The 557,493-nt window shown below is 40.2% G+C and overlaps 66 protein-coding genes and 5 non-coding genes across 129 annotated transcripts; 39 read left to right on the forward strand and 32 right to left on the reverse strand.

Moving 5' to 3' along the window:
- Window positions 1-15,257: 15,257 nt before the first annotated feature.
- Window positions 15,258-86,451, reverse strand: LOC128261285 (neural cell adhesion molecule 1). The gene is given in 22 exon segments (XM_052994900.1): window positions 15,258-17,069; window positions 17,115-17,153; window positions 17,156-17,315; window positions 20,759-21,018; window positions 21,816-21,924; window positions 22,035-22,222; window positions 23,564-23,745; window positions 25,438-25,579; window positions 26,512-26,593; window positions 26,755-26,866; window positions 28,763-28,865; window positions 31,807-31,966; window positions 33,111-33,241; window positions 44,132-44,276; window positions 46,520-46,665; window positions 47,752-47,955; window positions 48,360-48,473; window positions 48,560-48,653; window positions 50,537-50,654; window positions 53,243-53,369; window positions 76,786-77,265; window positions 85,753-86,451. Coding segments are annotated over 21 exon segments (3,258 nt in total). The 5' UTR covers window positions 76,994-77,265; window positions 85,753-86,451; the 3' UTR covers window positions 15,258-16,635.
- Window positions 35,111-41,963, forward strand: LOC128261284 (protein strawberry notch homolog 1). Its single transcript, XM_052994899.1, has 4 exons — window positions 35,111-35,583; window positions 35,642-39,439; window positions 39,838-41,020; window positions 41,088-41,963. Exons 1-4 carry the CDS (start codon window positions 35,232-35,234, stop codon window positions 41,629-41,631), a joined length of 5,877 nt encoding a protein of 1,958 aa, XP_052850859.1. The 5' UTR covers window positions 35,111-35,231; the 3' UTR covers window positions 41,632-41,963.
- Window positions 86,452-90,002: 3,551 nt separating the features above from the next.
- Window positions 90,003-113,850, reverse strand: LOC128263523 (dual oxidase maturation factor 1). Of its 6 annotated transcripts, none has more exons than XM_052998610.1 (8): window positions 105,410-105,556; window positions 101,445-101,587; window positions 99,817-100,015; window positions 99,128-99,185; window positions 98,896-99,030; window positions 91,854-92,285; window positions 90,902-91,502; window positions 90,003-90,639 (listed from the first exon to the last, which is right to left on the reverse strand). In XM_052998610.1, the coding sequence occupies exons 3-8, from the start codon at window positions 99,979-99,981 to the stop codon at window positions 90,597-90,599; spliced, it is 1,434 nt and encodes a 477-aa protein (XP_052854570.1). In that variant the 5' UTR covers window positions 99,982-100,015; window positions 101,445-101,587; window positions 105,410-105,556; the 3' UTR covers window positions 90,003-90,596. The 6 variants fall into 6 exon arrangements, with proteins under 6 accessions (XP_052854570.1, XP_052854574.1, XP_052854575.1 ...); XM_052998614.1 differs by having other exon boundaries at window positions 105,333-105,451; XM_052998615.1 differs by having other exon boundaries at window positions 105,242-105,450.
- On the forward strand, window positions 113,662-114,750 carry LOC128263528 (dynactin subunit 5). 2 transcript variants are annotated; one of them, XM_052998622.1, is made up of 4 exons: window positions 113,662-113,817; window positions 113,906-114,205; window positions 114,268-114,516; window positions 114,653-114,750. In XM_052998622.1, the coding sequence occupies exons 1-3, from the start codon at window positions 113,770-113,772 to the stop codon at window positions 114,487-114,489; spliced, it is 570 nt and encodes a 189-aa protein (XP_052854582.1). In that variant the 5' UTR covers window positions 113,662-113,769; the 3' UTR covers window positions 114,490-114,516; window positions 114,653-114,750. The 2 variants fall into 2 exon arrangements, with proteins under 2 accessions (XP_052854582.1, XP_052854583.1); XM_052998623.1 differs by having other exon boundaries at window positions 114,268-114,498; window positions 114,626-114,750.
- On the reverse strand, window positions 114,714-115,572 carry LOC128263526 (ankyrin repeat domain-containing protein 49). Its single transcript, XM_052998621.1, has 2 exons — window positions 115,343-115,572; window positions 114,714-115,290 (listed from the first exon to the last, which is right to left on the reverse strand). The coding sequence occupies exons 1-2, from the start codon at window positions 115,476-115,478 to the stop codon at window positions 114,779-114,781; spliced, it is 648 nt and encodes a 215-aa protein (XP_052854581.1). The 5' UTR covers window positions 115,479-115,572; the 3' UTR covers window positions 114,714-114,778.
- A 70-nt stretch (window positions 115,573-115,642) lies between these two features.
- LOC128263525 (protein Dr1) lies at window positions 115,643-116,386 on the forward strand. The gene has a single exon (XM_052998620.1). The coding sequence runs from the start codon at window positions 115,647-115,649 to the stop codon at window positions 116,307-116,309; it is 663 nt and encodes a 220-aa protein (XP_052854580.1). The 5' UTR covers window positions 115,643-115,646; the 3' UTR covers window positions 116,310-116,386.
- Window positions 116,387-116,431: 45 nt separating this feature from the next.
- Window positions 116,432-117,743, reverse strand: LOC128263524 (probable tRNA(His) guanylyltransferase). 2 transcript variants are annotated; one of them, XM_052998619.1, is made up of 3 exons: window positions 117,459-117,743; window positions 116,677-117,399; window positions 116,432-116,530 (listed from the first exon to the last, which is right to left on the reverse strand). In XM_052998619.1, the coding sequence occupies exons 1-2, from the start codon at window positions 117,682-117,684 to the stop codon at window positions 116,684-116,686; spliced, it is 942 nt and encodes a 313-aa protein (XP_052854579.1). In that variant the 5' UTR covers window positions 117,685-117,743; the 3' UTR covers window positions 116,432-116,530; window positions 116,677-116,683. The 2 variants fall into 2 exon arrangements, with proteins under 2 accessions (XP_052854579.1, XP_052854578.1); XM_052998618.1 differs by lacking the exon at window positions 116,432-116,530 and having other exon boundaries at window positions 116,538-117,399.
- Window positions 117,744-118,020: 277 nt separating this feature from the next.
- Window positions 118,021-119,849, forward strand: LOC128262386 (mRNA cap guanine-N7 methyltransferase). The gene is made up of 2 exons (XM_052996593.1): window positions 118,021-119,309; window positions 119,367-119,849. The coding sequence occupies exons 1-2, from the start codon at window positions 118,097-118,099 to the stop codon at window positions 119,447-119,449; spliced, it is 1,296 nt and encodes a 431-aa protein (XP_052852553.1). The 5' UTR covers window positions 118,021-118,096; the 3' UTR covers window positions 119,450-119,849.
- Window positions 119,850-125,208: 5,359 nt separating this feature from the next.
- LOC128263344 (gamma-aminobutyric acid type B receptor subunit 1) lies at window positions 125,209-142,533 on the forward strand. 4 transcript variants are annotated; one of them, XM_052998368.1, is made up of 17 exons: window positions 125,209-126,261; window positions 130,012-130,266; window positions 133,900-134,034; window positions 134,101-134,271; window positions 134,338-134,554; window positions 135,012-135,177; window positions 135,239-135,470; window positions 135,535-135,684; window positions 138,388-138,530; window positions 138,594-138,717; window positions 138,787-138,903; window positions 138,965-139,172; window positions 139,237-139,493; window positions 139,553-139,690; window positions 139,873-140,053; window positions 140,184-140,251; window positions 140,515-142,533. In XM_052998368.1, the coding sequence occupies exons 2-16, from the start codon at window positions 130,015-130,017 to the stop codon at window positions 140,222-140,224; spliced, it is 2,532 nt and encodes an 843-aa protein (XP_052854328.1). In that variant the 5' UTR covers window positions 125,209-126,261; window positions 130,012-130,014; the 3' UTR covers window positions 140,225-140,251; window positions 140,515-142,533. The 4 variants fall into 4 exon arrangements, with proteins under 4 accessions (XP_052854328.1, XP_052854329.1, XP_052854331.1 ...); XM_052998369.1 differs by lacking the exon at window positions 140,184-140,251; XM_052998370.1 differs by lacking the exon at window positions 125,209-126,261 and having other exon boundaries at window positions 130,190-130,270; window positions 133,906-134,034.
- LOC128263346 (uncharacterized) lies at window positions 135,692-138,358 on the forward strand. Its single transcript, XM_052998372.1, has one exon. It carries the CDS (start codon window positions 135,747-135,749, stop codon window positions 138,255-138,257), a length of 2,511 nt encoding a protein of 836 aa, XP_052854332.1. The 5' UTR covers window positions 135,692-135,746; the 3' UTR covers window positions 138,258-138,358.
- Window positions 142,534-143,518: 985 nt separating the features above from the next.
- LOC128263348 (protein yellow) lies at window positions 143,519-146,079 on the forward strand. The gene is made up of 3 exons (XM_052998375.1): window positions 143,519-143,875; window positions 144,824-145,229; window positions 145,288-146,079. Exons 1-3 carry the CDS (start codon window positions 143,643-143,645, stop codon window positions 145,963-145,965), a joined length of 1,317 nt encoding a protein of 438 aa, XP_052854335.1. The 5' UTR covers window positions 143,519-143,642; the 3' UTR covers window positions 145,966-146,079.
- Window positions 145,977-147,080, reverse strand: LOC128263349 (anamorsin homolog). Its single transcript, XM_052998376.1, has 3 exons — window positions 146,867-147,080; window positions 146,283-146,779; window positions 145,977-146,222 (listed from the first exon to the last, which is right to left on the reverse strand). The coding sequence occupies exons 1-3, from the start codon at window positions 147,000-147,002 to the stop codon at window positions 146,109-146,111; spliced, it is 747 nt and encodes a 248-aa protein (XP_052854336.1). The 5' UTR covers window positions 147,003-147,080; the 3' UTR covers window positions 145,977-146,108.
- Window positions 147,081-147,554: 474 nt separating this feature from the next.
- LOC128263347 (suppressor of hairless protein) lies at window positions 147,555-151,664 on the forward strand. Its single transcript, XM_052998374.1, has 4 exons — window positions 147,555-148,545; window positions 149,424-150,304; window positions 150,370-150,577; window positions 150,644-151,664. The coding sequence occupies exons 1-4, from the start codon at window positions 148,126-148,128 to the stop codon at window positions 150,944-150,946; spliced, it is 1,812 nt and encodes a 603-aa protein (XP_052854334.1). The 5' UTR covers window positions 147,555-148,125; the 3' UTR covers window positions 150,947-151,664.
- Window positions 151,665-153,381: 1,717 nt separating this feature from the next.
- LOC128263152 (myosin-VIIa) lies at window positions 153,382-167,025 on the reverse strand. Of its 3 annotated transcripts, none has more exons than XM_052997891.1 (12): window positions 166,640-167,025; window positions 162,048-162,152; window positions 160,934-161,194; window positions 160,344-160,693; window positions 160,074-160,274; window positions 157,614-160,008; window positions 156,082-157,532; window positions 155,204-155,990; window positions 154,573-155,138; window positions 154,363-154,509; window positions 154,181-154,301; window positions 153,382-154,030 (listed from the first exon to the last, which is right to left on the reverse strand). In XM_052997891.1, exons 2-12 carry the CDS (start codon window positions 162,063-162,065, stop codon window positions 153,824-153,826), a joined length of 6,504 nt encoding a protein of 2,167 aa, XP_052853851.1. In that variant the 5' UTR covers window positions 162,066-162,152; window positions 166,640-167,025; the 3' UTR covers window positions 153,382-153,823. The 3 variants fall into 3 exon arrangements, with proteins under 3 accessions (XP_052853851.1, XP_052853850.1, XP_052853852.1); XM_052997890.1 differs by having other exon boundaries at window positions 166,784-167,024; XM_052997892.1 differs by lacking the exon at window positions 166,640-167,025 and having other exon boundaries at window positions 162,050-162,129.
- An 808-nt stretch (window positions 167,026-167,833) lies between these two features.
- LOC128263155 (uncharacterized) lies at window positions 167,834-168,597 on the forward strand. The gene is made up of 2 exons (XM_052997896.1): window positions 167,834-168,348; window positions 168,409-168,597. Exons 1-2 carry the CDS (start codon window positions 167,983-167,985, stop codon window positions 168,562-168,564), a joined length of 522 nt encoding a protein of 173 aa, XP_052853856.1. The 5' UTR covers window positions 167,834-167,982; the 3' UTR covers window positions 168,565-168,597.
- Window positions 168,598-169,017: 420 nt separating this feature from the next.
- On the reverse strand, window positions 169,018-170,470 carry LOC128263154 (transcription elongation factor S-II). Its single transcript, XM_052997895.1, has 2 exons — window positions 170,147-170,470; window positions 169,018-170,086 (listed from the first exon to the last, which is right to left on the reverse strand). Exons 1-2 carry the CDS (start codon window positions 170,216-170,218, stop codon window positions 169,211-169,213), a joined length of 948 nt encoding a protein of 315 aa, XP_052853855.1. The 5' UTR covers window positions 170,219-170,470; the 3' UTR covers window positions 169,018-169,210.
- Window positions 170,471-170,993: 523 nt separating this feature from the next.
- Window positions 170,994-171,810, forward strand: LOC128263156 (succinate dehydrogenase assembly factor 4, mitochondrial). 2 transcript variants are annotated; one of them, XM_052997897.1, is made up of 2 exons: window positions 170,994-171,247; window positions 171,346-171,810. In XM_052997897.1, exons 1-2 carry the CDS (start codon window positions 171,184-171,186, stop codon window positions 171,648-171,650), a joined length of 369 nt encoding a protein of 122 aa, XP_052853857.1. In that variant the 5' UTR covers window positions 170,994-171,183; the 3' UTR covers window positions 171,651-171,810. The 2 variants fall into 2 exon arrangements, with proteins under 2 accessions (XP_052853857.1, XP_052853858.1); XM_052997898.1 differs by having other exon boundaries at window positions 171,010-171,238.
- Window positions 171,811-172,011: 201 nt separating this feature from the next.
- LOC128263153 (WW domain-containing oxidoreductase) lies at window positions 172,012-176,743 on the reverse strand. The gene is made up of 6 exons (XM_052997893.1): window positions 176,547-176,743; window positions 175,976-176,485; window positions 175,731-175,910; window positions 172,568-172,697; window positions 172,370-172,498; window positions 172,012-172,303 (listed from the first exon to the last, which is right to left on the reverse strand). The coding sequence occupies exons 1-6, from the start codon at window positions 176,636-176,638 to the stop codon at window positions 172,115-172,117; spliced, it is 1,230 nt and encodes a 409-aa protein (XP_052853853.1). The 5' UTR covers window positions 176,639-176,743; the 3' UTR covers window positions 172,012-172,114.
- A 634-nt stretch (window positions 176,744-177,377) lies between these two features.
- On the reverse strand, window positions 177,378-180,023 carry LOC128262000 (serine protease inhibitor 28Dc). Its single transcript, XM_052995993.1, has 2 exons — window positions 179,123-180,023; window positions 177,378-178,409 (listed from the first exon to the last, which is right to left on the reverse strand). Exons 1-2 carry the CDS (start codon window positions 179,863-179,865, stop codon window positions 177,500-177,502), a joined length of 1,653 nt encoding a protein of 550 aa, XP_052851953.1. The 5' UTR covers window positions 179,866-180,023; the 3' UTR covers window positions 177,378-177,499.
- Window positions 180,024-182,075: 2,052 nt separating this feature from the next.
- LOC128262522 (uncharacterized) lies at window positions 182,076-183,479 on the reverse strand. The gene is made up of 4 exons (XM_052996827.1): window positions 183,225-183,479; window positions 182,912-183,159; window positions 182,683-182,856; window positions 182,076-182,612 (listed from the first exon to the last, which is right to left on the reverse strand). Exons 1-4 carry the CDS (start codon window positions 183,426-183,428, stop codon window positions 182,402-182,404), a joined length of 837 nt encoding a protein of 278 aa, XP_052852787.1. The 5' UTR covers window positions 183,429-183,479; the 3' UTR covers window positions 182,076-182,401.
- A 117-nt stretch (window positions 183,480-183,596) lies between these two features.
- LOC128262523 (uncharacterized) lies at window positions 183,597-184,761 on the reverse strand. Its single transcript, XM_052996828.1, has 4 exons — window positions 184,524-184,761; window positions 184,208-184,452; window positions 183,963-184,139; window positions 183,597-183,903 (listed from the first exon to the last, which is right to left on the reverse strand). Exons 1-4 carry the CDS (start codon window positions 184,758-184,760, stop codon window positions 183,678-183,680), a joined length of 885 nt encoding a protein of 294 aa, XP_052852788.1. The 5' UTR covers window position 184,761; the 3' UTR covers window positions 183,597-183,677.
- A 1,264-nt stretch (window positions 184,762-186,025) lies between these two features.
- LOC128261358 (annulin) lies at window positions 186,026-192,579 on the forward strand. 2 transcript variants are annotated; one of them, XM_052995020.1, is made up of 3 exons: window positions 186,026-186,519; window positions 189,713-191,679; window positions 192,245-192,579. In XM_052995020.1, the coding sequence occupies exons 1-3, from the start codon at window positions 186,381-186,383 to the stop codon at window positions 192,467-192,469; spliced, it is 2,331 nt and encodes a 776-aa protein (XP_052850980.1). In that variant the 5' UTR covers window positions 186,026-186,380; the 3' UTR covers window positions 192,470-192,579. The 2 variants fall into 2 exon arrangements, with proteins under 2 accessions (XP_052850980.1, XP_052850981.1); XM_052995021.1 differs by lacking the exon at window positions 186,026-186,519 and adding an exon at window positions 187,344-187,893.
- Window positions 192,580-193,302: 723 nt separating this feature from the next.
- Window positions 193,303-196,053, forward strand: LOC128261359 (annulin-like). Its single transcript, XM_052995022.1, has 3 exons — window positions 193,303-193,478; window positions 193,828-195,782; window positions 195,844-196,053. Exons 1-3 carry the CDS (start codon window positions 193,370-193,372, stop codon window positions 195,994-195,996), a joined length of 2,217 nt encoding a protein of 738 aa, XP_052850982.1. The 5' UTR covers window positions 193,303-193,369; the 3' UTR covers window positions 195,997-196,053.
- Window positions 196,023-198,277, reverse strand: LOC128261361 (inactive pancreatic lipase-related protein 1). Of its 2 annotated transcripts, none has more exons than XM_052995024.1 (4): window positions 198,136-198,277; window positions 197,470-197,632; window positions 196,425-197,056; window positions 196,023-196,357 (listed from the first exon to the last, which is right to left on the reverse strand). In XM_052995024.1, the coding sequence occupies exons 1-4, from the start codon at window positions 198,182-198,184 to the stop codon at window positions 196,125-196,127; spliced, it is 1,077 nt and encodes a 358-aa protein (XP_052850984.1). In that variant the 5' UTR covers window positions 198,185-198,277; the 3' UTR covers window positions 196,023-196,124. The 2 variants fall into 2 exon arrangements, with proteins under 2 accessions (XP_052850984.1, XP_052850983.1); XM_052995023.1 differs by lacking the exon at window positions 198,136-198,277 and adding an exon at window positions 197,694-197,877.
- Window positions 198,278-199,050: 773 nt separating this feature from the next.
- LOC128261436 (barrier-to-autointegration factor) lies at window positions 199,051-199,700 on the forward strand. The gene is made up of 2 exons (XM_052995135.1): window positions 199,051-199,286; window positions 199,370-199,700. Exons 1-2 carry the CDS (start codon window positions 199,161-199,163, stop codon window positions 199,514-199,516), a joined length of 273 nt encoding a protein of 90 aa, XP_052851095.1. The 5' UTR covers window positions 199,051-199,160; the 3' UTR covers window positions 199,517-199,700.
- A 270-nt stretch (window positions 199,701-199,970) lies between these two features.
- On the forward strand, window positions 199,971-209,868 carry LOC128261273 (striatin-3). Of its 11 annotated transcripts, none has more exons than XM_052994873.1 (6): window positions 199,971-200,094; window positions 201,186-201,774; window positions 205,381-205,858; window positions 205,917-206,135; window positions 206,412-206,468; window positions 206,821-209,868. In XM_052994873.1, exons 2-6 carry the CDS (start codon window positions 201,373-201,375, stop codon window positions 207,930-207,932), a joined length of 2,268 nt encoding a protein of 755 aa, XP_052850833.1. In that variant the 5' UTR covers window positions 199,971-200,094; window positions 201,186-201,372; the 3' UTR covers window positions 207,933-209,868. The 11 variants fall into 11 exon arrangements, with proteins under 11 accessions (XP_052850833.1, XP_052850842.1, XP_052850843.1 ...); XM_052994882.1 differs by having other exon boundaries at window positions 205,941-206,135; XM_052994876.1 differs by lacking the exon at window positions 199,971-200,094 and adding an exon at window positions 200,125-200,287.
- Window positions 209,869-211,225: 1,357 nt separating this feature from the next.
- On the forward strand, window positions 211,226-213,350 carry LOC128261592 (geranylgeranyl transferase type-2 subunit beta). The gene is made up of 2 exons (XM_052995372.1): window positions 211,226-212,000; window positions 212,648-213,350. The coding sequence occupies exons 1-2, from the start codon at window positions 211,391-211,393 to the stop codon at window positions 213,073-213,075; spliced, it is 1,038 nt and encodes a 345-aa protein (XP_052851332.1). The 5' UTR covers window positions 211,226-211,390; the 3' UTR covers window positions 213,076-213,350.
- An 87-nt stretch (window positions 213,351-213,437) lies between these two features.
- LOC128261591 (ectonucleoside triphosphate diphosphohydrolase 5) lies at window positions 213,438-218,465 on the reverse strand. Of its 4 annotated transcripts, none has more exons than XM_052995370.1 (4): window positions 218,207-218,460; window positions 215,427-215,568; window positions 214,111-215,240; window positions 213,438-214,045 (listed from the first exon to the last, which is right to left on the reverse strand). In XM_052995370.1, the coding sequence occupies exons 1-4, from the start codon at window positions 218,234-218,236 to the stop codon at window positions 213,953-213,955; spliced, it is 1,395 nt and encodes a 464-aa protein (XP_052851330.1). In that variant the 5' UTR covers window positions 218,237-218,460; the 3' UTR covers window positions 213,438-213,952. The 4 variants fall into 4 exon arrangements, with proteins under 4 accessions (XP_052851330.1, XP_052851329.1, XP_052851331.1 ...); XM_052995369.1 differs by lacking the exon at window positions 218,207-218,460 and adding an exon at window positions 217,490-217,624; XM_052995371.1 differs by lacking the exon at window positions 218,207-218,460 and adding an exon at window positions 215,653-215,822.
- Window positions 218,466-219,148: 683 nt separating this feature from the next.
- Window positions 219,149-288,979, forward strand: LOC128263297 (AF4/FMR2 family member lilli). 8 transcript variants are annotated; one of them, XM_052998268.1, is made up of 12 exons: window positions 219,149-219,754; window positions 223,446-224,628; window positions 280,557-281,283; window positions 282,195-282,954; window positions 283,218-283,636; window positions 283,721-283,774; window positions 283,837-286,896; window positions 286,972-287,163; window positions 287,260-287,340; window positions 287,842-288,004; window positions 288,078-288,228; window positions 288,301-288,979. In XM_052998268.1, the coding sequence occupies exons 3-12, from the start codon at window positions 281,141-281,143 to the stop codon at window positions 288,435-288,437; spliced, it is 5,160 nt and encodes a 1,719-aa protein (XP_052854228.1). In that variant the 5' UTR covers window positions 219,149-219,754; window positions 223,446-224,628; window positions 280,557-281,140; the 3' UTR covers window positions 288,438-288,979. The 8 variants fall into 8 exon arrangements, with proteins under 8 accessions (XP_052854228.1, XP_052854229.1, XP_052854231.1 ...); XM_052998269.1 differs by having other exon boundaries at window positions 224,149-224,628; XM_052998271.1 differs by having other exon boundaries at window positions 224,346-224,628.
- Window positions 288,980-293,368: 4,389 nt separating this feature from the next.
- LOC128261233 (ELAV-like protein 2) lies at window positions 293,369-302,014 on the forward strand. The gene is given in 8 exon segments (XM_052994819.1): window positions 293,369-293,657; window positions 297,150-297,282; window positions 297,346-297,440; window positions 297,745-298,190; window positions 298,453-298,710; window positions 299,385-299,664; window positions 299,776-299,953; window positions 300,380-302,014. Coding segments are annotated over 5 exon segments (2,043 nt in total). The 5' UTR covers window positions 293,369-293,657; window positions 297,150-297,282; window positions 297,346-297,440; window positions 297,745-297,760; the 3' UTR covers window positions 301,277-302,014.
- A 1,506-nt stretch (window positions 302,015-303,520) lies between these two features.
- LOC128261234 (thymidylate synthase) lies at window positions 303,521-307,323 on the reverse strand. The gene has a single exon (XM_052994820.1). The coding sequence runs from the start codon at window positions 307,223-307,225 to the stop codon at window positions 306,257-306,259; it is 969 nt and encodes a 322-aa protein (XP_052850780.1). The 5' UTR covers window positions 307,226-307,323; the 3' UTR covers window positions 303,521-306,256.
- A 160-nt stretch (window positions 307,324-307,483) lies between these two features.
- LOC128262098 (recombination repair protein 1) lies at window positions 307,484-310,267 on the reverse strand. 3 transcript variants are annotated; one of them, XM_052996153.1, is made up of 5 exons: window positions 308,955-310,266; window positions 308,814-308,897; window positions 308,686-308,754; window positions 308,414-308,601; window positions 307,484-308,359 (listed from the first exon to the last, which is right to left on the reverse strand). In XM_052996153.1, the coding sequence occupies exons 1-5, from the start codon at window positions 310,075-310,077 to the stop codon at window positions 307,700-307,702; spliced, it is 2,124 nt and encodes a 707-aa protein (XP_052852113.1). In that variant the 5' UTR covers window positions 310,078-310,266; the 3' UTR covers window positions 307,484-307,699. The 3 variants fall into 3 exon arrangements, with proteins under 3 accessions (XP_052852113.1, XP_052852112.1, XP_052852111.1); XM_052996152.1 differs by having other exon boundaries at window positions 308,414-308,604; XM_052996151.1 differs by having other exon boundaries at window positions 308,414-308,754; window positions 308,955-310,267.
- Window positions 310,268-310,569: 302 nt separating this feature from the next.
- LOC128261676 (tubulin gamma-1 chain) lies at window positions 310,570-312,520 on the forward strand. The gene is made up of 3 exons (XM_052995471.1): window positions 310,570-310,814; window positions 310,872-311,074; window positions 311,134-312,520. Exons 1-3 carry the CDS (start codon window positions 310,766-310,768, stop codon window positions 312,313-312,315), a joined length of 1,434 nt encoding a protein of 477 aa, XP_052851431.1. The 5' UTR covers window positions 310,570-310,765; the 3' UTR covers window positions 312,316-312,520.
- Window positions 312,521-312,678: 158 nt separating this feature from the next.
- LOC128261675 (uncharacterized) lies at window positions 312,679-315,044 on the reverse strand. Of its 2 annotated transcripts, XM_052995469.1 has the most exons (3): window positions 314,953-315,044; window positions 313,009-314,652; window positions 312,679-312,952 (listed from the first exon to the last, which is right to left on the reverse strand). In XM_052995469.1, exon 2 carries the CDS (start codon window positions 314,578-314,580, stop codon window positions 313,066-313,068), a length of 1,515 nt encoding a protein of 504 aa, XP_052851429.1. In that variant the 5' UTR covers window positions 314,581-314,652; window positions 314,953-315,044; the 3' UTR covers window positions 312,679-312,952; window positions 313,009-313,065. The 2 variants fall into 2 exon arrangements, with proteins under 2 accessions (XP_052851429.1, XP_052851428.1); XM_052995468.1 differs by having other exon boundaries at window positions 313,009-315,025.
- A 221-nt stretch (window positions 315,045-315,265) lies between these two features.
- LOC128262313 (uncharacterized) lies at window positions 315,266-316,665 on the forward strand. Its single transcript, XM_052996489.1, has 2 exons — window positions 315,266-315,652; window positions 315,736-316,665. Exons 1-2 carry the CDS (start codon window positions 315,358-315,360, stop codon window positions 316,512-316,514), a joined length of 1,074 nt encoding a protein of 357 aa, XP_052852449.1. The 5' UTR covers window positions 315,266-315,357; the 3' UTR covers window positions 316,515-316,665.
- Window positions 316,666-316,757: 92 nt separating this feature from the next.
- Window positions 316,758-317,446, reverse strand: LOC128262314 (EEF1A lysine methyltransferase 2). The gene has a single exon (XM_052996490.1). The coding sequence runs from the start codon at window positions 317,424-317,426 to the stop codon at window positions 316,782-316,784; it is 645 nt and encodes a 214-aa protein (XP_052852450.1). The 5' UTR covers window positions 317,427-317,446; the 3' UTR covers window positions 316,758-316,781.
- A 210-nt stretch (window positions 317,447-317,656) lies between these two features.
- LOC128262963 (chromodomain-helicase-DNA-binding protein 1) lies at window positions 317,657-325,954 on the reverse strand. Its single transcript, XM_052997562.1, is given in 9 exon segments — window positions 317,657-318,558; window positions 318,660-318,773; window positions 318,839-323,404; window positions 323,468-323,641; window positions 323,704-323,740; window positions 323,743-323,812; window positions 323,868-324,203; window positions 324,205-324,378; window positions 325,749-325,954. Coding segments are annotated over 9 exon segments (5,682 nt in total). The 5' UTR covers window positions 325,758-325,954; the 3' UTR covers window positions 317,657-318,356.
- A 666-nt stretch (window positions 325,955-326,620) lies between these two features.
- LOC128262967 (protein ABHD13) lies at window positions 326,621-328,597 on the forward strand. The gene is made up of 5 exons (XM_052997570.1): window positions 326,621-326,904; window positions 326,956-327,197; window positions 327,260-327,601; window positions 327,658-327,836; window positions 327,890-328,597. The coding sequence occupies exons 1-5, from the start codon at window positions 326,766-326,768 to the stop codon at window positions 328,008-328,010; spliced, it is 1,023 nt and encodes a 340-aa protein (XP_052853530.1). The 5' UTR covers window positions 326,621-326,765; the 3' UTR covers window positions 328,011-328,597.
- On the reverse strand, window positions 328,247-331,416 carry LOC128262966 (DNA repair and recombination protein RAD54-like). The gene is made up of 6 exons (XM_052997568.1): window positions 331,268-331,416; window positions 329,901-331,212; window positions 329,687-329,840; window positions 329,200-329,605; window positions 328,972-329,135; window positions 328,247-328,917 (listed from the first exon to the last, which is right to left on the reverse strand). Exons 1-6 carry the CDS (start codon window positions 331,268-331,270, stop codon window positions 328,614-328,616), a joined length of 2,343 nt encoding a protein of 780 aa, XP_052853528.1. The 5' UTR covers window positions 331,271-331,416; the 3' UTR covers window positions 328,247-328,613.
- A 164-nt stretch (window positions 331,417-331,580) lies between these two features.
- Window positions 331,581-337,811, forward strand: LOC128262964 (FHIP family protein GG24907). Of its 5 annotated transcripts, none has more exons than XM_052997564.1 (7): window positions 331,581-332,061; window positions 332,162-333,006; window positions 333,363-333,759; window positions 334,442-335,468; window positions 335,538-336,095; window positions 336,542-336,580; window positions 336,849-337,811. In XM_052997564.1, exons 2-7 carry the CDS (start codon window positions 332,336-332,338, stop codon window positions 337,304-337,306), a joined length of 3,150 nt encoding a protein of 1,049 aa, XP_052853524.1. In that variant the 5' UTR covers window positions 331,581-332,061; window positions 332,162-332,335; the 3' UTR covers window positions 337,307-337,811. The 5 variants fall into 5 exon arrangements, with proteins under 5 accessions (XP_052853524.1, XP_052853523.1, XP_052853525.1 ...); XM_052997563.1 differs by having other exon boundaries at window positions 331,581-332,004; XM_052997565.1 differs by having other exon boundaries at window positions 331,581-332,004; window positions 334,466-335,468.
- A 754-nt stretch (window positions 337,812-338,565) lies between these two features.
- Window positions 338,566-358,069, forward strand: LOC128263175 (uncharacterized). Its single transcript, XM_052997935.1, has 4 exons — window positions 338,566-339,315; window positions 355,277-356,551; window positions 356,616-356,861; window positions 356,927-358,069. The coding sequence occupies exons 2-4, from the start codon at window positions 355,382-355,384 to the stop codon at window positions 357,446-357,448; spliced, it is 1,938 nt and encodes a 645-aa protein (XP_052853895.1). The 5' UTR covers window positions 338,566-339,315; window positions 355,277-355,381; the 3' UTR covers window positions 357,449-358,069.
- Window positions 358,070-359,202: 1,133 nt separating this feature from the next.
- LOC128263173 (uncharacterized) lies at window positions 359,203-362,195 on the forward strand. The gene is made up of 3 exons (XM_052997930.1): window positions 359,203-360,014; window positions 360,468-360,887; window positions 360,946-362,195. Exons 1-3 carry the CDS (start codon window positions 359,552-359,554, stop codon window positions 362,190-362,192), a joined length of 2,130 nt encoding a protein of 709 aa, XP_052853890.1. The 5' UTR covers window positions 359,203-359,551; the 3' UTR covers window positions 362,193-362,195.
- A 466-nt stretch (window positions 362,196-362,661) lies between these two features.
- LOC128263182 (lactosylceramide 4-alpha-galactosyltransferase) lies at window positions 362,662-364,235 on the reverse strand. Of its 2 annotated transcripts, none has more exons than XM_052997946.1 (3): window positions 364,095-364,235; window positions 363,469-364,045; window positions 362,662-363,414 (listed from the first exon to the last, which is right to left on the reverse strand). In XM_052997946.1, the coding sequence occupies exons 2-3, from the start codon at window positions 364,023-364,025 to the stop codon at window positions 362,832-362,834; spliced, it is 1,140 nt and encodes a 379-aa protein (XP_052853906.1). In that variant the 5' UTR covers window positions 364,026-364,045; window positions 364,095-364,235; the 3' UTR covers window positions 362,662-362,831. The 2 variants fall into 2 exon arrangements, with proteins under 2 accessions (XP_052853906.1, XP_052853907.1); XM_052997947.1 differs by having other exon boundaries at window positions 363,469-364,039; window positions 364,095-364,230.
- A 62-nt stretch (window positions 364,236-364,297) lies between these two features.
- Window positions 364,298-367,451, forward strand: LOC128263170 (pre-mRNA-processing factor 40 homolog A). The gene is made up of 6 exons (XM_052997928.1): window positions 364,298-364,853; window positions 364,918-365,150; window positions 365,205-366,253; window positions 366,309-366,674; window positions 366,732-366,812; window positions 366,875-367,451. The coding sequence occupies exons 1-6, from the start codon at window positions 364,447-364,449 to the stop codon at window positions 367,166-367,168; spliced, it is 2,430 nt and encodes an 809-aa protein (XP_052853888.1). The 5' UTR covers window positions 364,298-364,446; the 3' UTR covers window positions 367,169-367,451.
- A 140-nt stretch (window positions 367,452-367,591) lies between these two features.
- LOC128263171 (splicing factor 3B subunit 2) lies at window positions 367,592-370,271 on the reverse strand. The gene is made up of 5 exons (XM_052997929.1): window positions 370,136-370,271; window positions 369,431-370,083; window positions 368,404-369,373; window positions 368,104-368,348; window positions 367,592-368,039 (listed from the first exon to the last, which is right to left on the reverse strand). The coding sequence occupies exons 1-5, from the start codon at window positions 370,157-370,159 to the stop codon at window positions 367,670-367,672; spliced, it is 2,262 nt and encodes a 753-aa protein (XP_052853889.1). The 5' UTR covers window positions 370,160-370,271; the 3' UTR covers window positions 367,592-367,669.
- Window positions 370,272-370,312: 41 nt separating this feature from the next.
- On the forward strand, window positions 370,313-371,548 carry LOC128263184 (histidine protein methyltransferase 1 homolog). Of its 2 annotated transcripts, none has more exons than XM_052997950.1 (3): window positions 370,313-370,377; window positions 370,472-371,035; window positions 371,091-371,548. In XM_052997950.1, the coding sequence occupies exons 2-3, from the start codon at window positions 370,526-370,528 to the stop codon at window positions 371,499-371,501; spliced, it is 921 nt and encodes a 306-aa protein (XP_052853910.1). In that variant the 5' UTR covers window positions 370,313-370,377; window positions 370,472-370,525; the 3' UTR covers window positions 371,502-371,548. The 2 variants fall into 2 exon arrangements, with proteins under 2 accessions (XP_052853910.1, XP_052853909.1); XM_052997949.1 differs by having other exon boundaries at window positions 370,327-370,377; window positions 370,456-371,035.
- Window positions 371,549-371,875: 327 nt separating this feature from the next.
- Window positions 371,876-373,660, forward strand: LOC128263179 (palmitoyltransferase ZDHHC23). 3 transcript variants are annotated; one of them, XM_052997940.1, is made up of 4 exons: window positions 371,876-371,932; window positions 372,028-372,302; window positions 372,357-373,262; window positions 373,324-373,660. In XM_052997940.1, the coding sequence occupies exons 2-4, from the start codon at window positions 372,109-372,111 to the stop codon at window positions 373,502-373,504; spliced, it is 1,281 nt and encodes a 426-aa protein (XP_052853900.1). In that variant the 5' UTR covers window positions 371,876-371,932; window positions 372,028-372,108; the 3' UTR covers window positions 373,505-373,660. The 3 variants fall into 3 exon arrangements, with proteins under 3 accessions (XP_052853900.1, XP_052853903.1, XP_052853901.1); XM_052997943.1 differs by having other exon boundaries at window positions 372,155-372,302; XM_052997941.1 differs by lacking the exon at window positions 371,876-371,932 and having other exon boundaries at window positions 371,951-372,302.
- On the reverse strand, window positions 373,607-376,917 carry LOC128263169 (calponin homology domain-containing protein DDB_G0272472). Its single transcript, XM_052997927.1, has 6 exons — window positions 376,557-376,917; window positions 375,017-376,350; window positions 374,568-374,958; window positions 374,265-374,504; window positions 373,920-374,203; window positions 373,607-373,852 (listed from the first exon to the last, which is right to left on the reverse strand). Exons 1-6 carry the CDS (start codon window positions 376,776-376,778, stop codon window positions 373,702-373,704), a joined length of 2,622 nt encoding a protein of 873 aa, XP_052853887.1. The 5' UTR covers window positions 376,779-376,917; the 3' UTR covers window positions 373,607-373,701.
- A 48-nt stretch (window positions 376,918-376,965) lies between these two features.
- On the reverse strand, window positions 376,966-378,748 carry LOC128263178 (serine--tRNA ligase, cytoplasmic). Its single transcript, XM_052997939.1, has one exon. It carries the CDS (start codon window positions 378,622-378,624, stop codon window positions 377,119-377,121), a length of 1,506 nt encoding a protein of 501 aa, XP_052853899.1. The 5' UTR covers window positions 378,625-378,748; the 3' UTR covers window positions 376,966-377,118.
- A 397-nt stretch (window positions 378,749-379,145) lies between these two features.
- Window positions 379,146-380,518, forward strand: LOC128263183 (uncharacterized). The gene has a single exon (XM_052997948.1). It carries the CDS (start codon window positions 379,276-379,278, stop codon window positions 380,383-380,385), a length of 1,110 nt encoding a protein of 369 aa, XP_052853908.1. The 5' UTR covers window positions 379,146-379,275; the 3' UTR covers window positions 380,386-380,518.
- On the reverse strand, window positions 380,410-381,562 carry LOC128263189 (protein cornichon homolog 4). The gene is made up of 3 exons (XM_052997955.1): window positions 381,357-381,562; window positions 380,979-381,301; window positions 380,410-380,911 (listed from the first exon to the last, which is right to left on the reverse strand). Exons 1-3 carry the CDS (start codon window positions 381,432-381,434, stop codon window positions 380,839-380,841), a joined length of 474 nt encoding a protein of 157 aa, XP_052853915.1. The 5' UTR covers window positions 381,435-381,562; the 3' UTR covers window positions 380,410-380,838.
- A 73-nt stretch (window positions 381,563-381,635) lies between these two features.
- Window positions 381,636-383,203, forward strand: LOC128263180 (reticulon-4-interacting protein 1 homolog, mitochondrial). The gene is made up of 3 exons (XM_052997944.1): window positions 381,636-382,278; window positions 382,341-382,946; window positions 383,002-383,203. The coding sequence occupies exons 1-3, from the start codon at window positions 381,757-381,759 to the stop codon at window positions 383,104-383,106; spliced, it is 1,233 nt and encodes a 410-aa protein (XP_052853904.1). The 5' UTR covers window positions 381,636-381,756; the 3' UTR covers window positions 383,107-383,203.
- Window positions 383,204-384,686: 1,483 nt separating this feature from the next.
- Window positions 384,687-385,529, forward strand: LOC128263191 (uncharacterized). The gene is made up of 2 exons (XM_052997957.1): window positions 384,687-384,933; window positions 385,083-385,529. The coding sequence occupies exons 1-2, from the start codon at window positions 384,867-384,869 to the stop codon at window positions 385,460-385,462; spliced, it is 447 nt and encodes a 148-aa protein (XP_052853917.1). The 5' UTR covers window positions 384,687-384,866; the 3' UTR covers window positions 385,463-385,529.
- A 117-nt stretch (window positions 385,530-385,646) lies between these two features.
- LOC128263165 (fatty acid synthase) lies at window positions 385,647-398,357 on the forward strand. Its single transcript, XM_052997914.1, is given in 12 exon segments — window positions 385,647-386,152; window positions 387,834-388,060; window positions 388,847-390,324; window positions 391,659-393,080; window positions 393,525-393,641; window positions 393,643-393,693; window positions 393,695-394,264; window positions 394,266-394,544; window positions 394,546-397,344; window positions 397,406-397,501; window positions 397,918-398,061; window positions 398,125-398,357. Coding segments are annotated over 11 exon segments (7,239 nt in total). The 5' UTR covers window positions 385,647-386,152; window positions 387,834-387,888; the 3' UTR covers window positions 398,236-398,357.
- On the forward strand, window positions 390,530-390,648 carry LOC128263582 (U5 spliceosomal RNA). The gene has a single exon (XR_008268450.1). It is a non-coding gene; the product is annotated as a U5 spliceosomal RNA (small nuclear RNA).
- LOC128263579 (U5 spliceosomal RNA) lies at window positions 391,085-391,202 on the forward strand. The gene has a single exon (XR_008268447.1). It is a non-coding gene; the product is annotated as a U5 spliceosomal RNA (small nuclear RNA).
- Window positions 398,358-403,283: 4,926 nt separating the features above from the next.
- LOC128263166 (fatty acid synthase) lies at window positions 403,284-412,120 on the forward strand. The gene is made up of 5 exons (XM_052997915.1): window positions 403,284-403,851; window positions 404,101-410,828; window positions 410,942-411,037; window positions 411,105-411,248; window positions 411,316-412,120. The coding sequence occupies exons 1-5, from the start codon at window positions 403,617-403,619 to the stop codon at window positions 411,427-411,429; spliced, it is 7,317 nt and encodes a 2,438-aa protein (XP_052853875.1). The 5' UTR covers window positions 403,284-403,616; the 3' UTR covers window positions 411,430-412,120.
- A 2,407-nt stretch (window positions 412,121-414,527) lies between these two features.
- Window positions 414,528-495,595, reverse strand: LOC128263168 (ERC protein 2). 9 transcript variants are annotated; one of them, XM_052997916.1, is made up of 11 exons: window positions 495,066-495,595; window positions 473,978-476,612; window positions 472,465-473,386; window positions 456,084-456,238; window positions 442,766-442,903; window positions 438,273-438,431; window positions 423,369-423,670; window positions 422,780-423,007; window positions 418,346-418,541; window positions 417,598-418,279; window positions 414,528-417,040 (listed from the first exon to the last, which is right to left on the reverse strand). In XM_052997916.1, exons 1-11 carry the CDS (start codon window positions 495,072-495,074, stop codon window positions 416,008-416,010), a joined length of 6,459 nt encoding a protein of 2,152 aa, XP_052853876.1. In that variant the 5' UTR covers window positions 495,075-495,595; the 3' UTR covers window positions 414,528-416,007. The 9 variants fall into 9 exon arrangements, with proteins under 9 accessions (XP_052853876.1, XP_052853877.1, XP_052853878.1 ...); XM_052997917.1 differs by lacking the exon at window positions 495,066-495,595 and adding an exon at window positions 476,727-476,797; XM_052997918.1 differs by lacking the exons at window positions 472,465-473,386; window positions 473,978-476,612; window positions 495,066-495,595 and adding an exon at window positions 458,748-458,989.
- Window positions 441,255-441,325, reverse strand: Trnag-gcc (transfer RNA glycine (anticodon GCC)). The gene has a single exon. It is a non-coding gene; the product is annotated as a tRNA-Gly (tRNA).
- LOC128263187 (protein FAM210B, mitochondrial) lies at window positions 477,666-478,381 on the forward strand. The gene has a single exon (XM_052997952.1). It carries the CDS (start codon window positions 477,773-477,775, stop codon window positions 478,337-478,339), a length of 567 nt encoding a protein of 188 aa, XP_052853912.1. The 5' UTR covers window positions 477,666-477,772; the 3' UTR covers window positions 478,340-478,381.
- Window positions 495,596-496,074: 479 nt separating the features above from the next.
- On the reverse strand, window positions 496,075-496,717 carry LOC128263193 (NADH dehydrogenase [ubiquinone] 1 subunit C2). The gene is made up of 3 exons (XM_052997959.1): window positions 496,515-496,717; window positions 496,293-496,436; window positions 496,075-496,227 (listed from the first exon to the last, which is right to left on the reverse strand). The coding sequence occupies exons 1-3, from the start codon at window positions 496,669-496,671 to the stop codon at window positions 496,178-496,180; spliced, it is 351 nt and encodes a 116-aa protein (XP_052853919.1). The 5' UTR covers window positions 496,672-496,717; the 3' UTR covers window positions 496,075-496,177.
- A 503-nt stretch (window positions 496,718-497,220) lies between these two features.
- On the forward strand, window positions 497,221-498,068 carry LOC128263186 (collectin-11-like). Its single transcript, XM_052997951.1, has 2 exons — window positions 497,221-497,361; window positions 497,416-498,068. Exons 1-2 carry the CDS (start codon window positions 497,268-497,270, stop codon window positions 497,931-497,933), a joined length of 612 nt encoding a protein of 203 aa, XP_052853911.1. The 5' UTR covers window positions 497,221-497,267; the 3' UTR covers window positions 497,934-498,068.
- Window positions 498,069-498,755: 687 nt separating this feature from the next.
- Window positions 498,756-514,302, reverse strand: LOC128263177 (protein mothers against dpp). 2 transcript variants are annotated; one of them, XM_052997938.1, is made up of 4 exons: window positions 514,145-514,302; window positions 501,191-501,630; window positions 500,433-501,123; window positions 498,756-500,204 (listed from the first exon to the last, which is right to left on the reverse strand). In XM_052997938.1, the coding sequence occupies exons 2-4, from the start codon at window positions 501,458-501,460 to the stop codon at window positions 499,798-499,800; spliced, it is 1,368 nt and encodes a 455-aa protein (XP_052853898.1). In that variant the 5' UTR covers window positions 501,461-501,630; window positions 514,145-514,302; the 3' UTR covers window positions 498,756-499,797. The 2 variants fall into 2 exon arrangements, with proteins under 2 accessions (XP_052853898.1, XP_052853897.1); XM_052997937.1 differs by lacking the exon at window positions 514,145-514,302 and adding an exon at window positions 505,430-505,787.
- Window positions 514,303-514,592: 290 nt separating this feature from the next.
- On the forward strand, window positions 514,593-517,086 carry LOC128263176 (probable tyrosyl-DNA phosphodiesterase). The gene is made up of 5 exons (XM_052997936.1): window positions 514,593-514,831; window positions 514,889-515,435; window positions 515,698-516,087; window positions 516,146-516,743; window positions 516,800-517,086. Exons 1-5 carry the CDS (start codon window positions 514,756-514,758, stop codon window positions 516,929-516,931), a joined length of 1,743 nt encoding a protein of 580 aa, XP_052853896.1. The 5' UTR covers window positions 514,593-514,755; the 3' UTR covers window positions 516,932-517,086.
- Window positions 517,087-517,387: 301 nt separating this feature from the next.
- LOC128263188 (uncharacterized) lies at window positions 517,388-518,032 on the reverse strand. The gene is made up of 2 exons (XM_052997953.1): window positions 517,741-518,032; window positions 517,388-517,681 (listed from the first exon to the last, which is right to left on the reverse strand). The coding sequence occupies exons 1-2, from the start codon at window positions 517,969-517,971 to the stop codon at window positions 517,388-517,390; spliced, it is 525 nt and encodes a 174-aa protein (XP_052853913.1). The 5' UTR covers window positions 517,972-518,032.
- A 435-nt stretch (window positions 518,033-518,467) lies between these two features.
- LOC128263181 (abhydrolase domain-containing protein 2) lies at window positions 518,468-524,302 on the forward strand. Its single transcript, XM_052997945.1, has 5 exons — window positions 518,468-518,912; window positions 522,271-522,440; window positions 522,503-522,857; window positions 522,920-523,269; window positions 523,335-524,302. Exons 1-5 carry the CDS (start codon window positions 518,758-518,760, stop codon window positions 523,499-523,501), a joined length of 1,197 nt encoding a protein of 398 aa, XP_052853905.1. The 5' UTR covers window positions 518,468-518,757; the 3' UTR covers window positions 523,502-524,302.
- A 199-nt stretch (window positions 524,303-524,501) lies between these two features.
- Trnas-aga (transfer RNA serine (anticodon AGA)) lies at window positions 524,502-524,583 on the forward strand. Its single transcript has one exon. It is a non-coding gene; the product is annotated as a tRNA-Ser (tRNA).
- Window positions 524,584-525,032: 449 nt separating this feature from the next.
- Trnas-aga (transfer RNA serine (anticodon AGA)) lies at window positions 525,033-525,114 on the reverse strand. The gene has a single exon. It is a non-coding gene; the product is annotated as a tRNA-Ser (tRNA).
- Window positions 525,115-525,303: 189 nt separating this feature from the next.
- Window positions 525,304-525,883, reverse strand: LOC128263190 (uncharacterized). Its single transcript, XM_052997956.1, has 2 exons — window positions 525,511-525,883; window positions 525,304-525,439 (listed from the first exon to the last, which is right to left on the reverse strand). Exons 1-2 carry the CDS (start codon window positions 525,854-525,856, stop codon window positions 525,330-525,332), a joined length of 456 nt encoding a protein of 151 aa, XP_052853916.1. The 5' UTR covers window positions 525,857-525,883; the 3' UTR covers window positions 525,304-525,329.
- A 115-nt stretch (window positions 525,884-525,998) lies between these two features.
- On the forward strand, window positions 525,999-526,514 carry LOC128263192 (uncharacterized). The gene is made up of 2 exons (XM_052997958.1): window positions 525,999-526,278; window positions 526,338-526,514. Exons 1-2 carry the CDS (start codon window positions 526,035-526,037, stop codon window positions 526,457-526,459), a joined length of 366 nt encoding a protein of 121 aa, XP_052853918.1. The 5' UTR covers window positions 525,999-526,034; the 3' UTR covers window positions 526,460-526,514.
- A 484-nt stretch (window positions 526,515-526,998) lies between these two features.
- Window positions 526,999-554,786, reverse strand: LOC128263174 (ras-GEF domain-containing family member 1B). Of its 4 annotated transcripts, none has more exons than XM_052997932.1 (13): window positions 554,306-554,786; window positions 546,665-547,283; window positions 546,308-546,409; window positions 546,004-546,117; window positions 544,435-544,631; window positions 544,225-544,342; window positions 543,634-543,774; window positions 542,873-543,001; window positions 541,817-541,960; window positions 538,634-538,901; window positions 537,830-538,049; window positions 536,042-536,208; window positions 526,999-527,282 (listed from the first exon to the last, which is right to left on the reverse strand). In XM_052997932.1, exons 2-13 carry the CDS (start codon window positions 547,064-547,066, stop codon window positions 527,212-527,214), a joined length of 2,073 nt encoding a protein of 690 aa, XP_052853892.1. In that variant the 5' UTR covers window positions 547,067-547,283; window positions 554,306-554,786; the 3' UTR covers window positions 526,999-527,211. The 4 variants fall into 4 exon arrangements, 3 of the variants coding, with proteins under 3 accessions (XP_052853892.1, XP_052853891.1, XP_052853893.1); XM_052997931.1 differs by having other exon boundaries at window positions 542,873-543,004; XM_052997933.1 differs by lacking the exon at window positions 554,306-554,786 and having other exon boundaries at window positions 542,873-543,004; window positions 546,004-546,115; window positions 546,665-546,805.
- Between the last annotated feature and the right edge of the window lie 2,707 nt (window positions 554,787-557,493).

Raw genomic sequence — 557,493 nt, forward strand, 5'->3', positions numbered from 1 at the left:
AATCATTTTCTTAAACATCTTTTTTTCAACCAAAGATGGCTAAAATAACCTAAGTTGTATCAACAAAACAAATCTTAAATTTAAATTTCGAATTTTTATTAGTGACTTAAACAATTAAGAAAAGCTTGTTGTAGGAAAATATGCATATGCAGCTCCTCATATTTGGTTTAAGTATTCAAAGGAAAAAATACCTTTATGCCACTTCCCGTTTTTAGGGAATTATAAACACTCCAATCTCTTTCTATTCCGTGGATGGGCTTTTGCACATCATACGTTAGGCGGAGATTAATAGCCGCACTGAGTGCTTGGCACCTATCAAATTCAATCAGAGGCATTCATCAATTTTCAATTTGGCATTTGCTGGACGAAGGACGGCGGAAGTGAGCCGAGGAGAAACTACGGAAACGGAAAGTTGGCTCTGGCGGCTTGGGTTCGATTCCTCTACTGATGGTGGCGGTATCGAGGCCGGGCATCAAAGGCAAGCCCGAAGGAGCGCAAAAAAGTGCTGAAAAATATGAAAAATCGTCGCTGACCGCAGAGCAAACACACTCAAATACAGGCGAACACACACACACACACTGCGAAAATTGATTCAATGTCATAAATTAGATTTGAAATACTGAAGAGCTTCGACGTCGGGCAAGGGGGCCATAAAAATGTGTGCGAAATTCGCTTTTGTCGTTTGACATTTCTGCTCGCTCTTTTGCACTGAAAGTGGAGAGGTGGCAAAATAGGTGTGGTAAACGCAATGAAGCACCACAAAATAAAGTAAATTATATTTACGTGTATTTTGCATAGCAATTGCGCTGTGATTTTATGTCCCGATCCGGCTTTTTCTGTTTGTCTCGCTGGGTTTCTGGGCCATGCGGCGTATGCGCAATATTTCTGTTTACACAACATTGCCAAAACAGTTCGATGGATGCGACGCGTGCCTAATAAATGATGTACAATCAATTAATTTGCGGCCTGTTTGCAAAGCAACTTAGTGCGCTGCAACGAGGGCGCAATTTTTTGGTGGGCGTTGGCGGAAGCAATAACAAACACAAAAGTAGCCTTCAAAAAATTATGCTCAATTTGGCAGCAAATGTTGACGGCACTTGCTCCAGGCATTTATCACACTTGATAGGCAAAGTGTTTTTGTTAATGATGCCCTGTCGCTTGTCATTACGCGAAGAGCCATTTATTTTGCTTTCGGATTGGAATCTTGAAATAATTTTGTGGTTGCGCAAAGTGAATAAATTACTCAAGCATCTCAAGGAATTGAAGCCAGAGTACTATTTATAACAACAAGCAAAATTAAAAATGCGTAAATGGAATAAAAATCATCTTAGTCAAACAAACAATCTTATTTAATGATTATATTATTGACATAAATGACATATGATTTATATTATTATCGCGAAAATGGAATAGGCCAATCTAAATATTTGGCGAGCAAACAAAGCAATGAAGATATCAAAGTGAAAGGAGTTGAAGGATCTGCAAACCCGTTCGCCTTCAAAATTTACCTCTTACTCCATGTTTCACCAGCGCATTTTGCACCCAGTCCCCCGCATAACCCAACGTTTTTATGACTGCAGTAACTTTGCGCCATAAAATAGGATTTCCTACTGAGCCTATTCACAACTTTTCGCATTAGACTTAAGCGCAAAGCTCGCTGCCAGTTCCCTTCACCCTCCCCCTTCCTTCATATGTCCCCTTATACACATTTTTTTTATTTCTGAAGCGCGAAGCGTTTGCCTTTTGGCCAAACACAGCGCCCATGGCAATAAAAAACCTATACACATGTGAAATGTGAAGTTCTGGCGGGATTTATGGATGCGACTCCTTGTGCTTGGGTGTTTGTTTTTTATTCTGCTGTTGCGCTTTTTCCCCATTTTTAATAACCAGTCAGACAAACCAACAAAGCCAACAAACCAACACCCAGCTCCCGGCCTTCGTCAGCTTTGCGGTTTTTAAAATAATAAAAAAGAAAACACACATTTAAGAAATAATATTTGAAGTGTGTTCAGAAATAGCTACACTCGAACAATAATTATTGTAAAAATCTAATGATTTTAACATGCAAAGAATTAATGCCATATTTTAAGAAGTTTCAAGCCTTTTCTAGGGAACAAATGTTAAAGTTGTTTAAGTTGTAAATTGTTTTTTTAAGTGTTTTTACATTTTTTTTGAGTAAGAATCGTTCTTTTTTTTTCCTAAAAAAGTAATATAATATTTTTTCTTACTTTGCGACATTTACATTTTTACATATTTTTTAGAGTAAAGTATCGATTTGTTTTCTTAAAAAAGTAATACAACATTTTTTCTTACTTTGCGACACTTACTCAGTGTAATTCAGTTGATATAATATGAACTTAGTTTATTAGTCAAAAACTGCACTAAATAAAGATACAAAAATTTGCAATATTTAAATTTTTGTTAGTGTACATTTAGGAGTGCGGTCCAATTCTCACCTTTATGGCCGTCCAAATACAACGCGGCATTTTAATTAAATAAAATACGTGGGAAAACAATTTAAAGAAATAAATATTTTATGCTTCGAGGCGAGGAATATAAAAACTCCAAACAGTTGAAACGTGTTGTGACCAGCAAATTCAGCGAGAGCCCGGTTAGCAAATCAAAGGCTTTAAACCCAGATATCCTTTTAAATATTATCATCGGCCGAGATGGGCCAACAACAGCAACAATGACGGGAAAGTGAAGAGGCAGGCAAGCAAATAAATCAATTCTGATAATATCGTGCGTGTGGCCCTTACCAGTTTTGTAATAAAAATGCTTTATATGTTTTGATGGCGGGCCCTGCCGCCTGGCAACTTCCGCATTTTTCCCTTTTTGCTGGTGATGGCCTTCGAGAAAATCCCAATAAATTGAAAAACAAAATCATTCAATTCAATGGCAGCAAATCAGGCGAGCAGGCTTGGCATCTGAAAAAGGGTTTGGTGAGGGAATTGCGCGTGGAGGAAATAAGACATCAGAGTTTTAGGGTTTCCGGTTCAGCACTGTCGTTTGAAAAATGCGGAAATATATGCAATATTTTTATAAGTGTTTAACATTATCATTTGAAAGCATTTATTGTTATTATTGATCACGATGATGGTTAATAGCAGAAATAAAGTAACATTGAACATTTGAAAATAATTTTGTATTTTGTCTACGCCAATGTTAATTTAATAGGTATCTAAACATTTTGATTTAAAAAGTATTATTAACATCTTGTGTTATACAAAATACTGCGAGCAATCTTTATGTATGAAAACTTCTTTAAACAAAAAGTTAAAGTTGAAAATTACGTTTCTAATTTAAAATCTACAACAGGTTGCTGAAAACTTTTCCCCTTTTTTATTTGGGAATTTTCCATCATCAGGCCGCTGCGTAATGAGAGGTGAAGTCATAAATTAAAGGCAAGTTCGAGAGGCTGTCACAACTTTGACCTTGGCAGACTCCCCAGTTTTAATTTAGTTTTAAGCCCCAAACAGGAGATGGCTGGGATGCAAAGGTCATTGTTGTTGTCGTTATTGCTGCTTTTATAGTGCTTGTTGTTGGCATTGTGGAAGTTTTCAACTTTGCCATAAAGTTAAGTGGCGAACATTTTAGGCGCTGTCGAAAACAACAAAGAAACTAATTGACTTGGATTAACGCTTTGTGTGTGTGTTGCTGAGTGTAGGTGTGAGTGTGAGTGTTGCTGCCACTTCCCCCATAAATCTTTCAACGAAAACTTTGGACTCGAGACAATTTCGTCTCAAGGCTGTCGCGTGGGTGTTGCTGCTTGGAAGTCCTCGATTCGTTGGCCTTGCTAGTTTCCAATATTGCGCATACGCCATGTGTGCCGAGATTGCACAGCGTGGCTGACTATGAGCTTTAACTCGATCCGAAAGAAAAATCAATAGGCAAGAGAGCAGCACACTGACCACGCCCCAAACGGTCACGCCTTCCGGAAGACTGCTGTTCTGTTGATTCCTGCAAACGTTCGCAAAAATTTATTGTGTGTGAAAATGTGTTGACTTCACTCAAAAGTTGCTAGCCCAATGCCAAGTTGGATTTATGTATATTCAACACCCCCTTTGCCGTTGCCCATTTTCCGCCATGTGTCTGATGTTTGGTCAAGCTATCTTGTGGAGCTGTTTCGCCTCCTCAAATTCCCCCATTTGCCCACTGTATACATTGCACTCGCAGTTTCCTTGGATTTATTGCCCATCTTTGCTGTACTCACATTCCTTCGGTTGTCGTCATTCGCTGACTGGGCACAGTTTTGCCCCAAAACTTCTTTAAGCGGAAAATCGCCGTCCGTACGTCAGCGATTTTTATCAAACAAATAATGTAAATGTGAAACTTGAGCTGGGAAACTGTCGCCCGTCGGCTATTAAAAATCACTTTGAGCAGTCGGGCGCATGGCAACAATTCACTCATGAAAAAATTATGATAAATTGTAGTTTAATCTGCAGAAAATTATGCAAATGCAAAATGTAAAACAAAGAGGAAACAGGAAACTACATTTTGGAATACTCTTTCATAATATAAACTAAACTTAAAAGGGTAAAAAACATTCGTTTACCGAATATACATACACAAAGTATAACTTATTTTAACCTCAGTAACTGAAACATGCATAATTTTAGAGATATATAAATTTGCTTAAATTGACAATTGTTAAAAATAGTTCTATAACAATATGTACACCACTTTCGAAAGAGTATAGAGCTCACAAAAAAAGTGAGTAAATATCCGACCCAAAGAAAAGGGAGTTGTATAAAATGTCAGCGGCCGGCAAAAAAAAAAGGGTTACCCAAAGAGAAGGCCAGGCTTAGTCTCATTATTTGAATTTTTCATTTATCATTCTGGATTGATGTAAATGTAATGAAAATTGGATTATGCCGTAATCATTAGGCTAGACCCGTTGCCTACGACTGGTATTTTTTCTAATAGGAACAAAAGTTGAAAACGCAATTTAAGGTCCTCAGTTGGATTTGAAATTTACTTAAAGGAAAGACGACATATTTCGTACATTTCGTTGATTTATGGGCTGACCACAGGACACCCACAAGGCGCTTTCCTCGCGTCTGGCGGTTCTGTCAATAAATCAAGCCCCCAAATGAGGGCCCCAAAACTGCCGACCAACTGTGAGGCGGGGCGCAAATCTAATTGTAAAGTTTTCGAAAGCGGCACAAGAATTAGTAATCTCCAACAGGCCGCGTCGTCATTATAAACACAACGGGGTACCCAGAACAAACTCACAGCAAAACCGACAGACTTGGCCGGTCCACGGAATCACCAGGACCTTCTGCACCCGATAATCCTGTCCACCGCTATCACATCCGCCTCCTTCGACCCTTCGTGCCTTTGCCTATTTCCCAAGCCGCCTTTGGTCTAATTTTAAAGCCATAAATTTGATGGCCTTTTGAGCGTTTAAAGTGTTCTCAGCAATGTCGAATATTTGATATAACAATTATATTAATGCCGCCTGCTTATATGCATCAGTAGACAAGCCGAAGTCAAAGCAAAAGTCGAGTTGGACGGAGAAGTCAAGGGACAGTCTTCTTAGTCGCAGTCTCAAGAAGATATAATAGCTGCGGGCAAGGAAAAACATGGCCAATTCCTCTCGAAAATTTGTATTATGTTTTATAAGTCCATCAATGGAGGGCGAGTGAAGAGAAACGCAGGTCAGGGATGGAACTCAACAAATATTGTGGAATAAAAATATTTTACTCATGCTGATTAATGCTGATTAGGGGTAGGAAAATATATATTTTGTATTGGAGTGTCAATTTTCAAATTAATTAAAATTGCTAATCTTAATAACATTTTTTAACAAGTAATATTAATTTAAGAAAAGTGTAGAATATTTTGAAACCATATATTAATTTTTGGAGGTTAAGCCTACTATATTTCTATGGTTGCCACTCATCTCTAATGGAAATTTTGTTATTTTTAAAATACTAGTGAAGGCGAGATAAATGTATTAAAATATATTATTAAAAGTATGGTCTAATGTGTCTTTTATGTGATACCAATTCGATTTTTCAGCCCTGATAATAGGAGCGGAATGCGTTAGTCGTGTCCTTGGTAGCCGCCTGCTAAAAATGCGCAGCACAACAAATCCCCAAATCCCCGCTAGCAAATTTATTTTAATTCACTTTTGGACGCTGCCTGTCGCTCGTTTCGTTTCGCTTCGCATTCCCCTCCGTTTTTTTTTTTGTTTTTGGCATTGCCAATTTCCTGAGCCCCAACTGTCCCGGCCTTTGGTTTTGGGTTTTGGCTTTCGGTCCGATGTGAATGCTGCCCACATCTTGGCCTGACACTGGGCGACATTGAAATGAGCAGTTTAGGCAAATAAGCCGAGGGCCAGGGGGAGTTTCCCTTTGGATTGGGGATTTGGGGGATTGAGGGGGCTCTTCCAACTCCCAGCTAAACACCAAAAACAGAAGTCGTCACTGTTATCAAATGTATTTTTATGCTCTTTTGATTTTTATGACCACAGCGGAGCAGAAGCTCTTCGGGCACTTGATAAGTGAGCTGGGGAATTGGCGGAGCCCCCATGGCGATTATGTTGGAGGCCGCTTATAACCCGGCTGGGGGAATAGTTTTTGGGGGGGCGCTGCCTGGGGCTACTTAAAATTAAACAAATTACTGCGTCTGACGGTATTGCTTACCCAAATGCTGTCGTCGATTTGTCCCCGCCGTCATCGTTGTCAACATTGTTTTTAGGGATATTCCACAGCCATTTCTCGTTGGCAGGCGCGTGCTGGAATTAAATGTGCCGTGAAATAAATCCAGCGACGACATAGCCAGAGACTTGGCCAAAACGCTGCCAAATGTCCTTCACAGCGACTGAGTCTAAGTCCTTGTCTGCGGTGTGTGTGTGTGCGTGTGTTTGTGTGTCATTAATAGAAACAAAAAGTGAATTGAATCCGAAACCAAACAAAACCAAGAATTGCTAACAAGCTGAGTCTCCCGGGGGTGAAATGGGATAGAAAACAAAAGGAGATGTTCGTACAAGGAGAATAACAATTATGGCCGGCCTGAACATAACCGTTCTTTAATGGGGATTAAATCCAAAGAAATTATTCAACAGATGCTCCAGGATGTACAGAAATACAAAACATTTTAATGACACAATATAGCCATTATTTTCCCGCGAGGCATTCGGATTCAATGCGAAATTGTTTTCAATATCGGATTAAATATTTACATGTTAATCCCAAAATTCAGTTTTAAATGAGAAATACTTGTGTTGGGCAAAAACCCACGCATATTTGTTGTAATATATTTTTAACTGAATCGAAACTTGAAATATTTCATTAAATAGAGAATAAAGGTAAATTAATTGAATGAAGAATTATAACTACGTAAGCGATAAGTTGTCTAGCCAACCACAGAGCCACCGGAACCCTCAACCATCCACTTAACCCATGAGTCCGGGCCAACCGCATTGCGAGCAGCTGGAATCCTTGGCAACAAATGTCGAGGAATTCGGGCAGCCGCAAGGACAGCAACAACAACAACAACATTTATCCGGGGGTAAGTGTGTGTTTTCTGTGGGCTTCCTCTGCCTTATTTATCTCAACACAAAGATGACATTTGTGTTGAAACAGGCAAATTAGTATTTATTGCTTTTTGCTGCTGCTGACATATTATTTTATTTGTTTAATTAATTTACCAAAAAATGACCACAAAGCAAAACCATCAGCCTCCATTTGTGTGTGTGTGTATGTGTGGCTTCTCCGCTTCGTTGTTTTCCTTCAACGCTGTTATGGCACATGCCATATGGCATTCGTAATAAATAAGCAACAGATAACCGAAAAGAACAATTAAAAGAGAGCCAAAAACTCCGGGGCTCGTAAATTCTGCTTCCGTAGTTTGAGTTGATTTAATGCTCCTTTCTTCCTTCTCATTTTCTCTCACTTTATCACAGTCGCACACTCGAACACACACACACACCCAGTGTGTGCACATAATTAAATCAACTAAATATTTAACGGGACATTTGTTTGGCTCCCCTCGTTCATCGTCCATCGTCTTTATCCATCGACTTAGATTTTTATTACATTGCTGCGGCATTAAGTGGGGTTTGGGGCTTGAATGGCGAATTCCTGCAGTTCCTCCCCCATAAATTAACAATCGCAAGGACAAAATTATATTAAGTAAATCATGTGGAGACTAGACATCCTGAGGTTCCCTGCTTTGTTGAGGAATTTGTTTACTTTTGTCTTTCCCCCAGTCTGAATCACTCGATAATAATGAAGTGTGGGCTTAAAATACTTTAAGTTAGGTAAATGCTTTTATGAATATATTTTTAATTAATGTCAGAATCTATACTTGACAGCCATAGCTATATTTTATGTGGCTTGTAAATTCAGTATAAATTTGTTTCAAAAAATATAGCATACTTTTTGGGGAGCTGAAAAGTTTGACTTTCCTCGTGGATATATTTTTTGCGGGTACCTCCCCTGACCATTACTAATCGCATCTAAGTGAAAACGAGCGTTTTATATGGGGGCGTAAGTTAGCTGGATTTCTGGGCGTGGCAGCAATGCCAATTCTCTGGAGCCACTTGCAACTTTGTCACTTTATGGGTCACAACCGTTTGACTGCACTCGCTGGTTGGTCCTGATAGTAGTTGGTGGCTTGTTGTCTTCTGTTATTGTTATGGCTAGTGTTGCTTACAGCTTCGCGTTGTCCATAATAAAGCAAACATATGACAAGCAAGCAACGAGGGAATTCTTGGGTAAATCTCCAATGTTTTGCCCGGCAGGCAAGAGCTGGACGAGAACAGCCAATAAAGTCGGAGGAAGACGAACAAAGTCATGAAAAATGTTGCCAAAAAAAAATAAACAACGGAAGAGTGCCAGCCAGCATGGGGAAAGGGGAAGGGGTGTGCGGGTAGCCAGGGATCTCGGTGGAAATGCCACAACGAGGCGGGAATGTATCTCGGTGTTATTATTATTTTTACTGCAAGGCATTCGCATAAAGGACATAATCATATTTTTCATCAAAGTCAGCAGCAGCGATAAAAACTACAAACACACTCGCACATACAGGCAGGCGCACAAATATTCCTGCTCATCCCTTCTTCTCCACCCCCTCTCACTCACTCACCCGGAGCATATCTATTCTGCAGTTGCTGTCAACATTTTTCATATCATAAACACTTTTAGTGTTGATATTACCAACAATAACTTTTCCCCCTCATACAAACACACACACACAGATAATCATACACTCACAACACCATAGTGGCAAGGATATTTGGTATGAGCGACACGCCCACCCGTCGTGTAGTTGTGAAGGTTCATCCTTTCCCGGCTTGAATTTGGGTTCTCGTGGCCCTGACGCGACTCTTGGCCCAGATATCGCAGCCCGAAGTGTTGGCCTTCCATGGAAGTAAGCCAAATTTGATTAAGATCACGCATGTGGCTGGACAACTCTTTAAGACCTCGACAAGGACTCTCAGCAAAGAGTCGACATTCACCTTTTAAATAAAAACCATTAAAATAATAAAATTCACAGTTTTCATAGGTGTGTATTTCTCATATCCTTATGTAATTAAACATAATTAAAAAAATGTGATTGTCGGAAAAGATGTTCGTTTTTTTTAATTTTTATTGTGAAAAGTTATAAGTATAATTTTTTTTATTTATAGTTTCCGCTTTTAAATGTTTAAACTTTTGTTTAAACATAAAAAATGTGCATATTATTTAATTTAATAGTTGAAAGTTAATTGTTTAAGGCTTTTACATAAAGAAAAGATCTATATAAAACTTAAAAATCAAAGAAATGTAGCTTACAAGATTAAGACACTCAACTCAAAAAATTCAATAATTGAGAGATACACTCATAAAGCGAAAAGCCAGTAATGGCTTTGTAGCAATTATGTTTCTTTATTTTAAAAGTGTACCTTTTCTTCTTATCCTTGGCTTCACGTGCTGTTATGCGGTAACTTTACTTTCGCCCTTGTCAGCCGCATATAAAAGAGATACTCTTTGTGGCTTCAGTTAAACCTTATCTCAATGAGTCGTAAAACATATACATAACATATTAAAAATTGCAAAAAAAATTTTAATGCATTTTTGGAGTCACCTGGATACATATTAACTCAAATTAAATGAATTAATTTATATATTAATGTATATTAAGTAATACAACGACCTAAAATCTCTTTGACTAGCACATAAAATCAGATCACAAAAACCTTTTTAAATATACTAAAATGATGTGAGAGCAACTGATAAATTTATATATCAATTAGTTAACAGTTTAAATAATTATTATCCCGATATTATAAAAGTTTCGAAATAAAAATGACTTGCTATTCCGAATAGAGCATTTAAGTTGCTTCTCGCTCTCAAAAAAATTGTAACTTCCGCGGCCTTCTTTTTTATTTAGTGTCTGTTTGCGTACTTTTCATTGTGCTTTTTTTCTGGTTTAAGAGAGATAATTACGAAAAATGTTTTGCGTGCCGCGTTCAGTGCGCGATGGGCCGGGCATAATTATGACTCCTGCCGGGGCTTCCCTTACAGAATTCGTGGGGGTCGACGGCAATAAAGGGTTAGTGTGCGGCATACTCCGCTCTTCACAGTTCAACACAATTTTTTGTAGCTTTCGCCCATTTGGTTTCGTTTCGCCGCTTGCTTTTTATGTGTGGCGCGTGTGTTTTGGGTTAAATTTGTAGCTTCATTTCGACAAACAGTCCACGTAGATAAGACATTAAAAAGTGGCGGCTACCGCAAAAGGAACAGATAAATAGAAAAAATGAGAAAAGCAAGTCAAGGATAATGCAAAGCACAATTGTCAACCTTTTTTAAGCCGGTTCTACGGGGCGGAAATCTGGGTTTATGGAAATTTTCAATTTGCTAAGCAAATAGCACGCTGGAATCGATTTGTGCTGAATGGACAAACACATGTTGCTCCACTCCACTCCACCTCACTGCACTCCCCTGGCAACTGCACTTTCGTTGGCAAGTTACCAGTACCAGTCCTCCTCACGTTGCAGTTTTTAGACCCCAGTCTCTACTGTTTGTGGCTGATCCATCGCCCACCACAGCTATCCGCCTGAAGTTGGGTCGTCGACCGAACGACCATACCTTTGATGGCTTGCCAAACAGTTGGAATATGATTTTTGCAATTTTCGCATGAACTCAACCAAAAAATTAAACTTGACTACACTGCACAAATTGTAAAGTTTTTAATACGTTCTGGGGCGCTTCTCCCTGGCGAAAAGGCAGTTGCTCCTGTCATGGTTGTCAATCTGTGTGGCAGTCAATGGAAAAAACAAAATTTGTTGCTTCACCATCACTCCTGCTGCTCCTACTCCACCTATTCCTGGCACTGCTCCGATTCGTTAATATTTGCATCGCTCCACTTGGACTGGTGTGGGGTTAAAACTTTTTACAGCCTGCAAAGTATTTGAAAATTATTTTAATTAAGGCATTTTAATTAACACATACACAGGTTCACGCACATATTCGCACGAGTTGCTTATACCGCTGTTATTGCGTTGGTTTATTTGTTTTTGGTTTTTATTTTAATTATTTTTTGCATAAATTGTTAGGAAAGGACGACTTGGCAACATCTCACCATGCCGCATGTTGACACAGAATTTAAATTTATTTTTCTTCTTGTTTGCGTGATTATTTTCACAGCCCACACATATAAATTGAGGTATATGCATTTATTTAGATTGTTTGCCAGCCTTTCAGATGCTTAAAATACTTTGCGAATGTTATAAAACTAGTGAATAAAATTAAAGTTATACAAACTATATTTTTTTAACGACAGTTCATTACAATTATTTATTGTAAAAAGTAATAATTCAATAATACAAAAAATACTGATAATTAAATGCAAATATAATCAATGTTTCTCTAAAAACTACTTGTTTTTTTGGTAAATCAATACAGGCACCTGTTTCAAACCAGAGCATTTGGCCTGCGTGGCCCGGTTTTGAGATAATTTTTTAAGAATTTTCCGTTGGCTGTTATATAACGATATTGCTCGGCTGCCATTAGTTCGACTCGGCTAGGTTGGCGAGACCAAGGCCTCTCGGGGCGACTGTAATTTATCGACGTGTTTTTATGTAACTGGTTTCTCTCTATATATGTATGTATACTTTATACTTTTAGGCCAAACACGAGCGCTTAGCCATAAATTGTTGCGTTGAGCGACGCACGGAAAACGGAGAATGGCATAAAAAATAGAAGCAAGCGCCGGGTTGAAGCCGAAAAACTCAAAAACAAAACAAAAAGCATATGGAAGGAGGCCGTTGCGCTAAATTTCATTTCATGCAGCGCTGCGTTTCCAACGACATCGAGTCGACTCCGTGGGGGTCAAGTTGAAAGTGTAGGCCGAGATTTATGGCCTTTGGCGAGGAGGACCACCCGTCGACTCTACCGACTCTGCCCACTTTACCGCCTTCACTGCGATTGGGATGACAAATTTGCAGAATTTGTGCGGTCAAGTCACGGGTTAATTGAGTTCAAATATGCAATTACATATGCATTTGTTTACGGCGATTATTGCGGCCTGTCAGATGGCGCAATAAATCAAATAATAAAAACCCTGATGTTTTAATTAAAATCGCCAGCTGACAAAAACAAAAAATCGACGGCAAATAAAGTGGCATGCTTTTACGCGGCCTTGCTCATTAATTTGGCTAACAAAAAATGCGGTTGGTTTTTAATTAAAAACCACTAAAAAGGACTGCATTACAATTGCAACTATATTAAATTCTAAATGCCTCAATTATGATTCGCCCGAGGGATTGCGAAATATGTTTCATTCCGCTGCCTTAGTTGCCCTGTGCAGGACGTGCGAAGTCATTTGAATGCTAAAAACAAAAACCAATATTAACTTTAAAACTTCCGTCTCGTTCGCGCTGCTAATTGCGTTGACAATGGCAGGTCAGAGGGCAAAATAAAGAGAGCTGCGAACGGAGCGGCAAGCGGCGGACAAAGAAGGCGGCAGAAGGGGCGTGGCTTGCCTTCTGCTAATGAACATCGATTTGGCCTCAGCTGTGTGCGCGGTGTGCGCGGAGCATCAGCAGCTCGAAAAAACGCTTTCCCCGTAATCGAAATCGGAATTTAAATTGACTCATTAAAACGGAGCAAAAAGCGGGTCGCACGACAATTAAACAAACGTCCCTCCTCCCTGCCATCTGCCGATTCCCGGCAAAAATCCGCCGGAGTCCCCCCTCCTTGAAACTCCCACTCAATTTCTTGCCCCTCCTGCATCACCGACATGGAGTCATTAGTTAATTTGCCAAAGCGGCTTCCCTGTGGTAATACTCTGGCGGTGGCAGTGGCAGTGGCAGTGGCTTCGGCTTTGGCTTTGGCCCTGCAAGTGTTATAACGCTATAACGTCGCAAAGTTCGATAATGAAAAAAAGAAAGCATGCGGCGGGGAGACTTGGGATTAAGAGTACTTCCCGCCACCGACAAGGACTTAATGCCACCGGAAAAGTTTTTTTTTGTTTGTTCTTAAAATGTATGCCTTAATATAAAAACGTTTTAATAAAATAAACGTCATATAACTGAAAATTTATATAAGGGGCTGCTAAAGAAAACATCAGGATTTTGATACATAAAGGAAAATTATAAAGGTGCTTTAACTTAGCAATGAAAAATACGAATAATGTCTTTCGTTATCGATACATCGGACTTCCATATTGCATACTTTTAAACTCCTTTATAAATTATTTCAAAACCAGAGTGATTTTTTTACACAATGCCAAAATAAATTAAAATATTATTTAAATCAAATTATAGCTAGAATTAATTATATAAGCTAATTTAATTGGAATTTAAACTAATTAGCATGTTTTGGTGTATAATGCTTCATTGTGAAAATCTGTCAAATTCGAAGATAAAGGAATGAAGTATTTATTACTTATAAAAGCCGTTTTATCAATGTTTAAAATAAAATTAATTTTAATTAATTTGTCTTCTATAATAAAAAGAGTGCTTTTAAGTTTTCAGAACAATATATATTATGTTATGAGAGAATATTTCCACCACCACTAACTCCGCACTCAAAAATACGCCATTATGCCTATTAATTTATAGCAAACTTTTCAAGTCAATCAGCTTAGAGGATTCATAACGGGTTCAAGCTTTTCGGATCACTGACGTCAGGCTGTCACTTCTGCCATTTATTATGATGCCTATCAAAATTTAGCCACTGTCAAGGACGAGCTTTGTCCCCGTCCGGTAATTTATGTTTACCGCCCAGTCAGGACAGCCAGGACAACTAGGACGGCCAGGACACAATCGTCAGTTGCCTTGATGCGGTGCGTGCCGAGCCGCAATCTGCGGCGGCTATTAGATTTTATTGAGCCGCTGATTTACACAATGCGCTTCAATTCAATTCACTGGTCGCCTTCAGCGCTCGGCAACCGAAAGTCTAATCGCTAATGGAGGGAAAACTGTAAACGGGATTTTAATTTTCACACATAGTTTGGGCGGAAAAATCAATATGGGCAACACAAGCAGACTGGCCGAGTACAACAAAAGCATAAATCACGCGTACAATTTTGTTCTAATTTTTTCCTTTGCTTTTTCTATTAAAGGCATTTTTGCTTGACTCCATTTGTGGGCCAACCTGGGGGCAATTCAGTTATTTACATTTTCTGACCTCACATCAACTGTGGGAGGTTGTTTTCTTTGCGTAGCTTTCTTCGTTTTTTCTGCTTTTTGTGTTGCCACGTGTGAAATGATATCTATCAGGCGATGACATGAAAGCAAATAGGAATCAAATACAGTCGGAATATAATAGAAAATGTCCTGTTAGTTCAAGAGCCAATTGACCAGAAATTCCACACATTCTTCGATAACTGAGTTTATTAATTAAGAATTTTTGTCTTCTTTATTAGTTACACACAAAATTGAGCGTCGAAATAAATATATTATTTACCTGAAGCTTATGCCATATAATTATTCAATAATTAATTGTCTCCAACAAAATAATGATACGATTAAATGTCCTCCAACAAGTAATTAAATTCCTTTATTACTTTCCAACTTGTCGATAAAAAGTTGAGTTGTTCCTATTTCACCCGCTTTCCGCTTTTTGTTCTTACCCAGGCTGTCGATTTAACTTAGATCCAACGTTCCATGTGGTTGACCATTTCAGTTGGTGAATGGTTGAGTGGGTGTGTTTCGGAGGTCCAACCGCCCACGTATAAATTTGATTTACTAATGAGGCAAGTCCGGCGGATGGGAAAACAAGGGACGAGAGCATATGAAATTTTAAGTAGTTTTTTCGCTTGGCACTTGCGGTTTGTCTTGCGGGTGTTGGGAATTGTGGCTGCCATGCGAACCGCAGGGACGGGCTGCACCATCCTGTTTGAGTGGCGATTTAAATTGGCCAAGTGGGACTGGAGAGGATTTCGGACATGTGTCCAAACTGCCTTCCACAAAAAAGTGAGAATTAAAATGAAAACCAACAAAGTTGGTTTCAACTTCCAAATTATATTTCAAACAAATAAGTTAGAACCGCAAACGAACTCGCAAATAATTAATTAACTCTTTTGGTTTTTTGTAGTTGATCTATATTTACTTTCGCCCTTTGTTTACATTCCGATACTTCATTTTGTGTTTTTTTACATTATTTTTCCACTTAGCTATCTGTATTTATTGATATTTATGCTTAATTCTGTTAGCCTAGCACATTTTAAACTCTTTCATTTTCTATGACCTATTGTAGCCTAAGTCTAACGCTTTCCCATCTAAACATTTAACTTCAGTATTTCCTTTAGCTCTAAGCAGGACCATTAGCCGATTAAGACGGCATCTCAAACATAAACTTTGATACATTGACAATCATAAATTGTGTATGTACAACAACGAAGGATCTTTGGGTCTGATTATTATTCTCTTTATACAAATTGCCACAAATGTATTTTATATACAATTTATCCTATGATATTTATGTCTCGTTTCTGAAATATTTTTACTACAAAATATTTAGCTACTAATTTGTTTGAGTCTTCTTGAAGTTTCCTTAAAATAGAGTGTGTGTTTAACTGTGTTGTGAATGTTTTTCCATCCAACTAACCCTATCCATGCGAAACAAAGCCAATTTTTCGAACATATTATAAGTTTACATATTTCGTTTTCATTGGGAAAAGGAATTTAAAGGCAGTTTTGAAGTCAACAATGAATCGAACAAATCTCCAAAGATGCTTTTGATAATGATCTCTTCTTTCTCCTATTTCAGTTTTGATATAACAAGGGATATGCTATTGAACCAGAAGATATGACGCTTTCCTGTCAGTTTATGTTCGGCTTTTACTACTTCACATTCCGCTTAAGTTTTAGTTTATATATGCACAGCACCTTAACGAGAAAAGAACAGGCTTGTTTCAGTTTTCATATATTTAACAAAAAAGAGTAATAATTTTAAAATTAATTTGTATGAACAGAAATTCACATTTATTAAGAGTGAATTATAAAGTTAATGCATTTTTACACTGTCTCAAAATAGTAGTTCCAATAAATATAAAGTTAATATCGAAGAATAATTTAAGTGTTTTAATAGACTCTTTATGAGTTAAAACAAATGTGAAAACTGCCACAATCCTGTCTGACATAGATTTATATTCCTACACATAAAATACATATATCCGTCACTTACAGAACCTCGTTTAGACACAGCTCTCGGGCACTCGCTGCGTCATCAGGCAGTCCTTAATCGCATTGATGTTTATGTTATCATCGAGGTCCTGCGAGGAGTTACAGGACGTAGTGGCTGTCGCGGTGGATCCCACAACACCCATGACGCTGCCAGCACTGCCCATCAGCAAACTGGAGCCCGAGTGGTGGGGCTGCTGGTGGTGCCCGTGATGGTGGTGCTGCTGCTGCTGGTGGTGGTGCCTGTTCAGAGTGGCGGCCCCGCCCGTGGCCCCCACACCACCCGGTGGATGGTGCAGCCGTCCGCTGGCGTAGGCGTTCAGTATGTACCCACCGCCACTGCCGAGTCCCGGTGGTAAAGTGCCCACCCCACTGCTGTGCACCGGCTGCAGGTGGGCGGCCAGCGTGGCCGTCGAGGAGAGGGAGGTGGGCGATCCCATGCCACCCACTCCCATGCCGCCCATGCCACCCATGCCGCCCATGCCGCCCATACCGCCCATCCCGCCCAGACCCATGCCCATGCCCAGCGGTTGCCAAGGCCGCCCAGGATGCTGCTGCTGGGCGAGATTACGGTACTGCTGCACCCACCGCCCACCGCAGCCACCGCCGCCAGGAGCTGCGCCCGCTGCGCAGTGATTTGATTGTAGGTGACAGTCGCATTCACCGCATCGCCGGACAGCATCGTCGTCGTCACCTGCAAGTCAGAGCAAATGGAGACATAAATACACTCAGCTAAAAAGTTACATTTACACAATCGAAAAATATGAGGGAATACAATAATAAGTACTAACAGACACTTATTTTAAAATACTTTAGGTTCTTTTGTTTTAATACTTTATATTTTGTTTTTATACGTATTACGCATTTAAATGGGCAATATTCAAATTAATGTAGCTAATGATATTTACAAGCAATGGGGAAATCATATTTTTTTGAGTGCAACCCAATCTAGTTTTTGAAGGCATTCGTCCAGAAGGTTTTCTGCTCTACCACTCTGGAGTTTTTCAAACGAAAAAAATCAAATATGCAGTTCCCCTGAACAATTTAATGCTACTAAAGAAATGTGACTGATTTTTTAATCTGTCAAATGTAAAATTTAATTTTGAATTCTTTAAAACTACATTAAGAAATTAAGACACAATAATATAGAACACTACCAAAAATATATATTTTATTATTAGTGGCAGATTAAGCATTTGCCCCCACTGAAACTGACAGAAAAAAGGTAAATGCTTGGCAAAAAGTCAATACTTGAAATTTCAATAAAACTATTTAGATTGCAATTTAGTTGTACAGCTTTCGAAAAGAAACGAGTTTTGCAGAATCCCCAGCTATATTGAAAACAACTTTTTGTTAAACGGCCTCTTTTGCCCCCCTCCGCAAACCAATTAGCTCAAATGATTATACAAAAGTGCACGAATTTCGGCTAGAACATCTAAAATGCTGCCGACCAATACGTTGTTATTTGCCATTTTTATTTCGCCGGCTGGCAAAGCGAAATGAAATTCTAATTGAAATCTCAATGCAATTTCCAGGTGACGGGAGAGTGGGGGCTGCTAACTGCTATGTTCGGCTTTTATGGTTGGCAATATTTAAAATTATTTAATTAACGAATTGAGTTATGCTGCGATTGCCGACTGGCCGGCATCGCCGCCTCCGCCTCCGCCGCCGCCGCCGCCGCTCAACCGACCGCATTTTAAGCCTGCCCGGAATGGTAATTTAAATGTAATTGAAATCTGCACAGCAAATCCCATTTACAGAACGAAACAGAAACAGAACCAGAAACAGAAATTCCCTTTCAGCCCCGACTCAGTATCCGTATCCGAATTGGGCCCGCAATCGGATACTTTGTTATCTGGGGGCTTCGAATGCAATGCGCCATGGAGCGGGTGGAAAAACCGCAGCGTTGGCTGATTTCCCAGCTACTTCTGTTTCGGGGTTTTTTCTGCATTGCAAATTGGTTCGCAACCGGCCAGGGATCGGGGATCGGGCATCGGGCATCGGTCCTGGGGCTAATGTATTTGGCCAGATTAGTGATAAATATACATATATTCGCGGACTGGCAGTCAATTGGTCATGGCCGATGCATATGGCCGTTTCCCGGCTCTAATCTCGTTCGCACAGCTTATGGTAATGGCTTTTGGGGATCTCGGCCGTTGTCAGCGCATAAAGGAGATATGTATACATATGTATATAAAAATACATATATATATATTTGAATATTCATGTGTGCAAAATTCATACAAGGGGCAGCCCATAAATAAATTCTAATTGCGAACTTAATGAAATGAAAACAAATGTGTTTCGGCCGACACTCTAATCTCGAATGAATGGTCGGCAAAAAAGCGTACGCAAAATATATGAAAAATGCTGAAAAATAGTAAAATAAAGTCAACGTGGTAATACAATTTATTATACGGAAAGCAATCGCCATGTTTGGGATTTAATTTTTGTGGGAATAATTTACTAAATGATTCAAGAGCTGTAGGGATCCAGAAAAATCTATTTACTGAATTTAATGAACTTTTTGCATTTTAAATAAAATGCGTTTAAATAGATTGAAATTACGTTCATATTTTCTTAGCACTGAGTGCGGAATGCTTTCTTTGGCACTGATTCCAGATGCGATGCACATTTCACCACACCTGTTGCCACTCTTAAGAGCCACCCCATCCATCAGCTGGAAAAAAAAGTTTAAAAAAATTGCTATAGATGCGGAACTTCTCCACGGATTTGGGCATCCAAACACCAAAGTTTCGTGTCCAATACAAGTGCAGAGCAAATATTGATTGATTACGGCCCTCTCAACATGATATATTGTGTTTTAAAAATCTCGCAATTACCTCAGAGCCCGGCAGCCAAGCTGCACGTTATCCTCCGATTTAGCCAATGGATTTTTATTTATAACCTGAGTGGCAGTGCACAGAGTGGGAATTTCGAAGGAGCCGTGACAGTTTAAAAGCTTTTTTTAATACAGTCGGGTGGGTGTTCGGGGAGCCCTCGTCCTCGGATTCTAGTTAGCAATTTGACAATTTGAGTAGTTGATTGCTATCAGTGCACCGACCAGATTGCCAAGACAAAGGGACAACGGCAAGATGGCGGGATGGTAGGAGTCTGGACGGAGTCTGGGAAAAAGTGTCCCAGTTAATGCGAACCGCAACTGACAACTGACAGACGTTAAACGCTCCGACAGGGCTAGCTCTCGGATTGGATTCACAGACTATCTGTTTTGCCCGGAACTATCTGGACTACCTGACTGCTCACAGACTGGCAACTGTTGGCAACAAACCTGGCCAAATCAAATTGCATTACGGAGAATAAAGCAAAGCACAAACGACAAAAGACTTTGTCCAACTTCCGTCTGCTGTTGCCTATCACACAATAATGAATTCCCTGAGGTGACACGTTTTAATTGTTTCACAATATATCACAAGTGGTGAGAGCTTGGTGTGATTTTCCGTCCAATAGAGGACCAATAGGTCTTAAGCTGAAAAATCATTTAACCTTAATCCCATTGCTGTTGCTAAAATATTAAAAAATAAATAAAAATTGATTAAAGTAGCCCTATTTATATTCTCGTGATTAAAAATACTTGACTTCAATTTAAAGGATTTCAGAACCTCTTAGTTTTATTAGTTCTTTTAGTTCTGAACCAATTTGAAAAAAGGGTATAACTTTAAAATTTGGAATGTTTACTATTTAATCATTAATAATATTATAACTATTGTCGTTTCCAGTTAAAATATCTAATTCTCTTTAACTAAATTAAATGTTATTTTTGTTTAAGAAAGTAACAAATTATTTATTTAAACACTATCTTAACCTAGAAAAAAGAAACTTAAGTTCGGAACTATATAAACAATAGTTCCTTAAATGACATATGGACTTAATAATGGCATAAGTCAATCTTACAATAGTCCAATATTTCTTTAAAATTTAATTTAATGAAATCTAGCCCACAATTGCTTTGTTGTTTAATAATTTTTTTTTATAGGTACTTTTTAGATAGGAGAAACTATTTAATTATTGTTAAGGTGATAAGTTCCCCTAAAAAGTGTCTCATATTTCTTGTCCCCTTAGTTAAGCCCGGCGGTGGCATTGTCCATTTGAGATCTTTGCCATTGGGTGAGTACTTACATTGCCATTGGGTGACCACTTGGAAACGCCGCCTCCTGCCGCCGCTGTGGCCGTTGCAAACTGATGGGCATCTGCGGCAGATGTCGATGATGCCGCTCCCGCTCCCACTCCTCCTGCTGCTGCTCCTCCTGCGGATGCGGCTGGATTTGCTACCGAGGACACCACCGCCGTGGAGGTGCTGCTGCCCGTGGCCGTGCCCGCGGTGGTGCTGCCCACGTTGGAGGCGTTGCTGCCACTGCTGCCGGCACTGCTGCCACCGACTGCTTGATTGAAATTTATTGATGAGCAGCCACGTTTCGTGTTCGTGTGTTAGATTGGCGGGTTCCGTCGTTAAAAATATTTACGATTAAAAGAAAATTGCATTGGTTGATTGGATTGGATTGGATTGGTTTGTATGGGGTCGGATCGGTTTCGTTTGGTTTGGTTTGGTTTGGTTTGGCATCGGTCGGATTGTTGTTGTGTTGATGAGATTGATTACGATTGCGGGTCGCCAAAGAACAATGGAGCCGGATGTGCAGATAGCGAATTGCGATTGAAGATTGCCATTGCCATTGCCATTGCCGTTGCGAATGCGATTGCGATTGCGGGACACATGAAAGTAAATGTCGGAAAAGTGGCCATAAAATTTGATTAAAGTTTAATGCTCAAAGTGCACACTATAAAAAAGCAGCTTTACTCTCGGTTACTTCAGCGGACACTTGACTCGCGGGGTGACATTAAAAACCAAACCGAAATTGAGCTATTTGCGCAAGTGACTGCTGCTTGCCTTACACTCAAAATTAAGATGGTATATTTGGAATGCGCACAATTAAAAATACATTTTTTCTTAAATAACAAAAGTATCTAAAAGCTTTAAAAAAACATTGATTATTTTATTCAAAATAAAATTCAGAAAATAGTTTGATATAAATAAGCTGTTATTTTTTCAAAAATATTAAATTAGTCTGTTATCAGAAAGTATTTGGATATAAATTAGCTGTTTCTTGTTTTATGAATTTAAATATTTTTTCGTGTACCCCCCCACAAGTCAAGTGTGAGAAACTGTTTATAATCTTACCATATTGCGATGGTATTACATCCGGATCACGTTCGTCCTCAACCAAATCCTCTGATGATTTCGTTTTTATGTCCGTGTGCTGCCAGCGCGGCTTCTCCATGTTTCCGCCCTGCGAAGAGAGTCGTCCGACGACAAAATAATACGTACATTAATTGCTCGGAAAATGTCGGAAAATGTTGGTGGTGGTGTTTAAGGGCTTCCAATCCCCTCGCAACTCACCTTGAAGACATCGCTGGGCTGGGCGGTCACTCCGGCGGCGGTGGCCTTGCTGCCGTGTTGACGATTGCGTCGCAAATTGTGCACAAATGTCACCACGAATATTCGTATCGCGATGGCCACACCAATAATTATGATGGTCAGGACACTGCCGACAATCACCGGCGACAATGTCAGTGTTACATCGTCGTCTGTTTGTTGTTATTTGCGTAATTACAGGTTGACAATCGGCGTTCATAAATCATCATCGGGTTTTAGATGGATTGCCAACAAGCCATCGCCATCGCCATCACCATCACCATCGACATTGACATTGCAGTGGCACATTTCCACACATATCCACATCCACACATCAAAAATTGATTGCCGTTGGAAGTGGTAGTTAAGGAATTTGGTTTCATCGGTGGGCAGAACGTTAAATTTGTCGACATTTGACGGTTTTATTTTTAGCCAAGGAAATTCACACGAAAAGAGAAGAGCAGAAAGCGCAGGCATATCATGAGTTATATGTGTATTGAAGTCATAAGAAGGGGACGATTTATGATTAATTGGTTAAGAGGACAGTGGGTAATTTAAAGCATTTATCCACCAAAAGCAAATATCAGTGAAATTGTAATGATTTTTAATAATTCACGGTTATTAAACAAATTTATAAACTATATTTTTTTGTCAAAGTTATTTTTGAACATATTTAACATCATTAAAAAGACAATTTGTGTGTTGCCTGGAATTCTTCATTCTAAACATATTTTTATTAAATTGAATGAGCATTTTTATAAAGGTATAAGGTGTGATTTATGTTTTTATTTAATCAGCATTTGCAATGAAGCATATCCACTCGTTGATTGTGTTTACTTGGTATTTATTAAATAGAAATTAATTCTTTTCATTTAGATTACAATTTTGAAATTACATAAGATTAATGGAATTAATTAAATACAAATTTGCAATGAATGTTTTAAGCATTCCGTTTTTCAAACCCTAGGCAAAGCAATCCACTGTTCAAGGTCTGTACTGATCCTGCCATGTCAAAAAGTAATTTTACACATATTTAACGCCATCGCAGGATGGCAGGAATGGAATCTGGATGGGGATGTTGATGGGGATGGCCCTTCAAGCAGGCATGTTGATTGCGTAAGTACTGCAGATGACTGGCGGAGGAGCCCTCCTGTCAAGTGTCATAGGCAGGGACTCGGGAAAGCGGGTGGGCTGGAGATGCGGAGGAGGATGCCCAATGCCTGCATGGGATTAATGCAGGCAAGGAAATCACTGGATGGGCCCAAGAAGCCGATATAATTCTGGCCATATTGCGACCATCATACGCGAACTGCGCACTTGTCAAAAGCATAAGCCCGCCCACGCAATCCCACCCAGAATTCAGCCATTCAGCCAAAGAGCCGTACAGCCGTACAGCCATACAGCCATATAGCCATATAGCCATTCAGCATCCGAGGGCCATCAGCCATCAATCAAGGGAAAATGTGCTGTTCGTTTTTCGGCGGCGCCATCTGGCTGCTGGTTGTGCCACTCACCTGTCTTGTAAGCTGTTGAGCCAATTATGAAATCGGGCAGCAGATAAGCGGCACTGCGGCCCTTCTGGTTGTACGAGTAGATCCTCAGCCGCAGCGAATTGTTCTCCTGGACCATCATCGAGGTCAGTGTGTCCAGGTTCTCCAGCGAGAAGAGCGCCTCCTCAGCGTTGCTCAAATTGAATCTGCAAAAGGAGGGATCGGGACAGAGGGTTCGAGATGATTGCGAATTAAATCAAACGAAATGGCCAGGAAATCAACGGCATTAAGCCCTTAATCAAATGTGAGCGGGCTGTTGGCTGAGCAGAAGCCAATGCCACAAATACTTTTTGGCAGCCCTTTTCCTTTGGCATTTTTACGGCTTGGGCTTGCTATTTTCTCTGGCATGTTTTCCTAACCCCAAGCACTTTTGCCATACCCCTTCATAAGATATGCGCTCTTTCCAATCATGACCTCAATTTGAATTTGATGCCTTTGCCAACGAATGCGGCTTTGACTTGTCTGGCCCTTCGATCCCCCGAAATCCTTTCCTCGCAAACTTCTGAAATATTAGGGTTCAATGTATATATATATTTTTTGCCAAACATTTTAACATTGATGACGATGTTTGTTGCGTTTTTCGCTGTCCAATGTGGGTTTCAATTTCCTTCCTTTCCTTTTCTTTGTTTTGCTTTGATGATGTCTTTGTTTTTAATACGAAAATATTTATTTGGCCCTGCTTCTGTACGAAAATTTGGCATAAATTTATGCGAAAGAAAAATGAAATGAAGACAACCCTCGCATAATGTTATGTGCACATATGAATTTGATTTGCCCATTTACGATAAGCATGTATACGCATTTAATATCCCACTATAAATGGGAATGACTTGAGCACCCATTCGAAGACAAACACAGCCTGGCCAAGAGCGAGCTGTTTCACGCCTAATTACACACCTACGTGGAGTGCTCCATACATATCTTATGAGGTGAAAGCACTTGAAATACATTTGCCAGGGCTCAAGTCCCCTTCTCTCAGCCACTATCGCATCTACAGAGCCCCAACTATTATTGAATAAAATCATGCTGGTACATCTGTCGTTGTGGGGGCGTCAACTGCAGACATCCTCCATTTACCGACTCTGATTCAGATTGTGGAGTGGCAAAGGTGTTCAGCTAAACATGACCATGCATACATAATTATTATCCCTCAAGCTTTGGCAGAGATTTAAACTCGTTATTGTCGGAAACAAATGGCCGGTGAAGCCATAATTAATACTGCAAAATAGCCTTTTACCTGGCAATCATAATAATTTTCCATATCGCCTGGATACCTGCTTTTATAGAATTTAATTGGTCTTTGTGTAATTAAGAAGCGCCCAAACCAAAGGTTAAATGTGTTATTTAATTAAAAAAAAAAACATTAAATTAAAGTAAGTTAATATGATATGCATTACATTTATGCATAAACAGCCATTTTATCAGAAGAGCTTAGTCGTTGTTTCATTTTGCAAATAACATATTAAGGAAAAATAATCAGTTAGCGCAAAATATCTAGAATCAAGTTAAAATCTTCGTATATGAAGAAATCATATTTAAGACAAAGACAAAACTAGTTTTCCGACCAGTTTAATTACCCAAATAAGCCATTTCCCATGCTCTATTTGATAAAAGCTAGTGGCATTTCTGTGATTCGCCCGAGGGTTAAGACCACGGCCTATACATGAATGCGAGATGTGTGTTTCACGAAACGATATGGGGCCATTTGTTTAACATATGTACCATATCTGGGCTCCGGGTCAAGCTGGACCCGACATAAGCGGCTTAAAATCAAGCCCCCGAGTGGAAAGGGGCCACGCCCCCCGGCAGCTGTAGTTATAGTTGATTAATATGCTTACCTGGTGATGCCGGTGCGTGTTGAAAACATTTCCAGCACAAATATTTGCGGCAGGCCGCCGTCATAGCCGGGTATGCACTGAATGTCAACACTCAGCTCGGTGCGGTTGAAGACGGTACAATTGCTGACGGCATTCGGCAGGGCTGGAATCGGAATGGGATTTGCAGTCCGCACACAAATACACACACACGCATTTCCATCCGGGTTTCAGATTTATGTTGGTCCACGTTACGCAGGAAATTAACAAGTAGCAGCAGCAGCAGCAGCAGCAACCAGCAACATCAGCATCGAAATCAGAATCGGAATCGAGAAAAGTCAAAGGGTGTAACATGAGCATTGGAACTTTTTGTCCAAATGGGGTATCCCAATCCCCGAGTCCCCAAAATGCACAATGGTCCGTCTCTGGTTTTGCTGGTTTTGGGTATGACTCTCTGTCCGTCCGTCCGTACGTCCTGTTTTTCCGGAGGTATGCCCCCCAGTTCGGAGTACTCAGTTGGCCAGTGTTTGCATGCGGCATTAACATGTTAAGGTCAAATTGCACGTAATGAAGCAACTGCAAACAGAGTCGACGGGAAAGGCAAAAGCCGGCAGCATTCTGTCGGCGTGCATACGGTGATTTTTACTGACATAAGAAGGTTTGGCTAGAGAGCAGCTATTTTCGAATTTCGCTTCTGTTCCCAAAGGGGGGTAATAATAGTTTTGAAAAGTATTAAGAGGGATTTAATATAGTCATTGAGGATATCTCAAAGTTTAAAAATTTTTCTGGCGATGAAAATTTATATAATTAAATAGCTCCATTAAAACAACGTTTATCCTTTTAAGTCTAAACTTAACATACTGTTAGGATACGTTTTAATTTATATAATATATTTTAATTCTTTTCTCAATCAAAATTTATAAGAGCGAGTGCTTTTCGCATTCAGGCAAGAAAATTCTTATATATTTTTTGAAAATAATTTTAATGCAACCAGGTGTTAAAGTTCGTTGCTTATGTTGTTTAAATTTCAAAGTTTTTAACCACCGATTGTAGACCATTGGCTGGGTGACTATATTCCCCCTGTCCGTGAAAACTTACCTGCCAGGACGACTTGGAAGAGGCAGGGGTGCTGCTGGGTGCCCACTTCGTTGGAGGCCCAGCACGACAGTGTGCCATAATCCTGCAAATACATATTTATTTATTATTTAAAATGCGGCTCTTGCTTAATTGCCCAAGGCTGACTTCGGTCTTCGCTGTGGACACTCCATTTATATATATATATATATATGAATATAAGAGAGAGAGAGAGAGAAAAATAGGGGGTAGAATCGGGGTGTTTACCTGATCTGTGACGGGTGTGTACTTTAAAATGCTGCGGCTGCCGTTCACGCTGAATCGTTCGCTGCCCACGTCCAGAGTTTCGCCCGAGTTGTTGAATTTCCAGCGAAAAGTCCTGCAAAATGTTAGTGCACATGTGTGAGTAAGTTGCGTTGACATTTTGACAGAAATGTGTGTGTGTGTGCAGGAGGCAGGACGAGCGACAGCGTCGAAAAAGAACACGGGACAGGTAAAATGGGGAACGGAAAGGGGGCCGGCGTGGGAAACATGTTTGCGAAGTTTTCCATTTTTAAAATAGCTTGTTAAAATATTAAAGGTTAAGCGCGCACATCGCAGGACGCAAAGGCCAGTCCTCGGACAGAAACTCACACATTTGGAAGCCTTTTAAAAGGTTAATTATCTCTGGCATATTCGGTCGGACGCTTTCCCATCTTGGCAGTGCAAAAATAAACGTAAATCAATAAAAACAGAAATCCATTTAAATATCGACAAGGGTAAAAGGTACATGAAATCAACAAAATACAGAAAATATGCCGGTCCGATGAAAGCAACTTTGAAGTGAAATACTCGATGTCAACAACAATGCCAGTCTCTTTGATTTATTTCTGGTTATTAATCTTCAGAATCTTTCAACTCCACCTTTCGTTGGGCAACGATATTAATTATTATAAGGCACCATAATTATTTTATAAATGTTAAAGACATTTAATATTATGGACAATCATAAATTTTGGTTTTTAAATTTAAAATTATCGACGATCTCAAATAAATTTGTTTAATAAGACTTCTTTTTTTGTAACAGTACAAAATGAAATGATTTAGAATATTTTAAATAAAGTCTGATATATGTTTTTAATATTTTGTAATAAATAAACCGTATAGGCAGAAAAAAGGTATAGTAATATAATAATATATATATTTTTTCAATTTACTTATTTCATTTTCAGGAGGGCCAGAGAATTTATCTTATAACAAAATTTCAAGACTGAGTCTTTTAGCTAAAAATAGCTGTTGTGCTGCACTTGCTTCATATTTTGTTCCATTAAGCTATTTCTGCAACAGCTTTGATTAAATTTTAATACATTAACATGCTGTGGTAATACATTTTTTACCCCTCCGCTTGTCAGGCGTTTAAATGCTGATAAATTAACTTGTCGCTCCCACATCGCCGGCGAGTCCTTCCCTTGGGGGCCAGCCTAAAAGCTGGCAGCAGCTTTTTAATGTTCACGCTACGCTCCACAGCCAGCTTTCCAGTTTTCCTCCGATATTTTCCAGCTAAGACAAGCCACCAGCAGCCACAACAATTACACGGCGCCGCAGCTGCCTTTGCCAAGGCTTCGCATATTTTCCACCGACTAATGATTAATTATTTTAGCATAAAGCGTCAGCACAAGACGCAGCAGCACAACAGCGGCGGCGGCGAAAAAAAATTGAAATTAAATACAAGACAAGACAGGGACAGCCCTCAGACAACTCGGATCTCGGATCTCGGACTGAGGAAGAGGGGCAGCTGGCCGGGCCGCAGTGGTGTGGCCTCATTAAAAAAACATTAAAGTGCGCCACATTCCCGCTGTCCGACTAAGTCCCAGCTTCAGCTGGCCGAGATGGAAACGGCAAAGCCAGTTGCACATTTAAAATGAATTAAAATCAGCAATTTAAAATCCAGGGCAACGACTAGCAAAAAGAACGACAAACATAAAACCGGATATAAGAGAAAGTCCCAAGGAATGAGAGAACAAAATCAAACTGAAAAAAGAAAACAACAACAAAATATTGTTAAATTTTCTCACATTTCCTACAAAATAAACAGCATTTTCCGTTACGCACACACGCGCCCGCACACACAATCACAATCATTTGTCAATTTTACAAACTTCCTTTCAACAGGAAACCGGAAGCAATCGCCTACAACACAGCAAAAACCTTTATGAGGGCAAAAGGGGGGTGGAGTGGGCAGGATAAGCAGAAAGCTTTTCAGTTTTTTTTTGTTTCTTTTTTTGTTCGAACTCACCGTGGCGGCGGATCGGCTTGAATCTCGCACACAACCTCAACAGTTTCGTCCTTGGAGGCGCCAATTAATATCACGCGGTCGGAGTGCTTGCAAACGGGTGTGTCTGTAATGAGAAAATTAGTATAAGTCAGCGCGAGATAAAATGCCAGACGACTTTATTATCTGAGAGGTCTTCTTGAGACATAATGTCGTAAAAGGTTCCTTAAACTTTTTCCTGTTAGGGAGATTAAGAGTTTTATTTTGGGTCTAAAAGTAAGTTTTTAATTTATTTTTAGCATAAAGCGTTTAACGTGAGCCTTAAAACATTTTCAAAAATAGTATTTTAGTTATATCTTTAAAGGGGTTTCTTAAAAGCGAATGCCACTAAAAGGTAATTGAATTCCGTTGAATACATTAAAAACGTTTTATTTTTACTGTAAAAGTTAATGTTTAGTTTATTTATAGCTTAAGGCGGTATTAATGCTTAATCAAACAATACAATTTTAATTATATTAAATGATGTATGTACATTAAGGGTCAACTTAGGCATAAATTCATTTTCCAAATAAGGCAGTATGAACAAATCAGCAATAAATCAAAAACGATTTGGTATTATATTGTATTCGGATTATATTTAAATCTAAGCTTTTACAAATTCTGTAATATAACAAAAGCATGTTAAAGTCATTCAAATAAGCTCGTAAATTATTCTTCGCCCATAAATTGCATATAAGTCCGATTCAAACAACGCGAATCCCTTGAAATCCTGTCTTTCCCAAATCCCACTCTTTTGTTTTATGTTGGGCATTTCCTCTTTCTAGCACCTGTTGAATGATAAGTCAGATACCCTATCAGCTGAAGAACATTAAAATGTCCTGAAAATCGTTGGGAAATGAGCCGAAGTATTTGGTGTGTGTGTGTGTGTGGGCGTGGCAGGTGAAAAACGCACAAAAGTGATTTAGACAGCGGGGAGCAACGCCTTCGCATCAGCCTGTCACTCAGTCGGTGAAAAAGGGTCCCAAAAGTTGGGAAAATGGCAATGGAAAAGCCTGCGAGTGGAAAAGCCTTGTTTACGGGAAATTAATTAATGTGGCAACATGATTTAGTGCTTCCCAGGTACATAGGCGTTCCATAAATGTTAAAGGATTATTAGCTGACGGCACACGTGGCGTATGCGTAATTTGCTGTCGTCGGTGGGCTGACTCTCTCCCTTTCTTTTTCCTCTGCCTCTCTCTCTCTCTCTCTCTCTCTCTCTCTGCTTTTGGCACATTTTTGAAGGCAACTTGAATTTCTGATGAATTGTTTATTTTCAAAAATGTACACAAAAACCAAGGGGCGTAATTAATTAGCCGGAAAATTACGCCCAATTCGGTGTTGTTCCCGATGTTGTTGTTGCCGACTTTGGTATTATACGTATAATTCAGAGGGTGAGAAGTATGTGAAGTGATTACTTAGCCGCTTTGCTAATTAAGCTGTACTTGAGTGGCAACGGGCAGGATGGGAAACAGAGAACTGACCCAAATTGTTAGGCGAATTCAATGAGGTCCTTTGTGGGAAATTCCCTTGGCTAAAGCAACAAGTAAAGCCATCTGCGAATGTGGCTTTCAACATAAAGGCGAAAAGTTATTAAACCCAAATTAAGCCGCATACATATTTTCGTTTTATCTGTTGCCCCCAGATATCTCTTTCAATTATTTGAATCAATTATTATGTAGTCCATGTAACGTTTAATTAAAACCTTATGTCTGTAATGCCTCGACTTAGGCTCATCATCCAAGTTATGCATTCAACTGACATGGAACTGCGCTCATGTGGCTCAATCAGCACGGAATTTAATCCCAAATTTATGACGCACTGGGGAAAATTTTGCAGCAGATAAAAGACCGGAACTTAAAGTAAGGCAAATGCGTCATCTGTTGTGGAAATCATTCATCAAGGCAAATCTGACTGTTATGATTGACTTTAATTTCTTTAATTACTCAGCGAGAAGCTGGAAAATAAATTCATTTTGATGGAATTTCATTATTTGTACCATAGGGATTTACAATTGTATTTTGCAGTGCAGTTGGTGTACAAGAAGCCTTGACAGAGGCAGTGGCAGTAGCAAAATCCAACCACTGCGATGGCGGCGCACTCCATTTAATTTATGGCTCGCAGCAATGCGCCTGTCAAAATATGAGTGTCTGTCTGTGTGCGCAGTACTTGAGCTGGAGCGGCAATTTGTATGGCTCAGCAGGGCGGGGAAAGGCAGTGGTAGCTACATGTGTATCGCTCAGAGGAGCAGAATCCAGCTAGACTAAGCCAGTGCCAGGACTCAGGCCCCCAGTACCCCCAGTACCCCCATGCTCATTACGATCCTCATCAGACCAGGCGTCTGTCAAATTGCTTAAATTTCGGGGATGGCTGGAGATGGGCGGCGGGAAAATGCGGATCCGTAAGTTGAGCGGCAGCAACTTTCGCGAGCTGTTAAATTGAGGCATAATTCCGCCTGCAGTTGCAGCTGGTTATGAAATATGGCCAAAGCCAACGCATGTGGCAAGCATATGAAATTCGCAGCAGCGCCAGACAAACGAAGCCAAGGAAAATGTTGTATTTATGCAAAAAGCGGAATGAAAAATATATATATATATTTTTTTTTTTTCGCAGCCTTGACGTGCAACTGCGCCAAGACTCCCGGGCTGAGTTGTAAAATGAAAACAGACGGAGCACAGCAAACAAAAAAAAAAAAAAAAACCCAAACAAAAATAAATAAGAGCAGCCTCGGAAAAGAAAAATGCAAATTGCAATACATCAAATGAGTCGTGGCTGTGGGCCAGAGGGGCTTAGTATGGGGGTATGACAACTGCGACGGCTGCTGCCCTGACTTTATGATAAGAAAGCTGAAAACAGACGAGCTCCGCTCCGAGTGGCAGATACAGGGGGCATGCAGCATTCCCGGATAGATGATGCATTCAAACAAAGTGCCGCTTGGCAAATTTATGCTTTAAATCGCTGATGCATCACTGTTTCCGCTTAAAGGGGCATATGTACCATATATATGCAAGTCTTGAGTCAGGACTACTCACATTTCACCCGCAGTGGCAGCTGATTGCTGACCGTCTCGCCCTCGTCGTTGATGGCACTGCACGCATAATTCCCGGCGTAGTGCTTCGTAATCTTCTGCAGCACCAGGCTCTGGTTCGAACGGATGACCCTCGCGGACGTATTGTGCTCCAGATGAATTCCCTGGAAGTTAAGTAAATACAAGTATGGAATTATAATGCATGGAATATTTAATAGTAACATTTGCACTGGCCCAAATAATATAGTTGAATTCTAACCCAATAACCTACCAAAATGTTATATCTAAAATTTTTTTTCTAATAGCAATTGAAAATATTTGGCTGAAATTAAATTTAAATAACAATTTTGGAAATATTCCGAACAAGCAAAATTAAGTATAGAAAAAAAATTAAGATATTTATGCTTAAAATAATTAAAAAAAGGACTAGATGAAAATTAAAGCAAAAATATATGTAGTTCAGTTTAAAATACATGGTTCTTGCCAGTCATTTGAGTTTGATTTGCAACCTTTTATTATTTTGTTCGCCAATAATTTCCTCCTTCACTAGCAGTCTATTTCTGAGTAACAATATTTAATATAATGTATTCTTTTTTAAATTAAAGTCAAAACGCCATTCAAAAGCATTTGGTAATACAAATTGCTTTCCCTTTGGCAGCTCCATATATTTAGAGTCTATTGTTTTGAAAATAAACAAAATCTGTTAATCTGTACGTGAGTGAAAGCTAATGCAGTAATGGATCATTCAGCTACACTGCTGCCCAACTATAATCTGTTTTAAAACCACTGGGGTTCGAATTTCAATTTGCCCAAATCCGCTAAGCGCATCCGAAAGGCAAAAATTCACCAACACACTGGTGCTAACATGCCCTGGCTTCCCCAGTGGGAAGGATGTGGGCTGTGGGATGGAAAGTTGGCCTGAGTGATTGCCAAGCGACTGCGGATTGTAGTTGAGCGACGGCAAAATCAATGCCGCAAATCCCAAAACTATTTTACCCTAAAATGGCACCACCCAACCATCCACACCGACCGACTAAACCAGCCCAACCCACTGGCTGGTGAAGACCACGAGAATTGAAATGAGCAAATGCAGATCCATGCATCAGGACATCGTTGGCGGCGTCTAACGGAGCAGCCACCTCAACGCATACGCAACCTGCCATGTTATTGACACTTAACCAGGACCCAATGCAAGGAGTCAGCCAAGCAGACAGCCCGGGATGCCATTTCAGTGGTTTGGTTCGGTTTGGTTCGGATTGGTTCGGTTTGGTTTGGCTTGGGCCTGCGCTGCTCCGAGATGCGACCTACATTATGCAACCACAACAGTTTCCGCCACTGGGGATTCGATTGTACGTGACACTCGAAGTAAACATCGTCGCCTTCCTTGATATCATCCGGTGTCAAAGTTGAGCCCAAGCGTAACGTAACCAAAGGTGGATCTGCAAAAGAGGAGTGGAGGAGCAAGTCAATTAGTTATTCATTTGGCTGTGGGGAAATAAAAGTGTAATTATAAACGGAAATCGAGACTTTGGGCTTTGAAAAACACTGATTTTAACGGGTCCTGTTTTTTATATGCTACTTAAAATGTTTTTAAACAGCACTACTACGTAGATTAATCAAGTTATCAAGTTAATAAAAATAAATACTTTTGGGTTTACAATTACATTAACTTGGAAGATTTATTTTTTTTCCCTTTTCACTTTTATGATCGATTATTTAGAAAAATGTTTCCATAAGCTTTATAAAGATAGGAATTAGGAACTATCAAATTTATCTATTAAAGTTTCACACACTCTTTATTTCGTGATACAAAGTCAAATAGGATTTGTAATCTTTAATAAGCAATTAATAAATTTTATTAAAAATTAAAATTCTATTTAATTTAGTAAAACGGTTACAACGAACTCATAAACAGAAGCTCAGTGTGTACCATATAAATACCAATACATCTTCCGGTTTTACAACCGTCTTGTCATCTCCCCCAAAATCCCGCACACTGTCATGATCAAGCTTATTTAATAGTTTTTGCAAATATGAGCGATTTAGAGCAATAACTGGAACAAAGTGAAGCATCAGCCAAGAGTTATGAGGACACAGCGATGACATCCCGTCCACCGACCGCTGTTTGCCAACATGTGTTGCCGCTTAAGTCGTTTGAATTTGCTTAACGAGCCACAAACTTTGCGACAAACAGAGACCGACCAGCGGCAAGGACCCCAACTCAGACAAGGAGCCCCGGCCAAAACCAGCAAAAGGACCACGAACAGAAGCAAGATCGGGACAAGGACGAGAACGAGACCGAGACCGAGTACGAGAATGAAAACAGAGGGGGCGCACGTGCCAGCCTTAATACTGTTGAGTTATTGGCGGCCAAAACCAAACGCCGACAGTCAAGAGTTGGGCGGAACGGAACCCCAAGACCAAGACCAAGACAAACCCCAAGCCAAAGCCAAAAAGTTCCCTTCCGCCTGCCGCCTGCTGCAAACTTTAGAATGGCCTGGAAAACTTTTGCCCAATTTTGGGTGGCATTTTCCTTTCCTCAATCCACCCCCTTTTCTCCGCCAAGTCGTCTGCCAATCAGGCAAAGTGCCCAAAGGGCTGTGAAAACTCTTTCGCTGGAAAAGTCGCGTCGCGCATTTCCGCACACATGTTGCAGGCCATTTTTGTGATTATCATTTACCGTTCCAGTACGGATACCGTTGCCCCCCTTTGCCACCCAGCCTGCCCTTTGACCCCGTGCCACCCACTCGTTTCTTTGGCCCAAAACGACCATCGATCGATGGCGGAGCGGAAGTCAACGGTTGCTCAGAATTTATGTGCAAGTGTGGGCTGTTATATTATGGCAACTGCCTCGCGGGATTTGGCCAAGTCTACAAATATTAAAGATGTTTTGGCCTAACGATTCCGTGAACTTTTTCGGTGCTATTTAAATAAGATTTAACAAGTCAAACCAGAGAAAAAAATTTTTTAAGGCTCATTTCTACTTAATTAGGCACCGATTTTTTTTTATATCTGTTTTGCACTGCAGAAGAAAAGGTTTTATTAAAAAACCAACAAAAAAAAACAATATTATTTTACTTTGTAAAATATTAAAATTATGTTTAATAAAATCAATAAAGACATTTTTTAGAGAGACAACGAAAAACAACTCCTTACAGCACTGAATTTCTTTGCTGTGTTCAATATAAAGTAACAAGTAGGCTTTGAATTCGAAAACTTATAAGTTCTTTTAGTACCTTGTTAACTGATTAACGTAATAGGCTGTGAGAAATTTCAGGTGAAAAGCCATAGTCCTAGGAAAATAACAAAATATTCCTCATTCAATGAGATTGCTTCTCGGAATACAAGTCGGCAACAAGACTAAACAGAAATTAAAACGAAATAAATACGTGAAAATTGTAAAAAAAAAGTGAATAAAAATAGAACAAGATGTCAGGTAGAAAAAGGCATGGTAATTCCAAGAGGGCAACTGATGAAGAAAAAGAATCGACCTTTGGCAAGCAAAGGACTGAAGGACACCGACTGACAAAATGGCAGACACCAAGCAACTCCCTCAAACGCCCCGATTTCGATCCACCAGGCAGCACGGAGCATGAAGCCAATCCGAGCTCCAGACAGTATGCACAAAGTAGTATAAATTCGCAGCTAATGACAGGAAATGCACGGAAATCTGATCCGGATTGTATGGGAAAACCAAGCTCGGCAGCCAGCCGTCATGATGTTTTGCTTTCGAACGACACATCGAGCTGGGGAAATATCAAGAGTATCTCAGAACTTTCGAGTAACTATATCCACAAATAATAATAATAGTAATAATAATAATAAAGTGCCTTCTTCAGTGCCTGCAAAGCCCTACTCTTCGAGACGTTCGCATTCGACTCACAGAAGCTCAACGAAAAGTAGTAAAAACTTAAAGCAAAACAAAGAAAACCAAATTAAAGCTGATGAAAATCAGAAAATCCAAGTTAAAGCTCAGACTCCAGTTTATTCTGGCTGGAGTAACTATGAACACGATGCCATCGTTGAAGGGCGACCAGGCTCACGAAATTTATTGAACGAAATGGATCCGAATATAGCTCTAGACGGTTGGGCTCCAGAAAGTGAAGGTAAGAACCTGAAGCCCTTAGCTAATGCCATGTGGAAAAACGATTTTGAAGCCGCAGAGCAGTTATCAAAAAGTAAACGAAAGTCCAGTAGGTCCGATCCAAAGTCACCTGATAAACGTTCGCAGACATTGAATGTTAAAGAGAAAGTCCTAAGAGAGAACTTACCAACCGAATTGGCGCAAAAAAGTTCCGTTTCAGCACCTTTAGATACTATAGAAAAGCAACCCGCTGCGGAAGTTTTACAAAGAAGCATCTCTAGGTCCAGGAAAAAGGTGATTCCAGATCCTACGGCCTACTTTTCGGAGGCAGAGGGCAATAGGAGCATATATAAGCGTGGTCGCACTAGATCACAATCAAGAGCTAGGATCCAGAAGGAAATCAACAAGACAAATACTCCACAACTGGCCAATGAAGATGCCAGCTCCAGTAATAAAAAGTTGGTGGAACCGGCAAAGAAAAATCAGACTTTAGGTACTAGCGGCAGAGATCAGAAAAATAATCAAAAGGATAAAAATGACTTTGGCTACACAAAAGACGAAAAGAACATGGCCAAGACGAAGCCTCCTTTTCAGGACGTTATCGAATGCTTTGACCTGGATACAGATGATGGGGAATCGGAGAGTGAATTTAAAGCAATCCATAATAAAAGGGATATTTTAAAGCAGGCAGCTGGGGTTTCCAGCTCCTTGAACAAAAAGTTACACGATTCTGCAGATGAGAATGACTTGAAATACTTTAAACCTATAAAACAAAGTGAAGCCCCAAAAAATGATAGTGACAAAACGGAGCCTTTTTCTACACAATTAGCAAATAATTCTAGGAAAAGTAAAGCGGTAACCAATCAAAACAATGATGGTCATTATATAGAAGTGCTTTCTGACGTTGTTCTTAAAAGAAGTGTCAAAGAGAAAATAAAGGACGATAAGCAGGACGAAATCGACAGGCGCCCTAAAGCTGAACTTAAATCTTTGCAACCAAATGATGAACCGCAATCTATATGCGAAGAGATCCCGACAGCGGAGGAAGTGTTTCACAAACCGCCTCTAGTACCAGCAGATCCCAACTACCAAAAGTTACACGATTCTGAACAAGGGAATGACTTGAAATACCTAAAGATTAAACAACAAAATCTAGCCAGGAATGACAGAATTTCAAAAAATGATAATGAAAAAACTGAACCTTTTTCTTCTAAAAACGATTTTGTCGACCATAATGCACAATTAGCAAATAATTCTAGGCAAAGTGAAGTGGTAACCAATCAAAACAATGATGGCCATTTTGTAGAAGTGCTTTCTGACACTGTTCTTCAAAGGGGTGTCGCAGAGAAGCTAGAGGACGATAAGCAGGACGAAGATATCCCGACAGCGGAGGAGTTGTTTCGCAAACCGTCTCTAGTACCGGCGGATCCCAAGGAAATCGAAGCTGAAATAGATGCACGTCTTAAGGACGAACTGGATTCCCTACCTCTGGTGAAGGGCGAAGAGTCCGACGATGCTGTGGATCCACAGAAAGTGCATACTGCAGACAATAAATTGCCGCTGAAACAGAATCAGATATGCAAACCTCCGATTCCAGCAGTTATCAATTATCCTTTGGTTAATAACATGGTCAAACCGGGCGTTTATCAGATGGCCAAGCCAGTGGCTGCCCATCAGCTTGGCACCTTGGCAAATGTGCCGATAGTCACGCGAGTGAAGGGAGCTCAGGGTGAGGACATATCCGTGAAGTACACCACAGCACCCGATGGCCTGATCACGAGTGTGCAGGTGGTGCCGCCAGCGATGCCTCAGGCTCAGCAAAGCACGAAGCTGGAGAGCTTTACGGCCAGCCAGTTGCACCAGATATTGCAGAGTGGGCAACCGTATTTGGCCCTGCCGATGACCAGTTCTGGAAGTCCGGTGGCCATGATGAAGGAGCCACTAAAGCCCAGGGATGCTGCCTTTCCGCCGGAAGCAGCTGTTGAAGACGAGGAGGTGGACTTCGAGGAAATCGGTGTGGCCGACACTTTTGCGGCCTACTGGCCCAGTAAGCTCAAGTTTGGCCGGGCCCATCCGGACTCGGTGGTGGAGACGGCCACCTTGTCGTCCGTGGAACTGCCCGATATCAGTTACCAGTTGCAATTGCCCGCGGAAACCACCGACTGCCTGAGTGCCCTGCAACTGGAGGCAGTGGTCTATGCCTGCCAAGCGCATGAGCAGATCCTGCCCAGCGGCGAGAGAGCTGGCTTCCTACTGGGCGACGGAGCCGGCGTGGGAAAGGGCCGCACCATTGCTGGCATCATCTTCGACAACTATGTGAAGGGCAGGCGTCGTGCCCTTTGGATCTCCGTCTCCAATGACCTCAAATTCGATGCAGAGCGGGATCTGGCCGATATAGGTGCCCACGATAAGGTTCAAGTGGCGTGTATCAGCAAGTTTAAGTACAGTCGCATCGACTCCGAGGAAAACGAGAACTTCCGAAGGGGTGTGATATTCTGCACATACACGGCACTCATAGGAGAATCGCTGACGGCCAACTCGAAGTACAAGACGCGACTGCGCCAGTTGGCCAATTGGCTGGGCAAGAAGTTCGAAGGGGTGATCGTGTTCGACGAGTGCCACAAGGCCAAGAACCTGAGTCTCATGAACGTGGGCAAGTCCACCAAGACGGGCACGACTGTGCTGGAGCTGCAGAAGCTGCTGCCCAATGCCAGGGTGGTCTATGCCTCGGCCACCGGAGCCAGTGAGCCCCGGAACATGGCCTATATGGTGCGATTGGGGCTCTGGGGTCCCGGCACCGCCTATCCGGAGTTCTATGAGTTCGTGAATGCGGTGGAGAAGCGGGGCATTGGGGCCATGGAAATCGTGGCCATGGACATGAAGCTGAGGGGCACCTACATAGCGCGCCAACTGAGCTTCAAGGACGTGAGCTTCCGCATCGAGGAGGTGGCCATGCCGAAGGAGTTCCGAAAGAGCTACAACCTGGCCGCCGAACTCTGGGCCGAGATAAACAAGAAGTTCCAGAAGGCCTGCCGCCTGATGTGCATCGAGAATCGGGTGCAGAAGATCATCACCTGCCAGTTCTGGTGTGCCCATCAGCGCTTCTTCAAGAACCTGTGCATCGCCTCCAAGGTGAGCCACGTGGTCAAGATGACGCGCCACTCCACCCGATCGGGCAAGGCGGTGGTCATCGGCCTCCAATCGACGGGTGAGTCGCGCACCCTCGAGCATCTGGAGCGGCACCATGGCAAGCTGAACACCTTCGTGTCCACCTCCAAGATGATCATCCAGTCCTTCGTCGAGAAGCACTTCCCAGCGCCCAAGCGCGACAGCTTCCACCATCTCCTCAATACCGGTGTGTTTGAGCCGGAATCCCGTTCCCGACCGCCAAGACCCAAAAAGGCCAAGATGAATCCCGACTGGTTCGATGACGATATGGACGCCGAGGCCGGCGAAAGTGACATCGAGATGTACGAGAGCAGCTGGAATGCGGACGATGAGCGTGTCAAGTCGGGACGAAAGCGGCGAGGACGACCGCCCAAATTGGACAAAGGTTAGTAAACACTTACCAAATAGAGTGATGCAATAACGCCTAATGCCGTACGCGATTTAACGTTTTAAATAGTTTTTATAAGTGAAAAGTTGTGATAAGAAAATATTTAAAAAATCTAGCAATTGAAGGTACACAAACAAGCAAACCATTTAAAAGTATAAAATATAACATATATTAAATAGAGATATAAAAAATAACGTGTTCATAATTAAACATAAAATTAATATTTTTATCAATCATATTTAAAATTTTTTTTGGTTTTTTAATATTAAAAAAAAAGGGCAAAAAAGTCTGCTGGGCGTTTTTGCGCTTTTGGAAATTTAATGAAGTCTGCTGCGTTTTTGCATTTACTCTACATTACATAAATTAGTTTCTAATTTGCATAATACATTAAACAGTAGAGAAGATCACCATGCAGGAGCGCATTCTGCAGCATTTATGCAATAATATGAGGGCTCAGGATAACGATGGCGAACCCACCTACACTTTTGACAACACAAAGCCACAGAAGGCAAACATCACCGAGCGGGATGTGGAGCGATGCATCAACTCTCGGGAACTGCTGCTCGAGAAGATCGAAATCCTGGGCAAACGGCTGCCGGCCAACACGTTGGACAAGCTGATCTCTGAGCTGGGTGGAACCAATCTGGTGGCCGAGATGACTGGTCGACGGGGCAGAGTGGTGCGAACGGAGTGCGGTGGCTACAAGTACGAGTCGCGTTGCGAGAGTGACTCCTCGATGGATTTGGTCAACTACCGGGAGAAGCAGCGTTTCATGGACGGCAGCAAGCATGTGGCCATCATTTCGGAGGCGGCATCCAGTGGAATTTCTCTTCAAAGTGACAAGCGAGTGTCCAACCAGCGACGTCGTCTGCACATCACCCTGGAACTCCCATGGAGTGCGGACAGGGCCATCCAGCAATTTGGACGCACTCATCGCTCCAATCAGGTCAACTCCCCGGAATATGTGTTCGTGATCACCGATCTGGCCGGCGAACGTCGTTTTGCCTCGACGGTGGCCAAACGACTGGAGAGTTTGGGAGCCCTCACCCAAGGCGATCGACGGGCCACCGATGCCCGTGATCTGTCCCAGTTCAACATCGACAACAGCATCGGTCGCAGTGCCCTGGAGAGTGTGATGGAACAGCTGACGGGGGCGAAGCCACTGGAACAGGACCACATTCCGCAGTCCTACAAGGGCGAATTCCCCCGCGATTGCTGTGTGGCCATGGCCGGCGTGGGAATGCTCAAGGTGCGCGAGGAGAACAAGATCAAGCTCTTCAGCGTGGAGAAGGACAGTAACAACATCTCCAAGTTCCTCAATCGCATCCTGGGCTGCCGCGTTGAGGTGCAGAATGCCCTGTTCAAATTCTTTCTGGACAAGATGTACTCACTGATCATGCAAATGAAGCGCACAGGACGTTTTGATCTGGGTATTCTAGATCTGGATGCCCATGGGGCCAGTGTAACGTCCATCAGGCTGATGAGGTTCGCCAGGAAACATGCCACTGGAACGGCAGCCACTGAACTTCACACGGTGTCTGTGGAGCGTGGCATGTCCTACGAGACAGCCCTGGCCAAGTGAGCTCGTTGATGATTCCTTTGTTTTCAATTTAAAATGTAATTTAACTTTAAAACTCCCCCTTAGATACCGTAAAGAGGGCCAGCACGAACACGACGGTTTCTATGTCCTGCAGCAGCTGCGCCATGATAAGAACTCCTCCATATTGTGTCTCCAGGCTCAATCGAATGCAGCGGATGTCGGAGCACCCGGCAAGATCAACCTACAGATCTACAGACCCAATACGGGTCCCCAAGTGCGCTTGGAGACACTTCGCTCCATAACATCTCGATACAAGAAGGTAACTCCCGAAGAGGCACACAATTTTTGGATGGAGCAGTATAGTTTGTGCTTGAATAAGTGTTCGCATGTCTACTGGAATCGGGTCTGCCCGTTTCCGCCGGGCTGTGAAGTAGGTCTACGGGAACGCATTTACCACGTTCTGTCCGGCTTAATGCTGCCCATTTGGGACCGGATCGAGCATATCATCGAGAAGAACGGCCACAAGATCCAGATCATACGCGTGAAGACCGATGTGAACAAGAAAATTGTGGGCACTGTGGTGCCCAATGCCGTATACGATGCCCTGGTGGCCGATTTGTCATCGGACTCCATCGTGGCGAGCCATTAAAATGGCACCGACCCACACACAAGATATGACACACAATCGCAGCCTGCAGACCTTCGAGGTTATACTCATACCGTCAGCCGGCCTCTATTGCCACTTTAAAAATATCAACTCAAATTGTGGCATTCAAGGCAATACATGTGGCGTAAGCTTTCGCTTTTTCCAAATGCCAGGCACGCTCCACCAGCTCCTCCGTTCCCGGCCATAAACAATGGCCACAAAAGCACATACGGGAAGACACTTACAGCTCGTCTGCGTGCGTATGTGATTCATATGTATTGTCTGCAGTGCCAGTGCTGCGGGCTCTGCTACAAAAACACACGAAAAAATAAAGGGTCAGCGCGACAAAATTAAATTTGTAGTATTTTAGTAACTACTTCAAAGACGCTCTTTGAAAAGGGACAAAAGAAAACGAAGGAATGGTTGAAAAGAAAATACTGCCATTAATTTGAGATTTCACTAGATTTATTATTCACTGTTTCTTATTGCCCTAAAATTTTTAAAATCTAACTTCATTATTTCCCAGCACAAGTCAAAAAGCTTTTCCATTTCTCATTAATAAAATAATTTACTTATTTAATTTGAAATATTTTTTGTAAGTTTGTAAGCCAAGTTTTTATCTTCAAAGTCAGTATTTTTTTGGCAGTGTCGTTTCTTTTTCAGTCCTGCACTCTTGGGGGAATCTGTACAGCGTCTGTGATTGCATTGCATGTTTTGTCTTGTTTCCATTGCTAGGAGACCAACTAAGGCAGCCCCTCTCGGTTACATTATAAATTTTAAAACGAGCCAGTCGCACATGCGAGATATAAACCAAATTATACAATGCCAGTTGGAATGGAGGATAAGAGGGCGAGAAGGGGGAAAACGCGTGGCATAAGCCATGACCAAATGGCCTTGGCAAATGTCGTGCCTAAGGAGCCAAAACGCAGTTGGCATAATAACTCACGCGTGATGCAGATATCGTATTCCAACAGCATTGGCAACAAAAACAAAGACATAAAGAAGCCGAGGCATATAAATTAACCCGGTACCTAAATTAGAACAACCGAAATTTATCTGCTTTTTTGAAGTAGGAGACTGGGATAACTTAAAAGAAGTTATGGTAGTGATTATTTGGAATTATTATTTGAGATTCAACTCTAAACAAAGTGTTTAACGTTTACAACTCATTTCTAAAAATATTATTTTTTTTAAATGCAGGCTTAGACAAAAAGGAATAGGATGCATAAATTCTTGCAGCTGCAATTTAAAAGCTTTCTTTTTTCCCTAGGTTAATAGGCATTCCCATCCTGATTTCTTTGTGGAATTTATTTGCAAATTAAAAAGACCGTGTTTCTTTGAAATTCTACTAAAAACACACAGTGCCTGCCCCAACACCGGAATTTTCCCAAAACACAAACATTTGCGCGCACACTTATGTGTATATGACTACGTGCCGATCATAAAGTTTATTTGCGCCAACGTAGCACAAAAAAAACAACACCAGGAGGATGGTGCGGCAATTGCTTTAACGTGAGCAAAAACAAACAAATAAAATATAATATTCTAAACATAAAATATGAGCCCGAAAAGTATGTGTGGAGCATAAAAAATATAATCATATTATTCTATATACGCACAGACGAATTTTGTAAGGCGTAACCAACGATACTTTTGGTGGGGCGTGGCAACATCTCAGATTGAAGTAACGAAAATATTCATATTTTAAGAAATGAAAAGCAAAGAAAAGCTATTACGTGATGCCCTTGGAAACAGAGAAAAAGAAGAGCAGTCAGGGGAAGAAGATTTTGGCCACGCCAAACATGGCGTATACGTAACGCAATTGAGTTCGACTCGCTCACTCCCCTTCCGACACTTTTGTTTTGCACTTTACGATGTCCGCAGTACTTCCCTGATGGTTATGTCGGGGCTTTTGGAATACGAATTGGAGTGGCTTTTCGGGGGGATTTACAATTATTGAGAGATTTCATTAATGTTGCAGGTAAAATCCGATGGCGGTAAAACAATTTCGGAACCAGTTTCGGTTCTCCACTTAAGGGCTACTTTGTAAAGTTATTTTTTATTTATTTTTATTGGGCGGGAAATGGGGAGCCGCAGCCAAAGTCCTTCATTTAATTTAAGCGACTGCCATACATTTTGTTAGCCCACATATTTCATTTGTGCCTGGGCCCCTTTTGATCCCCCTTCCCCCTCTCCCGACCCTTCTATCCGCCGAAACGAAACGCTACAGTGTTTTGGCCCTTTGGCAAATTATTCACAATTTGTCATTTGTCTTTGATTTATTTGCATTTTAAAGGCTTTCAACGGCAGCGATGGCGATGGCGATGGCGACATCGCCGCCGTAATAAATTTTAGCCTGGTCTTGTTCGGAGCCCAGGACTGTCTACCTTTTGGTTGCTGTCGGCAATGCCTTTGCTTCCCTTTCCCTCGTTGGTGCTTCCTTCGGGAAACCTTCCTCCATTTCACTCATACTTCAGACTTAAGCACAATTTGTAATACTTACAAACGACATTCAATTTCCACATGGTCTCCAAATACAGGCCATTCACATTTGGATTTTCCGCACGGCATGTTATCGATTTGCCATCGTCGTCTGTGGTCGGCACAAAGCTCAGCTCGGAGCGTGTCGAGTTCTTTGATATGTCGTCCTGTGAAAAAAAAAATTAGTAAGAAATCGGTAAAAAGAGCACAGAAAATATAAGAAAATGTTTCTGCATTAATTAAGTTTTGTCGACAACCCCAGTGGCTCGGGACCTTGCCTCAAGGCAAAGTTCCCTTTTCATTGGGTTCTTTGTGTTTTTTTGCTTGCAAATTTGTCGAAATATTTTATGTTTGCAATTTAAAATTTATTGGTATGTTTGTTCGGGTCTTATGTGCCACGTGTGTGTATGTGGGTGTGGGTGTGTGTGTGTTTGTGGCTGTGTGTGCTTTCGGGGTATTATAAATTTAATGGCAGACAGGGACCCCAACAATGGCGTCACACAATTAGTTGAGCTCCGTTCGCCGCCATATAGTTGGCATGGCCATAAAGTGTTTTACCCCGATACCGACTCGCTTTGTTGGCAGTTTACACATTGCTCAAATCGCTCCAAGGCAAGGCTTTTGCCAGATATGTGATTCGGTTTACGGGTTATTGGCTGCAGAGGGTGTTAAACTGCTGGCAGTTAGCGGGAATATAAATCCTTGTCTTCGGTGGCGAAATTTGATCGATTTGATTTTAGTTGAAACGATTTTAAGGCTTTTTTGGGGCCCCAAAAAAAGGATTATAGCTTAGCCACTCCACTTAGTTAGATATTTGCACAGGTAAAATTCGAGGAAAACTCTAGTCCAAGTTTTTTATTTTAAAAGTCGGCTAAGGAGTTTGTTTGCCAATGGCACCTTTTTTGGAAACCTCCATTTAAACTAAATGTAAATGTAATATTGTAAAAATTTGCAATATTCAACAGTCGGCTGCTCCATTTGCATAGACTATTTCTATTCGTGGTCTAAACTTCTCAATTAGACCGTCTGCGGGGCTTTGATTAATGCCCGACTGTTACGGCTAAAACACTCCGCCTGAGCTCACCCACAATGCATAGCGATGGGTGGCAGACACAGACATATATTAGAAACCCCAAAGTAGGGTACGAAAAGGCATGTAAAACATGTGGGATGGCCAGACCGAGGACATCGGATGGCAAGGGGGCAAGGGGGCGAAGAGGAAAAAGGGAAAAGGAACCTATGCCGCATTACGCCAACTTTATGCTACATGAAAACTACTGAAAAACATTTCCGGTCTTTAAAAACATTGGCCCAGGAGCTGGCCAAAACGGCAAAGCAATCAGCGTGTATGCATATAAGCGGATAGACATGGACATAAACAACGGGCCAGACCGGAGAGGCACGGGTTAGGATACAGCTAACCAGGACTCGACTCCAGGTCCCGACACACAAAAATGAATTGCAACAAAATTGCGCCAAAACTCCCATAAATTTGTCCAAAGTTGAGGAGAAAAAAAGGAAAATAAAACCAAACAACAAACAGAAAAAACAGTTTACGGTTAACAATGTTTGAAATACCCTTACATATGACTTTAAACTTAAGTGCTTTCTGCTAAACTTTAAATACGATCAAATTACAAAAAAAAATCTACATTATTGATCAATTTATTTAAAACGTTTACGTTTAAACATTTTCTATACTATTTATTACCCAACATTTAAAGGAATAAATTAAAAGGCATAACAAAACGAAAATAAGTATGAAATATTGCTACGATTTTGATCAATTTATTTAAAAACAAACGATTCAAAAGAATTTTTTGCAAAAAACTTTTTTAATACTATCAATTAAACAAAATTTAATGGCACAGTTTCTATAAATATTGTTAATTAATGCGAGTAACCAGGTTGAAAACTAAATCAAAGAGTATGCTGTCGTTAAAAAGGGTAAAATAATAGTAAAAATGGGTGGGCCAAAACAAAATGCAAAGCGAACTAGAATCGTTTGTGTATTGTGGAGTTTATATCACATTATCTGTGTTTATTCTAGCCAAGTTGCGGGGGTGGCCGGGGGCACTGGACTCGGACTAGAGCCCGGACTCAGCTGCGAGTGTGAACCACGCCCAGGGACAACAAGTGGGTGGCGGTCTATGATTCTCGTTTCGGTTCTTGTTCTGGTACTGGGGCCTGTCTCTGCACTATATCCTGTGGATGTGGGTGGGACAGGAGTTACGAGCTCCGTTTGTTTGGCATGACTGTGCAAACACAATAAGTTATCGAGCTGAACGTGAGTCAGTCAACAGCAGGATGGAGCCAGCCAACTACCTGCGTCAATTGCGGTCACTTCACTCCACTCTACTCCACTCCACTCCACTCCGCATCCCCGTCCCCACCGACAACGCCCACTCACCTTTGTGCGTCGTAATTGCCGTTTTCCCTTGTACCAGGTAATGATGGCATTCGGCCGAGAGCCAGAGGATTCACAGGACACCTCGTAGCGACGATCGGCAATCATCGAGCTGGGCGGCTCCAGGATTTTCACCACCAGCGGCTTCACTGTAATTGGACAGGAAGAACATTCAATTCAATGCAATTGTAATTAAAACTGTTTACCATAATATTTCATGGTCTCATAATTGTAGTTCGTTTTGTACGGCAATCATTTCATGTACGTTTATTCACTATGTTTATGTTGGTGTGTTTGTGTGTTTGTGTGTTTCCTAGTATCAACAACAATTTGTGTCTATTACGACTCGACAGCTCTCAAGTGCTGCACTTCCTGGCAGGATTATGACTTTGTCCGGCCTTCCGATGCCGTGTCTTGTGCTCGTTGATACTGTATACTGTATACTGTATACTGTGTACTGTATACCGGGCTTCTTGAGCTTTGTATTCCACGTGGATGAAGTGAAACGAGGCCACGGGCTCCTGGGAACACCAGGGCCTGACATTCGAAAGTTGACGCCCCCATCGTCAATGTTGTTCTCTCCAGTTAACATATAATTATTTAATGGCCCTTATAATGCTGCATTTAACATTATGGCAACCGAGCGTTGGCCGGAAAGTTATGCTTGGGGTTTGTGTTTTCCCTAACATAAGGCTAAAGCCTTAACATATAATTATAATGTATTCATTTTGGAAGTTAAAGTGTTGACCTTTACAACACTTTTGAGTATTCTGAACAAGTTTCATTCTTACAATTAATAATTGAAACACGATAAGCTTAATATAAGTTATATAACAACAAATTTTACATCTAATTGGATATTATTGAGCATTAAAAAAAAATGCTCTACAATATTCGGAAAACAAACATCAGAAAAGATTTGTGCGGATACAACATATATTATTTCATATACGTCGAAAGCTATATGTTTTGATGGCTAAATTGGTATCTAAATTAGTACCTGGAGTATACCAACCAGTAATTTAAATTTAAAAAGAAAAAATAGGAAAATAGTTCTTGCCTTTACTAGAATAAATGCTATATCATGTGTATTAAATTCTCTCTTAATGATCTTATCTGAACTCCTTTTTCTGGACAACAAAGTATCTTGTAACCTAGTTGTTTCCAATCTAACCCAAAGACTTTCAACAAAGGTATTAGGGCAATGAAACACACACCCAATCAACGCTACTTACAGTGCATATCCAGTATGAAGCTCTTCTCCTTGGGCTTATCTAATTGCGTATTCAGTGCCTGACATGTGAATACGGAATTCAAATCGTTGCGCTGCACCGATGGCCACAACAGACGGTTCTCGATAACATCGCCGGAATTGTGCTCGTTTTGATTGTCGACAAGCAGTCCATTTACGAGCCAGCGGACCTGCGGTTGCGGCCGACCTATGGGAGTACCCAAAAAAAAAAAAAAAAACAGATATATAAGCAATGGAAAGTTAGAAAAGGGGCACAAGGAGTTAGTGAAATGCTAGTAAAAACGAAAAATGGTGAAAATTAAAAAGTCAAGCTCGAAAAAATACCACAGGCCAAGCCGGAGCCAAAGCCAAAGCAGTGAAAACCCAAAGCAGACTTTGTGATATTTTCATTTGCAGCACTCTTCCTTCTGCGATGTTTTTCTTTGCTGTTTTTTGCCGGTCAAAGCTTTTAAGGAAATTAACAGGAAATTGTCTAGCCGAGCATACGGATATGGCTAGTGTGTGTGTTTTTGTGTGTAGGATGTGTGGGGTGGGTTTATAACGGGGTATTGGGGTTAAGTTCGTCTTTTGTAGTCAGTCAGTTCAACTTACCGCCCACCACACGACAAGTGATAACGATATCGTCGCCCTCCTGCTTGGGTCCCAATTGAGTGCCATTCAGCTGACGACCCCATCGGTCCAGGATGAGTGGCTGCTCCGGAAGTACTAAAGACAAACAGATGGATACGTTTTTCAATGGCACTCAGGCATACAATTCGAATGCCTTTTGATTCGGCGGGGGCAACACTCACTTATTACTGACAAATTGAAACGGAAACTTTGCGTTTGACTGGTGCGAAAATCCACACGACAGCGGTAAATACCCTGATCATGTCGCTTGATATCCTGCAAAAATGGTAAATTATTATTTGTGGTTTTTGTGTGTTCGGCAGGCAGGCGGGAAAACGGGGAATGAGCATGCACACAGAGTCACCCTGCAAAACGGGCTTCCTAGCCATATAATTTTCAATTACTGCATGACACTTCAGCTTTTGTGGTTTTCACTCGAGTGGGCTTAGAATGCCAGCACTGAATAGCCGTTTGTCTCCATTCCTCAAGAGTACTTGTGCAAAACCTGTGTAGTTTTCAATAAATACGATTTTTTGGCATATTGTTCTCATGGGAGCTTTGCATTCAGTTCAACTCATTCACTTATTTAATCACTCAATTGAGCCAGACAGGATTTTTACCATTATTATGGCATTTTCTGGTTGAACATTTATTTGCTACTCAAATCAAATAAATCTTTTAGTGTTAATTGGCTTTTCTAAATATAATAGTAAGCTTAGCTTCTAACAATTTATCCTTCGCAATGGAGCTTATTTGTTGGCATTTTTGTCAAACGCTTTAATTTAAAGATGAAAAAAATATTGGCAACCTTTCTGATTCTTAGTTGCTTTGCTAACATTTCAATGCGTAGGAAGGCTCTTTGACCTGCTTACTTCGATTTGAAGGATATTGGTGATATGGGGCGATATGATAGCATCCATCCTCACATGACAACCACTCATAGATCCGCGACTCCTGCAATCGTCTGCCACACGTAAATAGCGTCAAGTTAATTGGCTTGCAATTGAAACGCAATTAAAATTCATTTACAAGCCCCACTCTGCAATCCCAGACTAATTTTAGCACATAATTCATAAGTAACAATTTTTGCAACACTCCTCCCCTTTGGCTCACCTTGCCCACACCACAAGGACCTTTTTGCTTGGCGGATTTATGGTGGCCGCCTATTCGTGTGCATTTCACATTCATTTCGAAATGCAGCTCGTTAACGAATCCCCCTGACGAAGCTCCTCGTTCGTGGCTTGCTGTTTATTGCTTAACTCACTTAAGACCTTAACTGAGTTGGCCTTTAAAAAGTCAAATGCCGTGGCAGAGACAAGCCCAGGGCAAGGATATCCAAGGAAATCCAAGGCGAGACGATGCGATACGACGAATTGAAGTAGCAAACACATTGCATAAGTACGGAGTACGGAGTACGGAGCACGGAGATGTAGATGTGTTTGTGTGTATCTATGTATTGCATGACAGAAACGCTAAATCAAGTTATCTGTAAACATGCAAGACATTAATAAACATTTCGCGTGCGCCAGGCAATTTAACAACTTTTGATATCTAAATTTGTTTTCCACATTCCATTCAGTCTTCTTGGCCATGTTTTCGCCATTGCTGCTTCCGCTTTTTGGTTGTTCCAGTGCTTTAGGCCACTTTTCTCTCTCTTGGTTTTTATGATTTTACGGGTACGCATTTCAGATTTTCATTAAATGTATAACACTCAATGCGTCATGGGATTTGTATCGTAAATTGCATATGTCGGACTTGAAAAAAATGATTTAAAATCTAAATCTGCATATAAAATAAAAGTTTCACTTCCTATTCAATTTTTATTGTTTCAAGCCAACTAATTTAAATGCATATACTTTGTGCTATTATTTTAACCACTTTTTTATTACATTTAGTTGCCATTTTCTGGGTGGACATTTATTTATTTGAAATGTAAATTCAGGCTAATTGTTTTTTATTTACTCAAATAACCACGTCCAGTTGCCCACAAAAAAGTGTGCAGAGAATGCATCTTTTCAGGTGCATTTCGATATAATGCATTAATTAATTCCGGGTAATTTGAAATGGTAAATCCCCGCATGCGTTTCATTATCACCAGGCCACACCCCATCCGCAAATGAATGGGCATGAACTCACAAGATCCCACGGGTAAATCTCACCTTAATTTCCAAGGTTGCTGGCTGCGAGTCAAAATGGAATTTGGCACGTGAGCCAAAAACCTCCGGTGCTGACCAATGTCGGGGCTGGTCCCGACTCTCCTTATCGCGCACATCGAAGCTGGGGATAGAAGAGATGGGAAACACACACAAAAACATTAAATAACATGAAGCCTTGAAAAATACCCGCCCATGGCCCATTAATATTTAATGTGGGCGGGCCGCGCGAATTAAATCAAGCCCCAAAAATTTCGTCCAGCTAGGAAATTAATGAAATCCATAGCCAATATAATTCCAACTCCACCCCATTTGCATTTTTCCGGACGCCTGTGAACTTTTTGCACGAAAATTAGCGTAATTTATTTTGGCCTGCTCATTAGGCGTACTGGAAAATCGAGGATGAAAAGTGTTTGTGTGTGAAGCCTTGCCAAATGCAATTTATGCGCTGCAGATAAACATTATTTTTTGCTTGGCTTTTTAGGCATTTTATTTCCAAAATTGCTTGGCACATTTAAGTCTGAACTGCATTTAATGGGCTAAGTTTATACTTCCTGAGAGTTTCAAACTTTCCGAAAGCTTGGCTCTTTGAAAGACAATATACGACAGTGGAGATAAAGAAATGAACAAAACAAAATGCAAAACATTTCTTATTTAAGGCAAAAGCTTAGTTTCCTATTCTTCTTCATTAAAGATTTTTTAAAGTGGTTGAGACATTTTAATAAACATGCTAAACAGATAATAATGTGCAAAAATACCTTTGCCCAGTGGCTACAAACCACACTTATTTCCAGCTATTATAATTTATTTCAACCCTTACATTGGTTTACGGGAATTAACATTTATTCCATTCCCGCCTCTTTGGGTGAAACAAAAAAATGGTGGCACACATTTGAAACCAGACTGAGGTCTCTCAATCAGAAGAGGTCCTTTGGCGCCACTCTGACCTTCTGTCTGTGTCTCCTTTTGAGTGGCTCTTCCGCGTTCCACCAAATTGTTGCTGCTGCGGCAGCGATTGCAGCCACTTTCGAATGTTTCTGTGGCGGACTGTGCGTTAAGCGCCCTTTTGTATGCACCACACAATAATTTATGCGGGAAGCCGTCGAACTTGCAGCACTCTCGTTGCAAATGCAACAACTTAATTGCGGCACGGCCAGCAGCCCGACTCAAGTGCAGCAGCGAAGCACCGACGTTAACCCAAATTTTATTCCTTTATTTATTTTTTACTCGTCCTTTTGCGCCGCCGTTTTAATTAAAAACTAAAAAACAGTTGCACTTCGCTTAAATGGCAGAAGAAGCGAGAGCGAGAGTGTGAGCGAAAGCGAAATTGCAGGGCTAGTGCCAAGCTTAATAACGGTTCTCCGGGAGCCTATGCAGCAAATGTTTATGGCTAAATAATACGCAACGAACTGGGCTGCTCGGCTGCTCGACTGCTGGGCTGCACGGTTGCCAGTAGCGCGACTGCATGCAAATTAAGTCTAATAAAAATGCACCGACGGCCCAAGGAGGCACGGCTGAAAAGGAAGCAGGACGACGCGAACGGGGCAGGAAATAAAGTGCACTGACTGATTGAATTTGAAAATACCCTGAAGGCAAATCTAGTTGGCCCAACTGGAAGCGGCGAAACTGGCAAATTAAATTTGTGTGTGTTAAGAGTTAAAGACGCTTTATATACTCCATAACAAGAATCGATTTTTCAAACTAAACTACATTTTTAAGACGAGTGCGTAAAAAAACGGCTATACGAACTTTTGATCTAAATTTCGGCCTTAATAATATCATTCTTTTTGGTGTTTATTGGTGATTTTTTAATAAAATTATAATCAAATTTTAACTTCAAAATAATTTAAACAAAACACCTTAGGATTAAAATAAAAATTTGCATATGCTGAGATTTTAATAAAATAAAAACAGTACTCAATTCTAAATTAATTTTAATTTTTTTTAAGTATAAAGAGTTGATTAAATATAAAATTTAAGTAAATGAAAAACAATTTAAAACATTAAAGACTACATTATGCTTTACTTTAACGAATCACCCCAAGATACCCTAGACGAAGGCAAAAGCAATTATGTAGAGGAAAAAATCTTTGGTTGACAACCAAAAGGCGCAACGTGGCGTGAAAATGCCGTGAATGCAATTAGAAGTTAACACAGTGCAGGTCTTCAGCCAGGGGCCCTCAATTACGGCCACTTTATTATGGACCCGACTTCGGTTGACCTGTGATCTGACCTGCGTTTACTTGGCCATTTTCCGTAATTTAATCTTTGGAGCCGACGCTCGACTTCAAAAATTTTCACCGGCACATAATACCTGTGGTTTGTCATGCCCCGAGGTTAATCACTCTAAATTAGGTAAACATAATTAAGTTAATACCCAGGCACAGACAAAGAGAAAACAAAAGTCAAACAAAAAAAAAAATGAAAAAAAAACAAATTAAACAAAAACAGGTGGGGATGCTAAGCTAAATCACACATCCTGGTAACGCACACCGGCGCAGGCAAGCACACACACAGGCACGCACACCTACAGGCATACTTAAAGAGGGCAAAATCATAGCATACTTATGTGAGTCAGCGCCCCAAACGATTTAAAAAGGTAGCAACTCTCGAGACTCTCGTTTGCATTTAATTATATGTGTGCCTAAGCCGAGACAATGGACCAATTGTGTTTTCAGACTAAGGACCGTGGACTGAGGACCCAGGACTCACCTATAGAGCGGTATGCCGGCATTATCGCGGAACCAGAGCACCATATACACATTATCCAGTGGCTCCGTGATGGGGCAGGGCAGTGAAACTGATTTCCCCTCGACGGCATCAATGTCCTTCGTTTTCACTGCGGTCGGTTCGGTGCCAGGCAAATTATGTTGTCACGGTTATTGTCGGTTTATTTTTTCGTTTGCGGTTGGTCAGCATCAGCATCGGCATCGTCGCCATGAAAATAGAAAATAAATGCGTAAAATTTGTTAATTAAATGTTCCAGTTTCCATCCACGCTCGCCGTGGCATGCGTGGCTGCCTCGTTTCGAGTAAAGCTTTTAGCAATTAAATGTTGATGGCGGCTTAATTCCTACGTAATTACAAATGCGTAAATTTGAGCCGTCCTTTACGGCACCCAACATTCCGCACCCATTGGCTTAGCAACTGCCGGCCGCCGGCGTCCATGTTTATTTATTATGCATGTGCAAATGCGTGCACCAACATTTTTTCGCTTTCGGATTCGACAGGCTTTTAGGCCCTTTTATAGGATCAAAACTTGCAAAGCTTAACAAGCAAAGTTAAAGTTTGTGCTGGGCGAAAATGAACATTAGCAAAATTAAAGCAAATACTGTGGGCTTTTGAATAAACGGCACCCATTACAGAGATTAATTTAAATTTTATACAGAGAAAATATATTTAAAGGCTTTGGAACGTACTATATTTCTTAATAAATAAATACATATTGTATTACATGATTAAAAATTGCAACCAAATCGAATTTATATTTATAAATATACTTTTTTGCTAACATAACGCTTAAAGAACTAGTTGACGTATCACTGCATTTATTTATCTTGCTAAGTCAGCAGAAATTTAATTGTTTCCGTTTTTAATTCTCCTATTTTATGGCTCTATGCGGCGTTTAGCTGCAACAACAATTTGGCATTGAATCAAGCCGCACATCAGCAACAACAATAGCTGTCACATGTGCTGCGGCTGCTGCTGCTTTTCATGTTGTTACTGCTACTGCTGTCCCGCGTCATCTCATATCAAATGTGTATAGATAAAAGTATATATAAATATAAATAAAAACGTCTGCGCTGAAAATATTTCGCATCATATCAAAAGCAAAAGAGGCCATAAAAAATCGTTGTGACATCCTTCACAACGCCTCCCCCTAAGCCTATCCCATGTCGTTTCTCGTTTCGCTTTTCTGTTTCTCTTTTTTTCTGCCGCTTTTTCCGTTGACTTTATGTGTAAATATGAAAAAATGTCATTTTATTGCCACAATGCGTCGAAATTTTGTGAAAATTTATTGCGCATACGCAACGTTGTACAATAAATATGCGCTTAAATGCCCCCCAAATGTAAGGGTAAGGGTATGGGTGTGGGTGTCAGTGTGTGAGTATGTTTTATGCTTTCGCTGTTTGCTTAGCACTGCCGCCTTTGTGGACAGAGGCTGGCTCACAGCATCACAACCAGCAGCGATTCAAACAAGAAACACTGGAAAATCGAAAAACATGTTGCCCCGTCTGAGGAATGCCAATGCGTGTGTGTAAGTTGCTAGAGTTTATACTCAACCTTTTTAAAAGATTTCTATTCAAAAAGACATTGTCTGATGTAAATGTTAATATTTAAACGGGCTGGAAATTGCATTGGCCATTCATGGGCATTCTAAAAAAATGCGGTTAAAGTAAGTTAAAAGTTTATTTCCATCAATATTGTACTAAATAATATTTCTTCATTTGTCCATTTAATATGTGAAACTTAGGAGAAGGTTTCAAAAATTTTGAATTATATTTTAAAATTGTATGTAAAACTTTTGTGTTGCTTTTCGCTGGTTTTCGTATAAATATACCACTAATAAAATTGAATTTATTTATATTTATTGTTGTTTCAATGGTAGTATAACGTATTTAGATATGGGACTTTTCATTACAACAAAACACGTACTTTTATAATATATATCGACATTTGCTTAACATTAGCGATACATATTTATAACCAATGTCAGGAGAAATTGAACACCTTTCGGGGCGTACATTAATCTGGCAATTCTAGCTTCTTGCCATTTGTGTGCTGAGCATTCCAATGCATTTTCTAGGTGGTGGTGGTGCATCAAAGGAATGGCAGGGCAAAATGCATAACGTTGGCTGCATTGCTAAACGACTGGAAACAGCTCAACCCTTCCCTGGCAATTTTCAAAATTGTCTGCGTCTGCACTGCTCCACTCTCGACTTTTTTGGCTGCATTTTTGTGTCGCCTTTGGTTTTTGGCCTTCACTTAACTGCGGCAGCCAGCTCGACAGCTCGTGCATGCTAAAAGCTATTTAAATATGCTCTCTTTGAATGCCTTGATTGGCTTACTTGGGCTCTCTCGCATCTCGGGATGCCATTCCTGACCTCCGACCCCACCGACCAATCCCACATCTCCGCTCCTTCTGGCTTGACTGGCGTTCGGTTTGCGTTTGCTTTTGCTTTTGGCTTGCCTTGACTTGGCTGCTGACAAAAATGGAAAGAAGAGCCAAATGAAATAACAACGAACATAGATAGAGAAGTGAAGTGCTGGAGCTGCAAAACCTTTTTCTTGAATTAACCCCATAACGACCATGAGCATTGACGGCTAAAGTGATTTTGCTTATCGGGATTAAAGCGATTACAATAGTCGCTTGGTCAAAATTGCCAGAAAAATGCATTGAAAAAAAATTGTTTAAAGACAATAAATAAATAAATAAATAAATAAATACTGGCAATATATTAATTAATAAGAAGTTGAGTCAATAAATATTACTTTTAAAAACAATTTTTACAAAAACATTTATTTTCTTTCTTAATTCTCATAAATTGTTTAATATTGTTAAAAGCATATCTATTTATACTTCATTTTGTATAAACTCTCTTTTATTTCAGTATTTTGTATTTAAAATACGAATTAAAGCTTAGTTTGAACTATTAAGAACTCTTTAAAATATATTATAGCTATCTAAAATAGCAATTATCACTTGGCCAAAAGTTGTTTGTTTATTGTTAGCTGCGTAAGACAGGCTGTTAATGAGATACAATTATCTGGCACTTCATTGAAATTTCAGATTTAGTGCAAATTGCATTTCAGCTGAAAGCTGTCAAATTGCAGTATTTCATTGCAATGTGTAACCTCATCTTTCACCAACACAATCTGGCTAGTCTAGGGTTAAACTAACCTCAATCAGTATCAGCTACCGCACACACATATACGTAGTCACTAGACGCAACAGCCACCACAGTGCCACGCCCCATCACATACCAGGCTACCCAGCCTGTGCACCCGCCCCCGCCTCCGGCCACGCCCACTGATAACACCCCGCACTCAGAAGCTTTCTGGTGATGCAATTTCAAATGCAAAACTTTAATGGAATTTTGTGCTTGCTGTGTGCATGTGTGACAATAGTTTTGCACAACTTGACGCTCTCGCAACTTTTATGTCAAATGCATTTTGCACATATTTTGTTCCATATTTGAAACTATGAGGGCGGGGACTAGGCACGAGGATTAATTTGTTGTCAGCCAGTCTAATTGATATTTAACAAGGAGTCTCCAGTCGCCCAGCTATTTCTATTCCCAGACATAATTGCCGAAGGGCCTCGAGCCCTGCAATTACCTTTAACGATAAACTTACCATGACGCAACTACTGCCACAACTTTCTCCAACTCCATGCGTTTCGTTATATTTGTTTTTTTGTGCCATACCTGGTGACATTAACACGTCGCCAAACTGAAGCACAGCGGGATGGCAGATAATTGTTAACTCTGGCATTTTTCGATTAATCGTCGGCCTCATTAGCGGTGAAAATTTTTATGATGACCCATGGGTGCTTGAAGGCAATTGCAGTGCGAGTAGGTACGAGTGTGGGAATGAAATGTATGTACCAGCGCAATATTCGTAACTCTGAGATACACTTTCCAGAGTGCAAAGGGCTATTGTGAACTTTATGTGCGTTCTACTTTTTATACCCTTGCAGAGGGTATTATAATTTCAGTCAGAAGTTTGCAACGCAGTGAAGGAGACGTTTCCGACCCTATAAAGTATATATATTCTTGATCAGCATCACTAGGAGAGTCGATCTAGCCATGTCCGTCTGTCCGTCTGTCCGTCTGTCCGTCCGTTTATATGCAAACTAGTCTCTCAGTTTTAAAGCTATCTGCATGAAACTTTCCCAAAAGTTGTCTTTCTATTGCAGGTAGTATATAAGTCGGAACGAGCCGGATCGGACGACTATAGCATATAGCTCCCATAGGAACAATCGGAAAAATAAATGAAAAAAAATTATAACTTTGCTGTTTTTTAATTTTTTGTTTAGTTCTTCGACATATAGTAATGGTAAAATATTTCCGATTTACGGTTTAAATTTCATCAAAATCGGACGACTATAGCATATAGCTCCCATAGGAACAATCGGAAAAATAAATGAAAAAAAATTATAACTTTGCTGTTTTTTAATTTTTTGTTTAGTTCTTCGAGATATAGTAATGGTTTAATATTTCAGAATTACGGTTTCAATTTCATCAAAATCGGACGACTATAGCATATAGCTCCCATAGGAACAATCGGAAAAATAAATGAAAAAAATTATAACTTTTCTGTTTTTTAATTTTTTGTTTAGTTCTTCGACATATAGCAATGTTTAATTATTTCAGAATTATGGTATAAATTTTATCAAAATCGGACGTCTATAGCATATAGCTCCCATAGAAATAATAAAAATATATAAAATAACTATCTAATAATTGAGCTGCAAATAATCATAGTTTCAATGTTTTTTTTTAGCACATACTCAAGTAAATCATAATTTAAATGTTTTCAAAAGTATTTAATTAATGCAATAGCTGCAAGGGTATATGAACTTCGGCTTGCCGAAGTTTGCTTTCCTTCTTGTTTTTTTTAGTTTTAAACCATAATTTGATATTTATTTTTGATTTGCAAAAGCAAGCAGTTTAAATCTTTATGCCAGTCTTAACCTATTTGTTCTCAACATTACGTTTTAAAGTGGTGCTCATATCTTAACGTTATAATTTAAAAACCATATACTGTATGTATATCATTATTTTAGTTAAAATTATTCAAATATTATTCTTTTACTTCAGTTATACAACAAATATACTTAATTTAAGAGAAACAGGCTACTATACCATGCATACCGTAAACAGGCTTGCTTTTTCGTGGACTAATGAGCAATTTCAGACCAACTCTGTGTGTAAAGGCTGACTTTTTAAGCCGCTTTTCTGTCTGTTTCCCGTGGTCGGCATTATAAAAATTACGACTATTATGGTGGAGCATTAAGTCCGCTGCTGGAAATCAACGTATATCGTGTGTTTCCTGTGGTCAGGCGGCCAGTGGCAATCCCTTTAGAGTGAACTCCTCTTTCCGGCACGACCATCAATCCCTCACTCTGCCGCAGAGGATGTTTGTTCTGACTTTTTTCACTGAGCTGGATTATTTGAAGGGATTGCTGATTTATACGCATTCGTGGGCTTTATTGCCGCTGACCCACTGATTTGCTCATGATTGTCATCCATGTCAAATGCTGTTTTGGAAAACTAGAATGCTAGGCAATAAAAGAATGAATAACAGACAGCCAGACAGCAGGAAGAAGGAATGAAAAGGTTTGCTTTTATTATATTATATTTCAAATTTAATCAAATTGAAATTTAGCCAGGACAAAGGATAACGACAAATTGGCAGACAGCCAACATGAAATAAAATTCAAATAAAATTGGCAATGGAAAGAGGGACAAAAACAACGCTGTCCGGTAGCTACAAATATTCAAATTTAATAATATTTTGACATATAATTCAATTAAATTTCCCAACAATTTTTATTGGATTTGGGAACAAATGCTAAAGTTGCCCCAAAGGTATTTGATGGAGGCTAGGAATTTTGATGGCAAAACATTAGCTACAAATAATATTTTCTGTGCGAAGTGAATATTAGCAAGATATATAACAAAAATGTTTTAAACGCTGAGTTTACATGATATGATTTTTATTCAATTAAATGAAAACAACTCGCTTTTATGAAATTGTACGACAATATTTTGTTCCATTTATCTCGAAAGGGCAGGGTTCAAAACAGCAATAAACAAAAGTCTTGTTCAGTTGCCCCTTGGGCAAAACCACATTAAACCAGATATAAGAGATAGAAAGCAATAATCATCGAGAATGGGAATCAGAAAAAAATGGAAGTAGCAAATGGGATAAGAGGACGCTCTGGACCAATACATAAAATGGATTTAACAGGTGCAACAGTATCAGAAGTAAACTGATGTTAAATGGAAACCGTTGCAGTAGCCACATCACTTCTGGCAAAATTCGAAATGGAATCAATGCCAATCGGTTGGTATAGAAGCATCTAAAGTCTCACAAAATCAATACAAGGAACAGGGGGCAACATCTGCATAAATAACAACAACATCAACATCCCAAGTGCCAGAAGCAACAGCACTAGCAATCGGGGCAAACAACTAAGCCCAGTTTTATAATAAAGTAACTGAAATCTGTTGGATGCCCTCCACTACACTACACTACACTATCCCCCTGCCTTTTTGACCTGACTTTGGACCTGGAACTTTGAAACAAGGCTTTGGGGTTTCCTGCTGCTGGATAGTTGTGGGCAAATCAAGTCACTTGTCTGCAGGGGCGACAGGGGCGCTTTCAATTTCATGCTAAACACTGGCAGTGGGGCAGTTCTGGTTTTGGCCCGAGGAGTGCGGGCAGAAAGTTCAAAGGTGTTGACCATTTTGAGGGCAAAAAAGCATAGCGAATATTGAATTTGTTTTAAATGGCAGGCATAATGAGACGACAGCAGTTGGGAAAAAGTTTCCGTTGTCTATTTTGCCACGAACAGCAAAGTAGCAAAGTCAGAGGTCCTGGTTGTGGCCAGACCAGGGCAAACCAGGCCAGGACGAACAATTTATGGCTCCTGTGGGGGCTCTAAATGCTACCAAAATTTAAATATAATTTGTTTAGTTGACTCTTGTCATGTGAATTGGAAAAAGTAAAGATAAAAGGTTTGATGGTAAATTTATTGCAAGTAAGGGATGATCAAGTTAAAGTCGAGAAATTGCTTTAACTTAGAAAAGAGAAGAAAAACAGGGAACAAATTCTACCCATTCAATATAAAAGTTCATAAACTGTCAAAAAGCTTAAAATTGTACCTCAGAATATAAGAAGTATAAGCTTTGCATTTTGAATGCTTTCTTTTCAATAGCTTAATTACTTAATTTAATTAACACGATCAAAAAGTCTTAACATTAAAATATATTTTTACCTGCAAGATACTTGGCCTAAAGGGCATTTAAAAATTCCTTCCTTTGGCTATTGTTATTCAATTTTTTAAAGTCTCTTTGATAAATTATTTTTGAAAACATCTAGAACAAGTCTAGAACTTTTTCTTAATTTCCTTTATTTCCAACTGGGCCCATACAAATTTAATGTTTACTTTGCCCCGTATGAGGGCAATGAAGTTTAACGAAACAAACTTAAGTCATCATCTGCCCAAGCTCGTATTCCGTCTCATTCGGGCTTTGAAGCAAAGTCTTTAAGCTGGTCGTCCTGGCTAAAGGAAAGTCGACTTAATAACCCAAGCCACCTGCGACCTGTGCCCCAAGAAGAGCTATGGAATGGGCCAGAGATTTACATACTAACATACTACAGAGGTGAGCCACAAAATTCACCCAGCTCATAATCTTAAATCTAGGCAATATGATGAGTAAAAGAGAAAGGCGCTGCCGAAGAAACGAAGAGGGGGAGTGGCGTCGAAACTATGAGAATTCGGAATCCTAAATGGAGAAAAACGAGGCTTTCGGCCCGGTTTCTCTGCTACTTTTGCCAAACACACACATAATGATATGCAAATGTGCATGAATAAGTGTGCTGAAGTGTGCCAAGTGAGCAGACTAACACTTATCCCGCACACACACACGCAGATATACACAGTGAAAAAAACCATATAAATAAACATTACCAAGTTTAATTCCAAGTTCGAGTTCACACTGAATGTCATGGTAATTATATATAATTATATAGATATTCCATGAAATAACCCACATTCAATAAAAATTTTCCATTCCATTACAAAAATGTGTAATTAAACAATTCAAAAAATATTTTAACATATTTTTATATATAACTTTATCTCAATAATGTAATAAAGGATGTTAAAAACAATTTAAATAATTTTGTTGTTAAAATTCAATTATATATATTTTTTTTTTAACAATTTAAGTAAATAGTTTTTTTGCTGTGCACCCACAACATCAAAGCGGAGTCGAAGGCTAAGTCAGCTAGTTAGCAGCTAGTGGAATAGGAAAAGGAACTCCTCCGTTGGGTTCGACGTTAATGAAATGTGCAAATGTACCAATTGACCAAACCACCAACACCAAAACCACCCCCACCAGCAAATGCCAATAGCCTCAAGACGCTCATTTAGTCATTTGCATATTAAAAGCTTTTGTCGCACAAAAGGTTAAATCAAAAGATAAAGCGTAATAATTTTTTGCGCCTTTTGGCTTCCTTTGGTTTTGGTATTTGGTCTTGGGGCCTGGTCCTGGTCCTGCTCCTCGACCAGCCCCGCCCCTTTTCCGTGCGCCCCCGTAGTTGTTAACATGCGAATCAAGTCGCGTGGGTGGATTGGCTGCAGGGGGTGAGATGCGGTTGATGAGATTGCGGGTGTCGGCATGTGCGTGTCGATAAAATATTTCGCTTTGACGCTATGTAAACACTTTTGTGGCATTTCTGTGGAGTTTTTTCTGCGGGCCAGCGCCAGTTATGATTGAAGTATAATACATATGGGGCTGAGGCGAGGAAAAGTCGAGCGATTCGGAGGGGAAAAAGTGGCAGAAATGCGAATCAAAGCACATTTCATGTTGGTGGCAGTTGATTGTGTATATAAGGGTTGAGTTCATTTTTGTGAACAGAAATAGCAATGAAATATTTTAAAACTAATTGGAATGTTGCCAATTTTTAAACTTAAATTAAGTGCAAAAATATCTCTATTCAAAAGAAAAGCATTCAAGTTTTACGAATATAGCTGCTTTTAGACTTCAAAATATTTGTGAAGATTATAAAAAAAGCACAATTTTACCTACAATTTCGTTTAACTTAATTTGCATCCGTTTAAATAAACATTTAAATATTTATATTGGCAAAATAGTAAGAAAGGAAACCAGTTACTCACTAATCTACTAGTGAATACGGAAAATAGTATATATACATTGTCATTTGACAATGAAGTATCTAAAGATTCCCGAATAAAAATCAAATTTTTTGCTTACATAAGCTCTCATTTGATGTCCAGCTTGTAGCGATTTATTTATTGCTTTTATGGGCCAACATGAAGGCCACTGAGGTTTCAGAATATTACGTATACTGTCCAAACTGGCTGCAATTGTTGTGTGTTAAATCTGGCGATGATCTGGGCAGACTTAAAATGCCACAACAATTGCAGACAGCTGCTGCCTCGAAATGCTTAGCTCAGCATAACACAGCGATTGTCAGCACAGAGCGCTTACAAATATAAATACACAATTTCTTCTGTACACATACATCTCCTATATCCATTCCATATACTCCCGCTTTTATGGCCATAAAGTTCAATAGCGAACCCTCGCAGCTTCATCACCCCCATCCACATCCATAGGATATCTGCCGGCAGCTGTGCGAACTGACATGATGAGCGATTTTAACACTTGTGCGGTTATAGGTTTAAAGGGGCCGGGGCAGAAATATTGCAAATATTCAACCTACTTTCCTGTGACCTTACCACCAGCAGTGTTGGCATCAAAAAGAGAACCGGCAGCAAACACCGATGTGTAGTTATTATGATGGCTTTTGTCCCGAACGGCTTATGGCAGGAGGCCAGAAAAAGGCTGGGGTATGGTATACACGTTCCTGCGAGTGCCATTTTGAAATGGGACTGGGATGCTCTTTAAATTGACAGCCACATTGCTGGCTATGGTTTCTGCCAACAAATATATTCGATACACTACGAAAGGGTGTTTCAGCTTATTGTTTTAGGAAAGAAATCTATAAGAAATAAGAATAAAGCACAATAGAAAACCAAAAGATTTCTTAAGGTTCCAAATTAAATCTAAAGGCTTAAAAATTATTAGAGTATCAAACGTTATTTAAAAACAAAAACCAAACTACTATATTAGCTTTTTAAAATATTGTAACAAATTCTTTAGTTCCTAATCGACTTGATCTATTTTAGATAATAATTATCTTAGGTTATTTCTTCGATTCGACTTAAAATTCCACGTTACCGCAGTTTGATGAAGGGTGTTTATCAAATAATAACAAAAATATAAACGCTTCTATTTTATTGTTATGTGTCAGCAATGTTGTTGTTGGCTGTCGCCGATGCCACCGCTGCCTTTGCGGAGTCGAAAGCCACATAACCAACTGGCAATGACATTTGACAGCCCACACACACATTCGCACACACACACACTGGCACGCAGCACTCATACATTGATGGGAGGAATAAGGACATGTTTACATTTCCAACGGGGACCCACCGGCATAGCATAGCATATATACATATAAATATACATAGCATATAGATGATAAACAACAATAGCGAGAAAAAATAACGAAAAAATGAAAGCAAACCGTCGTAAAAAAAGATAACAAGTTATGTTTTTGTTGTTCGAGTCCTTGGGGGGATCCCTCTCAGTGGGCCAATGCTGTTGCTGCCGGCGTTGATTTGTTTAGCTCTGAAGTAGCAGCGAGCTGCGTATTTGCTCGGAGGACTCCCCGAACACAATTACTTTTAATTTATTTGCGAGCCTTAAATGCGTGCAGGAAATCCTTTTAAAAACTCGCACACTTACTCTCGGAGTGAGGAATAAACGAATTGTAATTTAAATTTAATTAACTGGTTCAGGTGATATAATTATATACAGGGATATAATTATACTATACTTAAACTTTAAGTCCAGCGTTAAGTGCAGAGCCGTAAAAAGAAGGAGTGAAATTATATCGTAAATGATGGGGTCATCTGCATCTGCTCCATCTTCATCCGAGATCGTAATTGAATCAGCATTAGCCGCTCGCCTTCTGCTGGCTCGTTTATCCTGTACATGTGCTGCTGTGCCAGCAGGATATAATATAGTTGAGAGGTCACGACACTAAAGCCAAACTAGCCAGAGCAAAGAGCCCGGCACTCTCACACACATGAGACAGCGACTAACGAGGTCAATTGTAAGTTATTTCCTCTCCACCATCAGCACAGGATATCATATAAAGGAGCGGCAGTATAAAAGGGGCGACAACAGAAAAACAAAACAAGGATATGAAGAGTAAGCTGAGGTCCAGACCAGGAAATAGCCCGGCATGAATATCATTAATGGCTAAAGAGCGTTAAAGGTCATTGTTCCTGTTATCCTTCCGCTTTGTGAAGAGGCAGCAGAAGTCGAGGGGGAAAAGTCAGCTAAGGACAGATAGAAAAAAATGAACTTATTAGAAGGATTCCCTTTCCCGGCTCAGAGAGATGTTTTGTGAGAATGTAAGAACAATAAGAGTAGTAAAGGAGGACTAGAGTATGACATCTATGAAGAGTTATGCAGAAGAAGAACTGAAGTCTTAAGAAAGTGTATGTTGTAAACTCATTTACCCAAAAAGATCGAACTACATAGAATAAATAAATTTGACCAAAACTTAAAATATTATAAATTATAACAAAAACTACAGTTTAGACTAAAAACATTAAGAATATTTATAATTTCCTAAACTGAATGCTAAATAAAACTCAACAGAAGTTAACGACTCCCCTAGACCTTGCCCACAAATCGCTTTCTTATAATATTTAATTTATAAATCCATTTATTTTCTAAGTCATGCTCAAATCTTAAAATCATGTTGATGCCAGCCTCTGCGGACATACACAAATAATTTACACTCCCATGGAACAATTCTTATTTAAAATACCATCCGGAAAGTGCATTTTAAATTTGCAAAAAAGAAAAAAAAAAACAAATGATGCCTCATGCAAAACTATGAGGAGAGTGAAATTGTGTCACCTAATTTCACAACAGCACTTGGCTACGCATCATTGCACAGGACAAATATCACACATACGCCTCATCTGACGCATTGTTAGAGTTGGACAGAGTGGGATAGGTAAGGAGAGTTGGAGCGAGACGGTACAGAAGAACAACAAGAGCAACATTTGCATGGAATATGAGTTGCCGTTGTAGTTGCAGTTATTTCTGCTGTTATTTTATTTCGCACGAAAAATTAAACTTGCCTTTCTCTGTCGCTCAGACCAGACAAAGATATAATTGTATGCATATTAAATAATTCATAACTTTTTCTAGATCACCAGAAATATGAATATTCAGTCAGAAAGAGAGTTGACGAAGAGTAGAGCATAACATTAGGAAAGTACAGTACAACTCACAGGCATAAGACCACAAAAAGGAAAAAGTTTTTATCAGAAATTAAATTTACAAAAAAAATAAAATTTTTAACACAAATTTTTGTCTTTTATCAAAAATTAGTGCTTAAATTTTATGAACTTGGCCTTTTGTTTTACATCTTTGGCTTTACTGCTAGTTTGTAGTGCAGCCTAATTTTCGTCAGCCCCACTTTCGCCATTCTTGTTGGATGCCTTTTTAAAATTTTTTTCCTGTCGTCAACATTGTCGCCACACTTTTAGCCACTATAAAACTATACTATTATTTTATTCTTTTTGAGTTTCAATTGTTCAAATTTGGGTCAATGTGGGGAGCTGGGCTGACTGACAGAGATTGCTCTTAGCTTTTGTCTCCGGGCGGCAAACAAACGAGCAACAAAAGGACATACGGGAAGGACAATGGCAGCCGAAACATTTCACATACGTGCTTTGTGTATATCAGTGCCGGGTTGAGTACTACTGCTAGGCGAAACCAAAAAAATAAAAAACCCACAACGACAAATTTTATTTTATGCAAAATAGTTATGTGTGTGCCACGGTGTACAATATAAAATTTTGTTGTAACGTTGCACGTTTTTGAAAAGGTTTTTTTGTACTGTATTTTATTTTATTCGTTTTTGTTGCTGCTGATATATTGATTTTTGCATTTTTAGGTCGCACGATGTTGGCTGCTGTAGGTATATGTGTAGGTGGCGCCATAAAGTTAGACGCAGGTCCTGTGTGCGCCACACACGTTTAATGAACACAGATTTATGATACGAGTCACCAAACTTGGCTCCAACACGAATATCCTGGCGAAGGAATTAGGGTTAAGTTAGACTCCGCTCAGCTCAATTTCCCCAGAAAATGTTTATAAGTTTTGCGCTCTTTTAAGCCAATCTAGCAATTTCAATTTAAAATTTTCCTAACTCATATATTTGTGCATAAATATATCCGCGCTGGCCAATTCAGTTGCTTTGATCTTACGGCTAAACACTCAGCAAACGCCCCGCAGAAATTGTCTTAAAATCCAAATGCCCTTGGCTTTTCTGACCCCAAACTCAACTCCGTTCATCTATAAAAAGGATAACCCCGAGCGTTGCCTACTTGTCAGCCTCACAACTCAACTAAACTCAACGCAACTCAGCTGAACTTTAAAGCGCAAAAAGGCAGCAGAACCAACAGAAGCAACTCTGGTAAACATTAAATAAATTTTTAATAAATTTTTGCCCTAGAAATTGTTATTTTTAGCAGTAGCAGCAGCAGCGGAGTCGGGCAGTATCAGCGGGAGTAGTTGTGGGAGCAGATAAAATATGACATTTATAGCTGCCTGAATACGTTAAAGTTGAACGCACCCCAAGAGCTTCGAGGGCCGGGGAAATCCACAGCGAGCTGAGTTTTATGTGGCTTATGTAACTCAGCGGGCGGGCGGCGGATGAATTTGATTGCGGTTGAATATATTTCAGGACGGTATCGGGATGGATTGAACCAAGTTTGTTTTACGACAAGGTGCAGCAATATGATGATGTATCCCCAGTCAATAGAGAGATGGAAACGGGGGCCAAGCCAAATCATCGCCTTTAATGCATATTCAGGTGAAGCTTATTTGCATAGCAACGCATATATAAACACACCCCATTCGGAGAGAACCCCGTGAAGTTTTATTAAATTTTTGCCGCCTTGAGAACTTGACACTTGGAAATGTAAATTTCACATGAACAAACAGCCGGAATATTATTCGAAGCTAGCAATAATACAGAGGCAAAATATTCTTCACTTACGGTTCCTCTGAGAAAATAGGAAACTTTCGAGTTGTAAATAAAAAACTCCAATCTTTGAACAAATTTTGTTTTATAACTTTTAAAAATTCTTACGAAATAAACAACATACCTATATTTTTTAGATATATAATTTGATAAATGTTTTTATACGAATCAAAATATATCTACAATTCCTTTTTTGTTTTGTATAAAATCAAAGCACTTCTGAAATTTTAGTTAAAATTCTTTTATTTATTTATATTGAAGTCATTCAAAGTTTTTGACGAAATTAAGAAAACAAGACATAAGCACTTAACCTTTTTTCTAGGTGATATTTTATCTCTCAGTGTACACTCTGGCGCAAAGCTAGCGACAGAGGACATTTATGCCAACACCTTCTAATCAAGGAAAGAGCTTAAAATAAAGTAAAGCCAAAAAGAATGAAATGAAAGACACATATTATGAAATTTCAAACACACCCTCAAAAAAACACGTTATACGAAAATAGCAAAAGGCACAGAAACAGAAACAGAGATGGTATAAATATATACAAAGCACACATAACTGTCAACCTATCCCGCATACAACCCCAGTACTTCCCATCCCCTAACATCCCATCCTTTGGTGCGTGTTTGTTAATGAAATGTTTGCCTTTCGCATTTAGTTACGCTACGTTAGACACTTTTGCTTATTAGTGCAAAGCACAATTTAAACGTTGGCCAAGAAGGCAAGAAATAATATGCTTGCCATGTCGAATAACTACTTGGAATGCAATAAACTTAGTAAAATAAAATAAATAAATAATAAATAAAATTATAAAAAATTATTAAATGAATTATAAATTCGCTTTTACTTGTTCGTTTTTTCTTCTTAAGATTTATTTTGAAAATTGTTTCTAAAATTGTTGTTTTGTGGATAAATAATAACTCAAATCATACGTTTAACATATTCAAATATAGAAAACTGATACTTTGTCTACCACTAAAGGTTATGGCCGGAATCCAGGATGAAAATCAAAGACCCTATTTTTATAGCAGAGTATATTTATACATTGCCAACGTTTAGGCGCCGAAAGGCGACATCAGCAGCGACTGAATGAGACGGAGACAATGTCCTTGTATTATGTTACGACAAAAGCCAAAGGCTCTTGTTCATTTCTCTGCTCCTTCGCCTCCAACTTTCTCAACCATTTCTTCTTGTTATTTTGCGACTAAGGTTCAAGGTTATAGACGTGTGGAGCCTTGAGTTCGTACTTTTTGTTTGTAGATTTGGCGCAGTGCGATAATTTACAAGTGTTAGTAAAGCGATGTGTGTATGTGCACGTTTTTTGGGCAATTAAAAATTAAATTGCGCATACATCACGTACAAAAAGGAAACAAAAGAAATGAAATGCAGGGCTGGCAATGACTTTTAAAGTTTAATTGGATTTTGAAGGCGGCTCGGGGGGGTACCAACAAAGAAACTAAAGGCAGGCAATAAAAGTAATAATTTAATTAATCGAGCGAACACAAAAGGCAATGCAAAAATAGTTGTTATGCAAACAAGCAGAAAAACATAGCCAAAGATATTTATATTTAACAAAAATCAAAACAGGGAGAGTAGAAAATTAAGGATCAAAAATATACTGTACAAATTATGTGTTAAATTTTACTAATTTTATTAAACACTTAAAATGTTTTAAGTCGCCTTGAGAAGAAAGTTTAATTACCCCTAAATAAACATCAACCCGTTTCTCAATTTAAGCTTAATCCCACGTCTTCCACTGAATTTCCCATCGATTTCCACCAGTATAATCCCTCAGGCCACCTTGGCAATTTCAAGTTTCCTTGGAGGAGGCACTAAAAACGTCTAAACGTGGTTGGTTGCACGGCTCAGCCGCATCTGGTCGGAAACACCTGGACTGGGCCATAACCACAACAACCTCATAGGGCCAGCCCACTCTGTAGTTTATTTAAATTAAACCTTTTTTAACACACAGGCATCCGCTTGGCCAGCTTTCCTTCGGTGTATTTTCTCGCTTTTTTTTCAATTAACTTTCTAGGCCAGCCGCAACAGAGCAACAAAATACAAGCAACTAGACAAGCAGCTGTTGATGATAATGATGATGAGGACGACGACGATGTTGGCGACGACGACCGAGAAGAAGTCCAACAAATTGCAAAATCCCCTCTGAGCCACGCCAAGCGTAACACCTCGGGCAGGGCAAACATCTTTGAGCCCTCGGGCAGGTGAGCTCAACTTGACTATGCACTCAGTGCGTATACTTAACGTAAAACCCTAAAACCACTAAAACCACCAAACGGAAAACACGGGGCAACACCGCTGCTGCCAAAAGCAACACTACCGTCGTCATCATCATCATCCACGACCAAAGCTAGAACAACAAGACAGTTTGGTTTGCGTAGTGTACTGGTCAACGTAGCATTTTATTTAAACTGCAGTTAATTTTCCCTAAAACATTTTAATTGTATTTCTGCAATCTGTCTCTTACAAGTTTTCCACAGGGTCAGGCAGTGTGGAAAGAAAAGCAAGTATTAGCAAAAAGCTGAAGGGGCGACAGCACTCAAGGCAAAAATAAACTAGCACACTGGGTAAAGGTTAAGGTTCTTGTGTTAAATTCAATTGATTTAATAATTTATTTTATTTTTAAATGAAAAAATTCTATTTTTAATATTTTGTCTTTTATTAGTGTGTAAATTTATTAAATCGAGTATTAAAAAACATATTATTTTATCTTTTTGTACAATGAAGCCATATTTCTACCCACTGTGAATGGCTTTTTTTTCGGTTAAGACCAACACGCTGAGGTCTGAGGCCGCAATGGCCAAAGCCACTACCATTTTTAATGCAATAAAAGTCAACTTAAAATATGCAAATTACGGTAGTTTCGAAAAATTTGTGCAGGCTTCGCAGGAACCGCGAGACGAAGGGAGGAGAGTCTGAATCGCAGACTGAGGCTTATACTAAAACTTCTGCTAGTCCACTCTGTGGCAGTCTGTTGTCATTAACATTTCTCTGGGCCATGGACTTTTAATTGTGTCTACGACTGTGTCTGCGCCCCGACTCTGTGTCCGCTTCTGGGTTTTCGGGCTGGGTATTTGGGCTGGGATCCGTGACCTCAGGCCTTGTCACTCGGCTTGTCCTTTAGCAGTTGGCCCAAGACATTAATGTATATTAGTGTCGCAATAAATTAAAAGCATTTTACTGTTCATATTTACCAGCGCCCTAGCCGCACTTAAATCTAATTGCAACGGAGCGAGAGAGAGCCAGACTAAATGGCAAATGGCATTTAAATGGCCACAACAAGGAGCCTAATCAAATGCCAAAACTCGTTCTGCAAAATCTTTTAATGAGCCAGATCGCATTACCTTATGGCAAGGGAGCATTGTTGTTTGAAAATTACGCCCTGCGAAAAAGGGTGGCCAATCAGCCTGGGGTCGCCGACTTTTGACTTGGCTAAGCTGCTTAGTCGGGCGAAGGTGTCAAGTTAAGGAATCAATTACTTCAGAGTATGCAAATGTAAAGTGTGGCCAGAAAGAGGGCAACTTTCTTAGCCTTCTAAGCAAACTTTTGCTGGGTCTGACATAGAAAGCAACTTGGTTTGCGGACCTTTGACGGTTAAATCGATTTGGCGGAGGCAAGTACTCGCAGATAGCCCAAATTGATAATGGTACAAATCAGTGGCCAAAGAATTGGAAGTGGAAATGGAATTGGAATTGGTATTGGAAAGAAGTAAGAACCTCAGTGCTGTATATTGAATTCTAATTAACTATTTTCGTATGCTCTTTGCTCTTTGATCTTATAGCCCTCCTGCCGCTTCGATTTTGGGGAATTTAGATGAACAAACATTGCTCGAGCGAAAGCTTTGCTACCACTTCCTGTTTTCCCCTCCTATAACTTTGCTCCATTAGAAACACATGCCGCAAATGAATGTTTGTGGGGCACATTCAAAACATATTTTTGAGGCTCCCGGCGCGTGTTTTGCCCGAGTTCACAACTTAAATTACGCAGCAAGCACACGCACAGGCTCCAACTTTCTCCCACATTCTACCCCAACCGCCGGAGTTCATGGCCTTTGATTGATGAAGAGGCAATTCGTTGGGAGAAACTCGTCGGCCATGCCAGTGTTAAACACTAATGGCAGCTTGAATTAGATTACAGAAGACTCGGATGGAGTGGAGTGCCAAGCGTGACCAACGCATTTGCAACTTCCCCGCTCCTCTCGCTTGGCATTTGTATTTTATAGCTCACATTTTTCTGAGCGCCATTTATTTAAACTATTCTTGCTCGATTCCAGTAATTCGACAAAAGTGAACACCCAAAAAATTCAGCTGGTATCAAAAATCAGCTCATAAAAATCGCACAAAAAGACATAAATAAGATTTATTGTTATAGTTTTCCACCACCTCACACAACCAACTCACACTCACGCACCGCGCTCAGACTGGTTTCAATTGCCATTACGTATACGCAGCGTGTGCGTCCAAATGTCCAAAACGAGTTGGCTGCTGCCCCAGCTGTTGGCCCCTTAGTTATTGGTGTTAAATTTCACGTAAAAATTGCACTAAAAATTAAATATAAATATTTGCTTAGGACCATTAAAATACTCTGAAACCGAGTTGTATAAGTTTGTAATACAAGTTGGGCGCAACTTTTAAGCGGAACTCTCACAGTTGAGCGAGTTACTAACTTACTGTCAATCTTGGAAAAACTGTTTAATAATTTGCAGAAAAAGTTACTTAAAAAGTTACCCCACTTAAGACAACGAGGGAAAATAATTTATGAAAAAAGACCGAAAGGAGTAGCGTATCAGTAGTTCGTAGCAAATAACATAAATGTTTTCTGATTTTGTTTTGATATCGTGCTGAAGTCAGAACACGAACCAAAATCCTTTATTATGCAGATAGCTGGCCTGCCTTATGGAATTTCATGGTTACAAATAGTTAATGTACAGTTAATTATTACATAATCACTGACCAGCACGAAATGAGGCGGAGTCGGCCGATCTGAGGAGCGGAATACCGGTAGCTATAGCTATGGTCAAGTCAAGTACATTGACTCGCCGTATAAATTTATTTGTGTTTCTCACATTTATATTGTTTTATTTCCAGCTCAATCTCCCTCGGCCCCCCACGTCTTCGTATGTTTGCTGGCCATAAATATTAATTATAAAACACGATATCCATTATACAGTTCTTCAGGCACGAAATCATCATCATCATCAACAGTAGTAACAATCTGAAGGGGTTGTTCGCATCGGCCGACAACAATTTCCCCTTCTCAGTACTCAATTTGTACATACAAGTTTTATATAACCCAAAGTCGTGGTAAATTACCTATTGCCGAGCTTTAAATAGGCTAAGCTTTTTATTGTATGAGTAAGAGTATTTATCCTACTTTTAAATTGCCTTTCCTGGCAAGGAATCCAAAGTATTTTTAATTATTCATCGATTTCATTGAGTTCTGAGGTAAACATTGAAAAAATTTCCAAGAATCGAATAATTAATTTAGGCGTCTAATAAATTGTTGTTGAAGTCGTTTAACGACGGACAACTATTAGTTAGTTAAATGCCATAATTAATTTCGTATTAATATCTATTATAGAAAGATTAAAAGGCTTATTATCAAAAAACCAATAATTTTAGTTTAGTTTCGATGGAATACCGTTTCTTGATATTGTTTTTTTTTTAAAGTCTTGAAGTCTTTAAATTAAATTTCGTTCGCTTCTTGTTCATTAAATTGTGTCAAATGAAAGCATATTTCCCAGCTCAAGTTACATTTTCTCTTTGGCTTGTTGCTCTACCACCGTCGCCATCCTTTTTGATCAACATTTCTCTGGCCTTTTCTCATTTTCTATGTATTGTATAATAATAACATAAAATAATTTATGGCAAATGAAAGTCACAAAAATGCGAGACCAGGCGGCAAGGCAACGGAACTAAAAGTTGGTTTCATGCCCCATTCACCAGGCAGCTTTCTGTTGGCCTTTCCCACGCTGACTTTAGTAAACCCTTTTCCAAGGCGACTCTTTTGAAATTGTCGTACTATATTTTTGGGCGAACCAACACACACACACACACACACACATATTCAAAAAGACGCCTGGCCAGAACATGAAAACTTTCATTTTTTTGCGTTTTTGGCCAAAAATGTCCCTCTTAAAATTTGAGAGAAGGTGCAAGGAGGATACACGGTATATGCTTTGCTTGTACCAAGGCTTTTATGATCTTTCGTCTAGCCTCCCTGCCACGCCCCTTGTCTCCACGCCTTTGTCGTCCGCATTGCTATTCCTTTCTTTTTTTTGGGGGAATTTCAGTCAAGCCTTTGTTTTAAAAGCTTTTGTAGCGCGTGCTTTGAATTTTGTTGCCTCTGCGCTGCTGCATTTTGATGTTTGGCGAAAATTGCGCGACGAAATTCACAAAGGATCCAAAAATGCACCATAGCCACCCCATTAGTAGCCTCAAAGCCGTGGAAAATATTCGCTGATAAGCGTTTTAAAATATTACTTTGTCTTAAAATCTTTTGAAAATCCTAAGAACTTACCGGACACAAAGCAAACAAATGCCTTGCTTAAATATTTAAAAATAGAATGTTCCTCCTTTTCATTCTTAATTAATTAAACCACAGTTTGGTGGGCGTGCTTCAGTGCCTACCCTCACCTGTCAGCCTGCTGTCAGTTCATCCCTCCAAGTTTCCCGCTCTTCTGCAAAAACCATAGAACTTTCACTCAACGGGATTGTCACTCACTCAAACGCAAGAAATTTAATTGCCGAAGGTATTTTTATAAGGTCTAATTTGTGGTTCGTGTGGCAAACAACTATTTTAGTTTAGAAACAGGGAGGGGGATATCAAAAAATTAACTTTCATGAAACTAATGAGAAATTTAAACTTTAAGAAACTGTATTAAGGGAACTCCATAGTATATATATATATTATAAACGTTGGTAGTACTCTATTTAAATATATTTCGCCTGATTTTCATCCATTGTGTTTTTTAAATATTTTAAATATATAAATATTCCTAAACATTTTCATTTGACTATTTTCGAAATCGATATTAATATTTGAAATTTTTAAATTAAAATTTAAATCATGCAATTTAATATGCATAATATTTATTATTATTATGATTTAATGTTTAATTTAAATATTTAATACAAAATGTTGAATTCAATAGTATAATAATAGATATATTATTTTTCTATTCCATCTTTTTGTGGATATTTGATATAATTATACAAACTACCTAAATAAAATGTGACAGATAATGTGTTTTTTTTTAAGATTGCTGCATCTCACATACAAAATATGTAAGCTACCACTACAATTTCCCAGTTGCATTCCCAAAAGAACACTAACACACACGACAAGTCAACTATAAAACACAAATTCAATTTGCAGCCACACAAAGCGATTTTGGCGGTTGACATGTTTGGACGTCGCGTGAAGGGTTAATCCTTCAACCTTCTCGGAGGGACAAGTTTTCCGGGCGTAACAAAAAGCGTCAATCGCCAGCTCCTTCGTTTTTTGCGCATTTCAGCGTGTTTGTTTTTGGCAAAAGTGTTTTCATTCTTTTTTTGTGGGACAAAACGTGTTGCTAGTCACAAAAGTTTGCCAACCGAAAACGCGGCGAAGGTGATGCGATGACTGGTCCCGTCGTCCACATTCTTTTCCCGCTCCCTGGAGCATTGGGTAACTGCTGCACTCAACACGTTGACAAGTTTTTGGAGGGTGGGTAGAATGAAGATAGACATTCGTCAGTCAGTCACAACGCCAGTCGAGTTTCCCAGTTCGTTGCATACTTTTGGCCGCCTGTTTAGCTGAAATGCATTAGCTGTCGGAGAGGGAAAGAAAACAGGCGAAGGATTTACCACCCAGCTCCTTAAAGATTTATTATGGCTGCCGTTGTTGCTCTTGTTGTTGGCTACTTTCGGGTAGGTTCAGTGTGATAAAATGCTTGACACTTTTCTAAACGGCCAAACTTTTTGACTGCCAAGATATTGTCCCCTCCGCTCGTTCTTAGCCATGCCATCTCGCCATTCCCAATGCCTCGGTCCTGTACTTTTTAATGCCCCATAATGCCTGTCCCCAACAACCCACCAGGTATCTTATCCCTTTCCCTGGCCCACAGTCCTCTGCAGTTTGTTGACACTGTCTGGCTTAGAGAGCGCATAAAGTGGAAATGATTTACGCAGTTCACCTTGTTTCTGGGTGCGTGTGTGTTTTCCTACATCCTGTGGGCATAATAAATAGCCCCGGCTTTTGGTCTGGCAGTTTTGTCAAATAGCTCTTCGGAGCTCAAAACACCTGAAAGCTGTTTTTTTTTTTTTTGTTTCTGCCGGTCCAAGACTTGCCCTGAAGAGAGCTTAGCTCGGAATCTCGGTGGAAAAGAACAGGATGCCTGGGGCAAGTGCAAAAATCTTGGGAATAAACTTTTCAATCAACTGCGCAAGTTATCATGGCTTTGATTTGTGGCATTTTTTTGCACTTGCTTCCTTATACACTAGCTCTGATGCAATTCACACATTTATATTCATATTCTTCGTCATAACTTTGAATGCATTAACTAAAAATGTTTACCTATTCCCACATTTTCAAAAAACTTCTCAAAATTTTAGACAAGCATTTTTTGCCAGCATTTTCATCAACGATTTCATATAACTCAAAATAAATATCAATCAGAAAATCTGCCTTTCTTAATGTTTTTTTATTAAAGAAAACAAAAGATGTCCCAGCTCTACAGCAAATAATTAATATATTTAATCCCGTGTGGCTTAGACTTTCATAATAACGTAAAAAGAAATATGAATCAATATGTCCATAGTTTCGGCATCGTTGTACATAAGCTCAGATCGCATTGCTTTTAAAGTTCGTGTTTTTTTACAGCCCCCCTTCAAGTGCTGCTCCACCGATTTCACTGGCCCATCCTATTCAGAATTCCATAAGCATTTGCTTGGGTGCTAATGGACAGTTTAGAGAGGCAACCAAACGAGAAGCTACTCGTACTGTGGAACTAGCTGCTCTGGGGCCAAACTTACAACAGAGCGAAATGAAATCATAAATGCCAGGACACGTGCCAGGACAACGTGCCTCCAGTTGCAACGAGGTGTTAAAGTTTTCTCAACCCTAACACCCCCACCCACCAAATTTCACTATTTTCTTCTTTCTGGACTTTTTTGGCAAGTCCCGACGAGTCGCGAGTGGTTCGCATTCTGAATGCAAGTTAGTTAAATATTTAAATTTATTTATTGGACTTGGCTTGGACCCTGTCCGGAGTCGCCCTCGACTCGCTGCAGCAACGGCCATTTAAAATAATAAAATAAAAAGAAGTAAAATAACTAAGAGGGATTGAGGTGGACTTACCGTGTGAATCTTTCGAGGATGTGCCTCCGCTGGATCCTCCTCCTCCTCCGCCAGGACCCATGCTGCTGACTCCGCCGGACATTCCTACGCCGGAAGTGGAATGCAGGCGCGCTAATGTGAGCGGCATTAGCAGAGCCATAGCCAGGAGCAGGACCATAAAAATTTTCCACATTGTTAACGTGGCCATTTGACTTTTATTGCACTTCATATTCCCCGTTCGTTTTCGCCCCGTTCTGTCTCTCTCTATATATATAAATATATATATATTTTTTCTTATAATTTTTTTTTGCCTCCGTCTCTCCGTTCACCCTTCGCCGGGTTGTTGATTTTAATTTGATGTGACTTAAGTTGGATTTGGTTTGCAGATTTGGCGCTGCAGTTTTTCTTTCTTCTCTCCGACTTCTCCAGTTTCAGTTTCTCGTCCTCCTAATGGAAGCACATTTCGATTTTCTCCGGTCTCCGTTTTCCCGGTGGCAGCAGCTGCAATCGAGAAAAGAAAATGGTGGGGGTTGAATCCATTGGTTTGAGTATTGAAAAGTTTTTAGTTTGGAGGCTAGTTAAAAAGTTGAACAAGTTTCTTTTGCTCTTTTATTCCACTCTCAATTTATTTTTTTTTTTTTCTTTTCTTTTTTAAGTCAAGTTGAAGCCGCAATTATCGAGTTGTAAGGCGACGCGCCCTGTTAAGACCTCACCCAGATGTTCATGTTCACAGGGTGGGGAAAACTCGATTTTCGGGCACGAAAGTTTCTCAAAGAGAGATGAGCAAGTTCGTCACCTTACCGGAAAGTTTGGACGATTTGGAGGGTGAATCAAAAGGTGGTTTGACAACATTAGTCATGGAATTTAAGGAGTGTAATTATTGAAGCGAGAGGTTAGAGTGGAATAATAAAATATTATGAGCCCTAAACTTTTAATTTTGTTTGTGGAACACGTGGTTTGCATAACACGACTTTAATGCTGGAATAGGAAACTAATTGTATTTTTAAAACTCCATGGTTTACACTATAAAAATGTTAATAAATGCTTTTTATAACAAGACAATATTTTCTTGGCCTAAAACACAAATTCTTTCAAGGCAAATTTTATTTTGGAAATAAAAATTTTATTGTAACTTTTTTACTTTAATTACTTTTATTATTTTCAATGTTTTTGAGAAATTTTTAAAAATTACTAGTCTTGCACGAAAGAGAAATTAAATTTTTCCCTAGCGTTCTACAAACCAATTTAACATAACAGTTTGCTGAAGTTGAAGATAAGACATTGAAGCAAACAAAAAGTTCCCATTTCCGTTCATCAACCCTACCTTTTCCCTACCCTCATATCTCCCCTCTAACCATCCCGAGATTGGCAGCGAACGATAAAATTCGCCATAAGCAATATTCAAGAAAGGACGAGAAATATTGTATTTTACCTTAAAACATAAAATAAAAGGTAAAAAAAAAATTGGCACACGACTGAAGAACAAAAAAGACATCTCATGTATCTCTCTTTCTGGAAAAATATCCTCAGCAAATAATAATGATTTGCAAATATATATAAAAGGCAAGGTATGGACGAAACTTAGAGGTGAGCTAGGGAACAAAATGCTGACAAAGGAGGAAAAGGTAGCGCTAATAAACAGACACAAAAGGTAAGCAGAAGAGTTACAAAAACGGTAGAGATGGAAAAGATGTCAGCCCTAAACAAAAAAAAAGGGGCAAATCAATAGGCTACAAAGCGCTGGCGAAAAATCAACCTAAAGTTGGGTCGAAATTTTCCCAGTTCTTTGGGCTAAGAATTCCCACACTTGGTTTCCTGCTCCACCTCCAGCTGCCATTGTCATTTTGTCAACGTGTCCGTCGAGTGTCGTCAACTTGGAGGAAGAGTGTTGAACCTGCCCTTAATAATGATAAGAATGTAAGACAGCGCAATAAGCGACCAAAAATATGGCCAAGAGATAAGCAACAAGGGCACACTGCCGGAAAGGTGCCAATGTGAAGCAATTTAATAATAATAATAACAAAAGAACCCCACCCACCCCTCCGCAGGAAAATAATAATGATAAAACTAATGGTCCGGCTGGCAATTATGAAAAACGAAATTTGCTTAGCGTTTTTTATTCCTCAGGCGAAAAATGGTTGGAAATAAATAAACTGTAAGAGGGAAGCGGGGGGGCAGGCTTAACTTGAACTACACTTGAGCAATTTGCGCACAGTCGAGTGCGCACATTAACCCACACAAAGAACGCTAACATATACTTCAAAACAAGCAACAACAACGGGAACAACAAAAGCAACAATGGAGAAATGGCAAAATCAACATGGCGTACAGTGAGCGGAAACGGAAACGTCGGCCGGCCGAGCTAGCGACCAGCAACAGAACCATCCAACCAATAGACAAACACAGAGGGGCTGGTTGGCTAAGCGGGGAAGAGTAGCAGAGAACCATAAACAAAATAAAAACTATTGTTGAAAACGATGTAGGTGGAACTACCAACGAATAGTGGTTACACTACTCTGTTTGCAGTTTTAAATATTTGTGACTTGTAAGTGAATAATTATTGTAAATCAACAATTTGCAGCTATAAGATCTGTTAAAAAGTACAGTTGAAAATATTAACTTAAATTTTGAAATAAAGATTTGGATTTAAAATAAATTAGTGATAGTAGCCCTTTAAGATATTATTGTTAATGATTCAAATCATTGATTTTATTTGTTATTTTGATGAAATAAAAAACATTATTTAATGAATTACTTAAATTTAAAAGTTATTCAGTCTCAGTTTAGCTACAACTACACATTTATCGAGCTTTATTATTTGATGGCAAATAAATAATCAAAGCGATATAAAGAAACCTATTTAATAAAAGGTTTTTATTGAAACGACCATTAATCAATTATATATACTTAATAAAATTTAGTAAGTTAGACTACTTTATATTGGGTTAAACTATCTGACTAAATATTAAGACTTATTTCTACAAAGCTTATATCCAGCAGCAACAAAATAAGGGCCTAAGTTGAGGGAGCCCTTGGCACCAAAAGGGCGCATTAAGCATACGTAACGTTGGAATAAGAATGAAAGGATACATTTGATAGACACATTTTATTGCATGCAGTCGTCGTCAGTGGCCTGTCGCTGCTGCTATTCAGTGGCTGACTGATGGCAAACTGGAGGGACTGGCAAACTGGTGGGCCCGGGACAAGATCTCCTACAGCCAAACCAGAAAACTCATACACAGGCCATCTAGACAATAGTTGTGGCACTCCCAGCACCTCCCTGCTGTCAATGGCTGCCTGGCACTTCCTGACCCTCGATTGGCCTCTCACATTGTGTCTGGCCCGACTGCCTGCCTGTTGTAGTTTATTATTCCCGCCAGCCTCATTCTTTTCTATTTGGTCTAAATAAATTTTTATCTTGTGCAGAGGGCCATGGAGAGCAAACAATCTCCAACGGACACTGGCTAGTCCGTCAGTTCAATCTGCCATGCACTTGGTACCTCATTCCGACCGCCAGTCACTCATTCAGTTATTCATTCATTCATTCATTCACTTCCTTCCACTTCCACTTCTACATCCACATCCACAGCCACAACTCCATACACAGGACTCGGCCTGTTTCGCCTGTTTCTTATGGCCTTTGTGGCTATTGAAGCGATCATTTGGAACATGCACAGAATTTTCTCTCTTTCTTCTTTATCCTCCTTAATATTCCCCCAAAAAGTTATTAATGGCAAAAACGTTTAATATGCGAAAAATTTAAGAAATTGCTTTCATATTACGACGTTAATAGCGGCGCGAACGATACAATTTCGCCATTTCTGAATTTTAGTGTCGTTGAGATTAATGCTTTCGGATACAAGTACATTTATACAAATAAATCTATAACCATATATGTAATGACAATCCTCGGTTGACACATGGCCAACACTTAAGCCAGTGGCTTTATGCCTCAGCAGCCGTTGAAATTTATGTCCTCGCAAAGGAAATATCTTCTCATGTCGTATTCCCACACAGTCGCACTTAAATGTATAAATATTTATGGTTATGTGTATGTACTTGCGGTCAACAAAACGTCGTCAAATTGTTTTCGATGCTCTGGTCTAGTTTGATTAACTTTGATGGGCGAATTAGTGATAAATATTTACGTTTTTCTGTATTCCTATGGCTACTGGATGAAATACTAAAGTAATGGTCGTATTGATTTTCACTTAAGTTGGTTTTTTTCTATTAAAAACAGGCATACAAGAAAAAATAAATACAAAAATTTACCAATGAAACTGCTAAGCATTCAATACTGCACATTGAAAAATAGGTCTACATATTTTGTTTTGAATTTTTTGTACACAAAAAATTGTACCAATAGTATTAACAAATAATACATATTATTTTCCCTAACGATTCACCATATTAAATTTGCAGAGGCAAAAATTCAGGAATTGAATTTAGCCTTCACCATAGAAATCAAACAGATGCCGCAAAGAGGGACAGAAAGCCAGAATTAAGGCTGGGAAGACTCCTTCTATGTTTTCCTTTCCCTTTGTCAAACATTACCCTCCCGATGGCTGTTTCAATAAACTTATGCAAATATTCAATTTGGGGAAGTTTTTTTTTGACAAATGATAAGGCCAAACAAAAGGAAGCCAGACAAATAAAGTTTTCACACCCGAAAAAGGCGAATGAATAAGGGATAAGGAAAGCTATATCCGGCGGTTTGCTTAGCAAAATTAAAATGGGAAACATACATGTGTACATATATGGGGGACTATGGCGTCGGAAGGCCAGAAAAGAGCGGAAATGCAGAGTTCTAAGCCACTTTTCACCGGGCTTTCCATCATGTGAGGCATACCAATCAAGCTAAACAACTTATTCCTACACCACATCCTCACTCCTCCTGTAAAAGTAAGCCGAAGTAAATTTCAATTTAACCTTCATCGAACAAAACTCATTTATATTTATAAATTCGCCGACAAGGCTGCAAAAATAAAATAAAAAACAGTAAGCTCCGAAAAGAGACAGCCTATGACTGAGAACGAGACGGAATATGTAACGAGTATAAATAAATGCCAAGCGGGGGGGCGTAGGAAAAACATAATAAATAAAAATGCGTGTGTCTGTGGTGGCATAATAAAATTGCACCAAAGTCGGAAACAACCCAAGAAAACCTACCAGCAAAACGAACAGAAAACAAATTCAGATAAACCCAGTAAAAGTTAGAGGGAAAGGTTAAGGACGAGGTAACGAATAATAAAAGTGAGGCAAGCCCACACGGAAAAGCGGCCAAAAGGGATAAAAATCCATCAAACTTGCAAATAAGCCACAGGACGAGAAAGATGAGTTTCAGGCCAACCGAAGACACACTCGTAGGAGTATGACCGAAAACGGAGGTCGCTCCAGATCCCTCTCAAGAGAATTCCCATGGCTGGGGCGGACATTGGCATCGTAAAAGGCAAAAATATTGCGCAAAATAATGTTTCATTTCGGTAAAATAACATACTCATCATTGAATATACAATATAAATGCAATGAGCAAGCCAAAGCAACTAAGGCCGAATATGGGGATGTTCGACACCCATCTTTAACGGCTGACTTGGGCGAAAACACTAAAACTGCCAGCCATTTCGTTTAACTGCTTAAATTATTTTTGTGCGACCGCACAAAATTTCAATGATTATTTTAAAACATTTATTCAATTCCGTCAGAATTCGGCAAATTTCAATAATTGTTTATTTATGCATACCTTCGTTATATATTATGCATACCAGAATAATAAAATACAGGTCAGGTGCAATGTTAAATGATTATTTTCAAAAAAGACTGCAAATACCAAAATACTCTTATTATTTACATGTAATCATAGTGAGTAAGAAAGGAAGGGAAAGTTTATTTATAAAATTGTAAGAATTCAAATGAAAGCAAATTTATTAAAATATACTTTGAAATAAATTTAACACGCATAACTTTACATTTATTTCAGACTTTAAAATACCTTTAGGTATATTAAAATTCGCGCATATCAATCAATTACAGGAATGCCAGACTTTTCAGAATTGGCTGCCCATCCCATCGCTCCTTACGACTTCAATTGCGTTTTCTTTCCCAAGAACTTAACCATACTCCCAAAGGTATAAGCTACCCACTCAAATATTTCGAACAAAAGGTGAAAATTGTTTTGGAATCATCGCAGCCACAACCGTTTTACCCATCCTCCAACGCAAAAACCTCAGAGCAGACATCTGTTTGCTTCCTTTGGCGCGTTTTCGTGCCATGTCAGGTTTTGTTTGCTGTTTCTTAATATACAATTTTTTGTGCCATTTCATTCTGTTATTGTTCAGATCGATTACGGTTACAAGTGCCAGATACTTGAGCGTGAAATTCAGAGAGAAACGCACGTGTCTACCAGCCGCCTTTTACTCATGTTGCTTTTGCTGTTTTCGTTTGGATAGTCTGTCATTAGGAAGATTGATTTCAAAAGCGTGGAAAATTTTCCCTAAATTGGCTTTTGTTATGTGCAAAGCCACCACACGCAAAGCATTCTGGTCTATTTACGAAAGGAAGTTCAAATTGTGGGTTTGTTATATTTTTAATACAAAATATTATTTTGGAAAATAGTTCGATTTTTTTATTATTTAGTTTATTTCAATAATAAAAAATTTCATATTAAAATTATCAACTTTTCACAACGTTATACGATTTTATATACATTTGTTGAATGACAAAACCAGAAAAAAGATCGACCCAACTAAAATGTGAATATTTACATTTCAATTTGCGTTACTGCAAAAACTTACATAAGGCAAACAAAAACTTTCTTAATGCAGCCATTAAAAAATAATGATGAAATTGCATAGAACTTTAACTGTGAAACGCACATTTGTGGGGGATTGAAGGGGTTAAGGTTTCAATGGGGTTGAGATGGAGTAAAAAGTACATTAAAATCACATTAACCCGTCAACGGTTAAGGTTGGGTATGCGTAACTTTTGTTTATACGTTTCGGCTTAATGCCTTTTTGAAGTAAGCACACTCGTGGAAAATATGTACTCCAGATAAGCCACATATACGTATAGGTAGCTCTGTCAACTAACCCCTAACTGCGAGTCCCTTTGGGGAAATGTATCTCTCCCACTGCACGTAATTGACTTTTAGCCATAAATTTGTACTCCAACAAGTGCAGGCAACATTCAGCCCGGGCTCAAATTCCATGGCCCCCTTGGCAGCCCAATTAGCCATTAAGCTTTTGGAAATTGTCAAAAATGTTTGTGGGTCAGTGCGCGAGCGAGCCAATCAAAAATTCAGCCTACGCATTTGTATCCCTGCATTTGTATCTGCCAGAACTCCGGCCGAAAACCCACACCCCTTCACTCTTATCTCCATTTTTGGGGTAGCCGTGCGTGTCCATTTGGACGCTTTGGAACAGTCTTCCTACTGGCTCATTTGCATATTTTAATTGTCCAAAAATGAGAGGGAAATTCGTAAAATCACTGCAAGACTTAAATATTAACTTTGCCAGCAGTTTGTAATTTCTCACTCTTTCACTTCCATTTACTGAACTAATTTATTTATTTTCTCCCAAACTAAGCAGCAATTGTATTTGCCTTGGAAGAAAGGCGGCAAGGACGCCCAGAAGTTGTCACTTTTCTCTAATGAAAGACGGCATGCAAATTTAATAAACAGGCGAAAGGCATGAAATTTGGGTCCTTCAGGTGGGTTGTATATAAGTTGTGCCTGACCTGAGCTCGTGAAACTTTGGGTCATGAACAGTGATTGCTCTTTTAGTCAGTCCCCCATTGTTTACAACTAACAGAGTTAAACTTAATTTTTGAGGTATATTTTTAGATTTTCAAGTTAGTTTGACTTTATTAAGTACCTGTCACATGAGTTATATCAATTAAATCTTTATTCCTAAACATTTTCAAATAAATTGATTTAAACCTTTTCTGTCGGAGCAACAACAATTTAATAAACACCCTTTCATTTTAAACAAAATGGTTTTCTTAATTTCAAAAATAAGCTATAATTGAAATAAAAATCTCAAATATAATAAATACAAATATTTTATTTCTTCACGTATCTTCATGTATCAGAACTCCCATTAACGTATCTTTCTCAAAGTCTTTTTTCTTTTAAAATTTTCATTTTTTTACACTACATTTTGCATTGCTAGACAAAGAATGGAATAAAAAAAATATGAGCTAAGGCGGAAAAAAAAAACAAGTAAATAAACTTTAGGCAAAAGTTTTTGGCAACTTTCTGGCAGTCAGTTGGCGCATTTTAAGTTACGGCATTCGGCGCGGCCCAGTGGCGTACGAAAAGGGGGGGAGATCTCCGGGGAATACAAGTTGCCAGCGACGGTGGCAGAGTGAAGGGGCGGCAAAAGTGAAAAACTGGCGCATCGAGACAAGAGCTTAAAACCGCGAATTCCAAAACTTCCACACTGAGAAAAGCATACCAAGATCATAAAATAAATAAATAATACAAATTCATCACTGATATAATTAATTAAATGTTTTAATATATATATTTTTTTAAGAGATTTTTAAATTGCTTAAAGTTATTAAAAATGGGTTCCCCTCATGAATTTACAGATATATACCCAAGACAAAATCAACTCCATTCAAACCCAAAGCTTTGAAAATATTGTTTTTCTTTTATATTACTCCGGATAATTTTTAATTAATTGTTCGTCTAATGGCTTTGTTGTCCTACTTCTTGAAAATTCTGAAATAAAATTACTTAGCCAAATAACAAACTATTTACTTCATTTTCTTTTATGTTCTACTTGTGTCACTTCCACTAAGCTGGTAAAGAGAATGGAATAAAACAGCAAACTCCATTAATTAATTCCTGCAAAGTTGCAAACTTCAACGCTGTTCAGCGTTTTTTCTCTATCTGCAACAACTGCGAGGGCGGGTGGCAATTTCAACTTTAGATCGGAAAGTTTCAGGCAAAAAGTCACTCTTAAAGAGCAAAAAGTGAGGCCAACTTACCTGGCAAACAATTTAAATTTGTCCCACGCAGGATAATCCTTTATTGCAGTTGTTGTAACTATTTGTGCTGCTGCTGTTGCTGCTGCCGTTGCTGCTGTTGCTGCTGTTGCTGCTGTTGCTGCTGTTGCTGCCGTTGCTGCTGTGGCTATTATTGTTGCTACTGTTGCTGGACTTTTGTCACGCACAAGAAGGCAGTGGGCCAAGACAAGGCAAGCCAACTTTGAACTGACCACGTGACCATCAAAACACAAACAAACACACACACATCGAGACACACGCAAATACACACGCAGACACACACACACACACACACAGAAGACACTGGGGCACTTGCAAATGCTTAGTGGCTGGTTTTAATGTATGCCCCAAAACGAGAGCAGGGCAATTAAAGCGCCTAAAAGGAGTCGGAGTGAAGCGTTTGTGTGTGCAACATGATTTTTTCTGCCTTTTCTAGAAATAAACACGCAAACCTCTATGCAGCTCTCCACTTTTCTTTCCCCTCCCAATCGAGACTGGAATACCCTAATTAGCAATTATTGATTTCGATAAGTGGTTCTTTTTGGCGGTACGAGATTTATTTATTCGCGACAACGAACCCGATTGTGTGCAGGACGCAGGACGAGACCCGATAACTTCGCTAATTCGATGGCTGCCGCAGCGAGCGTCAGCATCCCGGCAAACACGTTCGAAACAGTCCGACGGCTGAGCTTCAACTGAATCGGTGTGGCCAGCTCAGAGCCCCACAAGCCCCACATTCCCCCGCCGGAAGTCGGCTGCCCGAAGCGCCAACCCTCGGCTGCCGAACCCCCAGCGAGCGCCTTCCGAGCGCCAGGATAACAGAGCCGAGCGCTTCAAAGGACAACACGAGCGAAAAAGTCACGAGCATCCACTAAACAGCTGAATAAAGAGAAGGCGCTCTGACCTAACCAAGTTAAGGCCAATTTTAAAATCTACAAATATTTAATCAGACATTTGGATAAATATACTTTTTTAAATAATATTTCCTTTTCGTGACTTATCAGAAATTGTATTTAACAATATTTTTAGGCAAAAACTTTAATAAAAGTATTACCATAAATTAGAAGTGGCTTTGGCCTAATAAATAATCTTTGGGTTTGTATGATAGCCTGAAAATTAGTTCTTAAATTTTAATCCTCTTGGACTAATTATATACATTGCACTATACAAATTCTCCATAAGCTTAAAATGCGTTTTATATATATATATAAAGCACAAGATTTTTATATTCTTTATTTTTGTTTGCTTTTAATGAAATTTATTAATTTTTATTTGCAAAAATTACAATTTGCCAAATTTACTGACCGTGAGTTTAAAAGAAAATATTTAAAAATAACAATTTTTATTTATTTTCCTTATCGCAGTTATCAACCTCTTATCTCTTGATCGGTAATCGTGATGATTAAAGAATGTTGACATCTAAGCAAATTGAATTTTAAGAGATGGCTGAATACAAGCAAAAAGATAACTAGATAAAAGAGCTATTAAGAGAAAAACTGAATGTAAGCTGGATTCTCTTACCGTGACTGTCTTATACTTGGCTCAATTTAGGTATAAACGTGGTTAGGGTCTTGGCTTGGTGTATTTTCAAGCGACTGTGTAAGTATAATATGTAGAAATGTTATACATTTTGTTAAAGTGGCTTGATACTCATTTTGTGTACTCAGATCGTAAAAAACGTTCGCAAGCTTAAAAACTTAAATATTTCTGGTGTTACTGAGTTTTTCAGAGTTTTACTGCCAGTGGTTGGCAACGCAATACAATTTTCTAGTATTTTTTACGTCGATCTGAGTATCAAGGTTAGAATATTTTAGTATTTGTATCTCGACTTATAAATTAGACTTATAAATTATTCTGTGTTTCTTTTCTTGTACAGATCTTAATCTTAACAAATGTTTCTTTGAGCACCTCCATGGCTTTTTCTCTCACCTGGCAATTAAATAGCAAATGTCCAATCAAAGGTAGCGTCTGTCAGCTAATTAACTCCAGATTTTACTCATCCCCCAAGGCACCTTTTGCTCAAACCGTTCCTCTCCCTTTTATTAACTGCAATCACTCAAAGTGAAAATTGTCATCGAGCTCCGCAGAAGCTCATACAAGTCGCGTAAAAAATGGCAAGCGAAAAAGGCAGACAGAAAATGAAACCCGAAAATGAATTGCAGCAAAATGCTCAAACACACTCTGCGAAATTGACTTAAATAAATAAATGGCATAAAAACAAAGACAAAACACATGCGCAGCAAGAAAGTGAATCGAGAAGCAGGGGACAGAACAGCATGTCATAGAAACAAAGTGCATTCCCTGGAGGAAAATTGGGGGAGGGTGGAAATGCCGGGTTTTGTTAGCTTGTTGCAACATTTTCATTTCATTTTATTCAGTTCAGTCAATGCAATGCAACGTTCGAATGCAACAACTACAGCAAGCGCAGCAAAGACAACGCTTAGTAGCTCATCCATTTTCATTTGCACTAAGCTAAAGGCAAAGGACATGGCCAAGTTGCAGCGGAATTCCCACCCGCGTAAAATAAAAGTGATGGCATTACTCAGCAAATACTTGTTTGCTTGCTGCCTTGACAAAAAGTCTATGGCCCCTGCCTCCGCCTTCATTCCGCACTTGCTTTCCCTCGGGCTGCTCGTTAGCACAGCTGCCAAGAGAATTTATCTTACTCCCTCGAATGCAACTCGATTTTATTTTATTTGTGCCCTCATTGTTTCTGTTTGGCATATTGGACGTATTGTTAGCCCCACAATGATCGATGCAAATTGATGCGTATTGTTAATGGAATTTTTGCCATGCGAAGAAAACAGTACGGAAAAGTATGCAACACAAATTGGGCGGAAAACAAAAGGATGCTAAGGATGGGTAATGTCAATCATATATTAAACCATGTGTCACAAAAAACTCTGGGGATATTAGCTAGATTGAAAAGTTTTAATAATGGTCACATCTATTTAATTTTTAAGCTTATAAGTTTTTATTTGCCATATGAGTGTTTGCCAGTCCACATATTGGTAACCTTTAAAATTTTAATATATCTAACAACCAACCAATCTCCTCCTTTTGACCTTTCTCACTTCATGTTCTCAAAAAAATACCCTGAAGATGCCAGCGAGGTAGTGGAAAAAATGTCATAAATAAGAACGGTTGCAATTTGTTTATATTAAAATTGAGAGTCAAAAAGCATCCTAAGGTGGAGGGTTGGGCCGTGTTTCCTGTGCCCAGATTCCCATTGCATTTGGCTCTGCCAACTGCCCCGCCCCTCTGCTCCTCCGGTGGTGCAGTATTGCCTGCTGTTTTGTGAATTATGCGCCTTCCGTTGCATGCGGCGGCATTTCCCAGCCCGAGCCCAAGCTCAGGCTAGTATACTGAAAACAATTGTGCCTATACCTTGGTAAATTTAATTTAAATTAATTATTTTAGAGAATCTAAATTGGTTGCATAAATAAACACATGAAACTGACTTTTTTTATGACGAAGACAACTTTAAGTTAAGACCAGATATTTTATAGGAATGTTATATAGATATTACATTTCTAATTGCGAAACATGTCCATAAAAAAAAGTTATTTGTGGCTTAAGTTCTTATAATTAAGCCTGAATAAAAACTTTATGGAAAAATGATAACTTTATTGTTCACGCTGTAGCTCTTGCCGTTTCCAAGGCCCAAGTCCAAATAATGGCTTGACGCGCCTGGTTGCATATTTTTGAAGTCAGCGTAGATGCAGAATGTGTGAGAGTTAGAAAAGGAAAGGAAAGAAAGTCAGTCCACCCACAACTAACTGCGCTCGTTTTTGTAATAAAAATGTCATAAATCTTGATTCCTTGAACTCTAAACCGAAAAGCGTGCGATAGCGACACAGGACATCGCTCTGGCCTTCTCGCTCGCTCACATTCAGCTTGTGGGTGGGCAATATAACTGTCTATTTATGCTCGCCTTGCATATGAAGTACATTTTATTTGTTTTTATTTATTTGCACTCGTTTGCAAGGCTTTTGCCTGCCCCTTTCGCCCGCTCCACTGAACAGCAGTTTCTGCAGATATAATTGATTTATTTGACTAGCTTAAGTGAGAATAAAATCTTGTTAGGCGGGTGAGGAAATTCATACTAAAACAAAAGATTTAAGTATCTGAAAATCTAGGTAAAAAACCAGCCATTATACTTGGTATAACTTGTTTTTTTAAGAAAATATATACATATAAAAAAGCCCATCAAACAATTAAAATCAAAGAAATCCTTAGTTCGTCATATTTTTTCCAATCTAATCGTTTTTAACATTGTCAAGCTTAATCATTACACTTATTGAGATTTTACATATTTCTTTTCGACTTATTCGTTATAAACACTGGCATTGAATTCATATTACAAATAATAAATTACTCATTAAACTAAACATCGGCTTTTTGTCATAACTCACTCTCCTTTGCTCATCTTAATTATTATGTGTATCTTTTTCTGTGTGCGCGTGTGGCAGGATTGTCTTATCACAAATGAACATCACTTAAAACACATGTAAACTAAAATTTGATTTGATTCGTGATTAAAAGATTAGCTTAACATTTAAAATAATTTAATTAAAGTTATAGTTAAATTTAATTAACATCGATTTCGTTTTTTTTTTAATCATTAAGGTAAAAGTATGTGATCTTGTCAATTATTAAATATGCTCATCCTATGTTGTCTTGAATTGGTTTTGTTTATGTTAAGAAATTATCACAAATGGTTTTGTTATAAAGTTTTGTTTTTTTTTTTTTAATTTTGTCCAATAAGTCAAGAATTAATTAAGCCCAATAAAAATGGTTGATTTTTATAGTTTGTCCAATGGCAATCACCAGTGATCCATGTCACGAATACGCTCCACTGGGGGATTTCTGTGACGAAATAAGTCATAATTATATATTGATAAACAAATATTTTTGTCTTCCAGAAAAAAATACAAAAACATAACTTGCAATGAACAAACGAAAGGAACTCATACGGAAATGAGTTTTATTTTGATTTTGTGAGGGATTTGAGAGCGCCTAGTAATATTATATAATTGATTTTATTTATTGGTCTAAATGTTAGGCAAAGGTTTATATTTTTTCATCGTTAATAATGAGAACGTGATTTTATGTAAATTTGTGTACTTACGGCAACATCCGCGCCAAAGCATGCTTGTGCAGCGGTGAGATTTGCACGGCTGCTGAGGCAATACTGGATCCAGAGTCCTGCGACATCGTGCGCTGCATATGGTGCATGGGGTGCTGCACCACCGGTCCACCCACAAACTGCAACTGCTGCTGGTGATGGTGCTGGTGGTGCTGATGATGCTGCTGCAAGGGGTGCTGGTGCAGCGGATGCGAGTGCTGCTGCTGCTGCTGCTGCGCGAGTTGTTGCGACCTTCGGAAGGGATACCGCCAAGGACTCTTTGGAGCATCCGATTGGAATGCCTTGTTCTCCACCCCGCCGCTGCTGGACACTCCTGCAGGACTATCGCGTCGCGGTGCCGTGCCCGGTTGCATGTCCCGAGCCTTCGAGCTGAGGCGACGCAGGATGCGTGACCCCAGTCCAGGTGGTTCCTCCAAGCTGCGACTGTTGCGCGGCTTGCGGTAGCGCACATCACTGGACTCCTCCAGGATCACATGGCGATCATAGGGCGTGCCGTAGTAAACTTCCAGCACCGTGGAGAAGGTGTGCGGCCAAACCAGGTCAATTATGGATATCAGAACACCCGCAATAAAGCAAAGAATGCCTAAAATAGTACAGGTATTCTTAATAATCAAATTTGTTCTGGAAAACCATTAAGACTTTAAAGCCAAAAAAGAAACATTTAACGTCTTGTAGCTTTAAATCAATTGGAAATGGTTGCTTTTTCTAGATTTAATGAAAACCAGTGATATTTTTATTCCCATGCAATTAGAAAAAGTATACTGGCCTGCTAACTAAAAATTTGTATATTAATAAATTGGTTTTGTAAAAATAATCTTTTAAATATGTTTGCTTATTTAAAAGTAAACTTATATTTTTCTCATGGAATGTTATAAATGAATGAGAAACATCATTCACCCAAATTGATTGTTCATTTCGATAGCAATTCACTCACCTGCCACCAAAACCAGCCAGTAGCACCAACCGAAATGGAACTCCAGTCGTCCGCCCTCGAGGTAAATGCACAAAGGTCGCTTTGGCAGGAGGCAATGATAGCCCACCGTGGTGCATACGAGCAGGGCACCGGTCAGCGCCTTCATATAGGCCCCGTATCGAGGAACTGCCAGCAGCAGCAGGTTCATCAGCAGCCACGAGGCCAGCGAGGCCCAGAGCATAATGCTCGCAAAGTATCCTGCGGCCCGATACTGTCCGCCCCACGAGAATCCCTCGCGGCCCAGGCTAAAGTACTCGGCCACGGTCAGGATGGGAAAGGGAAGGCCTCGCTGCAGGGCATGCCGATAGTTGGCACTCATGTCGTTGGCCCCTTCCCAGGTGAATCGCTCATTGTAGTCAATGTCCGGTGGGGTCCAGTTTCCAATGGGAATCGCTGAGGATATGCGAAATAATATCAATAGTCAATTAATGTTACTAGAAAGTGGTATTGATTGTTACTTATTAAAATTTCATATTTCAAATGGTTAGTTGTTAAATATCTTAATACCCAATTCAAAAAATATTTGTAAGGATCATAGGCAAAATAAATATCGAAATTTTAATTTTAACAATGCACGTTTTTTAATAAAAAAATATATATTAATTCTTGTCCAAGATATTGCAACAACAATGGAAATAGGTTTCCGTTCTGTAAAGCAAAAAATATTACCTTTAGTTATACTATCAAAAAATATTGCTCACTTAACGACACCTAGACGATGTAAACGTGGCCAAGATCGTATCAGACACCAACCATTTAACAGGTAGAACCTTTTTTTTTGCAAACTGACAAAGGCCAACAGGCAACACCTTCAAATTGCACTCGATCATATAACCTTCACAGCTATTACAGGCAGAAAACTGGTAAAAAAAAAAAAATAGAAACCAGCCAAATGATTATTTCCTGTTGCAGGCGGAAATGTTTGTTGCAGTTGCGCCGAGGCTCGCACCACACTGCGTATGCGTAATATGTTGATTTCCAAGCCGCTCCTCTTACTCGGCTGGCAATTCATTGTCAATGGCTTAAACGCGCTAACCTTACACAAGCAGACTCAAGTGAGCGGCTTCAAAAATGCAACACCAACAACGAAATCGCATAATCAATGTGCAGCAAGTATACTTTTTTTTACTGTTTGCATATTTTATTGAGACTCGTCAAAATTTGTCCGGTTTACAGCGCACGCGCTTTTGGCCCGTTTTAATATTTGTTTATTTATTTTGCCCGCTCCTCAGCAAATTTGAAAGAGAGTGAGCGAAAAAAAAATGCTCAACAAATAAGCCAAATCATTTGCATAATTTATAGACAACTTTGCACACCTCTCGAGCGGCCAAACAACTTAACCATGTGATTCCGCATTGGTTAATTCCATTAAAGACTACAGCAAACTATAATCTACCAATAGATGCAGAACATGACGCATGGGTGTATTATACACTAAATTTGACTAATGGGCATTTGTTTTGGAATTTATTGTGAATGGAAGAGAAACTCAAGTGGTTTCCTTTCCATAAAACAATAAAAGGAGCACAAAGCAAATTATAGATTCTGCCCACTTTAATCGGAAGATTTGGCGACTTTAAATTCTAAAAGCATTTTAAACATTTATGAAAAAATCATTAATCTTTTTTTTTTGCTTTGCTTTGAACAGCTAAAAGGGGTCTTCATCGACAAGAAATTTAAAATGATATATGATTTCTATGGCTTGGAACTGATCACGTTGCCACAGTGTCTGGCACAGAGTGACAAAATATGCAAATAAACTTAAAGCCAAAAGAAAATAAAAAAAAACACAAATAAATAAAAGACATGGAAAAAATGTTACTACTTAAAACTCAGCGAGTATTAGTACCAAAAAAAATGTCAAAATACAGAACCAATAAAACCTTTTAATGGAATAAAATAAAAAAAAAAAAAATAAAATAATAAAGTCTTAGAAGGCGCTCAGAAGCGTAATGTTAATTAAAGTAAAATACGAATTTTAAAGAATTAAATAGCCATAAATAAATATTAAATATCATAGTGGATTAAAAAACCCACATCTTGTTTTTCCACTTAAATTTTTCAGTATTTCCTTAAGTTGTTGAATAACTCGTACTTATTTGTTGATTGCCTATAGATGCCAGAAACTAAAAACCGATTATTTATACAAATATTCCCACGCTCCATACTATTAAAAGACTTTACCTAACTGAATGACTCATGCGAAAGACGTAAGCCAGCAAGCGGTCTAATATCATGCCCAAAATTGGCTGCCTCCAGTCGAAGTAAGCTTACAAATTACAAACTCGGCGCCACGGAAAAAATGTAAATAAATTACATAAATCGTCAAAAGTTGTCATATAATATATGCTTTGGGGCTTGGCCTTCGACTCGGGACAAGGTTTTGGCCTGGCCTCCGTTTTCCCCCTCTCCATCGCGATTAAAACTGCACCGAAAATGGCAACCCCGACCTAAGTCAAGTCTACGCACTGTCTACGCACATTGTGGATCGATGGTGGAGTCATTAAACTGACAATCGTTATGATTTCCCAGTTGGTGGTGACCGGACTGACTTGTTTCGCCTCGGGTCTCGTGAACGTGGAAATGCTGCAAGTTGAACCGGTTCAATTCACTTTGACCATTTGAAATGGTAATTGCTGAGCTCTTTTGATTTAAACGTGGTTTATAGCTGCAGCGATACAGATCTAACGAACGTGGAAGTAAGAGTTGGTTGGATTTAACAAAAAAAAAAAAAACAAGCAATAAAATCCAAGATTTGGTAATCGGGTAATAAAATATTTGCAATTACTCTGCACCCTAGATAAATAGATACTTACGGAAAGCAATTAAATTTATATGATCACTTTAAAAGGAATTTAATAGTTAACTAAATAATCGTAATTTTTATCAGAATAATGTCTTATAAAACAGCCCATCGTAACACAAAAATAAAAAGGAAACATAGGTCTGGAACAACCAAAATTTGAAAAATTAATAATCATTAATGACACAAGCCGTACCTTATTGTTTTAAAACAAAAATTTTTTTTAATATTTTACCTAATGTATATGTTCAAAAAATTTAATCAAATTAATTAATGATTTTTACAATTTGTTGAAACAAAATTTCTGGCGTTTTTTCTTTTCTATAACCAAGTATCATTAAACCACTTGGTTCATTAACAACTTACAATGCCCCATTGTTGTTGGCACCCAGAACAAAAATAAACTTCCGTAAACTTCAAACTTCTTCCACAGAGCCAAAAGTGGTTGTATTGAAAATAAAACGTTGAAACAACAATAGCAACATTAAAAAAATTACCATATCTACGTATACGAAATTGATGTTGCCCTACGTGATACTTGAGACGGATGACGATGATGTTGGGTAGCTCGCGCTTAAGTATGGGCATCCGCAGCAGCAACAAAAATGAATTTAAGCATTTTTATGCCTTTTCATAATTTTAAGTGATGATTATGCTGATTTTCGTGTTTACTTTGCACAGATCGCAGGCCGAGGAGAGAAGTTCGGTGTTGATGGAGCTACGAAAAACAATTTGGCAGCAGTAGCGGTGGCAGTAAGAAAAAACCTAAATTAATCATGACTTTACAATAGACAAGGCACACGACACACGAAAACACAGCAGAGGGACAATGAATGAGCTGAACCGCTTTTTTCTCTCAACTGTGTACTGCTCAGCCCCATCAACAGCCGCCATGTGTCTGCAGTAACAAATGAATGTTCCATTTCTGTCATGTGCTCTGAACAACGCTGGAGTAAGTAGCCCATGTCCATCTCAATTAAGAAATATCTAAAACCAATATGGAAAAGCTGATGAAGAAATCAACTGTTTTATAAATAGAACGTTCGACGGTGAGCACTTAATTCATTTGAGTGTCATATAAGGGTCAGTACCATTTATATAATAACTTTTAAGAGCGTTTGTGTATTCTTTAAAATCGGTTCCAAAAATACTTCTCAAACTCTTAAAATCTAAAAATAAATGTGGGTGCTAAACAAATATCAATGATTATTGACTTTTTTTGCTTTAAAAATGTCCATGTACTAAAAAACTTGTTATTCACCAAATAAAGTTAAAGAAATTTTTTTGGCAACACAATGAAATATGACTGGTACTAACTCATTTCCCTGTTCTTTTATTCATTTTCAATGAGCTGCAAACGATTGACAGCAACGAAATGAAGCTACGTCTAACAATGCCAATTACAATTACATGCAACACCTGGTACCCTTAATTTCCCACTTCAATTGATGTCTAAGCCCGCAAACAAGTTGGCTAAACGCCGCGGTTAATTGAGCATACTGCACACACCCACAATAGACGTAAATGATAGAAGTATGCACAAGCATATAACAATAAATATACTGTAACCTTTTCAAGAATCGAATAAATGCCAGACCGCAATGAAAAAGTGCAACACAATTGGAAGTGCACAAAAGTCATAATGATATATAATTAAGTGCACAAAAGTCACCGCAGATTGGCCCAAAAAAATACAAAAAAAAAGCACACAACAAAACAAAAAGAAGGCTTTATAAAAAAAAGTAATCATCATTATAAACAGATCATCATCATTGGGTTATTTGATGATTGGGCTGAATAAACTACGGGGACTCAGATTTTGACACCCAAATTCGACATTTGCCTGACTTTGATTTGGCAATGGAAAATGCTTCAATTGTAATTGAAAAACAACATTAAAAGTAACCATACTCATAACGAGTGCAACAATTAAGTTGTCAAGCCAGACTAAGCCGTATATCCAACTACCACTCCACAATTGACATGCGCAATTATCATATTCAAAATCGAAATTTATACCAGGAAAAAAGCGTATGCTCGCAGAGCAGCAGCTGTCAACTTGAGGCAACATTTGCCCTTTTACCATCGAGCACAATCGCCCACCAAATCCAACCAGCAACAATGGAAAATGAAAACACGTGAAACACTTTTGGCAAACGTCATTCACTGGGCTTTCCGGGATGGTGGTGACTACCGAAATAACACTCTCACGAAACGGGAAAAGGGGGAGATACTCCACAAATCTGTATTAGTCAAAACCAATATGGCAACCGACATAATGCCCACATCCAACAGTTGAAGAGGCAACAGGGCAAATATATATTAATGCACATATGTGTACTTCCAAGAGTATCTGTACACAGCCCTTGGTCTATTTTACACTAAGAAAAATATCATTCCTTGGTGTGCTTTAAATGAATTAGCTGTTATTTAATTTATACTTTAAAGTTTACCCCAATGCCCAGATGTCAAAACTCTGACTGCACTCCAAGTATTAGGTTTTTAAAAACCTGCGCCAAAAAATTGCAACTGTTACTAAAACCAGATAAAATAAGTTGTCAAAGATAGTGAAATATTCCGAGTTTTATTAATGTTATTTAAATAAATATAAGATCCATATAAATATATTTATCTATATCATGCAAGTATCGGTAAAACAAAAAGTCAGCTATAAACAAATTCGAAATACTAAACATTTTATAAATCCAATTACCCTGCTACAAAATCACAATCCACTTGCACACCAAATATTTAGATATCTATGCAGAAATCGGTTGCCCTCGAAGGGCATCATAAAGTTTAATCTTCAGATATGGCAAACAAAAAATTATTGCTACTGGGCCAAACAATCCCAATGGCTTCACCGCTTCTGCTCACATTCGATTTTGGGCAGTGAGCGGGGGAAAGGGGTTGGCAGAGGTTTGATAGGATTGGATGGTTCGGATTATTCGTGCTCGAGTTGACTTCAAACTGGCATTCCAATTGATTCAGCTGGGGTCTAAGGTAGCCCCGGCTCAAACACAAAAGCATTTCACCTTTTCGATGAGCCAAGTGAGTGAGTGAAACGAGCGCAAACAATCAAACAAGCCGGCGAACTCATATGTTTGGATAGATATGTGTGCATAGAGGCCTGCTCGTCGAGCGTTTGCTATTGGAATCGAATATTTCCGCAGGTGTCGAGTTGAGCGCGAGTCGAGTGGCATTTCAATTTGTTGCTTTTGCTGTTGTTACTGTTGTTGCCCGCTATTGTTGCCAAGAATCGTGACATGCAACTTGACTTGGCACTTGGCAGGAGCCAACAAACAAAGCGGCAGCAACAACCGCAGCTGACGTCACCGCCCACACTGCGTTTGATAGGCAAACCGAAAGCGAACGGCACCGAAAATTATCGCAAATAGATCTGCCACAAGTTTTGAAATCAATTAGCCAGTAGCATTAGTCAAGACAAGCCCTAAACTGCAACTGCTTTCAAAAAAAAGCATCAAAGATTTTAATTAAAAACTATACATATATGCAGCAATTTTTGGTTCGTTTTAAAATCTGAAATAAAAATTGCTCAATTGTTTTCGTTGACGTTCGTAGTTTATCTCTCATCGGGGATCGACTCGAAAAACGGGGGCGTGCACAACACTGCCTTTAAAACTCAAAAATCAACACAAAATGTGGGGACAAGCAGGTATTATTTCGGTTAACGAATTTAATACTCAGTTGGACATGCATACACAAAAAAAAATAAACCCACAAAAGCTATTCAATCAACGGTTCAGAGTAAAAGTGGGAAAGGGATTATTAATTGAAAGTCCACTGAACTCCAAGTAAATGGGCAATATTTTTCTACGCCTTATTGTTTGAATTAAAAAAAAAAACTTAAATAAACAGCTATTGGTAATTATAAGTTAAGTCTAAATAACAACATTTTTTAGATAATCAAGAATTTATATAAAATCGAAAAAAAAACTGCCTTTGAAACTCTTTGCTTAACAATTTAAAACAGTGAGTGCATCATATTTCTAAGGAACGAGGTACATACCGTCTAAAAGTTCTTATTAACAAATTGCAACTATCTTAAACAAATATCCGCATCGGTGACTCCGATATAATCAAATATGACAACCCATTCACCCATGGCAGAAGTACCTACTTGTTGGCGGATCGGATTGGATTGGATTGGATTGGATGGGATTGGATTGGCAAACTTACCCGTCAGCGTCACATTGACATGCATGAGGCCAATGTGGGTGCCGATGCGCGCTGGGAGCTTCTCGCGGGAGAAGGCTTTGTACGGCGCGATGATGGTTGCATGTGCCACATGCCACGCGGATCCCAGGCGGGTGACTGTTGGATAAAGACGTGAAACGTTTCCCAGGTTGAGCATTGTTGGTGTATGCAAATCGAATATAATATTGTGCTAATTGAAGGTCACTCTACTCACTTAGTATGACTAGACCCACAAAGAGGCTCAGTGTGACTGTCGAAAACGTTGTGAACTTCTGTGAACGAGAAGATATTTAAAATAAATTAAAGTTTAATAAAAGCCAAGCGAATAACATTTAATGTTTGCAATGCTCTAATAAAGCCAGCAAGTCGATAGAAACCAGCAGACAAGAAAAAAGGGCGCGCCTTGTGAAAACGGGTTTTGGTTATGACTCTCTCATTAGAGGTTTATATGTACATTGGCCAAGATTTATCTGACTTCTGCTGGAAACGTGCCGTCGATTATGGCGATGCCAAGCAGTTGGCACAATTCAATTAAACAGACCAGCCGACAGCAGCGTGAGAAAACTGTTTCCAACCTGACTAGCCACAATGTTGCCTAGTGTATGTTACGGTAATAATATACACAATAACTTTGCTTATCGTAAAATATATTTATTAAATTGAACTAACGAGCTTTCTTGACATTTACGGACTATATATTACATCAAATTAAGTCAGAACTGGTTCAGAAATGTCAAACCGATGAAAGCTGAGCACTTTATGCACTCGAGCTCTATAAATAAATTAAAAGTAATTTTTAAAATTCTTTTAAAACATTGAAACATTTTAAATTTGAGTTCTAAAAATTCATTAAATTAAACATAATTGTATTAAAAATTACATAACTTAGAAAACATAACTTACCTGTTTTCGTACACCCGGAAAGATGACTAAAAATGCCACGTAAAATGTGGCAAATAGTACGGAGACGGCCACAATTGAAACATCTCCGGTGACGGGTGTTCGATTTGAGAAGGAATATAGCGTTGGTCCCCCATCGTCTCGAAACGCGTCGAACCAGCCTTTCATGCTGGTCGCTGTTGCTGAGGTCGGGGCTTGGGATCTGTGGGAAAAAAAAAACCAAATATGTATAAGATATCATATAAATAATATGGCTGCAAAAAACGGTGAAATTATTTTTGATTGATATATCTGTGTGGATATTTTGCAAGAGCACTCAATTAAAAAGATTTGCATTGCAAAATCATGCGAAACTCGGCACAACTGATCTCATCGCATCTTACAGATACCACGAATCTGCAACTCGTGACTAAGCTTTTAGGTAGCAGATACTTCAGCTTCAAGTGACAGGCAGCTCAATGCAAAATTAGTTTGGTAAACAAAAAAAATATGCAAATATTTTTTTAATGCATTGGGAGTATGCATAGCTACCCGGAAATGTAAAATTCAAAATAGCTTAGGTATCTTTACGGAGTACAGAATTATGTTCTTCTGAACACTGAAACAAAGGAATTTAATGTGGTCGCTCTACAACATTTTGTTTGAAGCTTCGAAAAGTTAACAAACCAGAAATGAGACCTAGAACCGGATCCAAAGACAAACAAATTAACAATAAAATGCTACGTTGAAATCTTAAGATGCCATGTGGGGGGCTTGAACAATTAAGAAACCGAAAAAGCAACTGAAACCGGCGAAAAAACATCATCAGCTTCGACTGCCGACTTCTGCTTCTGAAGCAATGACGTAGGCAAAAGTTATAATTAAGTGTCGATAAAATCGAATGAGGTAAACACAATAGCAACACGATCGTAGCGATTTAGTAAATACCCTACCAAATGTTTAAATTAAACCCATATGCTAACGACTTTCAGTTTGAGAAACTTATGCGTCACGAATGCATCTAATTTAAATGTTTTGTAAAGCTTAAAACTTATATATAAGTTTTTTTTTTAATTTTTATTAAAAACTAACAAATGGTTCGAAAACAAGTAATAGGAGGTAATCTCAAGTAAGCTTCTTATGCAAAATAAGGCCATATGTTTTATTCGGTAAATCCCTAAATCTCTTGACGGCTCTCGGTGTTTCCCACATCGTTAATATTTGAATCTTCAAATTTAGTAAATAATCACTAGTATTTTTTGATTTAAAACTAACATCATTAAAATCTTGGTCCAAGGCGGCCATCGAGTAAAAAAATTGCGCATACGCAACGTGTTACGTGAACAGACACGCGGATGTAAGCTTACCCTCAGAATACTTTAGCTGGGTTTTCCCACACACTCGAGTTCTGACTTGTGAAAGTTGTGTGGCCCGCGGGTAAACGAGCATTAGGAACAAGAAAGAGAATTATACTCGATCGCCTGCCTTAAGGCTATGAAGTTGTCCAGTTCCGCAATGATTTTATTTTATCTATTATTAATTTCGTTTCAAAAGCATTATTTCTTCATTAGCTGGCATTTATTGCGGCTACAAATCATCGTACATTCATTTTACCATTCAGTCTCATTCATCAAGTCTTAAAGTTCACTTACCAAACTTGTCAAGAAGAAACCGGCATACAAATAATTGTTATTAACTTTTCGTGTTCACTTGTGTTTGTTTATTATTTATTTTTTTTAGCTTAATCCAATTTTGGTGTCCAATTTATAGCTTCGAGTTAACTGTTAAGCCAAATCTAAACAATCAAGAAATTTGCATTTATGATTAATGAATAAAATAATGAAGCCAGGCACAAATTTTACACACACATTCATTAAGCTTGTTGATATATTTTTCCACAAAAATATTCTTGTTTTCACAGCTGTGAACAAGTATTTAATAATTTGATTTTAAATGGTTTGATTTATGTTAGGTGAATTTGTTTGAAATAAATTATTTAATTATATGTTTTTATATTAAACGATATTTATATTTTTCAGCACTCATTTTATTTTTCCAGTATATTATTGTACACATTAAATGACACTCTTTTTGTTAAAATGCTGAGAGCCACATATAATGTAACTCTTAAAATTAATTAGCCCATGTTTTAAGCAAAGAATGAAACAGGAGATTGCTTTCTTCACTTTTTACTTTAAAAAAATATTCTGCCAATTAAAATATCTATTCCGTTGCCCGCTAAAATAATATTTATTTATTTTTATGCACATAGTCTTTGTATTCTTAAATTAGTTTTAAACAAACAGTGTTTTTAATGGTCATTTATTTAGAAAAATGGTATTTATTTTATATTTTCTCATTTGCTCGAACACTTTTGCAACAATTCTTTAAACGGCAGAAATATGTTTTTCCTAGCGATTTTACTGTTGCTGGCTAGCCGCATGCACCCCCATTGATTGCATGGTTCTTGTTGTTGCTTTTGTTGCTGCTGTTGGCAGTGAACCGGTTTAACTAGTCAAGTCCGCCGCCACCAGACTTTGCACATAAATTGCATTTTATTTTTAAAAACCCGGTAATAAATTGTTTCATTTATAATTAGAATTTTTCGCCAAGCTGACAGCCCGTAAAATCCAAGCAAGCATGTGGAAAAGGTGCAAATTTGAAAATCAATTTGGGGAGTTCTCGGCCTCTTTGTTATATGTTATATGTTCGTGTTGCTGTATTTGTGTTTGTTGCTGCTGGCTGACCTTCGCATACTTTTTCGACAGGAATTTGTACGTCGCTATGATTCGCATCGGTTTATTAGCTCAATTGGCCGCAAAAACAATAAACGTCGACGCCGGCGCTGGACTTGGCACCAAAACGTAAAGCGCAACGCATTGCATGTGGAAATCTTCGAGCACATTACGTTATTACGTTATAAGCGCAAAACAAAAGCGGCAACAACAATGGCTAGCGACACCCAACAACGATCGGACAATGGGAAAAACTGGCATTACAGTTACAAAACGAAACGGAAAATATACGGCGAAGCAGCACACAAAAATAGCGATGAACAGTGGACAAAATTTTAGATTATAAAGACTAGATAAACAATATTAGTGACTTTATTGGTTTTTTAAGTATAATTAATGTTGAATGTAAATTCTTTTCGCAAGACATTATCGAATAATTTTTGAGAAAACAGATATCTGAATCACCTGTTTAAATTTGATTTTGAATGAGTTTAATCATAAGCAAAAATAGTGTTTTTTCAAGTAAACTAAATCTTCTAAAATAAGAATAAGTGCCCACTGTGCAGCAAAGCCCCACAAAGCAAGTGACGTATGCAGCGCCCACATGCTGTGCGTGCTCCCACTCTCACTCTCACTTGCGCTCTCTCCCTCTCTCTGAGACAGACTGCAGCTTTTATTTTCAAGTCCAACGAAAGTGAGATTGCTGCCGCTCCCCTTTCCGCTCACTCTCTCTCTCTCGCTCTCACCTTTACCGGTGTGTTGAGGAAATGAAGCAAACATGAAATTGACATAATCAACACGCAGCTGGAAACTCTGCAAATGTCTTTTGACGAGACAGAGACAACAAGACCTACAACAACAGGTTTCTGTGTCGCCTTTTTGCTTTTGTTGGTGTTGTTTAAATGCACAGAAGAAAAAATTTATGAGATTTGATTATCTATTTAATGATGTTACAAATAATTTTGCAGCACCATTTGTTTTGCATTTTTAAACAGTAAAATTGTAAATTGAATAATTAAAATATTATTTGTTAAGCTGAATAATTATAAAAGTTAGTCGGATTCATTTTGTTACAACCCAGATAAAAATTAGCACGATATAACCCTAATTCTAATGTTAAATTGATATAATTATTTAATTTCAAAATTTAATATTGGCTTAATAAGAAATGAGGTTCATAAAAAAAAAGTTTTCGTGTCAATTTATTTTTCTGTGCAGAGGCAACAATCGTATAGCATCTCTTCTCAATTAAAGTATAACTCATCGAGACTTAAAGAAATTTCTTATCTCTTAAAAAAGAAATAAATAAATCAAAATTTATATAAACTTTTTCTATTTAACAGTGTATACTTTGTTGTAGCTGCTGCGGCGTGTGTTCAATGAGCGCTGGTGCGTGTAAATATGTAAGAGTTGCCTTCAACCGGCTTTTTCATGCAATTTTTTTTTCGTTTTTTTAGCTGTAGTTTGTGTTTTTATTTTTGCGCTGGTCAGTTTGGCGTTGAATCATCTGGCCATATAGGAAATGAAACGGCAGATGAAGTAATCCCAACAGCCCGCCATGGAAATTACAGAGTCAAAACGCATCACTAAAATCAACCTGATGCACACACATCATACAAATTCAACGAAACCAAAAGGGCAGGCGGGTATACACAGTGAAGAAAAAAAGGGGAGAAAACAACTAGAGAATGCCGAAATTTCAATACCCTTTTAATTAGAAGTTCCTTTTAACAAAGACAACATTTTAAAAACACAGTTTTTTAATATTTCGAGTAAATTTCTTGGAGATTAGCTCTTAAGAAAAAAAAAATACAAAATTGTGAAAAAAATTAAATACCCACTTAAAGAGTATAAAAAACATGATGTTGAGTAAGCACAAAGGGAAAAATGTTAATTAGAAATTACCAACACAATGTGCACGATTTTCCCGCTCCCACCCACACACACTCATGCAATTGCGTCTCTTCTCTACAGAAGTTTTCGAGTTCTTTTTGTGCTTCATTAAATTATATTTTTAGATTTCTGTTTATCTAAGGTTTTGGCAACCATTTTGATGGATTTTTGACACTTATAATTGGCTAAGAAAATAAATTATTTATGATCCCATTGTTCAGCATTCTGTTTTTGCTTTGATGAGTATAAAGAATTAATTATTTATTGCTTTGTCTCTTTTTTACTTTTGTTGGTTATGTTCCATTATACAGTATACAGAACTAAGAACTGTATTGTCTTCACAACTTTTATAAAGTAAGTAATAAAGAAATTCAGTTACTTTTAATAAAGGCATTGATTAAATTTTCGGTATATTTTTTATCAACAAATTATGAAGAAACTTTAATTTGCATTGCTTTCGAGAAACTTATTTATTTTAATTATTTGAAAGGTTTAATGCACTGAATATTTCACACTTGCTGCATAAAAATTAAATTGCAACATTTAATAGCAACCAAGTAGGTTTACTTTTTTATGTTTATGGCAAAAATTTGCTGGCTTTAATTATATTTTATATGCCCGCAAATTGGTGGGGTTTTTTCGACACATTGTTATTTGTTTAATATTTTACTATTATTTATGCAGAAAACAACGAGGAGCAAAGCATAAAGGCAAATAACTAGATAAGCTTCAAACTTTATACCGTTATTTGCTCTATTATAACACGGCTTTTGCGGTTTCTTTTTGTTTTGGCAAACTTATTTCGTCTTGAATTTTCGAACTTTTTGATTTTTCTCCACTTTTTACGAGCATGGAGTTTTGGGTTTTGTGCATGGCATAACACCGAAAACAAAAGCAAACAAATAAAAACACCATTCGATTTCGTCTTCGCCGCCGACCGTCATTGTTGTTGCCACTGATTAAATTGCGCATGCGCGGCGTTGACTTACAATCTGCGTCCGTTTTGAGAGCTTGTCGTCGGCAAACTGATCGCAAAAGAGCGGTGAGCGCACTACAAAACCTCAGAAAGAGCGCGGCGGAGAGCCAAAGCTCCGAAGCTGTGGAGCTTTTTGCCCCACCGCTAATTGCAGGCTAAGTGAGTGTGAATTTATGAAGCAGTCAAAGTCGGAAAGTCAGAAAGTCAAAAAAAATCCGAAAATCAGCCTACAAAAAGCCGACAGGGAACTTGGTCTATATGACCAGGGCTATTCCTGATACGGGACCTTGTCCGACTCGAGGCTGCCACACTTTCGAACAACAAACTGGTTCATCTTGGGCATGGCCTCACACTACATTAACAATCAAGCAACAAATTATTAACTTTAATCAGCCGGGCCAGAATGGGAATGCACCTGTCACGTGGGGAAAATGTTTAAGTATATACAGCTGTGCATAAGATTCGCAAGGTTAAAAAAAATAAGCAAATAATAATAATGTTAAAGCATTCTTATTTTTAATACTGTTTTTTTTTATTGCTGATAAGAGTAAAAATTGTAAAACATTAAAGCTAAGATCTATATGTCTTGAAGGCTATAAAAATATGAAAATTCTATTAATTTAATTAAATTTGTACACTTAAGATCTATATGTCTTGAAGGCTATAAAAATATGAAAATTATATTAATTTAATTTAATTTGTACAGTCATAATTAATATTGTATATTGTATATTGTAGGTGTTACAAATTTTATGGAATTATATGAAACACGATAGCAATCAGTTCCCAAGCCCGCAGCATTCCACTTTACTAACCCCTAAGCATTATTATTTTTTTTACTTTTTTTGCACCTGACCAGCTGCAGGTACTGCTAATTGAATTAGCATAGAGACTCGTCTGGTAATTAATATTTAATTTGCTAATTGAATTTTTACTAGCGACTACCGTGCCACGCACCAACGCCAAGCCAAATCACCAAGTTAGCCTCCGTGATCTCTGTTTATGTCCAGTCCATCCGTTCGGCGGCGATCTCATCTCGTGGATCTTGACAGTTGCAAATTTGACTGGTCAACACGAAAACCACTTCTCTGCTGCACTATGCTAAAGTTTGCAGTGGTTTTAGGTGAATATTTTATAATGTGGCAAATTAGCCATAAAACACGCATATGAAAAAGCAAATATTGTTGTAAATTCAGTAGTAAATAAAACGTAAACGCGTTCTAAGAACTCAGGCAGATGGGTACTTTGGAAGCATCGGGTAATTTTTTTTTTTCAATAAAAGCTTTTTTATTAAACATAATGCTTGGCTATCAAAAAGATTAATAGTTGTTTATACTTTTTGATAAAAAATGTCTTAAATCAAAAGAAAAATATAATATTAAAATACAAACATTAAAATCAAAACTAAATTAAATGCAGGCATGTTATTAAAATTTAAAAACTAAAAAAATGGGCAATGTGTTGCATACAATATAAATTGGTGACGCGTTTTTGATTGCTAATTAGGTAAACGGCATTTCATTCCAAATTCCCCCTAAATATTAAATCAACTTCCGCTATGCAACCCAGTGATTCATTCCCTTCGAAATAAATATCTTGAGGCAAAGCACCTCTCTTAACTGTTCTCACAATAAACTCGGACACATGTTTACTCACCGCAAGTTCGTCGCCAAAGTCTTTTGTTCTAGCGGCATTTATATGCAAACCTATCACCTTGATGGGCGATAAAAACCAGAAAAATCTGAAAAACATACCCAGCAGCTTCCCGGAGCCCAGTGGCTAGCCAGCCACAAAGTTAAATTAACGAAAATTCACCAAGCAAGGTCAGATCAAAGCGGTCAACGACTGCAGCTACATGAAATGCCCTTTTTCGAACAACGAAAATTCTTGTTCGCGCTGATTTGTTGATTGCAAGCAGTTAATAAAAATTATACAGCAATAAAAGCGAACAAAAATAATAAAATTAATCACTCGACAAGAAAAGGAAACTTCTGAGCTACGCAAAAAGCAGCTACCGTTTAAGATTTCATCGTTCACCCAAAGAAACATTAAATACAAATAAAAGACGCACAAATTACGGATGTGTCGCCGTCTGTGAAGTTAAAGATTTGGAATGCCTTACCTAGTCGAGGACGGTCGTTGGTCCCTGGGCAAAAGAACCGCCGACGAAACAGACCAAAAAACTACGGACAAAGTACGTGTCCCATATCAGGAATGCAAACCACGCTGCGGTCACTTTCAGTTGGAGTTTTATTTTTATTGCCGTTTTTGGAACTTGCTCGACTGACTCAGTTTCTGCGAGCTGCTGAGCTTCCACTAAAAGCATTCATAACTCAACTGCCAGCTGTCAGCGGCAGAAACGTTGCCCAGTTCAGCACAGCTCAGCTCAGCTCGGCTCAGACCCCCAAAAAGGGAAAGGGCAATGTAATGGAAAATTATAATGGAAATAAAGCGATTTGCCGACGAATGCTGATGCTCTCGTAGTTTGCAATCGCCTCAAGTTCAAGGTCGCTTTATTTTGCTGCTCAGGGCGATGAGAGTGCATTAAATGTGATGCGATGGGAGATTGTTGTCTACCGATGGAATGGTAATTGTAGTATGAATATAATGGCAAATAAGCGGATTGTATTTTTAGTAGCTCACCAAATTTATGGGTTTTATTAAGCATAATGCTTAAATTAAGCATAATAAAGTAAATTGTAAGCTGATTCATTTTATACGCTAATCAATAACAATTGCTTATCAATATATAATTGTATTTTTATAATTGTATTTTTTTCAAATCTTTATTTACTTTTTACAAACATATACTTCACAAAACAATTTTTTTTGTAATTGTAATTTTTGAATACAAAAAAGCCATCTTTATATAAATACAAACCATCACTTAAATAATTGTTACCAAAATTTAAACAAATATATCGTGTGAATAAAATTATGTTATTCGCTTTTGTGCTCCAAAAGGTTTTCCCATGTTAAGCGAACTATGCGTCAGGTATATTTACTTAAAACCAAATAAGGAAGTAATCAACTTGAATGTCAATTACAATTACATGCGCATTCAGACAAGCGCAGAGTAATACATTAATCGAGTTGCGCATACGCCATGTAAGCCGGCCTGTCTCCGAAAATTGAATTCAGTCGATTCACTCGCCTTGATTTCAAGCCGACAAACTATAAACAAGCGAGAGCGCAAAAAAAATACGTTACGCACAAATTAAATTCATGAAGTTCAAAATCAGAAATTCCAGCAGAAACAGTGGCTAACAAATTACGCGGCACGCATATGCCTCCCAGCCCCCGAATTCCCGCTTTTATTTTTTTTGGTTCGACCGCTCGCAATGAGGAAGGTCAAGTGCACGCGCCAAATGTGTTTTATATTGTTTTTCACATTAGTCGCGGCTTTTTGTTTAATTAATTTTTAATATAATTTTTTGCGGTGGCTTGTTTTTTTGACGAGCGCGTTGATGATGTGACAGGCGGCACACACAACTTGGGTGGTTCTGGAGGCTAATTGTGGCAGTTGATGGAAAGGGGCACTGTTGAGGTGGAAAGATGCCAGGTGTTTAACCTTCAATGAGCTTAAAAGTGAAAGATTTGGTTGTATTTAAAAGAAGTGTTGATGCTTGTTATTTTTAATATATAATTTTTATCATAGTACCCTATATGAACAAAATTGTTTATGTCATTTTATAAATATTTTTAACTATGTGCTAATATTGTAATTTAATGATTAACAGAATTTTTTCACACTGCTGTTCTAACTTCAATAGTTTTTCTCAGTGGTTTTCTCTGTTAAAAGTTCATTCTCACAACCCATAAAATACTGATTTCTTTATAGTTTTGTTTCTCCTATGTTAATTGACCTCGATGCCACATTTTAACTGCCCTTGCTACTAGTTCACAGAACCTCAATAAAATAATTACATAGCACCCATTGACCGCCACACTCATTGTTATCGAATGTTTAAAATCGAATTTAATTACTTCCACCCACTAACAACTTCCGCGGCACACTTCGTTTGGAAGCCTTGGGTATAATAATAAGCCCAGCCAGTGTTCGATATGAAACGCTACTTGTATGGACATATATGTTCACATGGATATATTGACAAACTGGAGTTTTATTGTCAATCATTGTCAATCAGCCACCAAACAGGGGCCACCCAGCAAGAAACCGAAACGCATTTGACACTGAGTCGTCGAGAGTCCGTTGGAAAACCTTTAAGGTTCAATCAACTGACAGACACAAGAGACTTAATCACCTGTTTTCTGCTAAGTAGGTTGGAGGGCTTATAAACCGATACCGATCGGCTATCATATTTTATCAAACCCGCTGAAAGGCAAAAGGAAGTGGAAACACGCCAAGTCACAACAAAAACCGAATTGAATCAAATTATCATTGTTTAATAGCCAAAATCCAGCCCGATCCAAATACGAGACTCAATCTGAATCGTAGCTCGTGTCTCGAGGTTAGCCTTGCCCATGGCATGCAAAGTTGAAAATTGATTTTGGCTTATTTTTTAGGTCTCTCGTCAGGTTCAAAACTATTAGCGCCCGCATGCAAAACAAAAAAAGCGAAGCCCAATAGAGCAATCAAAATTGGAACAATGCAAGAGCGTAAAACAAATAAGCTTTTTGAAACTACAGTGCAGAACATATATTTCTAATATTTAAATATATATTTTATAGATTACTTTATTGTTACTTAAAATTGCATTTTTCATTTATTTATGTATTTTTGGACCTTATTAAATGGTGTTTATTTAACTACGTTGTTCTTTAACTTTCTTTAATCAGATGTGATTTTTTTATTTTAAAATTTATAGATATATTTCGAAATTCATTTGTTTTTCTGGTTTTCGCTAAATTGTGATTAGCTCAACAATGTTGTTTACAACTATGTACCACACTATAGTTGCTGTTGTCAGCAATGTTGTTGCTGCCGTTGTCGTGCGTTGGTTTTTTGACAGTTAACTCTCTACTGGTTTTGATTTTCTCATGTACCATACGGGGGCCACTTGAAATTTGATTTTGATCGATTTTGGCATAAAAAAAAAACAGCAATAAGCACAACGGCAATCGTTATTTAATGCGAATTCAGCCTCGGGGCAGAGTTAATGTTTTAATTAGCACAACTTGGGCAATCTGAGGTCGCTTTAGGGGCTCAACAACAAATTGCAGCGTGCCACGCCCATCCAAGCATGTCAAAAGGGGTTGTGAGGGTAGGGAAATGAATATATATATAATTTGTATTATAAATTTTCGCCACATCAAAAGCGCATTCATTTGCTTGATTCACACAATTTTTCCATTGCTATTTGTTTGGCCGCACATAGCTTAAGCATTGGCAACATCGTCGAAGTTGAGAAAACCCCCACAAACACCCCCTCACCACAATCGTTCAGCTACTGTCATTGTCAGACAATCGTTAGTTAGTTCTTGAACTCGGCTTTTGAACTGAGCTCTCGGTGCGCGAGCCGCTCCAACTTCATAGCTAATCGCGGGCTACTCGTTTCGCGTTGGGATCTTGACATGAGGAAACCATTTGGTCGCCATACAGTATTGTAATGACTGTAATTAGTCGAAGGAGGGAGAGGTATCACACTGAATATGAGTAAGAATATGGCTAATAGTTCTAACACAGCAAACATAACATTTTTAAATTAAATATTCACTCATAAACTACACTTTTGAGAAATAAAAAGTTAATCAAAAAGTAATTTATTTAGGAATAGCAGCTTATACATAACAAAAAACAAATATTTTTTAAAAAACTAATTAGACTGCTTTACCAAATTTTTTATGCTTTTCTTTAATGTTTTAAGGATTGTTTTGTATTGAAAATTGTCAGTATTTTAGAATTGTATTCATTAAAAGATGTATAGAGCTTTTCTATTTGTTATAAAATATTTAAATTAAAAAGATTATTTATACAAATTTGAGTCTGCTTATTGATTTTCTGCGGGCCTCTAACTTGGGAGTCCATTTATGGACAAAAGCTTGCATACTCAAAATATCCTTGAGTTATTCGTATAATGCTCACATTCCGAGAATCTGATAGACACCTTTGTTCTGTCAATCCGAACATCGGCGCATACATATGTAGCTACACATGTACACACAAACGTAGGCATTTATCTACGAATTGTCAATTACAGATACATTTTATCGATTGAAACAAAAGACTTGAACAAAAAACTTGTTTCACTTGCCGCCAAGTGTTTTTTTTTTTTTTTGTTTTGTCGGTCAACTGGGGGCCCCCAAGCAAAAAGTGAAAATATTATGCAACATTCTCTGTCTCCCTCTTTTACTCCACCTCACCTTGTGCGCGAAAAATGCAATAAATATTTTCTCAATTTTGCTAATGGCAATTAATTTCATTTGTCGTTTCTCCTTCATTGTTGCATTATTATAACTTTGCTGTTCTCGGCCATATCGCATATATGTAAACTATTTGCAATTATTCAATTAAGCATGACATGACTCCGACTCGAAGTCGAACTGGATAGCACTGGCATTGTTTTAGTTTCAGTTTAATATTCATTTATTGGATCGCCGGTTTTCTCTCGCAGAAAGCAATTAAAAAAGGCTAAAGCAATAAAGCATCAAGATCAATCCGATCGTGAGCGATTGTAAGGGCAGAGGCGGATATTCGGAGTGCGTGTTTCTTGATCTTGATTAGCTGGCCATTTAATAATGAATTTCCAACAACGGCCACTTCATACAACAATAACCAATTATCAAGGTCGCGGATGAGTTGGCTATTGTAAATATTTACATAGCTCGCGGCCCCGTCCCCTCCTCTCCTTTATGGCTCCTCAAGGTCGAATTGTGGCAGAAGATTAGTGTAAGGCAAACACTTCACTACACGTTCTACGAAGTCAAGACTTTGGCGGCCTTGGACTTCTAATTGCTGATAGAGAAAGTTACACAAGTTATACCAACAAAAAATACAATTTCAAGGACTTCATTGAAGAGCTCAGTTTGTTTGGTTCTTTTCTTACAAGTTCATTATTACGAAAATTACTTAGAAATAAATAAATTAAACGTACACAATTTTAACCAAACTAGTTAATAAATAACCAAAGCCTCTTCGCTCCCCCCTTGCTGAAAATCACACTCAACAATAGGCACAATTTAAAGAATCGAAATGAAACATTTGTTTGTTCAAGCGATTTGAGAGTTGTTTGTGTTCACAACTCAATTAATTTCCAAACATTATTCAAGTTCAAGTTTATTAACCTTTAGTTCAAAAGTGCAAACACCAACAGATTAATAGATTTCGATGCGGTTTTTCATACCCGAAGGTTGAACGGTTTCTGTTCTTTGCTTTTGGCGGATTCTTCAAAGCAGCCAATGGACTGGCACAATTGTTTGCAATTAATTGGCATAGAACACCATTAATGGCAAAGTTCAGATGGTTCACGTAAGGAAGGTCAAGTTGGGGAAAATACATTGTTTAAGTAATAAAACACTTTTCTAAGCTTTTGGAATTTTTAACCCACAAGTTCTTATATCATTTAAATTCCAAAAGCATAATGTAATCCTACTTGGATAAAGCATAATGGATTACCATACTGAAGCGTTGACTTCTGCAAAAGGTAGAGAACCAAAAGAAGAAAATATACACACATAGGCAAGCATAAACAAATTAAATTGCTACCATGATTGGCCAGAGTTGCCGCCGCCTCGTGAGGGCATTCGAGCGTGGCCCATGAAGGTTAGCCACGGGGCTGGGGCTGGGTTGCGATTATTAAAGAGCATTAATTGGAACACCGTTGGAGCGTCGGACAGCGGGAAGTTGAAGTTTTCGGAAGGTCACTGCGCCGATGGGAGGAGGTTCTGCCCACCAGCTGTGCGAGCCCAATTATTCACATTTCCATTCTGCCAGCAGATTTAAATCTGTGAAGAGCAGCTGTCTAATATGCATCGTGATTACTGCATTTACGTATAGCTAAAAGTTCAGGGTTATTGTGGGTTAAGCACCTGCGTTTTCTATGCACCCGCGAAGGCAGTTGTAATTTGTAAGGCCTCGCGTGCGTCAAATTAATAATTAGTTGTAATGAAAAGTGCCTCTGTAATGGAAAATCAATATGTTTAAAAACGGATTTAATTTGAATTTAAATTTGGCGGCTATTTATCGAAAAAACCTATCGATTCGTCGAAAGTGTTGATGAACGTGCTAAACAGGAAGATTTTACTGTAATGGTTGGAGTCTGTGGTTGCTCGATTGGTAAGAAAATAATCGATTGTATTCAAAATGGATTTATCGAATAGTCATCGGATTTTCTACCATCCCTATAGCAAAACATTGGCAAATTGCAAATATTTTTATTGTAGGAAAATAGTTGTTTAAACTGCTGGTTAACCATGGAAATTGCGGATACTTACTATAGTAAAGATGAATATGTGGAGACGGCAAGTACTTACAGTTATTTCCATGCGGAATTTGACTTGATCATAAGATTCGATGACCTCATCATGCCCAAAATCATTTTGTTTACAGGCATCCGGGAACAAAGTCAGTCGACACACAGTGCTCTGTGGATCCCAAAACATCGTGCTCAATGGCAAGGTGATTGTCCAGAGCGGCGCTATTATAAGAGGTGATTTGGCCAACGTCCGGACGGGAAGATACTGTGTGATTGGCAAGGACTCCGTGATCCGTCCACCGTACAAACAGTTCAGCAAGGGCATCGCCTTCTTCCCCATGCACATCGGCGATCATGTGTTTGTGGGCGAAGGCGCCGTCGTCTCGGCGGCCACAATTGGATCCTGTGTTTACATCGGCAAAAATGCCATTATTGTATGATATATATTTTTAATAAGATCTGCCCTTGCTAATGCCAGGTATTTTTCAACTTGCAGGGCCGTCGCTGTGTTCTAAAGGACTGCTGTGTGATTGAGGATGGGGCTGTGCTGCCGCCGGAGACAACTGTGTCCAGCTACATGAGGTACACGGCCAGGGGAACCATCGAAGGTGGCCAGGGAAATCCGTACTTTGTGCCAGCCGCCATGCAAGATGAGATGGTCAACTACACAAAGTCATTCTACGAGCATTTCGTGCGCACTCCGGCACCAGCTAGCTAAAAATAATAGGTAGCGTTCATTAAAACTGTTAAGTTATTACAAAAACATTGCGAAGTTTATGTACATACTTAAAATGCTCATGGTTTTGGAATCTGCAGTTCAATTTGTATTTAAACCGATGTCTCTACACTTGCAGGAAGCTCTAATGTTCACTCGTGCAAAGTGCTAAGCAGGCATCTCCCAATTGCATAAAATGAAAACCGGAACCTGCCCGATTTGAAAGATTATTTATGAAATAAACATATATTAGGTATTCTATAATTATGCACTTTGTTTGGCTGTTAAAGGGTTAATCTATCAGTCCTGTCTCGCAGTCGTAGGCCTCGTCGCCGCACTCAAAGATGGGGAAACTCATACCGGTGCGCCGGGCGATCACCGATGCCAGCTCCTCGGAGTTGTTCTCCTTGCGGGGCAGTATATTCCGGTCCAGCAGCAGGACTGTGGCCGTATTCCGGCAGTTGGACACAGTGGCGGTGATGTGGAGAGGCGTTTGCTTACCTTCGGACTCTGCATTTACATCGGCTCCAAACTGGAGTAGCAAATGGGCACAGTCCGCATTGTTCCACTTGCAGGCGGAGTGCAGTGGAGTCCATCCCAGTTCCGTGCGAGCATTGGGATTTGCGCGGTACTGCAGAAGCAACTTGGCCATGTCCACAAAGTTATTGTAGGCCGCACGATGCAGTGGCGTATATCCATCGTTGTCCTTTGAGTTCACTGTATCCGCATCCAGACGCAGGATCTCGCGCACTTCACTAATGCGATTCTCGTTCACCGCCCACAGGATCATGCGTTCAATGCTAGCTAAATGCCGAGACTTATATTAAAAACTTCAATTAAAGTACGATGCACTTACATTGTGGGTTCTTGTCCTCCTCAATAAGTTCGTCGGCATCGTCATCCCAGCCACTTACAAACATTCCGCGCGGCACTTTCGCATACCGCAGCTTCTCCACTTGAGATTTCTCTTCATCCGAGTCGTAGTCGCCCATTTTTTAACAAAATTTCAATAGTTGAGCTGAAATGCAGATGATTTTGCTTTTTTTTAAGAGTGACCGTTGCTAGACCGCTTAAATATTACTTCGGTCTATGAGAAAAATACTAAAAGAAATAAGCTCTTTCTGTTTGAAATCGTTTTGTAATTTTGTTGTTAACCGAATATGGTCACTTCACCACCCCCATATTGTATACCATACCACCGCGAAGTCGCAAGGAAAACAACTTCTCCCACGTTTGTTTACGTTCGGCCAGACCAGATAGACCAGGACGCCATGTCGAATCCGCAGGAGGAACTGCTGCCGCCCAGCGCCGAGGACGACGAACTGACCCTGCCACGGGCCAGCATCAACAAGATCATCAAAGAGCTGGTGCCCACGGTGCGGGTGGCCAACGAGAGTCGCGAGCTGATCCTGAACTGCTGCTCCGAGTTCATCCACCTGATCAGCTCGGAGGCCAACGAGGTGTGCAACATGCGCAACAAGAAGACGATCAACGCAGAGCACGTCCTGGAGGCGCTGGAGCGTCTGGGCTTCCATGACTACAAGCAGGAGGCGGAGGCTGTGCTGCACGACTGCAAGGAGGTGGCCGCCAAGCGACGGCGCCAGAGCACGCGCCTGGAGAACCTGGGCATCCCAGAGGAGGAGCTGCTGCGCCAGCAGCAGGAGCTGTTTGCCAAGGCCCGGGAGGAGCAGGCGCGCGAGGAGCAGCAGCAGTGGATGAGCATGCAGGCGGCGGCCATGGTGCAGCGACCGCCGCTCACTGAAGGCTCCATTGCCAGCAAGCCCAGTGAGGATGACGAGGACGAGGACGATGACGACTACTAGTAGAAAGGTGTGTCTTTCTATGAGCTTAATGTAGTGTTTAATCTTAAAATATATGCCATAAGTTGAAAAGTCAACAACCAGCTATTCTTTGCCAAATTCTGCAGCCTGGTCCACTTGCTTGGCACTCTGTTGCTCTCCAATTTGAGCAGTTCCAGGCATAATTCATTACAGGATCTGCTAATACCAGATTTCCTTCTTTTCGTTTCGAAAAACTGGCTTTATTTTGATCTTAGTATATTGCCATAAGTTGAAAGGCCTGAGGTTCCTCCAATACGAGCAGTTCCAGGCATACTTCTTTTTAAGAAATGCGCAGAAATCAGGCCAATTTACCTGTCTTTTCATCTTAAAATGTATATAACCATAAGCCTTTACTATCAGCTAATCCCGGATAGATTCTGTGGCTCCTTTGCCTCCTCATCCACCTGTTTTTCACTCAGTTGCAGCTCCACCAATCTAGGCAATGGCTTTGTCGCGTCGTAAGTGCCAGGCACATATTTACCCAAGATCTCCGTGTGCTGCTTCCAGAATTGCGAGGAAATGAGGTCCTCGTGCAGCGGCACTATGGCCTGTCTGCTCTTGTCACCCAATATTACCCGTTTCCTCAGCAGGATCGTTCCTTTTCTGTACATGGCCGGCAGATTGTTGTAGTTTATGCCAAACTCCTGGAAGAGCAACTCGTTCTTGTCCGCCGAAAAAGTGCCTCGCAGTTTTGCCTCCGCTTCCTGATTCGTAAGACCTTTTTCCAAAACCAGTTTCCAAAATGCGGTGTTGTACAGATTGTTGACATGCACATCGGCCTGTCGCCAGCTGAGATAGTCCTTAAGGTTCTGTTCTGAAGGATACAGAACCACTCGCCCGTCGAAACAGGGAGCGTAGGCCAAGGGCAGGTTCATCCACTTGGACCACTGCATCACATAGCTCGTGGAAAACAAACTGGTGACGTAGGTGAGCAGCTTGGCGGAGCGTCGCTTAAAGGAAGCCGTCTCCTTGCGGAATACAAAGGAGTACTCATCACTTTGGCCATAAGCCAGGACAATATCCCGGAACTCCTGCATCACTGCCGTGGCAGCCGCATTCATCACATTGAGAGCTGAAGGCGGAAATTCAAATAGTCAACTCAAGTTATTAAAAACAAAATAAATTTACTACCGTTCTCATCGTTGGGCTTCTCAAAGTCGTGCGCCTTTGAAAACTTGTGAAACTTTTTGCCATCGATTCGAATGACTATCCACACATTGGGCAGTATGCTGTCGTCCTGCTCAAAGGATTTAACGTACTCGAATCTGCTGCAGGCCATGCTGCGTTTGGGTAAGTCCTGGACGTGGGTGCGATTCAAAAATCTACTTAATTTATTCAGAGTTCCAAGCAACCGCATTTAAACTTATTTATGTTAGCGAACGCATGAGTTGTCAACAGCTGATTGTATCGCTGTTAACAATTAACAGACGACACTTCACTGTTAACTATCGCGAGCTTAGGGATGAATTTTTAGCTAAAAACTGTGACATTGCCAATACCACTACCTTTTTAGTATTTTAGTTTGCTCGTTTTAAGCAAAATAGCAAAACCTCTTTATTTTTTTACCACAAACTCGTAAGTAATTTTTATACAAAACTGAAATGGTTCCAGGTTATTCCACTTTTAAATTGCCTAATAAAATAAGTTAAATTTGTTTACATTAGAGACCCCGGGAAATCACTGTGACCAGCAATAAAGCATGCACTACTCATCCCTAGCTGACCCGATAACATCGATAGGAAGCGACAGTAAAATAGTGAAATTAAAATATGAGCGTAAATTACGAAAATGCGGCAGATGAACAATTCGCCCGGGCACACAAGGCAGTGAGTCTGTCGGACGACGAGGAGGGCGAGGGCCCAGCGGAATCCACATCATCCCGGGCGCAGGGAACGGATATATCTGCTGCCTCCAGTAAACCGGGCCAGGAGTTCTACGAAGAGCCGGGCGGGAAAGGTGAAGGGGCGAGAAGTGATGATGATGAGGAGGAGCAGGAAGCAGAAACTGTTGCTGGAGCGGCCAACACACATGTGGTGGCCCACCACTACAACGAGCTGAAGGAGGCGGGCCGCAAGGATCGCCAGAAGTCGAAGATCTTCTTTATGCGCAACTTCAACAACTGGATCAAGAGCCAGCTGATAAACGAGTACATGTCGCAGATCAAGCAACAGAAACGCATGGGCGATGCCTTAAGGGTGCTGGACATGTGCTGCGGCAAGGGCGGTGACCTCCTCAAATGGGAGAAGGCGTCCATTTCGCACCTCATCTGCACGGACATCGCAGAGGTGTCCGTAGAACAGTGCCAGCGGAGGTATCAGGACATCCTGCAGCGAGCGGAGAAGTCCAAGTTTGCCAATAAGTTCACCGCTGAGTTCTTTGCCTGCGACTCCACATTGGTGCGGCTGCGGGAACGTTATAAGGATCCCTCGCTGCAACTGAATCTCGTGTCCTGCCAGTTTGCTTTTCACTATTGCTTCGAGTCCATGGCGCAGGCGGATTGCATGATGCGAAATGCAGCAGAGTGCCTGAAACCGGGTGGTTTCTTCATAGCCACCATGCCAGATGCCTACGAGATCATCCGGAGGCTAAGGGCAGCCGGTCCGGATGCCCGGCGCTTTGGCAACGATGTGTACAGCATTGAGTTCGACTGCGAAACGGACCCATTGCCCTTCTTCGGGGCCAAATATCAGTTTCACTTGGAGGGCGTCGTCGATTGTCCCGAGTTCCTGGTGCATTTTCCCACGCTGGTCAAGCTGGGCAGGAAATACGGGTTACAGCTGCTAAGGCGCTCCACATTTGCAGATTACTACAAGGAGAGCCTGCCCCACGGCCGAAACCTCTTGCAGCGCATGTCCGGCTTGGAGTCGGTGCAGGCTCAGCGTTGCGAAAACGATGAACAGTTTGCCCATGTGCGGAATTTCCAGGGAGCTCAGCGCGGTCGGCCGTTGGGAACCCTCTCCAAATCGGAGTGGGAAGCAGCAAGTGAGTTCACAGTGAATAGCTTTCCAAATTCCCGTACTAAAATGCGCTTTCTTTCAGCTCTTTATTTGGTTTGTGCCTTCAAGAAATGCAAAAACACCTGGGATACGAATGGCAAACCTTTGTTTGAGTTTGACGACTGATAATTACCAAAAAATTTGCGTGTTTATAGGTTATATTTCTGTATCCGTGGCCCAACTCTTTTAAAGATTATATTCAAAAGCATGAACAGATAACTGCTTGCTTAAATGATTATTTCGTAAAGTACATTTTTAAATAACAATAAAGTTATGATTGTGTTCATAGGTTTCAATTTAAATTAACTATACAATTTTACTTTGGTTTACCAAACATTTTCGTTGTTCAATTTAGCTTAAATATAAAAAGTAAATATATATCGACTTATAGAAAAAAAAGCATTCTAAAGAAATGTGCTTTTTTTAAGAACTTTACATTCTTTAAAGTCGCCTATGAATCACAATTTTGTTTTTAAAAACACGTTTTTGTCAATAGAGATCAAATTTAATAAACCGTCGGATTTAATTAGTTAACTGTTTTAATTGTGTACTGGTAGTTAATGAAATTGTAAAATATTTTTGAATATTTTATATACATACATACAGGATAAGCAAAGCATAGACAAGCACATTTTACTCTTATAATGTATTTAAAAAATCTAAACAAATTATTCAGATATTAAAATTTAAACTTATTTAGCACGATAAAATTATAGAGAAATATGATTAAAACATATTACAATTCAATTACTGTCTTTTTAAATTTATTAAATAGTGGATTTTACTTTATTTATAAATTTGTTGGTTTTATGAACACATTTTAGTCATTTTACATAGCACCCAAATTTTGTGTGCTTGTGTATGCTTAAAGGTAGATGGATCTAACTATAACCTGATCCGGAACCTGATCGAAATAACAAGGTTTAAAGTGAATCAAAATCTTTTGAATAGCCCTCGTTTGAGCCGCCGTTCTAGCCACCTCTATCGAAAGTTTTGATAAGAAGGCTTTCGGGCCAAGTTCGAAACTGGAAGTGGGATATCGAAGAAAGCTTTGGGGAACGAAGCTCTCTGGCTGAGAGCGCACAGCTGTTGCTTTCACAGCGACGGCGCCTTTGAAGGACATCGGGCAAAGGTTAGTCCTGACGTTTACGTTGCCGGGTCGTGCCTGCCAGCGACCCAACCTGTTCAGTTCTGCTCTGGAGCTCTCGACCCCAGTCCAAAGCGAAAGCGTGTCGTACCAGGCGCTCGATGCATCAATGAATTATTTTAGCTGAAGTGTAAATAAATATTTGATAACGGGTCGAAAGTATGAAAGTATGGGTGGCCTGGTTCGACTGGGTGGTGCTGAGTTCAGTTATGTTGATGGGGCTGGAGAAAATAACGGCATAAATAACGCCATTGATTGGTTTCGAAGCGAATGCAAAGTTTATATTGGGCCAATCAGTTAGCTCTTCCTTTCATTATCGCTCAGGGGCCTCCACTTTGGCCATCTTTTCTTCGGCTTCCTCCAACCACTCTCTGCCCAAGTTTCTTCTCAGATAATTTCGTTATTTAAAGTTTTACTCATAAAAATCAACTTTGGGTGTAAAGTTTAAATTTGTTTTGCACATACTGACGCACAGCACAACAAAAGAAGGCAAGGCACGTGTACGTGGGGGAATTTCGGATGAGAATGAGGATGAGAATGGGAATGGGTGGCTTCGCTTTTGTTTAAAGTAGAGCGTGCGTATTTATAAGGCAAACAACAGAGCCAGGGCTGCCCGAGCTGTTTACGTTTACACACACGGTCCAACCATCCAACCGCCAACCCACCGCTTTTGGCCAGGTTCTCTCCGCATGTCCTTCGCCACGACTCGCTTTGCACTGATTGGCCCTAATGAATCTTTTTGTTACCTTCACCATGCGGCCGCCTGCGCATTGTACCGTGCGGTCTATGTAAATTAGTTCACTTTTAACCCAAACATCGGGGTATGCCAGGTATCTCACCCCCTTGCAACAAATTAACGTTTTAAACTTTCATGCGACTGAAATTACAAGTTTTTGTTAGCCTTGAAGAACGTATTTGATTTTATTGGATGCTGGAAAATTAGTTAAGTTAAATCTTTTGTTTTTTGTTTCATCAACCTGTAAGATTTATTGGATTAATTGGTAAAAAGAAATCTTCAAGGTTGTTGGTTAATAAAGAAATCACAATTCGTCAATTTATAAAACTTTTCTTTGAGTTTAGTAATTTTTTTGTCAAAACTTTGATTTTTATAGCACGAAGTTCTTCGCATTGTGTTCAGCATTTTGTATGCATCTCGGGAGAGTAGTTGATCGCATTTCGCTATTTCCGCATTGCTTTCCGATTTGTAGGTGTTGTAGGTGTTACGGAACTCGGGGTTGCCACTATAACGCCTATTACAATGAATCATTTTCTTGTAGTTGCAACGGAACTTTAAAAGAAACTCAATTTTCCTGTTGGGATCGGCGACAAGCAATGCAACGAAATTATCGTTTATGAATTCTTCAAAACTTGAATTGCTCTCCAGTTTTGATACGACCTTTTTTGCAACGTCCAAAGCTTTGCTTGTTAGTTTGTCCTCCAAAAAAATCCGATCATCTTACAGAACCTTTCCTTGTCATTTGTTGAGGCCAATCCACTTTATAAAGAAATGTTAAATGCTGCTTGATGATTTTTAACTAACGTTTCTTACCAGCAAAGCCAAAGTAAAAACAGCAAGCATAGAAAAACGCATTTTGTTCAATGGTTAAACTCGAACTATAACTTTCTAAAAACAACTACTGTTGTACAAAAGCATTGCGCCGTATCTTGTTATCACTTTTCTTTCTAAGAATCCTCAAGTAATATTTCCAATTAAATACATTTTAAGTTAATCTGAACGCATTTTCTATAAACAAATGTTTTCTATAGTTACTTCTTGGAACAAAAATAGCATTGTAAATTTAAATTGAGCGGAATCTTTTATGAAAGACATTATCTCACAATTCGGAAAAAATGAAGAAGAGGAATAATATACAATTGTTGACTTGATAAAGTGGTCCAAAGAGTTTTAAATTTTGGAAATGGTAATAAATTAGAATACCTGCTGGCGGCCAAGGGTTAAGGACTGCGGGACAATGGGTGGCCCAGGTTGTGTTGAGTAATGGGCATACGTGACTGCAATGTGTTTGTGTGGAAAGCAGTGGCAGTGGGCCAGTGTGTTGGTGCTGCTGGGCACTGACAAAACGCAGGTAGGAAATGTGCGGCCCCTCATAGTACGTATACGCAGTGTGTACAAACAGAAAACATGCCGCAATGTTTGTTTTGTAAGCCTGTCGAGGCAAGCGAGCGAATAAGTGTCTATGTCTCTCACTCCCTCTCTCTCTCTCTCTCTCTCTCTCTCTCTCTCTCTGTCTTTTGGTCCTTTTTCCTTTCTCTGTAGATCATAAAATGCACGTATATGTATGCAAAAAGCATATGAGTGTGTGTTTGCGTGTATATGTTTGTGTGTGTGTTTTGTGTTTATTCAACCGCATGAAACAATGTGAAAAACGCATGCCAGACGTGCGACAGTGTTGGTGGCTCTGTGTGAATGGCTGCGAGCATGTCTGCGTGCGCCTTCTGCTATGCTAAACTTTTTACAAGGATTGCCCCCGGAGCTGGTTGGCTTGGTTAACGCAACAATTTAACGCAAAACCAAAAAGAAGGTAAAAGAGCCGAGAAAGAAAAGATGGGCAACAAAAATATGAAACGTTCCGCACATATTTGTGCATACATATATGCCCAAGGACTTAGTGGCGCCCATTGAAAGGATGTGAAGATGATGAGCTGCAGCTCATCGCTTGGTAATCTTTTGTGGTTCTTTTCTGGCCAAAGAGAAACTTGAACTATGCTCCCCAATGCCCGAGTGTTGCCACATTCGTCGTGGTAGTTACTCTTGTCCTGGTTGGATGCGCTGTGCACCACGCCAGCTTAAGGACGAATGTTGGCTCAGTAATTACATTTAGTTCTATGCCCGGGCAAGGCTGATGCACAAATATTGTATTCAGTTTCTTCGCAATGAAATGACAGCCAGTATAAATGACTAATTTCAAACAGGTACCTACATCTTAGTTTAAATTTATTTATTTAGTTTTTTTTCCTACTTTACAGCATTTATGAGAGTACGTGTGGTTTTTAGTGTGTGTCGATTTGTATGAACTGGCAGATTCTTTAACAAGACTAAGCAATATTGACAAAGAATCAAATGGCCTAAAATATCCTTTGTCGCACCGCAGTTGGAAAACAACATCATAAAATTATATACTCCATTATCAATTCACAATATTGTGTTTTGTATAGCTGTAAGCTTAGACCATTTTTGCCTGTTATCTTAACTAAGTTAAAATTAAGAAATGTCAAAAAGCTTACTCTTCATTACAGTACATTAACAATGAATTTAAGTCAAAATTTAACATGAGTAAAGAAGTAAACTTAAACAAAGCCCCTACCCATCTAAGTTATGGTGAAACTCTAAGGTTTTATATCTCAACAAACCCCTTTCTTGTGAAGTAAAATATAAATCCATCAACTTTTGCTATCAAAATTTAACAATGTTAATTTGTAGTATTTTGCAACTTGTGTTTACCAATTTGTTTTTGATTTATTTAGTGCAGTTTCTGTTCAAACTGACTTCGAAATGAATACAAAAAATAAACAATGAATTAAGTATATCAAATTGTTGGCCCACAACTCATGTCACTGTTATCCACACATCTGAAAATTATTTAATCCATTCAGCAGCTTCGTTTACCATTTATAGTTATTCTCTGACAGATTTCAAGACAAGTGCATTTCAGCATGGCCACATTTCACATGCAGATATAAATATTTGAGTAATTGATTTCCCCGGTCGACGAAGGTGAACTTTTCAATTCTTGGCTTGAACACTCGGGCAATGCAAATAGTTTATTTTTGACCGCAAAATCCTTCGACTTCAGCGGACAGTTGAGGTTGCCAAACTAATTGCACAATTGCCGATGATTTATTCAAATGCCAATTAAAGTGCCAACTAACGGTGTGGCCCAGGCTTTAGGCCATATCGATTCGAAAATATTCAATAATCCCGGAGCCTTGATAAGCTCATCAAACATGCACATGGCCAACCCGGGGCTAAGGTTGTTTTCGGAGCTAAGTGCGGATATGGGGATTTTTGGAGGGTCTAAGGGACTCATTGGGTTTGAGGGGACACACCGTGTGGGTAGCAAAGGTACGAGTTGCTATGGATCAAGCTCAAGGCGTGGCAGTAGGGCATTATGTGTTGTGTTGTACTCGTGCACTGGCGCACGACAACCAACCAAACAAAGGTCAACTCGACAAGTGAGTTAAATGACAAGGACCTCACCTTGCTTACCTTGGCCCGTGCGTGTTTGCATGTTTGACTCGATGAGGCGACCCCAAAAAATGAAACTCAACTTTGGCTTTGAATGTGGCGTGGCGTGCACCAACCATTATATGGCCTTTCGCTTTCAAAACAATGCCCCCTTCGAACCGACTTCGTAGTTCGTTGTTGCTTTTGCATTGCCCTTGGCCAATTGCGAGTGAATTTTGATGTTTTGACTGGCCATTCCTGGGGCCATTTGACAACTCTATAAAACCGGTGTCCTTAAACCCGCCCTCGTCCTTGTGCCCCACCCCCAATCCCAATCCCAGTCCCAACCCCCACTACCTAATAACCGTAATTGCCCGGAGAGTTTCGCGACTTTCGACTTGGCCACCAAACTAAAAGCGAAACTTCAAAGACCCGACTTGGCAACTGGAAAAGCGGAAAAGCGGAAGCCGTGAGCTTTCCCCAAAAAGCTCCTGCTCGCCAAGCTTTCGTCCTGGCAAGGCGAAAATGTTAATGTCAGTCATGGAGTTCCAGTCGTCGGATACATGTGGAACACAACGAACACAGCAGGAGCCTTTCGCGTCTCATCCCTCGAATACAATGCGAAAAAGTCTGTACAAAAAATAGACACAAAAAGAAAAACACCACTCTGTGCATAAAATATTACTCCAGAAAGGTGTAGCACAAACGGAAAACCTCAAAGAATACGTTTAAAATGGAATTACGGTGCGGGAATTGATAGAGTGCAGAGTGTTTAAAGATAAATATCAAGTGAAATAAAACGAATACATTAATAATTCATGGTCCTCAAATCACAGCCAGAAGCTTACTAGTTTGATAAGAAATTAAACGAAAATCATTAAAGATAAAGTGTACAAAAAAAGTTATAGCGAGTCGAATACTTTTTAGGTAAACCGCAATCCGAACAACTCAAACAAAGTTGACAAAAAAAGCTCACGCCCCTCACGTCTCAGTTTTTTCTCTCGTATTATTTGTGAAAGTGCAACAAACATATATAAAAAGAAAAGGGATAGGAGAAGAGAGGATAAAAGATAGCAGCAGCAGCAGGAGCAGCAGGGCCTGCAAAGGAATTGCTATCGTTTGGGGATTACGGAATTATCGGGATCCGTGCTCATTAAAATGGATTTAAGCCAATGCCGATGTGCTGAGCTGCATTTGTGCATGGGATTATCGATTGTAGTGCGCAGTCATCAAATTATGTTTGAACAACGCCGCCGCAACAGCGATAAAAGCAACAACAACATCACAAGCAACAACAACAAACACTGAATTGTCCCCTGACCCCTTTTTTGGAAATACCGTGACCCCCTCAAAAAAAACACACACACACCCCCCACGCCCCTGCCCGCGCGAAAAGGAGCAGCGCAAAACGAACAATCGTCTTATGAAACAATTGAAGCACCGGCCAAAGGAGCAAAGGAGCAGACAAAGACAAAAACAACGGCAAAGGATAAAGCGGAGACCGAAAAGAAGAAGCAGCACCACCAAAGTATACAAGCGAGAGCAGTCGTAGCAACAACAACAACAGCAACAACAACATCGCATTTTTAAACGGCAATACGCAAAGTAAGTGAAGCGTAAAGTGAGCGAGAGTACACACTCAAAAAAAAACACAGAATATATTTTGAAAAAATAGAGAATCTTTATTAAATCAAATTGTTCTTTGCTGTTCGAGGTCGATAGCATTACCCAGAGAATGAAAATAAAAGTACCAAAAAAAAAATTACATATTCAAATATTCTAAGAAAAAGATACTAAAATCGACAATCTATAATAAAAATAATAAAAAACGTAATAAGTAAGAATAACTTCCTGAGAAAATTAGAAAAAGAAAGAGATATGAATGAAAAACTAAATTCAATTAATGTATTATATATTTTAAAGAAAAATATGAATTCAATCCTTAACAACATAATTTCCTTATTCCGCAATTGGTTATCAGTTGAATAAAAGCTACGCAGAAAGAAAAATGTATAAGATTTTCTTATTTATTTAATGCTTTAACCCTTTTTATATTCAATATTTTTCACCTGATGTGCACCTATTGCAAAGAATTGCGTGAAGCTAATTAGGACAAGCCGATCACAATCTATAATAATTTTTTTTCTCTATGTTGAGAGGCGCAGCAGGTGAAGAGGCAGCCAAGTGAAGTGAAGCATTGGTAGCGTTTTGTGCAGAATTCTCGGCGTAATTAATGTTGTGAGTCTGGGTGTGAGTGTGTGTGTGTGTGTATGAGCGTTTGTAAACTAGGTCACTAGGAAGTTAGCCCCTTAGCGCTCATCCCCCCCTCAGTGCCACTTCAGCAGCAACTCTACGTCAAAGGTGTCAACTCGCCAAATCTGCAACCACACCTTAGTCGAGTTAGCCCCCTCTTAAACAAGCACCACCCACTTAACCACCCCTCGCACCACCACCCCTTGACAAACCGCCATGATTAACGCGCCTCAGTGCGATTAACTGGCAAACAAATTTGGAGTGGTTACAGCGGTGTATGTTTGTATGCTCCACCGACAGCATTTCCATTCAATAACCCACGGCACTCGTATGCAAACACTGAAAAAATGTTTTTGCTAAAAAAAGACTTATTTGTGCATGAAAAACCCTCATTCATCATCCGAAGAGGACAAATAGACTTTTTAGCCACGACAAATATGGCTTTTTATATTTTTGTATGCTTTAACAAAGACTCTATTTTTTTTTTAAACTTGTCACCCAAAAGTCACGCATTTTACATGTTAAAATTTATGGAAAAAAGTAGGTAACTTTTTCATGGTGTCATTAACATGGTTAAAATTAACATTGATGAACTGTTTCTTTGGAATCGAATTTGATTGACAAAGATTTCTGTGAAACCCCAGATTATGGAAGTTTTCGAAACAGTTTTTCTAGATTCGTTTATTTTCAAACACGAGCCATCAAATAAATTACCATGAAATGTAAATACATTTTTAGAGGGTTACTTTTTGTTAAATAAAACCATTTAACAAATAAGTTCTTAAATTTTAAATGACTATCCTGTAAGGGTTATGCGAAATACTAAAATAACGTATACGCAATGTGGGTACGAATTTTATGTTCGTCTACGAGCAGATATCAATCAGTACCTTTATTTAAGTGGATATTTCGCTTAGAACTATGCACAAGCTAAGTGTTTAAGAACCATAATAAATTATAAAACGTGCTGACGATAAAATGTGTATAAATTACAATTCATACTTTAAATTATTTTTTTTGTAAGTATGAGTGAGTGTACCTCTCAAACGCAGGACGCACAGAGATAAAGAGGCTTCCCCAACATAAAAGTTCTTTCATTTTTTATAGAACAAAAATTTGTGGCAGGAGCTTAGAACATTGCCAAAGGGGCTGCGGACAGATGAAGTGGGGGTGTAGACGAGTAAAAGCCATAAAACTCAGGCGCCGAAGCGCAAAATGCCCTTGCTCAGGACAAAAAAATAGAAAAACAACAACAAACTCAGGACAACCGAAAAAGGAGAACAACGCCAAATAAATACTGCTTATTTATTTATTTGTTTCGACAAATCTCAATTGAAACAAAGCTTAAAAGCTTCGAAATCAAAACTAAAATAGAAACCACACAGACACGCAGACAAATAAAGGAAAAACGATAGAGTGGGAGACAAAGAGACAATTACTATTAAATCCAAGTTCAATTCGATCCGTAAACAATTGAATTTGTTGCAGATTTGATTTGGCTTCATGTGGATTGCGATAACTATTTTCTGGGATTAGTGTGGGATCAGAATCGTTGCCCTGACCGCAGTTTGCTTCTTAATGAGTAAATTAACATGAAATTCTTTGACTAAATTCAAATGAATTCAAATGTCAGGGGAAATCGAATTCGGATTATTGGATAAATTTTATTTCTTTTAACGTGGAGAGTGAAAAATAGCATTTGGCTTTGGTTTGCATGTTTTTATTTCGTTTGATTATTTAGAAAGGATGTCGATTTGAAACAGACCTAAGCTAATCCAAATTGTCGTATGTATAATATATTCTACAAAAAAAAACAGTTTTAATGCCATTACTTACATGATTTTTATTATTTCTCATGATACATATTTTATCATCACAAAAAACAAATTTTACCGTTGGCATATAAAACTCAGCAAAGCATTTTTGATATTATGATTTATGCGAATGATGGAATAGTAAACTTAATTGAAAAGAAAAATGTAAGCAAAAAGTTATAAAAGATGCATAAAACTCATTTCAATTTTAATAATGGATTTGCTGGCCTGCAAGCTTATTTGGCTCTAAATTGGTTTATTTTCTTTAGAAATGTTTGCATACATTAAGACGAACACAAAAACAAGCTTTCACTAAAGCTCTTAAACCTTTAAAACGATATACGCATACATATATGAACAAATAAAGAAAAATCTCAAGCCTAATCCAGCATTAAGCAACAACCAAAAACATAACCCAAAAGTATGCAACAATAATACGATTTTAATATGCACGTTTTATAAAGTGGATTAAGAAGAATGATATGCTTTATTTAGAGTTGTTTGCATTGATTTATTGGCTAGAAACCATTAAATTGGCTAAAAATTTATGTCTAAAATTGAAATGATTGAGCATTAAAATTAGATATCTAAATCTTAATTGATTCTAATTTTTTGGCAATTAGTAAGCATTAAGCATAATTCAAATTGATATATGGTTATCAATGCCCTTCATATGATTTATTCACATAACATAAACTTTATATTATTGTAGTATAAGAAAGTTAATTGTGACCAAAAAATCACAGCTAAGAAGGGAATATACATTTGAAATGGATTTAGCTGACCCTTAGTGCCATTTATATAAGTAGATCCTTAAATTTGCGGTACAAAATCAAATTAAAAATTGTCTCATCAATGTAAAATCTAAAAATAATTTTCATATTTTTATTGCTGCCCAGTTCCACATCGTATCTCGCATACCCCATCGGCAGGAACACACCGAAGTGTATAAATTGCTTACGTTTGCCGATTTAGTCATAAAAATTGCTTTGGCACATAAAACGAAGCTTGACGCTCGCTTTGGTTTGGTTCGGTTTGGTTTGGTTTGGTTTCATTTCGCCTCTTACCGTTTTTGTTTCGTTTTCGGTTTCCATCGCTGGTGGGCTTGTTTTTTGCGGGTGTCCTTCTTATATTTATATTTCTATTTGTATTGCCATTTGTATTTGTATTTGTATTCCCCGATTTGTATTTTGTTCGCTTGGCAATTCGGTAATCACATTTCAAGCATTTTATTCGATGTCCTTAGATTCTGATTCTGATTCTGTTTCTGTGTGGTCCTTTCTTGCAGGATATGACAAGTGATGGTGCTGTTACGTTTTGGATATTTTTGCTTTGTTTGATCGCCTCGCCGCACCTGAAAGGGGGCGTGGCCGGGAGGCCCGATGAGCTGCACATCGGCGGCATCTTTCCGATAGCCGGCAAAGGAGGATGGCAGGGCGGTCAGGCGTGTATGCCTGCCGCAAGACTGGCGTTGGATGATGTCAACAAGCAGCCGAATCTGCTGCCGGGCTTCAAGCTCATCCTGCACAGCAACGACAGCGAGGTGAGTAGTGAGCAGTGAGTGCCGAGTTCGGAGCACGGAACACGGGCCACTGTGAACGCGATAAGCCCTACTTATATGTAGCCTCCTCTGGTGTCCTGTCACATACCCTTGGGTGCCACTTATTTTGTTTCGTTTTTGTTTCTCCTCACTGATGACTGGAGTGCTGGCTGAGCACTGGCATTCATTAGCATATTTCTCCAGGGGATAATGGCTTCGGGTTGGCGGACTGGGCCTGGCCTGTCTGTTAACAAAGGACAAACAGTTTTATTATGCCGCATTAAAGGGTATTGCTACGCATGTGTGTTCCACAAATTGAATTCGCCACCAATTCACCATGTCCAACAATATTTGGCAAACGTTTCGGCTTAATGACCGCACATAAATTGTAACTGAGGTTCGACCGAATCACGTTCGAACCACATTTCCAGCAGCAATTATATTGGTAGAGTTCGGTTAATCGGGTTTTTATGGGTGTGATTTGTAATTGATAAAAGGTATTTAACAATAAGATTACTGCGAACAATGCCACACGATCAATGTCGGGTAATGCTCTTTTTATGCGCATAAAAAGTATAAGTTCTAAGAAAACTATAAAACATTTGGCTTAGATATTTATTGATTATATTTATATATTTTTAACAGTTAAGAAATCGGAAATCTACTTTTTAAAAACTTGATTTGGAAATAGCTGATTCTTATTAAAGACATTTCACATTATTATGAAACACAGTAAAACAACGATTTTATAATTCATTCTTTGAAAAACCTATCATCAAACGACGAAATCAATTTTATTTCAAAAATTATTAATTGTATTTATTCAGCGGTCACCTGTACGCATTGGCATATTGAGCTTTATTTGTTTACATTTATAAATTCAAATATAAAGGTTACCCCTTTTATATATGTTGTTTACAATTTGCCCTTTAAATAGCAAAATAAAAGATATACCAATATAAATGAAACACCCAGCACTAAATCAACTTTAAAAAGTATCCTTTTCAGTTGATTTTGAAACTTTTGTTAGCTAATAGAGAATAGGCTATTAACCAAATAACCGCCATCAAAAAAAGCCATGTATCATAATAAATGGCCAGTAAAAGACGCAGTTTCCAGTTCCCCGTTTCCCAGATAACTGGCGCTATCAATGCCCCTTGGCGCGCTTGTATATTCGCTAAACTATTTTTATTCATTTTCATATTTTGCACATTTTTTGTGGGTTTTTCATTTTAAGGGTCTGCGGTACAGTTGTTGCGGTTTTGACTACTTCGGTTACAGTTTCAGTTACAATTTCGGTTTTGGCGGCTGTACGGGCCTGCCTATTTATAAGCGCGAACCTCATTAGTTTTAAGTGAGCGAAAGCTTAACTACTTGTTTTGAGTTTTGAATGAGGTCACTTTGCCCGGCCCAGCCGTAGCTCATCATTTGAGTTATTTTTATTCAAGGCTGCCAGGAGGGACAGACACTACACTACACTATACTACACTATATATCGTAGGCCACATACACAGAACACCACACCCATTCAAGGGCCAGATACAGATACGGACATATAGATAAGGACAGAGGCGGAGAGGTAAACTCAGTTCAGTCTCAGTCCCTGTTCTGTTCATATCTGCTCTGGTTAGTTCAGCTCAGTTCGCCTCGCTGGACTTAGTCGGGCGCGTTATGTTTGTGGCTTAGGCAAACAGCTTCCGTTAAATGCTGCATAATTAGTTGCCATCTCCAGGTCCCAGGCTGCCACTGTCCCTGCCCCCAAAGGCACCACCCCCATTATTTCCACCACCACCTTCACAATCCACGTCACATGGCAAACGACAAGGGGCAAAGGTCGCACGCAATGGTTGCCTTTGCCTTTGCCTTTGCCGCTGCCTTTTGCTTGACCTACTTTGATGTGTGAAATGTCCCAAAGAAGCCTGCTCAGGAGCACAGAGAAGCGAATAAAGAAATATAAACAAAGCAGGATGTTTAGCCAGTGCTAACCGAACCATCTGACGCCCTTCCGGTTTATTTGAAATAAGCTACGGAACTACCACTATTATTTCCGACAAGTGTCACATACAACATCGATTTCAAAATGCACTGCCACGAGCTTTTTCTCTTGCGTAGCTGACACTTTATTTACGGATAAGTGCCTTTACCTGTACCGCTTAGATGACTTAAAAGCGCTGTCAAAACTTTTGCTCTTAAAAAAGGAAATTAGGTAACTAGCTGTGTTTAAAACTATTGCGCAATGGGAGTGGGTGCTGTTGGCAGTTTTTGCAAGCTATAAAAGTTTATTTAATTAATTTGACTCGACGTATTTCTTATTTTCATTACTCGAGTACAAACATTAAAAATAAACATAAACAATTCAGACTGAGTAAATGTGTTTTACTTTAATCTACTTTCTTTTTAATTTTCATCATTCCGATTTCTGAAAAGAGTTAAAATTATTTAAATTAATTTTAAAATAGTGTAAAGTAACTGCAATGAATTTCAGCTTATATCAGTGTATATCTGCCAAATTAACTAAAAAATTAGCATACTCTACGCAAGGGGAAAACACAAAGGAAAACTATTAAACTAGAGCTAGGCTTAATATCGTGGCATGCCTTGAGTCCCAGAAACCCACACCTAAATCTAAATAGATGGGGGAGTATGAACAGGATAATACTTATGCATAAACAGGGACTGGACATGAAAAGGACAGGGAAAAAAACAATTAGAATGGTTGTTTACACGCAAGGCAAGTAAGAAATATGAAAGTTGTCGTCAGAAGCAGGAAGAAAAGGGGGTTTTGGGGAAAAGTAAGGAAACGAAAAACAGCGAAAACGAGTTTGCCATGTAAATGAATGAATGGGAGAATGAATAACTGAATGAATGAATCATTTATATGGTCAATGTGGATACACGTATGTACATCACTCCCACGTGAGGAAAAAAAACAGAGGATGGGGCACCCCGTTTTGAATTATTCATTGTCATGAATGAATCTTGTTTAATTGATAATGCCATGGCAAGGGGATTAATAAAAAGAATAATGGAAAAATATTATCCAGGTGGAGACATTAATAAGCAAGGGTATTGAGTATGGAAATAAAACTACTAACAATTCGTATAATAAATCAAGCTACAATGTTTTTCCACCGCTCTGAAAAATTTAAAAGTCTAAGTCTAAGCAACATTAAGTTACTCAAATTGTTTATAAAGTGGTAGAAAGCTAAAGCCGAAAGGAAAGCTAAGTTTAATTTTGTTTTAAAATTTAATTTTAAAAGACATTGGCAATTAGATTACACATCAACATAAGTGCCTGCAAGTTATTTAACAAGGTAATCCAGTAATCAAACCTAACCCTTTTGGCCATAAATTACAATTTAATACGCATCAATTGGTGCACATGAATCACAAAGCAAATTAATAATTTCAATAATTATCTTCGAATGAAGACAGACACATAAATTACAGGAAATTCGCTATTAATAACTTCTTAAGGGCCGTGGCTTGGCGTCGTCATAATCAATACATCCCGCCGGCCATCAAGCAAAAACCCACTTATGTATGAATATTTATCGAAGAGTGACGGCGAATATAATTTTCTTGGCAACTGGCTAATTCACTTTCCCAACCCATTCCATCCCATTTTATCTATAGTGTGAGCCCGGTTTGGGCGCCAGCGTGATGTACAATCTGCTCTACAATAAACCGCAAAAACTGATGCTGCTGGCGGGATGCAGTACGGTCTGCACCACTGTGGCCGAGGCTGCCAAAATGTGGAATCTCATTGTGGTAAGTGGCAGTTGCATAACGCTAGTCGATGGGCTGCATTGAAATTATCAAAATCGTTTGTTTTAGCTCTGCTATGGGGCCTCGAGTCCGGCTCTATCGGATCGCAAGCGGTTTCCCACTCTATTCCGCACCCATCCATCGGCCACGGTGCACAATCCCACCCGCATCAAGCTGATGAAGAAATTCGGCTGGTCTCGGGTGGCCATTCTGCAGCAGGCCGAGGAGGTCTTTATATCGGTATGTTTTGGCCTATAATTAACTCCGCACTATCCATAATACTATAATACTACCAAACCATTGCAGACCGTAGAGGATCTCGAGAATCGATGCATGGAGGCTGGCGTTGAAATCGTAACTAGACAATCATTTCTTTCCGATCCAACAGACGCCGTGCGCAACTTGCGACGCCAGGATGCACGCATCATCGTGGGACTCTTCTATGTCGTGGCCGCCAGAAGGGTACTATGCGAAATGTACAAACAGCAGCTATATGGCCGGGCCCATGTATGGTTCTTTATTGGTGAGTCATTAAGGCCTGAAAATCAGGAATATATTAATTGGTACCATAGAAAAGGAACAAACATGTGAAGGAAATAATTTATTTCAAAAACAAAATAAAAGTACAACTTAATTAACATTATTGATCAAATATTTGTAAAAATAAATATTTATTTAAAATTTGAATAGAAAAAACAAAGGTACTTTTCAGTTTGTTTAATTTAATTTATTTATAATAATGAACAAGGAAACTGCACCTCAATTCCTTAGTAAAGTTAAATAAACAATTTATTTAAACAAAATATTTATAAAGTGCATCAAGAGAAACTAATTGAAGTTAGAAAATATATAAAAGTAGCTTAAAAACCAAACCAACAAGTCGGCTACGTGATTTTTTATTTGATAAAAATTTAAATCAACTATGTATTTATTTGTATATTTTATCCTTTTATTAAATTAAACCTGGAATTATTTTTCAGGCTGGTACGAAGACAATTGGTATGAGGTCAACCTAAAAGCGGAGGGCATCACCTGCACAGTGGAGCAAATGCGGATAGCTGCCGAGGGACATCTGACGACAGAGGCTCTTATGTGGAATCAAAACAATCAGACAACTATATCTGGAATGACTGCAGAAGAGTTTCGGTAAGTCTGTCCTGGCTTGTTACTAAACATTTTTGCGTAAATATGCTATTGTTTCGAACAGACATCGACTGAATCAGGCATTAATCGAAGAGGGCTATGACATCAATCACGATCGCTATCCGGAGGGTTATCAGGAGGCACCTCTTGCTTATGATGCGGTGTGGAGCGTGGCTTTGGCTTTCAACAAGACCATGGAACGAAATAAATCGCTGAGGGATTTCACCTATACGGACAAGGAAATTGCCGATGAAATCTATGCTGCCATGAACTCAACACAGTTTCTGGGTGTCTCGGTAAGTTGTAAATTTAAATAATAATTAAAACTAGTGTTAAATAATATTAAAAATTTGTTTGTAGGGTGTGGTGGCATTCAGTTCTCAGGGCGATCGTATTGCCTTAACTCAAATCGAACAGATGGTAAATGGCAAGTACGAGAAGTTGGGCTACTACGATACCCAGTTGGATAATCTATCGTGGCTGAATACTGAACAGTGGATAGGTGGCAAGGTAAGCATAACAGTGGCCTTTGGAATATCATTCCTGTCATTGCTATTAGTAAAACCAAAAAAATGTCTGACGAAGATAAAAAACAGAAAAATACAAAAGATTCTTTAGATGAAACCGGAAAGAAACGAAAGTCGGCAAAAGATGGTAGTAATACTGAAGCATCCTCAGTTAGTTTTAGTCAAAAAGATGACGAAGCTAACAGACCACAATCTTCTTCTGGTCCCAAAGTAGGAGCAAAACCGAAAAAATCATCAATAGCTGTATCGGGTTCTGCAGCGCAAAAAGAGGCATTTGATAAGGGAAATTTGGGCAGCCAAACTGACATTGAAAAAAAGAAAGATCTAAATCAATCAACAGGGACTGGAAAATCTCTGCTTAAAAGTTCAGAAGATGAAAAGCCACAGACTTCAAGCGGAAAAGGAAAGAAACCCAAACCAGAAAACGCTGATGAAGGAACCTCTACAAGGCGACGTAGGGAGCCATTTGATTCATTTGATAAAGAAACATATCTGGCAGATATGATGGATTATGAGCGCTCATCAGAATTGGATGCAGATAACTCTGAAAAAAAGCAAAGTTGGGAGCCAGACAGTAGTCTCAGACGTCGATTTTCCAGCAATCAAGAAATCAATTCTGCTCTAAGTTTTCAAGGCGAGGAAGAAGAAACCGAAATCGATTCAACTGGATCTTTGACTATGCTAGGTAGTACCTATCGTCGATCAAAAACTAATGATGATCGTTCCCTGATCCTGACTGAAGTTTTCGAAATGGGAAAATTACAGGAGCTAAAGGATCAACAAGCGTTAATTAGAGATTTTCTTAAGCAACCCAGAACCATTGATGAGATAAAAGGTTCCAAGGTTACAGGAACTGGCAAAAGTCATGTTGACGAAATAAAATGGAAGGACACCTCTAGTGATGATGATGGTAGTGTGCCGATAAAGCACAGAGGAACCAATACAAAAATCTCACGTGCTGCTCAAAGAGTTGAGGAGGAAAGTCTGAAAAAATATGAAGATGAGCAGATACCTTCTCCGGAACCAGAAAAAGAGTTGGAGTCAAAGAGACCGTGGACTTTTCCCATAGCAGAGACATTTTCGGAAATCCCTGGAGAACGCCAGCCACTGGGAGAAAACCAAAAGGTACAAATAGGAAAGAGAAATAACAAAATCAGATCTATAGGAGTCAACACGGATATAAGCAGAAAAACCCCAGTATCAGGAGTCTCTCCAGTGGCTGAGGAACCCGACTTTGGAGCATACCACGATGATGGAAAACGGCGAGATATAGGCCAAGTCACTGATAAAGTGCAAAAGCATCGCAAGAAGTATGTTTATAAAACTGAATCAGATGATAACCCCATAGATATAGGACCCTTGGATGATCGAGCAAGGGAAATTGGAGTTAATACTAAAGTCCTACCCAAATCCAATTATCCACGAATATCTGCTGAACAATATAGTGGTGGAGGAAAGTTTAGGGACGTAGGATCAAACACAGATAAACATTACAAGCCCATTGACGATGGAACTGAGGTGTTCTTCATGAACCCCATTATGTGTGACAATCGAAAACTGAACAAGCTCATTGTGGATGCACCGCCGGATTATGGTCCCTACAAGATGCCAATGAAAAATGATAATCGTGCCTATTACAAGGGCTGCGAGTATCATTTTCCGGGAAGAACCGGATGGCGCAGACTCTTCTACAATAGAACACATGGAAAATATGAACTACGCCGTCCAAGTCACTATGTTTACACTGTGATCTTTGCTACTTGCTATATTTTATTTGTCCTGCTATTTTCGATGGCCTGGTTCGATTGCATCACAGACGTATCACCCAGAAATTCACCAGTGCTCAAGATGACCCAACCATCTGTAACTTTTACTCCTATCGGACCTCGTACTAATCCGAATACGATCGCATTCGATCCACGGAACAATACTGAAGTCATGGAAAAGTATGCTGGCATAATGGCTTTGTTGAACAAATATGGCGGCTCTGGACAAAGCCCACGATTTGGAACTTGTAATGCTTATGAAAAGTTCGGATATCCCAGCGGAGAGCCATGTGTTTTTCTTAAAGTTAATCGCATAATTGGCTTCAAGACGGAACCATACACTGATTCCGATGAGCTCGTCAGTGCCAGTCTTGACGAGGTTGACTTTGCGGCCTTAAAGAGCCTATTGGTGAACTCCACATCGGATGAGGATCGCCAAAACCGTACTTGGATCACTTGCCGAACGGATCAGGACAAGAATGTTCAGATTGAATTCCATCCAGAGCCAGCGTTCAGAACAGAGCACACTGATATTGAAGAAAAAATTGAGTATGTCATTAATAATGATAAAAAATCTTTCTTCGGCCCAAACGATCTTAATCGAATAGTGGCCCTTAAAATAAAAAATTTGAATGCAAATGAACGTGTCCACGTAACATGTAAAATGTGGGCCCGTAATATCAAACCCAACCAAGAGGGCTATGGTCAGGTTTCCTTCTATGTGCTTTTAGCTAACGAAAAAAGTCGAGAAAGGGTGGAGAAAGTGCTCAGGCATCATGATTCATTGTAATGCAAATTTGTATAAAATAGTTTGTAAATAAAATTGGCATTCAATACACAAATACGTTGGTTATATCACTGGTGAACAAGATTTTTAATAAATTATTTCGTATATATATTTTTAAAATATTTTATTTAAGGTTCCTCAAGATCGCACAATTGTCACGCATGTTCTACGCACCGTGTCCTTGCCATTATTTGTGTGCATGTGCACCATCTCCAGTTGCGGCATCTTTGTTGCCTTCGCCTTGATCATCTTTAATATATGGAATAAGCATAGAAGGTAGATGATCATCAGCATACAGCTGCACATTTCCGGGATAACCTCAGATCTTTTGACTTTCAGAGTAATACAATCCTCGCATCCCGTTTGCAATACGATCATGTTAATTGGTGTCATCATCTGTCTAATATCTGTCATCTTACTGGGTATGGACGGACGTTTTGTTAGCCCCGAGGAATATCCAAAGGTAAATTTTCTTTTTTCAAAAACCCCACAATATTCGATATTAAATTTGTAAAATTCTATTACCCATTAGATATGTCAAGCTCGAGCTTGGTTACTATCCACCGGTTTTACATTAGCATACGGTGCTATGTTCAGCAAGGTCTGGCGTGTGCACCGATTTACAACAAAAGCAAAAACTGACCCGAAGGTTGTACTATCAAATATTCGGAATTTCTAAGGATACACTAAACAGTATTTTGTTATTGCAGAAAAAAGTGGAACCTTGGAAGCTATACACCATGGTTTCGGGCCTCTTATCAATAGATTTAGTGATATTACTCTCATGGCAGATCTTTGATCCGCTGCAGCGTTATCTCGAAACATTCCCACTCGAAGATCCAGTATCTACTACTGATGATATTAAAATACGTCCAGAGCTTGAGCATTGTGAAAGTCAACGCAACTCCATGTGGTTGGGTATGTACCAAAGGCGCTCCACTTTTTACAAAACTCTTACTATAATGGAATATTTATTTTTTAGGTCTTGTGTATGGCTTCAAGGGGCTAATCCTGGTGTTTGGCCTGTTTTTGGCGTACGAGACGCGCTCCATTAAAGTGAAACAGATCAACGATTCGCGTTATGTGGGCATGAGCATCTACAATGTGGTGGTCCTCTGTCTGATAACAGCTCCGGTGGGCATGGTCATTGCATCGCAACAGGACGCGTCGTTCGCCTTCGTTGCTCTAGCTGTGATATTCTGTTGTTTCCTAAGCATGCTGCTGATATTTGTGCCAAAGGTAAGTCCTTTAACTCCTGTAAGAATAACATAATCCTAGTCCTTTTGTATGTCGTTTAGGTCATTGAGGTCATACGTCATCCTAAGGATAAGGCCGAATCGAAATACAATCCCGATTCGGCGATATCAAAGGAGGATGAAGAACGCTATCAGAAACTTGTTACCGAGAACGAGGAATTACAACGATTAATAACACAGGTAAGATAGTTTATTTGCAATCTACCTTGAAACTTAAAAATCAAAAATACATTAATAAAAAATACACTTTTCGAGCATTAATAAGTTTAATATGATTATTAAATATAATATAGTATTTATATTGTTTTTAGCTTTTTGTAATAGAGGCAACTATTAAGTATGTCTGGTGTTTTCCATTGCAGAAGGAGGAAAAGATACGAGTCCTGCGACAGCGTCTGGTGGAGCGGGGCGACGCCAAGGGCACAGAACTGAATGGAGCAACAGGTGCCGCCGCTGCCACCGTCACGACAACTTCGCAGCCCGCTTCCCTCATCAACACATCCGCACATGCCACGCCCGCAGCCACACTCGCAATCACACAAGGTGAGTAGAACTGGATCCATAAGAAGAGATCCAACCAGAATTCCCCTTTACCAGTTGCATGTGGTACTCGGTATTACCATCGTTGGTTTAGCTTGACGTTCATAATCGTAATGTTCTCAATTTTAATTAGAAATTTTAGCTATTTTCGTGGGCATTGACACAATTGATTAGGAACAACAGTATAAATGGAGTTTAAAGGTTATTTGCTTATGTTAATGCTTTGCAAACTTATTGTCAGCACTTTACGCAACTATTTTCATTGATGTAAGCTTTTATGCATTATTAGCACTACTGTTCCTTACAATTCTAAAATTACACAAATCTTTTTTTTTTTTTGCAATGTACTCTTTAATGACACTTTCTTGAATATGCATAAAATTTGTATCACGTTTCTAACAATCTTAAATACCTTATTTTTGGATATCCAAAATTTGTTAATTCTTTATACATTTATTTTTCAGATACTCATGAGCATCGTACATGAAAAAACTTGTCAATTTCCTTTGCGTGATAGGTGAATTATACAGAAAATATGAAATGCAAATAATGATGCTAACGGAAGATGGATTTAATAAAAAACGCGTACTTAATAAACTTTGTATCAACTTTAAGCTGAGCTAAATAAGTGAATTGGTAGCAGCAATTTTGTAGAATAATGAAATATGTATTGTACCTTAAACGTGTTTAGAATTAATATTGAAAACGAAATACTTTTAACTTTAAAATGAAAAACACGACATTAGCATCTGAACTAAGCGAATTGTTAGGCTTTAAAGTTGAAACACAAAAACCAAAAACTTTAGTAAGTCGAGAAAATACCTAAAAAAAAGATCATGTTAAAGTTAGTCATTTTTAAACGCAAGAAGAGAAAACAAATCGTTGTTTTTTTAGAAAATACTGTACTGTTGAGTTAAGCAAGTTTTCTGTTTGAACCTCTGTTGCTCAGTGCTTTCTCCAAGAGCTCTCTATAATTAATCAGCATAGATGAAAACCCCCAACTGGCGGCCTTCTCCTTATTCTCAGTTTTTGTTTACGTGTCTTTTCCAAACCAGGTCGCGGCAATACAAACCAAACTCCTAGACTCCGGGAATCAAACTATGGAACTCTATAGATCTCGACAGGGTATTCGGTTTGATTCCCAATATGTTAGCTAAGTTAGCTTTAGGCACTTTGTATAGATCCATGTGTGTGTGTGTGACGTGTAAGTGTGCACTCGATAAAGTTTTAATAGTTTACATTTCAGCAAGTCGTAAATAGCACAAATCGAATGAAAAGTCTAGCAAATATTAGATAATGAAAGGATATGTATACATTTAGCTTAGACTAGTGTAGCATCAAAAGTTAATATTATTATATTATGGATGGGTTAAGTGCTCAAGAAACGTTTTAATTTTTATGTACTGTTATACATAGACAAATTAAATGGTAATGAAAAATTTTTGAACCTACTGTAAGTTCTAAAATTGCATTTATAAAGTATATAAATTATACACAGGAAATGAAGAGAAACCGAACATAATTGAGGGCGTCGTTATATAGGAATTGACTTTATTTAAACTAAAACTTAACTGAAACCTATTGACAAAATAATTAACTCACTCACTTGCATAACATACTATCACTCACTCACCCTTCAACGAAATCAAATCTTTTAAATTCAATCTCACTCATATTCAATCAATTTAATAGAAAGGGGAAAATTCCATCACGAAAAGTGCTATAAGAAACGTACATAGACAACATCAAATTCCTACGAAATGAAAGACTTTAAAATCTAAGCCGTTAAATAAAATGGAAAACCAAGCAAAAGAAATGAATACTATACACACGATAAACAATGATTATATATAAAAATATTGAAATATATATATATGAAATTTACACATGGCAAAGAACATCTCTAGTACATTGATATTTGTTAAGGATCGTTGGAATTTGTAGTTTAATTGGATTGTATTTCGTATACATATAGGGAACGCTGTTAGGGTAGACGTGTAACTCGAGATCATGTATATTGTATATAGAGCATTTAGCTGCGCCTCCTTAACACTATAGAAAATTACAACCAGAAGCAACCGAATCTGCAATTGCAACAATTTAATCGACTTATGTTTTCAAATCCGAATCAATATTAACATTATGCTTTTGTCTCAAATCACAGCCGAAAGAAGAACTTTTAGTAAAGTAAGACACAGTTTAGCCAAGCTAATTGTTGTATAAATACGAGTAAATAGAAAAAGCAAAGGTAAAATAAATCCAGATTTATTTCAAACGAAAACACAAAAAAAGTGAAAAATTACTGTTAGTGACAAAATAAATATGAACCACACAAAATGGTAGCAATATGCAGGAAAAACAAAAGGTCAAAGTAAAGAAAAACTCGGTATGTTCTTATGAATGTAACATTAACGAATTAATTTAAAGTTTAATAAAAAGGAATAAATGAGAATTTTACTGAATAAAAACACAAAACAGAATTATTTAAGTACTGTATTAATGGTGGGATTGTATTTCTTAGTTAATATATAAGGGCGTACCTTACCTATTATTCTTAACTTCGTGTACTTATTCTACATATTTAAAAATAATGTTTATGGCTTGATTTTGTGCTTATTTTATTTTCTTTCTTTTTGAAATTTAAGAACTATGTCATTGGTTCTTATCTACTATTCATATATACGTAAATAGGTCAAGTAAGTCTCACTTTTGTCTCATTTGTACCAAAAAAATCTTTGTTAAACACAAATAATCAAACAATTTGTCCGCAGAGGTCAGTAAACTTTGATTTTTAGCTTCTTAATTTGAAACTGTCTGTGGGTTGTCAAAATATGCAGCGCCAAAAGAAAGCTGTTCAAGAAACCAAACTATAGAAATCATTTAGTTTTATTTGCAAGTCGGTTATTTTTTAGCTAAAGCTTAATGTAAAATGTTTAAATTTAAAGTGCGTTTACTTTAACTTAATCAGTCTTAATAATTTGACATCTTCCACACATTATTTTCTTAAAATGCAAATCGTTCTTAAAAGCAAACATTTTATTTTGCACCTCACTCGTGCTGCATTTTAATGAGAGAATCAATAACCTTTATTCATTAAATCAAGATTTGAATTGTTTATGCCATTTTTTTTTTATCTTATATTTTTTTCGATAAAGAATAAGTAAGCATAACCATTTAAAGTGCATTTTTATCTTGGATTTATTATTTCCTATTTATTAGGTTCAATCCTGGTGATATTTCTATGACCCATTAGTTGTCAACAATAATTTGGGGTTCGCTGTACAGTTGATGATATTCCAGATGTGCCTTTTGAGTGCACAAAGTCGACATCTTCTTCCGCTTATGTTGCTAATTTTAACCCCCAACCATTAAACAACTCCAACACACAGCTGGGTATTTAAATATAACAGATTATAACACTGCGTGATCCGATCCCCAAGTGCTGAGCTTTAAGCTTTAGTCGAATTGGTTCCAAGCCAACATATTAAGCCCGACTCCGATCCAAGCTCTTGCAGTTAGCGTTCTCAACTCAAACCGAACGGAGGTAGTGAAAAGCCCAGAAAACCGAACTGTTGAATACCAAAATTCCGAAATGAAATCCCTGGGAATTGTGAGTCTTGGCCTAATCTTGTGCCTGGTCGGCGGTTTAAGCCGAAGTGCAACGGCCAAGCTGGAGGAGAAGTTCTCGTGGAAGCAGCTGGCCTTCGATTGGCCCACTCCGGAGGCCGAGGCGGAGGCCAAGTCGAATGGCCACTACATTGAGGAGAACAACCTGCCACTGGGCGTGGAGCGCTGGCAAAACAGAATCTTTGTCACTGTGCCAAGGTAAATTACCGCATTTAAAACCGAAAACCGACAACAAATGCGTGGTTACCCCTTGTTAACTTTTCTTATTTAATTTTTTTAATATTTACCTTTTTTGTTGGATTTGTTGGTAATTAAATGTCAAGCTAGACTTGCAAAATCATCGAGCGTCAAGAGTGGAAACCGGTTTCCTCGTTGGCTAGTTAGCTTTATCATTTTTTTTCCTTTGTGTAAGTCTATTTTGCATTTGAAATCGTGGTTTCTAAATGCAAATCAAAGCATTAGGTTAATTATAATTTAATAAGTGAAAACACTTGACCGGAAAATTCTATGGAAAATAACTGTTCTCATTAAAGCAGAACTTTCAAAAAACTAGTAAACAAGATCAATTCATGACGTCATTACTTATCGGGACTTACCCACGATGCGCTTTATGGCGAAAAATACCCAAAAACAAATCCCATTTTCGGGAGATATGAGTAATCGAATTATCAAAACAAAAAACAACTCGCATCAAACCCTGTCAGGTATGGTCTACCAAAATATAGAAACCGAATACATTTAATTAAATTAAATCATTTTCCTTTATTACTTTTAATTGACAAGTTTTTAATACATCAAATTAAATTTCAAAATTGTTTATCCCCAAAAAAGTTCCACTAGAAAGCTTTGAGAGGTCAACAATTATCTAAGCAATGCAATCAAAAAACGCGATTTTAGAAAATATGACTTTAATCTAAAAAGCTAAGACTTTAATCATAAGACACAGGCCAATCAGTCTTATAATTATTACAGAAGTATTTACCAAGCAAGTGTGATCTAAAAACTTGTATACAAACCGGTTGATATACTAATGTTTTTGCCTAAAAATACTATTTTTAATCGCTAAAACTTTTTGTAGGTTTATTCTAAGTCTTAAATTTTGAAAGATCATCTTTCAGTCTAATTAAATTTTCTATTGAATCGTAGATGGAAAGCTGGTGTAGCCGCCACCCTTAATTACATCGATCTCAATTCGACGGAGAAGTCCCCGAAGCTGCACCCGTATCCCAGTTGGGAGGCCAACAAGCTGCCCATTGATGTGCAGCCGCAGGATCAGAAGACACCATCTGGCGGACGCCTGGATGCAGACAAGGCTCAAGATGCCGGCATTCAGCTGACGAACAACTCGACCATCATTTCTACATTCCGAATTCAGGTGGACGTGTGCGATCGTCTATGGGTTCTCGATACGGGTCTGGCCGACATCCTGGGCAGTCCCAAGAAGATTACACCCAATACCATTCTGGTCTTTGACCTAAAGACCGATACATTGGTGCGTCGCTTCACTATTCCGGATGATCAATCCAAGGAAGACTCGTTCTTTGCGAATATTGTAAGTTAAAATTCGCGACAGATGAACTCGAAAACTGATAAATATACCTCATTTCTAGGTGGTGGATGCCGACCGTTCGGAGTGCCAGGATGCCTTCGCATATATCCCGGATTTGGGCGCCTACGGCGTGATTGTGTACTCGCTGAGGAACGACAAATCGTATCGCGTGAAGCACAACTTCTTCCACTTTGATCCGCTGCAGGGCGATTTCAATGTGGGCGGCGTGAACTTCCAGTGGACGGACGGTGTCTTCGGCCTGGCCGTCGGTCCCATGAATCCGGATCACTCCAAGGACATCTATTTCCATGCTCTGGCCAGTACCAAGGAGTTCAAGGTTTCCAACCGAGTGCTGCAGAACGAATCTCATGTGACCGGCGGAGATTCCTACTACGACTTTAAATACGTTGGCGACCGTGGAATGAATGGCCAGTCCACCGCTGAGGTCTTTGATCCCGAGACCGGCGTCATCTTCTATACGCAGGTAAACAAAGACGCCATCGCCTGCTGGAACATCAAGCGTCCCTACACTCCGGACACCCAGGGTCTGATCGATTCCGACTCGCACACTCTGGTCTTCCCCAACGACATGAAAATCGACAACGAGGGCACCATTTGGGTGCTGTCCGACAAGATGCCGACGTATTTGTACAAGGAACTCGATCCCTCGGCCGTCAACTATCGCATTTTGATGGGCCAGAACCGCGATCTCATCAAGGGTACACCATGCGAAATGTGAGCAGTTGGATATTTGAATCTACACGCTGTGTTTGTGACGCGGTGCATTTTTGTATTTACAATATGACATTATTGTTTGTTAGTAAGTCAGCTTAATATACTATTTGAAACGTGATTGGTTGGGTGTGTCATGGAGTGGCTAAACTAAATGTCGGATTTCAGGAGATTGTCACCCAGTTGCACCTTCTCCCCGGGCTTGAAGGCGGGCATGCCCAGGTAGGGGCAAGTGGAACAGCGAAAGGCGTCGCCCAGATAGCACTGTATTTATGGGAATTCATGTTTAGAAAAGAAAGAAATAGAAAGAATAGAATGTCTTACATTTCCGCAGCTGGACTTGGCGTTCTCGGTGGCCTTCTGGCTCGCCTTTTCAGTATCCAACTCCTCGGCCAAGCCGCAAGAGCAGTTCTTGCAGGCCTTGCGCTTGCCCGTGGTGCTGCAGACGCGCAAGCCAGCCGGATCTGGCTTCTGTTTGTCCTCCTCGTCCAGCAGATCCTCCTCATCGATCAGCTCCTCATCGTCGCCGCTTATCTTCCACACATTCACAGCACTGGCGTTCTTTTTGGCAAAGGACAATCTGGCCGAGGAGCCCGTCTCGTAGCCAGGCTTCTCGGCGGTCAGGGCATCCGCTGCATCCTCGCGGCAGTTGATGAAGCCGGACAACTTTACCTCCTGCAGAAGACTAGCTGCCGGTCCGATGAAGGACACCAAGTGCAGCTTGCCACTAGGTTTTAGCATGTGCAGCAGTTTTACGTAACTGTCGGTCAGCTGGGCGCACTCTATCACGATCAGGTCGAAACTGGAGTTGGCATAGGAGGCTGGAATGCATGAATACTATTGATTTAAATCTGCCGACTCATTGGACTGGCTAGACAAACAAATAAAACACTCCGCACGCAACTTACAAAACGAAAGGCGATGCACATTTTCCACGGCCACCTCGCCCCCGGTGGCTGTTTTCAGTTGCTCCACACGCTTGTCCAGGTCAGCGCTATCCGTCCATATATAGAGGGATTTTTTCAGACCCTTGAATTGCTCCATTGCCACAGAATTTCTAGAATATCTTTAAGGTTCAAGCACCGCACCGCGATTTCACAAGTTAGATATGGCAGAACGGCAAGAAGCTATCGGCCATATCGAATGCCACAATCGATAGTATGCAAAGTGATCACTGAAGATCACTGTTTTTTTTTACTGCTATTCAATCAAAATGAAGTAGACATGGTTTGCTATGCAATGTAAAAAACCTCTTAAGAATTATACGTAAATAAATAATTCACAGCTATTACTTGCACTACTGCAAACTAATTGTTAAGCAATTGTATTTGATATTTACTGCGCAAATTATCTTTAATATTCACATTTGTGTTTGTTCCCACGGCCTGTTTTAAGCAAGCTGACGCATGAAAAGAAGGTCAGTTAGCTTGAGCCATAAATTTTAAATGAGTGCGCCAAAATCGATATCTTGTAGGACCGAAAGAAAATCGATGAAATTTGATAAAACTGTTCAAACTTAGTAGACAGATAACTCACGTTAAAAATTATTAAAAGGCAATAGGGCAAGCAAATTTAGGTGTAAACCTGGGAATCATATATAAGTTAAACACAAAAAAAAGCTAAGACAGAAACAAAACAGCTATCAAATAGCTAATTCGCCACCCCCGGCCATACCCACCAAACAGTGTTGCGAAACGATGAACATATCGCCGGTAGGCAGCGACTATCATAAATAAGAGCCCATCGAGCTATCGATACAACATCAACATCCTCAGTCGCTTTTTTTTAGTTGTAGCATATTATAAATATAACTCGAACGCTAGTTGCAGCCTTAAACAGAAGCCAGCCGCTGCGACCGCTAGTCGCTAGTTAAGATCTGCCTAAATACAAAAATATGTGATTAGTGATTAGACCAGAAACTAGCCGAAATCCCAGCCAGAAACAACAACAAAGCCAATCCGCGATTAAGAGGAAGAGAGTGCGTGAGAGAAACGACAGCTGCTCTGCGTGTGTGTTGGTGCAGGATAACAAATACAAAACATACAAAAACAACAACGGGATCGAGCAGTGTCGAAGTGCCAAACGAATTTGCCAAATAATAAAAATCGAAATACATAAGCCAACCGCTTCAAATTCCAACCAGTTCAATGCAAAGACATGTGCATAAATGAAGAGCTACAGCCAATTTAATTTAAACGCCGCCGCCCCGCCCGCCATTGCATACGATAATAGTTCGGTTGCCAGTCTCAATCCCAACGGATCGCCACTCGATCATAGTCACCAGCAGCAGCAGCAGCAGCAGCAACAACAACAACAGCAGCAGCAGCGCCAGGACATGCCGCACTTTGGACTGCCCAGCGGTCCTCAGCCGCCGTCAGCGCAGCAGCAGCAACAACTACAAGTGCATCATCAGCAGCAGCAGCAACAGCAGCAGCAACACCAGCACCAGCAGCAACAACAAATGCAAATGTCCTTGCTGCCAGGTCCCTATCGGCCACACATCGAGGAAAAGAAGCTGACGCGGGACGCCATGGAGAAGTACATGCGCGAGCGCAACGACATGGTCATCGTGATCCTGCATGCCAAGGTGCGAAGGGGTGTATCAATAAACACTATAAACAAAAAATTAATTGCCTTAAACTGGTGTAAACTATAAACTATATACATAGATGTATAAAAATAGTTAAATAGTTATTTCCTAGATTAGTAGCAAGACAAATAGGTAGGTTAAAACTTTAAAGACAACGGTGTTGACAGATGTTTAGTGTAGGTTTTTATTTAATTACAAGAAAAGGAATCCTTTCAAGAAAAACGCTTCAGCTATAAAAACTTCAAAGTAATTTGGAAAACTTTTACGTTTTTATAGAATTTACAGAACTTTTCTCTATACATGTTTAGGTGGAAGGGCTGCATTTCTGGGGAAAACAAAAAATTTTTCTAATATTAAAATTATTCTAATAATTTTAAGTAAAGAAAAAAATACAGTCACCCTTTTTTAAATTTTATTATTCAAAAATATTGTTGAGCCTAAATTCAAAATTGTTTTGTTTTTCAAAATTATCTTATCGGTCAGTCCGCACCACAAACCGCACCCAACATTAAAAGGTGCTAGTATTTCTATTGTCCAGTTTAAAGTGTTACATTTTTGTGGTTTTTGGCGAAGGCAGACTTAGAAATGGAATAAAATTGTCGCGGTTGCCGTTTTAGCGGTGGCGATCTTCAAGCGGCGACTGCCGCCAAATGCGAATCCTTCACACTCGACTGCCCGCAAATTGAGCAACGCGAGCCCGGTCCAGTCCGCAATGAAAATAATTGAAATTAATTACAGAAAATTAACAAAGCTGCATTGCTTGCGGTTTTTGATATGATTTGCCGATAATCTGAACGCCAATTTGTGCTAATTGAATTTCCCTGCACCACTGTGTGTGTGTGTTTGTGTTTTCTCTCTGTGTGTGTGTATTCCAGGTGGCCCAGAAGTCCTACGGCAATGAGAAGCGTTTCTTCTGCCCACCGCCATGTATCTATCTGTTCGGCAGCGGCTGGCGTCGGCGGTACGAGGAGATGCTGCAGCAGGGCGAGGGCGAGCAGGGGGCGCAGCTGTGCGCCTTCATCGGAATCGGAAGTAGCGACCAGGACATGCAGCAGCTGGATCTTAATGGCAAGCAGTACTGTGCGGCCAAGACGCTCTTCATCTCCGACTCGGACAAGCGGAAGCATTTCATGCTGTCGGTGAAGATGTTTTACGGCAATGGCCACGACATCGGCGTATTCAACTCGAAACGGATCAAGGTGATATCCAAGCCGTCCAAGAAGAAACAGTCGCTGAAGAATGCCGACCTGTGCATAGCCAGCGGCACCAACGTTGCCCTGTTTAATCGCCTGCGTTCCCAGACCGTCTCCACCCGATATCTGCACGTGGAAAATGGACACTTTCATGCCTCATCGACGCAATGGGGTGCCTTCACGATACACCTGCTGGATGACAACGAGTCCGAGTCGGAGGAGTTCCAGGTGCGCGACGGTTACATACATTACGGTGCCACGGTGAAGCTGGTGTGCTCCGTTACGGGCATGGCCCTGCCCCGGCTGATCATCAGGAAAGTGGACAAGCAGATGGCCTTGCTGGAGGCCGACGATCCCGTATCGCAGCTACACAAGTGTGCCTTCTACATGAAGGACACAGACCGAATGTACCTTTGCCTGTCGCAGGAGAAGATCATTCAGTTCCAGGCCACGCCCTGTCCCAAGGAGCCCAACAAGGAGATGATCAACGACGGCGCCTGCTGGACCATCATCTCAACCGACAAGGCTGAATATCAGTTCTACGAGGGCATGGGTCCCGTGGCGTAAGTATAGCTTACTTCTGTGTCAATCTTTTTGCTTACATTGTGTCTTATAACCCCTTTATTAGATCCCCAGTCACTCCAGTGCCAATTGTAAATTCACTGAATCTCAATGGCGGCGGCGATGTGGCCATGCTGGAGCTCAGTGGCGACAACTTCACGCCGCATCTGCAGGTGTGGTTCGGCGATGTGGAGGCGGAAACCATGTACCGGTGCACGGAGACACTGCTGTGTGTGGTGCCCGAGATTTCCCAGTTCCGCGGAGAATGGCTTTGGGTAGGTTTTCCGAATGTAAATTCTTTTAATGCTTACTAAATTTGAGTTTTTTTGCCCATGCTGCAGGTACGACAACCCACACAGGTGCCCATTTCGCTGGTGCGCAACGATGGCATCATTTATGCCACTGGTCTGACCTTCACATATACACCTGAGCCGGGTCCTCGGCCACATTGCAATACCCAGGCCGAGGATGTGATGCGGACGCGACAGAACAACAATAATAACAACATCACTAGCATTAGCAACAATAATAACAGCAACAATGCGGGATCACCGGCTGGCGGCAGTATGCAACAGCAGCAGCATCAGGCGCTGCCCTCCATCTCAGAAGTGCAATGGAATAGTCATGGTAGCGGCTTGTCCTGAGTGCAGGATTATTGCATCGCACATTTATGTATCCTAAGTTATTTATAGTTTTTATTGGAGACCTTAGTTTGTAGATTGACAATTTTTCTCATACTAATTTTCCACCTCTCATGACGTGCACGAAATGTGTCCCCTTCTCTCTAAAGTGAATCATCCTACATACATGTATCTAGTGCTAGTTTGGAACCAATAGATTTGTAAATGCAACATATAACTCTGTACATAACTCGAAAAAAAGCTCACTGACATATATATATATATTTGTATGTGCATGATTATACATCTACACAGAACATATAATTCTAGTTAAATATACAATCGATGTAAGTTTATAGAAGATTTGAAATATTTATGATTTTCTTTGCTATGAATTTCAAAAGACTGCCAAAGGGAAAAAGTACTTCGAAATATATCAGAAAACTGAAGCCTGCTTTTTAAAATACCAGGAAGTAGCCTCGCTACATAAATACATTCCATTCATTCACCCTTAAACTTTCTAAAAAGTCAAAGACAAAGTCAAAAGGGAAAACTTTTTTCTGTACATACAGTTTTGTTGCATTTTTTATTTACTTAACTCTTTGGAAATTCGTAGCACAAAAAGTTCCATATAATATTTTGTGTAATAAAATCGCAAAAAGACAAGTCGGCGATTTATTTAACTCTAAGCAGAAAAAAAACCCAACATTAATAAAAAAGAAGGAAATCCGAAATTATGACAAAGAAAAATCAACCAAATCATGTCATTTAAATTTTTTTTTTATTTTGCGTGATTATTCATGTTTACCACTCTTGGTTGGACTGAGGTGGAGAGCTGAGGGAGGATTGGTTGCCTTAAATTGCTGTGGGAATTTGGCCCAGTATCGTGTGAATATTTTTAAACAAAACAAGTGCAGCTCTTCCCACGATGACTTGCCTCGCAACCCCCTTGGCGGGGCCAACTTTAATTATAGTTTGGTCTGGATTGCTGAACGCCAAGTTAAGAAGCAAATATACATAGATATATAACACTATTGTTTCCGTTTTCGGCCAAGTTAAGGAGCAGAATTTTCTCACAGCCCAAAAAGCCGCTGCCGAGCTGCTGTGAAATTTTACTACCTTTTGTTGAATATTTATGCAGTCGTCGCTGCTGTCTTTACAGATTTACAAATTAAGATTCGCAGTTTTGAATTAATTATCGCTTACTTCCGCTCAGCGGAATCAGAAGGTGAGAGCTGACCAAGCATTTAAACTTATCTTATTGTTGGGAGACATCATTCTTATCAGAGTCAGCCAATAGGAACTTGGTTGCAACCCCTAAAATTTCACTGCGCGCCATGCGATGGGAACGAAAGACTCAAACAACGAACTTGGGTTGCGTGAGGAAAACTGGCCTCTTCATGTGATGATGGAAAAACCACCACCAAAAGTTCCGAGACTCACAATTGGAACTGCAACCTCTTAAGGTCGTCGCCGTCTTATAAGAAGTTGAATATGAAATTAGTTTGGAATTTTTAATGAACAATTCCTTCACATTTTCCCGCCCCTCTTTCTCCCCCACTGTTTGGACAGGTGAGTGCGATGATTGCGGTCGCTTATAGAAAGGGGGGAGACAGCTATTTCTAAAAGTTCTCAGGACTGCTACACAACTTCATACCGACTGACTACTAAAAAAGTTAATTATCTTGAAAAATCTAAGTCTACCTGCCGTCTTAAGTCGTATGGCCTGCTGCTGACTGCTGCCGTTTTTCACACGCTGGGGAAAAATGGAAATTCTCGCAAAATACAATGCGTGGGAAATCGGCGGCGTGGGAGTCAGCCAAGAAAATCAAGGGAAACTATATGTGCAAGTCCTATATAAAATGTTGTTCACGAGACTTTGGACACGTACACTGCTTCATAAACAGGTGGAAAATCCAAAGCCGTAGGTCAAGATTGGTTTATCGATTGAAAACGTCATTTGGCAGAACTATAAAATTTAAAATACGTATTTCTGTAGATATAAATGAGGTTTCTTATTAATGTCCAAATTTAAGTAAATTTTCTGGATAAGTTAGCGTATATGATTAGTCGAACACTCTATCCAATATCAAAACTTAATCTCCTTGCTATTGTTCAATGCTATTAATGATTCGAGATTTAAAATTCATAGATTTTATTGGTGTTTTTATAAGTCAGTTTAAGCAACTTTATCAAGAAGCAATTAAACCTAGAGCTATTGTTTTCTTAGTATATTATAAGTTATACAACTGTATTCAACTGCATTCGTTAATCAAATTTAGCCCCTAACTATTTGCAAAACCTTTAAATCAACTTTCGGCCTTTCGGATCAGAAAGAGATTTTCTTTTAAATTCACTTACGAATAAAAAAATTTGTATTACTTAATTTCGTAGATTATTCCATATAATCAATAGAAGGTGCCATTGCATCTGTCCCCCGCTGAATAAAAATTGTAAAGTAAATTGTATATAATTTATTTAATAATTGAACATTTCTATGTATTTGATACAAAACGTCATCAGTACAGATATGCAGTTAGGATATACAAAGAGATAGATGCAAAATGCGTAGATACAAATGCTTATCTATGGATATGTAAGACCTTTTCTTCATACAAAACATCGTATTTAATAATTTAATCGGAATGTGCCATAAGAATAACTAAGAGAATAATTGCAAAATTTATACAAATAAAAACAAACAAAATTGGAAATTGGTTTGGTATAATCGATAGCTGAACAAGGCCAAAATTGGAATGATTTCTCCGAGGAGGGAATGCAATTAGAACAAAGGGGGTGGGTATAAGGAATCACTTACAACTAGAAAGTACTAGGCATGTATAAGTTATTGCAATTGTTATTTATAATTATTATAAATATTTGCGGTAATTGTAGGATTTACTAGTTGGCTCGTATTGTTCGATTCTTGTTCATATTGGTCAACATCAACGAAATATATGAAGTCAGCAGATCGTCCATCTTGTAGCCCAGCGACGTTTCGCACAACAGTTTCGAGCCCCTCACCAGATTGCCGATGGTCATGTGGAAATATGTATTGCCCGAGGACCAGTTCGAGATGCGTGTAAATGGATGCGTGACCAATATGTCCTGTAAATAAAAATAAAATCACAATTACAGGAAATATAGAAGCAAGCTTTATAAACTTGAAAAATTATAATTACACTTTTGAGTTATGTGGAATATAAAAAGTTAATGCTACCCAAATCTATAATTTACAATCAATTGATAATTACTTACTTTGGTCACTGGATGTATGAGACTCACGCCGTGTTTGTTAATGGCTATTAGTAGCATTTCGGGATAGTTCGGTTCGGTGGTTTGTTTCACCTCGAAGAAAGCGGAACCAAAGGTTGGCCATCTATTCAATTAAATTGAAATGGTTAGGGGAACGTTTATAAATTTTATATAATGATCCCTACCTGTAAACGATCTTTAAGAAGGCCACCTTAGCATCTTCGGAAGTCATGCCGCCATCCTGATTATAAGAGGCCACAATCGATCGTTTCCAGTCGCTAGTGCTCTGCATTTTCATTATATCCGATGGAATAAGCTCCCTCAGCATTTGCCTTAAACAAGAAATTCTAAAGTCTGAGGATCGAAGACGGTGGGAAATGTTTTGCTCAGCTTACGGTATGGCCTGCAGTTCTTGTTTATTTTCACCGAAGCGCACGCGAAAGACGAGAGCCGCCAGCTTGGCCGCCTCCTCTCTGGAACACTTGTGATAGCCGCGCAACAGCTTGGGCAACTCCTGGTGATAGTGGAATATGAGATCGGCGTTCCGATCCTTGCCTGGCACTGTGTTCGTCCACAGTTTCTTCATGAAGAAGACCTGGTAGGTGAACTGCGGATTCGCCCCATCTCGTATGGGTCGCGCCTTCTTTATCCAGTCGGTCAAATGGCGCACGAAGTCGAAGAAGAAATCGCCTTCGGGCACCGAGATGACCTTGTCGGCAATCTTCACAAACAGGGAGAAGCCCTCGCTGGTGCGAAGCGATAGGCGTTGCGAGATGTTGTTGCAGAAGTCCTTGGCCCGCGTGGAGCTGTCCACCTCGAAGGCTTCGTCCGTGTCGTCCGGGAAGTAGACCTTGTGGAAGATCTGTGTGGTTTTGTGCTGTATGGCCTCCACCTCCACCTGATGCGGTGGATATTTGCGTTGTCCATGGCGTATGGTCTTTTGCAGTCGATGCATTGAGTCCTGCGAATTAAATTAATAAAGGTATTAATAATTGTAAAAATTATTGTATTGTTTAATACGATTACCTGTGAGATGGGATGACGCCGACTGCGCAGGAACAGCAGCAACTCCTTGAGCAAACCCTGCGAGCAGGCAAACAGTCCAGTGGCCAACCACATCAGCTCCCAGCCCCTCTCCTCGGACATCCGGTTGCGGTTGTCCGTCAACTGTTTCATCAGCTGACAATAGATCTCATCGCGCAGAATCTCGTGCTTAAGCGGTCCATCAAATATATGATCCGTGATTTCGTTACCCATCCGGGGTCGCTTCGAAGGCAGATCTCCCATATACTTCAGTATGGCCGCAAAGGCGAAGCAGGCTTCCTCGGCGAACTCCTCTTTGCTTTGCAACTTGCGTAGCAGCGGCGCCTTGATGGGATCCCGGGCATAGCGCCAAAGTTCTTCACTTCGTTTCGAGCTCAGGGTGAGTGTCTTGGACATTGTGCGTTTCGGGGGCAAACGGAAGTGATCCAGGGCGTACTCCATTAACGTATGCGGACGATCCCTTGGCTCCACCGCACCGCCATTGGAAGCCATGCTTAAACGACGTCCATGATGGGCCTCCTCGATGTTAAACAGGGCGAGAATATCCTGCGGTGGTTTACTAAGCGTGGGCAGGACATAGACCGTTTCGGCTGGGAAATCGCCACGCTCCTGAGAGCGATCGCAGCGACCTATGCACCAGCCGTTGTTAAGTACTGATTCACCGCAGGATTCGTCCTCGAGTATGATCAGATCGCCCTTAAAGAAGGAAAGGAAACTCGTACCATCCGAAGGCGCGCGATAGTCCTGCAGGGCTATAACAAATTTCGAACTAAAAACAAAGAAAAAATGTTTGATTTATTTGGCTTTAGTTATAGTTGCTCTTAAATTATACTTATTTGCTAACAAATTCCGTAACTCACCGCTTTTTCAGGCCATCCAAGAAGTAGACAACCAGATCTCGAATATCCTCAGCGTTTGGACTCTGGAACGTGAACTCCTCGCCCCGAACCGTGGATAGACTGAATGTCTGGGTGAACACTTTGTTGGTCTTCTGACTGGATACGGCTGTGATTTCGGGGAAGCTTAATTCGAGCAGGACCTGCTCCTGATCGTCCACCACATAGACGCCCGTCCAGTTGACCGCTATGATGACATCGTTTTTGGGCAGATTCGGACCTGAGTTGCGATAGGCTTCGTAAAAGCGCGAAAAGAGCAGGGGCCACTTGTACTTGGCATAGCTGACGATGTCCTCTTTTATCTTCAGCGGCGCAATCTTGTCCTTGACATAGTAGGATTTCTTATAGGCCTGCAGAACCAAAGCGGCCCACCGTTCGATGGCCTTGTCCACACCACTGAGACAAAAGTCGGGTATAAAGTTGGGCAGCAGGGTGAACAACCGCTCCATGGACATATCTGTGGAGTATTCGATAAAGTATTGCTGCGCAGCAATCATGGCCAGGTCCTCCTCCTTGTCGCAGCGATATTCGCCAAATTTAACGCCCCTAACGACCTGCTGGTAAATGAGGTTGGTGGCCACCTGATCGTGGGTGGGCTCGTGCCAGGGTGCAAAGATTTCCTTGCGGAAGAACAGACGCCACGGCGCGTTTCGCTCCTGGGCGCCCTGCTCTTTTGCATACTGCTCACACTGTGAGATGGCGTCCATCACATGGTCGCCGCCACTGCCCAAGGAGCTGACTTTGTCGAACAGCGCAATGTACAGTGAGAATCCGAACTGATCTTTGAGCGTTATCTTGTCCGACAGTTGATTGCACAGCTCCCGGGCCGTGGTGGCGGAGTCGGCCAACAGAGTCTTCGTATTGCCATCCATAAACGTAATGGGCAGCATGATGGGCTTCTTCGATTTGGTGGCCTGCAACTCCAGCCACGAAGGCGGTTGATTGCGGGTTCCATTGTTGAAGGTTCGCTTCAGTCGTTCCTCACAATACGGCGCATATCCCGGCGGACCCTCACGGATGAAGGCCCTCAAATAGTTGACAAACTTCTCCGAAGGCGCAAAGCAGCCCACGCACAGTGAGAGCAGAATCCATCCCCTGGCATGCGAGGACTTTAGGGGGTTGTTGGTCAGCTGCTTGCATATCTGGCAGTAGATTTCGTCACGCAGTTCGGCTCGCAGGATGCCATGGCCAATGATGAAGTGCAGCTTCTCCAGGTTCGAGGTGGGACGCGATTGCAGCCACGATTGGTAGCTATCCGCCGTGTATTCGTCGTCCTGCAGTCGTCGGCGCACATCTTCGCCCAACTTGTTCTTTCGCTTCAGGGTCAGAGATACCAGTTTGTGGCGGATCGAGCGCGGTTTCTGCTTGAGAAAGGCATCGGGATCCAGGCCCATGAGCTGAGCCTCTTGGAATTCCTATAAATCAAGAGTAGTACCAAGTTTTTAAAAATTTTAGAAAATTACAACTTAACAGTGTGCAATAAAATCCTAACTCACCTTACTCCTAATAAAATTACGCCCCAAGGTGGCCGTGACCTTGGACATTACGGATGTGGTATCCATTCGATCCATTGTGTGATACTTGGGCTCCGGCATATCACCAGTGAACCTGAGTATAGTGATCCACAAGGCCTGCGCAGCAAGTTGATCGCCTTGCGTGTGAAGTGGAAGAAGTGGGTGCTTTAGAGCCTTCTTAGCATACTGATGATTCACATTCCCCTGAAAGTATGTGGCTGCGAATTTCTGAAACTTGAACTCCGACAGATCTTCCTCATCCTCGGAGATGTGCATGGGTGCAATAATATCCTCCTGGTTGACGTTTTGCGCATGGGGCAAATCATTGAACACGGACGTTTCTCTTCCGCCATGCGGAGTGGGTGCATCGCTACTGGAATCGGGCAGAAAGTCGAACATGGCCTCCACCAGTTTGCCATCGTCCACCGGCTCCTCCTGTTTGCGTGCTGCATCATTAATAATATTCATATTGACCTCCACTCGACGACGATTTTCCATTTGCTCCTGAATTTCCCGACGCTCCAGTTCGTGCAATCGATCTCGGTAATGCTGTTCGGCAATTTCCCGGGCATGCTTGTTGCCGCGATGCAGTAGCTCCTGCTCCTCGAGCTTGCGAAGCTGGAGCACCTCGGCGAACTGCTTATGCTCCAACCGAAGTTTCCGATACCGACGCATGGCAATCATTCGTCGCACATGCGACTGGATCTTGATGACGGCCCACATCTTGTGACCATACTCCCGCCTCACCAGATATCCCCGAGCGTGGGCCTGCAAACCGACAATGTGACCCCTTAGATGGCGGAATCGATGGGACAGGACTCTCGATCGGATTAGGGCCTGCAAACGCATGTAGCCCACTCGCATGTTCCTGTATCGTTTGCGCTGGGCATAGCCCTTCCAGAATCTCTGCACTGTGATGGCAGCGGCGCGCAGGCGCAGGAACCTTCGTCGGTACACCCATCCTCGAATGCTGCGCTGCAGAATGAGGATTTTTCGCGTCAACACTCGATCCCGCTCCTGTTCCAGAAACAAATCGTGGGCATCCTTCAAAAAGACCTTGGTGTGGCCCAGTTGATAGTCGGACTTGCCCAGAACCACGGCACAAATCCTTGAAGTAGCCGCCTGGCAATCCGTGCGATGAGCTGGCGGCACTCCGGGTATCAGAAAACGATACCGTTCTACAAACTCCCGGAACCCATGCCTAATGGGATAGCCAGCGCGACGGATCCGGATCGTTTCCATCATGCCAGAGTATCGCAGCTGACGGCAGCACAAACCACGGTCAAACATCATCGGCTTTTTCAGCTCGTTGGGTTTGATACATCGAATAAAGAATGGCTGACAGCTGCAGAGCGTCTTCATCAGCGCATCTAGCGATTTCCTGAACTGAGTGGACAGTGTGGGCGTTCGCTTCCTCGTCTCTGCACCCATTTCTATGTCCTGGGCAAAGATTTGGCGCAGGAACTTGTTGCCACTTTGGCTAACCAAATGCAGGAGGTCAGGACTGAAGGTGTCTCGGTTTTTATCTAGAAATCCACGCGTATCGTAAAACACTACGCCGGCAAAGTGGTTCAGTCCGAAGCTGGTGTTGATGTCCGACTTGGGCTTCAGATAGTTCTTGTGCGCTCCATGGGTCTTGTGCAGTTTGGCCAGCATCGTTGTATCCGTGCCCTTGGGAAAGCGGGCCTCCTCATCGATTAAAGCCATAATGTTCAGCTGCTTAATAGCTATCAAATCAAGTGCATCCTGATTGTCCACAAACTCGATATGCTGCCAATTGATGGCCTCGTGGTTGTACTCCTCCTGTTCCAGTTTGAAAATGTGCTGCACAAAGAACTGCTGCAGATTCTCATTGGCATAATTGATGCAAAACTGCTCAAAGCTGTTCTGATCGAAGTTCTCAAAGCCAAAGATGTCCAGCACTCCGATAGCGTTCCGTGAGGTGCCGCGCGGCTTGAAAATAGCCGTGTTGATCTTCCGGACGATGTGCACAAACATTCGTCCGTAAATGCCCTTAACGAAGGCATCGCGCACATCCACAGATTGATCCCGTGACAGGGTGGACACTACCGTCTCTCCGTGAGCAAACAGTGTGCGACGTGTCAGAGCGTCAATCAGCGGCTGAATGGGGAGTCCAAGCAGTCCGGCCACACGCTCCACATTTATGTGTTCCGGTATCTCGGTGGCGTCCAGATTATCCACCACAGTTGCCTTGTACTTGATGTTGCCACAGTGCAGCAGGGCAGCCAACAGCTTGATAATCTCCCAGATTTCCTGATCGGAGAAGAGCAGAACCTTCATGGCGGATCGAATGTCGGAAAATTCGGCAGCATCATCGCGTCCCTCGCAGGTTATGCTATTGCCACCAGTCAGATATCTATAAAAATATTAAATTAAGTATAACTCAATTCCGGTTATTATTAGCGTTAGTTAAAAGCTTACTTATAATCAGCAGCCATGCCAAGATCAAGGCGACTCTTCTCCTCTGCCGATAGTCCGGCCAAAATGCAGTAAAACACATGATAATTGCGTTCGCTATGATTTTGAGAAACAATTCGTGACTTCTCCAGCAGATATTGTTCGATTTTGGCTCCCTCAATCACGCCATTGGCGCTAAAGTGTATGTCTATGTATTTGCCAAACCTGTACGAAAATTAATTTTATTAATATCACATCTCAGGTGATAAATATTGTGTGCATCTAAATGTTTACCTCGATGAATTGTCATTGCGAATGGTTTTGGCATTTCCGAAGGCTTCCAGAATGGGATTCGCCTCAAGGATTTGCTGCTCGATCCACGAATGCTTGCCACTGATCGCAGCCAGATACTGCAGGATCAGCTTTGTGCTCTCGGTTTTGCCAGCTCCCGACTCTCCGGAAATTACGATGCACTGATCCTGGCGATATCGTTTCATGTGCGCATACGCATTGTCTCCAATCGCAAAGATGTGCGGCGGAAGTTCTCCGATTTTACGTTCCTTGTAGAGCTTGATCTGATCGGCCGTGTAGATGGGCAGGATCTGGTAGGGATTAACGGCAACCAATATGGAACCGGTATAGGTCTGAAAGTAAGGCGAAAGAATAGCGTTTATATAGCAAACTTATAATATCATTTGGTAACAAATTTAAGCCCGCAAATACATGGTTCAATATAATGATTCTTAGATAAGACTTGATTAACTAATATGAGGTTTATCAGAATATCACAATTATCAATTTATCAATTCTGAGAACAAAATGTGATTGGTTTATTTTTAAGAGTTAACGAGTTAAGAGTTTGACGTAATTATTGGTTTACTCACGTAGATCAGATTCTCTTTGTAGCGTATAAGCAGATTCCGCAAAATACCAGCCTCGTGCAGATCGCCCAGGGAAATCATGTCCTCCACTCCCTGGACGGAGGACGCGTGCATGGCCTTGATGCGGCGCTCGGGGGCCAGCCAGACCTCGTCGCCATCGTCATCGCGCACTTGGATGCGACGACCCTCCGCGGAGACGACACGTGCTCCAATGGCCACATCGAATTCTCGCCCCGAGGCGGGCTCTATCCAGATGTAGTCACCCTGTTGTCGATTAGAGGCGTAATTACAATTTTTCAATTTCTTAACAATTTAACTATTTTACAATTTGACATTCAGTTCTTTACGAGGCTGCCCCGTTCGGTTGCCATGGACATGGGGGCCATAAAAAACTATGTACTGTTTGTTGTAAGAGTCACTTGAGCGGAACGCAACAAATATAGCGATACCAGGGACAGACATGAGCAAGGCACAGTGATGGGCGAAAATATATGAGGAGGTGAACCTCTAACGGAAGGACAGTTATTGGAACTAATTAATAAAGAAACTATTTGGACGCAATAACAACTTAAACGATGATCAAGAAGTAACAAAAAGAATTCTGACAACAAACATCCCGAGTTTGAGAGTTATAAATAAGGTTCTTACAACAGAAGTTTAAGATATGGTTATTAAGTAATAAAAATTTATTCAAAGGTTGAGCGGTTTATTTTACAAATTATTCTATGGGTAATTTTGAACTTAATACTAAGCAGTGCTCTTGTATATTATTTAAATATATAATTATATAAATATATATATTATATATTATTATTTATATAAACATTATACCAAATTAGTTTTAGTTGAATCCTTTAAATAGCTCACTGAGATGAAAATAAATAAAAACTTGTAAGTAAGTCTAAAAAACTTTCTGTTGAGACGGGCAACCTGTTGTTTCACCCCATACAAATATTTCCATCCACCACTGTGCCAGAGTAATGGGAGTTGAAGTGAGGCATGGCATTAAACTTCCGCTTTTTGTTTTCATGGTAGAGGAAAAAGTGTGATATATGGGAGTGCCTGGATAAGGAATGATCCCTTATGATACTCTCGCTAATAGGGAGTAAATACTTACACGTGTTACAATCACCATATTCGTCGTCCTTCATTTACTGATCCTGCGTTGGCATCCAGAGACAAAAGCCCGTTCCTCTTCGCTGCTGCCTCTTGTATTATTTTTCTGTTCCAAAAGAGAACAAGTGGAAGAGTTAGCCATGAACAACAATAACAAAATACAAGTTAGCGCCTGCGGCAACTCAAACCGGCTTTGAAAAAAAAAAAAATTAAGGTGAAGTTTACGGTAAATTGAAAGAATTCACAACTTGTCGCTGTCTTCGTTTGTGGTCCGTCGTCTCTTTGTTGTTCTTGCTATCACAGCGCTTTCCTAGCTTGAGGTAAACGTCTTTCTTTACTCCATTTGGCCAACAACACACACTCGCTTACTAAGTCTTGAGCCAAAGTGGCAACTCATTAACAAAACAACAACAACAACAACGAATTAGTCATCAGTCTTAAACACATCCATAAAACTCATACTTTCGATACTTCTTTTCTTCTCAAAATAGGGAAACCGACCCAAACAATCCTATACGTGACCGAAAATCTTATAAAAAATAAATAAACCTTTACACCTTTAGACATGCAAAAAAGGCCATCGAGCTATTTTCACTTTTAAGCTTCAGTCGCCCCGAACACAATCAATTGAATACGAGAACCACCCGAAAAAGAGCGTCTAACCGAAATCGAAGGTCTCAATGAGCTGCGTTTGTTATGCAAATTACTTGGTTTTCATTGAAAAAATTTACTTTCATTACTTTGTACGGTATGGCAGAAATTGAACAATATTTTTATTTAGGCAATAGAAAACTGCACCATCTGCAATTAGATATGCTTGAAAAGACGAAAGAAAGGTGTTGACATTGACGAGTTGTTTTAAGGAAAACAATTTCTTTAATACAATTAGGATATCAATTTATAAACATTTTTAACTTTCTACTTCTAGTTTTAAAAACCAGAATCCTTTTAAAGTGATTTCTTTAAACGCCTAACATAGAGTTGGCAAAAGCTTGTTGAATCCTTAATTCGAAATCTATTTTGTATCTCTTAGATTAATCATTTTAAAGTGAGTTTCAATTAATCTTTAATTTGTATCTGTGCATCACGTCTTCTATACCCCGTTGAGACTGTTTTAATGCAATGCAATCAGCAATGTGGATCAGTTTTTTTTTAACTGAACAGCTTTATTTTAAAAGCCAGCCATGAATCAGAATTTCAAGCTGGCGTCATTCCCAGTCGGTTACCATCGAAACCGCCTTTCAATCGGACACCCCATCCATCATTTAACACATGGACTAACAGAGGTATGGTATCAGCCAGTAGTATAGCTTGGAGGCGTCTCTCCTCTCCATAGTAATTGCAACATGCCAGACAAAAAAGCAGCAACAGCAAGAGCAACCAAATTTAGTGGCACACGGCGGCACGTATACACGTACACATACCAGTCTGGTTACGCTCTGCCGGTCAAAATACAAGTATAATGCACATAGGGAACCGATCCGCGATCCACACTCAAACATGACTATATAGCAACCTGAATTGTTGGTTAGAGTTCAAGCAGTTAGCTGATACATACACAGATAGCATTTTAAATAATATTGCCCAATACTCGCTTTACTGTTATCAGCACCCAGTTTAAGGGTATTATTATGTCACTGTCTCCTAAGCCCATTAACAAACTCAGTTCTAAATGGAATGGAAACGTAAATACAGATACAGGTGAACCTGCAAACTATTTAACTAAATATAATTTAATTGGTTTATAAATTTAATTTTGTTTTTAAAAATATATTTGAGAACACAATAAACAATTGTTAACAATCTAAGAACAACATACCTATATATATGGTCTTTAAATGTTCAACATTTTAAAATTTTAATAAAAACATTTTCATTCTCTTTTGGGCTCCCACTTTATGGTAATAATGGCTGTCCTTAGCGCACAAATATTTGCAAACCATAAGACTAGCTCCATGCCATACAGGAATTTATTTAACAGCAATACATTTGTATATTTTTTAAAGTGTTTAATACATTGTACATAACAAGGAAAAGAAATGGGTTTCTAATTCAAGAGACCACTTTAACCAAACACGGTCGGTCATACATGAATTATTTAAAAATAATTGCTTTGTACTCTTACTGTTGTTATCAGAGCTCACTGAAGTGCAGGTGGAGATAAGCAAGAAACATTAAACAAGGTGTAAATTTTAGGTGTGCGGCAGACACATATCTCAGGGCATGACCAAAAACGATTAAAATCGTAAGAACCGAGAAAAGCGCGTCTAAGAATTTCCGTCTCTGCAGATTTTGCTTCGGATAGTGCATCCAATGACACACGATTGGCACGTTTCAAAGTGCATATATGCACTCGTATATAAAAGTGAGTGTTTGAGTGCGTTTCGAGTGGAGTGTGAGTGATCCAAAAGTTCATCGAGAGTCATTAGTGAAAGTTCGTGTGTGGCTGCCACGTACAATTACGTTTTATGCCATCTACTCTACATATACATATATGTAGGCACAACCTTACATGAATCGCGCTTATAGCCATTGTTTAATGTACCCACTTTTTGTTCACTTTGACTTTGACACATGACACCATGTTGTTGTCACTTCTTGAGCAATGTGTGGTATAACAGCAGTACAACTATTGTTCAGCTAAATCGAGATTAACGAAATAAAAATCTATTCTGCATTTTATTATATTAGTTTAAGTTTTTAGTGTATTAGTTTGCTATCGTGATTTGTTTAAAGAGTTTGTTGTTTTATTTATTGATTTATTGCTTTAAATGTTTTTGGGTTCTACCAATTTTGGCCCAAGTGGAAATATAGTAAAGCTTTTGAATTTTTGAACAACAGTTTTATTTACAAGCTGATAACTCTTAATGACTTTTAAATAAATCCAAAGTTAAGTTGGAATTTAATAAAAATAAACTTAAAAAATATACCTTCAGTTTATTTTATATTCTTGTGGAACATAATATGACGGAGTTTTCACTTGCGCGACACTTAGCACTTTTAAATCACGTTCTTAAGGGTTTAAAATTTTTTTTCAGTGCTTCAGTAAAATTATATTTAAGTTCTGGACATATGTATTATCTACGATTTTTATTTAAATATTTAGCTACACAGATACAATTTTGTTTAATTTTTGGCAAAGTTTTTCCATTCCAGACGTTGCCGTTTGCTACCAAATTCTTTTTCACACAATTTGTTTCTGGTTTTACCACTCAAATCTTCTAAAAAAAATGTAACGACTCACAAAAAACAGCAAAAAAATCTGGGCAAAGTATTATGCTCATTTTTTTATTATGTATTTAGAGAAGACCTTAAAAAAGTTTCACCAAACAAACAGAAAGTCGCTGCGTGCGCGAAAGCCCCCAGCAACAAAAACAACAGCAACACCACATTAATGGAACCCAACAACCCAAATGGAAACGCAAAAAAAGGTTGAGATGGGAGAGGAGAAACAAAAACCGGCTAATGAAAAGCGTTTATTTGAAAAAGGGTTTTTCCAATTGTCCACACACGAAATGTCCCGTTGTGCAACAGCAAAAACAACAAACCGGACAAACAAGTGTCTGCGTTGCAGTTGTTGCTATTGTCAATTCGAGAATTCTTGACCGCTGCACAAGAAAAAAAATTGCTATGATTGATGATTATCAAATTGAATACAATTTTACCAAAATAAACTAAGGATTGTGAGCTTTTTATGTAAGGCATGATTGAGGGCTCGAGGTCAAATTGTTTAAAAAACTAAGAAATCGACTTAATAAAATGTATGTAAGATCAATTAGAACAAATTTAACTAATTTCCATTTAGATACCAGTATTTTGAAGTAACATGTTTATTCATTAATGTTGAAAACTGACAGATTACTCAAAATAAACAAAAAAAAATGGTTCTGCTCACTTATCATAATGAAAATGTTGAGCTCTTTCTTGACCTAAAGAAGCTTTTAACTTATTTTATTCTTTTTTCTGGCATCGAAGACTGTGAAATTTCAGTAGAAAACTTTCATGAGCAATTTTTATTTTTATTTTGTAGTTTTTCTTGTTAATGAAGTTGTATTGATCTTTTTTCCGTGTAGAACCCTGGTTCAAGCTCAAGGAGAAAGAGAGAGAGAGCGCTGGCGCGAGCGGGTGGGAAAGGGAAGGGTGTGGGGGCAGAGCGGAGGGGACGGGGCACCCATGAACATGAATGTGTTGCACTGTGAGCCGCTCTTTACGCATATCTCCCTCTCGCTCGCTCTTCTGCTCTTCGGCAGGTGTACCTGTCCACTTCCGAGTTTGTATGTGTGCGCGAGAGAGTGGGTCTGCGTTGGTAGTGTGTGCATGTTAGTACCGTTCTATCCAACGAAACCTGAAGCGTAGCTATTTAATTTGGTTGTCGGTTAAAGCAATAAAAATGCAATGCAGCCACGTCTTCGTCTCGACTAAAATAATAAAATCGATGATACTAAAAATCACGCTGATGATGATGCTGAGCTGAAGCTGTGACCCTTGTCATTTTCTCTGGCTGGCTTTTCTAGCTCTAACACTCACTAACTCACAGTTACACACACCGACTTGCAGGGTTAATGCACTCTTTCTTTTCCAATCACTCTCTACCTTAATTGTTGCCTCAGAATTTGCACTCTTCTCTTTTTGGAACTGAACTGTAGGTCTCGTAATGCGGTTTAATTAACACTTTTTGGACCAGTCGAAAGCGGGATATTCTTTTTTAAAAACAGGTTACATAAATAGGTCACGCACCGACAACCGCAGGAAAAGTGCAGCGCGCCGATTGTTTAGTAAGCTTTTCCAGTTCGAGTCGACCGAGCAACAGGTTAATTAGGCGCTACAGACTGTTTGGCATTTTAGGGCCTTATTGCACTTGTTTATTGGCCGAGTTAAGTTGAACTTGCAGCGAAAAAGAACCGAATACAAATACGCCAACCGCGGAGCAAACTTCGAAACAACGATCGTCTAGAGGTGGAAAATAATTGATTAGAGGTGGAGAAACATCGATGCCACCACCGATGTCATCGTTGTTTTCTAAATATCGGTGATATCGATGTTTGGCACATCGATGTTTGGCACATCGATGTTTACCATCTCTATTCTGCTTTCCGTCTGCCGCAGCGCTGCCCTCACTTAACATTTCTGTTAGGAAAACGACACTAAAATTAATTCGATGTTTACCGATTTGATAAATATTTTTTGTTTATATGTTAATAATGATAGAATTAACTTTATGGATAAACTTCCAAGGCCCCAGACCTCCGATCAATTTTTTTATTTCAGAATCCATGCATTTTGGATACCTGATTATGGAACAATCAAAATACCGTTAAACACAGTCAATAAATTCCATATACAAATATCGAGTGTTGAATATAAAAGTACAATAATTTAAATTGTAATGTCTTTTAAATTTTTTTTTTTTTAAGATTGGGTTAAGAAGATTTTGTAACTTGAGGTCTAATTAATTATTTTAACTATTTTTGCGCTGGAAAGCTTCCATTACACCAAGAACCCCATATATATGGGTAACTTGAAAAAATATAATTTTAAACTTTAATATCCGGGCGTATAATTGATAGCTTAAACATAATAGTTATAGACAATACAAAATAAACATTCAGTTTTTAAAATTTCATTTTCTAGATTGTTTACCATTTATTATAAAGCTTAAAACAAGCTGTCGATGTTTTTTTTTCGTTTTTAGAAACAATTAACCATATGAACAAGAAAGAAGCTTTTTTTTTTTTATATGTGAAAATTTGTTTATTTGTACACTTTATCTTAATCAGAGTTAAGTACATTCGTTTCTGTTTTTGCTTTGTTTTTTATTTTAGTAATTACTCCAATCGAATCAATTTTAGCTTAAAGTCTAATTAGGTTAATAATATTGGGCTAAAATCGGCAAACAATGAACAAAATTATTTAGTGCATCCCGGGTAATAGCAGCGATGAAGTTTCTTCTATTGGTCTACGTTTTCCTTATTGGAAAATCCCACGGATATGTGCGCCTAACGAATCTCAAGTGTGATATCTTTGATAGATCTTTTGTAGAATTCCCCGAATGCCGACTAAAAGTGCTTGGCAGGGGAGTTATCGGTGCAAACATCCATTTTAAGTTTCTGAAATTACCAATTAATAGGATGGTCATAAGATTTAACGCTTATCGTAAGCTCAGCGGCTACCACCCGTTCCTGTTTAATGTTTCCAAGGACCTCTGTCATGCCTTGAAGTATCCGAACCGCCTGGATGTGTTATACTACTTTTACAACGCATTTTCGCCCTATTCCAACCTTAATCATACCTGCCCCTACAATGTGAGTAGTTTAGAAATTGTAATTTTCTTTTATAAAATTTAAATAAAGCAATCCTCTTAGAATGACGTTTATATCAGGAAATGCATCTTGAACGATAGGATGTTTTCGAAGGTTCCATTACCAAAAGGAACCTATATGCTAACAGTCGAAATGGACGATGGCATTAAAAATTGGGTTTCCACAGTCTCCGTCTACTTTGATATTGATGTGGACTAACTATGGGGAGAAAATATTATAATACTGACAACGATGCAGATAACTTATATGCATATAACATATAATTTGTTTCATACTTTTATGCAATAATCTTGTTTTGTAATAGTATGGATTAAATTTAATTTTAAATAAAACATACACATTATTGTTTAAAACTTGTTTTGAAAATTAATACAATTTTGACTATTTGCTTTTAAAAGAGTTTCATAATTTATAAATATAAAACAAAAATTCTTATACATATATGTAATACATGCATATTTATGTAATGACTGCATTTTAAAATACAGATTTTATTCAATTTCAGTTTTCCTTTGTTTTATTAAAACCACGATATTCTTGGAAAAGAAAAATATTCAGATTGTCAATACGAAAGTATTGACGTTATCAGCGGCACGGGTGTTATCACCGGCATTTGAACAGGCAGAAAACTGATTGCGGCGGCAAGGCGTCTACGTTTTATCAATAGTTAATGTTTATTGAAATTTATTTTCTTTTCGTTTAGGTGGTCAGAGTAAGCGCCTCCACGTGTGGGCAGCAGATACAAAATGTTTTCTCACGTCGTGTCTTTACAATGTTTATAAGAATATGAAGGATGTGTGTGTGGGCGGTGTTTTGGGAGTGTTTATTGGAACTGATATGGGAGTTAGCAGAACTTCCATCGGTTGCCGCACTCGTTGCACATGACAAAGGTGGTCATCGGTTCATCAGCGGAACGGGTCTGCAGCTGGTTATAGGTGCAGTTGCGCTTCTTGCACTTGGCGCACTTGAGGAGATCGGTCTTGGTGCCCTGCACGGTGGCCAGCTGGGCATCGTTAATGGCCTCCTTGACGAACTTTTCGCGAAGCTTCTTCATCTCATCGCTGGCCATCTCCTCCGGTGTCATTTTGGCCAGCTGCTTGGCAGTGACGGCGCCGCACATGAAGTTACCGCGCAGTCCGGGGTTCTTCGGATCCTTGAGGTTGGCCACGCGCGACCTAATGCGATTCTTGTACTTCATGTCCGTGTTCTTGAACTCCGAGTAGATGGCATCCTCCAGTTCGGCGGCCATTTCCTCCGGCTCCCCACATCCTTCGGGCACTTCGCCAATCTTCAAGGCGGCGGCCAGCATTTCACGGCACTTGATGCGCACTGCATCCGTCATGCCGCCGGTGGGGAAAGATGACTGTGAGGATGAGGCCTTCTTCTCCTTGTCCTTTGACGAGCTGCTGCCGCTGCTATTGGACTTGTCCTTGCTGGAGGAGGACGAAGAGGATTTGGCGGCGCTCGAGGACTTGGAGGCACTGCTGTTGTTTGAGGCGCCCTCCTTGGAGGAGCTGTGGTTGGGCGTTGTGGGCGCCGGGCTGGCCAGGAAGCGCTTCCAGTTCTTGATCAGGGTCTTGGCCAGGGCAATCACCTCGTCGTCCTTGCTGCTCTTGCGCAGTTCATTCACCGTCATGCCAATTCGCGTCTTGGTCAGGATCTCCAGGTTGATGTTCAGCGTTTGCAGGGCCTTTAGCAGGTCCAATGCCTGTTCCTGTCCCTATATAATGAATGTTCTTGTTACATATGTAATGAAACCCATTTATTGAGCACCACTCACCGAGCCATCGCTGGACGTCGATATCTTTAACATCTTCTTCTGGATCCGAAATACTTCTTCCTCCACGCTCATTTTAGCCGACTGTATCTGCTGGGCATATACGGTGTTATGGATCAGAGGTTAGGTTAACTGTCGTCGGCGGCCGGCTATGTGCTTCTTTGTTTCGAGCCTGGTGACTGATTCTTCTAAGCAATTGTCTTATTATCTTTTTTCCCTCCAATAAAAGTTGTTTACTATTTTTTTTTTTCGTTTCTCTATTCGCGGAACGAGTATGGAGAATACCCTAACGCGTTTTAGTAGTACCGCAAAGCGGCTTGTCAAAAAATACCGACCCATGGCGCACACCATTAACTTCCATCTGGAAAAACCAACCAATGGAAATATCAATGTTACCGTTAATTGGAAGGAAAACGCATACAGTGGGGCATCCCAAAGCCAGCAATAACTTAAGAGCCGACAATTGTTTATTAATTCCAAGCACTTTCACAAACTTATAAATAATAAAGAAATAATAATAAATGTTGGTGGTGTTGATTTGGCGTAGTACCTTATGTGCGTAAAACATTGTTTGAAGATCAGAGTTTTTTTTTTAAGTTTGTATAAGTTCAACAATCAGTTTAAAGTTTAGTTATATTTTTCTTTTTTAATAAATAAATTAATTCTAGAAACCTACTTTCTTTTGTATTTGAGGCTTATCGTTGCCAGACCGCCAATGGTTGGAATCCAAATTAATTAACTATCAAAGTCATCCTCCTAGGTTGGTGTCACCGCTTATTTGTGTGCCATATTTAGTACATTATCAGAGCCAGCTGGTCGTCTACCAAAAAAAATAAATAAAGTAACGAAGCTGCGGCGAATCGCTGGCTATAAAAGCAAAACCCAACCTCCGATTTCAATTCAGACGCGCACAATCAAGCGAGTGACAATAACTGCAAAGCGACAGTGAAACTTTCAAGTGAACAACTGCGAACTACAAGCTAAAGACTCGATTAGTTGCCGGCATCTTGCATAACTGATAAAACGCAAATCCAAACAAAATGCAATCCATGGCCAGACAAACGGCGCGAGCCCTTCCCCAGATGGGCAAGCAAGGTGTGTTGGGTGTGTTGTGTGTGTGCTTTAGCTTTAGCTTTAGCTTTAGCTTTAGCCAGTGTCCACTGTGCAGTGCTGATCCTAACGATCTATTTCCGATTTATTAGTGAGCTATCTCTCGACCAGTGGAGCCTGGAGGTCAGCAGCCGCCGGCGGTGGCGACATGGTGGTGGACATCAAGGAGCCGAAGACCCGAACCGAGAAGCTGGTGGCCTTCCAGAAGAAGCTCCGCGCCAAGACGCCGCTGGGCAAACTGGACGAGTTCTCGCGCCATCCCTACCAGGAGCAGGAGCCCCTCAAGCCCTGGCCCAACCAGACCAATCCGTATACGGGCGAGATCGGCGGACCCGCCGGACCGGAGCCCACGCGTTACGGCGATTGGGAGCGCAAGGGTCGCGTCTCCGACTTCTAGTCCCCAAAGAGTTCCTTAGCTAGTACCTAGGCTGTTATTTAAAAATCTACCATCTAAGACTTGAACAATCAAACAAAACATAAATGTATACTCGTGGAATACTACTTATTGTATAGTGTAAAGAAAAAATACATCATATTTTTAATGTTAACAAAGATAATTGCGTTGAATTCATTTGGCCGTCTCTAAAACCAAAAATACTAAAAATTGAAAATCCATTGAATTAATTTTCATCTCACTTCGAAGATTTTTGGTCCCTACTTTCCGGTATCTCAATTTAAATACATATACTTAGTTTGCAATTTAAATTGATTTCACCAGTTTCTCCCTTTTTTTTGTTTTCTTATTTAAAAGATTCTAATTTTGTATTACATTTGAATGACTATAAAGCTTATAAGTGCACTGGTTAGCTCTTGTATTTGTATATAGTGTATAAACATATTAAAAGCAAAACAAGAGTATGGTTAATTTTGTTCCTCCTGCAGAAGCTCGGAAATCAAGTTCTCACTCAGTTGCCAAAGTTGCTGCTGCAGCGAAGCACTTTTAGACAATTTACTGGGTTCACAGAAAAAGCAGTTGTTGAAATACAGTCCGGACAACCCCGTCAGCTCGTTGGCTGTGGCACAGTAAATACTTGTGGCAGCAGCTTGTTGCTAATATTGAGTAGATGAAAATAAGTCGTAAAAGTTGCTCAAATAAATATACTTTCTTCAACCCACCAAAGACTTGGTAAAGGGACGCACTATTGCAAAGAGGAGCCGGTAAAACCAATAGTTTCGCGACAAATCGGTGGATACCATATTGCCCGGATGCACACTGAAGACGGAAATTCCTCGCTGCTTCCAGCGCTGCAAAAAAGGGTTAACAAATTGCATCTAATTAACCCGGTTTAAATCGAATTTTGGGGCATGACTCACCTGGGCGAGTTCCTGGGCGAACAAGACATTGCACAGCTTGGCATTGTTGTACGCCATCATGCTCCAGTATTTCTCGGGCGGCGGGGAAAGATGATGCACCGCCAGATTCTCCACGGGCAGATTGGCGAATCTGCAAGGCAGAAAGGGGCTAGTATTGCAGATTGCTTACGACGCATTTCCTTGTCAGTCCCACTCGAGGAGCAACATATGTACACATTCTTCGTCCAGCTAAACCCACTGGACTTTGCCCTCGCCGGCCGACAATCGCAAAACGAGTCTTGATTGGCATTGCTGCGCTGGCATAGCCGGCTCTGAAAACGCTCTTTGTTAATGGGATGCAGAGGGCACAAACAGAATCAACAGAGTGCGAGTGCGAGTGCAGGGCACTGAATAGTGACTAATAGACCCACGGACAATGGCGACAACAAGTGGCTGGCGAAACAAAGCCACACAATAAACAAGGACACTCGGATATGAATATTGAACTCTATGATGAACCCACTATCCTCCCCCCTTTTAACGGGGGAAGCCCCAACATTTTCAAAGAGTAGCGCATGCGCAGGTCGTATACTCCCCGAAGAAATAAATGCCGCAACATGAAAACATTTTCTATCTACAACACCTCCTCTGCGCACATTTTGGACTTTGGATTTGTTTTCATTTTATTGAGTCTCTGCGCTCGGCTTGGGGGCGATGTAAATATAACGTCGCAAAATGTATGCAAATTCTTATTTATTTATAAGTTATGGGCCGTACGCCGAGTCAATAATAAATATAACCCGTTGTCGCTGTTCTTTCTTGTTGTGGTAGGTACTGATGAAAATCATTTAAATTGCTAAAACGATAATTTGTTTGTTTACCCATTTACTCTGATTTTTAGTTAGCAGTGGTGCTGAGATTATCTATTAATTATTCCAAGAAATTAATTGTATTTTAAAAATATTTAAAAACATGTATTAAATTTATTTAGAATAAGATATTTTTCTTCCGTGCATCTCTGAATACATTTAAGTAAATTAATCATTTCTGCAGTTTGATGTGAAAAGAATTTCAAATGCACAAACAGCCAATTTGTTTGTGTGCCATTCGAAAGTGACTATCAGTTAGCACCGACTTCTCTGATTGCCTCGCATTGACCCCAATAGGAACCGAACGTAATTCATCATATCGGAGCGCTTTTGGTGGCATACATGACTATCTGCGAGTACTCCAAACGGCGCACGAGACTTTTGTTGCACGTTTGCCCCGGCTGAGATACCAAACCAAAAATGTTGTACGTGCGCAAAGCAACGAACGCACCAGATACAAAACCACCTCCAATAACAACTATGTACATCCACCACTTCGGTTCAATTTCATCTTATGCTTCTTGCGTTGCTTCACCAGACTCGTTCACCAATGATTTATTTTTTTAGTGACAGCGTGCACGTTCCCCTAAATTAATCAATCTAATTAAGCGAGTTAGCGCTGATTAGGGGAATTGACTAGGGGTGACTATTTTTAACAGCAGAAGCTTCGGAAGTGGTCTTTGTTTCGGAAATTTGCAAACCGTTTGACGTAGTAACTTTATGTGCAGAATTTTAAAAATAAACGTTCTTTAATAATTTTATTAAAATTAAATATACTTTTCTTAAAAAAGGCTTGTACTTTGAACAAACGATAAAGAATTACTAAACACCAATGATTGAAAATTTTATAAGGTTTAAAGCTAAAAACAAGACTTTTTTATATACAAAAACTTTTTTTTAAGATAAAAAAAAATATTCTAAACATTTGTTTATATATGTTATGTTTATATGTTTAGATAAACATCTTATGTATGTATTTTGATAGACTAAAAAACTTATGCACAGCGCTGAATGTGTTAAGTTGCTTTCTTGAAAAAAACATTTTTAGAACTATGGAACGCTTTTCATTCCACTGTGCTGGGATCTGCACGTGAGGGTGATCATATTGCTTTTATGTACAAACCAGAGAGGGGAACGGGTAGACTGGGGAAGTGGTTATGGTTTTGATAATACAATCACAGCTGCGTCAGAGTCGTAATTATTTTTCTTTGGGTCTTTGTTTGTTTGCGAGTGCGCAGCGCAAAATGTAATGTAATGGCTGGGAACAAATAACATTTTCCAAGCTAAGTTTAATAACGTTTTGCCTTGAAATCGGACCAAACCGAAAACATCTATTGTAAACAAAACTCGAGATGTGGGCAAGCGAAAACACATTTTGGAAAACGCTACACTAGCCATGCCGGCTGAGGTGGAATATACATATTTATTTCTGGCCTGGGCTATGAATAGTTTGGCCCCAAAGCGCGAAAAGAAACCGGTCGGTCCAAAGTCCACATTGTGGATGCACAAAAGTGCAATCAACTCGCAAAAATAAAAGAAGACAACTTGGAATGACAGACACATATTCAAGCATAAATTGTGTCGACTAGAAATTATCCACTATTAAAAGTTATTGTTTATTTATTTTGGCTTTGATGTGAAAAAAAGTGTTTAATAAGTCGCACTTTGGACATTGACTAGATTAAATTAGACCTTAAAATTCAAATTTCTAATCACCTTCCCCTTATTCATCTCATAAATAAAGTTAAATATGGAATATGACATGTCCCAAATTCAAATTCAATTAAATAAAATCCCCTTCTTGATTTTGAGAAAAACGGGTTGCATCAGTGGCAAAAGATTGACGTAAAAAAAGCTTAAACTGTGAAACCAGATTTAAAGCGCCAGCAATAAATAAAATGTAAGTGATCAAAGGCGTCTAAATTAACCGAATTAAATAAATCGTTTAAAGTTATTATATTAATGTAGTTATAATTAAAAAGCAGGCAATACCGATTACAAAAAGTTTTTAATTTCAAATGTTTTTTATAAGAAAAACACATTGCAGAAGTGTTGGAGTTAATAGTTGAGAATTGAACAAAAAATACTTAACAACCTTTAAATTTGCAGTTAATCTAGTTTTTTATTAAATTTATGGCTTTTACATTTTGTAAGGTAAATAATCCTGCCTAAATGGTCGATATGGACTAAAAGTTATAAAAATCGAACTATTAACTTCGTTTGTACTAAGATTATATAATTCAAACATTCTATAACTGTTGTAACATATTCCCCTCTACCAATTTACGTGCTAAAGTGTATAAATTGCGATTTACCTGTGCGATTCGGATGACAGTACAACGATCCGTGTTTTGTAATCAAAAAGTGTCTCCAGTTGCAATGTCAAGTAGAAATGCGACAGGTGTGAGACCTGGAATGTGGTTTCTAGACCATCCTCTGTTTTTGTGTGAGGCAGTGCAAATACGCCAGCGTTCAGAATTAGATAATCAATGTGGCTAAAAAAAGTAAAGACAGATCAATAAGATTACTGATATTTGGACTAATATGAATAGTAGCCAACCTCACGGTCTGTTTGATTTCATTGACAAATCGCTGAACTGAACGCAAGGAGCTGAGGTCAAGGGCTGCGAAACGGCAACGGGCACGGGCAGCCGGTCGTTCCTGGGAAATCCTTTCAATGGCCGCCTCCGTGGACGTCCTGTTTCGGCAAGCGAAGATGATTTCACAGCCGTGTTGGGCCAGTGAACGAGCCGTCTCAAAGCCTATGCCACAATTTGCACCCGTTATAAGGGCCATGCGTCCGTGCAAATCCTTGCCGTGCAGCACCTGAAGGGCCGTGGTGCAGGAGTCGAATCTCTGGCGCACCTGGGCCACGTTTTGGGTTGGCTCCTCCACGGCGAAGGCCAAACGGGGATCGACATTGGTTCGTTGCTGTGTCTCTTTGTTGATGAACATGAACCGCTTTCCCTGCTCATCGTAATACTTCTCCCAACCCAAAGGCAGCTCCCCAGTAATCCGCTTGGAGCGTCCCGTCCGCGGATGTGTCCACTGCGACGTTTTACCCTGCTGGCTAATGGGGAAATATGGTTTTATTAGCTTTTGTTTATGACTCCACTTGACCCTTGGCTTACTTCACATAACAAACAGTTCCGTCATCGGTGGCCCGCTCCTCCCATCCGGGTGGCAGCTCATCCTCGCTATCTGTGTCGGGTAGGGACATCATCTCGATTGGAATTTGATTTAATCTATAGCCTTATTTACTTTAAAATTTAACTATTTTGGAGAAACCAATTTCCAAGACGGCGCCGGCTTAAAACAGTGTTGGAAAGTTTGCGAGTATAAACAGCTGTTTGGTTTAACAGAGGCGCTGCCGATTGGTTAGCATAACCGTTTGGCTAACATAAGCGGTTAACAGTAGCCCCTATCATTGAGCAGTTGTATATTTAAAATCTATTAGGACATGAAGTTAAAGATGTTATTGTTACAAAATAAATTAGTTATCAATAATAAATTGAAAACAATGCAATACAATTAAATCAACCCATGTAAATAAGCACTAAGTTAAAATTATAGGTTAACATTATGACTATCAGAATTTCCTGCTTGTTCAATTGAGAGACGAAATTAAATATATAAGTATTAATAAACACACAACTCATTAAAAAAAATGGTCGCAGGGTCAGCTCGAATTATATGAAACACAGTAAAAAACGAATTATGCTAATTTTAAAAATTTCTATAATTGTAAAATTATTGTACAAATTTAAAGCTGTTAAACACCAGGTAAGTTTCCCAAACCATTTTTAAAGTAAATTTAGAAGTCACTTCAAACTGATTTATGTGACACCGTGTATTCATTGCAGAGAAAATGAACCAGAACCTAATTGATTTTTATTTTAAAAGTTATATCATTCCATTCTCCATGTAAGATCAGTTAAAGCATAAATAAATGAAATTCCATGTCTTGTTTTACTATATTATCGTTTAATTTATTATTTTGAATCATTTAGAATGATTTATTGGCTTCCTAACTAAAAAGTCAACGAACTAGGTACTAAAGTTTAATAGTTTAAGATCCTTGGGATTAGGCAGCCGCTGGGGGCTCATTTATGATGCCATAAAATAGCACCAGTTTGGTGGGATCGTGTCGCAGTAGCACCAGGAATGGAGTGTCTCCTCGGAAGACGACATCTGGGCCAGATTTCTTTAGGTACATCACCGTCGACGCCGCCGCCTCCGTTCCCTGCTCATTCACAGTGAAGTCCACCTTGTGGGCGATCTCGTCCACCTCCAAGTCGGATCGAGCTCCTCCCAATCCGGCTCTACGCTGCGCCTCCAGATTCTGCAGGCTGTTGCCGCCCAGCGAACTCGTCCTGACCACCTCGTTTGTGCCGATCAGCGATAGATCGTTCTGCACGCTGCTGAAGACACCACCCAGTCCCATATTCTGCATGATTGCCTTCAGATTAAACGTCTCGGTGAGGTGCATCTTTGGGAATGCCACCAGGGCGGATCGCCTGTACATCTGACTTATCATGTATTCGATCCTATCGCCTGACAATCGTTTCTGGAGCGCCATCAGTTCCCGCGCCGACGACTTTAGAGGCTGGATGACATACATGGTGCTCAGGTTGCCCCTGTAGGGCAATCCAATGATCTTGCAGCCCATCTCGTGGTCCTCGTGGTAGGGAAATGTGCCGCCAGTGGCCATCATCTGCACCCTCACCACCGGCTCAGATCCCTCTCCGTTCGGATAGAAGTTGTCGGGCCTGGTGGCCGACTCTATAAAGTCCGTCTCCCAGAATCCCTTGAAGTACAGGGCGTTGGCCAGAATCATCCTAGTGTTTGGCGGAATATCCCTGGTGATGATACCCTCAATTAGGTTATTCGTGTGCTGAGCCACCCAATGGTTGATGTTGTAACGCGCCGTCGCTGGACTGCCCATGAAGTCCTGAACCTGCAGATCCGAGCCGTAGACCTCTGCGATCACTCGTCTGCAAGTGCACAAGAAAAATAGAGCAAATGAGTAATCGATCAACAAAGGCGTTACCTATTAGGCATGCAAACATTGTTGCTTAAAGTGGAGCAAAATTATTATAGTTGATAACAGAGCTCTGTGATTTAAAAATTTCAATGTCATTTGTGGCATTATTTAGTGGATGTTTTGTATGATGGGCGGACTATCTTGGTTACAAATCTGTCATTCCATTTCAGTTCCGGTTAATTAGCCTTATACTGATCTTTTTAACCTTTTCTCTCTTTATTTTCTCAATCTTTCCGCACCTTCAATGCCACTGGGGAATTCTGTTAAAGCAGTATATATTTCTCAATGAAAGCTTGGGTTTTAGAAGGCTCATCAAAAAGTGTGAAATTTCATTTTTTCATTACAATGAACTGTTTCACCCCTACACTGAAAATGAATACGTTTCTTAACTCATAATTCTGTTCTGCTAAGTCACCAATTTAATGAGAAACTCTTTAATTAAGTATTTAAATGGATGAGCTCATCTTATGAAACACCTATTAGCCTGAATATCAAAATGAGGTTTAAACGAAAGGATATTATATCATAACAGAAAGCTTTGTCTTTTTTCTCCGTGTAACACCTCAAGGCGTTCGTTAATCGTCTGGCATTTCCCAGCGCCCATCCCCAACCTGATCTCGCTTTAGATCCAGTTTGCAGTCAATTATCCGCAGCGAGACTCACCTGTAGTCGGGGTTGAGTGAGTAGCCGGTCTGTGTGAATATACCGTTGGCCAGGTGCACCTCATGGGCTCCCGGTCGCTGGGCCCGTCGGTTCGTCCTCATCGGGCTGTTGACTCGCCAATTAGTGACTTGTCGTCCTGGTGAAATGGTCTCCAAGGTGGGCTGTTGCAAATCCCTTAGCATCAAACCGAATTGTTCGTGCAGCTTCGCTGTGTCGGAGATGCCAAAGACACTGGACAGCTCCTCGTAGCTGCGACCCTTGGCACCCAGCAATAGTAAGGCCAGCGAGTGAACAATACTCAAGGGGGAGAAGATCTCCGTCTTACTGTAGCCCAAGTGCTGAACCAAAGTATTTGCAAAACGTAGCACACTTAGCGCGATCTGATCAGAAGTGGCCTGGTCCACGTGGTTGGAATAGACAGCCGGAAGCGACGGCTTGATGAGACTTCCTGGTTTTTGGGTGGCAAGGCCATTCACAAGGCCGGGCGATTGCAGGGGCGGCAAAGGTTGCAATGGTCGCACTGGTGACAGAGTCGGCAATGGAACCGGCAATATATATTGCGGTGACTGTGACTGTGACTGTGACTCTGCCTGTGACTGTGACTGTGCCTGTGACTGTGCCTGTTGCTGCCTAAATTGTTCTATATAGGCCATCGCTTGGGCAGTCCTGATGTCATCCCGAAAAAGATCCGACTCACAGCACACCGCACTTATCATCCCAAGAGCTAATAGCAAGCGCCACATTTTGTTACAATCGAATTTTAATCTTGAACACACACAGAACCAACTATATATGGATTTTAAAATATGTATGTATATATTGTTTTTAGCTTTGGCTTAAACGCGATGTGGATGTGGCCGTTTGAGTTGTTAGAGCCGTACTGACGTTCTGTCGCTCAGCGCGCATCTTTATAAAAAAAACTGGAATCGCAAACTCGTTATCAAGCCAAGCACACACTCCTTCAAGCGCTCTTCATACCCAGCTGATCTTGGAGAGCTTTTTCGCTGACGAATCACTGGTTATACCCCAAGTTTGTTTACATGGACGTCCGTATCTCTGCACTTGTTATTGATTTTCAATGATCGGTACTTTCTGCATTCATGTACTGCCCCCCATTCAATATTCTATGAAATGTGTGGCGGAAATCCATTCGATCTCGCTCTCTCTCTCTCTCTTTCCCTGTCTGTTTGTTTAAAACGTTAGAACCGTGACGAACATAATAAAATTTACCCGGCTCTGCTCTCTCGCAGTGGGTGAGTAAATATTTTAAATATTTACTACACTCGTAAAAAAGAAACGTAGTAAATCCTAATATTTTGTACTCAATTTAAATACTTTCCCTTTGACTTTCATCCTTTGCGGTTTTTAGTTATTGACTATTTTTGGAACTGATTGTAAAATCTGAAAATTTTATTTAAATATCAACCATATTTAGATTAAACAAAATATTTTTAAATCAAATAGAAACTATTTTAAACCAAATATTTTCCACATTAATTATAGTATTTAATATTAAGTCATACAATTTAATTCGCATTTATTTAAAATATTAAATATGCAATATGCAATATTAAGTATTCAATAGTCAGATATTTATTTTAACTATTCCATTTTTTGTATCAGTGTAGCTATACTATAGAATTATGTTAGATGCGTATTCTCGAGCTTGTCATTGGAAAGTTTGACACTGTGATAAAGCTTGGGGATCTACCAGAGCTAGGATAAGATGCGCACGATGCTGGTCCATAAGAACTGAATGCTAATGAGTTTTAATGACGACAGAAAAAGCATCTGCACGTCAATGTACTAAATTTAAAAAAAAGCCTGACTAGCATTATAAGCAACTTGGGAAAAATAAGTAATTTGGTTTTTGAAAAATGCATAGAGAACATTTCAAAGTGCTAAAACTAAAATTTACATGAAAACTGACTAGAATCTTAAAAGGTGAATATAAAACTCTTATTTCAGATGTGCTAAGGAAATTTTTTCGGTTAATGAGGATAACAAATTTGTTATATGAAAAAGGCATAGAGAACATTTCAAAGTGCTATAATTAAAATTTACGTGAAAGCTGACTAGAATCTTAAAAAGTGAATATAAAACTATTATTTAAGATGTGCTAAGGAACATTTTTGGTTTAATAAGGATTAGAAAAAAATTTGTTATTCGTTCTAATTGTTAGTTTACTTATACATACCTGATTATTAAGTCACCTATAAAAAAATTTGAGCACACCTTTCTCACAATCTGATATTTTGCAAAAAGCCAGTGATCATCAATAATCAAAGCCCATCCGGAAATTCGCGTCGGAAGGCTTTAACAACTTGAAAACAAAGAAAGATTGTATCACACGATTCGGCAAGTAAGTATAAAAATGTAAACGTGACTATAATTTTTAAGTACAAAAGAAAGGTGAATAACACCCTCAAAAATCAAAAAATATTTGAAGATCACGCTGTTTAATATTGAAAATTGTTGGGTTTGTATTTCCAGCAAGTGTCACTTAGTTCTAGTAGTTGGAGATAAAGCCATTTCCACTTATATTAATATTAGCCCATTACTATTTATAAATATATTCTAAAGTGTTATCCCATACGAGACCCAAATAAATAATAATTTTACAGAACGAATAAATATTATTTGTTTCTCAACAATAACAAATTAAATTTAAGCCTTGCAAGGTAATAAATAGACTAGGGAACGTTACATTACAAATGTCACGCGATTCTCAGTATAAAACTATTAATAATCAAATAAATCTATAACTCGATAAACTGTATGGTGACTAAGCCGCTACCCAGTGTACTATTCAATTTATTGGCAAACAAGTCATTTAAACCTTTATTCTCAAACAAAGTGTACCCAAAGTAACAGACTCGCAGCTTTTAAATAATCAACAAATTATATATAATTTACTATTGACCTACATTTTGTTACAAAAGCTTGAACTACACATGTCCGAATCTTTGGGATACGTTTATGGCAATTTAGCTGACTGGAAAGTTTTTATTAGACCAAGCATTTCCATTTGCTCTTTGATAACAAAAACTATATTAACATGTTTTATAATGTTCACAGCGTTTATTTAATGTATTTATTTAATATTAAGTAATCGGTTAATTTCTCCTTTAGATGTCTTAGGATATTTGATCTTATTTAACTGTCCTCTCACTTTTTACACGTTTAACACGTTCACAGTGTTTATTTAATTTCTTTGTTTAATTTAAAGTTATCCGTTTATTTCTCCATTAGATGTCCTTATTTTTTGGTTCATGTTTTTTAATCAGCCCAATAGGTTATATCTATGGAACGAAATCCAATTTTCTCAAACATGTTCCTCGAGGCAATGTTTTGGGTAACTACTGGTGCCATAACTTGATCTCCTAGTGCGGAAATCTTCTTGGCCATTGCTTTCACCAGTAAGCTGCCCAGGCCCAAACGTTTGTGTGATTCCAAAACTTGCAACAGACCCAAGCCTCCAATTGGCAATCTTAAAGGGTAACAAAATAATATAGTATTATTAACAGAATATTATAGGTAAATATATTTTGATAGCTCACCTCAAACACCAGGCAACCAACTTTCCGCTATCATCATAGGCCCCCAAACTAACATTATATTTAATTAAACTTCTCACAAAGTTTATAGAGTTGGGTCCACGATGCGGCCAGATTTCATTGATGGTTTCAGCATCTTCCAGAGCCAAGTTTAATAGTGTTATGCCAGAAGGGACCCTGCAAGGAAATGGCTTAATAAAATTGGAAAGTAATCATACAAAAATTAACTCACTCGATAGTAAAAGTATCTATGAGTTCTTTGCTGGCACTATACCAACAGGTCTCCACAATCTGTAGTTCTTTAGTGGTGTAATATTTTTGGCCGATATGTTCAACAACAGGTTTTAGGCGAGAACAGAATCCAAAAAAGACATACTTGTTCTCAAATGAGTTTAAGCATTCTAGGGCTTTTGTTGCACGTTCCAAATTATCGCTCAGAGTATTGAAATAAATGTGCTTAAATTGAGTTCCCAAGTCCACCTAAATATAGATATAATTACTATATAGCATATGTATATAAAGTACATGTTTATCGCACTACTTACAGTTAACACAAAGGTTCCATCTTTCTCCCAATCACCGTTCAATGATAAGAACTTAGCTTTCAGTTCTGGTTCTTTTTCCACCCACTTGATGAAATTATTAATGCACGGATAACCTTGGGGATCGGTATCATTCTGGACATACAAATCGCGCAGCTTAGTCCACTCGCTGCGTGGAATCTCAACCAAAGAATTCTCGTCCGACATGACGACTACCTCTCCGTATAAAAACCGATCGCAGACTGATCTTAAAAATTAAAACTGAGCAGAGAGAAATGTGGTCTGGTTTTAAGAGAAATTTTTATTTGAAGAGAGAGATAAAGAAACGCTTGTTTGCTAACAGTTGTTTGACTAAAACCGACTATTAACACATTTACATTTCCTGATAAGTGGGAAAATTGATTAACCAGTTTTATGACGTATTCATAAGAACCGCTTGGTGCTGTTTATTATTATTTAATGAAGGGGTGGCATTACTGCCCAGTACAATTTATTGATGGGCTTAAATCCCAAATTCTCAAACAATTTTTTGGAGCCCTCATTATCAAAAACAACTGTGGCTAGAACTTCGGAGCCGAAGGACTTTATTTCATTAGCCATAAAAAGCACTGCCAAAGATCCCAATCCTTGCCGACGATGCGAGGATAGCACATGCAAGTTGCACAGGCTGCCATGGGGAGATCTGAAAAGTTGAGCGAGTTGTTATATAACACATTTGGTAAACCAGTTATTTTTTATCACCGTAGACACCAAGCCAAAAGTTCTCCGCGGGCATCAAAAACACCGGCAGAAGCATTCTTCTCTATAAGCCCCCTTATCCAGGGCAAAGAATCGGGGGTTCGATAGGCCCAGTGTTGATCGACCAAGGCTGCATGCTTTGCACTGAGATAACCAACGTTAATCAAAGATTTGAACTGTAGGGATTATAAATTAAATAAATAAATTAAATAAAATAAATTCCATTAGATATATATTAACTTCACCTTGGTTTCCAGCATGGGATTTTGGATTTGGGCAGGTGATAAACAATAGTGCCCAGATGTTCAAGTTTACACAAGTCTTGACCGAGATTCAACCAATATTGCTCAACAAGTGGCTTTAAATGTTCTCCATAGCCACATATCCAGTGAAACACTTTCAAGTCCAGGTAACACAACAAAGCCTTTAGATCTTCTAAGGATTTAGGATCAAGGGTATTGAGGTAAACATAGGCCCTGTTATCTAATTGATGCTGAAATAAAAAAAAATAGCTCATAGAATTTTTAGACTTCACTGTACCTGTACTTTGAAATAACTGATTACGATAAGAATATAGCTGCCATGTGTGATCCAATCCTTATCAGTAGTATATATCTTGATTAAGTCGGCATCGGATGAGGCCTTGTAATTTATAAAGTAGTTGATTAGATCGAAACCCGTAAGATTTGTCCGGTCGTGGGTATATAAATCTCTCAACGCTGACCACTGATCGCGAGCAATTTCTAGTAATGTAAATTCCATTGTAGTGCAATTTGTAACTGAGCATGGGAAACAATGCATTGTGAAAACAACCCCCTTAAGTAATTAAAAAATCTCTTTAGGTCTGGTTCTCTTAGTTTACTTTGTAGATTCAGTTATTATTGAATCTCTTTAGGTCTGGTTCTCTTAGTTTACTTTGTAGATTGACGTTACAGATCCAATGTGTTTGTACTCTTACACGGACACCTTCTGAATTTCAAGCTCAACTAATCAGTTTCGTTAATCTTTCGATAATATTTTTACTCATTTTTGCGTGCTTATCGACTGTTGGCAGTTAGACAGCTTTAAAAAATGTTGATTTCGTTTCCGCTAGACTTTATTTTTGTGCATTTTTAATATCTATTAATCTTTAAATCTAATTGCTAGAAAAAAGATATTAAAACAAAAGTATAGTAAAAAGTATAATAATTCGGAAACAATTAAAGTTATTCGCGGTAGAGATAAAATAAAAAGGCATTTTTTTAAAACATTTAGTATCCTCCAAGTTTCCGTAAATGTTTTTTACAAATTTATAGCTTAAGCTGATCATCACTCAAAGCAGTAGCATTTTGAATATATCAATCAATCAATCAATTAAAGATTTTTTGAAATATTTGTAATCAATAATTTCCAAGTAACTGAGCATTGCTCACAAAGCTGTGGTTTTTAGTTTGCGTTGTCAGGAAGTCATTTCTTAGAAAAGCTCTACACAGAAGAAAAAAAATTGATATTAAAGAATTATATTTCATACATTCATTTATGACCATATTTTATATATCTTTAAATTTGTAGATAGCTCACGCTCGAGAGAAACTGTCAAAAACACGAAATCAATTGCCCAATACACTTTTTGTTTACGTAATAAACATAATTTTCTAACATTTTTGTATGAAATATTGTTGAAAACATTATTTCGACAAATGATACTACAAATTTACCAGAAATTCTGATTCAAAATTATATGTAAGTTCATAAGTTCATAGTTGATTCTTTTTAGTGTTCTTTCCAAGAATCTGACCATTATGCATATCACTTTTATTGAAGTTTGCGTTGACAGAAAGATTTAATGACAGCCACACCCCTGCAGCATCATCGACACCTGGAACCAATCAGTTAACTTAGTTAACCACGTGAATCCGCAACAAGTAGCAATCAAAGTCAATAATAATTCACTCCGTTCGATGCCACTAAAGCTGATCAATTTACTCACGCATCTCTGGTTTTTGGACACACGAGGCCATCGAGTAGATGACACTGGGGTCAGGCATATGGTATGTAAAATGTGAACACTTCGGGGAAGATGCCCGATGCGATTGGTTCGTCGGCGAGCAGGCCTAATCAGTATCTTTTGAATGTTTGAGCGCTAAAGTACGCTTCGGCTCACCTCCGGCGACGGCGATGACGTGATCGCAGCTGTTACAGTTTAAACTGTCTCGATTTTTGCATTCCCCGGGCAGTTTAACCAAAAATGACACGCCAGTTAATTGGGGACAGCGCAAACGTGGGGTTCTAGTAAAGCAACAGTATTACGAAGTTCAAATACCAAAACCACTCCTACAAATTCATCAGAGAATCAACAAAGTGCGGCTTATCATTGACAGGCGAACCGGTTTGCCCAACAGATAATAATAATAATAACCTGGGTGTAGTCCGAATTCAAACATGGGTCAGAAACTTTCGTGTTGCAAAAAGTGCGATGAGTGGGGATGGTGCAATCGTAAAGGCAACGGGGAGCCAAAGCTGCGTATGCGCAATGTTAATGCCAACTATTTGTCAGGAGCACCAAAAATCGACGAAACAGGCAAGTCAATATCACCAAAAATGCTATGTCAAATTAAGATTCAGTGGCGAGACCTCATTGAACTATTTGAAATAATTAAATGGATATAGTAAATAGAGATATTTTGTAAGGGTTTTATTTTTAAAGTATTAACTGCTTACCCTAAAATGGTTAATGTTTCCAAACTTGGCTTTGCATTATCTATTTCAAAGTTAGTCTGTTTAAGACGGTAAGATAGTACTAATTAGAATTCTTAAAAATAGTATTTCTACACTTTCTAGAGACATTATTATTTTGAACGACCAATAAAATCACGAGTAATATTATTTAAAAAAATTATACCAAAATGTGTCACACTCTTTCAATGTTTTTCAGTGGTATTTCACATTAATTTGTTTTATAGTATACGACCATTAAATTTGATTTGATCTTTTCGTTTCGCTCACCAGTAAAATTGATTGACTTTTGAAGTGTATGGCACCGATTCGAACAATTATGCATTCGGTTCTATAGTTGTTGCCTTTTATGAATGCAAATTAGTTTGCCGTGGGTGTTAAACACTCATAGTTGTGCTGCCCACAGTTTAGTTTGCCCCACGAATTGCTCATATATACCTGCAATTTTGAAATATTGAATTAAAATAAACAAAGCAAGAAACACCTGCTGACTGACAGAGAGCTTACACAGCAGTTTGTGCCCCAAAAAAAAAATGTGATATTTATACCACAATTAATGATAAACAGCCAATGAAATAATTACCAAGAGCGAGCCTTAAATTGCCAATGCAAATTGATGATGGGTTCTGCGTATAGAATCATTTTTGGAGAGCACTCGATGCTCACTTAATGCCCATGTTGATCAAGATGTGTCTTGCCAATGAACGATGACGTAGTGGCTCGAAAAAGCCTAACAGCATCACAACAACAACAACAACGGGTCCATCGAAGAGTTACCCTAAAGCTGGGCTTCCCGTATATAATTAATAATGACCCACCAGAATTCAGAGAGAAGCAGAGAGATTTCAAGAGAGACGGCATTCGAAACTATCTGGCGCAGGCAATTTCCGATCAGTCAAGTTCACAGCGTCGTGGTGTGCAGTTCACGTCGAAAGCTTTTCGAGCGGATCCAATTGTTGAGATTCTTTGAAGCGCAGTTTCCGTTAGTTTTATTCTTCTTCGGTCGCTCTAACCGGTGCTGTGTCTTGTATTAACCGTAACACATAAATTGTGGCTTAGCGCGGGACTCTTTGTTAACCAAATCGTATTAGCCGGAAGCCAGAAATGACTTATTGGTATCGGAATTATACGCCTAGTTGGCTGCAGCGATGGCTGCCGAACTCTCAGCCCCGAAGAGTGAATCCTTTTCGCAGCACCCGTCCTTCAGCAGATCTGGAAGGTACATTTCCCAAATCACTTATTACAAAGAACTAAAAAAATACCATCACCATAAATATTTTGTGAATCATACAAATTGGATTATAATTGGTTTTGGTAATTTATTAATTCGGGCTATGACTTCATTTCTGTGTTAATAGTTTAAAAGAGTTCCCCAAATGAAAACAAAAGTGAACATGCGGCAAAAAAAATAACAAAATTCTGTATATCTTGTCAAACTCAAAAGTGGTAATGCAAATTAATTTGAATTGAATTTTAAGCTGTTTGCTTTTTACGGTAGAAGACTACACATAGCTAACTTTTGTTTATATTATGAATTTTTGTGTGAGATGTTTGGCAGGTTCAAGAAGTTAAAAAAATGTTCACCCTTATCAAGCCATGATTAAAATTACTAATAACAATCTGTGAGCATGACAAATGTTGTTTGCCGTTAATCATTAGAATTTTATTTTATTTTGTTTAATAGATTTTGTTGCTGTGGTATGACTTCATTTTGTGTGCTTTGGTTTTGTTTATTTCTATTTCCGTTTTGGAATTTGACACGTTCGGAGGGTTTTGCTATTTTAGTATTTTGCAAAATTTTATAACGCATACATAGCAACACATATTTGCATATAAGCTAAACTCAACACTTTCAATACTCTAACAAATAATTGAGTATACTTGACCGATCTATTTACTCATGCATATTGCAATTGAGAAGAATTTTCCATTTTTACGATTGATTGAAGATGAAAGCAAAGCGGAAAAGGTGATCTGATCAGCCATGTGGAACCATATGCCCCTATAAATCATAATTGCAAGTAATTCATGCTCTATCACAAAAAGAGCTTATTCTTATTATTTCTCCAAAAAAAAAAAAATCAAAGAAATCTATTTTTGTTCCCAACCTTAGTAAATTGAATTTCATCCATTAATGTTTTGGATTATTTTTAGAAAGTAAACACTTTCGATTTTATCATAAAAAGTTTAAAAAAATATTACTTTCTAACCAAGTAAATACCAACTCAACATGTTTTTCAATATATTTTCTTTTTGATTTGGTCCATTGCTTTCGAAGATTTTCTACATAATGTTTTGTTTTCTTAAATATTTTTTTAGTTCTAGTGGTGTGTTGGCGTCACTTTGATTGTCCACTACGAAAATTAATTGGCTTGGCATTGATCTTTTGGCCATTGTGGCACAAGTTTCTTATGTTTATGGCAAAAGGCGATTAGTCAATTTGATGCTGCAGCTTTGGGGAACACAATTGGCAGGCAGCACATTTGCTTTATGATATCATCGTATAGCCCAAGAAAAAAAAAAAACGAAAATACATCTCTTGAAATCTAAAGCGAATTGTTGACAGATTTTATTCAGACCCTGTCAAAATACTAATTATTATAATAGCTTGACTCACTATAAGTTGAGTGTGTTATTTTTTCACGTATTTAGGTGACATTTTGGCAGCTGGAAAAAAATAATTGGGCATATTTTTAGGTTGTTTGGATTATTATTATAGTTTCAAAACAATGTACGTATGTAGTATGGTGGTGAACGTGCTTTACTATACTTGTGGCAATTATTGGTTCTTAAAACTTAAAGATGATGTTAACATCAATAGATTTAATATAAATAAGGAGTATTGAATTATTAATTTTTTTTTTTTAAGTAATTACATTGAATACCTTCAGACAGGAATTTCAACTGCTTAAAGTTTTTCTAGTACAATATGGAAAAAGAATATACATTTCCAGACCCTTAACTATTTTTAAGATAAACTTATCAACTTATAAATATTTTCTTATATACTAAACCAAATTTTGTATCCCACTCAACAGATGCCGCCAGTTCGGCGGTGCTGGGAGTGCTCCGAGTGGATCTCTGCCTGGAGGACAACCACGATGAGCACCACACGAGTCACTTCTATGCGGCGGCTGCCAAGGAAGCCCTGATCGTGAGAAGAGGAGAGCCCTTCCGTCTGCGGATCCATTTCAATCGCGACTACAGCCCCAGCAAGGACGCGATCAGCTTCATCTTTAGCGTGGCGGATGACACCAAGCCGAGTCCTGGACACGGAACCCTCAATGCCCTAGTGCCCCACGATGGAATCGACCATCTGGGGGACACCCTGGAATGGGGGTCTGGCATCGAATCGCATGAAGGTCAAACGCTTACTGTACTGATCAAGCCACCGTCCACTTGTCCGGTGACAGAGTGGAAATTGGACATAGACACTAAGCTGCTGGGTGACGGATCGAGGAGCTATCCCCTGCCACTGCCTATTTACATACTTTTTAATCCCTGGTGTCCGGATGATCAGGTCTATCTGGAGGATCGCGATCAGCGGAAGGAGTATGTGATGCACGACACCACGCTCATTTGGAGGGGTTCCTACAACAGACTGCGTCCCTCGGTTTGGAAGATCGGCCAGTTCGAACGGCATGTGCTGGAGTGCAGTTTGAAGGTCCTGGGCACCGTGGGCAGGATTCCGGCCGCCTACAGAGGAGATCCTGTGCGAGTGGCGCGAGCCTTGTCCGCTCTGGTGAACTCGGTGGATGACGATGGCGTGCTGCTGGGCAATTGGTCGGAAGACTTCTCGGGCGGTGTGGCACCTACCAAGTGGACCGGGTCCGTGGAGATCCTTCAGCAATTCCACAAGACCCAGAAGACGGTGAAGTTTGCCCAGTGCTGGAATTTCAGCGGAGTCCTGGCCACCATTGCCAGGAGTCTGGGCATACCGGCCAGGATCGTCACCTGCTACTCCTCCGCCCACGATACCCAGGCCTCTCTGACCGTCGACGTGTTCATCGACTCGAACAACAAGAAGTTGGATGCAGAGACCACGGATTCGATTTGGAACTACCATGTGTGGAACGAGCTGTGGATGCAGCGACCGGATTTGGGAGTTGGTCAGCATGGCACGTTCGATGGCTGGCAGGTGGTCGATGCCACACCGCAGGAGGCCTCCGATGACATGTACCGGGTGGGACCCGCTTCTGTTTTGGCAGTGAAAAACGGCGAGATCCTGAGACCCTTCGATGGAGGATTCGTCTTCGCGGAGGTGAATGCGGATAAGCTGTATTGGCGCTACAATGGACCCAGTCAACCGTTGAAGCTGCTCAGGAAGGACACCCTGGCCATAGGCCATCTAATCAGCACCAAGGCAGTGCTGAAATGGGAAAGAGAAGACATCACCGATAGCTACAAGCATGAAGAGCGTTCCGAGGAGGAAAGGAGCACTATGCTCAAGGCCCTCAAGCAATCGCGTCATGCCTTCAGCAGATACTATCTTAACGATAATTTCAACGACATAGAGTTCGACATGGAACTGAAGGACGACATCAAGATCGGGCAGGACTTCAGTGTGGTGCTCAGGGTGACCAACAAGAGCGAGTCCCGTGTCCACCTGGCCACGGGTCAAATCAGTTGCGATGCCGTTCTCTACACCGGAGTGGGTGCCGTGGAGGTCAAGGCCCTGGGCTTCGAACTGGAACTGCAGCCCAAGAGCACTGACTTTGTGCGCATGGGGGTCATCTTTGAGGAGTACTTCGACAAGCTGTCCTCGCAGGCCGCCTTCCAGATATCCGCAGCCGCCAAGGTCAAGGACACCGACTACGATTACTTTGCCCAGGACGATTTCCGGGTGCGCAAGCCGGACATTAAGTTCCAACTGGGCGATGCTGCCATCGTGGCCCAAAAGAAACTGGATGTGATTGTGCGAGTGGAAAATCCACTACCCGTTCCCCTGCACAAGGGCCTCTTCACCGTGGAGGGACCAGGCATCGAGCAGCCCCTGAAGTTCAAGGTGGGTTGAAATAGACATCAATTTTGGGAAAAACTAAGGTCCAGACCCAAAAAAGACCTCTTAGCAACTCATATTTAAAGTTAATTTATAACACGTTTGCGGGTATTATAAATTAACTTTAATTATTATTTATTATTAATTCTTGGAGATATAACAAAAATGTATAGATTAATATTATACTTAACTGCCAGCTAAAGGGTATAATCGCAGTTTTTAGAGAACGAAAGCCTTATAAATTGCAAGCAATCATTTATTTACTTAAAATATGCAAAATTCACTAAAGCTCTTGGTTACTATAAAATGTAGGTTTTTGGCATTTAAGTAACACATCTTTAAACAAATTATGTTTGTCTCAAGAAGATTTTATTGGAACTGTCTTTCAAGACGTTGAAAACTTGTAAAGTTGTGACCTCTTTAGAATGGCAACAATGAAATCGCCCCACGATATTAACTTCCATTTTGATGCTGATTAAGTGTGATCTAATACCGTCTGTTAAAAATTATTATTGAGATTGAAAATTCTAACAAAAAAACTCTAACTTAAATCTCTTATTTATGTTTACAGATCGCCGAGATCCCTGTGGGTGGCACGGCTGCGGCCACTTTTAAATACACTCCGCCCTACGCGGGGCGTGGCACAATGCTGGCCAAGTTCACCTCCAAAGAACTGGATGATGTGGATGGCTATAAGCACTATGAAATTGAGCCCCGACCGGAGGATCTGCTGCAGCCCAATGGAAGCCACCGGAGCAGCAACATCATCCGCCGACGCACCGATGTCATAGCTTGAGCAAACCTTAGTTGAATTGGGTTTTCTTTTGTATTTCGTAGGCTAAGTGATATGTTGTAAATAATATTAACAATACATATTAATTTTTTATATCAAAACTTTAAAGAGAATGTAATTGGAATTTGTTTAAGGTATCATCCGTTTTCAGGGCAGGTTTCCTGTTTGGTTTTCCAATACTGAGATATTATCGACAACTGTGAATCACAATGGCCAAGCTGCATCAAAAATTTTGAGTGTTTTAAAATTAGTAAAATATTTCTGGGTTTTATATACTGCTCATGACTACTCGTTATTTTTCTGTGATCTATATGATGTCAAAAGAATTTTTCAAGTTACACTAGCTTACAAATTTAAAACAATCCAAGTAGTTACCAGAACCGAAGTTTTTTTTTGCAGCTTAAAAAAAACATGACTAAGCATTACCCGCAAAACCAAAAAAAAAATCAAGCTTTAACCAAATAATCAGTGTAATTTTCTTGATCAGGAAGTTGAACTGCACAAAAATAGCGCTCGTTTTGTGTAACTTTTGACGCAATCATTTTGTAAGCCAGTGTATCGAATGTGAATTAAAATTTCGTAAGCACATTTTTTTTTAATGAATACCCAAAACGATGTTACTAAGAAATTCTCGAAATTACAATCTACAAATGTCATATCTCCAAGACTTTCCTAAAATATTAGTAATGGTTGTTATTAAATGATTTGTATTAAAATAAACTGAGCATTGCTCATAATACTGTTATTGAAAAAACTTTTAAGAGTGAGATAAGTATTTTTATTATAAAAGCCGCTAAAGTTTTCTTAAATCTTAGTTGAGTTTTAAACTTCGTGTTGTTCGAATCGAATAAATTTAAAATATTTGTGCGGTGCGGTCTCATATTAATTACAAGAAAATTAAAAATGACTTTTAGTTATCATGTGCCCAGTTTTCTCAGCCGATGGTTGCCGAATAGTGAGCCCCGAAGTGTAAATCCTTTCCTCATTAGCCGATCTTCAGCGGTAGTTGAAGGTATAATAAAAAAAAGTAAAAGAATATTAACTCCAAAATTGTATCAAAACTAGAATTATTTGTGAATTTATAAAAATGGATTATAATTTTGTACATTTTTTTATTTTACTCTAAACTTTTTGGTTTTAATTTAGATTCTTGTGTTTGTTTAAAATTAAAGTTGGTGTCTTTGTCAATGTTATTTTGTATTTATCGAATTCGGTCTGGTAGCTGAAAAATTTTGACCAAATTGAATTAATATCGTTTTTTTTTTTTAGTAAATGCATATAAATCGAAATGAAATTATCCATTTTTCTTAAGAATATTATATCAATATTGGGTACATAAAAACTTATATCGAAATCAACAGGTGCTGATAGTTCGGCGGTGCTGAGCGTTCTAAAAGTTGATCTTTGTCTGGACGACAACCACAAGGAGCACTACACGAGTTACTTCCACGCAGCTGCCAGTGATGCCCTGATCGTGAGGAGAGGAGAGCCCTTCCGGCTGAGGATCCACTTCGACCGGGATTACAGCCCCAGCAAGGATGCAATCAGCTTCATCCTGAGCGTGTCCGATGACACCGAGGCACGTCCCGGAAGGGGCACCTTCAGTGTCCTGGTTCCCCACGATGGCATCGATTATCTGGGTGATCCATTGGAGTGGGGATCGGGCATCGAAACGCATGAAGGTCAAACGCTCACAGTACTGATCAAACCACCAGCTAACTGCCCCGTAACGCAATGGAAAATGGACATCGACACGAAGCTGCTGGGCGATGGATCGAGGAGCTATCCCCTGCCACTGCCCATCTATGTGCTGTTTAATCCCTGGTGTCCGGAGGATCAGGTGTATTTGGAGGATCGCGATCAGCGCAAGGAGTATGTGTTGAATGACACCACACTCATTTCGGTCGGCAGCCACAACAACATGAGTCAATTGCCCTGGAAACTCGGTCAGTTCGAGCGGGACATACTGGAGTGCAGCTTGATGGTACTGGGCACCGTGGGTAAAGTTCCGCCAGCCTTCAGAGGTGATCCTGTGCGAGTGGCCCGTGCTCTGTCCGCTGCGGTGAACGTGAATGACAATGACAATGGCATCCTTTGGGGCAAGTGGTCGTTGACGAACGATTATTCGGGTGGTGTGGCACCCAACAATTGGACCGGTTCAATGGAGATCCTTCAGAAATACTACAAAACCAATGCGGCTATAAAGTACGCCCAGTGTTGGGTTTACGGCGGTGTGCTGGCCACAATTTCAAGGAGCCTGGGAATACCAACTAGGGTCATTACCTGCTTCGAATCAGCTCACGATTGCCAAGGTTCCCTGACCATTGACCTGGTTTCGGAATTAAAATACAATAAAGAGGGAATATGGAACTTTCACGTGTGGAACGAACTTTGGATGCAGCGACCGGATTTGGGAGTGGGTCAGCAGGGCACTTTCGATGGCTGGCAGGTGGTAGATAGCACCCCCCAAGAGCCATCCGATGGAAAGTCTCAACTAGGTCCCGCTCCCGTTTCAGCCGTGAAAAACGGTGAGATTCAAATAGCCTACGATTGTGGTTTTGTCTTCGCTGAGGTGAATGCGGATGTTTTAACCTGGCGCGACGATGGACCCAATCAACCGCTAAAGCTCATCCATAGAGATACCCAGTCTGTGGGTCAGAAAATCAGTACCAAGGCGGTCAAGAGTTGGGAAAGGGAAGACATCACCGATAACTACAAAGATCCAGAAAATTCCAAAGAAGAAAGGAGCACCATGTACAAGGCCCTCAAAAAATCCGGCAAAGCCCTTAGCAGATACTACCTTAATGACACATTCAAAGATATAGAGTTCGATATGGAGCTGAAAAGTGACCTGAAAATGGGGGAGAACTTTAGTGTGGTACTGAAAGTTAGCAATAAAAGCGAAAGTACAGCCCACTTGGCTAAGGGTCAAATTGCATGCGATACCGTTCACTACACCGGCAGGGGTGCAGTGAAGGTCAAGGCCATGGACTTTGACCTGAAACTGAAGCCCAAGAGCAGCGAATATGTGCGTATGGAGGTCCTCTTCAAGGAGTACTTCGACAAGCTGTTCTCGCACGCCGCCTTCCAGATTACCGCTGCGGCCAAGATCAAGGACACCGACATCGATTACTATGCCAAGGATAATCTCCTGCTGCGCAAGCCGGACATCAAGTTTAAGTTCGGTGATGCTGGCATCGTGGTGCAGAAGGAATTGGATGTAATCGTGCGCCTGGAGAATCCTCTGCCCATTCCCCTGCACAAGGGTCTGTTCACCGTGGAGGGACCGGGCATCAAGACGCCTCTAAAGCTCAAGGCAAGTAGTACTTCTGTAGCGATCAAGTAGTATTGATACTAATAAAAATCGAATTCCACAGGTTGCCGAGATCACAGTGGGTGGCATTGCGGCTGCCACCTTTAAATACACCCCACCCTATGCGGGGCGTGGCACACTGCTGGCCAAGTTCAATGCCAAAGAACTGGAAGATGTTAGCGGCTATAAGCACTATGAAGTTGCGAAGCAATCCTAAGACACCAGAGGAGTAACAAACCACCATTGTCATTGTGCCATTTTGTCTTTCTTTTTCATACGATATGTTGTAAATAAAATTATTAATAAATATTACTTTGTCATATTTAGAGGAAGATAAGGCAAAAGTCAGTTACTCCAGATATCATCGATTCCCAGGGCATAGCTCGGTTTGTTGGCCGTCTTCACAAAGAATATTCCTCGTGCCTCCCGTGGAACAGGATCACCCATAAGGATTTTTCCGCCAGTGCAGTTCTTTCCCTTAAGTTCATCGAGTCCAGAGCAGGGAACACCATAGAAACCTTTGGGGGAGTTTATAGATTCGGCATAATATTCATAGGAACGTCCATGACTGCAGCCAGCTGAAAATTGAATAGAAACATAGATCTTAACTTTAACTTAAATAGGATTTAGGTACCCTTTACTCACTGAAAATCTGGGAAAGCTCTTTGCAGCCCGGCTGCGGTGGTCCACCGCCATTGGGATAGAAATCCACCATACCAATCGGTTTTCGGAATCCCAGATAACCGGCACAACTGTGTATCACATCCACAAAATTGGCATCCGTATCGTCCAAGTGATTCTCCGGCCCAATGCAATCCTCGAAAGCAGGACGTGCTGGATCCAGACCAGTGATGCGATTAACCCTGTATTTGGTGTAGGATCCGGCATAGCCCATTATGTGGGCACCCAGGCTGTGGCCTATGAGGTGAATCCTCTGCGGATCCGCATCCTTCTCCTCCACCAGGAGATCTATCAGCTTGGCCACCGCCCTGCCCACCTGCACCGTATACCGAGCCGGCGTCAGGTAGTAAATATTATCCGCCTGATCCTTCCAGTTGATGGCGAACACATTCACCTGACCCCGTTCGATATAGGCCCCACGAATCGATTGGATGGAGTTGCTCATGGTGCTGGACTTCCAGCCGTGGACGAGAATCTTAGTGTCCAGATCCGGATTGAACTTTTCGGCCATCTCCTGCCAAGTGTCTCGCTTGTGGCGCTGTGGGAAATCAAAATTGTTGTCATCTATCCAGAAATCGGCACTGGAACTTGAGTCGCTTTAGGTAGGGAAAAAAAAAGAAATGTTTAATAGTAAGAACTGCTTAATAAAATATAATATTGCTGCAAGGTTTAATTGGTATAAAATTAATTTAATAATAGGTATAAATTTCATAATTGAAAAAGGTTATTATTTGCTTTCTCTCTTTAATTATATTAATCGAGACAAAATTAATACGAAATTTAATCAAAATTAGTATTATTTAATTTAAATTTGTTGCTTTGCGTACACAGAAAACTATTTACACCTTCTTCGAAGATAGAAAACTTTTTAAGTATTTGGTAGTTGGCTTAAAAATAAGGAAAATCTTATAGACTTGGCAGTTTTACTTTCTAAAAATATATTTTAAGCATTTTGTTGTTAACAAAATCTGTATATTTAACTGAAGAACATTCAATGATTTTTACACACCTTCCATATAGTTCAAATTTGATGAGCTGGGGCAGATTAATGCGGTTTTCGGGAGGAGGTTCCACCAAATAGGCCACCTCCGGCTTACCCTGTCCATTGGGCATATAGATCCAGGTCTTGTTGTAATCCTCCTGATTCAGAGCCACCTCACCACGAATGCCAACTGAAAGAGGGCGATGGGAATGGGTTTTTAAAATAGCCAGAATGATGTGAGATCTCTTTACAGAGCAGGAGCACGGGTCGCACCACCTGGGCGAGGGCGGCAAAGCCAGTGATGAGCCATTGGATCACCACAAATGTGGTGGAGACCTCGTTTCGGCAGGGATTTATCACATTGCAGATGCAGGCCAACGCATTCGAGGACATCTTGACCAGCTAACCGTCGATCGTCAACTGATCGGGCACCGGACTCCAAAGGTGACGCAAGGCCTCATGATCGGAGCTCCCAGTTCCCAGTTCCCAGCTCCACAACTCCACAACTCATTAAGACGGCTGACGCATTAGTAATCCTCGAAACCGGTTCCCGCCCAGCAATTAAATCTTGGCCTGGAGCGCTTTAATTACTCAGCATCCAAGCGATTTGTGCGCGCGAATCTCGGTCAGCGGAGAAGTCGATGGGGACAAAGCCAAGATATGTACGAGTATATCCGATTCCCCGTAACTCACCCATCCCATTAAGGGCCAAACCGCAACAGAGCCAGCAAAGCGCCAACATCTTTGCTGGAAATAAAACTTCACTGCGACACGAGAGTCTAAGGTGCTGATTTTATAGCGGGTTAGCCGTTAGGCATTGATAAGCTAGAACAGGGCCAGGTGTCAATCAAGACTGGGGTTTCGGACGGACTGCTTCCCCAGTTGAAGCTTCGGTTGAAAGGGTCTTATCGTTCGTGCTCGGTGGGATGTCCAAAGCGCACCGCTGCTAAATTGGGTTAAGCCAAGTTCTTTGATGCATACCAAACACAGGTGCATTGCCATTGCCCCCCTTATTGATTAAGAAATTATTTTTAAACAGCAAAGTATTGGAGAAATATATATATTTTTAAAAACCTTAAAAAATCTTTTTAAATTAACAAGGAATGTTTAAATTTTGAAATAAAACATTCTATCAAAAATAACCACAAAATTTTAAAAATATTTTCCGAATTTATGCATAAATTATCCATAAACAGTTGAAAAGCAAGAAAAGTATGAAAAAACACCAATTAAATATAACTATATATTTCAGGTTGTTTTTTGTTTATTAGAACTACCTAGCTTGTTTTAACAATGATAATCTATAATAGGTTATTCAAAAACTAGAAAACCCTTGTTTTTATTCGTTATAAAATATATTTTTGTTTACTTCCTGATATTAATTTAAGAAATATTCTATTATTTTGTTTAATGTTGGCTTTCAAATATTTGTAAATAATAGTTTTGCAATACTTCTTTTCTGAACATGTAAAATGGGTTGAGTCACTGCTACGTTTTAGTAGAGTTCCAACCCAAGGTTTGCGTCTGTGATGCTTTAATTATTTTAATGGTATTTCCTTAAACTTAAGTTTTGAAAAGTGGTATTTTTTGTTTAGGCTGGATGGTATTTTTGTCGTTATCGGTCACACTGCTTGTTGTGCGTCATTTTTAGAAACGCCGCGATAATTGTGGTTTCTTTTCGAATTTCACAAATTGCAAGCTGAAAACAAAGAGCAAGAATGTCCGGAACATCTCAGAAGTACAAGAATTTTGTGGCGGAACCGATGGGCAACAAGTCCGTGACGGAGTTGGCGGGAATCGGCGAGACCCTCGGCGGTCGCTTGACGGAAGCTGGATTTGACAAGGTGCGTGTGTAAATACGATGACGCCATGTGCGCAAATAAACAATGCAGTGTTTACAATTGTTGACTTTATAACCAATTCGCAGGCGTACACCGTTTTGGGCCAGTACCTGGTGCTGAAGAAGGACGAGGAGCTCTTCAAGGACTGGATGAAGGAGGTGTGCCACGCGAGCTCCAAACAGGCATCCGATTGCTACAACTGCCTCAACGACTGGTGCGAGGAGTTCTTGTAAGGGAAGAAAGCTATCCCAACACGAGTATTTCGATCAAAAGAATCTGCTTAAGACAAACCAATAAACTCAAATCACGGCCAAACTGTGGCGCAATCTAGCTAAGCATTTCATGTTCATAACACTGTTAGTATCTAGTTTATATGTAAAATTAATGTCTATCCGGAATAAATGTACAGTCATGGAATAGACGTTGTGGTTGGCATTGGATTTGAAGGGGTAACATCAGGTAAAAGGGTTTTAAATGGGGATGAGTAAGTTGAGAAAGTAATGACTGTCAGTTTAATAACCTAGAGTCATGGAATTACAAGATTCCCCCAAATAAAATACGATCCAAGCGTAGTTAACAGCGAAAGATAATTAACATTCCCGGATAACTTGATAACGATTGTCGATAATTATGGTTTGCAGCTGACGTAGCCCTGCTTTTGTAGTATTTTTGTTAGTATATTTAGCTTGTGCGTTGGTATGTTTCAACGGTCCACCTACGGTCTGCAGACAAGAATTACGCGTGAAAAATTACCAATGAAAATCAAGGCAAAAATTGCAAAATACAGCCAAGCGGTGCAATAAAGCGCAAAGTAAGCGACACAAAACGCGCCCCTCTTTACTTCACCCACAATCCGAAAACAAGACGCGCCGAATTCAACAAAGTGAAATTAGTTAACTCGGCTTTGGCGTATGCGTACGCTTGTGCAAGTGTGCGTGTGTTTTTCTTTGTATATAGACTCGCAGAGCGAGACGCCCGTATACGAAGTCCGGACGGTACGGCAGGTGCGCGAGTGCGAGCGAGAGGCATGCTGTTCGGGCTGCAACTCTGTATGTTATTTCAGAGTTCCAGGCCAAACATTCTGATGTTCGGCCGAATCTAATCGACTTTTTGTGAGCATCGCCCAGTGCTCGCCTTAGTTAATTAGTAATTGTAAACAGACGCAATTATGCACCAATTTATGGACTAATCGCCCGCTTGCGGCGCTCTCTCCTTCCGATCCCACCTCTCCATATTCGATTGCTCGCACTAAAAACGGTGAAAAGGTAGCAACAACGTTTCCTTGGAAAAGCTGTAAATAGTAAACAAAATTGTCAAGTTAACTAGCAGAAGCTATTAAAAAAGGTTCGAGTGCGTTGGCATTGGCTGCCCAGAGAGCGAAATACGAAAAGTTGGATAGAAGTTACAAATTAAAAAAAGAAGAGAAACAAGAACCCTATCGAAATCCGCGTGCGTCTGTATGTGTGTGCCATTCAAATTTCCCTGCGAATGTGTGCGTGCGTGAGTGATAGTTTTTCCTACGAATATTAGCCATTACAAAGTGTGGAATTTAACCGTAAAACCTGCGAAAATTGATTAAAGCTGAGCTACAGCGTTGCATCAGCTGTTTCACGGCTTTTTGTGCTATAATTTAGGCTTTTTGCAAACGCCGTTGGCAACACTAAAGATTAAAGAGAGTGCGGGTCGCGTGTACCGTAAAGAGAGTTGCAGCGACAGTGAGAGAGCGGGGTGGGGGCGTAGTAGTAGCACATAGGGAGAGGGAGAGAGCAAGCCAGTGAGAGAGTGTCCTGTGGCTGCTCCCCCTACTCCCCCTTTTTCGGAAAATTCAATGACCTCATTTGTCTCATGTACGGAACTTTGCTTTTCTTTCCCTAAAACATAAAAAAAAAACGAACGAAACAGGACCAACCGTTAGACCAGCGAACAAACAAGTTGGAGAGAGCCATAAACAAAGGACTTTGCACTGGGCACTCAAAGGCAGACAGCTGGCAAGACAAGATTCGAAGTAGCTGGAGCAGGAGCAGGACCACGATCAGGAGCAGCTACAACACCCGGCAGACAGCACAGCCACTGAGAGCGACGTGAACCAATGGGCACCAACTCGGGAGCCACCGCTGGCATCAACAACAAGCCGGTTGGCGGTGCGGGAGGAGCCGGCGTCCTTGGCGGCGGCGGAGTGGGCGGTGCCAACTCCTCCATCGGCGGCGTCCTGTCCAACAGCCTGGGCGGCGGCGGCAGTGGCGGTCTGAGCATCAGCGGCCTGAACGCTGGTGGACAGAACGCCAATGTTGGCGGCCTAATCGGCGTCGGCGGTATGGGCAACGTTGGCGGTGATGACGGTGGCAACGGGATGGTCGGCGGCGGACCCAACAATCAGCAGGCCACCACGCCCCAGTACACAATACCGGGCATCTTGCACTTCATCCAGCACGAGTGGTCACGCTTCGAGCTGGAGCGATCACAGTGGGACGTGGACAGGGCCGAATTGCAGGTGAGTGATGGTCCAAAGATATCCTGAAAACTGCATTTCACATCCATAATCTGACTAATTGAGTTTGATATTCGTTTAGATTATGACCTCGTAATTTGTTTATTTATTCGTTGCTTCTATTTGTAACATTATACGAATCATACAATTTTGTATTTTCTGTTATAAACAAAAATCATTACCAAGTTTAGAATGCCAAATATTTTTTTAATAAATGAGAGAAATGTACTTTCCTCACACACTATATAGTTAGAGTTAATACAGTGGTTTCAAAACCACTTGCAATTCTTAAATAACATCCCATAAACGGTAGTTATAGTTTATGGTTATCAGATACAATATAATTATGTATTCTTTGAAAATCAAGATTACCTTTTCTATTGCTCTGCCAAAAAAACATACGAATGCGCTAAAACAAAGGCAATTTGGCAGGCACGTTTTTGAAGGCAAACAGAGGGTTAAAAGGTCCTTGTTTATCGACAGCGGGAGCTCACTTTCCATTTCAATGATTTTTCGAGGCGCTAATGCATGAACATGCAAGGAAAGCAGCGAAGAGGAGCGGAAAAATTGAGGAGCCACAGGGTTGGCTGTCGGCATGCAAGCGAATCGAGTTGAGCAATTGCCGTAATCGAATTTATGCTCTGTTTGTCGCATTCGACAGACGACTCCCCCAAAAAGCCTTTATTTACCCCCCCCAAAAAAAAAAGGAGGATGTTTTTATCTCATCAACGGTGATGGATTCTCCCTCCCCCTTTGACATCGTCAGTGTCAATGTCGACCCACGCCTTATCGCTTTCACCTGTCAACCGGTATTGATAGCGCGAATCACCCCTCACCACCCCCTGCGTAAATTTCGTTACGCTCTAAATGCAACGTGACATTCAAACATCTCCCTGCTTTGCATCATGTGGAAAATGGCAAACAAAAACAAAAAAAAAAGGAAACACGTTACCAACGCACATTTGTCGCAGCGATTTATAGACCTGTTTCGCCGTATTGGCCAAAACGAACCAGGTTCGGGTGGGCAGAAGCGACGCCATCTTAGCTGGGTCTGTTTCACCAGTCGTGGATTCGCTCCCTGCATGCAGCTATTTATGTATATTTCCATCCACACCGCACATCTCTTTGTGTGTCAGTGTCGACTGCTGCGAATGCAACGTCCTTGTCTCTTGCTCAATCTCCATCTCAGTCTCAGTTCCACCGATCCCGGTCTTCCCATGAAGGCATCCACATTCACTTCCACTTCCTACTCGGGTCGGCTTTTCCTGCTGGCGCGTCTGTCAAGCAATTAACTTGTACAGTGGTCAAAATTTATTTCTTGAAAGACATGACAACCCTGCACTTAAATATCTAAAATAAAAATTAACCCATACTTAAAATAACTTTATAACATAGTTTGTAATCGGACAGTAAGTGGCAGGTATCTCATAGTTGATACTCATCTTTTTCCTACGTTTTATCTTAAATACATTTTTAAACCATTTAAACAAAAATTTGAATATTCGTATGTCAATGCTTAGTTTCATTTGGTTGTGAAATTCCCAAATATGGTGGTTTTTTTCCATTCATCAAACAAAAATATACTCGATAAGTTTTGTTGTATAATCCAATAAAAATATCTTTAAAATATGGTCAACAAAAATTCATATTTATTTTCTAATTTTTAAGTTTTAAATACAACAGCAATTTAAAATAAATTAAGTGGCATTCAATTACGCGACAGCTGCTAATACATTTTCAATCATTGCTATACTGCAATTGTATGCGAGTGCGCATTTACAGATTAGAGAAAACCAACGCCGCTGGCACTTGCCATATTAATAATTCTATTTTTACGCCCATGTATAGAATATACATAGACATTTCCGTACAGTATTATGCAATGAATATTTCCAAGCCCCCAACTTCTTTTGTACAACAATGCGTTTCGCAGAATTGTTAATCAAAATTTGTAGACATCTTTGGGACAATTAATTTACAAATGCGCATTTGTCATGGCATTTGTAATTTCTAATTGCGGATACACGGCGAACAAAAACTAGTTGCATGTCGCGGAGCGATTTGTGAAGAACCTGCTTAAAAGGCGTTGGCGTGCGCACCTGGCCCTTTTGGCCCCATCGCCCATCTATTCCGAATATCCGCAATATTAGCGCTGCTTTTAATTAGCCAGCTTAAGGAGCCAAACGAAATGCCATTGAGGGGTAATTTAAATGCACAACATGTTTCCATTAACAGCAGCAGCACAAAGAGTGTCGCTCTCTCTCGCACTCCCGCGTTTATTTATTTATTTTTTTTTTTTTTTTTACTATTAGCATGGGCAAATTGTTATTGTTGCTTGGTTCTGGTTTTGGTTTTGGTTCTGCGCTCGAATCATTCCAGAGTCTTGCGTTCACTTTCTACAACTGCAGCCAAAAAAATAGGAACGTAGATCTTAAAGTACGTTTTAACTAGAAGAATCTATTTTAAAAATTGAAAATTAATATATGGTATTATTGTATATTGTGTTGTTTTTAATGAAATTGTTCTTAAAACAAAAAGTATGCTTTCGTTTAGAAATTAGAGGAATGTTCATTGCTCTTTAAAAACAACAGAATTAAAGAGAACATATTTGCAAGTATGCTTTCGTTTAGTAAAAACAACAACTTTTAAAAACAATAAAAATTTGATAAAATCATGATTTTTTCAGAATTTTTATGTTTCCCACATTTTTTAAAGCAATATTTTGGTTGTTTCGTGCCCGAAATACACATTTATTTATAGATTTCAATTTGCTTTAATATACATATCAACAACTATTTAGGCGACCTGAATTGTAGGAGCGTTTTTTTTTTTAAGGAAGGAAGGGAGCAAAAGCAAAAGTTTCACTCCCTTACGCACCGCAAGTACGTCAGGTGCAGTGCCTCGGATCCTCGAATCCCCCTCGATTTCTCCTTGAAATGCTCTGCAAATTGCGCAGTCATAAGTGCATTGTGTTGCTACGCTTGCTGAATGAACACGAAATGGGTGGGTCGAGGGGGTGGAGTGGAAAAAGTTGGATGCATTGCAGTTTTTACGCAGTTTTAGCTTAGATACCCCCCACTTTCCCCAAGCTGCCCCTTAAAGCTAAATGTGCCAGCTCTTAGTGTTTTTTTTTTTTTGTATTACTATTAATTGAATTTAATTGTTTTTCGTTGGCCTGACGCAGCGGAGCGTCAATTATTTTCGCAACAAACAAACAAACGCAATTGGATTGCAACGGCAGACAAAAAAAAAAGGGGGACAAAGCCATATGGGAAAGCTTTAGCAAGCAGTATTAATTATTTATTCATAATTCATAGTTTAGTTAATGTTTTCCACTTAGGATTTATTACACAGATTAGATAAATTATTTTACACAGGTTAGTGGCGTTGAATAACTTTCTCTTTTTCACAGTTTGAGTCATTTACTAAACTATAAAACTAATGTTTATATTAACGCAAAACATGGATAATAAAAAAGTACAAAATTAGTTTATAAAATGCTGATGCAAATAAACTAGGTTAGGAGGCACACATGATACATTTTCTTAAATTGCTTAAATTTTAAAGTATATCCAAATAAAATTAATCAATTCTTTTCCATCCTTATAGGCTCGCATAGCAATGCTTTTGGGGGAGCGCAAGTGCTTGGAAAGTCTCAAATCGGATCTGACGCGCCGCATCAAGATGCTGGAGTACGCGTTGCGCCAGGAGCGAGCCAAGTTCTATCGATTAAAATACGGCACCGATCCGCCGCAGCTAAATGAGTTCAAGCCTTCGAACGAGGACGCTGGGCTGGCCGGAGAGGTGGCCACCGATTCGGAGGTGCCCTACAGCAGTGTCTCGAACACCACGTGGCGACAGGGACGGCAGATGCTGCGCCAGTATCTGGCCGAGATCGGCTACACAGACAACATCATCGACGTGCGCTCCAATCGGGTGCGCTCGATCCTTGGTTTGAACAACAATGCGGAGCACGACGGCAGCGGCGGCGGTCTGGGCGGCGGACTTGGTAGCGGCACCGGCGGCGAGAACCTTAGCCCAAACATCAATGGAAACGAGAGCAACAAGCGGGCCTCGGAGACGGAAGGTAGGTGATTGTGTTACGACCCCCCTGTTGGGAGATTTGAATAATTTGCTCACATCAGGCCGTCATACTCCCGCCAAAAAAGTGCAACAATCGATCGACGAGATAATCGTGGACACCGAGGCGGCTGTGATGGCGAACTTTGAGTTCCTGGGCGCCACCGAAATGTCAGACGACGACGAGATATCTGACGACCTGGAGATGGTGGCCACCGACAATGACGACACGGACGTGAAGATGGCCAAGCGCGCCAAGTCGGGCAAGGATATGCTCACCGAGGGTAGGTTCTTATCCTCCTCCCCGCCTGATAACTCCCTGTTTTGCCGACAGCCTGCTACCTTCAGCCCTCTTCCCGCATGGGCCCGCCTCGCATTTGCGCATTTAAGTTTGCCAAATCATAGCGATAACGTTTAATCGGTTCAATTCGGTTTTAGTAGCCCCCCCAGCTCCTGTCAATCCCATGTAGAAATCCATCCTTGTTTATGGCTGGCTTCTTGTCTTACGCTTTTTGTTTCTGCTTCTGTTTCTTTGGCATCTCTGTCTTCTACGCTTGTAGATCTTGAGGCCGATGTGGGAGAGCAGCTATTGAACGATATGAATCTCATGACCGAAGGTGCTTTTCAACAGAGCTAAAATGCTTTCGCCTAGAACACTACATAGAAACCACTCCTCAACCCTTAAGGCAGTATTACAGACAATGACAAATCACAGATAATGTTTAAAGGACGTATACAAATCCCTTCGATTTGTTATGCTTGATAGTTTTTAGTTATTTCAAAGCTATATGCAAATTTTTAGCATAAATAGTTGAATACCTAATACCTATAACCAACCTGAAATAAGTTATATTAAAAATGTTACTACTATAACATTTTCTGTGACTATGTAGTCTGATTCTCCTTGAGGCGTTGAAAACAACAATGCGATTCGATTAGTACTAACAATATCTGTTAATCTTCCCACAGAGGTGGACGGCTCATTGGGACTGGGCGAGCTGGCCCAGCTGACGGTCAATAACGAATCCGATGGAGCGTACGATGCGAACTCCAAGGACGGAAGTGGCGGCAGTGCCGGCGGTGCTGGTTACCGCAAGACCTGGAACGCCAAGTATACGCTTCGCTCGCACTTTGACGGAGTCCGCTCACTGATTTTCCATCCCGAGGAGCCGGTGCTGATTACCGCCTCCGAGGATCACACGCTGAAGCTGTGGAATCTGCAGAAGACGGTGCAGGCCAAGAAGTCGGCCAGCCTGGATGTGGAGCCGCTGTATACGTTCCGGGCCCACACGGGACCAGTTCTGTGCCTGGGCATGTCGTCCAGCGGGGAGACATGCTACTCGGGCGGACTGGACGGCAACATCGAGTGCTGGCAGTTGCCGTCGCCGAACATCGATCCGTACGATTGCTATGACCCGAATGTGCATTCCGGCACGCTCGAGGGACACACAGACGCCGTGTGGGGCCTTACCACCATGCAGAGCAACATTGTTTCATGCTCGGCGGACGGAACGGTGAAGCTGTGGTCGCCCTACAACAAGGAGCCGCTGCTGCGCACTTACACCGCCTCCGAGGCGGAGGGTGCGCCCTCCTCGGTGGACTTTGTGCGCAACGAGGTGGACCACATCGTGGTGGCCTACAACAGTGCCCACTGCATCGTGTACGACACGGAGACGGGCAAGCAGGTGGTGCGACTGGAGGCGGCCCAGGAGATGTCCGGCAATACGGGGAAGTTCATCAACAAGGTGGTGTCGCATCCTACGCTCCCCATCACGATCACCGCGCACGAGGACCGCCACATCCGCTTTTGGGACAACACATCCGGCACTCTGGTACATTCGATGGTGGCGCATTTGGAGCCGGTCACCTCGCTGGCGGTCGATGCACATGGGCTGTATTTGCTGTCCGGCTCGCACGACTGCTCGATACGGCTGTGGAATCTGGACAATAAGACGTGCGTGCAGGAGATCACGGCGCACCGCAAGAAGTTCGACGAGAGTATATTCGATGTGGCCTTCCATGCCACAAAACCGTACATCGCCAGTGCCGGGGCCGATGGTCTCGCCAAGGTGTTTGTCTAAGTGGGACCACCACCACCACCCCACCAACACCACCTCCCTGGCCACGTCGGATCGAACGAATTCAGAATTCGGAATCCAGAGTGCAGATTGCAGATTGCAAATTGCAGATTACAGATTGCAGAAGCCGAATCCACAGCCAGCAGCAGCTCACAGCTAAGCGATTACGAGTTCGAGTTAAATAATTATACATACATTATAAATATACTATACATTTATATTTAATTATACTTCAACCGAGAACAACAACCAATTATGCATACAATAATAAGAGAGGGAAGAAGAAGCCACAAACATAAAAACCAATTGCTATAAAGTAAAACAAACAAAAAATGAAAAAAAAAAACCAAACAATAAATTCAAAACGAGAAACGGCATTTCGAGAAGAGCAACAGAGTCAAGTAACAGACGAGAGTCGCTTAATCTAGGAACGTAATTCTAAAGCAATGCATATTACGGCATATAACCACAAATAAGTGCAACATGCAACACATAAACATTATGTATTTGTTCAAAATAACACCGTAGCAATGAAAAAGTTTGATCTTGCTGTAGATTCCCCGAACAATGGGCGGGATCAACTCAAGATCGACCCTCTTTTCGGTTCTAATTTTAATAGCACCACTTGCACAGCGATTGATTGTTTGAAAACGAGTTGCCTATGACAAAACAGTCAGACTCCTGTACATTTTATATACATACACAACCACACAAACACACATATATATACATATATATATGTATATATATATACTTATTATATGCCCATGGCACAACTTGAAAATGGATCGTCTGGCTGAAACAGATTCATAGGCACTCTCGCTGGGCAAGTGGCACAGGACATGTTTCCTTGCCTGCAGGGCGGTCAAGTGCGTCCTGCAGCTGGAGGAATGTGGAGCAAAACATTTACGTAACGAAGTAGACGATCAAATTGAGTAGACTAAGCAAGGCATATAGACATATAACCAACCAACCATATAAACCGACCCCATATTAGCGAAAAAGCGAGAAAAATTGTATATTAACATTAATTAGAGGACAGTCGAGGTGAGACTAGGATGAAGGCGGGTTTATTAATGTCAAGTAGCGAGTCGAAAACGCAACCATACAAAAACAAAAAACAAAAAAAAATCACAAAAAAATAAGAGATGTGAAACGAAAAGAAACCTTAACAATTATTAAGTGCAGAATGCTTCTATAATTTCTTTTGTCATTACAAAGGGAGTACGCAATGCTTGATGGACCACGACCATGTGCAGATGAGATATAAATAATAATTACAGGCAAGCTATAAACCGTATGCTAAGCTATTTATTTAATTTATGCATAGTATTAAACGAATGAAACAAGCAAAACAAAATGTTGGCGCCAATCACTGATCCAATGGATTTCGTAGTTGAATATAAATTAGATTCGCTTACCATGGATGCGTACTCGTAATTTTAATCATGAAAAATTTACGTTAAATGAAAATTTAGAAATGTGACTTGAACGTGAACGCCGAGCAACTCAATATTAGTTTTAGTATTACCAATTATTATTACTATTACGTGAAACCATTCACTGACACTCTCCACAACAACTTTACACCCAAAACTTGATATTCGAAACCGATGAATCAGAATCAAAAACAAAAACGATTGCGATCTTTGTACACCAAGCAAATCCTCTATTATTTTAATTATTATTTTAATTTACGCCTTAGTTGTTTCAATCAAGAACCCGAGTCACGTTATGGATCATCTAGCTATTCATAACGCTTGGCGATGATAATGATGGTAATAAATAAAGAAGTGGTTGACCAGCAAGCAGCCACTTACAGTTATATAGCAGATTTATACATTTACATATACAATCTATTGATTTCTAATTTTAACTGTAAATTTTTGATTTTTTATTACCATGTATTTTTATTTTAAATAAAGTTTTACAAAATGAAGCCGTGTGACTTGCGACTGCCTTTTAATTTACAAAATCCCCCTTCAACAGAACCATTTAATTGATGATTAATTGATGAGAACGTTGTAGACCAGCTGGCTCTCGTTTGCAACGGTGGCAAAAATCAATAACTTTTTACCAAAACCGAAACACCAAGACACCATTTAACGCCAAGAAGCTGTTGCCTTTTCATTTTGGAAAAGTTTTTTGCTGCTGGCAGCACTTTGATTTCTTGAATTTGCGATATTACACTGCACAACATGAAAACATTTTTGTTTCCAACCGTTACAAATCCACTGCCGTAAAATGCCGTTAAACACAAGATGCACGCATGCGTTTCGTACCACAGAGATCGAGAATCCGAAAAGAAATTCTCCTATATTATGCAAACAAAATAATTGTAATTTTCCTGCATACAAGACGCGAACTAGAATGTTGTAACAAATATACATATAACAAAATTGAGAATCCAATCTGGCATTCCACTATTACTTAAGCTGCAAAAGTGTAGACGAGGGAGAGCACGATAAGCATTACTTAACTAAGTCAAACAAAACGTTCATTGTAGATTTGAGCATATAGGAATGGTCCCAGGTCCTAAAGGAACACCCAGCACATAAGTTTATACATACATTATATAAAGTGAAAAACCCAAATGCATATTAACTGAACGATACTTTTATAATAAATTGAAGAGGAAGTACATAATACTCAATGAAATACCATTCACACATTTCATGTTAAGATATAATAAAGTGAATAAATAAAATATTTAAAACAAAATCAGCGTTATATTGTATTTCTTACTGGTTTAGACTACATGGCATACATGATATAAGATATTCTGATAAATATTTATGGCTTCAAGACTTTTTAAAAATTATTTTTATAAAATTCATAAAAATTTTATAGTATAGATGGTATTTAATGGATAGCTAACGGAAATGATTTAAAAAAATAATAATTTTAAAACTTTTTTCTTTTTAAATCATTTGAATTTTTTTTAATCATTTCGGTTATTAAGCTTATCAGTTAGCGTGGTTTTCGGCATAGTGAGCAGTGTTATTAATAAGCTTGGTATATCAAAACAATTAATCAAACGTTTTTTTATTTAAACAAAAAATGAATCAAAAGATTAGGATTTAATAACTCAGAAGTATCTCTAGTTTACACATTTCGACATTCGTGCCTAAAAATAATCCCCTTGACTACGTTTGAATTTAAAAACAAAATAGTAACACTACTTTAAAAATTTTGACTTAAACATTTCTGTTTAAGAAAGCTTATTACATTTTATTTCCGCTATTAACCCCCTTTTACTACGCCCTTGCAGCCATCAGCTGTTTGATAAGCCACCGCCGCGTTGCCAACCATCGCGCAGATGAATCAGCTGCCGTTGATTCGCTTCTGTTTGGTATTTGTTTGTTCGCAGAACTATTCCTGCCCAATTAATTCAGTTAATCAAGCGATACATTGAGTAGAGGAGGATCCCAACCATCCGATTCAATTGAGACCAATCAGCGATGGACTTCACGACCTTCGTAAAGCCCTCGAATGGCGAAGGCGTCGGCGGTGGCGGTGATGCGAATGGTGGCCAGAAACTGGAGTTCTGGAAGCATGTGGAGTACATCGAGAATCATGGAAAACAGGAGGATGACTACGAGTACTGCATGACCGAGTTCCTGCGCATGTCGGGCATCTATTGGGGCACCACGGCCCTGGACATAATGGGCCAGCTGGACCGGCTGGAACGGAAGTCCATCATTGAGTTTGTGAAGCGATGTCAGTGTCCGACAACTGGAGGATTCGCCCCCTGCGAGGGACACGATCCCCACTTGCTGTACACCCTGTCGGCGGTCCAAATCCTGTGCACCTACGACGCCCTCGAGGAGATCGACTGCGAGGCGGTGGTGCGTTTTGTGGTGGGACTGCAGCAGCCCGATGGCAGCTTCTTTGGCGACAAGTGGGGCGAGGTGGACACTAGGTTCAGCTTCTGTTCGGTGGCCACACTGACGCTCCTGGGGCGAATGGATCAGACCATCGACGTGGAGAAGGCGGTCAAGTTCGTGCTGTCGTGCTGCAACCAGACGGACGGGGGATTTGGATCCAAGCCGGGCGCTGAATCGCATGCGGGTGAGTCAAGTCACCATGGCCCAGCAATTTTTCCTGGCCCGTACTCAATATCATTTTAATTTAAACTTTTCAATTATTAATAATCTTTCTTTTTTCAATAAGCACTGGCAGAAAAGTTTTCAAAAAACGCTCAAATTACTTGCTTAATATATTATATATCAACATTTTGAAGGTTTTTTTTTATGACAGAACTCCAATTGTATTAAGATTCCAATTGTATTTACGATTCTCGCAAATCATCTTATTTGCAACTCATATTTTATATCACATTTAAGGTTCATTTGTTTATCAGCTTAGAATTATCCATAAATTTTCTTAGACATTTTAAAAATAAAGTTTTGCATGGCAAAACTCTAGTTTTTATATATATTACGATACCCGCGAATTCTTTAGACCCGTATGTTTCAATAAGGACGAAATCCATTAACCTTACATTATTTGCAAGCCAATGATACCTCACATTTTTTAGACAACACATACAGTCAGGTTCATTTACCATTTGTAATAAATTAAGTTTTTATCGACAAAGTGACTTTAAAAGGTAAATTTATCTCCTAAAGTAAAAATTTATAAGTGACCAAGAACTCAAAGAGCTCATCTTCCTATCAAAAAAAATATCAAATTTAAACCAATTTATCTTTCCATAGGCCTTATTTACTGCTGTGTGGGCTTTTTCTCGCTGACCCATCGCCTGCACCTGCTCGACGTGGACAAGTTGGGCTGGTGGCTCTGCGAACGCCAGTTGCCCTCGGGCGGTTTAAATGGACGACCCGAGAAGCTGCCCGACGTGTGCTACTCATGGTGGGTGCTCGCCTCGCTGACCATCATGGGTCGCCTGCACTGGATCAGCTCCGAGAAGCTGCAACAGTTCATCCTGTCCTGCCAGGACACGGAGACGGGCGGGTTCTCCGATCGCACTGGCAACATGCCCGACATCTTCCACACGCTCTTTGGCATCGGTGGACTCTCGCTGCTGGGACATTCCGGCCTGAAGGCCATTAACCCAACGCTTTGCATGCCGCAGTACATCATCGATCGGCTGGGCATAGAACCGCAGCGATTGGCAAGACCATAAGGTCCATTTAGGACAGCAGTCATAGCCAATATGTAGCGAATAATCAGAACAGACCTCTACCGTATTCCCACACGAGCCCCACTTAGTTTTATTTGTAAAAAAAAAAAAAAAGACCAAAATTCCACCGCAGGAATATGTTATCCCTTGCACGTACTCAATGCTCTATAACTTCGTTGTGCATTTACACAGAATGTATCCCCTCGATAAGCTATGATTAATATATTTTGTATAACGAATTAAAATCATTAAATAAATATTTTATTTTATTACAGCAAGCCATATAGAACCCTTCTTTATTTGCATATGTTCTATGTAATAAAACCATAACCATAATCCACTAAAATAATCACAAAAACCATATTAGATCAGTTAACATTTGATTTATTTGCAAAAATAATTAAACTAACATTTGCATATGTGAAAAACAAATTGAAATGTTCGCGCTAATTGTCTAGGACGTTACATATATATATATATATATTAGGTAAATACATATCGATGTGTAAATTTATGTACATGAGGATACCAGTGTAAAGACTAAATAGTTAAGATCTTGGCAAAAAATTGCATTACGAAAATGGCGAATCACACAAAATTGGAATTAAAAACTAAACGCTAAGTGTAAGTGTGGACACCGTGTGTGGGTTAGCTTCAATTAGAGACAATTGAAATGAATTTTACAGAGCACAAACAAATATTAATCGACCCCACCATACATGTATAGGCAATGTCCGAGTGTTTTTTGGGTCGCTATCGTGAAGTGTGTGGCATTGTGATTGTAGTATACTCGATGCACGTCTAAGGCACTCTATAAACAATTTCAGCTAACAATCTTTGTTAAAATGTATTTCATCAACTACGGACTAATGGAGGAGCATTAGGAATTACTGAATTTTTCATCGCTAGTCAATACATTATATGCACAGCCCAAGGCCCATGAGATTTCGTGGCCATCTATTTTCTTGTAAAGCTGTAAATAAAATTGCAGCAATTGTTAGAGAGTGAAACAAATACTTTGGACAATGATAGACTCACCTTAATCTTCTTGCCATCGTTGAGGCCAAATCCTTCGCGCAGCAGTGTCGAGATAAAGGTGAGGTCAAAGCACATGAAGGGCTGCTCATCATTGGGGATGGCGCAGATCTCCTGGGCCTTCTTGCGGTAAGCCTCCACTGTGGTCTCTCCGCCAGCCAGAGGATCCACCAGTCCCGACTCGATGGCACGCTCAAAGTAGTAGCTAAAAGCCGCCACCGCATGTTGCTTCAAAGTGAACGGCTTGGGCTTGACCAGTGGCATCACCTTGCTCTTTACCAGCTCCAAACACGCATCAAAGTCCACAATCGGCTGCTCGGCACTCGACTTGCCGTTCTCCTTGCCACTGACTTTGTACTGCACGTTTCCGTACGTCCACGTACGATTGGCTATTATAGGATTCACACAGACACTCTCCAGCACGGAATCCTCCTTCTTGTAGCCATGCGTGAAGACGGCATGGCGGGCGGCCATCAAACCCAGTCCCAGATAGCTGTGCGTGAACACATTGATCTTCTTGCTGGAGGTCACCACCTCGTGCATGTACTTATCGTACACGGGCACCTGTTCCGGATCCGTTGGCGAGAAAGTCACCTGTGTGCTGCCGCCGCCCAAATCCAGGGCAGCTGCCTGATTCGTCTTGGACAGGCGGCCCAACAGGAAGTTTACGGTGAACCAGCTGAAGATGCCCTCATCCGTGCCATCCATAATTTCCACGGCATCCATATCCACACTGAACTCGGACTTGGCGAAGAGATCTCGGACGGCATTTAGGATATTTTCCGCCTTGCTGGCCGGCAAAAGTCTCAGGCCAGCTGTGGCCTTTAGAACCAGCGGCGTGGACGACCAGTGCTCCTTGGGTATGAAGGCCCGGGCTTCATCCAGCAGCAGTTTAATAGAGTGGGCACCCTCGGCGGGATTATCCGCAAAGGAGCTCAAGCCCGGCTTGCGCTCCTTGAACAGTTCCTCGTAGAGCACCAATTTGTTGTCGATAAAGCTGCGATTGAACTTGTAGGCCAAGACACGGCTGCCCGTGGAACCGGCATCTATAATCGCCGCATACTGAACCTTGCTGTAGCCGAATTTGGAGGCCAAACGGGCCAGATACGGACTGGCATTCTCGGAGACGAAGCCTGCATCATTGTCCATGGTGGATGGTTGTGTGGTTGATGGTTTTTTAATTACAACACGGCGAACAGGAGGCGAAAAATGAGGTTCCACATTGGCGTAGCGCACGGTAACAGTGGGAAATTCAGAGGGTTTAGTTAGTACAGGCTTGGAGACAACATTTTCTTTTACATAATACAAATGGTACACACCGAACACAAAGAGCAGCAGGATGACGGAGATGACCAGGCACAGGAAGGAGATCTTGAGGCCGCTGGGACCGCGGTTTCCACCACTGCCGACATTTGGAGAACCACTGCTTTTCCGCCGCGGCGGCTTCTCATCCGTGGCCAACTGAAACATGCGACATTCAATTAGTCTCGGTAGGAAAATGAAGTATTTTTAGTGATATTGTTGGCTAAAATATTTGGGGTCTACCAGTTTATATTCGTATTTCATGGCTCGTTCCGTTGCCTACTATGCCACAACATTTATGCATTGCCGGTCTCTTGGCTGAAACACATTTCAGTTGTTTGCTCTTTAAATATTAACACGCAGGCTATTTGCTATCTCTTGAAATGTCAATGATTATGTTTTCATTTTTTTTCTTATTCTACTGTGGGCTTTTATCGTTCACATGTGCCAGGGCTGCGGAGATAAGCTCATCGATAACGTTAACCAGGGCTACAGCATAGCTTTAACAACGGTAATGTTCAAAAAGACGTTGCATAGAATGTATCGATTAAAATTGACTTTTGACTTCGTACTTTTTCGTCATTTTAATTTATTTTATTAAACTTTTTGCCATATTAAATTTATCAGCAAAAAGAAAAGCTTCGACTCTGTTTCGGATCAATCGTTGTTAACTTGAACTCTATTAGTACTTATTAATATAAACCCGTTTTTGGCCAGAAAAACAAAGCTAAAAAAAAATCAGACAAATAATTCAAAACCTCTGTATCTGCCTACATAGAATTTTCATTGACTCTTTGAAATTAACTATCTCCTCTAGCTAACGGGCAAAATTAAGGCCTTCTCAAAATTCAAAGTCATGCTAAATTACTCATTTTGCTGTGCAAATCGCACAGCAGTGTCCATTTAAATAGAGTCTAGAGGGCGGTCTTATCAACTTACCCTCCGGCGATATGACAAACGATAAGACGCAATCAGTTTTCAGTTTGGCTACGACAACCATGCCTGGGTACCACTAGCAACAATCATAAGTGGAGCACAAAAAGCAATCTTTTAAGTTTCTTAAGTAGTAATGTAGGGGCCGCAAACAAAACTGATGAAATTCCCATTGTTTAAACAAATGTTTCGTTATTGGTAAGTGGCTGACGCAAAAATAGCTATAGCTATAGGCAATAAAAATAACCAAAACAAACTAGGGACAAAAAGTATATTTGGTTAAGCAGTTAATGGAGTTGACAGGGCGACTATATATGTATATAAGTACAGCCATTAGCATATAATTTATTTAGTTTCCAAGCAATTACATTGATGGAATAATAACGCAGTGTTCATCAAACATTCAGGGTGTGAACTTATCGCATATGTTTCAAATGGCACGCTACTGTAATCAATAAATCAATTGATAACTGAGGACGTGGGCGACTTTTGTGCCGATCCACAATGAGTAAGAACCCAACTATGAAATGCGTTTTAAAGCTTATCAAGGAATGCATATTCATTGGGGAATGCTTTAATCGGGTCCGTGAGATATCCGCAAAATGATTACTTTATTTCACCGCCCAGGAATATTTACCGTGAGATATTTACTTTTGTTACTTTTAATTTTTAAGGTAGTCAAACTTTAGTTCCCATTATATATAGTTTTTGCCATTTTGCAAATGAAAATAGCTAAATAAAAATATATGCCTCAAATTAAGACAACAAAATTTAAGTTATGCTGATTCTAAATCAACCTTTAACACATACAAATCCTTGAGATATATGGAAGTGTATTATTTTTTTTAAATATACTTGTATCTACTATTAAAAGTATAATAGATTAAAATTTTTTCAAAAAAATTTTTTTTAAGCCGGGTTAGAGTGCTTACTTAACCGACCCTTATGACTTCTAGTACATGAACTAAGTTGCCTTTATTTATGCGGGTAGCTATTAGGGGTTATAGCATATAGATTTTGGAAACTCAGCAATAGCAATAATTATGATTGCCTTGTCGCTAACTATCTATTATCAGTTATCAGTTAACCAAGTACAGTAAAGAGCCACGCACGAGGGTTAAGGCCACGTTCACACTTTTGCACTCACTTGCAACCTGTTCCGGTTTTGCCCCATCCTGTTTTCCACCCACATGCGATGCATCCAAACGATCCAAACGATCCAATCGCCCCAAAACAAAATCGGCGTGTGTATCTATGCTCTCTAAGGTTTCGAGAAAGTCTAAGATATTTGAGGTTCCGAGAAAGCAATTGAAAAGTTGTCTAGCGAGATTCAGGAACGGTTGCCAACTGAATTGTTGGTTGTCTTTTTTTAATTTTTGCTTTTTTTGTTTTTTGCAGCCCCTTAATGACCTTGCAAACGAGAAAATCGCACAGCCTGGCCACCCTACAAATATTCAAAGATAAACCGGCCGGCTCGAAAAAATCCAAAACATGCTCATATGTATATGTAGATTAAAAAATCATTTTGTACCAGGCGGCATGTGCCTGATATGTATAAACATTATTTTCTAAACAAATAAAATTTGCATAATGTTGGGAAAACCTGTTTGGCAGACCCGTGTGTATATTTAAATACTTTATATATGTAAGTAGGTTGTAAAACACAATTTGAAATAAAAATAGGCACAATCGAATAAAACTTGAAACCATTATTTAGCTAGACATTTGATTTTTTGCTTCCGCGTCAAAAGATCAACAAATTGCTGTGTTAATGTGTGTGTGTGCTGGGCACGTGTGTGTGTGTGAGCGCCATGAAATTGGCATAAAATGTGTGCTTTTATTACCCTTTTAACCTTTGGCTTACTTTTCTCTTTCGCACATCGGGGTTCGTCATGTTGTTGTCTTTAGTTAATTATGTAAATACACGCGAGTTTAGATTAGTTGCAAGTAGTGTTGTTTTATTTTCGACTACTTCGGCGATCATTGAGCGGAACGCACTAATGTCGATCGAATAACTAATCTAATGGGCGCGCCTTCTGAAATAACTATGAACGCAAGCGAACGCGCTGAATGGCGTCTTAAAAAAAACTAAAAACATTTATTTACCACCCGCTCACTTATATGTGGCAGCCCTGTCAGCTGTTCGTTATCAACGGAGTACGGTCACACAGCAAAGGTTTTCAGGGCTGCCAGATATGATTAAATAATATAAGATTAATTAATTAAATATTAAATTAAATTATAATAAATTAAATATTAAATTAAATTCGGTACAAATTGTTAAATAGTGAGGACAGTTCGCAAAGAAATCCTGTAATGCTTTATTTAATTTGAATGTTTATTAAATTAATTAATTAAATAAATAATAATCAATACAAAAAAGCTGATTTTAAATTAGTTTTTCCTTTAAAAGTAAAAAAAAGTTATATTAAGATAACCAAAATACATTTCAATATTTAACACTTACAATAACCACAGAATGCATTAGCAAAATAAAAAATCAAAAAATACAAATAAACCAGTAAAAGTCCTAAATGTCATATTATTCAAGATTCAAAGATTCAAATCATGCGCTAAAATTAAGATATGTATGTAATTTCAAATTAATGTTTTTAAACAATGCTAAACGGAGCCCCAATGCATATAACACAACAAGAACATTCGAACAAATGATTTTATTCAACAGTAATTAACAATTTAATACCAGGAAAAATCCCAAAGTTTTCAAGCAAGAGAGCAGCCCGATAGTATCCAACACTAGACGTATCGCCGCACAGCTGATCGCCAATCAGCTGGGCGATAGCTCCGTATCGATAGCTCTGCAATCGATAACGATATGTGTATTTTCTCTCTTCTCTGCACCAACACAAAACTCGCAACTAATTTTCGTTTAGAAACCACAGCTAAAAACAATGAAATTAATTAACAATTAAGTGGCTACCGCGGCGCCCAATGCGAGCAGTGCGTTTTCCGGATGAAAATCGGGAAATTTCCGGGAAACTTACACAAACAAATATTTTTTCGTAAGCGCTCTCATGTTGTCTCTTTCGCACAGCAGAATTACTAGTTGCTGTGTGTGTGCGTGCGTGCGTTTGTGTGTGCCGTGTGCCGTATGTGCGTGTGTGTGTGTGAGTGACTTTGACTGCAGTTGGCGTACGTTTTTTATTAATACCACACAAAAACAACAACATCAAAAGTAATGGAAACTAAACATATTTAAAGCGGGGAGCTGAAATCGGCAAAAAACAACAAGGCTTCGCCACCACCACCACAACAACAACAGCAAGTTACTACGTGTGTGTAGCGCGAGCGTATTTGTGTTAAATAATGTTTAAACATTTCTGATTTCGCACACAAATCAATTTTAAGTTGTAGTCACCAGGGAGAAACAATTGAAGCAAACGAGAAAGAGGTAAGTGCAAAAAGAGCCAGCCAATTGTTATAAACAAAATGTGTCAAAAGTTCGTCATGTAGTGCTCTCTTTTTCTGGGGCTCTCTCTCTCTCTCTCTCCCGCCACGCCGAAAAGAAATTAATTTTGATATTTATTTTTCCCTGCTTTTGTTGCTCTCTCTCGCTCTCGCAAACTTTTAATTTTAATTTGCTATGCGCAGCGAATTCGCGCGCAAAGGCAGCAAAAAAAGAGGCAAAAGCAAAGGCAGCAGCAACAACAATAAAGGCAAAGTAATAAACGTCAAAATGCCAGACGGACAATGCCGCCACTCTCTCTCTCGCGCGCTCTTTCCACAGTTGTGTGCGTGCGTGTGTTTGGGTTTGCTCGCTTTTTGTTTTTATCAATTATTTAGGTGTTTGCCTTAAAAGTCTTACTAAACAGTCAGAAATGAACAAATTTTTATATATATAGATAGATTTATAGATATATTTATTAATCAGGCTTCTTGAAAAATAGGGTTAAAGGCAAGTGAAAAAGCAAAAAAAGAGAATGCGAATGCTATAGGAAGGGGAGAGAGCAAAGAGGAGAGCCCGAGAGCCACACACACACACACACCTCAAGCAAATTCTGATAAGAACAATTGTTAATTGTTTGAAAGCCGACATTCCAATAGTCCATTCGCGCAGCCATTGGAAATAATCGAAAATGGGTATTGTAATTGTGTTTGTCACAAAATCTGCACTTCCTTCACAACTGATGAAATAACTCTGCCCCGTGACGTCAGAAAAATCGGTACATTTATGTTTGCACTTTTTCATAATCTTCGAATAATTCAGTGATAAGACAAGCAATCTCTCTTAAACTTAAAAATAAATACGAAACAAACTTGGTTATCTTTGGCATAAATAGAATATAAAAATGTCTAAAATGTTAAAAACCATCTATTCCAATGCAGTTTTACCAACAGTTAAAACTATCTTTGAACCATATATTTTCACAAATAAGAAAGTTTACTTGATGGAGATTCCACTCTCTCGAGAAATTGGTGCACTTCGAGGTTCAATTGGAATTGGTTCCACGACATGATTTCAATCACGTCGGCAATTAATGTACCTTTTCTTTTCTTTTTTAAAAACGCTCTTACTTTGTAGTAAGGTATTCCAACCGGTTGTTCGATTCCTAAAATCTTGTTAGAGTGCAATGTGAATAAAGGCAGGGGAGCCTTCCGTAAGAAAGATTAATGAAAATAGAGGATAGATGCGAAATGCTATTGGAAATTTATTTCCCTTTTTTTCGAGTTGCTTTGCCACCTTATTTACCAGATTAATAAATACATACATATCTGTGTCACTTCATGATGAAAAACTCATTTAATATCGGAATTAATTGCAGAAATTAGGCGTTACCTCTACCTCTATACTTATTGACCTTCAACTTTTTGAACTAATGGTGGGACTAATTTGTTGTGTACACCTTGCAGAAGGTAATTTGTTATGTTTGACCAGAAGTTTTGAAAGCAGTGAACAACCATTTTCGAACCCTGATTAGGATCAAAGACTTTTGCAATTCAATCAAAAACCATTTATAAAATACACGATTTCAGAACGGTCTTGTGAAATTTTTTCAACATTTCAAAAGTATAAATATTATTTGAGTTTATAATTTACTCAATCATTTTTTCTGATTGGGCTCACTTTGTTTTTGTTATTGAAATGAACTGACGGCGTCATTAAAATTGATTCATAAAATCAAATTACAAAACAATCCAAACAAAAGGCAAACGCCGAGGTGAAGAAGAAGAAAACCAACTAGAAGAGCGCCTTTTTTCTTTTGTTGTTCGCACGGTCTCAAATTCGAATTTCAATATGTCTTTCTCTCTTTATGTCGTTCTTTGGCCATCTTATTCTCACTAAGCTTAATTAATTTGATTAAATATTTAAAAAGAAAGGTACAAAAAAACTTTATTATCAAATAAATTAAAATAAAAGACGATCTTTGGCACTGTTAAGTGCGTACAGAAAATGTTATTAACAGTTAGTTTGAATGAGTTTGTGTTTGGGTTCGAGGGCTCGAAGCGGCTCTCTTGTGTTGCGTTTGAGTTGCATGCGGTTCGAGCAAGCGAAACGCCGAGTAATAACGGTAAAGCTATAGCACTATTAACATTTCTGTTAGGAAAACGACGATTTTCTGTTGGGTGACCGACGACCGACTCTTTTTCTTTGGGAAACGTTTTAATTTCGAATTTACACGCGCTAGGAAGTTAAGAAGCGGACGGCTGCTCGCGCGTTCGACAAAAACAAAATAAATAAATAAAAATAAATATATAAGAAAGTGCGAAAAAAGACCGGTCGAACGCAACCGTCGCGACGTGTACAAAAATTTAAAGCGAAAATAGCCAAAGGAATATGTGAAAAAAAATCAAAAATCGCGCGCCGCCCAATCAAATTCCAATAAAAGTGCTTGCCATCTATATAAAATATATATCTTAGAAGTGTGTGTGTGTGTGTAATCAAAGTTTTTTCTGTGAGCAAAGTTCAGAGGCAATAGCAAAAAGAAAAGCCAATAGCAAATTGCAAAGGCAAAAGCAAAAGCAAATCTTAATTCAAAGCCAATGTAATCTTAGTTTTGAAAACGTAAGTTTCAAAAGTGAAGAGTGCAAATGATAAAATGTAGCACATGTGCTGTCCCCTTTACCCCCCACCCCCTCTCGCTCTGTCTCGCTCGCTCGTTAGCGAAATTTTCAATGCAAATCGAATGGAAATCAACAGATCCAAAACAAAAACAACAACAAATTCGCTTTCGCAAACAAAAAACAACAACAATCGGTTCAAAAACGGAACAGAGAAGACGTACGAAAGAGAGCGCAAAAAAAGTGAAATGCGCATTTTTTATTGTCAATTTTATTTTTCAAACGGCACTTTTGGACCTGGACCGTGTGATTCTCTTGCTCTCTCTCTCACTCGTACGGTCTCTTTTTCTCGCACGATCGCACGCTTACTCTCTTGTTCGCTCTTTGCTTTGGTTAACGGAACTGCCGTCTTCTTCTTCATTGTTGTTGTTGTTAGGCAAAAGCAACGCCAAAAAGGAAAGGAAATTTTTTTTGAAGCGGTGCGTTGCCCTTTTGCTTTTGCTCTTCCAACAACAACAACTAATGAATGAACGAGAAGCAGAAACAGAAAAAACAACAAACGCAGATACATCGCGATAATTTTCTCGTTCATCTGGCGTCTTTATGACATTATGTACGCTACATTTTTGATTTTTTATTTAACACCTGCTGTTCTTCCATCAGCATTATGTGCATGTAATCAGTGCATCAGTATACGTGTGTTTGCTGCCATTGCGATCAACAGCTGTTGCTGGGAGAGCGATAAAGAGAACACGCAAAGGAAGAGCACGAGCGAGTATGTGCCTTTGTGTGTGTGTCCTTGCGTGTGGTTTTCTTTTGTGGACATTATGTTGTTGCAGCTGGAAATCTATTTTCCGAAAAGGGGGGGTTTTCGGGTTTATAGAATTTCCCAATTTGCAATCGAATTCAAGTTTTTGAGTTGTAATCGTTATAGTTTCGAATGATAATAAATAAAATTTGATTGGTTTGATTATTCAAACAAAAGTATTTGTGCCCTACATAACGAACTTTAAGACACATTTTTGAAATGCATCTTTAGAACTTCTATTTATTTACTTAAAAGACCCATTTCATATTTCTAGCCAACTTTATTATTAAAACCGCCTCAAATTCAAGCAATAATAAATAATACATAAAAACCGAAAGTAAAAAGTTCAACATTTAGTAAAGGAAAACAAAATAAATAAACACATTTGCATTAACAAAATCGTAGCCATTAGCTTTAAAAACGCGTAAAAATTTTGAGCAGAACTTAGCAAGCCTATAAAAGTACGCCTTCCAATAGTTCTTATATATACACGCATTATATACATATGCATATACATAGCCATAGCACTTACAACATACATACATATATATACAACGGTCAAAGGGAAGTAAAAACCAAACGGGAAACGAATGAACGATAGAGAATCGTGGCAAAAGTGCGTTATATTCTGACGGTGCAATCAAACCTTAATGTAGCCAAGCGATATTACAGCTACAATAACATATATATACCATATAAATAAATAGATATATATTTCTTACATTCATCAGAAAAACCAACAATTTTTACAATCCGCAAAAATTTAGCAGCTTAAAAATCAACCAACGCAATTACTTAAGAGAATTACTTTAAGAGAATTACTTTATCGGTAAATAGACAAGCATACATATATTGAACATAAAACAAATATTGGATTACAAGTGCAAATTACAACAAATTATTCTAAATATTAATTAAAATGAGAATTATGACAAATTTTCAATATTAAAATTATTAAATTATCCTATTATTCATAGGTTTAAATAATGAATAACAAATTTTATAAATGCGCCCCAAGTGCTTAACTAAAAACAACACCACACAACCAAACAAAACAATGTAATACAACAACAACCTCAACAAACAGCGAATCGAGCAATATTATCAATAATAATTCAGTAAATTGTTAAACGTTAAAATTAAAATTTAAACAACGCTATCAACCTGCCAATAGCATCACATTTAACAACAACTAATGCGGTGCCCAAGTGACATCGCAAATTAAAGCATCCCACAACAAGAAAAATCAACAAGAAAACCCCCAGGAGTCGGATATATCAAGTGGGACTGGAAAAAGGATACGCAGTTTTCCCAGCAACGAAGTCCAGAGGCCTTGGATTAACTCAACGCCCATGAGGGCGGAGGGATTTCCTTCTATGAGTCAGCAAACAATTGCAGCAACAGCAACGATTGGATCCCCATATGGATATTCATATGAAAAAACTAACTAAGCCACGGTAAGTACATTTTTTAACATGCCTCTTTTTTTTTAATTTTGTACGGATGGATTGTATATGCGATAACAAAAAACTAGGTTTAAAAGAAAATTTAGGTCAAAACTGTCAATAAGAATAACAAGCGTTTAAAATAACAAATAAAAAAATGGAAGAAAAAAACTTTATAAGTTTAAGGCACTATAAATTTAACTAGGAACCGAGTTTAATCTCTGTCCGTCATTGACAATATACCAAATGCTACGCACACGACATCAAATCGGATCTGTTAAAACTTTTCTCATTTCTGCGACCGACCCCTTTTCTTTCCGGCTCTTTTCCTCATTTTCTCATTTTTTATTGTCAATGAGCTGCTGCGGCCACTAAAATGTATAATTGAAAATTGTACGCCCACATTTACTGCGCTCACACAGGCAGACAAACAAACAAACAAACAAACAAACAAGCAAGCAAGCACAGAACAGCACAGGCACTAGCACATCCATATAATAGATACGTATAAAGAGCAGTTCCACCAAAAAAAAAAAAAAAAAGTGGAAAAAGGAGAAGAAAAAACGGTCCCCAGTTGCTTTTAGCGCCATGCAATAAACAGAGCGAGAGAGCGTTGCCAAGTTTTGCGGGTTTTCTTGGCCTGCTCTTCTACCAACAGACGGCTGAAAATCCACCTTCTCCACCACCCCCCTTTCCGCTGGCTTGTCCTCTGTTGTCCCACCTTGAGCAAAGTAGAAAAATCTAAGTTTCTTCATACCCAGTTCTTTTGGGAGTGAAAAGGGTATGTCAAATTGGTAGCAACCCATTTTAGGTTATTATCATTTTAGTCAAGTTATCAAATACAAATATATCTTAAAAGTTATTTGATTAATAATTATGGCAACCGCTCAAAAACCATATAAAGTTACATATGTGATTGCTATTTTATGTGGTATTTCGCATTGGTCATTTTTGAAATTAGTTAACAAAACCAAAACGATTAATTTAGAAGTCAGAAGTCATCACTCCGCACTAGAAAAGTTTACAATTGTTTGCCTGTCTTCCCAGCTTGTTGTCAGTTTTTTTTATATACATTTAAGCAAAATATCTTAACTTATAATACAGAACTGGGGGCAGCGTATCGCGTTGTCGGAAAATTTCGCTTTAAGATTCTTTCTAGATTGCTCCCCTCTTTTCTTCGTGTTTCGGTTTTTTGTTGTACATTTTGCCGGCGTCGCCACGCACTGTTTCCCCATGGCTAAACCATTGTGCACTTTTCGCTGCAATTTGTCGAAAACTTGGTATTTTTTTTTTTCTTATTCCAAAGTTTAACCATAACAGATTTCTTTAGACCACTTCCTTCTGGGCGAAAGGCTGATGGTTTAATGTTGAGCTTTAGTGGTCCCTAAAACTCTTGGGCCCTCATTTGATGCCCCAATTTTCCCAGGCGGAAAAGCTTTAATGTAAAAGGGTACTTTTTATTATTTGATATACAAGGCATTTACTTTAACCCCAATTAGTTTATTAATTTTGTTTTAAATCCCTTTAAGATTTCTTCCAACCGGCATTACAAAAGGTTTTTAAAGGGCTCAGTTTTATAAGTTTTTGTAAAAGTTTCATTTTATAAATACATATAAACATAAATAGTTCAGAAGTAGTCAAAAGTACTTACGCAATTTACAAGCATTATTTCATTTTATTTGTGTAAATACTTTTAACTACCACTGTGTATAACAAAAATCATTTTATATTGATGTTTTTAACTTTTTTGAGTAGTTACAAAATAATTTATAATTATAATCTAAAAGCCTAGCTTCAATAGGGTCTAATCTAAATAGTAGAGAAAAAACGTGGACAATTTATTGTTTAAGTTCTTGGTCATTTTATGACTTTTGTCTGTCTGAATATTGGTTTGGGGGTTTGGGAATGAGAACTCAAAAACAACAACAAGCATAAAACGTGTGCGACACTCTCAACGAACAGATAAAATTTTAATTTCTCCAAAATTGAAATTTTAATGTGTGTCTAGAGCGCGGTTTACCCCTGCACCACCACTACCGTCTGTGTTCAGCCCCCTTACGACTGCACTTTGCGTCCTCCCTACTGGCTTTTCCCACCTTGCTGGGAAAATGTGCTATACTCTATGTGGCATTCAGACACACACACACGCGCACAAGTTTTGGGTTTTTGTGGGTTTCCCCTAACGAACCCAACCACCATCCAAGCCACCCAGTCACCCAGCCACCCACTGGGCTGTCCACATTCTATTGCATTTCGGTCGCCCCCTTTTTGGCCGACTTCTATCATTCGCTGCCTTTGGCGATGGCCAAAAAGCGATTTTCCTCCGTTGCGTCCACATTATAAAGTTGAATTATTAAAATTTGTCTGGTTGTGTGTGCCGGTTATGAATAGCTAAGTGGTTGCCAAGGAGTGGAATAAGTCTTATATATATAAAATAGTCTGCTTAAGAAGACCACTTATACGGATTGGTTGATGGGGCAAAAAGGCAATTTGCTTTATGCATGATCTAAAGGTGATGTAAATCGAATTATTGAGTTGTCATTCCTTAACTAATTTACAATTGAATCGCTGGAGGAAAGAATAGCTAATGAATCGGAACGTGTAAACAATAATATTGACACAGGTTGTATTTTAAGTTTTAATTAAAAGTTAGAGTTTTAAACTGAATGCTTTTTGACATTATTAAAAATAGAATACGTTTTCCATACTTATGTTTAACCTTTACTTGGTTCACTTTCTAAATATTTGCACTAGTTCGCGTCTGGGTTACACATACATCAAACTGATGATTCAAGGCATGATACATAATCCTTTTTTGGCCATGATGCCAACTGAAAGGCCCATCATTGGGTTGCCTTGCTCTTTCACCTCCATCATTGGCCCACTTAAACTATTGACCCACACACCTAATTGATATGCTACACGTATAGTCGGCAATCAAAGTGCGGTATGTGAGGGAGGGTGAATGTGAGAGATAGCAAAAGCCAGAAGCCAGAAGCCAGAATCCCGAAGCTTGGGGCGCCGTGAAATCTCTCTGGGGATTTTATTTTTTATGTCGAAATTATACATTTTATTATGTCATTTTAATGCTACAAAGGCACCGAACGTAAAAGTTGAAGGGAAAAGGAGCAGAGCAACATGCAAACTAAACAGTCATCCAACATCGCCTCCCCCGACGACCCGACGACCCCCCATCTTATGTCAGACCATAAATCAGCAACAGTTAGGACCCAGAACGACCAGGTTCTTGGGCAGGAAGGAAGTGCTGGGTAGCCCTGTTTTCATTTTGTATGCAAAAGTGAAAAAGGTGGAAAATAGAAGGAGAAGCAGAGAAAGCAAAAAAAAAAGTAAAGTCCACAGTGTACACTATATAAACAAAAAACGTATAATTAGAGAAACATTTTTCTTAGTAAACATTTACTGGTAACCATCAAATTTACCACACAACAAATTACTAAAAAGTAAAGTATTTAATGAAATAATAAATAATAGGAGTTATAATTACTTAAGATTTTAAAGTAAACAATACTTTTAGTAAATGTTTATGCTTTAATATATGTTAGTTTTACATATTTTGTACTTACAAATATAAACTAAAAAATTAAAGTCGTCCTTTTTCTACTCAAGCACCTTAAAAATAATCGGGTGAGAAGAAGGGCCATGTAATTTTTATACCTTATAAAATTTAACCAGAAACCCAAACAAAAGGAATCAAAGATATGTGCGCACACACAAATGACAGATGTTAGGGTGGAATGGCAGGAAGGAAGGATGAGGACGAGTATAAGGACGAGGACGAGGACGAGGAAGACGAGACCAGGAACGAGAACTGTCATTGAGAGGCAGCCAAATTGTTTTATGTCTATCGATAAAGTAAATCACTTCCCCTTCTCGCACTTTTGTTTGCAAATAATTCGCTTCGTACTTTTTACAAGGGGTTTTTCATCCGAGTCCTTCGTCCTTTGACTGTTTACGCTTGTATATGTATATATATTTGTGTATATACATGGGTGTGTATGTCGGTGTCGTGTGCATTGGCCGTCGCTTTATTTAATGACCCGAAGCTTGTGTTTGAAGCCCAAACCCAGAGCAAAAGCAAAAAAAAAGCAGGGAAATATAGCAAACGAATCTGAGCCACAATTGACACGTGTTGGGATTGGCATTGTACATATATGGGTGGTTGGGATGGTGGGTCACAAAGGGGGCAACCTGAATCGAAGCTTATTCACATATGGTAGAAAACACAACCTCTCCGGATAGCTAATTAAACAATATAGAAGACGATAATCTTTTTAGTTGCTATGTGATAACCGGTACTCATTTAAGTGGAAAAATATGCGCTAAATCTATCTCTAGATGAGTAATAATATTTGGATTATATTTTATTTATTATGAATGGAAAACTATATGCAGCAGTGTGAAAAGTACTGCCTAACTTTAAAAACTAGTTTTGTGTAGCAGAACTACTTGTATGATCAGTTCTTTAATCAACATTTTGTAATTTATAAAGACCCTTTCCTTAGCGCTCCTTTCCTGGAAGCCACTCCCAGAAATGTCAACCTGGTAGCACCCATGCCTTCCATTTCATCTAAGATGTGACCCCGTACCGCCACCACCTCAATGATTAACTGTTGCACACCGCGCCACGCCCATCAGTCAGTTGCAGTTAAACTGAAGGACACACACATTGTGGAGGAGGTCAGAAGATGGGAGGTGGGGCTTAGTTGCAGTGTGTTGTTGCCTTGGCGACGTCCATGTCCATGTGAATCGTGTGGCTCCATGAGGCTACAATACTACACCACCTCTTTCGTTTTTGCTCGCACATTTCACGCACAAGTGCCGCCACTTTAAGCCAGGGCGCGACAACTGGCAAAGTGGAGACAAGAAGAAACTACTGGAACTTCGCAACACCGTCTTCGGCCTATTCCCGGTTCTCTGGTCTCTCTCCGCTTGTTGATTTATACCTTTCTAGCCAAGGATTGGTCAGTTTAAGTTATGATAGTTATATTAAACTATCTTATGAGTCACGACTTGACTTTACATTTTGTCTATTTTAAGGCATTTGTTTAATTTTCATTTCCTCTTTTCTAAAAAAAAATTATTTTAAAGAATAATATAATTTTCTATTGCATGAGCAAGCCATGACATAATTAAAATTATATATAGATTCAATGAAAGAGTATCCTTACTTGCCGACCTTCAAGGGGTGCATATCTATAGTGTATGTATAACCTCTGGCTGGCAATTCTTGATGCTTTACTTGGTGCCCCTGCTTGGATCACCCTCTTCCGCCGCCTCCCTTCGCAACGATCCACATAGATGACCATCCCAGGAAACAGTAAATAAGTTGCACTTTTCCGCTTACTGAGGGGGTAGCATTGTGGAGGATTTTTCATCAACCTTCTCTTTGCCAAGAAATGGGGCGTTTGGGTATCCTTGGTGGTTTTTCATACCGAACGAATAAAAACAAAAACTTATTCGCTATTTATTTGCAGTTGACTTTGTTCCTTCGTTATTAATATTGACAAGAAAAGGGCAAGGAATCGACAAGGCTGAAGGGGGTCGGGTAATCACGGGGAAATGGGAAACACTGGGGGGAAAGGACCTCGACATGCCTTTGGGGTCTCTCATCGGCATTGTGTGTGTTTGTTTTTGTGCTTAATGCGCTAAACTGGACGCTTTCAGCTCCGTTTTTCCCTTTGCCACTCTGTCGTACAGTGTCGCTTGCGCTTTCCCACTTCCGGTGGTGCAACGGAAGACTTTGGTTGTGGTTGTGGATCAAAATTGTAACCTGAAGCTTTATTGAAGGACTTTTTAATGAGTGTTTGGGTTTGATTGTCGAGAACTGCAGGCGAGGAAGTCGTTTCTTCCTGGATTTTCGAATATATCTGCCTGACCTGAGAAACGTGCTTTCTTGATCGAACAGCTAAATACAACAAACAAAAATTGCAATATAAAAGAACGTGGGTATCGGTTGCCAGTTGTTTCATCCGGTTTGGGGATTCTTATTTCAATGAATTCGCGGGATGATGAGAAGATGTTTAACGCAGAGAAAAATGTTCATTTCCTCTTCCCAGTTTCCGCTTATCACAAAGTAACAAAGGTTCATCATTCAAATTTTTGGTTTACTCAATGACCATAAAGCTGTTGCTTGGAAATAATGTTGCTTTTCCATTAAATGTGTCAAACATTCCGGTTGACACATTCGGTTGCACTTGATACTGTTGGTTTGTTGTTTCTGCCATTTTTTGTGGGGCTTTTCCAACGTCATCCAAAACACACACACAAGAGTTACAATTAACATAACACTTGGGTGGGTGGCCTCCGTCTACCTTACTTTACCCTCCCCCTACCCCCCAAACTTTCTTCTTTTTCCTCTTGCCCCACACGTTCACCATAATTAGGTGTTAATATGACATTTTCCTCGACATTCAGCAGCGGCATCTACAACTGAGCAAAAAGCTAGCTACATTATGTATGCAATGCTTTGCCAACCTGAAATATTTGTGCACTATTAATGTGTGCACGAATACACTCAAAGAAAAAGTATAAGAAATACTGGAATCAAGTTAAATGTTACCTCTGATTGTGGTACAAGAACTTCAATTTAATAAGTGACAATAAGATAGAAAAAAAAAGATTCTAATTATTTATAATTTAAAGCTAAGACTACAAATTACATTCAGTCTCACTGTTCTGTAACAATTCTGTATTACATTTTTTTCTGTGCATATATTTATTATTTATATGCATTTGTATGAGTAAGTGCTTTTTCCTCGTAGTGCCCTCTCGCTCTCAACAATTTTGTTGTTGTTTGCTTAACGATCGATAAACTGTCTCAATGTGCGTTTCCTCCCGCTGTGCGTGAGTATTTGTGTGTCTGCATATGGCAGGGAGTTAGTATTGGTACTTTTGGATTACATTGTAATGCTGTTCTTCCGCTGTTTCGTCCCCTCTCGTTCACTCCACATGTAGTATTTTGTAAGCACTGGAAATATGCCTCAACGTGCGTGCAGTGATGGCAACTCTGGATTATAATAAATAGATAATAAAAGAATGTTTGCTGCAGCAAACAAATTTTACCTCCAAAAATGGGATAAAAAAACAATTTTTGAGTTTTTAACCTTTTTAAGATTTTAAAACTGATGATACCTAATAGTTAATAAATAATTAATTTTTCAATTGCTTTAAGCATGATTCGGAAATTTGTTGTTTTGAAAAAACATAGTTAAAAAAATTAGAATGTGGTCTTATTTAAAATCCCAAAAGTTGACTAAAAACAGTTCATTTGGCAACACTACCAGCGAGCATTGGTGCTTTTGTGGTACTCCCGCTTTTCTTCTTCGTCCTCCGTCTTTGTTTAATTTATTGGTTGTTGTACCTTTTAGTCGAACATTATTCGAGACGTTTGCTCCTCGTAAATGTTTATCGATTGCCTATCAAATAGGGGATTTCCCCGCCATAGGAGGTTTACTTGTGTGTATAAAAAGTAATTGCTGAAATGTGCGCTTAAACAATATGACAAGTGTTGTTTATAATTGTGTATGTATGTTCTCAAAGTTTGAAGTGTTATGGGTTTTTACATAGTTGGTGTAATGTGGTAGAAAAACTAATAATATTGCTGTGTATCACATATTTAGGAAACCCATGAATACTACCCTAATGGATTATTTAGGAGTAGTTAAGTTCTATAAAATTTTGTGAGGTAATCCCTTAGGGATCAAACGTCGTACAAAATGCAGCTCGATAACCATGGGTTGTCACAAAGCATCGACCCGACGTTGGGACATGCCCACATTTCGTTTATGAAAATGTATTCATTGAGTGGAGATGTGTGTCGCCGGCAAGGGTTAGACATTCTCGTAAATACAAAACAAGAAAAATGAGTGGAACCATCGACCCCTGAGAACTCGCCCCGGGTTGCCCCAGTTGCGTGACAGAGACGACCAGAGGATGTGGGAAAGAGAGGTGCGACTGTGAATGAAGAGGGTTAGTCAGCCAAAATTACCGCTTTCACTTTTATTGTGGGGAAATTCTGGCAATCATCATAAGTTACTTTATTAGTGCTCCTGAAATATTACATAACTCGACGGTTAATTAGGCTGGTGCAATTATATCTATATTTTTTTTTCAATTCAGGACATTCCTTTTTAGTTTTCAAGGCAGTTTTTTTATTTTTGGTGTTCATATGTTAATTCTCGTCCTGGAAAACATTTGATGTAGTATTGATGCAATATGTGTTGCAATTATAAGTTGAAAACTAAAAAGTCACAAGGTTACTTTTAGTAATCAAAAATCCGGATTATTGTAAATCCTTTTAAAAACAAAGCTTTTTTTTTTCCAAGGAAATTGTATACCATTACAAAAAATGTCAATCAATGGCAGAGTCCTATTTAATTTAAGGAACACACAAAAAGACTTACAGAGGAAGACAAGACCGGCGAAAGTTTTGCTTCTTTATACGCTTGGATGCAGGCCCAACATTGCTGATTAACACTTCATTTGTATGCAAAAACTTCAATCACTGACAAAGACCCAAGACCAAGAAGACGACAACTATGATGACGTCGTCATTCCAGCAACAATGCAAAAAACGTGTCAATGCATGTGCCATGAATGTCAACACACGCGCCAGGCGAAGGGGTTAAGGGGGCGGTTGGCGGTGGGTAATGGCAAGAGGGGGCGGGACAAGTCGGAACCCAACGCAGACATCCCAAACGCCCGCCCACACATTCCTAATCTCCCATCACGGCAAATGGCCAAGCCAAATGCATTTGGCACTAAGGGAAAAACTTTTGGATTGCCTGGAATCTTCAATGTGTTGCATTAACTTTGAGAGCCTTTCTCTTTTTCCCTCTGGATTTCATTTATTTTTTCCATTTTCGCATTAGGTATGTTTTATGGTAACATGATTATCATTGCTTTTATTATTTACGGAGTATATGATAAGCCGCTTAAAACATAAAGTTGAGTTATCACAAAAAACCCAGAAATTAAAAATTTCTTTTTGGAAATTACTTATAAAATATTTCTGATAAAAAGGTTTAGACAGGTTCGAGCTAGAACATATAAAAAAGAAACCTATGTAAACATATTTTAAAATTCATCATTAACCAGAATCATTTTTAATCACCTAATTGACAACCGAACGTTAATTTTAAATCTTCCAGCTTGAATTATAATACCATCGATGAGCAAAGCAATCAATTCCAAATCGCACTGCGGAATCTCTAAATGGGGTGGCACATGTCCTTGCTCATCCGCCAGTTGCGATTTTTCCAGAAAATACATTTCCATTCAATGCCAAAGCGGGGAAATTCCGCAAAATCCAGACAGGCTATGGCGGTGGATTGCTGTTGTTAATGTTGTTGTTGTTATTTTTGTTATTATTGTTGTATTATTTCTGACCACCCACTTAACGCAAATGAAAAGCAGGCGGCAGCAAGAACAACAAAAATAACAATCAGAAAAAAAGTAATTTTAGCTACAAGTTTGTTGCTGTGAATGCGCGCGGCGGCTATTTTAAAAATAAACATCGACAAGGCAGCTCACGCGGCATCAGAAAATAGATAGCAACACTGAGGTGAGAATGGCCCAGAGAATTGCAGAGCAAGAGAAACGAGAAAGAGAATAATATTATATAGATAAAAGCAGCGGTGGTTTATTTCTAAATGCAATTCCCATAATACTTATCTTAATTAATTATTTAGATATAGTTTCTATTGCTTTTGCTTGCGTTTTCAATTAGCCCGTTGAATGATTCATTTGTGCTTGGAATAGTTTATAAACAAATCCAATTTCATTGCTTGTGTCTTGTCTGCTGCCAAAACCACACCTTCTACCTCGCCTTACTATAAAGATCATTTCTCATAGCGCCATTTTTATGGCCTTATAATTGCCCAACGATTCGCACAATTCTATTTTAAGTTTTTGACTTGACGCCTGAGTTTTGCACGTTTTGCATGGCATGGATTAATTATTTGCATTCAACATATCAGTTAAATAAATATTGTATAAGATTGTGGATTGTTTTAATGCAATATGTTGGATACCTAATCTATGCAACATTCAGTGGCCCTGTGGAAATTAAGATTAGGCATTTCCTGATTAAAACTGTTTAGATAACCAACCACGAATTTATTTTGAGATTTAGTTCCTTTAAAGCACTTGTTGATATTGTTTTTATACGTTTTTTAACTAAATGTTTAAGACTTAAATAAAGCATCAATTTCACAAAGTATTGCTAACCCGCCGTATACCTAATATACTTTCATTACAACCCAACTAGTTTGTCGAACAAACTTCTTAACTTGGCCTGCGTCACCATTACCGCTATAATCAAGTTCTTAATACTTTTTCCCCATTCCCAATCAAACCAAATAGAGTTTTTCTAAGCAGCTGAGCACCGAGAATTAAGTAAGTAGCTGCCAAAGTAGCAAACTCACATGGCATTCAAGGTTAACCAAGTTAATAATCAATTTTTGTGCCGATTTGAGGGCTTGCTGCCATCACGTTTCATCTGGCTGATAGCGAGCTCGCAAAGGGAGCGAGCAGGAAAGGGAGATAGAGATAGAGAGAGAGGTCAGAGAGTTACACATTCGAGCGTATATAGATGTCTGATAAGTTGCCACTTGATAAGACAGCAGAGTGAGCTTTTTAATCGCATTGTTATGGAAATAATCATTCTTTACATTATTCTTGGACATTTTTGCACGTTTTCGCATTTGTGGGCGCGACTCATTGTTATTTTTTTTTTGTTTGTTGCTTTCGCTATCTGACTTTTACGGATTTTATTTGCTTTCTCCTCGCAAAGCTGGTTGAATGTATCGCATATTGCATGGGAAATACTTTTTAAGTGCTGCCCGATAGTGAAGTTAATAATGTCGAACATTATTTCACAGCACGATAAGGTTGCTTGACTTTTTTCTATATATTAAAGTATTAGTTGTAATTACTATTCTCTCCGTCAATGTATAGATTAACCGCAAATTTGTCAAAAGGTCAGTTAAAATTGTCACAATTACATAAGTGCAAGGTAAAGGAAAAAGTTTGCTATTGAAGGGTAAATGCCCCGTGGATGATGAGTGTAATCGTATACTGACGAACATGTAATTAAATCTCTGCACTCTAAAAAGTTCTTCGCCACGAGTTCCAAGCGTAAATCAACTCAATTCAATTTGTTATCGATAACTGCAAGCAATCACACATTAGTTTGCCAATTTTTCAGTTATATTTCCAATCGAATTATGACGAGCGTGTGAAGCCAACAGTATCGGCTACTCGAACAAAAGTTCCACTGGCACATGGTACAATGGTCATCAATTGCATTTACCTTGCATACATTGCGGATATTTGGCATAATTCTATCAAAGTAGCGAATATAAAGTCGGTTTTTTGTTTTGTATATTTTTAAACTAAATTGTAATGCATGAAGCATAAACGCTTATAAATTAAAAAAACTATTTCATCAGTTGTATATAACGGATTAGGTACAACGTTATTTCTTAAATTTTTTTTTTGGAATTTGTTCCTTGAAAAAGTGACTTTGACCACTGTGTTTTGGCAAGAAATTTGCCTGGCAAACGTCGCCAGTTCACTCCCAAACTAACCGAAACCTTAACACATTTTTATTTCTTTTCAACGCGCGCGCGGTTCCAAACTTGAAGTAACAAAGTTAGCCCCCTTTCACGGCTCCCCTAGCAACACACAAAATATAACTACACTCTAAAAAATCTTGTAAAACTTATAAAACAGACTTTAAGTTGATGGTGACAATCGGAAGTATTTATTTTGATAAGATGGTTTAACCCTAGCTAATCAGTTTATTTCGTACAACTTTAAAACTGATGAACAAAGTTAAATATTGTTTGGTTTTAAAGATTGGCGAAATAGTTGGTTTTGAGTGTAAGAGGGTAATAGGAGGGAGCAGGATTCCGAGTCACGTAATTTAATAAAATGCCAAAGTCCTTGCTGCACTCACCAGACAGAAATGCTGTGAGAGAGATGCAAGGAACGTGAGTCTCGACTGCCTTGCCCCTTTGCCCTCGTCTTTGCCAACCTGAACTGAACTGCTCACCTGTTCCGCAGACTCCCACGCGTGGCACTACCACCTTTTTGCCCAAGTTCTGGCACACGTGTCAATAAAGAATCGGCAAATTGGTTAGGTCGGAAAAACAGTTGGGTCTGCAACGGGAGTATCAAACGGTTGTGTCGAATGAAATTTCCATTGAAATTACTATATATGCAATTGCCAACTCAATAGTTCTTAATGTAAAATATCACCATTGTTTGGGAAAGGAATGCAAGCTAGAGCGTTTTCAATTAAAACAGATGTTAATGTTTTTAAATTGAGCAGGCAGTGCCTAGTAAACAATTTCTTAAGCTCTGGATTATTAATCAATCACAAAAGCACTTTAAAGAATTCTTGAAAAATATTCGACAGATTGAATTAAACGGGTGCAACTGATTTTCCTATTTCATGTCCTCAAAAATATGGCCCGTTTTCTGCTACCACCCAGCAGCTATAGGCCCACATTTTCACAGACTCACCTCAATGACGTAAAAGGCTATGCAAATTGCAATTGCAACATCAACATAAACAACAAACAAAGTGCAAAACTCTCTCTCAGACGGAGACTGTGACTGCAGCATCCCAAGTGTAATAGCAACAGTTCCACTCGAGGGGGGAAAAGGGGAAAGGGGGAAAGTTGGGGACGAAACCTGAAGCCAGGCCAGAAGAGGAAACCGCACCCAAAAGAGCCAACAACATTTACATTTCACCATTCTCTATCTCCATATTATGCCCACTGCCCCCTACGAAGTCCTTAACTCAACTTGACTCGCTCGTTTGGCGCTACTTTTGCGGCATATCCTTGCATATCCTGCCGCCTCCAACTCCACCCCCACACACACTCTGTCACTTTCTTTTGTGCCTTTCTAATATGGTCTCGTTGCATCGTTGCCTCGACGCCTCGTTGCCGCCCGCCATCCACTTGCTTTTAAGTTGAGCGCCTAAAATGAGACAGCAGCAGCAGCAGCAGCAGCAGCAAAAACAACTACAAAACGTACAAGGAACCACATCCTTTTTACTTTGAAAATGCAACATTGAACTGTCAACTGCCTCCGACCATGCCCCTTGTTGCCACACCCCCTTCATCGTTGGCGTCTCACAATCCATTGCAGTTTGGCATGCAATTTCCAAATGCAACTTACTCTCGCACAAGCCTACAAAATCGTCAGCCGGTTGGCAAGAGACTTGAACACTCTAAACTCTTGTGTTACTTAAATTCACACTAAAGATGGTTGTTCATTGCACGACTTCTGAAAGTTTTTTGTTTATTCGAGTATTAAATTTTGAGAAACTAACTACTTCTAGTTCTACGAAACTTTTAAATCAATTTAAATGATGCCCTGCTACTTACTCTATTTATTTAATACGCCAACCATTTTAATATTGTATTTTATACATTCTATTGCACATTCCCATCTCTAATCTGTGCATTCCCTTGCCACTTTTTATGTGTGCTCCATTGGCAGTCCGAAAGGATTCTTCTGGTTGTCCTGGTCCCTGGTCTCCGTGCATGGTGTCTCTGTGCTGAGCCCGCTCTGGGTTTGGCCTCCGCTTAGTTTAGGGCAAGTTTAATGGTGGCTATAACCCAGAAATTGCATGAATACTCAAGTGCTTCCTTCTGTTCCCGTTGCGCTGTTGCCTCGTTTCTTAGTTTCTGCGTTTCTGCGTTGCCGCTCCTGTAACGCTTACTACAGTCCAAGGCTTGGTCCTCGTACATAAATCATCATTGCTTTTGAGTTTGCCCCCGACTCGATGTCGTCGTCGCTGCGTCGTCGGCAAATGTGAAGTTGTCCTCGTCCTCGACGTCGTCGGGAACATCGTCCTTCGTCCTTCGTTTTGCGTCCTTCATCCTTCATCCTTAGTCCTGGAGGGGGTGGGCTATTCGCCCATGTCTTTTGTTTTCGTTTTTGCGCTGCTTCTCTTCTGTGCGTTCGTTTTCTGCTTCAAGTGGCAGTTTCATTCTTTTCGGCTTGTAAACCCTCTTCCTTCACTTGGACTTGGGCGGGAGTCCTTTGAAGCTTTTTTCTTTCCCGGTTGCTTTTTTGTTGTTTATGCCTGCCCACTGTTGCCACTGCTGATATGTATTTTATAGCTCATTGGCGGCAGTTACGCTTCAGTTTTCCGAATCTTTAATTGAGCGTGTGCAAATGGAGTTTTTTGCAGCCCGCGACGGCAAAGAGAGGAGTCCAGATTTGAATTACGGATAAGAAGTTTCCTCCTTACGAGAGTGGGCAGAGGTCATGGCAATAAAATCCAACATGATTGATAAGATGGTATTTTAAATGTACGACCGTCTTTGGAAATGTATTGAGTGGAAAATGGGTATTGTCTTTTGAGTAATGTTTTTATCTCATTTAGTTTTATTAAACGATCTAACGTTTCTGTTGAAATATAAACACATTCGAAAAGTCTTCGAAGCAACATTTAACATGCCAATCAAAGATTATTATACAACTTGTATTTAATAACACCCTCAAGTAGACATTTGTAGTTTTGTGTAATTGTTTGTTATCAATACACAATAGCCTATTAATACAGCGATTAATCGGCAAATGTCAGGGCATTTGAGCCAATAGCTTCCATTATTTACCAATATTTAATAATATTTACATGCTGTTATGTGTGTCAATGCGTGTTATTTGATATGGGCAGCAACTTAATCCGCTTGTCAGTGAGTTTCAAAGCGGAATGCAAATTCCACTCGGCGGTTTTGCGCGCGTTTTTTGCAACTTGTTCTCCTTCTTTTTACCGTCATTTAACGGTGGCAGCAAGACGGCGCTTCATTAAACAAGCTTCTTGTGTGACCGACATACTTTGCTTAATTTATCAATACCAATCACGCAGCGTGTGCACTCTCTTTCTCGATTAAGTTTATGCTTTAAATATCATGAAAAACTGTATTTTGTGAAACACTACAGGGAAAATAAAGCTGGCAGACATATTTTCTGAGGGTTATCAAAAAATCAAGTGGACCATAATATAATTTATAAAAATTGCATAAAACTAAAAAGGTAAATACATTTTTATTGGAGTAATGTTGCCAGATATGTGCTGGTGCTAAACAAAAGAACAATAAAGTAATTTTAAGAAACCGCTCAAATAAGCATGGAAACTAATTAGAAATAATTATATAGAAATCTAATTTTTTAGTCTTTGCTGCCAATAACGAACCAGGTAAAATTGGTGGCGCCTCACCATGAATACTTGAAATGCTGGTTATGCACACATTTATATTTTATGCCATTTCATGAAATGGTCATCACATAAACGTAGTATGTGTCCGTTTAAAAACGCTTACATTGATTGATTACCTCGGAGGCGCGACTTTTGTTACGTTTTTGCACGCGTGCCTCTCTCTTTCTCAATCTCTTCCTGTCCCTGTCTCCCCTTTCTAGCTCCCTCCACAAACACATTCATATATGTATGTGTGTTAATTGTTGTCAAGGTTGCTTTATTTAGTTTATGTTTTTGCTCATTCTTTTAGCTTCTTCATCTATCTGGCTTTTGCATATGTTTCTCGTTTTTTGACGTCTAGTTTTAGTATTTTCTCTGCTTCTGTTGTTTCTCTGGTCACTGTTTTTATACCCAGCAATTACAGAGAAGTGGGGTATATTATATTCGTTCAATGCAGTTCATACCTTATAAAAACTGAAATAAAAAAATATCTGATGTAAAGATCTTATCGTAAAGATCTGGTCTTAAGAGTTCTCTTCAAGATTGTATTATCTTATATATATATTTTTTTTAAAGAAAATACTGGATTAAACTAAAACAAATATATTTTTGCCAGCTTTTTTAGACAGGTTTTTTAAATCATTTTTCAAAAATTAAAAAACAAATTTTGTTATTAGAAAGCGTTATTTTAAATGAGTTTAAAATATACGAAAACTACATTTAACTAAGATAGTTTTCAGCAAGGCAATTAAAAAAAGGTATCGCAAAGTTGTATCACTCCACTGGAAGCATTCTTTCTTTTTTCTCATTTATTTATTTATCTTTTTTTGTTTCAGCTGCTTGCTTTCTTTTTTCTCCGTCGTTGTTGTTGTTCCGTTTCAAGCTTGAAAAGTTTTGTGTTGCTGTGATTTGGCTAATGCAATTTGGTAGACGCTTTGTTTGTCTTTGGCCTAAATTTTTTCGTTCGTTTTTTCCTCACTTTTGTCAGTTAGAGTCTTTATTTTTTTTTTCAAAGCTTTGTTGCTGTTGATTATTTGATTTGATTTCACGCAATATATACACACATTTATCTGCCTCTGAGTGATTTTTGTTTTGGTTTTTGATTTTTTGGCTTCAAGAAATCACTTTTAATTTTATTCATCAGACATTCGGGTTAAACGAAATGAAAAAGAGATAATAAAAATAATTGAAACCAGGCCACTGAGAAGTGTTGAGGCTTTTTGCTTTCCGCAAATAATTTAATCAGAATTGCAAGCAGTAAATGCAGGCAAGGGAAAAATAGAAGCATGAAAGAAGAAATATATAAATCGTTTCCACGCAAAACAGCTCAGCTTTCTACCCAGCGAGTGGTGGAGTTGTTGTTTCTTGTTTTTGTGGCCGTTCGCTTCCATTTGTCACTCTCAATGAAATTCCACGCAGTTTGATCGATAAAACTTTAAAATAGGCCAAGAACAAAAACGGGCAGAACCACCATAAAAAGCCGTCAAGGTTGTCTAGACGGGGGAGTTTTCTACGTCGGATAACATACTGCGTTTGAATTTTAGAAAACAATTTAAATTCGATAGTAACTAATTTTACAATAGAACTAAAACCTTTAAATCGAATCTCTAACTATGACACTGATCTGATTTTAAGAAGCCACAAAAACCCAATTCTGGGTTGACATTTATGGGGACATTTAAGAAATAAAAGCAAAGTAAAAATATAATCATTAAGAATACATGCGAGGTTTTCTAAGTATGTAATCAACTTTAGTTGGGGAACTCTTGTTTTCTTTTGTGGTTATTTTGTTTGTGTGTGTAAGCCGCAAACACGACAAACTGATAACGGGCAGAATTTCTACAATCGAATCAAGAGTGTAAACTCGTTTCAAAGAAAAAAAAAACAAAAACAAATCCATAACATGTTATCAGGGAAGCAAGCAAACAGAAGTCTGAGAACCAAAAGGGAGAACAAAAATGGAGATCGTAAGTCAGATTACTTTAAAGAATATCAAGTATTACGACTATATTAAACTATTCGCTTTATCATGCTAAAGGCAATCATTTAAGATCGTTTTCGCAAGCTAACGCCATAAACAATTAAAGCTTGTGTGTTTACTTTTTAAATATGAGGAATGAATAACCAAAACCTTTTAGCAAGTAATAAAGTTAGGAAAACAATTTCATTAATTATTGTTAAAAGTTGTAGCAAAATATGGGCAAAAGTCAATTTTTTAATATATTTTACTACTAGACAATAACTTTTAATAAATGTAATACCAGCTTATCAGGTATTTTTAGTGCGGTTTTATTCGTTTTATTGTGAGTTAAGTTATACAATTTTAAAAAAAAACTTCCAAACTTGTAACCGCCATCGCCTCCAACGACAACTTCCTTTCACTATAAAAATAAAAAAAGTCTTGCCAAAATTATACAACATTTTTGCATACAACAGTTGCCTCGACAACATTCCATACGATTCCGTGTGGAAATAGTAATTTAAACTGAATAAATGCCCCACTAATTTATCACTTTTGTTTCTTTATCTCTTTGCAGGTGAGTCATCCACAAATGGATGTATAATAATACTAGTATATAACATACCAGTGAATGTAAGTAAATACATTTTCTATCTGCCTGAAGAAAATTTATAGCCCGTGTGCTGCAGTTGATAAGCCACTTGAAAGGAAGTTTATGACTTTTCGCAAAATCAGATGGGAAATGGAAATTAAAATTTTAACTGCCATAAAACTTGTGAAATGTCGCGCCCACACTAAAACACTTTTTGATCAAGAAAGAGACAGAGACGCTAAACATTGTTGTGGTGAATGGTTGTAAAGAATCGCAAGGAAAAGTGCGATGTGAAAATTTTTATTATAGATTTCACTTTCACAACGCAAACCTTGCAAAGAAAAGTTTACGAGGCGTATGCTTGATGACTTTTACGACATTTTGACCCGCTCTAAAACTCTCTGTCAACCCCCTATCCCTATAATGGTGCTTATTAAAAAAGGTCGAGGAGCAGAGCAGCAGAGAAGATTGAACTTTGTCCTAAGAAAAAAATGTAAATACACATTCTGTCAACTTTGTGGCATAAAATATTTTTAGAGTTGCTTAAGTAAAAATTTAGGTATTTTAAAATTCATTCTATTAATTGGGTTTTTATGTGGTACACATTTTACAAGTTAATAATTAACAACAGAAATTGTTCATAAAAATATTGATTTTAATTTTTTTTATTTGCCATCTCAATTTATTGAAGATTACTAATATCACAAGGTGACCACGTGAAAATTCTTTGGAGCCGACTTATTTTTTTAAGCTTCTTGTTTGGCCATCAACTTTGACCTTTTAGCCAGGCTGTACCCGCGAGCAAACACTTTGCCTGCTCCACCCGGCCTCAAACTTCGACCTTCCCTCCCTCCTTTCGTGTACTTATTGTGTTTGTCATCATACAGTTTGACAGCCTTTGGGTTTCACTTTCTTGTCTTCTCTTCTCTTCTCTTATCCATTGGCACGCGATGCGTGTGCCACTTGTTTGGACCAAGTTACCACCACCGTCTCGACGATGAACTGTCGTTGTTTGCTGCCATTTCTGCCTGTGCTTGTTATTGTTTAACAGGCAATGATTAATGGCAATGGCAGGCAACAACAACCACAGCCACAACAACAACAACAACAACGACAACGACAACAACAACGAGAGCAAGAAGGTGTGTAAAGAGTCTTGAACATTGTTGGCATTTCTTTTTGCCAGTGACCCAGAAACATTTTACGCTGTCTTCTCATCTCCAGCTGCCATTCACCACTTGAGGGTGATTAGAATTTTCGCCAACACTGAAATGATGGCGATAATTAAAGGAATATTTTATTGATTTCTTGTCTGACTCATTGGGCCCACAAAGATGTGGGTACATAAATGAAGTCGAATCTGAATGATATTGGTAATTTCATAAGTTTACCTCCTGGGTGCAATATCACAAGTGTTAATATCATCAAATAATATCTGTTAAATATAAACATTAAAGTGTGCGAAAAATCTAAGGAGAAGAATTTGGTTAAGTTATTTTGTTTTACTTCTAATGCGTATACAAATATTATTTATTGTTTAAAGTTTATCATGTGTACGTATGATTAATTTGCTTTTGAATATTTTGAGCCAGACTTAATTTAGAAACTTTGACTCATCTTTTCACTCTATATTCAAGTTGTTAAGTAAAATTAAAAAATTCTGAGTCATTCGATTAAATTTGAGTCAAGTTTGTCATGCAACGAATCTTTAATTTAGGTTAAATGTTATGAGAAACTTTATTATTCACTAGATGCTATTTCCAATTACTTCCTATGAAAATACTTGGTAAATATGTATCTTAGCAAAACTTTTTATCATTTCGATTCAATGATTACTCAAGACAGGTCACAAAGTATTTATTTTTCCTTTGCTTTAATTTTCTGTGGCATTTCACATGCTGGGAGATATATTTTATATTGCTTTTACCTGTTTCTTTTTATTTTCTTTGCCTGCCTTTTTATGAAGCTTATTTTATTACACGGTGAGCGACGCTCTTGCCATATTTCCCTCTCGCTCTTACACTCTGTGCGTCTCTTTCGTTTCGAGCTGACATCGTCGTTATGTGAAAAACCTGCCTCAAGGTTATTGCCTTCTACCCGAAACCAAGACAAAAAGAGAGCGCAAAAACAAACAAATTTCTCCATTACACGATGAGGCGGCTATTTGTTGTTGTTGTTGTTTTTGTTGTTCTTGCTGTTGTTATTATTGTTGGCATCAGCTCATTTAGCTGATGCTACTTTTTGTTGTTGCTTTTCTCTCTTCCTCTCTCTGGGGCTTTGTGGAAAATACACACCGAATAAAACCGAAAAAAAGGTAATACTAAAAAACTTATCGAGTTTATTATCTTGTGTACTTGGAAATTTCGACACGAATAATAAGGTCAAGGATTTTTATATTTCAGAGAGCTCAAGAACATTGATTTTGTCTGGCACTTTTGATCTTCAAAAAAATTTGGAAGCAACGAATTCATAAATTAAGTTTTTCAAGGACTCAAAATCGTAAGGCGTTCTTAGAAAGGTTTGAGGCAGATCTTAGAATAATAGCAGACTTTAAAGTAATTATTCTTAATTTGATTTTGTCATTTAAAAATGTTCGAGGATGTTTAATGAATTCAAACAATATCAGTACATCTTGTTTGAAACACCAAACAAAAACGCTTTCAATATTGTTGTAAACAATTTTATCTACAGTACTAAGCCCGTCAACATTAAACCAAGTGCTTAATTAACGCTTTTCTGTGCAATCTACAATGTAAGCAGTTAAACATTGTGTGTTTTAAGCTAAATGTTTGCCCTAACCAACATTTCAATGTCATTTGTTAATGTGCAAGTTCAAAGAACTTAAGCCAAATGCCAACAATAATTTTTCATTAGGCAAAAAACAACACGATCGAACAATATTTGCTATACTTAGTTAATTGTGTTGCGGCGGTGGGAGTGCGGACAAGGGGGCTATATTATATCGGGGTCGTTCGACTCTCTTGCCTTTGTTGTGTACGGCAAACTGTCAACGGTGTCAACAGCACGCTACAGACATTGGGTCGACGTCATTTGGTCATTTGTCGAAAAAAGCGAGAAAAAATCCATTGGAGAGAGCCGGAGGCAGGCAGACAGACACACAGACAGGCTCATGGGCCGTTGGGTTGTGGGCGGTGGGTGGTGGGCGTTTGGGGGAAGCCGTAGGCGTAGGTAGCCGCTTTTATGGACAGGCTTCGAAAATAAGCGAACAAAAAGTGCCTCCTGTTTAAGTGAATCACAAAACAAACCAAATAGCAGACGGTGTGGCCAAAAAATAAGCTTAATTAAGTAATAATATAATAAAAGCTAATAACTAGTTTGATTATATTCAAGTTTTGTTTCTATATTTAGGTTTTTGAAAAAAAAACTTTTAATTTAACTTAATAATAACTTTTGCCGTTTCTCTTTTATAAATAAATACCTTAATTAAGTAAAAATAAACTTGTTTCCTTAATATATAAGAAAATCAGCCTTAAATATTAATAAACTAGTGGCTATACACATTCTAACTTTAACAAATGCTAGTCAATGTACATTTGATGTGATGTTAGACATATCTAGCATTTAAATTTTTAATAGTAATATTAACGTCCCCTTAAAAACGAACTTATATAACGAGGCTTTAGTTAGGCAATTTTTAAATTTTATTATAACAGCAATATACTAGTGTGTAATCTTCTTTTCATTCAGCCCCAACTGATATGGTTAGCTGTTGGTAGTTTGCGCAAATTAAAGTGGCATGCAGAACTTTTTCCGTAGAAAAAAAGGAAATGAAGAAAATACCAGCAATCACACCCACACAACTGCCGTGTATGAAGGAAACTAAAAGAAAAGTATGGAGAAGGGCACACCACCGTGCCGTTCTGGCTAAAAAGTAGCAGCAAAACAAGTTGATGAGTCTAAGTGGTTAAAGAAGTTGAAAAGTCAAAACTGGACGATGCGTTCAGTCTTCTTCTTCTGTGAAAAGCAGGAGTTGTTGGGATGAAAAGTCGGAGCGTTACTTCAAGCAGCTGTTCGAAAAGTTGTGTGAAGTGTTGTTGTTGTTGTTGCTGTTTTGAGTTTTCCATTTGCTTGCAAAGAAAGCAGGAATGAAGTAGTGGCTCTATTGCGCTGTGCTTTTTGATTAAAGGATGGTCGAATTTTTTAAGGAGCTGACAAGTTGAGAGATACTTGAGTTAAGCTCGAGGAGACACACACACACAAACACATAGTCAAATCGAAATATAGGATGATGAGGTCAAGCAGTTTGTTGCTAGATAAATGTGATAAGCCTAGTGTTGTTGCAAGCTTAATAATTAGTTTTTAATAAATTTGTTGTTATAAACCTTTTTTTTTTTTGTTTTGTTTAATTACTGCAAATTAATCCTTTGATGACTTTTATTTATAATTAAAATCCCTAATGCAAAAGGGTTTCCAACCGAGTTATATCAATTATAAAGCAATGTTTATTAAGGTAGAAAATAAGTATAATGAAATGCATAAAAAACGGAGGCGAAGCTCGCAAGAAACAAGAAGAAAACATTTGAGCCAAATAGAGCGCACAAGAGGAGCAATTGGTAGTACGAGTGGGACAAGATGGCAATAAAGGGGGAGTGGGGGACCGGCAGGCAATGCGAAAATGTACGAAACAAGCTTTGGCCGACGAAAAACAAGCAAACCAACGAAATGTTAGTGCCGCCGGCTAAAAGCAACAACCAACAGCAGCAGCAGAAACAGCAACAGCAACATCCAGCATCAACTTCATTCCAGATGAGACAACGAGGGTACAAGGCGCCGGGCGCCGGGTACCGGAGGTTTAAAGGGCAGAGGGATTTTGTGGGCATAAGGTCGTCCGTCGCTTGGGCTGCCAAATCTTTACCCCTCCACACGCCACCGCCACCCAGCCATTTCGCCATTTGCAACTCCACCTTCTGTTTGCGGCTTTATCCTCTTGCAACCAGTTGCCACCACCAACGAAGGCAACAACATTGGGGCGAAGTTCCCTTTGAAGAGTCGCAGGAACAGCTGCCGCCCCCTTAGTCTCCACGCGAAGCATTTGATGAGTTTTTAATTGGTAGTTTTTTTTTCCCCCCTCTTCCCTCTTTGAGCTGTGTTTTTTTACTTTTTTTTTTTTGGGCTGCTTAAAATGGAAGTATAAGGTATAGGTAGGGGGATAAAAAAGCGGCTAGGACTTGATGGTTGAACTGCGTTTGTGAAATTGGTTTCATGTAGACTCAGCTGCTTATGCAAATATATCCAGATGCAATTTTGTAAACAATTTGTTGGTCAAAAGATTGTGCAGACGTTACACGGTCCTAATTGATTAATACCAAGATATGGAGCCATAACTTAATGGTTGAAAGAAGAAATTAACTTAGCCTTTTGCGGTTCTAAATGTTTTCGTGTTAAAGTTTGAATTGAAAATGTAGTTATAAGGAAAATTATTTGTCACTTTAATAGATTTCATTTGACTTCTGTCCACTTCATAACAAAGTATTTATCCAAAGCTGGCTAAAATTAGAACTTTGGCCGCATATATCTGTTAAGATAAATTAGCCAAACATGTCACAGACATTTGTGTCATTGTTGTGCCAGCCCAAGCCGGTTTAAGCCACAATCCCCACTTCCTCCCGATTTCTGGGCACTATATCACACCACATACAACCCCTCCATCGCAGTCTTCCTAATGATGTTTTGGGTGAGAAAAATTATCGACCACTCTCTCGGTTTTTGATTTGAATTGACATGGGTTGCCGAATATATATGAAGTCTATTTTTGGTGGGTGTAGATTTGTATATGTATAGCATTTTTGCTTATTGTAGTTGCTTTTGTTGTTTTTGTCTGTTTATCTCTGGACTGTATATGTTATATTAGGTTATCAATCAAGAACCATGATTAAAACAGACCTATTTAGTAAATTAAATATATACAAATATCCAAATATCTTTGTTTCTATCTTTCCGGAAACTCTTAACCCTTAAAACGAGCTTAGCTACAGTTTTTATATCCGTTTGAATTTGTAATGGCTATTTAATACTGAGAGTTTTCATTGCATTAACCACTCGTTTTTATTTTATTGTTGTTTTTATTCCATTGTTGTGGCATTTTAAATTGCTTTCGACGTACGCTTAACTCGATGTATGTAATTTATGCTGAGCGACGTTTAATTTTTATTTCATTGTAAATAGCTTGCATCAGTCATTTCATTGAACCCCGCCTTTCCTTTTTCGTATGTGTTAAATAAGGTCATTATACTGCAACAAATAAACCTTTCCCCGAAAAAGTTATGGGATTTATGGAATTTAAACTCTGTTTTTCATTGTAACTTATTTAAATTGATTATGCAATTTTCTTTGTAAAGTTTTCGCATAATCGCATGAACTTGCCCTAAACAGGTAACTCAAATCATCTAGTGCAATCTGCAAAACTTTGGGGAAACCCCTGAAACGATCGACCTACAAGAAACTTGGCTTGTCTTTCCTGCACTTTCAGGGGCTGCATTTAATGTGTGTCATTTAATGTCAACTTAAATCAATTGAAATGTCAATTACAACAAAACATGAAACGAAACGAAGACCCCAAAAAGAAAAAATAAAAAGGAAAAGCAACCAACCAAGTAGGTAGATGTAAAGATATGGCCAAAGAGTTCGAGCTGAAGGGGAAGTCCTTATTTTTTGTGCAAGCCTTACATTTGCCAAAGTAATCGAGTCGAATTGAAGGTGAAATCGGATAGACGACGGAGAATGTTGAATGTTGATGCCCATCCAGGGGCTTCATGCTCCTCCGTCTATTTTTAGGCGCACGAAAAACGGGTGTCAGTTTGGAAACAGGTTGACATCAAAGTTTCGGTGTTTCGCAGTTCAAATGTCGTCGTAGCCCGGCTCCAGCTACCCAAATTGTTGGGCATGCCCACCAAATCCGTTCAAGTAAGGCAACGTCTACAAATTTCCGAGGACATGGCTTGGTTTGGTTTGGTTTTGGTTCGGTTTGGTTCGGTTACTTAGACCAGGAATTAGCACAAAAGGAAAAACCGTTCAGGGGAAGACAGACAGTGAGCAAACATGAAACGAACTTGCAATTACACAATCTCTCTCTCTCCCAGCGACAAGACAAGTGAAAAAAGTTTGTCAAACTCTTAGCTGTCGATTTGTTTAAGCAGCTTTTATGCAGTTGTGTGTTATTTCTTTTTGCCAATTTCTTTTACTTTTGCATTTTCCTTCTTTGTTGATTTGTATTTTCTCAGTTAGCTCTCGTTATGCAAACGGCATTCGTTTGAGGTAAAATTTTAAGACGATGCTGGGCTTTTGGCTTAAGTCTACAGCTTTGATTTCTATTTGGAGAGTTGTGCAGCCAAACTATTAATTAGAAAGCTGGTATAAGAAACAGAACGCTAAATAGTAAAAACCGGTAAATTAGTCAAGAAACTTTATACTTGTTTATTATTTATCGGCAATACAACACAAGTTAAGTATTTCAAAATCCTTGTTACAAAGTACCGAAAATACAGTGCTCTTAAATGGTTACTTTTTTAAATTCTACGTATAATAGTTCGGACTTCACTTCAAAAGGTTGTTAGATGCATCAACAAAATGACTTACTCTACTTGTTGGAAAATACATTTCTCTTTCATTGCTATTCTAAGGTGTGGAGTAAACAACTGGGCGAGAATTTGAAAAGTGAAAGAAAAAAAACCGTGTGCTATGCACGGGAAAAGCACTTTTATTTTTCCGGTCCACGCTTGTCCTCCTTGCACATAAAAAATATCTGTGCATAATTTCATAATGAGGCACTGAACTAACACGTGGGCATCGTCTGCGGCTCCACTAAGTGTGGGCAAAAGGGGCGTGGCCTGTGGCGGGGGTGTGGGAGATTTCAACATATGCTTCGCTTGGCATTTCGAAATGCGCTCGCATTTTCACTTTGAGAGTGAGCAAATTGCTCATACGCCGCGTTGGCTGCGAGATGCGGGCCAAAAGGACGAGGACAACGACAACGACAACGGCGGTGAAGAAAAGTGAGCGACAATGGGAGGGGGGAAAGCACGTCAACTCATATTTATGGTTATATGAGCCGTGATTATTCGCTTTTGGTTGCAACGACGGCGGTGGTTCCTGTGATTTGGCCTATAGGCATTGCCTAACTGACTCACTAAATGCCTCTTCAGGGGAACTTAAGGGAAGGGATTGAAATGATTGACTGGCTGACTGAATAAGTGATGAGTAGACATCAGAGGCCTCTCGAAATGGCTTGACTTAACAGACGCTTAATTATCCTATTTGCTGGTTGCTCGTACTTGAATATCGGTAAATAAATAATTGACTATGGTTTAAATTAACGCTGTAAATCATAAGCACAGCCAAATTTTATAACTATTACGTGTTTTGTTTCTATCGAATTGTACTTAAGCTGCTTGCTTACAACTTTTTAAACTTGAATTTTATTTGTTGACCTTGTAATGCATTTTTCCCCGCAAATGCACCAGTTTAATGCATTCCTAAATTACGTGACCGCAAGTAGTAGTAGTTAAATAAATGAGAGCAGAAAAACGGGCAGACCACCAAACAGAATGCTTAATAAATAAAAAAAAGAGAGCACAAAAAAAAATAAATAAATAAAAAATTAAATCAACGGAAAAATGCAATAGATTCAGAGGCGGATAGATGGTAAGAGTACCGCGCGTAAAGGCAGCAAACTCATATTTCAACTATAATCTTATCAGATTTTCGATGTTGAATAATAGCCTGAAAGGAGAAGAGAAAATGCAAAACAATTTATACAACAGCTAGTAAGCAGAAAAGTTGGCAAATGTTGGTGAACTTTTATAAAATTATACATTTTTTTTTTTAAATTTATGATTTTGTATATTTTGTTTTTAAACGCGTATGCATCAGCAAGGGATCGATTTCTTTAAAATTAAATCTCAAGAAAATCTGACCGTTAAGTAATGCAACCCTCAAACAGTTTTAGTCAATAAAGTATTTTTCAAGGAATTAGTTTTATTACGATATTGCTAAAAGGCCGGGGTGTTAGAAGGAAAGTGCCGGATGTTATGCACACATGGCTCTTTGCTGGCCGCATTTGAAAACAAATTTGCATGACGCTGGCGACGGGAACGGCGGCAAGCCAACAATTGTTGCGGCAGTGTCCTGCCACGCCCCCTTTTCCGCCCTCAAAAAGCAACAGAAACAGCAACAAACCCAACAGCAGCATCCAGTGGACGCCTGCAGGGATACACTTGCTCATCTCCAGTCCACTTTTACCCAGCCTGCTCCCAGTTGCTTCAAAATTTACGAGCAAAAGCATTTTCAAGAGTTTTATGCGCGTTGAGTGGCAGCAGGAGCTGGGTTTTTAGGGGGAGGACCAACAAATTTAACTTTGCAAAAAAGAAAGGAGCATATCCTGCTGCTGCTGCTGCACACACATTTACGAATAGATATAGACTATACATGTATATATAGATATGCGCACAGCGAAAAAAAAAGGGAAATAAAATCGCGTTTCATTTGAGTTTCCATCTCCTCTTTCATTTTGGTTTTTCTGTGTTAGTTCTCGGTAGTTGTTGTTGATTTTTAGTGCATTTTCCTAGCCAGTTCGTCAGCCAGGAAGTAGGAAATTTTCCGGTTTTAGTGTTGAGCCTCCTGCTGCCAGGAAATCGCTCCTAGTGCTAAAAGAGAAAACAAACTAAAAAAAAAACAGTCACACGCACACACACACAGAAAAAATGAAAAGCGCGGAAAGTCCCCTTGGTCCTTCGGCGGCCCATCTATCCATCCACTAACCCCACCAAAGGCAATTGGGTTGACGGGCGTAGTAATTTCAGTTGAGAGACAGAGCCAAAGAGAAGAAGGCTGGCTCTCTGGCGAATGGAAATGGAGCATTTATTGAACTTTTCGCAAAAGATATTTTTGTACTTTTTCGAAATGGGTTAACCGGGGGCCCCCCCAAAATGTAGGCCGTTTATTTTTGGTCCCGCATCCCCGCAACTGGGCGAATGAGATTGGATTCTCGGTGAGTGAAGAGTTTGTTCTGATACTTTAAAGTTTTCCCCGGTTTTACCCATGCAATTGTAATGAGTTCAGTTTTGCGTAGGAAATGGTTGCAAGGATAATAAGCAGGCAGAATGGTTGGCTATTACGAGGGCTTAAGCCCATAAATAATATATTGAAAGTAAACTGAACTTTCCATTTATTAAAAGCCAAACACCAAAATTAAAAATTAGGTAGAGTTTTATTTATTTGACTTTAGTAATTAATAATAAAATTCACTTATTAGAATAAAATTTCACTTAGAATAAATACATTTTTTTCATTAAGCGAACCATAAACAATTCTCAAAATATAATATATATACTTAATCAACAACTTATGCTTACAACTGTTTGGTTGTTGGGGTTTTGCAGATTCGGCGACAACCAAATAAATTGTCCCATTGCAACTCTCATTTTGACCTCCACGAAAGAAAAACAAGCGAAACCAACAATATAAAAGAATATATCAACATAATCAATAACGATGTTGATATGCAAGCGTTAATCCGCGCTCTTTTTACTGAAAAAAAATGAAAGTTAAGGGACAGCATATGCAGTTCTTTCCTTGCATGTTGTTTTTTGTCAGTGAAAATATATAAGTATAAATAATTAAATTATTTGTCTTCACGAGGAAATTCGTTCAACAGAACGAGCGAAAATAAAAGCAAGTAAAGAAAAGCAACAGTTTTCCTTTTAATTTGTCACCTGTGCGAAAAATTTGCGGAAATAATTATCGTTCATTCGTTGCGTTTGACACATTTCTTCGCCGCTTGTTGACTTCTTCGCTTCGTTTTATTTGCTTGTAAATTGCTTTTAATTTACGGCGTAACATGAAAAACCATATTGTATCAATGTACAAGCAATAACAACAATAATAACAATAACCATAAGCAACGACAATACAATCGCTGGGTATTTTTAAAGCGTTTGCCAAATGTTTCATGAATCATTTCATTTGTATTGGCATTTTGGAAAGAGGTTTGCGATGGCGGCCAAGGGGGTGCTGAGTGGCTGGAGATTAATAGGGTCGATGGTCAGAGAGGAGCCACATTTGTGGAAATAGCTAAGGCATCCCGCCAGCTGCGGCCAGATGAAAATGTCAAGTCATCGGGAAAAAACAAAAAAAAAAAAAGAAACGAAAATAAAACACTTGGTTTGTTGACTCGTTTGATTTGTGGGTGACATTACACATACGAGTGTTGTGTGCTAAAAACTATAGAATGTGGGGATTAAGTCGAATAAGTACTTATATGCAAAAGCAACTAACATTTTATTTCCCTCCTTTCTATTTACAAACTAGCAATTACTTAATCCAATTTGCATTACTGACCTATCTAATAGTTACTACTGCTTTTATCATTTGATTCGTTTTCCTCGCGTTCTCTTTTGTTTTTTTTATTCTTTAAGAGCTGCAAAACTAAAATCAAGATTTTTCCCTTCCGCTGCTTTGTATTTCTCGTTTTTTCTCTTTCACAATCTGTGCTCGTTTCTGATTTCTATTTTACACCTTGAGGATTTTTTTTGTTTGCATCATTTCTACAATAAATATTTTTTGTTATGATTAAAGCAACATTTTTTGTTCTGTTTTGTTTCGCTTGCATTTCCGTTGGTCTTATCACAGCAGTAGGTAACATTTTTCCCGAGAAGCGCAAAGGGTGGAAAACTGAATACCAGAAGAAAAGCGAGAAAAATATGCGACACACAAAAGCGGCAAATGTCGCGTTTAGCCAAGTTAGTTCAGCTTGGTCATATTGAAAATTTTAATGCTCTATAAAAGTAAAGGCTTTAAATACTAACAAATTAATTAATATGTTTTTTTATTTGTCCTTCATTTCAAAGTTGTAAAGCCTAACAAACAAAATAGATTTTTTTCTTAATATTGTTCGAGTCTTGCAAGTTCATATAACTTTTTGGCAAGTTTTATGAAAAAGGGTATAAAAGTGGGGTAAAAGTTTGCCTTCTGTGGAAGTGACTGACTGTTGTGCGACAGGATTTGTTTTTGTTACTGGTTCTGCTGCTCTGATGATTATGTTGTAGTAAATATACGTATATAGTATATTGTGTCCCCACCGATCTCTTTTTTTTTTCGGTTAACAAACGCAACAGTGAAAACCATCAGGAGGCGGTTAAAGAAGGGGGATTCGCTTCTTGGTGACGTCTTGCGGTCGTTCATCTAACAACCTAAATAAGTTTCGCAGTCTTCGCCTCCATGGAGAGAAGAGAATACCATACATTTGTTTGTATGCATATTTTATTTTTTATGGTAATGGAGCACAGACCCCGACCATCATCATCGTCATCGCTGTCGTCGCAGCCGACGCCAACTCACTTGCTGTCCCACTGTTCCATCGACCGACTGATTCACTCTATGAATAGGCCTAGCCTAGCCCAAAACAACATAAAATAATGCCAAGAAACGAAAAGAGTGCGGGAAAAAATGGCAAACGGCGTTGACAGGCAAAGCTTGAAGTTCTTTTTTTTTCTTCTTTTTTTATAGGAGAGTGCGTGTGTGTCGGCGACAACTCATTGCGGCCACCTATATTTAGTCAAAACTCCAACAGGACTGACTTTTCAAGTGTGCTTGGTCGTGTTTGCCATTAAATTGAAAATAAATTTACTTCAATACCTTTTTTTTTTTAAGAAATGTATTTAAAGAATTGGTAGGTTTGGAACATTTGATAAACAAAATATACATTTATACATCACTCTATTTGAACCCGGAAAGTTTTAATACAGCTTACAGGAGTCATAAGACATAGCTTAAAAAGGCCAATGCCTTGCCAATTCCACAAAATTTGAAAAAGCCAGCTAACATATAAATATAATTTCCTATAACATCCATTTGACTTTCTAATGCCATTTCAATTGGTATATAAATTCAGTTTGATACCATTTAATCAATATTAAAAACTAAAACAAAACAACAATTTAGTTTAATGGCTCGACAAATAGCCTAACTGTTCAAATTCAACTAAATCCTCCATTGAGCAGGCCCAGTGAAATTCAAAAATACTAGCATATTCCATAAATAACAAATAACTAAAAAGATATTAAAAATCGATAGTCGGTAATTTGAATAAAATCTCCAGCCAAATAAAATTGTATGCAAATCGTTTTAATGTATCAAACTCTTATCGAGATGAGCTAGTTATTGCACACAATTCACTTTTATGGAAAACAAATTGCCAAATTATTTCCCACTCAATAAAAAATAAAATCAAACCGCACAGAAATCAACAAATCGACGGTTCGACAGACAGTCGATGGGGAATGGATGGGATATCAATAAAAACTAAATTACAAATACATAACATATGTAAAAATAGCTCAAAACATTTATATATTCGAGCCAAAAAATGCAAACACTTCAATTTGCGTTTGCAAGTGTGTTATGTCGACTGGTGGTGCTGGCAATACAATTTGTCCTAGAGGCAAAATTCCTGCTAAAATTCTGATACATAAAAAAACATTAAATAAATGTGGATAGATAGGAAGCAAAATAGCTCGTGACACAGTGCTTCAAATTATTAAAAATAATTTTGTTGCACTCATGATAAATATATATCTTAAAACCTTTTTTTTTTCCATTTAATCCACTTTTACAAATCGTAATGCAATATTTTTGTTTTTTGTTTTGTTTAAAACAAATTTGCAATTGCGACAGGCACTGTGCAAAACTGTATCAATATTCATTTTCCTACCCCCCAAAGTCTATTTGTTTATTTTGTGTTTTCTTTTTGCGAGTTTTGTCATCAGAGCCCAGGGGGTTAATGGTTGAGGTGCGCATACATATTCTCCATTCCGTCAGTTGTTCTCCATCTGTCGCAGACACCTGCTCCTCCTCCCCACAAAGAGCAACAAAAAAAAAAAAAAATTAATGCGAAAAAAGTGGAAATACAAAAATAAATGAAAAGTAGAATTTGTTTTGACTGAATGTCATTGCAGTCAACAGTCGTCGTCAGTAGCCAACGGCACTGAGTTCAGCCAGGCATTCTGTCTGTTTGTCAGCCTGTCATGGATTCTATGACGATGATTATACATTTTTATTTGTTATCCCTGATTTTAGTATTTGTTTATTCTGCCATGTTTCAATTGGCCGTTAATTATAACTGAATACCTTTTATATTACTGCTGACTTTCTGTGACACAATAAGTTAAAAAATATATATTCTACTTCTATTGATATCCCTTACACTTGGAATATTATACTAATAAAAAAATAGTAGTTCATAATATTTATCAGCTGTATTATCTAATTAGTTTTATTCTTACATAATTCAATTGCGTTCCAAGTTTCTCAAAAATTATGTTTAACCCAAGGGCGATTATCAAAAATGCAGGATTATTTTTATTCTACGTTTTATCTGAACTCTAACAAACAAACTCGTCGTGCCAAACCGAAAACGTTTGAAACTCCTAAACTTTGTTTACTTAGCCACACGCTGTGCCCTCCGATCTTATCCCCCACTCAAATAAAATAGTAATTTTGACAGTGCAGGAAGGAGGAGAGGCCGAAAAAAAGGAGAAGAAAATTAATTTGCAATGCAAATTACTTTTAATAAATTTTATAACATTTTTTTTTCGCTTCCCACTAGCAAGTGGCAATGGGTATATAGAGGATGGGGATGGGGCAGCTGTTGCTCACTTTTTTTTTTACTTTAGCAGGGGGTTGACTGGGATATATGGGGTGGAAAGTGGGCGGTGGGGTGCTGTTTATCTCATTGCTTGCCAGACAGACAGCGGCGGGCAAAATTAAGCGTCGGAACGGCATTTTATGAAGTGGAGAAGAGACTTCAAGCGAGGGAACTTAAGGCGGCGGCGACGACGAGGTCACTGAAAAATGGAGGAATGGACAACAGGAACAACCGATGACAGGGTGGATAATTTATGCCGGGGGTGAAACGATGCGGAGGGGTCGATGGGTTCGTTGGAAGCATTTAATAAAACGTGCAGCAGCAAGAAAATGAAACCATGATGTGATGGGAGTGGGGGACAAACTCCAGACATTTTTTGGCCAACTTTTCAGAATAACAGAAAACTTTGCTTTATCACGGGGGATTGGATTGGTGAACAGAAAAATGTAAAATGCTTGTTGTCTTGGCTTAATTGAGGCTCAATAAAGTTCATTCGTAATTTTGTTCGAATATTTTGGAAATTGGTCTTTATTTGATTTACGTATTTAAATGTGATTTCCTTTAATAATTAGTATTTTAAAACATATTCCAAGTGTCAAGACCCAAGCTTAGAATTAAGACGATAGAAACAGTTGTAAATACATAATAACAGATTTGCTTCATTCATTACTTTATTATTTATTATTATTTCTAATGACATCGCGTGCCAGGGCAATAATAACCCAAGTCCACGCCCCTCGATCGTCGCCACCCTGTCAAATTACCTCTAATAACTTTACTGGTTTTTGTTGCTTTCTTTTTTCTCTATGTTGTTTGCTGTTCATCTTTTTTTCACGTTTTTTTTCATTAAACAATATTTTTTTTATGCCCTTGCAGGAGGCATGCTTGTTTTGGTCGTTAGTTTGTTTTGTAGTTAAATCTTCATCTTTGTAGTTTTTTTTTTAAATGTACGATTTTTTGTCTGTAATATCTTCGGGATAGAACTCTCTCTCTTTCTCTCAATTTTAAAATAATAGGTAGGGTATATTAACTTTTGTGTATCTTGTAAGTTTTCACTCATTTCGTTGATTTACATTTTTTGCGTTAACTTATTTTCATGTTTTGTTGTTAGCTTGCTGTTAATGGCCTTTGCATTTCAGGTCTTTTTTTTTTGCTTTGTTCGTTGGTGTTGCCATGCCATATTGACTTTTGAACAACAGATAATATTGTTTTTATTTGTTGGTTTGCCTTTTGAAGTCATAATTCATTTGTCTTTCGGTAGTTTTTGCAGTTGTTCAAAAAAGTATACAATTTAATGGCTACTATTAATCAATTGTTTATCTGCTTTTTCCAAACAATAATGAGTAAAACATTCATATAGATTAAAAGTATATTTATTTGAATAAAACCATTTTTTTTTTCATTAATTGGGTTTCAATAGTTTATAAATATGTACAAAATAAAAAACCGTATTTAAATCGGCATTATACCTTTGAGTGAATCATATGCTGACAAACCTTTCATGGTCGTAGGCACCCTGATACCCCCAATTGCTGCTTGCACGATTTATATTATTCATTTGGCAGCTAATTACAATTGGCGAGCTAATAAATTTAAGTTATATTAAGTGCATTGGCAACAACAAATCATGAAGAAGCAAAGTGGGGGGAATCATTTTGCTTGCTAATTAAAATGCAGCCAGGCGAATCAAAGTAAACAAATGGAATAAAATGCATTCTGCGATTTAAAAAAACAACAACAACTATATTTCGCATTCGTAAATAAAATAAAACAAAACCTATAAGAACTTCTGAATACACAATAGTATCTCAAAAACAATGTGAAGGTCCAAGCATAAATAAGCAAATATATAAACAAACTAGCTTTTTTGCTCTCGCTCTATAGAATTATGCAAATCAAACGAGTGATTCTGTCCTTGAAAATAAGTACGATTCGCGCGTGAAACAAACGCTTTATACAAAGTATAAATAAGAAATATAAATGTTTCTGCCTTATGTGTTTTAACTATGTTACCAATTAAATAAAGATTGTTTGATGGGTTAATAATAAAAAGGAATAAAATTTGTTATATAAACACTTGAATATTTGTTTACTTACTATACAAAGATAAGTATTAATTACCCAATATACAAAGATACGTTTTAAAGTATTCATTTATCTAAAACACTTTTGTTTTATAGTTGCTCTTCTTCAATTCATTCCACATTCAATTTATTATTAAATTTGTGTAAGACACAATTAAAGCAAAATGATTGCTTTGCTTTGTCCATAACTTATAATTTATAAGCCTTAAAGGCTAAAACAAGTTACTGAAGAATTGCCACCTATTGGGCTTAAACAATTCAAAATAGTTTGGAACGGAAGCTCGAAGGATTTTGCTGGACAATTAAGGCCAGATTACGATGACGAGCAAGGGCGCGGTCACAAGGGGGAGGTGTTAGGCGTTGGCATTCCGTGCAACACGTTGGCGAGGACATAACAAGTACAAGCCCTCTCACACATGATGTTGTTTCATACGTTGACCATGAAAAACGCGACACGCAAAATTGTTGCGTGGTCAGGAGGCCGTAGCAAAAGGAGTTGGCTTGGCTTTTCGTGGATGTGGATGTGGGTGTGTGTAATGGGGGTACTTGGTTGGACCACCATAACATCACATGCTACATATGGCAGTCATTAAACCCGCCCCCACAACTGCCACGCCTCCCTGTTGACCACATCCACGAACTGGCGTGTGTGTGTGTGCAAGTGTGCGGTTTCTGGGCAGTTTCGTGTGACAATTTTCCTACGGTTTTCCCACAATTTTATTTTTCGGAGTCCGGAGTGCGGACTTTACCCATTAGCATGGCCAATAAGCATTGCGGCGGGTCCTCCTTCCCTTTGTTTAAGTAATTGCCGCTCAGTTTGAATGGGAAAACGAAGTTGGTCAATGTACGCACATGCATTGCGGGTTAATCCCCTCATTAGGGTGTTAAGAGGCGCTTTGGTGAGCACAAAGTATAAGCAGATTAACGATAAGATCTGATGCATACATGATTTACATGATTAACCTGCCGAAATAGGCTGCTTGTATAGAAACTTAATTTCGGTAATTAAAATGTTATTAGGCATAACACAAAAACCCAAATATTGAACTTGAACTTTCGACAATCGATTTTGTTGGCACTTTGTATCTTTTAACATAACTTTTAAGCAGTTATTTAAACACACATTTTATCTGGATCAGTTTTTCTCCCCCCTGAATTCTATAATAAATCCGGTTTACTTTGCTGACTAGAATAAAAGAATGTGTTTTAGTTAGTTAACTATGTAAATTAAATTTTAAATTCTATGAACTAAACGACAAAGTATGCCCTTCTGGGGTTAAACTATTAAGTGTCATTCCCATTCTATCCCCTTGATTATAATAAATCCATTTCCCTTCTGCCAGTGTTTTATTTTTGCTGTTAATTGTTGCATGTCTCGTCAGGGAGGCCAATGAACCCAAATTGTGGGCACGTGTCCTTCCATTGGACACGCAACAGAAATCCCACGGGCGGGTGGACCCACAAAAACAATCAAAAGGTAGAATATTATAGAGTAGATACTTAGAAATTGCGTTTTCGAACGATCAACACCACCTGAAGCTGTTAAAATCTCATCTAGAAAAGCGAGGAAACAATACAAAAGTAAACAAACGTTTATAATGTATTCCTATGCCGTACTAACTTTTAAAGCCTCTTGCTAATATTTGCGTTTGCTTATCAACAAATGCGACTCGGTGTTTCTTCACAGCAACGGCAACGTATGCAATGCTACGTATACGTAATAAGCAATCAATTGCAAAAGTCAGTGAGAAATGTTGACAACAAGCGTCAAACCCATTCGACAGTCAATGAAAAGAGAATTGTGTGAGAATAACTCGGCTTGTTTAATTTTTCTTACATACCTTTTTGCACTTATTTTTGTTCTCGTCGATTCTGTCGTTTTTTTTTTTCTGTTTTTTTTTTTCTGTTTTTTTTTTTTTATTTGTGTATTTTATTTTTAATTTTTTGTGTATTGGTTTTGCGTCACCATCTGTCGATTTTTTTGCCCCTCTCTGTTTCTGTTTTTTTTTCGTCATTTGCTTCGACTTCCCACATTGTCGTTCGCTTTTGTTTCACTTCTTCCCTCTATTTCTTTGCCTCTTGGCTTACATTTGGATTGCAAATTGTTGCTTGCTATTTATCGCTTTCTAGCTGATTTAATTAATTTTATTTCCACAACAACTAGATATACATACAAACGTACCTATGTCAACTAATATTAAATCGAATTTGTTTCCCTTTATCTTTGCAGGTGAGTTCAAAACATTTCTGAAGTGAAAGCGAATAAAGTGAGTGCGAAAACCAAGATTAGCTTCAAAATATTTTAAAAATGGAAAAAAACAAGGTCAATTTCTTTATTAAACTTAGAAAGAAAATTATTTATAAAAGAACAGATACTCGTCGTACTGGTGGTAGTAGTAAATCATCCAATTTTGTTCAAATAAGATAATGAAAAACAAAAAACACGCTAATAAATAATTATTTTTATTTTGGTGTAGGCCTATTTAAAATATAATAAATTTTTTAAGTGTATTTTATGTGATCCTAGTTATCAACATGACCTTTCACATTTGAAAAGTTAAGAGTGCCCACATGGACTTGTTGATGTCCATGTGGAAGTTGGGGTCGAAACTCATAAGTGGACAACAAAACCCTTTCCTGCAAACACACATAGTAAAAGGCCAAGTCTAGTCCAGTAAATGAGCTTTTTTGATAGTGAGCTTTTAGAACAATAGCCGGCGTATGTGAGGCAAAAGTCAGGTCAGAGAGAGAAGAAAGATGTGCTTTCTAAAGGCTTGATGAGTTGACTATTTGCAATGTTAGCAACAAATAGGAGCAGATCCTTTAAAACAACAATACCAAAACGATGATGATAAAAGCCAAAAGAGAACACAGAAAACGAGCGAGAGAACATGACAAAATAGAAAAAAAAAAAAAAAAAACTGACATATGCTAACAAAAGCCTGCTTGCTGATAAAGGGGACGAAGTTTGTTTGGGGCGGGAAAAATGGGAAGCATACCAACTGTGTAGAGTGCATTAAACTGCACCCGAAGTCAGTGCAGACACACACGAGAGCCGAACATACATATATAATAATATTGGCGAGAATGAGAGACAGAATTGTATAGAGGCATAGCGTATTATAAACTTTAAATGTGCCAATATTCGAAAAAAAAATTTAACAAATGAAGATAAATAATATAAAGTTATAAGATTTCTGGGACCAAAAGACTTCTTATTTTTTGTTACATTGCAGTTGTTATAATTGTAAATAAAATATATATATATGTATATATTTTATTGAGGAATAACCTTAAGGTTAGGGCATAAATACAATTTTTTTTGATTTTGATATAAGGAATACAAATTCAGCGCAAAAATAGCCAACTGGTCATTCCTGCCTGCTGTGTAGAAGTTGGCGGCGACAATGACGACCAAGTCGAGTAGCTTACGGAGACGGCGATTGGCGGCAAAAATCCAATCCACTGGTGGATTTACAAAAAGCTTCAGCTACATGCCAAAACCCGCGCATACAACACATACACGTACATTGTCGAAAACAATAATAAATCTCGGCAGCGGCAGAAAAATCATAAAAAAAGTAATGTAACAAAGGCAGTCGAAGGCCCATAAAAAAGCACAAATAACTCTAGTAAAAAGAAAGACACAAACAAAGAAAAAAAAAAACAAAAAAAAAAAAAAAAACAAAAAAAAATGAAAAGGAAAAGGAACAAGTAAAATAAAATAAAATAGTCGGCAGCACACCCCCACCAGCCCCTTTTCATTTCATCGTCGTTCTCACACTCAGCCATCAACTACAAATCGAAACGAATCGAAGAGCAGATGCAACAAGAAGTGTATACGACTACGACTAAGAGGAACCAGTCAAAGTAAATGGTCGCCAAAAGGAATGGAAAATAGGAAAAAGTAAACTTCCGAAAGTGAGGATAGCCCTGGGTTGGGTTTTCGATTTGGAAACTGTATGAAATAATAACAGCGAGGGATAGAGGGAAAGCTATAGAGACGGATATGAGTGTGGATACACATATATGGAGGTGTAATGCGAAATAATATTAAAAAAAAAGGGTTTAATAAAACAGCCGCAAGCAGCGTAAAGCAAACATCAACATAAGGTAGATTTTGTTTTAAAACAGTACCAGAACAAGATAAAAATATGAGGAAATGCAGTTCGACAAACGAAAACTCATTTTTGTAGAGGCTGTAACATAAATCTTTCGATTTTTGTGGGTACTTTTCATGTTATTTTTTTTACAAGACAGTTTCCTTAACATTTAGCTTATTTCTAGGGTTCTGTTTTATTGATTCCAATACATTTACCTTTGGATAGACTGGAAAACTATGATACAAATATAAAGGTTAAAAAAGGAAATGCGAAAACCCACCCACATTTCGTGGGGTCATACAAATACATATCGCTATATACATACATACATTTGGGAGCGATTGTTGGTGAACAGATATGACCCGACTCATTTAGACCGGCAAAATAGCGACGGCAGCAGGAGTAGCAGCAAAGTTAGCCATTTATTCTGTCGAAACGGGAGAAAGTGAGCGCGGGGGTGGCTTATAATTATAGTCGCTGTTGTATTTGCTAATGGGATGGCCCATGAATGGGCTTCGTTCGGGGCGTGGCAATTAAAGCACCTTGTCCAAGTGCTGCGATTTCGGGTAGAGTGCAATCAGTTGAATTGCAATTGGCGTATTTGGGAATTGGGCATTGTAGCCATTAATACTGTATTTATAGAGGTCTCTTGTACACGACTGTGATGACCTGACCGTTGTAGATTTGGGAAGTAAACACAACGCGAATGTTATTCTGTCAACTGTGGTTAAAAGGCTAAAAATTTGAAACAATATGATAAAGATAGAAATTATTGTTCTTTAATATACTAACTACCAATACCATAAAATATAGTTTTTATAAAACGTATCAAACCAGTTTGATTTGGATTAACAGCAAATAAGAGCTTTTACTCCTCCAGTCATTTAATCCAGTCTATTAGCTTTGGGAAATGTCAATAAATCGAACATGCCAAAGCAAGCAGACCCAAAAGTAAGTTTGCCCTCGCCCATGGTTGTTTTCCATGTGCCAGAACTCAGGCAATGCAATATCAACTCAATATTGGCTAACCAAAAAGTGAAAAAACAAAAAAAAAAAGTAGGACCGGAAAAAGTTGCCACATTTGTGCAGCTTTCAAGTGACTTTCGGTCAAACTGAGCTGCACAAGTTGAGCCTCACATCAACAGGATTTCGTTTCGCTCTCTCGCTTTCACGGGTAAAACACGGCGTATGTGTGATATTACGTATACGCAGGGAGTTTCAGTAGCACTTTAGACATTTTGATAATTGCTTCACAGTAATGTTGTTCTTGCTGCTGGGTCAACATGTCATACTAATTTTATGGGCTCCTGCCCCCTTTCTCTATCTAAAAAAGAGCCAGCCAAAAGTCTGTCTGGTCTCGTTTCGTCTCGTTTCGTTTGGTTTCATTTCGTCGCCCGGTCTGTGAACTGTGAATGGCCTTTTATGTATATAGGAGCAGGTCATACTGGCATCGCCAGGGGAAGTTCACTGGAGTCTGGATTTTGGGATTGGGCGGAGGAATAGGGCAAATGAGAATGAGGGTGCCCTAAGCTACGCATTTTTGTGGTGTTATAGTTGTTGAGTCGAGCTCTTGTTGGCTTTTCTGTGCGAGTCCTGCCGCAGCAACTTCCAAGTGGATGGACACACATTCGGACACCCGACAATGATCGGCCACAAAGTATGCTATAGTTTTCTCGGTGGCCCACTGTTTTTTGGTAGAACACAAATGGGGTTAACATACCAAATAGCAGTTGAAAATCAATGCCAACTTAAAAAGTTTTCTCGCATATGCTTTCGGCACACAGTTTCCCTTTGGCAACTGTGGCTATTGAACTTTCTGGCACTAGTTTCAATAAGCTGCCAAATTCATTGATGGGGCATTGAGCTCCTTTTTTCCTTGGCAAGGGCTGCAAATGATTATTTGTCGATGATCACATATGTATGTGGTAAAGTTACAATAATTTGAAGGCTGCTTATGAATGTAATCATACAATTGTAGTCACCTATTAAAAATCAATGAATAAAATAAAATATGTAATTTATATAGTTCTCAAATCGTAGAGAAAATTAAAAAATTGTATGTTGATGTAACGTTTTTTTTTCTTATCCATTTCCGAAACTTTTTGCTACCTCTCGATCAATAATTCAATTAAAACCAAAGAGACCCTTTTCCATTCTAGGAAATCAATCAGCATTGCACCATCAGGTTTTTTTTCTGCTTTGAAGAACTCGTCTATTAAATCACTCTGCGGTGTGATGGTAAAAAACCTAAAGCGACCAAAAGAAAGGAATTCCAATTGCCTGGCCGGCGAACAAGAAAAGCCCTGCACCTGACACTCACCTCGGAACGAAGCCAGCTATTGGATATAGGCCTAACTGTTGACCTTATAGCTTTTCCGTTTTCCCTGGTCGGTCCGGTTCTCTTTGCACTTTCCTGGACTTTCTTGTTTTTGCAATTTTTTATCTTCAACAAGATTTATGCGGCTTTGTGTCATAATTCTAACGCTCTCTTCGTTTTCTTTTCATTTTGTTTTCTTTTTTGGTCTCTCTGTGGTGTAAACTTATGTCGGAGTCAGGCGACAGGGAAAATAATCGAACAAAAAAAGTGAGGCTGCAAGTGCAAACCAAAAAATTTTACAAATTTTTAGTGCTAAGATCATAACTTATTTTTTATTGTGTTTTCTATTATACTCTTTGATCAGGAAACACATAATGGCATTGGTAATAAAAAACGTTTAAAAAGTTGTACAGGAGTGTATTTAAAGATAGCTTTATTTTTCTACGTTGCTTTTTAATGTCTTACCTTTGCTAATGCAAGTAAGAGAATGGGAACTTGGCTTTATGCGTCTTAAAAGTAAGACTCAAGTGTCCATACATACGCACCTTTATTGAGTTCCTTGCTAAATCCAGTCCTGAGGTGCACTCCTGCCTTTTTTGTGTGTTATTGCCTGCGTTGCAGAGGATTTGGATGAGTTATAAAAAAGTTGTTAAAATGCCCAAGATTAAAAGAGCAGCTTAAATAAAACAAATTTCTTTGTTGACGATTTGCTCAAAGTGTAAAATAAGTTTATTAACTCAATTTAAATTTAATACAACTTTTAATACCGCTTTTTATACAATTTTAATAGTAAATTCTTGGAATTTGTATTTGCCTATTTTAACAATTCCTAAATTAATTAGAAATAACTAAACACATAAATTGGTATAATATAATCTATTCGAGGAATTGCCAAGTGAAATTCCTAACTCGATGACTTTTATTGGTTTAGATTAGAAATAGAAAAATAAACTACAGTTTTATATTCTGCACATAATTACGCCTTATTCTTGCAAATGCTGTCAATAATATATTCCAGTATTTCCTGCTAATTTTGACATCATTCAGTCTCCATATTTTGCGTCAGTCACAAAGTCATTGCCAAAAATATGCCAGCACCTCAATTTGCCGGCGGAAAAATGTCGTTTTCTTATGGCTCACCCTCTAAACGGGCAATTACAGCCAGTCCGACCCGCATTTTGACACCCAGCTGAGGAGCTCGAAGCGAAAATTTCATCAAAATCTGTCACGTACGTGTGGCCACCACAATCCAAAATCCAGCACACACACACCCATCCACTTAACCCCATAATGATGACGATGTCGTGCTGGCTGGTGTGTGTTGTGTTGTGTTGTTCTTCGCCTTCCCAGCTTTGTTGTGCACATTAATTTTGACGAAAACAATTTCATTTAACGGCATTTCCGGCAGAGCAGCAGCAGCATCAGCATCACAGAACATATCGCATCGCTAGACAGCGACACACAACTACGACATTTTAACCGAAAACCAACCCGAAACACAAACCCAACCCAAACCCAAACCGAAACACACAAGTTGGCAGACAACACAAGATGAGTTAACCAGGCGCATAACTGTATAAGTATGTGGAGGACTGCTACAGCAACAAAAGGCCCGTTTGGCACGAGCATCTAGGCCTGGTCAATGCATTTCCCGGGGTTCACTTGATTGTATTGTCATTGTCAGGGCTTTCGAGTAGTTGACCGTTTTAGGGGACTCTAAATAGGGGATATCTATGATACGACTTAAAAACGCTTGAGTATTTTAACAAAACAAAAATGCAATTAATGAAAAGAGTCATTTCGAATTAAAATAAAATAAAAACTTTGTAGTGCAGAAGTGCCCCACAATAATAAAATATTAAAAATATATCACCGAAAAGTGTTTTTAAAGCCAATAGACTTTATTTTAATAATTTACAAGAAGTTTGTAAAGATAGTGATATGAATTACAAAGATCATGGGAAAGATAGACATATTTATGTATATTTAAATAAAATTAATTAGTGGACAAAAATAAAAATAAATGGGTTGTGTTTTTAAAACAAAACATTTAATTTAAGAAGTAAAAATAATTTATTTTTTGACGAACGTCATAAAAACGTATTTTTGAGAAAAACTAGGGTATTCCAGCTTCGTTTTTTGGGCAAAAAGCGCGATGATCTCAGCATTCCTTGTGCTTATATATTTGCCATATTTGAAATTCCCATTATATTCCCGACTGCTCCACTCGCAAGTGTTGTAAGGGGAAGTTGTGTCTAACACGCACGTACGGCCAATGCCATGACCCTGCGCCCCCCGCCTTACTACCCTCTTTACTACTACCCCCTCACTCCTATGTTGTGATCCCCCTTTCATCCAACTTGACTTGATGCTTTGCTCAATATGCCAGTCAGTCACTTGGCCGGGAAAACATGGCCAAAAGGGAAAAAGGGGTAGGGGAAAACCGGAGTAGACATTTGGCGAAATGATTTTCATATTTTGCGTGCGAGGAGAGCTTGTTTGGTTATGCCTTCACATACTAATGCATGCCGATGTAAGCTCACACTTCTGTGTGGGGTTTCATTTAAAACCAGTGCGCTCTTCGCCCCTTCCATAAAATTCAAATTAATGAGGCGTGTCTCACTTATGTTTCGTTGCCTGTGTCAATATACTCGCAATAATATTATCGTTATTGTTATTTATTGTTGCTGCATATTTACCCAATTGCCACGCCCCGTAGTTTATGGCTTTTGCTGTGTGGCCAGAGTAAGCCGCTTAAATAATTAGTTAATTGATTTCACTGGCCACTCTGGAAGTATGTGCAATTATTTCCCGTTTTTCAGTGGTTTGCCCGCAAATCATCATATGTGTAAAACTCTTTACTCATTATTTTGATTAATTTTAGTTTTCGGTTATGCTATTCGATTGGGGTTTTGGTGGAATAATTTGGAAGCGAAACCTGTTTTTTCAAACAATTTTGTATATATTGCACTGACTAAACTTTAAAGAAACAAAATGAACAACAGAAAACCAATCTTATTTATTGCCAGTAAGGTGTGATGGTTATGCATTCCTAGAAGCTTAAGCTCGACTGATTTATCATTTGCACTTAAAATGCACTCCAAATACCTCCGAATGCCAATAAAATCGCTAAATCTGCGTCGGGGATTCCTTGACCATTTATGCTTAATTCCATTATTTATTTAGCTGCGTTTTGACACTTAATTCCTCCGTCACTCCATCTCCAGTCACTCCAAGTGCTGCTCCCTCAGCCATAGCCTCATCTCCATTATCATCATCTTCGACTTTTGTCTCGCTTTTCTCCATGGCAACCGCAAACAGTTTAACGCGACCACAGCGTCCACGGTTGTAATCAACTGCCACTCGTCCTGCGGCACTCTACTGTGGGTCAAATCTTCAAAAATATTTCGTAAATATACTTGACCTACTTCATTTGGTTTTTGTTAATTTAAAATACACAACGTTCCAGAACTGTTGTAGTTTATGTTTCGAAACAAGTTGAAGTAATTGCAAAATAAGAACTAATTAATATTTTATACTATATATACAAGATTCTTTATATACCCAATCTTTCCTTAGAAGTAAATTAGTATAAAATAGAAATAAAAAACATTAGTTCTTTATACAAACCAATTATTTTATTATTTGTGGGAATTTTTTTTTCAACACATTTTAATCAAATGACTTGACTTTAAGAACATCCACTGTTGTTCTTACATTTTGTTTACGTTAGCGCTGTGTTCGCATTAAAGGCTACGCGGTTCTTTATTTATGGCCATCAATATTTTATGACGCGCAACGCGCATGAAAAACTGAGGCAGTCTTCGAGGAAAGAAGCGAAGTAAGTGCTCGAACAGACGTAAGCATGATGTCCTAGGAAACCAAGTTAGGTTTCTACCCTTCGGCTCCCTGTTTACCCTCAGCTAGCACTTAAAGCATAAACGCAATTAAGAAAAAATAAGTGAAAAAGCCAAGCCGAAGGACGAAAGACGACAGACGACAGAAAAATGGGGAATGATGATGGAGAGAAGCGCTTTGCAAATTAGTTTAATTATAAGGAAATGCAAACAACGCGAAGATCTTCTGTAGGTATTTCATTAACTATTTGAATAAAATTTTCTGAAGCTAGCCATGTATGATGCCATGCTTAAAGCAAAATAAACTGCTTATCCCAGTTGCCTTAATTAATATTATAGGTTTCAATTTCAAACGTCAACGATGTAACTACTGAGAAGCCATAATTTTAGCTATCGAATATTTGGAATTATATAGTTTAGGTCTCCACAACTAAAAATTGCACCCAGAATAATGGCTAAACAATTAGAAACGATTCATTAGCTCACCACAACATGTTTTGTCTCCATTAATATTCAGTTTGTTTTTATTTCCCTTTATCATGTCTAGTTACAAATATTGTCCAAAAACCGAAAGAAAGTACATTTTAATAATGGAAAATGTTTAGCATAATTTATGCGGAATTATGAAAAATAACGACACAAAATAAATACGAAATTTTCATAAAAATTGCGAGTGCTGGAAATGAAGAGCAAACAAAGCGTAGGATTGCAATAGTGCGGAGTGAATAGATGAAGGCAGCCGGAAATAACTGTTTGGCTAGAACTACTCGGAAATTGTTGTGTGTGATTCTAGCTTTAAGTAGTCTGCGCTAAGCAGGGATATTAATGATAAATAAACTACTATTATAGTACTGCATAGGTAGTCAAACATGTACAGGCACAAGTAAGATACATACAAGTATTCCTGCTATATATGCATTAATTCATTTGCCTTTTAGGGCAAACGAATTATATCGGCCTACCCGCTAAAATGTTCGAGTGGCATTTTTGGAGTTTTGCAACGTTTTGCAAATTTTGCTTAATTGTGTTTTGTTGTTGTGTGAGCGCGCGAATAAAAGCTAGCCCCCAAATGTCAGTTCTAAAGTATAAAGTGAAACGTGTGGTGGCGATGGCTGGACCTCAAATAATCTCCATTACCCACACTCGTTGGCATGGGGATTGCTGGCCACATCCCACATCCCACGGCCACGGCCACAGCCACATCCACATCCTGTGTCGGTGGCGCCAAAGCGTCCGCATAAGTTTGTTTTTAATGTAACCTTGTTAACAGCAGTCTGCGTTGCACACTCACCCACAACCACCAGCCAGTTTGTTAGCTCCACTGGCCAACAGGTCGATGTCGATGGGCATTAGCTAGCTGCTAATAAAAGGATCCTGTTACCCCTGCGGTTCGCAGGGTTCAATAACATGACGGCAAGCAATTAAAATAATTTGCAATACGTATACGCACCGTTGTTGCCCCTAACAAATTCCATTCAAGCCGAATTTAACTCAATTTCTTACTGACAAAAAAGCGTGTTTGATTTTGATAAAATTTACAAACACGAAACATTTGATATACATTTAAAATGGGTACTATTGTTACTTGTAAAATAATTACATATTCGTTTAGCATATCAAATAATTAATTATCAATAGTTGGTTTTAAAAAAAAATGTAAACGTGTAGTTATCATCACAAAAGTATAGTGAAAAACCGATCAATATTTATGTTTTCCCATCTTTAGGCCAGCAATGTAATTGGCATCCCTCAAAAATAGGTATATACAATCTAGTTCTAACGATAAAGAGGGGAACTGGTATCTCTATCTGTCTGTGTTGTCGGGACTAGTCTTATCACTTCCCCCGCAAAGCCCCCAAAACTAAACAGAAAGAAAATAAAAAAGAATGTGGGGGAGCGCGCACATGTTGCAGAAAGCAGCGTAGAAAATACAATAAATTACGACAGATAAACAAGAGAACAGGGATCACAGACCAAACAGAAACGCAAAAAATGTGGGGGTTGAAAAAAGTAGAAAAATGTTGCTATAACGCTTTGCGTTTCTCTGTATTTGCTTTGCTATTTTCCTTATTGTGGCCACAAGAATTATTATTTTCAGTTTTGTTTTATTATGATTTTGTTGATTTTAGTTATTGCCTAATAAATAATATGCACATAATTTGTGAGTCATTCGTAATATGTCACAAATTGTGCAGTTTGGGTTGACATTCAAGTTGCTTATACTTACTTTTCATTAGTAATTGTAAATCGTTTGGAAATTTTAAATTTATAGCTCTTCAAGTTTTATTGATATTTATTGCTGTTTAGTGCACAATTTTTGTTACAGATCAGATGTTAGTGATTGTCTTTGAATTTGATTTTTTTTTTAATTCAGTAACTTCGATTGCATTCTGATTGTCACGTTTTCGGGTTCATTTACCAATTACAAAAAAAGGATAACGCTATTTAAGCCTATTTGCAGCTGCATCCGAGAACCGGAGATTCATCTTTTGTCACGTTTTTGTTCCTACTACAAAAGTGCTATATAAAATGATTAAACAAAAATGTTTTTCAGCTCTTTTGATTCGCTCTGTGTTTTTCGTTGTACGCAATCTTTACACAACGGAATACAGAAACTTGTTTGTTGCGATTGTTTTTCATCACGTTTTTGTGATTTTTCACCATTTAATTGAAATTAATTGATTAATGTTGGAAACATTTTTATTGCCTTTGTTGGTTTCGGTTGTTTATGCTTTTCCGCTGCTTGGGTCTGCCATTTTCCAACTTGTTGAAAGTTTCCCCTCGGCGGCTGTGTGTGTACGCCCCCCTCCTACCTTTTTCGCGGCCAATAGTTTTCCTTAACAAATTGCGCGATTATTTATTATAAGACTAAGACAACGGCGAGACCTCATCAGTTTGGTAATTATCTTGGTATCGCCATCTCATTCACTCCATCTATTACCGTCTCTCTTTCGCATAAACGAGATAAATTATTTGCGCATACATTTTGGCAACTGTACGCGATTTGCGGTCAAGTTGAGTTTGAAATATCTGTCGTTGGGGTTGCAAAATAAAATTACACTTGTATATCGAAAACCACATTAAATATGAATGGTATCATTGGGGGATTATTCGAGTTCATGATATATAAAAGCAGACTTTCCCTTTCCTATAATTTTGATTTCTATCTTGGCCTGATAGTAGAGACACGAATGCATTTTGTAGCAGCACTTGTGCATTTATAAATAGAGTTCATTAAGTTAATTGATTTTTACCTAAGTCGTTCTGAAAGCAATGCAAACAGTATGAAATTTTGTTATTGAAATTAAGCATTGGTTTGGATTTTATTTGGTCTTGATAGCAAATATTTGGTAGTTTCACCCTTAACCACAATAAATACACTCCAACCTTAACCACACAAAGACAGTTGAATTAGGTCCTATAAAGGAAATGGGAACCACAAGTCGCTTATATCACTCAATAGAGCCTAAAAGCAGACAACGCAAAAACAATTTAAAGTAACATCGACAACTTTAACGTCCAAAAAGAGCTAAAAAAAAAAGCGGATATATAAAAAGAGGCAGACATATAAAAAGGAGATGGACCGACGTAGGGGCTTCGCGCACATGTGTTGCCAAACGCAGCTACGAAGCAAAGATATCTGCTCGGCCATATAACATGTATAGTGAGAGAAGGGGTGGAGGGGAGGGGAGAGAAGGGGGAGGGTTAGGTGGTTGGGTTCTACGGTCGCGACGCACGAGTAAGTTGTCAAAAACAGCGGCAAGCGGCAAGCGACAGCGGCAGACCCAAAGCGCCAAAAAATGTTACCCCAACTATCAAAGTGAAACTTTTGTGAAATAGAGGAAGTGGGAGGTGGTGCGGGATGGAGCAAAGCGAAATGCTATAATGTAGATTACACATACACATACAAACTTGAAGAGGAAACGCCAGCAAGGAACTACCAACAGTCATGTTGTGTGTGTTTGTGTTTGTGTGTGTTGGCCATGGTGGAGAGCAGTAGATAAATGTATAAAACTCCCAACTAAACTTTAGATACATTTATTTCAAATGTAGTCACGGCAACCAGTCAGCACATTTCGCAACAGGAACTCATTTAGGCCTTAAGGAGGTGAAAAATTACTAAGAGATTACGTCAGGAGATTTGTCTGATTAAAATGCGAACTAGACAACAGGGACTACAATTAACCAGCGAAAAAGTAACCCACAGTATCTTACAGTTTTAATCCTTAAATATATGTACATCAAAAAGAAAGTTACTGCACCATAAATGTTTACTTTGTAACACCTAAAATAAAAAATAAATATTATATAAGTACATATTGTTTGGAAAAAATAGGCTTTGTCTCTACACCAGTGAATAACGAATTTCTCATAGTCGGTTTTACTTATACAAATTTAAAAATCGCTTTTAACTGATGTTTAATTGTTACTTAATGATGATATTTGGTTAAGGCAATTGTTAGCAACAAAGTTGTAGGATTTTTTTTGCATTTCTATCAAATAAAAACTATTAGGCCAGATGAGACTCCAGTCGAATTGGCCATTTTAGTTAGTTCAGTTTGATCAAGCAGTGCTTGTCCAACTGTAGACCGGCAATCAACATTGGCTATGGCGCCAACAACAAAAAGTGGAACGAACAATTGTTGCCAACCGCAAAACTTTTGTCGCTCGTCACTGGCTTTTGTTGAATATAATGAAAAAAAAAAGAAAAAAACGTCAAGGGTTTTTGTTTCACTGACTGTTGTTTTTCCCCCGATGCTTTTGTAGTTCTTGCAACAATGCAATTTCAATTTAAACTGTTATTATTTTGTACATTTCACTTGAACAATTTCTCTGATTTGTTTTTGTTTTAAACGGCACAGCTGCTCGCTCGTTGGTTGATTGGGCGTTATTCTGACCAAATGGACGCGTTAGCTTATTGGGAATTTTTTTATTTATGAACGTATATTTTCTTAAAGCTCTTATGGAACTTAAAGATACAAGCAACTATAAGTTTGTATCAAGTATATTTTGTCGCTAATTAATTTCAGTTAAAATGGTTAAGAAATTGGATATAAAAGATTTCCAATCAAAACATTTTAAACATTTTTAACATTTATGGGTGCTTTGTTTTGAAAAAGTTCAGTAAACAGAGAAAATCTCATCGGTACACTCACCATTATCGATTTCTCTCGTTTTTTATAAAATAGCTTTTCAGCCTTTATTGCATTTCTGATTTCATTAATACTTTCACTAAAAAAATAATAATACAGTTAGCACTTTTTCTGAAGCCCTCTACAAAAACAGTATTTGATCAATTTTAAAGCCTTTAATCGTAGTAGTCAACCAACTTTATTAATCAAATTAAGCTTATTAAAACTTCGATAATAGATATTTAGATACAACAAAAGGAAACAGTTTGACTTTAATTTGTGTATCTCCACACGATTACTTTATGCTTTTACACTATATTTCAGCGAGGCTTGAGAGTCCTGGTGTGAGTGTAAAATACCGGTTGTTAACCACAGGATGCGCAGCCCACACTCACTTCCACGCTTCTCCCCAGGCCTTTGCCAGCACTTGTGGGCGTTGGATTCAAGCCCCTCCGTTTAAAGTTACCTTCATATCTAAAGCCTGGCAATTTGAGGCACTTGATTCAGTGGCCTGGCCATGAGCAGTGCAATTTCGCTAAAAGATCCACAAAGAAAGGGATAGATTTACAGGGAGAATGGATTAGGGAGAAAAAGGAAATTGCAGTAAATGTTATGCCATTTTATTAATGGAATTTTTATGTTGCACATCCCTCTTAGCGGAATCTCAACCCTCTCGTTTAACTGCAAAATTTGTTTACACCAAAAAGAAACTAAGCGCGCAAAAGACTGTAATGATTTCGTTCTCGGCTCTGTAACCCACATTAATTTAAGTTAAATCCCGAAAACTATTATCATTTTAATCAAATCAAGACGTCGGACAACGAATATAACAACAAGGCCCAGCAACAGCAAGCACAGCCCAGCTTTACTCCAAGGAAAACGAAAACCGGTGGAAAGAATTAAGCCAAGACTAGAAGGGATAGAGGAGATTGGGTAAAAGAGAAAGGGGCAACAAATTTTCTATAAAGATGGAACATCAAATACTCTTTTTTTTTTTAATAAAACAAAAGAAATTTAAATTAAGAATTAAAACTGTTAAAATTAAAGTGCTATTGCGTCATAGACCTTTTGAAGTTTAAGAATATAAATAACAAAATTCATTGAAGAGTACCATGCTCAATTCGAACTGAGAATAGCATTAATATACAGGAGTCAGAAGCAGGTAAAAAAGTTATACAGCTTAAATGGAGCAACCAATAGAAATGGCCAAGGCAGCCCATTCGGCAGGCCCACTCCGGAGATGGCGGAGTAGAGCAGCAAGATGGGGAAAACTCTGACAGGACTTAACTAGGTGGAAGGGGAGCTCCAAACTAGGACGACGACGTCTCGTTAAAAGCCAACGCCAGGTGGGAACAAAAAACGATAAAAGTAGGAGCTGAACGCAATGCAGTTTTTTAGACCCTCGTCGTTCGGTAGCATACTTTATGGCGGCGTCGCTGTTAATGAAGCAGGAAATATGCGTCAGCATCAATATGAAGCCAGCAGAGCTGTTTGTATTAGAAAGCTAGCTGGTGGAAGCCAAACGAACCGAACGTCGAACCGGACAAGTCAAGGTGTCCGGACGGCAGATAAACGCTGCATGTGCAGATAATAGTCTGTCCACTATGTACATACGTTTGCATATCCATGCAAATTAAACAAACTTGACAGAAATAAAGCCAATCCACACACACACACACACACACACACACACATATACAGGCACGCTTTTGAAATGCGTGTGCATATGAAATTGATTGGAAACTGCAGGAATCCAAAAAAGTAGGCAATTCGAATCAACTCAAACAAGGCTAATTGGTAGACAATTTGTCCTTCTATTTGTAAAATAATATGCCCAATATAGCGTGCAGCCAATTGTTAACAGTAGGTTAAAGCTTTCAATTAAACGACATTAATTTGACTTGACTATTGGCTTTTAGAGTAATAAATTGAAAGAAATATTTAAAAGCAATTTATGCATTTAAAGGTTGTTCTAGCTGACATGTTATTCAATTTATTAAGCCTTAAAATTTTCAGTAAACAGATTGATTTTACACTCGACCGAAAGCTAAAATGCACAAATTAATTAAATAAATTTCCAACCCATGGCCAGAGACACACCAACTATCTCTTTCAGTCTCGGCAGGTGGAAGACCTTAAAGATATAAATTAACCCACCTAAACCGAGTGAAGACCGAAGTTGAATTCGAGTTTGAGGCGCTATGCTGAAAGAAAGTTTAATGACTACCATAAAATTTGTTGACTCTGCTTGTACAGACATACGAAAGTACTGTGCTCGGTGCCATCCAAAGGCTGTGTGAGTTGAGGTAAAAAGGGGCAAAGGATGTGGGGAAATGAGGTGATGGGGCGATGGGGAGATGGCAGCAGGGGACACACGGTGAAGTAAGGCGACTGTGGCTATGGTCGTTAGTCTATGGCGCCCATTTGATAATAAATCCTGTCCAACACACACATACACACACCTCGAGTCACACTCCGAGGAGAGCAGAGCTGGCTTTGTTTATGCACTGCCCAACAAAATGGGGATAATTCATACCCCCGCCTAGCTTCTTTCCCCCCTCTTGCTATCTGTGTCCTCTTCGCGGCAGAATACCCTTGTCAAAGGTATTCTAATTTAGTTGGACATATTAAAAAGAAATGGTGGCTTTTATTGAAAGAACACCTAGATTAGCACACCAAAAAGTTACTTCTTTGAAATTGTTTCACGTTAAATAGCGAATCACACTCATCGCATTTTTCAAAAAGAAACTAATTGTGTAAAAAATAAAGTCATAACTCAATTTATTTGTGTTTTATATTTGAACCGTGAACAAAACATTAAATAAATTGTTTCACTAATAGCAAATCTTAATCTTATGTATACGTAATCGTAAAATTGATCACATAATAGTAAATTTGTAGTTCACAGCTATGAATAATAGACAAAGATATTTTATACTTTTGTGGGTTATAAAAGATATTATCCTCTGGACATTAAATAGACATCATCATGGGTATTTAATACTTCGGTCAACGAAAGTGGCTTTCATAGATTCCTTTTATTTTTATGTTCACCTCTCCAGTTGGCGGCTTAGCGGCGGCATCGCTGCTTGTAGTTTCCATAGGGGAGTTAAGTAGACTTTTGTGTTATAAATTAGGCGTGTCAATGTGTGCAGTGACTGCCTTTTGCTTTCCTTTCCTTGCCGGCTAGCCCACTCTATGCCACAGCTCTTTTCTATCCCAGCGTCATCATCTTGTGCTCTCGTCGGCTCTGTATTGCAGCCACCACCTCCCTCGGCTGGTAGTTAGTCTAAATATGCATATGAATATGAAATTAGTCGCATGTGTTCGTTCGTTTGTTGGTTTCTGCCTTGGTCTTCATCCTGCCTTCGTCCTGTGCCTGTCCTGCCGCTGCGCCCCTTGAATTGAATTGAATTTTCTATGCCAAGAGCCGAGCCTTGTGTCTTGTGCCTTGTGTTCCATTGCCTGTGTCGGGGTGCTCTGGGTTCTCTGGGTTTTCTAGGTGCTCTCGGTAAAAAGGAATTCCATGCGTAATTTAATGTTTGTGCATGTTGTTAAATGATTCACGATGAGCATGCTGCAGCAGCCATGAATGAAGTGAACCTGATTGCCATTAAGGATCATCAAAACGAAACCAAAACAAAAACTATTCTCTTGCCCTGCCCGACTTTTAACAAAGCAACACACGTCTTTTGACTGGTAAAGCAAAAATTTACGATTACAAAGCGATCTACGTGCTGGAAAAAAAATGGAAAAAAAGCAACAAAAAAATCAAACAATAAACATAAGTTACTCTTTCGTTTATCAAACAATTTTCCATTAAAACTTGTTACATTTACACTCTTACAAAACTTATAGGAACAATACGTAGACGGTTTTTTTTTGTTGAAACCCCCAAAAGCGATTTAAATGTTAATAGAGCAGCGAACCCACTGGAAAACGACAAACAAAACAAATAAGAATTTATAACGTCGCGAATTGTGCTAAACTTTGGCACGGAAGAATGGAAGTGCCAAATGGGGTGTTTGGGACCACTCTCCTGAAACATATTTGCATAAAATTCATAACATATGCCCCAGCACAGGCGTCATCTTTTTTATCTACTATATGCTTTTATTCTTAAAGTGTTCAGTTTAAAAATGTTTAATCCTGATTTTATCAGGACTTCATTTCTTAATAATCGTTTTATCCGTAACAAAATACGTCTGTATTTGCACAACAAGTTAAATCTTTAGATTAGTTTCTCTCACTATCCATTTGAATGCTCTATGAAAATTATTTATAAATGCCGACAATGAAATTGCAATCCCCAGGCTAAAGCAAAAGTCAAAATGCAAATATACAAAATGCCGAAACGCACAAACAAAAATACAAACGCACACAGGGAGAGCTGAAAAGGACAAATTATAGTAGCTTTAGATTAAATGGACGCACATTAAAACAGCCACACAGGACGGGAAAGGTTTGGGTGGTTTTTTTGGGAGGGCGTTCAGTGGATGAGTTCAGTGGTTTTGTCCTGGACAGTCAGCCATACAAATACATATAAATTAAGCAATAGCCAGAAACCAAAAAGGCGGCCCAGCAGAGCCAACATCTGAAAGTTTGTCAAGCTTTTGCTGCGGGGACTCACTCGACTTCCATTTATTTTCGGTGACGTACATAAACTATTTGCAAGCACTGTGGTGGGGGTAGGAAAAGTTCTGCCGAAATAAAATAATTAAATGTTTGTCTCTCCGGTTCTCCTTCAGTTGAGATGTTAGCAAAATTTATAAGACAAATAAATTGTAGCAGCAAAAACACATAAAAGTGATGCCCAAAGCCAGCAGATTTGTGACTCTACTCTACTCCGCTCGCGTTCAGTCAGTCATTCTGTCTGTCCCTTTTTCTGACTGAGTTGTGAGTGGTTCAAAAAAAAAAAGGGTCAACTTGGTGCGTCTGTTGCTTATGACCAAAAAATTAATTTAACTGACACGTTTTTCATTCATAAATAAAAAGTACATTGTGTCAGAAAAAAATTCCCTAAGCGTATCCATTAATATATGGATAAAGGGTGTAAATAGAAAAGAAAAGAAAATATGTTCATAGAAGAACAAACAATTAAATACGTTTTTGGCTTTTGTTTATATTTCAAGTATGATTAATAGCTGCTCAAATTTAAAATAAAAACAAAAGTACTGTTTTTAACCAGTGCTTGTAGCTTTTATTTTCTTGGCTAATGATGAATAAAAGAATAAACAACAGAAAAAGTTGTTCCCTATGCTTACTTAAAAGTGAAAAGGAAAATTCCTCCAACCTGTGCAGTTCAAGTTGCAAATTTTCCATAAGAATACGCCCAAAAGGACATCGTTGTCCTCGGCCTGTCTCGGGTTAAGTGAATCTAAGCGCTGCACTCCAAGCCAAGCCAAGCAGATGCCGCAGTTCCTTGGCTCTCAGCTTCCAGTTCTTGTGGCAAGTTCTCCAAATGACGGCGGCAACTGAGGACTGAGGACCGAGATCTGAGGACACACATGATTGTGACGCGCTTCGGCCATAATCCTTGCAGGCATATGTGGGCGGTTCGGAGGTTTGGGTTTCCGTTTGCATAAAGAGAAGGCAAGTGACATTCACTGCTGCCTGATACAAGCACTTATGCGTGGGCCTTGGGGTGTACCTACTCAGAAGTTGTCAAGCTTAGAACAACTCAATTGGTAATATAGCAATGCTATTTTTAATATACTGCTAGTAATAATGATTTTGATTTCTTAATATGTTCCTTTTGTAGTTTGACTTTGTAAATTTCTAAGATAAATAGTTTTAATAAAAATTTCTAACAATTTATAGACTACGTATGAGTAATACACTTTCAAACTTCTTAAAAAAGTTGATTGAGGTTATAAGGAATATGATAACACAGATATTGATTTATAATTTATAATTTCACCATGTAGATTGTCTAAATTGCTCTGAAAAGTAGGCAACTAATTTGTTCTCTTTTTTCTGCTCTGTTTTTCAGGTACTGCAACTTTACTTTTCCTACTCACACACACACACATACACACATACACCTTTAGCGACGTACTCAAGCAATAAAAGACTATATAAGATACGATCAAAATCCCCAACAAACAAATCAATTTGAGCATTTACGAGAAAAGTCTGCGTGTAGAAAAACAAAACAAACCAAAATCCAAAGCAAAAGGCAAAACAGAAAAGCAACAACGATAGTGCTTGTCAAACTGCAGAGTACCAAAATGTTGCAAGCGCAAAAACAAAAGCAAGCCAAGAGAAGCAACAACAAGAACAGAAACAGCACTAACAATTGCAATTGCGATTGCAACAGAAACCACAACAACAAAGCGACGTTACAACGTCGCAAAATTACAACGATAACATAAGCGAGCAATCGAGCGAGATAGTTATAGAGCGAGAGGAGAAGAAAGGAGGAGTTTAGTTTAACACAATTCTCCTTCCAATCCGACGCCCTTCCCCCCTTCCCCATCCCTTTTTTTGGCTGTGTGTGTGTGACTGTCTGCCTGTCTGTGTGTGCCCTCTCAGCTGAGGATAATTTAATTATTTTATTTGTACTAAGCGCGCGTTATGGCACAACAGCAGCAGCAGCAACAACAACAGCAACATCACAGCAACAACAACAACACCATTCTCCTTCAGCACCAGCAGCCACAACAACAACAAGAACAACTACAGCAATACAATAACAATTTGTATAGCCAAAATTATAAGTAAGTTTTAGAGTCACTGCACTCTACTCTGTCTGTGTTTGTCTTCGTCTCTGTCCTCTCTCTTCGTCGCTGTCCATACATATACATCTATATATTTGTTGTGTTCTCAAGCATGTCTGCACCACTACCACTACTACTAGACTTAAAAACCAGACAAAATCAAATGCAAACATTTGCACAGTTTTAAGAGCCCTTCCGCTTCCCCCCGTTTTAAAAACAAACAACGCTTTCATAGCCATCAAACTTTGCTTGCGTGTGTGCATGTCTAACCGATGACACCTATCGTATGCTTGTCAAACTATTGACAACACCCATGTCCACAAGAATGGGTGAATGTTGACAAAAGAACAAAAATTGGGAAAGGTGAGGCGAAAACAATCTTTCTTAATGGTAAAAAAGGTGCCGAAAAGATGCCTAAAAGATTTAAAAATGTTTGACATAATCTGTCATTAGAAAAATGTATAATTGTTTTGTATTTTAATTTTTATTAAAGCGAAGATAATAATCATATCAATAACCTATATTGACCACATTTATAACCCGTTCAATTTTTCTACAAGAATTTCAACATAAATCTTTAAAAGGACGACTAACAAAATTTCTTTCAGCTTTTTGTCCATTTATTCTGTGAATGGCTTAAGTGTTTGTGGAGTCTAAGGCACGCAATGCATGACAAAATGTTTATCCTCGACGAATCCTTTAAAAAACCGAAGCTGTCTGTACGCCTCATGTTTGTTGTTGTTGTTGTTGTTGTTGTTGTTGTATTTCCTGTGATGTTTGCTTGCTGTCCAATTTATGTTGTTACTGAAACCGAAAAAAATAATGAAACAAACAAAAAATATAAACCAGCAATAAAGGCAAATAAGTGCATGTTAAAACATTCTATTAATCAGTTCTTAATCTTTTTGCAGTATGGAGGAGTACGAGCGGCGAAAAAGACGTGAGCGTGAGAAAATCGAGCGACAACAGGGCATACAGATCGACGATCGGGAAACTAGTCTATTCGGCGAGCCGCGGCGGCTGACAGAAGGAGATGCGAGCATCACGGCCGCCCTGGGCGAGTTCGGCGTGGCGCGGGAGTACTTTAATCAGATGGCGGTGGGAATTAGTCGAATTGCGCCCTGCAGTCCGCGCCTGCAGGCGCCACTGCCGCCGCAGCAGGGCAAGTCCCTTGGGCATTCACCCTCCTCCGCCTCAGCCGGATCCACGTCCGCATCCTCCGCCACATCAGGGCTGCCCGGCCAGCAGCAACAACACTACCAGCAACAGCAGCGACCGCCCACGTATCTGAAGCAGGCGGACAACAAGCCGCCGTACAATGGACGTGGCGGCTATCCGGGCCAGCCCATGAAGAACGACATTCCGTCAAGTAGTGGCATGGCCCCGCCCCGCGGCCCGCCCAGATCCAGTAGTTCCAGCAGCAGCAACAACAACAACAACAACAACAACAACATCAACTCGTCCAGCGCCACAAACAACGTCAGCAGTAGCGGCGGAATCCCAGCCAGCACGCCGTTGGGGCCACCTCTGTCCACCCAGATGCCCAATGGGCGCGAGAAGTCCTTTCTTGGACCGCCGCCTCCAACGCTGCACAACGGCACCGGCGGACGCTTTGTGCCGCCAGCGGTCAGCAAGCGACCAGGAGCCGGTCAGCAACCGCCGCCTCCCGAGGTAACATTTAAATCAGTTTTTTGAACTGGTTGTAAACGATGCAGCGGTTGCAAGAACAACGTTTTGAACTAAATAGTTGAAAATTCTAAAGAGATTTTAAACTTTAGCTAAAATTGCATAAGATATAACATCGACTTCCTGATTTATATATGTATATCCCAGAACAAATCTATTAGCCGCTGCATCGTTTACAAACTTTACATGCTTTACAATTATATAGATCTTGCTACTTACTTACTTAACTTTTTATTATAACTTTGCAGAAGGACGTCAACAAAATAATTAGCGATATAGCAAGTAGTTTTTGGGTGACACCGCTCACATCGATAGCAGCCACGCCGCATGCGCCAACGCGCGAAAACTATAATTTGGGGGCGCCCAATAAGCAAAAGTATGCCATCGATATGATCGGCTCGCCGCCATCCGCTGAACCCTCGCCCCTCTTCCCGCCCATTGCGCCAATGTCCTCGCCAATTGCCCCGCTGTTGACAACACCGCCGCAGGCTAGCCAACTGCCATTGGGCGGAGCAACAGGTGTGACGACGTCAGCAGGAGAGGCTTTGGCGCCGCTGCATCAACTGCCACCCACTCCGCCCAAGGCAGCATCCGTTGTAACATCGCCGGCATTGGCCAAGCCACTTAAAACGGAAAAGAATCACTCGCTGGAAAAGCAGGACTCGTGGTATGTGATCCGTCTTAGGTTCTAATATCTTTATACTTTAAATTTTCAAACTAACTAACGACTTGTTTTTCTATATTTTTTCAGCCTTGAAAACGATCTCGAACTTTCGGAATCAGATGAGGACCCCAAGAAGGAGGGGTAAGCGGAGATATGATTTGATAATTGAAAACCAATAACTAATTAATTAAAAAATCCTTTAGTCGATCGGCGGGCAACAGTAGCAACAGCTCCGAGTCGGATTCCAGTGAGTCGGGCAGCGAGTCAAGCAGCAAGAACGATCTGCAGCACCATCCCAATCACCAGCAGCCGCATCAACAACTGCAGCAGCAGCAACAGCAGCAGCAGGCATCCATCCAGCAGCAGCAGCAGCAGCAGCAAGTGCTGCAGCAACAGCATCGGGCCCAACCACTGACGTCCAACGGGGCCCAGAATAAGAAGTTTAGGCATGAGATCATTGCCCGTGGCAGCAATACGATAACCGGACTGCTCAGCTCCAGTGGATTCGCCAGTGGAGGCAGCGGAGGATCCGGTGCGAACTCCAATGCCTCCGTCGCTGCAGGAAGTGGATCGGGTGGCACGGTGAGCAGCGGAGGCAGTTCCTCAAACAAGACGCCATCGCCAACGGAGAGCAACAAGTGGACTTTAAGCAGGTTTTTCCACAAACCAGCTAATCAGACGAACTCCGAAAGCGTCTCGCCCGGAAATGTGAGCATGAAGGTACCGGGCATTCTGCCAGGTGGTGCCCAAATCATACCCGAGTCCATTGATGTGACCACGGCGATTGTGAAGAACGAGAAGATCCACGACGATCACATGGCCATGGAGGAAGGCGAGGAGGAGGATGACGACGAGGAGCAGCATCACCAGCAGCATCATCAGCAGCAGCAGCAGCAGCAAATGCGCTATGGAACTGGGCTGAGTGTCACACCGGTGGCGGTGAAAAAGGAGGCCATCGACGCCGTATCGGATTTGGCACTGGGCGCGGCGATACCAAAAAACCAAATCAAACGCGAGTCGGCGGAGGCACATAACGCCGCCCGACTCTCGGATTCCGGAACCAGTGCCAGTGGCAGCTCGTCGAGCAGCAGCAGCAGCAGTTCGGACAGTGGTGCGACCGGCGGTGAGGTGGTGCCCATGCCGGGTCCCGGCGAAACGCTTCTGCTGCCCGGCGTTCCAGCCGCCATCACGACGGTAATGCGAGTGCCGCCGACGCAGTCACAGAAGGCACCACCGAGCAATAGTGTTACGCTGACGCCCATCCTGCCACTGCCCACATCGCCGAAGCAGCGGCAAAAGAAGCCGCGCAAGAAGAAAGTGGTAACCAGTGCCCCCATTCTGGACTCGAGCGACGACGACGAGCCGCTGCCTAAGCATCCTGGTCTGGAGCATTCGGCAGTTTCCGTACAGGCCCAGCCCGCGGCGGATACGGTGAAAAAGGGACGTGGACGACCGCGGAAACAGCAGCAGAGCGGCGGCAGTGGCAACCTGAGCAGTGCATCTGCCGGCAGCAGTTCCCAGACCAAGGGTCCCACGCTCACCGCTGCCAAGAAGCCGCTCGCCAAGACACCGCTGGCCATGAGCAGGGCGAGGAAACGCGACCATTCCAGCCAGAGCAGCTCCAACGGCAACACGCCCACCAAGAAGCTGGCCACGCCCCTGCTGGTCGCCCCCGCCCTCAAGCCAAAGGATGTGCATGCCGGCAGCAGCAGCTCCGACGAGGACAGCTCCTCGAGCGGTGGCTCCAGCTCCAAGTCGAGCAGCTCCTCGAGCAGCAGCGACGACACGGAAACGCAGAACACCAATTGCCGAATAGTGAAGCTGAATAAGACGGGCACCGTGCCGCCAAAGGCGCTGCTGGGCAGCGGCAGCAGTTCGCCGAGCAGCAGTGGCAGCGAGCAGGAGGATCTGGCCAGGACACAGGTCGGCGGAAGTGGGCAGTCGCTCGCGCAGCATATGCCGCTCTTCAAACAGCTACCAGTTAGTCAGCATAGCCAGCACAGCCAGCACCTGAGCAGTTCCGAGTGCTCCTCGTCCAGCGGAGGCTGCGGAGGCGGCGGCGGCGGTGGCAGCAGCAGTAGCGGCGAGGAGGATGAGGCGCGGCGCGAGAAGGAGCGCGAACGGAAGCCCAAGAACGACAAGAACAAGATCAACACGCTGGCAAGGATCTTCAATCCGAAGGAGGGCGGCGCCAAGAAGCAGGGACAGGTTGTGATCATGGACCTGCAGGAGGAGCAGCAGCAGGGTAAGCTGGATGCGGTGGCCCAGCCACCAGCACAGGCTCCAGCTGCAGTCGCCGCTGTGCTGGCGAAAGCCCGCATGACCACGCCCACGCAGCAGCAACAGTTGGGCGCCGGTCTGGCCTCGCCGGCGCGAACAACCACACCACACCTTACCTCCTTGATCTGCAAGATCGATCTAAGCAAACTGTCGCGAGAGCGCATCATGCGCCTCAAGAAACTAACGCCCGCCCAGCAGAATGGCCATCTAACGCCTAAGGAACAGGGCCAGACGACACCAGCAGCAGCAGCAGCAGCAGCGGTTCATGTCATGCCCAATGGCTATGCCGCCGGCGACACGAATTCGGCGACCAAGGTCAAGCACGAGCATCCGGTGAAACCGGAGCCCGAGCTGGACGCCGGCTATGAGGCCAAGTTCAAGCCGAGCGTCAAGCAGGAGTTCCAGCTGAAGCAGGAGCGCGATCGGGACAGGGAGCGGGAGCGGGAACGGGAACGGGATCGCGAGCGTGAACAACCACCCGGACGGCGGCGGAAACGCAGCTCCAGTTCCAGTTCGAGTCCCTACAAGGAGAAGAAGCGGAAAAAGGAGAAGGCCGACCAGCTGCAGATTGGCAAGGAGCTGCTGCCGGTGCCCGTGCTTCTGCCCTCCAACAATCACGAGCGAATGCCCAACCATGATCGATTGTCCTACGACAAGCTGCAGCTGCTCCATGAGGACGCGGCTGCCGCCGCTGCAGCTGCCGCTGCCGTTGTTGTGGGCGGCGATGTGTCCGCTGCTAATGGCAGTCCAAGCAAAAAGCTATTGGCCATGTCACCGCTACCACCTCCGCCGACAGTGGCCACCGGCGCCCTGATAGCGCCAGCCACCTGCAACGAGGCCGTGCAGACGACACCGCCCACGGTGACGTCAACGGTGGCCACTGCCACGGCAGCAGCTAGAGCTCCGCCTCCGGCGCCGGTCACGCGAATCATCTACCGCTCCTACTTTGATCGCGAGGAGGAGCATCCCAGCGACGATCACAGGTGATTATCCAATCCTTTTACTTTACTATTTAGACCAAAGTACAAACAAAATTGCGTTTTTCTTTTACCATGCAGAAAAAACAATCAGTTCCTGCAGGAGGCTATCAATCGAAAGCATGCCGCCGACTCGGAGCGCGACTCCTTCAACCAGGTCACTTTGTATTTGGAGGCCGTTGTCTACTTTCTGCTGACGGCCGACGCCATGGAGCGATGCAGCTCCGAGGCGGCCACCTACACCATGTACAAGGATACGCTTTCGCTTATTAAGTGAGTAAAGTGTGCCAACATTTGTGCGCCCACCATTGCGGAAGTGGTCGGAACAGCATTAATTAGCATTAACATGTTATTGTTATTAACTTGCAGATTTATATCCACCAAGTTTCGTCCCTACCAACAGTCAACGAACGGGCAGCACGAAACGCACAACAAAGTGGCCATTCTCAGGTAGGTCTTACACTTTTGCAAGGGCTAAGACATACAGTTGCGGTTAAAATAATAGTAGTGGTAGCTAAACAAAATGAGGTTAAAAAAAACTTATATACTGTTTTAGTTTTTAAAGAAAATGAAAACAGTTCATTAATCACTCAAATTCACATTGCCTGTAAACGATTTTATAACAATTTAAGAAAATAACCATAAATCCTCGATCACCCACACTTTGTATTAAAATAAAATTTTTTATATATTTAATTTACTTGTAAAATTTAAATGTACCTATTCTAAATGTGGAATTTTATATTTATTCATTTTTATTTTATGGTATTAACTTATCGAAAAAATTAAAAAAAAAAATGTTTGATAAACCAAAAAAAAAGAGTATTAATTTGACCACAGCTGTATGTAAAATGCGTATTTAAAAGCAAGTTACAAGGTTATAGTCCTGTAGATAATTCAGATTAACCAATATTCATGTTAATTTTATTTTACTTTAAATTTGTTCAACAGTTTGCGCTGTCAATCGTTGATATCGCTAAAGTTATTTAAACTGCGGAGGGTGAACTGTCGCGCCATTTGTGCCAACCTCACGGATTTCTTTCGTGTTGGCCGGGACATTGTGAACGGCAATACGCCGTCCTCCATATCACCATCGAATTCGGTAGGCTCGCAGGTAAGTTAATCCCAAGCAGCCAACAATTCAAGGATCATTTTTAATTAAAACATTTTTAATGGCAACATAACAGGGCTCCGGTTCGAATACGCCGCCAGGCAAAATAGTGCCTCAAGATGTACACAATCAGCTGAGCAAGCAAAATGAGTATCTAAATTATGTGAGTAGTGCTCACGAGTTGTGGGATCAAGCCGATCGATTGGTACGCTCAGGCAATCATATAGGTGAGTTAATTGCAACCGCATTTTGATAATCAACTCAATTGTGATCGATGAACATATATCCAATCGCTGCAGATTTCTTCCGCGAACTGGATCACGAGAACGGCCCGCTAACGCTGCATAGCACCATGCACGAGGTGTTCCGGTATGTGCAGGCGGGTCTCAAGACGCTCAGGGATGCCGTGTCGCATCCGACGCATCAGTCGCAGTAGCGACAGCGGCAGCATCATCAACCGCAAACGCAACGGACTCGCAGACGCAGACGGATACGGATACGGATGCGGAAACGGAAACGGATACGGAGATGCAGACGGAAACACCACCAAACGTGTCTAAATGAAAGTCAGGCCAAATTAGCAACTATTATCTACTACAAGCTACTAATTTAGTTAGTCAACAAAGGAGTAACGAAAGAAAAGAAATCGAAACCAACAACCTTCCAACAAAACGAAGATAACCACAACAAAACAAAAACAAAAACAAAATACAACAACACAAGAAATGATTTGTTATTAATTTATAATTTTTATATGTATGTATTTTGTGTATGCACACTATTTACTTATTTCCTTATGCTCAATTTTCAATTGTTTTAAGCATGTTAAGCTTTATATTTATGCCTAGTTTTAATTGATATTACCACAAACGAAAAAAACAAAAACAAAGAAACACACATTACAAGTTATATTAGCTATACGTCTAGTCTGTAAGCTCGAAAAACAAATATCCAGCCCAACCCTTTCCAGTCTCACCCCCCAAAAAAAAACACAAACATTTTAGTTGAATTTTGTTTTCGTATGCGTACAGAGGAGGAACGGCTTTTTAAATTGTTTAAGTTTTAGTTAATTTTGCTTTGCAGCCTTGGTAAGGAAAAATGTTAGCAAATATAAACATATATATTATCGCCAATATAAAGAAAAGTTATAGTTATAAATTTTTTGTAATATTTCAATATGAATTATGTTTAATGCAACTATTTTATTAATTTTAAATTAATTTCTTAAAAAGCAATCACAACACGTTTTTAGAACAAAATACATGAATGAAAACAATATATACATATATATATATATATTAATATATTAGTTAATATATATTTCAAATATATATATGGAAATGTATCCTTTGTTTGGTTTTTATTTGTTTTGCCCCACCAACAACCTCAACCTGTCCACAAAATATTCAATTTAATTCATAATGGGTGCCTCAAAACTCTCACACAGACGCAAACAACTAATAGTGCATTAGTAGACTTAAACGAGTTAAAAATCAATCGAAATAGACTTGCCCTTGAAATAGATGTATAAGCTGTACATATAGCCGCCGATATACAAGAAATATATTTTTAAACGCCAAAAACGGAATAATGTCAACTACTTTAAGCCGATTTCGGTCGGCAGGATTTGGGATATGGTGGGACGGTAGACATATGATCATAATGGACAGATAAAGGGGTCGTTGAGTTACGCACTCTTAATTTTCTTGTTGACTCATTTTTGGCATATAGAAAAATCGAAAACTACGAAAATCAAAGCAAAAATGTAACGAAAAACAAAACGGAAAGCAAACAAAAATTAAAATGATTATTAAAATATTAATAATAATGGTTATGGGGAAACAAAAGCATTCGCATTCAACAATGGAAATGGAAAAACCACATTTAAAATATAGACAAATTTTAAGTTACCACTGAAGAATGCCAATGGAGAAATATGCGCAATTTTATTGTGCAATGCAACTAAGTGTAATTATTATAAATTAATACACATACATATGTATTGTTAATAATTAAAACGCTGTAAATAATACAATTATGTAGACAGGAACACACGGACACATACACATGCATATAATTAAATTAAACAAAATTACATGCGTATTTATACACACTTATATATGGGTATATATAAAGATATATAAATATATATATTTTTATATATATACACGATGAATTAAACTAAACCGACGTAGAAATTATAGTTAAATTTTTTCAAAACGACAAGATTAACTTGCAGCAATAAGCAACCGACAACAACAAGAACAGTAACAACAAAACAACAAACGAAACGCGCCTAGTAATAGTTAATAATTATATTTTGTTAAGCGTTATTGTAGTGAAACAAAGCAAACAGACAGATCGAACAGCAAAACCAACAGAATTAAGTTTTAAGCTGAACATTTGAAGGGCAACGCGAGAAGAAAACCAAAATAAATGCAAAATAGCAAGTTGTTCATAAACAAAACTAGAAGTAAATATATATTTTGTACAAATATAATTAAATTCAGCCGCAGCTAAAACCAAGTACACTTATTAAAGTTTAAGCAACAACAAACAGAAACAACCAATTTAATATGCAATTACCGTAACAGTAGTTGATAAATCAAACAAATAAAACATCAAAAATTGTAACTTTTACATTTCGTTCTATAGTTTTATTATCCAGTTTCAGGGTTGGTGAGTTGTAAGAGCCGAGTCCTTAATTGTGCAGGATTTTATTGAGTGCTTTTAGATATATGAAAATACTTTTTTTAAAATTATTCTAAAACTAATTTTCCCCAATTAATAGTCCATCATTTCTTGATAAACGCAAAACTTTGTTGATAAACTTTTCTTTTTGGCCCCAAACAAATAAATTATAATTTAAAATATTCAGTAAAAATCCTTTATAAACGGTTAATACAAAGTACTTTGACAAGTAGTGTTGGTAAGCCACCAAATGATCTTTCTGTGCTGCCAACTCAGCCTAATGTGTTCGGTTCGCTTTGCAACACCGAAAAGCTTGCAGCGTGGATTCTTGGAACTATTTTTTCCACGTTTTCTGTTCGGATGCTGTGAAAAAGTAACTTAATTGGCCAATTCATTGGATCAAAAGTTACCACAAACAATGTCCAATTGGGAGCAAATTTTGCATATAGGCAAATCGTTAAAGTATAGTCGCAGTAAAAGCAGGCGTGCCCAACGCCAACGTTCTAAGGTGCTGGCACAAATATCAGTCTTAAAAGGAAAGGAACCAGAAACTAAGGACTTTGCTACCAATCGTCAAAGAAAACGCCGCTTTAAGGGTCAGCATTCTGAGTGCACCAGTGAGGAGGAGGTCGCCGTCAAAATGGAGTTTGAAGTCTCCAAAGATTATCCATTCAATTGTGAAAATATCATTCCTCACGGACCAAGCTCTTCAGGCCCAATGGGTTTCTCGGGAAACAAATTTCAGCACCTCAATGCGCTGCAAAACTCATATCATCCACAGCCCTGGAAACATCCAGTTCTATCATCGACTATGCACCAACCAAACCAAGTCGGGAGTTTCAAGACCGAACACATGGCTAGTTACCAAAATATATCGGAAAACGGGCAAGCCAGAAATGTTTTGACACATTGGAATACTGGAAGTCCCCAGCAGTGGAAAGTTCCAGACAGATCAGCAGCAGCTTTCCACCAAGATGTGAATCGTGTAAATCAACTTACAAATTCCAGTAATCGAAGCTTTTATCCACATCAACAGTGGAACCCAAACAGGAATTTCCAAAACCGACCGTTTAAAAGAAACCCACCAGGAAATCACCAGTTTCTAACCAGACATCATCCGCCAGTTCAAAATGGGAATATGAAGAGTCAGTACCTCGGACCTTTCAAGAAATCCAGGAGTGCCCCTTATATCAATCCTCATCTGCTACCGTTCAGGCATATAAACAATCAATCGTAAGGTAGGGTGAAAAAAATGTATACCTAACTAACAATATTTACGAGAATTCGAAAAAAATTTCAGACTTTATAAGAATATCAGCGCCCTAACTTAATTTTTTTAGAATAATTTGCAAGAAATAATGTAATTTTGTCAGTAATTGCTTAATTTCTCAATTGGCGCATAGTATTTAAAAGAGGGTTAAGTTTAAGGCGCATTGCATCCACCGGTAGTTTGGAAAGCATTGGGCTTCAGAGGCGAAGCATAAATGAATGCGTACGATTGGGTGGGTGGGTTTTTGTTATTGTGCGCAAACAGCAACAAAACAAACGACATAAAAAATGAGAGCGAGGGATTGTTGCATACTTGCGGGCACCGCGGAGGGGTTGGGGGCTTAGCTGGGCCATCCCGCTCGCAGAGTTCAATGGTCTTTTGACACAAATGATGTCAAGTTGAGCTCCCGCTCCCAAGCTCTCTCTCTTTATATATCTCTCAATAGCTGCCAGGCCCCTCTTACCACCTCCATGGACTTTCAGTCAGCTGCCCCGTGGTTGTTGTTGTTTAAGTGTTTGTTTGGGTGCCTTTTTGGCTCTCAGCCGGCTTACGGTTCTTAGCTCTTTCACTGTTTCGCTCTCTCCTAAATGGAGAACCTACCGCAATTCGTTTCGTGTTCACGGCTGCATTTCCTTGTTTATGTTTTGGCGAAGGCGAAATGTAGGGTACATCGGTTAAGAGCCGAGCCGAGAGAGAGCGAGTACCGTTATGTTACCAGAGCTGTTGCAGCCTGCGCAACTTGCGGCTGCAGCTTTTTATTATTTGCAGTTCCTTTGACTTTGTCTTCTTCCTCTTCTCCCATTAATTTTCGTGGTGTACAATGGGGCAACTTGTGTAGTGAAACCAAAAAATTATTTAAAATAATAACACTAACATAGTCCTTTGGAATACTTTAAACATAGAATCCTGGCTGCTTTCAGAATTCGAGAATTCATTTTTTAATGTAGAAAATGTGTTATTTTATTTTACATACATAGATACGTAGTTTGCATTGCAAACTGGCCCCAAAAACTGGTCCCAAAAGTTGAGATTTGATTGAAAAATAATGAAATGTGGGAAGTTTGTCAATATTCGCCAAAATTATTATTATCCCAATGTCCCAATCCCAATCAGTAATTCCAACTTCGATTTTAGTTCCCTATCCTCAAATCTGTTTTCTGCCCCACTGTTCAGCCAGTACACAACTACGCAGTTATGCTGTGCATTGGCCCCTCGCCCCACTAAAAACTCTACCGCTCCCCCAACCCCCTATTTCAAAACCGTACTCAACTGTACGCCAATGGGAGGACGAGCTGCTGCTGCAGCCGACGACCGCGACGCGGCAGCGCTGCTGCGTCGCGGGTCCTGGCTGCAGTTATCCTGGCGGCAATCGAACACTTTAATCATTTAGTTTTGCACTCTCCAGCAAGTTGTGTTTTTTGATTCTCGTCGTATTGTCGTCGTTTCTGAATTGTTGTATATCGGTACCAAAAATACACACTTATTGCATACTCACGCCACGGCGCCCACAAATGTACATTCGTTTGTACATGCACGTAGTGTTTAAAATACATCGGAATCAGTTTAAAAACCCTTAGTGTGTGCGTGCTAAACTTAGTTTTGAAACACTCATTTGCAACGAAGGAAATTTTCCAGTTTTTTTCGTCAGAGTCCTGAAAATTGGTGTGGTATACTTTGCGGCGCTCTCAAATAAAAGTAAGCGAAGAGATAGATATAGTTACAGCACTTTATTTGGCTTGCACCGTGAAAAGTTGGAAGTGCCCACACCCAAAGTCGATTTTTCGCCTTGCATATGTGCATGTATGTGTGCCAATAGTAAAACGGGACTCAATGGGGGGCTCGCAGTCGGCGAAATCTCAATTTCTCTACACTCTGATATATATTTGCCGCCTACACATACACACAGCTGCGTTTCGTGCAGCGCCGGCATCACAGTTTTTGTTTCGCTGCCTGCAGCCGCCATTTAACCTAAAAAACGCCACACAGGAGCGGACTCTCAAAGGGTGTTGGATCCCCACCGAAAACATTTTTGTATACGATGGGTATAACTTTTATTTGCCTAAAGACACGTTATCCAATATTACCTTTTTTCAATGTTCAACTAATTTAAAGATTTAACTGGAGTTTTTAAAGTGTTTATTAAATAAGGGCAAATCGCTTTCCCCTAAATTTTGTTGATAAAAATATATATTATAAATTTTTGATTATTATTTATTTCTTCAAAATATATTGGTTCTATCATTGCAAAATTTTTTTTGACTACAAATTATAATTTTTCTTCGGATTGCCTCTCTTGTATTTCAGTGAATATTTTGGTCATTTAAAATGTAATTTTGTATTTCTGAGCCCCTGATCACGAAGGCTCCCCTTTGAACCGCCCCCTGCTTGGTAACCGCGGTCAACGTCGACGCAAGCTGCAGTTAAGCTCGCTCTCTGAGCTTGGATTTTCTCTCACTCTGTCAAACTCTTTCCATTGCATACCTAGTGGCGCGCTCAGCTGACTGCTGCGCTTCCGTTGCAGCTTGCGCTCTCACTCTCTTTCTCTGTCTATATCTCCTGTTTATTTTTGCCGCACCCAAATGCAAGCGGCCTCAGAAGTCGTCCTTAGATGTTCCGCTACTTTCTTTAAACATTCCTTTCCTCGGCACTTTATTCTCTCTCCTTTTATACCCTGCCAAGGTGTGTCACTTTTTTGTTTTGTTCCTGCCCTTTGAATACGTTCTCCTTGCCATTCCCATCACAGTGAGTGTACCTTACATTGGTATGTAAGTGCAATCATATCCATCAATTAGCCGGAAACAATTTTCAACTATTTATGAATGAAAATTAATGGTTGCCCACCATTGTTTGTGGGCGTGCATTTTAAAGAGTGCAAGAAGACTATTTTCGGATGGGCTCGCTACAAAACCGTGTGTGTTGGATAAGACTTGCGGGATTCTTACAAACTTTATAATTGACCAATCAAAAATTTGACTTGGATTTGACCACCTGGCTGTACGAAACTATATATTATAAAAAGTGTCTTACAGTTTGGAACAAAACTTTATTATACATCAAACGATATGTCAGACTTTTATAGAATATACATATACACTGTGTCAACAGATTCATAATTTTGTTTGATCAGGAAATTTGTTTACTTTGTTTGCTACCATTTTTTTTTTAGAAATAAAATAACGTTAAAAAAGTTGTTTGACAAATGCTAATAAAGTCTTTTAAACAACTGTTTTGCAAACGCTTCACATAACAGACTTAGAACATGAGCGCTTTATAACAACAGCTGTTTTTGGGTCAAAACTGCTCTCGGTTTTCACTAGAAACTAGATTCAGATCTTAAAAATTCACATAACGAAATTACAAAAATACTGTGCACGTTAATGTATATTTTTGCGCAAAATCCAATTATAAATTACCTCCGCCGTCAACCATCTCAGGCATCCACCCTACGGATAGGCAAACACACTATAGGCAAACATAAAGTCGTGTAATTTCTGATCCATTCCCATCGGGTTTTCTCTTTCCTCGAGCGGGCAAAGAGCAGGCGACAAGTTCTGGCCAAGAAGCCGCCGCTCTCTCGGTTTTCCTCTATAGTACTATACTATTCGCCCTCGTCAGTGGGGCATAAAAATAATTTCCACGTCGCTCGGCAAAACAGTTTATTTCTGTTCTGTTGAGTTGCAGGAACGCGTTCTTTTCTACTTTCCGTTCGGTTTTATTTCCTTATTATTATTGTTATTGTTATTACGAATTAGTTTCACGTTTCGGTTTGGCTTGGTTTTTCCTTTTTTTTAAACGGCACACAATCAACACAATTTGATAATTAATATTCCAGAAATTATTTGCTTCGGTTATTTGTATGAGTATAATTTTTACGTTTGTCTCGCCTTTTGTTTTGTGGAGCGCCTTCCCGTTCGGTTTCCGTTTGCTTCGGTTATTAATAAAAATATAAAACCAAATATCCCCTGAAAATTGTTTCGTAATCGCATTGAAACACAAAAATCGGCAAACAGTCTAATTCGAATTGCCTGGATAGAATTCAAAGGTAATCCAGAAAATTTCTCATTACTTCCCTTTCTTTATGTAATTTCGAAACATGTTTCAATATTTTGGCATTTTTATGAATCACTTGCTTCTCTCTCTCTGCTAACAACCTACTTAACCTCAAACACAAGACGTCAGCATCTCACATCAGCTGCGATCTGGCTGTTGTTGCTTTAAAAATATTTTCGAAAATATAATCTTGCCGGTTACGCAGCGGCGCAATTCTCCGCTCTTTTGCCTTCTCACACACATCCCACCATTTGATTGTTTATTTTTAAAATATAATTTTTTCGCACGATTTGCGGCGTTGAATGCAACAAACTGCCCAGATAAATTCAAAATCTTGTTCTTGATTTTTGGGCCACCATGGATAGATAAATAAGTGTCAAACATTTTAGTACGCAATCTCAGAAAGAGAGAAAACAAACAAATATTTTAAATTGTGACTATATATGTTATAACCAAAAGAATCTCATTTTTGATGGGGTATGACTGCTTGATACTGATTTTTAATATATCATTTAAACTAAATACTTAGTTGCTATCTACTTGGTGCATACATACTTATACTGTACATTGAACATACTTACTATTGTGGGCCACGATCATAAATGCCAATTTGAATGTGGGCTAAAAATACTTTTCTGTTTTTGGCAAATTTGTTGTTTGGGTAACAAGAAGCAGATACGCTTAACGAAACCATACGTCAGATGTTATTTTAAGCTATAAACAATAACACGTTTGCATTCATGCAAACCAAATACCTTGTGAGAAGCTTACTACTTATTAAACTGAATAACCCTAAAAGAGCACAAATTTCTACTAGGTCGTCAATTCAATTACTTTTCTAAAGGGGAGGCTATTTTAATTGCATCGATTTTTCAGTCAATACTTGGGTATTTTGGCCTTATTTGCATTCAGTCGTACTGTTAGTTTGCCAGCCAACCAGCAAATTTGCCAGCCACAGAAGCAAAGAGCCCTCGACATTTGTATGGGTTTAGTCAAAATGTTTACTCTTGTCATTTCCCCCATTTCCGAGAGCTGTAGGGAAATAGGTTATAGCAGACCCGCATTTCATTTAAATTAAATTAAAATAATTGATTTTTATTGTAACTTTGTTTTATTTGTTCATTTGTTGTCTTTCAGTAATCTTTCTGGCATACCATATATCTTTTTCGTAGTGGATATCGTTGACGACGCGCTTCTAACTGGGCTATAGTAAGAGCTTAGATCAGAAATTGGCATTTTGTTACCCACTCGGCGTGAGCATCTGTAAAGGGTAAGCTTTGATTCTAAATTAACCAATTTTAAAATTAAACAAATCTTCTTTATCCCTTTGCAGACATCACAGCAGTATTATATCTACAGCCAATTATTTGATTTACTCTTCATCTCTATATTTGTCTATTGAACAAGTTTTTTTCGAAAAAGAAAGCCGTAAATTTCATAGCTTTTCTAGTCAATTATTGCGGTCACAGTAATAGCCTCAGCCTACCGAGTTTTGAGTCTCTTTATTCTGCATTTTTGATTGTAAGGGTTTTTCTACTTTGCGATCAAATATTTGCAACTTGTTTTGTTAGGTTCAAAAGCAATTTGTTGTAAATATATCCAAAATATTTAAATTTTAAAATTGTCGCTACCATTTATGTTACTATTAAAATAATTCAATCTTTTGAGGGACGCAAAAGCTTTTGGTAGAGCCGAGAAATATACTTATTTTTTAACAAGGAAATCCCTTCAGCAGCAGTTTCCGCACCATGGTCGAAGGTCAGACAGCCGTGCAACAGCAGCAGCCACCATCCGGAGCGGGCGGTGCTGGCGGCGTTGGAAGCACTACCGGATCTGGCGGAGGGCCGACTCCTGCCAGCAATGTGACCAATAGCCAGGCTCAAACCAATGGTGGTACAGCAGCGGCCAATACTGCGGCAGCGAGCACTGGATCCACAACAAATGCGGCCGGTGGCCAAGCCACTGCTAACAATGCGACGAACAACAACAACAACAATAGTAACAACAACAACAATAACGCCACGGCAAACAACAACAACAATAATAATGAACCAGATCCCAAGACCAATTTAATTGTGAACTATTTGCCGCAGACAATGTCGCAGGACGAGATTCGTTCGTTGTTCGTCAGCTTTGGCGAGGTGGAAAGCTGCAAGTTGATTCGCGACAAAGTAACAGGTGAGAATTGAATAAGACTCTCGGTAATCAAAAATTTTTTTAACTCACACCTCAACTTAAATTCTTAATTGAAAATCCAACAGTATTTCTTTTTTCTGCGATTTTTTCATAACTATTTAAGATAAAGATCAAACTTATGGTTAGTTAACTAAAATTTTCATAATTTTACAACCGTGATATAAACCATATCTTTTAATTTCAAGACAAGAGCTATAAAATAAATAATTTATTATTTACGAATACAATTTCTCTTACCTTGCAGGTCAAAGTCTAGGCTACGGTTTCGTCAACTACGTTAAGCAGGAGGATGCGGAAAAGGCAATCAATGCGTTGAATGGCCTGCGGCTGCAGAACAAAACCATCAAGGTCTCCATTGCACGCCCCAGCTCCGAGAGCATCAAGGGTGCCAATCTCTATGTATCGGGTCTTCCAAAAAATATGACGCAGTCGGATTTGGAATCATTGTTCAGTCCATACGGCAAGATCATAACCTCGCGTATTCTTTGTGATAATATCACTGGTGAGTTGTGATAACAGACATAGAAGAGAATATATGGTAGATTTTGATAGTTAAAATAAGAATCAAACGAACAGTCAGACAAAGCTGATTTTGAAAAGATGTTCCATGGTGTAGTCTTCCTTAACTAAGCATGTCCAATTAGAATAATAAACAAACATATTTGTTATGTAATTTAGCACAATTTTGTATCTATTTTTGCTGACACTCCACAATATATTCTCCATTTGAATTAATGATTTCTAATTAATGCCAATTTTATTTACAATTTTATTTTTACATGTAATACCAAATAAGATGAACATGCGCCGGGTATGTTTTTATTTTTCTTATGTTTAACTATTTTCCATTGCTGTTCATCGCTCATACTATGACATTTATTATTTAATTTTAATTTAAAAAGGAATAAACAAGTGCAAAAACTCAGATATTTACAACACACAGTCTATTTCACTAATAAATTCATACCTTTGGTTAAGAAAGTTTAATGAATCTACTTGTGATGATATTTTCTTTCAAGAAGTTGTTAACTTTTGCTGAAAAAACTCTCACATTCCTTATTAAATATTCATTATCAATCAATTATGCATGGCACAAAAAACTGCATTCGCCTCGCTTCTGAAATATTTTCATACGCTGCACATTGGCCTGAATACTGACCTTTTTGCCGGTTTCAGGTCTCTCCAAGGGCGTTGGTTTTATACGCTTCGATCAGCGATTTGAGGCCGATCGGGCCATTAAGGAGCTAAACGGCACAACTCCGAAGAATTCCACCGAACCAATAACCGTTAAGTTCGCCAACAATCCTAGCAGCAATAAGAACAGCATGCAGCCGCTGGCAGCCTACATAGCGCCCCAGAATACGCGGGGCGGACGAGCATTTCCGGCCAATGCTGCTGCCGGAGCGGCAGCCGCCGCCGCAGCAGCTGCCATTCACCCCAACGCGGGCCGTTACAGGTCAGGAACTACTGTGGGAGGCCGTTTACTTTATCAAAACACTCATTTTACCTTAAAGAAAAGAATTTATATTTAAATTATTAAACGAACTTATTTTCCTTTACACCGCAGCTCTGTAATTTCGCGCTACTCGCCGTTGACTAGCGACCTGATCACCAATGGCATGATCCAAGGCAACACCATTGCAAGCTCTGGCTGGTGCATTTTCGTCTACAACCTGGCGCCAGAGACCGAGGAGAATGTGCTGTGGCAACTGTTTGGACCGTTTGGAGCAGTGCAGTCAGTCAAGGTGAGCTTTGTTTCGATATTGGGTTGCCATCAATTCCGATTCCAAACTGATTATAGCATGGCTTTCTGATTTCATAGTTTGAGTCAAGGAAGATTTAATTATTAGGTTACCGTCCCCATATCCCCTTCAACTGAAACAGATAAAAATATATTAAAATCAGCTTTCAACCTTATAAATTATAAATTATTATTTATTTTTATGTCGAAAGTTAGAAGTAAGACACTTATTTTTTAAGTTACTAAATATTTCCAATCCAAGTATTTCATCTTTTTAAAAGTTTTCTTACAACACCATCCATATTCTTTATAATGTTTTTGTTTTTTTGTAATGTTTTATATATATATGATTAGAGCAGGGGATATAAGTAGGTCAAACTAATGATTCACAAATATAAAAACGGTTTGTTAATTTTTGAACTTTCCACAGGTAATTCGTGATCTACAGAGTAATAAGTGCAAGGGCTTTGGATTTGTCACCATGACAAACTATGAAGAAGCGGTCCTGGCCATTCAGTCCCTAAACGGTTACACACTTGGCAACCGAGTGCTTCAGGTCAGCTTCAAGACCAACAAGAACAAGCAAACGTAATTATTAACCAAGTTGGCTGCTGTTGTCAATGCCAATGCGGCGGCGGCGGCTTTCGCGGCCAATGGTCTAGTCCTCCACAATCATCACCACCACAGCAACATCAGTAGCATCAACAATAACAATAACATCAACAGCAATGGCTGCAATACAGCAGCCTATCAACTTGGCAAATACTTTAACCACAGCAACAACAGGCAGCACAACATGAACAGTAACAACACTAGCAACACGAGCAAACAGAAGCAAGCGAACTCGAGCAACAAGCAACAATCAATGGCGCCACCAAAGAGATTAGCAAGCAGCACTGCGGCCACAGCAGGAGAAGTGGCGGTGGGCACAACAGCCACCAACAACAGTAGCAGCAGTCTCTCACAGTCCAGTGGCGATGCCAGCGGAGCCACTGTCACCGCCGCATCCTCCTCGCCGTCCTCGAGCAACATCCTGAAGACATCCACTAAATTCATTTACAACAAGCCCCAGAATCACTACGAGCTGCTGCAGCAGCAGCTGCAACTGCAGCAGGAGTTCGCCCAGTTCTTGACAAATGTGGCCAACACTGCCGCAGCCCCAACCAGCAACAGTTCGACCGGCTCGGGGAACCAGCGCAATGGAGGAGGAACCATCGGCATGGGTCTGGGAATGACGGCCAATCATTCATCCGGCGGTGGTTCGGGAAACAAAAACAGTAACAGCAGCAACGGCTATATGCCCACCTGGTCTAATTGGTTCTTTTAAAGTTTTTTTTTGGTTTGTCATCAGCCCATTTCATGAATTCTTTGTAGATTTTGGCAACTATGTATATCTCAGTTTTGGTTATTTGCACTTAGTTTGAAGAACGTGAAGCCCTTCGAACAGTTCGTTTTCTGAGTTTTTCTTTTGTTTTGCAGTCGAATATAAGTTACTATCGCTTTTAAAAAATATGTTTTTTTTTTTGTTGATTGAGTTTTGAAATACAGAATTTTTTCATTTTTGCATATATGTTTATGGATTAAATTTAATTCGTAGAACGTAACTTTTTCGTTGATGGTTTTTTTATAACGTCTAGTCGACTCTCGCAAAGAGAATAGCTTCCAGAAAGATAAGGGGAAACAGAAAAGGTAAAGCTGTAGTTAAGTTTTTGTTTGATATGTAGAAGAAAGAGAGCATATTCAACGGATATTTTTAAACAGAATAATACATACAATTGCAGGCATAGGAGCCCAAATCCACCAAAGAATTAAAAACAAACTTGAAAAATATTTAAGCTATAAATAAATGTATAAAATGAGATACGAAAACAGAACTGAATGCGTAAACAGATAGAGGCGTTTGGCTTATAGTCAAACCACTTTGCAAATAGACAATGCAAAATGAGAAGGAAAGCTAGATGCAAAAAACCAAACTAAACAAACAAACAAATAAGACATACACGTGTTTATGTTTTATAAATTTAATGTATAACTTTTGCTAAAAATAAATGATGTATGCATAATATTACAATTAAACCTTTTATTCTATATTAACATTTGTTCAATTGCCCAGTAATCCTTCACCTAGCCACTATCATATGTTAATCATTACCTATCTTTCAGTATAAAGCATTAATATAGGCTCTCAAAACGTTGTAGTGTCATTAGCGTGAAATCGAGTAAGCAGGTTAGCGATAAAAAAGAACTAAGAGAAAGGCACCCATGAGAATTTCTTCAAATACAACGAATAAATATTTAAGAAAATTTCGAAAAAAGCAAGTGGAAATATAATAACTGTCGAATCAGAAAAAGTCAATCAACGATTGTTAAGCTTTTACAAAAGCCAGCTAAATAATATAAGCACGCCACTCCAATCGAAGTTAATGTAACTAAAGACAAAGATCAGAACAAAGTCCCTCCCTAGACAAACAAGCGACAAAAAAAAAGAAAAGCAAAGCGAGATGTACGTAACATAGTTGACAAAACGCGTTTCAGCCTAACGAATTTGTTTAAGCCCAACACAACATCAAAAACATAAACTAAAAAAAGAAACGAACAAACTAAACAAATTGCCAAACTAAATGTAGCAAATTTTAGATAACAAAAAAAATGGACACGAAAATGGAACGCTTAAATTGACAAGCTAGAATGATGGAAGTTTTTCGAGAGCCTGGCAAAGACAAAATAAGAAAGGATAACTATATCATGGTGCTTCACAGAATTCCTTTTTAAAGAATTAAATTGGTAAAGGGTCCTAATGGATACAAATAATTTTTTTTTAATTTTATTGAGAAAAAACTACATTTTTGGATTTATTTACACTAAATGGCTTTACGTTTTTTATTTTCAAATTACAGAGACTCTGAAATGGAAAAATCGAAATGTTACACCACATTAACTATGCTATATCTCTCTATAAAATCTATAACTATTTATGAAAACTATTACATATGATTAACAATATATTGATGTTGTGTATTGCAAATTTTAAATGTATACATACAGATATACCAAGGAAATTATTATGAATACTTATTCATGGCATGCATTAACAAAACGAAAAACCATTTTCATGTATACGTCAAGTAAATTTATTGCATACTATTTAAAACTAATTACCATGAAGAAATTATATATACAAATATATATACTACACATATATCGTTATGGCAAAGGTTGCGATTATTAGGTACATATGTATGTGTGTAGTGCATAAAAAATCGGAACGCCAAGCCTCCAATATTTGTAGAGCTCAAAAGCTTTTTCACCCCTACTCCTCTTAAAATTACTAGAAAATCCAAGGAAAGACGAACCCTAACTTTACCCACACTCATGCGCAAAAGCTTGACTGAAAATAAAAAAAGAAATTCTGGCTTTTAAGCGGTAAATTAGAAATAAAATACCTTCCAGCAAGTCTTATAGCAAGTTCAAGAAAAGAACCTATAAAAAATACAAAGAGAACACCAAATGAAATGTTTTTTATACAAAATGTAAAAAATTGAAGCACAATTTTTTGTGCATATGTGTGGCACAGGGGAATAGCAGACATGAACAGACATGCTCAGACATGGTATCCAGTCATACGCAAATACATAAGTGAATGAAAAGCATGAACAACAACAAAAAGCAATCGATTATATACATTTTTTAAGATGAAATGTTTTATAAATGATAAATACAAATGGAAGAAAACCAAGAAAGTATTTTAAAAATTTAAATATATACATACATGAGTACTATATACAATATATTATATTATATATACCTACATATTAAATACTTAATGGGTATGGTAACGAACAAAAACACCGCACAATAATATACAAAACAAAACGAAATCGAAGAAAGGGAATGGCACGTCAAGCGAGGAGAAACATACGTAAAAATAACAAATACCAGAAAGTTTAACTAAATGCAGAAAAGACTAACGAATCGAGAAAACTATAAAACCAGCAAATTTATAATTTTTACATGGAAATCGCAATAATGTTAACATTTAAAGAAGACGAAAACAAAGCGCATATCTTGAAAAAAAATGAATGAGTACTCGTACTCGAATTGATGAGGGATCTCAAGAAACGGAACGAAATCGAAGAAACACTAAAATCGACAAGTTACCACAAATTTTAACTACCAAGTGAATGGCTTAATTACGGCACACTTTTATACTTTTACACCAAAACAAACGAAAGAAAAGCAAAAACCAAAGACGTATGTATGTATGTATAAAAATGGCGATCGATCGTTCACCGTGCAAAGTCTTTTCTCGAGGAACCTTTGTGTTTTGAAGCCAATAAGGTTGTGCAAATGCCTGCAGACGCAACCGGAACCGGAACTCTGCAGAGCGCCCTCTTTAAGCGGGATGTAAACGGTGAAACGGTAGCCTCCCAAACAGACATAATTTCTGCACTTGCACCCGCTGCACCGTTTACAACCAGCTTTAAATGTCTGTTTCTCTCACACAGATCACACACACACCCCACAACAGACACACTCTCTTTACCCACTAGTCTCACTTAAATGAATGTTGAATAGCAAAGAAAACAAGAAATACTACGAACCACTCGTGTGAAAATTATATGAAAACCTAGCCGTTGCGATCTATCTGAGAAGTGTATTTTATGGCATTTAGGTGTAGCTATATACAGAGAACTGGCTCCCCGAGATCTGTAGAATTTTCGATGGTGAGTGCCAGGGAAATACCATTGTCCTGCTCACACATTTCCCCTTGTTTAACCTGTATGAAAGTACTAAAAATTGGGTTTACAGAGTATCCTGGCCCAGATCTTAATTTCAGCTGTAGCATCCTCTAACAAGACCCGGCTATCGATCATATTACAAGGAAACGAATAGCATTTTGTAGTGCAAGTCATCAGTAAGTTGCGGACGGAATGACGCTCTTTGTATATGTTTAAATGTTCAAGTAAGAAATGGAAACACTTAAAATATATTATAAATTAATTAAATCCAAGTCTTAGTCGAAAAGAACTTAGTCAAAGGTACTAATTTTAAGCACTATTGTTAAACGCAAGTCAAAGGCAACGGATGAAGGAAACACTTTAGCCAAAATGGAAACAAAAATATTGAATCTTAACTGAACTCAGAAACTCTAGTGGCATTCGCTCTTTCAAGCTCAACATAAGTTAATAAACGTATTGAATTCCACATAACAGATTATAATAATTCATGATAATTTCTATTTGTCTATCGGTTAGCTTGCATACATTAGCCACATATATTATATATGCAAAACTATGCAAGTTTCTTTCTCGTCGTTATAAAACATAGTCAAAATATTGGTGGACAGTATCGTATTGTAGTAGCAAATATGTATTTATCTTTAATCATCACAGAACAAAACTTAAAACAATTATTCCAATTTAATTAAAGTGCATAAATTGAATATTGAATTACTGTCGAGTTCTCTCATATGGACACAAAACCTTAACAATTTTCTTAAAATTTTCATTAAATTACTTAAAAGACAAAAACCAAGAAACCGAAACAAAGAAAAATCACAATATTAAGTGCGGAAAATGTCAAGCAAATTTATATAGCATATTTACGGTATACTCTGTGCAAGATTTATTAAGAATCAATTATACTTCATTATGGATTACTCTGAGAATTTACAAACAACAAACACACACTACACACGATGAATGAAAGCAACAATTTATTCAAATAAAGCTATGAAATGATGTGTTTAAATAATGTTTGCCTGGAATGTTTTCATTTTATCACTAACCATACAACACATGCTCCCGTGTATGAGAATGCATGATCACGCAAAAAAGCGCCTCTCTGCGACTGCATAGAGTAAGAAATGTATATGTATAGTTCTTACTCTATGGCGACTGAACGACTGAATGAGTGCGCGAGCATATAAATGAGAATAAGAAGAGAGAGCAAAAAACCCGAATGCACACGAAGTGCCGGGTCCTGCTGCTGAGAGCCCGGGGGGCCTCCCGCTTTCAAATGTTTTGTGTCCAAATTCGTTGTATGAAATGACCAGTGTATATGTTGTATGGTTAGTGATTTTATATATGTAGGGCGGTCACACATATTTTAGAAATCATCAAAATCATTTATTTTGGTAGACCCTTATAACATGTATTAGAATTGTATTCATTGTTTCATTGGGATCACTCGCTCCCAGCGTTGAGCTACTGTAACTTAATTAATAATTTGCGACATTTCAAGGAATACGGGTGAGATGGTGGATAGATTGAAATGCTTTTGATAAAAATCAGTTTTTTACATCCGCTTAGACGGCCATGTCCATCTTGATCTTGGGATAGGGTTTATAGTCGACTATCTCAAAGTCCTCGAAGCGGAAGTCTTCGATGTCCTGCACTTGACGCTTGATCACCAGCTTGGGGAATGGTCTCGGCGTTCGCTCCAGCTGCTCCTTCAGCGGCTCCACATGATTCAGGTAGACGTGCGTGTCGCCCATGGTGTGCACAAAGTCGCCCGGCTTAAGACCCGTCACATGAGCGATCATGTAAGTGAGCAGGGCGTAGGAGGCGATGTTGAAGGGCACGCCCAGGCCCATGTCGGCGCTCCTCTGGTACAGCTGGCAGGAGAGCTCGCCGCGCGTCTGGGAGACATAGAACTGCGCCAGGCAGTGACACGGCGGCAGGGCCATCTTCGGTATGTCCGGTGGATTCCATGCCGACATGATGATGCGCCTGTCCGAGGGATTATTCCGGATGGTGTCGATCACCTGTCGCAACTGATCGATGCCCTTTCCAGTGTAGTCGTCATCGCAGGTGCCATACTCCGCCCCAAAGTGCCGCCACTGAAAGCCGTACACCGGGCCCAGATCTCCAACGGAGCGCTCCGTGTGCCCCAGCTTGTCCAGGAACTCCCTGGTGCTGTTCCCGTCCCAGATGTGCACGTTCTTGGCCTGCAGCAGCTTGGCATCCGTCTTGCCCGCCACAAACCAGAGCAGCTCCTCGGCCACCGCGCGGAAGAAGACGCGCTTGGTGGTCAGCAAAGGGAAGCAATCTCTTATATTGAAGCGCATCTGGCTGCCGAACACAGACAAAGTGCCCACCTCGGTGCGATCTGTCCGCCGCTCTCCATTAGCGATGATGTGCCTCAGCAGGTCCAGGTACTGCTCCTCATCCCAATTGATCTGCTCCGCTTGATCCTTCTTGCCCTCATCCTTCACTGCCGACGACGAAGCCTCTTTCGGCGAAGCCCCATGCCCATTTACTGGCGTCACAGACATTTCGCAAATTTCTAATTGTTGGCAAAAACTTCAGAATGCTCAAATTTGGCGGGAAAATAAAGTTCTTGTGGCTAATATATCCGATAGGCAAACAAGTGGTTTCCAGCCAGCTGGCAGGGAAGAACCTAAGCGATAGTTCTTATCGATATTTCTCCGTTATATTTTTAAACATTAAAAAGGAGTCAAGATAATAACATTTTCCCACCTCCCTTTATAACACCCATTTCAGCAAAGCCTTTTAAGAACAACAAATTTGTAGACGTGAGTAGCTAACTTTATTGAAAAACACCAATACGAATGGTCGATTTACAACAGAATGTAAGAGTAATGAAAATTTTAACAAATTAAATCGGCCCGTACAAATTGTACAGCCTAAGATAAATAAATACAGTAAAAAAAAAACCAAATATTAAGCGGAAACAAATTAGGGTTGACGATGAATTAGTCCGAAAAACAGAAACATAAAGTAATAATCTAAACATTAAAAAAAATTGTGATCGGACAGTGGTCGCTTCCAAGGCATTGCGAGCGGATCTCGTGCTCCACCACCTTAGGAACAAATCGTTCCGAGACCAGGCAATAGTCGAGTCGCCAGCCAACATTGCGAGCCCGCGCATTTGCCATGTAAGTCCAGAAGGTGTAGGCGCCCTTCCGGTCGGGATACAGATGCCTAAAGGTGTCCACAAAACCGAGTCCAAGCAACTCCGTCATTTTGTCGCGCTCCTCCTGGGTGAAGCCGGCATTTTTAGTGTTCGTTTTCGGATTTTCAAGGTCGATGGGCATATGGGAGACGTTCATGTCGCCGCAAATGACCACAGGCTTAAGGGCATCTAGCTTCTGCACGTGCGCTTGGAAGGATTTCTCCCAACGCATACGCGGTTCCAAGTTAACCAGCTTTCGACCCGAATTCGGCACATAAACATTGATCAAGTAGAACTTTTCGTACTCCGCCGTAATCATGCGTCCGACATCGTCGAACTCCTCGTTGCCAATTCCGTACTCCACGTTTATGGGCATGATCTTGCTGTAAATGGCGACGCCGGCATAACCACCGGGCATGCAAAGCCAGTAGGGATGATAGCCCGGCAGGCGGGTAACCTCTTCCGGTAGCTGTTCGTTTGCGCACTTAGTTTCCTTTAAGGTGAGTTCGGATTAGTGTTTAATGTTGGCAGGGCTACGATTGCTTACCTGAAGGCAGAAAATGTCTGGCTCCTCGAGGTCTATTATCTGAAGTCCATCCTTCTTAAGCCAGGCCCTAAGGCCGGCCACATTCCAGCTTGAGATTTTCAAGTTGAATTCCTTGTCGGCTGGCAAAGCGAATGCGTCTTTATCCAATGTCCCATTGGATTTGCCCTCCGCCTTTTTGGCTGTCTTGGCTGCTGGAAAACAGAAGTTGAGCATGTTTTGCAAGCTTTTCAATACGGCAGCGCCACCGCAACCGGATTGCTCCGCCAACATACTTTTCGAGCCAACCTCATCATCATCTTCGGCATCCTCAGCCTTGCTGGCTGCCTTTTTCCGGTTACGAACTGCAGAAGAGATAATTTTATTAAATAATTTCGATTTATTTCAATTGTAGCTTGCCCACCTGGTTTGCTTTCAGCTGCGGGCTCTGCTGCCTCAACATCTTCCTCGGCCTCCGCCTTCACTGCTGCCTTTTTGCGACCTCGAGCTGTGGATGGAAAATCGTTGAAAATGGTTTAACGATTTATCTCTACGACTTGCCTACCTGGTTTGCTTTCAGCCAAAGGCTCGGTTTCTGTAGCCACACCGTTTTCCTTATCGGCAGACGCCTTCCGCCCGCGCTTTTTTACGGGCGCCGGCAGCTCGTCCTTCTTGGTGGGATTAGCCTTGGGCTCAGTTTCTTTTTTGGTTCGTTTCTTGGCAGCGGCTTTGGGAGGGGCTTCCAATTCTTCGGACACTAGTTCGGAATCACCTGCAGGCTCGCGTTGCGTTTTAATCGCTTTGGCGCTCTGCTTGGTGCTTTTAGCCTTGGGCTCAGTTTCTTTTTTGGTTCGTTTTTTGGCAGCTGCTTTGGGCGGGGCTTCTAGTTCTTCCGACTCCAGTTCGGAATCACCTACAGTCTCAGGTTCCGTTTTAACCGCCTTGCCCTTTTTGGTTCCCTTGCTGGCAGCCTTGGGTGGCTCCTCATCCACTTCTGCCTCCTCCAGGGCAGCTGTGATCTCTGAGTCAACCAGTCGCTTTGTTCCGCGCGCCCGCTTGGCAGCTGTCTCAGTCTTTGGGGCCTTCTCTTTGGGCGGGGCCAATGGTTGTGGTTCATCCTCGATCGCTGGTGCTGCTTCCTTCTTTGTCCTCCGCTTAGGTGGCTCTGCCGGCTCATCCGAGACTCCATTGGCCTCTTCCGAGGGGTCCTTCCGCTTCCGTCCTCTGGCCTTTGGCTCCGATGGCTTTTCGATCTTGTTTCGGCCCTTGCTATTTGCCGGAGCCTCTTCCTCGGCAGCTAGAGTGTCCTCAATCTTGGCCCGCGACTTGGTTACCTTGCCAGCTGGTGGCTCTTCTGCAGTCGCCTTCTTGGCGCGTCCCTTTGGCTTGACCACCACCTTGGCATCGCCGTTTTCTTCTGTATCCTTTGGCTGCTGCTTCTTCTTGCCACGTGCAGCTGCTGTGGGCGCCTTTTCAGCCTCGAGTTCGCCGGAGTTTTCCATCTCTACAGGCGCCTTGATAGCTTTTTTCGACCGTGGTTTCCCCTTTGCCGGAGCCTTAACTTCACCGGCGGCAGGGACGGAGTCTGCCGCTTGGTTTTCGTCGGCGACATTGCCATTTGGAGTGGGGTCAGAAGGTTCGGAAGCCACCGCCTCTGCTAGTTTTTTCGTAGTTTTGATGCGGGGCATTATACAGTACCGTTCGTTTCAATTCGGGCAACTTCACTCTGCACAATTATTTGATTTATTTTTACAGATTTTCGGGCTTTTTTTGCGTATCATGCACAGCCGCTGCCGCTTGGTCTGTCTGCCTCCGACATCAACAAAAAGAAAACTGCGCGGGCAACGCGATTTTTCAAGCCGTTCGATTCTGCGCTTCCCAACACTAAATGTGTTGCACCTCTGCAAAACTACAGCTGCAAACAAATACTTTGCAGCTTGTGACGTCAGTGAACACAATAATTAAGCTGGATAGCTGAAGGCCACTAATATTTAAACTTTCATTTAGCAAAAAATAAATAAATAAATAAGCTGTTTATAGGATTATTTTGGAAGCTAGTTATTGAAAGTTAATAGTGAGCAAATTAATAATACAAAATACGTTTTTGAATTGTTTTAAAAATATTTTAAGATAAAAACAAACTTGTAACCGTACAAAACATCACCTTCTTATATTGTTGAGCATGAGCGTTTGGAGTGCTAACCAACACTGGTATAATTTGCAAACAAAATACATCCCCGCTGTGGCAAATATTTAAAAAATTGTCACAAACCGATGATTAATAAGTTTAACTTTGTTCTGTTTCGAATAACTGACACTGAAAAGGTTACCTTAAATCCTGACTTACATTTTGTGGATTGCTAAAAACGCTCCATAATGCCAAGTGAAATAATTACGCTGCAGTTGGGACAATGCGGCAACCAAAGTAATTATATATAGCAAAGGACACATCTGTTCGCTTGTTAATACATATTTCCCGCAGTTGGCTTTGAGTTCTGGAAAAGATTGTGCCTGGAGCATGGCATCTCCCCCAGCGGCGTGCTGGAGGACTTCGCCACCGATGGCATGGACCGCAAGGATGTGTTCTTCTACCAGGCGGACGACGATCATTACATACCCCGTGCAGTGCTTTTGGACCTTGAGCCGAGGGTAATCAATACCATAATGGGCTCCGCTTACTCCAAGGTGGGTCAGGGTACTGGGAAATTAGATTCTAGTTGCTGACATTACTGGTATTTCCCTAGCTCTATAACCCGGAGAATGTGTACCTATCCAAGCATGGAGGCGGCGCTGGCAACAACTGGGCCTCGGGGTACAGCCAGGGCGACAAGCTGCAGGAGGAGGTATTTGACATAATCGACCGCGAGGCCGATGGCAGCGATTCGCTGGAGGGTTTTATACTCTGCCACTCCATTGCCGGCGGTACGGGCTCTGGAATGGGCTCCTTTATCATGGAGCGGATAGCAGACCGCTATCCCAAGAAGCTCATCCAGACGTTCAGTGTGTTCCCCAACCAGGACGAGATCAGCGACGTTGTGGTCCAGCCCTACAACTCCATGCTGACCCTCAAACGTCTGACCACCGCGGCGGACAGTGTTGTCGTCCTGGACAACACGGCCCTCAATCGCATAGCCTGCGATCGTTTGCACATCCAGAATCCGAGCTTCTCGCAGATCAACAATCTGGTATCCACCATAATGAGCGTGAGCACCACCACTCTGCGCTATCCATCTTACATGAACAACAATCTCATCGGTCTCATGGCTCCACTGATTCCGACGCCACAGCTACACTTCCTCATGACTGGCTACACTCCGTTGACCAGCGATTCGGATGTCAACAACCAGGAATCGTTTAATGTGCGCAAAACGACCGTCCTGGATGTAATGCGTCGTCTGCTACAGCCCAAGAACATGATGGTGTCCACGGGACCCGACAAGACCAACCATCACCGCTACATTTCTATTCTAAACATCATCCAGGGCGAAGTGGATCCCACACAGGTGCACAAGTCCTTGCAGCGCATCCGGGACCGCAAGATGGCCCAATTCATTCCCTGGGGGCCCACCTCCATCCAGGTAGCGCTCTCCCGCTCCTCGCCCTACGTCCAAAGTAACCACCGAGTGTCCGGCCTGATGTTGGCCAACCACACTAGCATCTGCTCGCTTTTCGAGCGGGCCCTCAACCAGTACGACAAGCTGCGCAAGCGCGGCGCTTTTCTTGACCAGTTCCGCCGCGAGGACATCTTTAAGGACAGTTTGGACGAGCTTGACGATTCCCGTGAAACGGTTGACTGCCTTGTTCAGGAGTACGAGTCAGCCACTCGAGAGGATTACATGCAGTTTTCAGAAAAGCGAGGAGCAGGCGGCACAGTAGACTCCAAATCGGAGGACGCAAGGAGTGCAGGGTCTGCAAGCGGTGTCTAGCTCGCCTATGGCAGCAGTTAAGAGTGCCATGCGTTTTCTCGAATGTATTTTAAAGTTTATCTTCAAAGACGTCGGGATTCGAAATCCCTAAGTATTGACAGCCACATTGTTTGTAAAAGTCGTATCTATGTAGTGCAGTTGCGTATTTAACGTTATTTAACGTTTGTATTTTGTTGCTAAATAAACAGGAATTTTTGATAAATAATCGTTTTAATAAAATGTTTTCCTTATTTCTAATTGTCCTTGTACTACCATTTATGGACCTAAATGTCGACCTGTTTATAAAAAATGTACTCAATTACATTAAAATAATACGTTTCTAAATGGGTTTCCAAACGTAATTTTTAATGAAAAACATTACAGTTTTCGTTTTGGTGTATGTTATAATATGTCATAAGTCATAATGTTTAAGGAAGTGTTTGTGTCCCAATACTGCAGTAAGGGCTTATAAATTTAAACAAAACTGGTTAATTGCTGTTTAAAGCCCATATATGCCAATGTCCCAGTAGCTTCTTCTTGCTTCCAAAGTCCATGTCCCAGTACCTTCTTGCTGGTAAAATCTTATGTCTAGTATGTTTTTGGTGTGTTTCGAAGAAATTACTTGTAAAATGTAAATGTTGCTGCGCATCAATCGTATCTAGGAAAAATTAAGACAAGTTAGTAATCTCATTGTCATAAAATAACTAGAATTACCTTGAGATCGCCTAAACCATTTTCTTTCCTTTATGATGCGTACTTACGAGGAGCCCCTCATTCAATGATGGTTGTTTCCTCAGCATTTTCCACCTGCTCCTGCTCGTGGCCTTCTTCCTGTTCATGTTCATGGTCCTCCTCCTGCTCGTGGTCTTCTTCCTGCCCGTGGTCTTCTTCCCCCAAGTGCTCCTCGTCATCATTTTCCTCACCTTCGAACGCCAGCTGCTCTTCGTCGGGCTCACCTTCAACTAGCTCCACTTCCTCCTCGTGATCCCCGTCCTCCGCCTCGTTATTCCCTTCAACCTCCTCGTCATCATCCCCCTTAACCTCGTCAACAAGAGTAAGGTCAAGCTGAGGAATATATTTTTCGCCATCCTCGTCAGTCAGGTCAATTTGATCGGACTCAGTAGTAGCTTTTTGCTTGGGTTTGGTTTCCCTTGGCTCCGACTGGTTCACGCGAATTGCCTTTAGTGCACCCTTGCCACTGATCAGGCGACACGAAAGCTGGCTAAAGCGGTAGCTGACCGTCATGCCTTTCTTGCGCAGCAGCTCTAAGACCTTGTCGCCAATGGTGACGGTAATGACCTTGCCATCCTTGAACTTGGTAGTGCGGGCGATGTTCCACGTTTTAGACAGAAGGTCTGCATTTTGATCTTTCAAAAGGCCAATTGTAATTTTATCGGCTTCTTCGGCAGAGCGCGGCACAAAAATGGTAAACCCCTTGGTGGAGGGCACCTCGTCTTCCGGACAGGACGACAGTTTGATTCCCGGCAACACTTCGATCTTGGGTACCACCTGCTCCAGCCACTGCTTGGAACTTTTGTCCAGGCAGGTGACCAAAATCAAACCGGGGAGGAATTGGATGCCTCCAAAGTTGATGCTGCTTTTCCAGCCCTTTCGCATTTCCTCGACGAGGCTTGCCTCGATCTTGGACAGTTGCTTCTTGTTCAAAACGCATTTCGGATATTCCTCTGCCATAATGGCCATTGTGAGGTCTTTCCTCCTGTAGCTTACCGACGATGGAGGTCTTTCTGGGGCCCTCCGCTGCTTCTTAGGCTCTTCAGTGCCCCTTCCGCCAGATGACTTGTCCTCAGTGGGACGCTTGCGGCCGCGATCACCCGAAACAGGAGAATGCTCTGGACGTTTACGGCCGCGTTCAGCCGGAGCTGACTGCTCCGGAAGATTAAGAGGATGGCTCCTCTTATACTCCAGCACCTTTGCGCGTGCCTCTTTTTCAGTGCAACCCATGGCAATGTATCTATCGTACCACTTGAGTGATCCACCTTTGAAGCCGGCCGGATTGGTGCGTCGCTCCGAGGCTTTGGCCAGAGCCTCCTCCTGGCTGCAGCCCGTCTCGACGTAGCGGTTGAACCACTTGCGCCTGGAGCCGCTAAGTCGAGAGATGGCATCGCGAAGGTGACTCGGTGGCCCCCCCTCCTGCTCGTGCATCTGCATCGGTATAGGCTGGAGCTCACGCTGCGCCATCCTCGGTCCATGTCCCTGCCACTGGCCTGGTCCCTGTCCCTGGCTGGAGGGCAATCCGCGATTGCCTGACCACGAGCGACTGTTCATGACGGTACTTGATCCCGCTTGGTCTTGGGCGTCGTTCCAATCGTTTCGATTACGGCTCCAAAGGGAGCTGGCCTGCGGGGCAGCAGGATAGTCAGTGGACGGGCCAGGCATGGGATTAGTGTTTGAGGAGTTCCAGGGGGCCCAGCCCCCAAGGTTACGACCCATTTGGGCGGCGCCCGACTGGCCAGAGTAGCCCCCCGATTGGCCGGAATAGCCCCCCGATTGGTCGGAATAGCCACCGGATTGGCCGGAGTAGCCGCCATCTCTATTGTCTCCATAGGCACCATTACCATTACCGGAGGAGCGGCTGTTGAGCCACTCTCTCTTCTGCCTGTAGCTGGCCTCCATTTTTTCGGTTAAATTTATACTCACACAAAATGTTATGTTCACTTGCCGACATCCACTGCCAAAGTGAAGGCTTAAAATATCTAACCTTTTCAGCTAGAGACTGAGAAAAGTCCTGGCCTGCTTTGCGTGACACGATTCGTAGCTGTCAAATCTAATGTTGTGTTTAGAAGTACAGCCTAAGAATTACATACTTGTTTTTTTTATTGATTAAACATTTTAATTAAATATTATATCATTATTTTTTTTTTTGTTAATAATTATGTTGCTAACAAATTGTAAAACAACAGTGAATTACATTTGTTTCACTGTGCCATCTCTAAACGTGGAGCACCTCTTGCAGTGTTGGTAAATCCCCAGAAGTTCCTGTTTACAATGCATTTTGAAATAAAGCAAGTTCTTTACAAACTTTTATGATCAGCATCGATTCCAATGGCTCCAAACGATGTGGTCGTGGATGACCAGCCGAAGATTTCAACCTTTGCCGTACTGGACCTGGAGACGACCAACTTGCCTGCTTACAATTACAATCGTGTGGGCATTACGGAGTTGTGCATTTACGCCTTTGAGGCCGATCTCATCAAGAAAGGAGTGGCAGTGCCTAAGGATGAGGAGCAGGATAAACAGGATAAGCAGGATGTTCCGGCGGCACCACGCGTGTTGCACAAGTTGAACCTGCTATTCCAGCCATCGATGTTGGTGCATCCGGATGCCGAAAGTATCACAGGTATGCTATAAACTGCATCCCAATGACTTTTCATAGATGACTAATACAGTTGTTATAATCATGTACTATCATATATGTATTAGGTCTGAGCAATTATCTGCTGGAGCGGGAATCCAAGCTGAACGGAGATTCGGCCCAACTTATCATCAGCTTCCTGAAGCACTTGCCAGCTCCGGTTTGCCTGGTGGCTCACAATGGCTGGGGCTTTGACTTTCCCATTCTGAGGCAGGCCTTTGAAAAACTCAATATGGAACTTCCCCAATCCACGTCCTGTTTGGACTCACTACGTGCCTTTTTTGAGATCGACAAAAAACGTCAAAAAGAACAAAATCTCTTGAAAGTACCAGAGAATGCTCAGCGACCTGATCCCAATGATGAAACTGAAGCTGTCTCGGAACTTAAATCCTTTGAAGAAACTGAAACTGCCTTTAAGGAACCGGAAATTGCCAAGGAAATCGACTGGCAAGCTAGAAATGAAACCACTCCGAAGCGACCTGTTTTGACGCCCAAGGAAGCTTCTCTTAAACGCAAGCACTTGTTTGATGGCGTAGAATATGAAGATGATGATCAGAGTCCTGCCAAGCTGAAAACCAAAGAGTTTCGGTCTCGACGAAAACTTTTTAGCGGTGTTCAGTGTGCTGAGACCAAGTTCTACCCGCCCCGCGGTGTTTACAAACTAGGCAATCTGTACACAAACAAATTCCAACGACCAGCAAGTAATGCCCATCAGGCCGAGGCGGATGTCGCCATGCTCACGAAACTCATCCAGCATTATGGCATGGATTTTCTGGCCTTTGCCGAGGAGCAAGCTATTCCTTTCCACAAAGTAACGCCGCTTTGTGCTCCCGTTTGTCGAAAATAGCGTGCAATGTAAATGTAACCTACTCTTAAGTATTTTTGCATGACCTAAATTTTACTTTGTGACGCATTTTATATTTTTTATAAATGAATTTTATGCTATATTCTATAGCATGTATGTTTTAAATGAAAGAATTTATAAAATGTTTTTGAAACTAGTGTAGTTTACTATTAAGTGGAAGTCTAAACATCCATGTTGGCTTAATAATAAATGGATGACTCCCAAAAGAACAAAATCGTTCTGATGTACAAATTTTCAATTCACTTTTATTCAAAGCTTCTTAAACACAACTGAGGTCACCACGTTGCCCACTTTGCCGCCAAACTTGAAGGTCGGTGTGGGAATACTGTGGTATTTAACAAACTTCTCGGCAAAGCTCTGCTCCAGCTCATCCTCCGTCCAGTTGCAGGATGTGATTACGAAAAGGCTGTCTGCGGTGCGTAGCAATTTCTCCACCGTCGCCAGATAAAGAGCACGCTTCTCCTTGGGACTGTCAGGACAGAGACTTACCGCATCATAGGTTCCCTTGTCGTGCACCACATCAAAGGTGCCCAGCTCGTCCTGGGGCTGGGTCAAGTCCGCCACCTTGTAGCTGATGTCCAGTTTGTTGTCCTGGGCAATGTGCTGGGCCAACTCGACGGCCTTGGGGGAGTAGTCCACGCCGGTCAGCTGACCGAATCCTTCATTGGCCAGCCCCACGAGGAACATGCCATTGCCGCAGCCCAGGTCCAGCACTTTCGCCTCTTTGGTGATCTCCTCCTGCTTCAGCAGCCAGTAAATAACCCGCTGCTGCGAATCCTCGTCAAACCAGATTTCTCCCACATCTCCGTGGCTTTTGTAGTTCTTAATCTCACGATTGTAGCTGGATTCCCAGTACTCCTGAGTTCCCAGTTCGGACCCGTGCTCGTTGTCCATTATGTTTGATAATTTAATAGAGATGGCATTTTGGACAGCTGAGCATGTGCGTCGAGTCAAGATAACTTCAAAGGGTTGGGTCCACATGTGGAACACTGAAATTTGGAACTCAGGGTTTTTCGTTCTTTAAATTTGTCTGTATCAATGGCAAACATTATAAAAGCCAGATAAATCGATTTGGGTTTGCCAATAATAAATACCTTTGTTATTTTTATATATTTATAATTTATTGATATATTTTTAATAGATTTCTCAGACACTACAACGTACTTTGTATATTAATATATCATTAATATTTAATATTAACTAAATTACAATTCTCTGGATCATTCGCTGATTCTTTATTTCTAAACGGTATATAAAAGTTAGAATGCATTATAGACATTAAACAAATTATTAGTCTGCTGCTATTTTTCATAATCTTGATACGATTCCTCAACGACCCCTCCTCATTGCTTTTGTGTTTACAAACATATCTTATTGTTTAAATATAGTGAGAATTTGTTGTGGGTTTAAAAGCTTTTTAAACGACTTGTCTGCATGATGGGCCACATGCATACCGCACACAGCACACTTTCCTAACCGCTTCGCACCTGCTTCTGTACAGTTAAATAGTATAAAAATAATGTTTCGTACTGATGAACGAGTTAAAGGCTATGATTTATACACAGAAAGTCTATGATTAGGTTGCAGGTATTGCCGCTAAAACCCTGGATGATGGATGCATTGCTTGCCCACTGTGCGATCGGATATAGAAGTATAGTTAACTGCTAGGTATTACTTGCACAGGTGTGTATGGAGCTACGCTTAACGTATTGTATGCAGGTTGGTTTTCTTGTGTCGAGTCGCTGGGCAGGATTCACCCTTCCAGTCGCGCTTAAGTCTAGGCATTCTATGTACAACAGACAGACGGGTGCCGAGACCGAGTTATCAGGTCTGCGTGCGTCGCTCGTAGTCGCTGCGTCTGTAGTCGGCAGGATAATCACGCGGCATCACCGGATAGCCGCGGGGGTCATTGCGGTAACCGGGCGGCGGTGGCGGCAGGCCCGGAACGACTCCATTCGGCATTCCATAGTAGTTAGGCGGCAGGTAGGGGCTTGAGTAAGCATGAGGCGGCAGGCCAGAGGGATATCTGTAACAGACAATCATTAAATAAGAAAATAATAAGCACTTTATCAATACAATTACTAATGGCTAGAGCTTTAATGATAAGTAGGCTTGGCGATAAATTACCTGCGCTTGTCGGGACGGCGATCGCGCTCACGCTGTTCGCGATGATAGCCGCCGGGAGCTCCTCCACTGCGCGCATACCCATCGTAGCGATCCCGTTTGTAATCCTGGCTGTATCTGCAAGGAAAATGCGTATTAGGAATACCCTCAAAGGAACTAGATTCGCATATTTCGGCCATTACCTTTCGCGGGCATGCCACCGCTCCATCTCCGGTGTGTAGCCGGACGGAGCGGACGGTGGTTCGTAGCCGCCTCGACCTCCACGACTGTTCGGTGTGGAGGGGGAGGTGGGGCCTTGGCGGCGGGAGTTACTGCTGCCGCCTCCTTCATAGCCTCCACTGCCCATGGGTGGGCCACTGCCACCATAGTAGTCGGCGCCGCGATGATGCTTCTTGCGTTCCTCGTAGCGAACCATGTTGAGCCGCTTGAAGGACATAGACTTGAGGTGGTCACCGATGCCCCCGCCAGGAGTACCAGATACTCCGCTGCTGGCCTCTGCATCGTTCTCGTCCCGCTTCCGCTTCATAGGCGAGTCATTGGCATAGCGACCGGAGGAGGGGGCACCAGTTTCCGGATATCGCGAGTGTCCACTACGCTCCTTGTCCTTGTCCTTCTTCTTTTTCTTACCACCACTCTTGTCGCGTTCCTTGTCCCTTTCCTCAGCCGGAAGGCCGTTGCGCTTTGACTTGGTGGGGCTTCCTGCCGAGTCCTTGGCTTTTCCCTTCGCCTCGCTCGCGTCGTCACCTCCGCCCGTTTTCTGCTTGAGTGCGTGCTTGTAGATTTTAAACAGACGCTTGGCATCCAGCTCCGTGAACTTGGACACAAAGTACCACAGGTTGCTGCGCCACTCCTTCTTCTCAGGCTCACCGTAGGGATTGAGGCAAACGTCGATCTGCTTGCCGATTTGCAAGAGGCAATCCCTAGTGTGCTGCAGCTGATCCTGGTCGGAGAGACTTAAATCCGGCTGGTCCAGGGCCTTTAGGGCCTTCTTCACTGGTCTCATCTTCTCCTTGCACTCATTGAATATGCTGGGATCCAGATCGCCCAGCACCTCTAAGGCCCTTGGTTCGTTGTTGGCCGTAAAGTGCATCGGCTTGTTGCCGTTGTTGTCCGAGGCACTGGTCTTTTTCGACCGGGCCTTGGACTTTTTGGTCTTCTTTGCGCTGCTATTCGACTGCTCAGCGGCCGGAGCATTGTGCGGCGACGCGGTTGATGGGTCCACCTGACTGATACTGCTCTCGGCGGCGGTGCGTCCATCGCTTGGGTCATCGGCATCCTGCGACTTGCCTTCGTTTTGCGAGCTAGGCGCCTGGCTGGCCGCCTTGGCGTCGTTGGCTCGCGATGCTCTGGGGCGACGTTGCCGTCGCTGGCCACCCTTGGTCAGCTCCACGTTCTTCTTGATGATCTTGAGCAGGTACTCGGCACGCGTCTGCAGCTGCTTGGCCTGCGGCTTGCGCGTGTCGTTCAACAGGATCTTGTCCGTGAGTTTGAGCGTGGGGTCCAGCTTCATCTGCTCCCAGGACCCAATGCCGTACTGGTAAATGCCGCACAGCAGCTTTGTGTCCTCCTCGTTGCCCCAATCCACGTCGAAGACGGCGGCGCGCGTCTTGATGTTGAAACTCCACTGCTGGCGCTCATCGGGCATGCTGGGCATGATCTCGTTGAGCGGCTGCAGCTCCTGCTCGCAGGCCAGCAGCTTTTTGGCATTAAAGGAGACGCCACCCAGCTTCACGGAATAGGTGGCGCGTGCGCGGCGCTGTTTGGCGCCCGGAATCTCATCCGCCGCCGCAGTCTTGTTCTCTTCCTCCTTGTGCTCGTGCAGAAACTGAACGCAACGGTCGTGCAGCATCTCTCCGAGGAGTTTCAGCTCCGCCAGCGGCTTTTCCTGCAGCTCAGCATCGCATGCGATGGCCTCCATGCGGTGAAGTGGGGCGGGAAACTTTTTGTAGCTACGAATGAAGCGACGCAACTCCGCATCCGTGAACCCGGTGATCTTTTCCTTCATGGTAGGGCGCCCACGCTTGCGGGGTCGGCCATCGTCACCACTACCCTCAGAGCCCAGCTCGTAGTCCGAGTCGCCGCCGGAGTCGTCAGCCTGCTGCTTGGCCTTCGCCCCCTTGCCGGCTCCACGCTTTCCCTCGTTTTGGTTGGCAGCAACCGTCTTCCTCCGGGGCGGCAGGTATAAGTCTTCCATCTCCTTGGCTCGCACCTGATCGTCGATTGCCTTGCGGAAGCCCTCGGGAATGATGTCGTCCCAGTCCTTGCTGTCGTCCTCGTCTCCGGCGGCGTCATGGTCCTGCTTGTTAGCCGAATCGCTTGGTTCCTCCTCAAAGGCCGCAATGCTGGCCACCTTGAAAGCGGACAGCAAGTCGTCCGCCGGCATTTCCGGGTCCTCGTTGCGGGTCTCTGCCCTGCGCAGAATCTCGTCAATGTCGCAGACCAGATCGTCGTCATGATCCTGCTCGTCCTTGAACAACTCCTCTGCGCCGAACTTCAGGATAGCAGACAGGTCGTCCTTATTGAACGGATTCGAGTTGGACGAGTGCCCGTTGCCGCTCTTGTCCAGCACAGTGCGACCCGTAGTGTCCATCCGCTGGATGACCAGATGGTCCAGCACCATCTTCTGTTTGGCTCGCTCTACGATCTGCTCCTCCACGGATCTGGCGGTGACGAGGCGATAAATGTTGACCTGGTTCTTCTGTCCAATGCGATGGGCTCTCGCCTGTGCCTGCAAATCGTTCTGAGGGTTCCAGTCAGAGTCGAAGATAATCACTGTATCGGCGGTGGCCAAATTAATGCCCAATCCGCCAGCTCTTGTGGAGAGAAGGAAGCAGAAGTCCTGACTGCCCTCGGCATTGAAATGATCCAAGGCCTGACGCCTCATTTCTCCCTTAATGCTACCGTCGAGTCGCTGGAACGGCCAGTGACGCTTCTGAAGGTAATCAGCCAGGACATCCAGCATGCGCACCATCTGTGAGAAAATCAGAACGCGGTGGCCCGTCTCCTTCAGCCGGCAGAGAAGCTTATCGAGCAGCACGAGTTTTCCGGATCCCTTCAGCAGTGTTTGCAGTGCCTCATCCTGCTGCAGGCCCATCAATTCGAATTCCGAAGGTCGGATAAGGGCCGCGTGGTTGCAACACTTCTTTAGCTCGATGACTATGTTCAAGAAAGTGGAAGTACTGCCACGCTTTCCCTTTCGCAGGGCATCAAAGTTTTTGGTAAGGATCCACTTATAGTACTGCTTTTGCAGCGAAGTCATCTCGACGCGCAGGATCTGCTCCACCTTGGCTGGAAGCGACTTCTCCACGTCCTTTTTCACTCTACGCAGGATATACGGCTCCAGCTGCTGATGCAAACGAGTGTAGCCCTTATCCTCCGCATTGCCGTGCTGCACCTCAAAGTTCTCCCACGTGTCGAATTTATCCGGCATGATGAAGTGCAGCAAGGCCCATAGCTCTTTCAGTGAGTTCTGCAGCGGAGTGCCAGTGATGAGCAGCCGATGGTTGGTGTCGAACTCCTTGAGCGACTTGTACAGCAGCGAATCGTCGTTCTTGAGACGATGCGCCTCGTCCACCAGCAGAGCAGCCCACTGGAGTGTACCCAGGAATTGCTTGTCCTTTAGCACAATCTCGTACGTTGTGAGGATGCAATTGAATTTGAGTCGCTTAGAGCCCTCGAACTGCCACTCGTACTGCTGGATCAGCTCGCGTGACTTAATGTCGCCCAGATAGGTTACCACATTCAAGTCCGGAGCCCACAGGTCGAATTCCCGCTGCCATGCCGTCATGGTGCTCAGCGGCACAACGCACAGGAACGGTCCATACAGATGGTTCAATTTAAACAGCGAATACAGGAAGCAGATTGTCTGGATGGTCTTGCCAAGGCCCATCTCATCGGCCAGGATCACGGAGTTTTCCTTGCACCACGAGTGTAGCAGCCAATTCAGGCCGTCCATTTGGTAGTCTCTTAGTGTCAGGCCCGCTGAGAGGAACTCCGGCTGGTTCTTGATTCGTGAGAACTTCGGGCGATACTTGAGCACTCGGCAGTGGCGGGAGGGTGTGCACTTGGAGCATTCCCGTTCCGAGAACTGCTCCGCACAGCGTTGCCATTTGCGCAGCACCAGGGCGGCGTCCTCCCAAGTGGACTCGGCGTATGGTAGCGACTGCCACTTGCACAAATACTCCTCGGCGCCGTCATCCGGCTTGGAGCCCTTGGCAATGATGCGATCCACGTTGTTGTATGACTTGAGCAGCTCGTGCTGCAGTTCCAGCTGGCACTCGAAGTAATCGATGTCCTCGGGTCCAGCGTAGCGCCGCCAGTAGGCCTGGTCCTGTTCTTTTTTGATGAAGTTGTCCAGCTTCTTCATGCCCTTGGCCTTCATTTCACGCAAGGTAGTCTCCGATTCCCAGGTGTTGTGGATGTACGACCAGCCCTTCCACTTGATCAGGAACTGGGTCTCGGCCTCCGCGTCTGAGCTTTGCTTCTCATCGAATCCTGCATTTGGATCGAAGCCATTTTCCTCGATAGCATAGATCGTTGTCTGATTGCCGGTGCATCCCTTCTTGCCCACTCGCTGGGCCAGGATGCGCTCGATGGTCTCGCACTTCTCCTCTTCCTCGGCTGCGGCGGCAGTGGTGGCTGCCTGACTCTCATCGTACTCAAACTCAAGCAGATCCTCAGAGTCCGTGGCCTCGTCCTCGGATGCCTCCTTGTAGCTAACTGCAGCGGCCGTGCGACGTGTAGCACAGCTTGTCAAAGAAGAAGAACATGGATCAGGAAAAAGAATGAAGCATCAGGATCGGGATCATTACCGTTTGCTGGCATCGTCGTCATCACTGTCCTCGGAACTGAAGGACTTTACCCTGCGTCGCTGCTGCTGCTGTGCGGGCTTGCTTCGGGAGGTAGTGGCTGCTGGTTTGCGCTTTTGGGCGGCGGACACATCCTCATCACTGTCCTCGCTTTCATCGCTATCGTCCGAGTCCCAGCTGGCAATTAAAACGAATGCTTTGGCAAAAAATATTTGGAAAAAGGAAGCTGGCAATCTCACGTTTTCTTTTTGTTCTTGGGGGCAGGAGCTTTCTTGGTTTCTCTGCTGCAGTCGGTGGTTTGCGCGCCTGGCGCGTTCTCTTGGGTCTGTAGTCCTCCTCCTCTTCCTCCTGTACGGAGAAAGGTTAGGAACATTTTAAGATCGATACGCGAATCCCGACTTACACTACTGCTGCTGGAGGATGTGGGCGAGACATTGGCAGAACTATCACTTCCTTCGTCGGCAGAGGCATCGCTGGCTGGCTGCTGCGGAGCAGCCTCAGTCTCATCGTCCTCCTCCTCATCCTGCTCCGGCTTAGACAAGCTGCTGCTGGTATTGGCATTGCTGTTGCTCTGGTCCCTTTGATTTGATGGTCCCTCGGCATCCGAGTCGGAATCGCTGCCGCTGGACCCGTCACTGGAGCTGTCCTCCTGGTCGTCTGTGAATCCGTTCGTCTTGCTGTCCGCCTGGGCAGCGGCGGCTGTCGGTGGAAACCCTGCCACCGACAAGGGTTTGTTTTCCTGGCTCCGGGGAACTGCGTCCATCGCTGGAGTTGCCCGAGGAGCTATCCGAGTCAGAGTCGGAACCAGAGGAACCACTACCGCTGCCACTGCCACTATGGTCGGTGCCATTGGTCTCGTCCCGAGTGTCATCTTGTTCGTCTGAGCCAACACTATTCGCCGATTCATTGAGTGTCTGGCCGTTAAAAAAGAATTTAAAGGTGAAATCAGTCTAGGCTGCTGGTAAGTTACTTGGTGTCAGGTAATCGCGAGAAACAAATAGGTTACAGTATCAACACGGGGTGTGGGCCGGTCAATCCTGGCAAGAAATCGCAGGTATTGCTTTAAAATGTATCAAACATCGAGAAAAATGTATAATGGTTCCTTTTTTTCGGTCCTCAAGGTAAGTGCACAACCATACTTTGCCAGAGAAATATTATGCAAGACTAGTGCGGGCATTTTAGAAGAAGAATCAACCCTAATCCTCTCAAGATTATGGTCTTACTTTAAAAACTGCAAATTTGTATTAAATTCACGATTAACTTCGAAATTTAACGGCTTGAGCACTAGTAGACAGGCTACAAAATAAAACCGAGGGAAAAACGTTTAGTATAGAGCACTGTAATGGCTTCCACAGAGCAAATCCTCTCCAGAAATTGATTTTAGCCACCTTTAATGATGAAAAATGAAGAAAAAACCTAAAAACAATCATGGGACAGGGCTGGACACGGAGGGATCACATGACTACTTTAAACGGTAAGCGGTTATCACAAGACACATCTCCTGATCAAAAAAAAACGCGGAAATCCTTAAAAACAAGTGGGTTTTCGGTCTCCTGGACACGATCATTCAATGAAAATAGCACAAAACTATGGAAACAGGATTGTCAATTAGGGGAAAATTATTTTTAATAATTATTCCTGACAAAACAAAGAGGAATTTAATGAAATAGTTTGCCGGTTACCTTTTGGCGGGTTCAAAATCCCCAGGAAATTGGGCAGAAATCTGCCGGAGGAAACTTTGCACCTAGCAAATTCTGATTACGTAATCGATGAAAATTTTCAATTTGGTCGGAAAAATATTGAAATCCATGCAATTTGAAGGATTTTTATAGCCGCATTCGATGAAAACAAACCGAAATTCTTGAATTTGAGTGGATTTTGCGAAAATGGGTACCCAATGGATTTTTACAAAATCCACCTTGGCTGCCACGTCGGAGCCTTGGGAGCCCTCAGGCATCGTCGGAAGGATGAAACACATTCGGATTAATGGCCAAAACCATCCTTTTGTCCAAATGCTCCACCAGCAGCCGCACAGCGACCCATCAAAGTGCGGGTGTCTCGCGACGAGGGGACTTCTACGGACTTCGGGGCTGAACAGCCACGCCCACAAAACGGAGCGTTTTTCACGTATGTAGCACTTGTTTTACGTTTATACTCACACGACAACTAGGATCAAACTGATTTGAACGGTTTCGTTTCGAATGATTGAAGAAATTCATAGTTTTTCCGATTTTTCCACACACACCGACGTTCGATATTCACAGCTTTTTCAAGGCCTACTCACCTGGCTCATTATATTGTCGTGGTAGCACACACAGTTGCCTTATAGCGCTCATTAAATACAGGACATTCACTTGTTTACGGTCGCTGGCAAATGTTTATGTTTTTCCTCCAGGCCACTTGTTTTTAAATGCACTTTTTTGAAACAAAAAGATCGTTTTTCACGTTTTACTCATGCGACGCAGCAGAAATCCACCATTTTGAATTAGTGTGGACGTGCGTAATAAGTTAGAGATGGCATTGCACGATGGAGATGAGATGGGATTTATCGGACTGAAAACCATAAAAAAGATATTTTAAATTTAAATTTAAAAAGTTTATAAATATTCTTTAAAATGTTGAGCTTATAACGATCTTGATAAAGTAAGAACATAACTGTTCTGCTTATGCTCGATGTTTATAAGTAGGTTTTAAAGGTTTACATATATAAGCCTTTGCTTTATTATAGCGGTTTGTAATGGTAAAAATATATCTGAAGTTTTCTATATAAACACAGATGATGTTTTAAGCCCTATATTATTAGGTGTCCACTATTCAATATTTTTTAAAGTTTCTTGCTTGCCAGCTAGTTAAAATAACCTAAAATCAATAAAGCAATTTTATATTGTTGAAAATGTAAACTTTAAAAATTGAAAACTCTTTCAATTTATTTAAAAAAAAACTAATTAAAAAAGAAAAGCCAAAATGCTAACATAAATAAAACTAATGTCAATGAATAAATGTTTTGCATAGTATTTTTATTAAATTTTCAACTTGAGCTTTATAAATAAATAAATAAAATTTTATATTATCAATAATATCAGTGTTCTCACTACTCCAGCCGCTTATCGGTTAACTGATATCGAGTATTTACTGTAATGCGGAATCGATATGTTATCGCACCGCACAGGTGTCTTCCAAATCAGCTGTGGGTGGTGTTCAATTACAATTTAATCGTTTCGTTTTGTGTTCTGGTGCTGGGAACTGCGATTTAATTCAATTAGAGGATTGGACATGTAGCACAGCTGGACCAGAAGCCAACATGAAAGAAGTGGGCATCGCTCTGCCCAAGTCCCGTGGCGTTGGCGTAGGGGTACTTGGAGCCTTCCTGTTGTGCTTCATTTTCTACTACTTTTACGGGGGTTACATGACGTTGGCGCTCTTCGCTGGAATTATCCTACGTAAGTACTAGTCTCGATCAGTCTTACGGCATTACAAATGTCCCCTTGCAGTGATATTCTACTACGCCCAGGATCTGCTTCTATACCATCCGGACCTGCCGGCCAACTCCCGCATTTACGTGCCCATTCCGACGATGCACAACCTGCCCCACATCACGGTCAGCATCAAGACACCCGACGATGTCACTCTGCACGCCTTTTGGATAAGTCAGCCGGAGGAGCGCTCCAAGTCGGTGCCCACGTTGCTCTACTTCCACGGCAACGCTGGCAACATGGGACACCGCATGCAGAACGTTAGTGGAGGCTCTAAACTGGCTAGAAATTCCCTATTACAACACTATGGCTTATTCCTTAGGTCTGGGGCATCTACCACCACCTACACTGCAACATTCTGATGGTGGAATACCGCGGGTACGGCCTGTCGACAGGTGTGCCCACTGAAAGGGGCCTGGTAACTGATGCAAGGGCGGCCATTGATTACCTGCACACCCGCCACGACCTGGACCACTCGCAGCTGATCCTCTTCGGGCGCTCCCTGGGCGGAGCAGTGGTCGTCGACGTGGCCGCCGATACCGTGTATGGCCAGAAACTAATGTGCGCCATTGTGGAGAACACATTTAGCAGCATACCGGAAATGGCCGTGGAGCTGGTCCATCCCTCTGTGAAGTATATACCAAATCTATTGTTTAAGAATAAGGTAAGTCTGAGGTCTATAAAGTTGAAATTCCTACCTTATATTTTATCAACCTGCAGTACCAGTCCATGAGCAAGATAGGCAAGTGTTCTGTTCCGTTTTTATTTATATCCGGCCTTGCGGACAACTTAGTGCCACCGCGCATGATGCGTGCCTTGTATACCAAATGCGGCAGTGAGCTGAAGCGCTTGCTTGAGTTCCCCGGAGGATCGCACAACGACACCTGGATAGTAGACGGGTATGGCCTGGATGATATTCTTTATTTACTATTATCCATTGGTTGCTCTTTAGGTACTATCAGGCTATCAGGGGATTTCTGGCCGAGCTGCAGCAGGAGCCGTCGCCGCTCCAAAAGGCGCCGGAGAAGAGCAATGTCTGGGTGGAGCTGGAGCATAAAATTATTGATGTATAGCTCCTAGACCCGAATACATCAAGTGTTCAATTGACTGTGTTAACACTGCGAATGGTTTAATACTTATATACACAACCACATAATATTAATCTGTATATGACAGGGTTTTAATCCAGACGTTGCTATATGCTATGTTGCTTTTTATGTGCAGAGAATAACGTGCTAGCGATACGGCTGTTAATTTATAATAACTATGATAATGCGCTTCAACAATTGAATCCACTTAAAAACCCGAATTTTTTCCAAACTCCTATCTGTGCGAAGTTTATTTGTACTGATCTATTTAAAACTACAATTTGACTAATATATAATTGACGGCCTCTGAATATTATGAAAACTAATCAGTATTTCACAAAAGAATAATCCCATTTTCTGGACTGATTTTTAGTTTGCCAGATTTGTCCAAAAGAGCTTTTATCCCTAGCACGTTTACATTTTGTGCTGGTTCCATTTTTGAAATGTTAAACTATTTAATTGTTAAGATTGCGAAGGAAGCCAGAAAATTATCTTAAGTTTAGACTTAAGTAAACGAAATTGGGTAAATTGATAAACAATAAACAATGCAAACAATTGCAAGAATAAACAAAGTTTAGCCAATAATTGTTAGAACCCAATGAAGTCCTCGTCAGCACTGTCATCACTGAGGGGCGTAGATGGACGCTTGCGACTAGCTGGTTTTTCCTCCAATGGTTCCTCATCCGGCTTTGCCACAATCTCCTGAGCCTGTGACCGGTGGTGAAAGACAAAGGAGACGCACTTGCTGTCCGTCCAGGCCTGGGCGAGAATACTGTCGGGCAGACCTCGATTGTTGGAGCAATGGAACCACTGGGACAAATGCGAGGTGCAGTCGCTGTCATCGGGCGGAGGTTTCGTTTGAATATTTTGTACGCACCGTTTGCATTTGAGTCTAAAAAGAACGTTGGAAATTAATTCTAAATGGATGAAAAAGGAAATTTCTTACTTGTCGTGCGTGTCGGACAGAATATTCGCATCAAATGTGAACAAATCCTTGAGGTCGTCGCGAGTAAAATGCTTTTCGGCTGATTCGTTGTTGTCAATAATTGTGCTGGACAACGACTTCTTGTGCGTCTGCCGCTGCAAGATCTTTTCCTCAATTGATCCACTCTAAAAAAAGAAAATTCTCCAGTTTAATTTCGTAAGCTTATAGAGAAGTACCTGAGATGCTTACCGCTACAAGGCGATAAATGTAGCAGGGCTTCTTCTGCCCATCGCGCCACACTCTGGCCATCGCCTGCTCGTCGTTGGCCGGATTCCAATCAGGATCGAACATAAACAAGCGGTTGGCTCCGATCAAATTCAATCCGCACCCGCCGGCCTTGCTGCTCAGCATGAAAAGAAAGCTATCCGACTCCGGGTCATTGAACCGGTCAACCACCTTCGACCGCTTCTTGATGGACATAGTGCCATCAAGTCGGACAAATCCGTACTTTCGCTTCCTCGCCAGCTGCTCAAACAAATCCAGGGTCTGTGTGTAATTGGAGATGAGAACCACCTTGTCATTGCCATCTGCGCGTATGGCGGCTAGCATAAAGTCTAGCAGCATGAACTTGCCACTTAGCTCAGGATTGAGATCCCTGAAACATGAAGTTTGATGAGTTCCAATCCAATCAAGGGACAATACTGCTAAAACAAAATCTTGTGAAATTTTTTCTTACTTCGGTTTGTAGTTGCTCGGCAGAACGTTCTGTGAATTTTCGAATCCTTTTTCCCGTGCTGTTATCTTATCATAAATAAGATCCGGATGACTACAAATCTTCTTAAGGGTTGTGATGTCCGCCAGGGCCGTGAGCGAGGCCTTCTCATTACAGTCTTAAAACAAAATGGTTGTTGGTACAAAGTTTGAAGAAAGAACAACAATCAATGGCTTACCCGCCAAACTGCGGCGTACTTGATCCGATTTCAAGAAATTTGTATAGAGCTCCAGCTGAATGGGCGTAAGCTTTGCGCAGATGACCATCTCAAACTTGACCGGCAGGTATTTGGTGAGAATCTGGTTGGTGCGACGGATGATGCACTGATCGACCAGTCCTATCAACTCCTGCGTCTTCTCGATGGCCCGCTTCCGCTCTTCTTCCGTGGAGTCTGCATTCTGGCCCCGTAGAATACTGCTTTCGAAGTTCCGCTTGAAGTCGGCCGCCGTGCCCAGCATCTCTGGGTTCACAAAGTTCACCAGACTGAAGTACTCCGTAAGGTCGTTTTGGATAGGTGTGCCGGAGAGCAGGACCCGTCGTTTTGTTTTCAGGCCCATAAGTGCCTGGTAGGTGAGGTTATCGCTGTTCTTCAACCGATGTCCTTCGTCACATATCACCATCCCCACCTCGTACTTGCACAGGATGTCTGCGTAGATGCGGAATGTCTCATAGCTGATGAGCAGAACGGGTGTGCCAAGGCGTGACGAGGTCATGGAGAATTGCTCGAGGGCTTTAATGGTGTTCTCCTTATTGCCACCTTCCATAGGCAGGCAGAGCAGGCGGCCTTGTAGCCACTTGGTGAACTCCTTCTCCCAGTTCTTCACCAGCGACGACGGGGACACGACGATGGCCTTGTTAATCGTCGGCTTGCACTCGGGCCCCTGCCTTAGGAGTGTCCACACCAGGGTGACGCACTGCAGCGTCTTCCCCAGACCCATTTCGTCGGCCATGATGCAGCCGTTGAAGTTGCCCCGCTTGCCCTCCACACACTCGTACATGAATCGCACGCCCTCGCGCTGGTGCGGCCGCAGGATGTTGCAAAGCAGGGGATCCACGACGACGTGCACCAGGACCTGGCTGGGATCCATGGCCATCCGCTCGTGCTCCGTGTAGACGGGTGGTTGGTACAGAACCAGGGCGTTGCAGGCTAGCGGATCGTGCAGAGGTCGCCGGGAAATGCAGCGTCGTACACCGAGGCAGCGGTTTCCGCCGTAATCCGGAACGTAATTGTCGATGGGCACCTTGAACTTCCGGGCCAGCACCTTGGCAATGGCCCGCTCATACTCGCTGTTCGCAATGCGAATGGGCAGTGGCAGGTCCTCCGTGTTGCCGCCATCTCGGAGGGTACTCTGGCGCTTCCTGTCGAGCTCCTGCTCCCGCTCCAGATCCTGCTGGCAGGCTCGCTTGTTTTTCTTCAGAAGCGGCGGCGCAAAGAAGTGCCGCGACTCGGGACGTTGTGGACCCCGTTGGCTGGGCGCCAGGCTGCGGCGCTTTAAAAAGCAACAGTTAAGTGAGATATTAAATAAACATAAACATTTTATTTACCATTTCATGAAATTCAAATGGCGGTCGCGCAAACAGCTGATTGGAATGTACAGGTCTGGTCACACAAACATTTCAAATCGTGAAAATATCGTTGATGATTTATCGACGTCAGTGGAGCATAGTCATTTTAAGTAGGAACGTCTAGTTTTCTTTTAGTTATCGAATGAGGTAAACATTTAATTATAATGTTTAAAAATTTAATAAGACCAGTAGTTAACATTTATATTAGATATGAAGATGAAAAAAAAAATTTAAGTACTTCGCGCCGAAATGAATATTGAAAGTATCGAGTACCTAAAACCTCGATATGTTTGATACATCGATATTATTCGTTAGCAGTTGCACATATCTAACTTTCTATTTCCGTGCAGATAAAATTGTAAATATTTACTCAAAATTGCACTCGAATACCAAAAAAAATAGTGAAAAATTATGCAATAGAGTGTGGATTTGTTGTCGTCCCACTTGTTAAAAACAAAAACTGCCACAAATGCACCGAATTCGAGCTGCAAAAACGCGATTTTAATCCGCAAATCTGCGGAAGTGTTGGTACAAGCACTTAATTTGTATTTGTGATTGTAATTGTAATTGCCGAAGTGCCAAAAAAAAACCACGCAAATGCTGCAAGCGTAAAAGCCTATGTAAATTGGGCTACAAAATAAAAATGGGCGTGGCGAGACGATGCATTGAGAGCAGAAAACAGCGAAGGCGATGACGATCGAAACCAAATTCATCAGGTGAGCGAGCAGCAACAACAACAACGGATGCCCAAATAGGTGTGCACACGTACGCAGGTGTGTATGTGTGTGTAAGTGTGTCACGGCGTGCACTTGTTGTTCTTGGACTGATCTTCAGTAAAAAGCGAATATTCAGCTAATGTGCTTCTCTTTTTAGCTCCTAAATCACAAACAAAACAAGCCACATTGACATACTCACCACAAAAGCACAAAGCTGAGATAAGAAAGTACCAGCACACCAATTCATGTCAAACGGAACGCACACCAAACAGTTATCAGCGGAGCAGCGCTACTAAACACCACCAAATCGCACACAAAAACCTATAGAACGATGTGGCTGCGTCAGAGCAGCGGAGGCGTTGCCTCAGCCGGACACGGCGGACCACTACGTCAGCGTCCCATCGATGCCGCTACGGATTGTGATCCGCGCGCCTGCTACGACAGCTTCTGCAAGCACTGGCAGCAGGCCTTCGAGATCATCCAGCACAGTGCTCCGCCCTCGCACGACGACGTCCTGGGCGTAGTGTCGCACCTGGACTACATGGTCACCCTTTTGCTGGTCGAACTGCATCACTGCAATAAGGTCTCGCTGCCGGCGGCCGAGGCCAGTGGTCCGCCCGCCGCTCCCTGCCTGGAATTCCTGCTCAGCGAGAATCTGCTGGACAAGCTGTATGAATGGGCCTGCACCACCGGCCGCTATGCCAACGCCGTGCGGCTGGAGCAGCTGAAGCTGTACGAACTGCTCGTCAGCCATTCGCGCCACCAGTTGCTCTGCCACGAGCCCTTCCTGCGACCCCTGCTCAAGATTCTGGCCTCCAGCCAGGGTGAGATCTTCCCGCCCGATCTGGAAAAGCGCCTCGTTATCCTGCTGAACCAGCTGTGCGTGGTTCTAATGCAGAATGTCCATTTGCTGGACCTTTTCTTCTTTTCCGCCCAAACGCAAGTGCAGGAGCAGATTCTCAACGGTAGCGTGGCGGCACCCAAAAGTGGAACCACAACCAAGTGAGTATTAAACATTAAAATAGAATCTCATAACACGGTCAGATTTTTTTTAATATTTTGAAATCTTAAATCTCTATAAATTTCATGTTAATAAAGATTTTTTGGTTTAACTTATTTTTATAAATTAAAATTAGCATTTTTTTTCAAATATACATCCTTATTGAATAGAAAAGCTTTAGTATGATATATTTGTTTTATGAATCATCGACAAATACAGCGTCTAAAGCCTGATAAGACAAAAATAATACAAAAAAAAAATTGACCTTGTAATAGTCAAATCGTAAATGGTGACTGTGTTCAAAAAAACTTTTAGTTCATGAGTTCTGTGTTAAAGAATTGTTTTTTTTTACTTGCAGTTTTATTATCTTCTCCCTGCTCATCCCGTACGTGCATCGCGAGGGCAGTCTTGGACACCAGGCCCGCGATGCCCTGCTGCTCTGCATGGCGCTCTCGCAGAAGAACTCCAACATTGGCACGTACATAGCCCAGTACTCCTCGATCTGCCCCCTGCTGGTGACCGGTCTGGGTGGGCTTTACTCACGTCTGCCCAACAGCATCGAGATCAGCTCCATTGACTGGCACCGGATCACGCCGGACGATGTGACAGAGATCCCTGAGCTGACGCTCTTCATGAACGCCCTCGAGTTCTGCAATGCGGTGGTGCAGGTGGCCCACGAGATGATCAAGCAGCAGCTTCTGGACTTCATGTACCAGGGCTTTATTGTGCCCGTTCTGGGACCCGCTATCCTCCAGGTGAGTGCCGTCACGCTTTTGTCTCGTCTCCGTCTCGGTCTCTTCTCGTAAAAATTTGTCTTCGATGCATTTCTGTGGTGTTGGTTGCAAGCGAATCATATTTGTCCTGTTCTTTGCCTTTTAATTTATTTGTAACATTCTTGACATACGGAATTTGCGTAGATATTGATTAAGAAAAGTTAAGCCCAATGTATAAACATGTACAAAAATAAAATGTTTGATTACACACTTTAAAGAGAGTGATAAGGAAAGCCATTTTTAAGATTTATTTTTATTAATCTTTCAGCTTTGTTAACAATTCTGAAAGCACTCCAAAACAATTTCAAAATGAAGTGTACAAAAAATAATTTTGTTTTGTTTAATTCTGAATGCTTGTATAGCCATTACTCGTATGTTAAAAGTTTCTTCTTGTTTTAAATCCACATGCTCTTCCAATAATTCAATAAATTATGAAAAAATATATATTTAGTCTAGATTGGGCAAAGACTTTTTAAGAATTGAACAATATCTACACTATTCCTAAGACCTGTATATTAAATTTAGAAATTCTGCCAGCTCTTAGGGATCTGCACCGCCTTCAGCTTTCCGTTTCTTGTGTGTTTCTTGTACCTTTTCCTCCCCGTACCTAACCACACACACACCTCGAAATCTCGAAACAACTTTTTGCGCTCCATTTTCGCAGACACTGAAGGGCAAACATTTTCAGACGAACATCGACTCGCAAATCTCGGCCATGTCGTACCTGGACCTGATCCTGCGCTCCATCACCGAACCCGGTCTGCTGAGGGCCTTCGTTCGCTTTCTGCTCGACACGGAAAAGTTCGACGGCGAGCGCATACTGGATGCTCTGGTCGAGCGGCTGAACTCCCCCGATGCCAATCTGTGCATGGTAACTATGGCCCTGTTTGACACCCTGCTGGGACTGCACTGCGAGGACCTAATGCTGGAACTGCTGCTCAAGTTCATGCTGCCGGGCAAGCATGTGCCCATCTCACATCGCCACAAGATCAACAAGATCGATCCGTATCTGAACAGCAGTGAGTTCTTCCTGGAACTCTCGCCCGACGTGATGAAGAGGGCCAGGGATCTGGCCAGGCCCAAGAGTATCCACGAACCGGTGGTAAGTGACCTGACGCCGCTGCCCAGTCTCCCATCTCCAGTGATGAGCAAGACGATTGGAGCCAACTGGAATTATTATGGAGTGCACACGGGTGATAGTTTGTATGCGAATATCCAGGCGTATCTATTCGAGGCCCACTGGCGAATTGCCCAGTGCCAGAGGGATTGCCTCAAGTGGGCGAACAGCTATCGCTACCAAAAGTGGCCGCGTCACGGGCAGGGACGAGTTCATGCCCACGCCTTGGAACTGGCCAGGCAGTTCTTCAGCGAATTCGGTGGTGGAGCTATTATGGCCACGAACGAGACGGGTGAGAAACAGCTGGACAGTCTTCAATCGATTGGGGAGTCCAGCGGATACGAATCCTTCAAGTGGCGCCCGGCAGACGAGGAGAGCGAAGCCACTGATACAACGCTGGCCACCACAGCCAGCGAGGCAGATCTGGAGCACAACAGCAGCAGCATCAGCAGCGTGTTAGGTGGATCCGGCAAACGAGAGGCCTGGCGCATATCGCAAAACAATCGCAACGAGTTGCTACTGACGGATCTGGACTTCTCAGAGGATTTGTTTGCGCAGGGCACCGTAAGCTTGGGTAAGAACAGTGGTTTAAAAATCAACTCGAAGGCAGAACTTTATTCATTATGCCCGTTTTTCTATATAGGTCCCTTTCTCAACGCCATCTGGGCCAAATTACAGACCTTCACGAGCAACTCGCTGTACGTCAATCTTCACCTCACCGGGTTGATCACTCGGTTGGCCTGGTATCCTCTGCCGCTTATCCACTCACTGCTGCTGCGCTCCGATATTGCCATCACCTCGGATACGCCCTCCTTTCACCAAGTGCTGCGCATTCTCAAGCAACAGATAGACGCGGAGCTGCCAGTGACGGAGGATTCGCTGGAGATTATTGATGTGGCGCGTTCCTCACTAATTGATCGGGAGTTCCGTTTGGCAAACGCGCGCAAGGGTAACGAGGGCTCTCCAATGCATCACAATCAACAGCAGCAGATTGCCACAAGTTCCGGGCATCAACCGGGGCAGCTGCGATCTACCTATTCGACTCTTTCGGCTGCCACGCCCGTGCAGGCGACGCCCACCAGCGCATACGATCCGTTTAAGCGCAGCGATAACAAGAGGCGGAGCATCAGCAAGTCCATAACCAGCATGTTCAGCAGAAAGTCGACCTCCTCGTCGATGGCACCGCCCAATGGCTCCTCTGGTGAGTAGTAGCAGGCGAAATATTTTTCTGGCACAATTTTGCACAACCTTTATATTTCTAAAAAAGAAAAACCAAGCAAACAACATAGAAATCACCAACAGTTTACAAATCTGCAGCGTTGGATGTTGGAAGAGAGTTGGTTTTGGGTCAAAATAATCACACATCACTCACAAAAACACATTTACACATACATCAGCCCTGCATTAGTGCCTGAAGCGATAAATAAAGCCATCTAAGTAATTTGTCATTGATAGAAAGTCATTAAAACATTTATTTATTTGATGTAATATATTGTTGTGGCACTATTATGAACAGGACTCATTCAGGGCTGTATTTGGTTGAAACACATTTCTGTAAAATGCCCGCCGGCGTCGTTTATAATAAATTAATTTCTTTTATTTCTTTATTTTTTTAATGAAACGAAAAAAAAAACAAACAAATCGTAGCTTCATCTGGCTTATCACAAATTTATGCATTCTTCACCGGTAAATATTTCACGCTTGATAAAAGTATTTAAATTTGTAATCAAAACTAACCTAAAATGGCATAGTCTTGTTAAAACTAGTTCGTAGTCTCGTTTTCCCCGTAGAGCTTTGTACATTATGCTTTCCCACTAAAAAAAAAAATTTTGCTTGTAGAAAACGATGAACATTTGTGGAATCCCATTTCTTTGTTATTATTGTTGCTGTTACAATTAACCCGTAGAGGTCAATGGCACCGTGAACCTTTACTAAACCCGCTTGAATTTTGTAGGAGCTGCTTCGAATCTGGTGGGAAGTGGTGGCGAGGGAAGAGGATTTTCCCAGGGGCAACCAACCGCCGGGACATGTGAGACCAGCCTTAGTACGCAGCCACAAGTGGGCGCATTACGCACAGGAGCCACAGTGACGGCCATAGCGGCCTCTGGCAGCAGCAGCAACAGCAGCATCGGTGGATCAACCCAAACCCTGTCCGCCCAATCGAACACCACAACCCACTCGTCGAGCACCATGCACGGCCTGGATGGAGGACCGACCACGAGTGGCTTCAACTCCGAGCCAGTGTCCCTCGATTCGGTGGCCTCCATGGGAATCATTGCCAGCACGAGTGGCACCGAGCGATCCCGCGACTTGGCCCTTTGTGCTGTGTTGATGGACGAGTGGCTCAAGGAGCTGGCGGCCATTGCGCAGGAACAGAGCGTTGTGCTGGTCACGGAGCAGGGGTCTTTATGATCGCTTGGAGCAAATAGCGATGCATGCGCTGCTAAGACAGACGACTTGTGTATACATTATTTTACGGATTTGTTGGCCTTTGTTTGTTTTAACGAGCTACTCTTACGAAATTATTTCTTTTTACCTGTTAAATTATCGATATTTATATTTTAAACAACCATTTTAAACGAACAATGAACAGATTTACAAATTAATGCACATGGACTCAAAAAAAACACTCACACACGCGTTAACCAAGCTAGAATTTAGGTTTAAAGTTGTAAGCGAACTAAGACGGTGGATTTTAAGTGTTCAAATGCAATTAAATATTCTAATTAACAGCCGTATGCAAAATTTACAACGTTTTTAGAGAGAACTATATAACACACATACCATGTACACATATGTATTTTTGCAATATATTTTATGCTCTTATGTACATATGCAAGATCAAATTACCCAAGTTATGTAAAGCCAACTTGAAAGTATTAAATTGGTCCAAGTAAATGCACAGCCAAGAAAGATATATTCGTTTTTTTTCCTTTTTAATGTTATTTAACGATACATTTTGTTCTGCAGGCTTTGACCCATTTAGGTATGTATTTTATATACAACCGAGCTCTACACGAGCAATTTTTCCTTTCGACTCTGCTCCAGCCAACCAACTCGATTTAATCAGCATACAAAAATTGTCATTTAAATAAGTTAAGCTCACACTTTTTTACGATGATTCAAAAGCTAATGAAGTTATGGGATCAAGGAACTACATTTATATAGTAGAGCTAAGAAAGGTCACTTTTTCGAACTTTGTATCAACTTTGTATTTGCTCGTGGGTTTTTTAAATATTACATGGGTATTTAGTCCTCATATGGTTTTATTGCCTTAAGTCAAAGAGTTTTGTAGACTTTAACCTCGGTTGCTGATAGGATGCTGCAAAAGCAAAAAGGTTTTTCATATATACCTATATTTTTTTTAAATAGCTTTAGATCTATAAATTATATAGTTATCTCTCAAACATAAAAGTCTCCAAGCTGATTTAGTTTTAAAACATCGACTGCCAACAGATAAAATTTAATTTGAATGTGTACTAAATTCTAAGTACTATTTGCGTCCTTGCTAAATGTTAGTGGAGCTCTGAACCAAGTTTATTTGATTTTGCCAGCTTAATCGATCTTTAAAATATCGCTTAAATGGTGGGATCTATCCCATCTCTAAAAATCCGACAACATCGATAAGACCGATATTTTGAAGTCATCGATGTTTCTCCACCTCTACAAAACCACGATCGTTGTTTGTGATCGTTCGCCGTTTAAAAAACATACAACTACGGATCGCCGGTGGAAATATTTCCGTATACCTGGTACCTTGCAAAAAAATCGTGTAATAAAATTATGGTAAACTTCACCACACCCCGTTGTTGAGATATTAGCATTGGCGATTCACAATCACCATAATTTCGTCCATTTCTTTAATGTTTTTTGGCCTTTAATCGCGAGTGCTTAAAGAATTTCCAAATGTAAGGGACACCGGCTCAAACCGCCTTTTTCGGGCTCTAGCGGTGCGAATACGAAAATAGTTCGCGAAAACGCAGCAGGCGACGCGTCTTTTTGGCTCTCGAAAAGGGCAGGCTGGAAAACTCGAAAACTGGAGCCAATAAAAGATACATACAAGAAAAATAAGCGAGTGCGCGAAATCGACTGCGTGTGCGCTGCAAATGTGTTTGTGTTGTGAGTCAAAAAAAAAAAAAAAAAACAAAACAAACAAATAAAACTAGTGTGAAGAATAGTTTGTGCTGTTTAAACAATTAGCCGCAAAACAAACGCCGGAGTGATTGTATCTGTGTGTGTCTGTACGTGTATTTGTATCTGTATCCCTGGAATGCGCCGTCGCGCATGCGCAAATATTTGTGATTTGTTTTGAAAGGGGAGAAGGAGCAACAGAGAAGGAGCTATCGAGATAGGGAGAGAGAGAGATCGAGTGAGAGGGATCAGATTGGAATAAAAAACACATCTCCTGGCATTCGCAAAAGGTGAGTTTTGCTGTTAGATTGGCAACAGCAATTGCAGTTGTTGTTTCCAAAGTTGCCATTTTCCCCTGCCCACGTTTCTCCACACCGAGAAAAAATTGAGATACATTTTTAGCAACAAACATCATTTTATAAATTTGTTTTATGTCATCAAATCGAGTTATCTTGACTACGCGTTACATTTATTTTTATATGTACATATACATACTTTATATTGCCATTAAAATTAGTTTGACTTATGGATACTTCGTGCGACTATAGTTCGATTTGTAGATACTCCTTTTGTAACAGACTTCTAAATCGCCTAAAAATATTTCCCAAATTAATGTTTCAAACAGAACTTTTTGTGTTCTGAATTACGATAATATGTTAAACTATAATATACATATCACTGTGGACGGCCGTTTACTAGTCACGATGAGCATAATTACTAAGATTGAACTATACTGGTTAGGACCAAGCTTATTCACGGTTCACTTATGTACTTATTAGTTAAATAGAGACTTCGTATTTAACAAAATTACAAAATGAAAAAACATGTTATTATGAATTTATAAAGTGACGAAATTATAAGTTTTTTTTTTATTAAGATAATCTTTCATTGCTTACTCTGACTTTAATAACCATATACATATGGTAGATCGAATATAGGCCTATATTTTAAAAACAGAGTGTTGAAGTAATAACTGTTATAGCATTACTTCGTTACGTGTATAAATCCCACGTCACTCGTCTCAAAATCCCTGGGCTCGGCCCACTCGAAATTAACTCATTGCCCCCTCATTTTCCCTTCAATCCCGAAAATTGCTCTATTCTCTTTTTGGTACGCCCACTTTGTCAGCGCTACGCCCACCCTGGCTATTTGTTCTTCTTTTGTCTTTGGCTTTCCCAACCGAAGGCGGCAGTTTTTCCCTCCACTTATCGCTCGGACACTACGGATGGCCCATAAAAAGTCCAAGTAAAAATCAATTTTCGAAACAAACAAGCAGGACAAAGAGAGAGAGAGGGAGGGAGAAAAGGAATATCGGACGACAATAACATCAATTTTGAGGCATTTATATGCGCCAATAAATTCAAGAAAGAGAAAGAGGGAGCGAGATATCTGTACATCCTATATAGTATGTAGTATCGTATCCGAGGAAAGCAACAAATAACAGGCAGAAAGATACACGACAACGCGCAACAATAAGACACAAGATCAAACAAAAGCAGCGGTGCAGCGTCTATGTTGTTGCTGTTGTTGCTGCAACTGCCACACCAACAACAACAACAGCAGCAGCAGCAACAACAACAACACTACATCAGCAACAGGTAAAAGCAGCGTTTCGAAATACCCGCGAGTGAGAAAGAGACAGCGAACAACAACCTGTTACATCGACTGCTGCCTGAAATATGTAAAGTCAATTTCGTGTATCGGAAAACTGTAACTAATGCCAAAGCGTCGGCAGCACCAGCAGCAGCATTAACCCATTAACGCGAAACGGAGAAATCGGCCACGAAAACCGACTACTTTTCCTAAGGTTATATGACAATGAGGGTTGGAGAAAACCGGCAAACAAAACAGCTGCTTAAAACAATTAACGTGTAGGAATAATTTCAATTAGTAAAACTAAAACATCGACTTTGCATTTGTAAAGTAGACTAAAAATAGCACGCGTCTTTCTTATCTGATCGTAAATGTGTAAACCTAAAAATTAGCAGGTGCTCACAACTGCTTTCAAGAAAAAAGGTTTGAAGCAAAGATTTTTTAGAAGCGTGTTTAATTTGTCAGCTCGTTTGCCAGTTTTTCTTTATTTCTTAGAATTTTGTTAGCTAGCAATTTATATCCTTTTTTTAATTATTGGTTTTTTGTTTTCAATTTTTTTGTCTTATAAATCAATACAAATTAAGCTTCTTAAAATAAATGTTTTGTAAAAGTTTAACTATTTAGTTTATTAGTTTATCTAGTTTATTTTTTATTAGCATTTAATATGGTTTTCTTTTATGTTGCAAGCCCAATTGGTATTGAGGAACGTAAGGCTTGTTACACGTTTTTACAAGAATTTCCTGACTTGGCATGGCATCTTAATGGGTTAAGATCTGTGCCCGCGGCCAACTGGGGCCAAGTTCGTTGTACGCGGCGGAAAATAAAAGACAGCCGGAGTAAGAAATTTTTGTCAATGAAAGAAAACTTTCTTTTGGGCTTATCCACGCCAACATCGCCGCCGGCCCTCTCTCACTCTTTTTGGTTTCTTTCCTCCTCGCTGGTGATTTTGTTTTCTGTGTCGCCTTATTTTTTATACTTATTTTTTTGTTTAATTGGGCGGTTTTTAGATTTACGCGCGCCTGCCGCCATCTGCAGTATAGGGTCTTTTTACGACTGGAGTCTTGGGTTTGGGCCTTGGTATCTCCTCGGGGTCTTCATGGTCCATTAAGACAATTTAGACTGGCTTCTCTTTTCCGGGCGTTCGGCGAGTGGGAGTGGGAGTGGGAGTGGCAGGGGCGGCATGGGAGTGACTGCTGCGTGGGAAGGTTCTGTTTGTTGGTCTGTCTGTAAGTCATCTTGGGGCCGCCAGTTTGATTGCCTCCAAGCCAAGTTATCCAGCCATCCAGCCATCCAGCCATCGAGTGTCCAAGTTGCCGCAACAAGTGTCCCAGTTTATGGCCCGGCTAGAAGCCAGCTACTCGTACTAGAACTAGTTTAAGTTTCCTGTCCCGGCAGCCATCGCTGGAATCTCCTCCACATAGTCATATAGTTACACACAGTTGCGGTAGAAATGCTAGAAAGCTTCGCATTGAAAAATAATAATAAAAAGGTTTTATAATAATAGAAGTTGCAATGTACAAAGTATTCAATATAATCAGTAGTTAAGTTAACCAAACATTTTATATGCCTTTTTTTCTTTATTTAAGAGACAGTGTGAAAAAGTTGCTAATTAAACAATTAATTTATAGTAAAAACGTTATTCTTTAAGCAGCCAAAGCTAACGACATTTAGCTTAATCAGTAACTAATGTAAAACAAAATGTAATAAGACATGTCTGCTCTAATGATTATTTGTTTGCTTTCGTACATTTACTAGTCCTTATAATCATTATAATACAATTTGTGCGATATCTTTTGTGCTATTAATATGACCGCAACTGTGGCTTGCTTATGCTTTTCCTTTAGGCTCAGTTATGTTGACTGTTGCTGCCGTTTCTGCGGTTGTCGCACCCTCCATCGCCCCTTGGTCCCCCAAAAACCCCTTCAAGACCAGACCTACTCCCCTGTTATTAACCGTTTGGCCACATTTTCTCACACAGAGCGCGCAAAAATGCTTCGCAGGCCACTCTGGCAATTGGCGCGCCTCTGGAAATGACAAACGGCCATGTGCAACTAGAAGGGGGCGTCTCAAGTGCAGCTCCACTAAATTACTGAAATCTAAAAATATTCTAAGCATTCTCCGGGAAAATTGATTCGGAATAACTGTATCAGAATGCTAAAAAAAAAATGTAAGAACAAGTCTTGGCTGGAAATGCTATAAATTCCTAAAACTATTGAAACGGGACCGGTTGAAAGTTATGATAAGTGATCATATAGATTGTCATATCATGTTTTGAGCATGTAAATCAGATAAAATAGCTCACAAACTATAAGCTATAATCTTGTCCCGCATTTTCTACAAAGACTGCAGTAGGTCTCATCATGAATGACCTTAAAACAACTATTATCTGAGCACTCTTGATGGCAAGTTTAAAGTGCTCTATATTCTGTTAACCAGAAAGAGATTTAATTGCACACCAAAACGGGTTATTTGTAATAGGTAAATGATCCAATTCGACATAAATGTCGAAGGAATGTAAATGAGATCAGCCGATTGGAACTGCCATTAGATCATCAATGCTCGAATTGAATCCGATCATCCCGCCTTTTCCGTTCGACCTGAGGCGTGCTCCACTTCAAGTTCAATAGCCAAAGGCCTCCTTTACTTTCCATTCGCTCTGCTTCTGCTTCTGATTCTGATTCTGGCCAAAACCCAAACTGGCCGCCAACGTTCTCCTGTCGGTCGAATTCAGCCCCACGTAACTGTAACTGATTTGACCTCCCATCACTTAGCTACCAAAAAACCTCCTCCAAAAGCGTCGTTTTTCTCTGCTGCTGCCGTTTTGGCATTGTGAATGGTTATGGTTATGGTGGAGATCGGGGGATCTGGGGAATCGGGGGCTCAACGGAACTGAGGGGCGGCATTGGGTCTGTTTTGATGCTCGCTCGGCGGAGCGGTGTGACCTCGACAACAAATTTCTATTGCATGCAATTTGAAGAATATCGCATGCGCAAATGAACATTAACACTTGGCGGACTCTCGAGAGATGGACAATGAAGAAAATACCAAAAACTTGTTTGCTCAACAGCAAGCGATGACAAAAAAAATGTTGGTAGACAAATGAAACTTAAAGACAACGAATAAGACACATTCTTAAATTCTTTGTAAAAAAACAGTCAAAAGTAAACAGTTAAAAAATAGATTATAGCCTAAAGAAAAAATGCAACTTTCTCGTAATAATTTTAGTCCAAAATATTATGAAGTAAAATTGTTAAAAGGTATTAAATTTTATACGTAGAGCTTTAAGAGGTAATAAAGAAAACTAATAAAAAATTATACAATTTTAAGAGGGCACATTTTTGTTATTTTAATAAAAAGTAAGAAAATTTAGCCGAACCGCTTATTGAAGACCTCCTTCGGTTAGGGTATAAAACATCAAAAACGGCAGCTAGGGAGCAGTGCAACGAGGGAAAAAGTGCGCCTAGAAATTAGAAAGTACGCGGTGGTCTGGAGGAGAGGCTGTATTTGAAGTTGAGGCCAAAGCTAAAGCTGGAGCTAAAGCTGGAGCTGAAGTTGAAGCTGTAGCTGAAGCTAAAGCCGAGGCGGTGGGTATGTGAGTATAACTCGATTTGTGACTGTCATAAATGGCGGAAATTGTGGGGCTCGAGACAAAGCGGGCTTGGGCTTTCTGGCTAGCTTTCTGCTTTCTACTGCCGGTCTTCAGCTGCGGCTTTTTCCAACTATAGCTTCAACTCCAACTCCAGCTCCAGCTGCAGCTCCGACTCCAACTCCGTCTCCGTTTTTCTTTCTTGCTCGACTATAATTTGTGCCATCAGCATTTTGTTGTCGTTATCGTTAGCAAAGCGAGAGACCAGAAGACTGAAGACTAAGACTCGGGCAGAAGACTGAAGGTAGAAGACTGAAGACTCAAAGACTAAAGACAGGCGACGGCAATGAAGCGTACGTTTTGACATTTCTCCTGCTCCGCCGGCCTCTCTCTTTTGGCATGCTCTCCATAATTATCCAAGCGGAGAACGGAGATCGGAGCACGCAGAACGCAACAACGCTGGTGCCACAATTTGGCCAGATTTTTATTAATTCCCACCTTGCGCTCCGCCCCCCGCTTTATGACTTATTCAATTCGCCGCCACAGAACAGCATTAAGAGCTGCCCCCAACCACCTGAACCGCTTCAGATGGAGAACCGGCTCAAGTTCGCCCCGATCTGCGTTTATTATTACACTTAATGTGACTTGATTTATAAACAAGAGCAACGGCAGCACAGCCTCCACCGATGGACTGACTGGTCACCTCCAATGCCTCATTTCCAGCTGTTGCGAAGACAAGCGTTCGACATGCCTCACTGGCCAAATGAAACACTCGGCGAAATGCGATCTGCCAGTGGAACATAAATCAATAACCACTTTTTTAATAGGTATTACATTTGCATAGTATATCTGAAGAGCAATATTATCTATGGATATTAAAGTAATTTAGAAAATAAATTATAAATTTAAGTGGTTTGCTATTGAAATTAAAACAAATAAAGTAATACACCTAAAAATTAAACATTAAAAAAGTTGTATGTTCTGAAATCTAATAACTTATTGTTAAGCCTTATTATAAATTGCTTTGACTCTTGTAATATTTGTTTTTCACTTAATAATACATTCTTTCTACGGAACTAATAACTAAATAAGTATATTCCCTTGGTGTATGTTCAATGTTGGTATTGGGTTACCCAGTCGCCCGTTCCCCACCATTTTACCCCCGACCTCTTTCATCGCCGCAATATATGAGCTGTCTTTTAATTATTTCATAAATTTCATGTAGAAAAGCTGCAACGCAATTTCTTCAGGTCTCCGGTCTCCGTAAAACACTTCCCTTTCCACTATCTCTGGGGCCCAATCCACCAACTTCGTTTTCTTCCTGGGACCCGGGTCTTTCAATAAATCGTTCAATCCGGAAGTTTGTTGCGCTGCCAAGACAAAAGAAGTGCCGCCCCTTTTTGCAGCTCTAAGCGGCTTTTGTGCCCAAGAAAGGAAATAGAATGCCTACCTCCGCCCCTTCCTTCGTTTTTCTGAAAGAGATTCTCAGAGTCATTTTAATGGTTTCCGCTTTTTATGGCATTGCTTGGGCATTATTATTGGTAAAAAAAAATTAATAGAAATTTAATTGGATGGGGTGGATAGTAGAGTAGAGAAGAGCGACGAAGTTTAAGGAGAAATTGATTATTTGCTGTAGGCATTTTTTGCGCATACGCGCCAGCTTTTGCTAATTGTTATTGCTCTGGGTCGTCGTAGTTCTTTATGGTTTCTTCACGCTCCAATCTTTTCTCTAAACGTGTGTAGGAGTGGGGGAGGTTAAAGCGTGCTAATGCTTACATAATGCTTTGTTTTCGGGTTTCTTTTATTGTTTTCCTCCCCGCCTCCTTTTCACGGCTTTTGTACGTGAGGCAGGCCTATATGTAGTTTGGAAAAGGGCACGAAAGTCGAGGACATTTTAGGGCCGTCATAAATTATTGTTTCGGGTTCCGTATTCCTGGAGAATACGTGAATGATGGATGTTCTCTATTCTTACACTTAGTTTGATCTAGTTCATTTCTTTATCTTAGTTTTATTTATATTCTACGCTAGGTAGAAGGAAGAGATGGGTCTCGGAATAGTCTCGGAAAAATATAAATCACCTTTTGGCTGTGAATTATCTGATTTGACAATATCTTTCGATTAAATAGGGATAATTTGATCTAATTTGGGAACCTTTTTTTTTAAGTTATGGGTATTTGTATAAGAAAAAAATAACATACCATATAAGCAATAACAAAGGAGCAAGATCCATAATGTTTTATGGGCATATTAAATTAATTTTAATATTTAAATACTTAGAAGTTCAAATAAACTCTGAAATATATTACAAAAAAAAGCAATTCATCAACTGAATGTTATTGACCCCAATTTAAATTTGTTTTCAACACTGAGATTGAATTGATCTTAAATCTTACCCGTATATTGTTGAACGACCGATCTATCCACCCACACTCTGGGCAACCTGTAATCTTGAAATATCACACCAAAATGGAGCACGCGCTCTCCATTCTTTAATTTGAAATCAACCGCCCACGTTTATTCAAAAGTTTCGGGCAGCGTGAATTATGGCAAGAGTAAGAAGGAGTTCTTCTAATAAAGCTATACAAGACAGAAAATCGAAAGTAGCCGGCCGGGTCTCGAAAAGAATTTCAGCAGCCCAGAATTAATGAAATGCCAGAGACAACAAAAGAATCCAAGCATTAGCATACATGAATTTATTCTTGTTTATTAATTTTGTAAGGTGAAAATATGTGGAGAGAGGCATGATGGAACAGAAATTTGTACACCACCGAGGAGATGAAGAAATGTTTAGTTTTGTCGGTGAAGAATGTTTTTGGACCGCCTCCAGCCAGCCAGATGATAATTAAATATTTGTACATATGAACTTTACTGGGTTACGGGGCCAACAAAAGGTAGGAAAAACATACAAAACGCGGAGATGGAGGGCGTTTACTCTTCTAAGCCCGACTTCTTGATCTTGGCTTTTTATGTTTTTGCTTTTGGCAAGAACTCCGCTTACAAGTCGCTCCATTCCACTCCAGTCGATGCTGGCTTTAAGATTAATGCTTCTCAGTACGCCGACTCTTGGAAATTTGCATATTTCAACAATTTGCTGCTTGTTCTTCGTTAATGTGGATGTTGTAACTGCTTGCAGATCCCCGTCCAGTTTTTTTCTATTTTTTAGAGGGCGTGGTAATGAGTTCTCGCCAAAAGATTCTTGTTATGTGATAAATTCGAAAGTTACCGAAACCATTTCGGGTTTCATCTGTTAGCTTAGTTTTTTGTCCGTTTCTGTTAATTTACATGCATAAATAATTGTGCACAAAAGTGTTTGCCGTTGGCTGGGAGTTTCGCGCATGAAATGGCCAAGTTTATGGCTATCGACGGGCGGTCGAAGTCTCGGGGTCTCGAAAACTCGAAAACTCGGAGACTCGTCTACCCGGCTGTCGTAAAAATCAAATATGCGACGCAGACTTGACACAAATGATACCCATAAACCATAACAACGTAAAGCCGAGAAATGGAAGTTGTATTCAGCCGATTGAGGGATTGGCGAGAGCTATGGTTTCTCGATTTGTATTTGGAATTGGCCAGGGAGTGGCTTTGATTTGATTTGATTTGATTTGATGATCATTCAGGTTCAGTTGGAGTCGCATCGATTAGGCCTGACTTGAATAAAATATAGATAAGAGACCCCCAGAGTTCCACAACGTTCATAAAATAATCTACATATTAATTTTGTTAAGTTGGTTGCTGTTTTCTTTACTTTGAGCGGCTCAGCACATAATTAACCAGATTATAGGCTATTAGACCCCTGGGGATCGTCTTTGCGAGAAGCTTGAAAGGTGAGTGGAGAAAGCAAGCAAAATTCTAGTAATTTATTGTATGTCCAATTAATAGAGTTTTGAACCTACATATAATACCGATATTATTAATCGTTTAATTAAATTATCCCGTGCTCAATATTTTATTATAGTTATTTTAAGTTTGGTACTTTTGCTTCAGCTGTGACTTTTATGAAGTGATAAAATCATTTACTATATTTATATTGATACTAACTTTCTACTATTTTAAGGTAACTAAAATATTTTATTAATGAACATAACATTTTAATGGTCTTTGCTGTATAGATGCAAAGAGCAATAACCTATTTATTAAAACCCATTTATTAAATATTAAATGGGTAATTGGATGATATAATTTCTCGTTTTTGATTATTCATTGTAAACACATTTTTATACAAATTACAAAATCCCTTTAATTGAACTCTCCCATAAACTTTAGACATTTCTCTTTAAAATCCCTTTCCTGAAGCCCTTTCTTCTTTCCATTAAGCAACTGAAAATTATAATTCCCACAGCTGTTTATCAAGCTACTGCTCCAGTTTGGAGCTTTTCATTAGGAAAAGCCGCTGCATTTGTAATCAAGTTAACCCCCGTCTGCCCCCGTTTGCATTCCCACCACTTTATTTTGACTTATCGCTTAACCTTCACTCACTTTTAACTCTTCCCCTCACGGCTTTTGTTTTCTTAGCTCTGTGGCTTTGTTTTTATTCGTTGGCTTTTTGCATTGTTGAGTTTTGGTGTCTTGCCTACTGTGCTACACACGGCTCTTGATGTTTGTGGCTGCGACATAACAAATATGTGGGTGGCCTTACCATGTGCGTTCGAAAATTAGAGTCAAATCGTTTTTGATTTTGGCCTATAATCGTGGCGTATGCATTTCAAGCGTATCCATTTCTATGGCCATGGCTTGAGTTCTCTTCCAAGAACTCCGTAACCAGAGTGTCACGTGCAACATAATCGTCTTTCGATGGTTACAAATCTTCCCAAGCCGAGCCCGTTGATAAATGGAACTTCAAACTGAGAGGCGAGTTTGTGTCTCGAGTCTTTTGAATGGTGGTGTGTGGCTTGTGGATCCTTTTGTGTGTCTGGAGCTCATTCATTCGTTCATTTATCCATTCATTCACGAACTTTTTCGCTCTTCCGCCAAAGTTTTTTTCTTTCTTCTTTTTTTTTGGGTTTAAATTAAAGTTAAAGTCATCTGTATGACTTAACGTCGACGGCGACAGCGCCGCTTGTCGTTTGTCATTCGATCCGAGCAGCGAAGGCGTTTGATATTTACTCGGTTTTCCCCAGGTTATTGTCGATCGGCGTTTGAAAAACGATATACACTCGTATGGTTGGAGACGCGTTGTTGCCTTGTACCACGCGTTTTCTGGTGCGTGCAATGCAAATCCGCATCCAAATGCAATGGAGCGTGCAGCCCCGATCGGGAGACTTTCTGTATTTCCCATATTCTTGAGTTTCCATGTGGGTGTGCAGGTTTGCCTGTCGCATTCGCCATGGATTGTGGGTGGCTGAGTAAAGTTGGCGGCGATCCGGCTCGGCGGTGAGCTGAAATATACTCGCATAACTAAGCTGGAAAACAAATAATCGAAAAAAAGGGCATTTCCTGCCATAAACCATAGCTAACTACAAATAAGGTAGCGAATTTGCAGTCTATAACGGACTGAAATGAAAGATTTGTGTGCATAGATTCAGGAATTTACTTTGTTCAATCAGCCATAGACCTGAAATTACGAATTGTATTACCTTAAGTTTATTTATTTTAAAACTTATTTTCAAAATGGTACAAATAAACCTAATAGGCAGTTTAAGATAACAATTAAATAGCATAAGTTTGTTATAATGTACATAAAAAACAAAACAAAAAAATAGTAAATCAAGTCTATATTTAGAGAACCCCATATTTAAATTAAACCAGCGCTGCATTGCTGTTTTAATAGGGGAAATTTAATTGAATAGTTGCTCAAATTCTGAATTATAATTAACCATAAGTGACTGGAATCATTGTGTTGTTAATTCGGTGTGGTCGTCATCCCTGCCCTGTCCTATTTCACTTCCATGCAGTACAATGCGAACAAGAGCCTGTGCCTTTTCATTACGGACTTCATTGTCTGGGCGCGCGGTCAGCTTGGGATTGTTGTTAAGTAAGTGTACTTAACCCACATGACTTGTGGTTTTCGCCTTTCTCGGTCTGGGCTGAGACTCCGTTTCTGCCCGTTTGCTGTCATCACTCCAAAAAGGCCAAAAAGCTGTCATTGCCTGCGATCTTGTGGCCACACTGCGTATGCGTGCGCAAAGAGATTTCTTAACCTTGAGTGACTTTGAGCGTTTCTCAACCAGCCATCCATCCATCCATCCATCCATCCATCGATGTTTATTTATTTTTCCCCCTTTGGCTTTACATTTATTAACCAATTTTTTTTCGCTGATTGTATTTTGGGTTTATTAAATTACGGCTTGCACGTGTGCGTGTTTGCGTACTTGAATCTACGCTCATTTCCTTAATTAAACACTTGTTTCACGGTCCGTTGGGCAATCGCGCAAAGCGAATGTGCCGATCGGAAATATGTTTCAAAAATTAAAATGGCAAAGATTAGCAAAAAAAAATTAAATTGATGAAGCTTATTTGCAGAAATAATGACCAAACCAGCAAAAAATAATTTAAACTTCAAGATAATGTTAAAACGATCAACAGCAATTTTGTATGGCTGGCAACAGCTTATCAAGTTCACCCAAAAATTTGCTTCATCATTACATTTAAAGAGCTGTGTTTGCAAAAAAAAAGGAATCACATGATATTGATTTATTGCAAATTATGTTTCAATTTTACTACTCTTTGCAATATTTGTTGCGATTGTTTTATGTAATCTCAAATTAATTTAATTGCCAATCTATTTTAACAATATTTTACAAGAAAACTAAATTTGGAAACCGTTTTTTTTGTTCAAGATCTGATGTGTCTTAAAAGATGACGTATTTAGATAAAGGAATTTAAATACATTTGGATCCACTTCCTTCGCATATCGTGCTACCAGTTTTTTTCTGCCTTCCTATTTGCGTGTAACTTTTAGTTTAACCCTTCAAGATGTTCTCCTTTGACTCACATTGTACATATCTGGCAGTTGCCATCTATAACAAATAAATTCATGGCTAGGCCCATTAAAAACTTATTATGCTTTTTGTGTGCCACTCATGTTTTATTGTCCATTGTCGAGTTGGGATCTGGGCTGCGGTTCCCAGTCTTTCAGCCGAAGAAGCCACCCACTAAGTGGTGGGAAAAGTAATTTTCATAATTTTGCACACCGACACCTTCACCACCTCCTCCAGTTCGAGAACCAGAAGCCACTATAATGCGAATGGCCCACGGGGGAAGTGAGCCCCAGCTCGTTACCAATTCAGATTTACATAGAGCTGGGCGAGAGCTGTGAGTTGGAACCTCATATTAAAATGCCACTAATTATGGCAATTTGTTATTGGCCAAACCGAACTGAGACCAACGCCTATGCCATTTCAAAGCCATCAACAAAGGCAGCCATTAGCCAGATCAAAAGTTTATTAGCGAAAGGAACATGTCTTTTGGGGCGGCGCCGAAGGGGGAGCAAAAATATTAAAATTATGGAAGAGTGAAATAAAAGAGTAAATACTCCGCGCTAAGTGCGTCGAATACACTCATCGCCGAAGGCCAAACACGCTCTTACACACGCATATTGAAATGTGTGTAGGTACATTTTTTTATTTTTATTTGTATTACTTTTTTTTTATATATTATTTTCCCCTTTCCACTTCAGCTTTGGCTTCAGGTACCAGGTGATGATTTGCTATTTGCTGGAAAGGGGACTCGTTTCGGTTCGCCAAGGGTTAAGGAGGGAAGTTGGAAAAGGTTAAGTCGCAGTATGTGTACATGTGCTACAAATTGAAGGCTTTTTATGGCCGTGTACCCTTGCCAACGGGGTTTATTTGCGGGCTTAGTAAACTGGGTTATAAATTAGCCGATTATAGATCTTTATACCCAATGAGACCCTTTTAGTTATAATTAAACTATGATTCAGGTACTAATTAGAGAACAATTTTAGATATTAATGCTGAAGACTTGTTTAAGAAGTTGATAAAAAATGTTAATTATAAGTTTTATGGTTCTGCATAATGGATTCAGTACTTAAATTGATTTTTTTCTTAGTTTGAAGAAAAGTTATTAATTCTTGATAGTCACTTTTAAGCTGCGCATACTCAATGATATAAAATTACTTGAGTGATTATGGAATGATAGTAACTGTTTTATTTTATTTTAGCCTTCATAACTTTACCAAACTACTTCTTAAAGAAGTAGTTTGTTTAACTTTTTAAATTTCTAGAGTATATCAAGTTCTTTTAGCAGTTTTCAACTTTTGTTCAACTCCTTCATCATTATTTGCTGCCCGCGAAGCTTTTCATTTGCTGTTTCCCCTCGTTTTCTCATGGCCCAGGCCGAAAAGGGAGATTCGCTGGCCGCGAATGGGTCTGGGGGGCAGTTGAGGGTTAAGTATTGGCATTTCCGACTGGGAGACCGAGACTCGTCTTCATTGAAATCGAGCTCAGACTCACAATCACAATCGGACGGGGGACTCAAACGGGGACTGGATCCCAGTTTCAACTTGCACACGGCATGGCAATCAAAGCCAGCAAATCTACACCAAAAGCAACAATAGCCGGGGTAACAACAACAACGAGAGCAATATTTGTGCTCATTAAGCGTAACTGACACACGAAGTTTTTTGTTTTTTCGGTTTTTGTTTTTTTTTGTTTTGTAGGGTTTCTTCATTTCGCAAGTCGCCGAAAAACTACGCCAACGGGACTGAGTTTTTTTTTTCTGGCAGAGGCTGTGACTCAAGATCTCGCCCCCCAGACTCCATTCTTCCCTCTTGTCTTCTGAGCGAAGAGCTGCTGCTTTTGGTGCTGTTGCATTGTTTTCTATACTCTTACTCTTAGAAAGGGTATAATCCATAGGACCAAATAACTCGTTAATGTCATTTTATGAAAACCTGACTGAAACTTCTCAAAAATTGGATAATCTGGTCTAAATTGATGATTCATTATTTTGTTATATTTAATAGGACCTTTAAAAAGTATCAAAATGTTTTCTCAACAATTGAAACTTACTGATTTTCTTGTGTCTTACTCACAAAATGATTTTTTTAATTTAATTGTGAAATTATTACATTCTCTTAAATAAGTCTGATGTAACTTCCAAATCATATCTTGGTACATAAAAGGGTAATTCAATTTGTGATTCTACAAAATGTGTAATTCCCTTTTTCGCTTTGCATTTTCGTTTTGCTTTTGGCCAATTTCAGGCCCCCCCAAACGGGCAGAGAGCGATTGCTATTATTTTGAGGTAATTCGATGATTTACAACTGTTGCCGTGTTTTGTAAGTTTTCTTTTCAGAATGCCACAGATCCCACTGCCTGTCCAACCGATCTTTACGTGTGTGTGTTTCAGTGCTTCACTGTTTCAGTGTTTTTCAGACCCCTCAGTCTGGGTGCAACAATGAAGGGCCCAACCTCGACCAGGCCCTCGCCACATTCCTTTGTTATTTTCGCAATTTTTTTCCCCAGACTCTTATTGTTTTTTGTTTTTTTTTTGTGTTTAGTTGCTCGTTGTGTTACTGCTGTAATTCCTGGACAACCCAAAGATCTGAATGAGCCTGGTGCATTGGGGGAAGTGGTCGCCTTTTGTAAATTCTTTCGCGGGCATCTTACATTTCACACCTGTTGTCATTTTTCTCCCCCTGATGTGATGTTTGTGTTCAAAAAAAAGGGGAATCCTCGGACGTTTGGCTCCCAAGTTGACAGCGTAAATAGCTGAAAAAGGGAAAAAGCCCCCGAGATCTATGGCATATGTCAGCTGTAACTGATATGCAGATGTTCGCCCTGCTGAATTTAAATAAAATTGACTACTTAACGCTTAGTGTGAGAGTATAACTTAGCACTTAGGGGGATTGTTATAGGTTCAAGAGCAAACTTTAAATTGCATTAAGAGTTTTACTATGACATGTTATGAACATAACTATACCCTAACAAACACAAAATAAGTTAAGACCTCCAAATTAACGTTAACCTTTTTTAATGTATTTTAATAATTATTCTTAAGCTAAAGCCTTCTAATGTGATACAAGCATATTGAATAATATACCATTATGTAATAAAATCATCTATAAGATTTTTTGGGCAATCCTTTGTGTATCGTGTTCTGATGCAACACCAATCTTGTCATTACAAAAAAAAATTGCCCTTACAAATTACCATAATCATGTCAAGCTCTGAACTTTGCAACATTTCAATTTTCCTGCCCCAGAGAGCTGCCATCCATCAAAGCATGAACAATTTCACTTTCCAGATACAAATGCGGTGATATGCGATTCAGTGCATCGGGCTTGGCTTTCGGTTTCCAAACCAGAAGCGGAAGCCTCCGTTTAGTCGACGCACATCTGGTGATTAGACGCTTCAGCGCCAACCCATACGATCCCAGCCAGAAAGCGAAGACCAACGACATATTCCCTTCGCCACACAGAGAAAAATCAGTATTAACTTTAATTTAAAATGTTTTGTTTTTGGTCTAAAGATTTTAATTATAAATTAATTACTACTTACATTTGTATTAAATGACATATTAATAATTTAAAAAAAATTACATAAATGTTTTCCATTAGTTCTCAAAATATTTATGTTTGTTAATCCTTTGATATATCTAAAAACAACTCTAAATAGATGTGTAGATCAGTCCCTTTTTTTTGATAGATTGCAATTTTAAATACACATAATATAAAATCATCAAAAATCAATTACATAATGTACGTTAATCTTTAATGGAACTTTTGTTTGAAAAATGAGTGAGGCGTCCCTTTTTCTCCGTGTGCTGGTGACATTTTGGCGACGCTTCGCTGCATTTTGTTGATCACTCCGTACTCTGTACTCCGTGGCGAGGACGTGGACGTGTGCCATGTCATGGCTCCAGTGGTGCGATAAATGCTCATTTCACTTTCTATCAGCGTCTCGCGGCAGTCTAACGGAGTAGTGGAGTAGTGGAGTAATGGAGGTTTAATTATGCTGTGCTGGCGGCGTGCCCTCGGCTGTCGCATAAATTACACCGAGCAATGCCTTGATTTATTGTTTGCCTATATGCCTATATGCCTATGGTGTATGGCATTTTTTCCACTTAAGATTTTCGCTAATGCCTTGCCCATTTTTTGTGTGTGTTTTATCTTGCAGTGACTTGACAATATGACTCCGAGGTCGTAGACTCCGGAAAACCAAGGCGAGGGACGGCAGAGAAACACCGAAACGACACAAGGCGAACAAGGAACCGACACGAAAATGTCCGGCAATCAACAACAGCAGCAGCAGCAACTACAACCACAACAACAACATCAGCAGAAGTCATTAACTAACAACGCGACAGCAACAACCACAAACGGAGCAACCACTTTGGGCCATAATTTGATAAAAATAAATAGCGTTGACAAAATAATAGGCAAAACCCAGGCAGCGCAGCAGGCAATTAACAAATTACAGCAGCAGCACCAGCAACAGCAACAACAACAGCAGCAACAAATCCACCAGCGACGCTCTTTGTTACCAGCAACAGGAGGAGCAGCAACAACAACAGCAACAGCAAGTCCCCACCAGCAACACTCATCGCAGCAACAAAGCGGAACGCCAACGCCAGCAGCTCAGTCGCCAGCCCAAAAGCAGCAGCAGCAGCAGCAACAGCAGCAATCACATCAATTGCAGACGGTGGCCACAATACACCAGCCGCACTCCACGCAGCAGCAGCAGGCATTGACTTCCCGCCTGCCCATCCAGCAGCAATCCGCTAAAGAATTGCCCAATTTAGGTGGCCAACGTCGCAGCTTCCACTACCAGTTGCAACATCATCATCAGCAGCAGCAGCAACAACAGCAGCAACATCAGCAGCAATCTCTGCGCAGCCCGCAGCTAAAGGCACCGGCACCCGCTCACTCCATTCCACCAAGATACCAGCCACCCCCTCAGCCAGCCACCGGAATCTTGAAGCCCCACTTGCCCCTCAAGTATCCACCGGATATCCCCCAGTTATCCAGCATCTACATACCCGACTCCATCAAGCAGCAACAGCAACAGCAGCAGCAGCAACAGCAGCAGTCGCGCTATTTGCCACACCAGCCGGCAGCGAAGGATATGCTGAAGTTTGTGCGCAAGCCGGACCAGGAGCACCCATCGCCCAATGCCTCGGTCACGTCCAGCGGCACGGGAATACCCTCGGCCAATGGCGTTGGCGGTGGTCGACTGACCGCCGAGCAGAACCGCCAGCTGCAGTCGCTGGTGAACGAGCTGCGGGCCCTGAAGGAGCAGAACCAGCGGCTGCTGGACGACAACCAGGAGTTGCGGGATCTGTGCTGCTTCCTGGACGACGACCGGCAGAAGGGGCGCAAGCTGGCCAGGGAGTGGCAGCGATTTGGTCGCTACACGGCCAGCGTGATGCGCCAGGAAGTGGCTGCCTACCAGGTGCGTTGACCCCTCATCAAATGCCAAATGCCTCAAATTACTAATTACAAATTACCACCCACAGAACAAACTACGTCAGCTGGATGATAAGCAGCAGGAGCTAATCACCGACAATCTGGAGCTGAAGGAGCTCTGCCTGTACTTGGACGAGGAGCGTGCCCATGTGGCGGCCAATGCGCTGTGCGCCGGATGCGGTGCCGCCACCAGGAACGCCCTGCGAGATGATGGGGATGGCTCCAGTTCCAGCACGAATGCCGATGAGACCATCACCGCGTTGAGAAACTATGCAGAGCAGCGGCAGCTACCCCAGGTGAGAAGAAAGGGTTTACCCTGTAAAGGAAAGGGTTTGATAAAAATGATTTTTTTTCTTTCCAGGATCTACGTCATGCCCACACGCTGAACGACCAGACGCTTCAGTATGTGCGCTCGCTGGAGCGACGCATCCAGCAGCTGGAGGAGGAGCGGACCACGCCCACGGCCCACCTGCAGCACCCGACGACGCCCACGCCACAGGCCACGCCCACACCCACGGCACAGCTCACATCCGCATCCGCATCCTCATCCGCAGCCATGCCAGCCAAATCAGCGCCATCGCCCCACCAGCAGCATCAGCAGTCCCAGCAGCAACAGCAGGACATTGTGGCAGCTGCAGCGGCGGCAGCAGCGGCTATTCAGCTACCAGAACCCATTGCCGGTCGACCGGAGGCAGTGGTCCGTGCCCTCCAGGTGCTGGAGGTGCGGGAGCAACTGGAGCGCGATCGCCTGGGCAATCTGGCCGGGAGCGCCTTGGATCAGATGGACGATGGCGAGAAGGCGCTGGTGCGCGAGATGTGCAACGTGGTGTGGCGCAAACTGGAGGGCAGTCCACATGGACCACCAGCCCTGGAGCCACTCTAAGTTGGAGCCACTCTAACCTAAACCGGGCTAACACGTAGACTCTAATGTTTAATGCTAACTTATGCCGTAATATTTAACCCTAAACATTGTACAAAGCTCAAACCACAACCTAAGCTTAAGCCAACGCAGAAAGCGAAAGAATACTCAAAAAATATTTGGGGTACTCCAGCAACTGATTTAAGTTAAAGAACAATAAATCTGTCAATCCATAGCTCAGCATATGTTAAACTATAATGTTTTTACCACTGATTTTATATCATTTAAAATGTCACTTTGAAGTTATTTTACCAATTAAGCAAGCAGATACATTTATATTGCAAGATTCAGCTTCAAAATCGAGCTTTAACTGGTCTTAAAGCTTGACGATTTGGATGCCAATGATGACTCCACAAAATCAAATAATCAACGCAATTGTTGTTTATTTTCGATTTGGACCAATTACTTTCTTGGGATCACTCTTTTTAATTAGTTTGTAACTCTGCTAATCAGTTGATGGAGTATGCTTACAATTATATTTTTTACTTATTATAAACTTTGACTGTTATTTTTGAATGCCAAGAGAAAAACTACTTTCACGAAAAATTTGCTAACTCGAAATACAATGCAACAAATATTTCCATACTTATCAATGGGTTTTCTTTGATTTTCAAAGCCGTTTAATTGGGAATGATTGGGGGAAGGAGAATTAAAGAACGCTGGTTCACTGTTACAACTTGATTCTGTAATAAATCTAAGCGCATTATACGCTTTCTACGCTTTGCTGGACCCTACAAATATACATGCACATGTACGCGGTTTTCGAGACAAACGTAAATTACCGCAGAGCTGTTTAACCTGATTTTTCTTGGCCAATTTGCCCATATCGCATTCATTCAGAATGATCGCCGCTCGCGGGACAGGATGAAGCGGCCACGAAACGGCACGAAATGCAAGCCAAAGTCACAGCCAAAGCCAACCAACTTTTGGCCGTTCTGGTTTTGCCGCTTTTGCTGCTCTTTGGCTAATTCATGCATTATCCGTGGCTTCGGTCGCGCCTCAGAGCTCCAAAGCGCGAACACATGAGTTTTAACTTTACTGTCATTAAATATGCAACCTTTCTTTGTTTTGCTTTCATTGTTTTCCCCTTTCCGTTGGTGCGGACTGGCTTAAACGGATAAGAACCAGTTAAAAGGCGTGTGAAAAGAGTTGAGGCAGGAATGAAGAGCGACCCGTGATGGAGTTGTGGATTAATTTTAAAATAATAATTTCTCTTACTTTGATTAATATTCAAAACCATATATTCTTTGCTTTCAACATTTTCTCATCAAAACTTGACAAACACTATGTTCTTGATTTAATTCTCTTTTTATATTTAGAATTGCATTTATTATAATATTTGTTATTTATTCAAAAGCATGGTATTTTGTATTTTAACATTTTCTCATAAATGCCTCAAAAAATTGAGAAATCACAAATAGCTCAAAACTTGGCCAAAACTATGCTCTTGAAGTATATCTAAAAGTTGATGGTTTAATTATTTATTAATTTAAAAAAGTATTAACATTTTGTTAGAATTTCGGCCATTTTAGTTATAATGGTAACCAAAATTTAAAAAAAAAAAACATAGTTTTAACTCTTCAATTTGGTGCTTTAATTTTTTTATTAAACTATATACAAATGTTGTATCTTAATCTAGGCTCGATTGCTGGCCATTTTAATTTCTATATATATAGATATATGTGGTGACACTACACTCGATGGCTACTCTTGCCCCACCCCATTATTCTGCAGTTGGGATGTCCGCTCCCAATAGCTGACACACTTTGGAGACCCACAATCGAAATGGAACATTAGACAGCCGAAAATAGCAAATAAGCGGAGATTATAGGAGAGAAACCGCAGAGAAAAGCAGTTCCAGACAGCCGCAGAGTCACCAGCAAAAAGCCACCAGTCAGCAGCAGTCACCAGTCCCCAGTCCCCAGTCAGCAGATCCAGCAGCATCCGCACATCTCGGAAGATGGAGACGGGCGCACTTATCATTCAACTTCGCAGCGAATCGCACGCGCGAACAGAATAATCGGAGTGTGCTAAAAGTAGAAGGAGTCGCAGCTAAAAACACACGGCATGGCGGTGGACATGGACAGGGAAGCCATAAAAATGCTGTCGACGACGAACCAAGTAGATGCCAACCAGTCCGACTCCAATTCGCAGTTCGATTGCCAGGCAACAGCGATATTAAGAGGTGGCAAAAAAAAAGGCAGATTCAGTCAGAAGAGCAGTGCCAGAAAAAAGAAAGTTATTGCAGCCGGTTGTGGTGGCCACCTGCTGCCGTCCCTCGCCGCTGCACTTTGCATACTGAGCATCCCGCTGGGACTGACTCCACCGGTGAGCTCCATGTCGCCGGCCAACGAGACGGCCTGGCCACCCATGCGCCATTACGATATCTGGGACGACCATCCCGGCGATCTTGAGGAGGAGTCTTTGGCGGAGGAGATGGACCTACAGGAGCAGCTGGACATGGAGATGCAGCAGCAGGACGACGTCTATGATGGCAGTCACAACCAGACGAATGGCAGGCAGGGAAAGGGTGAGTTCTAGGTAGAACTATGGATTTATAGGATATCATTAGCAGGAATTTATAATTAGAACTGCTGATAATTGCTATTTAAATTGAAGGAATTATTAAAAGCAAATATATTTTTGTAACTAAGTATTAGATGACTTTTATAAAACAATAATCAGTCAAATTTAAACAACAAGATATAAAAAAAAAAATTTTAAGCAAAAAAACATAAAATAGCATATAAAACAATTTAAAGCATACCACTATTTTATAAAAAGTAACGTAAGCTTACTGTGCAAATCTCTAAAAATAAAGAAAAGAAAAAAATAAATAAATAAATAAAAAAATAATACATTAAATAACATTTAAATTGTAAAACTGTAGTAGTCGTAACTAGCACAATACCTAAAAGTTTTCCTTTCATATATTCTATATATTTATTGAAATAAATAAAAAGTAATAATTTGTTTACTTCAGTGATTCATTTGTTCCCGGTGCCAGTGGATGGTGATTGTTTGTCCAACGATGGTCGGCGGATGGGCAACTGCCTGAATGCCTACGAGTGCCGCCAGAAGGACGGACAGGCCAAGGGAGAGTGCGCCATGGGATTCGGAGTATGCTGCGTGTTCCTGGCCAGCTGCAACACCACGATCTCGAACAACATCACGTATATTGTGTCGCCGGGATTCCCCAGCTTCATGCCCAGCAACTTCAGTGGCTGCAGCCTGCGGGTGAAGATGATGAGCGACGAGATCAGCCAGGTGCGGATCGACTTCCACCACTTCACCCTGGGTCAGCCGAATCGAAGGACTGGCGTCTGTGAAGGCGATGTCTTCAGTATTGGCGGTGGACCAGGTGGGAATTTCTCCCTTTGCGGGCAGAACAGTGGTCAGCATTGTGGGTATATCAGATATCTAAAAGTTTATATCTATATCACTCTATATATATTTTATAGTGTACTATGATGTGGGTGCTCGAGCTTCGCCTCGGCAATCCACTTTGTACGGGAGTCTTCGCCCGGTGGATGCCGGTAATGGTAGCACCAGCAACTCTACAGGAGAACGCTTCATCGACATCAGTCTCAACCTGTCCAATCGCCTCCTGCCCCTTCGGCTTTGGGAGATGAGCGTGGTCCAAATCCCCTTCAATCAACGAGCTCCCGCGGGCTGTCTGCAGTATCACACCGGCAGGGAGGGCATTATGCAAACCTTTAACTTTGCAGAAAACGGGCGACATTTGGCCAATCAGAACTATCGGATTTGCGTGCGCCAGGAGTCGGACATGTGCTCGATTATGTACCAGCCGTGCGATGAGCTCTCCTTCCGGATTGGCGGCGGCGGACGAATGGCCACCCGTGTTGGTGACACTGGTGGTGGAGGATCACCCACAACTACGAATAATGCCGCCGTCCAGTCAAATCCCGCTGTAGCCCAATCGGATGTTGCAGGTGCAACAGCAACATCGGCTAGTGCAGCAATGACCACCGCAGCCCCAACTTCCAGCACTCTAATGCAGATGCTGGCCAACATGGCCAACTCCACCACGACAACGCTGATGACTATGATGTCCGGGAACACCACTTCCGCTGCCAGTGCAGCATCTTCACCCAGCAGCAGCAGCAGTACGGCTGCGATGAGCACGACGACAACATCGACCAGTCCAGCTCCGTTGCGTTCCAGTACAGAGTCATCCAGCACATCGCAGGCACCAGCATCCTCGCCAGCCAGCGACGATGTGGAGGGTTCGGGTGGCGAGGACGGCGGAGTGGGCGATGATGACGACGATGGCGGCTTCTTGTTCTTCAGGAGCCGACCCACTACAGAGGAGCCGGGCGTTTCCCGACGCCCACGTCCGAGTGGAGGCTTCGACATCATGGGCATCATTCGCAATGCCCTCGACTTGCCGCTGAAGTGGCGGCGACGCCAGGCCCGTCAGTTCTTCAGCACCTGCTCGGATCGGATTACGATGCCGTGCATCATAGAGGACTTCATAGGCACCGGGCTGGGTCCACTGCCCGGATGCGAGCCCGTTCACTGTGGCGCCCAGTTCTGCTCCTCGGGCGTGTGGCCATGTCGCATCGAAAGCACGGTGACTCCGTTTTACATAGGTGTCCGCTTCGGCAACGGATTGGGTGCTGGCAAGGCGAATGCCGAGGATAACGTGGGCGCTTGTCTGCGCTTTTCCCAGGTGCAGTGCATGTAAGGATTGGCGGGACCAACAACTTTCATTTCGTTTTAGAAATTTGGATTATTGAAAAGGCAAATACCGATTTGTATCCAAGTGATGTATTCATTTACCAGCTTTTATCTTTTTTCGAAATAAGCTTTCACATATTATTTTTCTATTATTTTTAAATATAGTAAACATACAGACTATGTTAGTAGTGCCCCGATTTCCAGAAATTTTTGAGAACATCCCTTGTATCAAATGTTTTATACATGACGGACAATACTCTTCAACTTATTCGAGCTTAGTTAAGTGTAAATTTGTTTGTACAAAAAACTGTGGGTACAATCCGAGTATTCTAAGCTTTCTTATACAGCAGAGCCTTTTTCATTTGTTAAATATAAGGAGATTATCAATCAGGCAATGTAAATATATTGTGCAACGGGACAGAGCGCGGACATAAGCAACCAAGAAAAGTGTAGATATCTGATTTGTTTGTTTGACCTAAGCTGTGCCAGTTTTGTGTGCGTTTGAGAATGCTGTTATTATTTGGAATGCGGGCTGCTAAAAAGCAAACAGAAGGCAATGCCACCTAACAATGGAGCCCTATTTTGGGGCCACGATTCTTTGGCTTGCAGCGAAAAACTATACATAACCCTTCACTCGATTGTAATACTAAAAGTACTCGCCCGCAGCCTTATAGGCCCGCGGGCAGTTTTGTTCGGCATACTTGGCATAGGCGCTTTTAGAACCTTGTTTGATGAGCAGCGAGCTCGAGTGCTTGTTCCACACGTGCACCACATACGAATCCTTGCAGCGGGCCAGCGTCTCCTCCAGCTTTTCCGGCTCGAAGAAGTCGCGCCACTTTTTCCAGGGAACGGCATAGAAGGCGCCCCGCCCGAATACCTTGAATCCCAGACAGCGCTTTGGATCCTCCTGCATCACGGCGATGTCCTTGGTGCCGCAAATCTTCTGGGCCACACGAGTTATCACCCCGGGACCGTTGTTGCCCCAGTCTCGGCCGTTGAAGTTGTACTGAAAGTCGCGCAGACATGATTCGGCGATCTCGTGGCCAAAGCCAGTGGCTGCCAGGCTTATCACGCCAGCGGCCAAGTGTGTGTTGGACTCGGCGCCTGTGTAATTGGGCGGCACCTCCTCCATGTTGCGCAGCACCACCACATCCATGTCCAGATATAGACCGCCGTAGCGATAGAGGGTGAGGTAGCGCAGGAAATCCGATATGTGCGAAAACAAATAGCTGGTGGGGGAAGTCAGTTATGAGTAATACCAAAAGGCGAATGACCAGGCTCACCTCGAGCGGAACAAGCGGCCGTCTTTGAGCCACTCTTCGATTGGCGTGCCGGCAGCATAGCTCCACAGGTTCAGTCGCCGCAGGTGCACATTGCTGTAGCTGAGAATGGCGTCGACCAGAGGCTGCGGATGGCTGTTGTTGCGTCCGACGGTGGAGATTCGATATGTGGGGCCGGCAAAGAGGACGAACACTTTGAAATTCGGATTGTGCAACGCTGCGGACTCAATTGCGCAGGCCTGACGGGCGGTGAGCTTCAGCTTCTCGAACTGCTTGTTCTCGGTCTGGTGGCAACTGGTCTCGTGGAAGAAGATACTCCTTCCGGGCGTGGGTTTTGGCTCCGCCAGCAGCACATCCTCCAGGGGAGTGGCATCCGCATCAGCGACTGGCGCCTGGGTCGCCATCCCTTGGCCTTCCATGAAGCACAGGTAGTTGTCATTTTGCCAGGTGTAGGTATAAGCAATGCTGCCGACGAGCACTAGGATCAAGATGCCAAACAGGAGCCGCAGTCTTCCGTTGTGAAGGAAGCGTGCCGCCAAAATGGGCAGCCGCAGGAGCATGACTAGAGCAGGAACTGAAACTGGGAGCAGATAAGAGATTGCTGCGACACGCTGTTGCCTGGTACTCACTCTGTGACCGCGGCTAACCGTTCACCGCCGCGATCATTTTTGGTGATAAGCAAATACTATGTTTACTTAATTTTTTTTATTTTTTTTTGTAATTTGCAATGCAAAAATAGGGACCACAACAAAGCCTATCTATCGATAACTTATCGGTGTAAGCAGTGGTATATTTGTGATATTTTTTAGGTTTTAAGATTATCCAAGAGTTTGGTGCACGGTCACACTGGCGTGGAAAGCGGCATTTGCTTAGAGAATTTTTCACCAATTTTTTTTTCCATTACCGAACACAACGTGAATTGGCCGGCGCAGCAACGACCGGTAGACGACCGACCCATAACCCATATAGCAAAATAGTGAAATGAATGTTCCTCCTAGCGTGGGCAATGGAGGAGCGCCACCAGGAAGGGGCATGGGCTACACGCCGTCAAATGCCATAGTGCCGCAGTTTCCGCCGCCCGGATTTGCGGCCCCGCCCCCTCCAGAGCTGGCCGCCGCCTTTGGGGTGATGGCCTCCAATTCCGAGTGGACGGAGCACAAGGCGCCGGACGGACGACCCTACTACTACAACCAGAACACCAAGCAGAGCTCGTGGGAGAAGCCGGAGGCCCTGATGACTCCTGCCGAGCTGCTGCACAACCAGTGCCCCTGGAAAGAGTACCGCTCGGACACGGGCAAGGTGTACTACCACAACGTGGCGACCAAAGAGACCTGCTGGGAACCGCCGCCGGAATACGTGGACATGAAGGCCAAGGCGAAGGCTGAGGAGTAAGTGATTTGCGGGGCGTTCTTGATGTACATCACTTGCTAATATAGTGTTTTTTTTACCCAGAGCTGCTGCCGCCGCCAAGGCCGTGGCGGCCATGACTTCATCCAGCTTGGCGGGCATGGTGCCACATGCTGCTCTGGCCAACATCCTACCCGCTGCCCTGCCCGCTGCTCCCAGGATACCCACGCCAGAGATCCACTCGCCCCTGACGCCCAGCAGCAACGAGAACTCGTCTTCCGCTATGGACCAGGCCATGGCAGCCACTTTGGCATCCATTGAGGTGCCCCAACAGAATGGTAAATAAGACCATCATACGATTACTTTCTTGAACTAATCACGTTGTGATTCAGCTAAAAAGGACGACAAGTCGGACAGCGCAATGGTGTTCAAGGACAAACGCGAGGCTATCGAGTCCTTTAAAGAGCTGTTGCGGGACCGCAACGTACCTTCAAACTCCAACTGGGATCAGTGTGTGAAGATCATCTCAAAGGACCCGCGCTACGCAGCCTTTAAGAACCTCAACGAACGCAAGCAGACCTTCAATGCCTACAAGACGCAGAAGATCAAGGACGAGCGGGAGGAGTCGCGGCTAAAGGCCAAGAAGGCGAAGGAGGATCTCGAGCAGTTCCTCATGTCCAGCGACAAGATGAACTCGCAGATGAAGTACTTTCGTTGCGAAGAGGTGTTTGCCGGAACTCGAACGTGGACGGTGGTGCCGGAACCGGATCGGCGGGATATATACGAGGATTGTATATTTAATCTAGCTAAACGGGAGAAGGAGGAGGCGCGGCTGCTAAAGAAGCGGAACATGAAGGTTCTGGGAGAGCTACTGGAGTCGATGACGTCTATTAACCATGCCACCACGTGGTCAGAGGCTCAGGTCATGCTGCTGGACAACGCGGCATTTAAGAACGACGTGACCCTACTGGGAATGGACAAGGAGGATGCCCTCATTGTATTTGAGGAGCACATTCGCACCTTAGAGAAGGAGGAGGACGAGGAACGCGAGCGGGAAAAGAAGCGGATGAAGCGACAGCAGCGCAAAAACAGGGACTCCTTTCTCGCACTCCTCGATTCCCTGCACGAAGAGGGCAAGCTCACCTCCATGTCGCTGTGGGTAGAGCTCTATCCCATCATATCCGCCGATCTGCGTTTCTCCGCCATGCTCGGCCAGAACGGTTCCACGCCTCTGGACCTCTTCAAGTTTTATGTGGAGAACCTTAAGGCCCGTTTCCATGACGAGAAGAAAATAATTCGGGAAATACTGAAGGAAAAAGTATTTGTGGTCCAGGCGAAGACGTCCTTCGAGGACTTTGCCACGGTTGTGTGTGAGGATAAGCGTTCGGCCAGCCTGGATGCGGGCAACGTGAAGCTCACCTACAACTCTTTGCTGGAGAAGGTAAGATTCGAGTAAGCCCTTTTCGATGAAAATCTTGCATAATAATTATTTCCAGGCGGAGGCCATTGAAAAAGAGCGGATGAAGGAAGAGGTGCGACGGCTCAGGAAGCTGGAGAATGAGATCAAGAACGAGTGGCTGGAGGCCAACGTCTCAGTGGCCGAGCCCTACGAGAGCGCGAAGAAGCTGGTGGAGCACCTGGAAGCGTTCGCCTTGTACGAAAAGGAAATCGGGGTGGAAAAGATTTGGGAGGACTTTATCAAAGAAAGCGAAGATGCGTGCAGCCATCATCACTCGCGGTCACGTAAATCGAAGAAAAACAAGAAGCACAAAAAACGAGTACGGTCCACGTCCAGATCGGACATTGAGAACGAGCAGGTTGAAGTGGAGAAGTCGAAGCGAAGGCGCTCCAAGTCACGATCGGTTAGTATGCAAATTCATTCTACACTAAGTGCTAGAAGTAATTTCACTCCCGAGCAGCATTCCCTGAGCTCGATCGGTAGCATCGAGAGCGAAAAGTTGCTGAAGAAGAAAAAGAAGCGCAAGAACAAACTGCGAGGGGTACGTAGCAAGTCCCCCACTATCCCCGAAACTAAAGAAATCTAACAAGGCTTACATTTCAGTCCTCCTGCGAATCGGAAATTCCCGGCAACCAGTCGCCCGGCGCCCAGGCACTTCTGCAGAATGACTCCAACTCGCATTCGCCGGCCAAGAAAAAGAAGAAAGAGAAGCGAACCAAGAAGGACAAGGAAGGCAAGCGACACAACAGGCACAATCGCTCAGGCACGCCCCTCAGTCCCGCCCAATCCATGGAGTCGGCGGGATCGCGGAACGAGGAGCTGACGTTAAGTGACGGTGAGCTGGAATCGAAGCGAGCAGCCCTGCTGGCGCAACTAAGCGAGCAGTTGGACGAGTGACCAGCCGGCGGGCGCTGAGCTTAAGCCGACATAGACAGCGTGTGGCGCACTCCAGTTGCAGCTTAGTGCGGTTCAGGAGAAGCAGCTGGCCTTGGACTCAGTTGCTGGACAAGTTCTCCCCAGTCCTTGCCTTCTACTGCACTCCGCTTTGTTTGGTTAAGATGTAGTCCTGGCCCCAGCACAAGCCACACAGCAAACCACTATTGTAATTTCTTAGTCGCAATAAGTTTCAATGTATAAATGAATTAAAGCTACCAAGTCAAGTTTTAAGATATACGCAAAAGATTTCGAGTCTCTTCATCAAAATTAATGAAAAGTAACGTAATTACAGGAATAAAGTTTGATTGCTCCTCTATGATTTTAAGTAGACCGACATTCTGAATTAATTCCTAAACTTATTTAAAATTAAACATAAACACAATATAAGTTTTTACTATGTTTAATGACATTCTTGACAAGCGCACAATTGGAAAAGTAGTTTTTTTTATTGTTGTTGTAGAACTAAAACTTGAACTCCTTGTACTTCTTTGTGGTCTTGGCCGGATCCGTTTGCTGTCGCTTGCGCTTCGATTTTTGTCGCGCCACATGTTCGGCCAACATGTCTGACAGATCCTCCTTTTGCAGGTGGTTTTGCTGCTCGCGCATCTGCTGCTCATAACGCTGCGCCATTGCGTCGTTGTCCATGTCCAGTTCGCTGGGATCGAGTGCCAATTCCACGATGCCCTCGCGATCTGTGGTGGATCGAACTGGTGGCTGTTTGTTAGCCCCACCGCCACTGACATCGTAGACATGGGTTGATCCCATCATTGAGGCGCCAATGCGATCGGTGCGCTTTTCGGGCAGCACTTGGTACAAAACAGGAGTTTCATTGCTGGGGAAAAACCAAACCTGCGATTAGCTGGGCTCTTTAGTTACAGTTTAATAATTTCACTTACTCTTCCATTTCGGCTTCGATTTTCTTTTTGCGAAGCTCAATGTTTTCGGGCGTTTCCATGCCAGCTGGGACACTGGTGAGTCCGGAGGGTGTTACCAGTCCCTCCACTGGCGTCACCAGACCAGTCTCATCCTGCTGATCGCCCAAGTCTTCGCCATCTTCCTCCTCCTCTTCGGAGGACTCTTCTGACTCCGACTCCAGTTCGCCCCATTGATTGCGTTCGATGTCAGCCTCGTCGATGCCATTCTAAATTAAATTCTCGTTTAATAAATAAAAATGGCAATGAAATAATGCTACTCACATCCAAATCCAATATGTTGGTTCCAAATACGTCACCGTACAGCGGCTTTCCGTTCTCATCCACTGGAGGCTTGCCCCAACCTCCTGCATGATAACCGAACGAAGTTCCGTCTGGGATGGGCGCGTTCAGGCCCGGAATTTTCAGATTCGGATAAGAGGGCGGCGGCCCGTAGCGCTGTTGGGCAATCAGCCATGGGGGGGGAATCTTGTGCGAGTTGGGACCAACGGGCATGCCCAAAGCAATGCGCAACTCCTCGGAAAGATCACCCGGCTTCTTCTCCTTAAGGCGCGTCTCAAACTCCTTGCCCTCGTAGTAGAGATCGCCATGAATGGTCATGCGTGGTTTGGTCTGCCACTTGAAGAAGGCATCGTGCAGTTTCTGGTAGTCAATGTCGATCTTGCCCATTTTGGGACGGACGCGTTCCCGCATCTTGGCCTTGAGGGTCTTGGCGTCTTCGCGCTCTTGCAGCGATTCGCGCATCTCCATGATGCCCGTCTTCTTGATGAAGGCGGGAAGGTCGAACGGTGGCTTCTCGATGCCTCTCTTGCCCTGCAGATATTTCCGCTTGAAGCACCAATGCCGCGGCACTTGCACTGTGTTCCTATAGGCCTTCAGTTGGACCAGCAATTTGGGGTCTCTGGCAGTAACATCGTGCATCTCAACTACATCAGGTCGGGAGACCAGCTGCTTCAACTCCGCCACACTCAGACGGGTCAGTTTCTTGAGCTTCCGCTTGGACAGCTTCTCTTTGTCCTCCTTGTGCTCGTCGTCGTCATCGCCATCGTCGTCTTCGTCCTCGAGGAGTTTGTCGGCAGCCTTTTTATCCTTGGACAGGGTTTCGGGATCAAGCGAAGATCTGTCCTTTTCTGCAGGTTTTGGTTTGTTCTCCAGCTTGAAAATTTCAAAGACTCGATAGAACTGGCGGTACATGGGCGCCAGATCAGCAATTGTAATCTTTTCGGGCACATATCTTTGGGAAGAAGCAAAAATTATATATTCGGTGGATAAAGTTAATGCCATGACTTACTCAATGGTCACATCGCCTTCGTTGGACTCTCCTGCCTTCTTATCTTTCTCCTTTTCATCACTGCGATCCTTCTTCCGCTTGCTGCGACTGTCTTTGTGTTTGTCCTTCTTTTCCTTTTCGGCGACCTGTTCATCCCCGCTGCCCGGAGCCTTGGTCTCCGGTTCCTTAGCCTCCTGATCCGCGGCCTCGTGCTCATCTGCCTGGGCCAATTGCTGCTGTCGCTCGAATTCCAGCTGGTGGCGAATCTTCTTGTTCAGCTTCTTGCGCTTCTTTTTCTTTTTGTTCCGCTCCGCCTTGCTCTGCTTGCCGGCCTTTTCGCCACCGCCGCCGTTCACCAGGTTGTCCGCATCCTCCTCGCTGTCCTCGCCCACATCAGCATCGTCGCCGTCCTGCGTTGCGCCCCCACTGCCCCCTTGCGAGTCGGCGTCCACTGTGAACTCGGCCGCACGCTGATCCTTTAGCGCTAGCACATCCTCCAGGGCCTTGGGCAGCACCAGCTCGGCGGCGGACTTCTCGGCATCCACCCCATCCTCGGAAGGTTCGCCGGCAGCACTTCCATTTCCATTGCCGTTCTCATTCCCATTAGCCGCCGCCGAACTTTCGTGCTGCTGCTGATCGAAGCGTAAGGACATCAGCGGCGCCGGCTGGCCGGTCTGGAAAGTGAAGCATTTCAGAGTGAACTGGCAGGTTGTGCAATAAACTCACCTCATTGTTTATCTGGTCCGCCATAAATTAATTAAATAAATTTATAAAAACCAAACCACCAGCGAAAAAAACAAATTTTAGCGATGGGAGAAAAGAGATAAGTGCACATTAGCGATAGCTCGATAGCTATCGATCAAAATACACAGCCAATTGGCAGCTCCTTTCCACAGGGCGACCAAAGAACAGTACTAAAGCGTGGTTTCTGCCAACAGCTGTTTGCTTGTCAATTTCCATTTACAAAGGTAAGTTTATTGTATTTTTTGTTGTGAGTACAGCGTTAACTAAATGAAATATTGATTTGTGTTAATTTAAAATGATAGCGAAACATAATTACAGCTCGTTTCAACTACAGGATTCGTAAAGATCACAGGGTGCCTCGAGGATACAAAAATGTTTAAATTTAATTTTGAAGTGGAGGCGGACACATCTGAAGATCCAGAGGCCGTTAAAAGTCCCATTTTTAGTAATGAAGGCAATTTCGAACCGGAATCAGAAAACACAAAGAATATAGATTGGTATCAGGCAGAGAAAGTAAAGCCAATAGATAACCTAATATCAACCCTGGACTTCTACGAGTTGAATGCAAAGGAAATGAATGTGGGAAACACAAAAATTCGACACCTTGTAGCCGGTTTTCTGCTGGACGATATAAAAGCCCAAACGCACTTGGAAAACCTCGATATCAGAAAGTCTGAAGAAAACCATTCGGATCTAATAGCCGGGGTCTACGAGGGAGGTGCTAAGATATGGGAATGCACAGAAAGTCTTTTACTGTATCTGTCCGAAAAACAAGAAGACTCCTTCTGGAAAGATAAAAGAGTCCTGGATTTGGGTTGTGGTTCCGGATTACTGGGGATATACGCCATGAAACACGGAGCACGAGTCGATTTTCAGGACTACGTAAGCTTATAAACCCATTTTAATTTTGTTAAATTAATCAATTTAATACTTTTAGAACAAAGATGTTTTGGAATACATCACATATCCAAATGTCCTGCTAAATGTAGACGAGTCGCTCACTGACGATGGAAAGTTGGAATTTTTGGACAAACATACATCCTTATATGCTGGGGATTGGGCTCATTTCACTCAACTTACGAAGGAAGTAGAGAAATACGATCTAATACTTACCTCAGAGACAATTTACAATATTGAAAATCAGCAAAAACTGTTGGAGACCTTTGCTGGTCGCCTTAAACCGGATGGAATCGTTTTGGTCGCTGCCAAATCTCATTATTTTGGAGTCGGAGGTGGCCTGGAACAATTTTCGGAAAAGATAAAGCTGGAAAATGTGTTTCGATGTGAAAATGTCTGGCAGGCAGACGATAACTTGAAAAGAGGAATTTTACAATTAAAATTTAAATAGTTTTATTTGTTGAATTTATTGAGGCTTTTTATACCCTTACTCGTAGAGTAAAAGAGCAATATCGTAGTGACAAATAAAAACATTTAACACCAATATATAAAACGTCCACGCCCATTTTTTTTTTAATTAAAACAATAGCGTCAATTTTCTTTCATTCACGAATAAGTTACGGATAAATAACGGCTAAATCCCAGTTAAAAACATTTTGGAAAAGTTCAAGTTTAGCAGGGTGTTCTGCGTACTTGATATTCATTATTATAACAAAGTCAGCAATACCTTTCTTTTTGCAAACTTTTTGAAATCGATTTAAATTCATTCCACTTGGCGCCTTATAGATTAAATATAAAGTTAAGTTGGCACTCCTGATGGATGCGAAGCACCCTGTTACAGACCGTCATCTGAGTTGTTGTTGTCGTAATCCCGCAGAAATTGTGAGTAAATTTGTTGTGCCATAATAAAACAATTAAATTAACACCCATACGGCACTGATAATTGCTTTTGAAACATTCCTCCTGTTTGCCAATAGGGCGTGCACTAATATAATCTAACGAATTTACGTACATGCTGCCCGGAACCCCTAAAAAAACACTATCGCCGTGTTAAATCGATGTTCTTGATGTCTGCCGCCGGTTTATCCGATTTTGTGACTGCAGCCCGGAAATCAGAGGTCGCGGAGGCCAAGTCAGCGCAGGAGAACAGGACGCTCTGCTGCTGTGAGTACGTGGCGCAGGACAGCCAACAGCGAACGCACATCCTAGCATGCTGTTGTAACTGCGTGGACTTCGACTTAGTGTTTACAAGGTTAGAAACTGTGGTCAAAGCTAGCTGGGACTACAATTCTACATTCCTCCCCAGACTCGTCACCCGCCGAGCCATCGATCGAAGGAACATAGACAGCATGCTGATCGCCTTCCAGGACCGACTGCGTTTGCCATGGCGCGGCGGAGCCAAGCGAATATCGCCTGCAGCCGTGGCTCCGGCTTTTATTGTGCCGCTCATGCTAGGATTGGCCACCCTGAACTCCAAGACAGCCGTGGTGCTAATGCTCACTCTGGTGGGCTTCACCGTCTGGGGCGTGGAGCTGGCCAAGAGGACGGCCACGCGGACAAATTTCTTTCTCAGCTGGCTGGTCTTCTCGGTGCTCTATATGGTCATCATATTTGAGTTCCAGGTGCCACTGCTGGAGCTGGCTCCCGAGGAGAACTATGCCCTGATGTTCTTCTCCTGCGCCGCCCTGTACTGTCTCTATTCCACCAAGGTTCTGGCCCCGTTGAATCTTGTTTCGACCCAATACGGAACCACGCCTAAGGATGAGCTGCCGGGCATCGCGGAGGCTTCTAGTGGCGAGGAGCAGGCGGAGGCTCAGATCACGCTCCAGATGGACAGTGTACTGAGTCTGGAAGACGACGATGACGAGGTGGTGGACATGGGCATGGACACTGCCGAGCGGTCGGGCTTGATGCACGGGCAGCCCAACATCTGCGAGATCTGTCGAAAGGTGACTCCAAGGCGGGCCTACCACTGTCCCATTTGCGGCACCTGCGTGAAAAGGCGGGATCACCACAGCTACTGGCTTAACTGCTGCATCGGGGAGCGGAACTACGTGTGGTACATCGTGGGGCTGGCTCTGTCGGAGATTGCACTCCTCCTGGGCGCCAACCTGACGCTCACTTCGATATGCCATCCCTTCATGGTGGTGCGGCCACTGGGCTATCCCGTGCTCTTGCCCGACGACTGCAGTGAGGTGTTCGAGGGTTTTGAGTAAGTCGAACATTTAAATTGAATCTTAGTTTCATATGTCATATGTGACTTTCCCGTTCAGGCTGGGGATCTCCTTTGTGGTGGCTTGCTACGCCCTGCTCATCTCCGCTTACATCGCCTTTATACTCACCCGACAGGCCTACTTGTGGTGGAAGGGCTCCACCCTGCACGAGTTCAAACGCGCCTCCAATGCCGCAGTTCGCAACCGAATCTGGAGCAATTGGCGAGCCATTCTGAAGTGATCGCTCACATACCAAAAAGTAGAAAGCACAAGCTTGTCGCCCAAATACTAAAGTATTTCACTATAAACGCTGTTTTCTTGGTAGTCGTACTTAGTCCGTAGCGCTTTAAGGTCTTAAACGCCATTTCAAATTTATTCAAAATAAATATAATTAAGAAACTATAAATGAAAAGCTAAAAAAAAAAAAAAAATATGAGGCTACCACAAGCTATCCTCTCTCGGCTTGTAATCGGGCAGCAGCTCCCAGATCTTCATGCGCCATCGCTGGCGTCGCTCCTCCGTCTCCTTTTCGATTTTGAGGATCTGTGGCAGGCGCCGCCAGCAATCTAGGACCTTCCACTTCAGGTGCCTAGTTAAGTTGTTCATTTGCTATAATTAATCATCATTCAAATATTTATTTACAGGAAGGGACCTACCACTCGTGATGGGAGATGGCCTGCCGCGTCTTGGTGTCCTCGATCATCCGACAGCGCGTGGAGTATTTGTGCCAGCGTCCGAACCAGTGCTCCATGGCATGGAGTGCATGCCAATCGATGGCCACCAGCATCTTGCTCTTCTCGTTCTGCACGTAGACGATCCAGGCGCTCAGGGCGCGTCTCTTGAGGATGGTGTGCCAACACCTCTCCGCTCGGATCATCTTTTCACGTTGCTTATAGACCGTGTAATTGTGCCACGATTGGAAGGCGTTCCTTTTGAATAGCTGTCGGCGGGACTCCAAATAGTGTTATGAAACCGTAACCAGAAGAAAGAGGAAAGCATACCTGACAACGGAACTCCTCGCTGTTGACCAGATTCTCGCGCTTGCGCTGCAGGAGCCGTTTGAAGCCCTCCATGCCAATCCGGCTGAGCAGAAGCCGTCGACTAAACTCCACTGCCTTGCGCTGGTTGTCTATGAAGCGCTGGCGTTCCCGCTCCTTCAGGACCTTGGCCATTTTCTCCTGGCGTCGCTTCTCCTTAAGGACCTCTATCCGCAGGCGCTTGGCTTCTTCGTCCTCCTGGCGCTGCAAGATAGGGAATTAAGGTATGTAGATCTATACTATCTAATGTAATATTTAAGGACCCACCTTGGCCTCCTCCAGAGCCACCTTGGCCGCCTCCCTTTCGGCATCCGCCTGTGCCCGCCGCTGACGAGCCTGCTCGTGACGCACACTCCGCTCGGTGGCCCGCTCCTGCATGTGCTGCAGGAATCGTGGCTGGAGCAGTGCCTTGCCCTGCAGCCGGGCCATCTCCTCGTCATCCGCATCGCGCAGACTGCCGATCAGCTGCAGGCACTTTGCCTTCGCCTTGGCCTTGGGATCCCCGCAGCGGATGACCGTTTTCAGCTCCTGCTTGAGGTCCTCGCGAGCTTCCTTGGCCTCGTCGCTGAGCTTGGTCAGCTTCAGCTGCATGATGAGCCGCTCCTGGCGCTCCAGCTTGAGGCGCTGTAGGTCAATGATGTCCTGCTGCACCTTGAGTCTGGTAGATAAGAAGTCCATGTTATTTACATATGTAATTGAATATGCATGAGACTTACTTGTTCTTAAACTGCTTGGCCATTTTTACGGCCTCCTCACGCTGCTCCAGGGATTTCTGGGTGATCTTACTTGTCTCGGCCACCGTTTCAGTGCGTTGTCGCTTCTTCTCCTGCCGCACTTTGTCTAGAAACGCGTTGATCTTCTGCACCCGATTGTCCCGCGCCTGATAGGAGGTGTGTCCCTGCTCCCGCTCGATCTTCTCCATCGTTGTGAAGTGTATCCACTTGAGGAAGTACTTGCGCATGATCACCAACTGGGTGTTGGCTCTGGCCTGGAACAGCTGATCGATGATCTTCTGCTTCTCGTGACTGGGTGCCACACCCGACTCGTCTTCACTGTCACTGGATAGTTGCGGGGTCTCAGGTACCTTCGGCTTGACCACCACCTTGGGCAATTCAATCCGCCGTATGAGCAGGGGTTCCGGTTCGGGCTCGGCCTCTGATTCCAAAATGGGATGGGTGCTTGGTGTAGGGGTTTTCTTTTGGGGCAACTGAAACTGCACCTGCTTGGGCGGAACGGGCAACTCCTTGGCTAGCTGTTCGTTTTGTTCCTCAGCAGCTTCCAGTTGGAGTTCGTAGAGCGCTTCCTCCGCCAGGTCGGATATTACGGAGTCTATGCCATCGCTGGTGTTTGAGCAGGTGGAGGATTCCCTCTTCAGCGGGGAAGGATTACCATCTGGCTGTAGCTGCTCCTGCTGCAGCTCCTCCTCGTGTCGAACGGTGCGGACATGAAGCATCTGGCGCTCGGCCGCCGCCCGCATTGGCCTAAAGAACTCCTCCGTGGAGGTCAAAGGACTCGGTGTGCGGCAGCGCAGGAGTTTCGCTTTGCTCTCATCCGCCTGGACTTGCTTCGTGAAGTTGCGATACTCCAGGGCATCAAAGGATATCACTTGCTCCTCCAGGAAGGTGGGGAGCTCCATCACCTGCGCCTGCCGCTCCGCCCACTCACAATCCATGTCCGCCTCCTTTTCCGGTTCGGATCTCAGTTGCTGGATGAGGCTCTTGGTGGCCGCTGACTTGGATTCCGAGCACATCTGGGCCATCTGACCCAAGGCCTGGACGGGAGTGCTGTAGAAGTTATCAATGTGCTGGGCAGCCTGGGCCAGACTCTTCACCAGGGGTCCATTGTTCAGTTTGAAGTCCGGCTTGGTCGGCGGCACTCGGTGGGACTTGCTGCGCTGGAACTGCCTGGACAACTGCTGGCGGAACTTCTGCAGCTGGTTGTCGATGAATCGCTGCTCCACCTCCAGGTTGTGAGCCTTGGTGGCCTCCAGGGAGTGGCCGTGGCCATGGGCCAGCGTGGCCAGCGGCAGTTTGTGTGGTATCTTTTGAAACTATTTGAGGAAAATGGTAATTATTACACATTCGAAATGATCGTTTATTCTACTGGTTTGTTTACTTCTAATCTAGTCCAATAAATCGTAAAAAATTTAAAGAATTGTCAATTTATTTAAAGTTTCTGTTCAACTTAGCTATTTAAAATTTTATGTGCAGAATACTTTCTTATATCATGGGTACATATATGGGGCTTTCCTCTCACCATCTTATGCCGCATGTCCATGATAACACTAGGATTCAGCTGCTTGGGATCTTCTCCTTCGATCAGAAGGCGCTCCTGTCGCCTTCCAACATAATCCGCCTCGATAAGGCGACGCACTGCCTCCGTCTTCAGGCCCAAAGCATTAGTCTGCTGATGCCTCTTGCGGATGCGATCCCATCGCGACTCCTTGTTGGGTTTCTCACGGCGTTTTAGATGCGACATCCTGCTCAGGTAATATCTCAAATTCTGATAGTAAAATATCTAGGTTTTTCAATTTGAAAGTGAAATGTGAACTGAGTGCAAGGGAAAAGTTCGTAAACAAGTTGAAAGTATTGTCCTGACAACGTAAACTGCCAACCGGGGTGACTTACCCCCGTTTTAATTTTATAAATGAAAATAACCCTTTAGATTGCATTCAAAGCACAGCTTGATCCAGTTTAATTTTTATAAAGTTTGTATAAATGCCATAAATATTAGATAAGTCGATAAGTAACAAAAATTTTGAGGACTTTGCAAGCTTAGTTTAGCTGTTTGTTTCGTAGTAATTGAGTGAACCGAAATCTTAAGCGGCAGCCGGGTCCTTCTTGGTCTTCTCCTTCTTGCCCTTTTGTTTCTCGGCGGCAGCCAGCTCCAGATCAATAGGAGCGGGCTTGACGAACGGGATCTCGTCCTGGAACTTGGCCGGCATGTACTTCTTCAGTGGCTCCGGCACCTTTATGCCCGTCTGCGTCTGATGGGTCTCGAGAATGGCGCAGATGACGCGAGTGGCGGCGCACATCGTGGCGTTCAGCATGTGCACGTAGTCGACGGCGGCGTTCATCTTCTTGGTCTGGCCGTAGCGCACCAGCAGGCGACGGGCCTGGTAGTCCAAGCAGTTGGAGCACGAGACGAGCTCTCTGTAGGCACCGCTGCCGCCGAACCAGGCCTCCAGATCCAGCTTCTTTGAGGCGGCATGGTTGAGGGCACCGGACACGATGTTAACCACGCGGTATGGAATGCCCAGCGACTGGCAGAACTGCTCGGCATTGCCGATCATCTCGTCCATCATCTCCCAGGACTTGTTGTCGTGCGGGGAGGTGAGCACGAACTGTTCCACCTTCTCGAACTGATGGACGCGGAAGATGCCGCGTGTGTCGCGACCATGGGAGCCCACCTCCTGGCGGAAGCAGGTGGACAGACCGGCGTATTTGATGGGCAGCGAAGCCTCTGGCAGCCACTCATCGCGATGGTAGGCGGCAATGGGCTGCTCCGAGGTGGCGATCAGGTACTTCTCGTCAACGCCCACCTCCTCAGCTTTCTCGCTGCCCTTGCCCACCACCTTGTACAGCTCCTCGTCGAACTGCGATAGCTGGGCCACCTCCTGCATCACCTCCTTGCGCATGAAGAAGGGTGTATAGAGGGGAACATAATCGCGGGCATACAGCAGATGCAATGCATGTTGGATGAGGGCCTGCTCCAGGAAGACGGCGGCTCCGGTGAGGAAGTAACCACGTCCGCCCGACACCACGGCTCCCTTCTCGGCGTTCATGCCATCGATCATCACGATGAGGTCGACGTGCGAGTACTTGCCGCGCTTTGCGCAGTCGCCAAAGGTCCGCTCGACGCGGTTCTCCTCCTCGTCATTAGACACGGGTACGGACTCGTGCAGGTGGTTGCCCACCTCCCGCAGAGAGGTGTTCCTCGTCTGCTCGGCCAGCTCCAGAGATTTTTGGTTCTCCGTCATGGCATTGTCGATGAGGATGCGTAGCTGCTTAATCTGGTTGACGGTCAGTGGCTGCAAGGTTTCGGCCACGATCTCAGTGAGATCCTGAATAACGTCGGCCGGCGGATCCTCGCTCATGGCGCCCACCGGCTCCTTCTTCTTCATCTTCTCGCCGATCACCTTGCTGCAGACGTTCTTCACCTTGTTCAGGTTGTCCGCGCGGTGACGGCACTGACGCCACTCCAAGTCCTTGGCGATCACGGTCTCCACAAGCGCCACATCCTTGAAGCGCTTCTTCTGGTTATCGCGCACGGCGTCGGGATTGCCGCCCTTGTCGCTGCGAAACAGATCCAGATCCAGCACCATGTTAGTTACGCTTTAGTTCAGTTTCAGTCGCGGATTAGTTTCGATTCGCTCGCAGTTTGTCGGCGTTTTCACAACGTGGCTGGCTTTTTGCGTCAGCTGGCAAGTGTTGGAAAGCGCATGGTCGTTTTGCATTTGGGGGTATTTTGATGGTGACGAATTGCATTGTTGTGAGTCATTGTATTCTGGTTAGTTCTTGAGTGATCCTAAATATACATCAACTTATACATATGACAAATCTAGACTGATGATTACGCAGATTATTAATTATAAAAAGCAATTTTTAATTGAAATATATTGGTATATATTTATATAAGTTTTTTTTTTACAAATATGTTAATGGTGATTTTAAAGTTTGAGTATTAGCATCGGTTAATTTTATCTATTTGGTAAGTTATTGTTATTATTGGTAGATTTTGAAAATTTTCAGTTGCGTAGGTTTTTATTTTATCTACGTTTTTCCGAGAGTATTTATGTAAAAATTATGAGTGTTATTTGGCTCAAAGATAGCTTATTAGCATAATAGTTTTCTTCGACACCATCCAAAACTAAGCTGCCGCTCACTCACAACACTGTCAGTTGGAACGGCATCGGCTCTGCTTTTACCAGCTGTTCAAAAATTGTCCAATTGGAGAACACAAGGAACTCCCAAAAATGAGCTTCATTGATCAGGAAGTTACGGAGTTCCGGGCCAAATGTGAGAAGCAGGTGCCGCACACGAAGATCATAATTTGCTCCAGCTCTTTGATCCGAGTCGACATTTACCCGGAGCGGCCCAACCGATCGATGACCGTGTGCCTGCGTTTCCCACAAAACTATCCACGGAGCACTCCCATCCTGGTGGAGCTGAAGAGTCGCGTGTACTCCGACATACTGCTGACCGAGCTCACCCGGCTGATCGACGACTATGCGCGGGACTTCATCGGCAAGCCACAGGCGCTCCTGGTCCTGGCCTTTGCCCAACAGTATTTATCGGATAATCCACTCTGCGTGTGCCTGGACGAGATCAAGCAGCTGAGGGCGGACATCAAGAGTGGGGGCACCACCACGGAGAGTCAGCTAAAGTTGAAACAGCGGAACAGGAGCGTGGAGCTGGTGGCCAGGGGAGGCCTCTACACATACAGAGTAACGGCCGTCGTGCCGGACAGCTATCCAATGCAGAGTGTGGAGTTGCGTGGCCAGGAATCCAATCTCCCGGCCGTGCTCGTGCGCTACCTAAACGGCCAGTCGCGTGAGATTGCCCGCCAGTGCGTGGAGCCCCCGATCCGGCTAAGCAAGGAGGCACTGGCCAATTTTCGGCCCGTCAGAAGCCTGCAACGATCGCTCAAATTCTGCCTGGAGGCCACGCGGGACTTTCACATCGAATTGTGCCCCATTTGTGATAATACCGTTCTGCCTGAGGATCCGCAGGACATAGACATGGACGATAATGCGGACAACTTCATCGAGCGCGTCTACTGTGGCCATTTGTTCCACCAGGGCTGCCTTAAGAAGTACCTGTCGGAGCCCCCGTTTCCCAAGGGCGGCAAAATCTGCCCGGCCCAGCGTCGCCATCCGCGATCGGATGCCCAGACCTACATGGGGAGGACCCAGGGCGGAGGTGGCTCCTCCACCGTGTCCAGGACTCCGGACGATGCTGGTGTGTGCGGCATTAAGCTGGCCCACGATCGCTGGGTGGTCAGCGTGAAGACCGCTGAGGCTAGATGGGCCCAGAAACAGGCTCGCCAGAGGGAACTGGAGGAGGTGGTCGACTTCCTGCAATAACAGAGTATTCAACTCGCGAACAGCTTTCTGTGTATGGTTATGTATTTTGTGATTTATATTCGAATACGCTTATATTACTAATAATGAAATAAATAAAGTGAAGATGAAGTGCGACTAGGTTTGTTTTGAGTAATGGTCCTGAGCACAATGCAGTGCAACAGTCTTTTTCATCTCGACTTTTAGATTCTAAACGAATATACTATCGGAATTCAATGGTTATAAATTATCTAGTCTTTGTATACCTTTTTATGGTAGCAGAAAATCATATTGAATTTGATCAAATTCTGCGAAAGTGTATAAGGAAACGTGTGTGTGTTAAATGTTCGCCTCTGTTTTTGTTTCACAAATCTTCTAAATCAGGAGAAACATAAAACAGAACTAGGCGTTGTAGTTTTTTCTAGGTGTCAAGAATTCGCTGGAAGCCCCTTGGGTGTAGGCTTATTAGGATAAACTTCAGAAATCCGTGACTATTTCGTCGTCCTCGTACCGCTTGATGGGATCCCCCTTGATCAGCGATGAAATTAGGCTGTAAGGGCAAGAATAAGGGAGCTTAATAAAGGTGAACAGGAGTTCCAAAGTAAATCACAACTCACCAGTAAAGCCCCACAAAGAACATGACAAAGTAGTAGCCCAGGTAGATCATACAGTTTCGCAGGTGGACCTTCAGCAATCCTCGGCTGTGTATGTCGACGGGGTCGTAGACACCCAGGCTATCGCGTCGCTGGCGATGAAGTTCGTAGAACAGCCAAATTACCATCGGCAGGTTGAGCAGGAACATCACCCAGTGGCCACCGATGAGAAGGAGACCGCAGAGCAGGGCGTGCGATCCGAACTTGGGTATGACCCAGAAGTTGAGTCGCCGGCAACACTCCTGGGCATTCAGATAGTCGCACTCCAGATCCGCCAGCGTTAGGACCTTCAAATTAATTTCACTCCTTAATATTGTTTATCTAATAGAAATCGAAACTCACATAGTAAATCAGGAGCAGAAGGATGGCTCCGTAGACCAACAGGGTTATACAAAAGGTGGCTGTTTCGGGCAGAAACATAATTGCACTATAGTAACACTTTTTCACTTATAAATATAGGGTTTTTCTTAGTTAATTACAGATTTTGTAGCATTTCGCGTTTGATTTGTTTTTAATTAAGAAAATGTACTATTAATGGCCATACTGCATTTGAAAACCCAGTGCTGCGAAGCGGCACGGTCGAAATTCTTTGTAATTAATCGATTTCTTGCGATAATTTTCGACATAACAACCCGGTGAACGGCCACACTGGTTCCAAAATCATAACAAACCGTTGATTTTTTATTTGGGAAAAAATTCCTTTTTTTTTAAACTTAAGTGATCCCTAATAGAAATCCCGGCAATGCAGACTTCCGGCTCTAATGCTATCCTGTCCCTGAGGCGGTTCGTCCTGCTCGCCAGGCGCCAGTTGTCAGCTTCGGCACAATCCGCGTTCTCCGGCTCCCAAACAAATGCCCAACCAATTCCCCCATCGCCTGATAAATTTGGCGACAAAATGCGGGGATGGCAGCTGCACAATTACGGTGACATCGACGAGCTGCAGCTCTCCGAGAAGGTGAAGATTCCCCAGATCCGCAGCTCTAACGAGTGCCTGGTCCGAATACGAACGACAGCTGTGAATCCTATCGACCTGGCGATGCTTCGTGGTTATGGAGCCGCTGTGCTGAACAAGATGCGCTGCAAGCCCGGCGATGGCATCGAATTCCCCCTCATCCTGGGCCGCGAGTTCTGCGGCGAACTGGTGCAGACGGGCATGGGGGTTCCCTCGGATTCGCTGCCCCTGGGAGCCCGCGTCTGGGGAGTGGTTCCCTTACAGGCCGGCGTGGGAGCCCATGCTGAATACGTAGCCGTGCCTTCATACTGTGTAAGTGGTTATGTTACTCCTAAAGATCGATCAGCTAATCATAGGCAGTTTTCTCATTACAGCTCGCTCCGGCCCCCAAAGAACTGGATGACAGTGAGGCGGCTAGCGTGTTGTATGCCGGTCTGACGGCATGGTCGGGCCTGTATATCACTGGCGGTCTGGGTGGTCCATGCGGGGCAGCCACATCTTCCGGCGGTGGAGCCCACAAGCGTGTCTTGGTTCTGGGCGGCTCCGGAGGTGTTGGCTCCCTGGCCATACAAATCCTGAAGTCACAAAAAGTGCAAGTTCTCGCAACCTGCAGCGAAAACGCCGTGGAAATGGTTCGGAATCTGGGCGCCGACTTCGTGGTGGACTACAACAACAGCGAGTCCATGCAGGAGCTGTGCAAATATGCACCCTACGACATCGTACTGGACTGTTCCGGCCAAGGAGGTCAGAAGGCGGCTGAATCGAACTTCGACTTCCGGCAGTACATCACCTTCTCATCTCCGCTGCTGGCAAACATCGATAAGCAGGGATTAGGTCTGGGGGCGCTGCAGAATGTGTTTGACTTGGTCCAGACCAATGTGAAGTCATTCTCGCAACGCGGAGGACTTGTAAAGTGGGGTTTCTTTAGTCCCGCACCGCAGGGCATTCAATTCCTACAAAAACTGGTGGAGCAGCGGAAGGTGAGTATAGTTGTCTTGAGTTTTTCTGTAGAATAATCCGCTCCTGTCCTTTAAGCTGATGCCGCTGATCGATAGCAGCTACGAATTCTGTGATCTGCCTAAGGCCTTTGAAAAGATGAAAGGCGGACACTTGCGGGGCAAGATTGTGGTGAAAGTCTGAGGGAAAACAGGCGAATGACCGTCTGATAACGTTGTTTCTGTTCCATTAAAGACTTGTTTTGGTTAATTAAATTCGAACAGAAAACTACTTTATGAAACAGCGTAACGTTGACGCAATTCAATTACATCGACACCGCTCACTCGCAGTTCAAAGACTGTAATTGCATGCCAGTCCACTGACGTATTTGATTACTTTTAATATAAATTAAATCGCTGATCTGCCTGATTAGATGGCTGGCGTTCGTCAAGGATCACCTTTAAATCACCGTGAAAATCCATATATCTGCAGCGACCGGACTGAAGGGCAACTGGTCGTCAGGTAGTTGCAGCTCAAGTGATTAAACTGCGGCGGGCATACTTACTACCACTCGCTGGTCGTGCGCCGATCGTAAAACTATTCTCGGATCAATATTGACGCAGCACGACGCACGCCAGCGGTCTGCGAAAATTTCCGTGCGTCTAATTTTATTCCATCGCCTGCCTGGCTAGCTGCCCCTCCATCGGCCAATACCCAGGTTCCTTATCAAACATTGAGTGGATGGCGGGGCGTTGGCGATTCCGCAGCACGCGGCCTGATCGCTCCAATCACATCGTTCACAAGCGTTCGCAACGCTTCCGAGCATCGAAACATGACCAGCTCGCTATCGCCAAGGTCGAGGCTTTCCAAAACCCAAAAAAAAAAGCCATTATCATCCGACATTCGCCGGCAAAGAAAGCGAAGAATGCACGCGTCTCTGTTTTGTTTTGGTTTTTATTAATAGCTCTTAATTTGTTACTGGGCCGTGGTTCTTGATAACATCGAAATTGACTATCTGTTGCTAGCTGATTTCGAAATACTCTATATTATGATATTTAGCTATGTATATAGATAAGACATAAATAAACTGCTTAAGATAGTTGTTTATTGTGAAAAATAGATCAAAAAAGTGTAGCAAAATGAACCAAGGAATCAATATACCCTAGATAGAGTACTAATATAGATTGCTAAGGAGAAATTTAGTTGTCACAGAGCTTTCTAAAGACCTTGAAATCCCAGCCTTATCTAATGTCTGAATAAAATTAGCTATTATTGGGAAAAATTGTCAAGGCAGTAACAAACCTGAGGACTTGAGATATGTAAGCGCTGTCCAGAGAACTTGTATTAAACATAATACGGTCATGTCTCATCCATTAAGCGATTTCGTATGTACTTGATAATAGAGCTTCGTCAACGTCTTTACAATTGTTTTTCCCATGTTATTTCCCTTTGACGCAATAAAATTCTACAAAATTGTTGAGGTAGCACCAGGAAGCTATGTAGGAAATGTTTTTTTCCTCGAAAATTGTTTGAGTAATCATCCAATCCTTGCAGTCTACTATACGAAACTAATGCAACCGCGAGTGGGTTTTGTGGCATTTTTTTGAAATTATTTGCATCTGATTAAAAGGAAATGGGTCTCCTAAATACGCATTGATTTTGTCTAGTGTATTAATTAGATTTATATTAGCATTTTAAGCAGTGAAACGGAGAGGGAAATTGTATAAGCTGTATGACATTATCAAGGATGCGTGTTGTTTTGGAAATTTTTTTCAATCCAAGAGGCCTTGACTGTGCTAACGTCATACGCATACAAAATGATGTGATGAATATAGTCAGTTTTCTATATGAGTCCGAACACGAAAGTCAGTTATTTTTACACTTTCACGAGAATTTAAAAACCGAAATTACTTACGTTTTCGTGCCTAATCAAACTAAATTCACAAGTAAAAACTAAATTTATAATGGATAAGAAAAAGCCCTCATTGCTGCCCTATATAATGGACTTGCTCAGTCGTCAGCCACATCTATGTGAGTAATATTTGAGAAAGAGAGAAATTTTTTTTAAATTAGTAAAATTAACTGTCTTTTATCTCTACATAATAATAATTTCTAAAAATGTATACGAAAAGAGATGAAAAGCATTTTAATTTTGTAACGTTTTCGCACTTTTCCCGCAGTCACCTCCAAGGAAGAGTTGATCGAGGGCATCAGGGATGTTGTGCTCGAGGAGCACATAACTCCATTTGGCACCCTCCAGCAAGCTGTGGACTTTTCCTTGGATGTGGGCGTCAGTCTGGGCATCCTCTCTTTGACCGACGAGAGGGTCCGTATGCCCTTCAACTACCGGAAGGGCCCATCCAAAAAAAAACTACCCGCTGGTACCCGGATCTCGCCCCAAGAGGGACGCCGGGCCATCAAGCAGCGGATGCCAAAGGCAAGGCCACCGAAGCCGTTGGCCAAAGTCGTGGGGAAAAGGTGCGCTAAGCCACGAAAGGCCGTCGACAAGGCCAATACAAGGAATAAGACGGGCAAGGCAGCACAGAAGAAACCGTGCTAGAGAAAGCTAAGTCCAAGTGAATGAGCTGACCCTGACAATAAATCACCGTACCGTACGTCGATACGTATCCGGGGCTTGTTATTGAACCCGTCGGGCGGGCTTCTGAGTTAACTGGGTTAACTAGACGATGTCAGCTCCGTTGGCATACACTTGGACTAATTACCAGGGCAGGGGCACAAACAAAAATCTACAAATAGGGGGGTGCCACCTGTCCTGTCCTTCTCGCCGGCGCGTTTTCCAATTGATTTGTTCGAAGTTAGAGGCGAGTTTTGCATGAAAATGAATTATTCAGGGACTGGCGGTGGTGATTTTGTTGTTTTTGTAAAAATAATTAGATCGGTGAGTTTATTGAGTGCTGTGGCTACGGCGAAAATTAAGAATGCGACTTTTGGTGGCCACCGTTCCCCCCCTGTCCTCGCGAACCATATATATAAAAGGAATTCGGCTAGTGCAGTACTTGTTCAGTCTCTCTGCGGAACAAGTCGGATCCATACGTGCCACCAAAAGGATATATAAACTCACTTTAACAACAAGGACCTCTTATCCCAGCCAATATTCATATCCTGGCTACCTCCAACGGAATACAACAAGGATACGCGATCAGTGAGCTAATGTGATAAAGGTGACCGTTGAAAAGTGATTTACCTTATCCAAAATCAAACGTCTTTCCGATTAAGTTACACACAAAATGTGAGTCAAGTGCAGAAAATCAAAAGTGGCGTGTTCCCTAACATGCGATCAATTTTTTTCTAATGAAAATCAAATTATAAACTCAAAGGCGTACAAAACTTCGCCAGGATATCTTGCTATTCAAAGAGCAAGTGACAAGTGACTACTTATCATTAATTCAAAGAATTGTTTTAAGTATACCTAATAGAAATGGTGTGGTTTTTCAACAACCTAAAAGTGCTTAACTAATGCCAACGATTTGGGAACTGTTTTTAAGTGATATACCCATATAAAATAAAGTTGAGAAAACTTCAAATAAAATAAAAGGATTTGCTTTATTAATTTTTTTGTGAAAAAAAGGATTTTATGAAAAAAGGATAAAGATCCTTTGATATTAAAATAAAATCCAAGAATTTAAGAATCACATTTCTGGCCATAATAAAGTTTTTAAAAATTTTATCTGTGATTTAATAAAATAAAAACTAATTAACGAACTCAAATCACAAAATCGTTTCGCGATAAGCCCTTGAGAAATTAAAAATGTTGTGTTTATACAATAATCATTAATTCTCTAAACACTTCGTATTCGGGAAACCTTTGATCCCACCAGACAACTTAGTGAGTGTGTGAGGTTCACTATTTGCCTTCTGGCACGCGTCACATTCGTTGATTCGAGTGTTAGCATAGCATATTGGGGGAATATTCTATCGAAGCTTATCGGGACCAGCCCCCTCTGCGTCCCCAATTCCAGTCCCAATCCCAATCCCAATCCCGTCCAGGTGCAGTGCACGCTGTCGAGTGCTGGGCGACTATCTCGAGAGCCGACTCCCGTAACTTGGCAACAGGAAACCCAGTGACCCGTACTCGGCTCCTCCCTCCTCCGGATTGAATTGGATTGTGCCGAGTAGGCGAATCGTACGATCGCTGCATATAGTTTTTTATGGGGAATAAAAGGTGACTGCTGCTGCAGTGGTTCCTTATCAGCTAAATTATTTAAATCAAGTAGAGAGCATCGACTGCGATCAAGTACTCATTACTCATGAAATGCCGATTGAGCACTATGGGCTTTATCTAAACATCTAAGATTAGTTGAGCGATTTTAAAAGCTTAGTGCTTTGAATTTCAAGCTACAGAAATTCTGAAAACTTCAGATATATTTATTACATATTGAAAATTGAGTACATAGTAACATTTTGGCAATTTAATAATTTTTTTAATCTATAGGTACTTAGGTACATATGTCTACCAAATTGTGTGACAAATCATACAAATAAATACTAATCATTATTAATATTGTTGTTGATTGTTGTTGATTGTTTTAATTTTTTGTTTTCTTGTGAATGCTTTGACAATCTTGCTTACAAAACTTAATGCTGGCTATCAGAAGATTAAATTGGTTAACATTGTTTGTATTCCTGTAAAAAAACTGAAGGTTAAATTGCATAATAAATTTCATGTTTTATTTTTAATAGAGATAAGAATAAATTAAATTTTAAGTTTTATCATGGGATTTCATAAAAAATAATTCATGAAGGATAAATAAAAAACAAATTCATAAAAAGCCAGAACTGTATTCTAAGATTTTATTAATTTTTTATTTATCGCATATTTTGATAGTTATTAGTTTCTTATTATTTCCATTTAAAATATGTAAATTGTAATAATGTTGCTATCAACTAAAGCTGTTTAACCAATTATCTAGATCTTTGTATAGTTGAGCCAAATAGAGACTGAGCCAAAAGAAAGCAAGCGAAAGTATGACCAATAAGGAGAAAGCCCAGGAGGATACGGCGGCGGGCGAAGATGGCGACATTGTGATCTCGGGTCTGTCCGGAAAATTGCCGGAGAGCAGTAACATCGAGGAGTTTAAGTACAACCTGCTAAATGGCATCGACATGGTCACAGATGAACCGCGACGATGGGAAGCAGGTTGGTTCCATTTTAATGATATAAGGTTTACAAAATAGGCTTGCCAGAAACCATTAAGCTTTTATTGCCCCACCTAAAAAGCAGAACAAAACCTCTAAATTGTGTGACTCATAGCCCTTGAGTTTCATTTTTGGGTTAAACATTTTTATTCCCTCCAATCTGTGGCAGCGACGGCTCGATCTCCTTCGGTCGCTGAAATAATTCCCAACTGGTTATAGCAAACTTTCAGTAAAGAGTCCCTGGATGGCCGGGATCCATTATGTCTCGAGCTTGGCTTCAGTTGTGGAGTGAAAACTTACGCAATGGAGCTAAAGTGAAGAGAACATATCCGAGGCAATTTTTTTAGTGCCTGGCCGCATTTGCCGCCGGGCCGTAAACAATCAATTTCAAACTGGTTTAGCTTAGTTGACGGGTTATTGGCAGCTGCCATTTGATCCTGTCTTTATTTTTCAAATGAAAACATTGCGTAACGTTTTCGTCTTGTTCTACTGGTTACTTGGGAAACAAAGTAATCGAAATAAATTAATAAAAGTCTGAAGCAATGTCTTTCTAAATTTAACTTGAATTTGTAGTTTTCCAAGCTGTTATTTAATTTTAATTTTAAGATATTAATTAAATTCCTGGTTGTTAAACAAACACTTTACTTGATTGATATGGAAATAAAGAATATTTCACACATTGGTTCGCAAATATGATTTAATATATTACATTTATTGTGCAATGGTTAAATATAAACTACTTGTTTTTTCAAATGTTTATTTATTTTAATCCTCCGCCTTTGAAAAGGCATCTATGGACTCCCCGAGCGCATGGCCAAAATGAAGGACACCGATCTGGAGAAGTTCGACGACAAGTTTTTCAGCGTCCACCAGAAGCAGGCGGAGCTTATGGACCCGTGCATGCGGATGCTACTGGAGCTCACCCACGAGGCGATCATCGACGCGGGCATCAATCCCGTCCAGCTGCGGGGCAGCCGGACCGGCGTCTACATTGGCCTGTCCTTCGTGGAGACGGAGCACGAAATACCCAACATGGAGCCGAGCAGCATCAATGGCTATTGCCTGACGGGATGTGCACGGGCCATGTTCGCCAACCGGATTTCCTACACGTTCGACTTCAAGGGTCCCAGCTTCATTGTGGACACCGCCTGCTCCAGTTCGCTGGTGGCCCTAAATCACGCCTTCGCGGACATGCGGGCTGGTCGCTGTGATTACGCCCTGGTGGCGGGCGTAAATCTCATCCTGAAGCCCATTTTTGCCCTCCAGTTCCTCAGGCTGGGCATCGTCAGCCACGACGGCGCCTGCAAGACCTTCGATGCGGCGGCCAACGGCTATGCCCGGGCGGACACCTGTGCCGTGGTCCTGCTCCAGCGGCGGAGGGACGCCAAACGGGTGTACGCCAGCATCCTGAATGTCCGCACCAACACGGACGGGTTCAAGGAGCAGGGCGTGACCTTTCCGGACGGACGCATGCAGCAGGCCCTCCTGGAGGAAACGTACAGTGAGATCGGCCTCAATCCGGATGAGGTGGTCTACGTGGAGGCCCACGGCAGTGGCACGCCCGTGGGCGATGACCAGGAGGCCAACATGCTGGGCAACTTCTTTTGCCGGCCATCGCGACCAAATCCGCTCCTCATTGGCTCCGTAAAGTCCAACATGGGCCACGCGGAGCCGGCCTCTGGGGTGAGTGCGCTGGCCAAGATGATAATCGCCATGGAGGAGGGGATAATCCCAAAGAACCTGCACTACCGTACCCCGAATCCTTCGGTTCCGGCCTTGGTCGAGGGCCGTCTCAAGGTGGTGGACCGAAATATGCCCTGGCAGGGCGGCATCGTGGGCCTGAACTCCTTTGGCTTCGGAGGAGCCAATGCCCATGTGGTGCTCAAATCGCATGCCAAAACCAAAGTTCCTAGGACATCCTCAAAGGCAGCGGGAGCGGAGCAATCCCTGAGACTAGTCATCTGCTCCGGCCGCACAGAGGAGGCAGTGCAGCAGTTATTGAAGGTGGCCACAGAGCAGCGTCACGACCAGGAGTTGCTGACCCTCATCAACGACATCCACTCGCATCCGATTCCCCTGCATCCCTTCCGGGGCTACGCTGTCCTCGGCTCCAGTGGATCCGTTAAGGAGGAGGTGCTGCCATACGAGGAGGAGGAGCGACCCATCTGGTTCGTCTACGCCGGCATGGGCAGTCAGTGGGCCAGCATGGCCAAGGATCTCATGCAGCTGGAGGTGTTCCGAAAGTCCATACAGCATTGCGCCGAGGTGAGTTGATATCTGGTTTTAATGTTGTTGACATTTTTGCTGCACAGGTATAAAGACCTTTCATTCATCCCAGGTACCCAGGTATCCCTTATTCGTAAGCATTGCATACTTAGAGGTGATATCTTCTTCCCTTTCTCTTCTCGTAAAATTCCCAACTGGTTATAGTATTGATCGAATAGAGAGACCCTTGATTGAGGTTGCACAGTTACTCTGGTTTCTCTTCAATTGTCGAATAAATCTTTCGCCTTTTACTAAAGATTTCCGTGGAGAGGAGCACTCTAATGAGTCTAAACGGAATTTTTTCTCAGTGCCCTGTTGGCTTATGCCTCCGGGGCCATAAATAATATATTACATTGGTTTATAAGCAAATCAAAATATAACCATTGCTACTTTCTCTTGCTTAATTTGTTTGACTTGTGTTCAAACTAGCTTATAGAAAATACAGAAACAGTATTTTCAAAGGAAAAAAGAATTTTTAATTAAAGAATTACTAACTAGTCAATGGCATTACTATCATAATTCAAACTTATACTAAACATTTTAAGGTCGACTGGTGTTTATTGTACTTTTTACTGCAATAAAACGAAATTTATTTTTTTGTATACAAATATTATTATAAGTATTTGAGTCAGATATTACTTAAAAGCAAGCCGTTGATCGGTTTTTAAACTATTCCTGATCTCTGGTGTATATCGTTTAATAATTCCCAACTGGTTCTAGCAAATATTGAACAGAGAAGACCTTTCTTCGGAACTAAAAGTTACTCTGGTTTCTCTTCAATTGTCGAATAAATCTTTCGCCTTTTACTAAAGATTTCCGTGGAGAGGAACACTCTAATGAGTCTAAATTGAATTTTTGCTTAGAGCCCCTTAGATGTATTTCTTGAGGGGTCATGAAAAATAAATAGTAACGTAGTTATTCTATTGATCATTGTCAATTATACCTTTGCATGAACCTTTGGAATTGCAAATTATTACAACAAACCAACCATTATTATTAAGCTGATCCAAGCCAACCAAAAGAGTTTAATGAAACTGTTAAAACTATTTGACAGAGGTAAACCAGTTACCTTGAATATATATATTGCATCTTTATTTTCATTATCAAGCTTATCGCAAATAATGTAAGCTTTGACACTACTGATTAGGCTTTTGTATATATATATAATATGTTATATATTGGAGAATATAGTTTAGTTAATAGTTAACAAAATAAATGAATGCCTATATAAATTGGTATTGTTTTTAAAGTTCAAGTACCTAATTAAACATTTTTTTCCCCCAAATGTTGCATTAATTTATAACCTAACTTTACTTCATCTAAACTTCTTTCAGGTTTTGGCGAAGGTTGACTTTGATCTTATAGATGTGCTGACTCGATCCACGGATAGTACCTTCGACAACATGCTGTACTCCTTCGTCTCTGTGTCCGCCGTACAGGTGGCTTTGACCGATCTGCTCCGGACGCTGGACATCCGGCCAGATGGAATCGTTGGCCACTCGGCCGGTGAGCTGGGCGCCGCCTACATGGACGGTTGTCTTACGGCGGAGCAAACGGTGTTGGCCGCCTACTGGCGTGGCCGGAGTGTCCTGGACACTCCGGATTTGCCGCGCGGGAAGATGGCAGCTGTGGGTCTCAGCTGGGAACAGATCGGTTCGCATATCCCAGCGGATTGCTATCCAGTGTGCCACAACAGCGATGACAATTGCACGGTGTCTGGGCCACCGGCCTCAATGGATGCGATGGTGAAGAAGCTCACGGAGGAGGGCATCTTTGTGAGGGAGGTGGGATCCGGGGGCTATGCCTTCCACAGTCCATATATCGAAGGAGCAGCTCCGAAGCTACGCAAAAATCTGGAGAAACTTATCACGGAGCCCAAAAAGAGAAGTCAGCGATGGCTGAGCACCAGCGTCAAAGAAACGGAGTGGGAAACCAAGAAGAATCATCTCGCCTCCGCTGACTACTTTATAAACAACCTGATCTCGCCTGTGCTCTTCCACCAAGCCATCAAGAAGATCCCACAGAACGCCCTGATTGTGGAGATTGCACCCCACGGACTCTTCCGGGCGATTCTCCGCTCCCTGAGTCCGCAGATCAGCTATGTGAGCCTCATGCAGCGGGGTCATGCCAACAACTTTGAGTTCCTCTTGAGCCAGTTGGGCAGACTCTACGCCGCCGGCGGACATCCTCAGATCCTGAAGATCTCTCCAGCCGTAACCTACCCCGTTTCCCGGGGCACACCCATGCTGGCCTCCCTGGTGGGCTGGGATCACTCGCAGAAGTGGAACTACCCCAAGTTTAAGGGCGGACGGCAAGCTGGTCAACTGAGTGTGGAACTGGATTTGGGCAAGGAGGAAAATGCCTATCTGGCGGGACACACGATCGACGGCAGGATCCTGTTCCCGGCCACCGGCTACATGACCCTGGCCTGGATGAGTCTGGCCCAACAGCAGGGATTGGACTATCTGCGCACGCCCGTGCTCTTCGAGGATGTGGTCTTTCATCGGGCCACGATCCTTGGAATGAGCACTGTGGTGAAACTAACACTCAACTTCTTTCCCGGCAGCAGTGCCTTTGAAATCTGCGAGGGCAGCAGCCTGGTGGCCTCGGGAAAGATCCGTCTGGTGACCAATGTGCAGCAGGAGCAGCTTCAACTGGCATCACTACCGGGCACAGCTGGCTCTAACAAACTAAGCACCAAGGATATCTACAAGGAGCTAAGGCTGAGGGGCTACGACTACAGTGGTGTTTTCCAGGTGTGTTTTCGGCCTTGTGAATACAATAAATATTTAATTAAACAAATTTTTGTATAATCTTGCAATAATTATTTTCAACGCGGTAAAAGAAACATTTTCAACCCTACAAAGTACACAAACTCCTGATCAGCTTCTCTATCCATCTAGCCATGTCCGTTTGTCCGTTTCTAAGCAAGCTAGTATCTCAGTCTTGAATGAAACATTTTATTAAATTAAGTCGGAATTGCTTAGCTGATTTTCAAATTATAAAAATGTATTTCAACTTGTAGGCTTAGTGTTTCAGAATTATGTTTTTAATTGGAAAAAAAGAAAAAAAACGGCATAGCTCTTTTGTTTTTGTATATATAGTTTTTTTTATTGTTTTTAAATGAATATTAATAACACTAGTTAATAGTATAAAACTTGTTACTTGTTGTCATATTTTTAATACAATAACTTTGTCAGGGCATTTTAGAGTCGGACATTGCGGCGGTAACGGGTCGCCTGCAGTGGGCGGATAACTGGATCAGCTTCATGGACAGCATGTTGCAGTTTCGCATCCTGAGCAACGACATCCGTGAAGCTGTACGTTCCCACTGGAATCGAGAGGGCCCTGATCGATCCCCTGAAGCATCCTGGAGCTGGCCAAGAAGCACCAGCAAAAGCTGACCGTCAACTGGCACCGCAACATATCGGTAGTGCAGTGTGGTGGCGTCGAGATCCACAAGATGAAAACCGCTCAGACACAGCGGCGATCTGGCGGCCAATCTGCGCCCAGCTTGGAGCGTTATAGATTTTGGCCACATTTCCAGCACTTGGGTCAGCGGGAGGACCAGCAGAAGTCTAGGAGCACGGCCCTGGCGGTGGCCATTCAACTGGTGATCGAGAATAGCGGTGGTGCTGTGAAGCTGAAGGGCGTGGAACTGGCTGGAACTCGAAGCAGTTTGGATACTCTGAGTGCTCCGCAGCTCCTAGAACTAATTGAACGAGAACCCATTCTGGTAGGTGACTTGGCGGTGGTCACCACATCGTCTCATGAATCGGAGCTTAGAGAACAGCTCAAGGAACAGGGCATAAGGGTGATGGCCAAAGATATCTCAGCAGGGGCCGTGGAACAGCAATGCCATTTTGTCTACGCTGTGGACATTCTGGCCAAAAACTCTCTCAAGGATCTGCAGCACTGCTTGGATAGCCTCAAGTCCGAGGGCGGGATTTCTGCTCCTGGAGGAGACGGCCAGCAGGTATAACATAATAGGTAAAGAGAAGTTGAGCAAACTTAAGTTGGTGCCTGTTTTCGAGCAGTTCTTTGGCACAGATCGAGTTCTTGTCCTGGCCAGAAAGCCACCGAGTGTTAGCCTCACTCAATCCCTAACCCTTCAACTGACCAACAGGAAATTTAAGTGGGTCAACGAACTAAAGGGTGCTTTGGTCAAGGCCCAGGCTGACCAGAGCAATCTCTACTTGGTGGCACAGGGAGAACCCAACTTCCGGAGCCTTGGGCCTGATGAACTGCCTGAAGCGGGAGGCAGCAGGAAACTGCCTTCGCCTGTACTTCATCCTAGACGAAGGTCTGCCTCCATTTTCCCTGGAAGAACCATTCTACGCCGATCAGTTGGCCAAGGATCTGGTCATCAATGTGTACAGAAATGGAAGCTGGGGCAGCTACCGCCACCTGAAGATGGAAGCCCAACCGCCTCTGCTGCCCGTGGAGCAGGCCTATGTGAATACCCTGGTCAAGGGCGATCTCTCCTCGCTCCGCTGGATCGAGAGTCCGCGTCCGAGTGCCAGCCAGTCGCTCTTGGAACCCTGCACCGTTTACTATGCCCCACTCAATTTCCGCGATGTTATGCTGGCCTCGGGCAAACTGGGTGTGGATGCCCTGCCCGGGGATTTGGCTCATCAGGATTGCGTTTTAGGACTTGAGTTCGCTGGCAGGGACTCGCGTGGGCGTCGCGTCATGGCCATGGTCACTGCCAAGTCACTGGCCACCAACTGCTTGGCCAACAAGAACCTGCTCTGGGAAATCCCTGCGAAGTGGACCATGGAGCAGGCTTCGACGGTGCCCTGTGTTTATGCCACAGTTTACTATGCCCTGGTGGTGAGGGGACAGATGAGGAGGGGTGAGAGGATCCTCGTTCACGCCGGCTCCGGAGGAGTGGGTCAGGCGGCCATCTCGGTGGCTCTCGCCCATGGACTGACCGTCTTCACCACCGTGGGCAGCAAGGAGAAGCGCGAGTTCCTGCTGAAGCGATTCCCCAAACTGCAGGCTCGTCACATTGGCAACTCCCGGGACACCTCCTTCGAGCAACTGGTCATGGGTGAAACCCATGGCAGTGGAGTGGAACTGGTGCTCAACTCCCTGTCCGAGGAGAAGCTGCAGGCCTCCATTCGCTGCCTGGCTCTGAACGGACGCTTCCTGGAGATCGGCAAATTCGACCTGAGCAACAACACTCCGATGGGCATGTCCGTGTTCCTCAAGAACACCTCCTTCCACGGCATCCTGCTGGACAGTGTGATGGAGGGCGAGGAGCAGATGCAGCTCACGGTGGCCAAATTGGTGGCGGAGGGCATTGAGAGTGGTGCTGTGCAGCCACTGCCAACTACGGTCTTTGCGGAGCAGGAGATCGAGAAGGCGTTCCGTTTCATGGCCTCTGGCAAGCACATTGGCAAGGTGGTGGTCAAAGTGCGCCTGGAGGAGGAGCAGCCGGCAGCTCTGCCGCGTCTCCGCCAGATTCAGGCCATCCCAAGATCCTATATGCACCCGGAAAAGAGCTACATCTTGGTCGGTGGCCTCGGGGGATTCGGTTTGGAGCTGGCCAACTGGCTGGTCTCCCGAGGAGCTCGCTTCCTGGTCCTGAGTTCACGATCCGGGGTGAAGAGCGGCTATCAAGCTCTGATGATTAGTCGCTGGCATAACCGGGGTGTCCAGGTGCAGATCGATACCAACGATGTGACCACGGCTGTGGGCTGCCAGCGACTCCTGGCGGTGAGCAATAAACTGGCCCTGGTTGGGGGCATCTTCAACCTGGCGGCTGTGCTACGCGATGGCCTCATCGAGGATCAGAGTGCGAAGAACTTTGAGAAGGTGACGGCACCCAAGCTGTTGGCCACTCAACACCTGGACAAGATCTCGCGGGACATTTGCCCCGCCCTGGAGTACTTTGTGTGCTTCTCCAGCGTGTCCTGTGGCCGGGGAAATATGGGGCAGACCAACTACGGCCTGGCCAACTCCACCATGGAGCGGATCTGCGAGCAGCGGCAGGAGTACGGATATCCGGGCACAGCCATTCAGTGGGGAGCCATCGGCGACACCGGCCTGATCATCGAGCACATGGGCACCAACGAAACGGTGGTGGGCGGCACTCTGCCCCAGCGGATGAACAGCTGCCTGGACACGCTGGACCTGTTCCTGCAGCAGCCCCATCCCGTCATGGCCTCCATGGTGGTGGCCGAGAAGCGCAAGTCGGAGCAGGCCAGCCGGATGAGTCTGATCGCCACCATAGCGAACATCATGGGGCTGCGGGATGTGAAGAGTGTCTCCGATAGGACAACCCTCTTCGACCTGGGCATGGACTCGCTGATGAGCACGGAGATCAAGCAGACTCTGGAGCGGCACTTTGACTTGGTTCTGAGCGCCCAGGAGATCCGCCAGCTGACCTTCAGTGCCCTGCGGCATATCGACTCCCAGGAGTCCAGGGAATCTGTCTCCTCCAAGTCCACCGTAGCCAATTCAACCACTGCAACGACTCCATCCAATGGGCTGGCCCGCGTGGAGGTGCAGCCACAGAGCGACGAGACGCGCAAGGTATTCGCCAAGGAAGTATTACCCCAGGAGGTGATGGTCCGCCTCCGGTCGAAGGCGCCGGTGGCCAGCGAGGAGCCGGCCGTTTTCTTCCTGGCCCCCATCGAGGGCTTCACCATAGCCGTGGAGGCGCTGGCCTCCTCGCTCACCTGCCCCGCCTACGGGCTGCAGTGCACGGAGCACGTGCCCCTCGAGTCCATTGAGGCCTGTGCCGCCTACTATCTCCGCCAGATCCAGAAGCTGCAGCCCTTGGGGCCCTACCACATCGTGGGCTACTCCTACGGCTGTCTGCTGGCCCACGCCATCGGGGTGGCGCTGGAGCAGCGCCGCTTCGGCGTCAAGGTCATCATGCTGGACGGAGCGCCCACCATGGCCAGCGGCTACGTCCAGGAGGCCAAGAAGCAGACGGACGACCTCAACCGCCAGCAGTCCATGACTCTGGCCTACTTTGGCGCCCTGCTCGCCGATGTGGACTACAACCAGGTACCGACTTGGGCTTAGCTTCGCTTGATCTTTAACCCTTAAATACTTGGAATTTTAACAGCTACTGCAACTGCTCGATGGAGTGCTGACATGGCCCTCCAAGCTGGACAAACTGGCCGACACTCTGGCCGGGCACACGAAGCAAACCAGAGAAGTGGTGAGTCATAAGGTGTTTTTGGTAATACAAAATATATTTAAATCACAATCCTTCCAAAGGCAGTATTTTATATATATTTAAATTTGTTTTCCTTTATGTGTAATGGATTTTTTTGGCTTAACACTACTAAACATATATTTAAGTGATGATCAATTCAAACAAAAATTAGTTCTAACACTTATAGACTTAGTTAACTCATAAACACTCGTACTTAAAAGTGAGCTTATATTTATTTAAATACTTGTTGCCTGGAGTACAAGTGTTTATTATTATTGCCGGAAATAAGTGCCTTTATATACTCAGGTCAAACACATCACTGGAAATTACTGCCGTTCAAAATAATAAATCTTAAAATGTTATTGATCCTTAAAAAGTTTATATTATTATTATTTTGACTTTTGACTATTTTCCAACAGATCAAGAAAGCCGCCTGTATGTTCAAACAGAAGCTACTACTTTCTGAAAGTTACAAGGGCGCCAAGCAGCTGCACAGCGATGTGGTACTGATCAAGTCAGCGGAGCACAATGCGATAATGGCTCAGGATTATGGCCTCAAGGAGGTATGTGCTGCTCATGTCAAATCCACACAAATTTTTATAAAATTTATCCTTTTCGATCTGTAGATTTGCAGTGCCCAGATCGATATGCATGTGGTGGAGGGCACACATCGGACTTTCCTCAAGGAGCCGCACACTCTTCAGATCATCGAACGCGTCCTGAGGAAGCGTCCCTAGTGGAGGACCTGTAGCTTTTAGTCCTATTAATACGATTATGTTGATGATTTATTCTGTAGCTCCTAAAGTATCCCCTAACCATACCAATACACGTAGCAATCTCGTATTGATTGTTTAAGCATGACCAGCTTTAAATAATATAGTCGGACTTTGCTAACTTTAACTTTGGTAAACCGAATTATATCTACATAAGTGGTTTGATATTGATAAAAACACTTTTTCTTCCTTTAAATATTGTCACGCTCTTTAAACTTATATTTTAAAAAGTTTTAACTTGCATTTGTTCTAAATCAAAATTAAAACTAGAGTCTAATTAATTTGTTTACTTAAAAATTAAATCGTCTTTTAACTTTTTTTTTTGTTTGGTAAAGTTTATAATCTTATAGAATTTAGTTTTCAATATTTTACTGTTGCCTAAAACCCTTATAGCCATAATATTTAATGGGGCAAATCGGTTAGAGTAGTTCGCCTGTGTTTCAAATTTTACTAGCAATCTAAACTCGCGTGGCACTCGCATGATTTTCTCGATGAATCACAATCACACCAATCCGGACGATCTGACCTGTGCTGGCTGGCTGGCTGGCTTTATTGACCTGCTGAAGCAGACTTCGGTGTACCTTTCCATAGATAATTGCCTCCCACTATATCGCGCCTCTGATCTCGCCAGACGATTAATCGACGAAAAAGTGGTCCGACTTTGGCGGGCAAATCAAAATTTCTACATCTCCGTCACGCACACAACAGCTGACCACTTATCGCTGTTAATGCGAATTTAAGCGCCGCACAGAGTGCAGCAACAACAACAGAGGTTTACAGCGCCCGCCAAAGTTATAAACAGCAAATATAACAGTAACAACAAGGAAGCAAGACGACTTGGGTAAGCCGAAGTTTACAGACCCTTTTAAAGAAAGCGAACATATGTTTGCTACCAAGTCCAAACTTCAATGGGTATGACCGTAAAAATGGAATGAAGTGCTGAGCATTTTTATTAAAAACAGAAAAGTTTATTCATATTTTAATGATTATTTTTAATTTATTAAAAATATTATACTGTTTTAAAAATACTTCAAAAGCAAATAGTAATATTTAAGAAAAATCTTTAAAATTATTATTATTATCTAAAAACCTAACCGAAATAAAAAACAAATAAAAAGAGTTTACTGCATTCAATGAGTAAGCAAACAGTAGATCCACTAGCTAAATTTAACCTTGAACCTGTAGAACTGATCGAATAAATTGCTTGGAAACAGATGCTTATCTAGTGGATCTACAAGGTCGGGAATGACAGTCCAAACAGCGTAACGAATCCGTGGTACCCTCTGCAAGGGCATGCGAACAGCAGCCCTGCTATAATCTTAACAGAGAGCGCAAAGAGAGAGCAGAGCTGCGAAAAGCTCTCTGCCGACGTCGACGTCGCGTCGGCGGGCGTCGTATAAAAGCCGGCGCTCACCTGATTCTCGCATTTCCGTTTGTAGCAGCCCCAGCCCGCCGTTGTCGTGTTTTACTTAAACGCTACGCTACGTATTAAATGCAAAATTTAACCGTGTGTGGCAAAGTAATTTGCAAAACCTAACAGCCAAATAACGGTGGAACGGAGAACTTTCAGTCGAAAGCAAAGTGCCCGAAAATTTCTGGATTTCTCGAGTGATTTACGTTGTGGTTATAACGGTTTCCCCACTCAGTCAGGACCAACTGTAAAGGAGCCTACATATATCCACCACCACCCCGCCCGCTCTAATCCAAAAACTCGAAAAACAGCTGTAGAGCAATCGCCTGATTTCTAGGTATGTACAAAAAATGGCAGCCGCAGGAATAAAACAGCCGCCCCTATCCCTGAGTTTGTGTGTGTGTGCCTGTGTGTGAAAGAGAAAATGAAAACGAAATTTTCTGGACAAAAAAAAGTGAAATACTAAAGAAAGAGCTCAAGAAAAAAAGCAGAAAAGTGTTACTGAAAAATAGAGGAAAATGGTTAGATCGAAAGTTTTTTAGTGATCTTAAAGATTCATTCGCTAATTCAGCTATAAATACGAATAGCTGAATTCGCCTTTATTCGCTTCGCTTTGCACTTGGCTTACAGTGCTTTTGACCTTTAGGACCCTTGGGCCCCAACCAAACCCAATGTGTTATTCCATACGCCTAACGCCGCCCCCTAAAACAACAGTTCCTGTCGTCAGACAGAAAATTACAGACGCTAATTGCGAAAGTCGGAGATGGGGAAGGTTCTTTATAAAGAAGGGCTTCTCGATAGGGTTTCTCCTTTTAATTGTCATCCCGAAGCAACAAAAGTTTGATTTCTATGATTTCCCTTGTAAGCCAACGTGAAATTAATGTTAAAAGAGAACGGCAAATGCACTATTAGTATTTGATTAAACATATTAAGCGTAATTTTACGCTTTGGCAAATTTAAAATTCTGCATTCACAAATACTTGACTTACTGTACATACAGAATACACAGAATATGAACATATTTAAAAATCTATGAAAATGTTTCTTAAATTAAAACTTTCCTAAAATTACGTGCTCAATTTTTGAAATTACTGATCGTTTTTAAATTAGAAATTTAATAAATTAGTGTAGGTCAGACAAGGCATTTCCTGGTTGCGTGTGCAAACTTCGTTGCTTTACAACCATGCTAACTAAACAACCATTAAGACATTTACCCGAAAATTAAATTTTAAATTGCTTTTAATATGAAAATAAGGCAATGTCATAAAGACTTTAAATGCGAACAAACCATGTGAACATACTAAAAGTGCTACTACGAAATTATATTTAAAATTGCAATAATTTACTATAAATAGATGTATAGAAATTTAAATTCCTTCAAAAGCAATACAAAATAATTTAAAAATTAAAATAAACGACATAATTCTCAGAATCTTGTTAGCTCCATTTAAAGAATGCTTAAATAGTCGAAAGTTCTTATCAGCCCAGCGATCGCTTTGCATAAAAAGCAACTAGCCCAGAAACCCATAAATCGGAACACTCCAAAAAAAAAAAAAAACAAACAGAAATCGTGTGATTGGAAAATTTCGAGTGTCTGGCTAATCTTTATCGGCAAATAATAATGTCGCTTCCTGAAGTACACGCGTCCACTGGCGATCAAACGTTTCCGATCCAGGTGCACGGTCGTATGAGTAGGCAGTGCCTTATCACTCTTATCAGCCAGTTTCGGAATCACCCCATGGCCCAGTCCCAAATTTGGGCGTTATCTCCTTCGTCCATGAACTTGAAGCGTCACCAAAGTTTCGATAGCGTGTGGTGGGGGAGTGTAGTTTGGAAGAGCCTGTAGTGACGCGTACACGTGTACTTGATGCCCCAATCGATAGCTGTGACAATAGAACCGAGTGCATAAATAAACAGTGTAGAGTGCCCTATGGAAAAGTGTTGGAGGGGTGTTGTGTTGTTTGTCTCCCATGTTTACCTAGCCAATGACGCAACTTTCGCAATATGGCCTGATGATGGATGGATCGATTGGGATTGGGTGTCTTTCGATAAATCAATACCCCCTCCAATGTTTTTACGGTAAAAGGATACATATTGGTTTTGTTGGATTACAACCTAATTCAGAGGCACACAGATTAAATGAGCTTAGAATAGCAACCGAAACTATGAAAATAATACTTCAATGAACTTGAGAAATCACGCCACCTTATCTCACCAAACAAATGGTACACGCGTCGAGCTCGTGTGTGTGTGTGTGTGTGTGTGTGTGTGGGCTGGGGCTCTGCCGGTTGGCGTGCAAATTTCGCCCCTCTCTTTCGCTCCCACCTCAGATTACAATGGCAAAACATAAACATAGAATTCAGACGCGACCGTCTTGTCATGCCAACGGCCTTTTGATGATAGATAGATAGATAAGTCGCTGAGTCGGCCGATTTTTTACCGGCAGTTCATTGTTACACTTGAAAAAAATCTGTATAATTAGTATGAAAAAAGATTCTAACTAAGAAACACCAACAAAACAATTCAAAAGATGTAAAACTTTATAAGTAAACCATAAAAGAATTATTCATTTTTCATTTCATTTTCATACGGTTTAAAATATTTGACGCACTTAAGGAAGTTCCCCATGAGTCTTAAATTGAACAAAACAAATCGTTTATCGTATAAGAACAAATCCCATGAATCGAACCTATTATTCCAAAGCTAGTGAACTATACATAGCTAAATATACCAAGAATCTAGTTTTGTTCAGTGTATTGTTTATTTCTGCTTAGTTGCTGACCGCTCTGGGCTCTTCTTCTTCTAACGACGCTTTCGGCTTCCCCAGTTTTCAGCTTTAACCGATTTCGTCCGCCAACTCTACTCATTTCGTTTCCCTTCTTTTGTTGAATCATTTCATTTCGCACAGCACATCGTACGAGTTTCTCGGCGAATAAGAAAGCAGCTTGCTTTTTTGTTGGTATGAGTGTGCGGCCTATGTTAACGCAAATGGTGTTGCACTGTTAACTATGCTGCCACAAGTTGCTGTTAACGGTTGGTTGTCTTACTAAAGTTAAGAGCAAAAAGCCGCCCATAACAAATAATGCCGTGCGCCGGTATATGTGCGGCAAAAGCTTCGCCGGCATCACCTGATTTGCAATTTCTACACCAACTTTCCACCAGCTGAACATCTAAACAAAAAAAAGATGAATTGCCCGGCATCTCGCTCCAGAGAGAGCGAAAGCTCTGCATTTGCGGGTGTGAGAAAGCTTTATGTTGGCTTAACAGCGGGGGTTGGCACACAAGTTCTTGTATTCACTGTTATATTACAAATTTTGATATCCATTTTTAATTTTTAACAAAATTCAATAAAACTGTATACAACTATATAAAAGTTTTAAATCTTAAATTTAAAGATAACTTGATTTCTCAGTACAATATATTTTTTTTTTCCATTCTATCGCATAGAACTAAAACAAAAATTAGAATTATTTAATTTTTTATAATATACACCGTTCGCCCGTTATCAAAATTAGTGAACGTGATTAATACCCCTAAAAACATTTTACTAATATTATTATATGCTTCACTTTAACCAGCTGTGCTTCCCTTTCCTTTCCAGCCCCTACAACTAAACCTGTTGCAAGCCGTGGACCAGCCGCATCCTGTTGCTTTCAAGCCCAACAATTGCAGCACCCAACCGCCCCACCATTCCCCCAGCACCCAGAACAACGGAAAGAGCGCTCGCGCCAATCGCCGTCGTCGCCGCAGACGCAACAAGCAGCAGCAGAATTCGCAGCAGCCTGACGCTTTTCGAGAGCCAGACGCGCAGCTAACACCGAGCACCTCCTCTTCCACCCCGCACTCCGCACCCAGCGATAGACAGGACCACCTGAACTCCCCCTTTAACTGCAACTCCCATTCCCATTCCCACTCCCAATACCCAAGCGACAAGATGCCCGCCCGATTCGCCGAGGAAGTTATCACCGCAGAGCCCGCACAGCGTGCCGCCCCCCAATTGGACCTGGGTGGTGGTCACTACGTGCCGCGCCAGCAGCACCTCAACGATGAGATCGCCATCTCCGGATTCTCCGGCCGTCTGCCGGAGAGCTCCACCATCGAGGAGTTCAAGCAGAACCTCTTTGACGGCGTCGACATGGTCAACGACGATCCACGCCGCTGGGAGCGAGGTAGGATTGCATTTTATACTATTTTAGAATCATTTTAAATTATAAAATTAGCATCATAATTTGCCCAAACCCAATTTCATGTTAAATTTATTTTTAAATTGTATTTAAAGTTCCATAATTTCTTTATCAAAATAAAAACGAAACTAGTTTGATACAGTTCACTTATAACCTTTATTTAAGATATTTAAATAATATTAAAAGGCATAAATACCCACAAACTAATTATCAACTTGTTCCGTTATTATACAGGTCTATATGGACTGCCCGACAGGATTGGCAAGCTCAAGGAGAGCGATCTGGAGAACTTCGATCAGCAGTTCTTCGGCGTGCACCAGAAGCAGGCCGAGTGCATGGACCCGCTGCTGCGCATGCTGCTCGAGCTGACCCACGAGGCGATCATTGATGCCGGCTTGAACCCCAGCGATCTGCGTGGATCGCGCACCGGCGTCTACATCGGTGTGTCCAACTCGGAAACGGAGCAGCACTGGTGCAGCGATGCCGACCGAGTGAATGGCTATGGCCTGACGGGATGTGCCCGTGCCATGTTTGCCAACCGCATCTCCTTCACTTTTGACTTCAAAGGACCCAGTTACAGCATTGACACCGCTTGCTCCAGCTCGCTGTACGCCTTGGAGCAGGCCTTCTCGGACATGCGCGAGGGCAAGGTCGACAATGCGTTGGTCGCCGGAGCTGGACTGATCCTGAAGCCCACCATGTCGCTGCAGTTCAAGCGACTGAACATGTTGAGTCCGGATGGCAGCTGCAAGGCCTTCGATGAATCCGGCAATGGATACGTCCGTTCCGATGGTTGCGTGGTGCTGCTTCTGCAGCGCACTTCGGCGGCCAGACGTGTGTACGCCTCCATCCTGAATGTGCGCACCAATACGGATGGTTTCAAGGAGCAGGGCATCACCTACCCCATTGGCAAGATGCAGAACCGCCTGATTCGCGAGACTTACGAGGAGATTGGCCTGAACCCCGCCGATGTGGTCTATGTGGAGGCCCACGGTACTGGCACCAAGGTGGGCGACCCCCAGGAGGTCAACTCCATCACGGACTTCTTCTGCAAGAACCGCACTAGCCCTCTGCTGATTGGCTCGGTCAAGTCCAACATGGGACACTCGGAGCCCGCCTCTGGAGTGTGCTCGGTGGCCAAGATCCTTATTGCCATGGAGGAGGGCGTCATTCCCGGCAATTTGCACTACAACAAGCCCAACCCGGATCTGTACGGACTCGTGGATGGCCGCCTCAAGGTGGTGGACAAGAATCTGCCCTGGAACGGTGGCATCATTGGCCTGAACTCCTTTGGCTTTGGTGGCGCCAATGCGCACGTGATCCTGAAGTCGAATCCCAAGCCCAAGGCTCTGACGCCCAAGGATGGAGCACCAAAAGTGGTCCTCGCCTCCGGACGCACCTTCGAGGCTGTGGAGCAGCTGCTGGAGTCAGCCGCCACCCATGCCGATGATGATGAGTACCTGCAGCTGATCAACGACATCCACTCGAAGGCCATTCCGAACCACTTCTTCCGCGGCTACGGAGTGGTGAGCAGCAAGGGCACCCACCAGCGGGAGGTGGTTGAGTCCACCGACGAGAAGCGTCCCGTTTGGTACGTCTACTCCGGCATGGGCAGCCAGTGGGCCAGCATGGCCAAGGATTTGATGCGGATCGAGGCCTTTGCCAAGAGCATTCAGCGGTGCGCCGATGTCCTGAAGCCCGAGGGAGTGGACCTAATCGACGTCCTCACCCGCTCCACGGACAAGAGCTTCGAGAATATTCTCAACTCCTTCATCTCGATCGCCGCCATGCAGGTGGCTCTCACGGATCTGCTCACCTCGTTGGGCATTCATCCCGACGGCATTGTGGGACACTCGGTGGGCGAGCTTGGATGCGCCTACGCCGATGGCTGCTTCACCCCGGAGCAGACCGTTCTGGCTGCCTACTGGCGAGGAAAGAGCATCCTGGATACCCAACTGGCCAAGGGCAAGATGGCCGCCGTGGGATTGAGCTGGGAGGACGCGCACAGCCGTGTGCCCAGCGACTGCTTCCCGGTGTGCCACAACAGCGAGGACAACTGCACCATCTCCGGGCCGGAGGCCTCCATCGAGGTCCTGGTAGCCAAACTGAACGCAGAGGGTGTCTTTGCCAAGGCGGTGAACTCCTCCGGCTACGCTTTCCACAGCAAGTACATCGCTGAGGCTGGACCCAAGCTGCGCAAGAGTCTGGAGAAGATCATCCCGAACGCCAAGAACCGCACCGCCCGCTGGATCAGTACCAGCATCCCAGAGTCCGCCTGGAATACGCCGGTGGCCATGCAATCTTCGGCTGCCTACCATGTCAACAACCTGCTCTCGCCGGTGCTCTTCCACGAGGCTCTCCAGCACGTGCCCAAGAACGCCATTTCCGTGGAGATCGCTCCCCACGGCCTGCTGCAGGCGATCCTCAAGCGCGCCCTGGGTCCGGATGCCACCAATCTGAGTTTGGTGAAGCGCGGCCACGAGAACAACGTGGAGTTCATCCTGACCAATGTGGGCAAACTGTTTGCCGCCGGTGCCCAACCGCAGGTGCTGAATCTGGTGCGTCCCATTAGCTACCCGGTGGGCCGTGGTACCCCCATGCTGAACTCCAAGGTTGGCTGGGACCACACCCAGAAGTGGCTGGTGGCCAAGTTCGGCAAGGAGACCTCCTCCGGCGAGACCATCGTCGAAGTGGACCTTTCCAAGGAGGACGATGCCTTCCTGGCTGGCCACACCATCGATGGCAGGATCCTGTTCCCGGCCACCGGCTACATGACTCTGGCCTGGCAGACCTTCGCCAAGATGCGCGGCAGTGAGTTCCACAAAACCCCGGTGGTAATGGAGAACCTGGTGTTCCATCGAGCCACCATTCTCAACAAGAGCGCCGTGGTCAAGTTTGGCATTAATTTCTTTGACGGAACTGGGGCTTTTGAGATTTGTGAGAGCGGCAGCTTGGCCGTCTCCGGCAAGATCACCATTCCCGAGTCCATCGACAACGAGGAGCTGCCCCTGGAGGCGCAAACTCCCAGTGCTGTGGCCAAGGAGCTGGTCACCAACGATGTGTACAAGGAGCTGCGTCTGCGCGGCTACGACTATGGCGGAATCTTCCGCGGCATCGTTCGCTCCGACACTGTGGCCTCCACCGGCAAGCTGCAATGGGTGGACAACTGGATCAGCTTCATGGACACCATGCTGCAGTTCAGCATCCTGAGCAAGAACCTTCGCGAGCTGTACCTGCCCACTCGCATCGAGCGAGCGGTGATTAATCCCGCCAAGCATTTGGAGCTCTTGAGTGCCCTGACCAAGGAGCAGCAGCTCGAGACTGGAGTTCCGGTGCAGTGGTACAGCGACATCAACGTGATCAAGAGCGGTGGCGTTGAGCTGCGCGGCCTTAAGGCCAATCTCGCCCAGCGTCGTCCTGGAACTCAGGCTCCACCCACCCTGGAGCGCTATCAGTTTGTACCCAACAACAATACCACGGATCTGCACGAGAACTCCGAGAAGGCCCGTCTGCACGCCTTGGATGTGGCCATTCAAGTGATCATCGAGAACTCCAGCGGAGCCGTCAAGCTCAAGGGTGTGGAGCTGGCCAACGGACGCAATCCGGATGTGCTGGTGGCCAACCGCCTGCTGCAGATCATCGAAGGAGAGCCCGTGCTGACCGGCGATGTGGCTGTGGTTACCTCGAACAACAATGAGGAGACCATCACCGCCGCTCTCGGGGATTCCGGTGTGCGCGTGGTGACCAAGGACGTGCTGAAGGAGCCGGTAGAGCAGAACTGTCACTTCGTCTTCGGCATCGATGTCCTGTCCCGTCCGGACACCAAAACCCTGGAGAACTCCATTGCCAGCATTCGCGAGACGGGCTTCCTTATCCTTGAGGAAACGCTGACCACTTATACCAAGACGGGACGCGCTCTGCTGACCAAGTTTGGCTTCGTTGTCGTCCAGGAACAGAGTCTGGGAGCCACCCGTGTCCTGGTTCTGGCCCGCAAGGCTGTGGATCTGAAGACCCGTAAGTCTGTGGTGGTTGTGGCCACCGAGCAGAACTTCAACTGGGTGGATGATCTGAAGACCGCTCTGGCCACTGCTACCACGGAGGAGCAGTATGTGTACGTGGTGTGCCAGGGTGAGGAGCTCTTCGGCGCCGTGGGTCTGATGACCTGCATTAAGAACGAGAATGGCGGCAAACTGGCGCGCCTGGTGTTCGTTCAGGATGCCAAGGCCGAGAAGTTTTCGCTGACGTCGACTCTGTACCGCCAGCAGCTGGAGAAGGATCTCATCTCGAACGTGCTGAAGAACGGAGCCTGGGGCACCTTCCGCCACCTGAAGCTGGAGACCCAACAGGCCACGCTCCAAGTGGAGCACGCCTATGTCAACGCCTTGGTCAAGGGCGACCTGGCCTCGCTCAAGTGGATCGAGGCCGCCCAGGCGGATACCGGTGCGACCGTGGACAAGAACCTGGAGACCTGCACGGTCTACTATGCGCCCATCAACTTCCGCGACGTGATGCTGACCTCGGGCAAACTGGCCGCTGATGCTCTGCCCGGAGATCTGGCCGAGCAGGACTGTGTGCTGGGTCTGGAGTTCTCCGGACGCGACTCCCAGGGCCGTCGTGTCATGGCCATGGTGCCGGCCAAATCGCTGGCCACCACCTGTGTGGCTAGCAAGCGCATGATGTGGCAGATCCCCGAGAAGTGGACCATGGAGGAGGCCTCCACGGTTCCGTGCGTGTACTCTACCGTCTACTACGCTCTGGTTGTGAGGGGACAGATGAAGAAGGGCGAGAAGATCCTCATCCACGCCGGCTCCGGAGGAGTGGGTCAGGCGGCCATTTCGGTGGCCCTTTCGCACGGCCTGACCGTCTTCACTACCGTGGGCAGCAAGGAGAAGCGCGAGTTCCTGCTCAAGCGATTCCCCAAGCTGCAGGAGCGCAACATTGGCAACTCCCGCGACACCTCCTTCGAGCAGCTGGTGCTGCGCGAGACCAAGGGACGCGGCGTCGACCTGGTGCTCAACTCGCTCTCCGAGGAGAAGCTGCAGGCCTCCATTCGCTGCCTGGGTCTTAACGGACGCTTCCTGGAGATTGGCAAATTGGATTTGAGCAACAACAGCCCACTCGGAATGTCCGTGTTCCTCAAGAACACCTCCTTCCACGGCATCCTGCTGGACAGTGTGATGGAGGGCGAGGAGGAGATGCAGAACCAGGTGGTCTCCCTCGTGGCCGAGGGCATCAAGACCGGAGCCGTGGTGCCCCTGCCCACGTCCGTGTTCAACGACCAGCAGGTGGAGCAGGCCTTCCGTTTCATGGCCTCGGGCAAGCACATCGGCAAGGTGGTGATCAAGGTGCGCGACGAGGAGGCGGGCAAGAAGGCGGTGCAGCCCAAGTCGCGCCTGATCAACGCCATTCCGCGCACCTACATGCACCCGGAGAAGAGCTACATTCTGGTCGGCGGTCTCGGAGGATTCGGCCTGGAGCTGACCAACTGGCTGGTGACGCGCGGAGCCCGCTACATTGTGCTCACCTCGCGTTCCGGCGTGAAGACCGGCTACCAGGGCCTGATGATCCGTCGCTGGCAGGAACACGGCGTCAAGGTGGTGATCGATACCAGCGATGTGACCACCGCCGCTGGAGCCAAGAAGCTGCTGGAGAACAGCAACAAACTGGCCTTGGTCGGAGGCGTTTTCAACCTGGCCGCCGTTCTGCGCGATGCCCTGATCGAGGATCAGACCGCCAAGGACTTCAAGACGGTGGCCGACCCCAAGGTCACGGCCACCAAGTACCTGGATCAGTACTCGCGCACCATCTGCACGGAGCTGGACTACTTTATCTGCTTCTCCAGTGTGTCCTGCGGTCGCGGCAACATCGGCCAGACCAACTACGGCTTGGCCAATTCGGCGATGGAGCGTATTTGCGAGCAGCGCCAGGTCAGTGGATTCCCGGGCACGGCCATCCAGTGGGGAGCCATCGGAGACACCGGATTGGTGTTGGAGAATCTCGGCGACAACGACACCGTGATCGGTGGAACCCTGCCCCAGAGGATGCCCTCGTGCCTGCAGACCATCGATCTGTTCCTGCAGCAGCCGCATCCCGTCGTCGCCTCCATGGTGGTGGCCGAGAAGCGCAAGTCGGATCAGTCGGCCGGCGTCAGCCTGATTGCCACCATTGCCAACATCCTCGGACTGCGGGACACCAAGAACATCCAGGACGGCGCTTCGCTAGCCGATCTCGGCATGGACTCGCTGATGAGCGCCGAGATCAAGCAGACGTTGGAGCGAAACTTCGACATTGTCTTGTCCGCCCAGGAGATCCGTCAGCTCACCTTCGGAGCCCTGAAGGGCATGGATGGCGGAGCTGAAGCCAAGCCAGTCGCAGCCGCTCCCGCCGCCCCAGCAGGCCCCGCAGACACGTCCATCACGTCTGTCGGATCCTCGCGCACGGCCAGTCCGTTGGGCGACGGCACCCAGGTGGTGTTCACCACATCGCTCATTCCTACCGAGGCGATTGTGCGTCTGGAAACAAGGGCTCCAGCGACCAGCAAGCAGAGCCCCATCTTCTTCATCTCCCCCATCGAGGGCTTTGCCTCCGCCTTGGTGCCGCTGGCAAAGCGACTGGAGGTGCCCGCCTACGGTCTGCAGTTCACGGAGGATGTGCCCTACGATTCCCTGGAATCGGCCGCCAAGTTCTTCATCAAGCAACTGCGCACCGTCCAGCCAAAGGGTCCGTACAAGCTGGCCGGCTACTCGTTCGGCTGCCTGCTTGCCTACGTGATCGCCGGCATTCTGGAGGAGACCAACGAGGTCGCTAACGTGATCATGCTGGACGGAGCACCCACCTACGTCAACTGGTACACCAGCAGCTTCAAGCAGCGCTACACGGACGGCAGCAATGCCGACAACGACAACCAGAGCTACGGCCTGGCCTACTTTGGCATCGTTCTGGCCAACATCGACTACAAGGCGGTAAGTTTGCACAGAATGTGATGTGTAAAATAGTGGCACAGTCATATGCTAATCCTAGTCCTCTGCATTTACCTTTATTATCAAATCTAATAATGTTTTCATTTTTATTGCAGCTCGCGCGTCTGTTACTGGTGATCCCCACGTGGGAAGAGAAACTCGAGAGGTTCGCTGAGCTGATGAGCAATGAGATCACCCAGCCCGTGGAAACGGTAAGAGCACTCGAACTCCTCAAAAATTTAGCAAATTACTAAATGCTTCTCTTTTGTCAACTCACAGATTAAGAAATCCGCCACACTGTTCTACAAGAAACTAGAGCTGGCCGATGGCTACCAGCCAAAGCTGAAGCTCAAGACGAGTGTGACCTTGGTCAAGCCCACGGACAACTCTGCCAAGCTGGACGAGGACTATCGCCTTAAGGAGGTGAGTTTACACACTTACCATAATGTTAAACAAGGCGAAGATGCTTAATGTTTAATTGTTTACGTAGGTCTGCACAAAACCCGTGGAAGTTCACACCGTGGAGGGCAATCACCGCACCTTCCTCATCGAGGATCAGTCCTTGAAGACCATCCAGAGCATACTGAAGCGTCTGTTCAACTAGGCTAGGCAGAGGATTAGCATAAGATTTGTGGATGTGGCATAGCACAACGACTCACACGATCATCGCCCTCTGACCCTCTCACCGTAACACACATTTAATACTCGGGTTCTTTGCACCACGTGGAACCACGTATCACACATCGACACCTAGTTAGCATACTTAGTGAATGAATTTACGTTGTTGAGCTGCAAGGAATCGCTCGCTCCATCCCAGTTACGCACAGTTAGAAGAGATAAGTCAACGGATCGGATTGGAGTGGATCGGATTGCGTCTGCCTAACTGCCGTCTTGCAGCGCTGTAGCCTTTGGTCCAAAATTTAGTCTACAGCCGCTGCGATTCTGGGCAGTTGAAAGGATGCAAGATGAGAGGCCCAGCCCATCACACTTAACGCTTTGTGCACCGTACACTTCAGTTCCCCGACATTCCTTGAGAGCTAGACGGCACTAGACGTCCCAACTTACCAAATATAAATTTTATGCTCTATCTATAACATACGTCGCATATTCTAGTTTAATGCCCTAGTTGTAAGCCTACAGTTTGTAGTCGCGTTTGTAATGAATTTCATTCCTCGAACTAACCCAAGAAAAGAAAATACAAAATTTGTTATCTCTCTTGATGTATAAAATAATCGCCCAAAAATGATCACTCATGAATATTGTGGATATTAAAGTTACACCATACTAAAAATAAACTATGATACTTTGCATTTTATTTACATTTTTTTCAAATTTATTTATTGAAAATTTAAATTTAATTACGTCGCCCAGAAAAACCCCACAGAAACTAAGACCAAACTTTTAATGCAGATTCTTAGAAAGTTAAACCACCAATCTGTAGAAGTATCCTCCTTTAAAACCGGGTATCGTAAGAAGTGCTGCTTTAAGTAATTTCTTTACAACGTTATTTTTTGAAAAATAAGACCCGAAATTACAAGGCAATATTCAAACGCAGATTTATGGGAAACTAATCCAAAAACCTTCGGAACTAATTTTTTTCCAAATCGGATATCTGTAAGAAAAGTTATGGAATTAAATGTGCTGGTTTTGGGTCACTTTTCTGCAAGTCTTCTTTTAAATTTAAATTTCATTAAATCGCTTAGAAAATCAACACAAAATACAAGACTGTAATTTGAATGCAGAATCCTAGAAAACTAAACCACAAACCTTAGGAGGTATGCCTTTTCAAAATCGGATATCTGAGAGAAAAGTTATGCAATTAAAGGAACTGGGCTTGGGTAATTTTTCGACAAACATCAAATTTTGAGAAAAATTTAAAGGGGTACCATCATCAAAATTTCCAAAAAATCGACCCGAATTTACAAGGCAATATTTAAACGCAGATTTATGGGAAACTAATCCAAAAACTTTCGGAACTAATTTTTTTCCAAATCGGATATCTGTAAGAAAAGTTATGGAATTAAATGTGCTGGTTTTGGGTCACTTTTCTGCAAGTCTTCTTTTAAATTTAAATTTCATTAAATCTCTTAGAAAATCAACACAAAATACAAGACTGTAATTTGAATGCAGAATCCTAGAACACTAAGCCACAAACCCTAGGAGGTATGCCTTTTCAAAATCGGATATCTCAGAGAAAAATTATGCAATTAAAGGAACTGGGTTTGGGTAATTTTTCGACAAACATCAAATTTTGAGAAAAATTTAAAGGGGTACCATCATCAAAATTTCCAAAAAATCGACCCGAATTTACAAGGCAATATTTAAACGCAGATTTATGGGAAACTAATCCAAAAACCTTCGGAACTAATTTTTTTCCAAATCGGATATCTGTAAGAAAAGTTATGGAATTAAATGTGCTGGTTTTGGGTCACTTTTCTGCAAGTCTTCTTTTAAATTTAAATTTCATTAAATCGCTTAGAAAATCAACACAAAATACAAGACTGTAATTTGAATGCAGAATCCTAGAACACTAAACCACAAACCTTAGGAGGTATGCCTTTTCAAAATCGGATATCTCAGAGAAAAATTATGCAATTAAAGGAACTGGGTTTGGGTAATTTTTCGACAAACATCAAATTTTGAGAAAAATTTAAAGGGGTACCATCATCAAAATTTCCAAAAAATCGACCCGAATTTACAAGGCAATATTTAAACGCAGATTTATGGGAAACTAATCCAAAAACCTTCGGAACTAATTATTTTCCAAATCGGATATCTGTTAGAAAAGTTATGGAATTAAATGTGCTGGTTTTGGGTCACTTTTCTGCAAGTCTTCTTTTAAATTTAAATTTCATTAAATCGCTTAGAAAATCAACACAAAATACAAGACTGTAATTTGAATGCAGAATCCTAGAACACTAAACCACAAACCTTAGGAGGTATGCCTTTTCAAAATCGGATATCTGAGAGAAAAGTTATGCAATTACAGGAACTGGGTTTGGGTAATTTTTCGACAAACATCAAATTTTGAGAAAAATTTAAAGGGGTACCATCATCAAAATTTCCAAAAAATCGACCCGAATTTACAAGGCAATATTTAAACGCAGATTTATGGGAAACTAATCCAAAAACCTTCGGAACTAATTTTTTTCCAAATCGGATATCTGTAAGAAAAGTTATGGAATTAAATGTGCTGGTTTTGGGTCACTTTTCTGCAAGTCTTCTTTTAAATTTAAATTTCATTAAATCGCTTAGAAAATCAACACAAAATACAAGACTGTAATTTGAATGCAGAATCCTAGATTACTAAACCACAAACCCTAGGAGGTATGCCTTTTCAAAATCGGATATCTGAGAGAAAAGTTATGCAATTAAAGGAACTGGGTTTGGGTAAAAAAGTTATTTTTTGAAAATAAGAAAGGGGTACCATCATTAAAATTTAAAAAAAATCGATCCCAAGCTGTAGAGGTATGCCTTTGAAATGTGTTTATCTCGTTATTTTTGCCTAATATTATTGTTTTTATCATTTCAGATCCATTTTGCATTAAAACTTCGGCTTGCCAAAGTCACCTTCCATTCTCGTTGATCTCTAAACTTGGCTGAAATAAATGAGAGCTTTACGAGTTCAAAAGTATTTTGTTTTTTGTGCCATTAAGTGAAACCCTTAAACTCCCAATATCCCGAATTAAAAAGCTGTAACCATTTTGAAACAATTACTTATTTATTTAAGGGTTTTTGAAATTATTTAGCAAAAAATATGATTTATTTTTTAACTGTACCATTTTACTTATTTTCTCTTTTGCAACTCTCTCACACAATATTCATTTGATGGGTGCGCCGCGACAGTTACTCTCTTACACATAATAAAAATAACATACTTAAAAGTTAATGACAATGCTGCGTGTTACAAACAAAATTAGCGTATCCAGAACCTACACATATAAAACTCGCATATTTCGGACACAATTCAATTTTAACAAAGTAAAAACGTAACGTAAACTAATGTAGTTAGGCTAGAAACTAATGCATAAACTCATACATATTCAATACAAACTTATTTAATTTAATTTCATGCATTTACTTAACGCTTTTATAAGACATTAAAGACTAAATAATAAATACGGGTAAGTCTAGACTTTTTATATAAAACACAAAATTAAAGCTTAGCTCAGGTCGGCGATGCAGCTGCAGACCTCTAACACTCTAATTGGTACATTATTATATAGACGTGGCAGGGGGACGGATACCTCCCCCCGGACCACAAATAGCGGGCATTAAGTTTTCAATTAAGGACATCGAGTGAGTGGTTTGTTTGAGCTCAAGGGAGGCTAGTATCTGGATTGGATCGAGCAACATGTACGATATCAGCGATTGCGGGCTGCGGTTAGAATACAATATCAATATCAATATCGCTAATCATACGAATACATATAGTGTGTGGTATAGTAATAAGTTGGTTGTTTAATGCAAATATTCATACTGCTTCAGCTAAATGCTAACCATTACTGATTTCTGATTTAGTTTGAAACTGTTTTAAATATACGTAGCTTTATACGCTCTAAACTTGGTTTAGCTTTGTGTGTGTGTGTGTGTGTGGCTTCGATCCGTATCCGTATCCGTGCCCGTTTAAAAAATGTACTTTCTTCTGTTTATTTTGTTGTTTCTAATCCCCCCCCCCTCAAAAAAGTTGCTGTGACGGCTCCGCTTGCTGTGCTCGACTAATTGTTAGATTATTATATTTTATGAGCGCCTTCTATGAGCTACCATACTGCTAAATGCAAATATTTACACAAACATTTTCAGTTAAGAACGTACGAATTATCAATATATATATTTTTTTTTTTTGCGTATTCTCATCATTTCTGTACGGGTCTTTGTAAGTGAAAACGCCAAGCTATGCTTCCCACACTGACTTGAATGTTCCATTGACTGCCCACTGCCGACTACCGACTGCTATTCCCTTATTATTTTGTTTTACAAATTGGTTTTTAGCGCTTTAGAAGCTATCATCGCTGTCGCTGTGCTCCGGCTGCTCCTCGCCCACGATCAGTTCGTCCTGATCGTCCTGATCCTCGTCCTGATCCTCCTCCTCGTCCTCCTCAATGTCCTCGCTCTCGTAAGCCTCTTCGGCTGCCTCGGCAATCTGATCGATCTGGTCGACCTGCTCCTCGTAGGCAGCATGTCATGCCAATCCGCTGGCATCGGCGGCGTCCTCCGACCAGCTGACCTCCATGGGCGTGCAGGGCAGCGCCTCCTCGATGGACATGCGGGAAGGCGGTTGTTTGGGTCTCTTGGACAGCGATCCGCCCGAGGCGGTGCTGGAGGCGGACGAGCTGCGCATCATGTCCTCGGAGGAGGCCGAGCAGCTCTCGTCCTCGGAGTTGGCACCGGAGACCATGGCCTCGCCGGCCGACTCCTGGATCTCCTGGAACTTCTTGGCCTCGCTGGACATCAGCTTCATGGTGGAGCTGCGCGGACGCATCTCGGCGACCATCGGCGGTTGTGGTGAGCTGGAGCACAGGGGCGTGGCATCCTCGTGCCAGTCGGCCAGATTCAAATCGTCGTGCTGCCTCTGCCTCCGGCCGGGGGATTCACAAACAGCCGAGCTGGAGGCCGAGGCCTTGATGCAAACCGAATGGGAGCGAGCCCGGGACAGGGGACGACCCTCTGGCTCCCCGGAATTACTGCTGGTCCTCAGCAGGGCCGTGGCCGACATGCTCTGGCTGAGGGGATTGGGATGCGAGTGGGATGAGCCTCCGTTCGTGGCCAGCCCATTGGAGGAGTGACCATTGCTGACCGATGTCTGCCGCCGCTGGATGGGACACCGCTCGATGTTGCTTCGCAATGAACCCGCTCGCCGCACAATCTTCGAAGAGTTGCCGCCCTTGAACGACTCGTCGTCGATCTCCAGCGTCCAGCTGACCGAATCGTTTCGCTCGATCATGCCCTTCATCACTGGCGACGTGGGCGAGGATGTGGTCACGGCGATCTCCAGGCCACTGCGACCCAAGCTGCAGCGGCTGTGCAAGCTTGACGAGCTGGTCTCGTGGCAGCCAGAGGATCGCTCGTGCAACTTGGCTTCCGCCGCCTGGAGCTGCACGGATCGCTGCTTGAGGTGGTACTGCAGCTCCTCCTTGTCGAAGGTCAGCCGCGTGCGCTTCATGCTCTCGTGCTTGTACGCCTTCTCCAGTTCCTCCATCTTCTGTTGCATGTCCCTGAAAGTGAGTAAGTGTGTGGGTTAGTTTTACTGTTTAAATAGATCAATATATTATTTAAAGGTACATATAAAGAGATCCCTTAGTTTAATGTTCTTTCATTGTTTCTGTTTGCAGATTCCAAAATCGGATCGTTCTAAACAAAAAATGTCATTTCATTTAGGTAAATAACACTTTAATCTAGTATTTAATCGAGAGATCTATTAAAATATTAATTTTTGAATTTTTAAATTGATTGAAATATATTTATATAGATAACCAAAAATTGTATGCTCAAAGACTACATTTTGATGTATTAAATAAATCTGGCAAATTTCAAGAAAAACGCTTTTAAAGTTTTAAATTAGCATACTAGACAGTCGTCTACTCTTTTTAATGCTTATTTCCTAGCCAACTTGTTCGAATCTCCTTAAAATTTGAAGGATAACTTTTGATACCTTAAATTTTAAGGAGATCCGAAATAACTTCCAAAATATGAAACAAATATTTGGTAAAATTTCAAAACTATAAGGTGAAAGTCTCTGATATTTATAATATAAAGAAACGCTGGTACTTACTTCTCTTTTTCGGTCTTGGCCTCCAACTCGGTGCGCAGCATCTCGTTCTGGGCCTCCAGGAGGGCCACCCGATTGGCCAGTTTGAGCCGCTCCTCGCTCTCGCGGATGAGGTCCGACTTGGCCTTGCTGAGGGCGGAGATCTCGGCCTGCTTGATCTCCAGGACGCAGCGCAGGCTGTCGGCCTCGCTGGTCAGCCGGCTGAGTTCGGCACTGGCCGTGTCCGGCAGACTGGTGCTGGGACTGCGGCGCTGGGAGGATGTGCGCAGCACGGAGATCTCGTCCTGGGACAGCGCCAGTCGATCCCTGAGATCGCGCTCGTTGTGCTCCTTGTGGGCTTTCAAAGTGGTCAGCTCCTTGGTGAGACTCTTCACCCGCTCGTTCAGCTCCTGTTCGCGCTGGTTGGCCTCCGACATTCGAGCGGCATGGGTGTTCTCCTTGCGTATCAGCTTCTCGCGGTTCTCCTGCTCCTGGGACTCCAGTTTCTGCAGGCGCTTCTGCAGCTCCAGTATCTTCTGTTCGGCAGTGCTCAGATGCTCCTGCTTTAAAGTGAGTTTGTGGGAGACCTCCATGTGATAGGCCTCCTGCACCAGTTTGTTCTCCTCATCCTTGGCGCGCAGTTGGGATTCGAGTTCGCAGAACCTTTCCTTGGCAAGCATTTGCACCTCCAGTACTTTCTCCTCGGCTGTTAAATTATAGGGAAACTAGTTAGTTATCGATTGATGATATATTTGTTGAAGTATGTACTAACCTTGCTTCAGTTCAGTGCGATGCAGATGATCCCGCTCCTGCTGGCGCTGCACCCACTCGATGTCCTTGGCGTGCAACTCCTCACGCAGCTGCTCGCAATCCCTTTGCGTCTGCTGCAGCAGTCCGATCGTCTCCTCCAGCGTTCCCTTGGTCCGGGCACATTGCTCTTTGGTCTCCTTGCAGGCAAACGCGTCTAGCTGTAATCCCGAAACGAAACAAACAATCACGGTTAAAGTCGCTATAAATCCGGCTATAAAACCAGGTAGGTGGTAACCTCCTCGGGTAATTAAAATGATATTTTCATCTCGATTTCAAGAGTTTTGCACGGAAGTCGCACAAAGGCAAATTGAGTTGAGTGGCAACGTCGCCGAGACAATGTCTCTGAGCCAGGGAATTTCCGCGGGAAGACAATGGTTCGCTCGAGGGTCTCGTTTTGAGAGGTTCGTATCATGGTCAAAGGTTGTAGGGAAAATCCCACTCAATAAATTTGAACAATATATAGGTTTATTTCCTCCGAGAAATTTAAGATTTTCTGCTGTTTCACAACTTTATGATTTTAGTAAAATTAAACATTTTATTCACCACTTCAAAGTTTCTGCTTTATTGCTATTAATATAACATCAATTTGTTTTATTTGTTTTGTACCAAGTTCAGTAAAGGTTCTGACTTAGTTATGTTGTTCAATATATTTCTATATAATTTAGTTTTTAAATTTCATCCCTTTTCCTCAACTATTTCTTAACCAGACAATGCAAAGCATACCTGTTGCTGTTCGAAGGCCTGGGCAAAATTGAAATTATCCTTAAAAGTGGTATTGGTTGGGGTGCTGGGCACTGTCCAACTGATCAGATCCATATCCAAGTCCATGGTCTGGGCCGAAAGATTCTCGCTGGTGAACACCAAGTTGTCAAACATTTTGCTTTATTTTGCAAGCGCAGAGTTGTGTGTGTTGAACACGAATACTTGAAGTAGACTGATGGCAATTTTTGGCCCTCCAACTGCTTTTATAGGCATCAGCACTATCACCAGCAGGTAAGAAAGATCACAGAAGTGGACAGCGGAGGAGGATTTCCTCAGGTAGCAACACATCAAACGAAACTCCCCGGATATGAACAGCAAAATATTTACAAGGGATTTCAGGCAGCAGACGGTCCAAGTAAAAATGCATTTTTAAAAACATGCTGGGAAAAGGGTGAAGGGTTTTGCTCCAGACCGAAGCGAAAAAAAAAAAACAGAGCCATGCAATGTGGGTGTATCCCTTTGGTGGGCCACGCCCCGACTGGACGTAGATTTCTAGGGCGGATCCACCCGAAAGGCTTAGCGATCGCTGGCCAACTTCATGTGGTTTGGGATCAGTCCTTCGGGACATATTGGTCACGCGTCCGCCAGCTGAAGGTGGAAAACAATTTTCCATTTTTGGGGCGGCCTGTAGGCACTTCAAATTCGCCGTAATGGCGCGCACCTTCTCTGCAACACTTTGGGTGGATGCGTGTCGAAGTGTCAGAGCGCCTCAAAGGATCTCGAAATGGGTTTAAAAGAACTGGATGGCATCAATTTCAAGAGGCTGTCACAAATTTGATTTGACTATTGCAAATTGCAATTTGCATAGTAATTTACTTTTAGGTTGAGTTAACAAGTTGCAGCAAAGGGATTTCGAAAAAGCCTTAGGCATTTATTTATAAGAAAACAAGGCAATTTTACTATCCAAGTCATAATCAAATTATATATTTTAATTTTAACTAAAAACTAGTATAAAATCTAGATGTCAATAGTACATATAACTAAAAAAATAAATATTATTCATTACAAAATTGTTTATTTGTAAAATTCAATTATTTGTTCAGCGGCCTAAACCGTATTTAAATTTTAAATTTAAAGGTCAAACTTTTGTATATCCACTGTCACCCGAAAATCTCTAAAAATCTCTACTTTAACTGGTTTTAAATTGTCCCAATCGATTGCAGCACTTGCCGCCTGGCCGTCGACTGGCCAAATCTGATCCCCAAATTAAGAGTTGCCGACCAAGCGATGCAAACGGATTGCCAATCGCCACATGCACGCCTATCGTCGCCGCTCCTGTCCAGCAAATTAATAGCCATCATGTCGCTGTCTCCGGCGAATTCTCTGTCTCAGTTGAAATCTCTGTCTCGCAGTTGACAATCCCAGTGTCTCGATGGCCAACGTTTTCGGGTGACAGTCAAAGTGGGCAGTGGATGGCCAGTCGAAGACAGTGACAATTACCTGACAAGGACGTTCGCAATTAAAGTGTTGAAATTAGTGACTTGCCGCCGTGAAACTGGCTCGACTGGATTTAATCCTTTTGGCTGCAGTTGAGAGACGATTTCAAATAATGTATCTTTGTATTTTAGGCAACGGCAATTGTCCTTGGCATTTAATAACGCACAGTAAAAACTCATACAAATGGACACGAGCATGGTCGTCCTTGTCCCTACCTTACCAATAGCTCTTCCACGGTTTTCACACCACATTGTGAAATCTCGCTGGATCATATTTAAATAAATATTTATGTTGCGACTGTTGCAGCATCAGTTTAGGCTTTTAGTGGGAAAATATTGCGCGATTGCCTCGTTCCCCGAAATTTCCATGCAGTTTCCTCTGCATGTTTGCATTTGCGGCCTAACTGGTAGCCGCGTCCAACAAGTTAGCCAAATATTGTGGCATACTCTCCCACCATTCTCTGTAATCACACTCGGTTTGTTTTTTTCGAAACGTGCCTTAAATAAATAAAATATCTCAACAATAATATGCAAATTGCATTCGAGCATGTGCAAGCGCCAATAGTTCTTTGGAAAAGTTTTAAGTAATTTATTCTATTCCACTTGTGTTTGTTCTGTGGTTTTTATAAATAAGAAAGAAAAATAATCACTAATGGAATTGAAATATGTGTGAGAGTATAAGAGAATCCATAGGATTAAGAGAATAAAAAACCAATGATGCTTAATTTTGAATTTTAAGCCAAGTTGTCAGGAGTTTTCAAACCATTATCTATAAATAATATGTCCTTATCTATTTAGTGTTTTTTAAATTTTTGAAACATTAGTTACAGGCTTTTGAAATCAGTTTAAAAGAACCTTTTTTTAGCACTTTTAACCTCCTTTGGAAAATCCCGAGCTTGTGAATAGAACCATTGGCAACTTCCTGCAAATTCCCCCAGCTCAAGATGCAGATATTCCGACAACAGCTTAAGGGATTCCGGAGTTTTTCTCCACATTAATGACTTTCCTTTCAAATAGAGAGGGAATCGTTCGCAAATGGCCAAGGCAAATTACATCAATACAATGGCACCAGCTGATGGCACAAGGAATTATCTTTTCACTTGTGTATTGTGTCACTTTCAGCTTGCATAAGACCGGCTAAAATCAGTTGATTTTCCAGCAGCAGCGGCAGCCTCAGCTTGGTCCTGGCAATTGTTTTCATCCCGATAGCATTGTGCATTTGCTGCCCCGAAGACAATGGATTTACGCAATTGTCAACATTTTTGGTAACACACTAAGGCTTGGGAAATGGCTGCACACACATGTTCAGACAAATCAGAATTTCACAAATTCTACCTAAATCAATTGTGGTTTAAGAGTCAGCAGACAAACATCATCATAAATCGATTTATGATATGCCCAAATGATGTCTGGAAAGGTCCTCGCAAATATATGCAAATGTTTAAATAATGTTTTTCGCGTTTGTAGCGGATTTTTATGGCCCTGTTGTTGTTATTTAAGTGGCGGACGTTATAGCAGGTAGAATTTGACAAAAAAAAAAACATTTTCCGCATCCTTTAACTTCCTTTTGAAATCAGAAATCTCGCCAAAACTCACACATATTCCCGCGAATGTTCGTTTTCTTTCATCAGAGGCCTTTACACCGAAAATGGCAAACAATTAATTGAATAGCTGGTCCGTGGACGAACTTGAATGTGCCATCGCCTCACACCCTTTCATTTTGTACCGGAGAAAGGCTTTCACACAAAGGCAACGCAAAACCAAGGGGCTGCGGAAGGGTGAGGTCTAGAGCTGGGGATTTTTCCAACTTTTGTTCAGAATTTTCGGTATAGTTTTTAATTAGTGCAAACACAAAAAGTGCACCCATATCCCGGGCTCAGTATTCAGGGGTTCGGCTTAGCCCGCACTGACACAATTAAACAAAATTAGCTCAACTTTAAGCATAGATTAAGGCAAATTTCTCAAACAATGCCGGATGCATATGCTCGCATGTGAAACAATTCGGGAATTATTAGAGCAGGTGATCGCCTGCACATGTGCACGACAATTACAAAGGGCAGGGAAAAGTACTTTATATATTTCAGTATCTATCTGAGATGCCTTTAAAAGGCTGCAGCCGGATAAATCCCTGGCGCCTATTTTCCCGGCAAATCCCTCACTGATCCCCGCTCCTTTCTCTAGTTATGTTCGGAACTCACCTCTTGGGACATGAACTGCACCATCACGGCGAGTCCCAGGATCTGGCGGTGCTCCTCCATGCGCTCGAACTGGTTGTCCTGGAAGAACTTGGAGAGGCTGGCGTAGTCCAAAACTCCGCCATTTGTGAACGGCTTCAAGGCGGGATACTGGGCGGCTATGTCCACGCGGGGCGTGGCTAGCATCGTCATCGAGCTGATCGACGTGCCAAGTTCATCGGGCAAGACCGGCTGATTTTCAATATTTAAATAAAAGTTATTGGGGAATTAATTCATAAACTTCGCTTTTAACCTAGCTTAAATAAATAGTTTGCCGATTAAACTTTAATATGGTTATTAAACGTGTTTTTTAATCTCACAATTTATAGTATGGGTATAATTTTAAATTAAACTATTTTAAAACAACGAGAAATGTCTATGCTCACATGTGAAACAAAAGATCTATAGGTTATTGGCAAAAAACACAATTACCTAGTTCCAAATCTATTACCTTGCAGATATACAATTTTACATATTTTATTCAACGAAACTTTTCGCCTGATTTTTAATTTAAAATGAACAAATTTGTTTTGTAAGCAACACAATTTCTTACCTCATTTGCACTGGTAAACTTAACGGCTGTGCTCTGACCACTGACATCCTGGTCGGGTTTGATCAGCGGAAGGGGCGTTGCTGCCTTGGATCCTTTCGGATCGGAATTGGTTGTCTGCGGGGGGATAATGCCGCTCTGGTCGTCGCACCTCTTCAACTTGGCCTCCGTCTCACAGGGCAACTCACTGCCGATGGACGAGCGTTTCGAGTCACGCGCCATCGGCGGAGTGGGACATCCGCTCGCGGATTGTCCATTGCTCAGCTCCTGCAGCTCGGTTTGATCCACGCCAGAACGAAGAGATTCTGTAAGGATAGGAAAAATAATAGATATGAGAAGTGAATCAAACAACAAGCAAATACAACTTCCAAGCAAGCAATTTCACTTTCGATTTATAATATAGTTGTAGCCCAAGAAATAGCAAATCCCTAGGATTACGCAAACTCCGAACGGCGAAAGTCTTTGCTCATCAACTGGCAGATGAAAATCTAGCTGTCGTTGAAGATGAGCTAACGATGATGAGCTAACCGTAATTCACCCAGCAGTGGATCCACTCTTCTCCCGGGCAAAAAAAAAAAATTACATGAGTAATTGCTTCGTGGCCGCAAAGAAGATATGGTCGAGAAAAAACCGCAATAACAGTTAATTTTCTTTTTGCATAATTCCATTGACAAAAGGGAAAGCAGCCCGCACTCCATATATACTATATATACTATATATCGTATATGTATAGGTGTAAGTTGGGCCACGCCCCCCGTCACCAGCTAATAACGCCTTGGGTCAGAGGCGGGCCATCACCATCATCATCATCAATTACCAGATCGCCTCTCATTGGGAAGCTGTCAATTAGAGAGGATGCGTGGCCAATTTTTAGCCAACAAATTGGCCTTGACAAGCCTTATGGATTTGTTAGGGAACGATATGGTGAAACGAGATATATAGGCAGCAGGGGGAGGCAGTTCAGTAACCGCTATGATCGAGCCATCGATCAGCCAGCCCGTGTGTGTTTGTGTTAGTGTTTGTGTTTGCCCATAACTAGCCCGATTTCCTTACCAGCCACGCGCCGTCTGCCCGCTTCCAAATCGAAGCTGTGGCCAAACCCAAAGTCTGGTATGGTGCACACATATTTTCGAGTGTGTGTATGTCCATAATCAACGCTTGGCGGTTTTATGTTACCGCATAAATTTATGGCCAAAGCCGAGCACATACAAAGTTGTCAATGTTTGCACAAGTTTGCCATGCCACATCACAATTGCTCGCGGCGAAAGCAATGAGCGAAATTTGTAAGACGAGTAGTTGCCTTCCGGAGTTGTCTTCAAGATCATTACCCCGGGAAAGTAAATTATTTTGTCATTGAGGCTGGGGTGCCAGTTGAACAAGATTTGTTGAAAATTTGGTACTAACATTATCAATGAAATTAATGTTAATGGTAAAGAAACATTGACAATTGCGGGGTATTTAAATAATATGATATCTAAAATTATTGAATTTAAAGTAACATTATTAAAAGTTGTTTTCTTTTAAAATAGATTAAACAAAAATGTTAAATGTTTAAAATTGTTGTGCAATTTTGATTGAATGCCTTGTAACTTTATACCTTTTTTTCCTCTTCCTTACTCGGTAAAATAAAACCAGCTCTTGCAGGAAACTAATCAGTGCTGTAAAATAATTAACAAATTAGTCGAAGACAGCCGTTGCCAAGTGGCTAAATCTGTTAACGTTCGATTTTAGCCGCTTAAAACGATTGTGCAATGTTTACGAATGAAGCAAGCCACTGAAACGGTTAAGTAAACGAAACCAGCTTCGCATTAAATGTATTGATGTTAAACAAATCAAAGCATAAATTATTGAAAAATTTGAGACTTTCAAAATATTAAATGATTTGATTAAAGCAAAAAATGGTGAATGACCCCCCTGTTGTTTAAGCCCAATAATTTTCGGTGCGAACAGAGAGATAGTTATTAGGTCTTTCCCATTGCACAATGTTCCCAGAACATATTTAATACATAATTATTAATGGCAGACCTTCAGCAGCACCTGATGCCCTCGTCCTCCTCGACTTTGTACTATCTCAATGACACACGACTCAAACAAGTCTGGCACACGACGACATTCGAGAAGATTGAATGCCCATGCTCGGGGCATTTCTCATGGCAATTAGGCGATTAAGTGACATTAGCTACGACCAATTAATTGCAAGGCCAAGAAAATTGGCCTGTTCTCCAGTCCTGTCGCGGATTTTCCCCCGATTTCAGCCAGAATATTCTCACGGCCCTGTTATTTTGTCCCTGGCGAATCGCAACAAGTTGCCGACAGATCTCCCACGGCGATGGGACGATTTTATGGCTGAGAAACCGACCACCTCAGTAGTTATATGGCCGGGATCGTAGGATTCCCATTTCCGATCCCATTTCCCAACCCATGCTGCACTTGGATTTTTATGCATCCTGGAAAAACTCAGCAGCGGGTGATTTCATTCAGAAATTTTCGTCATGCGATGTTTTTTTTCGTGTTGTTGTGAACGTGGATTTTCCCAATTATTACTGGCTTTCATTTGGTGAATGATTGTTACATTTATTTTAAATAGGTTTTGTATAAGATATGGTTTACTTGGCTTTTGGAAAAAGAAAGGGTGTATCATGGAATTGAAATTTATAATTCTCCGAAATTGGGTAAAATTTTTCAAATGGTAATTAAACCAACACTTTTCATTAAAATTTATAATTATATTCAGCCTTTCTGGATTTCAGTTGGTTGAAATTTATAGGTACATAATATGTAAATTTTAAGTGAATTTCAAGAGATTTTTGTTGCCGATACAAAACTTTCTTCTTATTACCTGAGCTATATTTAAAGCAATAAATAAGTATTATCGAAAGAAATTAAGTCTTTATGGCCAACTGAAAATTTAACCAAACAACGCATGTCACTTCACAAAATGTTAATTTTAAACAGCCAAATTACAAACATTGTTTGCGAAAACGAAAAGAAAGTGTTTTTTTATTATTTTCACCTGGTGCAGCAGCATCCAGGTGGAAAACTCTCCCCCATACAAGATCAATCAACATCAACCGGTACCCGTCAGCTATTCGCAAACATTTTGTGTCAGTGTCAGGGTTCGCATTCGGTCAGCCAAGCTCATAATGACGGTTTGGGTTGGGATTTCAGTTTGAGTTTGAGTTTGGGTTTCGGTTTGGGTTTGGATTCGCTTAAACCCGACATGTGTTGAGATGAATGTGAATGCTACGATGCTGTGCACAGTGGGCACTGTGTGACACTGAACGGACAGTGGGACGGATGGACCTGCACTGGGCGATGGAAAATAATTGAAATTCCGAAATATCTTATTTGGCATTAGGCATTAGGCAGCTGTTGCTGTTGCTTTTGCCTTTTTTGCGGATTTTGGAAAATTCAACTCAGGCAGCGTAACCTGTCTTAACCCATGGCGACCCACAAAAACATGTCCAATGAAAATGCGCTTAATTAAAACGAACAACAGCCAGTCGAAACTGGCAAACTGGCATTTCATTTAGCTGCGTTTAGGAGACGCGAAAAAATAAAAAAACATACCAAAATCACTCCACTCGACTTGAATCAAATCGCCTCGACTGGAAAATTTAAGCGTTGTCGACTGTCTGTATCTGTAACTTTGTATCTGTTTTATTTCGCTTTGGACAACACCGGGTTTTTAGATGAAGAGGAAAGGGTTTTCAGGGGTTACAAGAGAAATAGACATTGCTTTAATTGCAGTTTAACAACAAATTGCTTTAGCAACGAGACAGAAGCACTTTCAGTGGGCGAGAGTCAAGTGCCTGGCAGCGAATTTTTGCAAATTACTCGACATATTTGAGCTAAATATGTTATGAAAAACATTCTCAAGTATGCACCCGAATAGTTTATGAAAAAGCATGGACATAAGCAGCTAAAAGCTTTTGAAAGGGATTTTTGAGATAGGAACAAAATAAAGAGTCTTTACAAATAAAGCGATTTCATTATACAAAATTTTTTAAATGAATTTAGTGAATTTTTAAATGGTTATTAACCCTTTAACAAGCCTTTTAATGCTCTAAATTACATTTTTTATTTACCATTTATTTTTAATTAGTGTTGCTTTACATTGTACAAGCCGGAAGAGGCATCAGCATTCGTAAAACTAAATTTACACATCCTCAAAATTAAATTGAAAACAACAGATGATCACACCATTGAATTGAATTCATTTTTCACAGACCCTTAACGACACAAATTGTAAACATTATTTGCACTAAATTATGCTTTGTGCCATTCAATTTGTTTGGTTACAAAAAAAGGCCAGCAGCTGGGTCGTTATAAACAACTCCCCAATAAACAGAGGCTAATAAGGCCAGCGGAAGAACTTTTCTGGCCACTCGCACTGCGGATTCGAATATATACGCATATACATATATATATGTAGAAAGGAACGATCGATTTCTGCAGAATGTCAATCAGAGGAAGACTAAAGGAGGAAGACTCTATGATGAACAGATCGCTTCAAACTGCCCGTCTTGTCGACGCTGATGAAAGACATGTATCAAGGGATTTATGGCACATCAGGGTAAAGATTTTTATTTCACCCATTACGGTTGAATATTTTGATTTTAATTCGTATTCGTAGTTCGTTCATGCGTCTGGGCAAACGCACATTTCAAGGTCGTAAAGTCGTCGCTTGGCGCAGTTCCATTTATTTTTTCTATCTTGTTTCAGCAGCTAAATAAGCCTTTAAAACACTTTTCGTTTTTGGCTCAAGTTCTAATGATTATTTTTAGATAAGTTGTGCACGAAAGCATTTGCTGTTTTATCTTTTCAAACCCGAAAACACAACAAAGAGTGCAAAATAAACGAAAATATATACCAAAATTGTCCAATTAATCATTACATGACCGAGTGGGGCGATCGTATGTGTGTTTAATTTTCAATGTTTACTATACATATGAATAATAATACATTTTTTTAAAAATTCACACTGGTTAATATAAAACAACTTATAATAAAAATCCAATTGCAACGAGAAATTCAAATTTAATCTAATCTAGTTATATTTTCTATTTGAATTCGAATTTGTACTGGCCTAACCTCGATTTCATATTTTTCCTGCAGGGTAAAATGGAATGTTTATGCCAAATTATTGTTTTTGCCGGCAAGACAAAATAAAATATGCTTTTGGCTTTTATATTGTTGCTACATCTTAATATTTTTCTTTTGACATTTTATTTATTTTGCACAATATTTTTGTTGATATACAAGCAGCGATTGCATTAAAAGTTTTGATGAAAGAGACAAGCGGAAATTGCGTTGCTTCTTAGAAAACATCCTAAGGCCGACATTTTTATTCAATTGTATCTTGACATTTTTTGTCTGCCACCAATGTTAAATTGCACTGATATTGCCCTTCAAATGGTATTGAACAATTGGTCTACTTTCTATTAATTTTCATTGAAAAGTTTCTAGAATAAAATTGGAGAGTAGCTATATTTAAATGTAATTTTAGCAGTCGATATTACTTATCTAAGAAATCACCAAGAAATGTACATGTTATTTTAAAATCTTTTCTGAATAGGAAGCAGTGACTTAATTTAAGTTAACATGTTTTTGGATTTAAAGCTTAGGTTTAATTGAACGCAAATGGCTTTTCTATTTTCTAAACAGATATCTAGTATAAAATGCCATTTTAATAGCATTATGTCCCGTTCAATTTCAATTTGGAATTAAAATTTATCTTGGTTTGCTCAGATTTTCATTGTCAATTTAAACAAAATGGGTTTATTTCTAGGTCTTTTATTTTGCAACAATCAGCCATATTTTCTTCGTAATTTTCCCTGTTATATTGCAATTTGTAATGCCAACGATTGCTTACCGCCAATTCCCTCGTCCTCGTAATCGCAATTCACAAATGAATCCGCATTGACGGCTACACCACCTCCGCCCACGTCGTACACTGCCATCATAGTGCTTCCGCTCTATTTGCGTTAATTCTGCACTGGGATTTCACTCAATGGACGCAAAGCTGCCATCGTTGGCGCCGCGGATTGCATCGATTTTAATTGACGACACTTGGGGACATCGTTAATGATGTTAAAACCCTTTGATTGCGATTTCTACGCACTGTTTTCCCCGATTCACATTTTTCGCTGCCGATTTCAGGTGCTTTGCGTATGCACGACAAAAAAAAACCGCCGGCAGAAATAAAATTATCGAATAACGACGAGCTGGCGATACGATAGCGTAAACTTCTAAACATAAACTGTTAATGAATTTAATTCAAAATAAAGAGGCGCGCTTTTGCTCGTTGTCGTCTTCGTTGTTGATCGTTGATCTTCGTGTTGCGTTGTTGTACGCATTTGTTGCTAATTGTGGAGCTGATTTCACCATGTGGTGGATTATGGGATCGCACAAATGGCGCAAATGTACACAGAAGAAAAACAGGGTTGTGTAAGAAACAAAAACACGAAATTAAAAAGAATATTGAAGTAACCTTGAAGAACTATTTTTTTTTATTTTCTATCTTATTTGTTACAACACATAATTGATTTGGAGAAAATATAAATTTAGATTTATTGTTACTTCCAAACAAGTTAAGCAACATTTAAACCTTTTATATAATTTTTTGTTATTTTATATGTATTAAGTTCAACTTAATTGACTTTTAAATCCAGAACTCTTTAATATTCTTTTTAGTGTACCTCATGTTCATATGTGCACAGCATTAATGAACAAAAAATCAGCGGTGTGGGGCATAATTAAAAACGGCACAAAACCAAAATGTGACGTCAGCCAAATGGGCGACAAGATGGATAGAAGAATTATTATTATTCTCAATGGAGGGCTTGTGACAAACGCTGTTGAGGATTCCGTTGACACAGTGCATCATTGGGGATCACTTAATGGCCTTTGCAGGCGCAAAATGAGCAGGCCACGCGGCGTATGAGCAATGTTTAATTAAATTTTTGTTTCACTTACAGTAGCTGAGAAAAAAGAAACTGCGACTGGCGGCTAATTAATGACCCAATATAAATCAAAATTTAATGCGACAAAATCGTAGCAGCTGTTGTTGTTTGCCAACGAGCGTGGGCGTTTGGCGCGATAGGTCAAGTAAGTTAAATAAGTAAGGGACAGCGTGGCATGGCCCAGTGAACTTGTCAACAAGTGTTAATTGCACTGCCAGCAGCGAACACAAATTACAGAGAAAGAAAAGACCGACACTTCGCACGTCGCTGTGCGTAATTCAATAAAAAGTTGTTGGCATAGTTTTTATCTAGGGTCTGTTGGCTCTTACATGGCCTTCCAAGCCATTCGCAAAGCGTCGCGACAAATTGGCCAAAGAATTAAATAGAAATGGGGGGAATGGCAGACTGGAGTAACATGGGGAAAGACACGGAATGGCAAACGAAAAGTTATTAAATTATCCACGCACAAATTTCAAATTATAACGCGCAGATGGAAGTTTGGCAGCGTGGCAAATTGTTGGAAATTTTTGCGGTTTTTAAGAAAATAATTTATTTTTTTAAACTTGATTATAAAGTCATTAAACACAAAGTTTACAAAACTTTGCAAGCTTTTTTTTTTACATAAAAATAAATTTCTCAAAATTTTATGAAATAAAAATGGATAGGGTTATTACCAATGAATGGTTTTTAAATTATAGGCTTTCTAGATGAATGTTAATGAAGAAACAATTTTCAATTGGTTTTAGTTTAAATCCAAATTAAGCCAACATAATCGCATTGCAATCTCTGCCATAATCCACTTTTTATTGTCCCCCAAACCCATTTAAAATCGATTATTGCTGGTAGTCATTTGCATTCTATCTTTGCATGTACGTATATATATACAGCTGCAACAGGACCACGGCCTTAATTATAGGGCATATCTTGGCCAGAAGAAGAGCAAGTTCAATGCCTATCTGTGGCGATTAAATGGGATTGCGCATACGCCTCGTGGCGGTGTCCGCTCGACAACTTGGCCGTTGGCCAAAACTTGAGATTGAAAGTCATTGATCAATCAATTGGCGGTGTGCTCTCGCTTTATCTATACACATTTTTCCGGGTCCGGCGTTCTCCTCCGGCGGCAACAATTTGTTGCGCTCTGTTGGCCAGAAGCCGCCATTTGGCTTTGGTGTTGTGTTTGTGTTTCTTTGCTGCCTGCACTTGACTCCATTAAAAAGGCATGTGGTTACAGTTTGGTAGCGCCAAAAAGCGCAACCGCACCGTTAATGAACGCAGCAGCAATGATTTAATTGCCTTTGGCATATTTCAGTCTTTCGATTTATTAATTCATTTTGGGCAATAAAACAGAGAAGACGCAATCAAATAGCTTAATAAAAGCGGCACAGTTTGGAAGGAACTGTAAACAAGTGGCATATAACAGTGGAGCCTCTCTGTGTCGAACTGCGCATGTCCTGACTCCTGCGGTTGTCATATATCTCATACACAATGAGTGTCAGTGTGTCACACAACAAACACAAGTGAAGAAAAGTACATTATGCAATTTTTATGCTGAGCCAAACGACAGAGAGAGAAAGTTGTGATATTTGCTTGTTTGGGGTAGCACCCAGATGAGTCATCATCGAGGTACTTAGTTGGGGAAACCTTACGGGACCAGAAAAACAGAAAATAAACGAGACATTTGAGTAGGAGCCTTTCTAAGGAAAGAAAAATCGATATTGGTCCATGGCCAAGAAGATGAGGCAACCGGCCAGCTTGCGGTTTCCATTTTCTTGTTGCGCCTTTCAATGGCGAGACATGCGCAGAATATGCCATAATGTTCTCGAGGAAAAGTGTTAAGACCCATAAATATTGAATGAGCACGCTAGGCCTGCCAATCAGTTAGGATATCTCAAATGGGACAACATTTAGGGCATTAAGAACATCTTTCAAACCCAAAAAAACGAAAAGAAAATAGTATTCCAAATTAGCACATCATAATTATGAGATTGTTTCTTCAAAAAAAAAACACCAAATAACTGAGCATCTCATATCTAATGATTTTTGAACTAAAAAACTAATGTCAAATCATTTATTTGTCTTGGTGATCTCACTATGTCTCAACTTCCAAACCAAACAAATGACTTGGCACATGAAAAATGGAAAACTCCAGCAATTAAGATGTTTTTTTTATGTGTATAGAGTTTATTTTTAGCAGCTTAAGCAAAGGCGAAGTTTCATAATTAAGCCAAAATAATGAAATGGCAAAAAAGTCGAAAAAATCGTATTTGCTACGCTGAGCAAAATCATAAGTAACGTAAACATAAAGAGGAGTAAAAGAAAAAGAAATTAGGAGGACAAGCTCCAGCTGCTTTTGGCTGAAAGTATTGTAACGCCTCGTTTGGCATTAGTCAAGAACATTAGACTGCCGTTAGACTTCTTCTTCCTCTTGTAGCTTTGGGTTGTGGGTCATGCCTAAACAATTTTCGAATTATACAACGCGATTCGGTGGCTTTTGTGTAGCTCAAACCAGAGATATTCCATCTCATCTTTCACTCTCTTGTTAGCCAAATAGCCGGCGGCCAAAAAATAAAACAATTCACCATTGTTCTCGCATTTGAGGAGAGGGAGATCAAAATGGGTCACTCAGATGGTTGAGGTAGATCAGACTGAATCTTCACTACTCCAGGCAATTAACAATTAAGCACAGAAAGAAATGGTTGTATTTTTCTGTAAAATGCTAGCTGCATAAAAAAGATTTTTTTCTTAACACCTAATAAAAATAAAACGAATTGTTTGTTTGGAAACGTTTGGAAATTAATAATATTAATTCCAAAAAAATTTGGCAAATTTAAAAGAAATTTCAATCAATTAAAATCAAATTCTTAAATATAATATTTTCATAGCAAATCGAATAAAGAAAATTCCCCTAAAAATATATTATAATAAGTTGATATATATTTGTTTCCGTGTGGCGAAGATTCTCCTAATTTAGAAATTGATTTTTTGCAGCTACTCACCGCCACTTCGTTTCTTCTCGGCCAGCGAAGATTTCTGTTTGCGTGGCATGCGAAAGGAGTTCCAGAGGAAGGAGCTCGATGGCGTCGAGGATGTCAGCGAGGACTTGATGGACTTCTTGCTGTACGAGCGGAATATATCCAGTTCGCTGCTGCCGGAGGAGGAGGCTGAGGAAGTCATGGATTTGGCTGTGGTGGTGGGAATTCGTGATGTTTTGGCCGTGTTGTTATTGTTTTGTATGGTGCTGTTGTTGTTGAGCAGCTTCTTGATGCCACCGCCATCGGCCTCCCCCTTGGCTCCTCCTCCTCCGATGGAGCTTCCTCCTCCTCCACCTCCTCCTCCAGATCCAATACCCGAATAGATTTTACCATATTTCACATCCTGCGTGTGGTGATAATCCGTGTAGCCGTACTTCTTGGCCTGCACATTTTTGTGATTTTTTAACATCTGCTGGAACTGTTTCCAATCCGCAACCGTTGGCAATGAGTACGTGGACGTGGACGCGTCCTTGTTGGCATTCAGACTTTGCGAGGAGCCGTACAACAGTGACACAAACTCGTTGAGACCCATTTTCTTGAGCATGCGCCCTCCACTCTCAGTGGCTCTCAAACTGGGCAACTCGTACACTGTTATACCGTATTATATTGTTATATACCACTAGCCGTACACTGCGCGAATAAAAGACAAAGACAGAGACGTCCGGCGGTTTCAGAGTTCGGCGCACAACTAACCGCGGATCCGCAAACGAACAGCAAAACTGTGGATCTCACTCTCTGCCGACGTCAACGTCGCTGCCTCGGTCGCCGGCTTTAGCTTTAGTTTTAAGTTTTACAATTCCAATCCAACTTCCACTTAAACTCTACTCCGACTTTGGCTTTCAGCGACCAGTGACCACAAAATCGACAGCTTACATAAAGTGAAATACTAAAATCGGGGGCGTCCAGTACTCGTAAAATTTACAACTAATGCTCACATTTGATAAATGATTAAATTTGAATTTTGACAATGCTTTGAAACGAGAAGACCGGATGCTGTGACCAAAACTAATCTTGAAACACATTTATTGCCAATGACAGAAATTCGAGAGCTAAGTGTTATAAAAGTTAATAAAAATAAATAAATATATATATATTTATATATAATCTTTTGGATGACAAAATTTGTAGAACCGAAAAATAATCAATGCTTTAATCTTATAATAGTTTTTACTTTAAAAAAATTGAAAAATGTTAAAAAACTGTCATTGATTTATCCAATCGAAAGTTGTCTCTCCTTTCACTGTTATTTATTTCTTTACTTTTGAGTGTCTAAAAAAAGTGGTCGCACATCATATAATATATCAGCTTCAGTTATTGTTGTGGCATTTGTAATTATATATTTTTTCTTATTTTAAAAATTGTCGCCGTGACTTTCGCGTCACAGTTGGCCAACAGCACAAGTAGTATTTCAACCGACTGCTCTATGAGCGTATGCAAAAATACAAAATAAGTAAAAAAAAATCACAGAAGGGGAAAACTTTGAAATGATTATGGATGGTAAGAACTCCGCGCTGAGCACAGCTCATTAAGAGCCACGCTCCAGTTAGAAGCTCGAGGGCCATAAACTTTATCAAGTTTGAAGAGATTTAGCTGTGATAATTATGGCCAGACAAGAAAGCATTTCTATTGAATAGCGTTGGCCAACATGATAAAACAGCTAACTCCATCCTGACCTGAATCGTGCTAATTAAATATAAACCCAAAAACCCAAAACCTCCACGAAAAATATAGTAAACAAGAAAATAATCATGACGTGTGCCGGATGGATATTGAATATAATCCAAAAACTGAAAGTTTCAGATTAATAGGATTCGGGGGACTTACGTAAGTCCCGAAACAATTGTTCAATCGAAGAAAGCAAACTCTCATTGCATAGCTTACGAAATGTTGCGAATTATTTAAAATGTATATGCCCATAAATAGCCTCGATAAATATGTATGCATAACTACCAAAGCCCGTAGTTCTCACGCCAAAATATATTATTCAAAGACGAAATTACTCAAGCCCTAAGAGCCACAGTTTGGTCTCTAGGCTCTCAACAATTTATGCAATATTTGGCTTCGGTTTTAGTCAACTTTTGTGTGCAAATTATAAAACCCACGAAGTAGGCAGAAGAAATCCTCATCTTCTCTTCTTGCATAAATTTGTCATGCGAATTAAGCTTGTGAAATGCTTGCTAACAGTTCAATATAATCTTTTTTGTGGGCTAAAGTATGTTAATGTATTTTTATGGTCCAGAGGTGGGTTAATTAAGGCTGCTTATTTATGAGCAACTATGTAGGAAAACAAATTGTAAAGACCCCATTAATTGTTAGTATGGATTAAACTGGACGACAATATTTCAGCGACCACCGTTGAAGAAATCTTGTAAATGAGCCAAGCTATTTTCTTACAAATCTTTTGGCATACATGTGTGGGCTTCAAATGAATTGCAAATTGTTATGGAAACGTTAACGTACTCAATACTCAAAGTAGTAATCATTTTTCATATGTATGTACATTGCTGGGTATATTTTTTACATTTGTTACGCATGGCAGAAACCCGCGAAAGAAAAGTAAAAGTATTTCCAAAGAAAAGGCATGAAAAAAAGCAAACGCAAAAATACTGGAAAGGTGCGTGTTGGTGTTTGATTTCTAGTGAAGAGGGGTGCCATTAACTTTTTTGCAAATGTTCATCAGCAAATTGCAATAGCAAAATGCAAAACAGTTAATAGATTACGATGACATTTTCTTTCTCGAAGCGTGCCATCGAAGAAGCTGAATAACGCTTGACAATTAATCGGGTAAAAGCGTGAAAAATGGCCATAAAGAAAAGCCCACGATTGCGACGACAACACCGAAATCAATGAACTTGGTGTGTGTAGGCCATAAATTAGAGTGAAAACAAGCAGTCAGATAATGGTCTGCCTTTAGCCACACACAAGCTAAACACACACACACACACCCAAAAGCAAAACAACCAAAAAGAGTTGGCGTGCGTTTTAAAAAGATATTATTTATATTATACCCTTTCAAGCCACGTTAATTTTTAATATATTAAGCCAATACTCAAGAGAAGTTGAGATACTTAAACATAAAATCTAAAAACTTAAAATACCGTTTTTTTAATACGTTTTAACTGTTATTTTTTTTTATTTTTTAACGATCCATTACTATTTTATGTACCCCACAACAGAGCAGAGCATTCAGATATCGTTGTATCTTTTACAACTTTCTCAATGTCTATTTCACATGCGGGCCACAATCACGCACAATCAAAATTAAATGACAACTTAATTGATCGCTCCCCCAAAGTGGATGGTGTGAAAGCAATAAATAAAATTCGACAAAATAGTCAACTCAGCGCTACAAAAAGTGTGGGTGAAACTGATTGCTTTAAGCTCTGTCTGGGCTAATATTCCCATGGAAAAAAAGGGGAAAGGCGAAGGCGCATTAAAACATTTAACAAACAATTTAACTTCAAGTAAGCCAAAACGATGCAGTGGCTCGCAAGTGGGGGTGCCAAGAGGGGTCACTGGAGCGTACACCAACGCCCAGTATGAAAAAAAGAACAACAAGCACAGTGGCAGCAGCTACAACTCGCTGAACATCAAAGCAAATTTCGTTAAAGCGCCGTAAACAAGTTGTGACATTAGTCAACGGACTGAGGGGGAAATTCTCCCAGTGTATGTGTGTGTGTGTGGGCCATTTGTAGAACCACCTGCCAAGTGGGGGTCATGCACACAATTATGTAAGCACTAAATATGTATGTATGTGCGAAAACAAGGCAAGTAAACTTAACCAGTAAATTCACTGGCTTACTCAACTCAGTAGTTACTAAACGGGCTGAAGATAAAGACCAATATTGATAGGTGAAAAGGAAGTAGAGGAGTTTTGCCACTGAAATTGAATTGAATGGCCAAACTTTGAAAATTTATACGCTACCACATTTAGAAAACAGTTGAGACTAGCTTTTCGTTAAATTATTGCACTTTTAACTAAAATTTGTATGCTTATCATCACGGTTTTACAACAGTTTTAAATGCAACTATTTTGTACTCAACTTAATAATTTTCGCTTTAATTATTTCAAATCTAATATGTTCACATTAAAATATTTGAATAATAAATAATGCAATTAATTATGAGCTGTTTTGTGTGTGTGTGTATCAATTAAATGATTTGATATTGAATTTCAATATTAAATATATACAATTTTGAATTTTATTCCATTTATCAGTGTAGGTATTAAAAATGTATATCCTTTTAAGTGACACCTTTTGCCAGTCTTTACTGTACTTGCAGACGAAGAAGACCAGATTAGTTAAACAAGTCATATAGACGAATCCCATAAAGATAATCACCGCCTATTAGTGGCATTCTGCCCAACCCAAATGCATATCTAACTAATGTATATAAATAATTTATATACATGTAAGCGAACGCCAAACCCACACAAAACTATCAACTTTACCATTAAAACAATTTAGGGGTGTGCTACGCATTTGACACAAGAACAGGTGGCAAGATAGGAACTAGACAACTGTGCAAACCCGTGTGGCAGAGGCTTAGAGTCTCTAATCCGCAAATGGCTAATTAGCTGCCTTAATATTAATTACAAAAGTTGCCCTACTCTTAAGCCCCAAAAACTGTCCCCGGGAGAGCATTTTGCAATGGCCGGGCAACTTATTTCATCGACCATTGTGCCATTGTAACACAAAAAACTTTGGCGGCACGTTCAGAAAACAAAATTAACTTGATTTGAAATAAACTTGAATTTCGTATGCTTTCACTTCGCGTATCTTGCGATTGACCAAAAGGGAAATAGGAAACAAATAATGGGGTTACAATCAATTTGAAGTGCTCCAATTTCGATTTCCCTTCGCGCGCGTCATTAACTTGTTCAAAACCATTTTTTATTTGACACTTACCCTCGGAAACGCCGACAACAGAGGGGCTTTTATTAATCGTGCTTGCTTTAAGTTTCGCCGATTGTGGCTGCTTGGTTGTGGTGGCGGATTTTGTGGCCACTCCTTTGAGGGGTGTTGTAGTGCCAGCAGGGCTTCCCGAAGTGCCATTCAAACGTTTATCTGCAATGATAAGAGGGAAAGCCATTCGTGAATATACATAAGTAATTTGTTTAACTTTAAACGAAGGCGTTAATATCACAGCATACTTTCGGGCAGCTGGCAGAAAAGCGATAAGACTCACTTTTAATCTCGTCGTTCTGATCATTTTCTTTGCTTCCACCTGTGGGAGTTTTCTTTGAATTTTTACTGCCAAAAATTTTACGAAAAAATCGACCTATGCCCATACTTCCGCTTGACCTTATTTCTATCACTCCAAACGCCTTCCTCGCGTTTGGAGTATAATGAAAAGGATAAAAACTTAACACGGAAATGTACTTTATTAATGTGGAAAAAGGCTAAGAATTCTGATGTTTTGTATGTAATACTTATTCAGAGTGTGTGAATTTTGATATGAGTTAACTGGCACGGCCTACTGGCTCCAATAAAAACTATGATAAAATTAAAACAAAAAAACAATATATACCGATTTGTGGCTATCAATGCACTTGAGCTCACAAATGGCAGGGAGCGCAGAAAAGGCAAAAATCGGAATCTCAATCTGAATTCAGTGGAGGAAATAACGATCCCGAGCCGCTGGCCGCCCAGCATGTCATAATTTGACCAAATTAATGAAATCAAAAGAAAACCAGTTTGCATTTTCAGGCTGCAACGAGGAGCACAAGGTGCACAAGGTGCAAAACAGGGAAAGCAAAGAATGTGGAAACAGAAACACCTGTTTTGGCAAGTGCGTGCGGCAAGCAGTTCCGGGAAGCAGTTAAAATGTTGCTGAAAGAGATCATATTGTTGCCGTACTTTGATCTCTGATATTTCAAATATTTCAAATCTAATATTTTAAATTTGTTAATAATATTTTTTTTGTTTTAAATATTTTTTTTTCAATAAAGTATATAAAGTAAGTTACTCAAGTTCGATTTGCACAAATGTTATATTAAGTCTGTTTAAAGATTATTTTCTTTAAAGGACATAGACGCTATGAAATAATAGTTTAAATTTGAAATTAAAAAGAAAAAAAAATGTTTGAGTTAAGAAGTGGTTCTCTATGCAATCCAATTTAATAAAAATTTAGAGTGAAATATTATGGTTTTGAAGTTTTATGTTTTAAGTTGAATAGTTTACTTGCTAAAAATTGTTGCTGGAGATTAACATAAGCAAGCAGGGTAAAAAAGCTAAATGTTGCTAAGGATCTCTCTTAAGCAAGTGGCTAGATCTCTTAAATCAAAAACTCTTTACTCAGTCTACTCTTTAGCTTGTGTCGCACTCTCTTAGCTCATGCAGTTTATACAGGTTTCCTTAAATAATTAGCATAATTTGCTGCTTTTGTTTTCTTCTACGGACAGTGCCGTCCACCACTGACCTCACGGCCACTCGGGAACTCGTATTGAATCTCCCATATTGTCTCTGGTAATTCTCCAGCTCGTGCTGAAATCTTTTAGCCCGCTTGTCACCGCTTCGGTTTCAATGCTAACCGCAAAAAACTAAAAGGTAAAAAAGGAAAACATATATATGTAAGTAAAGCTAAACAAACCAGCGCCAGAAGCCATAAATGGCTAGTACAAGTCTAGGCGGCGGTATAAAAAAAAAAACCGGGCAAGTACAAACAATGGAATTGTGCAGGCCGAAAAAAGAGTTTACAATGCCACGAATGTCAATGTCAGACGCGAGTTGTGAACTTTCAAGCCACGAGATATGAAGAGTTTACCACCCATAAAGAACTTCCAGATATTCCCGCTTAAATTGGTTAAATCATAAATCGAAATCAATGGGCAATTACCATGCCCCGTACCCGTACCGGATTTCTTTCAACACTTATTAACTTATTTACTCTTCAATTCAGGTGCGTGGGCAGTCTATCTGAACGATACAAAGAGGTGCGAAAGTGGCGACGACTCAATCGATCTTGCGCAATTATGCCAATAATCATTTAGGTGTTTTCTTTTGGCCAACCGGCAGACGTGGGTTAAACAGTTTGTGTGTGTGTATGGTGTGGGCTTAAGACCATCACGTTTGCCCCACACAGTTGTCCAGTGAATACTGAATAGGTTTGTGCGATTAAAAGCGATCGAATTAGTTAGCTGGAATTGCGTTTCAACTGCAACTCCTGCTTATCAATTGCAAAACTGACGAAGTGTAAGATTTTAAGGCACGCCTTGAAAGAAAACCCCTTGCAATCAAAAAACTCTAAGAGCAAATAGTTTAGTGACTAGAATGCTCGCGCAATTCTTTTCCAGCCAATGCTAAATACTTATATTTTTAAATACCATTCTTTTATTTTGATTAATCTCGAGGGGCATTAATTGCACGAAATTGCATGTTGGCTAAATAAATCTTAATTAGTACAAGAAATTCCAGCCAAGAGCGTGAGCCAAGCACAAACAAAGCTTGTTTTTCCCCCTTTGAATATGCAAAACACGTTTCACCATCGTTTTTCATGCTTTTCTTAGCCGCAAGTCAATGGGAAAATAACGCGATAAGCATGTGCGCTCTGCATTCCCTGGACAATGATCACCAATTATCGGGCAGAGGGGCTAAAGTCATTTTAAATTAGACTCTTTCGCCGGTTACTTTTGCTTTATAAATAGAATGCCCAGCTAGGAATTCAGCGGAGGAGGCATTCTCTTAGCGACTTCAGCCCTGCGACATTTCAAGCAATTTAGCAAACATCTCGGCAGGCGAACACAATGAATTTCCCTATTAAGGCTAATTTATGCAGGCCTGCAAACATTTGCATGACCCGGGCACGACCGTAAACAAAATAATGAAGTCCGCATAAAGCATGCCAAATGCGACAAAATAAAAAAAAAAAAGAGGAAAAAAAGTGAGTTTTGCATCGGCCGGGAATCGAACCCGGGCCGCCCGCGTGGCAGGCGAGCATTCTACCACTGAACCACCGATGCTTCGGTGAAATGCCACTTCCAAAATAGCCTCTTAAAACTTCTTCACATTCATAATGGTTTAATCAAAACGGATTGATGAATTATTAAGTTTCAGTTTTCTATTGCCCCACTTTCCTATATTCATAACAAATGGAAATTATGGGGTCATTGAAATTGTACACTAATAGAATAAGCAAATACAAAAAGTTAATGGAGGCTTGTCTTTCGAAATTCGTTAATTGAACATGTGGCAAAATGATTTAATTAATATGTTGCAGACATGTGAAATATGGTAAAATATGATGTCGACTACCAGAAAATTAAAAAAAAAAGGAAACAAATAACGAAAACCTTTTACTTTGGTTAATCGAATTGCTTGAGTAGTTAATTACAAAATAATATTTTTAACTTAGGGCAGTTTTCCACCGAATCAATTACCACACTCATTCAAACCTGATGGGGGACTGATGATGACTCACAAGGAATGAGTCAACTATGCCGAAATTGCGCAGAACTCAAAGGCACATATTGCACAGAAATCGCCAGGAGTATGGGGCAAGCTGCGCGGAGTCTGGAGACATAATGTTTCCTCAGCAGCTGGCACAGATTTTCCCAGTTTTCCTTCCAGCCAACTGTGGGAATGGAGCTCTAAATTGTTTTGCTCCAACTGGGCATAGCGGACTCTCAGGGAGCTGGAACACGCCCTCAATTGAAATATAGCGACTTCACGACTGGACCAGACAAGATACGACACTTTTACGGCAAGGAAACGACGGAGCGACCAGGTGGACAGATTTAGCAATTCATTGAGGGCAACAAGCTGTGCATTTCACCTGAGCGATGATTTCGCATTTAGCCCAGTATAACTCTACTGCGGCAGAGATGGGGCGTGACAAGGGCGGCTCTTGACAAAAGTTGACACCTTTCAAGGGGGATTTCCAAGAAGCTGCAAAAAGTCTTTTACGTCTTCAACAGTAAGAGAGTTGTCAGAGATTTCGTGGGACTTTAAATGGTTTGGCTTAGACGTAGTAGTTTGGCTGGTTGGTAATCAAGCACTACTCAATAAATATTATTTTAAAATATTTTTAATAATGTTTTATAATTCCCATGTATTAAACAACTAATTGCAACATTTTGTATTAATGCACACTGCCGTATTTTGGGGTAAATTATATTATTGACACTAATTGTTGCCCAAACGTTAACAATCCGTATTGTACAATTGTATTGTATTGTAAAAATCACAAATTTTTATTGTCAGTTTTATGATCTTAAAAACTTTTGCAAATTTAAAAAGCTAGACTGTTTTTTTTTAAGTTACAAGTTTTTGTAAGGCTGCGCTATAGTCTTTTTGAATAAATCATTTAAGGAGCATCTCAATGTGTTCGCATCCCAAAAATAAATGGCTATAACTATTAGGTTTTCAACATATTTCAACTGAAAATGAAATTCTGCACTTACGTATGGAAGTGGGCGTGGGAGTGGATGATGACTTGGTGCGCGTGGATTGTCCCTTGGTCGTCTGCTGAGTTTTTGGTGGCGGTCCCAGATCGGTTGGCGATATGCTCAGATTGCGCACATCACGCTTTTTGGCAGCTCCTGAAAAAGACGAACAGAGGGGGGAATATGAGCAAAGTGTCGGGCAAAATAGCATGTCGCTCCCTACAATCAATATGGGTGATGGCGGATGCGTAATTTATGCGCAAACACGTTGCCATGAAACGCAAAGCTCTTAAATTTCTGGGTTGGGTTTTGAGTTATGCACTCGGATTCACATTTAATAACTCAAAGGCAGAATCACACTTGTTTTCCCCCATCAGCTGGGGGTATATTTTTTCGGGGGAACACTTTGCTATTTGCATTTAAACGTTTTGTGGATTAAAACAAAGCGTTTCCATAATTGAAGTGTCTGCCCCAGCATGTACACAAATAAAGGGTGAAATTATATTATGCCAGTGCAGGCAGCCATTAGTGTTCTCAACGGGAGTGAAGTTCCACATGAAAGGAATATCGAACATGATTCTGGTTGCTTGGTTTCTAAAGTGCACTTTAGTTCTTCTGTGGATTCATTAAAGCATTGCTGGCGAGTACTACACAACAAATATAAGGCTAACAAATTAAGGCTAATAAAGATATGTAGGAAAAACACAAAACTTTCTTTGGTTAATCTAATTTTCCACCAAATAGTTATCTTTCAGGCCTGGCAATAAATCATAGTTAATGCTCTAGGCCGCACTAATCAGCTTCGATTCACCTTAACTCGGGGATTCCTTAACGACCCATTATTGTTGGTCTTACCAGGCCATCTTCAGTTGCAGTTGCCCAGACTTGGCACTTGTTAGCCACTATTTGCGGCCGCTTTAGGGCCAGGTAATCAACAGAAAAATGTATTTCCTAGTTGCCCACAGAAGCAGCAGCTGGACAACGTAATAAATTTTACCTTTAGCTGACGGCTAATTGTGCTGGACATGGACATGGAAATAAAAGTTGCATGCGCGGCTTAGGCCAAATGAAAAACTTTTATCTGCGAAGAGCATTGCACCAGAGTCACGTAATCCTTTTGTGGCATACCGGGGATGATAAGCCCGCTGCAGCCACAGACAGCAGTTGCAATTTCAAAATAGTTTCAAAGTGCAAATGGATTAAGTTTTGTGGCGCTAAATGGAATATGTGAATTGGTGGGATATTCCATTGAGCTTTTGTTGGTTAGAATGTGACCATTTTGGCTTTATTTTTGCATAAATTAGTGAATGCCTAATATTTAAATTTGTAAATTCCTCCTTAAAAAAATAGAATTGTATAAATATATGTATAGCCTAATTAATTCTGTATGTTTATTGTTTTATTATATTTATGGTATTCTCGAAATTAATGTTTTACTGCCGGATAACTTATATCTATGTTAATTCTGTGTGTTTATTGTAACATTTAACATTCTTATATCTCGTTTTCAATATTTTATAATTCGCAATCTAACTATTTTTAAATAAGTTTTTTGTAATTAATAATAAAAAGGTGTCACCAAAAAGGTGTTTGTCTTGGAGGGAGCAGAGACACCATAAACTTTCAGTAATTTCGGTTGATGCTTACACAACTTTGACTTTGTTTACATTAAAAGTTAATGCCCTCGTTGTGGGCTTATCCCAAAAGGACTGGAGTCATTAGCATTTACCTGTACCGCCCAACACCCGACTCACCTTTTGTGAGGCCTTTGGAGGCGCGTTTGCCAAAACTGCCGAAGCGTTCGCGTTCGATCATCTGGCTGTGGATATATCGTTCGGAATATGAGCGCGACAGTTTCTCCTTGGAACTGTGGGCCCCCATTTTGTTAGTTTTTTTATTTTATATTTTCCTTGATCCACGTTTGACTTTTCCTGCACGGATGCGACTGCAAGAGTGTGTGTGTGTGTGTGTGTGTGTGTTTGCTCTGATCGATATCACAATTTCGAATTTCACTTTCACAGGCTCGCGATTGCTACACCCGCGCACAATCTCCAGACGTCGGCGATGGCGGCAAATTTAATTTGATGTCGCTGACAATTCCCGCTCGAATGCATTTTGCTTTGTTCACTTTGAGTACTTTTTTTGCAAAACTACTTTTGCTCTATGATTACCACAAGGTTGACATTTTAAACTGTCTTTTTTATAGTTTTTCCCATATATTTCCCTCTGCAAATGACATTGAATGGATTTATAATGGTTAGATTTAATTGACGGCCATTAACCAATTCAATTAGCCGCCTCATTAAACTGACTCCCCCACAAAACCCATTTTGTTGTACCCTGTAATCCGATTTAATTAAATTATTGTTAATGGCCCCATCCATGGGGTGCTTATGGCATTTTCAACATACTAAAAAAGTAAAAGCATTCCAAGAATCACATTCAAATAAAATAGTGGCGAGTAAAATATTTTGACGATGCCAACAACCTAGACACACAAAATCCGAAATAGACAAATACCTAATCGACCAGACATGAAAACAATTTTATATTTAATTGAGCGTATGTGTCTCTAGTGCAACCATATATTATACCCTTCCAGAGAGCAAGAATTAGTGATTATTTAACTGCAAATTGAAAAACATTTTTTAGAAAACATATAAGAGAATGTTATGTTTCAAACATAATTCCATTACTTTATGTTTAAAATAATTAAGATTATTTTCCCCTTTAACAAGCAATATTTAATCTGATAGGGCATTCAAACATTTGGCCAACCAAACTAAACTTTAGTTTTTATTTTGTTTATTTTTCGGGTGCAAAAATAAAGCGCCTGTTTGTTGGACTAACTGCTGGCTGAATTTCGCAACTAGAATGATAAACGATCTGAAAAATAGAAGACACTCTGTGCGACAAAGCGACCCCGATTTTTTCGCTGGGGGAAAATCACAAACGACCGAAGCGAAGCGAAGCAGGTGCATTGGACGCCCAAGAAACTATTGCAACACAATCCAAATAAATCTTCGAGTGGAAGAAAAGTGCCTACTGCCCCCTCTCCGCATTTCTACCCAACTTTGCACGGCACTTGCTGACAGGTTTGAATGTCATCATAACTTAACAAAGGCGAGCCAAAATGAAACACAACCCGAAATGAGCTGACAAATTGCACGCTATGATTTGTGGCAGAGCATTTGAATGTGGAGCAGCAACACAAAAAACTACCGAATGAAATGTGGAAAAAAAGGTGGTAAGACACAAGTTTCCCAGTGGTTTTAATAAAAAGGGAAATTTATGCCGCCACAGTGGTTAGGTGAGGCACATTTTTCGAAAATATCTTGAGATTGTTTAATAAGTCATAAAGGATTTATGAGATACCACATAACCACGTTAGTTTTTAAGAGAAACAATTGCATAACATTGTAGTTTCCGATTTTACTTTGACAGAATGACTTTAATAATTTAAACTTTCACAACTGTGGTGCATTTAATATTTATTTCAGATGCTAGAAACCATGGCTAAAATTCAAATTTTAATAATTATGTCAATTACTTTTTTTGTTGTTTTGTTTTATTTATTTAAAGCAACTTATAGCAGATTTCTCCAAGGCCTAGCATACCCGTTTTATATCTGGGATCACTGGGCACAAATATCCCATAGACCAAGCACAACCTCATTGCTATGAATAGCATCGGCGCCCTCTTTAGTTTAGTCAGTTCAGTTCGGTGAGTTTAGTCAGGCCTGCAAATGTCAATCCGACCAGGCCAACTATAATTAGCCCTAAATGCAACACAGAAAGGTGTCAAATGGATCGGGGATATTTAGTGCCATTCGATTTTATTGTTGGCTCCAAATTTAGTCAATTGGAAAACTTTGGGGAGCATAATTTACATGACTTGGCACATGGTTCAATACCGAATGTCGCATGTCTCGAATGCCGGAAGTTTTCCACCACAAAAACAAATGTGAAACGGAAGTTGTGGGAAAGTCCTCAAGGGCAACTTGTTGTTGTGTTGTTTGCAGCTGCTTTAATTTTTATTTGAATATATTATATATATTTTTTTCTTGTCATTTATCTGCGGACGGCAGCTGATGAATCCCACTTTTGCCAATCGCCGCGTACCATGTTTAATTTAATATGCAAAAATTGAATATGACTTTCAATTAAAAGTTGGCCGTTGCCGCCGTGTGGGCGTTTAAACATTTTTCATTGGCGAGCTTTTCCTTAGGCGGGTGAAAAGCAGCGGAAGCTGCAAAACCAATTAATCGAGCTCGAAGTTGGCGGAGCTCGGAAGGAACTTTCCCGCCAGGACAACAGAAAGGCGGAGGTGAGCATAAATTTACATAATTTAACCGAGACAAGTGCAGCAGAGACGGTGGAACGAAAAGAAGAAAAATACGACGTTTCAGAATTAAGTTTGAAGGTAAAATCCTCTCCTTAATGAATGGTAGCTTTTAATTTTTTTTATAATCTAAATTAATTTACCAAACTCTTAAATATAAAATATTCATTACCAAATATTTATTTTTGTATAAATACTACGAATATATCCCATGTCGTCGAATTCCCATTTTGTACGACGAAACCATAAAACTTTAACAGGCATAAAAAAAAACTGATTTTCTGTTTGTCCATTGATCCATTTAAGCCAGATTCCGCTTAACTAGATCAGCCATAAAAAGAGGCTACAAAAGATTTTGTTTTTTAAACTCCTCACACTGCTGGACATAAAAACTATAGCTCCCCATTATAATGGCGAATCATTTCAGTTCGATCAGTGCAGTTTTTATACCCTTGCAGAGGGTATTATAATTTCAGTCAGAAGTTTGCAACGCAGTGAAGGAGACGTTTCCGACCCTATAAAGTATATATATTCTTGATCAGCATCACTAGTAGAGTCGATCTAGCCATGTCCGTCTGTCCGTCTGTCCGTCTGTCCGTCCGTTTATATGCAAACTAGTCTCTCAGTTTTAAAGCTATCTGCATGAAACTTTCCCAAAAGTTGTCTTTCTATTGCAGGTAGTATATAAGTCGGAACGAGCCGGATCGGACGACTATAGCATATAGCTCCCATAGGAACAATCGGAAAAATAAATGAAAAAAAATTATAACTTTTCTGTTTTATACCCTTGCAGAGGGTATTATAATTTCAGTCAGAAGTTTGCAACGCAGTGAAGGAGACGTTTCCGACCCTATAAAGTATATATATTCTTGATCAGCATCACTAGGAGAGTCGATCTAGCCATGTCCGTCTGTCCGTCTGTCCGTCTGTCCGTCCGTTTATATGCAAACTAGTCTCTCAGTTTTAAAGCTATCTGCATGAAACTTTCCCAAAAGTTGTCTTTCTATTGCAGGTAGTATATAAGTCGGAACGAGCCGGATCGGACGACTATAGCATATAGCTCCCATAGGAACAATCGGAAAAATAAATGAAAAAAAATTATAACTTTGCTGTTTTTTAATTTTTTGTTTAGTTCTTCGACATATAGTAATGGTAAAATATTTCCGATTTACGGTTTAAATTTCATCAAAATCGGACGACTATAGCATATAGCTCCCATAGGAACAATCGGAAAAATAAATGAAAAAAAATTATAACTTTGCTGTTTTTTAATTTTTTGTTTAGTTCTTCGAGATATAGTAATGGTTTAATATTTCAGAATTACGGTTTCAATTTCATCAAAATCGGACGACTATAGCATATAGCTCCCATAGGAACAATCGGAAAAATAAATGAAAAAAATTATAACTTTTCTGTTTTTTAATTTTTTGTTTAGTTCTTCGACATATAGCAATGTTTAATTATTTCAGAATTATGGTATAAATTTTATCAAAATCGGACGTCTATAGCATATAGCTCCCATAGAAATAATAAAAATATATAAAATAACTATCTAATAATTGAGCTGCAAATAATCATAGTTTCAATGTTTTTTTTTAGCACATACTCAAGTAAATCATAATTTAAATGTTTTCAAAAGTATTTAATTAATGCAATAGCTGCAAGGGTATATGAACTTCGGCTTGCCGAAGTTTGCTTTCCTTCTTGTTTATTTTTTTGTTTAGTTCTTCGACATTTAGTAATGGTTAAATATTTCCGATTTACGGATTAAATTTCATCAAAGTCGGACGACTATATCATATAGCTCTCATAGGAACAATCGGAAAAATAAATGAAAAAAATTATAACTTTTCTGTTTTTTAATTTTTTGTTTAGTTCTTCGACATATAGCAATGGTTAAATATTTCAGAATTATGGTTTAAATTTTATCAAAATCGGACGTCTATATCATATAGCTCCCTTAGAAATAATAAAAATATATAAAATAACTATCAAATAATTGAGCTGCAAATCATCATAGCTTCAATGTTTTTAAACATATACGAAAGTAAATCATAATTTTAATGTTTTCAAAAATGTTTAATTCTTGCAATAGCTGCAAGGGTATATGAACTTCGGCTTGCCGAAGTTTGCTTTCTTTCTTGTTTTTTTATGTTGCAAGGCGACTATCGTAAACAACGGGTTGACTGTACTCAGTAAAAGCATTTATGGGGGACTCCCTGTTCGGGCAATAAAAATAAACAATTACACATGCGAAAAGAAAAGAAACAAATAATTTTGCACTATTTTTTATCAATGTGGCGTGCATAAATATAAAAAGTGTGCACCCATTAAAAAATCACCAACAGCTGGGGTCTGCACATGCAAAACAGTAAAAGAAAAACTCCACCCATGGTCTGCGAAACGGGACTAAAATAATACTGACCGCTATAGCCCCCCACTGATCCGATATAAACAATCGTTAAACTGACAGCAAACAGAGGAAAACTGCATTAGCTGCATATAATGAAATGCAGGCATTAAATCTTTCAGCCGGCCAACAACTGAGACATACTCGTAAACCCAAATTCTGAATTTAGCTTAAATTGCCAAATGATGTCATTGAAATTTTCTGTTTTCCTCGGTATTTGCTCCAGTAAATTTAACAAACAGGGCGCTGGGCCATAAGGTAATATGGAAGATGGCGATGGCGATGGCATACATTAGATATTTGAAAGCAAGTGGGTCTAATATACCCTGTAACCAGTAAATGGACCAGCAAAGCATATGAGAAACTGAATGGAAAGATAATCGAATGATGATTCAAAAGGCAGGCGCTTGAAAAATGAAACCACTTAAAATGGGGTTAATTTTATCTAAATGATTTTAGAAAGCTGAGTGAGGTTATAAGCTAATTGGAAAGTAGAGAACTCTTAAAAGAATCCACTGCTTATAGATTTAAATATTGATTTTCAAGAGGAGTTTTCGCGCTTGTTGCACAGAAATACTAAAACTTAATTGACCATTTATTTTAACAAAAAACCTTATTAGTTTGCATATTATAATAAAGTTTCCATTAACATTTTCCATGCCCCCTGGGTAACAAAATTGTTGGATACTTTTATTGCCTGCAGATACGAAAAAGGGGAAATGGCCAATACATATGCAAATGCGCTCATAATGCAGTTTTATTTATAAAACGCTGTCGTTTGCCCCCCATTTTTCGTTTTGGGTGTGACGTGGTTTATTTGCCAGCTAATTTTTTCCTTATTTCTTTTTCATGTGGCACACTTTTTCATCGGACGGCCGGCAAGCAAGTGGCGGCAATTTGTTTTAAAAATATTTTCAATAGGCAATCGCAAAAAGATAAAGTAAAAATGGACTTAACAAAGTTGCAAATTTATCTTTTAGTATGAATATTATGAAACAATAATTAAACTGATAATATTATGTTTTTTCCGGATTGCCAGCAAATCTAAAGATTTTCTTTCAGTGATCAGTTTTAGATATACACAAGTTAATGGCTGCACTGCAGTTGCGCTAAAAAGCATTAGGCCAATGTGTGAATTTCATAAGCCAACATTTGCCTTCCTTTGACAGTGCAAACGCTAATATGCAATCCCCCAGTAGGTTGCCGTCTTCTTTTAGTGACGACAGCAACCTCATTTGTTGTCTAATTGAGCTGTCAACATCGCTTTACCTTTAATTTGGTCAATTTGCGCAAATTGAGTTGACAATTCCATTCTTAAGAGCAAGTAACAAAGACTTGTCTTCCCAGTATTCATCCGTAGACAAAGACAAACAACTTCTCATATTATGTGGGTAGGGTACAATTAAGAGAAGAAAATGTTGCAAAAAGTTAATTAAAAATAAATTAGTTGTTTTGTACAAACATACATTTTGATTTTAAACCTTTTCTCGCAGAAAAACAGTGGTCATATATATAAAAATATTATAAAATATAAATAGGCTTCAACAAAGTCCTATAAGTTGGCTTTCCAATCTTATTAAAATAAGCTTTTAATGGTCTACTCTTTGGATACATTTAATATTAGAAATCAAACTTAAAACTTATTAATAAGCGAAATCAAATCAATTCGATGTCCGATCTAAACGATGCACTTTCTGAAAGTCAAAGCTTCCGGCTGTCTGGTTAAATTTTTTAAGCCACCGCACGTGCGACCCCCAAAAAGATACTTTGGCACCCAACGGGGGCCAGTGGGTTGGGTCATTAAATAACCATCTGAGTGACAATTGTCGGTGTTTAGTACTTATCCCATAATTTTGTCTAGCAACTCAAGTTACGTGCACGTCACACACAGGAAGTATGTGGTAAAAGTTGAGCGACTCTAACGACACAATTAATTTATTAAATTAAGCAGAAAACCGGGCACTAAACTGCAGTTTACGACGCCGCAAAGAGCGGATCCACTTGACCAGTCGAGACCCACCAATTGACTTGATCGGATGTCTAAGAGAGACTATGCAATGGCTTATTTTGATATGCAAATTAGCCACGAATGCGTGATGAAGTTGATGTTGTTTGAGCAGAGCTTAAAAGCATCGGGTCTTTGGGGGTCTCATCTCATTTCCCTGTTTTTCTCTCGTTAACAAATCAGCAAGAAAACAACATTAGGCTTTAAATGTTGCGATCAATCACTCACGAAATGCAGGTGAATTCAAGAATGGAAAAAATCCAGGAAAATGCACTATAAAACGGAGTAGTAAAATCGGACAAATAAAATGCGTGGTTAAGATACCAGATTAGGTTTATAGAATATTAATATTAAGTTACAGTTTCTAGTTTGGTTTTGCATTTGCTTAAACATAACTCTTTTTCTTATAACAACTAAAATACGCATTATATTGTGTTCTTTTTCTATGCATCTGTATTTCATTTTTATTTAAACAGGTCGTTAAAACTGACAGCAGCATAAGAGTTTCTAGCGTTTTAGACACGCTAGAATTGAAATGCGATATATGGTACATGCAACTATAACAACCCCAGGCATTTCAATCTTCGTTAACATTATCAACACATCGGCAGCCCAGTTTTCCGTTCAATTTAGTTAGCTCTGAATGGAATTGGTTCAGTGACCAGAGGAAATTTGTTTGGCTGGCACAAACAGCTGATTTTTTGGCCCGGTCTGCGGGCCATTTTTGGTCTCTGTGATTGGCAGGCACATGTTCACGGCATATAAGCGCTTCATTATGGCAAAATGAAAAGTGTTTCGCCTTCGTTTTTTATCCAACAACAAAAAGAGCCAAAGGAAATTATGCAAAAAACATAATGAAGGAAAGACATCAAAGCGGGCCTCACTCAACAATACACCTTACGATTGCATCGATCGAAAACTATCAAGTGAAAGTTGACAGCTATCTAAAGAAATTTTTTTTATAAATGTAGTTCCTCAGGTGAGATTGCATTGTAACAGGAAAGGCTATCAAATTTTTGGGAGGTGCAAGCAATTATGGTAATCGAATCATGGCCAAAGGTATAGGACTTTAAGAAAGAGGAAAGTTATCGAGATCAAGGATCATTACAAATTCGTTTCAGTGCAATTTAGTCTACTATCTGAACTTTTATACACCAAAACTTTAATTTTATATCCGTAGAAACAAATTTGAATTCTAAGAAGAGAAGTTTTTATAAATAAATACTTTTTCCTTTTATTTCTCTTCCATTTTAATATCTTTTCCTTTCTTTAGAAAAACTTTTCTCGCGGTCATTTCATGCTGAAATATTCCTTGATTGGAATTCAGTTTTTTCTCTTTGCGCAACCTTTACCTCGAGTAATGTTGGCAAATTGAAAAGCTGCCGCAATACCATTTGAATGCATTTCATTTTGTTGCTTCAGTTGTTGGTGTTACCGATTTGCTGTAGCTGAAATTTTGAAGCATAATTTTTACAACATAACGCCCACAACACTTTCTCGCATAGTTAAGCGAATTATAAAAAAACAGCAAATGGAAAATGAAAAAAAGTAAGCCAAACGAAAGACACAAAACACAGAAAATGAAAGAAATATTTCTGTCTAGCATTATTTTGCAATTTCCCACATAATTATTAAGCGCCATTGCAAGAGGGAGATAGAGAGAGGGAGAGTGAAAGGGAGATAGGGCGAGGTAGAGCGAAATGAAAGCAAACAAAAGTAGCTGCCGACTTTTCAAACCAACTCAAATACACAGAGAAAAAATTACCATAAGCTTGACATGAACAGAAGAAATTGCACATTTTAGATAAATTGGTTAGTATTTAACTATTAATTTTTTTTAAATTTAAACCTGAGATAAATTTTGTCTTATCCCATTATATTATGTTTTTGAATTATGTTTTTTATTTTATGTTGATTATTAAATATAATTAATCATTTCTTTCTGGAGACAATTTATATTAATTTTTCACAATACTTTAAAGGAAAAATAACGAAACCATTAAGTTCTAATAAAGTCTAAAAAGTCCTAAAACTATTTCCCATGCAGAGACAAAAGCTGAAACCGAGACCAGGCCCCAGGAGCATCTTCTTCCCCACTGGGGCAGCACTGTATAGTAAATAATAATTTAATGCACGGCAAAGAGAAGAGACAGCAGACAAGCCGAGCATCCGAGCATCGCAAAACAGAGAGACGCAGAAAAAATGCAAATATGATAATAATAATGTAAAAAAGCACAAAAGCATGCCGGCACGTCAAGTGAAAATTAAGAAAGAGTCGTTCATGCTACACAGACTGACAAACGCGTATTAAAACATGGAGAAATGCACACAGATACAAACACACACCACGAAATGGTGGTTGTTTTCTTAAAACAGACCAAAGAGAACTGTCGACTGTTTGATGAAAATTATAGCCTCAGCAGGCAGTTGTAGAAAAAAAAATCAGAGCCAGCGGCAAAGTGGAATCAAAGAGACCTGATCAAAACTAGTAGACAAGGCCGGAAACAGGTGTCGTCTTTGGAGATGAGGAAACCTAGAGAACCCTACAAAACCATCAAATTCGAAACACATAAATAAAGTCTTAAGCATATAATATCCGTTGAACAGGCATTACGGATATAAAACATTAAGTCACATTCCGCTGTTCGGAAGCTGTTCGAAATAGAGAAAGCTTATTGCTCATTTCCCACTGATGGTTTAGTGATTTAATAGTATTAATGCAATTCGGTGGCAAATGAAGTTAGTGCTTAGTCAAACAGAATCAAAACTTAAATCTCCCATCCTGCTGATGTCACCTGGTGGTGATGATGATCTCATTTAGATATTCCGCACACCCAGATGAGCCCCAAAAGAAGCTTATAGCCTGGCATCATTATATTATAGCCACCCCCAGCTTTGGACTTAATTTAGGGATTACAGTGCTCGGAACTTTGGCAGCTGGACAAAGGTAAGTTGGGTCGAAGCCCAGAACCCAGAGCCCAGAGCTTCCAATTGAATGCCGATGAAGTTAGATCTTGGATTTTCGACGAGGGGCACGTTTCCAACTGGCATAGGTAAATGAACTCTTCCCCCACCCCTTTTTTTCACCTGACGGATTCTCCTACTAGACAAAAGCTAACGGTAACCGGCTCTAGAGAGAAACAGAGAAAGAGATTTTGCGGCTTCGCAAAAGTTCGTGAGAAAGCCAAGGCACAAAACTGTAACAAAACTGATTACGACCAACATAATTTATGGCCAGCATAAGCCCAGAAGAATTCTTTGTCGGGTTGAGAATACAAAAATAATGGAAAGGGGCCGAAGAGAAGGTGATTGATTGATTGGACCTCTAAGTTAATGCGATTCTTACTCTGGAAATTGTGTAAAATTTTTTTGTTTACGTACAAACTTTGGGTATTCAGTGTCAACACGAAAAAGGCGATGGAGCAGCAAAATAAATCCAAATTGAAATACACAGAGAATGACGTCAAGAGCCAAGAGTGTAAGGGGAAAAAAAACCCAAACGAGTGCAGTCAAAGGTGGTTGGATGGGTTTCGAGTTTCAGTGGTCAAAAGTGAGTCTGGAAATGCCAGACGATGCTTTTGTTTCAAATAAATAAATTCTATGAAAATCAAAAAAACCTGTTTTACAAATGGCTTATAATTAAACCTAAACGAAATAGGGGTGCAAATAAGGCTTTTTAGGGGAGTCAGTCAAGGCAATAACTATGAATCATTTACGTAGACTCTTAGCCCGGCTTTAATTTGTTGCTTTTATAAAATATATTCAACACTGAATGATTGATTTTTAATCGCACTATTACACAAACACTTTGGGCCTTGTTTCATGACCAATTTTGGTAATTATTTTCCCCTCGATCACGAAGCGCGATCTAATCAAGATCACGAAGAACACGCAGAATGCGAGAAACGGAGAGCGAGCGGCACGTTAGCATTGAAAACCCGCCGCAAACTGAAGAGACAGCGGCAAATAACAAACTGCAGGCAAAAGCCCAAATGCTTTTATCGATACCAGATACATTTGTATCTACAACTTTACACACGTTTAACTCGCTCTTTGCTGTGGAATAAGACTCTTAGCGAGCAGCTGCCAGGTGGTCGATGAAAAGCCGGTTCGCGGTTTAAAACTTTGAGCATTCTACTTAGCAGTTTTGAAGTTTGGTTTGAAAAATCCAGGTTTATTTAGCTAGTGAGAACTAGTTTTGCGTATCTCTTAGGTTGCTTTTGAACATGCTGCTGCAACATTAACTGCTTGGCTGCACTGCTTTCACTGCTTGTGAATAAAAAACTTTAGGGTAGTTCCTAAGTTTTTAAATACAAAGCATACTTTTACGATTTTATAATAAAATTTTAATACGTTGACGTACTTGTGTAGAGTAAGTAAAATAGCGAATATATTTCTTTGGATACGGATTGCATATTTTCTTAGGTCTCTTAATTAAATTAATTAAAAAACATAACATAAAATGTCTATGAACATAAGGATGAAATGATTCAAAAAATTCTTATGTGAATCAAATTTTTAAAAAATTTTAGTTGCCCCCATTATTTAAATATATTTTATGAAGGGCTTAGATTACTTACGCAGCTGAGTATTTGCCAACAGCTTTGGTGATCCGCTCCCAGAAACAGATGTCGATGACCGAGATGTTGGGCCAACAATGGCGCCACCGCCATTACACATCAAACTCAAGTCGCTGTGCGAACTCTTGTGGCTGTCCTTGCTGTACGAGCGACGACTGTAATAGAAAAAAGAAATCATCCATAAGTTACGATTTCAAATTAATTACTCAATAATCTACTTCTCAAAAAGACTGCCAAATTGCGCCTTGAAGAAACATAAAATTAATTCAGTGAAATTATAGCCTTAAAAAAATGCTAACTTTTTTGGTCGGTCATCGTTATTTTTTACTTCTTTCTACCAACATTTTCCGTAACTTTCCAACCATCTCAAAACTTTGTAACGCGGCGGCACTTGAAAATTCACAAAGCTGTGAAATTATTGCCAACATTCTTCAAGCGTCGCTGAGCAATCACAAAACAGAAACAAACAAAGCAGGGGAAAATTCGAAAATCAATTGGAAGACGCGTCAAATTTATTCACTACCTCTTTCCGTTAAGTGGGTGAAATTTCCTTTTCGTCGCCGTTGTAAAATTTTTTATTCGCTTGTATTTTTTATGAACGACTTCCGCCGACAGCTCGCTAATTGAAAACATTACAAAAAATAAAAATGGAACATTTCAGCAGGAAACCGCGCACATAGTAAAAAAAAAACGAGAGTGGCCAAAAGGAATTAGCATTGCCAACTGCGTTTCCGTTAGCCAGCAACATAACTATAATTTTTTCGCTCATCCAGTAATTGCAAAAAGTAGTTTGTCGTTTGTCGCAGCAGCCGAAAGACATTTTTCACTATTATTTATTGACTCTTTTTCCGGCGAGTGCTGCACAACTTGAAAAAAAATAATAATTCCATTTCTTATCGTAGTTAAATGCATTTATAAATATTTGTTAATGCGTGCGTACTCAAGCGATCATATTGTCGCTGGTTCAGTTTTTTAAATAGAAAACTAAGTCACATGGCTCTTAAATAGGAAACAGGAAATATTTAACGAAAATCAATTCGAGTTGAATACAAAAAGTCTACAAGTTTAAATTTTTACCTAAATTATTGAGCTGTCATTAGAATAAAAGAATGTAATTTAATTGTTTAAGATAAATTTGCTTTTATTTCTCTGACAAATGCTTTCTTTACAAACCAGAGTTATTATAAGTTATATTTTGGGTTATATATGTAATTCTTTGTTTTGGCAACACCAATCGCAAAAATAAAAATACTTACAAATTAACTAACAAAATATGCTTAAAAAAAAATTCACGATTCAGATAGGCTGTAAATATTTTTTCTGCGAAAATCTTTTTGACTCGAAAACAAATATTTATCACGCACACAAGTAAAGAAACGCTTAAGAGCCGAGTATAAGTAAACTTTCCCACCTCCTAAATCAACATTACTTCAGAATATTTAATTTTTTGTCGGCAACTCGACGAGCAAAATAAAAGCGAACACAAATCAATTTCTCTGCGGAAACTATGCCAAGTCGTTCGGAGTTTTTGCACCGAACATTGTTTACCGGCAAGCCCAGCTACCGTTTGGCAATACATTATTTTCACTGCCAAGGTTTGCTTTCTGTGTCACCCGTGTTGGCCATTTAAGGCGCCGCTTCGGCCATCGCAAAAAATAAAAAAGCCAAGCCCCAAAGAAAAGCGAACATTTCCGCAAGAAAAGGCTGAAGTAAGAAACGAGTCCATCAGTGCAGGTAACAAGTGCGAGTAATAAATGTGGAGTTTTAAGGCATTTTTAAAGACCAGAGAAAGAGGGGGAGGAAAGTTAGCGACTGACCGGTAAATAGATTTAATTATGCAAAACGTAAAACGAACCCATCGACACGCCGAAAAATTCACTGAAGCGTTAAACATTGGCGGAAATCGAGCGGGAGAATCGATTCAACAGAAAGAGGCAGAAGGAGTGTGGCAGAAAGAGAGGGCTATTGAGATTATTCGCCTTATAAACAAATTGTACATTTTTAATAGCCCAACGAAACCATGTGTCCGTGTTTTCGCCTTAATTCCGTGACGTTGTTATAAATATTTATTATATCATCTCCATTCCGACCACAGACAAAGTGCAAAAACGGTCGACGACGAACTGAGGAGCTGTTGCAATTGCACTGGTTCGTAATTAAAATGCATTATTAATGAAATGCAAATTTCGAGACATTAATGAAAGCGATAAGGGAGTCTAGCAAAGGATTTAAGCACATGCGGAAGCACATATACTCTGTATAAGGAAAATTCCTTAAACAACTATCTAATACAAAAATATGGAAATATTGTTCTTAAAAAAAACAATTTTTTAACTTAAGTATCTTAGATAAAAAATAAATGTTTGATAAAACTAACCGACATCAAAAGTATACTTTATTAAAAAATTTTGGTTCCGACCAACTGTTTTGCTTTATTAAGGTTCACAACAATTTCTTTAAACAAATTATATCTTCTTCAGATATACCCCAAGCAAAATAGGGAAATTGAAGTGCAGTAGACAGTCCCAGAATATCCCCAGAGCTTGAAGGAAATGACTCCCACAGAAACCAACCCTACATTTTCACCTGTCGTGCATTTACCGAGCCGAAACCACACCAATGCATCTAATTTGTCAACGCTTTAGGTTGTGCAATCGCGCTTACCCTTTCACCGGTGTGACCACCACTTTGAAGGCAACTTGCTGGACAGGACGATGATATTTCACGGAGCTACTGTCTCCAACCCCGCCAGCCATCAGGGTCATTAGGGCCAGCATTCCCTTTCTTTTCCATGCAGTATATGATGGTTTGGTGTCCGTTTTAGTGCGAAGTAACATTTATTATTATGTTATGCGTTTTTACGAAAAAGTAATGTATAAATATAAAGGATCACGTTATCAGTTATTTTTTCTGACTATTGGGGCAATGTTGTCTTTGTCTATGTCTGGTTTGATCTAGAGAGTTGGACAGGATTCAACACTTGAAATTTAAAAAGGAATTTCTTCCTTTACCTTTTACATTAATCTTTTGTTTTCTTATTGTTAATAAAACAGGCTTTTTGAAATTTTAACGAAAACTCCTAATGTTTTTAATTGAAATTCCACAATTGTCGACACCTGGGTCAAGTGTTTATTGCATAATTCCCACAGCAATCAAAATCCCCTCCTCTATCTGACACTTGTAAAAACTTGTAAAAACTTTTACAAGCTGACAATTAATTCCTTCTTTTTTTGTGAATAGATGGCACCGGTTGCATTTTAATAGCCAGAGCGACAAGGACAGAGTCTGCATTAAAAGCCATGACGAAATCCATAAAAATTTAGACAACTAAGCTACTATTTCCCTATTGCTAAAAAGCTTTTTTTTTGTAGATGGCACTTGGCCAGGAAAGCAATTGATCTTTACCCTTTGGCATGGCAAAAGAGTTGTTCAAATGCTAAACAAAAAATGACGGGGCAATTAAGCGACTTCCTCTATTTGGCAGCAAAAGTCCAAGCAACTTCGAATTGCAGTTTCCTCAATAATTCGTCGTTATTTCTGTGGCAGCCATCCATCTGCATATTATGCAACTGTTTGCCATCACCCTCGATTGCAGTCCGAGCAGAAACAATTCGTACTCTTAATGAGCTTCCATTAAACTTAATTGCAGTTGGAGTTCTGTTTGCAGTCTGCTTTGTTTGTACACGGAGATGGCAGTGGGAGAGCTGAGTTGGCATTATGATTGGTCGTTGGCAAAATGAAATGCAAAAGTTTGAGGGATATAGTCTCACTAAGCAAGAGATTCCTCTCGGGCTTTTGTTGCATTTTCCATTTAATTGAGATTTGTATACCCAATATATGACCATCACAAGGGTTTACTCAAAATTCAGCTTTTAAAACGACAAACATGAAAATTAAACTCAAAAACTTTATTTTAAGCAGACTTTGAAATTTATTCAATCGCCCAAACAGGTTTTACTCAAAGAAGGCTGAAAAAATGAGTTTCTTTCCGGATATTGTAAACAAAAAACGTTATAAAAAATTATACCAATAATGTTCAGGCAAAGAATGTCATACCTCGTTGAACTCATAAAAGAATTCCCATATGATTAAATTTTCAATACCAAAATGGGCATCAATTAGGTCATCAAATTTTCTTTTGTGGGTGCCCTTTTGGCCTAAATACAAACAAAAAACTCTTTTATAATGTGTATTTCAATTAAAATATCTAAGGGTATTTGAGGTTGACCCCTTACAATAATGTTTTATATATTTATTTTGTACTGTTATGTATTCCTCTTGCATACTTTTACTTGGTCATAGCCAATTTAATTTAATAGCGACTGCCACTGATTGCACTTCGCAGTTGCCCTCTTAACCTCAAAAGAATGTTCTGCGAATGAAGAATAATTAAATTGTTCTCTTCCTTTGCAGAGAACGGAACAATGAGTTCATTATGCGAGTTCTTGCAAATATATTTACGGTTTATATCTTGCGAAAAATTCGCATTAATCAATTCTATTGTTCTAGAAAATAACTAGGTAACCCTTTGTTTTAAATTATGCTGAAATCTAATTGCTCACCCCTAATAAAGACTTCAAAGAGTGAAAAGAAACTTTGCGGAATGCACAGAATATCACTTGTATATAAGGAAAACAATACAAAATTCAGTTTTCTGTATTTCATTTTCGCATTTATTCCATTTCACGCAAAGTAAATTCAATTTAATGACAACATAACCAGACTAGCAACTTCACGAGAGAAGCACAATGAGAGTTCCAATCTAACTTACCAAACCAGACGAGAATCGGGGGAAACAAGCTGCTTTTGTTTAACGCATGAGTTATTAATGAACATTAGCAGTATTTGACGTCGTCACAGACCACAGACGACAAGCCATCACCATGAAATGGTAACAATAACGACTCTCAACTGGAGTGCAGTGCTTCAAAGTGGTCGCAATGAAGCCAGCGACACTCCAACCGAGAACTAAGGAACTCTTATAGAAGTCGACCCAAAGCTGGAGTGGGTTTAAATCGGTTTAAGTAGCTGGATGTAGAGGAGTCCACTTCAATTAAATTAAAGCACATCCCAAGCTACACCTCAAGCGGGCTATAAATGGGATAATCGGATATGGCAATAAAAGTTTTTTTTATTTTGATTTTAATAAAATTCTCTTTAGTAAAGCTGTTTAAAGCAGAATTTAAATATTTGTAATAATAAAATTGTACTTTAGAGTTTGTATTTAAACTAAGAATATTGGCACACATAAAAATAGGCTTCAGTAAATCCTATTAAAAAAGGGTTCTGTTTCATAAGTTGATTTGAAGCATCAAAGTAGGAACCAAAAGTGGTAAGAAGAAATACAAACAGTACTGTATTCTTATGGATTTTGTTTGCCACATTTTATTTGATCAGTTTGTTAGACTATCAAACCAAATACCAAATGGCAGAGACCCCACTTTGGAAGGGGTATTACAAACAACGACAGCCACTCCCGCCTTCTACCCAAGTCTAATGACTCGGTCTCATAAATGGGCATATAGACTGACAGACAACCTGCTCATTCGCTGTGCCACACTTTTTCCTATACTGCAACATTTTGTGTCATATATGGGCAGTGGGATATACTTTACTTTGCAATAGCATTGGGGTTAGGAAACCATTGCAAATAGTTGGATGTTGGATGGGAAGACAGCACGCTATGTTCAGTGATTCAATGATTGAGATATATACTTCACAGAGAGCCGACTAAGCGCTGAAATGTGCAAATTTAAGTGACTGTGCGATAAGAAATGTAAATGATGTGTTGCTCAGTTTGTATGTATGTCTGGAGTCATTATTAGTTTGAGGGGGATCGGTGAAGATCTATCGTTGACTTCGTGTCTGCTTTCATTAGAGGCTTTGTTCTAATTTTCCTTACAGCTACTTGACAGTTGAATGTGGATCAATGGAACGTAACGATTTTCTAGTAATTGTACTAGATAAGTCTAGCAACGACCCTTTTTTAAAATAAGATGAGTTGTTTAGATTTTCTTTCTGAATGTTGGTCATAGACAATGGCAGAGAAAATAAATATCCTCAGTTTCATCGAAATCTTAATTTTATCTGCATATTTTTTTACAAATTGCACCATTTTCCCCAAGGTCTTGTGTTTCATAGAAAATTCCTATGCAATAAATTTATGTTCCAATAACAAAAAAGCAACAAAACATTAAAATTCATATTCGTCGTAATTTCTGTCAAATTTCTGGCTTTATAAATAGGAATCCAACGAAATATTAGCTTTTTCCCACAGACCATTCGTTGTAAGAATTATTGTTATTCTCCCAATTGTTTGTTTTCCAAAGTGTGTGCATACATTTTTCGTTTGAGTGCAAACAAAAACAAGAGCCAAGTTCGACCAATATGGAACAGTTTTTAGAGGAAAATTTAGCACATTAGCGCAGCCGACTGGAACCCGAAAACGGAAATCCAAGAAACGCTAAAAGTGTCCATTAAAAACATGCACAAATGTATTAATTGAAATACAACAAAATTTTGCTAAATTCTTGATCTTTCCATGGGGATGTGGCCCAACTTTGAATACAAAGCAAAATGTTAATTGATTCTGGGTTTCTGAAAACGGCGCCGTTTTGCTTGAGTGCTCCCTAAAATTTTCCAACCATGTACAATGGACGAAGCTAAGCGTAAACATTTCAACAACTTTTTGTACGAGTTTTTCTGCGGCGAGATAAAGAGTGGTCGAATGAAAGATAGTCGAGCTCTGATTAAAATTTGGCTTAAGCTCTTTTTCTGAAACGCTATAGATTCAATATTCTAATTTCTATATTTTACTTAAAAGGGATGTACTGAATAATGTTTTAAAATTCCATGAGTCTCTAAGGTCCACTTAAGACTTTTCAACATAATTAATATTTCTTTTATCAAAAATAATTAAATTTAAATAAGTTCACAAAATAAAAATTTGTAAAAACCCATCTAATGTTTGTTAGTGTTCTGTTCACCTTGCGGATGTTTCCACATCCAATCCCAAACACCGGGCAACATAATTTGTGTTGCTTTCGTATTTCGGAAAAGCCGAAACAAGTGTTTTTTCCACAGCGTTGCGCTTCGTTTGGAAAAACCGGCAGCGGTGGAGCTGAAGATGCAGCAACATTTTGCCGACAGTCCTACTTTTAAATATAGAATTTGAACTAATTTCGCTTGTTTTGTTTTTTGTTGCATTAGTTGGGATGGTTTCTGTACTACCGATGATGTTTGCTTCTCTTTCGGCCACCGAAACTTTGTTTTTTTCCCATGGCGTTTTTTATTTTGCCGGGTCTGTCGAGCGGGAAAATCGGGCAAAAATAGAGTTTGGGCCGCGATGGGTTGAGTTTTGTTGAGTTAGTGCCGCGGATAGATGGGCCGCTGATGTCGTTTATAAATAAGTCATGTGATTCATGAGTTGGAATTATTTTTCTGTATATTGTAATACGAGGCATTTTGCCCTGCTTGTGGGCCAAGCAATTCCTTTTCCTTTTCTATTTCGTGATTTATTTTAATAAGGGGGAACGTTTTGGGTGTGGGAACCGAGCAGTTGATGGGCGTCTAAGTGGCTGGCTAAAAATCGCTTTGAAGTCTATAGGCCACAGATATGGGCATTAAGATATCATGGCGAGCCGCGTGGGCGTCTAAGTGAAATCGAATTGGGGTAGGTGCACTTAAGGCTAATGAAGTATTTGTAATACCGAACATGTTCATTACAATGTTTATGGATTCCAAGGCTACAAGGATTACATTTAAAAGGTTTAAACTACTTTTTAATAAGTAAATTAAAACTCTTTAAGATCCATTGCTTTTTGAACATTTATTTGGCAAAACTTATCAACTATAAACTTATATAACTCCTTGATAGCCCATTGGACGCAACCATGAATGACTTTCATAATTCCCACGCACACACCAACAGCAACTTAATTTTCCCTCTCCACAGAACACACGCAGCGAATCGAAATTTTCTCAAACTTTGATACTTTCACAACTCTTAAAAAAACAAACAAAAAAACTAAAAATGCAACCAAATCACTTAAGCTCATTAGTTAATATCCAATTTATAAAGAAGCGAAAAAAAGCTGAGACAAAAACTTAAATCGCTTTCAGGCAGCAAGAAACAATTAATCAAAAATCATCAAGGAAAACTTTAAAAGACAACGCTGAGAAAATGCCGGGAAATTTCACCAACTTGTAAAACATTTCCCCCTAAGCATATTTAAGACGAAAAGAAGGCGACAAATTAAAATCGTCAGACGATTGCCACACAAGAAAAATGGGAAAAATTCACGTTGACATTACGAAACGTGTGAGAGAAGTCGCATGCCAGAGATTTTCGTGAACTTTAATAGCAGTCAAAATGTTGCCAAAGCCAAAGAAAATCTATCAACAGCCAGAAATCAATAACGAAACAAGCTGGCGAAAAGCGAGGCGAAGAGGTGTTAAGGGGGGTCAATATGAGCGACACATGTCAGGGGTTAAGTCGAGTGGCTTTGCTTCGTTTTTGGGTACACACAAAAAAATAAACATAGTTTTGCGATGATGCTTTTTATGCCTTTTTTAATACATAATATTTTCAGTTTGTTTTTTATTTTTAAAGTATTAATTTAGATATCCTAATAATATAATTAAAGTGGTATGTTAATTTTGTCATGGATAATGCAAATTAAATATATAGATATATTAGCTTTTCTAGTGACTGCACGTCGATTGCGTAAATGCTCACGTGTCATGGGAATATTTTCAAGTATTTCCAGCTTGTTGATGTGCCTTGACAAATTCATGATTTGTCGTCGATTCCTGTGCGTTGTTTTCCCTACTTTGGCCCCCCCTATTTTTTCCATTTTCCGACCCCCAGCACCCCCTTGCTCTTTTTGTCTGTCTGTTTCCCACTTTATTTGGCTGCACACACGCAATAATTTCCCATACGGAAGGCAATTTGTTTGCCACGCTCACATAAATTTATGGTTTTAAAGGTATTTTTTCCACTATCTCCTCCCATCTGGCTGGCTGTTGTTTTTTTTTTATGGAACCTCAATTTAGGCTATATAGTATCAAATGATGATGTCGATGATGAGCAACGAATACCGCAGAGAAGCATTACTCAGCTGTTCATTTGACGGCACTTAAAACTCCATCAAATGCCATTGGACACGTGGGACTCCCAACATGCCATTCCAGAGAGAGTATTTTCCTGCCTGCTAAAGACAAAGCCTCTGCAAAAATTGGGGTCAATTGCTGCTAATTACATATTAATGTTCCCCGCCTGGCCCACAAATTTCCCGAGGAAACCAGCTTAAGTGTCACATATTTCAAATTAATATACGAAAAGCAAATAGAAGGACAGAGAAATGGAGAAATCGGTTAAGTATTGCAAGCTTATTTTGATTGATGTGTAAATAATTTGCGATAGAAAATGCAATTTCCATACAAATCGGATAACCTGCTGTGGAAATTGAATTTAAAGACTATTTTAAGATTCTAAACTTTCAATAGCATTTAACAAACGTTAAAGTGGTTCTAGAAACAATAAGTTTGGAAAATAGTTATTGAAATTTCTAATCGGATTAGTTTGAGCAAGTTATTGAGAATTAAAGCTTTTTGTTCTAAAACCAACAAATAAATATAATCGCCAAATGCAATATGTTTTTGACAATCAAACCAAACAAAATTCCCCTTTTTGCATATTTTTGGAAGAGATTTTTATCAGACCGTAAAGTTGTATACGTCACAAATTTGTATCAAAAAGTTTTGCCCACTTAATTCCAGCGAAATCTCGCTACTTTAACTTAAGATAACATAACCCAACCAACTAACCTCTAGCTCCAACTGCGTATTATTTTGTTTAAATTCTCTATAATTTATGCTGATTGGCAACCTTACTGGGCAACTCCCGAAGCCCGCCCAGCTGCTAATAAACAATTTTCTTTGGCTACTGGAAAACTTTTGCCACCGCAAAAACCAACTTCATTACAATTTCAAATTTGCTGTTTCTTGCACACTTAACGGAGAAGCCGAAACTTGTAAATTCGCCACCACTCGCCCTCGTAATTACTCTGGCAAAGCTATAACCAACAGGGAAAATAGAAGCTGAAAATTGGCATGAATTGTTAATGCAAATGCGCAAAATGCAAAATGTTCGGCTGGCAATAACCAACGAGCGTAACTAAAAATTCTGAAAGCATTGCCGCTGCTCAAGGGGAAATCCGATAGAACGGAGGTCTGAATGAAACGCTTAATTGACGTCAAAATGCAACAAAAGCTGCGATTTGCATGCAGCAATTTCATTAATTTTGATTGACCATTTGATTCGGTTTCGCTCGATTGAGTTCCACTCATCGCAGGGAAACCTTTTGCTGGGAATTTCGGTATTGGGAGTGTTCTGGTTTCAATCTCCATTGGCTAACAACTTTATATTCGACCCCAAAGCCATTGGTCAAATTTTTCACAAGGCACCAAGCTTGTTTAATTCATTAAAAAACAGGCCCCCGAGCGACCTCGGTCAGATTCGTTGAAATGGAAATCTTTTGAAATTAATAAAAAAAATCATTCGAAACAAAAACCTCTCCCGTTGCCTTACACACTTTTTCAATAAAACTCGTTACAGAGCTTAAATGTAAATGTGTCTGAAAGATTTATTGTGTTTCATTAGAATTCGGAGCCTAAGACATTATTACCATTTTTGGGGTCGCAGCCCCAATCAGCTTCGCCATTTGTTATGTTGGCAAAATGAAAATGAGACTGAACAATTTCTTTGACATATTTTACTTATTATAAGTTCATTTCGAACTCTGGATTGTGATGGATTAGTGTTTAAATTAAAAAAAACTTGAAGTTTTATTCCAATAAATTAAGTATTGGGTTGAATAGTTGTCACTCAGAAAGTTGAATATTTATCATTTACTTTAAAATTTCAAAATAACTTGGTTAGCGACATTAAATTGTTTATGCCATTATTATGAAAAATAAGTTAAAAATCTTAAACAACAAAAATTTAATTTCAATAACCCAAAATCATCCAACCAAAATATTAAACTTGTCAGGCTAATAATGATTTATGGCCTTCCAGCTTTTTGTTCCTGCACATTTTTGCTACAGTTTTACACCCAAAAATATGTCACTCATAAAAAGGTCAAAGTTGGAGTTTGGGGTCATGGGGTGCACAGCTCGGCAACTCAGTCGAACCATAAATTTCCTTCCAAGCCCATAATCGGATGCCCACTCTCCGGTTTTCGGAAATTTATTATTTAGCCCGAAACGCCCGTAAATATGAGCCGATCATTGATTAGCGCATAAATATTCACACGACGCCTAATTGGCTGTACCCCGATTCGATTATTGAGCTGAACTTTCTGGCCAAGTTCAGGGTCAGTCAATTTGGTATTATAAAACCTGACTGAGGGAAGCTCATTTGCATTTATCTAAATGGGCTTCTCAACTTTTCTGAACTCTTTTGTTGTTATTTCACTTGAACAAATTGTAATGGCAAACAAGACCTCAACCACATTTTCGACAAGGGATAAGTTTAAACGCAAATTGTAAATTTACTTAGCTATTTCCTCGTTTAGTTTCGACACTTTGAAACTCTTTTGGGTTTTATTTAATTTTGGAAAAGCCGCAGAACAATTGGCAACCAAATTTACTTGGCCAATTTCAACTTTAAACAGCATTCGTTGTCAATCAAATATTTAACATTTAACACGGTCTGTGAGTTCTCTTAGGTATTGTTGTTTACCATGAAATATATGTATTACAGATACAGGCTAAAGTATTTCACAGTTCCACGTTTTATTTTTGGCGATATATTCACCAAAACGCAGTTAATAATTATTTATTTAAATATCTACAAGCATATGTTTCATCTCATGCTGTGCAGATTATTTGCGTTTTAAATTGCTTTTTATTTTCAAAGCTTGAAGAAAACGATAATAAAATTCATGCTCTGTTTGATTAAGTTTTTAATGTTTCTCTGTGGCCATTTATGTTTGAAATTTCTGTTCTTGGTAAATTAACATTTTTGTTGGTACTTTTTTCTTTTAATGACGAAACTTCCGTTTGCGAACAAAAGAACGAACAATTACCGGCAATAAAAATTGTTTTCGGAATCGATAAAATGATCTGAGAAATTAAAATACTGGTTTCTCATATCACACAAATTTTGTGGAAACTATTCGATTTTAAACTGGATTTTCAAGAGTTTTAAATATTCAAATTCATACATTTATCAGCCGTCAAATCCATCCAAAGAAAGGTATATTTATTTGCTTGCCCAGAAGCAGATAATTTAATATTTATAAACATTTATTTTTTTAATCCCATTAAGAATTAATGAGTGACCCAGCTATGTAAACGGAAAAATTGTTTATTAAAAAGGTAAACAAAAATGAAAAGAGCCCAGAGAGAGCTGGCCTTTTCTTCTTTTCCACTTTTGTTTTGTTTGCCAAACAAGTTTACCTTTTTTGTGTACACCATTTTTCTGGCTGTACAGTAGCCGGCAAAATATTACATAATATGAAATTAACTTTAAACTAACCGGAACGAGGAGAGATAAAATATGCAAACTGGTTGCATTTTTAATTAAAACAGCTCGCGCTTTTTATTTGTGGGTGTTAAATGAGTGCGAGTTCAGCGTGTTGACAGCCCTCACGACACTTGTCACAATGTTTGCCACCAGGCTTAAGACTGCGTCACTTTTGGAGTGTCTGAATGTCTGAATGTGTGATTTTATGTTGCCTGCGAATTTAAGTTGAGCCCGAGGGAGCCACCGACTTTTGCCAGATGGAAACAGCTTTATTAGCATTTTCCATGCCACTCGCAATCAGCGGCCAAACGAACGACGAACTGCGCGAAACCAATTGAGTGTGATGGGCAACATTTATTAATAACACCGTGACATTTATGGCTTTTTTATCGGAGAGGGAGAGACAATCGTCGACGTCATTAGAGTTAAACTACCATATCATTGCGAAAGGTCAAAGTCGTAAACACAGTATAGACAGTTGTATCTCATGGATGTTAATGAATGCACGGCGAGAAAATCATATTGTTATGTTATGGTAAATCAGTTGAATTTAATTAATGCCGATATCCATTTTTGAATATTATTTTAAACATGTTTAATTGGTGTTTAGTTCAGCAATATCGTAATCTTCATTTTTATAATAAGGGGAAATCGACATTGAATTGAAGCCTAGCTTAATTTTGAAATGATAAATTTTCAGCTATGAATTCCAAATTTAATTAACATTACACTGCCAATATGAAGAGTTGAATAAATTTAATTTTGTTTTCGAGTACTTTATGCTCTATTGTTCTATAAATACACAGCATAAAAAAAACTTAAGCTGCCTATCAAAAACATAAGAAAAAGTCAAAGTTTCTCATGCACGAGTTAATGAATCCGCTTACCAGGCAGAAATAGTTTTTATGCTGAGGCCTTAGACCTGACTAATGTTCGATTTCCAATTTTATCCCCATGCCAATTATTCATCACACCCCACCATATACTTTTGATCCGAGCGAGAGGAAATGCCCCATCTATTTCTAGACGTTAAACCAATATTTGCATTTTACGTGGCCGAATTTTTAAGATCTCTTGTATCCGGAGATCGTAATTTTTTTCGTGAGCCCCCTAATTGCTGTTACTCTGTTGACCTTGTCGAAATTTATGATTTTTTTCATGCTGGCTTTTGGCTGTTTGGCTTTGCTTGTTTATCTTTAAGTTACACGTTGTTCTCCATAGCTGATAACATGTGTTCACTCTGCTGGTCTTGAGTTATTTTTTTCGTTTATTTGCTTTATACTTGTCACCATTTTTTGTATAATCTTAACTTGTTTGCTTGCACCTAATTTTTGGTTGGGAAAAAAACTTTAAATTAAATTCCCTAAGTTCAGCTTTACTTGTTTTGATATTGCACGGACTCAGTTGTGGTTAAAATTTATAAAATATTACGAATAATACCTTTTCAGAGATAAAACAATCATTTTCACTCAATATACTTGCTGGTGCATTATTTTTTTTGTTATTTTCCACAAAACGTATAAAAATACTGAAAGTGACCTAACGAAAACAAATGCAAAACCAGTTAATGGAAACAACTCATTATGTATGCCAATTTAGTGTTCCATTTTCAATTCCCATTTAAATAACTAAAACGGAAATATACGATTTAAATTCCACTCAGTTAGTATTCTGAACGCAACGAAATTTTCTCATTACTGGTAAACAATTCATGAATTTACGTAATCCCCCAGCGATTTTTGCATGCCTACAAATGCAATTTGAAACAAAACAAATGATACTTAAGCACCTTGGATATATATACATACAAACGTACATTTACTTTGCATACCAGTTGACTCAAATTAACTCGATTTGAGCTTGAGCTTGGGCGTTTTTCACACACTCACGCTCATAGGAATCGAGAGCCAAACAAAACGCACACTCTAAGATACATTCACATTGCTCGGTTTGTTATTGCCGGCTCAGATGTGAAATAAATATATATATATACTTGGCTTTGTGGCTTTGGCTTGTTCAAATAATAGACATCAGATTAAAATTAAAGAAATCTTGCGGGTAAAAAACAAGTAAACTACTAACTAGCAACTTCATGTAATTCCTGGAATCGTGGCTAACACAAGATGAAAATCTCTTATCTAATGAATTTTTAGGGGCGTTCGTCATGTAAATAAAAACACAACAGACGAAAGATGATAATTTCAGAGACAAGCTTTGGCTGGGCTTTGTTAATTTGTGGATGCTATTGTTGAGTTGTTGGTTTTTCCCGCTGTTGAGTAGCGGAAAAAATTTGTAATTGAAAATGTTTTGCATGTTAGCTGAACTGCGAAAAAAAAAGTAAAAACAGGGAAGACCATAGCTGAACAAAATATGTATATATTTAAGTGGAAATTTGTTCTGCCTTCTTGGGTTTTGTGAGCAATTTACTTTTTGCACTCTACCTCCCACTCAAAAGTCAAAGTTCAGTGGTATTTAATTCCCCTTTTTGTTTGTGTGACTTTAGTCTTAATTTATATAATGCTTGTACCCCGGGAACCGAAATTATTATTTCCACAACCGCAAGCGATTTGTGTCCACATGACGAAACAGCACAAATGCTGCGTAATTAGTATGGGTTTCTCATTCTATATGTAGAGATTCAATTTTGCATTCAACTTATTAAAGCTTAAAAGATGCTTAACTTATACCACAGGAGTCCAATAAATTAAGTACTTCTGCGTACTTAGCTCTCGCAATTTTGTTCTCTTCCCTGCTCGATTAATCGCTCGTTCAATAGCAATTACTTAATGTTTATTGAGGTTTAGCCAGTTTACCTCCTACATAGCTCGAAAGATTACCCATCTAATTAAGCTTATTCAGGCTGGGTGAATTTAATTTATTTGCTTTCACACAGACAAATGACGTCAAACGCAGGTAGAGCAAATTAATTTTCACCTTTTGAGAAAGTTCAGATAGTAATAGCCCATAAGCATGCCTCATTTCTCATTTTTTTACAATTGTTTATTTATTCCCCGCTCATATCTCATTGAATTTCAAAGTGAATCGAAATGCTTGATGAATTATTTAAAGACCTGGGTGCAATCGTTATCTACTCAACACGCCGCCCAAGTCGAATGCCCCTGAACTCAATAAAAGGTGGGTAAGACAGGTGTGTAAATGGCCACTCGATTGCCTATCGAAAAAGCATTCGAAAAGTGGAACACCAAACTAACGAAAGAAATCCATCAACAGAAACTGGTAATGATAAGAAGATTGATAAGTTTGGAATGTGTTCTCTGGTGGCGATAAGAATGTTTGCAAAAGGTATGCTAAAAGCAAATAAAAATAAACTTTGGGCTGTAAGGAGCTTCAAATGCACTATGCATTAAATCAAAGACACTTCGAAATGTTTGCAACATTTAGACAAAAAACAAATAATTATATTTTCAAGGTTCCTTGTTTATATTACTGAGTTTTCAGAGATTAAAATAAAGCCAAAGAGATATTAGTGTAAGAAGATTATGTTTAAACACACATGAACAACCTTCGTAATTCAATAAGCTTTAAATGCATTTATTTTTATTTAAAAAAAATGTATTACATTAAAACAATGAAACTAAAGCAAAATGTATTTGAACTGAACAAAATTATCGCCACTTTCAGACAACACAATTTCTACCAATTTTAAGAGATAACTTAACTTATCGATTTTACCTAGTTTCTTAAGATTAAAATAATATCAAACATAAATTATGTTTGTAAAGAAATTTAGAACCTTACAACAATATTTTCAAAAACCTTCAGACACTTTGATCACCTTACTTTAAAATTTTCCGAAATAAATCAAATACTATCTGTTTAATAACTTACCGACTGACGAGGGTCGATTGCAGTCGCTTGGCGGGCGGCGAAGTGGGCGTGGAGGGTGAAGTGGGCGACTTGGGTGGCGCTTTTCCGGCACGGTTTCCAAGGCCACCACCACCACCCACTGACCCGGCACCAACTGAGCCTTTATCCAGTGGCTGTCGCGTTGGCGGGGTCGCATGTGGGGGCGGCGAGGGCGTGGCATGGGCCTTGGACGAGGAGCAGCTGCTACTGCTCGATCTTTTGGCCAAAAGCAATTTGGGTGGCACTTTGGGCGTGGCCGAGGGCGAACGCCGGGCACTAGCACTCACACTTGGGCTGCCGCGCGGACTTGCGGCGGAAACGGAACCCGAACCGGAACCGGAACCAGGACTCGAACCGGAAGCCGGTGTCATAATCCGCGTGCTGGACACCTTCGACTTCACATCGTTATAGTTTGTCTTGATCAGAGACTTATTGCTGGCAATCTTATTCATCACGGCATCCCATTTGTTGGGCGTGTGCGCCTTACGATTAAGCGGCGATCTCGGCGATTTCGGGGATTTTGGTGATTTTAAAACGCGCGATTTACCGCCAGTTTTGGTGGCCGACGATTTGCACGATTTGGGCGAGGCGATCGACGAGTTCGAGGAAACGGAGCCGCGGAAAGTCTCCACCGTACAGAGCGATGACAGTGAAGCGTGTGGACGCGGCGACGTGGTTTTCTGAACTGAGAGCACCACCGGCGATCGTACCGCCGCTGAAGCGAAAGCTTCGTCGCCGCAGAAACTTCGGGCGCTGCCGCCGTCGACGCTGCAGTACGAGGTGCGGTTGGAGAGCGACAGAGAGAGCGTCGTGGCCGCTGAGGAGGAGGAGAGACAGCTGCTGGGGGGGCGCTGCTGCGGCGCCAGCTGATTCTGCTGGGTGGGAGTGGGCTGCTGACCTTGACCTAGGGAGGCGAGAGCGGCATTAGCATCGACCAACAAGCCTATAGAATATCATAGCCAGTGAAATCATATATAATTAAACTTAACTATCGTTAAAATATCACTTGAATATCAAATGGATTTTAAATGATATATGCTACACCACAATATACAGTTAAAATTTCATAGCTTAAGCATAAATTTATGGTAAAATGTTATATGACTGATGAATTAAACCAGGCTATCGGTGTAACAGCACTTGAATGTAAAATGGATTTTAAATTATACACATAACAAAATATACTTAAAACTTCGTAGCTCAAAACACAAAATGTTCCCAATAAAAATTTTATTTGCACTCCAAAAGTGCAAACAGTAATAAATAAATAAATTTCATACATATTTGTAACTAACAAATAGCTTTTTGCTTTTCCTTAAATCGTTTAGTACGACTTTTTCTATTTTTAAGTCTCAAGTTTGCAAATGGAGGTTTAAGTTATCACAGTTAAACTGTTCATATATGTTTTGAATGTTGATTGAATAACAATAGTAAACTAGAATTTAAAATAATTTGTATTTTTATTTATTTTATAAAACCAAATTATCCTTTTCACCTTTTCGCATGGTCTGCGTGGAGTCATCCGGCGACATGTCCACATCCACGTCCACCTCCAGCTCGGGCTGCCGCATCTCCTCGTCGCATCGGTTCTCCACGTCCGTAAAAATGCCCGAGGACTCCATGCAGGAGTCTTCCATCTGGGGAACCGATGCACTCGGCTGCATCATATCGGGTCCATACAGCTGGCCATCGATCACCTGGGCCCGTCGGTCGCCGCGATGCAGGACATCATCCGCATCGGATTCGGTGAAGAAATCGGAGTCTGTCATGGGATCCTGACGCCTCAGAGGCGCCGGATTGGGCGGCGGGAAGCTGGGCTGGCGACTCACCCGCCCCAAATGGGGTCCATTGCTGGGGGAGTGATCACAAGCTCCGCGGGAAGCGGGTCGCGACATCTCACCGTCGCCCTGGTAACCCGTATCCAAACTGGTTACACTGGTCACGCTGGTAATGAAGCTATTGCTCAGTTTCGAGTGCTGCGAGGTGGTCACCTGATTCTGGGACGCCTCCACCTGTTTCACAATTTCGGATTTAATTTCAATTGGATCCAGAGGCAGTTCCTCCGGCGATGGTGTCTGCTCCATTCTCAACTGCATCAGATTCGGATGATGCATCCTAATCAACTCCAGATTGTGCATGAGATTGTTGTGGGGAGAGTCCAGGAAATCCTTCATCTGATCGGGCGTTAGAATGCCCAAGCTCTCATCCAGATCAAAAGAGCTTTGCTTTTTCAAGAGTTGCTGTTGCAATTGCTGCAATTGGGTGGATGATGAGAACGAATTGTCTACCAGTTCAATGGAGCAATCCAGTGTTGTGTCCGGCAGATCCAAGCCGAAACTATAGCGGGTACGTGCTCTACCTGACGTGGAGGTCAGGGTATTATCCAGAGCTCCATTGCCATCCATGGCAATATCTCCATCCGGCGTTCGAGTGGGCAAAACCAGGGCACTTTGTGCCTGTTTCAATAGAGGCGATAGAAGATGAACTGGCTGGGGAGTAGCCTGCCCCATCATCCTCATGCCATGCGGCGTTGTGGTAGCCGACTGTGGGGATAAACATAGAAGCGAGTGCTGGGGAATGGATCTTCGACCCGATTGAAGATGACCCCTACTCGGAGTTCCTCTCTCCAACTCCTGGGTTAGGTTTAATAGTTGAATATGCCTCGGCGATTGTAACGCACTGATATCCAGTAATCGTTCAGTGTTGAGTGTGGAATTCAAGGGCAACTTCATGCTGGTTTTATTCGGTGCCAAACTCGTTAACGTCACGTCCAGCGTGTCGTCCGTTTCTTGATCCAGTTTCTCCAAGTTACTGGATCCCTTGGAGCTCAGAATATCCAAGCCAGATGGCATGGATATATGTTCCAGCAGGGGCAACTGATCCATACTCAAGGTTAAATTCGCTCCTTGATGGATAACTTTGGTGAAGTCACCTGGTTCGTTAATGGATTTGGTTAGATTTGCTCCCCGAGCTGACAAAATCATACTATCGATGGTCTTAACTTCCATGGTTTTGGGAACATTTTGTCCAGCATTTATGATTTTTGTCACATTTTTGGAGACATTTCCTGTCCTATCGCCTATAGTTTTGGTGAGATTTACTCCTCTTTCAAAAGTTTGAGTGCAATTGGTAGCTACCTCAAAAGTTTGACTAATACTAACTGGTCTATCAACCGAACAAGTGAGATTTCCGGCTCCCTCTAAAGTTTTAGTGATATTACCAACTCCCTTCACGACTTTTGTAAGATTTCCAATTCCCGTTGAATTTCCAGAAATAGTTCTGGTCACATCCTTGGCCGGAATCACTGGCATCGTTCTACCCATTATTCCCGATGAGTTTGCCGAGTGTGTTGCATTGTTTCTCAAACTGGCTGTCATCTCGTGAGTGGTGTCCATCGAACAAAACGTTCTCAACATCGTTTTGGATGTGTTTTGAGAGGGTCTCATTATCTGAGTGGTGTCTGTCGAAGGTGCACCCTTCATAATTCTCGTGGCATCTTTGACCAGTACTTTGGTTTCATTTGATGTCGGTGAATCGAGATCCATGGTTCGCCCAAAAGTGGACAGCCGAGTGCTCTCCAAATTGATGCGATCCACCTGCTCCTCATCTTCGCATACAAATGTTTCGGATCGCAAAAGTGGCATTGGCGTGCTGCTGGTCAATTGATCGTTCGATATCATTCCACGTTTCCCCACGGGAAGAGGAGTCACTGGCAGTGAGCTCGTCATTTCGCTTGGATTGGACATCACAGCCGATGGCGATGACTTGGGACTGAAGTACTTCTTCAAGACGGTGGTGGTCCTTTTGCTGAGTAGACTGACTGCATTATTAATTCGCTCCCCACTGGCGCTCTTCTTCAGACTGCTGCCCAAATCCCTTAGAGCCGCTGAAGATGGGGCATACGAGCTGACAGGACGCGGCTTTGCAGGATCGCTGGGCGCTCGAAAAATTTGCGTAGCCTTGGGAGCACTCGTCGGTGGTCGAATGTGCTGGGTGGTGGTGGTGCTGCTGCTGCTGTTGGTGGTGGTTTTGTTGGTGGTGCTGCAACTACTGCTGGCCAGGCCAAAACTACTCGGCTTCGGTAGTCGAGAGACGCCATCCAGGCGGGGAATTCGAGTTGTGGCCGGATCCTGCAAGGAAAAGTGAAAACAGGGCATTTAATGAAATACTATCTAAGACAAAATGCTTTCTGCACACAAATTACTCCAGATGGTATGCTTGTATTGCGGTTGTTTTTATTTTACCATGATTTTCCGAGACCTCTATACAATACACACTAAAAAACATGTAGTATTTGACATATTTTTGACAAGTAAAGGGGTATTTCTGTACACTGTTTTTGAAATTATCTTGATTTTTACTTAAAATGAGTAAGACCTTCTTAAGTATAGATTACCAAAACCCTGTTTAATATTTACATTTTAGATTTGTACACTTATTAACTCAATAATAGAGAAATGTTTATGAAACTCAGGTACATTTTTGTTTGGTGTAGACTTCTCTTTCGCTTTGGCGCCACCCAGATCCGCATTCTGCTCGTGCTCAGACTTTTTGGCAGTGGCCAATGTGGTGTAAAGTAGTTCAGTGGGGCGTTTCCACTTGGCACCAGTTCAACGCACTTTAAAGCATTATCAGAAACAGGGTTGACTTTCCTCCAAACACCCTTATCTTTCTGCTAATGTCATCAAAACTGATATCGCCTTTTGGGGGGTATTTATGTCCCTTGCAACCCCCAAAGCTAATTGCAGTTTAATCAAATAAGACAAAAAAAGGAGCAACGACTTTATAGCCCCGCTGAACTTTTTATGGCAGTGCAAGAGGAGTGAAAAGCGCAGTAGCGTCACAACCATAATGAATTTATAGCTTTAGGGAGGGGTTCGTTATCACACAGCCAGCTAATTATGCACGTACACGAGTAAAAGTGGGGTGGGAATTTTGGAAAATGGCGTAAAACTTTGTGCTAAGAAATATGTAAGAAAGGATTTGACGAAAAGGGAGAGACTCTACAGGGGCTTACAGTATAGGTTTAACTCTTATGCTCTGGATGTGAGGTATATTCGTACTGCCATAAATAACAGCCACACTAAGTCAAAGTATTTCAAATGGGCTGGAATAAAATAGAAAAGCAAAGTTCTATATGGATTTCAAAACATATTTTCAAAGAATCCAAACCGTACGGTGATTTGTTTTTAAAGTCAAGAGACTTTAAAGATAATTTTGGTATTGTTTTTAAAAATACAAATAAAACTTACGAAAGATTTGGGTTTGTCTCTATCAACATCTGAGCAAAATGTTAAAGAGTCCTGGAAAGATGGCTGTGCACCTTGGAGCACGTTTACCTTTCGGTTTCAACCACTTGAGTGTACCAAGGCGAAATTATATATCTTCAGCCTCAAGTCAAGTCTTCAAGTCAAAAGAACATAGTTTTACAACTCAAAACAACAATTTGATGACCTATGGAGGATTTTTACGGCGGCACAGCTATAGCACCGAATCGGCATCCACACCGACTGCAACGACTATCAAATTAAGTAAACGGGAGCAACTCAAGCGGGCATTCAAGGAATATGGAGCTACCATAGTGGTCTTTCATGTAGGAATTTCCGTGATTTCGCTGGGCTGTTTCTATGCACTTGTCTCAAGTGGAATCAATCTGGTGCCTATTCTGGAATACCTTGGAATAGGATCCTCCGCTATTACCGAGAAAGTAGCCACAGGAAGCACCTTTGTTGTGGCCTTTGCCGTTCACAAAGTCTTTGCGCCCGCCAGGATTAGCATCACTTTGGGCACCACACCATTTATTGTCCGCTATTTGCGATCCAAAGGACTTTTAAAGCCAACAACCAAAGGCACTTAGTACCTAACGATCGTGTTAAATTTAAGCTATTGCTATCAAATAATGTTTCATTAAATAAATTAATGCATATTTAAACGAAAATAGTTCTACAATCTTTAGTAATGGTTTACTATTTTAGAATTACGTTTTAAATATATATATTGGACGACTATATCATATAGAAAAATCGTAATATTAAAAGAATATATAAATTTACCTAGTAATGGTTTAATAATTTAGAATTACGTTTTTAGCTTTTTTTAAACAGTAAAACGATATCATTAGGCTGCCATAGGAACGATTCAAATAAATGTTTTTAAAAATTAATGTAATTTGTGCAATAGTGGCACGGGTAAATAAAATTTGCTTCATTTCTTGTTTTTTGCTAGTTGCTCGCTATTTGATTAAGTATATGCAAAATTATACTGAATTTAAAGATTTTATTATATAAAATATTGCATAATGGCAAAAAAAAAGTTCTTGCAAAAGCAATTTAAATTCACTGCATATCATCGACACCATCAGCTAGAAAAGTTGGTTTTATGTGCTAAATGCTTGCCAAACAATCCGACCACAAACTTTGCCAACGTTTAGACTGACAAGGAAAAGTTTCTACATTCTCATCTTTATCAACAGATCTGTTTTTCTTTTTTTGGGGGGACTACACAGTCTAAATTTGCTATACGCCACACAATATGAAATGCACTCGATGGCGGTTTACACAGGCCGACTTAATCGAAAATGCAATTTCAACAGACAAGTTAAACAAGCGCCGTTTGCGTCTCAAACTTTACGAGTTTGTGCAGAGAGGGATGTGGAAATAAAATCTACAATGTGGCTGAAACCCCACACCCTGCCCCATTTAGTGCCCTTGAACTTTTTCGCGTGAAAGTTTTCGCCATCCTGGTGGCCCGGAACCCCAACCAAAACCCCGATTGCTATCAAGTGCAAAATGCACAAAAGTTTCCGCCAAAAAGGTTGTGGGGCTACACAAACTGCTCCTTTCTCAGCCTGCTCCGCCATATGTGGCCATAATTATTCGAATATGGCACGATAACTGTGGAGCGGGAGCAGCTGCTTCTGGGAAATTAAATGTTATCGATAACAGCGCGGGGGGAATTTGCATAATGGTGCTTTTGGCCGTGCAATTTGAGCTGTGTCCTTGGAGTATGCATGTGCAGTATAATGAAGCAAACATTCCCGATTAAGCGGTAAATTATGGGGTTTATTGACCGGCAATTCAAGCGAAAGCGATTAAATACAAGTACGAAGTCGTGTGGCAAAAATATTTATTTTTGGGCAACTTAAAGTATTTTGTGATGAAACTTTCTCAAAAAATTTAATTTTTTCTTAAGTTGGACGATATAGACCAAATTAATGCATCTTTAAAATCCTTAAACTGAGTTATTTGTATTTATCATCTTTTTTTATGGGTCTGAAAGAATTAACATAGTTTAAATCCTTATTGCAAAGTTAGTATTTATTTTTTTACCTTTACTAAAACTTTCCAAAATCTTTAGTGTTAGCTTTTCAATGACATTTTAAAACCACTTTTCCATTTTAAAATGCAATAACACACTTGGAATTGCTATTCCATTTGCACAATATAAATTGAGTAGCATCGACTCGATGCACCAAATATTTGTCACAACAATATGTGTGTGTTTACTGCAGTACACTCGGGAGGATAAGAGGGCACAACAAAAAAGGACACGCATCGGTTGAAAGACAAATAAATACTGTCACAGCTAAGCGACAAAAGGCGAAGGCGACTCGCTGAATGCCCGCACAGCTGACAAACGGAAGCCGGTACAGAAAATCGAGGATTCCGGGTAATCGGGGGTGGATTGAACCTGCTACCACCAGCGAGTAGCACCACCAAAGTCACAGCCACATCCACATCCACATCCACCACACCACCAGCTGCATATGAATGTGGGTTAAGCGCAAACGCATGTCCTGTCGCCATGACAAGGCAGCGGAAGAGGGGATCGGAACCAAATAAAAATTTATCGATTTCCATTGGAGAATAATAATGTATAGCCGTCCGCCCCCTCCTTCCGCCTCCTGTCCACCATAAAACTTCATTTTTTATCGATATTAATAGCGTCTAACATGGAGGGGTGGGCAGATTTGTTTCGAAGAGTGCATAAAACCCAAAGAATTGTGGGTGTGCGATATGCCTGTGTTTGTGCTTGAGAATGGCTTATGCATGAATAATTTGCCTTGCCAACTAAGGAGTCCCTTTTGGCCATCCCCACCCTTCAATCAATAGCGATTGTCGAGGTTATGAAAAGGCAAGTGAAGAATGCAAAAGAAAAAAAGAGAAAAATAATGCTGAAATGGTTTAACATTGATTGAATGATTTGCCTGCTTCTAAATCGCTTGCTAGGAAAATACTCCGAGTTGCCTTGGCATGGGTTTCCATTTGATATGCATATTGGAAATCCAGAGAGCCCAATAAACGGAGACAACAAATGGCAAATACATATTAAGTAAGTACATAACATTGATCTTCTTAGTGCAAGTAAAGTATCTTAAATTAAAATATATATCAATATGTATTTAAACGTTTCACTTAAAATTATATATTATTACAAAATTATAATTTAAAAGCTTCTATCACTAAAATCTTGTATAATTTAAGAAGAAATTCGGGTTTATAGCCTGCACAAGCACTTTTTCAATCTGCCAAAATATACACTTTCATAGTAAAACCAAACACGTTCTTTAAATTTTATACACAACGAAAAACAAAGTCGACATGTAGGGCTTCGCTACAGACATGTATACATTTCAAACAGCATTTCCCCTTTCAGACAACTACCCTAATGACTTTTTACCATCAATCTAGAACCGAACAGCTCAATCAACTTAGCTCGCCTAGTGGAAATACAAGTTGTTGTTTCCCTGTTTATTTTACTACGGGAGCTACGAAAAACATTTTTACAAGCCATTAGCTCGTATCCATCAGGAGTACTAAGCGGTTTATCTCATGCAGGACTACAACGTAATACTGCAACAACAAGGACACTGACTTGAGTGGCAAACATTTACAATTAGATGGGGAAAACCGGTCCAATATACTTTGCATACTTTGCTGCGCAATAAAAAAGAGGCAATTGCGCATCTGTAGGCAATTTTTGTAGCATACTTTAATGCGATGCGGCAGCTGGCGTCAATAAATCGCCAAAATGTCTGCGAAATAAAATTTTTAATATCTTTGGCAATGTGTGACACAAGCTGATACTTGTTCTACGCCATCATTTCTTGTTTATTCACTTTTTTTCTCAATTTTTTCCAGACGCCGGCTGCAGGCGTGCGTAAAATTAAATCATTTTTATAGACCTATTCTCGTCCTTCCGCTGTCAACCAGACAATTAATGTTCCAGCCGAGCCACATATATTTTACACTAGACTCTGTCCGACTGTATCCGGTGACTTGAATCAAATTTATGTGGATCTTGACTAGTTTTAAGTGGCAGCAGTTAAGGCTGAGCACATGCCGAGATCCCAGAGAAAAAAAATTACCTTAGATTTAAAGTGGCAAGCCAGCAGAGTTGAACGACAAAATATACAGTATACTACCGGGCTTTGATTAAAATGGTACAGGGGAAAATACTCTTGGCCAGCACAAAGGTCAAAACAAGGGAAATAGGTAAGAAGGAAAGCCCGCAGTTTTCCATTTTAATTTGTTTTGTGCAAACACAGTGAAGAGAGAGGAAAACGTCTTAAGTTTTGTGCAGACGAGTTCGTAATCGTAAAGCTGTAAAGGAATTTTCATTGTGTGCTTGTGTAGGAGTTTACGATTTATTTAATGTTGTAATTAAGTTTTGACGACATAAAGCTCTAATTAATGTACATCTGAGGAGAATCACATGTGGCTAAGCTGCTTAAAATATAGAAGTCCTTTGAAACTTTTGGCTAAGAGGATTAAAGCTAGATTAAACTGCAGGCGAAGCAGAAACAAGAAATAAATTGAGAAAAATTTCTTAAGTTAAACTTTTCACACTTAATAGTGTTATTTTAAAAAATTTAATATAAAAATTTAAATATTTTAGATTTGTAACTACAATATTTTCAACCCAAAAGGAGCAACAGAAGTTTTCCAAGAAATATTCCTTTAGTTGGTGTGTAACAAGCATTCGGGCATAATTTATTTTGCTCTCGGGAGCACAAACAGACCAAAAGGAAGGACAATCCGATGACGACAACATTTATCAAGTGTGCATTTCGAGCGAGACTTTCGGTATCCTACGTATATACAAAGTATTTCTTCGTCTTCTTTGGCATTGCAACTTTTTGGAGCAACGCAAATTTAAAATGTAAATCGCTTGCTGCAACACGAGTTGTTATGCCCCACGGCCTTTCTATGGCACATCCATTCTGAATCGCAGCCCCCCTTTCATCTTCATCAACATTTCTGGCTACGTTCGTGCTTTCATTTTCGTCCCCGATCAATTTTGTATATTGCATTTGCGATTGATTTGAAAGCATGTTGTTTCCCAAAGCCAACATTCCCTCTGCTTCTTCTTTGCATTCTGAATAAGATGAGAAATATTATCGGACTGTTGCCTCGGCCGCTGTTGTACAGGTGCAACACGGCGTATGCGCTATTTGTTGTGGTCAATGGATAAAGGGGCTGTGGAAAGCACGAAAAATCGCTCCGGTTAATGGAATTGCAGCCGAGTGAGTTGGAAACCTGACCAAAAAGACCATCAATAATGGTCAGAAGCTCCATGAAATGTAAATTGCTGTTTGTGGCTATCATTCGTTATTGTGTGTAAACAAAAATTATCGATTGGTGGGAAATTCATTAACAGAAATTTACAATTTTATCGTACTTCAATTTTTAACAAATGCGCCTGTCCCTTAACCTCCAACTACTACATTAAATGCTCATTACTATATAATCCCCTTTTATTGCAAAATATTCAATATGCCCGCAGGCATTGGAATCTCCGATTTCACATAATTTAAATAGAATGAGACTAAAAAGGGCAAATTTCTCTGCAATTGCAAATAACATTTTTTGAAAGAATCGTTGACAATAATGAAGCTGATGAACATTTTGTGGTTGGGTTTATTATCATTGTTGTTGCGTTAGTTATTCCACCATCGGTTGAGGTGCATTTAGGCCCGTCTGAAAATGTTTGCGTCATTGTTCAGTTTTAGTCCTCTGCGGTTGCCTGAAATTGTCGTTATGCATTTACGGACATCGCACACACATGTGGCCCGAGTGCGGTTTTGTCGCTGGAAATGTTGACTATGAACTGTAAACAAGATTTTGGCGACCCACATGGTCTTCTCTTTGGGTCTTAAATGAGTCACCATTGGAGCTTTAGTTTTAATTTTATTTTAGAGAAACAAATAAATATTATAACTGATAACATTAAAAAACTTGGCAAAGGCAATATTTTTCCTCCGCTTTCGATTTAAGTTTACACTTGGGCTTGAATGCAAAATTAAGCTTTGAATTATTTCTGATTATTTTTTTTGTCAAAATGTTTACTTTCACTTTAAGTTATGTTTGCGTATTACCATTTTTAAATGTCTATTTAACCTATAAATTACCCAGTTCTTACTTACCCCTCTCATAACTCGTTACCCATACGCCACGTGGTCACGTTTTCCCCTAAGATCCGCGTTGCTGCTTTCATTGCGTTTTAGGTGTACGTTTTGCTATTTTTCCAGTACTCGTTAGCCTTGTCTAGTGCCAATATAAAATGACAATGTTTTCCCTGCTTGCAGAACTCAAATCGTAAATCATTTTTGTTATTTTTTTGGGTGTTGGCAAAGGTAAACAGTGTCACATAAGAGCCCGCAGTTGTCTGTCAGCAGACAGAAAGAGAAATATATGAGAGAAATGGGCAGTGAGAAAGGGGCAGAATGTGAGATATAGCTAGCTACTCAAGTTTCTGTTGCCCCCGAACTTTGACAGTTACATGCCGCTGCACCACTGCAGAATGACAAACGAAAGGCAAAAAATCGCAATGAGTTGCACAAAAGTTATATTTGCCACATTCTGGTTTTCACTTTCGCAAATAATGAACACATATAAACAATGTTTTGCATTTTATTGCTGGTTTTTCCTTGTAATAAAATAAGTAATATTTAAAAACTTATTTTATTACAAGAGAAAACCAACAATAAAATTATCTATCTGAACTTTTAGTTTCGTATAAAAATGGAAAAAGTAAACAGAAATAAGCTGTTATTATTTATTATTTATTATTTAATGAAATATACAAATTTATTGATTTTGCCCTAGTTGAAAAAAAAAAGTTGATTTTAGAATCCAGAAAATGATAGAATTTCTCTTTTTCGTTTAGTTTTCTCTCCAAATTCTCGCACTTTCCCACCAGACTTTTTGCGAATGTGTGCCTTTTCATCTCCGTTCGTGACAGCACGTTTTTTTGGGGGGCGTGGAAAGGGGCGTGAAGGGTTGGGGATTTGGGTCAACTATCGACTGAAATTTGAGCCTTTCAAACTGTCACCGACACAAAGCAGAAAGGGTTCAGAGTAAAATTTAGGGAAAGTGTGACAGCAACTCATTGCAAATGGAAATTTGTCGGGGTTGCTGGGAATCTCTACAAGTGCTCTGGAAATTTGATTTCAATTTCCATATGATTTGGCAGAGTGGAGAACAAGATTGCTGAAATTTATGCAAATGAGAAATAGTTTTCTTTTGCAAACGAAAAGGCTTCAGCATGGGTACTTGGTTTTTTATGCATCTTTGCAGACTGATTGCAAATCAAATCATTTGAAAACCGTCTTGATATAAATACAACAAGTTTCTGCTTATCATCAGAGTTTGAGAAAATTTCGAAAAATAGTTCTTCATTTTTTTGCTGCTTCATCGATGCATTGTTTGTCTAACTAAAATATTGATTCTTTTTTCGCTTTTCTTTTCTTAGTTTGCCGCATTGCAAATTCAGCTCACATAGTTTTCACTTTGAACTTTTGGTTGAGAAAACTTTCGCAGCTATGCAATTGCAACCAGCTAGGGGAAAATAAAGAGGAAAATACTTGACTTTTGACCTACACTTAAATTCCCAGATCAGCCTCACAACTTTGTAGCTAAAGATAGTTCTCGGTTTTCTGCACAGCATTAATTGCATTAAAAATCCGAAAGTTATACGAACCATTTGAAAGTCAGTTCAGTAATTTCACATATGTTGTCGCGCATAAATAAAATTTTCTCATTTTCAGGCACAAAAGTTAGCAAAATATTTTTTTGTTTGTTTTTTTTTTATTTTTGTAACATTTTATTTAGCCCTTGGCATCTGCTTTGCATAGTTTTTTTCTGAAGGTCGCCAGGATATCTGTCTGTGTTTGAGTGCAGGATGCAGGATGTGCGCTAGGCTTTCTGCACGCTCAAGCGTACACACACACACAAACTCATGCCAACAGTCAAACGCTTTGTAAACCTTTCATCTTTTTATTTTGCTTCGGTTTGCTTTTTGTCTTTCACCATTCCCATCCCCCTTCCATCCTTCGTTTCCTGGCTTGCTCCTTTTCAATTATGCTGCTCGAATGAAGCGAAGGAACTGAAAAAAGAAAAGAGGGACAAGGACGAAGGTCGCCCGAGACGCTCACAAAAGTATGCTACATATTTAATGACTGGCTTAAAATCTTTTAGGACGTCTGGGAAACATCAGATTTCAGCTGGCTATGCAAGTCAAATAAGACACAGTAATAAAAATACAAAAAGGAACCAAAAAATAAATAAAAACAAAAATCGGACAAAGACTAAAATAAACAAAGTCAAATCCCTATTGGCACTCAAATGAAGTTAGCATGCGTATTCAAAAACCCATGTTTATGTCAATTTTGGCACTTTACTTTAAAATTTTAAGTTGAAATATCATACAAAAGTTGTATTTTATTTGTGAACATTTGTATGACTCTTGCGTTTTTGAGCAGACAATTACTCATTAATTAATTAAAATTGGGAAAGAACATCAATTTAACAACATCGAAATAAAAAATAATGATATATCATTGAAGATTTAATGAAAACCATTCGACTAATTCAACGATAAAAATACTATGAAAATTTAGATCCCCTTGATTCCATTCATAGATATCACACCCACTGGAATTAAATAAAAAAAAATTTGAATTTTTTTTTTTTTCGTACATTTCTGTTTCAAGGGCATCGATTACAACATTCATTTGCGGTGATGTCACCATCTAAATCGCTCTGAACTCCGCTCTGAGTTGAGTAACCTCGAACTGTGCTACATTTTTTTCTTCCATCATACACACATTTACTTGTTTTACTTGCAGGCTCAGTCTATTAAATGCACTGCAAGAGAGTTGTGTCAGCACCTCAGGTGTATAGAGCTTTTACACCTCGGCACATACTCATATACAATTTATAAACATTTGTTGTGGCGGCCAACGGGTCGTATGAAATGCGATGTTACGCAAGCGGGAAGAACTACGGCACCTGGCGTGCAAGTCATTAAGTGAGCTTGTTTTTGTGCTGATTTTTCTCGTTGTTTTCAGGGAAGAGGCCATAAAAGTGCTGTGCGCCACGCACACATGCACACATAATTATAACGAGCATTAAAACGGACGCCTGTGGCCTAACCCTTAGTTTGTCATGGGGCTCGTCATGCTCCCTCTGAACCACCAAACCATCTTGCCACCTCTGAGTGCTTTATGGCGCAACTGGTGAGAAGAATTCGCAAAGCATAATATTTATTCCGGACTTCCTAGCTAAACGCAGAAAATGTCTGCTAGAGACAATCTAGACTCCCGGTGGCAAAATTCATTTTCATGTCGCTTACAAGGCATTTAAAACAATGGATGCTGTGATAATGCCCCGAAGTATACTTAAGAATAAGGAAGACCAAAATGTAATACATATTACATTGCACATTCGACTGACTTTGTTCTCAAATTTAAGCTCCTTCCACGCTTATACATTTTCCTAATTATAAACACAAACTGATATAATTAAGGCTTAGTACCCACATCAAAATAATCCTTTTATTCAGGACGAAAGCCCCGAACTTTCTGTACATTTAAGCCGGACGGAGAGTTTTCGGGAAAATTTTGTACGTAACCTCAGCAAAGGAAAATGAACGCCACACAACGACCGCATTTATGTGCTTGTATTTTGTTAGCGACTGCGGTGACTTGAAGGCGCTTTTCCTCGATACTATAGTATTCGCCCCTTAGTTTTCCTGGCCGGGTATTTCCGTAATTTTAGACGCTTTCGTCTTTTATTTGCGCCTTTTGCTCGTTCATATTTTTTGGTGGCATCGCGTGCTCAGTTGTTGTAGTGACTGCCACTATTATTGTTGTTCTGTGGTTTCTCCCCCTATTCATTGTTTATAACGCTTGTTGCTATTGTCGGAGCCGTATATACACGGGAATTAAATTGGGTTAGTAAGTTCTGTTTCTATTGTTTTCCCTTCGGTCCTACATTGTTTTTCCTTTTTTCTCGTTCTCGCCTTTTAGCTTTCCACTTTCAAGTAAATACAAAAAAAAGAACAATTGGCTTTCAGCAAGTGCAAATTTTAGCTAGGGATTTCCCTTCGCAGCATTATGATTTATGAATGTTTTAGTAACGGAAGCTTTCAATTTGCATGAATTGGTAAGAAGAAACTGTTTGAAAAGATGGCCCTAAAATGGAAAAATATGCTTCTAAAAGCAAGCAATTTAAGGAATTTTATTTTTACATTTTTTAAAACACTTACAAAATTAAAATAAATTTTGCAATTCTAAAATATTAGTTTAAACACCCAAATACGGATATATTTACTTAATTTCAAATACCCTGAACTGCTAGCCAATTATTCATTCTAGTTGACAGATCATGCCACAAGTTAATTGGTTTATATCCTAGCAATCTGCGGACTCATTTCCACGGAAAGTGGTGAAATTATTTACCCACATGGCGAGGACACAGGTACCACGTCATCCTTCTTGGCAAAGCTGATTTGAAACAAATTAACCGCACATGGCAGGAACCACAGGAATGTACGAATACAGACACATCGGGGGATTTCAATGGATGGCATGGTTAGCTGGCAATTTTCCACTGCGGGCAGCAAATCGAAATGCGATTCACCTATCCGTGTATATCGTAGCTGCAAATGTGTGCCCGCAAGACACGCTCTGTATCTGCCACCCTCTCTTTCACTCCAACACTCGCAGTTTAGTGGTTCTTCACTCTCGCAGTTTAGTGGCTCATTGCAGCACAGCTACACAAAGACAAAAATATTATCTTTTTCCAATATTTTGTGACTTTAAATTTTATTAATACACTGAATATCCATTAAAAACCGAAGGGTTTTCTATTGTAAATAAAGAGATTTCCAACACTCCGCATAGTTATAGATAATCACAGACCTTAAAACTAGTGATTTCTTTTTCAGTGCTTCAATTTCTGAACCCTTTTTGCCTTGGCCCGATGACAGGCGCTTAATTTTCAATTACACACACATAAAGTGCGAGAAGCGGACTAAATCGTCCAAGCACCCAACCCCAGACTCAGATCCCCACACCAAGTACTATAATGCCATCATGTGGTCAGGGGCACCACCCAGACGTGCAAACAGGGGAAGTTACACGGTTTTTGCACCTTTCAGCACATACTATTTTTTATTTTATTTGGCGCCCATCAGATCAAATGTACTTGGATGTGGAAGTCGGTTTGTCGGAAATTAATGGTGAATAAGTTTCGTGATACAGGAGTCAGAAAAAATAGTAAAATGGGCTATCGCACATGGACGGATTTAAAAGTATCTATAGTTTTAAGCAAGCAAGTTTAAATTAATACTTTAAAAGTCGCTCCTTAAAGCCATTTCCCCAACACACAGCTTTTCCCCAAACCTGAATCTTTTATGAACACGCTTCTCTAATCTTTTTTTACCCGCACACCTTTCCGGCAATTTCCAGCGCCACTCCTTTACATTCCCTATATAAAAATTCAATTATTATCTGCGCCTTTCATGTTCAGCGGGCACAGTTAAAAGTAGAAACCAAAAAAATGAAAAACAACTTTTTTATCACATGCGAGCCCACGGCCCATAGGTAAGTTCTATATCCAACTGTTATGGTTTACTTTGCCGTCTGTTTTCATTTCATTTTATTGAATTTTTTCTGATTGCATTTTCACACGGTTTATGCTGATTGCGCTTTTAGTGCCGTTGAAACTACAATTAATTCAAATTGATGCCATAAACTGTGTGTGCGTGTTAATATTTAATTAGACCCAAAATTATTTACCCATTTAAAATTTCAATGACATATTTGTTTAATTAAATCGTTAAATAAATTTGCATAGCAAAACTTGTGGCAAAAACGTATAGCAGACATGAGTATCTTTCATCTAATCTTTTCCATTTGCCATTTCTCAACCTGTCCAAAGAAATTTGCCAAGAAGCAAGTCAAGCTAACAAAACACAGAACTTGGCAGGAAATCGCAACTCTGCACAAAAAACAAACAAGGGAAAGAAATTGTAAAATTTTTAAAAAAGGAGGCAAAAACTCCATAAATTTATGGAGTCCACAATGTCGAACAAATGGAAATTTAGAAAGATGTCTATATGACTAGTAGTTGCTCTACAAAAAAATTTAATATACGTTTTAAAATTCAATAAAGTTAATTAATTTTTAATGATTTTATTTTAGTCGGGTTTAAATATTTGTTTTGTTTTATAAATATTACAAAAATCATTTTAAAATTAAGCTTTTAATTTTTTTTTGACTATTAAGCTCGCTAAAAATCAAAAATAAATATTACTTATAAAATTTGTTTTGTCCTTTTAAAGACATGTATAATCCGAAATATCCGCCACTTTTACTGCACAGTTTAAAGTAAACCCTTGACTTAGTGAACCTATTCATTCTGGCTAAATTTGCCCAATGCTAATATACCATTTTTCAGGACATTTAATGGTCTTTGGGTTGCAAAGGACACGATTCGCTTTCTGCGTTCAGCCCCAACGTTGTTCCAAGCGTTTTTATCTGCACCCCTTTATTTATGCACCCAACTGCAATTCAGCCACTGTAACCCCACGAGTGTTTGCTTTTTTGTGCAACTTAATTAAATTAGTTGTTGAGAAAAAATGTTTAGAGGGGAGAATTCCGCATTAGACAATTGGCTGGCATCGCATAACGAATCATTTATCAAATGTCTGTCTTAGTTCTTTATTTTTATATTTATTTGTGTGGCGTCTCGTCTATCAAAATGAAATCAAATCACCGTGAACCCCGAGGCCAAATGATTGAACGAAAATTTGTCAGGGGCAGCTGCTGCGGCTGAGCGCCAACGCAAACACTATTAATTTCGTGGCAACAATGGGTGCATAAAGGATATATCTATGCGTCCCCTTCTACGGGACCCGTCACTCTCGCTTTATCGACTAAGTCATACATGTGCGGCGTTTTTGCCCAAAAACTTTGCCAAGCACGTTTAAATTTAAGTCCTTTTGACATTTTGAAAACAGTTACACCTAAAAAACAAGGGTAACTTAAAATAAATCACTATTTTTGATTAAATAAACAATGTATGTAATTATGCCGAATTAAAACATTGGTTTAAATATTTAAAATATTTTTTTTTTTAATTTTGCGAATCTAAAAAGAATTTTAGCAATTGAAATTGAATTCTTTTTTCACCAGCTTTTACATTATTTTTATTTCAATGACTTAAAGCAACAAATAAGAAATTAGACACACTCATGACACTTAAAAACCCTCATTCGTAAAGTAGAGTCGTCACGGCAAAAGTAGCATTTATGATAACAACATTTCTAAGTTATAAATTCAGATTGACTTAAATGTTACACCAAATTTTATAATTGGCACACATTAGGAAATCCCTAGACCTGAACTATTTAAACTTAAAGCCGAAATGTTACGCACTATATTAACAGGATTGTGGATGGTATTAATACATTTTCTCAATAGGGTAACCAGTTTATTGAAAAGGATCTGAAACGTAATATTTGTAACATACTTTTTCAAGTATACTTCTTTGTAAAGATTGATTATGACAATAAAATGCGAAAGGAAACTAAAGTTATGTTGTTAATTCGCTATATATTTTTTTATAGGAACAGGCATAAAAAGATTTATTTAATTTTGAAAAATACTTTCTTAATATCTTGAAATGCTTTAAACATATTTTTTATATTTTATTCAACATTTTTTTTTTTAAGTGAACATAGGCAGAGGATGTAGCGTAATGCAGAAGCATCCGAAGAAGGCGGCACTGCAACGACGACAGTAGCTATATCTATCTCTATGTCCCTGTCTATATGTATTTCTGGTGTACACTTTGGGTGCATTGTCGTGTCGTGGCCATGAATATTTAATGAAATTAGCTTAGGAATCCTACAACATTTTGCCGCGTTTTCTGGGCCACACACGTGGGTCGCTACGTGTTTGCACTGAAATACCGAATGTTGGTAAAAATTGGGGGGAGGGGGGGAATAAGCCACGATGCATGTAACGCCTGCAAATATGCAAGGATAATGACGCCGGAGAGCTTCCATGCAAAGGATAAGACACATTTCAGTGCAGTTAATTTACTCATTTTCTATTCAAAATTTATTAAACGTCACATGCAGCGAAAGAAAGTTAATTAAAATGTTGGTTTTCTGCATTAGCTGACTTTTCCAGTTATCGTAAAGAGTGATCTTTGTAAACATTATATCTTTTTGACTCGTTATTATATTTGTTAATAATATAATAAAATTTTTATAATAATACAAATGCTAGTAAAATATGTACAATTCCATTAATTTTGAAGTTAAAACACCTTCTGCGCAGTACATTTACTCCTTTGTTTTCACATGTTTACCCTATCAGTAAGTTAGTTATTATGTTTTTCGCCAAAAACTAATTACAGACTATTAAACCATTTATGTAGCGGTTTGAAATAATTAACGAGAGCACTCTTCAAACTGCCATCTTTATTAATTAAGAATTTTCCAATTATCCTGCACAACAAACAAATACCGAAACCGATGATGTTGCGAATTAGCATAGATTATATTGACCTGGTGTTTTCCTGTTTGTTTAATGCGCATAAATAGCAAAGCAAATTCACGCAGATGCATTCAATATGTGGCCGAAAAGGAAGAGCGTAATCAATAAATTTCCATGCACCCAAGGCAGTCATAAATGTATGGGGAAATTGTGGAGCGAAACGAAGGCTAGAAGCCCTTTTGGTGGAATGCATCGCAATACAAAAATACCACCGCTGCCAGCATAAATCATAAATGGCAAACGTAAAGGGGGTCTAGAATAGTGTAATGTAGAAGGGTGGATAAGCTCTCCATATTGAAACATATGCTACAGACTGAATGTGTTCAATAAGCAATAAATGACTCCCATAGTGGATGCTACTTGCAACGGATAAAGTTATTGCAGATAAAGTTACAAAGTTTCTATGTTTTGTTTTCAATGTTCTTTAATAGAGCAGTTATATAAAATCCCATTGCGAATATTAAAAAACTATTTTAAAAAAATGTCAAATTTTATTGAAATCATAAAATTATGTAAAAAAAATGCTAAATTCGAGGTACAAGTAACATTTGGGCCACTCCTAAAATAATCACCCTTGAATTTCTAAGCTTCCCATAAACGAATTTGCTGTTTTTCTAGATCTTTTCCGCATAAATGGGGGTACTCTGAGTATACAATAAAAATGGCTCCAACTTATTGTTAGTTTCGCCCTGTTATCCTTGCACTTGCAGGCAGCTCCTGCTGTTGCGCCTGCTGCTGTTGACACGAAAAAATCGTAAATAGGAGGACGCCCCCTGTCGACAATTGTATGAAAAGAATATAATAATACTACAGGCTGCACATAATGCTATAGGGGCCATGGCAAGACAACCAAATGGATGAAAAGTGGGCGGGAAAAACTGTGATGATCATGAGCATGTCGCGAAAAAAGGCGAAAACAACAAAAAAGTCAGAGTCATTGAAGAATACAAATATAGTACTGTACATATATATTTGTCATACCCTGTAGACATTTGAGTAGGGTTTTGTCGTTAAAGTGAAAGTCAAATTGGTTTCTAAACTAAAAACGGTTGTAAACACTTAAGAAAAAATCTTTATAAAGCGAAATACCCGGTTTAAAATGGTTCTGCGATATATAACACCATATTCTCTAATCAACGCAAAAATAAATTTGAATAACATAAAGAAACTAAAACATATACTTTTTATAATTTAGACATGTATAAGCTAATAACTTTATTAAGTTTTCCAAACAACTTGATTTAAAATTATTGTTTTCTTAAACATATTTTTGTATGCCATTTTAGGATATCCGATAGTGACATCCTTAGACTAGGTTTCGCAACATGAGAAACGTATTTACTGATTTTGAAAGGCCACTCAAGGACAAAAGGCAAACTACACAATGCTTAGTCCTTCCTCATCCCTGAGAACACAATAATAGTTGTATCTTAAGGAAAACCAGCGCCCCAACCATCTCGCTTTTACAATCTGAACTTGACTTCAGGACATTTGGCCGAATTTGGTGTGCGAAACAAAATTTCATAGGAAAATGTATGAGAGGGTGGGAGAAGTGAAAAACTTAAAGATAGAGGAATGTAATTGCATGTTGAGCGACAAGTGGCAAGGTAATTTGTCAAGAGGAAAACAAACTTGTCACGAGCGAAAGTTCTTCAGTTCCGTCACGCGACAGAGGTTGGGAATTTCCAACCACCCACACCGATACCACCCGTCCAAAGGACCCACTCTCCAAGCCCACACGTGGTGGGTCATAAAAAATGTATTACCAAATTTGCTCGAGCTGCACATATCGACGAAACGCCGCGAGGCGGAAACCTCAAGAAAAAAGTGGCTCATTTCTGCAATGGATCACGGACTTTTTCCTGGCCAGTGAGAAATGGCTTCACTTTGTCCTAGCCTCTCGGAGCTTTAATCCCTTGATTGGAATTGAGGGCTTCACGGCTCTTTACGACCCAACATCGTAATAGCGTGCAGATTGGCCAATAAGCGGAATCTCTCTGTTTCGAAGTAGGGGTGGCAGAAAAGTACTAGAGAAATTAATTCATTAGCCTGATGGACAGGATTTAACAGCGTTTAAAGAAAAAAATTTAAAGCCTTATGGACATTTTGATTTTGTTTTGTTAGCGGATAGGTCCATGCGAATATAATTTTAGTGTTATTATTATTAGAGAATAAGCTGACAAAATTTAGGAATTTTTAAAAGAAGCAAAAAAAGGAAACCACACAGCCAAAGATAGATAAAAAAGCTAATCTTACACATCTTGTGTTTTTCTAAAGTACACCCTACCTTTTCGCAGTTACTCCAACCTTAACGACTTGGAGTCCCCTTTACGACAGGCTTCCGAATCTCTTTCATTTCCCACTTATTCTCGTACTTGAGTGTACCTTTTTGCCATAACTGTTTTTATGGCTCTACAAAATTTCGTTTCGCTCCATACGATTGCAGTTCAATTTTACACATCATAAAATATCGTGGAGAATCGATTCCTTTTGCAATCCAAAGAAATCAATGCGAATCCACAGAACATGCATAATTTATACAAACGAGGGGAAATCAACCCACTGAATCCACCCAAAGGATAGCCCACAACCACCCACACACAAGCAATAAAATAAAAACCAAATTGACAAACATTTGCCGTGGGAAAATAGAACTCGAAATGGAGCAGTACCCAACATCTGTTCATAAATAAATAATTTTGTAATAAAATTAAGAGCTTAGCTTCCTTACCTTTGCCATAATCGTTGTTTGCTGATAAGAAAATTCCCAGGTGAAATAAGCCGACGGCTTTTGCTATTTGTTTCTGCTTCTAAACTTTTTTTCTTGGTCACCAAAAGAGCAAGGCGAAAAAACTTGTTTATTTTGTAATTAATCAACAATAATTGGTTTTGCTATGTTTGCCTTTTAATTTTGGCATTTATTTTTCACTAATTCCACTTTATTTAGGTTTTCGTAAATTGTAACGGTAAAACAAAGACTCACACAAGCACACAAACTTAGCCTACAACTACTTTTGGAATTATGTATAACTGAGTTTATATTTTATTTGCTTCACTTTAATTTCTTTTATTTTTTTTAATTGATTTTAAGCGCATATTTTTCAGCTTTTTGGCTGCTGCTTTTTAGTGATAAATTATGTGCGGATAAACTTTTACCGTAGACACGTCCTACCAAAAGTTCGATCCGTTTTTCACCGCGACTAAAGAGCATATACTCGATGAACACTCTTTCTAGGGATGACACTTAATCGGTTCCCAATCGATACATCGATACATCGCTTACTTAATCCGTGGTTCAGAAGTCCGCGACCATTTAGCAGAGACTCAACCCCAACACTGCAATTCATTTTTAAGCACATTTGGTAATAGTTCAACAAACAAGTATTTGAATTTTCTATGGTACCAAATATGGATATATTTAATTTAGTTGATTAATTTTGCAAGCAAGACTCCATTTTACATACAAAAGAAGGAAAGAAATTTAACTTGGTTTGGAGACTTAAGAACATCAAATAAAAGTGTTAAATGAGGGGCTTGGGATATGTGTTCCTTAAAACAATAAATAAATTTTAATTTTCAAATAGGTATATTTAAATGAAATTTAAAAATCTTAGTTCCTCTTTAAAATAATTAACTTAAAGTTGGCCCACTTAAAAAGTATATTACAAATATACATTTTTTGAAACTAAAATGTTGAAGCACTAAGTAAACAAACCAGTGTATTATTGAAAAACGTCGAATAGTTAATCCATTTGATCCATTTTCGTATTCATATGTATTACAATTAAAGCTGTTTTATTAACTACTGCCAACGTTTGCTTTACAACACAAATCTCGATCCATTTAACGAACTGGCACCCAGCTCTCCAGGACTTGACCGTAGGTCTTGCGTTCTAAAAATGTAATTATTGGTTTAGTAAAGGCTGTTGCCATTATAGTATACTCCCTATAGACTAACCTTTGACGGGAAAATCGTCGGGATGCAGTTCGATATAGTGCCGAAGGACGGCGTCTCTTTTGGCCAGATATTCACTGCGTTTCTGATCGAAATAATATCCTGCACCGAGCCCAATTAATCCAAAGGCAATATGCTTCTGAATGCCTGCAAATCAAAGGGATATGATTAGTTATATTCGACAAAAACAATGTTACGTCACATGGAAACGAGGGGAAATCGCACCGGAAAACACGGGTCTACGGAAGCCCCAGTTGATGAAAATGGCCGCGCCCACTCCGGCCACTCCGCAAGCGAGCGGATTCCATATTGGACCCAGAAAAGTGGGCTGGCGGTTGCCCTTCTGGGACAACAATTCCAGGGGATCGACCACAGCGCTCATGTTGATAGGAAAAAAAACAATAGAGGTGGGCAACTAAAGCAAACGGTGATGGGCAGCTGTTCTCGTGCCGGGGCTGTCAGCTATCGATAACTGCTAGAATCGATGGCAAGCATTCGATAAGAACTGGCTACGTAACGCTTTTTTCAAATTATAAAATTAATAAAGCCCGAAAGTTTTAAAACGAATATTTTTATTTTTTTAAGAAAAGGCGGTCAAATAATATCTTTTATTTACTTAGTTACAATTGAAAACTATTGTAAAAAGTTAAAATCAATAACGCTCAACCGGACAATTTGTTAAGATATTTCCTTAAAAGAGTTTCAGACCTTTAAAACATACACTTTGCTAACTTTATACTGAAATTATTTTACCTTCAGCAAGGAATATTTATGTAATCTTTGTATAAACGACTCTTAGATGCGAAAAAAACCGAGAAATTAATAGATAAGCCAAATCACTACAACATACAAACAGATTTCGTGTGAAAGGTCAGATTGGGCACGTATTAAAGCAAGCAAGTGTCTCCCAATATTTCAGTTGTCTCCTCAATCTCATTTTGTTCGGGTCTACCACTTCGAAAATAAAAGAAATTAGAAATGTTTAAATTGGCAGCAGTTCTGTTCTCCTTGTTAGCTGCTGTTCATGAATCAAACTTGGCCGAGCACCAGTACAATGCTATTGAAACCGAAAGTAAGCAGGAAACCCTTAATTTAAATTTAAAGAAACTTAACCAACTGAATTTAGATGAATGGAAGTCTTCCCTGGAGCTAAGGTTTCAAAATCTTCAAAATAGTATGGAAAGGCAATTGTCAGACATAAAGGAAATACTAAGAAGCATTAAGGCTTCAATAATAACTAATAACGCGTCCATGGTAAAATGCATCCCACCAAACTTTGAGCCAATAGGCGATAGGTACTTTTACATCGAAGAAGAAGAAACCAATTGGTATGATGCCCAAATCAAATGTAAAAGAAATGGCGGGTTTCTAGCATCCATCAAAAATGGACAAGAACTCAGTGCACTAAGTGCGAAGCTCGATGGAGATGCCAGGTACTGGCTGGGCATCAACGATCGGCAGAGAAAGGGTGATTTTTTGTCTGCTACCTCCGGCAAAAACAATTCCTTCCTGAAATGGAGCCCGGGGGAACCTGACTCCTGGAACGATCGTATGCACTGCGTTGGATTGAAAAACGGTCTCATGGCAATGCACCTGTGCGAAAATAAAAGACATCCAATTTGTCAGGCAGATAACGAAATTTGATAACATAAATCGAAAAATGGTGCAAACAAATACTCTTCATACTATGGAGTAAAATATTGACCGATCCGGTTAAAATGTGTATTTTTTTTTATAAATCCAATCAATTCCAAACTTAATAATAACTTTGTTATTCATTCTGCGCAAGTAAACTCAAAAATTGTTTTGTGTTCTTATATCAAACTGCTCAGTCCAAGGGACTTTGAGGAGAAAACGGGAAGGATTGCATTTCCAAGTTGGGGAAACCCAACAAACCTTCTTACAGGGTAGACAGTATCTTAAGGATATGCATAGGATTAAAAAAATTGACTTCAAATTATTTTATATCAAAAACGGCTATAAACCAATATGTAATGCTGCGGAGGACTGTAAAGCTGGGAGGACTTAGCGGCTTAAAACATTTTTTTTTAAATATGTGTCTATCCAGAAAACCTTTAAACCTGAAATATAGTTTTAATATATTTATTTTTATTCATATTTTAAATATTACAATATTACGTTAATCTTTAAGTGGCATGCAAGGCGTGTTTTAAGGCAATTTATAGCATTCTTTAGGGCTTGCTCGAAAATTTGTAAACTTCAAGGCAAACATTTTTGTTTATTTTTTTCGTTGGTTATTTTTGTATAACCTTTTTGCTCGACATCCAAGGCCTGTGGTAAATACTTAATAGGCACAATTATTACATTAGTTTTCAGATAAGGCTGTATCTTGCCAAAGCCTCTAATATACAGCTAAATGTACATATCCATATTAAAGGGGATTATATATCGTATTGAGTTTTAAAAAGGTCTTGCGCACATCCGATAAAAAATAATAAGAACTCATAAGTCAAAAAGGTTTTTTATTTCAAAATTAAGTATTTCTAGTTGTGGTTTTTTTTTAATTATCATCAACTTATTTTTCGGCACACATTTTTTAATTCAAAACAAAATCAAAGGAAATCATAGAACTACGAAATTTCTAGTCTACGATTATGTTTATAAAAAATGATACATTATGTTTATATAAAAAGTTTCTTGTTTTTTTTTCTTCCTGAACTAAACGTAATTATTTACTTAAGATAACAAAAGATCATTGTTTGGAAAAATTAATTGATTCAATGATAAATTTTCCGTTCGTAAATTTCGCAAGTATTTTTTTTTTTTGTAGTTGTCGATTTGTTGTATTTGTATAACTTAAAAATAGTTAAACCATAGATTTAAATCAACTATATTGAACATTGAATTCGTTGATCAAAGGCAAACCGCAAATGAGAAAATAAAACATAAACTAGAGTTTTTCTAAAAAATCATTTTAAGAAATGTATTGCAATAAGTTTTGATTCATATCCTTATGTAAATTTCTTGTTGCTTATGTATGTAAAGTTGGTAGGATTAATTAAATGTGTTTTGTTTTGTTTTATATATTTAAAGCAGTTTTGCAATGACACATAATTAGCACTTGAAATAGACTTGAACAACAACGTTTTGCCAATGGGCATAGATCATTATTAATATGTAGCTTGTAGATCATTGTAAATAGTTATACCATTTTGTAGTTGGTTTCTTAGCTCGCTGCTGTTTCTCATTACTCTGATTTAGCGTTAGGAATGACATTCGCATAGAAAATCATACGATTAACTATAAAATATGGGCAAAGGGCGGGTGTTGGAGTAGCTTGCGTACATCTATTTAAATCTGCAGGTGAGTGGCATAGACATCGATCTGTTTGCGCCTATCTTAAGGCTCAAACCTATGCTCTCCCCGGTGTCCTGTGTTCTCTACGTCTTTTTCACACTTAGCTTTCACTCACTCGTACTCATTTAGCTACTGGTTTTGTATTGTTTTTCTTTCCGTTTCCGTTAAGGGACACTGCCTCATCTTAAGCTTAAGATACCGAACTAATTGCATTATGCGGCGAGCCCATTTGCGTGAGCACCTTGTCCAACCACTGAAGCGGCCCGTGCAGATGGATCTCAATCCAGCAGGGCGTCGAGGTCACATCCTGACGATGGTACTCCGCCCCCCAGCCCTTCACGAACGACATCCGGATCGTGCACATCTTGGTGAGCTCGTACACGGCCTCGAATCCATTGTTCACCGACTGCGAAAGCAGCTGAGCAAATTCCTGGTTGTTAAAGATTTTCAGCGAGCAGCCCGGCGGTATTTTGCACACGGTGCTCGGATGGAATCCGTGGTGGTAGTTGCAGTTCCGCGACTGCACAAAAATGGCGGAGTCGGACAGGCACTCGGCGTACACCTCGCCGGTCACATAGTACAGATGGACACCTTTGCCTGGGGAAGCAGAAAATGAAACCGAATTAGAAGTTATTTACTAAACATGACCGAAAATGTTTGGTTTTAAACGTGACCTACACTTGCCTATCAGCTCTATTTAATTAACAATCTATAAGAGTTATCTGTTTATCGCAAGACTTCATGAATGAGTTAATTTGGCAATAAACATGGCATAAGCTTAAACTTATTAGTGCCATTTATAGATTTCCAGAGAAAAAAACCCACCTATATGACGACGTGTGTTCTCGATGGTGCTGTTCCTGTTCACATTGCTCAACTGGCCCAGGCAGCAGCGGTCCGAGTTGTTGGACGGATTCGTGAAGCCGTCCACGATCACGGAGTTGTTGTTGCAGTGGAACACCTCGCCCACGCGGCAGTTGAGCTCGTAGTAGGCAATCGATGCCCAGAAGGCGGGCTCCGAGTAGCTAACCTGGGCCACATCGCCCATCTGGGCATCCAGCAGCTGGCCCCCGTCATTGGGATTGTTTGAGTTGCCATCCTCCGAGGGACTGTAGGCGGGCGGCGGTGTTCCCGCCAAACTGTCGTACGGCGAATTGGGATTGGAGTTGACGGAACTCGGACTGCCCACCGAGGTGGGGCTGGTGCTCAAGCTGTGCGAGTTGAAACCACTGTTCGAGTAGCTCACATTGTGCGGCATACTGGGCTCGGCCACGTGATTGAACTGCAGCATCGAGTGTCCGGGTGCGAATTCCGAGTGGCGCGGCACCAGAACTGGCGGCAGCACTGGACTCTCCACGCGCTTGTAGTGGTACGGATTGATGCACACCTCCTTCTGCTTGGCGCTAAAGGGATACTGGCAAAGCTCGAGGGGCTTTAGTTCGTGGTGCGATTGTAGATCTGGCCAGCGCCAAACACGGCAGTAGATCACGTGCGGCAAACCCTTGCGATGTGAGACCTAAAATAGACATTACAATTAGTTAAGAGTTTAGAATTAGAAACACCATATAGAGGCGATTACCAACCTGTAATCGTCCGTCCAGTGAGCGCGGAATGGTGACACATTTCGAGGGCTGACCGGGACAGGATAGTGCCCGTTCCAGCTCCTCAATGGCGCCCTTGCGCTTCTTCAGCTTCTTCACCAGACTGTCGACGGCCTTCTCCGCCCACTTCTCCTCCTCGTCGCCCTGCTTCCAGCCCAGCAGCTTCTTAACCGCCGGCGATGTGAAGGAGAACAGAGTGCCCAGTGTGGACATGGCACTGCTGGTGTTTGATTCCACATCGTCGGTGTCCATTCTGCTGCCGCTGATTGCTGTTAAACTGTTGTTATTGTTGCTGCTGCTGCTGCCGCAGATATTGTTATTGTTGTTGATGTGATGGCTGTTGTTGTTGTTGCTGCTGCTGCTGCCGTTGGTTTGGGGTGGAGTTACCCGATAACCGGAATAACTATCAGCGGGCGGATAGTCTGTACAAAAAAAAGTAAGTAAAAAGCATATATAAATAATAAATTCGATTGGAATCGAATCGCAGACATTCATCATCGAGCTTAGATTGCTTCAGCAACGCCCACAACAACGCATGCAAAATTTAAAATGTACAGGAAGAAATGGTAAGTAAGTTGAATAAAGTTATATTATTTGAAATTAAATGGTATACATTTAATTTGGGAAAGATCATACTGCATTTAAAAAAATAGGGATTAGGGGTTTATCAATAAAACAACAGTCTATAAATCCTGGCATTTATCGTTCTAAGCCATTGTTAAAATATGTCATAAAATATTGAATTATATACCATAAATATTTTTTATCTTTTAGATTATTTAGCTTTTGTAATAAACAACAAGACAATGCAAATTTTTTCTTCAAGTGTGAATACCGGCTTGGCCAAGTGCCCAGCAGAAATCGGAGAAGAGGAGAGGATGGAGGGTGGGGCTGAGGGGCCTTATAATGCATCATGATTTCGGCTTGTGAATGAAGTCGTTGGGAGGTTCCTGTCATGAACGGACTCCTCCCACTTTCAATGTTGGCGGCCAATTGCATGTAAATTGACTGCAACATTTTCTAATTGAGAATTATGGCTATTATTGTTTGAGATAGTTGGTTAGCTGGCTGATTAATCGAAACTTGAGTTCGTTAGAAAATTATTTTTATCTTTAAAATATGGCCATTGTTGATCGCCAATCGCTGCTCACGTCATTTGTGAACCGATTCTATTGAAAGGGGGGGAATTTTTTGGGGTCTGCTTATTCTTTGAAATCTATGAATCCCTTGGGACAAAAAAAAATAAAAGAAATTAAAAGAAATAAAGTTGCCCAAGCTTAACCTATTTTTCTTATCACTTCTTAGAAAATCGTTGTTTAAGAAATATTGGTAGTCGAGCAAAAAAAAAAAGGTATGCCATATTTCCGTTTCTAATAAAGCCATATTTTAATATTTGTTTTTTTTTAAACTAAAAACATTTTATAACTGAAAACATTTTTGGAATAGCAGCTTTACTCTCATCTAATTGATTATTAAATGTGTTTTCCCATGTAAAATATCTGTTTAATCGGATTTAAATTAAGATGTGAGCACTTGGACTGACTTATTTGATTTCTCCACTTTTGAGGAACATTTATAGTTTCGTCAGTCGCATATAAATGGTGACTCACTGTATTCAACTGAGAACAGCGCTAAGTGGCGAGAACTGCATCTCATAATTAGCTGAAATGATAACCAAATGGTCTGCAACTTGTCAGCACCACAAATGTGGGTCTCCCCCTTTTTTGCCGCCCCCCCCTGGGATTTTCCTCCCTTTTAGCTTCTAACGGTAAAGACAACAATTCAATTTGAGTTATGACATTTCAATGTTAACAGCATTTCTAAAGAAATTCTCTCCATTGACAAGTACTTCACTTGCTTGTCTTAGTTTGTGGGTTAAATTCATTCTCATTTTTTTTCCATCGTGGTGTCAAAAAATGTTTAATTAAATTGAAAAGTGACAAAATCTAATTGAATGAAAATTTGTAGTAGCAATTAATTTGTGCAAGCTGGAGCACTAAAGTCGCAAATATCATACAAGCTAGCCACACAAGGCGAACCACCAGCCTCCCCTCATTTTGGCACCAGCCAGGTAAATCCAATTTCAAAAGCAATTAAATGCCGGCGATAAATCAACAAGTGCAACACTTGGACAACAAGAAAACACCTCTCCGTTGGGCCGACAGACCAACTGGCGCATATTTCTGGTCAAATTAGCAGTTGCGTGAATTAATTTCGATTTTCTCGCGCTCAACTCAGGCCTAATACTTTGGGGCGTTGCCCGAGTTTTTATAGTTTTTTGCAGCATTGACAATTTGATGTTTGTCGCCGATGGAAGGAGGCGTGGCCGACGGGGACCAATGGATCGGAGAACCCACTTTTTTAATTGCCCAAAGTCACCCAGAGCCTAAGGCGATAAACATGGCCTCTGGTGATACACAAAAAATACTCTAACAAAATATAAAACTTCAAGTTGGAAGAACTAAAGCGAGTCATGTTAAGTATATGAATTACAAAAGACGGATTACACTTAGATTGGATTCTCAGGACCAAATTATGAACTGAATAGATTTACATTCATCCCACTAACCATTCAAGAAATTATAAGGTATAAGTCAGCATTCAAAATATATATCCATTTTAACATTGAGTTTAATTCAAAATTAAGGATTAAGTTTAAACAATAATTGTTTTATCAGAAGCACTTTTTCTTTCTCAAAGTTAATATAATCTCGAAATGAAACATTCATCATTTCAGAGTATTTCATATCCCAGGTAAAAGAACAAGCGATATGTATGGTGTTTTCTATTTAGAACTCAAGATACAACAAGAGTGACACTTGGCAGGGTGTCCGACCAGAGTTATCAAGAGGGTTACGGTCTATCTCAACTAGGGGTGGAGAGTGTGGAAATCTATGTATTTGTCCAGCTGAATGGTGCCGTGTGTTTTAAGGCGGCAATCGTGGTCTTGTGGATTGGCCTGTCTTGTGGAATTCGATTGATTGGGGGGTAGGCATACAAATTTCGATAATGCCCCCGGCTTGTTTGTGCAAAGATTTGACATACGGTTGATTGCAGGTGGGGTTGTACATGATCATTGGGTTTTTATTTTTGGAGGGGAAAACTGAACTATTTATTCTCGGAAATCAGAAAAAAAAAACAATTATTTGCTAGGATTTAAATAAACTTCAATAGATTGACAAAGGACTTTAAATATTTAAGATCTTTGAAATGAAATCATAGATATCAGTAAAACAACAATTTTAAATTCGTTGTAGGTTCTGTAAATACAAAGACAAATAACTTATTAAAAAAGTTATTACATCGGCATGATTTGCACAAACTCTTTTAATATTTACAATGATGAACAATTTATACAACTTTAACAATCTCTTATATATAATCTTGTTTTTGTTCCAAAAAATTCACACTTTATAAAAATTATTTAAAGTATTTAAAACTCTATATTTTACAAGAACCCTTGGTTTTTTTTAAATGTACTAGGTTTTTGAACCTCACTAAACCTCTTATTTAATAGGATCAATCACCTTAAAATAACAAGCATACAGCATAAAATCTTTACCTTTCAGTGAATTATTTAAATATAGCTCGATTTTAAGTAAGAACAAGGACTTTTATAGTTCTAAAAAATTGTGGGATTAACTTGATGAATCATAGGCTATTTTATTTGTTTTACCGCCATTCTGCACTGTTTTCTGTGCAGTGCAGAGATCATCAGCGAACGACCGATCATAACTCAAATGGAAGAACCGAGAACTGAGAACCGAGGACTTTGAGGGACTTTTATGGCAGGCACGCATTCGCGCATGCGTATCATATAATTCCAATCGATAATCAATCATAAATGCGGCAATGACAATAAGGCGTAAATCATGGGAGCCAGGTAAAAATAAAGGTGGATGGGAAAATGGATGGAAGAACAGAACAGCAGCAGTGCCACTGGCACTTCCGTTGCCATTGAAAGCGGGCAAAAAGTGTAGTTAAAGGTACGAGTACGAGTATGAGTACGAGTACGAGTACCAGGAGAGCAAGTAAGAGAAATAGGGACTTGGGCCCATGGTTAAAAATAAACAAACAATGCACACACAAAAGCAGAGATAAAGAACGAAACGGGCGGTCATCAGATCAGGCTGGTAGCAAAAGTTTCGATTTGAGGAAAACTCAAAAATCGAGCAAGGGAAAATAAAGGCAAGCGCAAAACTATGGCGATAACAAACGTACACATGTTGAGATTGCAGATATTATATTATTTATTTTTATTGCACGCAGACACACACACGCACTGGCCCGACACTGATGCACAAATCAAAATCAGCATCAAAATGTTATTCGTATGCAAATTCGACCCTCCACGACGATCGTTCGCTTTATTTCTGCTGTTACATTTCCGATTCTTAATTCAATTGTTATCTTTTCATTTGCCATCCACGATTTGGAATGCGCTTCAATAATAATAACTTAATTTATTGAAGCTGTTTGCCATATTATTTATTTTTGCGGCAAATTACGCAAAATCCCCAGAGAACGAGGGCGAACTAAAGAGCGAGCGCGAAATCAACTGCACGACACGACCGATCGACAACGAATGCCGAACGGGTTGCTAAGAAAACTGAGTCCACCGAGTGTTGACTGACTGACTGACGGACTGACGGACGGACCGACTGACTGAATAAGTGATTGAGGAACTGACTGACTGACAAACTGAACGTAGCCCAACTGCGCGCGTATTTCGTATCTGTGTAAATTGAGTCAGGGATGCAAAATAGTGGGGCAACCTTAAAGGAAAACTATAAAAGACAATTCATATTAAAAAAAATGTAGAGGTATATTTAAAATTTAATAGTATATATAAATACATTTATAGTTTTAATTCTCTTAAAAAAATGTACCTATTACTGATTTTCAATATTTAAATAAAAGTGTTACAAAAACAGTTTCTAAAACCTTAGTTCTTTTATTTTTTAAATATATAAAAAATCAAGTTAAACTTGTTATAAGCGTTTATTTATTTATATATATTATAAAAGTATTTTCCTTTACAACATTGTTCCCGTTATAGGCTGTCAAGTTTAACATTTTTATTTCAGCAGGTTCTATTTCGCAGCCCTGATTTTTAAAGAGCGTTGAGTGACGTATTCTTGTTGTTGTGTTTGTTACTGAGTGTGTGTTATGTGTGTACAGGCGGCCAAGTGCACACCACTACTCAAGCATTAAAAGTTTTGTTTTAAACAAATCAAATGCCCTATCTGCAGCTGGGGCGCCTGCACGTGAATGCAAACGTGTTTGTGTGGTGCAGTGCACACAGTGAAAAAATAATCCAGGTTTTGATTTAAAAACGGATAAACTATAGACTACGAACAATGTATATCCTAAGACGATAAGAAAACTGAAAAGGAATTATAATCGAAGTTTGATTTCCAAAGTGGTACTTTTAGGTGTATTTGTACTTGTGATATCAGATAATAAAATAATGTATTTATGAGATCATTTCAATAAAGGAATATTACAAAATAAACAACTTTTTTTTTTTGCTGTGCATGGCCTTTGGTGGTGGAGGTGGCGTCAACCCACCATCACAATCAAACTGTAAACACCCCACCGCAACCACAACAAGTGAACGCAGGAAAAGAGGAGGAAAATGGGAAATGGGGACTGTAAAGGGAGGCGATAAGGCAGTCAAAGCATTTTTTTTGTGCGTGGGACCAGCGAGAAATCGAACTCGATATTCGATGGAGCCCTCCTCTGGCAGAGTGTGTAAGTAAGATACAAAAATAACCGAGAACAACACGAATTTCACTTCGTGAATGCACTGCCAACTATTTACAGGGGGCGGAGAAGGCAAACAGCTGATGGGCGTGCTAAAAATTGCAAGTGGAGTTGCCAAATCAACCAGGAAACTTACGAACAAAAGTACAGAAATGGTCAAAACTACATATTATTTTAGAATTACATATTTGGGCAAGGTTATATTTTTCTGAATGCTGAACCGTAGAAATCTACCACTTAACAATTTTTTTTATAAGTATTTAACGTGTTTTATATTGATATTTGTGTTATCAATTAAAAATAAAATCTTGAGAACCTATTATTCCGGTTGGAATTGTAAATATGCTTAGAACACTAGTATGTTTACATGCGTACGCTCCTCCCATTTTTTCTATTGCATGTTTAACACTACTAAATGCGATTTTATTGCCAACATGGGTAACATTACACAGTCGTCGTTAAAATCGAAAATAGTAATGAAAAGCGCTACCCTTGTAGACAAAAGCGAAAACAACGAGCAATAACAAAACCCTCTATACGCCATAATTATGTAGTCCGGCCGAAACAATAAAAATTTATGCACGCAAATTGCACAAACCAACATGAGCCGGACGCATTCACGTGCCAAAGTGCAAACGTCAAGGGAAAAAATGCGCAGAAACAGGAGAAAATCCTTTTTTTAAGTAAATTAACTCAATTCTAATTGCAAATGATTGCCGCGATAATTGCAGAGGGGCACGCAGTGGCGTTGTCATGGGTAATTGAGCTGTCAACACGGAGACACCACCGCCGGGTTAGAAACCAAAGTCAGTGGTGGGTGGTCGAGTCACCTTTTAAGGGGACCTTTCCCACTTACACTTTCGCCCAACTTTTTTTTGCCAACACTATTCATAACGTTTAACATTTTTCTATTTCCACACATTTTTAAAATATCATTTGAGGTAACAGCCAATATTAATTGCATTTTTAATTTCTTATTTAAGAAATTTTAATGGAAGATCATGATTGTATTAATATTTTAACGCATTTTTGAGATCATGATTGTATTAATATTTTAACGCATTTTTGAGCTATTTCTTAAAAAAAAACATTTGTACACATTTTTTTTAATGAAAAATAAGATTTTTAAACATAAAATTTTTTTAGCTCTTAGCTTCTTTAAACAATCTTAAAAGTGAGTAGAATTAAATTTGACAAATTTTGATGCCAACTCGCCAGCCAATTAAACTCGGGGCAAAGTAATCGCTAAACATGTGACAAAAGTAAACCGCCAGAAGCCGCAGTGTTCAACTTTGTAAAGATGGTTGCTCCTGTGGTTCTATGTTGTTGTATTTCCCTAGTGTTGTTGTCGACTCACCGTCACTGCCGACGCCTCTACATGCAACAATTGTTGCGTGTTCAACTGCCAATCAATGCAGTGACTGCCGGACCACAGCAGCAGAGCTGAAGCGGCAGGAACCAGGAACCATACACAATTACTGTCATAATAGTAGGATTCATTTGGATAAAATTTAAAAAAACTCTAAGTTTTATGCTGATTTAATGTTTTTTATAAGGAAAAACGATTGCATTAATTGCAGGAAGTCATTTATAATCAAACTTATTTCAATTTATCGAAAGAAGAATTTTAGAAACTTTATTTAACCTTGTTTTCCTTGCTTATGAAATCGCTGCGAACCCTATTTCACTCCCAGCTTTAATAAAAACATGATTACTTATAGCATCTACACAAAAAGTAAAGTTTTATTATAATATTTTATATATTAAGTATTATATTTTTTATCAAGGAAGTTCAACAGTACCATTATTTTGACCCCGTCTGTAGCAGAGAACATCAGCTTGAGTGCAACATGCACCGGAGCAACAGCAGTAGCAACTGCAACCATCAGTAAGTTCGTCATCGTCATCGGCATCCACGATTCGTTCGGTTCGCTTAAATAGCCATAAATATGTGGAGTATGCGCCACAGTTCCCGAGATTGCCTCCCCCTTAACCCCTCAACGGGCCCAGCAGTCGCTTAACCCTTCCGCCTGTCCTGCGGGTTAAACGTGCTGCTGCTGTGTGGCGCCTAATGCGTGCGCCAAAACAAAACGTTAAAGAATTCTTAGAAAAGCGTCGCCGCGCGAGTAAGCGAAAAAAAAAGGAGTATATGGCGGAGAAGTGCACAATCGAGTGGATTAAATGGCACAAACATGGCTAATTACATGTATTTAACACGCACAGGGCAGTCTGTACTTAAAAGTTGGCAATGCGACACAAACAATGACAAGTACCACAATTATGGTCAAAAGCTCGAAAGCGATACACTGTCACTAGAGACAAGCCACCAGAAGAGGCTACGGAAAAACAAAAGACAGGCAATTACAAGAAAGAATAAGATGGAAAGAATTACCCGTATGAGGTAATGTATTATAACTTGTCGTACCTTGTAGCCAACTTTTACATTTACTATGATTTTTAAATAGTTTATTAAAAAATCTCTTTTAAAATTTATTTTAAAAAAATTTAATTTGCAAGCACTTAAAAAAATATGTAATCTACATTTAAAACATGCCACGGCATATGTTTAAAGATTTATTAAATTGTAGATCTCTGAGTTTACTGTTGTCAAGTAATGTAATGTGTGCCAGTGTTTAAATTTATTTTATAAGGACAGATTTTAAAACAAACATATAACTATTTATTTTTTACTCGAAATATTTTCATAAATAGACACAGTATATTAACATTAATCATATATGAAGCAAACTAATCATAAACGCAGTATCAACAAGTTTATATGCAGAAATTTACCTATGCTTTGATGGATATCTGCACCATTAAAATAGGAGCGGCTGCGAATGGTTTCTGTGCCCATCCAATCCAATCCCATCCCCACCACACGACACCAACGAACTCCGCCTTGTCAATGCAAAAATTTATTAGATTTTAAATGCAATAATTATTAGCATTATATGGGCAATGAAGCGCCGATCGGGGACAACGGCGGAATGACCAATCAGTCTTGGCCATTTCACTGTGTGTGGCTAAGACAACGAACACTTAGTATTCAAGTTAGCCAACGATGATCGCCAGTAGCTGCCAAACTGTAAACTCTAGTTACGGGCTAATTTCATTCAAGACGAGCTCGATTTGCGTGGGTGTTGGCCCCACTGCCTGTTGCATGACTTCTCCGCCTTCCGAGCCCCACTGGAACCCCCTTTGGAACCCCCTTTGGAAACCCCCTCAACCCATTCACATTCCCATTTTCCTAGTCGCCGGCACTGACAGTTCAGCGACAGAGATTTATGCACTGTAATTTCCCACTTTATTACAGTTTAAAGTTGCGTTTTCATAAGTTTTGGCGCAGTTTGTCTCTTTTAGCTGCCATTTGCTTCAATTTCGCGCACTCAATGTGGCACTTAAACGGACTATGAGCAAATCAAGCACATAGATTTATTTTATTACGCTGTGTTTAAAGGGTCTGGCTCTTTTCAATTAGGCTTACATTTTATTAACCGAACTTACATGACTGTCAAATCTTTTCAATAAACTGTATTTTTAACAAATTTAATCATTTTTCTTTTGGAGCAAGGAGTATATTTTACTTCGAGATCAAACTAAAAGCAACTCAACTTGATCTTTGATTTGAAAGCCAATGTTTCGAGTTTCGGAGCCAAAGCCTTTTGATAAGAATCTGCTCCCAAGCACTTCTTAATAAAGTTGTTGTCGGTATTATGACAATAAAAGAGAAAATCCTATTGCGCCAGGGTCTAAAAATAAGTTCAAATTCGTGTTGACAATTTTTTTTTTTTGGCTTTGCTGTGTTTTGTTTGTCGTTTTATTACCATTGCGCGGACGGATTATCGCGACAAGAAGATCAAGAGCAGGAGGACGGGGGATTTAGCGGATGGGGGAGCAAAAATATTTATATGGATATCAAAAAATAACAAGAAGGGGCCGCCCACTGACACAGACTGAGAAAAAAAGCGAAATACTGTAGACTAAAAAGCGTAAATCACGCTTTCGATAGATCTAAAATTAGTTTCCTGCGATAAGCCTTTGAAAGATTGTTACAGTGCGTTTCGGTGCTGTAAGACATGATAGTATTTACCTCAAATGTTAACAATCAGTTGCCAATTGATTATATTTAAATTATTGGACTGCAATAAAAGAAAATCAACGCAAAAAAAAACAAATCGTATTTAAATTCAGCTTATATTATTATTTTTTAAATATTGTTAATATCCATTTGTCAATATTGAACAGGAAAAAATGTACATGTAAAAATTACATTATAAAACTTTAGGCTTTTTGATTTTAAACAATTTTCCCTTGCTTTATACTTTGCCAATAATCCACAATTTCCATCTTCATATGGCCTTTTTTTTGTCCTAACATATAATTTTGTTCCGCAAATTATTGTCAGACTCTAAGATAAAGGGGAATGGGAAATTGTAATGGCTTGATCACTTTTGATTTTGGCTTTTATTACTTTTTTGAGTTACTGACATGAAAATTTGCATGTTGCTTGTTGCACAAACTGCGCATAAATCCAATTAATAACATAATTATTTGGCAAGCAAAACGCAGCAGTTTGTGAGACAAACCATTTGAAGCTCATTTCAAGAGGCCGCCGTTGAATTTTCGTCTGCATTTGCCACTTTTAGCGGTGCGTAGGCTGAGCCACCAAACCACCAGTTACTTGGTTACTTCGTTTCCACCACCGTATGCAAATTGCCCATATGCATATCAGCTTTTTTTCTACCTTTTTTCTGTTGGTTTATGCCTAAATTGAAATATTGACTTTGCGCACTTAATTTTCGGCCTGGCAAATTTGAATTGCCAATCAAAACCAGAGACGAGGGGTGCAAAGTTGAAGGTAAATTTCTAGCTAAACAATATGCAACATAAATTAGAATAGCAGTTAAAACATAAAGCAAAACCTACTGCCTTTGTGGGTGGGGTTCTCTAAGGTGTGGGTGCGCTACAGCCAGAAACTTTGGATCGGGGGCGTTACTTCAGACGAACTTATGGATAGTTTTATTGGGAACTTCTTGCGGCGTTTCTCAAAATGATTTGTGGTCTAGCCTCGGGAATTAACACCGCGACTTAAATCGGAATGGAAAAACCCATCGCAGATAACGAATGCAAGTCACAAATCAGATTAGCCGGAAAGTTCAGAAATGATTCAGCTTGTAAGAGATTTTAACTGATATCAATTAATCAAAAGCTTGTTAAATATAAAATATTTCGAACACGATTAAGTACAAAGTTTTGGTTTTACCAATGAGACTAAGTATTTTGATAATTATGCCAAACGGGTTTTAAAAAAGGATTAAAATTAATTAAGCTTTATATCTAACTTTTCAATTTAGTTAAGTAAAGAGATGCCTTATATTAACCTTTAGCCAGTGCTCACTGTATTAAATCACCGAAGCAAACCGCAGTAATTGAATAAAACGAAAACCAACAGAACCCAGATCGGAACCACTAGAAAAATCAGACCCAACCACCCACATGTCGAGCGGCTCGCCAAGTGGAATTAAGTGCACACTTTGCAAATCTACTCGTCTTGTGTCGCGTTTCGCTTCAGTTACCTTCGACTAAGAAAAATGTGCTGCTGCAAGTGCAGTGCTGCCTGTTCGGCTTTCCACCCACGAAACTGAGCCTTTTTCCACATTCTATACCGAAAGAACCAATTTACCCATATAAAAAACATGGCAAATCGAAATATTTTCACTTAAAGTGTGTTACACTTTTATTTTTATTTTTAAGTATGAAACAACTTAGAACTAAAATGAAAAAAAAAAGTGAGTTCGTGAGCTTCAAAAATATTTATAGAAATTTAAAATCAGTTAAAAAGGGTCTACAGTATGCTATTCGGTGTAACCAGATTAATAGTTTACAAATATGAATTGATTTCTGTGAAAATTAAAGAAACTTCAAGTCTAGTATACAATAGCTTGATTTTATGATGTTTACATTTATCTAACTTTAATTTATTTGACAACACTGCTGCAGCTTACTTCAATAGTGCCTAGTGCAATAGCCATTTCAATTGCGCACCGCCGCTGCTGATTTTTCCTCAACCGCTGATTTTTTCTCTGTCGCTGCCTCTGCTGCTGATAACAAATAAAGAAGCGCATCAAAAACAGCGTAGCGTAGATAAGCATACAAAAATACACATTAAACTACATTTTTGTAAAGAAGTGTTTAGAGTTCGTCCATTATTTTTAACTTTTGAATCCGAATTGGACCACAGAAATATTTCACCACGTAAGCGATTTTAAAAAATGGTACTCTAAGTTTTTAAAATTTTCCGTTTTATGTTTAGTGAACAATAAAAAGGTTAATCACTTTTATTTGATCTTAAGCTAGGGTTTAACTGGTATTACAAGACAAGTGTTTTATTAAGTTTGGTTTGGTTTTTAATTACATAAAATTTTCAAATCCTTGGTCAACTTAATCAAAAGTTACTGTATTTATTGAGAAATAAATTACCGACAATTGGATCACCCCCTTTTGTACCCATTGGAACCCTCATCTCTGGCACTAAAGTTTCTGATAAGATTTGTCCGGCGGGGCGCTATTTCTTATTTACCGTTTGAAAGCGGCAGAAATATTAAGCCTAAAAGCTGAATCATAAAGGTAAGAAAAAAGAGAGCAAAGTTCCCTTTAATTCGATTAATCATTTTCATTGTTTTGGTTTTGGTGCACTTGAAATTGGAAATTCCGCACCTGCGCTGTCAGCAGCGACGTCGACTGAGGTAGAGACTGCGGCTCAAGTGGAATTGGGAAAACATTTTTAAGTATTTTCAAAACATAATAAAAATATAATTTTATTGTGCGTATTTATAAGTGATGCTATTTTTTCTTCAGTTTTTTTTTTTTGTTCAATTAATGGCGCGCGCACATTTATACATACACAATGCACACACACACACACACTAAAACATATTGCAGCATATTCTTATAAGAACAAAACGGTGATCGTCCCTGCAAAGAACAACAACAGCTATTTCTTTTTTGCCCCACCGACACAACAACAAGAGAGGTACAAGAAGAAGCAGCAGCATAGCACAAATACAGGCAAACTTTTTTCTCCCCTCCTTCAACCGAACGTAATTGCACTTAAAAACGTATTTTCCTTTGGGAAAAATAGGTGAAAACTCTCTAGTAACTACTCACGCGTGTATTTGAGCACTTTGTGCTGGTTTATTTGGACATTTTGATTGCTTTTCAACCCCGCAAATATGCGTAAATTGTTTTTCAAAATTGTTTATCACGAATCACACACAACATACAGCGACATCGAGTTCAGTATGACCGTTGGTGTAAAAACATACCAGCTGCCTTAAGATATACCAAAACTAGAGATGGGTCATTACCTCGACCATCGATCAGGGGCGACAATTAAAACTATCGTATTTTTAAGTTAATTTTTAAATGAATACTAAAATGTATTAAAAAGGTTAACTTCGAAATCATGTTTAAAAAAAACTTCTGCCGTACTTTCATTTACACAATTTTGTAACTTCATTATCTCGAATATATAAATAAATAAATAAATATTTCAACAAATTCTAATATGGTTCCAATTAGATATTAAGTGTTTTTGTTATTAAAAAATACAAAACAAATGTTCATAGTCTCGTTGGAAGAGTTGTATTCTTGGCTGGTATTATTACAATCGATTAATTGCCATCGCCAGCTGAGCGCGCTTTGTTTTTGGCATAGTATTTGCGAAATTATCTTGTAAAACCAGTGAGATACGTTTTAAAATTTAAATAATTATCAAGATGAAGGAGTGTCCATATGGCGAGAAATGTTACAGAAAGAATCCCATTCATTTTGGCGAGTTTTCCCATGCGCATTGTAAGTTTAACCGTAGAATGGGGCAAAAAATCATATTTAATGCGGTTTATTTCTAAGTGGATGCAATCTTTGAGAAGGGAAATGGATCTGGGGACTACGATATACCGGTCAAATACTCCAGCGAAATGATTCAAACCCAACTAAAGTTGCTGGAGAAACTTTTTCCTAAATCAGGAGCCAAGAAGGAGAAGGAAGCGAATGTTTGTGCTTCAAATCCACCTGTAACTGCTTCGATTAGCAGTGGATCCTCCACTTCAGGATCTTCGAGTACCAATCCCAGTGGTTCCTCAACTTCTCGGTCAGCAGCTCCGCAAGACACCTCCAATTTGGCCAAAAAACAGAAGCTGAATGCCAAAAACATAAGGGATTACATTCCTGTCGTGCTGGAAAAGGGGAAAATGGCCCAAAAACTGGAGCGCGCCGCTCCCTACAACATGTTCCTCACGGCGATCACGGACTCGAAACCCACCCATTCGGAGCCCTTGAGCATAACCCTCCAGGAAATCCTCGACGAAAGTCTTGGCGAGATCGAGAGCACCGTGCAGATCAACTTCATGGTGGACATTGGCTGGCTCCTTGGACATTACTATTTTGCCGGAATACTGTAAGTAAACAAACTTAGTATTTTATTTATGAGGTACCATAAGAAGAAATGTATATTATAAACATTTAAAAAAGATCATTAGAAGAATTGGTCTTTAAAATTACTTTTACTAGTTCTCATATACATTTGCTGTACTTAGGGTATTTTATTTTTCACAACTAAAATTTCTTACTTATATAAAAAATAGTTAATACATTTTAAATACTTGTTTGGTTTAAAATATTGATGTTTTTTTTTTTCTTTTACAAACACCTATTAACAGGGACAAACCCCTTTTGGTTCTCTATGGCGACGAATCGCCGGAGCTGCTGGGCATCAGTAAATTTAAGCCGCAGGTAACGGCCATACATGTAAGAATGCCCACGCCCTTCGCCACTTCGCACACGAAAATGATGTTCCTGGGCTACAGCGATGGCTCCATGCGAGTGGTCATCTCCACGGCCAATTTGTACGAGGATGACTGGCACAATCGGACGCAAGGCTTGTGGATAAGTCCGAAGCTGCCGGCTTTGCCGGAGGATGCGGATACGGGAGCAGGCGAAAGCCGGACGGGATTCAAGCAGGATCTAATGCTGTATTTGGTGGAGTACAAGATCAGTCAGTTGCAGCCGTGGATTGCGAGGATCCGAAAGAGTGACTTTAGCGCCATTAAGTAAGGTTATATCCATTCTGCCATTCTTGGTGAAACCTATTAACTAATCCTTCCGTAGCGTATTCTTTTTGGGCTCTGTGCCAGGAGGTCATCGCGAGAGCACCGTGAGGGGTCATCCCTGGGGTCACGCCCGCTTAGGCGCCATACTCTCCAAGCATGCGGCTCCAATCGACGATCGCATTCCTGTGATCTGTCAGAGTTCGAGTATTGGAAGCCTGGGTCCTAATGTGCAGGCCTGGATACAGCAGGATTTCGTCAACAGCCTGAAAAAGGATTCCACTCCCGTGGGGAAACTCCGCCAGATGCCGGCCTTCAAGATGATCTATCCCAGTTTCGGGAACGTCTCCGGCAGTCATGATGGAATGTTGGGTGGCGGATGTCTGCCCTATGGAAAAAACACTAACGATAAGCAGCCCTGGCTCAAGGAGCACCTGCAGCAGTGGAAAGCAAGCGATCGACATCGATCTCGTGCCATGCCGCACATCAAAAGCTATACGCGCTATAACCTGGAGCAACAGTCTGTCTATTGGTTCGTTCTAACCTCGGCGAATCTCTCAAAAGCAGCCTGGGGCTGCTTCAACAAGAGCTCGAATATCCAACCGTGTCTAAGAATTGCCAACTATGAAGTCGGTGTCCTGTTCCTGCCCAGATTTGTGGTTAGCTTACAGATTATTTAAAACAATACATGATAATGGTTAATAATATATTTCAGACTGGCGAAGACACCTTTCCTTTGGGCAATAATCGTGATGGCGTGCCCGCTTTTCCACTGCCATACGATGTTCCTCTGACGCCTTATGCTTCAGATGATAAGCCCTTCTTGATGGATTACCTACAGGGTTGAGAATTACAGGGCTCGTGTTATTTTTTAAAATCTGAATATGCATTGTGGTTCCGTGAAAATAGTTGTTCCTCAGATGTTTTTTCTTCCATATTCATATATATGTTTCTCATTAAACGAGTTTTGGTCTGTTATCCAAGCTCAGCAATTAATTTCGGCAGCTTCAAAGTTCTAATAAACACTATTTTTATTAGTTCAGTTTACCCTACTAATTAATGTTTATTTAAAATTACTAGTTGGCCTGGCTTTCAACATACTTTTGGTTTCAGTCTGATTTCTTTGGGAAGTTTAAGTAAATGTCTTATCCCTTAACCAAATATCATCATTTGGAATTGGCTAAAGTAATGTACCATTTGACATGATTGGTTTCCATCACTGGCCATATTCCAGTAGCCAAAATTCCAGAGTCTCTTTGTACTTTATCTACGGCAAGCTCTAGAGCTCGTTACACCATCGATCTTACTCAGCTTTTACAACTGAAAAGTAATTCGTAAAGAATTCAGCCACATTCATGGCATCAGAGTTGGTTCCCTCGGGCTTTGTTAGATTTAATTTTGGATGTCGAGCCTTAAAACTGCGAAACCATTCCAAACCCGCCATCTCATCACGATGCCAGGAAAATGGAGCGACTACATTGATGTGTTTAACATATTGATAAGCTAAGGATCGGGCTTGTTTCGAAGTTAAACCAAAGTGATCGTTGGCCACTTTAAGAAATTGTTCCAAAACAGATTCCTGATCTTGGGTGAATACCTATAACAGTCGTAAAAAATGGTAAGTATTGGAACCTAAGAGCACCATTGAAAACATACGGTCTTGTATCCTATTGGCGAAATCTCCACATTATTTATATCCACCTCTGGTGTTTCCGGATCGTCTGGTATTATAGACTCATTATTTCTCCGATGGAGCAATAGTGTACTTCGTGGTATTTCGAATATACTGGATGCCGCTCGTAGGGAAGTTCCCGACTTCATGGCTGCAACTGCTGCTCGAAGAACAGCGGGATCTCTTTTGGGGGTTTTCCTCTTATAGTTTCGCATTTTTTAATTTATTTTACAACTTTTACAAACTACAAATTAGAGGTGACAGTTGTTTGCGATAGTCCAACGATATACAGAAACAATTAAACTAGCCACTATTTTCGTAACGGTAATTTTCAAAAAGATCGTTTTGATTTTATTCGCTTTAGGTTTTGTTTTAAGGAATCCGGGTTTTTAAAAATGAATAACTCGTCGTGATTTTAATTTTGTCCAATTGTATTCATAACCCAGTTTATATAGTACGTAACATTTGTGTAAATGCGGAGGCCATCACAGGAATCTAGTCCTCCGCTGGTATATTCAAACTGGAAAGAGTTACATAACTAGTTTTTATTGATATTTGCACAGCAAACGATCAATAAATAAATAGAAATGGTAAATAAAAGTAAAATAATTCAAAACGCGTTAGCGATGAATAATTATTGATAGTCCCTGCCAAACATCGATATACCGATATTTTAAATACATCGATGTTGTCATCGGTGTTTCTCCACCTCTACCTATTAAAAAAAAAACAGAAAAACAGAAGGCGAAGGCAGAAATTTTGTGTGCAATTCAAATCCGGTTCCCTTGGAAAGTGTTCGCATATATTTTCCACCCGAAAAATAGCAAACGAATTTAATAAAAACACAAACATTCCCGGCACACAAGACTCACTCGAAAACGCATTAGAAACCCAAGAAAAGGCGGAAGAATCTAAGGATAAGTGGTCGGTGGATTGGGACTGGATAGGTCTGATAGGGCAGACCATCTGCCTGGGTAAAATTTGGAGGTCACGGCTACACCATGTCCACCGCCTTCCTGACCCTCATCGCCGTCATCGTCTGCATCCTCTTCCGCATCCTGAATGTCCACAGTCAGCCGCTGAAACCGATAGTGTGGTGCCTGGACGCCCAGTTCCTGGACTGCCTCTACAAAATTGCGCCCGTGCTGAGGGAGCCGTAAGTTATAGTTACAGTTAACCGGAGGTTATGAGGCCTGTGTGTTGTACCCCCCGTGACACGCCCACACAGGCGCACGGGGGGCGGCAGAAGTTTTAACATAAATATCCACAAATACAGGTGTGGCCAAAGTTATAGTACCTGCAAAAATTTCCATTTAAAATAATTGCACACCCCAAAATATTCAATCTTCACTCAAAACAATTATAGCACCGAGATTTATAGCGCTTTGAATTATGACATCTTCTGAAAGAACTTATGAATAAAAGAAATTATTTTTTTTAAAATTTGAAACGGAGTTAATGCAGGAAGTTATATCACTATCAGAAATCTTATCAATTTGAAGAAATCGTATAATCCATTTTACGATCGTTGCACCCTTATAGCACCTTGTAAATTGAAACAATATTTTAATCAATATCAATATTTTTCATCCTTGTCGTAATGCTGATTTTTTTGGCCACGACTATAAAATTACTCATGCCATCACAGCTCAGCTGTTAACTATGCCAAAAAGTTAGTTAGCCCGCTGGCATAATTATCCCAGACGGCTTGTCGTCACATTTGGTGATAAGCAAATCTTCAATTACCTCAAATTACTTCAAATGGCCAATTTGCTGGCATATGGAATCGACAGTATTGTTTCACTCAGTCCGTCAAATTCCCAACTGCTGAATGAATCATTAATGGCAATTAGTCAATAAAACCGCTGTCGCTGTCTAAATAATTAAAAAAATGTATTAAACTTTTCCACTAACTATCTGTAAAATGCATTTGCGGGTCTCATTGATTAAAATGATTAAATGCAATAGTTTTATTTACACAAGACACAATAAAACTGATTGTGTGACACATGTGTTCAATATAGACTTCAATATTATAGAACACTCGTTTCTGTCTGTGGTTTTTTTGTTATCGTTGAAATAATAAACCTTTACTCACAAGCGGGGAACTTTTGCAGTCTTAGGCCAAAAATATTTTACGAGGTTATCAGGCATAGAAAATTTTGCCAACTATATTAGGGTTATCAAAGGCAGGAACTTGCAATAACAAATGAAATACAAAATTGTTTCTCGCTGGCAAATGATTACATTTTAAAAAGTATTTTAAAAATAATTAATTTATCACTGATAGATTTATTTTTAGTGCAAATGAAAATCACAATCAAATATTTTTCTTTGGCTGTGTCCACGCGCATGGAAAATTTTTATTCGCTTTTCATTATTTTTGCTTTCGGTTGCCGGCCAACCGCATAATTTAAATGAAATTTTGTATAATCTTTTTCCTTACTTTTTTAATTTACTTTTTATATGTGTCTGACGGAATGGGCGATAAGAAGTAAAAATATAAAATGTAGGCACAAAGTTCGCCCCACAATTACGCAGAGGGCTAGGAAAATAAAGGCGGCGACTAACGCCTAGCAACTCGATTATGGCCACAAAATTGACTGTCAACCAGATAATGGCGTGGGAGTTTTCTAAGAAAATATGTGCATATATTTGTGTGTAGATTTGTGGAATGATAATGAAGAAAAGTACCGGCGAAATGTTTGCGCAGTTTTGTATTTAGCATTTGGCTCATTCAAATGCCGGCACTACCTGTGGTTGTTTTGTTTGTTTTTTTTTTTTTTGTTTTGGCGCTTTGCCCAATCGGCTGCCGCTTTTGTTTAACAACAAAGATTGCGTAAGCACGTTCTCTCGATTGCTCTGCACCTTTCTTCCCTTCTCTCCTATCTTTTCATTCGCCAAAAAAAAAACCGGTTGAAAGGTGAGATTAACACAGGTAAAAAGCTCGAGAGGCTATTAATTTTGCCATCTTATGATATTTTTCTACCCACTTAAAAGTGATGAAATTACATTTTACTCAAATTTTAACTGTTTACCAATTTTAAAATTGTATGCTTAAATATTTGTATTCCTAAAATGAGTTTTATTCCAAACTTATTCAATTTGAATGCTAGTATTGTAAAATCCCAAAAAGAAAATAATTACCAATGATGAACAAATATTTTCGCATTTATGTTATGAAATTAAGTTGTAAAATTTGTAAACAGTTTAGCAGTTTATTTTTACAATTAAGAATAGCATTTTTACAAGTGTTATTCTAAAATTGGCTAATAAACCGGCAAATTTAATTATCATAATGATATAACGTAAACATGCTTACTTACGTAAAGATCAAATGAGCAGCTTTTCAATGTATGTATCTAATTTCTTGGCAACTACTAATTGAAGACGTTTAGTTTAAGGGTGCGACATTGAAAATTGCGACGATGATGACTCATTTGCATTTTGTTGTTCACTTTTTTGCAGGCTATTAATTTTACTTTACCGTGCAAATTTGCTTAAAAGGTGGGAAAAAATTGCAGCTGTTTTTCTTTTTTAGGGCAGAAAACCTTTAACGATACATTAACCTTTTTACGACGTATGTAAATTTCATACGTGTGCGAGGGAATTATTTATTAAATACCTATTGATTATTTGTGAAATACCTATGTTTGAAAGTGATTAAAAATTGAACAGGTACATCTGTATGCCGGCATTTGTGCCAGTTCCCAAAGTGACCACGCCCCTCCACCCACTTTATCCACAATTTTACTTTGATTGATACTAATTGAAAGGCTACTGTTGCTGGGCTCACAAATGGATACACAAAATTGTATCACGTTTTTGCACGCCTGGCATGATTTTTGATACACTAGAAAAAAATCGAAACTATTTAATGCAGGTTTGATTTAGAAATGTAATTTTAAAAAATTGATAGTTCTATGAACTGAAGTTATACTTTTTTTTAGCCGTAAGTTGAATAGTTTTTAATGTTATTTATCAATTATTTTCCACTGTGCACATCTCACTTTCTCCATCTAATTCTGGTGTTGTTGCGTGCTCAATTAGGTTCAATTGGTTCTAATGCTGTTTTCAGAATTGCTGCTTTGTGCATTTATTTCCATTCTCTTTCGCATTTGTAAGTCATCCCATTGAAAATCAAAATTCAATTTGTATGAATTATATTTGGTCAAATTTGGCAAACTGCCAGCTAACGAACTGGAAGCAGATTTATTACTGTTATGATAATTCAAAGCGCAATGTCAAGGTCAAAATATTCAAGAACACAATGACTGAAATATAAGTGGCCAAACAAAACAAAAAAACTTACAAAAAGTTAGCTGATAAAAGGGTTTAAATGTTATAAACCGTGTGTTTGTTTTGATGGGGAATAAATATAATATAATGTTTGCTTATCATTCAAATTGATTTTTTACCTGGGTGTTTATAAATCCCTAGATTGTGCTTATGCGCTTACCATTGTTTCTACCATATATTTTTATTAATATACACATTGTTTTCGCGACTTTCAGTTACATTCCACCACGACTATGGGGCTTTAGTGGACATGTCCAGACAGTTTTGCACAGCATTGTGGGCCGAGTGCGGTGTCCTTGGCCCTTGGGTGAACGTGTCTACATGTCGCTGCAGGATGGGTCCACTTTAACCTACGACTTGTACCAGCCACTCAACGAACAGGAGGGTAAGTCACTAAACTTAATCTTAATCCATGAAAAGAGTTAATCACTCAACACGTTTGCATAGATGACATCACGGTGGCCATTTGTCCGGGTATTGCCAACAGCTCGGAATCGGTGTACATTCGCACCTTTGTCCATTTGGCCCAGTGCAATGGATACCGCTGTGCGGTGCTAAATCACATTGGAGCACTGCGTAGCGTCCAGGTGACCTCAACGCGAATTTTTACCTATGGCCACACGGACGATTTTGCCGCCATGGTGGAGCACTTGCACCAGAAGTACCGCCAAAGTCGAATTGTGGCGGTTGGTTTCAGTCTGGGCGGTAATTTAGTGACCAAGTACATGGGCGAGGACCAGAAGACAAAGCCCAACAGCGTTATTGGAGGCATATCCATATGCCAAGGCTACAATGCCGTCGAGTGAGTTGCCATTTCAGGTGCTTTGAACTGAGTACATATAATTTGAAATCATTTTCTTTTAGGGGTACCAAATGGCTGCTCAATTGGCAGAATTTCCGACGCTTCTACCTGTACATCATGACGGAGAACGTGAAAAGCATTATCCTGAGACATCGCCATGTTCTGCTGTCCGACGAAGTGAAGGCTCGGCATAATCTCAACGAGCGCGACATTATTGCTGCTGCCACGCTGCCCGAATTGGATGAGGCCTATACGAGGCGAGTGTACAATTTCGCCTCCACCCAGGAGCTGTACAAGTGGAGCTCGTCGTTGTTCTACTTCGATTCGATCAAGAAGCCAATGATCTTTATTAATGCCAAGGATGATCCCCTGATTCCGGAGAATTTGCTGAATCCCATCAAGGAGCATGCCAGTGAGTAGAGGACAGTATTGTTTATATTTGTTTGATATTTAACCCAAACTTCCTTTTCTCTGCAGCCACTCGGCAAATTACTGCCTACGTGGAGGTGGCCCATGGTGGTCATCTGGGCTTTTATGAGGGCGGTTTCCTGTACCCGAACCCGGTAACTTGGCTAGATCGCACGCTGGTGGCCATGGTTGGCTCTTTGGTCATGATGCAGGAAGTCGGCAAGGTGGCTTCTTAGGACATAACGCTATTCCCCACACGCACACACTACTATTAAATGCTTTTGTGTCAAAATTGGTTGTCGCTGACGGATATGAATCTTTGAAGGAACATCGGGATCGAGCCCGAAAGACCCCATACATATAGTTCTAACATATAATATCGATGTGACGCAAGTAAAAATTATCAGCCGCGCAAGCAGGAAAACATAAATTGATGTATACTTTTGCAAAGTGCATTTAAAACAGAAATTGCAGTTTTTCGACAACGGTTTTTATGCTTTTTTGTATGGCCTTTTAGAGCCAAACAGACAATGAATCAATTGAACTTAGTTAGTTAACGCAAATCACTTGTATCCATGTACTTATATATAAGCAAATTCCTATTTATTAGCAGTTTACTTTGTGATCTAACAGGTTTTAATTATGTATATTTTTATATGTGAAATGTACAACAGACACCGCACACAAAACACGATCTATGACAGTAATTATAAATTATAAGTCCATGGCCGCACCATACCATTAGCTATAGCAACAATAACGCTTTATTGTAGACCTCGTTTTGTAAGTGTGTATATGATTTTAGTTATTCAGTTTGTACTAAGATGCATTTCACTGAAATCAAAGAGAAACCAAAAGAAATTTGCCCAACGATGGCTTCAATTTTGTATACTTTTTTCTGATCCTTACCAAGTTGATAGTCAGATGGAAACGCGATTTGTTTACCGATAGAATAGAATTGAAGAAATATTTATAAATGTATTTGTAAAAGTATTTATAAATGTATATTAAAACGAATAAATAACAGTTGATTAAAATGCCAAGTTATTTTATTAGCATCTCGCTTGTTTTTAAAAGGCCAAGTTATTTTATTAGCATCCCGCTTGTTTTTAAATATGTAAAACATTTGCGCGAATGAACGGTCGCACTAAATTCGGTTTTAGCTGTTATCGGGCCTTACTTTACAAATTCTCTACATGTAATGTATGTGTGGTATTGACACCAACCTTGTCATAAGCAGTCGTGGCCGAGCGGTTAAGGCGTCTGACTAGAAATCAGATTCCCTCTGGGAGCGTAGGTTCGAATCCTACCGACTGCGAACGAGTTTCTAACTTTTTTTACCAACGAAATATTTTGCAAATATATTTAGACTGCACATCTGTAATATTTACCGCATTTTTATAATTTTAAGGAAGCAAAGATAACAATTCCAGGACACAACATATGTTCGTGCGCTTAACAGCACAATGTAACGCGCACAGGGTGCTTAGAGTACTTAAGGAACGAATAAAATATTGTGAGTTGTAAACAAATAAAATAAATCCACCGCACTTACGGGTGTTGCAGCACATAAACCACAAAAAAAATAGTATATGTACATATATAAGGGAATATAAAACCGTAAGAATTTATTTATTATTCTGGAATTTATCTTATGTTTGTAATAAATCGGTTTCAGAAAAAATAAAGCTACGGTAAATATAACAGATGTGCAGTCTAAATATATTTGCAAAATATTTCGTTGGTAAAAAAAGTTAGAAACTCGTTCGCAGTCGGTAGGATTCGAACCTACGCTCCCAGAGGGAATCTGATTTCTAGTCAGACGCCTTAACCGCTCGGCCACGACTGCTTGTTGAATTTGCTGGTCAATGTGGCAACTAGTGCCGATTGGAAAGCCAGACAAAGATTCAACGCACAGAGGCTGGAAATGCTGGCATTTTGCAACTCTATTTTAAAAAAGAAGCGCCAAAAAATAACAGTTTTGTCATTTCATTTTGAAATGATAAGCAAGCTCGATTAATGTTTAAACAGTAAGACATAAAAAATCAGCATTTATTGGTTATATTAAAATTTACAAAACAGTGTTGGACAATTCTCACGGCAACAACAATTGATGCCGCACTTTTTGTTCATGCCCAGGCAAACTTTCTCAGTCCAGGGGAAAGAAAGCAGACCTGTGGATATTGTTAAAAACAGTGTTATAATGAGGATGCCTTTAAATTTTTTAAACTTAATAATAACTCACGGGCAAAGCCTTTTTTTAGCCTGGCTTCATTTGCCTTGTTCAGGTCACAATCGGACATATTGACAAATGTGAAAGGCATAAGGGCGGTACAATGGGTGTCCAGCAAACAACGCGTTCTTGGGTTGCAATCGCAGGGACCAGAACTTGGAGGATTCGGACCCGTGTAGACGCAATGGGGTCCGCAGCATGTATTATCGCGGGGCGGCAATTTTGGCTCCTTGATGCCGTTGTCGAAGCAGTTGTTCCAGCCCGTAAATGGCTGGCAGGACTTTTCTTGGCATCCCCACGTCGAGAGGATTAAACAAGCAACCAGTTGGAATATTAGCAGAGCTCGTGTGGCAGCCATGTTAAATTAAAGGGCACTGAAATATTGCCACCAAAACAGCCTGCTTTTATACCCAGAAATTCTCTTATATTTACACAATTGCTAAACGCGTTTAATTAAAAATAGGCCAGTTTTATCCCTGGGAAGACTATAAAAGGGTGGGTATTTGTACCACTACTCCATCTGAGAAGTGTTCGAAATGGCTGCCAATATTCTGCTGAGCCTGCTGCTCCTCTTCGTTGCCTCCGACTTGGTTGTTGGCTGTTCCAACAAACTCTGCCCGGTGGTCACTAACTCGAATTCTCTGTGCAAGGGAAAGCCAGAGTACCAGTGCGTCTGCGATTTCACCTGCTCCGAGTGGGACAAGCCCTGCAATTGGGTCCTCAGCTGTAAGGCCGAGATCGACAACATCAACGAGTTTCGCAACAGAAAGAGCAAGCTACGTAAGTTTTCATACTTTATGAAAATGATATATTTCATTTGCAATCACATTTTTCTGCAGCTGTTTTCAGACTGCCCAATCGCAGTCATCAGGAGTGTCTGGATATCAATATTAATACACACAAGCATCCAAACTGTTGCAACTTGTTCTGTAAAGCTAAGATTAGGGATGTGTGTTTCTAAATAAATATATAAAATGGTTAAACAAATGAGATGCGTATATATATTTTTGGCTTAACTGGTTTTAACCGGCAGCAATTACGCTAAATAGCTGTCTACTTTACTTGTGCTTTAAAAGCTATTGTAATTTTGTTCTTTCTATAAATTCTTTGTTATCCTATCCGTTGAAATATTTAAAAAACATTACTTTATCAGCGAATATTGGTAAATAACCTATTCGAAAAACTCGAATTTTTATTGTTGTTCTTTTTTTATAAGGAAAACAGTAATTCGAAATTGGGATGCGCTTTATTGATTTTATTTCATTTAATGCAGCTGGCAATGCTTACCAATGTCTAAAATTATCCAATATCTTAGCACAGATGTTGTTGACTTTGGCTGGCTATCAATATTTACCTGCGGCTTAACCTTCAAAATTGTCTTAAAAGTTTAGCAGTAATTTTTATTTTAATCAATTTTTATAAAAGTTGTTGGCAAACTAAATACAAAACTCTTTCCTGACTCAATACTAACCCAAATAAAAACAACTTTTAAATGCCAAATATTATAATATTTTTATTCAATTACTTTACACGTTATTTATTTTAAATAGTTTTTACAGCTAATTTGTTTATTGTTAGCTACTTATCGTTTAACACCTTATGTCTCTAAGTGCTTGACCTAACATGTATTTACAGTTTCTGTTTTAGTTAACAATAAATGCATTCTTAGTCGGTAATGTTTAGTTACGCCAATATTTATCCTAAAGTACTCGACTAGTTTAAATCGTACATCAGCTTCTCAGCATTATTTGGTTCCTCGCAGTCAAATGATGCCATCATAAGTTCTGCAAAGACACAAACAACTTAAGTTAGTTATCAAAGTATTTGCTAAAAATAAGGAAAAACAATTGCTGTTTGTCCACAGCAGCAGGCCGACTGAAAATCAGGAAAAATAACAAAACTGTTATTTAAGTTGCTTTGCCCACTTGATTGAAAACGACACTCAAGCGTGGACAGGACTCAAGGACATGCTCCAAATACATTTACACAAACACAATCCAAATTGTCCGAAAAAATCTCACTGATGCGTGTTTAAATGTTTGATTTCTGCTCTTCCCAAGAGTACTATGATTTTCTATAAAAAGCTAGTTGAGACTAAGAACTAAAACAGGATATGTTGTATCCTGAATTTGTGGAAAATAAAATAACATACCTCACATATTTTTTATCTTGATAACAATTATTATAACTTGAATTGTCTGCTAGTATTTACCATAAAATAAAATAAAACAAATTTTTAAAGGGCATTTCAAGTTTCGACTATAAGGTCTTTCATTTCTTATTTTCAGTAGACCAGTGCTTTCGACCGACACGTGTTCAATGCCAGGCCTTGAGGTCTTTCGTCGTTTTTTTTTTTCGTTTATTTATTTTTAGCACGAACCCGAAGTGGTAAACCAAACTTTGAGCATTCAGTTAAAATTTATGAACCCAGAAAGAAACAATATTTAAATTTTATGCTCGTAAATGTGCAAAACAAATTAATTTGAGCAGTGAAGGAGATGTTAAATTACCACTTTAATTTATGCAAGATTATAGATAGTTTCATTACCAGAAAAGCTTTCCCTTTTGATTGAAAAATAATATACTTTAAACAGATAATAAAAGAAAATTAATGAATTTTCTGGATACACAAACGTTTTCCTTTCAAAAAAAAAACAAGAAATTTAAGTTCATTCCTCTGAATTTCATATGAATTTTTGGAGTACCCTTAGAGGACTGGGTTAAAAACAGTTTAACTAGAACAGCTTGAACCGGAATTCATTTCGGGATGGGTTAACTTCTGGTCAAGTGCTGACAAGTGTGGTAACCCCCTTTTTTTTTGCGTCGGACCACTTGCATTTTAATAGAAGGAAATTTAATAATGTTGTCAGAAAAAAAAGGCGAATTTTTCTACACATATGCTAGGGGAGTAGGAGGTGGTGTCCAATTCACACCATGAGCGCCATTAAAATTTTACAATGTTTGGTAGCAGCCTCGTTTGGTCAGCGCTTTTGGCCAACAGATGTGCGCTTGACTTGCCGCAAAATGTGGCATGGCCTGGCCGCCTCCATCTTGGTCCTACGAAAATCCCCCTTCCAAACTCTATCCTCAGTTTGTGTGTTTATGGGATTGGTGTTCACATACTCCGTATGCTTGAGCACAAAAAATTACAAAACATTCGCACGGAACGGAGTGGAGAATGAGAATTTTCCAAGCTGAGTCCACCGCCCATCGCATGAAGAAATGTTGCCGTTGGTTATGGAACATGGCGAAAACCATGGACCCACTTTTCACATTTTTTTTTGTTGTGCCAGGACTGAGGACCGGATACTGAGTCCTTTCTTTCCACGCCCTTATTTAGTTTTAATGGAGTCGTGTGTGGCGTGTAAATATTTCCCTCCTTGCTGGGCCAACTGAAGATTAGTGAGGCGGCTCGGTTCGGTTTGGTTGGGTTTTGGTGTAGTTCGGTAACTTAAAAGGGCCAAAATATGGTGTATTTTTCCACCCACACAATGTCTAACGAGCATTAGTTAGTTGCAAAATCGAAAAAAATATAAGAGAGTGGCTTATCTCCGAGTGCAACCTCAAGCTGATTGCAATGTGTGTTCTGTTTCACAATTTTTAGCCTATATTTGCAATGCAAAAAGCTAACGCTTTTTTTTTTGCCCATTGGTAAATGTAAGCTGCGAAGCACTCAAGCTAAGCTCAAATCGGTTCTTAAAGAACAAAAATAACAACGAAAAAATCATTTAAGAAGATTATGTTTTCATTTACAGAAAAAATAGTTTGAAAAGCTTTCAGTGGAATTTATGTTGATTGTTATTTATTTTTTTTAGCAGTTAAATTAAATTTATATACTATTTATAAATATAAAAACAAAATGAAAAAACAATACAGAAATGGAACAGAGTTTCTCATATCGTCTTAATTCAACTTAACTTTCATATGTCACCTGAACAAAAGCCCAGAAATTGCTTCATGTCACGCATCTGGCCAAAAATAATAGATCCTCCTTGAGGAAACTAAAAAATGGGCCTCTTCTTGTTGCCGGAGAAATATTTCCAGACCCAGTGAGGCATCAATTACTTTGGTCCAGCTCAGAAACCAAACAATAGCCGACAGCCGTAACTACTGTAAAATTGTTTTGACTCCGGTCGAGAAATGCGGGCCGAGGAATGACAGACCGGACAGGTGATAGATAACGAGGACAGTCTACGGTCATTTTTCCACACCCAAGCTACCTGGTACCTGGCTCCTGGGAAACTCTGCCATTCGAGTGATACAAGAAAGAAAATGAAATCTGCCCACAACTGAATGCCAATAACGTGTAGGATGTAGGATGTGACTTTCCGGTGGGCGAAAAGGGGGATAGTTACTAGCTGCAGTTTCCTACTATCTATATGTATTTATCTGGAATGTCTGAACTGTCGGCCGACCTGTCAAGTTCCTGCTGACAGTGACTGAAACAATATAAATCTGTGCATTTTTACTGCTCAATGGCAAGTAATAAGTAGATTGTATTTTATTTTGTTTTACAACTGAAATTGTAGTTTATAAAACGGAAAACACTTCCCTTAACATTAATCAACTATAAATGAATTATTCTAAGAAATATATTTTGCAGTATGGAAATCATTCTGTATTATATAATGTTTGTTATATTTATACTCAATAAAAATGTTAAAAAAAATAGTATAGAAATAGCTTTTTAAGTTGGTAAGGAACCTTAGCTATTAAAAAAAAGATAATTAAATTAATTTAACTAAAATGGATATTTTGTCTTGTCTTGTAAACTAATTATAATAAAAGCCATACCCCCTGGTCAAAACATTAAAGATGTAGCATAAATGTTTATTTTTAGTTTACCAACATTTATTTAAGTAGGTAATGACTAATTAAATATAACATGCATTGTTAGATGTGTAGCATTTAATCCCCAATTAAACCTTCGTGGAAATCACATTTGTCTTGAGAGCAGATAACTGAACTTAGCATCAGAGCCATTTGAACATGGCCTGCAATTTATAATTCAATTTATAGTTTAAGTTATCTGGCAAACAATGTACAGAATAGACCAGAGCTCGCCAGATGATGATGATGATGATGATGATGAGAATTAGTGAACGGCTTTGCACTGCCATTGAACCAGGGATAATTGTGCTTCGGCCAGCGTTTCAGCTTAATGAATAGTTCAAGCCTTTTGGCTTGAACTCCAATCATGGGCTAGGTCCTAATTACCATATCCAGAGCCTAATGAGCACAATTGAAATATCACATGCACAAGAAACACCATGGCAAATAGATACATATATATATATTAGTGAAATTTAAATTCCAATCCTGAGGATGTTTGTGGTGTTTGCCTGGAATTTGAGACGCTTGTGGGAAATTCCTCGGACTTGTTGGCCTGATTATTTGGTATTTGGCCTGCTCTCGAATGAAGTTGGCTTTGATGGTGATTAACAATTAATTTAGCACGAATGAAAATTTTGTGGTCTAGACTTTTGACACTCAATGTGTTGGATTATTATTAAAGAAGGAACTGGGAAAGGCAAACATTATCGCTTTTGCATTCCCCAAGCAAGGAAATATTATTCTTTGCCATTTTCTTTGCACATCTAAACGCAATTTCTGCACATTGTGTTTTGGCATTTGTGAGATGCTTTTCCCAGTCCTAGTTTTCCATTTTCCATGCAGACGTGTCGTGCCGCATCAAACAGGCATATCTCGGCCTCACATTTTGCTTGGAAAAATCAGGATGTGAGCGGAAGGCAGTCAAAGGACCTGCCAGACATTCAAGAGAGTGGCATCGTTTCTTTTTCGGTTTGTCCTTTTGACTCCATCCTCCTTTTACCAGCCATATCACATAGTGAAGTGGCTGCCTGACATAACAATGCTCATGTCTTCATAGCCCAGTGAGTGTGTGTAGTTAGATTTACAAAGCTAAATAAATAAAATAAAATAAAATAAAAATGAGGCCAGAGAAGTGCGGAGCGAACGGGGGAGAAACAATTAAATGCCTTTGTGATCCTTTGATGCGATTTTAAAAGCATTTCAGCATATGCTAAATTGTTTGCTGGAATTTTTAGCATTTTCTTTTAAATTGAAATGCAATTCTATTTGCAAGTCTAATATGTGAAATTAGATTATATTTAAACAGAAGTAATAGAAGAAGGTAAAGGAAAATATTTATATAAAAACTTTATGACAACGATTAATTTCACATTGTTGCTTGTAAAATGTTTATAATTGTTTCGAGAAATTAAGTTGTTAAGTCCACCCACAAATATTTTTTTTTAGCCATTAACCCTATTTTGAAACTCATAAATCCGTGTTGTTGTGTTAAAAAATTTACCAGATGCATTCCACCGACATTTTGGCCGGCTTTAATCCGACATACATTCCCCCTGAGGTCGTAACAGAGTAAACCAGCCAACAGACAATTACCTCCACATTAAGGGGTTGTTATTAAAAATTCCTGGCATGGCCAACATTTTTCCCAGCAGTAGTGAGTGGAAAGCCAAGAGAAGGAGCAAAGTGTATATAATTCGCTGGGCTGCACTTGCTGTTCGCTTTTTTAATGTCAGGTAAAAACTTTCAAGAATGCACCTCTAAAGATTAAGGGCATAAAAACCGAGAATAAGTACTTGTTTAGTCGCAGGGAGGAATGAAAACACGAATGGCTTAAATCAACTCAAAATGCTATACAAGTGGTCCGACGAGGCCAAAGGATAATAAAGAAAGGATGTGAAAAGTGGAAACAACGAACGATTATAAAGCCAACGAAATAGAGTTGGGACAGGAGTTGATTAAAGTCATGCAATTTGGCAGATGGTTTATTAAAGTATTTTCTCCCCTCCTGCGGTTGGACATCACACAAAAGGTTTTTCTCTGCACAAACATATATATTTTCTTTTATCTCCTTATTTTCCAAAAGTCTTTGACCGCAAGGCTGCCAGCAGGTGGCCCTTTCCTGGCTACACTTCTGCTCCTTTCCGTTTTCCGCCCGCTGCTTATAAACACGATTATGTCACAGTGTGAAAACCTCATGAGTAACCACACTGGCAAAACACATTTCATTAACGGAAGCTTTTGCATGGCACAAATAATCAGTTTTATTTGAATCGGAATAGTTTTACCAACTGAAAATGCCTTCAGCTTGTCGCCAAGTGATATAAAAGACCAACATTTATTTATGCAGTTTTCGAAAGTGCATCAAACTTGAAGATAACTTTTAGACTCGAATAGTTTTTTTTTTTTTCCAACTAAGACTTCGTTTGCATTTACGTTGCTGACGTCGGCTTAAAGTTTAGCCCAACTTTTCGACTTGGTGGACAGTTTTTCGTTTGAGTTTTTAGAAAGGAAACTGATTTAGAAGATGTTCGCATGACTTGGCTAAACAAGCAACTGCAAAAGAATGGTACCAAGTTGAGGAAAAAAGCGGTGGAAAGCCATTTGGACAGCCTGCAAAACAAGTTTGACATCGATGCAGCATCGAAAACAAATATATAGCCACAATAACAAGTCCAACTTTCGACCGGAACTTGGCTAAGTCCTAATGCTGTAAACAAAAGGAATGCAAAATGATTCTAATCCGTTTTTCCAAGGCTTTCTTAAGTAAAAACTAAAACTTATTGAAAACTTTGAAAGAAAAACAAAATTACTTTAGCCCTCTTCCTAAATAATTTAAAATTCCATCCAAAAAAAAATTATTTACGGCCAACTCGCCCCTGAATAATATAATTACATTTTCATATTTTTTAAAGAGCTCCTCGGCTTGATTGCGAAAAATGTACAAAATAAATCAACAATTTTTAGCTACCTTAATACACAAAGAACATTTTACCCACAGTTTACTGCATACGTGTAAATAGAGTTTTCTTGGCTAGCCAGCTAGCCTTGGCTTTGTGTTTTCCCAGCAAAACTCATTTAGCTCCCCGTTATGCATGGCATGAAACGTTCCCCGATAAAGTTTTCCAGCTCGAGGCTCAGGCTGTTGATTTTCCAAACACAAAAAATTCTCTTCACCATAAGTTTTCATTCTCCGGCGTTTTTTTTTTTTGTTGCCTTTAACTTCCGCTTCTGTCAAGATGCGTTTTGCCGCAACACCCAAAGACAACTTCGCTTCCCTACCGCTTTTGTTGGTATTTGTGCTGCTTTCGCCAGTGGCAAAGCCTTCAAAAGTTGCCTTCCTCTGCCGGGGTTTATAATGAGTTCGTGGATCCTATATGTGTGCCCTGAGCTTGTGCTAGCGACTGCGTTGATAGCTATGTGTTCCAAAAACGTAGCTAAGAAATAGTCTACAGCTGATGCTTGCGAAAAATATTTACTTATGTGCTTACTACTGTAGCACAAATAAATTGTTGAGCTAAAAATAATACTTAATTTTCTAAAAGTTCTTTATTATAATGTACATAAATATAATTTACAAAAGTATTTTTGGCTGCTGCAGTATGTCCTGTTGAAATCTTTTGTCTTATTACTTAATATTTTTTGTTTATGTTTAGGCACTTTTTTGTTTTTAATTATAAAAAATCTAGTATAAGTATGTCAATAGTAATGTTACCTTATTTCTTGTGCATTAATATGAAAGCATGTGTACTAACGCTTTGTCAGAGATGTCTCTAAAAAATTAAATTCAATAAAAGGCTTTAAAAATTCGATTGGTCTCAATGGCTTGAAAAAAGACGTTTGTTCATTCCTGTTTGTCGCCTTTCATTTGTGCACTTTCTTGCTGCTGTTTGATGTCTTTGCCGGCTTTCATGCAACATGTCCTCCCCGCCATCCCGTATAGTTTTTCAGGTTTTTTGTCATGTGCACATTCCGTGAAAAATATATCAACTTGCCGGGCATTGCTGACAGCTCCAAGAAGGATTTACACAAAAAAAAAAGTAAAGGAGAACGCTCGAGAAAAACTTTTTACGCTCTTCGAAAACACGTGGTGCACCTTGTTGCAACGTTGTTTTGTTGCCTCTTGGTGCGAGCTGTTTTATAGCTTTGTTGTCCTGTCGGGGCTTGAGGACATGGGAAGTTTCACAGTTTATATTTACTGAGCTGGCAAGGTTCAGGATGTGCGGATTAATTGAAGTTTTGCTTGTGGGGTTTCAACACATTTTTGTTAGAAATTCTACGAATAGTAATAAAATGATTCGTTTTTTTTATTATTTAGTCTTTTTTTGCTTATGTACAACCTTTTGATTTAACAGTTTCCAGTCATATATGAAAGTTATTAAAAAACCTTAATTTTAAAATTGTTGTATAATTTTTTCATTTTGTTTTCCTATAAGGTTTTATTCACAATGTTCATAAGAGGGAAACCCCATTTAATTTAGCATAAATAACAAACAATATTGTCCACTAAATCTCGCTCTAAGCCTTCTCCTCTAGTTTTTCATCAACGCTTATAAAAACATGGGCTGAGAAGCAACAGCCCGGAAATGAATTTTTTATAAAAACAAGGGTTCGCTGTAGTATCTATAGTAACAGCTTAAAGAGTCGAAGGAGGAATGAGCGTTGTGTCCATCGCTAAGTTTTATCCAAGTTCATGAACATTTTGTGGTAGTAAATTGTCTGTCTGTGGTTTTATTGCGGTTATTAATTTGAATTAATTAGCGGCAAATCTGTTAAATCATGGGGTTGATAATAAAGGAGTGGAATTATGAAGTGTGATATTATAATTGAATGCTCAGCAAGAACATTAAGTACTCTATAAGCAACAAGAGAGGATAATCCAATATTGTTTTCATTTTAATCCAATCGCAAGCACGCGGAATAACCAAATAGCCATAACCACAAAATTTGCGGTTTCAGTTTTTATGTTCATAATCTTGTTTCCATATTTCCCTTGTTTGTATTTTAATAAACGTTTAGTAGAACGACTCTCAAATTGTTCTGTGCCGGCAGCCGCGAATTCATTTAATTTTCCCCACGGGCTTTTCAAACAATTTAACTAGTTCGCGTCTGTATATATATAGTTCATGGAAAATCTTTTCCGTGTCCCACTAAAGTCGCAGACTGTTTTTCGCGCTGCTATTAAAGTTTACATACAACGATGAGAAGCAAACAAACAAAAGAAGACTATGGTAAATAGTAAAAAGTCGAAGCCTTAAATATGCGTTTAATAATAGAAAAATATGTTTCAAAAATATCATATTGAAGTTCTCAAAAACATTCATCACGCCCAATTATTAGATATACCGTTGCAATTATTATTAGATAAATCATTCAATAAATTTAAACAATTTTCCATTATGAAAGTGTTTGGTAAACTAATAGCAATATTTTTTCGAGTATTTATATGCTTTTAAAATATTTTTTAATACTGCACTTTATTAGTATAGTTTAGGTAGAACCAAAAAAAACTATCTTCAATTTCTTTAAGTACCACCACGTATTTTGTTAAAGTTACCTTTTTTCTAAGGGTATCGAAATTCTAACCATAACCGTATGCCAGTGAAAAATGTGCAAGATGCGATAAAATACGTGGAGTGCGAGCCAAAAAAAATATCAAGTACCCTTTTGAGGGGGTGGTGAAAAGTTTTGGACTTTGGAGAATATTACTTACCCGCCTCGCCAAGTTTTGAAGTTTGCTGCATGTGCCGGCAGAAGTGCTCGTACTCCCCGCTAGATGGCGCCTGGGCCGCCTTCATCGCCTGCATGTGTTTGGTAAATGCCCCAACAATGGCCGCCATTCGATCGAAGGCAGCCATATTGATGTGGCCATTTGCTAAGCTGCAAAAAGAGAGGGAAAACCGTTGGAAAAGCGGAGAGCATAAGTGCGAGTTTATAGTGGGGAAAGTGTGTTTTGCTGGCTGATAAAAAGTCATGGTTTGTGTTTGCCATGCAAAATGAAAAATGGAAAATCCTATGCGGAAAAGCAAAGAAAAATAAGCTAAATGCAAGGGGTTACACAGTGAAAAAAATATCCAAAAAGTTATGTTTAAACTTTCTAAAAATTTCCAATAACACATTGAGTTTTTCATTTTATTGCAAAATAAATTGATTCGATAATAATTATAAAGCTTAAACAATAAGATCAAATATAATTTTTTAATCAACCATAGTTTTTAGAATATTTCAATGAATAAAGATTTTCTCGAATATTCGTCACTTTTTATAATCTAGAAAATTTCCGGTGTAATAAGAGGCAGCTATGCAATTAATACCGAAACGGTTGGTTTAATTAGTGCATTGAAAAGTCGATTCACGCTTACACGCTTCATTTCATTACGAAACTCGATGCGACATTGAAATTTGTTGAATGAATGCGGATTTATTTCGCATTTCTCTATAGCCACTACTGCGTTCTGATTATATTTCAGAGAATAAATTGCCCCGACGGTATGTATAAGCATTTGTGAGTCTAATGAGGTCAATTGTGGCCACCAGTGGTCGGTGGTGCATACTTTATTCTTTGTTTCAACTCGGTATCGTTTGGTCCAAAGGGAGCAATGCATATTATGGTGGGGATTTGGGCCAACAGAAAGGAAGAGAGGTTTAGATTTGGACAATATATAATTTGGGATTCTAAATGATGCATTTATTAAAAATTAGCAACAGTGGAAAACAATCTGAATGAATAAATAAAAGAAAACGCCATTAGGCTTTATTTGAAAAAGGTGTAAATAAAATATTGACATTGTTAAGCTCTCAAACTGATTATATGAATTTTTAAAACAATAATTCATATTTGATCATTGTTGTTTAGCCTAATTATTAAATCAATTTTATGTCGAAAGAAAAAAGCTTTTCGATTTTTGTATTAATTATTTCCTTTTATTGCAATAACGCTTAAAATTTAATTAAAGGATAAAAAAGGTTTTACTGACAGAATGCATACAAAAACTCGATTTTATTATTAAGAACAATTAACCAAACAAATAGTTCTTTACATGAAATTCCATTAAAATGTTTGTATGATTGTGCCATCACTTGATAACGTCAATTTAAAATAAAAGCTTTAGTGAGGGGGAAAAAAATTAATTTCCACCGATTTTACTCTTGATCTCGTGCCATAAAAACAAATAAATGAAAACAAAAAAATGTTATTTATGCTATTTTTTATGAATTTCCATGAAAATGATTATCCGCCTTGTCGTTCGGAACAACATCATTTGTTTTGCCACTCTGTGGTTAATTAAATTTAAAGTGTAAATAAATATAAATGAGAGGGTAAACACATTCGGGAGATAAATGAAACAAGAGTCGAGTGGAAATGCGACTGTCGGCGAATGCGAATGGGCCATAAATTAATCATACGACCCCTTGGCCTAGCAAATATATATTTTTACTGGATTTGACTCTCGGCACGGGGATTGTGTCGCATCAATCAGGACAGGCAAATTGAACTTACGGCTGCAAACAGTTCTCACGCTCGCCCAATGCCAGTTTAACAATATCCGCAAACACTGGAATAACAACCCAATCATTTGGCTTGCCCGTTGTTGCTAATGGTGTGGTTGTTGCCGCCGTTGGCGCTGATGCTGTTGCCGTATATGTTGCTGCTGCTGCAGCTTCCACATTATTGCTGCCAGCCGCAGGCACCGGAGCTGTTTCCATTGTTGCAGTTTTTGCTATACAGAAAGAAAATATTATCAACTTTTGTTAAACCTAAATTTTTTTTATATCAATCGACATTTATATAATAAAACTGTCCACAGCGTTTTGATTTTTATTTAACTAATAATTATCGATAGCTTTATATGGTTATATACAAATTGTATAAAAATAAGGAATACAGATTTCACAATGATGTGATGGCCAACTTAAGGTTCAGATTAAAATTTTTTTAAAATCCAAATTACATAAAGCACTTGTCAAAGACAAAAGCAAATAAAGAAATGAGTAAAAAACTGGTACAATTAAAAGTCATAAAATTATTTAAGTAAAAATTCATACAAATATTAGATAAAACAGTATTATTAAAATATTTATTAATATATGTTCAATTGAAGGATTTGGTATATTAATTAACTAATTAATTAATTAATTAATGATTCAGTAAGGTTTAGGTTCTAATAATTTTGTTATGATAATATTATGTAAATTGGAACTTATTAATTTTCTTTAAAAATACTTCAGCAAACAAAATATTTTGTTTAATATCAGTAAAATTGATTAAATGAGTTTTTTCCTCTGTGTCCAATTGCATTCTTACCGGAAGTGCCTGTTGTGCCAGCCACTCGCCCACTTGTCGATGGCCTCTCATCCAAGTCAGCGGCTGCAATGGCCATTGATGGTGTGGCAGCTCCGCCTCCAGGACCTTCTGCTCCTTGCCCCGCCTGCTCCTTTGGCGACTTATCAGTCTTGAGACCCTCCTGCTGCTCATTTAAGACGATGGCCTGCTTCTGCCATAAATGTCCATGGCCCTCGGCATGGCGCTGCATGCAGTCCAATTGTTGACACGTCACTTGCAATTTACTCCACTGTAATCAAATCGAAATCCATAAATGAGCATCATTTGTAGTGGCAATCTTGATACGCGCCCCATTCCCGCCAGCGTTGGGTTCTGTTTTCGTTTTTTGTTTCTCTTTTTCGGGCTGTAAAAGTTTATGGTTTTGTTTGTTCTGTCGGTCTGTGTGAGTTTTATGTTTGTAATTTGCCCCGGAAAGCTTTAGATCGAATTTTATGGGCGGCATTTGGCTTTCGCCTGATAACATATTAATTAGGATTTCGCGGAGCATCAAGGAAATGCTTTTGGGGGATTTTAGAAGTATTAAACTGAAAAAGGGACAACGTCTTAACCAGGGTTTCAGAAATTTATTGCGATTTTCAATGAAAAATATTATTTTTTGAGCTGAATGCAAACGTAAAGCTAGTGTCTCGTTAGGAAACACATTTAAAGCACAATTTTTTACACCTCTTGTTGGTAAATGATTTAAAGTTGGAACTTTCTTGTGGTCTCAGTCGGGCACATTTATTGCCATCATCCAATGCGCACTCATAAACATTTCAGGAGCAGCTATAGAAATATATTTCTGTAAATCTCTCGAAACACAATGCATGCGACACGCCCACTTTTTGCTGCTCGAATTTTGCATAGTTCTGTAAATTTATGCAATTCCCTTTTCATTTTTATTTGGCAAGGGGATTGCTATTTTTACATTTTTCGTTGCACACTTTTCAGCACCCATTGTCCACAAAATTTATAGCGAGAAAAATTCAGCGTAACTAAGTTAACTAACTAACGAACTAATAATTAAAATCTTACTTTTTATAACATAAAATAATAAAGCACTAGACAATTTACATTTTTTCAGATAATCTTAACTTTTTTAAAATATATACTTCAAATCCTAATGGAAAGAGGAAAGAGGGAAAATACTTTCAAAATGAATAAAATATAAGCTGAAGGCATTTAAAGTACCAAAAAGTAGCGTTAAGTAACTTTTAACTTGATTTTAGTATTATGAGCGGGCAAAAAGAAAGCTAAGCCTAGTGTTAAATTGCGGCAGCAACAAAGGGAAGCAGAAATGTGGAATCCATTAACTAATTAAAAAGTTTTTTAATGAAAACTAGCAGCAATTGCTGCTGAATGCACGGCAACCTGCTGCGGTGCATTAAGGGTGTGGGTGAATGGAAGCAGGACTAAAGGCGAAGGTGCGGGCGTCGTGCCAAATAAGTGAGTAAATATATAAACTTGATGAAATTGGGCCAACTGCAGCGAAAATGTGGTTGCTTGGGCGTGGTCATCTCTTTTTCTGTTCTCCCCCTCAATTCAATTTTTTTTGGCAGCAAGAGGAAAATCTTTTTGTCGGTGGAAAACCTTTTGTTGTTATGACAACGTGGAATAATTAATTATTATAAAGTTTCGTCTTTGTTAAACAGTTAAATTCCAAATGCGATAAAAAAAAATTATAAATACACAACAAATTTAAATAAAATCCGATAATAAAATATCAGAAAAATTAAATAGAATTTAGTTACATGCTGAACAAACAGCATTGGCCAGAGCTTCTCCATTACTTCTTTCAATATTTAACTTTAAACCGACGGACCAAATCCGAACATGACTCTAAATCTTTTAAGCTCCTTTTCGCCAAAATGCATTAGGCTGCATAAATATCTGCTGACACGAACAAATATCCTAGGCATTTGGTCCAAACCTCGAGGCGAAAGGATTTTCTTCGAGTTTACACACACAAATAGTAAGAAAAAATGATGTGATAGAGTGTAACAAAAGAGTCATCCATATTTTCTTTAAGAAAAATGCTCTTTTGGCTAGATGCAATGTTAAATCTTAAGTTCATGGGTAATGGGGGTACATGGACTTTCAATTCCTGCTTTAACATTCAAACATACATTAATTTGCCTACAAATTGTGGTTAATAATTAAAATTGACTAAATAATTTGGAAAATAAAGCTTTCCTTTAGTATTTTAGTCTTATGCATGTGTAATAGAGTGTTTATTTCATTAGATCAAAACATTTCTTTCAATCCATGCCTGTAAGTGGCACAAGGCCCTGCTTTCTAACTTTTAACAGCATGCAATTGCAGTGCACATATATAAGCACACTCATATGGCAAAAGGAAGAATTTTATTATTCATGCCCGTTTCCTTGTATTCTTTGAGCAAATGAGTATACTGGTACTTGCGCTTAATATAGCTTTAGCTCAGCTTTAGTTTCACATCTCCGAGTTTATGGAAATTTCCTTGTCGAAATGTTTTCTCTACGCCAAGAGGAAATGTCATCAAATTGATGTCAGGGCCAAATGATATTCTATTTGGTTTAGTGTCTCTGCCTCGCATTATTTTATGCAGATGTCGTCGTTGTGTAACTCCAATTAATGTTTCACTGCGCAATTTGCCGTGGGAATTATGAACCAAAACCCCATTTCGCTGCCTTGCCACGTAATTTGCCTATAAAACTGTTGTCTGTTTAATTTCAAGCATTCATTTTCGAAATTTATGGAGGAGCACGTTTCAAGTTCTATTTTAATTTTAAATAATGAAAATTTAGTTTTGCTTTCGACTTTAAGAATGGGCGTGATTTGAACCATTTTATAAGGTTGGTTGAGATTGAGTTATCCATTAAAGAGTGGTGTTTGCCGGATATTAAATATATTAATTTAATACTAATTAGTTTGAACTTTAATTGATCCCTTTGAAATTAAAGCGCCATCGGCAAGTTAATTACAGCCAACAAACTATATCCAGCGGTAATGAATTTGTCATTAAATTAGTTTTTGTTTGCGATAAATGAAACCAATATAAATTAGATTTTTTGGTTGTGTTACATAAAACCATATAACAGCAGTGTTTTTTTTGGTCGTCATTAATTACAGCTTTGCACAAATTAAATGGAAATTATTTGGCATAGTATTTGATAGTTGACTCACCGTAATTTTAAGCCTGGCAATGGCCGGCGATTCCAGGGACTCCAGTATGGCCGTGGCACTATTATAGTTGCCCACGAGTAGGCAGTATTGGGCCACACCACTCCAGAGTTCCACGGTTCGGCTCCGTCCCTCGATTCCACCGCTCTGAAAGCGCAGAAAACAATGATGTTACAGCGGGTACGGAGAAAATGAAAGATTTATTTGATTACGGAAGTTAGTTAGACAATCAAGGGCAGGAGGGGCGCCAGGACGGAGGGCCGAGCATCGGACATGCCTGGACCCACGTGACTTGGCCAAAGTTTTAACGAGTCGCTTACACGGCCAACTGGCAAACTGTCAATGAGACAGTTACGAACGGCATAAATTATAAGCCAACTTGCCAGCATGCACCCTTCATACAGCTAGGGCCACAATAGAAGAAACGCCTATGTAGTTTAAGGAAGAGATCCACAAATTTAGTTGTTATCAAAAGCAAAGGTTGACTTTAAGAATTCGTCCGAAAAAGGTAGTAGTTTGAAACTTCTTATATTAAACAAATTATGGTTTTTATAAATACTACAACCAATAGCGAAATTGTTCTGCTAAGAAATATATTAGTTCAAAAATTCTTTTTTGAAATCTTGACCTAAAATTCTAATTTTATATTTCAATTCTTTTAAAACAGCTTTAGTAGTAAAGTGCTAGTTCTGAGAATATCTTTTTTTAATTCTAACAAACAATTATAACTTGTTATAATGATAAAAGTGTATATATTTTTTATGAAAATCATAGCAGGTTCTTATGGACACAATCCTGCAAAAACACATATATCTTTCTTCCTTTAAAATATTGGTTCTATTATTTTAACAGCAGCTGTTTAGGCCAGGACTTCGCTGAACGTGCCCTCCCTGCATATTCAACATGCATGGGAATTTTAATTCAATCCACTGGGTCTAAGGACTCATGCGCTACGTTTAACTTCAGACCGGCTCGGTTGGAGTGAAGTGGAATTGGACTTGGAAGTGAAGTAGTCGCATTCGTGCTGACCCCCAAATGGTTATGAGCTCGTCCACTCACCTGCAGTATTTCATTGCAGACAAACAGACGGAGACGTGCCGACCAATCCAGATAGGTTTCCAGGTTGCACGTCTTCTTCGGATCCTGGGCTCCTGGCGGTGCGCCCGACGTGGATGGTTGGTCCCATTTCTTCTGCATTAAAAAAAAGAGGAGGCGGCACAGAATACAGAATACAGAAAACAGAATACAGGACTGTTGTTGAAATGAGATGATGGGCAATGGAACGGCGGGGCGCATTGTTAATGAAGCTGCTTGTCGTCATTTTAATTGCATGTCCTTGTAAAACCCGGCGAGTGTGTGCGTGTGCCAGTGTGCGATTGTTTGTGCGAGAGAGTGCTGTGTGTAATTTATGCAAAACAGCAGATTGTTCTTATGGCGAATGTTGACTTATGCAGAGGGAAACATTTGCCATCGAGCGAGCATTTTACTTGAGGAATATAATTCAATTGAGGCGAATAAGAATTTCTTGGGGTGTTCATTGGAGCAAAACGATGGGATTGCACTTTTATTCTTTAAAAATTCTTATTTAATAGCATTTTGTATTTACAGACGTTGAAGGATAAAATTAAATAGAATATAGTTTTAAAAAAAGTATTAAAAAAAATTATTAAAATGGAATTTAAAGTAAATAAAGAAGATTCTTTACATTTTTTAAAAACTTGTCTTTATTGATCTTAGAGTGATATTCTTTTCTGCTAAGCTTTTCAATACTTTAAATTGTATTAAAGGAGTTTATAAATAAGATTTTTTCCAGTGCTTACCTGTTTATCGAGCAGAATCATGCTGCTGCACTGAAGGAACTCTTCGCCGCCAATGTGTTTGGCCAGTTTCTTTTCCAGCCGACAAACGATTTGTGCGTACTGCGTGGCCGTTGGACAGTTGAGTGGAGTATCTACTGCAGACTACAGGGAAAAGCCCCAAAACAAGGCATAATGGGAAAACGAAGAAAACAAGAAAATTGCCGGAGATTAGGAGGATTGTTTTTAGCTCGGTCAGTGTTGTTTTATGAAGTACATTATGAGCAAAAAGTCTTTATATATGTATACATCTATTTTTAAAATTTATAAATCATTTTCTCATTGGCTTTAATTATTCTGAATACTGAAAATTTTAAGTAGAATAACTTGTGGCTTTTTATATATATATAATTCAGGATAAAATTATATATATTTTTTTTGTTAAGCACCAATAAAACCTAAACTTTTGTAAGCCTTAGAAATTGATTGTTACTCAGAAGTCATTACTTTTAATGTAGTTATTTTTTTTAGCTTATTTAAATGCCTTCTAGCTATATTTCCAGTTGTATGCCCAAGTCGACAGCACTGATCCAGGTACTGAAGCTATATACTCACCTTTTCGTTGGTCTGGCAGGCTCGTAGGTCCGCCTCATGTCTCTCTAAATCAGTCAGTCGTTTTAGTAAGGCACTCAGTGTTTGGGAGACAGCGGCTTCCAAATGCGAATTGGAATATCTGTGCCGGGTATCAGAGTGGAGTGAAGTGGAGATGAGAGGGGTTAATTGGTTGCGATTTGGGCTAGACGGCAGAAAGCACTTTCTCCTCACCTAGCAACGATATGTTTGACATGGCTCATCATCCGCTCATCCCGATAGTCGTAGGGGAACTTAGTTGTCCATTCGGTCAGCAGGGCGACCAAGGACTCCAGGCATTCGCTTTCAGGTACCGAGTCCAGCAGTCTGCCCAGCAATTCATGGGGTCGCAGGAACAAGCGGCAGGATAGTAAGAACGAGAATACAAATTCCTGCATCGAAAGTGAACAGAAATAAAACTAGATTAGTGGCGAGCTTAAGGGCTATCAAACTTCATAATAAAATGCAATAATCCCTGGCAAATGGCACTGAGAAAACTTAAAGCAACATCTTTATAAAATTTTTCAAGTATTAATTGTTTTTTTTAACTATAATTTAGTACTTATTTAGTTCAAGAGTTGCAAATTAAATCTATAATAAATACTTAAAACACCTACATTTTTGTTTTTATTTGTTTTACTTTTTTTCGGTTTGCTTTATTTTCTTGTATTTTATATTTAATGAAAATAAGCACTCGAAGATCTTGTACAATTTAAATCTTGTATATTCTTATATTTCTTGTTGGGTGAAGTTATAAAGAAATGATTTTATTTTTTGTCCTGCATTTAATTAAAATTGGTTTGTTGAATCAAGAATTGCCAAAACTATTCGAAATTGTATTTCCCCCAGTGGCTTATCCTCCTCAGATGGAGGATACCACCAATTAGTAATGTTTTTGTTTGTGTTTGTTGGTCTTTCCCAACTTTTCCTTAGCCCAGGGCATCGCACATCAGCCTCATCAAATTAGCGCTAATCTCTGGATTTGTTTGCAACGAATTAATTATTTTTGCAGTTGCTGCCTGTGGCCTCTGAATGGGCGACCTTACACACAGGAATGTCCTTGCTTGCTGGCGTTCGGTCCCTAGTTTTGGTTGCCACTTGGGCCTGGGGTCCTTGATCCTGGCCAAGGGTCTCGCCGGGCTGTCGGTTGACTTCTGGTTAGTGGTTTGTAGCTCGTGCCAGCAATTGCAACTTGGCTTGGATTCAAGTCTTTAAGTGTCTGCGACCAAGTTAGAACTGATTTGTATTTAATTTGGCCTGTACAATACGATAATGGAGCTAGCTAGTATTTTTTAGGCAGGAAAACTTTTTGAGTTCAACCTTTGAATTAAATTAAACCTTTTAATTTTTGGTATTTAATTTACCCATTTTAAAATTTGAATTTTGATAGTCATACTTTCACAAAATTAAAATAAACTTAAACAAACAAGACATTTTAATAATTCAAAACCTTCTTGCTTTATTTATTTTCCATTCAAAATTTTTAAATACATTCATTTATTTATGCAAAAGAAATTTAAAATGGAATATTGAATTATAACGTAATCAAGTGGTACAGATATTTTATACATTATTTATTATGCACTCGACATTTGCCTTATGTTCACTATTTACCCTCTTTCTATACTAAAATTCATTATACTCACACTTACAGTTACAAATATTATTTGAAAAATAGTCAAACAAAACATAGACCTGTTCTTTTTTTAGCACTTTTAAATTTTACTAAATTTAAAAATACAATTTTTTTTATAGCAGACTTACCTTATCTAAGTCCAAGACATTCTTGGGCAAGAGAGCTTCGACAAGGGAGTCCAATGGTCCAGAAACTATTCTACCGTTTATGTACATAATGCCACCGAACCCCAAAACCGAACTCTGTGAAAATATATACATAAGTCATATGAAAACAGTCATCTAATGGTTTAATTAAAAAATAGTTAGTACACAACAACGTAAACTAAAATCAAACCAATTTACTTATCTAATTAAATGCTGGCTGGTGACAGCCTAGTGGAAATTATTATTTAATTGCCAAACAGTTGCCCTTAATTACCGCATAGCTTACCTCAAAATTAATATCACATTGGCTGCGTTTGTGCGGATTTTTGGGCACATCGTACTGAACCAAATCGTCCTTGTTCGGCCCAACAGGTTTTGTGTTGCCAAGCTGCGAAAACAGACAAACAAGCCAGTATTAATTAAATATTGAGAGTTTATGGGAATTGGTTGATTTCTATTTGCATTTTTCCAAAAGTTTTAAAATTTCCAATTAATCTAAAACATAAATCTGATTTTTAAGTTTATGGCAATTTTCCTAAAATCAAGGAATTTTGTTTTCTGAGTGTATATTAACTTTGCTTTTATAGGAACAATGTAATTATATTTTCGTGTGTGGGCCATCATAAATTGAGTAGCCACTTACCTCGACTTGTTGAAACCCCATTTCCAGATCGTAGGCACTCAGCTGCTCGGCGCTGTGTCGTCGCCGGTAGCGAATGTTGCCGCTCAGAAGGGCCATCTCCGCTGTCAGATGTCCCGGATCGAGCGCGAATATGCCGCCCGGAGGTCCCTGTAATTCCGCTCCCTGCGAATCCACTCCCGATTCGCCCAATTCCGGACAGCAGTCATCCGCAGACTCGCTGTCGGAGCTGCTGCCACTGCTAATGTGGCACCGCCGACGATGGTGGCGCCGGTGGTGTTGGTGGTGGTGTTGGCGACATTTGTCCCGATCGCGCTGACCCCGCGACTTTTGCAGCACGGTCTGCTTGCAACGCATTCCGCAGGCGATGGCTGATATCTTACTGGCATAAAAGTACATCGCCATGTGTCACGTTCGTTTCGCCGCTCGTGACGCGGTCATGTGTGTGGGGCTGTTTGGGTTTTTTCGGAGGGCTGGGTGGGTTTTGGGTGGAGGCTGGACTTCCTGCTCGATTCCCTGCCTATTTAATGCATGAGCACGCAGCGGGCAGGTGGCAAGTTGGCCGTCCCCATGGCCAGGCACGTCCAATCAAATGTCAATTACGAGAAGGATTAGAAGTTACCTGCACGGAGAAAAAACTCAGAGTTAGTAAACCAAATTTCAGCGACGAACAGAATAGATACATTGGAAACATTATTTTTAGAATATTATTTGAAGATAACACAAATGTTTAGTTCTACGTAAGTCCTTATAACATATTATTTAATTAAGTAAACCTTTGAAAGTACATTTATAAACATCATTCAGTAGCTTACTGTTAGACAGTATACAAATGTATTCCATCAAGGTTTTGCAACTTCCTAACTTGTTTAAGCCAAAACAAAATTTTCTTATTTGTTTATTATATTCTTTGGAAAAAGGCTTAAAGTTTAATTTGTGACTTTTAAGTGCATAAGTTCTACTGACAGCTGGACTTTCGAGCAAGAACAAATTCCCTCTAGACGGATCAGCTTAAATTTCATTTTGTTTTTGCCTCGGTTTTCCAATTTCTACACTTTGAATAGGCGGCTTTCGGCTTTGCCCACACAGAGGGCAAATCAAAAATCAAATCTGTGAAAAAGTGCGACGTTTTATGGCTCACTGGCTCGCGCGGCGTCAACAAGTCAACGTTGCGGTCAATCGTAGCACATTACTCATACGCCGCGTGGTCGGGGCAGGACCAGGGCTTAAATCACTGCGTGTCGGTCGTTTCGCGTGTGTGTGTGTGTGTGTGTGTGTGTGTGAGAGTGTGTGTGTTAGGTTATGGTTAGGGTTATTATCCCTTTGGGGCCACTTGCAACTCATCAGGCCATAGACATGTGCGCCTCATCAATAAGGGCGTAACCGTTGGGGGTAGGAGATTGGCCATCACCCGGGTCGATGGCAGTCATTAAATCACTGCAGATGCGTTAAGGGCCAACTCACAAATAATATCACAACTGATTTATGGATTGGTTCAAGGTTATCAATGAATAAACACTTTGCCTTTAGTGGGGGGAAAACTTGGGGGGGGGGGACTGGTTTGTTTGTATCCGTTCAAGTGGAACTAAGGGTTTGCTGATTTGGGTTCACTTCCTGGTTGTAAATAATCATTTTTTGCGATATTTTTGTACATTTTGTATGCTTTGTAATTTTTTTATTTAACAGCAGTTCCCACGGTAATTTTAAATAATATTCAGCACAATGTTGAAATCCAAACCATTTTTATTTGTTAATGTAATATTACAGATTTGTTATAGAATAATCCTATTAAGTTTTAAACAGCTTTTCTTAAATATTTTAAAGAAATTTACATGTGTAAAGCTTATAATTTAAATTATTTTACACGTGCGTGTAACAATGACAGAGAAAATAAATCCAGCAGGAAATATGATAAAAAACCTTTAAAGAGGGAAACCCATTTGATTTCAGGGCATTCGAAGATGGAAAACACGGAGACGGTGGCGGTTTGTTTTAATGCAGATTAACCACGCACAAAAGATAATGATGCCTTGGCCGAAAACGTATAAAGATGAAATCTACATATCATATTAAATATGCAGAAGCATGAATCGGAAGACGATGTACGTGTGCCTTAAAAGGAATTCCAAATACAGGAAGTGATTCTTGGCACCTGACCAACTGAATATGGAAATGAGCGATGAAATCCAATTTATATTAAGTTAATGCTCACTCAGTTATTGTGGTCAGCCGAAAACTCAACAGCTACCCTTAAATTTTCCGGGAAAAATCTATGTTATTGACGCCAATCCAAGAACCCAAAATCGAATGTTCATTTCATCCACTCCAGATTCATTTAATCTGACATCCCTTGCCACAAATGTGGCACCACTCGCAAATTGCCAATTAAGGCCACACGCTTCTGTCCATATGTATTTGTATATAAGTTCTTTTTTTTTTTGTTCTGTGTGATTTGTTCGTTACGCAAGTCATGCATAATAAATCATTTTTGCGTACAATCTGCATTTCAATTTTGACAACAAAAAGGCTTTACAGGCTTAGGCTATTCAAATAAAGTGTCTCCCTGGACAGTCTATAAATAAATTTTCTGCCATACAATATAGAATCAGTCAACTTTGCAGCTTAACAAATTGCACATTTTTTTTTGGTAAATGGATCAAAGGATAAATCCATAAAAGAATATTTTGTAGTTTTCTAAGCAAACAGATGCTGCAGTCAGCTGTTCAACAATCGAAGATAACTGCTCTTATTTTTTATGTTTTCTAATGTAAGGAGACAAATTCACAAAGCTGCATAATCCGGTCAAAAGTTGTAAAATTACAATTGTAAAGGAAATATGAATAGACGAATGTGCCAAAAGAAAATGCTTACATATATTGGATAAAAATATTCGAGCATACACAGATATGCGGTCTTATTTGCATACAGCTGTTCTCAAAATAATAGTAACTTTTTAAGCTTAAAAACATGAAATTTAAAATCGTTTAAAAACGATTATATATATTGCTACGATCCGAATTCGATTTACAAATGTTCTTAAATATGGTCTATACTTGAGAAAATATAATTAGTTTTTTAATTGCTGATATAGTAATGTGTTAATAATTTTTTATTGGTTAGTTTACACAAATTTCATAGGCCAATTACTATTTTTTTGCATCACATTTGTGCATATTTACATTTGGCGTTGCCCACATTTTGGGGCAGCAGAATATTACCATGCTCAAGTGAGCGTAACAAAGGCGGAACACACACAAAACGTATGATATGTACAACCGGCCCAAAACTTGTACACACTGAACTACAAGTTTTGTCGGTCCGAACCGCCCATCGCCAAGGATATACTGTAGACAAAGAGTGGAATGGAATAAATCTTTCTGCCATTTTTTGTTGGCCCGGACAGAAGCTTATTATAATTCCAATCATGTCGTCAGACTGCAGGCTCGCATCTATGCAGAAGTTTGGCAAATGAAATATTTTCAATTTTAATATCCTCTTCTTTTAAGGGCCAAGTAACCCGACAACAGCAATCGATTTGGATTGGGGGCCGTAGACACAGATTGAGAGAATAACGAAAAAATATCAATATGGCTGACACATTTTATTTCGTTTCAATGCCCATTACCGAACGCCCTTGTCTACACTTTTCCGCTCAAGAGCACAAAAATAAAGCAAAATTTATGCGCCAAAAAAAATCAATCAATTACATATATTGAGCACAATAAGGTTGTTCCAAGAAGGTCGTATATTGATTGCAAATAACTTGGGTCCTGCGAAATGAATATTGAGTAGGGTTTGAGAGGAATTTTTGCTTAACAACCGCCATATATCATTCGTACAAAAGTATTTTTTTAACAGGTTATAAATTTGTTTTTCAGTCTATGACTTGAAATATATGATTTGAGTGGTTTGAAAAGTAATCAAAAGTGATATTTGTAAATAATATTAAACAAGTAAATAAATTCTGTAAAAAGGTCCTAAATAGGCTTCTGCGAGGATAATTGAAGTCAACATAACCACAAATTTCCACTCCACCGCAGCCATGATATATCCTTTACCAAAGAGTAATTATCAATGGTTTTAACCACAATTTGTCTGTTGTGTGTGATTTCGAAATTACCACAAGAATACTTGTTGGTTTCACTTGCACTTGGCCTCTGGACAAGCTTAATTATTAATAATATAATTAGAGCGAAATGCAGCTGTTGATGGCGGCCTGGTGTTTTTGTTGAGAAATAAATTGGTTGCGGTTGAAGTGTGCTCTGCAGGCTAGGCAAATTTTGCTTTTGCGTTTAATTTTTAACGGAAGTTTGCTTGTTAAATTTCATTGAATATCTGCAGCTCGAATGTTTTGCATATTTTTACGCCAATCTCAACTTTGGCCGCACTCCAAATAAGTCTCGGTTTTGGCCCTCGTCCTTGTCGTTTTCGTTTTACCCCAAGGAGCAGCTGCTGCAAGTGTCCTCAAATCTATTAGCATAAAACTGATAAAAATAAACTGATGTCGTTGTCGTTGTCGCCGTTGTCAACAAGCAGCAGTGGCAGTGCAAACAAACAACAACAACAATCAGCTAACAAGAAACTGGCAACAAATTTGCGTTGTTTTGGCTAAGCACTTTCAGCCAAGAAAGACAACCGCAGAATTGTGTAAAATTGAGGAACGAGAATATCCTACGATTTTGCATTTTTAGAGCTTAATTTTGCTAAACTTATTTTCTCTTTGATTAAAGATTCCTTTTACTTAAAATATTAAGCCCTTGTTATTATTTTAGTTTTTCTTGTTTCATATTCAGGGGTTTGTTTTTTATTTTTTGTTTGGTCTTTATCTATTTTCCATTTTCAATTTAAGTTATCAAAGGAAGAAGATTTTGTATATATTATGTGATATATTTAATCCCATATTCCTTTTTTTGTTACTTACGTTGTGTTGGCTGATTATTTATTTAAAACGCTGTGGAAAATTTTCTCTAGTTTACTTTATTTAAATACTTTACTAGTTCCTTTCTCGATTTTAAATAGATTATGCATTTTTTTCATTTTCCATTAACGTTTCATTTGAGCGGATTGTAGTTTTGTTTACTTTCACTTTGCCCGTTTTGCTTTACTAAGTTTGCTTTTTATTTTTTTTCACTGCCCGGGATTTAAAATCAATTATGCTTCTTTTTTTTCTTGTTTTTATTTAGTGGCAAATACTTTTTGCATTGACCAAGGGTATTGACAAAAAAGCCATTGATTTTTAATATTTATCACTTGATTGGTTTGGGCAAATAGGAATTTTCCATTAAATGCTTTAGCAGTCATTTATCTGTTTACTTATAACATTTGATTTGCGACTATAGTTTTTTATTAGAGATTATTTGAGCAATGAGTCGTGAAAATTGATTTTAATAGGATTATAAAATAGTTGGACTGAAATGATTTAACCACACTTTGTTATTTAGTACTTGACAAGTGACAAACGATTATTTGTAAAGAATTTAAATACTTGTATTTCACTTGTTTACGAATTTTTTTCAATTTAATAAATGAATACAAGCAACTCACGCTTTCGTGTTTCATATAAAAATAAAAATAAATAAATTAATGCTTGGTTCAAATGATAAAGTGCGCAAAACAATTTTTTTGATGAGCTTACAGAATTAAAAGATTAAAATGATTTAACTACATATCGGCGAGGGATTTGTTTTTGTGAGTTGATAAAAATATATTTTGTACACATCAAATAAATTGAAATAAATTAATTAAACAAGACTCAAAGTTACAAGTTTTTCATACAAACCTTTGGATAAACGAGAAATTCACAACTTGTATTTACAGACCCGTTTTCCCCTTTTAACTATTTAAATTGAGTACAACTTTTTGCACATTTTCTTGCTTTAAGTAGATTTTCCCTGGTGCTTGAAGGACAGTCGGTATTTACAATAGATTTAATTAGCATTTTTCACGCTTTTGTCTGCGGACTCAAACGTGTGCTAATAAAAGTTTCTTTCAAATTACATTGACATTGTCTCTGGGCTTGTTAACTTAGCGCCATTTGTAAGGTTTCAACGAAGGCAAAGTTAAAAAGTACTTTTCACTTGATTTTTCCTACCCCACATTTTTCCGCTCGACTGACAATTTTTTTTGCCTGGCTGACGATTTCACTAGGAACAGCTTAAAAGTAAAAAAAAAGAACTCTAAACGAAAAAATTAAATAAAAAGGCGGTAGGGAAACTGTCAACGACATGACTCTGTGTGTCATAAAAGTGGCGCAAGAGGAAAACCGAAATTAAATTACTTTGACATTCTATGTTCGACCATAAAAAAATGCATTTAGGTCAGCGACCTAAATTGTGAGAGAGGCCAGATCCCAGTTACGATGGCCAAAATTTATGCAATGCCAGCGACGAGTAACCGTATTTAATGACTTTTGAATTGTTTTATCAGACAATTTATTACAATCACCGCACTGAACCGGCAACCGCAGTAAACCTAAGCCATGCAAATTATTCTCGTTTTTTTTTATTTTGATTTCTTATCTGCTCTTCACATTTTTATGGCAGCTGTAAAGCCAACGAAAAAAAGTCAAGAAAACGGCTCAAAGTCTGAAAGTATTTCGGCATCATCATCAATCTTTTTCGGCAAAATGTTGGCAACTGCACTGCCAAGACAATTGACAAATTGTCGATGGGGTTTTCAGTTGGGTTTGCCTTGGTATTTTTTTTGGGATATGTTTATGCAAATGCATTTCAAACTGGTTAAAAAGTGGGGAAAAAGTAAGTCCAAATGGGGTGGCTAGGGATATAATTTAGATGATCAAAGATTAATTCGTTTTAAACACAGATATAAGTTTCATTGAAAATATGGGTTTAATTTGAACATATGACAGGATTCAATATTAATATAGGTAATTAATTTTATAGTTTATTTGTTTGGCGTTAGTCGGAGTGAAATACTAATAATTAAAAAAAAATGTTCGTCTTTTAAGCTTTAACATAATCCCTACTATGGAGTTGAATAACTGCAGTTTATTTGAATTTTTGATCACTTACATCATTTTTTTGTTGTATTTAAATATATAAATACGCGAGGGTCTCAAGATGTTGTTCCAATGAAACTGCTCGCGACCTATCCAAACATAATTACAGTATGTATATGCTCGAAAGTATGTCAGATATTTCGCCAATTAATGATTCTCCATTACTCGATTACAGTTGAATTCGAGGATTAACTCGACGGTTCCGCTCGATCCATTAATCGAAAATGCATTACTGTTTAACGGGCATAAGTAAATGGCAGTCGATGTACGAGTGCGGAAATGAACAGTTTAAGCCAACTGCAATGGCATACGCAAACGGGTTAATAAAGGCGCTCAAACAAGGCCGAAAACCGAACACAAACTGTTGGGGATATGGCAACAGCACATTCTATATGTATATGTCGGTATATCGAACGCAATGAGGCACCCGACATTATCGACATTACCGGTTAACGGTAACGGTTACAGGAACGCATAAATTATCCATGAGTTTTCGTTGTGGGTAGTGCTGCGTTTGCCAATTTTTGCCTTTTTTATCGCATGAATTTTAAGCAAGTGAAATGTTTGCCTATTTATGCGAGTGTGCGAGGCTGAAATTACAAGTTAATCGAATGTTGCATACTTACTAGGGCACTCAGTCGCCTGGAACCATATGCGATATTACTTATTTATGCCCACCAAAGAACACTTTCAGCAATTTAAATTCATATTTATTGATTTTTTGTTAAGAACTCGCTGCCACGGTTGTTTCAGATCGCGTTGAATAGGAATCCGTTGGGTGTGGTAGTTTCAGACAGTCTTTTGATGTTACTGACATGCCACTTTAAAAATGGAGGGACCTTTTTGGGATTTGGCAATTTTTATATTCCTTGCTTTCTTGTTAGTATTATTCTTATTAACTTGTTATCATTAGTGTTTTATTTATTTTATATCTCAAATAAAGTATTAACTGACACTATTTTATGCTTTAAACTTATTAGTGATAAAATATTTTTTTTTTCAGTGGCACACCTTTTGTTTTATTTAAAAAATATTATTGTTATTTAAAATGTCTTTTGTTTTCTTATAATATTAAGCAGCTTTTTTATATCCGTTCCCTGAACCGCACACTTACAGAATCCACGACGAACTGAAGTATGGACCAACTTCGGCTGCTATGTTAAGCGTGGTTCGACTGTTTTTGGTTCGACTTAACAGGACTCTCAAAATGCTTGAAAAAGGGACATTTTAAGAGAGTCCTGAACAGAACTTGTTTCAATCAAACATGTTGGAAGTCCTTAGAACAATTTAGAAACTTGGTTTCTGTGGAACTAACACAACTTCCACGCTTTTTATGAGATGTTAGAAACTACATAATAAATATGAATGATTTACTGACAAGTCGAAAATGAATGTGAAGCTTTGTATAAATTTAAAATATTTAAATACATATAAGGTATATATATTATATAGGTAATTTTAATCAAATTTATTTTGATCTATAATAAGGTAGACATATTGTGTTGGTATTGAAAGACAGCTTTAAACTTTTACTCATCATATTTGATCGCCACATTCATACCCCTCAAATCCTTAATGTAGGTATAAAGTCCCTGGAAAATTCAGTAACATTTCTCGAGTGCCACATGTCAGTGGTGAGACCTTACCGCAACTCAGGGCCACATAAGTCGGCGCAACAAATTGCTTGTCATGTTAACAGCACTCCGCCATCGCATTGGTTTAATTACCCGGACTCCATATGCTGGGCGACACCTAAAAGAATGCTTTGAGTATAAATGAGAACTCATCTGCTTGATGCGTGCGTGGGAGTTGCGGGGGCGTGGCAAATTGCCACCTAGTTTATCTTAGACTCCCGAACATCCCATTGTAACTGATATCTTTGTTTACACAGCTGCATTGTCAAATGTCTGGCATTGGCTTTCTGGCCTGGTTTGTCTTCATTTTTGGCTATGAAAAATACGTATGATTGTGGGCGTGTGTCGAGCTAGATGTCTGGCCGCCTGGGGCGATGAAAAATCCGTATTTAAATGCAAAAGTATCGTCTAGGCTGAACCGAAAGTTCACACAACAAATTAGCGAAATCAATTTGAAAATTTCATTGAGTTCTCTAACTTTGCCTTGGGGTCAGGCAGCAAACACATCTCGTCGGTCCTTGAGCCGAAATTTTTGAGGTCACTGCGAATTTTGATGCTGGGCTGGGCTAACTTTCGATGCAAAGGCCAAAGTTTGAAGTAGTGGCTTAAATTTTATACTTCCAGCTTCGGCACCCTTATTGGACTTTTTCTGCCCGTTTGGCAAGTTTAAATGTTTGCCAGGGAACTTTAATTCATTTATAAAATATGCTCGGCCCACTCTGTTGCCTTGTGGATTAAGTGCAGTCGCTTGGTCGACTTTTAAATTAATGAAATTCTGTGTGTCTCAAGTGTAAGTTAGCCGCAAGCTTTTTGTCTTTGCAGCAATTAGCAGACTGCATGGAAACAGCTGCAAACTATACATTCGAGCTAAACGTTGGGCGGGTTTTGATAAAGAATGCGTGTGTGAAAAGTGCTCCTTGTGGTGCGGTTTCTTAATCATAATGTGGGGCTAAGGATGTTTATCAGAACTTAGGTATTTAAATATTTTAAAATTTACTTACCAATATGTGTTAGCCTTTTTAAATTATATCAGTAAATGGTAAATCACTGGGAAGTTTGGTTTCCTACTTTATTTAACAAAAAAAGCACATCAAAGGACCACAATCATCCCGATCAGTTACTTCAATTGCCAATCTATTGTCTATTCTAATGTTTGCTCTCTTGCGGCTATCAATACTTGGTCTAAACCCCTGAGGAATTTAGTTTCGCCAAAGTTTTCTTTCCATTCTTTGCCTGGTCAAATGTTAAATGTTTTCGTTCAGGAACTTTTTAAATGCTTTCACGATACTTGGCAGTGTTTTGTGGCCACCTCTGTTACCTCTGGCCAAATCGAAGTGCGCAACTTTTACTTACTTTATTTTATTTTTTTTCTGCGGTCGCTTGGTAACAACTTGAATTGAATTTATGCTTCTTACACTTGTTATCCATACGAAGATATATCGATGAATGGTGCACGGAGAAAAAATTTTAACGAAATTGTTCAGGAACCGAAAGGTAAACTTGTGTTAAAAATCATAGAATAATAATACAAATTATGTGTAGAATACAATTTATCCGAGAGTCTTGTTATTTTCATAGAACACATTTTAAATTTATTAGAAATGCTGCAATCTTTTTTTTCTTTTAAGCACTTTTTCCGAGAGTTTTAATATTTTTATGAATTAAAATTTGAAACGAAAAATCTTCTATCTTATGAAGTTTTTATTCATTTTCAAAATCTATCTTAATCTTCCTCCAAGTGCCGTGTTTTCGTGCTGGCCCATAATTTATTGAGTTTGAACTTGAGAGGCAACATTAATTTATTTGCCAGCTGCAAGAGCGTTTTCTGTTTACCTCGGGCAGTCCAAAGTGCAGGTTCTTGGGGGTGAGGACTTGAACTTAGATGGCGGGGTTACTGGCGTTTAAGCCTTTTGCAATGACATGTCAGTTGGTTGGCTGAGATAGCGGGATTACCGACACATGCAAATTGTAGTTGCCGGACGTACTGAGTGAGCGGGAAGTCTGCGTCTAATCCAATTTCAATTGCTTAATCCACCATGACTGGCACTAAGAGCCAAGTTGAAAGATGGTCGAGTGGGCGATGGGCGGTGGGCGGTGGTTGGTGGGATGTAGGGATGATAGAGGGCTGGTATGGACTCCACAACTTTACGCACCACAGCACTTCAAACACTCGAGCTTGC

This window comes from Drosophila gunungcola, unplaced genomic scaffold (genome assembly GCF_025200985.1).
Source record: "Drosophila gunungcola strain Sukarami unplaced genomic scaffold, Dgunungcola_SK_2 000001F, whole genome shotgun sequence".
NCBI classification, from domain to species: domain Eukaryota; kingdom Metazoa; phylum Arthropoda; class Insecta; order Diptera; family Drosophilidae; genus Drosophila; species Drosophila gunungcola.

Bases quoted from the DNA above. Each gene is read 5' to 3' on its own strand.
- LOC128261284 (XM_052994899.1), top strand. From the start codon at position 35,232: ATGTCAGGTAGAAAAAGGCATGGTAATTCCAAGAGGGCAACTGATGAA. The intron at 39,440-39,837 runs GTTAGTAAACAC...TACATTAAACAG, and splicing joins ACCGCCCAAATTGGACAAAG to TAGAGAAGATCACCATGCAG. The intron at 41,021-41,087 runs GTGAGCTCGTTG...ACTCCCCCTTAG, and splicing joins TACGAGACAGCCCTGGCCAA to ATACCGTAAAGAGGGCCAGC.
- LOC128263523 (XM_052998617.1), bottom strand. From the start codon at position 99,981: ATGAAAGGCTGGTTCGACGCGTTTCGAGACGATGGGGGACCAACGCTA. The intron at 99,186-99,816 runs GTAAGTTATGTT...TCTCGTTCACAG, and splicing joins TTCCGGGTGTACGAAAACAG to AAGTTCACAACGTTTTCGAC. The intron at 90,640-90,901 runs GTAAGTACACAA...ATTTCGTCACAG, and splicing joins GCTTTGGCGCGGATGTTGCC to AAATCCCCCAGTGGAGCGTA.
- LOC128263528 (XM_052998622.1), top strand. From the start codon at position 113,770: ATGGAAATTGCGGATACTTACTATAGTAAAGATGAATATGTGGAGACG. The intron at 113,818-113,905 runs GCAAGTACTTAC...TTTTGTTTACAG, and splicing joins AAGATGAATATGTGGAGACG to GCATCCGGGAACAAAGTCAG. The intron at 114,206-114,267 runs GTATGATATATA...TTCAACTTGCAG, and splicing joins TCGGCAAAAATGCCATTATT to GGCCGTCGCTGTGTTCTAAA.
- LOC128263526 (XM_052998621.1), bottom strand. From the start codon at position 115,478: ATGGGCGACTACGACTCGGATGAAGAGAAATCTCAAGTGGAGAAGCTG. The intron at 115,291-115,342 runs GTAAGTGCATCG...CTCGGCATTTAG, and splicing joins GGAGGACAAGAACCCACAAT to CTAGCATTGAACGCATGATC.
- LOC128263525 (XM_052998620.1), top strand. From the start codon at position 115,647: ATGGTCACTTCACCACCCCCATATTGTATACCATACCACCGCGAAGTC.
- LOC128263524 (XM_052998619.1), bottom strand. From the start codon at position 117,684: ATGCGGTTGCTTGGAACTCTGAATAAATTAAGTAGATTTTTGAATCGC. The intron at 117,400-117,458 runs GTAGTAAATTTA...TTCCGCCTTCAG, and splicing joins GAAGCCCAACGATGAGAACG to CTCTCAATGTGATGAATGCG.
- LOC128262386 (XM_052996593.1), top strand. From the start codon at position 118,097: ATGAGCGTAAATTACGAAAATGCGGCAGATGAACAATTCGCCCGGGCA. The intron at 119,310-119,366 runs GTGAGTTCACAG...GCTTTCTTTCAG, and splicing joins ATCGGAGTGGGAAGCAGCAA to CTCTTTATTTGGTTTGTGCC.
- LOC128263344 (XM_052998368.1), top strand. From the start codon at position 130,015: ATGACAAGTGATGGTGCTGTTACGTTTTGGATATTTTTGCTTTGTTTG. The intron at 134,555-135,011 runs GTGAGTCATTAA...ATTATTTTTCAG, and splicing joins CCATGTATGGTTCTTTATTG to GCTGGTACGAAGACAATTGG. The intron at 138,531-138,593 runs GTAGATGATCAT...TTTGACTTTCAG, and splicing joins ATATGGAATAAGCATAGAAG to AGTAATACAATCCTCGCATC.
- LOC128263346 (XM_052998372.1), top strand. From the start codon at position 135,747: ATGTCTGACGAAGATAAAAAACAGAAAAATACAAAAGATTCTTTAGAT.
- LOC128263348 (XM_052998375.1), top strand. From the start codon at position 143,643: ATGAAATCCCTGGGAATTGTGAGTCTTGGCCTAATCTTGTGCCTGGTC. The intron at 143,876-144,823 runs GTAAATTACCGC...ATTGAATCGTAG, and splicing joins ATCTTTGTCACTGTGCCAAG to ATGGAAAGCTGGTGTAGCCG. The intron at 145,230-145,287 runs GTAAGTTAAAAT...CCTCATTTCTAG, and splicing joins ACTCGTTCTTTGCGAATATT to GTGGTGGATGCCGACCGTTC.
- LOC128263349 (XM_052998376.1), bottom strand. From the start codon at position 147,002: ATGGAGCAATTCAAGGGTCTGAAAAAATCCCTCTATATATGGACGGAT. The intron at 146,780-146,866 runs GTAAGTTGCGTG...CATGCATTCCAG, and splicing joins TGTGCATCGCCTTTCGTTTT to CCTCCTATGCCAACTCCAGT. The intron at 146,223-146,282 runs GTAAGACATTCT...CCATAAATACAG, and splicing joins CCAAGTCCAGCTGCGGAAAT to TGCTATCTGGGCGACGCCTT.
- LOC128263347 (XM_052998374.1), top strand. From the start codon at position 148,126: ATGAAGAGCTACAGCCAATTTAATTTAAACGCCGCCGCCCCGCCCGCC. The intron at 148,546-149,423 runs GTGCGAAGGGGT...TGTGTATTCCAG, and splicing joins TCGTGATCCTGCATGCCAAG to GTGGCCCAGAAGTCCTACGG. The intron at 150,578-150,643 runs GTAGGTTTTCCG...CCCATGCTGCAG, and splicing joins TCCGCGGAGAATGGCTTTGG to GTACGACAACCCACACAGGT.
- LOC128263152 (XM_052997891.1), bottom strand. The intron at 160,694-160,933 runs GTGAGTAAACCA...CCTTACTTTCAG, and splicing joins ACAAAGAGAATCTGATCTAC to ACCTATACCGGTTCCATATT. The intron at 154,302-154,362 runs GTAGGGATCATT...TTAATTGAATAG, and splicing joins TTCTTAAAGATCGTTTACAG to ATGGCCAACCTTTGGTTCCG.
- LOC128263155 (XM_052997896.1), top strand. From the start codon at position 167,983: ATGAAGTTTCTTCTATTGGTCTACGTTTTCCTTATTGGAAAATCCCAC. The intron at 168,349-168,408 runs GTGAGTAGTTTA...CAATCCTCTTAG, and splicing joins ATCATACCTGCCCCTACAAT to AATGACGTTTATATCAGGAA.
- LOC128263154 (XM_052997895.1), bottom strand. From the start codon at position 170,218: ATGAGCGTGGAGGAAGAAGTATTTCGGATCCAGAAGAAGATGTTAAAG. The intron at 170,087-170,146 runs GTGAGTGGTGCT...TTCATTATATAG, and splicing joins CGACGTCCAGCGATGGCTCG to GGACAGGAACAGGCATTGGA.
- LOC128263156 (XM_052997897.1), top strand. From the start codon at position 171,184: ATGCAATCCATGGCCAGACAAACGGCGCGAGCCCTTCCCCAGATGGGC. The intron at 171,248-171,345 runs GTGTGTTGTGTG...CCGATTTATTAG, and splicing joins GGGCAAGCAAGGTGTGTTGG to TGAGCTATCTCTCGACCAGT.
- LOC128263153 (XM_052997893.1), bottom strand. From the start codon at position 176,638: ATGATGTCCCTACCCGACACAGATAGCGAGGATGAGCTGCCACCCGGA. The intron at 172,499-172,567 runs GTGAGTCATGCC...CCTTTTTTGCAG, and splicing joins TCGCCCAGGAACTCGCCCAG to CGCTGGAAGCAGCGAGGAAT. The intron at 172,304-172,369 runs GTGGGTTGAAGA...ACTCAATATTAG, and splicing joins GTCCCTTTACCAAGTCTTTG to CAACAAGCTGCTGCCACAAG.
- LOC128262000 (XM_052995993.1), bottom strand. From the start codon at position 179,865: ATGTGGCGCTTGCTATTAGCTCTTGGGATGATAAGTGCGGTGTGCTGT. The intron at 178,410-179,122 runs GTGAGTCTCGCT...GTGCACTTGCAG, and splicing joins TCACTCAACCCCGACTACAG to ACGAGTGATCGCAGAGGTCT.
- LOC128262522 (XM_052996827.1), bottom strand. From the start codon at position 183,428: ATGTCGGACGAGAATTCTTTGGTTGAGATTCCACGCAGCGAGTGGACT. The intron at 183,160-183,224 runs GTAAGTAGTGCG...ATCTATATTTAG, and splicing joins ATGGAACCTTTGTGTTAACT to GTGGACTTGGGAACTCAATT. The intron at 182,857-182,911 runs GTGAGTTAATTT...ATTTCCTTGCAG, and splicing joins ATAGATACTTTTACTATCGA to GGTCCCTTCTGGCATAACAC.
- LOC128262523 (XM_052996828.1), bottom strand. From the start codon at position 184,760: ATGCATTGTTTCCCATGCTCAGTTACAAATTGCACTACAATGGAATTT. The intron at 184,453-184,523 runs GTAATCAGTTAT...TTTTTATTTCAG, and splicing joins ATGGCAGCTATATTCTTATC to CATCAATTAGATAACAGGGC. The intron at 184,140-184,207 runs AAGGTGAAGTTA...TTTATAATCCCT, and splicing joins AAAATCCCATGCTGGAAACC to ACAGTTCAAATCTTTGATTA.
- LOC128261358 (XM_052995020.1), top strand. From the start codon at position 186,381: ATGGGTCAGAAACTTTCGTGTTGCAAAAAGTGCGATGAGTGGGGATGG. The intron at 186,520-189,712 runs GCAAGTCAATAT...CCCACTCAACAG, and splicing joins ACCAAAAATCGACGAAACAG to ATGCCGCCAGTTCGGCGGTG. The intron at 191,680-192,244 runs GTGGGTTGAAAT...TTATGTTTACAG, and splicing joins AGCAGCCCCTGAAGTTCAAG to ATCGCCGAGATCCCTGTGGG.
- LOC128261359 (XM_052995022.1), top strand. From the start codon at position 193,370: ATGACTTTTAGTTATCATGTGCCCAGTTTTCTCAGCCGATGGTTGCCG. The intron at 193,479-193,827 runs GTATAATAAAAA...CGAAATCAACAG, and splicing joins ATCTTCAGCGGTAGTTGAAG to GTGCTGATAGTTCGGCGGTG. The intron at 195,783-195,843 runs GCAAGTAGTACT...CGAATTCCACAG, and splicing joins AGACGCCTCTAAAGCTCAAG to GTTGCCGAGATCACAGTGGG.
- LOC128261361 (XM_052995023.1), bottom strand. From the start codon at position 197,835: ATGTCCTCGAATGCGTTGGCCTGCATCTGCAATGTGATAAATCCCTGC. The intron at 197,633-197,693 runs GTAAAGAGATCT...GCCCTCTTTCAG, and splicing joins GCGACCCGTGCTCCTGCTCT to TTGGCATTCGTGGTGAGGTG. The intron at 196,358-196,424 runs GTGAGTAAAGGG...TTCAATTTTCAG, and splicing joins AGAGCTTTCCCAGATTTTCA to CTGGCTGCAGTCATGGACGT.
- LOC128261436 (XM_052995135.1), top strand. From the start codon at position 199,161: ATGTCCGGAACATCTCAGAAGTACAAGAATTTTGTGGCGGAACCGATG. The intron at 199,287-199,369 runs GTGCGTGTGTAA...ACCAATTCGCAG, and splicing joins CGGAAGCTGGATTTGACAAG to GCGTACACCGTTTTGGGCCA.
- LOC128261273 (XM_052994873.1), top strand. From the start codon at position 201,373: ATGGGCACCAACTCGGGAGCCACCGCTGGCATCAACAACAAGCCGGTT. The intron at 206,136-206,411 runs GTAGGTTCTTAT...CTACGCTTGTAG, and splicing joins CAAGGATATGCTCACCGAGG to ATCTTGAGGCCGATGTGGGA. The intron at 206,469-206,820 runs GTGCTTTTCAAC...ATCTTCCCACAG, and splicing joins TATGAATCTCATGACCGAAG to AGGTGGACGGCTCATTGGGA.
- LOC128261592 (XM_052995372.1), top strand. From the start codon at position 211,391: ATGGACTTCACGACCTTCGTAAAGCCCTCGAATGGCGAAGGCGTCGGC. The intron at 212,001-212,647 runs GTGAGTCAAGTC...ATCTTTCCATAG, and splicing joins GGGCGCTGAATCGCATGCGG to GCCTTATTTACTGCTGTGTG.
- LOC128261591 (XM_052995368.1), bottom strand. From the start codon at position 218,236: ATGACGAACCCCGATGTGCGAAAGAGAAAA. The intron at 215,569-218,206 runs GTAAGCCAAAGG...CGCATGTTTCAG, and splicing joins CCGATGTGCGAAAGAGAAAA to TTGGCCACGGATGAGAAGCC. The intron at 214,046-214,110 runs GTGAGTCTATCA...TTTTATTTACAG, and splicing joins ACGATGGCAAGAAGATTAAG to CTTTACAAGAAAATAGATGG.
- LOC128263297 (XM_052998268.1), top strand. From the start codon at position 281,141: ATGGCACAACAGCAGCAGCAGCAACAACAACAGCAACATCACAGCAAC. The intron at 282,955-283,217 runs GTAACATTTAAA...ATAACTTTGCAG, and splicing joins AGCAACCGCCGCCTCCCGAG to AAGGACGTCAACAAAATAAT. The intron at 283,775-283,836 runs GTAAGCGGAGAT...AAAATCCTTTAG, and splicing joins GAGGACCCCAAGAAGGAGGG to TCGATCGGCGGGCAACAGTA.
- LOC128261234 (XM_052994820.1), bottom strand. From the start codon at position 307,225: ATGTCTGTGACGCCAGTAAATGGGCATGGGGCTTCGCCGAAAGAGGCT.
- LOC128262098 (XM_052996151.1), bottom strand. From the start codon at position 310,077: ATGCCCCGCATCAAAACTACGAAAAAACTAGCAGAGGCGGTGGCTTCC. The intron at 308,898-308,954 runs GTAGGCAAGTCG...TTCCATCCACAG, and splicing joins TTTGGCTGAAAGCAAACCAG to CTCGAGGTCGCAAAAAGGCA. The intron at 308,755-308,813 runs GTGGGCAAGCTA...TCTCTTCTGCAG, and splicing joins CGCAGCTGAAAGCAAACCAG to TTCGTAACCGGAAAAAGGCA.
- LOC128261676 (XM_052995471.1), top strand. From the start codon at position 310,766: ATGCCAAGTGAAATAATTACGCTGCAGTTGGGACAATGCGGCAACCAA. The intron at 310,815-310,871 runs GTAATTATATAT...TATTTCCCGCAG, and splicing joins GGGACAATGCGGCAACCAAA to TTGGCTTTGAGTTCTGGAAA. The intron at 311,075-311,133 runs GTGGGTCAGGGT...GTATTTCCCTAG, and splicing joins TGGGCTCCGCTTACTCCAAG to CTCTATAACCCGGAGAATGT.
- LOC128261675 (XM_052995468.1), bottom strand. From the start codon at position 314,928: ATGGAGGCCAGCTACAGGCAGAAGAGAGAGTGGCTCAACAGCCGCTCC.
- LOC128262313 (XM_052996489.1), top strand. From the start codon at position 315,358: ATGGCTCCAAACGATGTGGTCGTGGATGACCAGCCGAAGATTTCAACC. The intron at 315,653-315,735 runs GTATGCTATAAA...TATATGTATTAG, and splicing joins GGATGCCGAAAGTATCACAG to GTCTGAGCAATTATCTGCTG.
- LOC128262314 (XM_052996490.1), bottom strand. From the start codon at position 317,426: ATGGACAACGAGCACGGGTCCGAACTGGGAACTCAGGAGTACTGGGAA.
- LOC128262967 (XM_052997570.1), top strand. From the start codon at position 326,766: ATGAAAGAAGTGGGCATCGCTCTGCCCAAGTCCCGTGGCGTTGGCGTA. The intron at 327,198-327,259 runs GTTAGTGGAGGC...CTTATTCCTTAG, and splicing joins TGGGACACCGCATGCAGAAC to GTCTGGGGCATCTACCACCA. The intron at 327,837-327,889 runs GTATGGCCTGGA...GTTGCTCTTTAG, and splicing joins GACACCTGGATAGTAGACGG to GTACTATCAGGCTATCAGGG.
- LOC128262966 (XM_052997568.1), bottom strand. The intron at 329,606-329,686 runs GTAAGAAAAAAT...TTCATGTTTCAG, and splicing joins CCGAGCAACTACAAACCGAA to GGATCTCAATCCTGAGCTAA. The intron at 328,918-328,971 runs GTAAGAAATTTC...CGTTCTTTTTAG, and splicing joins CTGTCCGACACGCACGACAA to ACTCAAATGCAAACGGTGCG.
- LOC128262964 (XM_052997564.1), top strand. From the start codon at position 332,336: ATGTGGCTGCGTCAGAGCAGCGGAGGCGTTGCCTCAGCCGGACACGGC. The intron at 336,096-336,541 runs GTGAGTAGTAGC...AACAAATCGTAG, and splicing joins ACCGCCCAATGGCTCCTCTG to CTTCATCTGGCTTATCACAA. The intron at 336,581-336,848 runs GTAAATATTTCA...TGAATTTTGTAG, and splicing joins AATTTATGCATTCTTCACCG to GAGCTGCTTCGAATCTGGTG.
- LOC128263175 (XM_052997935.1), top strand. From the start codon at position 355,382: ATGTCCGGCAATCAACAACAGCAGCAGCAGCAACTACAACCACAACAA. The intron at 356,552-356,615 runs GTGCGTTGACCC...TACCACCCACAG, and splicing joins AGGAAGTGGCTGCCTACCAG to AACAAACTACGTCAGCTGGA. The intron at 356,862-356,926 runs GTGAGAAGAAAG...TTTTCTTTCCAG, and splicing joins AGCAGCGGCAGCTACCCCAG to GATCTACGTCATGCCCACAC.
- LOC128263173 (XM_052997930.1), top strand. From the start codon at position 359,552: ATGGCGGTGGACATGGACAGGGAAGCCATAAAAATGCTGTCGACGACG. The intron at 360,015-360,467 runs GTGAGTTCTAGG...TGTTTACTTCAG, and splicing joins GAATGGCAGGCAGGGAAAGG to TGATTCATTTGTTCCCGGTG. The intron at 360,888-360,945 runs GTGGGTATATCA...TATATTTTATAG, and splicing joins GCAGAACAGTGGTCAGCATT to TGTACTATGATGTGGGTGCT.
- LOC128263182 (XM_052997946.1), bottom strand. From the start codon at position 364,025: ATGCTCCTGCGGCTGCCCATTTTGGCGGCACGCTTCCTTCACAACGGA. The intron at 363,415-363,468 runs GTGAGCCTGGTC...TTCCCCCACCAG, and splicing joins GGCCGCTTGTTCCGCTCGAG to CTATTTGTTTTCGCACATAT.
- LOC128263170 (XM_052997928.1), top strand. From the start codon at position 364,447: ATGAATGTTCCTCCTAGCGTGGGCAATGGAGGAGCGCCACCAGGAAGG. The intron at 365,151-365,204 runs GTAAATAAGACC...GTTGTGATTCAG, and splicing joins TGAGGTGCCCCAACAGAATG to CTAAAAAGGACGACAAGTCG. The intron at 366,813-366,874 runs GTACGTAGCAAG...CTTACATTTCAG, and splicing joins GCAAGAACAAACTGCGAGGG to TCCTCCTGCGAATCGGAAAT.
- LOC128263171 (XM_052997929.1), bottom strand. From the start codon at position 370,159: ATGGCGGACCAGATAAACAATGAG. The intron at 368,349-368,403 runs GTGAGTAGCATT...AATTTAATTTAG, and splicing joins CCAACATATTGGATTTGGAT to AATGGCATCGACGAGGCTGA. The intron at 368,040-368,103 runs GTAAGTGAAATT...GTTTTTCCCCAG, and splicing joins ATCGAAGCCGAAATGGAAGA to CAATGAAACTCCTGTTTTGT.
- LOC128263184 (XM_052997950.1), top strand. From the start codon at position 370,526: ATGTTTAAATTTAATTTTGAAGTGGAGGCGGACACATCTGAAGATCCA. The intron at 371,036-371,090 runs GTAAGCTTATAA...TAATACTTTTAG, and splicing joins GAGTCGATTTTCAGGACTAC to AACAAAGATGTTTTGGAATA.
- LOC128263179 (XM_052997940.1), top strand. From the start codon at position 372,109: ATGTTCTTGATGTCTGCCGCCGGTTTATCCGATTTTGTGACTGCAGCC. The intron at 372,303-372,356 runs GTTAGAAACTGT...ATTCCTCCCCAG, and splicing joins TTCGACTTAGTGTTTACAAG to ACTCGTCACCCGCCGAGCCA. The intron at 373,263-373,323 runs GTAAGTCGAACA...TTTCCCGTTCAG, and splicing joins GAGGTGTTCGAGGGTTTTGA to GCTGGGGATCTCCTTTGTGG.
- LOC128263169 (XM_052997927.1), bottom strand. From the start codon at position 376,778: ATGTCGCATCTAAAACGCCGTGAGAAACCCAACAAGGAGTCGCGATGG. The intron at 374,959-375,016 runs GTAAGTCTCATG...CTTATCTACCAG, and splicing joins GCCAAGCAGTTTAAGAACAA to ACTCAAGGTGCAGCAGGACA. The intron at 373,853-373,919 runs GTAGGTCCCTTC...CAACTTAACTAG, and splicing joins GCCATCTCCCATCACGAGTG to GCACCTGAAGTGGAAGGTCC.
- LOC128263178 (XM_052997939.1), bottom strand. From the start codon at position 378,624: ATGGTGCTGGATCTGGATCTGTTTCGCAGCGACAAGGGCGGCAATCCC.
- LOC128263183 (XM_052997948.1), top strand. From the start codon at position 379,276: ATGAGCTTCATTGATCAGGAAGTTACGGAGTTCCGGGCCAAATGTGAG.
- LOC128263189 (XM_052997955.1), bottom strand. From the start codon at position 381,434: ATGTTTCTGCCCGAAACAGCCACCTTTTGTATAACCCTGTTGGTCTAC. The intron at 381,302-381,356 runs GTGAGTTTCGAT...ATTAATTTGAAG, and splicing joins TTCTGCTCCTGATTTACTAT to GTCCTAACGCTGGCGGATCT. The intron at 380,912-380,978 runs GTGAGTTGTGAT...TTGCCCTTACAG, and splicing joins TTCTTTGTGGGGCTTTACTG to CCTAATTTCATCGCTGATCA.
- LOC128263180 (XM_052997944.1), top strand. From the start codon at position 381,757: ATGCAGACTTCCGGCTCTAATGCTATCCTGTCCCTGAGGCGGTTCGTC. The intron at 382,279-382,340 runs GTAAGTGGTTAT...TTCTCATTACAG, and splicing joins TAGCCGTGCCTTCATACTGT to CTCGCTCCGGCCCCCAAAGA. The intron at 382,947-383,001 runs GTGAGTATAGTT...CTGTCCTTTAAG, and splicing joins AACTGGTGGAGCAGCGGAAG to CTGATGCCGCTGATCGATAG.
- LOC128263191 (XM_052997957.1), top strand. From the start codon at position 384,867: ATGGATAAGAAAAAGCCCTCATTGCTGCCCTATATAATGGACTTGCTC. The intron at 384,934-385,082 runs GTGAGTAATATT...CTTTTCCCGCAG, and splicing joins CAGTCGTCAGCCACATCTAT to TCACCTCCAAGGAAGAGTTG.
- LOC128263166 (XM_052997915.1), top strand. From the start codon at position 403,617: ATGCCCGCCCGATTCGCCGAGGAAGTTATCACCGCAGAGCCCGCACAG. The intron at 403,852-404,100 runs GTAGGATTGCAT...GTTATTATACAG, and splicing joins TCCACGCCGCTGGGAGCGAG to GTCTATATGGACTGCCCGAC. The intron at 410,829-410,941 runs GTAAGTTTGCAC...TTTTTATTGCAG, and splicing joins CCAACATCGACTACAAGGCG to CTCGCGCGTCTGTTACTGGT.
- LOC128263187 (XM_052997952.1), top strand. From the start codon at position 477,773: ATGTTAAAGAGTCCTGGAAAGATGGCTGTGCACCTTGGAGCACGTTTA.
- LOC128263168 (XM_052997916.1), bottom strand. The intron at 473,387-473,977 runs GTGAAAAGGATA...TCGCCTCCCTAG, and splicing joins CACGCAGACCATGCGAAAAG to GTCAAGGTCAGCAGCCCACT. The intron at 456,239-472,464 runs GTAAGTTATTAA...TTTCTATTACAG, and splicing joins CAATCGACCCTCGTCAGTCG to TCGTCGCTCGTACAGCAAGG.
- LOC128263193 (XM_052997959.1), bottom strand. From the start codon at position 496,671: ATGAGCGCTGTGGTCGATCCCCTGGAATTGTTGTCCCAGAAGGGCAAC. The intron at 496,437-496,514 runs GTGCGATTTCCC...TTTGATTTGCAG, and splicing joins CCGTAGACCCGTGTTTTCCG to GCATTCAGAAGCATATTGCC. The intron at 496,228-496,292 runs GTTAGTCTATAG...TTACATTTTTAG, and splicing joins CGACGATTTTCCCGTCAAAG to AACGCAAGACCTACGGTCAA.
- LOC128263186 (XM_052997951.1), top strand. From the start codon at position 497,268: ATGTTTAAATTGGCAGCAGTTCTGTTCTCCTTGTTAGCTGCTGTTCAT. The intron at 497,362-497,415 runs GTAAGCAGGAAA...AACTGAATTTAG, and splicing joins CAATGCTATTGAAACCGAAA to ATGAATGGAAGTCTTCCCTG.
- LOC128263177 (XM_052997937.1), bottom strand. The intron at 501,124-501,190 runs GTTGGTAATCGC...TGTCTATTTTAG, and splicing joins CACTGGACGGACGATTACAG to GTCTCACATCGCAAGGGTTT. The intron at 500,205-500,432 runs GTGGGTTTTTTT...CTGCTTCCCCAG, and splicing joins GAACACACGTCGTCATATAG to GCAAAGGTGTCCATCTGTAC.
- LOC128263176 (XM_052997936.1), top strand. From the start codon at position 514,756: ATGAAGGAGTGTCCATATGGCGAGAAATGTTACAGAAAGAATCCCATT. The intron at 514,832-514,888 runs GTAAGTTTAACC...TTTATTTCTAAG, and splicing joins CGAGTTTTCCCATGCGCATT to TGGATGCAATCTTTGAGAAG. The intron at 516,088-516,145 runs GTAAGGTTATAT...ATCCTTCCGTAG, and splicing joins AGTGACTTTAGCGCCATTAA to CGTATTCTTTTTGGGCTCTG.
- LOC128263188 (XM_052997953.1), bottom strand. From the start codon at position 517,971: ATGCGAAACTATAAGAGGAAAACCCCCAAAAGAGATCCCGCTGTTCTT. The intron at 517,682-517,740 runs GTATGTTTTCAA...CGACTGTTATAG, and splicing joins CGCCAATAGGATACAAGACC to GTATTCACCCAAGATCAGGA.
- LOC128263181 (XM_052997945.1), top strand. From the start codon at position 518,758: ATGTCCACCGCCTTCCTGACCCTCATCGCCGTCATCGTCTGCATCCTC. The intron at 518,913-522,270 runs GTAAGTTATAGT...CGCGACTTTCAG, and splicing joins GCGCCCGTGCTGAGGGAGCC to TTACATTCCACCACGACTAT. The intron at 522,858-522,919 runs GTGAGTTGCCAT...ATTTTCTTTTAG, and splicing joins CAAGGCTACAATGCCGTCGA to GGGTACCAAATGGCTGCTCA.
- LOC128263190 (XM_052997956.1), bottom strand. From the start codon at position 525,856: ATGGCTGCCACACGAGCTCTGCTAATATTCCAACTGGTTGCTTGTTTA. The intron at 525,440-525,510 runs GTGAGTTATTAT...CAATATCCACAG, and splicing joins GCTAAAAAAAGGCTTTGCCC to GTCTGCTTTCTTTCCCCTGG.
- LOC128263192 (XM_052997958.1), top strand. From the start codon at position 526,035: ATGGCTGCCAATATTCTGCTGAGCCTGCTGCTCCTCTTCGTTGCCTCC. The intron at 526,279-526,337 runs GTAAGTTTTCAT...ATTTTTCTGCAG, and splicing joins CAACAGAAAGAGCAAGCTAC to CTGTTTTCAGACTGCCCAAT.
- LOC128263174 (XM_052997931.1), bottom strand. From the start codon at position 547,066: ATGGCGATGTACTTTTATGCCAGTAAGATATCAGCCATCGCCTGCGGA. The intron at 546,410-546,664 runs GTAAGTGGCTAC...CTGTTTTCGCAG, and splicing joins TGGGGTTTCAACAAGTCGAG to CTTGGCAACACAAAACCTGT. The intron at 544,343-544,434 runs GTGAGGAGAAAG...TACCCGGCACAG, and splicing joins GTCAAACATATCGTTGCTAG to ATATTCCAATTCGCATTTGG.